This window comes from Sorex fumeus, unplaced genomic scaffold, assembly GCF_029834395.1.
Source record: "Sorex fumeus unplaced genomic scaffold, SorFum_2.1 ptg000265l, whole genome shotgun sequence".
In the NCBI taxonomy this organism is placed as follows: Eukaryota; Metazoa; Chordata; class Mammalia; order Eulipotyphla; family Soricidae; genus Sorex; species Sorex fumeus.
Window position 1 is genome coordinate 1,598,799 of NW_026606322.1, and position 530,763 is coordinate 2,129,561.

Below are 530,763 nucleotides of genomic sequence, written 5' to 3' on the forward strand. Positions count from 1 at the left end.
TAGCATCTATCATCTCATATAGATTACAAAATGACAGAAAGCTTTTTCTTGTGTTGAGATCTTTAAAGACTCACTTAACTTTCAAATACGTCATTTAGTAGTATAACTACAGTTTTATATATATATATCTCATTCTCAGTAATTTTATATATAATATACATAATATATAATTTATATATGTAGTTATGTAATATACAATTCTAATGTATACTTTTATATTTATATAAATATATATCCCATTCTCAGTAATTTTTAAAAAATAAGAACATTGTACCTTTTAACCATCTTCATCAAAGCTCATGTCTTTCCCCTAGAAATCAAAAATCTGAACTCTCTTTTTCTAAGTTGTTTTTCAATATATATGCATTGACTCTTTCTCTCTCTCTCTCTCTCTCTCTCTCTCTATATATATATATATATATATATAGGGTGGAGCGATAGCACAGCGGGTAGGGCGTTCGCCTTACAAGCGGCCAACATGGCCGACCCGAGTTCGATTCCTCTGCCCCTCTCGGAGAGCCCGGCAAGCTACCGAGAGTATTGGATATGCCAGACACAGTAACAACAAAGTCTCCAATGGAGACGTTACTGGGCCCGCTCGAGCAAATCGACGATCAACGGGAGGGCCTTTACCTTTACCTTATACATATATATATAAATGGTGCTCTGAGGCCATTTCTGTATCATATATGACTAGAGATTGTACCCTGACCCCCCACCCCCCACCCCCCACATGCAAAGCATGTGTTCTTTGAACTATCTCCCTGGCCCTCACTGGTTTTGATTTGTTTTACTCTGGTGATGTTAAAAACCTTTTCCTATTCTTGTTGGCAGTTGTATATCTTTGTGTTTTGTGGTTTTTTTTAAGGGGGGGTATGGGGGGGCACACTCAGTGGTACTCAGAGGTACTAAGGTTTACTCCTGGCTCTGTACTCAGGATCACTCCTGGTGAGGATCTGGGGATCAAACTCGTAAGGCAATTCCTTTACCTGCTGTGCTTTGCTCCAGCCCCAAGCCATTGTACCTCTCTATAAAAGGTACATTCAGGTACTCTGCCTATTTTTTTTTTCCCTTTATTTTATTTTATTTTTTTTAAAGTTGTAGATTTACAATTTTTTGTGCTTTGGTTTCAATTATACAATGATCAGATACCCATCCCTCCACCAGTGCCCATTTTCCACCACCATGGATAATATCCCTCCCACCCCCATCCCCTCCATCCCCCCTGTCTCTGTGGCAGGGCAATCCCCTGTGTTCTCTCTTTCCTTTTGGGTGTTGTGGTCTGCAAAAGAGGCATTGAGTGGCAAACATGTTCAGTCCATAGTCTACTTTCGACATGCATCTCCCCTCCTGGGAGGATCCTCCAAACATACTTTATTTGGTGCTCCCTTCTCTATCTGAACTGCCCTTTCCTCTAGGATACCTGGCTGGCCTCTAAGTTATGGAGTAATCCTCCTGGTGCTGATCTCAGCTATTCTTGGGTATTAATCTCATATTTTGTTACTTTATATCCCCCAGATGAATGCAATCTTTCTATGTCTGTCCCTCTCTTTCTGACTCATTTCGCTTAGCATGATACTTTCCATATTGTACCACTTGTATGTAAATTTCATGACTTCATCTTTTCTAAGAGCTACATAGTACTCCATTGTGTAGATGTACCAAAGTTTCTTTAACCAGTCATCTGTTCTTGGGCATTCAGGTTTCTTCCAGTTTCTGACTCTGCCTATTTTTTACGTTGGATTGTTTGGGTTTTTTTTTTAAGTTTGTTTGTGTTTTTTTAACTGGGTTGTGAGTTTTTTTTATGTTTTGTATATTATCTAATATATTATTTACAAGTGTTTTTTGCCATTCTATGATTATTTTTCTGTGCAGAAGCTCTTTGGTGTGATACCTACTTGTTTATTTTTATTTTGTTGCGAATCGTTTTAGGTGGGCTAGAGGGATAACATAGCAGGTAGGGCATTCGCGGCCAACACGACTGACCAGAGTTCGATTCCCTTGCCCCTCTGGGAGAGCCTGGCAAGCTACCGAGAGTATCTCACTGGCATGGCAAAGCCTGGTAAGCTACCCATGACATATTTGATATGCCAAACACAGTAATAACAAGTCTCACAATGTTACTGGACTCGCTCGAGCAAATCGATGAACAACGGGAGGACAGTGACAGTGACAATAGTTTTAGGTTATATATCCAAAACTAAAAAATGTTGCTAAGTTTTATGTCTCCTTCGTGCAAAATTCTACTTCACAGAGTGGGGAGAAAGGGCTGCAAAGTTTAAAAAGAGAACTCCCAGGACGACCGCCAACTGGGAGCTCTTTGGCACTATTGCAGCAACATGGGAAGATGCCATTGTTGACAACATTGGTGAGGAATATGATCGACTGGTTCAGCACCACCATGAATGTGCGAGGAACGCCAAGAGAGAGATAGCCACAAAAAAACGCCTGTCTTCGAAAACTCTTGAGCTTATTCGCCAGCGTGGTTTGGTGCATGCCTCAGGCAACTGCAAGCGAACATCCAAGCTCGCAAAGCAGTGCAGAGATGCGATCAAGGAAGACCTCAAAGAGAGAAGAGCAGAAGTGCTGGTAGAAGCGGCAGAAGCTGGGAAAAGTATTTGTAACGCCTGCCTATACTTCGCCACTACAAGACCAAAATAACTGCCCTCCGACATCCTGATGGATCCATCACATCCTCCAGAACGGCAATGGAGAAGATTATCCATGACTTCTACTCAAATCTCTTCGATAGCCATGTCCACTTGCCGACATACCAAATTCCACAGAATGGATATGTCGTTCCCAACATTCTCCCTTCCAAAATCCGGCACACCATTTCATCAGTAAAGAAACGAACAGCACCCGGCCCAGACAAGGTCAGACCTGAACACCTGAAGAACCTGCCGTCAGTACTCATCAATACACTGGCTCGGCTCTTCACACGCTACCTGTCTGAATGCAAGGTTCCGTCCCAATGGAAAACCAGCAGTACCGTACTACTGTTCAAGAAGGGAGACATCCATGACATTGGCAACTATCGCCCGATCTGCCTATTGTCTGTCATCTACAAGTTGTTCACTCGAGTCATCCTAAATAGGATAGGCAGATCACTAGATGAAGGACAACCATGCGAGCAAGTCGGGTTCTGCAAAGGATTCAGCACCATCGACCATATCCACATGATAACCAAGCTCATTGAGGTTTCTCGGGAGTTCAAGATGCCGCTCTGTTTAACGTTCATTGATTTAAAGAAGGCCTTTGATTCTGTTGAGACGGAAGCGGTCATTGAAGCCCTAGCCAATCGGGGCATTCAGGCCCAATACATCAAGATCCTCCGTGAGCTGTATTGTGGATTCACTACCAGGATCTCACCATTCTACAAAGAAGTAATAATTGATGTCAAGAGAGGGGTTTGGCAGGGTGATACCGTTTCACCGAAACTCTTCAGTGCCACCCTTGAGAACATCATGCGATGACTAGGATGGGAAGGAATGGGAGTGAAGATAGATGGTCGGCAACTACACCACCTCCGCTTTGCTGATGACATTGTTTTAATAACACCAAACATCAGCCAAGCGGCACAAATGCTGGCCGACTTTGACCGTGAGTGTGGAAAGGTAGGACTACAGCTGAATCTTACGAAGACAATGTTTATGAGAAACAGCCTCATTCCTGACGCCCCATTTGCTCTCAACAGAACGACCATCTCCGAATGCAACAGCTATGTGTACCTGGGTCGAGAGGTCAACATGACAAATGACCTGGCACCCGAGCTGCGCAGGAGGAAGAGAGCGGCTTGGAACGCCTTCAAGAACGTCGAAGAAATAGCTAAGAGGACGAAGAACCTCCGAATCCGGGCACATCTCTTTGATTCCACTGTTCTTCCTGCATTAACATATACCTCAGAGACCTGGGCCCTACGCAAACAGGATGAGAACGCTATTCAGGTCTCCCAAAGAAGAATTGAAAGAGCTATGCTTGGAATATCACGTTTCACTCAAAGGAGAGAAAGAATCCGGAGTTCTGACATCCATCGACGATCAAGAATCAGGGACGCTGTCTCATTTGCCAAGGTGTCAAAAATCAGATGGGCTGGTCACGTAATGAGATTTAAAGATGGCTGCTGGACTACAGCTATTACCAACTGGATCCCACGGGATGTGAAAAGACCGCGTGGCCGCCCACCTACCAGATGGTCAGACTTCTTCATCAAGATCATGAACGATCGGTTTGAGGCTCTTCATGTTCCCGGAGCGAACAGATGCCATTGGGCTACACTGGCACGCGACAGGGATGAATGGAGACGTTACTGGCGCCCGCTCAAGCGAATCGATGACTAACGGGAAGTTAAGTGATTAAGTGAAAAACCATAAAATCATATCAATAGACAGAGAAAGCATTTGACAAGATCCAGCACCCATTTATGATAAAAACCCTCAGCAAAATGGGCATCAAAGAAACTTTCTTCAATATAGTCAAAGCCATCTACCACAAGCCCACGGCAAGTATCATTCTCAATGGGAAAATACTAAAAGCCTTCCCTCTAAGATCGGGCACAAGACAAGGCCCATTTTTGCCACTGCTATTCAATATAGTACTGGAAGGCTTGGCCATAGCAGTTAGGCAGGAAAAAGATATCAAGGGCATACAGATAGGAAAGGAAGAGGTCAAGCTATCACTATTTGCAGACAACATGATACTATACTTAGAAAACCCTAAAGACTCTACAGAAAAGCTCCTAGAAACAATAGGTCGTTGTAGTAAAGAGGCAGGCTAGAAAATAAACACCCAAAAGTTCATGACTTTCTTATATACAAATAACGAAAGAGAAGAAAGATCCTCCCTTTTTATTTTTAAAATAGGCAATTAAGTATCGGCAGTATAGCAGGCCTGTTCTTGCAGCTCCAGAGATAGCTCAACCCATGTCACAGAAGTCAAGCTCTCCCCTTCATGGAAAGAAGGGCATTAACCAGCGGGGGTGGTAGGGGCCTATTCCCCCAGTCACTATTAAGGATCCTTTCAGTGGGAGAGGAATATTTTTCAGATCCAACCTCTATGAAGATAGGCGTGCTTCTACAAGCTCAAGACGGCCCTTGAAGGCTCCTCATCGGCGGATACTGCCTGGTTCCGCCCCCCAGAGGTGCCCATTGCATCATCACAACAGCCCTGAAATGCAGCTGCCCTAGTTCGGGTGCGAGGAGCAAGTAGCTGCAAAAGGAGCAGGTGTACAGGTCCATCCAGGCACCTCTAGCCCTTGGTCAGCAAGATCCAATCGATGGTAATGAATTTGGATGGGTTTTGATGCCAGGGAGTCAATCTGCCTTTTTATAAAAGCCATAATTCTATTAAACAAAAATGGAGCCAGGGATATTACAATCAGGATACCAAAAAGGGGACCAAGCAGGGGGAGCACATAAGGTAATATTCCTCCCATCCCCCAACACCCTTGGGAAGCATCAGTGGGCCCTCTCCGCTTCTCGAGGTCTTCTTGGAGCTGTCCTATTTGATCTTGGACCACACCACTCTGGTTGACGAAGAAGCAGCACTTCTTGCAATAAAACACAAAGGCCGCCCTGTTTGACAGTAAGGAGGCCCAGGCCTCGTCGATTCTGCAATACAACTTGGGCAAGAGAATTTAGTTGCTCTTTGAACAAAATAAATTGGGATACCTCTTGGTTGTCCCCTATCAGCTGATTCTGCAAGGAATCATATTAGGAGACAGCAGTGGTGATGCCCGCTGTTCCTGTGGCAATCCCAGCTGCCACTCCCAGGCCAAGAAGAAAAGGGAAGAAAGGAGAGTGGGGTGTACGGAGTATGTTCTTTCAGAAGTATTGGGGTTGGTTCGGATGCTGGAAGTATACTGTCCAACACTGTCCTCCCGTTGTTCATCGAGTTGCTCGAGCGGGCCCAGTAACGTCTCCATTGGAGACTTTGTTGTTACTGTGTTTGGCATATGAATACATCACGGGTAGCTTGCCAGGCTCTGCCGTGTGGGCGAGATACTCTTGATAGCTTGCCGGGCTCTCTGAGAGGGGCGGAGGAATCGAACTCGGGTCGGCCACATTGTCTGCATGCAAGGCAAATGCCCTACCACTGTGCTATCGCTCCAGCCCTAAGGTGTGGGAAAACAAAGACAATGGTACAAATTCCACTCCAATTTTCATACAGAAAGGGGCGAATACCTGTGTCACAAAGAAACGAGACTTTATATGGAGGGCAATACTTAAGGGCAGCATCCATTAATGGGGGTTCCAGGAATTTTTTACAATCAAGGGAGAATTTCCAAGTAGGAATACTGGTTAAATTAGACTTATTAAAGCAAGTAAGATTCTTTGGAACTGTAGACAGCACATGATGGGGAAAATAATACAAAGGTCTATTATCATGGTAAGGCTTAATTACTTCAGATAAATTAAGGGTATCATTAATCAGCAAGCTGGAGGCATCTAGGGGGACCTCATAGGAGGGGCGCATACACAACCAGCACTCTTGAGCATACCCAACCTGAGTAGCATTAAGCAATTGATAGGAATATTTCAACAATTCAAGTGAAAAGGCAAAGGTCCAAGAATGTACTGGGTTAACTTGTTGTACAAGAGCTTGTAAAGCCTGGGATGCGTGAGCCAACTGTAAATATAAAAAGGGAGGAGATGGTTATGAATATCATTGGTGCCCAAAATAGGGCCGGACGCGAGGGACCCCTGCAATGAGCACTGCTGGAAAGTGGCCATGCTCACAGGAAGTCAGGAACTTTGGACAGGTAAGTGGTCATTCTTTTCAACCTCAACCCATCAGGTGAGGTGGTCGATGCACTGACCAAGAGACTAACTTATGGCCTGTCTTCAGTCTGTTTCTTCTGTTTGTGTGCACTCTTTTGAAGTTCCTTTTTTTATACTTTTTCTTATTGTTTACTTGATTTATGTTTTTGTTTGTCTGCTTGAGTGTTATTTTTCCCTGAAACAACAATGATCTCTCCCCTACGGGCACTGGTCGGGCATTTAAGAGCCATTAGGGCGCCCACCGCTAGAAGACTCCCATGACAGGATAAGAGGGTAACAGCCGTGAATCCCAGATAAATTTGTGTCCCCCACGGAAGAACAAACTGTGCAGCTGTTAGGGTACTATTGATGAGAAACACTGGGGGAGAGTGGGCAACTGTTTGAAGGATTATTATGGCACCTTTGGACCTGAAAAGTTCCCTGTTCAAGTCTTTTCCTACTGGAACCTCATTAATGATATCCTTAAAATTTATAATCATTCCCTGAAGCACGGGACATTGTTCAAGAGGGCAGAGAACTTTTATAGCATTTCTCGAGGCCCCCCTCAGCTTGTGGTTCTATTGTCATTTCTATGCCTGATGGCTTGCATCTTTAGAAGATGAGGCTGCCCATTATCATAATGATAATACGCTTCAAAAAGTTGAGTTGTCCACCCCCCCCCTCCTCCTCCCTATCCTGATTCAGATTCGACCTTCTGCTCCCTCCCCTTTACCTAAAACTTCCCCTTTTTGTGCTCCAATTCTTGATTTTAACCCTGAGATTGCTAATCTTCAGAGGGCTAAAAGCCATTTGTGTACAGAGGCAGCCGCTTTTTGGGCTGTTCTCCAACAGAACACAGGAGCATGTCCCCTTGATAAAGGAACTCCGTGCATTAGATGAAGAATTAGTGAAACTTTCCCTTCCTAAGGAAGCCCAAGCAAAACACCCCAAAAAGCCTAAACCTCCTGTCCTTGCCTAACCTGTCACCCTAATCTGTAGTAAGACCTCCTGGGAGGCTGACACCACCCCAAAATCTGATCCTGTGTGGGAGGAACTTGGTCCTGGAGCTCAGGAGCCAGACTCCCACGAGGACGAGGACGGTGGTTCAGAAAACTCAAGTTCTGAGAGGAGGAAACTTCTGATCACCCAGACCAGTCCAACCCGGACAAGGTTTCTGGCAAAAATAACACCGCCTTAGCATTAAACACCTTAAAGAACTGAAAGTGGTGGTAACCCAGTATGGACCCATAGCTCCCTTTACTCGGGCACTCTTTGATAATCTTAGTGACTGCTGGCTGACACCTAATGATTGGTATTTTTTGGCACGGGCCACCTTGTCTGAAGGCGACTATGTCTTGTGGAGGACTGAGTTCATTGAGAATTGAAGGGAAACCTCCCAACGAAATCTGGATAATGTAGCCTCTAAAAACTGGACTAGAGATAAACTCTTGGACTACAGTCCGTATGACACTAACAATCACCAGGCCCGTTTTTCCCCTTGCCCAAATTCAGCATGCTGGTCTCAAAGCGTGGAAATGCCTCCCCCCTAAGGGGTCTATGACCATCTCTCCCACGAAGCTGCAGCGTGGTGCAGATGAACCCTATAGCAGTTTCATCAGCCACCTGACTCGGCCTAGCCCTTGGTAGGCAGTGGAGAAAACGAAAGTGCTTTTGTCAAACACTTGGCATTTGAGAATGTTAACCCTGCGTGCCAGGCAGCCATCCGCCCCCACCATGTTGGTGCCGACCTCTCAGATTATACTCAGTTATGCCCAGGGATTGGCTCTTCTCATGCCATTGGTATGGCCATTGGGGCTGCCTCAAAGGAATATGTCTCCCCTAGAGAAAAAACCTGCTTCAAATGCAGGCAGCCAGGTCATTTTGCATGGAATTGTATCCCCCTCCTAATACTCCCTGCCCCGTTGGAAACGAGGAAACCATTGGACCTCTGAGTGCCATTCAAAAACTGATATTCATAACCATCTTCTCCCTTTTTATTTTTAAAATATAAACGTTGGGCACCACCTACCTGACCCACAGGACTAGTCAATGTGGGTAGCCGGGAGAGGGTGCGCGAGAGTGAAAAAGAGACAGAAGAATGGGAGCAAGTCAAGACTCTGATCAAGCTTCAAATTTATTTCTCCCAAGCTAGCCTCTTATAATTGATTACACGAGGAAGTGGGCAAAATGGGGAATTAAAAAAGCATGCAGATTTTTAATAACTCATGGTGTGAGCCCTAACAGTGGGCTCATGGCATCTTGGGCGTAGCTCAGAAACTTACACAATGTATTTTAACATTTTTCCAAGAAGAGATTAGTTCTTAAACTGCAGGTCAGGCTGTACTACCGTTTTGTCTCCCAGCAGAAAGAGACATTAAAAAAAAATCCTGTTCACAATAGTACCTGAGAAAATCAAGTACCTCAGAATCAGCTTAACCAAAGAGGTGAAGGACCTATACAAGGAAAATTACAAAACACTTCCTCAAGAAATAAAAGAGGACACCAGGAAATGGAGACACATCCCCTGCTCATGGATAGGGAGGGTTAACATTATCAAAATGGCAATACTTCCCACAGCACTATACAAATTTAATGTTGTCCGTATCAGGATACCCATGACATTTTTCAAAGAAATAGGCAAAACACTCCTGAAATTCATATGGAACAATAAACCCTCACAAATAGCTAAAACAATCCTTGGGAAAAAGAAGATGGGTGGTAGCACCCCCGCCCCCAACTTCAAATAGTACTACAAAGCAGTAGTAATTAAAACAGCATGGTATTGGGCTAGAAACAGACCTGCAGACCAATGGAACAGAGTTGAATATTCTGTTACAAACCCCCAAATATATGATCACTTAATCTTTGACAAAGGAGCAAGAAATGTGAATTGGAACAAGGAAAACCTCTTCAACAAGTGGTGCTAGGAAAAATGGATAGCTACCTGCAAAAAAATGAACTCTGACCTCTGTGTAATGCCAGGCACAAAAATCAAATCAAAGTGGATTAAAGACCTTGATATCAGACATGAATCCATAAGGAACAAAGAGGAAAATGGAGGCAGAACTCTCCATGACATTGAAGCTAAAAGCATCTTTAAGGATGAAACAGCACTGACCATGCAAGTGGAACCAAATAAATGGGATGACGTCAAACTAAGAAGCTTCTGCACTTCAAAAGAAACAGTGACCAAAATACAGAAAGAGCCCACAGAATGGGAAAGAATATTTACCCAAAACCCATCTGATAAGGAATTAATATCCAGGATATATAAGACACTAATAGAATTGTACAAGAATAAAACCTTTAACCCAATCAAAAAATGGGGAGAAGAAATGAACAGAAGTTTCCTATGAAAAGAAATACATATGGCCAAAAGGAACATGAAAAAATGCTCCACGTTGCTAGTCATCAGTGAGATGCAAATCAAAACAACAATGAGATATCATCTCATTCCACAGAGACTGGCATGCATTCAAAAGAACAAAAGCAATCAGTGCTGGTGTGGATGAGGGGGGACGCTCTCACTGTTGGTGGGAATGTTGACTGGTTCAACCTTTCCGGAAAACAATATGAATAGTCCTTCAAAAACTAGAAATTGACTTTCCATATGAACCTGCAATACCACTTCTGGGAATATATCTCAAGGATGCAAAAAAGCACAGTAGAAATGACATCTGTAATATATGTTCATTGCAACACTGTTCACAATAGCCAAAACCTGAAAACAACCCAAGTGCCCTAGAACAGATGATTGGTTTAAGAAACTGGTACATCTACACAATGGAATACTATGCAGCTGTTAGGGAAGATGAAGTCATGACATTTGCTTATAAATGGATAGACATGGAGAGTACCATGCTAAGTGAAATGAGTCAGAAAGAGAGGGACAGACATAGAAGGACTGCACTCATTTGTGGAGTATAAAATAACATAATATGAGGCTGATACCAAAGGACAGTAGATACAAGGACCGGGAAGATTGCTCCATAGCCAGAAGCCTGCCACATGAGCAGAGGGGAAAAGGCAGCTGGAACAGAGAAGGGATGACTAAGAAAATGATAGCTGGAGGAATTCTTCGGGATGGGAGATGTGTACTGAAAGTAGATAATGGACCAAACATGATAACCTCTCAGTATCTGTATTGCAAACCATAATGCCCAAACGTAGAGAGAGAGTGTGGGGAATATTGTCTGCCATGGAGGCAGGAGTGGGTGGGAAAGGGGGGTATACATAGATATTGGTGGTGGGGAATGTGCACTGGTGAAGGGATGGGTGTTTGATCGTTGTGTGATTGTAACCCAAACATGAAAGCTTGTAACCATCTCATGGCGATTCAATAAAATTAAAACAAAAAAACCCAAAAAGACAGATGTCTACTTCATTAACATTTGACTATGTAATGGTCATACCCTCCTGCTCAGTTCTGGTGCTCAGAGCAGATAGTGCTCAAGCTGTTGGAAGAATGAAATATTTAGTATAGGTTGACTACATAATACTACTTTGGACAACCTGGCAGGCTACCGAATGTAACCTGCCCACACGGCAGAGTCTGGCAAACTCCCCGTGGCGTACCCAATATGCCAAATACCAGTAACAATGAAGGGTCTCATTCTCCTAACTCTGAAAGAGCCTTGAATATGGCACTTTTTAAAAAAATCTCAGGGCTAGGACGAAGGAGACGTTACTGGGGCCTGCTCGAGGCAATCGACGAATAACAGGATGGTTGTGATTGTGATTGATGTAGTATCCCCATTACCATACATTGAGGACTATTGAGAATACTTTCTACTATTGAGAATTCTTGACTTCATTGTCAAATATTAGTTGATTTATAAGTTTATAAATTTATTTTTGAGCACTTTATTCTGTTTTAGTCATGTGTGTGTCTATTTTTATGACATTATATTGGTTTTGTAATAGCTTTCTAATAGCTCTTGATAGAAGGAAGTAGGGTGTCTTCTACTTCATTCCTTAAATTCTCAGTATTTGGTTATTGGGTCCTTTTTAGTTCCTCATAAATTTTAGGATCATTTTTCTACTTTAATAGAAAATGCCACTGGAATCTTGAGAGGGATTGCATTAAATTGGTAGATGAGATTAGATGTGATAATTGAAAAAAAATCAAGTCTTTGTCCAAATCTGTATCAGTGCTGACACATTTTCACAGCAAGGCAGATTCTGGGAATGGGAAATGATTAAAAAATTATTTCAAGTTATTTAAAAGATATTAAAAATGGGGTAGTGAGGGGTCAAAGAAATAGTACAGTAAGTAGGATGCTTGCCTTTTATGTGGCTGACCTGGTTTGATCCCTGACACCCCATATGGTCCCAAGCTCAGTAGGAGGGATCCCTGAACACAGCCAGGAGTATGCTCTGAGCACCAGTGGGTTTGGCCCCCAACCAAAACAAAAATTTTTGAATGGATAATTTGTCAAAATATCATTATAATTCCTAACTTGATTTTTATCTCAAATACTTGTAAAAATATTTCAGATGAATGGGGTAAAAATATGGAAAGTAAAATGCCTAAAGAAGATATGTGTTTATGACTATGAAATACTTTAGAATAAATTTCAAAAGCCATAAAAAGATGGTATAATTATATTATTTTAAAATAAAAAAATCTTTACTATGAAAAAGGGACATCATCAAAACAGTGAAACCAAGGGCCAAGACATGCTGGAGAACCCAAAACGTACCCATCATTTAGGTGAGGCTGAGTTAAGTGAGGAGCCATAGGGTCCCCCCACTAGTGGAGCAAGTCACACACTGACCAGTTGTCCTTGAGCACTAGACAGTGAAAGGTGCTCAAGTGGCTTGATCAGCCTGACACCATTATGGACAGAATCACAGAAGCCTCTAGAGAGACTCCTTTTCCACTAATATGAAAGTCTGCCTTTAAACAGAGAAAACAGTCTCACAAAACTTGAGGGACTATTTTAGGAAGCTTCAAAAATAAGAAAAATAAATCAATTGTGGAAAATATACATAATTTCCACGACAGAGCCAAGTGAGAAGGGGGCCTAATGTATATTTATACTTTGGTATGAAGCGTGATAGCATATTTTGAACAAATGTTAAATTGTACACCTAAAAGATAAGTTACATAAGGTAGCAATACCTCAGTAAGAAAAAGCATATATACATTAATGTCCAGAGTTACAATTCAAGTCAGTAATAGATAAATCACCTATCACAAGAGCCTGACTCTCTCTTTTGATTGAACTGACTAGTAAATCAAATGGTCTCTTTCTTCTGCCCACATCTGGGTAAACAGAGAAGAAAACTTGGGTGTTCCCTTCTATACCAAGCATGCTGCTTCCTGCAAACCCTGAAGCCACCCCTACATATTCAGTGAAAATTGTGAGCCAGGATTTCTCTTATTCTTTTAGACAGTTTTTGAACTGATTTTGGAGGCACTCTGCTGTTCCCAGAAACTCTCATCTGAGTAATAAACCATTTCATATCTTAGGGTTGTATGTGATATCACTCTAACACCCAAACCAAATTTAGGTAGGGTATCTAGTCTCAGGGCTAGGACGAAGAAGACGTTACTGGCACCTGCTGGAGGCAATCGACGAACAACAGGGTGGTCGTGGTCGATCTAGTCTGTTGCTGTAGGGTGCCACAATAGAACTCTAGAAAAAAATGTTATAAATGATGAACAGACAAGTCACAGAAGAAAAGTAATGAGTCTAAATCTAAAAAGGTGTATATCTGAAGAAATTTCAAAACTATAAATGTTGGTTTGGGTTTATAATTTATTTTTTGTAAAACAAGGTAAGAATTTTTGTATACAGTGTCATTTTTGTCTTTGAGATTGCGAAAAGAAAAATAAGGCATAATATAGTGAGTAGGCAAATAATATAAATGTTGGGGAAAAAACATCTATATTTGAATTAGCCCAACTTTACAGATGTTGGAAAACAGTAATACTTAAATCCTAATGGAGTGCCGGAGAGATATATAGCAGATAAGTTGCTATTCTTGTATACAGCCAACCGGGGTTAAATCACTGGCACCACATATGGTCTCTTTGATTCCCTCCAGGAGTAAATTCTGTGCTCAGAGTCAGGTGTAGCCCCCAAAACAAAATAAATATATACATATATATGAAATAAATAAGCCAACATTGGTGAAAATCATTTAATTGGCAGCTTCTTCTGAAGACTTTTAAACAAGTAATTTTTTTGGCTTACTTTCATATTATCTTCCTTGTAAGTACGTAAAGTAAGGCCCTCCCGTTGTTCATCGATTGGCTCGAGCGGGCCCAGTAACGTCTCCATTGGAGACTTTGTTGTTACTGTGTTTGGCATATCGAATACGTCACGGGGAGCTTGCCAGGCTCTGCCGTGCAGGCGAGATACTCTCGGTAGCTTGCCGGGCTCTCCGAGAGGAGCGGAGGAATCGAACTCGGGTCAGCCATGTTGGCTGCGTGCAAGGCAAATGCCCTACTGCTGTGCTATCGCTCTAGCACATTTCCTTGTAGAAATGAAAATTATATGTGCAACAATGTTTATTGCAATTTTATTTGCAGCATTCAGGAGATTGTGAAATATCTTAGTGCTTATTGATAGAGGAATGACAACATATTATGCTTTCTAGATGTAATGGAATAATATTAATTCTTTTCTTTTAAATTTTTTTGGAGGGCCACACCTGTCAGAGTTTGGGGCTAATTTTTTGCTCTGAGCACAGGAATCACTCTTAGTGGGGCTTGGAAACCATATGGGGTGCCATGGATCAAACCTAGTTCAACAGCATGCAAGGCAAGTATCCTATCTAATATTTATAGGATATAAATATACATACGCCCTACCCCCATGTATGGTATTAGTGAATTTAAAAGTATGAGTAAGGGGCTGGAGCGATAGTACAGCGGGTAGGGCATTTGTCTTGCAAGCTACCGACCTAGGTTCGATTCCCAGCATCACATACAGTTCCCCAAGCACTGCCAGGCATATTTCCTGAGTGAAGAGCCAGGAGTAGCCCCTGTACATTGCCGGGTGTGACCTAAAAAGCAAAAAATAAATAAATGAATAAAAAATAAAAGTATGAGTAAATATTTGACATCAACTGTACTTGAGACAGAAGAGGTCAATGAGTGATTACAGCATAAAAATTATTGAAAAGAAACAAACTAATAATTGATAAAAGTAGGAGATGAATAGGGGAACATTCACTTATGCATGTCTATATTTATTTGATGTTATTATAAATATGAATAATGTATTATTTGTGTACTTAATTTTGGAAAAAAAATATTGTAGATAGTAGTTCGATTATCAAAGCTGCTTAAAAACTACTCCTCTTTAACCCCTAAACTATTTTATATACCAAAAGTAAAAGACAATAGACAATGGCATTGATATGCAAGTCATTCAACAAAACTAAAAATATTTTTTAACATTAATAATTTTATTTTGAAATTACTTTAAGCCTAAATAAAATATTTAAGAATGATAAAGCCTTACATAGGAAACCACATATAGGTTTTATTAACTGCTCCTATTATATCTTTTATAAAAAAAACTCCAGAATTACATGTTGAATTTATTTGTCTTGTCTCTCCAGTCTTAACTCTGAAATTTCCATCTTTCCTTTACTTTCTTAACTTTAAACTTGGAGAGATTTCTCAATTTGATTTTAAGAACTATTTCCTCCTGATTAGACCTGGATTAGGGATATTTGGCAGATTCATCCCATAGGGGATGCCATTTCCTCATTATGTATTGCTCTGGTACATGCTGTTGATTTATTCCCTTTTGGTAATAGTAACTTTAGTCAACTTAGTAAAATAGTGTCTATCATACTTCTCTAGTGAAAATTTTATTTTTCATTATGACTTTTTGGGTGAACATACTTGGAAACTGTAAATTTCTTCTTTCTGCATCCCACAATTAACTCTTTAGTTTCAGCATCCACAGGTGTTTGTTGCTCACAGAATTACAGTAATGATTGTCAATTAATAAACTTTAAAATTCCATCTATAGTCTTATTTGATATTCCATTTTAAGGATGGACTATCTTTCCTTCAGGGGGTTGAACAATGGTGTAGCAATAGCTAGACCTGCACGTGGCTGCCCTGGGTCTGGTACCTGGTACCCATATGGGTTTTTAGAGCCCAACCAAGACTGATCCCTGAGTGTAAAGCCAGAAGGAAGCCAGGAGCACAGCTGGGTGTGGCTCCAAAACTATAAGGAAATGTCTCTCCTAACTAGTTAATGAACATCAGTATGGACTTGTGAGTACTTATTTGACTCAATTACAGGGAAAATTCTTAAGGGAAGATTGGGCATTGGAACTGTAAAATGATCTCTCTTTATATTTATTTTGGGTGGTTTGAGTTCCCAGTTCCGCATTTCCTAGAAACTCTCTCCACCTCTTAGCCCTAGGTCTAGGCTATAACTGATCTGGGTCTTGAACCTGTGTCCTTTCATTTCCTTGGACTAACACTAACTGGACTACTTGATTGGTACTTTTAATATTTGAAAAAAATTTCTTGTACCCTAGGGTTAATAGTTTTTCCATTTTTACATAGAATCAAAATTTGAAGGAAATCTGTGGGAAGTTTTCCCTGAGACAGTATTTTGAAGAATCAGAGTAGTAGTCCAAGGCCACACTGTCAGTGTCTTAAGGGGAATGATTATGTGCATATGAAAGTCAGAGGGAACAGGAGAAGACTTTTTCCTGGTGACTGGGCCAGGAGAAGACTTTTTCCTGGTGACTGGGCATTGCTGAGTTCATGAATCTTCACTGTAACCACTAGGTAATGGTATAAAGATATTTTATTTTTTCTCTCTACATAGAAATTAAGTGAAAAAGTAAGACCTGAATTTATGAGTACATCTTATTGAGCCTCAATGTCTTATGATGCTCTCTCACCAAAATTTAATTCTACTTGTACTTCACCATAAGTAAATTGATCAACCTCCTTAAAATTATCTTCAAAGTCTTCCAATAAAAAGTTACACATCTCCAATTTGGAAGACATTACTAATGCTTATTTCTGCCCTTTTAGATGAATAAACTCTAGTACAATCTGCATTCCAGGAATTTTTGTTTCATGTTTTTTCCCCTTTTAAATTCAAACAAATATGATACATATTGCATCCATTTCTCCCTTTTCAAGGCAATTATACTTTATAAAACCTTGGTTCCCGGTGTTATAAATGCCCATATTAATTTTATTGGTGAGGTAAAATTCTTATTTATAGAAATAAGAGGAGAAAAAGAGAGAAGTGGCAGGAGGAGCACATACCTCAAACTAAGGTGTGGGAGGGTCCCCAAGATAGAGAAATGAGCACATAAATGCCCACATTTAATCTTTGAAAAATCACAAGTAGTACAGGACATCATGACATAAGAGAGCATCTATGTACAAACATATACAATTTTATTGATATCTCTACAGACTACAAGAATTTTCTTAAGTATAGTCACAATTGCTAAGTGCAACAGAAAAATAGTAATTTGTCATTTTCTGAAAAGATGCAAAAATTCTGAAGATGAAAGAAAGACACATCAATGATGTCATCTGTTTCTTATTTCCTAGAATAAAACATCACATAATTAAATACTAAAAATGATAGGTTATTAGAGGTTTTGATCCTGTGTACGCTTGTCTATAACCACCACCTTAGTTTATTTTCTGGCTTTGCAGTTGAGGCCAGTACCAGAGGGGAGCAATATGAGAGGAGAGAACTCTCAAGTTTTCTCATTTTATTGCCTAAATGGACTCTCCATTTCTGAAGGTAAAAGCACTCTTTCAGGGCATAGAGACCAGATATTGTTATAAACATTCTTCCTGCTTTAATCACATGTACAGATACAAAATAAAATAATCCAAGTGGCCCTGGAAGCTAATACAATCAAAAGGGAAGAGCTCTCCATTCTTACTAAGATCAAGTCCAGTTAAATATACCTAGAGTAAGAAAGGTACCTGGTACCTGTGTCTCCAAAGGGAGAATGAGTAATAAATTTGGACCTGTTTAGTAAATGATTGTTTTTGTGAATTTCCACTATTCTACTATTGAGAATTAGTTTTCTACTTAGCTTTACATGCTGTTGAATTTCTTATGATATTTCTGATATCTTATGATGTCACATCAATCAAAATCCAGATAATTAAACTGGCTTAATTAATTGCCAACTTACAAAGGAAAAACACCACAGTTATTAATAATAGGGCACTGCCTGACAAGAAATTTGCACAGAACTTTTGAGTTGTGACACAATTACTATCAGTCCAACCAATACTGTGTCTCCCTCCTGTACTTAGCTTTTCATGACCTTGGAATGGAACTTAGATCCCAGCCAGGGTAGATGATGTGTCAGTTAACCAGAAACAGTGGATGTCAACCTTAGCTATGCACTGTAACCACTTTGGGAGCTTTAAAAAATACTGGTGTTGTCTCCCACTCTGAGTGATTTTGATATAATCTTGGAATTTCAGATGCCCTTTAGGTGATTCTTAAGTACAACCAAGGTTGAGAATCATTTCCATGCATCAGCAATAAAGGAACCAATGTGCCTCTGGTTTCTCACAAATCTCCTTTCTATTCATGCTGGTTCTCCCCACCCCAGACCTCTGGCACTAAATTGGCACTTCTTCCTTTCCCAAGTCAGACTTATTCCGTATTTTGTCCTTTCAGGGCTATGTTTTCTGCAAATGTAGATGCTAATTAATCTTGCTAGGCTGGCAACCATATTTCTTGGAGTGGTACATGTTAGAGATAACGTTCAATTCAAATATAAATATGACTTACTGGAAAGTAATTCTGGCACCCAAGGTACTGTGTATATGAAATACAACCTAATAAGAAATGGGGTGGGGACTACAGAAAACAGGGGTGAAGTTGTGAAGGCTACTATGCTTCTCAAGACGCAAAGAACAAGGCTTTAGAGGTAAGCTGTAGTCAAGCCAATTTACTCCTGAGTTGTCTGAAAGATCTTAAACCAAGGAGAGAATTATTAGTTACTTTCCTAGAATCACTTTATTTTTTTCCTTTTATCAAAACAATTTAGAGCTAAGTATTTCAAGAAACTAATCTTAATTTTCAGTCAACCTTGGGCATAGTTTTTGGTTTTTTTCAGAGCCGTGTTCATTCTTTAATGCAGAGAGCACATAGATGTTACCATTAAATCTGGACCTATGGGATACAACAAAAAGGGATTCCCAGCAGAAAACCTTTTCCTTTAAGATACTTTAAAACCTTTGAGGATTAGAGACCTGAATTCTGACTTAAAACTTAAAACTTATTAAATATTATACAGAATATTTGAAAAATTGTCTTTCCTCAGTTCTCCCAATGTTCTTCCACAGTTAGACCTAAAACCCTAATGGTGATTGATGCACTAAGTTTGGGTCTCAAATGAAGTAAGTGTGGGAAGCAAAGTCATCTGGTATTGCTTTTGTAGGAATTAGATGATAGATTCATATCCTTCCCTCCCCAAAGTAATATTCATTGATGTTTTTGTAGTAAGGATTATTGCTCACATTATTTGAACCAAGAAAAACAATACTTCTAATTTTCAACTGATGGACAGAACAGAAAGTCTCCTTTCCTCCTGAGGTACAAAGAAGAGCTTTCTCTTGAGGGAATCATTGGAGGGTAAGGTGAACTTGTTGAAACTGTGGTTTTTCAGCCCTTATCCTTGAATGCCACCTAAGATATAATTTTGATGACAATTAAGGTTTAGAGTCATTTTTATGATCATTGTCTAAGGTACTAGTATTTTTCTTATGATCCAAGATAGAAGAAACACATTTAAACAGTGAAGAAAAGAGATATAAAGAATTACATGAATCAATAGTATTCATTTTCCAATAATAAGATGGTGGTGGAGGTGGTATGTATGTAAAGCCTAAGGTTAGTACAACAGAAATGTTCAGAGAAAAATCATATCCACATTATATTCTTGTTATTGCTATCTCTTTAAATTATAAAAATAATTTGATACAGTAAAACCTCATTAATTTTTATCATGGATTAGGAGTTTATGGGATAAACCTACCCTTACATTAAGAAAGGTGTTGTCAAAACACTGAAACTCAAGCTTCTTAGGAAACCTATCTTTTCAAGCATTTCAGAAGCACCTGTATACTTTCAACTGATGTGCTAACTATAAGGTTTTGATCTTTAATTTAAGTTGAATTTTTAAGGACTTCTATTGTGAGATGTTATACTTTTAATTTTGATATTCTCTCTTTATATTTTAAAAATATGTTTGCCATTAATTAATGTTTTCTCCAGTATATCATTTTATTGCATATGAAACACACATGTAGCTGGGGTATAATTTATTGTTTTAAGACACTGTACTTACAGTGTTCAATTTTATATAATCTATATTACATATTCACACATAGTCTTTAAATGACATAGAACAGTGCTCTCAAATTGGAGAATAGCAACATAGAAATTGCTCTCAAATTGGAGCAATTTTTGACAATGGCTAGAGACATTTTTAATTGTCATTACTGGGGGTTATAGTGGACAGACACTAGGGATGTTTTAAACATCTTACAGTGCAAAGAACAGGCTTCCCCAATAAAGAAATTTTTGTTAATGATGCCACTCTTTAGGCAACCTGATGTACAACAGTTATATAAAATCTTATTGAGGGCTTCTGAGATATTCTTTGTACTACATTTCTTTATTTCTCAAATAAAGTAACATTTGCTCCATTGGATTTCTTTTTAAAATACAAAAATAATAAAGTATCTCATGAGAAAAATCAGAAAACTGGGTGTGTAAAATTGATGGTACAAATAAATAGTGTATTGCAATTTGGCTAGCAATGTTTTCTGAATCCCACTGTCAAGTTTTCTTAATATATTGATTGTATAATTTCTTGCATCATGATTGTTTCCAAGTCAGTTTCTGTTATCCTAAGGCTACTCACAGTCTGGAGAGATTCATGGAGAGACTTTTTTGTTGTTGTTTGAAAAAATCAGGAGCCTTCAACAAGAACTCTGAGAAATGCTATCCTTGTACACATTTTATAATTCTATTCAATCATTTTTTAACAATTACTGAGAATCTAGTCAAGGAACCACTTTAAAAACAATTCACCTTGGGGCAAGTACATCAGCAGCCTGATGGTGCCTTCAAGCTTCTTGATACCCCCAAATTGCCACTGTGCCTCCAGCTGGACGTCAATAACTTGGGACTAAGTTTCCCAAGAAATTAAATGGCCAAAAGTTAGGTAGGTGGGAGTTATGCCCACAAACCACGTCCAGCTCTGCTAGACAAGCTCATATCTCGAAAGAGATCAAAACCATTTAAGTGCATTAATGGCCATGATTCAGAGATTCGGAAATGAACCTCGGAGGAGAGCAGCACACTGCAGAGATGTCTCCCCACCCTGCTCCAGGCTAATTTCACCAAGGCATCTTGGAGGGGCAGGTGTGTACCTCTGCCTGTCCCAAATGAACCCTGGCAGCCACAAACCTCTAGAACCCAATCACAGTCATGTTCATAGTCGACTTTCACAGGCTCATTCCAAGTCCCCCCCACCCCCCCACCCCGCCCTCGCATGAGAATGAATCCACTGAAAAACCTAGGTATGCGGGACCAGTGACTGAAAACTCCAGGCTTCACAGAGTCAGTGATCCACAACCTCCCTCTCCCGCCCCCCCACCCCCCTGCAACGCCCCACTCTTCTGGTTCCCTGGCAGTCATGCTCAAGAACTGTCACTGGTGCAAATTAAGCTCATTAACTGCCATGATTCAGAGACTAACAAATGAATCTTGGAAGAGAGCAATACACCACAGATATGCCTCTGGACCCCAAATATTTAAAAGTTTTAGAATTTCAGGAGTGTGTGGCCACTTTTGCGCTGTTCATGGTAAGCAATACAAAATGAATTATTTAGCATCTGCCTAAGGGCCAGGCTGGTGTGGTGGGAATGTTCAAAGTAATGGTGGTGGGAGGGTGCAATGGTGGTGGGATTGGTGTTGAAATATTGAATGTAAACAATTATTGTGAACAACTTTATGAAAAAAATTTAAAAATTTAAAAAAGTGATGCGAAGTTCATGCTTGCTTCTATCAACTTAATCAGTGGCTGAATAAATAACCATTTTGCTGCATAAAAATAAATAAATAAAACCAATTCACTAAAAGCAAAATAATAGGAAATAGCAAATATACTAATTTTGACTTAAAATAATTCAGATTCAAAGAAAGTAGTAAATTCTTAAGAAACACATATAAATCTACTAAGACCATGATAAATCAAAAATAAGACCATTACTAAATCAAATTTAGTAAGCCAAAACTATTCATTTAAAAATATACTTTTTGAAAGAACAACATATTATAAGATAGGTCCTAATATGCACATATATTCCTATAAAATTCTACTTCTGCAATCAAGTTAAATAATGATAGTGTCTTCACTGTTTTGCCTCTAGAAGTTTTCTGTTATAATAGATTCCTTCTTATCATTTAAGGGGCATAGTTGATCCTGTTTTTCTAGTTTTTAATAAGAAACAGGTGGTTAGTATCTAGTGATAGAATCTTGTAGGTTATTTTATTTAGTCTAAATAGTCATCATAAACTCTCTTTGTATTTCTGTCGCCTATTGATAGCTGAGACCAAGATAGGTAAACTGTCACATTTTACAAATATTTTCAACAATAACTATTCAATCAAAATTAATTTCTATTACAAGCCCTTTTAATCAGAAATGTAATGAATCAGAATGCTTTTCCCAAAAAATCAACTGAGGTTTTACTGAATCATTTTAAAGAGAATGACCAGTTTGGTCTTTGAGTATCAGGCTTCAAGAGCACCTTTGGGTTAAAGATCCCACTGGGTCTGAACAGTAATATACTGTGTATTCGGCAGGTAAAGATACAAATGGAGCATTACAAATATATCACTTTAGAAACTGAAACCAGAGTGTGTGAATTCAGGTCTCAAAGCTAACTACTTTATTCCAATATATTGCCCCAAACCTAGCATCAGATCCTCAGCAGAGTACAAGCCAGGCTGAATCAAAGCTTTGAGGTGACCCAAACTTGCAAGGCTTATGACTAAAAATAGTAACCTATTCTGGAGATGACAGTAATGGAAATAATTGTCAGGAATACTTTACTTTCAATGCTTGATTATGATTGATCACTGTGATGTAAAATATCATGGAGAGAAGGAATGTTGATCACTCAGCATAAATGTCCTAGTATAATGAAAGTCATAGATGAGAAGAAAATTCTGGTTTTAAAATTTTTTTCATTTGGGAAATATATTTGAAGTGCATGGATAACTTCTAATGAAGACTCTAATTGTCAGGAGTGGCCCAATTTAAAAAAATAGTTTACCATAAATCTTTTTTGCTTCTGTCACAACATGCTTTTTTTCTTTTCCTCTTAAGATGTTAATTTATCATGCAAATATTTTTTTCACTATGTGCATTAATGCTTTTGTTTGTACAGGATTTTTCAAATCAGAAGGACTCCCCATAGTTCCTAAAAGTAAATTCCTAGCAAATGACATGCCAAGATGATAGCTCCATTTCACATAGGAAAAGACAAATTCAGCCATTGGGATTTCAACCAGGGTTCCAGCCTTTGGGTTTGTAGTGTCTCTGATAAGTCTTCCTTATGATAACTTCTGACGGACTATAATGGAACATTGTGTAGAAGAAACTGGCTTCTAGCAGTTGAAAATGATGCTGGGAATAAATCTGTTTTCCCTGAATAATGGTTTCTCAAAGTAGTCACGGCTTCTTTAGAAGTTTAGAATTGGTACCATTTCTTATCCTTATATTTCAGCATTAGCTGCAAAGAAAAAAAATAATCACAAGATGTTAATTATTTAGTAGTGCTTATCAAAAAAATCTCATATTGTGCTAATCATGCATGTCTAAATAAATCTTAAAACGTATAATTTCCTTTATTTTGTGAAAAAAGAGCATGTGATAAAATATTTTTTTAACTAAGCTGTATAAAATCAGCTTAACAAAATTATTTTTAATGATGGAGATAAAAGTGAGGGTGTGCAGGAATGGCTGAGATTAGTACCAGGAATTTTGCTCCATGACTTGAAGGCCAGCCACACGTGCTACGTAAAAGGGAAGCTTAGATAGAGAAGAGAGCACCAAATAAAGGGTGTTGTGAGGACCCTCTCAGGGTGGGAGAAGCATGCTAAAAGTAGTCTATGGACCAAGCATGATTGCCACTCAATGCCTCTCTTGCAAAACACAGTACCCAAAAGAAGAGAGAGAGAACAAGGGGGTATGCCCTGCCACAGAGGCAGGGTGGGACGGGGGGGTTGGGGGCTGGGGGGATGCTGGGACCCGTGGTGGTGGAGGATGGGCACTGGTGGAGGGATGGGTACCTGATCATTGTATAACTGAAACCCAAGCACAAAAATTTATAAGTCTATAACTGTACCTCATGGTGTTTCACTAATAAAAAAATTAAAAAAAAATAAAATGAGAAATAAAGGGCAATAAAAAAAGAAAAAAAAAGTGAGGGTGTGGATACCAGCCTCTAATGTCCATCACATCATGGAGACTAACATAACCTACACAAGTGTCTTTTTAGCAGCTGATACATAATACAGACTCACTGTATAAGATAAACAGTGAGGGAATTAGAATACTTTTAATCAGACCACGTTTTCTTGGCTCTTATTATATATATAGGGTCATCTCTGTTTAAGCTTTCTTATGAAGGGCTAAATATTTAAAGTCATTGGGCTGGAGCAATAGTACAGCAGGTAGGGCACTTGCCTTGCATGCAACCTACTGGGGTTTGATCCCTGGCACCAGATATGGTCCCCTTAGCCCACCAGGAGTGATCCATGAGTGCAGAGCAAGGCGCAAGCCCTGAGCACCGTTGGGTATGGCTCAACCCTCCCCCATTTCTTCCACCAAATATATACATATGAAAACATCTATATTTATTAACTTAGGCACTTACCTCATGTGCATGTTTGGAAAATGCCTCTGCGCTGGTCATCATTCCTGCAGTTTTCTCTTCCAACTCTCCTAGCCTCTGTCCTCTCTCGTCAAGCGCAATCCGTGCACGGGTCAGCTCTCCCATTACCCCTCCAGCCGCGCCCTTCACCCCTTCTATCCCACCAGGTCCGGGAATGTGCTGTGCAAGGCTGCGTGATGCTTTTCCTGCTGTAGCTTCCCCAACTGATAGAACAATGCAGATAGAGCAATGTTGAATATTTTGTTAGAAATTCAAATAACTATGCTCAGTTCTCCATAAAAACAAAGCACTTAATTTCTATGAACACAATTCTCACTAAAAGAAAGGCATATTAGACCTTCTGGAGATAAATATTTGATATCGATTCAAGACATATGCTAAGAAAATGACTGAGATATTTTTCCCATAAGCCTGCGTATATGTGGTGTTCTGTAGAATGTAGAATATCTGCATATACTGATTTTGAATTGGGTGTTCATAGTATATGTGACACAATATGTAACCCATATTAGTGTCTGCTGCAATCTCAGATATGGTCATTTCTTTACAGTTCTAACCAAGTCTTCATTTCAACCTTTTCTATGCATTTGGCTTTTGTAGGTTTAAGTTGTTCTTAAATCTGTGTGTGTGTGTAAATTGTAAGAGAATTGAATAATGTACGATGGACATTAATATACACATGTTGAAATTTTGTTACTTTATAAAAGAAATTCTATAAAACATTTAAATATTAAATATTGCACATATATAATTCCCTTTCATTTATAAAGCCCAATCTCAATTATAATGAAGTAAAAATTTATCTTTTCCCTTGATGTATCTTTGCTTGCCTGTTTCCACTCTAGAAAAACGTGTGTTCTCTCTAAATTATGTACTTTTTCTCTCTTCTCTTACATCTAAATAAGTTTCAATAAAACCTACTTTGCTTCACACAGAAATATTGTTCTTGAAAAGTTTTCTTAGAAATTTAGTGAAATTTCTAAGAAAAAATTCCTAAGATATAGTTTTAGGAATGAATTCTACCTAAAAAACATATTGACCTGCAATTCAAATGCCATAAAAAAAAGTTTATAAAGTATTCAGGTGGTTTTTAGTGTACTCACAAAGTTGTGGATTTGTTATCATTATCTGTTTTCTGTTTAACCCCCACAAAAATCTCATACCCAGTTGTAGCCACTCCCCATTCCATTTTTGTCCCGATCCCTGGAAACTACTAATCTACTTTGTCTCTGTGTTTGTATATTTGTAACATATCAATGAAATGGAATCAGACTATATGAAGGTTTTTGGTCTTTAAATTACAGTGATGTTTCCAAGGTTCATCAATGTGTAACATGTACAAAGGTTTGTTTGTTTGTTTTTAATGGTCAAACATTTACATTACATGGAGGCACCAAAATTTTCTGCACAATTAAATATTCAAGAGAGGAGCCATGGAGATAGTTTAAGGGTTAGAGAAACAAGATTTGTATGTGAAAGGACCGGGATTGATTCAAGCACCTCTGATTTTCATCTGTAAGACCAAATAAAGGTGAAAAATTCTGGAAAATATATCTCTGCTTTTGAAAAATATCGTTAGTTTCTTTCTACTGATTTATTATTATTATTCATTGCAGTCTCAGATAATTTACCTTAAAAATTTGTTCTTGGTGACTACACCCAGCAGTATTTGAGACCCACAGGGCCATGCTCAACCAAGCTCAAGGGGCCATGCAGAACTGGGGTTTGAGCTCAGGATCTGCACCAGCAAAGGTATGTGTTCTACTACTCAAGCTACATTCCCAGCCCCACAGGTAGGCTTCTTTTTTTTTTAATGTAGGAGTATTGCTATTTATTCAGCCATTGATTAGACTGAATTGGTTGTGAACTCCACCTTACTTTTTTTTCCTTTTTTATAAATTTATTTATTGAATCACCATGAGAGCAGTTACAAAGTTTTCGGGTTTAAGTCTCGGTCATACAATGATAAAACACCTGTCCCTTCACCAGTGCCCATTCTCCACCCCCAAAAACCTCAGTATACCATCCCATACCATCCCATATCCTCCCACTACCTGTGGGGCAGATAATTTCCACATTACTCTCTCTCTACTTTGATTATGTTCAATATTTCAACACCAGACACTCCAGACCTACCATTATTGATTTGGGATTTTACCCCAACACTCAGATCTGCCAAAAAGGCAACCACAGACAATTTTTTTTCTATTGCTGGTTATGAATAACATATGATGTTGCGTGGCCGCAGTAGTGGCCACGTGATTTTGGAATTCCGAAATTTTAACAATTAAATCTGGAGGAATTTCTGCCAAACCTGCTGGGTTCCAAGATTTGTTCCTGAGTCTCTGGGATCATGGCCATTAAGCAGCTTGATCAACAGCCAGAGAGGCCATTTGTGGGTGGCAACTCGGGGTCTCTTTAGGGCAGGGAAGAAAGGGCTGGCTCCTTCACCTCGAAACCATGAGGCCCTGCGTGTCTCATCACTGCGGGTGTCCAATGGCCTCTGTAGGATGGTGGCCACCAAGCTGCCAGGGGAAACAGGCCAAGGCATGAAACCTATTCCCACTTGGGGTGGCCCAGTATTGGTAACCTACTGCTGGGACCAGATGCATTTCTGCCAAAAGCCACTAGGTTCCAAGATTTGTTTCTGAGTCTCTTGGATCATGGCCTTAAGTCGCTGTTCAGGGACAGCGACTCTGGGTCTCACTGGGGCAAGGAGGGAAGGGTTGGCTCCACCCCCATCCTGTGAGGCCCCACGTGTCTCGTCACTGCCGGCCTAAACGCACAGGTAGGCTTCTTAAGTAGTGTATTATGTAGCATTGATAAGTCTTACATTCTGATAAAGAACATTTTCCAGCACTGGTTAAAGAAAGGTAAAGGTAAAGGTAAAGGCCCTCCCGTTGATCGTCGATTTGCTCGAGCGGGCCCAGTAACGTCTCCATTGGAGACTTTGTTGTTACTGTGTCTGGCATGTCGAATACTCTCGGTAGCTTGCCGGGCTCTCCGAGAGGGGCGGAGGAATCGAACTCGGGTCGGCCATGTTGGCCGCGTGTAAGGCGAACGCCTACCCGCTTTTTTTTACTTTAAAAACTAAATGTATTCACAATTTTTTGTTTGGTCTTACCTGCCTGCAAATGACACATTAATTGACTTACTTATTGGTATAAATTACATGTGCAGTTTTTGTCAATTTTTTTAAATATGAAGTGACAGCATTTATTCATGTTTGGCTTTTCATAGAATAGAAACAAACTCGTTTAAGATTTGCGATCACTGCTTCATTTTTATAAAGAGAATGAGGGGGAAAGGTTTTGTGATATAATTTCATAACCAGAAGCTTACTCACAGAGCTCTTCTCTGTCAAATGTTTGTCCACTTCCACCAAACAATCCCTTGAGAAATCCTCTATTTTGAGCTTCTGGTGTCTCTATGGGAATAAACAAATCCCCTAGCATCTCCTGTACAAAATTCAAAAGAAGGCGCATTAGAGTAACTGAAAACAAATGAGCAGATAAAGAGATAACACAGTGATGTGTTAGAACAGTGTTTTTCAATCTGTCCTGACCTTGGCTCCCTTCTGACCTTTCTGTGTTTTCCTTGTCCTACTTAGTTGTCATGGCCCGCATTTAGGTCCATTTCCCCCCGGGGTTCCTTTAGTTATCCTGGAGCTGGGGTCAGGAGGTGGGAGGGAAACACATATAGCTGCAGCTGAGAAATGCTGTTAGAGTGCTCTATGAAAAAACCCTTGTTCTGGTGATTTTTGCTTTGTCCCAGTTTTATCTCTGACATTTCTTTTCCATTTTTTCCCTCCCTTTTATAAATGACATTCTATTTTTCCCCTTCATTTTTCAGCCTTCTCTTCTCCCCTCTAAATTCAGGAAGAATATGGAATTAATAATTTACTCTTATGCTAACTTTCACCTTCTCGGTTGCTATCACTCTAGATTTGTGATCCTTTCATAAGCCACCAGGATGTCTTTCCTGCCCTAGTTTTCTTTCCTGAACCTTACATGAACTCCCCAGTGAGTTAGAAAGCCTCTGGAGGTGGTATCAAGCATGGTTGTATCTGTTTCTATATCAATTACAAAATTATAAAATGGTTCAGGGTGATTTTAATCAATCAAAATAGGTAACTACTGCATAATTGGGTATGGTGGTTCTTGGTACTTGATATGCTTCAGAATCACTAGAGAAATAGCTTGTTGGAAGTTACAGATGCTGAGAGTTTTGTTCCACCTACACTACAAAATAATTTACATGCAAATGCGCTGGATATATTTTTAGCATACTTTCCAGGTTTTTCTACAGCAGACCAAAATTTTACACACATACATATTTAACCAATAATATCGAGGTATGTGACCTCAGTTTGTCCTGACCTTGCAGCATGAGTTTGTCTTCATTCTCCTCCTCATCTCCTTTCCTAGACCTAGAATCCCTTATGTTTGGTGATGAATGGCAGGACCACACGTTTAGTTCTTCAGATCAGAAATCTGGGGATGATTCATTTCTTTCTTTATGCCACTCTTACACCTATTAACCCTCTAATACACTTTAAACTACAGAATTTCTGAGCTTTTCTCCATTTTCAATTCTGACTACCCTGTTTCAAACTACTGTTATTTTGAGTTTTAAGTATTAAAATGCTCGTTTTCCCTACCTTCATTTTAATTCACTAGAACCATCTCTCATGCTACAACCACAGTGGCCATTTTAGTAAACACATTTGCTAAGCCTTTTCAATGATTTCCAGTTCTTTCAATAAATGCCAGTTTCCTTGAGGAGCTTACAGAGTCCTCCAGGGCCTGTTCTTGACTAATATCCAATCCTCAGCTCTGCACCTCCTTGGCAATCTCCTGGACTCCTGGTTCACACACCACGGGTTCTATTAAGAATATAATTATATTCTCCATCTCCACACCCTTTTACCTGGACACTACTACTCTTAACAACCTTTCCAGACTTTCTACTCCCTTCTGTTCTATCAAACCAGACACCCCTTTTTATATGTCTCCCTAGCATTGGCATAACCATATGTAGTGAGCATTTTCCCACAGAGTATTGTGGTTGTCTCTTTTTTTCTCCTTCCATACCAGCAAGTTTACACTTACATTTTTTATTTTATTCCAAGTACCAGGCATATGAAACTCAATATGCATTTGGGTAATAATATTTATTTATTTTTAAAATTTACTGTGTACCAGTCACTGCTCAGAACTGTTTAGTAATTCTTAATTCTCACAACAGTGCATTAGAGTATATAGGTTGTATAAGAGTGTATAGGTTAAGTAAAATATCCAAATTCATATAAGTGGACAAAATAAAAGTTAAAAATTTCAGAGCTCTCACTAAAATGCTCTTTTACAATTTTGTGACTATTTTTGTTTATCCAAGATTTTGTATATTTTATACCTTTTCTATTTATAGGCTCTATGCTATGATCAAAGACAATCATTCAGTTCTAATCCATAAGATATATACTTTTTTATGACTCTTAAAAATTTCTTTACAAAAGTTCTGGCCCAACACTATTTTAGCTTTTAGATATCTCTCATTCTCTCTCTTTATACAACCATACCCAAAGTTTACTCATAAATGTACCTGACCTACCTGTAGATTGTCACACATCTCTTGACTGTATGTTAACCGTTGAATTTCAGTAGGAGAGACCAGGTACAGTGCCTGTCCTTCATTAGTAAAACAGAATGTCCGTGCTATCCTCATGTCTGTTAGTGGCAAATAATTCACATCCAACATTGGGCGAAGACTAGGGAGGCTGAATGTAAAACAAAAGCAAATCCAGATTTCATATTTTAGTTATTAGAAGCTTTTAACTTCTCTGTATAAAATTTGAATATTTTCACACAAAAGAAGTAATTTTAATACCAATGTTTTATAGTTATGTCTTTTTTTATCCTTGAAATCTCAATTTAGGTTTTCACATAAAGTCATATAAAAACCAATCATGGATATGGTTTTTTTTTTTGTTTTGTTTTAAGCTCACACCTGATGAGGCTTGGGGCTACTTCCAAAAGTTACTGCTAGTGGTTCTCAGGACCATGTATTGCCTATGATCAAATGGCTTCTACATGCAAACATATGTGCTCCAGCCTATTGTGCTATATATATATAACCCTAATTCTCCAAATTTAACCCACATAATTATTTGGAAGTTTTCCTTGAAAGATGCATACAATAAAGTCAGAAATCTCGAGAAAATGTTTGCAGCTTCTTATAGGTTTCTACAATATATAAAGCCTTTGGTTATGGTTAATTAACACCACAGTTAAAGAGTGGCATAACAGAATTTTCTCATTATTGTCATATTGTTATCTCTGGAGAATAACAAAAGTCAAGAAACTAAAATGGAAAATGTATAATTACCTTAGGAAGGAGTAGGAAAAGAGAGCGTCAACTGACAAGGAGAACAAATGCTATTAAAGCTGAAAAATTAAAAAAAAAAACTTTTCTCTGCAGGGACACTTATGAGGCAGTTAGTAGAGTCAGGTAACTAAGACAGTTTTCACCAAAAGCGATTTTTTACAACCTCATTTTAGTATTCATACACAAGCTTCTTGTATCCTCTCACCTTTAGGGCTGGCACCTAAGTAATCATCAGCTATCTGCCATCTATCAGAAAATAAGGACATGAAGAGATTGAGCATAGGAATAATTAAGTTCTGATAAAGTCTAAAAGATCTGGGAATGTATTCAGCATGGGAGGATGATCTAGTGTATTAAACTGTAGGATTCACTTCTGCAAGCCTTGTATCACTTCCTAGCCATAAATTATATATTACTAAAATTACATCAAAATCATTTCCTCCAGACCTCATGAATTTCTTTTAAGGCTTAAAAAGCAAAGGAACAATTATCATGTAAATAAGACTTCATAAAGAGCAGAGGCAGATACCTTCTTTTTCCTGTTGCTGTGACTCATTGCTTTTTAAACTCCTATTTGTCTTTCACTTTTCAAGAAATCTTTCAAAAACATAAATGGATTACATATTTATTTAAATAAAATTAATTTTCAGATATTCTCAATGGCAGTTGAGAAAAGACAGAATTTTGGAAAAAATAAAGTGATTACTGTCAAGCTACATTCCAATTGTGACATAATTAAAAATCTTAAATTATTTGAATGACTAAATTTGGGCTTGGAGAAGAGATGATATCTGTACAAATATGAGTATAAATATCTCCCCTCAAAACTAAGGCATGTCTAGGAGCTAAGTCATCAATTTCAAATGAGACCAGAATGACTATCATAAATCTCTATAAAAATAGTGTGAGGAAGAAAAACCAGAAAAAAAATAAATTAAAAATATACACAGGGTGGGATGGGGGGATGGGGTGTGGGAGGGATACTGGGATCCGTGGTGATGGGAATTGGGCACTGGTAGAGGGATGGTATTTGATCATTGTATAATTGAAACCCAAGCACAAAAATGTGTAAGTCTGCAACTGTACCTCATGATGTCTCACTATCAAAAATTTTTTAATAAAAAAAATAAACAGTAACTATAAGACAACTCAAGTCAAATAAAAAAATTCTGTAAAAAATAAATAAATAATAATAATAATAATAAAAATATATACAACCTAATCATGAACAGCTTTGTAACTATGTATCTCATGGTGATTCAATTTAAAAAATTAAATATATACAAAAGAATAAGAAAACATAAATTTGAAAATTTTCTTCTTCACTGGCCACTTCTTGGTTTACAAATCACTTATTTTTCCTACAAATTACAACAACAAAATATCCTCAGAAAACTAGTTTTGAGATGAACTACCTAAAATCTCATCTCTCTCTCTTTTTTTTGAAAGATCACACAATTTCCTCAAAGAATAACTATAGTCGTGACTACAAGTTTTCCCCCCTCTCTTTCTCCTCTCTTCACCTCCTCCCGTACCCCCTCTCCCCCACCCATCCCCTCCCATTTCATAGGTCATGTTGTCTCCGTTTAAACCACTCTGCCATCATGCTATAGCAGCTCTAGGCAATATATGAGTGTGGCTGTATTCCAAAAATCCTGATGAACATTAATTTAAACTTCATATAATTTACACACATCATGAGATATTCTCTTTAATTGTTTCAACAGCTTAAAAATATGAAAAATGTTAGCTTGTTGGCTATAATACCATTTGGTCAGAGTGCAGGAGTGGACTCTTGTAGTTTGTCAAACCCTAGTCTTTATCACTTCCTCTCTCTTGCACCCTTGGAGATATTCCTTTGTCTCCACCATCCTCCTAAAGTGCTACCTACCATTTTCCTAGATTTTGCTTTCTCAAAGAACTAAAATCGTACTCATCGTCTAGTGTTTTTTCCCTGGACTCAAATTCTTCCCTTTCTGCTCTATCTTGAATTCAACTCTTACATTTTTATTCCTTGAAGATACGCTATTTTTATTTTTCCTACATTTTTGATAATTTCTTAATCTCCTTTGCTAGATTTCTTTTTTTTCTTCCACTTCACATGTATCACTTGTCTTCCCGCTGTTCATAGATTTGCTAAAGCGGGCACCAATAACATCTCCATTTGTCCCTGTCGTGTGCTAGCATAGCCCAAGGGCGTATTGGGGGCTCTGTCAAGGTCAGGGGAATGAGGCCCATTATTGTTACTGTTTTTGGCATATTGAATATGTCATGGGTAGCTTGCCAGGCTCTGCCATGTGGGCGAGATACTCTATGTAGTTTGCCAGGCTCTCCTAGAGAAGAAACTGTATTAGAGGTGGGAAAACTTGCAGAAGAGCCCACATTTATAATTGGAAAGGCCTTCAGGCCAGAAATTCAGGTATCCCTAACTAAAGTTAATGCTCTCTCCATTTCCAGACCTTTACAGCATTCTAGTCATTACTGAAGTATAAAATTATCTTCAGGTTTTGATCTTAGAACAAATCTATTTCCTTTATACTGTATACCTCTCTTTTATACTGTCATTGATGAATTTTATCCACTGCCATAATTTGCAATATTACATTTACAGAAATGACTTGCAAAGCTCGATCTTTAACCCATACTTTTTCAGACATTGTTAAACTTAGATAAGCTGGCTTTTGCTTGGTGCCACACATTCCGATCACTCATTCTTGAAGTTCTTTCTAGCCTTTTGAAACACTCCCTATTTATCTGTCTGTTAATTATGTAACTCTTACACAACTATACAATTCAACTTTTAATTCTACTCTAAACTTGATAGCAATGACTTCCATTAATCAGTCAGTTTTATGCTCAAATTTTCTTTTATTATCTTTCACCTCTGTTTCTACCTTTTTTTCTACCATGCTAGTTCAAAAACCAATCATGCACTCTCCTTCATGTCTGTCTTAATACATGAATAGGAAAAGTTAATTACTTCTGTTAAAAATCCAATTTTATATGAGCTGATTATTAAACACATTAGTCTAACATTAAAGTTTCTTAACAATTTGTCCTAATCTACCTTTTAGTTTCCTTTTCCCCAACAACTCCTTTTATAAAAACATATATATTTAACTATTTCATGAACAGTTAAATATTTTGAACTCTGAGGACTTTGATGAGCTGGTTCAAGTCTTTCTTTCCTCTGTTGGAATAAAAATATTCTTTGTATTTTTATTGCTTGTGTATCTGTCTTATCTCTCCAACCTGAAATTTTCTTAAGGATTAGTAGGTTGTGTTTTTATTAATTTTTATGGTTTTTACTGCCCTAGAATAATGCATAAACCTTGATGATTGATACTGACTTGTACATATTATGTGTTTAAGTGGTGAAATTATAAACCATTAGGTGTTTCTTAAGTTTTATTTCAGCAGTATAATTAAATCTCTAAGCTGATACCTAAGACAGTCAAAAGGTACAAATTTAGAGTTGGAAGATAAGTCATGGGGGGTATAATGTATAGCATAATGGCTAGAATTATCAATACTTGTCAATAATACTTTAAATGTATATTTGTAAGTTACTTGGAGAGTAAATATTCACAATAGTCACCACATACAAGAATGGCAACTGTGATGTGACAATATGTCAACCTTTTGTAGTAATTACTTCATTATATACCCATATATCATACTATCATGTTGTGTTCCTTAAATTTGCATAATCTATATGTTTATAACTCAAACAGTATAGGAAAAAACTGTTTGATGACTAAGTATACTGGTCAATGCTAGTTTCATTTTTTTTTCTAAACTTGTAACTTGAGGAAATCTTAAATGTCTATGTGTTAACATATGTAAATGTATTTACCTGGATTTAATAATCCTCATATTCTCAGTGATAGTATAGCACCTGGGATATCATGTGCTTTAGCGCTCTTTGCTGAATATATGAGTAACTGACAAATCACTTTTTTTATATTTCTTGACACCAATTAAAATTTAATTTACATGGAAAACTTGCAAAAGATAATTTATGCTTTGTATTCAAACATAAACTCTCCTCATACAATAAAACAATGATTTTATGTTACTTAGTGATAATCTCTTTCATATTAACATATACTTTTCAAAATTATATCTTGCTGGCACTGTCATGATTGCCTGATAATTTATAAAGAAGGCAAGTACCTCATTATCATGATATGCCCATTGGCACAAAAGCATGCCAAACAGGCACTGTTGCACATGACCACCACATCTGCTTGTAGTATAAAAGATGTCTCAGTGATATTGTGAACATAAAGGCAAGTCTGAGAAGGCAGTGAGAAGACTTTGGCTTGTTTTTCTGAGCATATTATTGTATACTGATGATCTCCAGTTTCTTGTGATGGCGAGGGGAAGTTCATAACCAGTTTCCTTTTCCAAGATTTTTCATTTTCGTCGGTACTGTTTGGATCCTTCCAAACTTCATATGGTGGCTGCATTAATCCGCCAGTTCGGTCCATACAGGAGAAAGTTAACACAGCTCCTTTCAAGGAGAGGAATGTACCTGTAAAAACAATTTTATGTTACTGGCATGTGAGATTATTTCTAAAACGGTTATTATTCATCCATGGGCAATAAATGACTTATAATTTAATAGCACAGCGGGTAGGGCGTTCGCCTTACACGCGGCCAACATGGCCGACCCGAGTTCGATTCCTCCGCCCCTCTCGGAGAGCCCGGCAAGCTACCGAGAGTATTCGATATGCCAGACACAGTAACAACAAAGTCTCCAATGGAGACGTTACTGGGCCCGCTCGAGCAAATCGACGATCAACGGGAGGGCCTATTACAGTAATGTATGTCAACAGATTTGAGTTCACCCATTTCAATAATCGAGAATTATAGGATGTTACATCTGAAGGAACTTGAGATGCCAACTTGCAAAATTTTCTCATTACAGGAAAATGGAAACCCAGAAAGGTTGTGAGACTTGGGCCAGGTTACATAGCAACTTAGTGGCTGAGTCTGGAATAGTATTTAGGTTTTCTGGTTTTTAATCCTATATTGGAGGGGTAAGGGTGGGTTGGCCACACCTGATAGTGCTTTGAGGCTACTCCTGACTCTGTGCTCTGGGGTTGTTCCTGGTAGTGCTTCTTGGGGAACCATGTGGTATCAGGGATGGAGTCCAGGCCTCACACATGCAAAACATGCATGTGTTTAGTCCATTGAGCTACCTCTATGGTCTTATAAGCAGTATTTTTTTTTTTTTTGCTTTTTGGGTCACACCCGGCAATGCACAGGGGTTACTCCTGGCTCTGCGCTCAGGAATTACCCCTGGCAGTGCTCAGGGGACCATATGGGATGCTGGGAATCGAACCTGGGTTGGCCGCATGCAAGGCAAATGCCCTACCCCTGTGCTATTATTGCTCCAGCCCCTAAGCAGTATTATTTTAAAATACTATCCTGAAATTTTTGTTTTTGAAATAAAATATTTATTTATTGTTACATTTTCAAAGGAAAGAGCATTGATACTATATAATTTCATATATCCGTTCACTAAAATAATTTCCTCTTTTTTGGAAGCAAATTAGTTTTAACTGATTGAAATTTAGAAAGATCTGAGGAGGTGCAAAGGAGAGTGAGGCATGTTCAAGAGAGAACATGGGCTAGGAAGAAAAAGCAGAGTTGAGAGAGAGATACGTGTTTAATAAAATAATTTTTGTCTAAAGTTGAGCACTTCAGAATAAATATTATAAAAGTTCAACAACTAGAGCTCACAACACTACTACATGATTTACTAATGTACAAATTATTTTTAAAAATCTCTTTGGGGCCAGAAAGCTCAATGGGCTTTGCTGGAAAAAAAGGTTTGCTCCCTCCTACTGCAGGATCTCTAGAGCACCACTGCAAGCACCTCTGGGTACGGCCCCTAAGCAAAACACAAAACAAACAAACTCCTTGGCTCTTTGGCTGACATATTCATCTTTATAGAGAAGAGTAGCTTATTCACCTAGATTCTCAAAGGTTGACTATCCACAACAGATTGTCACCTACAGTGATTTTTGACCAGTCCTAGGGGACTCTTAATCTTAAATAACTTGGAATGAACTGCTTCTGCACATTTCCAGAACCTCCCCTAAGTAGTGTCCCGGCAGCCTTTTCTTTCTTTTGTACTATGACATCATGCTCAGAGAGTCAGGGGGTTGACTTAGGTTGATAGAACTCAGGAGCATGCTTGTAACAGAGACTTGCATAAAGAAGGATGATAAAAATACATTCCATTTAGAAAGTACTTTGTAATTTAATCTATTTAAATTTATCAAATTCAAAATAACCCACTTAGTTCATTTAACACCTCAGCTGTGTGAAATCTACTTTAAAACTGAGAAGTTTGTTGGGGTGGAATGATAGGACAGTGAATAAGACTTTGCACATGACTGACAGAGGTAGATCTCCAGTCCCTGGTCATACTCATATGGTCTCATGAGTATGACCAGGGGTCAGTCCTGAGCACAACCAGGAATAGCTCCTGAACACCACAATGGGTGACCCCAAGCCCTCCAAAAGAACAGAAGCAAAAAATTGAATGTGTATGCCAAAATTTTGAAAATAAAGACAGTATAAATATAAGTAATACAAATATAAACATATGACCTCTCTTGGATTATAAAGGGTGTTAAAGTCATAAAACTGTTTAATTTCATCTGGAACTTAACTATAAATAAAAAAAGAAGAAAGAATTCAGTCTTTGGTCATTTTAATATTTTTTCTTTTAATGAGGTAACAAATGCTAATATAGAACTACTGCTATAAATAAAATTTAGAAATAAAATAGTAAATTATATAACAGAAACAGGAAAATTATTTAGTGACTTTCTTGAGTATATGAAGGGTTGGGAATATATCCCAAGATATATTGATCAAATTGGAAGCTAACAGAATTTAGTCAAAATAACAGAAGGGAGTATGAAGGCTTTGGAGACATAGGTAGGTATGTTGAAAAACACTCATGATAGTTGTTGAATTTCTTAAAGATAATTTTTCTATTTTCTCTGTAAAAAGAGGATATAGGATCATTATCTGAGACTGAAAGCAGTAGAGGAGTATGAAAAGATTGATGAGAGTTGAGAAAACTTGCGATTGTTGCTCAAGAGAGTCAGAAAGAGGATTTAAGAAATAAATATAATCCAGCAACATCGGAATCCACTTGAAGTCATTGATCATTTATTTCAAAGTGTCTCTTTTTTAAATTTGCTTTTTGAGTCACACCCGGCAATGCACAGCAGGGGTTAATCCTGGCTCTGCACTCAGGAATTACTCCCAGCAGTGCTCAGGGGACCATATGGGATGCTGGGAATGGAACCCGGGTCGGCCATGTGCAAGGCAAACGCCCTACCCGCTCTGTTATCGTTCCAGCCCCAGTAATTTATTTCAAAATGAGATTATTTAATATGGTTCTAGATTTTTCTCCAACTATATCTAGATATACAGGTATAAGGAGAGATTAAGTAAAATAAAATGTAAAATAAACTCAATGATGATTCGATTGAATACGCATGTGTAATATGATTTATAACATATATTTGGTCCACATTCTTAATTTTTGCTACAGACCTTTTAAAACCCTGGAATAGTTACAAAGGTGTCTTTTGTTCTGTTACTGAAGTAGACTGTGACCTCATCTAAGGGTGGGGCTGATTTCCAGGTGAATAACTTGATTAGATATGAAAACTTTTAGGCCTCAAAACTTTGACCTCCATACTTTGGAGAGGGAAGAGGAGCTGGAGATGAAGTTTAATTGATGCATCATTGGCTACTAATGATTAAACTAATGAAGCCCACATTAAACCCCAAAAAGTAGAGAGCTTTCAGGTTGATGAACGGGTGGGAAGGCTGGGAATGTGGAAGGCTTGAAGGTACATGCAAACTATAGCCTTTTCTTACATGTCTTGCCCGCATGCATCTCTTCATCTATATAGATGCATATGTTCGTCGATCACGATCACGACCATCCTGTTGTTCGTCGATTGCCTCGAGCAGGCCCCAGTAATGTCTCATTCGTCCTAGCCCTGAGATTTTTAAAAAGTGCCATATTAAAGGCTTTTTCTGACTTATGAGAATGAGATCCATCATTGTTACTGGTATTTGGCATATTGGGTACGCCACGGGGAGTTTGCCAGATTCTGCCGTGTGGGCAGGTAACATTCGGTAACCTGCCGGGTTTGTCCAAAGTAAGAATGAGATAAGATGTCGTGTGACCACAAATGCGGCCACATGCTTCCGGGAGCTGGGTTTTATAGTCTCTGGATCTTGGCCGTTGATGGGATTACACGGCGCCAGGGGGCCAGTTGTTGGGTGTGACCCCTGCCTACTGCATATGTCCATTTGTATCAATTTTGAACTGCCCAACTGTAAGTAAATTGTTTTCTGGAGTTTTATTTACTTGTTAGAAAACAAATTAATTGAAACTGATGAAGGGGTCACAGAGATCTCAGATTTGTAACTAATTGGTTAGAAGGACAGGTGACAAAATGTGAAAAGAGAGAAAGAGAGAATGTGTGTGTTGTAGAACTAAACCCTACAGACCCCTCCTGTACTTACAGGAATAGGAAAATTGATGTGCAGCCCCCAAATCTGTCTCTTATCTGTTTTATTTTTGCTATATCAGGTATTATTCTTTTCGTTTTAAAATCTTGAATTTAATCATGAATTTAATCTTGAATTTAGTTATGAGTCATCAAAATCATTTTTTTTACAAAACTTCTCTAGACACTTTATGCAGCAGAACTGGGAATTATAGAAAAGTTTGTAGTTAGCAGTACAAATCATTAAGTATACAGGAAATATAATTTAAAATTAATTTCTAAAGATAGTGGTAGGCAATTTTTGGAGGCTGTGGATATATTTATGACAGATTATACTCATTTAATTGATATGTAATCTCAAGGTTTATCAACTTGTATAAATATGTATGCCAAGCGTACCTCATTAAGGTGTTTTTTAGAAAATAAGTCTCAGCAAACTTTTAGCAAAAGTACTGTAAGAGAGTAAAATTCCATAGGTGTTAGAGGACAGAAAAGAGGAGCGCTTGCTGGTAATTAGAACTTTCATTAATTTTCTCTTTATTTTAATTTCTTATAATTATAAATTATTTTTATTGAGGTGACATTGGTTTATAAGATTGTACATGTTACAAACTGCAGACCAATGGAACAGAGTTGAATACACTGACATCTCCCCTCAATCATATGATCATCTAATCTTTGATAAAGGTGCAAGAAATGTGAAGTGGAGTAAGGAAAGCCTCTTTAACAAATTGTGCTGGCATCACTGGACGGCTACATGCAAAAAAATGGGCTCAGAACTCTGCCTAACACCATGTACAAAGGTAAGATCAAAATGGATTAAAGACCTCAACATCAGACCAGAAACCATAAGGTACATTGAAGACAAAGTTGGCAAAACCCTCCATGACATTGAGGCTAATGGTATTTTCAAAGATGCCACGCCACTGGCTGAGCAAGTGAAAACAGAGATAGATAAATGGGACTATCTTAAACTAAGAAGCTTCTGCACCTCCAAAGAAACAGTGACCAAAATACAAAGACAGTCTACAGAATGGGAAAGAATATTCGCCGAATACACATCTGACAAGGGGTTGATATCAAGGATATACAAAATACTGGTTGAACTCCACAAGAAGAAAACATCCAACCCCATCCAAAAATGGGGCAATGAAATGAACAGAAACTTTCTCAAAGAAGAAATCCGAATGGCAAAAAAGCACATGAGAAAATACTCTACATCATTAATCATCAGGGAGATGCAGATCAAAACCACAATGAGATACTGTCTCACACCTGAGAGACTGGCCCACATTCAAAAGAACAAAAGCAACCATTGTTGGCGTGGATGTGGCGAGAAAGGGACACTCCTTCACTGTTGGTGGGAATGCTGACTGGTTCAGCCCTTTTGGAAAACAGTATGGACGTTCCTCAAAAAATTAGAAATTGAGCTCCCATTTGACCCAGCGATACCACTCCTGGGAATATATCCCAGAGAGGCAAAAATGTGTAGCCGAAGTGACATCTGCACTTGTTTGTTCATTGCAGCACTCTTTACAGTAGCCAGAAACTGGAAGAAACCTGAGTGCCCGAGGACAGATGACTGGTTAAAGAAACTTTGGTACATCTACACAATGAAGTACTATGTAGCTCTTAGAAAAGATGAAGTCATGAAATTTACATACAAGTGGTACAATATGGAAAGTATCATGCTAAGCGAAATGAGTCAGAAAGAGAGGGATAGACATAGAAAGATTGCATTCATCTGGGGGGATATAAAATAACAAAATATGAGATTAATACCCAAGAATAGCTGAGATCAACACCAGGAGGATTACTCCATAGCCTAGAGGCCAGCCGGGTGTTCTAGGGGAAAGGACAGTTCAGATAGAGAAGGGAGCACCAAATGGAGGGTGTTTGGAGGATCCTCCCAGGAGGGGAGATGCAGGTTGAAAGTAGACTGGACTGAACATGTTTGCCACTCAATGCCACTTTTGCTGATCACAACACCCAAAAGGAGAGAGAGAACAAAGGGGAATGCCCTGCCACAGTGGCAGGGGGGGATGGGGGGATGGGGGGGAGGGATATTATCCTGGTGGTGAAAGATGGGCACTGGTGGAGGGATGGGTATTTGATCATGGTATGACCGAAATCCAAGCACAAAAATTTGTAAATCTACAACTGTACCTCATGGTGTTTCACTAATAAAAAATTAAAAAAAAAATAAATAAAAAAATAAAAAAGATTGTACATGTTACATGAACCCATTTCATACATATTCAAAATATGTTACTATACCACACCTACCACCAAAATACTAATATCCTTCTGCCACAGTTATATAATTAAAAAATTAAAATTGTCAGAACCTGCACTTGAAAGAAGGGAATAAAACCATGTTGTACACAATTTTCATTGTTACAAAAAGTTTGGAGATGTTAGAATACTTTTCAAACTCCTTAAGATGGCTCATAATCTCACCCTGACCACTTGTCTGATCTCATTTCACACCATTCCATCAAGTCCCTTTAGTCCCTCTCCTATTATTACTACTCATCCCATTTCTAGGCATTAGACAAAAAGGAACTATGCTGCATGACACACTTTTGAAACAAGATGGAAAACTTTAGAGAGTTACTTGGAGAACGAACTAGATGAACTAATTCCTCAAATGTCATGTAAAAACGTTAATGGACTCTGATCTGGCTGGAGCACTGGAGAAAAAACTTCAATTTATTAAAGATAAAAATTTAACTTCTGCATTACAGTTTCCTTAGTGCTCTTTAGAAACTTTCTTTCAAGGTCTTGTCTTGCTTGTCAGTTCTATAGTTTTCTATTATATACAAAGTCGACCATTTTACCCTGAAGGAAAGATAAGTTTCAATATGACAAATGTTGATATTGAATGAGTGATTTCTGAAGTTCTTAATAGTTATATTACACAGAATATTACAATCTTTGCTCCAGATCAATACAAAGTAATACTTTACATTACTTTATATATAAATTGGAAAAAGTAGAAATTAGGGAATAAATAAAACTCTTACCACTTGGTAATGCCATGACTGGTTCTGTAAATCTTTGTTCATCCGCTGAAGGTAGATTTAAGGAGATGATTAAAACCATTCCCAAACTAGTTCCAACAAACAAACAGGGGGAGATAGTAGAGTCATTTTTACGAGCGAAGGATTCCATGAAGTATAGTGCTGTAATTGCTTCTTTAGAATCTTTGTCAATGCTGGAGATGCTAGAGCTTCTAGAACGATTATAGGAATTTTCACGGCTTTCTGTGGATATTTGAACACAAAAAAATGTTTATGTATTTCCAAGCAATGTCAGAATATATGAAAATCAAAATTTCCAGGGGAAGTTAAATTTGATTATTAACTAATCTAGAAGGCAATTCACTATTTTTGAATGGCAAACCATTTATTTTGAATATAGATGAAATTCAAAAGTGTGGATCACACACTAGGCAAAGTTGTGACCAGAACTTAAGTCTCCAGAGTTCCACTTTATTGATCCCCACCCCCAGTCCCCACAATTACCTCACAAGTTGGCTTAAATTTTCTAGTCTGGGGGAATTTAATTCCAAAGAATCAGTTATAATAATTTATAGTACCATTTTAATTATCATTACTGCTTATCTTTAAGTTATCAGAACAATTCCTAGTAATTTCTTGGCCATCCCCACTTCATGGGAATTCTCACTATTTTCTCTGTGGCTACTTATTCGGATGGTCACACAGATTCTGTGACAAACACATTCCCGTAACACTATTTTGAATTTTTCTATTCTGGAATAATAGAAAGAAGGAAAGAAAGAAAGAAAGAAAGAAAGAAAGAAAGAAAGAATCTAAATACTAAGGGAAAAAGGAAGATATTATCCTTGAACTATTTCCAAGCTGCCTATTATAATTAATTCAAATCCAGTTGTAATTTCATCGGAGGGCACATAAGTCAGGATACCATCCCACTAACCGTAGTTTTTTATTTTCTTTTTGGGGGTGGTGTTCATGGTGGTGATAGTATGTGTGCCAGGGACTGAATCCATGCCTTATATATGAATACTTATGAGCTCTGTCACCGAGCTATACCCCCATATCCTATGGTAGTCTACTTGAAAAAAAAGTAGGACAACTTTGGGTTCTCGTTAAACTGCAGATGTGTGCATTACACAAGTATAAGTCTTAATGTCTCAATTAAGTGCTATTAGGAAAATCATATTCTTATAATCATTCTACAGTATAAATTCCTCATTATCTGAATTACTGTCTTTATTCTTCTTTCCCTCTTGATAGATAAAAGTATGAATCACAGTTCTTTTCTTTTTTAGAAAAATATCTATTTTTATTATGACCTTATAGCCCTTGGGGTTTTGGACAGGTATGTGTTAAAGATGATACATATTGATGCAATGTTCTGGTGATATCAATTACAAACTTTTGAACAGCAGAAAGAAAATATCTAGGAATTGTGCCACTTGGCTCAAGTACCGGCTTGAAGAATTGAGGTAGAAAGCATGGCTTCTTAAAACAGACTATAAATTTAGATGATCCCATTTCAAGGAAACAAAATATACTGTTCCTATTTTTTCCTTTTCCACTCCTTACTTAGCAAGTTTATGAAGCAATTGTCATAAATTTAGAGATGAGAGGGTGCTTTGTTACAATCTATATGTTTTACAGATTTGGAAAAAAGAAATCTAGCATTATATTACATCCTATAATCAGTATAGAACTGTCCAAAACTCCAAACTCCTAACTATAAATCCAAATGACTGTGTATTCTTTCTTTTTTAACTTTTAAATTTTGCTGCTGTAATAACATCCTTAGTTAATGTTTCCCCAAATTTTCCATTTATCATATATCAACACCCAAAGTTATTACTTATAGACATCTGTGAGAGAGATGACATCAGTAACAAGTCTGGGGAACAAATTCAATATGTCATTTATCTAAGAAAACCAAAAAAAAAGTTTTATTGTCAAAAAGTAAAGAATATAATTTTTAATTGTTTGAGATACACCCTGCTGTACTTAGGGAGTTACTCTTGGCTCTGATTTGTTATGGCCTAATTCCTGATGGGCTCAGGGGTCCATATGGGATGCCAGGAATCGAATCCAGGTGGCCGTGAGCAAGGCAAGTGACCTACCCACTGTACTATCTCACCTGCCTGAATAGTATAAATTATTACTACAGACATATGAGAGCTGTTTAATAAAGAACTACTTTATTAAAAAGTACCATAGCAAATATTCCTAAGATTATTTATTTCTATCCCCAAAGTTTTTTATCACTAAAACAGTAACAATAAAGTTACAGTATTTCAACTTTCCTCCAAAAATTTCTGGTCATGTGACTTGTAAAATTTACTACCAGTCCCTACCATCATTCCATAAATAAGCAAAAATTCCCTTTTAAAACATGATTATCACAAATTTTAGAATTCACTAAAGTTTCCTTGAAATGGGATTTTTAATTTTAAATGATATTCACTTGGAAGTTGAAGACATAAGTTTGCTTGGATCTTAATGTGAGACAATAGGGGTTAACCTTTGAGATAGACCAAAACTCCCTTCTTTCTCCTCTCTCCCCTTCCCCATTCAGAAAAGACTATTTAGTGGAAGGGAAAGGGAAGGGAAGGAAGTGCAGGGAAGTTCCCAGACTATGAAGTCTCCTAAAGAGGGATTCCTGAGTTGGAAAGAAACTCTTAATCTGTTCCCAGCAGGTTTTTATAGCTTTCCCTTTGTAGAGAAATCTGAATGGGCAGTCATTCAGATTTAAGAGATAAAGAAGCTCCAGCTCAGAATGGGTTTGGAGTCCTGGTCAAAGCCCCACAGATTCTGGGTATTTCCTATCTGAAGTTGCCTTGCTATCTGCATGCAACAGCCCCTTATGTCTCCCAGCTCTCATTACTATGGCTTGTCATTTTGATAATATTTATAAAAATTAGTACATTTAACTCACCTTCTGTTGTAACTGGTAATGAAATTTCCATGCAAGCAGCCGACTGTGCTTTTCGAAATGGTGGTCTTCCGGGTCCCCAGCGATTTACTTTTGAAACATCAGCACTAGAAAGACGTTTTCCAGAACCACAACTCTGAGTTGGGCTTGTACAATGTCCATTTACATGATCTGTGCCAGAATGAGGAATGCAGTATAAATATTGTAATTGAACATTAATATAAAGGAATCCAAGGTGTAGATTGAAAAGAAAAGAGTATTCCTTTTTATTGTTCTTCCAGAAACCATTTAAAGTACTTGCTATCTTAAGATTTAGTCACAATTTCAGTAGTTAGCTAAAAATCTCCCAAGATTTTTAAATTAAAGATTCATTTTAATTTTATTTTTCTTAAATGTTTTAAATTAATTTTTAAAAATTAAATCACAGTGAAATACACAGTTACAAAGTTGTTAATGATTGGGTTTGGTCATAAAATATTCCAACACCAATCCCTTCACCAGTGTACATTTCCCACCACCAATGTCCCCAATTCTCCTCTTCCCCAACCTCCTGCTTCTATGATAGGCATTTTTCCCTCTCTATTACTCTCTCTCTCTTTCTCTCACTCTCTCTCTTCCCCTCTCTCTCCCTCCCCCTACCTCTACTCATTTTTAAAAACTTTTAGTAATTTGTTCTGTACTCCCATTACTGTAGCACTGTGGCACTATCCTCCCATTGCTCATCGATTTGCTAGAGCGGGCCCAGTAACGTCTCCATTGTGAGACTTGTTGTTACTCTGTTTGGCATACTGAATTCATCATGGGGAGCTCCCATTATGTATCCTATAGTTTAACATGCTTACAGCTACACATAGTACTAGTGGCTCACCCTTGAATGTGGTTAAATTAACAGAAATTCCAGTGCTGGATTCAACATGTTAACAAAAACATGAAATAGTTTATAGTCTTAGACTTTAATTTGCATAATTTAAATACATCTATAAATTTTGGGAGAAATTAAAGTTAAAAATGAAATGTAAAATATATAATTTAAATGTTTGGAATTTAAAATAAAAATGTCATACTGTCTATTTGACAATATTAAAGAATACTGACTGTGGATTATGGACTAATTCACTGCTTGGACTCAAATCCCTGTCCTAAACACTACTTGTATAAATTACTGAAGCCTTGACATTTTAGCTTCTTGTATTTTAAAACATACATATATTTTTATATACATATATAATATCATACCACATGCTCCACCAAAGTATCAATCTTTCCATGACAGTCCTTAGATTCCTTTCACTCTCTCAGCTCCTCCCTGGTTTCCTCAGTTTTGCAGTCTGAGTTCAAGGATTTGTTTTCACTTGGGTTTTTCTATTACAGTGCTTTGGGGTTTTTTTTGTTTGTTTGTTTTGTTTTTGTTTTTTTGCTTCTTTAACACAGCGGGTAGGGCGTCTGCCTTGCACGCAGCCAACATGGCCGACCCGAGTTCGATTCCTCCGCCCCTCTCGGAGAGCCCGGCAAGCTACCGAGAGTATTCCATATGCCAGACACAGTAACAACAAAGTCTCCAATGGAGACGTTACTGGGCCCGCTCGAGCAAATCGATGATCAATGGGAGGAAAAAAAAATTTTTTTTGCTTCTTGGTGCACACCCGGCATTGTACAAGGGTTACTCCTGGCTCATGTACTCAGGAATTACTTCTGGTGACACTCGGGGGACCATACGGGATGCTGGGTATCGAACCCAGGTTGGCTGTGTGCAAGACAAATGCCCTACCCGCTCCCGCTGTGCTATCGCTCCAGCCCCACCAGTGCTTTGTTTTGTGATCTATTAATATGAATAATATATGAAAGAGATGATTTGTTATTTGTCCTTTTCCATCTGACTTATTTCACTTAGCATTGTTCTTTCCAGTTCAATTCATGTTGCTGTAGATGGAAAGACTTTGTCTTTCATAATATATACATATGTATGATATATAAAATATATTTTATTTTTGAGTAATGTTCTGTTGTTATATAAATCCTCTCTTTTTCCACTTATCTGTTGTTGGTGTTTGGGTTGTTTCTATATTCTGGCTATGTAAATAATGCAGTGAACATAGCTGTGCATATATTATTTTGAATTGTTGTTTTTGTGTTTATGATATCTAGATAAAATTGATGGATCCATAGGATCTATTTTTGTTTTTGTTTTGGGTCTCCCAAGCAGTGTTAAAGGGTTCTGGGGGCTACTCCCAATGATACTTAGTCTAGCTGTGTGGGTTTAATGATTTAGTTCTTCATTTTTTCAGATTCCACATATATGTGAATTCATGCACTATGTGTCTTTTAAAATGCTTGTAATTAAAATGAATTAAAAATGAACGCATGTTGTTGCAACAGTAGGGTCTTCAAAGTTCACATATATATTGAATGTATTAGCTATTGTGAATTATGATTCATGAAAATATATAGGAGTGCAGACAGATCTTTGGTTCTGTTTTCATATCCTTTGGATTCTGGATTCATAACCGGAATGAATTATTGGATCATATGGTAGTTACATTTCTAATATTTTTGAAGAATATCCATATTGCTTATCATAGAAACTACACAATTTATAATCACACCAGTGCATAAGGATTCTTCTTTAAAATTCACATCCTCACTAATAGTTGTTACTGTTTACCTTCTTAATAGTAGACATTTTAATAGCTGTGATATGATAGCTCATTTTTTGTTTTCTTTTCCTTGACAATTTGCTTGTTGAGTGTCCTTTCATGTATCTTTTGATTGTTTGTATTATGTTCTACTACAAGTGTGCGGGGGGCAGAGAGTAGGTAAGACAGAGAAGGGACCAGTATGACAATAATAGATGGAATTGATTATGCTGGATAAGAACTGAATTTTTAAAATATGGATATACAAAAATATGGATAAAGGGATATACACAACAACCTTTCAGTATCTGTATTGCAAACTACAATGCCCAAAAGGTGAGAGACAGACAGACAGACAGACAGATAGACAGAGAGAGAAAGAGAGACAGACAGACAGATAGACATAGAGAGAGAAAGACAGAGAGTTCTTCCATTAATGTACATATCCCTCGATCATTATGGAATGGCCATAATGACTTCTAGGCCATTCTGAGGGGATTGTTTTCTTGAAACATTGTCTCCCAGCCTTTAACTTTGAGTTTGTATTTGCCCTTGTTATTCAAGTGTGTTGCTTTTAGGCGGCAGATGGTCGAATTTAATATTTTAATCCATTCTGCCTCTTTGTGTCACTTAATTTAGGTCACTGACATTGAGCGAAATTTTTGTTATAGAGTTTTATGCCATCTTTCTGTAGAAGTTTGGCATATTTGTAAGATTTGTCTTATTTTATTTCTGTTTTTCTTTTCTTTTTTATTGAATCGCTGTGAGCTACATTTACAACTTTCATGTAAACTTTCATGTAAATGTACGTTTCAGTCATACAATGCTGGAACACCCATCCCTCCACCAGTGCACATTTGTCTTATTTTAACGAAGCCCCTGCAGTACTTGCAAAGATGGTTTTGAGTCAGTGAAGTCCCTGAGCTGTTGTTTATCCATGAAGTTTAGTATCCTTCCTTCAAATCTGAATTAGAGTTTGACTGGGTATTCTTGGTGAGGCATTCATTTCATTGAGGGTTTTTTTTTTTTCCTAAACCACATACCACCATTTACTTCAGGCCCACAGGGTTTCACTTGATGAATCTGTTGTAAAACTTAAGGATACTCCTTTGGAAGTAATTTCCTTCATTTATCTTGCAGCTTTCAGTATTTTGTCTCTGTTTATGGCTTTTGTCACTCAGATTAGGATGTGTCTTGGGATCTTTTATTTGAGTTTCTTTTAGCTGGTACCCTTTAGGTACTCTTCAACTATGGAAACTTCTCAGTGATACTTTCTTTGACTAAAGATTCTTTTTTGAAATTGCTTTTCTGGGACTCTGGGACCCTGGTGATTCTAATGTGTCTGCTGTTGATTTATTTTGAGGCTTTTTTTCTATCTTCCCCTGTTTGGAGGTTTTCTGTAATTCATTGTAGAGCACTGATTCTTTCCTTAACTGCTGAGGGCCCCCATTGCACCTACCCCTACCAAATTCTTTAGTTCTGTCATTCCTGAATCTATTTTTCTCCTACTTTCTCGTGTCTTCTGGTTGGTATTTCTTTTATTTTTTATATTTTTTGTCACACCTGGAAACGCTCAGAGCTTACTCCTGCCTCGACACTCAGAAATTACTCCTGGCAGTGGTCGGGGGACCATATGGGATGCCTGGGATGGAACCTGGGTTGGCTGCGTGTAGGGCAAATGCCCTACTCACTGTACCATATCACTCTGGCCCCTTTCCTGTGTTTTCTTGAGTATCTGTACCAGTTTCTTTAGCTCAATGTACATCTTCAAAACATCTTCACCATTTTCTAATTTTTTTCTTTTTGGGTAACACCAGGCGTTGCACAGGGGTTACTCCTGGCTCATGACTCAGGAATTACTCCTGGCGGTGCTCGGGGAATCATATGGGATGCTGAGAATCGAACCCAGGTCAGCCACGTGCAAGGCAAATGCCCTACCCTCTGTGCTATCACTCCAGCCCCTCCCTAAATTTTTTACCCAAGATACTATAAAGGTAGTGCTGGTTGATTCTTCAGGACTACTATCTTCATTTAGTAAGCATGGTGGGTTTCTGCATTGTTTTCCCATTATACCTGTTGTGATCTGAGATGAAGAACTTCCACTTCTCTGTTCTTATCCTTCCACATCTAGGGAGCTCGGGCTGGGAGTGTGGTGGGGTTGGGGGGGGGGAAGAGAGTAGCATGTGGGGTATCATTTGGCTGATATTCTCCTCATTCTCTGATAAAGATCTCCAACAAAATTTATTGTTATTAGGTGTTTAGAGTTTCATCACTGATTCTGGGAAGCAGTGCCATTGACTCTTACTCTGTACTTTGGATTTTTATGATACTACTGCTACCTTTTTAAGATTTTGTAGAAATGATGGTTGAAGATGATGTTTGACAGAATATTAGCATGGTGTGGATGGAAGCAGCCGAACTCTTCCTGTATGAGTTCAGTTAAGAAGGTTCAGGTGTATTCCATGTGCATGTGTAGGAAAGGTTTTTTTTTTGTTGTTGTTGTTTTGGTTTTTTTGCTGCTGCGTTAGTGGCCACAGTTGCAATTTAGCTGATGCAAGTGAAAGGTTCCCTTTTCTCAGACCTTTTAGGCATGGCCAGGTGTCCCCACTGAAGGCAGGGGATTTTGGGGTATTCTCAGTTCTCAGGAATCCTAGCAAGGTTGCTGCCCAAATAGATCAATTTCTTCTCTTTCTTCGTCTTGCCTAATTTCTGACACTTGCAGTACTGAGGTGGAAAAAAAATGATGGGGGCTGGAGAAATAGCACAACGGGTAGGGTGTTTGCCTTGCACACAGCTGAACTGGGTTCAATTTGTAGCATCCCATTTGGTCCCTTGAGCACTGCCAGGAGTAATTCCTGAGTGCATGAACCAGGAGTAAACCCTGTGCATTGCTGGTGTGACCCAAAAAAGCAAAAACAAAGTCAACAAAATGATGATGGTGTCCATCCTTGTGTTTTTTCTTATCTTGGAGGAAAAATTTGTATTTTCACCAGCAGGTAGTATATTAGCTGTGAGGTTGTTATATATAGTTTTATTTTGCTGTAGCAGATCCCTTCTTACCTACTTTATAAAAAAATCATAAATGGATGTTGAATTTTATTAAATGCTTTTTCTGTGTCACTGAAAGGAATGTACGATTTTTATCCTTCATTTTGTTAATGTGGTTATATATATATATATATATATTGAATTGTTGAATATATACTGAATTTTTGAATTGAATTGAATTGTTAATGTTGAACTATACTTGGATCCTTGAAATAAATCCCACTTGAGCAAGGTATAATTTATAATATTATATAGTTTTTAGGGTAAACCTTTGTATTAAGCACCAGGATTCATTTATCCATTGATCCCTTTTGCCTAATTTATCCACTCACTTTTATTTGATAAATACTATAGATATGCCAGACACAGTAACAACAAAGTCTCCAATGGAGACGTTACTGGGCCCGCTCGAGCAAATCGACGATCAACGGGAGGGCCTTTACCTTACCTTACCTTACCATTATTATTATTATTACTATCATCATCATTATTGTTATAGTTTGAGTCATATGGTTAAATAGAGTCTAAGTTTATTGATGTACAAAGTTACTGCAAACCACCACTACAAAAGTGCCCATGACCCTCCACACTGTCCTTCTGTAATCTCTGGTTAGATCTCTTTTTAACCCACTCTTCCCTCTACTGTCCATTAGCACATTGTAATCAGTGACCAAAGATGTGCTACTGTTCAATACAATCTATTCCCTTGTTTTGTCCCTCTGGACTCCACAAATGAGTGAGAACAACTGGTATTCAAAAACCAAACTCTTAGACTGAAGAACAAAATGGTGATTAGCAGAAGAAAATGTGTAGTGGGTAGCTGGGTATCTGCTTACAAAGACTGTATGATTAGGTAATGGTAGATGGAACTTTTTAGATTTTTGGTGAAGGTTATAATGTAATGCATATGAGTATCTAATTATAGTGCTCTATAATTTTAGCACTATATAAATAAATCTAGCATTATTTTGTTCAGAGGTTGAAATGTTTCCACTAAGGTTTTAACACTGAAATAATATATATATATATACACACACATATATATATACACACACACATATACATACACACATATATCACATATATATGCATATATATAGCCATTGAGCATATGGCTGGAGCGATAGCACAGCTGTAGGGTGTTTGGCTTGCACGCAGTCAACATGACCGACCCGAGTTCGATTCCTCCGCCCCTCTCGAAGAGCCCTGCAAGCTACCGAGAGTATCTCGCCCGCACGGCAGAGCCTGGCAAGCTACCTGTGATGTATTCGATATGCCAAACACAGTAACAACAAAGTCTCCAATGAAGACGTTACTGGGCCCGCTCGAGCAAATCGATGAACAATGGGAGGACAGTGACTGACAGTGACTGAGCATATTTAATAAAGATATAGGATTTGTTTTATGGAAACTTGTCAGAAACAAGTTTTTAAATGAAAATTATGGTAACAAATACTTAGAAACAGAGATTTTTGAAATTTATAAATCTTTTTAAGTGCAAAAGTTCTTTATTAAAGTGACACACTATTTTATCTCTGTGTTTAATAGTTCTTCTTAAAGTACACATAAAAAGTGCAAATGAGGCAACTGGAGGTAGATAACTGGTGGCTGAGAGATTAAAAATGATCGGGATTGCTTATTATATTTACTAATATTAAATCCTCCTAACTGATTTAGAGATTAAAATAATACCTAAGACCTCTTTTGACTACTTGTAATAAATAGAGAAGTAGACTGGAATCTGTTTATTCACTCTTTTTAACATTCTGGGAAAAAATCATGACATGTGAAAATTATATGACTAAATATAAAAATGCATATTTTTCTAAACAAAGGAGTCATACTAAATCTAAATAATATTTATGACAGTACATACTACACTAAAATATGGGTACTTATAAGACCATAAATCATAAATTTCTTATCCATAGTGTTGATTTAAATTTGGTTTTACTATTAGATGTATAAGCTTAGGTAAATTAGAGCTTTTCATGGTTTCAATTAATTCATTTCTAAAGTAGGCACAATATCACTGATCTTAGGGAATATGCATAATATACAGCACAGTGTCAAAGGTTGCTTCCTTTTTTGACATTAGTTACACAAATACTAACTTCATGATTTAAAATACTGAATTAATTATACTGCTAGTGCTTTACATTTGCTCGAGCGGGCCCAGTAACGTCTCCATTGGAGACTTTGTTGTTACTGTGTCTGGCATATCGAATACTCTCGGTAGCTTGCCGGGCTCTCCGAGAGGGGTGGAGGAATCGAACTCGGGTTGGCCATGTTGGCCGCTTGTAAGGTGAACGCCCTACCCGCTGTGCTGTAATTGCCTAATTTTGTCAAACTTATATAAGATTGTATGTAACTGGATTTTGTTGTCTACTAAGTAATCTAGATATAGTGAGATGCATATAAATATGCTTCTGTGATCCAGGTACAAATCTTAATTTACTATTATTAACAATAAAACCTTGGTTTCTGTTGAGAGATTGAGATTTAGAATAATTACAACAACCTTAAAGAGATACTGAGAAAATCAAAGAAGATAATGTACGTGAAACAGTTTTGTAACTCTAAAGAATAATGCAAAGACTAAATATTGCATTTTGTTTTAAGTGCGATATTATTAGATGATATGATTTAAGGAATAAAGGTGATGAAAATAAAAGATGAAAAGTAATGCAGTTAAACTAATAAAACACGTGAGGACAAGCAAATAAAAGTTCTGAAAAAAAATGTGAGGGCCTAGATAAAGTTCCTTATTTTATATTGTTTTGTTCTTTGGGAAATTCGGGGCTTACTCTTGGTTCAATTCTCAGGGATTACCCCTGGTAGATTCAAGGGAACATATGGGGTTCTGGGGATTAAACCAGGGTCAGTGTCCTAAACTCTGTACTGTCTCTTTAACTCAGACACTTATTTTAGGTTTAGAATTATAAATAAACCTACTACCACTTCATACAATATACTAAAATGAACCAATTTTTATAAAGTATCTCTAAGCAAGGCCCTCCCGTTGATCGTCGATTTGCTCGAGCGGGCCCAGTAACGTCTCCATTGGAGACCTTGTTGTTACTGTGTCTGGCATATCGAATACTCTCGGTAGCTTGCCGGGCTCTCCGAGAGGGGCGGAGGAATCGAACTCGGGTCGGCCATGTTGGCCACTTGTAAGGCGAACGCCCTACCCGGGGTGCTGAGAATTGTACATAGCTACATGCAAAGCAAGTTCCTTACCCACTGTACTCTCTCAAAATCCCCTCTGTAATTTGATTTCTAAGAAGTTTTTCAAAAATAATTATCTGAAATGTGATTTGATGTATGAAAATATATTTATTTGTTATAATATATTGGGGCTGGAGTGATAGCACAGCGGGTAGGGCGTTCGCCTTACAAGCGGCCAACATGGCCGACCCGAGTTCGATTCCTCCGCCCCTCTCGGAGAGCCCGGCAAGCTACCGAGAGTATTCGATATGCCAGACACAGTAACAACAAGGTCTCCAATGGAGACGTTACTGGGCCCGCTCGAGCAAATCGACGATCAACGGGAGGGCCTTTACCTTTACCTTATCTCTAAGCAAAAATATGATCAGAACTCTATTCTTCCAAACATTATACTTTTTAAATGTTAAATAGCATTAATTCCAAATGATACTAATATACAAAATAGGCAGAGTCTCCTGCCCCTGTGCCTGGCTGTCCTCACCGGGGCTCCTTGGAGAGGAACGGGTTGAGTTTTCCTCCCCGCCCCGACCAGGACTCCGGCAGCCGAAGACCTCCAGAACCAGCCACCCCCATGCTGAGACCACTCTCCACATGCATGAAGGTACCGGCAGAGGAACAAAGGCATGAGGGTCCCGGGGCTGAGATCTCCAAGCCTGCTTGGATCAGGGCTGAGCATCCTCCACCGAGATCCTCCATATTCCAGTAGGCAGGGGTTACACCCACCAACTGGCCCCCTGGTGCCATGTAATCCCATCAACGGCCAACACCCAGAGACTGTAAAACCCAGCTACCGGAAGCACGCGGCCACATTTGTGGCCGTGCGACGTCTTATTATCTCATTCTTACTTTGAACAAACTGGCAGGCTACTGAATATAACCTGCCCACATGGCAGAGTCTGGCAAACTCCCCGTGGCATACCCAATATGCCAAATACCAGTAACAATGATGGGTCTCATTCTCCTAACCCTGAAAGAGCCTTGAATATGGCACTTTTTAAAAAATCTCAGGGCTAGGATGAAGGAGACATTACTGGGGCCTGTTTGAAGCAATCGATGAACAGGATGGTCGTGATTGTGATCGTGATACAAAATAGGGAAAATAACTAGAAAAAGTGATGTTAATGTCATGATAATTATAACAAAGGGCTCATATATGTGATTCAATGTTTAAAATATTTTAATGATAAATGAAATAAAATGTTATATGCCTTAGTGTATAATGATTTAGAAGACATCTTTGTAAAATGATTAACAAACAAAATGTTTAATGCTGCCAACAGAACTGTATGGTGATTTTTAAGAAAGCCTTGTTTTGAAAACCATCAAACAGTGCCACATAGGAAACTTGTGTATTCATGGACTGGTTGTTTAAAATTTCAGCCAAATGAATGTAAGAAAACTTAAAATTGCTGGCTTTTTCCTACCGTACCAAGATCAGTCTTAAGATCTGTTGGCAGACTTAACTTTCTTGATCCTTTAACTGAAACAACAGAAAAAGGAAAAAGGCAGTTGTTAATTATGTAAAAGTAAAGAGTAGTGTGAGGGAACAGTATGTCAATTATTAAAATTTTGATGAGCATTCAGTATGCATGTATGAAGCAAAACTATTGTACAGTATTTGTTGCCATCCAGTAGTAAATATTTTATATGCAAACAGAAGCATGAAATTACCTATTTTCATTCAGTAAATCATTAAGTGTATCTTTATATAGTTTTTCTATATTTTTATAATAGTGATATAAGAATGATTTTTCATTAATTCAGAAAGAAATACAAAAAATTCAAAATCGATTTTATATAAATTTACCAGGTAAAGAAATATTTTACCAAGTGTTATATAAATATACCAGGTAAAAAAATATTTTACCAAATGTATAAGCTCCTCTCACAAACCTATCATTTGTAAGGGTAAAAACTGGTGAAACTGATCAACCATTTTTTGAAACAGAAAATTCTATTATGAGTATATATTATTTAATCAAGGAAACATGAGTATATCTATGCGGAATGTAATTACTAGATGTTATAATTTAAATAAGTAAAAGCATCTTTAAATATATTTTAAATGAATTAAATTATTAAAAATCAAGTTATCTAGAAAATGTTTGATGAAACCAAGAAAACTCTTATAAAAGTTTTAGAAAAGTTTCCTTATTATTACATCAACAAAATTTTTACATTGAGCATATCATATTTTACTAGAATGCATATTTTCTTATTTTATAAAGAAATTCAGTTGTTGAAATTATATTAAGACTATTTTATTAATACTTTATTGAGATTCAAAAGGCTCTACCTTCTAATGAGTGGTTTAGTATATAGCTAGGTAAATTAGTTTAAAAAATATTCAGGAGCCAGAATATAGTTCAGAGTACTGGCTCAGAATGTGTCAGAACTTGGAGTCAATCTCTGATAGTAAATAAATAAATAAATAAAATGCAGAATGATATAGTACAGAGAATCTCAACTGAAAAATAAAAAAATGTGGCCTATATATTTTTGAACTGTTACCACATAGTGCTCTCTCTCTCTCTCTATATATATATATATATAGAGAGAGAGAGAGACATATATGTAACTTTAAAAGAAATCCCATATTGAATTTGTAGCTTAATCTTCTCTGTCAATTTTCTGTCAATATTCTTGAAATAATTTCTGATGTTCAGGTGTTCAGGTAGGATATAATTTACAGCTAATGGGCTGGAGCAATAGCACCGCGGGTAGGGCGTTTGCCTTGCACGCAGCCAACCCGGCAGACCCAGGTTCGATTCCTCCACCCCTCACTAAGAGCCCGGTAAGCTACCGAGCCTGCACAGCAAAACTTGCACACACATCGATTTGCTCGAGCGGGCCCTGTAACATCTACATTGAGACTTGTTGTTACTGTGTTTGGCATATGGAATATGCCACATGGGGCTTGCCAGGCTCTGCCATGGGGCGGGATACTCTTGGTAGCTTGCCGGGCTCCCCAAGAGAGAGGGAATAGAACCCAGGTTGGCCATGTGCAAGGCAAACACCCTACCTGCATTTACCTGCCCTACCCAAATAAGTAAAACAAATAAAATCCAATTTGGGGTTATAAATATATTAAAACTTGTTTTCTATTTGATATCAAACTTTTTTTTACCATTCACTAAATTATCCTAGCTCTAACCTCTGTAATAATAAAGAATAGTTGATCCTTGCTCTTACTTGGGCTAGTAAGGCATTTGCCAGGTTCAATTCCTTCCTCTCTCTCACAGAGCCCGGCAAGCTACCGAGAGTATCCCACCCGCACAGCAGAACCTGGTAAGCTACCCCTGGTGTATTTGATATGCCAAAAACAGTAACAACAAGTCTCACAATGGAGATGTTACAGGTGTCTGTTCGAGCAAATCAATGAACAACAGGAGGACAGTACTACAGTGCGACAGTACTCTTACTTGTTCAGATTTTAAGTCATGTAAAAAAATCTTAGAACTAACTCCTGACTATCAGTAAATCAGTAGAAATTTGTATTCTGAGAAGTATTAAAGGTCATGTTGATATTTTGAGGCTGGCAGATCACATTTCATAAAATAAAGTTTCACAGTTTTGTGAAAAACCTATGGTACTTTCACCCAGGACCCTTCAACAGGAAGTACTTTTCTGAGACACATCTCAGATTTTCTATATCAAAAAAGTGATACTGTCCTTAGATTAGATACAACTATAGATACAAATATATACATATATGTGTGTATAGGTATACATGTTTCTGCTCCTCTGTCAGTGATAAGAAATTTTATATTTATCTTTACAACTATTGATACTCTTCTCAAATGAATAAAATATGATAATTATAAGTATAGCAATTTCCTGATGCATTGCTATACTTGTAACTATATTTCTAAAACTCCATAAAGACTTTTGATTTTCCCTCAAAGGATGTTTCCTAGTATTTGATGATGTAAAGCTCAGTGATCAAGAACACTGGGAATTCAAATCATAGCTCAACTATTGGCCAAATCAGGAACACTGAACATAGATTAATCTGAGAAAGATTTTCCTTCCTCTGTAAGAGGTGAATAAATGGCATCTTTTTTATAGGAATTAAGGAACTATGTGTGAAGTACTCAGCAAGGAGTACTATGCAATAAAAATTCAATGATAGCTATAATTTTAATAAAAGTTGGTAAGAAATGATTGTTGTTCTATATCGTATTTAAATGATATATCTATGTAATAGAACACACTAAAAATCTAGAGACTAGAATTAATTACATTATACCTGAAAAAGTTTTTAACAGCATATAGGGCTTTTTTGGTTCTGTTTTATTTTGTTCTGTTCTCTGGTGAGTAGCTCAGAGGCTACTCCTGGCTCTACACTCAGGAGTTAATCGTGGCCCATACAGGATGCCAGGAATCAAACCTAGGTAGGAGGCAGGCAAGGCAAGCACCCTACCTACTCTACTGCATACATAGTGCTTTTTATTTCTTTGTTCTGAGTTATAATATTTTTTAAGATGCATTCTATACTCAAGAGTGACATTACATACTTGATTCATAAGCAGAGTTTCTATTAAAATCTCTTTAAGTAATATCATGCACCCTTACATAAAATGGTGTATTTAATTTTCACACACTGAAAAGCTGCCTGTACTAGTTCACAAACAGAAAAATAGGACTACAGGTAATCCAGCCGTGAGGTGGGAAACATTACTGCAGAACATGTAAGACTTTCAATAATTTGAGTTGTTATGGTTCTAGTTCAGTTAGATTCTCAGTAAGTTATCATGGCATTCTTATTTGTTTAATATTCTATAGCATTATTTTGAAATTGAAAAACAAAACAAAGGCAAGGAAATTTATAACCTTATACCTAAAAAGGTGAATTTATTTACTGTAAGTCAACTCATAATAAATCGGGCTGGAGCGATAGCACAGCAGGTAGGGCATTTGCCTTTCACGCGGCCGACCAGGCTGACCTGAGTTTGAATCTTTTGCCTCTCTCAGAGAGCCCGGCAAGCTACCGAGAGTATCTAGCCCACACAGCAAAGCCTGGCAAGCTACCCATGACATATTCGATATGCTGAACACAGTAACAAGTCTCACAATGTTACTGGGCCCGATTGAGCAAATTGATTAACAACAGGAGAACAGTGACAGTGACAAGAACTGCATGCTGAAGGTAGATCACTTGACCATTTAACTTCCCATTAGTCGTTGATTTGCTCGAGCGGGCACCAGTAATGTCTCCATTTGTCCCTGTCGTGTGCTAGTGTAGCCCAATGGTGTCTGCTCGTTCTAGGAACACAAAGAGCCTCAAACTGATCATTCAGGGTCTTGATGAATAAGTCTGACCATCTGGTAGGTGGGTGGCCACGCGGTCTTTTGACATCCCGTGGAATCCAGTCGGTAACGGCTCTAGTCCAGCGGTCGTCTCCAAATCTCATTACATGTCCAGCCCATCTGATTTTTGACGCCTTAGCAAATGAGACAGCATCTCTGATTCTTGATCATCGACGGAGGTTGGAACTCCGGATTCTTTCTCTCATTTGAGTGAAGCGTGATACTCCAAGCATAGCTCTTTCAATTTCTCTTTGGGAGACCCAAATAGCGTTCTCATCCTGTTTGCGTAGGACCCAGGTCTCTGAGGCGTATGTTAATGCAGAAAGAACAGCAGAATCAAAGAGATGTGCCCGGAGCCGGAGGTTCTTCGTCCTCTTATCTATTTCTTCGAAGCTCTTGAAGGCTTTCCAAGCCGCTCCCTTTCTCCTGCGGAACTCAGGTGCCAGGTCATTCATCATGTTGACTTCTCGACCTAGGTACACATAACTGTTGCATTCAGAGATGGTCGTTCCATTAAGAGTGAATGGAGCATCAGGAACAAGGTTGTCTCTCATAAACATTGTCTTCGTAAGATTCAGCTGTAGTCCGACCTTTCCAATACTCACGGTCGAGGTCGGCCAGCATTTGTGCCGCTTGGCTAATGTTTGGTGTTATTAGAACAATGTCATCAGCAAAGTGGAGGTGGTGTAGTTGCCAACCATCTATCTTCACTCCCATTCCTTTCCATTCCACTCATCGCATGATGTTCTCAAGGGTGGCACTGAAGAGTTTCGGTGAAATGGTATCACCCTGCCGCACCCCTCTCTTGACATGGATGATTACTTCTTTGTAGAATGGTGAGATACTGGTAGTGAATCCTTAATACAGCTCACGGAGGATCCTGATGTATTGAGTTTGAATGCCCTGATTGGCTAGGGCTTCAATGACTGCTTCTATCTCAACAGAATCAAAGGCCTTCTTTAAATCAATGAACATTAGACAGAGCGGCATCTTGAACTCCTAAGAACCTCAATGAGCTTGGTTATTGTGTGGATATGGTTGATGGTGCTGAATCCTTTGTGGAACCCGGCTTGCTCGCATGGTTGTCCTTCATCTAGTGTTCTGCCAATCCTATTCAGGATGACTCGAGTGGACAGCTTGTAGATGACAGACAATAGGCAGACTGGGTGATAGTTGCCAATTTCGTGGATGTCTCCCTTCTTGTATAGTAGTACAGTCCTGCTGGTTTTCCATTGGGATGGAAACTTGCATTCAGACAGGTAGTGTGTGAAGACCCGAGCCAGCGTATCCATGAGTGCTGATGGCAGGTTCTTCAGGTGTTCAGGTCTGACCTTGTCTGGGCCGGGTGCTGTTTGTTTCTTAACCAACAAAATGGTGTGTCAGATTTCAGAAGGGAGAACTTTGGGAATGACATATCCATCCTGTGGAATTTGGTATGTGGGCAGGTGGACATGGCTATTGAAGAGATTTGAGTAGAAGTCATGGATAATGTTCTCCATTGCCGTTCTGGAAAATGTGATAGATCCATCAGGATGTCGGAGGGCAGTCATCTCGGTCTTGTAGTTGGCGAACAACAGGCGGGTGTTACGAATGCTTTTCCTGGCTTCTGCCCCATCTACCAGCACTTCTGCTCTTCTCTCTTTGAGGTCTTCCTTGATCGCATCTCTGCACTGTTTTGCGAGCTTGGAAGTTTGCTTGTGGTTGCCTGAGGCATGCGCCAAACCACGTTGGGGAATAAGCTCAAGAGTTTTTGAAGACAGGCATTTTTTTGTGGCTATCTCCCTCTTGGCATTCCTCGCACAATCATGAAGGTGCTGAACCAGTCGATCATATTCCTTGTCAATGTTGTCAACAACAGCATCTTCCCATGTTGCAGCAATAGTGCCAAAGAGCTCCCAGTTGGTGATCATTCTGGGAGTTATTTTCTTAAACTTTGCAGCCTTTTCCCCCGGCTCTGTGAAGTAGAATTTTGCATGAAAGAGACGGTGGTCCAATCCCGTTTGGAATTTTGGGACAACAGCGACATCAGTCAGGCAAAACCATTGACTGAACATGATGTGGTCTATTTCATTGTGGAACCGTCCACCGGGAGACTCCCATGTCCAACGTTTAGATTCGGCCCTCTGGAACTGTGAGTTACCATGGATGGTCTTGGTTGACATGATGAACTCAGACTGTCTCTCACCCTGTTCGTTCCATTCTAGGCCATGGGTCCTGATGTTGAGTTCTTCTGATGATCTTCTCGATCCTATCTTGGCATTAAAATCACCCACAATGATCTTGTAGAAGGTGTGGTCTTCTTTATAGAACTTCTCCAGCTCCATGTAGAACTTCTCAATTTCTCCTTCATCATATTTGGATGTTGGTGCATAGACAATGAAGATAGAAACTGCTGGCAGTGAGCCACATCTATTCAAGTGTAAACGTCTGATTCGGGTTGTTAGGCATTTGAATGAATCAATGCTCATGGCCAAGTTCATGTTGACATGGACACTGATGCCTTTGACACCTCTTTTATCGCATGTTCCGAGGAACAATTCTTTTCCAGTATCGAAAACGGCGTGATGTGATTGATGCCTTCTTGTCTCGGTCAGACCAATGATGTTGTACTTGATCTTTTGCGCTTGTACCATCAGGTCCTTGATGGATGCATCCGATGCTAGTGTACATTGAAAGTACAGACAATCATTTTTGTCTTCCTTCGTTTTGGCAGCCTAGTTCTTCCTTGAATTTTATCAGCTTCTCCTTCCTCATCCTTCTCAATGCTGCCATATTGGTGACGCCTTCAGCGTCAGGAGAATGAGACCCATTGTAATTACTGGTTTCGGCATATTGAATACACAATGGATAGCTTGCGAGGCTCTGCCATGCGGGCGGAATACAAGAGGGATAGAGGCTTTTGGGGTGGCCTCTAATCGCCCTTGTAGGTGTTCTCACGGTTCAAACCATATTTGAACCCTATCGAATATGGTATGGCAATTCTGGAAGATGGATATTAAGTGTCTTATAATGTGTTGCGCGGTCGCTTTGCAGCCGTGTGGTCCAGAAAGCATCCTGGAGTGTAGCGGAGGCTGGGTAGTGGAGGTAGTGGAGGTAGTGGAAGTCTGCTGGTGAGGTATTTATTTGGTACTGGTAGGGGTAGGGTGGGTCTTCTGTGCACAATCCAATCCCTGGGTCTGTGGCAGTTTGTGGAAGCAGACAGGGCAGGGTAGGGTGGGGCTCCTGATTTTAATCCCTTTGTCCCCTGTAGTTGGTGGGAGCAAGCAGAGAATCTCTGTCCCTGGGTCCATTGAGCCTGGAGTCCAAGGTCTCAGAGTTCCACTTATCTTGTTCTGTGGGGATTCAGTCGTGCCGAGAGGAAAGCATCCTGGAACATGGCGGTGGCTGGGTAGTGGAGTTAGTGTCCACAATATGAACAATAAAAAAATAATATGTTCATCTATTTGAAAAGATTCAATATCCTTTCATAGTATGAACTCTCAACAAAGCAGATATAGAAGACATGTACTTAAACCTGATTAAGTCCATCAAAAAAATTCACAGCCAACTTTGTACACTTGGTGGACAACAGAAAGATTTTCCTGTAAAATTAGGAACAAGGGTATGTACCCTCACTACCTTTATTCAACAAAATACTGGAAATCCTAGCCAGAGTAATTAGGTGAGGGCATTATCGAGATGGTCAGTGAGAATCTGGTCAGTATTTTCCAAGGATAACTGGCAAAAATCTGAACCCCAAAATTGGATCACATAAAGAAAGCTGTCTGAGGTCCCATTAAACAAGTTACAGGAGAAGTTGAGACATGAGAAGCCCTATTAGAAAGCAACAAGCAGCCTGTAATTGAAAGTTAAAATGCACAGCAGCATCTCTGGAAAAGGTGGAGGTGGGAGGAAGGTGATTGGAGCAGTGAGAGTGGGCAATTAGAACAATGACTGAGGAAGGATCTAGAGGTGATTCTCTAAGAATATTGAAATTTTGCCCTTGATGGGGTGGAAAGGAAGAGGAATAAACTGAAAACTGACACTTCATTAATTCTACTCTTGCAAAGGGAAGATTAAAGACTCTGAAATATGTATGATTAGACTCATCAGCAGGCTGGAGCAGTAGCACAGGGTAGGGCGTTTGCCTTGCACATGGCTAGCCTGGCCGAGCCAGGTTCGATTACTCCGCGCCTCTTGGAGAGTCCGGCAAGTTACCGAGAGTATCTCGCCTGCACAGCAAAGCCTGGTAAGCTACCATGATGTATTCAATATGCTAAACACAATAATAACAAATCTCACAATGGAGATGTTACTGGGCCTGCTCGAGCAAATTGATGAACAACTGGACGACAGTGCTACAGACTCATAGCAGGCTTCAACTGGTGGCCTCTTGTGACCTTGCTAGAAAATAGCATCTTTGATGACTCTTATAAACATCCTCAGGGCTTATTCCTAGGTGAGCTCTACCCAAGAAAAACTAAAGGTGATGCAAACATACGGCAATAACATTTGCTTTATACTTAGGTCCAAAACCTCAACTCCTCCCAGTTTACAGTTTACCTGCACTGCTTATAGGTTGCCCAAAGAAATGCCAAAAATGCATCTTTTTATTAGCAACGGAGGACAGGTAGCCTCGCTCAGCACTGAAGGCTGTGACTGAGATCTTTTTCTTAAAGCCACTTGACAATGACGGTGGTACATAAAGACCTTCATCACCACAACAGGAAAAATGGGGGCTGCCAGCACTGGTAACTTGAAGTCAAAGGACCCTTTCCTCACTGGTTTACTGGTGCCTCAGGACACTCACAGTGTTAAAGTGCACTCACAGGCCTATTCAATCTTGACAAAAACCTGCAGCTGAGCATTTGTGACTGTCACATTTGCTTATCACCCAGGCTTGCCCAAATGTATGATTTTGACCATTTGGTTTCAGCTCAGGGCTGCTCAAGCTTGACAACACAGGACTTGGCTTGTGTGGAGGGGTCTGGAGAGTTGCTCAGTGGCTGGAAGTGCCTGCTTTGCTAGCACAAGGCCTCAAGTTTGATCCTTGATGCCACTGTATTCCTAGAGTTTAATCCCGGCATTTGTGCTGTTTGTGCCTGGCAGTTTTGCTGTCTGCAGTCAATGGTGTTGGCAGACAACTTTCAGCCATATCACAGAAGTCATATGCCAGCACTGCTATTAAGGGGTATGATTCCCACTTTTCCTGGCAGTGTATGAACACTGCCAGGAAAAGTACCTTATGGCAGGCACCACAGTGTCCCCAACTTCCAAAAATCAGAAGGTGGCTGAGCACAGGAACTAGAGGAAAGTGAGATCCAACTGAGCACGAGTGCAAGCACTACAATACAGTAGTGTGACCCCTAGTAAGTGCTGTGGCTGGGTGTGTGAGCACTGTAACCAAATGGATAACTCCGGTGAGTATCACAATCCCAAATTGTGAGCACTACAGCAAGGCATGTGTATGATCTCCCAGCAGCATGGAAGGGAAGGGTAGAAACAAAACACCTACAATGTGTTTTGATTCTTCCTGGGTTCCTCTATATGCCTTTATAATAGTTGCTTCCAGACATGGGAAAATGTGAATACCCTGGTGGCTGCTTAGGTTTCTTCTTCTTTTCTGTTGTCTTTTTTTTTTACTTTTTAAAAAATTTTAATTTTTTCCTGTTTCTTCTTTTTTTCTCTCTACTTAAAAGGCTTGAGTTGCTATTATACATTGGTGATTGTGAACCTCCAGTCACTGATATTTATGAATAATAGTTGTTGGGTCCCATAGCAGCTATGCTATCAAGTCCAAAGGCCATCTAGACTTTGATAGCATAGCTGTGGTGGGGTCCAGCAATTGTAAATTATAAGTTCCAGTCCATATTTGCTAGATCTTTGTGCTATAGGTATTAGCAGGCATTTTTGACAATTTTCAAGTGGTCTAGATACACATAAATTCAGAGTCACAGGTTATCTCTAGAATTAGTAATTTCTATTCTCCAGATAAGTGCCCAGGTCTGCTGGAACACAGATCATCACCTCTAGTCTTCACAAAGACACAGGCACTATGAAGAAATGGAGAAATTCACCTGCATTAATGAGTGAAGATGAAAGCTTGGGAAGGACCCAAAACATATCATATCAGAACCTTCTAAGCTCCCTTATGAAAACAAGAAACAGTCCTAAAGATACTCTCAAAATGAGAAAATATACAGAAAAGAACTTCGGTGAGTTCTGTTTAATGGAAGAAGATATTTATATATCATATATTTTGTAAGTGGTTAGTATCCAAAGTATATAGTGTAAAATACTTCAGTTTTAAAAAGGGAGGAAGATCTAAATAGATGCTTCTTCAAAGTCACACAGATGGTGAATAGGAATGTAAAACGGGTTCAACATTATTATCAGGAAAAGGTAAGTATCACAATAAGATAACACTTTCCCACCATTGAGAATAGCTGGTATTAAAATAACAAGTGCTATAGAGGGTGTGGACAAAAAGTAAAACTTCTACACTGTTGATAGGATTAAAAATAGGTACAGTCATTGTGTGAAAAACAATATGGAGATTTTTCAAATAAACCAAGAGTAGAAATGCCATATAAATCAGCTGTTTATCAAAGATTATAAAAGCACCCATTTGAAGAGACATATGCACTTTCAACTTAATTTCTCCATTATTTACTACAATAGACAGATTTGGAAATAATATGAATGCTCTTCAATGAATGTATGTATTAATAATATAAAGAATATACTTGTTATAAAAACATGAAATCTTGATATTTGCAATAATATGGGTGAATCTTGATCATCCATAAAGTGAAGTAAGTAAAGTAAGTGAAGTAAAAAAAAATAAAAGTGAAGTATGTAAAAAAAAATACTATATGATCTTCACTTGTGGAAGATAAAAATATGAAACAACTGAACACATAAAACAAAAATCTCTCAGACTGTAATAATAGTAATGTTTATCAGGAAGAATTGGGAGGGAGGGGATGAGAAAATCAAATAAAAGGGGTCAATTGTTTGATGGATAAGGGAAACTAGATTTTTTGATGGCAATCATGATGATTATATATTGTTATCAAATTATAATGCTGTACACCTGAATCCTATACAATGTTATAAACTAATTGCAACAATCAAAAACTTAATTGAAATCACAGACCAAAAACAAAACAACTTTTTTAAAAAACACCACAATTCAAAGTAAAGCATCTAAATAGGGTGAATCACATAATCTCATTGATCATCTTCTAACTTACTTAGAAATTGTTAGGTTGGATGGCATTAGAGATTAGAGACTATAAAAATGAGTAGAAGGATCAGTTGATAGCAAAATTCATTAATACTTGAAAATTCAGATTTAAAGATTTTTTGAGGACTCACCCTACTTTCACATCAGATTATAAATCTTTGAAAGAGTATTTATCTACTACTAAATATTTCTGCCTCCAAAATTTAGGTTTACTTATAGTAATGAGACAATAATTTCATGCTTTACATGTTTATGCCAGGACAAGTTTATATGCTCATTCCTAATATCAATTTTAATAGGATTTTGCCTAGAGGATATCTGTAGCTTTATTTCTATTTAATTTAATCACCACATATTCATATGCTTTTCCCCTAACTCCTAGTTTAATTCAAAGTCAATAATATTGTGGCCAGACTTATTAAAAGGATATTGTATCACTGTATCACTGTTATTCCGTTTTTCATTGATTTACTCAAGAGGGTACCAATAACATCTCCATTCCTCCCAGCCCTGAGATTTTAGCAGCCTCTTCTTACTCATATTTTCCTGATGTTTGGAGGCTCTTTCAGTGTCAGGAAAATGAGACTTGTTGTCGTTACTGTTTTTGACATATCGAATACACCATGGGGAGCTTGCCAGGCTCTGCCCATGGGGCGGGATACTCTCGGTAGCTTGCTGGGCTCTCCGAGAGGCATATATTTATATTTTTCTCTCTGTGATTTGTTGCCTACTGTCTGAACCCCAACAAATATGGTGTGGTAATTATGGGAAGTGTGTAGGAAGTGTTTTACAATATGTTTGGAAAGCGGCCTGGGGCGTGGCCGGTGGTTGGCTGCCAGGGCTGGGTAGTGTTCTCACTTGCCCCATTCTGAGCGCCCCGAGTGAAAACAGACTGGCGCAGCATCCCAAGGGATATTGTATTGTCTTAAATAAGTTGTTGATCATATCCTTTGTCCTACATTGTAATATAAAATATAGGGAGAGAATAAACTAGATTAGAGTTAAATTAGAGTTTGAATATGGCTACCACCAATGGGAAGTAATGGAAAGAGCAGGTTAAAAGTTTCTAACTTAAAGTTTCTTTTTCATTTTTTTTCACAGTTGTTGGTTCTTTTTATCTCACTATTTTAAATTAAGACACACTGATTTACAAAGTTGTTCATAATAGAATTGTTTCTGACATACAATGTTGCATCACCAATCCTACCAACAGGGTCCCTGCCATCCCTCCCCCTTGGTAGCCATATAACAAATTTATTTCATATTTCTTGTTGCAACAAAACAAAGAATTGGCAAATGGAATTATTAGAATATAAATAAATAGAAGTCAATTTGTAATTATTAATTGCTGTATGATTGTAATCTATGTAAATAACAAAATTAAAATCATTAAATACAATATAGTATGCTGCCTATTCCCATCTTTTTTTGAAAGCTTGTAACTGTATCTCACAGTGATTTGTTTTCATTTCTAAAGAAGGATTTCTATTTTGCTTTGACTGATCTACACCTCTTATTTAGTAATTTAGAATGATTAAGGAGACCAAGTTCAGTTTCATTAGGTCTTGTATATTAATCACTGCTTTTATAAAAACCATTACTATAAGTATATATTATTGAGAATCTGTATTTTGGACATTAGCACATAATAACAATAAATAAATAAATAAATAATAAGTATAATAAATTTGGCTACAGTTATAATAGTAGAAAGTAGCAGAGTAATCATTGATATGGCTTCAAAACTGTCTTTTTCACTCAGTTACAAAATCTTCTTTATAAAGAGAAGAAATCTATAAATGAATAAATCTAACATTGTTAAAATAAAAGTGCTTAAGTTAAAATGTCTTTAAGGTTTACTGATTGATTGGAATATAGTAATTTCATAAATCTCACTTCTCTAATCTAGAAATAAGATATGACAAAAATAATGGCATACATCGAGAAATAAACACCTTCCCATATACTACTCTGAAGTCACCTTCTCATGTGAAGGCCTGAAAGATTTACAAACCTCTTTTTTTTTACCATTCTACTCTCCTTTCTTCCCCAGAACAGTACAAATAAGCAACACAGTATGTTTATTAGAATTTTTCTCAGCATAAAATGTTTAATGTTATGATATAGCTCCTTAAAATATGTATTATATTACTTTTTGATGATGTAATGAATCAATGACTATTACTGTCATATGAACAACTATAAAATTATTGTAAAATTTTATTGTGTAATTATTGTCTTGAAAACTCCTATAGGAGTTTTTCAGCACACAACATGAAACCAAATATTTTAGGGTTACAGAACTTGAAGTCTGGACCTTAAAGTCTGATTAAGCAATTTACTTCAATTTTACCTTGAAGTCTGATTAAGCCTATTAACCAGGGGCAAGCTATAGAATCTTTATCTTAGCCAAATTTCTTTATATAAAATAAGAATGCTAAATTTATAGGATTATAGAATTAAATAGGATAATATGTACAAAATGCTTTATTGCTTTTAATACTATACTATACTAATACTATACTAATGGTGATTTTTAATCCAATGAAATTCAATAAATTCAAATTGTGGTAAAAAAGTCAATTTTATGAACAATAAAAATGAAAAATTATTTTCAAAATCAGTCTCTTGAAAAAATGTTAAATTATTTTTCTAATACTTCATGTCAAATACTTATATTATTCAGCTTAATTTTTTTGTTGTGTCCTCTTTGATTGCCATTCTTGTGATAAGATTAAATCCTTTTATCGCCTTTACTCATACCTTCTTTCCCTTTCCCACCGCTAACCATTTTATTCTCAGAGACTGAGTAATTTTTGTGGTGTTACTAGTTTATTTTCATTTGTTATATTTCACATATGAAAGAAACCACCTGACAACAACTATCTTGTTCTTTCTGATTTAGTTTACTTTGCACTTACATTTCTAATACCATCCCTGTTATTACATAAGGCATGATATCATGATTTTTTTTAATAGCTGGGTAGTATTCCATTGAGAAAATACATAGCATATTTAAAAAATCTAGTCATCCATGCATGGGCATCTGTGTTCTATGTTTTAGCTTTCATGAACAATGCTTCTAGGAACATGTGTGTGTGTATTTTTTTCAAATTAGTATTTTCATAATCAGACAAATACCAAGTAGAGGTATTTCTCAGTGATGCAATATTTTTATTTCCAGTTTTTAAAGGTATCTCCATACTTTTCCCATAAAGGTTATTTATGGGAAATACATTTACACCACGTTGGAGCGATAACACAGTGGGTAGGGCATTTGTCTTTCACTAGGCAGACCTGGGTTCAACTCTTCCGTCCCTCTCAGAGAGCCCAGCAAGCTACCGAGAGTATCCCGCCCATACAGCAGAGTCTGGCAAACTGTGTTTAGCATATGAATACTCCCTGTGGCATATTTATATGCTAAACACAGTAACAACAAGTCTCACAACGGAGATGTTACTGGTGCCCACTGGAGCAAATCGATGAACAACAGGAGGACAGCATTACAGTGCTACTTTTACGCCAACAAAGAAGCAGAGCTCAATTTCCCCACATCCTTGCCAACACAGTTCTGGCGGCTATAGACCATTCTTACAGATGTGAGATGAATTTTCATAACTAAGCTTCTTTCAGTTTTCTTTCTTTTCTTTTTTGAAACATAGGGGTCATACTCAGTGGCGCTGGGGAGTAAAATAGGTTAAGTGTTCATCCTGGTTTACGGTTATTTGGGGCCCCATGGTTCTCAAATCAGACATGATGGTGATACTAGGGGGTCCAAAGTGTTGCAAGGGATTAAACTAAGGTCTTATACATTCCTTGAATGCGCTCGTCCACTTTGAGCTATCTCTTAGCCCCTACTTCTCATTTTCTTTCTGTTCAGATATAAGTTTACTTTTGATTATTTTTTGTAATTCTCATTTTTGGGGGGGTAACACCTGGTGATGCACAGGGGTTACTCCTGGCTTATACACTCAGGAATAACTCCTGGCGGTGCTTGGGGGACCATATGGGATGCTGGGAATGGAACCTGGGTCGGCTGTGTGCAAGGCAAATGCCCTAACCGCTATGTTATCGCTCCAGCCCAGTTCTCACATTTATTAAGAAGGAAGCCTAGGTTTTATAACCCAATGTAAGTTGAAATTCCAGTTTTATTTGCATAATTACTATAACTTTAGTTTTCTCATAATAAAAAGACATACAAGAAATAAAGAAATGGAAAAATTGTGGGTTACAATCAGCTTTAGATTCTTTGGTGGTTGCTGACTTATTTGAAGAGTTCTTATAACTAATGCTTACAAATTTCAAAAATTATCACAAGCTAGCCTCAATTAAGGAAGTTTGAAATGTTTAATTCTGATTGGTCCATAGAAGTCAATAATTAGTGATTGCATAAAATTTAGATTTATAGGATCATTCTTCCTGAAAGAATATCCCTTTGAAGCAATTTTTTGGTGAAGTTTCTATTATCATCTTAGATTTTTTTGTTCATAGAACATTGGGACAGAGTGATAGTACAGCAGGCAGGCCTTGCACATGGCCAACCCATTTGGTGACCTAAACCCACCAGGAGTGATTTATGAGAGCCAAGAATATCCCCTGAGTTGTCAGTGTTACCAAAAAATCCCAAGCAAATAAGCAAACAAACACGCTTAATTATATTGTGAAGAAGTTTACAGAACTTTTATTTTTTAAAAATCTATTTTTTGGCTAGGGTTTTGCCTGGTTTTTTTTTTGTATACTTTTGATAGGCCTGATGAAATTATTCAGGCTTAGAGTACAAAAACAACTATCAACAACAACAAAAAAATAACTATCAAATTCTATGCAAAATTTCAAAGCTTTCACAAGAATTTTATAAATTCCTGCTTTCTATCTCATGAAGTGAGTTTGGTCTTAACTTTAGCTTCAGGGACAGTTGTCATCATTCATCATTCAGCATACAAATAAATATAAAGTTTTTGAGAAAAATGTGAAGGTTAAAATATTTTGGAGATATGAATAACATGTTTATTTATGAAAGAAATTTTTACTTTCACCTGGCAAGTGATGTACTTGATTCCTCTGTCTTACAGTTGGTATGTCATTCCTATAAAAACCTGGTGCTGCATCAGGAGTTCTGGTAGCAAGTCCTAAAAGAAGGGAACAAAAACTATTGGAATATAATTTCTTAGCTCAAGTAAACCAAGAATTTATTCAAGAGATCAATTTTATGACTATTTGAAAAGTTCTGTAATTTGCACCTTTATTTCAGTATTTTGGCAATGCCATAATAGAGAATTTTCTGAAGAGAAGCTTTCTTCTTTGGAGATGGAGTAGAGTTCTGTTTGTAGAATCACAAAGAAGTATTCAAATAAGGCTATAAGGCCTAGTTCTAATACAGTTTAAGAATAACTGAGTTATTTGTTTGTTGTTTTTTTGTAAGATTTATAGCTTTAATAAATATATCCTTAGTAAAAGATGTAAATTAATATTTATAAGCCCTGGCTATTACTAGAAATTGACATAAAATAAATTTATTGCATATTGTGCATGGTGAAAATCACAGGAAAATGAATATTTAGGTAGCAGCAGTATTAATACCTGATCCTAGCCTAGAAAAAGATGTTTATCTGAATAAATTATCTTTTATTTTAATTGTTTTTAGGCTACACTCAACTGTGCTCAGTTCATATTCCTGGCTCTGTGCTAAAGGATTATTCCTGTGGTGCTGGGGATTAAACCTGGGTTAGCTCTGTGTAAGGCAAGCATCTTACCTGTTGTACTATCTCCCTGGTCCCTGACTATATTATTTTTGTTTCTGTCTTTGTTTTGTTTGTTTCGTTTTGTTTTTGTTTTGGGGTCATACCCAGTAGTACTCAGAGGTTAATCCTGGCTCTGTTCTCAGCAGTCACTCCTGGTGGGCTCAGGGCACTTTATGGGATTCTGGGAATCAAACAGTGGTCTGCCTCGAGAAAGGCAAGTCCTTACCCTCAGTACTATTTCCTCAGTCAGATGACTAGATTATTTTTAAGGGCACAACTTCAAGGATGCAGAATAGAAAACTGAACTCCATATAAGCAGATAGGCCTACCAATAAAGGCTTGGTTTATTTTTAAATTAAGAGAAGGGAATTATTTCCTATAGAGGGTTGCAGTACTGTGCCAGGTAAATAGAGGTAAGATTGAATATTTGTTCCTCTTGATCTCCTTGAGAATTGTCTTTATGGAGTATACAAATTATGTAATGTTATCCAACGAGTGAAAAAGAATTAGATTTAATGAAAAATAATCAACAATTTGTAAAATTATCAGTTTAATGTTTGTTTTTATAGACTATTAGTTCCATTTGGAATGGAATATGTTAATTTTGTTCATTTGTTATTTGCAACAAAGAACATAATATATAATTACAGAAATTTAAAGAATGGTAGTTGAGTAAATGGTAATAGGAAACAATCATATTAACTTTTAAGCTAAGACTACCAGTATTTTGGTTGTATTATTGTGAATTTTCTTTTTCTTAGTTACCAGTACTTAATCTGTTCTCATTAGCTTCAAGGAAGTATTTAATAGTCTGAAAATTTATTTTATTTGTAGTTCTTTGTGATATATGAACTCAGAAAATTAGTTATAAAATCATAATCATAACAATCGACAACTTTTTGGCTTCCTTAATTCCTGATCTATCTTATGTAGGGATGTTTGCATAAACATTAAAAAATGTTTTTTTAAATTAATTTTTTAATTTTTACCCTGGGGCCAGAGTGATAGTACAGCAGGTAGGTAACTTGTCCTGCACATAGCCAACCCAAGTTCTATCCCTGGAGTCCCCTGTTTTCCCCTGAGCTCTGCCAAGAGTGATCCCTGAGTGCAGAGCTAGGAGTAAGCCCTGAGCATTGTCATGTGTGGCCCCAAAACAAAAGTACAAAACAAAAATATATTTTTTAAGCAGACTTAAAGAGGTGAGGGTTAAGATCCCCAAATGAAAATGGAGAGGGGTGGTAAATACTGAAAAATTACTTTTAAAAGCTTCACTAAGTCCAGAGAGATAGTACAGTGGGATAAGGTGATGCCTTGCATGAGGCCAAGCCAGGTTCTGTATCTGGCACCACTTATTGCCCTTGAGTTTTACCAGGAGTGATGATCCCTGAGCACAAAACCAGGAATAAGCCTGAACACAACCATGTGTTCCCCTTCTATTTCCCCCCCCCCAAAAAGTTTTCACTATGTCCTGATACTCAAATGGTTCAAAGACCAAAAATGCTAGCATCACTTGAAAACTTGCTAGAATTGCAGGGCTCAGACCCCATCCTAGATTTATTGAATTAGAATCTCTATGAAACAATGAAATTTTTTGAAAACTCTTCACATTATTCTGATACAAACTTAAATTTCAAGATCACTGGATTAATTAAAAATAATGAGAAACATTGACTTCTAAGTACTATATATAGATTAAAAAATATTGGAGCTACAAGCACAATATTTACCACTATTAATCAGAGCTAATGAATGGTTTCTGATTGTGTAAATCAATACAAATTGATAATTTTTCAAAGTTAGAGTGTATTACAATTTTCTACACTCCTTAATTAGATATATTGATTCTTTACCTTTTCAAGTTATCTAAGCATTTAATTGCTTATGTATTTTTCATTTTTATATCTTAAAAGAGAAAATGATTTGTATATTTATGACCTACTATTCAGATCTTAAAGATTTTCTACTTCACAGTTATATTTTAGTTTCCAAAATTGGACAAAAAAAATCTGCATTTATCCTAGCTATATTTACTGATTGTTTATATTGGATGCATTGGATGCAGAAAATCTTACAATGATAATAAGATAATAAGAAAATACTATAAAAACACATGTAATGATTATGTACATGTGTTTTTATAGTATTCTAGTAAGAGTTCTTGGCGCATTCTCCTTTGTGAGTTAAAAAGGTGTCGTGCCTTTTTATTTTATATATTTTAGTTTACATAAAAAACTATTATGGAAAATAATTAAGATTAGTAAATACTAATTATTTTTACTTAAATAAGATAAACACCTTTTAATTACATTTTAATTAATATAACATGTAAAGATTAAGAAGCTATTATGAGAAAAAGACCTCTTATTCCTCAATTAGGATTACAAGTTAAAGTTCCCATAAGAAGCAGAACTTGCCTACAAACCAGTCTTACATAAGACACTGAAGTGACAAATGAATCTCTATCACATTCAATCATTTCTGTCTTAAAAACATAATATAAAGGTAGACAAAACCATCCTGCTTTTCCCTGATTATTTGAAGCAATTTATTACATTGAGGTAAAAGTCCGCATGTAAAATCTTGGTTTTGCTTTACAAAACAAAGTGTGAATATATTCATTTTAAGTTTCTTCGAACATTAGTTAAAGTATAAAGTAATTTTCACAATTATGGAGTAATATAGAATTTTAATGAGACTGGGAAAAAGGAAAATATATCTCCTATTACTACATCTATTTAACATTGTGCTGGAGCTACTAGTTATGTTTTCCCTTTTAACAGGGAACATAATTGGATACAAAGATTGTTTAAACTGTTTTATAAGTTATTGTAATAAAAAACTGATTAAAAGAAGTTTCATTTTAAAATTAAAGTTAAGAAAAATACCTGCATCTTAAGTCATATAGGAAGACGCAATATAAAGTGATATGAAAATAACAAACCACTAGGTTAGTGGTAGAGTACTTGTATTGCATGTGTGAGGCCCTGGGTTTGAGCCCTAGTACAGCAAAAACAAACAAACAAAAACAAACAAAAAACTACCCCATAGAAAATTGACAAAATGTATAAACATTTGATTCAAACAATGAATTTTAAAAGTGCTTTATGTTTGGTTTTATTTTATTTTGTGGTCATACCTGTCTATGTTCAGGGCTCACTCCTGCCACTTCACTTAGGGATTACTACTGATGGGCAAAGGCTATGACCGGGTTCCAGGGATGGAACTTAGGGCTGCCATGTGTAAAGCAAGCACCTTGCCTACTGAACTCCTGAACTCTCTCTTTGGCCCCACAGAAAGAATTCTTAAAAAGCTCTTAAAATTATGAAAAGGTCTCAACATCTCTTATGTGAGATAAACTGAAGTTACACTGACACAGCCTTTTTCACCTTTAAACATTTTATATGGCATTGATTTATAAAATGCAAACAACTCATTATACAAAGATTAGTTTAATATGATATGAAAATGCATTATATGAAGGAGAGATGGAAAGCAGAAATCCCTGTTAGAATGTTTTTGTGATATGTAGTAAAGGATAATAAATACTTAAATCAGAATAGCGCCAATGCTAAAGAAAAGCTAAACAAATAATGCCAGGTTTAAACTAAAACCAGTAAGATATTAGCAATTTAACTATTTGTTAAACAAACTTTTTATTTTCTTTCTTTTAGGAGGGAGGTTTTGGGCCACACTCAGTGGTCTGCTCAGGGCCTACTGTTGTCTGTGCTTAGAATTGCTCTTGATCCTAGGGAGTCATGTGGGGAATGACCAGGAGTTGGCCATGAGTAATGTAGATGCACTATCTCTCCATAACCCTGCACTATCACCAACCCAAATGAAACTTCTTTTCAAATGTCATTAAAAATATAGCACTTAAGGGCGGGAGGGATAGTATAGTGGAATGCTTGCCTTGCACATGGCTGACCCAAGTTCAATATTTGATATCCCAGATGATCTCCCAAATCAGCCAGGAGTAAACCCTGAGCAAACCAGGTGTGGTCCAAAAACAAAAACTAAAACTAAAACAAAACAAAACAAAAAAGTATAATACTTAAAAATCTTCCGATCTTAATTTTGTCAGCTGGTCAAAATATTTTAAAGACATTCCTATTTTATTTTGTAATGAAGTATGCTTATACTTAATTTTTGGAGGCCAATATTAAATTTTGGATTTAATACCATAACAATTACAAAAAAGTAAACCACAAATAACAATAGGGAATTACCAGAGATTTACATATTGCCACTAGCATTTACCTGAAGTGGGAGATTTGCAGCGCTCAAGTTCCAGGGGTACTGGACCATCATTCAGCTCGGTTAAACCTGGAAATAAAATGATGGAAAAAAAAAGATAAATTTTGCTACCACTTAGTTAGAATTCTTATTTCTTAACTTTCTATGTCACATTATGACTATTATTTCAAAACTTTATTTTAGTAAATACGACTGTAAAACATAAGGAATAATGTGATATAAAAACTGAATATATAAAATATATATATGAAATAAATTAAAATTCCTTTAATAGCTTACTCTAATCTAAAGAAAGATGAAAATTAGAAGTTTTTTAAAAAGTGCTAGTCAAATCTCTATTTCAAAAGAAATGGTTATTTTTTTTATTTTTTCATTCTTAGGCCACACCTGGCTGTACTCAGGACTTACTCCTGGCTCTACATTCAGGGATCACAACTGGCCAGTTTGGGGGGGCCAAGTGGAGTGCAGGGGCAGAACCTGGGTCAGACACATGCAGGGCAAGCAGCTTACCCACTGGACTATCTCTCTGGCCCCAAAGTATTCTTAATTATGTTTTTCCCATCTTGCAGAGTTTCACATAGTTATTCTTGGTAAATATTCAAATTATCTACTCAAATGTAAGTCCTGAAACTCAGAAATACTTAGGAGCTTATTTTAGTTACAAAGGCTATCTTTGTTCATAATCTTCCTCACCAACTTTTTCTTTGTATAATTTGTTATTTTTAATTTGCACTAATAAAGTAGATGCAGATCCGAAATTCAGAATCTAAGGCCTGTTGTAATAGTAGAACACAACCTTCATATTTTAACAAATGAAAAAACTTAATTTGAAAATTTTTAATAATTTAAAGTCACAAGACTGTCAGTGCTAAAGTTGGAATATAAATCATAATTCAGAGCATATGTTTTAGCTTTCTATATTATTCTGCACTAAAGTTAATTTAAAATGCTATAGAACTTTGAGTGCTAATTGCAAGCCTGTTTGTTCATTTCATTTAGAGTTTTGAAGACCACTGAATAGAGTCTTCAAACTTTCTAGACTGGCTAGTGTTTAGCCAATTAAAATTTTTGATTTATAATAAACTATATTTAAATATTAATACATCTGTCAGCAGTAGTATATCTAGAAGTAGACACTCAGCTAAACCTATCTTTAGTACTGTCTTAACTTTAGAGATAAGTGGATGGGGACTGGGGAGATAGCCCAAAGAACTGGAGGGCATGCTTTATATGCTAGAGGCTTCAGGTTCAGTCCATGGGATGGCCTGGCCCCCTAAGCACTACCAGGTGTATCTCTGGTGGCACACAGCACCACTGGAACCTTGCACTGAACCCTCAAGCCTTCGTACCAGGGCCAAGAATTCCCAAAAGTGTCTCCAGGAGCCATTAATACAAACATGCATTTCATGGTTACCTATAAACAATTGTGTAGAGCTGGAGAGGTAGCTCAGAAGGTTGAATAATACGCTTTGTGTAACAGAATTCTGGGTTTGATACCTAGCACTGCATGATCCCCCAGGCAAAGGCAACACCACGAGTAGCTCTTGAGTATTGCAGTATTATAGCCCCAAAAGGGAAAAAGAGCTCCAAAACCCAAAAACCCAAAACCAAGTAAGTGGATAGGAAGAAGTTTCTGACTAAATAAGTAATAAATATTAATCTACTGAGGACCTATGTAACCACCAGACAATCCTTGAAAGTTTAATCAGTTAAAGAGACTGTGTTATGTGATAACAAATCATAAGCATCAGATTATTAGGGATAGGAAACTAGTAGAACTAGAAACATAAAAAATAATGTGGAACAACAGACAAGAATGAGAAGGCAGAGAAACTAAGATACAACTTGAGAGTGATCAGGAATATTTTAAGAGAGTGGAGAGTTGTATGTATCTCAGGTTGTAAGGATATTCAGGCATCACTGTTAAATCAAATCAGCTGATAAACTTATTGAATAAGTGTTATTAAATAATGCTTATCCAAGCACATATTCTTTAAGGCAATATTAACTAATAACATCATTCAGTATTTTTTGTGCCTAATGCTGAGTAGATACTATAAATTTATCTCTTTCACATGAACAAATACTTTTAGAAAGTTCACATTGCAATCCCCATTGTACAAATAAGGAAGAGAGGCTGGAATTCCATCAGGTTGAATATCCAGATTTCAGATTTGGTTATTAAAACATGCAAGTATTATGGGACAGGCAGACTGCTCCATAGCTGGAAGCCTGCCTCATGAACAAAGGGGAGAAGGCAACTGGAATAGAGAAGGGATCACTAAGAAAATGATGGCTGGAGGAATCAGTCAGGATGGGAGATGTGTGCAGAAAGTAGATAAAGGACCAAACATGATAACCTCTCAATGTCTGTGTTGCAAACCATAATGCCTAAAAGTAGAGAGAGAGAATATGGAGAATATTGTCTGCCATGGAGGCAGTGGGAGGTTGGGAAAGGTGGGGGTATTTTGGGGATATTGGGGAATGTGTACTGGTGGAGGGATGGGTGTCTGATCATTGTGTGACTATAACTCAAACATGAAAGTTTGTAACTATATCTTATGGTGATTCAATAAAATAAAATAAATAAATAATAACAACAATGGAGGGAGGTGGACACTCTTGGTGGGGGAGGGTGTGTGATATTAGAACACTGTATTTATAACCTGTCTTTAATAGTATTGGAAACTACTGAGATTAAAACTTTAAATGTACTAAGAAGCTTCTGCACCTCAAAAGAAACAGTAATCAAAATATAAAGACAGTCTACAGAATGGGAAAGGATATTTGCCATATACACATCCGAAAAGGGGTTGATATCAAGGATATACAAGGTACTGGTTGAATTCCACAAGAAGAAAACACCCAACCCCATCAAAAAATGGGGCGACGAAATGAACAGAAACTTTCACAAAGAAGAAATCTGAATGGCTAAAAGGCACATGAGAAAATACTCTACATCACTAATCATCAGGGAGATGAAGATCAAAACAACAATGAGATATCATTTCACACCACAGAGACTGGCCCACATCCAAAAGAACAAAAGCAACCAATGCTGGCGTGAATGTGGCGAGAAAGGGACCCTCCTTCACTGCTGGTGGGAATGCCGACTGGTCCAATCCTTTTGGAAAACAGTATGGACGATTCTCAAAAAATTAGAATTTGATCTTCCATTTGACCCAGCAATACCACTCCTGGGAATATATCCCAGAGAGGCAAAAAAGTACAGTCGAAGTGACATCTGCACTTGTTTGTTCATTGCAGCACTCTTTACAATAGCCAGAATCTGGAAGAAACCTGAGTGCCCAAGAACAGATGACTAGTTAAAGAAACTTTGGTATATTTACACAATGGAGTACTATGTAGCTGTTAGAAAAGATGGTAAAGGTAAGGTAAAGGTAAAGGCCCTCCCGTTGTTCGTTGATTTGCTCGAGCGGGCCCAGTACCGTCTCCATTGGAGACTTTGTTGTTACTGTGTCTGGCATATCGAATACGTCACGGGGGGCTTGCCAGGCTCTGCCGTGCGGGTGAGATACTCTCGGTAGCTTGCCGGGCTCTCCGAGAGGGGTGGAGGAATCGAACTCGGGTCGGCCATGTTGGCTGCGTGCAAGGCAAATGCCCTACCGCTGCGCTATCGCTCCAGCCCTAGAAAAGATGAAGTCATGAAATTCACATACAAGTGGTATTACATGGAAAGTATCATGTTAAGCAAAATGAGTCAGAAAGAGCGGGATAGACAGAAAGATTGCATTCATCTGGGGAACATAAAGCAACAAGATGGGAGACTAACACCCAGGAGTGGCTGAGATTAGTACTAGGCTCTATGACTTGGAGGCCAGCCACATGTGGCTGAAAAGGAAAACGAAGAGAAAAGGAAGCTCAGATAGAGAAGAGAGCACCAAATAAAGGGTGTTGGGAGGATTCTTACAGGGTAAGAGAAGCATACTGAAAGTAAACTATAGACCAAACATGACTGCCACTCAATGCCTCTCTTGCAAACCACAGGACCCAAAAAGGAGAGAGAGAGAACAAGGGGGAATGCCCTGCCACAGAGGCAGGGTGGGATGGAAGGGTGGGGGGTGGGAAGGATGCTGGGACCCGTGATGGTGGAGGATGGGCACTGGTGGAGGGATGGGTACTTGATCATTGTATAACTGAAACCCAAGCACAAAAATTTGTAAGTCGATAACTGTACCCCATGGTGTTTCACTAATAAAAATAAATAAATAAATAAATAAATAAATAATTTAAATGTAAAAATTTTGTCAGTAAAGAAACCAACAGCACCCGGCCCAGACAAGGTCAGACCTGAACACCTGAAGAACCTGCCGTCAGTACTCATCAATACACTGACTTGGCTTTTCACACACTACCTGTCTGAATGCAAGGTTCCGTCCCAATGGAAAACCAGCAGTACCGTACTACTGTTCAAGAAGGGAGACATCCATGACATTGGCAACTATCGCCCGATCTGCCTATTGTCTGTCATCTACAAATTGTTCACTCGAGTCATCCTAAATAGGATTGGCAGAACACTAGATGAAGGACAACCATGTGAGCAAGCCGGGTTCCGCAAAGGATTCAGCACCATCGACCATATCCACACGATAACCAAGCTCATTGAGATTTCTCGGGAGTTCAAGATGCCGCTCTGTTTAACGTTCATTGATTTAAAGAAGGCCTTTGATTCTGTTGAGACGGAAGCGGTCATTGAAGTCCTAGCCAATCAGGGCATTCAAGCCCAATACATCAGGATCCTCCGTGAGCTGTATTGCGGATTCACTACCAGGATCTCACCATTCTACAAAGAAGTGATCGTTGATGTCAAGAGAGGGGTGCGGCAGGGTGATACCATTTCACCGAAACTCTTCAGTGCCACCCTCGAGAACATCATGCGACGACTGGAATGGGAAGGAATGGGAGTGAAGATAGATGGTCGGCAACTACACCACCTCTGCTTTGCTGATGACATTGTTTTAATAACACCAAACATCAGCCAAGTGGCACAAATGCTGGCCGACTTTGACCATGAGTGTGGAAAGGTAGGACTACAGCTGAATCTTACGAAGACAATGTTTATGAGAAACAGCCTCGTTCCTGATGCCCCATTCGCTCTCAACGGAATGACCATCTCCGAATGCAACAGCTATGTGTACCTAGGTTGAGAAGTCAACATGACAAATGACCTGGCACCCGAGCTGCGCAGGAGGAAGAGAGCGGCTTGGAACGCTTTCAAGAACATCGAAGAAATAGCTAAGAGGATGAAGAACCTCTGGCTCCGGGCACATCTCTTTGATTCCACTGTTCTTCCTGCATTAACATATGCCTCAGAGACCTGGGCCCTATGTAAACAGGATGAGAATGCTATTCGGGTCTCCCAAAGAGGAATTGAAAGAGCTATGCTTGGAATATCACGTTTCACTCAAATGAGAGAAAGAATCCGGAGTTCTGACATCCGTCGACGATCAAGAATCAGGGACGCTGTCTCATTTGCCAAGGTGTCGAAAATCAGATGGGCTGGTCACATAATGAGATTTAAAGACGACTGCTGGACTAGAGCTGTTACTGACTGGATCCCACAGGATGTCAAAAGACCGCGTGGCCGCCCACCTACCAGATGGTCAGACTTCTTCATCAAGATCATGAACGATCGGTTTGAGGCTCTTCATATTCCCAGAGTGAACAGATGCCATTGGGCTACACTACCACGTGACAGGGACAAATGGAGACGTTACTGGGGCCCGCTCGAGCAAATCGATGACTAATGGGAAGTTAAGTGATTAAGTGAAATGTAAAAAAATAAAATGCAAGTATGCCATGTACAATAGGAAGAGTTTTATTACCTTTATTACATTTTATAATTAAAATTTGTGGTAAAGAAAGTAGGCTAAGCACAGACTCAACAACACTGAAAGCATGAAATCTAAATTACAACCACAGAACTTTGAAATATGTCTATCAAAGTGGTGGAACGATGCAGGAAGAAGGTTGGAAACAATGGTGGAGAGAAGTTGGCATATATTGGGATTGGTTTCAGAATATTGTATGCCTGAAACCTAACTATCAACTCTGTAAATTGTGACTTGTTTTTTAAGAATAAAAATTTTAAAAAAGCTAGGCTTTCGTTATCTGAATTTAAAACTGGTTATATTCCAATACTGTCCATTGAACATTTTGCCCTAGTCCAATTTGAAGTCACCTGATTTTTTTTCAATGCGAATATAAAAAGAGTAAAACTATTAATGCATCAGTTATAATGTATCTGTATCAATCCTAGATAGCTTATAATTGTCATCACTCAATTCTATAAACCTCTTTGAAACATTCACTATTTGAATTCTTTTCTGGGGATGGAGAAATATTACAGAGGGTAGGACATTTTCCTTGCATGTGGTTGCCTGCGTTTGATCCTTAGCATACAATATTATCCCCTATAATCAATAGCCTTATATTTTAATTTTTCCACATATTGCTACTTCATAAACAGTCCTTAGGTTTGATTGAAATATACCATACTCCCACCATAGCATTCTCTATGAACTCTTTTCCTTTCCTAGCCCATTCTATACAAAATGATATTACATTATGGGGCCAGAATGATAGCACAGCAGGTAGGAAGTTTACTTTGCATGCAGTTGACCTGGGTTTGTTTCCCAGCAATCCATATTTTACCTTAAGTACTGCCCAGAGTAATTTCTGCGTGCAGAGCTAGGAGTAAGCACTGAGCATCGCCAGGTTTGGCCCTCAACAAACAAACAACAACAAAAAAAGTGACGCAAGATTTGTGTGGAAGTTTTATTTTTTTCCTCTGAAAGATTTTTAGTTTGTTTACAATGAAATATGATAATAGCCCTTTACTGCAAGTGTTTCTCACTTAGAGGGTCATTTTTAGCAAAATTAATCAATATTGACATCTGCAATTTCTTCCCTCTAGTTTTTTGTTTTTGAAACACACCAAGTGAAGTTCAGGGATTACTCCTAATGGTGCACTCAGGAATTACTCCTGGAAGTACTGGGGGAACTATATGGGATACTGAGGGTCCAAACTGGATGGTTGTATGCAAGGAAATGCCCTTCCTGCTGTACTATTGCTCTAGCCCACTTTCCCTCTATTTTCTTCCTCTGGGAGAGACACTGTCTTCTTTTTGAGAGCAGGGTGCATCTGCTTAGTTCATCCTTACTCCACCCTCTGCGCTCAGTATTAAGGAGGTTAGCATTATTATATCTGTATATGTGTGTACTTGTCACCACTACTACCACTATTTACAGTGTCATACTACTACCAAAAAGTTAATTCTCCTTGTTCTTTCCAAAACTATTCCCCTCGTAACCATCATAATTTTCACCGTGTCTAGGAGTTAGTTTTGCTAAATTTTTTGTCAGTTCATTTCTTTAATAATTTATATTCCACATAGCATAATAACTCTTTGATAATTTTTACTTTGTTATTTATCTCAGCAACAAAATGGTGTGTCGGATTTCTGAAGGGAGAACATTGGGAACAACATATCCATCCCTGGAACGTTGTACGTGAGCAGGTGGACATAGCTCTTGAAGAGATCCGAGAAGAAATCATGGATAATCTTCTCCACTGTACTTCTGGAAGATGTGATAGATCCATCAGGATGTCGGAGGGCAGTCATCTTGGTCTTGTAGTTGGCGAAGGATAGGCGGGCATTGCGAATGCTTTTCCTAGCTTCTACCACATCGGCCAACACTGGTGCTCTTCTCGCTTTGAGGTCTTCATTTATTGCTTTTCTGCACTGCTTTGTGAGCTCTGACATTCGCTTGTGGTTGCCTGAGGCTCGCTCCAAGCCATGTTGGTGAATGAGCTCAAGAGTTTCTGAAGACAGGCATCTTTTTGTGGCTATCTCCCTCTCGGCATTACTCACACAATCATGGAGGTGCTGAACCAGTCGATCCTATTCCTTGTCAATGTCATCAATGACAGCATCTTCCAATGTTGCCGCAATAGTGGCAAAGAGCTCCCAGTTGGTGGACCTTCTGGGATTTCTCTTCTTAAACTTTGCAGCCCTTTCTCCCCACTCTGTGTAGTAGAATTTGGCATGAAGGAGATGGTGGTCTGATTCAGTTTGGAATTTTGGGACAACAGCGACATCAGTCAAGCACAACCATCAATTGAATCTGATGTGGTCAATTTCATTGTGGAACCATCCACTGGGAGACTCCCATGTCCAACGTTTAGATTTGGCCTTCTGGATCTGTGAGTTACCATGGTTGGTCTTGGTTGACATGATGAACTCAGACAGTCTCTCACCCTCTTCGTTCCATTCTAGGCCAAGGGTCCTAATGTTAAGTTCTTCAGCCAATCTTCTTGGTCCTATCTTGGCATTAAAATCACTGACAATGATCTTGGAGAAGGTGTGGTCTTCTTTAGAGAACTTCCTTCAGCTCCATGTAGAACTTCTCAATTTCTTCTTCAGCATAATTGAATTTTGGTGCATAGACAATGAAGATAGAAACAGCCAGCAGTGAGCCACACCTATTCACGTGTAATCGTCCGATTCGAGTTGTTAGGCATTTGAATGAATCAATGCTCATAGCCACGTTTGTGTTGACAAGGACACCCACACCATCGACGCCTCTTTGGTCGCATGTTCCGAGGAACAGTTCTTCTCCAGTGTCAAAAAATCCCGTGATGTGGTTGATGCCTTCTCATCTAGGTCAGACCAATGATGTCGTACTTCATCTTTCATGCTTGCACCATCAGGTCCTCAATCAATGCATCCGATGCCAGTGTACGTGCATCGAAAGTACAGTCAGTCATTTTCATCCTTCATTGTTTTGGCAGCCTAGTTCGGCCTTGAGATTTTATCAGCTTCTGCTTCCTCATCCTTCTTAAAGCTGCTGTATTGGTGGCTCTTTCAGGGTCAAGGGAATGAGACCCATTGTTCTTACTGTTTTTGGCATATCAAATATGCCACGGATAGATTGCCAGATTCTGCAATGCGGGCGGGATACTCTCAATAGCTTGCCAGGCTCTCTGAGAGGAACAGAGGCTTTTAGGGTGGCCTCTAATTGCCTTTGCAGTTGTTCCTATGGTTAAAATCATATTTGAACCCCATCAAATATGGTGCAGTAATCTTGAAGATGGGTATTAAGTGTCTTATGATGTGTTGCGTGGCTATGAAGCAGCCGAGTGGTCCAGAAAGCAGCCTGGAGTGGGGTGGCAGCTGGGTAGTGAGGTAGTGGAGGCATGTTCATGAGGTATTTATCTGGTACCGGCAGGGTGGTGCTTCTGGGTGTGATTCCTTGGTCGCTGGAGATTGGTGGAAGCAGGCAGGGCAGGGCAGTTGGGGCTTCTGGGTTTGTTCCCTGGGTCACCAGAGATTGGTGGGAGCAGCAGAGGATCTCTGTTCCCAATTCCTGTTGAACCTGGAGTCCAAGATCACAGAGTTCCACTGACCTGGTTCTGTGGGCCTTCACTCGTGCATGAGTCTCGGCCCGAGCATCCAGAACGCGTCTTGGAGCTGAATAGTGGCGGCAGCTGGATAGTGGAGGTAGGTAAAGAAGGGAACAGCACCCTGCCCAGACAAGGTCAGACTTAACCGCCTGAAGAATCTGCCATCAGTACTCATCAATCCACTCGCTCGGCTCTTCACATGCTACTTGTCTGAATGCAAGGTTCTGTCCCAATGGAAAACCAGCAGGATTGTACTGCTATACAAGAAGGGAGACATCCAAGACATTGGTAACTATCACCCGATCTGCCTGTTGTCTGCAGTCTACAAGCTGTTCACTAGAGTCATCCTGAATAGGATTGGCAGAACACTAGATGAAGGACAACCATGCAAGCAAGCTGGGTTCTGAAAAGGATTCAGTACCATCGACCATATCCATACGGTAACTAAGCTCATTGAGGTTTCTCGGGAGTTCAAGATGCCACTATGTCTAATGTTCATTGATTTAAAGAAGGCCTTTGATTCTGTTGAGACTGAAGTGGTCATCGATGCCCTAGGCAAACAGGGCATTCAGACTCAATACAGCAGGATCCTCCGTGTATTACAGATTCACTACTAGGATCTCAACATTCTACAAGGAGGTGATCATCCATGTCAAGAGAGGGGTTCGGCAGGCTGATACCATTTCACTGAAACTCTTCAGTGCCACCCTCGAGAACGTGATGTGATGACCGGAATGGGAAGGAATGGAAGTAAAGATAGACGGTTGGTAACTACACCACCTTTGCTTCGCTGATGATGTCGTTCTAATAACACCAACCATAGGCAAGCAGCACAAGTGCTGGCCGACTTCAACTGTGAGTGTGGAAAGGTCAGACTGCAGCTGAATCTCATGAAGACAATGTTTATGAGAAACAAACTTGTTCCTGACATTCCATTTGCTCTCAATGGAACGAACATCTCCGAATGCAACAGTTATGTGTACTTAGGTCGAGAATTTAACATGACGAATGACCTGGCACTTGAGTTGCACAGGAGAAAGGAAGCGACTTGGAATGCCTTCAAGAGCTTTGAAGAAATAGCTAAGAGGACAAAGAGCCTCCGGTTCCGGCACATCTCTTCGATTCCACTGTTCTTCCTGCATTAACATACACCTCAGAGACTTGTGCCGTATAAAAACAGGATGAGAACGCTATTTGGGTCTCCCAAATAGGAATCGAAAGAGCTACGCTTGGAATATCATGCTTTACTCAAGTGAGAGAAAGAATCCGGAGTTCCAACCTCTGCTGACAATCAATAATTAGGGATGCTGTCTCATTTGCCAAGGCGTCGAAAATCAGATGGGCTGGACATGTAATGAGATTTGCCTAGACTGGACTAGAGCCATTACCAACTGGATACCACAGGACATCAAAAGATTGCTTGGCCGCCCACCTACGAGATGGTCAGACTTCTTAGTCAAGACCCTGAATGATCTGTTTGAGGCTCTTCATATTCCTAGAATGAGTAGAAGCCATTGGTCTACACTAGCACGCGACAGGATTTTGCGCCCACTTGAACAAATCGATGAGTACTGGGATGTCAAGTGATCAAGTGATCAAGTGATTTATCTCAGCAAAATCACCTGAAGTTTCTTTCACTGTGTCACAATGGATATAATTTCATAGTTTTTACTTGCAGAATGAAACTTTTGTTCTCAGGAAGCTCAAATGAGGAGATTCAGGGAACCAGAACTTTCATTGTTATGTGTATACCCAGTGGTGCTTAGGGTTTACTTTGTCTCTTTACTCAGGGATCATTCCTGGTCAGTCTGGGAAACCACATGGGGTGCCAGGGATCACACAGGTCAAAACCAGGTTGGCCGTGTGCAAGACAATTGCCCTCTCTGTCAGATTCTCTCTCCAGCCCCATTTACCAATATTTATAACTTTTATATCTATGTTCATAAGTGAAACTGTCCTGTACATTCTCTTTTAAGTACTTACTATATTTGTTAAGTTTGGGTTTTCAATATTGTGCTAGTCTTAAAAATTCATCTTCTTTTCAATCTAGGTGATTTATATTTATTTTCTTGACTTATTACACTGCTTAAATCATTACAGAATAAACTAAAAGTGGATGTTAATCATAAATTTTGTCCAGTCTGAATGGTAGGAATAGGCACTATTTCCTTCAGTCCTTTTACGTGGGTCTTTACTTGTACTGGTTAGTTTAAAAAATGTCATTCCTAATTGCACTCAAAAGTAGATTTCTTTTTCATAAAATTCTTGATCTTTTTTTCATTATAAAGCATATTTATGAATTTCTTAACTTTTATGTTAGAAATTGAGGGAAAAGATCATGATTATTTTATTTATCACTTTATTCATTTATTAGGGTCTGAAAATAATTTAACACAAAAATAGCTTAGTAATTATTTCTTCAATTAATTTCCTCACTTATTATTATAATTTTTGCTGATTTTGTTTCTTATCCATAACTTTATTACATTTAAAAATATTTGCCTTTCTTTGCTAGTTTTTTCTTGTTCTTGTCATTCCCTAGTCTTTGTTATTTATGGTTATTAATTTTAATTTTAAAGGATCTGTTTTACCTAACACTCTAAAAATTTATGCAGTTGGAAGAAAAAGTATTTATAGTTGACAGGCTTTCCAAATGATCCTCCATCAGATATCTCACTGAATAACTATAAGCTGTTGCACAAGCATTTATTTCTGGATAATATTGCTAACTTTAAAGTACCCTAGTTCAAATTATATACTATTAAAATACTTTTTTGTCATTATAGCAAGTAGAAAAATCACTGAGAATAGACTAGCCAACTTGATGTTAGTTCTAAGTCCTCCATAAGTTGAATTAATTGAGACATTATTTTTCTTATAGTTTGACTTCATCTTTAATAACATTAATAATAAATATTATTATTTTAAATATTTATAGAAATGTATTAACAAACACCCAGTAAATTCACAAATTTCTCAAAGGGAGGTATGACTTGTTTTTACTTTATGTGGAGGGAAATTAAAAAGTCAGAGCAGTTAAATTAAATGATTTATTCAATTTTTAATTTTGAGTAGTTAAATAGAAAAAAAAAGCTTGATATAAATCTTCTGACGCCATGATTATTTTATACCATTTCATGGTCCTAAAAAAAGTCAAGAGGTTTATTGTGAGATATAGTTTTATTATTCTATGATGTGTAAGAGTTAGAGATGAGACTTTATGAATTTGTACAAGACAATTCCTTTGTACCTAGCCTACATTCTAAGGTGACTTGTGAAAGAACCTAGGAGAAGAGAGTAAATGAGATATACTCTCAGAAATAAAAAGTACAGTTTCCTCTCCTGTTTGAAGTCTTGGTTTTGATGCTTGGAACTGTGGGGAAAAAATTTCTCTCAAATTTCACGGCTTGTCTGAGCTACCATGAAAACCACTTGTTAATATGTGAAGGATTTCTTGATGTCCTTCTAAGGACTTGATTTTACTTCTGTCTTAATACATTAGATTTTTGTTTAAAGGAAACTACAGTTTCTCAGTAGTGACATCAGTAACTACAGAAAATATCTTTATTTTTAGTAACTACAGAAGATATGGGCTGGAGCGATAGCACAGCGGTAGGGCATTTGCCTTGCACGCAGCCAACATGGCCGACCCGAGTTCGATTCCTCCACCCCTCTCGGAGAGCCCGGCAAGCTACCGAGAGTATTTCGCCCACATGGCAGAGCCTGGCAACCTACCCGTGATGTATTCGATATGCCAAACACAATAACAACAAAATCTCCAATGGAGACGTTACTGGGCCCGCTCGAGCAAATCGATGAACAATGGGAGGACAGTGACAGTGACAGAAGATATCTCTATTTTTATTTTTTTTTCGAAATTGAAAAGCAAAAGAATCCTTTGTAATGTGCTATCCTCGTAGCATCAATATTTACTTATTGGCATCATTCTGGTTTTTAAGCAATATAAATCATTTTAGATATTTACTTTAGGATCTTAATTTCAGGTTCAAAATCCCATCAGGCATGGATAAATTAGTACAGAAATGAATCTAAGCTGAATACCAATCAAGTAGTTAGATGTTACTAGATACAAGTCTGAGTACTATAAGCACTTAAAGGTATCTGCACATGAGAACTTTGATGGTAAGGGGAAAGTATTACTTTTGTGGGTAAAACTTGAATAGGTAACTTTTAGAGACTATCTGAACAAATTATAAAGGGCCCTACATATCTAAGTTAGGCTTACAGGGAGTGTTTTCTGTTTGTCTTTCTCAGGGGCAAACTGTTAGTTCTTGGGTGCTTGGAGCTTCTCCCAGATCATTACTTCAGGGATCACCTATGGTAGTGCTCAGGGGATGATGCTGAACTAGGGACTGAACAGAGGCTTCTCTCATGCAAAGCAGGCACTCAGCCTTTTGAGCTATCTCTCTCACCTTAAGGAGAGTGCTTTATGGAGGTCTTAAGAAAATAAAAAAAATTATTTTTGAATGCTCTGAATGAAGGTTTAAAATCTTTTTTGCAAGGAGGATGGCACAGCCAGGAGTACTCAGGAACTACTCCCTGATCTGTGCTGAGGGACTTCTCCTGATTGTGCTTGGGGATGATGCAGTTCCAAGGATCAAGCATAGGCCTCCATCATGCAAAGCATGAAACTGGACATGAAATATTTCTACAGCACCAACTCCTGCTGTTTATTTTCTAGGCTATGCAATATTATACAAGAGTCAGAAGTAAATGTGTAAATCCCAGACTTTTAAAAATCTTTATTAAATAACTGATATTAATATATAATTTTTATTCCCTAATGGCCTTCTTGTCTTTAGTGCTCATATCTTTTCTCTCTTTTCTTAGTAGGAAAGTATTATATACTTATTGCGACAATATCAGAAACACAATAAAACTAAGGTAATTTGTAAATAATATCATATTTCAGAAACTTTTTCTAGCTATACAGGAGGATAACATGAACACATAGTGTTGAGAGATTTACCCTTGAGAAGGATAAACTGGGATTCAGAAGACTGGGTATACGTATATTAAGTCACCTAAAACTCGTTTACAGAAAAAACTTTACTGGAACCCTTTATACAACAGGAGAGAAGTAAAAAAATATAGTAAAGAGCAGTCAACTTTTTAATTTAAAGAGCAAAATATAAAAAAATTTTATTTCCTTTGGGCTGTTATTTCTGTTACATCTACTTGACCGTATCACTTTAGATTGGAAGCAGTCATAGACAATATGTAAATGAAAGAGTGTGGCTGTGTTCCAATAAGATTATTTATGAAAACTAAAATTCCATATAATTTTCTGATGTCAAGATATCATAACACTTAGTATATTTCTGTTTTAGGAGCAGAAGCATTGGGAGGACTCAAAATGGGAGTGCTATGCTAGAGTAGCAAATTAGAGATTATTAATAGGTAAAATCAGTAATCCTCGAGGCATGCACAATTTTTGTTTGTCTTTAGGCCATACCCAGTGGTGTTCAGGGGCTCATGCAGTATAAGAGATCAAACCCAGAACTCCTGCATGCAAAGCTAGCATGCAAAGCTAGCAGGACGGACGAGCTCAACTAGAGTCCATTGAGCTACTCTCCTCAGTCAATGTTCAAAGATATTTTAAGGATTTCACACAAACTTCCTTTATGTAGAGAAACACACCAATGAATGTAAGATGATTCCATTAGTATCTAGAAGCTGGTAAGGTAAGGTGTAATGAAATTTAGAATACAAGCAAAATGTATATGTGTTTTATGTAAACATGAGGCAATCTTGTATTTACTGTAAAGCAATTTAATTTTTTTTTGAAATAACATATTGATTAACCTATTGTAACCCATCTTTTCTGGGCAGAGACAAATAAATGGGCTGACAGCAAGCAAAGAACACAGAAGGCCTGGATTCAATACTGGACACCACTGGGAAAAAAACTTTCAAGCACAGAACTGGGAATAGTCACTGTCACTGTCACTATCCTCCCGTTGTTCATTGATTTGCTCGAGTGGGCCCAGTAACATTGTGAGACTTGTTACAGTGTTTGGCATATTGAATACATCACGGGTAGCTTCCCAGGCTTTGCTGTGAGGGTGAGATACTCTCAGTAGCTTGCTGGGCTCTCTGAAAGGGGTGGAGGAATCGAACTCCTTGGTCATGTCGGCCGTGTGCAAGGCAAACATCCTACCCGCTCTGCTATCGCTATAGTTATCCCACAAAATTTAAAAAACAAACAATCCACAAATTAAAAAATACTTTTTCATGGGATCAGAGAGATAGTATAGTGGGTGAAGGATTTGCCTTGCAAGCTCCTCACCTGATTTTAATCCATGGCATCCCATATCAGGAGTAACCCCTGAGTATCACCAGATGTGGTCCCTCCCACCCCCAGAAAATCAAATTAGTACATATTTGCCATATCATTACTGGTATCACTTATACCTCTTATCACGCCTTCAATCCCTATCTTCTGATCGTAATTTTTAGAATTATTTCAATCATATTTAAATTTTATTTGCTACTATAGTAAATCTTAATATTATAGACTCCTCCAATTGTGACTCTAACAACTAACAGTATTTGGTCTCTAATATCACTACAAAATGTGTGTGCATTCTGTTTTAATGAAAAGCATCAGAAAATAGTAATATTTACTTTCATGAAATATAATTACTTATAAAAAGCAAATAATGCAATGCTGGCTAAAATAATTTTACAAAAATGACTAAAGACATGTTTTTTAAAAAAAACCCATTCAATTATTTAGATTCATTATGTACAAGGACACCAGAGCTTTTTTCCCCTTAAAACAAAAGAAAGTGATACTTGGACTAATAAGACAAAGTTTACATGGTTTGAAATAAATACTGAAACAATGGTTCATGAATAAATTAATATAAGACAATGGTTTGAATATGTATTTTATTATTTTTAAAATTGAAAGGTTGCATTTTCATAACAAAAGAAAAAAAAGCATGCATGTTGAATGTGTTTTCAAAAAACACATTACTGGGCACGGATACATGGACTTAATTCAAGCATTGTGCATTGTAACTTACAAAGCTATTAAGTTATTTATTTGCCTAATCTTTATAGAACTTACTCTGATAGGAAGTACGGATCCGTTTCGTTAAATCAGGATAAAAGTTAGACAGGCCACGCATGCAAAAGTTGTCTTTGGAACATGCCAGAGCACCAGCATCAGCAGCAGGCAGAGGAAAGAGAGAGAAATAGTCTAAAGTGAAAGGAAGTGATATCATACCAGAATCTAGAACAGCCAAGATGAAGAAATTGCAGCAAGTTTAGATAATCAAATTAGAGGAAAGATTAAAAATAAATCAATTAGAAATATGCGATAGATGAATGATGAGAATGAAGTACTAATTTAATCAAATATAAAAATAGAGCGCATACCTTTTCGTACATGATTTTTACATATTAAAATTATTTTGTTTATAAATAATATACATTACTTCAGTAATATTACAATAATTTATTTTAATATTAATAATTAAATATAAATGACTAACACCCTAAGCTGCTTCTATAACACAAAGTCTGAGTGCTATGTAATTTATACACTAATTATAGCTTATTACCTCATTATGATTTATCAGGATTTTAAAGTAATTAAAATTTTACATTCTATTTTATTCTCTAAGTCTCAGCAAGTTAAATTAAATTAAATCATAGTTGTGTTACCTTTGTTTTCCCGCTGTGTGTACATATCCAGCAGGTAACTTGTCATAGGATTCAGCTTTTCTGACCAAATTGGTGTTTTCAACCTGCAACCAATACAACTATCCCCTAACATTATACTACCTTTGAGTCCATGACCTTTCAAAATCAACTTTCTTTTCCCCAGTTGTGAATGAATCTTTTTTATATGTGCGCAAAATTTTCCTTATTCTGCCTTCCTATTAAAAGTCAGTATTTTCAGCATTGCTAAAAGTCTCAAATCCCTAACAAAAAACAAAGAAATCTGGTTCTAGAAGGAAAACTATGTGTACCCTCCAACTGCCTAAACTTGCAATTTAGATTTGAAGTTTACAAAAGAAAGCTTAATACAGAGTGAAAATTTCAATAACTCTGTAATGAATGTATGACAATAACTTTCACCCGTCTAAAATGAATTTCCTAAAAAAAAATGAATAAAAAGATTAAATAAAATGATTTTCCTCTAGTGTCTCATCCAGTGCTTAGCTTTGACAAGTCTTCTATTTAGTAAAAATGCTACAATCACTCACATACTCTTTTTATTTAAAGATATTCTTTGCATGGGTATTAATAAAAGTCTCTAATATTCAATTACTTATTAAAAAGTGAAATAAAAATAAATTTTAAACTTTGGAAATAATACATCTGTATGTTTCCAACTGCTACTCTCTTGACTTAGCTTTCTTTAACAGCTAAACAATGTTAGTGGAGAAAAAGATGTATATAATTATGAATCATTTGACATGCCAAATATGGATAGTCCTACTGCCTGTGCTCTGTTAATTTAAGTATAAAATAAATATATAGCAATCTATCAGCAGTTATTAAGAAAAATACCATTTTCATGGTCAATTTAATATTTAGTGAATTTATAAAAATATCTGCCCCAAATACTAATCATCCCACAAGAAAAGGAGACTGCTAAAATGAGCAATAGCACAGCGGTAGGGCGTTTGCTTTGCAGGCAACCAACATGGCCGACCCGAGTTCGATTCCTCCGCCCCTCTCGGAGAGCCCGGCAAGCTACCGAGAGTATCTTGCCCGCACGGCAGAGCCTGGCAAGCTCCCTGTGACGTATTCGATATGCCAGACACAGTAACAACAAAGTCTCCAATGGAGACGTTACTGGGCCCGCTCAAGCAAATCGATGATCAATGGGAGGGCCTTTTACTTTACAAAAAAACTAAATATATGACTTAAAAATTAATTTCAAATGGGGATTGAGCATATTAGAAAATTATTCTTCTGGGAACCAATAAAGGAAATTTTAAATGGTTCCTAACTTTAACAGCAAATTGGAATTTAAATACCCTGTTGATATTAAAAGATTTGAAGTTTTTGCCTTATATGTTTATATGATCATGCAAATTATGCTAACTTTATAATGCCATGCATTTGAATAGCAGTGCAGAAGACAAGAAATCTAAATGCAAGAAAACAGATGAACTAACCAAACTCATAGCCATCTTTATTTCCTACCTGCAATGAACTGCTTGTTTTTTCGAGGAGACCTTGGTTGTCGTTGGTATAGATCACTTGATCTATATAGGTCAATGGTCCCCATGCTTAACAGTACTGTCTTCTGTATAAAATCCACCACAGCCAATCCATTGCAGTTTCCAAATGCAACTCTGAAAGAAAAAATCCCAAGCAACTAGAATGTAGAAAGCAATGATGATTATTTTATTTTTAAATTAAAAATCATATTATTGGAAAGTAATGCTTTAGGATTAGGAATATGATAACAATGATTTAGTCCGAAAAGCTCTATGGCATGGGATTAACTGATTTTATTTAATAGTCATGATCACAGCAAAAAACAAATGACCTACAATTATATTTTATAATCAATTCCATCATGTAAGAAGTGATGAAGTGATTATCCATTCTGTTCTTTAACTTGGTATTACAATTTTACAATTCTTCAAAAAAAAAAAAAGTTTCCTTTTTGCTATTCAAGGATCAATTTGTAGACCAGATCTGTCACATTTAATAGCTAAGATGCTTTTTTTATGCTCTTTGATCTTTTGCTATAAATTTTATGTGAAGGTGTATAGTTCTAATATATTAATCTGAGTGTCTGATTTTGTCCCAATATTACACTGTTTTGATTAGTATAACTTATGTATAGTGTTAAGACAGGATGCATAAGACCCTCCCCTATTTGTTTCAGAATTATTTTGACTATTTAAAGGTTTTGCGGTTTCACTGAAACTTTAGTACTGTTATTTATGTGTCCTTGAAGAGTGCCATTGGAATTCTGATAGGACTGCTCAATTCCCCATTATGTTTTGGGCAGTATGTGTTCATTTTGACAATGTTAATTATGTTAATTCTTCAAATTCATGAACATAAAACAAATTTCCATTTCTCTGAAAACCAAATTTTTTTGTTAAAAGCTTTTGATATTCAATAACAAAAATAAAATCATTTTTGTTATTGAATATAAAAGATTTTATAAAAGATTTAGGAGCTTCATAAGGAAATGATCAATAGATATGTAATTTCTTTCTTTTTTCTTCATGAGACTCTCTTCTTTCTCTGGAGAAGCCCTTGCTCTCTTTTGAATTTGTAACATTTTTTTATCTCTCCTTGCAATATTCTCTATCTTATAAAATGTCCTTACTTGAAAAAATAACAACAGAAATTTTAAATAAGTGCTGGTCAATATCAGTAGTCATGAGGAAAACTAAACATTTATTTAATGAGGTACTGTATTTTAGACTCTTGATAAAGGCTACAATTCAGATTACTGGCAATACAAAATATACTAGTGAAGATATAGAATAATTCACATATTGCTGTGACATAAATTGTAAAAACACTTAAATTTTATTAAGATAAAAATTAAGTATAAATATATTTTATCACGTGCATCGGCCCAGTGAACCAAGCTTCGCCAGGGCTAGGCACCAACTCCACACTGCTTCCTCCCCTAACTCCACTACCCAGCTGTTGCCACGCTCCAGGCTGCTTTCCAGACGCTCGGGCCGAGACTCATGCACGAGTGAAGGCCCACAGAACCAGGTCAGTGGAACTCTGTGACCTTGGACTCCAGGCTCAACAGGAATTGGGAACAGAGATCCTCTGCTGCTCCCACCAATCTCTGGTGACCCAGGGAACAAACCCAGAAGCCCCAACTACCCTGCCCTGCCAGCTTCCACCAATCTCCAGCGACCAAGGAATCACACCCAGAAGCACCACCCTGCCGGTACCAGATAAATACCTCATGAACATGCCTCCACTACCTCACTACCCAGCCACCACCAAACTCCAGGCTGCTTTCCGGACCACTCGGCTGCTTCATGGCCACGCAACACATCATAAGACGCTTAATACCCATCTTCAAGATTACTGCACCGTATTTGATGGGGTTCAAATATGGTTTGAACCATGGGAACAACTGCAAAGGCAATTAGAGGCCACCCTAAAAGCCTCTGTTCCTCTCGGAGAGCCTGGCAAGCTATTGAGAGTATCCAGCCCGCATTGCAGAATCTGGAAATCTATCTGTGGCATATTTGGTATGCTAAAAACAGTAAGTACAATTGATCTGATTCCCCTGACCCTGAAAGAGCCACCAATACAGCAGGTTTAAGAAGGATGAGGGCTCTCTGGAAAGAAAGATGGCGGCCGCACGGGAGCCTTGTGGACAGCAGGTTTGAGCCGGGCTCGGCGGGAGCGGCAGGGACCTCATGGGAAGGGGGGCTTTGTGGGCCGTCCCCCACGCCCCACCGAGGTCGCCAGCTGCCCCCCACGAGCGGCTCTCCGGCACGGCCACGGCCCCGGAGGCACAAGGACTTAGCACAGAGAACCAGCCGCTTGGAGCAGAAAAGCAAATGGACTATGTGTTAAACCGCGCCACCAAGCCTGCCCGGAGGGGAAAGGGTGTTGACCGGCCCACCCGCTCCTCTCTGGAAAGAAAGATGGCGGCCGCACGGGAGCCTTGTGGACGGCAGGTTTGAGCCGGGCTCGGCGGGAGCGGCGGGGACCTCATGGGAAGGGGGGCTTTGTGGGCCGTCCCCCACGCCCCACCGAGGTCGCCAGCTGCCCCCACGAGCGGCTCTCCGGCACGGCCACGGCCCCGGAGGCACAAGGACTTAGCACAGAGAACCAGCCGCTTGGAGCAGAAAAGCAAATGGACTATGTGTTAAACCGTGCCACCAAGCCTGCCCGGAGGGGAAAGGGTGTTGACCGGCCCACCCGCTCCTCTCTGGAAAGAAAGATGGCGGCCGCACGGGAGCCTTGTGGACGGCAGGTTTGAGCCGGGCTCGGCGGGAGCGGCGGGGACCTCATGGGAAGGGGGGCTTTGTGGGCCGTCCCCCACGCCCCACCGAGGTCGCCAGCTGCCCCCCATGAGCGGCTCTCCGGCACGGCCACGACTCCAGGGCACAGAAACCAATCTCTTAACTATCTAACTTTTAATAGAAATTCTTCCAGGGTCAATAAGTAAAATAGCAGAAATTCAAAACCATCATTTTATTCTTAAACCAAGTTGTAGAAAGCAAATCATTTCACAACGCTGTTTCAGCATATCTGATTGTGGGGGGTGGGTCGTAAACTCTAAACAATAATTGTGCATCTTCTATCGAAACAATCTATCTAGTCAAAGTAGATAGAGTATTAACTAGAACTCATCTGCCTCACAAGAATTGGGAGGGGTGGGAGGTGGGGGTCTATTGGGGTTCGGGGTTAAAAATAAGTATTGGTAAAGGGAAATGTGTTTGATATTTACATGACTGAGACCTAAACCCGAAAGCTCTGTAACTTTTCCCACAGTGATTCAATAAATAAATAAATTATTAAAAAAAAAAGAAGGATGAGGAAGCAGAAGCTGATAAAATCTCAAGGCTGAACAAGGTTGCCAAAACAAGGAAGGATGAAAATGACTGACTGTAATTTCGATGCACGTACACTGGCATCGGATGCATTTATTGAGGACCTAATGGTGAAAGCGTGAAAGATCAAGTACGACATCATTGGTCTGACCTAGATGAGAAGGCATCAACCACATCACGGGATTTTTGATACTGGAGAAGAACTGTTCCTCAGAACATGCGACCAAACAGGCGTCGGTGGTGTGGGTGTCCTTGCAACACAAACGTGGCTATGAGCATTGATTCATTCAAATGCCTAACAACTCGAATCGGACGATTACACGTGAATAGATGTGGCTCACTGCTGGCTGTTTCTATCTTCATTGTCTATGCACCAAAATCCAATTATGCTGAAGAAGAAATTGAGAAGTTCTACATGGAGCTGAAGGAAGTTCTCTAAAGAAGACCACACCTTCTCCAAGATCATTGTCAGTGATTTTAATGCCAAGATAGGACCGAGAAGATCGGCTGAAGAACTCGACATCAGGACCCTTGGCCTAGAATGGAACAAAGAGGGTGAGAGACTGTCTGAGTTCATCATGTCAACCAAGACCAACCATGGTAAGATCCAGAAGGCCAAATCTAAACGTTGGACATGGAGTCTCCCAGTGGATGGTTCCACAATGAAATTGACAACATCATATTCAATTGACGGTTTTGCCTGACTGATGTCGCTGTTGTTCCAAAATTCCAAACGGAATCAGACCACCATCTCCTTCATGCCAAATTCTACTTCACAGAGTGGGGAGAAAGGGCTGCAAAATTTAAGAAGAGAAATCCCAGAATGTCCACCAACTGGGAGCTCTTTGACACTATTGCGGCAACATGGGAAGATGCCGTCATTGACAACATTGACGAGGAATAGGATCAACTGGTTCAGCACCTCCATGATTGCGTGAGGAATGCCGAGAGGGAGATAGCCACAAAAAGATGCCTATCTTCAAAAACTCTTGAGCTTATTCACCAACATGGCTTGGCGTGAGTCTCAGGCAACCACAAGCGAACGTCCAAGCTTGCAAAGCAGTGCAGAAAAGCGGTAAATGAAGACCTCAAAGAGAGAAGAGCAGCAGTGCTGGCTGATGTGGTAGAAGCTGGGAAAAGCATTCGCAATGCCGGCCTGTCCTTTGCCAACTACAAGACCAAGATGACTGCCCTCCGACATCCTGATGGATCTTCACATCTTCCGGAAAGACAGTGGAGAAGATTATCCATGATTTCTTCTCGGATCTCTTCGAGAGCTATGTCCACCTGCCCACATACCAATTTCCGGGGGATGGATATGTTGTTCCCAATGTTCTCCCTTCTGATATTCGACACACCATTTCGTCAGAAAGGAGCGAACAGCATGTGGCCCAGACAATGTCAGACCCAACCGCCTTAAGAATGTGCTGTCGGTACTCATCAATATACTGGCTCAGCTCTTCACACGCTACCTGTGTGAATACAAGTTTCTTCCCAATGGAAATCCAGCAGGACTGTACTACTATACAAGAAGGGAGACTTCCATGACATCAGCAACTATCGCCCAATCTGCCTGTTGTATGTTGTTTACAAGCTTTTCACTTGAATCATCCTTAATAGGATTGGCAGAACACAAGATGAAGGAAAACCATGTGAGCAAACTGGGTTCTGAAAAGGATTCAGTACCATCAACCATATCCACATGGTAACCAAGCTCATTGAGGTTTCTCGGGAGTTCAAGATGCCACTATGTCTAATGTTCATTGATTTAAAGAAGGGCTTTGATTCTGTTGAGACTGAAGCGGTCATCGAAGCCCTAGGCAAACAGGGCATTCAGACTCAATACAGCAGGATCCTCCGTGTATTACAGATTCACTACTAGGATCTCAACATTCTACAAGGAGGTGATCATCCATGTCAAGAGAGGGGTTCGGCAGGCTGATACCATTTCACTGAAACTCTTCAGTGCCACCCTCGAGAACGTGATGTGATGACCGGAATGGGAAGGAATGGAAGCAAAGACAGACGGTTGGTAACTACACCACCTTTGCTTCGCTGATGACATCGTTCTAATAACACCAACCATAGGCAAGCAGCACAAGTGCTGGCCGACTTCAACTGTGAGTGTGGAAAGGTCAGACTGCAGCTGAATCTCATGAAGACAATGTTTATGAGAAACAAACTTGTTCCTGACATTCCATTTGCTCTCAATGGAATGAACATCTCCGAATGCAACAGTTATGTGTACTTAGGTCGAGAATTTAACATGACGAATGACCTGGCACTTGAGTTGCACAGGAGAAAGGAAGCGACTTGGAATGCCTTCAAGAGCTTTGAAGAAATAGCTAAGAGGATGAAGAACGTCTGGCTCTGGCACATCTCTTCAATTCCACTGTTCTTCCTGCATTAACATACACCTCAGAGACCTGTGCCGTATAAAAACAGGATGAGAACGCTATTTGGGTCTCCCAAATAGGAATCGAAAGAGCTATGCTTGGAGTATCACGCTTCACATAAGTGAGAGAAAGAATTCGGAGTTTCGACCTCTATGGACGATCAATAATCAGGGACGCTGTCTTGTTTGCCAAGGCGTCGAAAATCAGATGGGCTGGACATGTAATGAGATTTGGAGATAACCGCTGGACTAGAGCCATCACCAACTGGATTCCACGGGATATCAAAAGATCATTTGGCTGCCCACCTACGAGATGGTCAGACTTCTTCGTCAAGACCCTGAATGATCGGTTTGAGGCCCTTCATGTTCCTAGAATGAGTAGACGCCATTGGGCTACACTAGCAGGTGACAGGGACAAATGGAGATGCTACTGGTGCCCACTTGAGCAAATAGATGAATAATGGAATGTCAGTGATCAAGTGATATTTTATCACAATGTGATGCCCGCTTTGGGTACTTGCACATAGAAATAAGAATACCATATCCATTAGAATAAATCCTCAGCATTATTCTAATTTAATCAAATAAAAATATATTATAGTCTCACATGTGAATATAAAAAAAATCCCCCTCCCCCCAAAAAAACATCAGTTTTAAAATACAAAGAAAAATATGGGATTGTCAGAAGGAATTTGAAGGAAAATCGGTGAAAGAAGTCCAAAGTTACCTTCTCCATGTTATAAATGTAAGTCATGGGTAAGTAAATTAAGGCTATTATTATACAGAATAGTTATTAAGTTAATAATTTCTTAAGTTTCTGGGATAGAAACTAGAATCACAATAAGTGAAATTTTATAACTACATATACGACAGATGTTAAATATATTTAGTATGGTAATTATTTCACAATATAAATATATAATCATTGTTTTATATATCTAAAATTAATTATCAATTATACTTCAATAAAAAGCCAAAAAGTTTATTCAAGTACCAAAATTCATATACATGAATGTTCATAGAAGCTTTAGTTATGTAGATTCCAAATGGAAATAACTCAAATATGCATTATGAAAATAGAATTATATCATTTTAATTCTGTATTCCCTGTTTAATTGTAATTTCAAATTTAACTAAAATACACAACACAGACAAAATAATCATTCAAAAAAAAGAGGAGAATGGATATATAAATTTCAGTACATTTATAAGTATGTATCTGACAATATAAGGAATAAACAATCATTCTTTTTATATGTACATACACATATTGTAATATATCATACATCATTTAAGATCATTAATTGATACAAACAAGTATTTATTTGTATACAAATATATTAATATACACATACATAAGTATATAAATATATATGCATATAATCATATATTTGTACCATGTAACTAATTTATAAATAGCATTTGTCAATAAAAGGAGTACAAGACGTTTTCTGTAGAAAAGTTGGTTCTGTGACTATAGTAAAAAATGTATGATTATGGTCCACCATGTTATACCAGAAAATAATTTTTGCTCAAAAAAGATGGAATATATCAAAAGGACACCAAATTCATTGATCTCCATGTGGCCAACTCTGGGATAATCTGAACACCACCAAAACAAATGAGAATAGTGTTCGATCTTTTTTATTTGCTGTGGTGGGAGGTGGGGCTGTGTGTCCACACCCTGCTCCGTTCAAGACTTATTCCTAGTTATACTCAGGGATTACTCCTGGTGGTTCTCAGAAGACCATTTGCAGTATCAGAGAGTGAGCCAATTAGCAGTATGCAAGGTAAGAGCCTTAACCCCTGTGCTATCTATGGACCCTTACTAATAGATGTTAACTAAATAAAAGTATAGATCCATGATTCCACGATGATGTACATAAATATATATAAATATATATATATATATGATAGGAAGCTATGCTAAGAAGAATTTGTGGAATTAGAAAATTATAATTGGCTGCTAATACTAATGATGAAACTTTGAGGAAGCTACTGATATAATTTTGTTTATTTAGAAATAACTTACAATTTAGGAAGATAAATAATAACTTTATAGTGGTATAAACATAGTGGACATCATGCCAAAGAGATAATGAAAATTAACACCAACGATAATAAACCAAGTCAATATCATGTGCTTTCTCTATGAGAAATTGAAGAAGACACTATCTTATTACTATTATTTTTTTGCTTTTTGGGTCACACCCGGCAATGCACAGGGGTTACTACTGGCTCTGCACTCAGGAATTACTTCTGGCGGTGCTCAGGGGACCATTTGGGATGCTGGGAATCGAACCCAGGTTGGCCGCGTGCAAGGCAAACGCCCTACCCGCTGTGCTATTGCTCCAGCCCCCAACACTATCTTATTTTTGTGGTATGTCCATCAAGATGCTTTATTTGACCATACTCATGAGGAAATTTCAGAACTGGTCTGTACTCTCAAAATATATTGATATTAAAGGAAACAGATAAATGCTGATAAAATGTTTCAAATGAATAGATATTGATGCAGAAATGAAAACTTAAAGCAATGTAGTTCCTAGATTTGATTAAATTCTGGGAATACTATACATCACATTTATCAGGACACTTGTAGAAATTGAATGTTCTATGGAATGAATAATAGTAGAATCAATGAAAACTTTCTTGATTTAGAAGAATTTATCATGCTTATGGTATAAAACAATGTCTCCTTGTTTTTAAGAAACTCACCCCAAAATAGCAAGATACATTTTTATTGTCTTTTCATTACAGAGAAAAAACCCTATTAGTCATATTTTAAACCATAATTAAGTCGAATATGGTAGCATGCTCCTAAGAATCCAAAACACTCAGTGTCAAAAGTTCTCACATGAATCTATTTTCTAGCAAAAAAATTCCTAAGAAAACTGGGAAATCCATAATTTAACTCAGATTACAGATTAAATGATAGGTAAAACAATGCAAATTTTATGAATTTCATAAAATTAGAAACTAACAAATTTTAGTTAGACTAACCATAGACTAACACAAACAAATGAGCTAAATTTCTCCTCAATAACAATGTACAAAATATGTACTACATTCTTTTTGTTTTAGATAAATTATTCTCAATGGATATTTGCTTTTTGTCATAGCCTGGGGCCTCTTAGTGCATTCACAGACAAGAAAGTTTGTATAGAGGGATATCTGAGGGTCGTAAGCAGCCTCTTCACTCATGACATTTGAGGTTAATTAAGATAAACACCTCTCATTTTATCCCCCATGGAAGACTTGCTTACAGCTCTAGAGTAAAATTATGATTTGTTTGTGCATGTGTCTCTCTTTGTTACCTCCCCCCTCGTTCTCTAACTCTTTTCTCCTCTTCCTCCACTCCCCCATTCTCTCTCTTGTTCCCTTTCTCCATGATCCCCCTCCTCTGTCTCTGTCTCTCTTCTGCTACTCCCTTCTGTTCTCTCTGCAGATGGAAGAAAGTTCTCTAGTAGGCCCTATTTTAAGGTGAGAGTTTTTTTGTTCGTTTTTTAATGTGGATGTATTGTCTTGTAATAGGCTTCACTACACTTTAGTTATCATTCTTCTTTCACTTATGTTGTTATGTGGGGAATATGGCTCAAGAAACTAATGTGAAATATTTTCTGTAGCTTCTATTTTTCTGTGAGTAATGAACTGGCTTTTTCTCTTACCCAAACTTCTGTTAAGTCTTCCTTAATACAGTAAGTAGGTTCTGTTGCTTAGGTGACTTGAAAAACAGTGCATAACTGAAGTAGTTTTACCACAGGCTGACTGATATGTACAAGAGTTAAGTTCTTGTGATATATTTCTCACCACAAACATCACCAAATTTATAAATAAGTACACACACACACACACACACATACACTACAAATCATATCAGCCAATTAACCCTATATGCAAATCTTTGGTACATGGTAGAAGTAAACATAGACAGCTCATGCATACAAGTGAAGATTATATAAACTCTCCAAAGTAACCATGATGTGGAATTTTATAGTTAAAAATATTTTCTTTGTCAATGTTACAACAAATGTTAATGACTGACATGATCATATTTGAGCACCTACTATTAATATACACATAAAAGTGTAACAGACTTTTGGGAGGAAAAAGTCTTAACCCCTGCAATTCCAAACTTAGCAATTACTTTTGGTAAATTCCATGAGTAAAACAATTAAAAATCAATGTGAAAACTATGCTACTCAATGAGTTAACATTATACTGATCTTTAATGCTTATTTTCCTAATCTTAGGTCATTAAGTATATTAGGGCCCTAATATTTCTTACAGAAATTGTGATTATACTTATATTTTTCTCTTCTTTATTTAATATCTATGTCCTTAAAACCATGATTCTGGCTGTGTCAAAGCACATCCAAGTGTGAGTCACTGGTGGTAACATTTGCTGACATCAATATGTTAAAAGCTGTTAAAAATGTCATTTGTTGATAGTAGAGAGACTGTTCAACTAATAATACACTTCATAAAAAGATTACTCTCAAGGACAATAAGTTTGGGGGCTGAGTTTGACTAAAATGGTGGAACTGAGAAATTCTAATAAAAAGCTATAAGATAAGATGGAATAACTCATTTGGAACTATTCCCAATGATGAAAAATACTGAAATATTTTACATTTGAAATATTTTTCAAGATATTGAAAACATATTTTACATACATGTCACAACTTTAAAATCTGGATAGTCTGGGGAAACTGTAAATACTGGAGAGCGATACCCTGTTAATCTCTTTGATAGTTGACAACTCATTATTATCCTATACAATGAAAGCATAAAGTCATTATTTATAATTTTTTTGCTTACCTACTTTATTTTTCTCAAATATGTATTTTTGTTTTTCATTTGTTACATAAAAGCAATATAATTTAGTTTGTTTTTAACTAAATAATAATTTCTTATTTTCAAGTAATAATTAGGTCTGTGGGTTATTCTATTATAGGTGGTAATAAGTTCTTTCTAGCTCAGGATATTAATACTATTGCATTTGTTTTCCTATATCCTAGAAAAATAATGCATTTATTGAAAGTTCTTCAAATAATTCTGTTGATTATGTCATGTATATGTGTCATGGGATAATGGTTTGATACTCAGAGGATAATTCAGTGCCCATGGGTTGGGGAATCACATGTTTGGGGCTGAAGGGGACATGTGGTGGCAGGGATCAAACTTAGATTCTTGAACATCCAATGCCTGTCCTTCATCTCTTTGAGATATCTCTATTTTGCTTATTTTGAATTGTCTTATTTTGTAGAAATTTTTAAAATGTATTTTAGATGTTCATAGGAGATTGCAGAATAAACATTTTATAGCATAAAAAATTCTGAACCTTGATGCTTTTGTTGTTTTTTTGTAGGGTGGGAGAAAATTTATTGGTGCTTACTTTGCACTCAGGGAGCATTCCTGGCAGAACTAGAGGACCTTCTGGGGTACCAAGAATTGAACCCAGATTGGCCTCATGCAAGGTAAATGCTCTGCCTTCTGTACTCTCTGGTTTCTGAACCTTGATTTTTAAAAATTTATATTTTGTATTCCATGTAAAGTCATAGTAAGATAATCAAAAAGATGACTTCACAATAATTTTGGTGCTTTAATTTATTTACCTATAATTGTGTTGATGAAGCTGCTTAGAGTCTTTTATTATTAGCAAACAACAATGAAAATCCTTAATAAATTATTTGGAATTTTTAATCCAATTATTCACACTTCTGTGTATTTACCTGGAAAATACAAAACCACTAATTTTTTATAGGTAAATGAATTCCCAGTTTGCTATATGATTATTTAAAGAGATAAATTCACCTCCACCTTATTACAGCATTACTTACAATAGCCAAGTTGGAAGTAATCTAAACGTTCATAGGTAAGATGTATGGATAAAGAAGATACAGTATATATGCATATGGAATACTACTCAGTTATAAAAATTAAAGACTGAAATTCTGACATTTGTAATAGATCAAAATAAATGGGCCTAGAGGACAACATGCTTAGTGAAATAAATCAGACAAATGACATAAATTGTATTTACACATGGTATTTTAAAAAACAAAATTTTAAAGTTTTGGATTGTAAAACCAGTTAGAGTCTACCATAGAGAAAGATTAAAGCGGATTAGGAAAACTGGGCAAAAGCAGACAATTATATGATAAAAATGAGAAATGAACTGTTAGTGGTGAATTTAATGTACTGTATATATGTGTTGATTGTTAAGTATGCATACCTAGAATATGTTATAATTCAATTCTACTCATTAGAAATAATGAAATATAAATAAATGTTAAAGTTGTGGCTTTGTATTCAAATACTCCGTATATTTAAAATGAGCTTCTTTAAATAAAACCAGTTATTGAAGGCATATTTATGATTTTATTCAAGCATAATAAAATGTACATAATTAGACACTTCAATAATTATCACAAAGAGGAAAACCCCACATGATTGCCACTAGGTGGAGAAACTGAAGGTCATAAGTAATTGCCTTAAGTTCTTTACAGTAATTACTCTTTTACTCTTCCAAATTTACATTTCTATATCAAAAGTCAGTTTTATTTCATTTTGATGTTTAAGTTTTCTCAGATAAGCTGCTGCATGTAAGTATAGTTCAGTTTCCATGTACAGTTGTACATGCAAACTTTCTATTTGTATAGTTTCACATATAGCATAATTTTTCATGTATATGAATATAAATTATAGTTTCACTTTAAATACTGTCCTCAATATTATTATAGAATTAAATTGAATCAATAAATCAGCTTAGTTATTTTGCATACTCTGATAAACATTTGATTATCTATAGTTTGAATATTTATAAAATATAAAGCTAGTAGTGTAAATAATGGTATTATTTTTTGTTGCACATGTGCTTGCATTTCAGTGATTACATAACTAGAAAATTTTGTGCTATAAGGTATGCATTTATATGCATTCCAAAATGAAAAGAAAATGCTGACAATCTTATAAAGTGAATATTTCTTATCATTGATATATGAGTTACAGCTATAGTATGTATTTACAACATTCCCAACATTAGTAATGGGATTGTGAACACACATATATGTATATGCATGTATAAGAATATATTGAAATATGTCATTTAAATAATCTCTTTTGTGACATTTGCATAAATTTCTTCAACATTTTACAGTGGAGTTGTTTATCTTTTTCTTATTGATTGTAGTGATAGCACAGTGGTAGGGCGTTTGCCTTGTGCACAACCAGCCCGGCCAAGCTGGGTTCGATTCCTCCGCCCCTCTCGGAGAGCCTGGCAAGCTACTGAGAGTATCTCGCCCGCATGGCAAAGCCTGGCAAGCTACCCATGACATATTCAATATGCCAAAAAGTCAAACACAGTAACAACAAGTCTCACTATGGAGACGTTATTGGGCCCGCTCGAGCAATTTGATGAAGAATGGGAACAGTGACAGTGACAGTAACAGATTGATAGTTTATACAACTCTTTTTACAATCTGAATATGAGTTCTTTTTTTTCATTTTTTTATATTTTTTAATTGAATCACCGTGAGAGCAGTTACAAAACTTTCAGGTCTAAGTCTCAGTCATACAATGATACACCTGTACCTTCACCAGTGCCCATTCACCACCACCAAAAACCTCAGTATACTCCATCCCACACCCTCCCCCTACCTGTGGGGTAGATTATTTCCACCTTACTCTCTCTCTACTTTGATCACATTCAATATTTCGACACCAGACCCACCATTATTATTTGAGATTTTACCCCAACACTCAGATCTGCTGAAAAGGCAACAGTAGACAAATTTGTTTTCTATTGCTGGTTATGAATAACATATGATGTCACGTGGCTGTGGTAGGGCCATGTGATTTTGAAATTCCGAAATTTTAACACTTAAATCTGGAGAAATTTCTGCCAAAAGCCACTGGGTTTCGAGATTTGCTCCTGAGCCTCTGGGATCATGGCCATTGAGCAGCTTGATCAGGAGTCAGAGAGGCCGTTCGTGTGCGATGACTTGGGGTCTCGTTGGGGTGGGAAGGACAGGACCGGCTCCACACCCATCCGGTGAGGCCCAACAAGTTTCATCACTGCGGGCCCAGACCAGACTGTCCAATGGCCTCTGGAGGATGACGGCCACTGAGCCGCTAAGGTGGAGCAGGTGTAGGGACAACAATCTTTCCCCCCCTGGGGTGGCCCGGTGACAGTAACATACTGTGGGGTCCGGACACATTTCTGCCAAAAGTCACTGGGTTTCAAGATGTGTTTCTGAGTCTCTGGGATCAAGGCCGTTAAGCAGCTTGATCAGGAGCCAGAGAAGCCGTTCATGGACGATGACTTGGGGTCTTGTTGGAGTGGGGAGGACAGGTCCAGCTCCCCTCACCCCATCCCATGAGGCCCAACAAGTTTCATCACTGCGAGCCCAAGCCTGACTGTCCAGTGGTCTCTGGAGGATGACGGCCACCGATCCGCCAAGGGGGAATAGGCGTAGTGATAACACCCTTTCCTCCCTGGGGTGCCTGGCAACAGTAACATATTGTGAGGTCTGGATGCATTTCTGCCAAAAGCCACTGGGTTCTGAGATTCGTTTCTGAGTCTCTGGGATCATGTCCATTAAGCAGTTCAATCAGGAACCAGAGAGGCCATGCCTCCAATTATATAGCTGAGCCAGAGGTGGTTGTGGGTGTGTTTCCCACATACCTAACTTTTGGCTGTTTACTTCTTTGGTAAACTTTGCCCCAAGTTTTGGGGTCTGGCGAAAAGCACCTCAGCAATTTTGGGGTATCTGGAAGTCTGAAGGTGCCATCAGGCTACTGATGCACTTGCCTCACAGGTACAGATTGACCTGCTGGCATCACCATACCCCCTGGATATAAGTTCTTTGTCATGTATGTTTAATTTTTAAGTTTTAATTTTTTGGGGGGGCACTCTTGCTGGTGTTCAGGGCTTTTACCTGGCTCTACAGTCAATAATAACTCTAGGCAAGACTCAGAGGACCTTTTGTGCTGGAGATTGAACCCAAGTATCCTGCCCTTTGTACTATTGTTCTAGCCCTGTTTAATCCAACATGTTTAATACAATATCTCTTTTCTGTCCTGTCATTTTAAAGCTCTCAGTATTGCTTCTTTCAAGAAATTTTTTAAAAAATTTTTATTTGTGAGACACCATGAGGTACAGTCGTAGACTTACAAACTTTTGTGCTTGGGTTTCAATTATACAATGATCAAATACCCATCCCTCCACCAGTGTCCATTTCCCACCATCACGGATCCCAGTATCCCTCCCACCCCCCATGCCCCCCATCCCACCCTGCCTCTGTGGCAGGGCATTCCCTTTTGTTCTCTCTCTCTTATTGGGTGTTGTGGGTTCTTGCAAGAAATTCTTTTTTTTTGATTGCATAAACATTTTTTTTATTATTAGTGAAACACCATGAGGTACAGTTGTAGATTTACAATTTTTTTGTGCTTGGGTTTCAATTATACAATGATCAAATACCCATCCCTGCACCAGTGCCCACTTTCCACCACCATGGATAATATCCCTCCCACCCCCATCCCCCCCCCATCCCACCCAGCCTCTGTGGCAGGGCAATCCCTTGTGTTCTCTTTCTCCTTTTGGGTGTTGTGGTCTGCAAAAGAGGCATTGAGTGGCAAACATGTTCCGTCCATAGTCTACTTTTGACATGCATCTCCCCTCCTGGGAGGATCCTCCAAACACCCTTTATTTGGTGCTCCCTTCTCTATCTGAGCTGTCCTTTCCCCTAGAATACCCGGCTGGCCTCTAAGCTATGGAGTAATCCTCCTGGTGCTTATCTCAGCTATTCTTGGGTATTAATCTCACCAAGAAATTCTTAATGTTTTTCTCATGATTAGTATTTTTGAGTTAAATCTATAACGTGTTATATAGTTATAATATAGTCTATGTTAAAATATTTTAAAAGTGGGACTGGAGAGATAGCACAATGGGTAGGGCATTTGCTTTGTATGTGGCCGACCCGGGTTCGATTCCCAGCATCCCATATGGTCCCCTAAGCACCGCCAGGAGTAACTCCTGAGTGCAAAGCCAGGAGTAACCCCTGTGCATTGGGCCAGGTGTGACCCAAAAAGAAAAAAAAGATTAAAAAAATATTGTCTAAGTATTATAGAGATTATCCAGTTGACTGTACTACTTATTGGATTGAGAAGTGACTTATCATTTTCTCAGATATTCTACAATTCTTATAACATATGCCTGGACCTATTTCCACACCTTTATGTTCCTTGGTCTATATGTCTATCTAGTTCCAATAAAAAGAATGACATGATTAATAGAGCTTCATTTAATGTCTTATTTTCTAGTAGAGAGAGTCATCTGTCATTATTCAATAATGTCTTAGCTAGTATAACCCCTTTCATTTCTTTACAAATTGTAGTATCAGGAATAAATTTTAAGGGAATAATACTAAAATTCATAGTGGTATTGTGGTAAATTTATAAATCAATTTGTAAAAACTGATGCTTTTAACATTGCTATTAAGTTTTCCATCATATTATTTAGGTTCTTTAATTTATCTTGAGTTTTATACTCTTTTCTTTAGGAATACTGATTGTTTTATTAGATTTATCCCGATATATATATTTTTGTAAATGGCATATTGATTTTATTATTAGTCAACTTTTTTGACCATATAAAAATATAATTTTATATTGACTTTGAATATACAATAGTGTTAAACTAATTTGATAATCTTTAAAATTTAAGTATTTAGATGTTAAAGCTGGAGCGATAGCACAGTGGGTAGGGCGTTTGCCTTGCACGCAGCCATTATGGCCAACCCGAGTTCGATTCCTCTGCCACTCTCGGAGAGCCCGGCAAGCTACGGAGAGTATCTTGCCCGCACAGCAAAGCCTGGCAAGCTCCCCATGACGTACTCAATATGCCAAACAATAGTAACAGATGTTTCAGATATATCAACATCATTTCCCCCCCTTTTTTCTCTTTATATATAAAGCCCTGGGTTAGTAGATCCTGCAGTATAGAGTGAATAGAAGTGATAATAGCCTCCTTGTTTTATTTTAAATTTATCTCAGAAGTAAAGTGTGAATTAAAAATACACCCACTTTTCATATTAAGAAAATCTTTATAGTTAACAGCTTCTTTTAAAGTCTTTTAAAGTTTAAAGTAGATGAATTTCGTCAAATGCTACTTTCAATCACTAAGTTAATCATATGGTTTTTTACTATATCCTATGAGTTAGGTGAATTATACTGGTTCATTCCAAATATTAAAAATGCCCTGCATTCTTAGTGTACACTAAACCTATTTATAACATGTATTTTCCTTTCTATATATATTTATGTGTACTTTGGCTGGGAGTTTTACATGTATGTGGACACAAAATGTGATCTCAAAAATTTCCCTCTTAATAATGGCCTTCTCTTTTGTAAAATTTTTTTTAATTGAGTCACTGTAACAGTGATACAGTTACAAGCTTTCATGTTTGAGTTTCGATCATACAACGATCGAACACCCATCCCTCCACCAGTGCACATTCTCCACCACCAATGTCCTGACTAACCCCCCCCCCCCCTTTCCAACCTTCCCCTGCCTCCATGGCAGACAATTTACCCCATACTCTCTCTCGACTTTTGGGCATTATGGTTTGCAATAAAGATACTGAGAGGAGATACTGAGAGGTTATCATGTTTGGTCCTTTATCTACTTTCAGCACACATCTCCCAACCCAAATTATTCCTTCAATCATCACTGTCTTAGTGATTCCCTTCTCTATTACTCCTGCCCTCTCCCCAGCTCATGAGACAGGCTTCCAACTATGGAGCAATATTCTTGACCCTGTGTCTACTGTCCTTGGGTGTCAGTCTCATAATGTTTTATATTCCACAAATTAGTGCAGTCCTTCAATTTCTGTCCCTCTATGACTCATTTCAATTAGCATGATACTGTCCATGTCCAGCCACTTATAAGCAAATTTCATGATTTCAGCTCTCCTAACAACCTCAGAGTATTCCATTGTGTAGATGTACTACTTCAAGAAATAAAAGAGGCCACTAGGAAATGGAGACACATCCCCTGCTCATGGATAGGAAGGATTAACATTATCAAAAATGGCAATACTATACAGATTTAATGTGGTCCCTATCAGGATACCCATAACATTTTTCAAAGAAATAGACAAAACACTCCTGAAATTCATATAGAACAGTAACCCCCCACGAATAGCTGAAGCAATTCTGGGGAAAAAATAAGATGGGTGGCATCATCTTCCCCAACTTCAAACTGTATTACAAAGCAGTAGTAATTAAAACAGCATGGTATAGGGTTAGAAACAGACTCACAGACCAATGGAACAGAGTTGAATTCTCTGTCACAGATTCACAAATATATGATCACTTAATCTTTGACAAAGGAGCAAGAAATGTCAAGTGGAATAAGAAAAGCCTCTTCAACAACTGGTGCTGGGAAAACTGGATAACTACCTGGAAAAAAATGCACTCTGACCTCTGTCTAATGCCAGGCACAAAAATCAGATCAAAGTGGATTAAAGACCTCAATATCAGATATGAATCCATAGGGTATATGAAAGAAAATGTAGACAGAACCCTCCATGACATTGAAGCTAAAAGCATCATATAAAACACCACTGACCAAGCAAGTGGAAACAAACATAAAAAAAATGGGACTATATCAAACTAAGAAACTTCTGCACCTTAAAAGAAACAGTTACCAAAATACAGAGAGAGCCCACTGAATGGGAAAGAATATTTACCCAACACCCATCTGATAGGGGATTAATATCCAGTATATACAAAACACTAGTAAAATTATACAAGAAAAAAACCTCCAACCCCATCAAAAAATGGGGAGAAGAAATGAACAGAAGCTTCCTCAAAAAAGAAATATAAATGGCCAAAGGGCACATGAAAAAATGCTCCACATTGATAATCATCAGGGAGATGAAAATCAAAATAACAATTAGATATTGTCTCACACCACAAAGACTGGCCAAAATTCAAAAGAACAAAAGCAACCAGTGCTGGCATGAATGTGGGGAAAAAGGGAGACTCTCTCATTGTTGGTGGGAATGCTGACTGGTCCAGCCATTTTGAAAACAATATGGACATTCCTTCAAAAACTAGAAATTGAGCTTCCATATGACCCTGCAATAATGATCTTTTCAAGTATTGACATCAACAGATATTGGCCTAATAAAATGAGATGTATCTGATTTTTCTTTTACAATTCTCAGAAATATTTAAAAATAATGCTAGTATTATTCATTTTTTAGAAACATGATGAAATTTGTACAGATAGTTATTTGAGCTACAGTATTTTGCAATTGAGGCAGTCAATGTGGCAAGTATTCAAATTATCTTTATTATAAAAGTACAGGTTCTTCAGAGGCTCTGTACGGTCCCTATTTGGGAAAAACAGTCACTAATATATCTTTTTCTAATGAAATTAAGATCTGAAACTGGCAATACACTTTACAGTTTCTGAATTCTAACATCTTTGTTTCTTTTCTGGTCAATCTTTTCCAGTATAGAACCCTAAAGATGACTTGGACTCAGTAAATTTCCATGGTAACTACCTGATCTGACTTTTTGTTTTCCTATACAGGCTAGCATCTCCATACTGGTCGGAGACTGGCAGTTTATAAAACCATAGTGATAGACCAGTGGTTTTCAACCCTTTTCACACCTGATGTTTTGCAGACCAGGGGATAAAAAACATTACTCTAGAAGACACATACATTCTTAGCATATAGTGGAACTACAGATGATCCCAACTAATTTCCTCTTCTCTCTTTATCATGGGCTATTCTGCTAACTGTCCTACTTCATTTTTTCACTTGTGAAAAACTCCCAAAATCTATATTAATCTCTATCCTTCCACCACTACCCTCCAAAAAAAAAGAGGCATCGGAGATGAAATATTTTTATATTCCTCTATTTTGATAATTTCAAGGAGTACTCATTAAGCTCACCAGATTTAGCTAGGGGTTATGTATAGAAATATAGAGGCTGGAGTGATAGAACAGGGGGTACTGCATTTGCTAAATCTGCTTTAGATCTCTAGCACTGCATATGCTCTACCCCAAGACAGAGCCTGCCAGGAGTGATCCCTGAGTGCAAAGTCAGGAGTAATCCCTGAGAATCACCCAATGTGATTCAAGAACCAAAAAATATAAATAAATAAATAAATAAAAAATAAAGAAATACAGAAAAAGTCAAATATTTATAAAATATACAATTTATAAAATTTGACTTAAAAATAACAAGAAGATGAAATATTGAGGAAATTATTTTGGCACTACTCACACATTTAAAAGCAAGAGTTTAATCCATATTTTATAACTTATACCTAAATAAATTTTAGATATATTACAGACTTTAATGTGTTAATAACAAAAAAATTTAGAAAAAAATATATAAAATTTTATCTTTAAGTGAGAAGGGCCTTTTGAAGTATGATACAAAATACAGACCCACAAAAGAATACTAAAAAAATAGAATTACTTGGGGCTGAAGAGGTAGTACGGCAGATAGGGTGCTTGCCTTGCATATGGTCAACCTGGGGTTCATTCCCTGGCACCCCATGTGGTCTCCCAAACTTCGTTAGGAGTGATCCTTGTGCACAAAGCCAGGAGTAAGCCTGGAGATTAGCCTGGTGTGGTCACCCCCAAACCAAACATACAAAATAACAAAAATGATAAAAGAAAGAAAAAATAGAAGTACCTTAAAAATTTGTGATTCATGTTTAATAAAAGTCCATACATGGCTTCTTTCAATTTTAGTGACTCACTTAAGTGTTTTAAAAGAAACATGTAAATAAATCAGAGATACTTAAAATTAAAAAAATTAAAAGAACATTGAGCTACTTACATGCCATATGCTGAGTTTACAGCAAGACTAGTAATCTGTTGAGGAGGTTCTCCATCCACCCACACCAGCTGAATAACAAGTTCTGCTTGATAGCCTGGGGGCATTCGGACTGGTTTAGACTTAACACTAGACCAAAAAAAAAAAAAAACTGGAATTATAACACATTCACTTTAAATAAGTATGAACAATTAAACTTCAGAACTATCTTCTGAACTACGTGGAATCTTCACACAGAAATATAAAACACCAAGCACTGAGAAGAAAACAGAATAATTATGTGTCTTTTAGCTTTAAGTACACCACACACTTTTTATTAGTTTTTTCTCTCAAGGATATTTTATTTAATCAGATCTACAACTTCTTTTTACTTCCAAGAAAAATGTTATTTGTATTAGGTATCTTACATGATATTCATTACATAGATACCAATTTGTTATTCACAATAAAAAGACTCTTAATGTTACCAAACTTGAAATTTCAGTATAACCCAAACCCAAATTCCTTTCCTCTCCCTCCTGCTATGAAGCTCTCTCTACTCCAGTTCCTAACAATTTTTATCATTCTAATTATTTAATTCAAAAATATTGCATCACTATGAGTATAAATGTCTACAATCTTGTTATAAAAGTCTTCCTTGACTAAATGCCTTTCACTCCTACCTTACATTCACTTATCAAAAGTTGCTGGGGACTATCTTCAAAAATATAAACAGAATATGATCAGCTTTTATGTCTCTTCTAGTTACTTTACTACTCATCCGACTTTAGTTGGCAAATACTGGATAGTCATTTAAGTCTGTATTTTAAATAAATAACAATATATTTTTTATATAGAGAGTAATGCCCATTACAATTTTCAGAACATACAATACAAATAAAGTTCTTTGTTTATCTGAAATTGATATTTTTGTATCCTGTGTGTTTGCATGCTGAATCTGGCCCCCTACTTTTTGTGCTTTACTTCCAACTCCAAATCCATTTTCAGTGAGATTGTCAGTGATAAACCTATGATTTCAGTAGTGATCATGTCATTTTTTTCCAAGTCAAAAATCCTACAAAGAGTCGTACTTTAATTAGGAATGAAAACCATGATTCTTAATATAGTATGTAATTGGCACTAAACTTTTATGTTGTCTTCCCCTTATAGTTTCCCCACCTTCAATAGCATCTATGTATATTTACTTTTATTAAGTCACAAGAAAAAACTTGGGGGAGACCAATGATTACAAAGGTATGGTTCTTTATTGTATGATAAGCTGATTTCACTCTAAAAATCTTATAAATATTTATTTCATAAAGATGGGAAGCTAGTGGTATTTGTGGGGTATGTTAGATAAAGTTTTTTGAGTAAAAGACTTTGATATTTTTATAGGAAGTTCACAGAAATTCCTCATAGGTTTGATTCTCTATCTAATACTCAAAGCATATGGTATGCTGATGAAGAAGCAATAAATATTAGTTTAAGGAAATTGTACACCTTCATATTATATTACTAAAACTCATAAAACAATGAATATGGGTATTACCATGGTTTTGCATAACTTGAGGTTTTATTAGATTATGACACTTAAAGAGTATAATTTATTAAAAATAAAATCAGTTTTTTAAAGTATTATGCAATATCCTAAAAATCATGAAATTTTCTCTTTCTAAGTATTCTTGCAAGAGTACATTTGATTTTATCTTCCATTTCATGAAAATTGAAGAAGTTCCCTAAACATAGCTTTTCAGTTGGGCAGTACCAAATAAGTTGCCATATTTCAGGCCTAACAAATATTTTCCCAGTTTATCAAGCTGTGTTCCTTTTGGGTCCTTTAGGGGAAGGAAAATTATGAATTGCTAAAAGAATAATTATATTGTGCATTATTTGTAGATGTTTAAAGAAAAGTAGAAATTGGGGATTGTGTTATTTGATAACAATTTGAGTAGAGGAATAATTATTAATTGATGCAGTTTTAAAAAATTATATAATGTGCAAAATTATTTTGAAATTTGATTGCAACTCTTACTTGAGACATGGAATACTATCTTTCGTTGCTCCTTCACTTTCTACAGTATTAGTACTTCCAGAAAGACTTCTTGAAGAAGGAAGCTGAGATGAGAGATCTGGGAATGGAGGACTTGTTTCTGCTTCAGGGGTAATAATATCTTCCACATCACACTGAAGACGTACTTCTAGTGACTTAAAAGAATAAATTTTAATTTACTCTGTCATAATAATAAATACTTAACATCAAAATATGATCATTTTAGCAGTTATTTATTTTACAGACCAATGATTTCAATATACAACAAAGTGATATATCACATAAAGAATAAAATCCATATACAATAAAAGAGATAGAGAAATGGGAGGGACATGCCTACTTCAATGAAAGAAATTGATTGGATGTGTGTATATATCTAGACATAAAATCCATGAATAATTATTTGTAAAAGATGCCTAGTTTAAAAAATCATTCATTAAGAGCAACATAAAATGTCTAGACCCAGACCTTCACACCAGGCTGTCTTCATTGGAGCAACTCAGAGGTGGGAGGGTGAGTTTCCCTCCCCACCCCAACAGAGTCCTGAACTCTGAACCACAGCAAAAAACCTCCAGAACTCAATTGCTGCTATGCTCAAGACCATTCTCCACAGGCTTGGATGAGCCTCACCCATACGTAAATCCAGGTATGCAGGAACGGTGACTGAAATCTCCAAGCTCTCTCTGAGCAGGAATGGGCCTCCTCCCTCCATCTTCCAAGCTTATCAGTAGCTTGGCAGTCACACTCAAAAACTGCCCCTGGTGCCATATAATCTCAACAATGGCAATGATTCAGAGATTCATAAATAAAGCTCCTGGAAGGGAGTGATATAGGCCGAACCCATGAGTGAATCTGCTGTATAATCATATTCTAAATTTTAGAATTTCTGGAGCAAACTCTCATACACTACACCACTGATGTCCAAGAGAAGCATACATTTGATTGGGTTTAACAAACATATTTTTAATCTCTTATGCACATGCTTAATGGCTCCAGGATGAAATACAACAGTCTTCACACACTTTCCTCTAAGAAAACTTTATTGTACCATTTTTAGTGGATTATTCATAACAAGCATTATAAAATTAATTGATTCAGTTCTGCTCTGGGGAGGGCTGGTTTGGGATTTGGAATGGAAAAATTCAAAATATGGTGATGAGAAGGTTCAATGGTGGTGGGATTGGTGTTGGAATATTAAATGTACTGAATTATTGTGAACAACTTTTTAAAAATAAAATCAAATTAAAAAATCCTTCATTAAATTTCAACTTTGAATTCATTTGATAACATTTTCAAAAACAAGAATTAAGAGCTCAGCAAACTGGAGCTCATACTTTGCATATGGAAGTCCAAGGTATAATCCCCGGCGGCACCCCATATGGTTCCCTAAGCACTGCTGAGAGTGACTTCTAAGCACTGTTGGGTGTGACTTCCCCAACTTTTTCTAAAGCAAATTATATATACTTGCCTGTATTAGTAGTTTAGTTTAATTTCATTACCTTGGACAGAATAGCTTATTGATAAATATAATTTACATTGATTTAAATTTACAAGGGAATTCAGAAAATTCTAAAATGAAAACAAGTAGGGGCTGGAGCGATAGTACAACAGGTAGGACGTTTGCCTTGCATGTGGCTGACTCAGGTTCGATTCCCAGCATCCCATATGGTCCCCTGAGCACTTCCAGGAATAATTCCTGAGTGCAAAACCCGGAGTAATCCCTGTGCACTGCTGGCTGTGACCCAAAAAGGTAAAAAAAACAAGCATGCGATGACTACATTAAATGATTTTATTAAAATTTATTTTTAACAAATATTTGCTTTATAATGTAGAAAACATTATTTTGAGGATTTAAAAATCTTATAGAAATATTATTATTGGGTGGTAAGCATAAAATCATTTTTCAAAATGATTTTCTTAAAACCATGACAATTACCAAGCATTTATTGATCACTATGCTTAGATACTATAAAGATCTTATATGTTCATCACAAACCCTATGAAACTGTATAATTTTACTTTTCTTCTTTTCCTTTTTTACTTTTTTCTACATTATTGACATATAATATTGATAATATTTACATATAATTTTATACATTATGAAAGTGAGCACCCTTCTACTGATTAATGGAATATTATGATTTGCCCAAGGAAACAAAAGTATTCACTGGAAAGGTCAGACTCAAAAACTATTCTTAAAAGCACATGAGAAAATGCTCTACATCATTAATCATCAGGGAGATGCAGATCAAAACCACAATGAGATACTATTTCACACCTCAGAGACTGGCCCACATCCAAAAGAACAAAAGCAACCAATGCTGGCGCGAATGTGGCGAGAAAGGGACACTCCTTCACTGCTGGTGGGAATGCCAACTGGTTCAGCCCTTTTGGAAAACAGTATGGACCATTCTCAAGAAATTAGAAATTGAGCTCCCATTTGACCCAGCGATACCACTCCTGGGAATATATCCCAGAGAGGCAAAAATGTATAGTCGAAGTGACATCTGCACTTGTTTGTTCATTGCAGCACTCTTTACAATAGCCAGAATCTGGAAAAAACCTGAGTGCCCAAGAATAGATGACTGGTTAAAGAAACTTTGGTACATCTACACAATGGAGTACTATGTAGCTGTTAGAAAAGATGAAGTCATGAACTTTACATAGAAGTGGTACCACATGGAAAGTATCATGCTAAGCGAAATGAGTCAGAAAGAGAGGGATAGACATAAAAAGATTGTATTCATCTGGGGGACATAAAGTAACAAAACAGAAGATTAATACCTAAGAATAGCCGAGATCAGTACCAGGAGGATTACTTCATGGCTTAAAGGCCAGCCGTGCACTCTAGGGGAAATGGCAGCTCAGATAGAGAAGGGAGCACCAAATAAAGGGTGTTTGGAGGATCCTCCCAGGAGGGGAGATACATGTTGAAAGTAGACTATGGACTGAACATGATTGCCACTCAATGCCTCTTTTGCAGACCACAACACCCAAAAGGAGAGAGAACAAAAGGGAATGCCCTCCCACAGAGGCAGGGTGGGATGGGGGGATGGGTGTGGGAGGGATACTGGGATCCATGGTGGTGGAAAATGGGCACTGGTGTAGGGATGGGTACTTGATCATTGTATAATCGAAACCCAAGCACAAAAATTTGTAAATCTACAACTGTACCTCATGGTGTTTCACTAATAAAAATTAAAAAAAAAACCTATTCTTTCATAACTAAACTTATTATTTTTAAGTATAAAATTCATATTTTATTTAAGTATAATTGACATTTTGGGTGTACAACAAATTTACAATTATCATAAAATAAGTTTTCTTTGCAACTTTTTATTTTTATTTAATCACCGTGAGATAGTTACAAAGCTTTCATGATTGAGCTTCAGTCATACGATGATCAAACAATTATCCCTTCACCAGTATACATTTTCTACCACCAATGTCCCCAAGTATCCCTCCTGCCACCCCCCACCTCACCCCAACCCCTGCATCTATGGCTGACAATTTCCTTCTTACTCTCTCGCTCTACTTTTGGGCATTATGATTTGCCATACAGATACTGAGAAGCCATCATGTTTAGTCCTTTATTTTCTTTCAGCATACATCTCCCATCCTGAACAATCCCTCCAACCATCATTGACTTAGTGATTCCTTTTCTATCTCAGCTGCCTTCTCCCCCAGGCAGGCTTCCAACTGTGAAGCAATCTTCCAGCCCTTGTCTCTACTGTCCTTGGGTGTTGGTCTCATGTTATTTTATATTCCACAAATGAGTGCAGTCATTGTATGTCTGTCCCTCTCTTTCTGACTCATTTCATTTAGCATGATATTCACATGTACAACCACTTAAAAGCTAATTTCATGACTTCATTCTTCCTAACAGGTGCATAGTATTCCATTGTGTAGATGTACCAAAGTTTCTTTAACCAGTCGTCTGTTCTCGGGCAGTTGGGCTGTTTCCAGATTTTGGTTATTGTGAACAGTGCTGCAATGAACAAACAGGTGAAGATGTCATTTCTATTGTGCTTTTTTGCACCCCCAGGATATATTCCCAGAAATGGTACTGCTGGGTCATGTGGAAGATCAAATTCTAGCTTTTTGAGGGATGCCCATATTGTTTTCTAGAAAGGCTGGATCAGTCAGCATTCTCACCAACAATGAAAGAGATTTTCTTTCTCCCCACATCTGTGCCAGTAATGGTTGTTCTTATTCTTTTTGATATGTGCCAATCTCTGTGGTGTAAGATAATATCTCATTGTTTTGATTTGCATCTCCCTGATGATTAGTGATGTAGAGTATTTTTCCATGTGCCTTTTGGCCATTTGTATTTCTCTTTTGTGGAAGTTTCTGTTCATTTCTTCACCCCATTTTTTGATGGGGTTGGTGGCTTTTTTCTTGTATAGTTCTAGTTAAAGTTTGTATATCCCATATATTAATCCCTTATCTGATGGGTGATGGGTAAATATTCTTTCCCATTCAGTAGGCTATCTCTGTATTTTGGTCACTGTTTCTTTTGAGGTGCAGAAGCCTTTTAGTTTAATGTAGTCCCATTTATTTATGTTTGTTTCCACTTGCTTAGTCAGTGGTGTGTTATATGATGCTTTTAGCTTCAATGTCATGGAGGGTTCTGCATACATTTTCCTTGATGTATCTTATGGGTTCATGTCTGAGATTGAGGCCTTTAATCCACTTTGATTTGACGTTTTGTGCTTGGAGTTAGACAGAGGTCAGAGTTCATTTTTTTCCAGGTAGTTGTCCAGTTTCCCCAGCACCAGTTGTTGAAGAGACTTTCCTTGTTCCACTTCACATTTCTTGTTCCTTTATCAAAGATTAAGTCATCATATAATTGAGAATCTGTGACAGAGAATTCAACTCTGTTCCACTGGTCTGTGAGTCTGTTTCTAGCCCTATACCATGATGTTTTAATTACTACTGCTTTGTAATACAGTTTGAAGTTGGGGAAGGTATGCCACCCATCTTCTTTTTCCCTCAGGATTGCTTTAGCTATTCATGGGGCTTTATTGTTACATATGAATTTCAGGAATGTTTTGCCTATTTCTTTAAAGAATGTCATGGGTGTCCTGATAGGGACCACATTAATTTGTATAATGTTTTGGGGAGTTTTGCCATTTTGACAATGTTATTCCTCCTTATCAATAAGTAGTTTCCTCATGTCTTCTTCTATTTCTTAAAGTAGGGTTTTGTAATTTTCTTTGTATGGGCCGTTCACCTGTTTAGTTAAGCTGATTCCGAGATACTCGATTTTCTGAGGCACTACTGTGAACGAAATTGTTTTTTTAAAATATCTTTTTATTCTCTCTTATTATTTATATATAGGAAATCTATGGACTTTTAGGCATTGATTTTGTAGCATGCCATTTTATTCTACAAATGTATTGTTACTGGGCACTTCTTTGAAGATTCTTTAGGATTTCCTAAGTATAGTATCATGTCATCTGCAAATAGTGATAGCTTAACCCCCTCCTTTCCTATAGGGATGACTTTGATATCTTTTTTCTTGCCTAACTGCTATGGCAAAAACTTCCAGTACTATCTTGAATAAAAGTGGTAAGAGTGGGCAACCTTGTCTTGTCCCCAATCATACAGGAAAAGTTTTTAGTTTCTCCCCATTGAGAATAATACTTGCTGTGGGCTTGTGGTAGATGGTTTTGACTATACTGAGGAAAGCTCTTTTAATTCACATTTTGTTGAGTGTTTTTATCATGAACAGGTTCTGGGTCTTGTCAAATGCTTTCTCTGCATCTATTGCTATGATTATATGGTTTTTATCTTTTCTTATATTGATATGTTGTATTATGCTTTGACTTGCAAGTGTTAAACCATCCTTGCATCCCTGGGATGAATCCTACTTGGTCATAGTGTAGGATCTTTTTGATGAGTTGTTGGATTCTGTTTGCATGATTTTACTAAGGATCTTTGCATCTGTGCTCATCAGTGAATTCGAGCTGTAATTCTCTTTCTTGTGGTATCTCTGTCTGCTTTTGTTATCAGAGTGATTTTTTTCCTCATAGAAACTGGAAGTTTCTGATTATTCAATTTCCTGGAAAAGCTTTGAAAGGATTGGGAGTAAGTCCTCTTTAAAAGATTTGGAAGAATTCACTGGTGCATCCATCTGGACCAGGATTTTAGTTTTTGGGGAGACTTTTTATTACCGTTTCAATTTCCCTGATAGTGATAGATCTATTCAGGTACTCCAAGTCCTCTTGGTTCAGCCTTGGGAGGCTATTAGAATCCAGGAATTTATCCATTTCCTTGAGGTTTTCTTGTTTCATGGCATAATAATTCTCAAAGTAATCTCTGATGATCCTTTGAATTTCTGTAGTTTCTGTTATGATGTCCCCCTTTTCATTTGTGATTCTGTTTATTAGGGTTTTCTCTCTCTTGCTTTGTGAGTATTACTAGAGGTTTATCTATCTTGTTTATTTTCTCAAAGAACCAGCTCTTGGTTTCATTGATCTTTTGGATTGTTTTTGCACTTTCATCTCATTAATTTTTGCTCTAAATTTTATTATTTCCGTCTTCTTGCCTGGTTTGGGCTCCTTTGATTGGTCATTTTCCAAGATTTTAAGCTATGAGGTTAGGTTACTTATGTGAGCTCACTCTTCCTTCCTGAGGAATGCTTATAGAGCTTATAGAGCTATACATTTTTCTCTTAACATAGCTTTTGCCATGCCCCATAAATTCTGGTAATTGGTGTCTTTATTCTCATTTGTTTCCAGGAATCTTTTGATTTCCTCTTTGATTTCCATTCTAAGCCATTGGTTGTTCAGTAGTGAGCTGTTTAATTTCAGGTACAGTTACTTTGCCTCACCACCACCAAAGTGTCCAGGAACCCCCACCGACAGCCCTGTATCACATCCTGTCCACTTACATCCCCTCTCTTCCAGTCCGGAGTTCTCAATTTGTATTCCAGTACCAATAGTTTGTAATCAATTGACTTGCCCATTATCTTGTTTTACTTCCTATACACCAGAGATGACTGAGCTGATCCAGGGTCAGTTATTCTCCCTCTGGCTACTTTTGCTAAAATGCTACCCTCCAATTCCATCCAAGTTGCTGAAAACTGCCTGACTTTATCTTTCCTTACATTTCATACACACATATATTTACATATGTACTTATGTCTATATCTATATCTATCTACATATACATACACACACACATATATATATCACTGTCACTGTCCTCCGTTGTTCATCGATTTGCTCGAGCGGGCCCAGTAACGTGTCCATCGTAAGACTTGTTGTTACTGTGTTTGGCATATCGCATACATCATGGGTAGCTGGCCAGGCTTTGCCGTGCGAGCGAGATACTCTTGGTAGCTTGCCGGGCTCTCCGAGAGGGGTGGAGGAATCGAACTCGGGTCAGCCATGTTGGTTGCATGCAAGGCAAACGCCCTATCCGCTGTGCTATGGCTCCAGCCTATATATGTGTGTGTATATATATATATATATATATATATATATATATATATATAATTTCTTTGCCCATTCATGTGTCACTGGACAATTTGCCTCTTATATAAGATGTGGTACATCTCACAGTGCTGGTCCACTGACCAGGAATTTAGATGATTCTCGTCAGTCAAGTTTTAACCTAAAATTTGTAGGGAGGCCCATTTTTCAACAGGTTTAATAAAATCAGAGAAGTTCTCAAATGAATTATTAGAGATACAAAAGAGACCATTAAAATTTTAGTAATTTTCCCCATTTAACCTTAAAAAATACTTATAAGGTTAAATGGGAAAAATGTATTTTTCAGGTTGCAATGGCCACAATTGACTTTTTTCTTTGTTTTGGTTTTTTGGGTCACACTCAGCAGTGCTCAGAGCTTATTTCTGGCTCTGTGCTCAGGAATTACTCCTATCAGGGCTCAGGGGACTCTATGGGGTTGCTGGGGATCAAATCTGGGTTGCTCTAATGCAAAGCAAGTGCCCTACTCACTGTTCCAGTCCCCACATTAAATTATTTTAAGTGCCATATATTTGAAGGTAAATTATATATGAATATATAGATGTTAAATGGCACTGCTTTTTATAGGCATCCAAAGTAGACTAATAGTGTGTGTGTGTGTGTGTGTGTGTGTGTGTGTGTATGCGTGTGCGCATGTGCATGCACATGTGTGTTTTAATTGAATCACTGTGAAATACACAGTTACAAAGTTGTTCATGTTGGGTTTTAGTCATACAATGTTCCAACACCCATCCTTTCAACAGTGTTCATTTCCCATCACCCACGTCCCCAGTTTTCCCCAAGCCTGTCTCTATGGTAGTCTCTCTCTCACCCTTACTACTTATCTCCCTCTCTCTCTCTGTCTCCTCTCTCTGTCTCTCTCTCTGTTTCTCTTTACTTTGGGTATTATGGTTTGCAATACAGTAATGAAAGGTTATCATATACCTCCCTTTACCTACTTTCAGCACTCAGTTCTTGTCCACAGTGATCATTTCCAGCTGCCAACCATGAACCAGTTCTAGTTCTCATTTTGACTGTCCTTGAGTCTCATACAATATTTTTATATCCCATGTGAATGCAATCATTCTATGTTCATTCCTTTCTTTCTGCCTCATTTTCACTCAGTATGATGCTTATGTCCATCCAGTTATAAGCAAATTTCATGACTTCCATTTTCCTGGTGGATGTATAGTACTTCATTGTGTAGATGTGTCTTATATTAATAAAGGAAATATTGGTTTTGTACTATAAAATATTGTATATAGTTCTGATGTAGACATGTAAGATATTGCAATAAAAATTTCTCTCTCTCTCTAAAAAAACCTGAAAAGGCATAGAAAATTCAACATAACTGAAAAACTAATTCATTATTTAAAATGTAAAATATCTCTTAGCAAGCTAGTAGTAGATATACCTTCCTTAATCTAAAAGAGGGCAACCATAAGCACAATGACTGAATATTCCCACTTTTAAAGAAGCTCCTTTAATTAAATGCTTCTGGTAGAACTGGTTTCAAGACTGTGAAATTCCTAAGTTGTTGCTTGTACATGATACTCTCTGTATACATTCCTCCAAATCTTAATGATAATATAAGTGGATAGAGTATTCTTGGGAAGGTGTTCATTATATCAAATTTTTGTACTATATCTCTGTAGTCTCCCAGGTATGTAGAGTTTCAGATAGATCTGCTGTGAATTTTATGGCTTCCTTGTATGTAAGGGTTTTTTTTGTTTGTTTGTTTCGTTTTGTTTGTTTTTGACCTTACTGCTTTCAGTATTCTTTCTTTATCTTTGGATTTTGTCATTTTGAGTACAAAGTAGGAATTTTCCTACTTGAGTTTACTTTTTCTGGGACTTTTCAAATCTTTTGGATTTCAGTTCCTCTAATTTTCAACTCTTGGAAATTATAGTCTATAATTTATTTAACTATTTTTCTTCATCAAATTTGCCTTTTTGCTCTTCAGGAACTCCAGTAATTCTTATATTGTCCTTCTTGAACTAATCTGGTAGTTTTCTGATAAATTCTTCATTTATTTTCAGATTATTTCCCATCTTTCTAGAAGTTTCCTAATATTCTATTCAGAGATTCTAATAAGTCTTATCTAAATATCATTTATGATACTTTTCATTTTTTGTAGTTTTCTCATTCAGCATCAATATTCACTCTCCTGTGGTTTTCTGCTTTTCTGGTAACTAGCTGTACCACTTTAAGCTCATATGAGGGTGTCACTAAAGTCACTGAGAATTTACTGAGTTACTTGGTTCTGACTGAACCTTCTATATTAGTTTAACTCATTGAGCTTGATGGGCTTCTATGTGTCTTCCTTATTGAGTTTACTGTGGTCCTATTTTGTTGTTGTTTTTATTTTTTTTACAATGTTGTTCACATTAATTGATTACATTCAACATTTCAACACCAATCCCACCACCATTATACCTTCCCACCACCTTTATTTAGAATTTTCCCACCACTGTTCAAGCCTGCCTGCCATAGGCAGATGCTAGATAATTTATTTTCTATTGCTTATTGGGCTGGGGCGATAGCACAGTGGGTAGGGCATTTGCCTTGCATGCAGCAGACCGGTTTGACCCAGGTTCGATCCTCCACTCCTCTCAGAGAGCCCAGCAAGCTACCAAGAGTATTTCTCCCACACGTCAAAGCCTGGCAAGCTACCTGGGACGCAATTGATATGCCAAACACAGTAACAAGTGTCACAATGGAGATGTTACTGGGCCCACTCGAGCAAATCGATGAACAATGGGAGGGCAGTGACAGTGATGACTTATTAGAATATCATGAGAGAATATCATAATATTCTCAAATATCACAATTATCTCACTATTATCAAATAATAGCACTATAGCACTATCCTCCCATTGTTCATCAAATTGCTGGAGTGGGCCCAGTAATGTCTCCATTGTGACACTTGTACTGTGTTTGACATATCGAATATATCATGGGTAGCTTGACAGGCTCTGCCATGTGGGTGAAATACTCTCGGTAGCTTGCTGGGCTCTCCGAGAGAGGTGGAGGAATTGAACCTGGCTCAGCCGGGCTGGCTGCACGCAAGGCAAACACCCTACCACTGTGCTATCGCTCCACCCTATCAAGTAATAAGGATTATATATTTTAAGGATCTCATTTGATCACAAGAATTAAATATCAAAAATCTCACTACCATCCCTCTCTCTTTCTCTTTCTCTCTCTCTTTCTCTCCTTTTGAGCATTGTGGTTTACAATATTGATACTGAAAAGTAATCAAGAATATGTCTTACCTACTTTTAATCCTCAGATCTTGTCCAGTGTGATCATTCCCAGATATTATTTCATAGTAGTCTCTTCTCTATTTTACCCATCTTCAGCCTCACACACACTTGTGGTTAGTTCCAACCCTTCACCAGTACTCCTAACCCTGTTTACCCTGGTCATGGATATTATTCTTTTACTATATATATCTCTCTCTCTATATATATCTATATATCAGAATAATATATATATTATTCTTCTATATATATACGCACAACAAATGCAGTTGTTCTATATTTTCCCCTTTCCTTCTGACTCATTTCACTCAGCATGATATTTTCCATGTTCATCCATTTATAGGCAAATTTCATGACTTCATTTTTCCTGACAGCTGCATAGTATTCCATTGTGTAGATGTGCCATACTTTCTTTATCCATTCATCTGTTCTTTGGCACTCAGGTTGTTTCCAGATTCTGGATATGGTGAATGGTGCTGCAATGAACATAGGGGTGCAGATGGTGTTTCTGCTGTGTGCTTTTGGGCCCCCAGGGTATATTCCCAGAAGTGGCATTGCTGGGTCAAATAGGAGCTTAATATATAGTTTTTTTTTTTCTCTGAGAAATGTCCATATAGTTTTCCAAAAAGGCTGGGCCGGTCAGCATTTACACCAACAGTGAAGGAGAGTCCCTTTCTCCCCACATCCATGCCAACCCTGTTGCTTTTGTTCTTTTAGATGTGTGCCAGTCTCTGTGGTATGAAATGATATCTCATTGTTGTTCTGATCTGCATCTCTCTGATGATTAGTGATGAATAACATTTTTTTTCATGTGCCCTTTGGCCATTCAAATTTCTTCTTTGAGAAAGTTTCTATTCATTTCATCACCCACATTTTCTGACGGGATTGGATGTTTTCTTCTTATAGAGTCCAACCAGTGCCTTGTATATCCTTGATATTCACCTTCTATCTGAAGGGTATTGGGTGAATATCCTTTCCCATTCTGTAGTCTGTTGCATTCTTGTCACTGTTTCTTTTGAGGAGCAGAAGCTTCTTAGTTTAAATAGTTCCATTTGTTTATCTCTACTTCCACTTTCTTGGTCAGTGGCAATTCATCTTTGAAGATACCTTTAGCTTCAATGTTGTTGAGGATTTGGGCAACCGTTTCTTTCAATGTACCTCATGGATTCTGGTCTAATGTTGAGGTCTTTAATACATTTTTATCTGACTTTTGATAGGTAGAGGTCTGAGCCCATTGTTTTGCAAGGAGCTGCCCAGTTTTGCCAGCAGCATTTGTTAAAGAGGCTTTCCTCGCTCCACTTTATATTTCTTGCTCCCTTATCAAAGATTAGATAATCATATATTTCAGGGTGTGTGTAAGGATATTCAACCCTATTTGATTGGTCTGTGGATCTGTATTTGTTCCAATACCATGCTTTTTTAACTATTACTGTTTTGTAGTATAGTTTTAGGTTGGGGAAGATGATGCCTTCCATCTTTTCCCCCCCCAAGAATTGCTTTAGCTATTCATGGGGGCTTATTGTTCCATATGAATTTCAGGATTGTTTGATCAATTTCTTTGAAGAATGACGTAAGTATCCTTTTAGGGATTGCATTGAATCTGTATAATGCTTTGGGAAGTATTGCCATTTTGACAATGTTAATTGTCCCAATCCATCAGTAGGGGATGTATATCCATTTCCTCATGTCCTCTTTTATGTCTTGAATTAGTGCTTTGTAGTTTTCTTTGAACGTGTCCTTTACCTCCTTAGTTAAGCTGATTCCAACTTACTTGATTTTCTGAGACATAATTGTGAATGGGATTGTTCTGTTTATATCACTTTCTTCTCTCTCATTATTTGCATATAGGAAAACCATGGACGTTTGGGTATTGATTTTATAGCCTGCTACTTTAACGTACAAGTCTATTGTTTCTAGGAGCTTCTTGGTAGAGGCTTTAAGTTTCTCTAAGTATAGCATCATATCATCTGCAAATAGAGCTTGATTTCTTCCTTTCCTATCTGGATGCCTTTAATATATTTTTATTGACTAACTGCTGTGGCAAGTGCTTCCAGTACTATCTTGAGTAGATGTGGCAAGAGTGTGTAACCTTATCTTGCCCCTGAAGGGAAGGCTTTTAATTTTCCCCCCCATACTGCCGTAGGCATGTGGCAGATGGCTTTAACTGCATTGAGGAAAGTTCCTTCATTGTTCATTTTGCTGAGAGTTTTCATCATAAATGGCTGCTGAATCTTGTCAAATTCTTTCTCTGAGTCTCATATAGTTTTTATCTTTTCTTTTATTGATTATGTTGATTGACTCGAATGTTAAATCATCCTTGCATTCCCGGGACGATTTCCACTGATTATGGTCTATGATCTCTTTGATGAGTCATTTGATTCTATTTGCTAATATTTTGTTGAGGATCTTTACATCGGTGTTCATCAGGGATATTGGGCTGTAATTTTCTTTTTTTGTGATGTCTTTGTCTTTTGGTATTAGGGTGATAGGTGTCTCATAGAAACTGTTTGGGAGTGTTTCTGTTTCTTCAATTTCCTGGAAAAGCTTGAGAAGGACTGGCAATAGGTCCTCTTTAAATGGTTGGAAAAATTCTCTAGTGAATTCATCTGGACCTGGGTTTTTGTTTTGGGGAAGACTTTTGATTACTGTTTCAATTTCCTTGATAGTGATAGGTCTATTCAGGTATTCTAAATCTTCTTTGTTCAGTCTTGGTGTATTTATATTTTCTAATAGTTTTAAATAAAATCTTTAACATATTCTTTTTTGTTACTGTGTTTGGCATATTGAATAAGTCACGGGTAGCTTGCCAGGCTTTGCTGTGCAGGCGAGATACTCTCGGTAGCTTGCCGGGCTCACTGAGAGGGGTGGAGAAATCAAACTCGGGTCAGCCAGGTTGGTCACATGCAAGGCAAACCCCCTACCTGCTGTGCTATCACTCCAGCCCGAGAAAAATACCATTATTTTAAATAATTAAATTATTTTGTTTAAAAGTTGATAGGGTAACACCCTATCAATAAATAGGGTAAGACCATATTTGTTTCCACCCTTAAAATATTACTATATAGAAAATAACATAAATAAATGTATTATAATTAAAAATGTATTATAATTAAAAATGGAGCAATAGCACAGCGATAGGGCATTTGCCTTGCACACAGCCAACATGGCCAACCCAAGTTTGATTCCTCCGCCCCTTTCGGAGAGCCTGGCTAGCTACCGAGAGTATCTCGCCTGCACAGCAAAGCCTGGCAAGCTCCCCATGACGTATTCGATATGCCAAACACAGTAACAACAAAAGTCTCCAATGGAGACGTTACTGGGCCTGCTCGAGCAAATCGATGAACAACGGGAGGACCGTGATTGTTGTTGTTGTGATAATTAAAAAAATATAGAAGTTACTTGGTACAAAAGAAAAAAGAAACTTGTGAAATTTAATAAAGTACAGAGAAATAGCTATTAATTTCACATTTGTACATAAAATATGTCTAGGAATGTCTATACAAAAACCTATAGGCATAATCCATCTGTCTAAGAAAATTAGATTTTGTTAGAGAATTATTTTTGTTACTTTAAACCAAACTCAAAGTATGTTTTACTAAATAACAAGAATAATTAAAAATCTTATGAACTGGATTACTAACCACATATTGCAATCTTGATGGATTAACATCACACAATGTAATAGACAAATCTTATAATTGCTTTTTTTTAACAATAATAAGTGTGAAAGCTTAATTGACTTACCACTATTTCTGTTGTAATTTCATGTTTGCTGAATTTATAAATTATGACATATGCAGAGACTCCTGATACACAGAATATTCTGCTCTCTGGACACCAGTAAATCATCTGAATGGCATATGGATCTTCCTCTACAATTTCACATGTCTGTTTTCCTTCTCCTGGCTTCTGTTTTTCAAATACTTTTGAAGTTTTTAACTTGTACAGCATCTGCAAAGTTACTAAAAGATATTGAACTATGGTTAGATTCTAATTGGGACTTAATTATTAGATATTTTGAATGCTGACTTATTTTTACAAAAGTAAAACCCAAGTAAGCAAAATAAATTGCATTTAATATTATATTATAATATTAGTAGAGTTTAGATGGAGGGAACTCCAAGGGAAATATAAGCATTTATTGGATATACATTACTTATAAAAAGGAATATGTATGTTATCTTTATCCAGTGTCTCATGTGATCTTCAGAAAAGTTCTGTAAAGTGAGAATTTTAATATTCATTTGTTGATAAAAAACATAATAATTCAAGAAGTTTATAATGTAAATACTGAACCAAATTCTCTCTTTCGGAAAATCCCTCAATCTCTTTTCAATTTTCCTCTTTGTTTGTTAGATGAGAAGTTGATGTTGTTTTTACAGAGTTTAGTTCTACCCTCCAAATTTTACATATTCCTTCATACGATTAAATCTGTAATATATCAGTAACAATATCATGAGACCAGTAATCTATCATTATTTTACGAAGAATATTTTCTGAGTAGTTGTTGAGAGTAGGATTATTTAAAATTTTATGAAATTTTGTATTTTCAGTTTTTTCTATTTAGCTGAATATCTTGTGTATTCAAGACCTTAATGACAACATTCTTATAACAGAAGTTCTAATACTGTAAGAAATCTTAAATCCTAAGAAAATTCTAAAGATCTGAAAATCCCAGTCAAAAAGTACATAATTTGAAATGAATCTAAAACATCTTAGTCAAGTACTACCACTATCACTATCTCTCTGGCTCCTTTAAATATATCTCTTTAAATAAAATGATTTTACTTCACTTAAAATTTACTTATATGTTTATATTTTGGGGTCTACTTCCAGAATGGTTGGAGGCAAGACGGTTACCTTCTCATACTTGGAAAGGTTGGCATATGACTCTGAGGACCAAACTTGGGACTTCATATATACTGGGCATGTACTTTAGTCTTTTGAACTATCACCCTGGTTCCTATATATGTTTATATATTTATGCATGTATTTGTTTGTGGAGGGGAGAGAAAGTGGGAGGCAGGATAAGGAATAGAGGGAGGGATAGGTTTTTAAATGAGAAAGAAATTGTACTAGGTCTTAGAGACTTGCTTGTTAGCTGAATGCGATATAACACACATGATTATTTCATGAAACATGGTAATGGTAAAAGAACGTTGCAAATATGATAAGTCATTAAGGAGCTGATTTTGAGTTAGTCAACATAGGTTCTTCTTTAATGAGCCTTATGTAATCAGTCGAGCCATTCTATTGAGGAATTGGACGGTGCTGAAGACAGGATACTTCCTTGCTTGGCTTGGAAGAAATAAGTCACCATGCATGAGTTTTAAAGTACCCCTCTCTCCCCAAATAATTCTACCAACAATCACAGGAACTTGTAAGGGAGTCCTGAGCCTTAGATAAAAGTGCTGCCCTAGGGGCTGTAGAGAAAATTCAGCCAGTAAGGTGTTTGCCTTCCATGCAGCCAATCCAGGTTCAATATCCAGCACCCAATATGGTTCTCCATGTCCCAACAGGAGTGATCAGGGATCACTGAGCTCAAAGCCAGAAGTAATCTCTGACCACATCTGAGTCATGGCACCGACCCCAAATATGCAACTCTAGCCTGAAAAACCCTGAAAAAAAGAACCCAGCTAAATTCTACCAATTCCTGGCACCGAGAAATTTGGGGCTTATATGGAAATTGTTTTAAGGTGTCAAATTGTGGTAATTTATTATTAGATAAATAATAATCACATAATAACATAAAACTCAATTATTTAAATTCATTACAAACCTACTTCTTGTACTTAAGAGTGTTCTGCAAAATTATCAAACTAAGTGGTATCTCTTCAGTCCATCAAGTTAGAAATAAAACTTGGAAACTGATTACGGTAGGAATATTAAACATGCAGAAACCTTGGCATTACATTTTCTCAGTGTGAAAAATAATATTTATCATCTGAGTTATTAAAATATGATGCTTGTATAAGTGAATATATAGAGTGTAAAAGTGCCTGCAAATAGTTTAGAAGCTAATTGGTGACTCTGAGGTGGCAAAAACCAAACTATTTTTAATTATTGTAAATAATTTTCCTGAAAAATAACTACTTATAAAAATTTTTACCAAAAGAAAGTCTGTTACCTTTTAGAATTTCCTCTAGAACAAATAATTGGTCCTAATTCTGTGAAGTCAGTGAATAGTTTATATATTTTAATTATTTCATTTGTTCCTGTGTTATAGAATTCTAATTTATAGATTGATACTATTTGCCTTCTGATTTTCTGTTTATCATATTTTTCTTAGAAACTATTCACTTCCAAACTTCAAATATAACTTTGATGCTAATTTTAGACCATTTTCCTTTCCAAATTCTAATTTTTTACTTAGACTTACTGACATTATAAAATCCAAATCTCAGGAATATTATTTTATTTCCAAAAGAGATACTTACATCTTGCTGGTTACTCATCTTCATAAAATTAAAAATAACCTTTTATTATTCTTCTCTCTGTTTCCTGATTATCAAGATCTTAACTATCTTTTAAAATACATATTAAATGTTATCACATTAAAATTACTTCCTAGATATAGCTGGTTCAAATAAGCTTCTCATTTCTGATGACAAATAGAACTTAGTTTGTATTATATTGTTTACTCTAAAGTAATATGTAAATCCACTCATAATTCTTAAGAAAACGAAAGTTTTAGTCACTAGAAAACATAAAAGCAATCAAATCTTAAATATATTTAAATATCTTTCAATACTGAGTAGAAGTATCAATTTTATTGTTTAAATTACATAATTTTAAGAGTTTAAAACTTTTTTAAATGGTTTTTTGTTAAATCATTTTTTAAAATTCTCATAAGACTTCATAGAATAGAAGGAATTAAAATGAAGGCAAATGGGACAAAAGTTCTTCTCTGAAACAACACAATTAGGAATTAAAATTTTCTGAACAGAGTTAATGTAAAAGAGTTGCTTGCCATTGCATCTTGCTGCTTGCATACATAGTTGTTTGCTGACAAAACTGATTTGAGTTTATATACAAACAGAAAAAAGTATGGCATAGATAAATTTAAAACTAATTTAATAAGATAAAAATGAAATTTTGTCACATATTTATATATGTGTACTAAATTTGGTGGGCGTGGGGTAGGGGTCGAGGTGTTAGGCCATACCCAGCTGTGCTCAGGGCGGTACTCAAGGAGGTCCCTGGGCACCATACGCAAGCCAGCATGCATCTTACTAGCTGAACTATCTTTCCAGCCCCACTCTATGTGCTAAATATGTATCTGAAATAATTGTCCAAAGTAAAAATTGGTAAATAACTATAAACCAAATGTTTCCGTAACAAAAGAGAAGCTTAAAACTTACTTGCAGAAGCATCCCAAAATTTTACTGATCCATCTGCATGGCTAGATGAAAAATAAGTCAACATTAAAGTGCAGTTTTGAAAATGATATGATAAAATATGTTTAAAAGTTGATAAAAAAACTATTCCAATGAAAACTGCTTTAACACCTTCTAAATTCAAAATAAGTTGATTTCAAATTAAAACACCAAAATCTAAATTTAGGAAAAAAATAATAAAAACTTAAATTTTACTGTAAAAAATTTATGTGTAATAGCAATAAAAACTGGCATACAAAAGATTAAAAATATTTTTAATATAAAATTATTAAAGCTCAGCTTAAAATTCTTGAGTCAATATTTATTATATCTAACATAATACATTTTGAAATAAATATCATTAAATAATTAAAGTTAAGGTTTAAAAGAGAAGAAAGGAATTCCTTGAATTGTATCAGATTTGATAATAGCGTAATAACATCAAGTCAAATAGCATTGCAAATTTAAGAAATCGTTTTTTGTGGTTTTTTTTTTTTTTTGCTTTTTTGGTCACACTTGGCAATGCACAGGAGTTACACTCAGGAATTACTTCTGGCAGTGCTTGGGGAACCACATGGGATGCTGGGAATTGAACCAGGTCAGTCACGTGCAAGGCAAACACCCTACCTGCTGTACTATTGCTCCAGCCCCAATTTAAGCAATTGTTTAGAAAACATCGTAGCTAGAAAACTTTACAGTTTGTGTTGTGAAGTATTAGGTTTGGTTATCCTGATACCAATAACAAGTTAAGCATTACACACACGCAAAAAAAATTGCAATCCAATATTTCCATGTACAGACATAAATATTATCAATAAATATTAACAAATTAAATCAAGTATATAGAAATATAACATTCATGAGTAAGTATAATTTATCCCAGAAATACAAGAACAGTTAGACTGAAGAAAATTGATCATCATATTAAGAAAATCAATCACCATACTGCAATCATAATACCATTTTAACAATTTTAAAGTATTAGAATAAAAGTGACTTTAAAATTACATCCACAATGTTGACTCTTTATATAGTTCTAGAACATTTTCATCTCTCTAAAAAGAGAATTAATATCCTTTAATCAACATTTTTAATACTCTTATTTACCAGTAACTAAGGATTTTCTAAGTTTTTCATACAACTGGAATCATCAACATATGGTCTACTGTACCTGGCTTCCTAACAGCATGTAATTTGATCTCCAACTATTCTGTTTTCTCCTTTACACTCATTAAGACCTGTTTTTCAAACTAGAGCCATTCTGGGGCCAGAGTGGTAGTACAGTAGGTAGGGTGCATGCCTTGTACCCAGAAACCTGGGTGAGACCTTTGGCACCAAATATGATCCCCTGATTCTGCCAAGAGTGACCGCTGATTTGCAATCAGAATCAGGAGTAAGCCCTGAGCACTGCCAGATGTGATGCAAAAACTGAAATAAAAAAATAACTAAGCAAATAAATAAACTATAGTCATTTTTGACTAGGACCCACAGCAAACAGGTGCATTGCATCTCATTGTGAGTAACGTGAGAGGCTTGCTTTCCTCTTCTTTTGTACCTTCAGTATGTTTTTGATGCTTCATGGTACTATGTTGGTTTGCATAAATCCAGATAAGTCTTTCCTCTCTGTAATAGGGTCTACTCCTCATGCAGACAGGAAAAACCAGCTATGGGACTCCAAAGCCCTCTTCCAGAGAAATAGTCAGGGGATCTGTCTAAATGACAGGAGCAGGGATTTAACAGGTATTGTTTCAAGTACCCTACAAATCTCAGGGCTACCCTAGAGGCAGGTAGCTCAAGGAAAGACTGGAAATGATCACTGCTATAGAGAATGAGGAATCTGGGACTCTGCAACAACTAACTCAGTGTGGGCCTACTTTCAGCGTCAAAGAAAAAAACCTGGAAACCAGGATTTCTCCCAGCCCAGAAGAAAGGATGGGATGGACTCCTTCCTGCCAGGACATCTCTGTGGAAAATGAGGCCCAAAACCACATCCAGTTCAACCTGAAGACTCGAGGCCATCCAGTTCTTCGTGGGATATCTATGGCCAGGTCTGGGTAACTCTGACGTGCCAGAGAAGATTAATGTTGTTATTGGTCTGTCTCCTGTCTTTAGCTGATCCCCAGGTCTTTGCAGTAAATAATGGGGTATCCCAAATGGAGAGTTCTCTAATCTTGCTGTGTTTATACAAAAGAACAAGCCAGGTTTGGTAAGCCATCTGGCAAAGTTTTAAAATGAAGGTGGAAAGAAAGCCATGTTTCTATAACTTGCTTTTTGTAAGAATCAGATTCTAATTCTACAGAGGTGATTGAATAAATGTATTAGCACAGCAGGTAGGGCATTTGCCTTGCATGTGGCCAACCCGGAACCAAGTTCGATTCCTCTGCCCCTGTCAGAGAGCCTGGCAAGCTACTGAGAGTATCTCGCCCTCATGGCAAAGCCTGGAAAGCTACCTGTGACATATTCGATATGCCAAACACAGTAACAAGTCTCACAATGGAGACATTACTGGGCCCTCTTGAGCAAATCAATGAACAATGGGAGGGTAGTAGTACAGTGCTAGTCATTTTTGTATGAAGTTGCATAAATTGCCTTAATTTTATTCTGCTTTTCCTTAATGGGTAATGGTGCTAACATCTTTGTGTGTATGTCTCTGCATGTGTGTGTATTCTTGCTATTTAGCTTTCTTCAGAAAAAATTATTCTAGTATTTTGTCCAATTAAAAATTGGATCTCTTGTCATTTTGTTTTGAGCTGCAACAGTTAATTACTAAATCAATTCTTATGAGATACATAATTTAGAAATTTCTATCAGTATTTTTATTGGATAAATTCCACTTAATTTACTTTGTATTTTTGTTGCTTATGTGTAATATCTAAAAATCTATTGTCAAAATCAAGTCATGAAAGACTTTATTTTCTTCTTAGAATTTTAAAGTTTCAATTGAAAATTTAAATTTTAATCTGACTATATTTGAGTTAACTTTTATAATAGCACTGCACTGTAACACTGTCCTCCTGTTGTTCATCAATTTGCTTGAGTGGGCACCAGTGATGTCTCCATTGTGGACTTGTTACTGTTTTGGGCATATCAAATATGCCACAGGGAGCTTTCCAGGCTCTGTTGTGCATGGTACGTAGTAGCTTATTTTATTTTTTTAACCTGTGGATAATCAATCTTCCAACACCATCTGTTGGTAACATTCTTTCTCTTACTAAATTGTTATTGTCAACATGTAAAAAATCAGTGACATATACAGTTTTTATTTCTGGACTCCAAATTATATTTTACTAGGTAAAGTCTTTAATCTTACATCATAACCTATTGTTTTGATTATTGAGACTAATAGGAAGTTGAATAACTAGAAAGTGTTAGTTCTTAAAACATTACTTTTCATGATTAATTACACAGCTTTGGGATCACTTGTAGTCACTTGGATCAATACATTTTAGGATAATATTTTAAATTTCTTCAAAATGGCAAATGGGACTGTAATGGTTTATAGTAAATATTTACATAATTTTTGTGATAGTGACATTTAAGAATATCAAGTCATGAATTGGGATTCTATTTATTTGTATCTCCCTTAATTTCTTTTGCAATATTTCATTGTTTATAGTGTAGAAGCTTTCCATCTTCTTTGTTAAATTTGTTCCATATATATATATTTTATGGTATCATAAATAGGATTGCTTAATTTTCTTTGTAGATTATTCATTGTTAGTATATAGAAACACAATGATACCTATAATACATCATTTGCAACTATAGTTCTTATTCTTTATTTCCACTGTGGATGACTTTATTTTTTCTTCTAACCTTACATCTTTACTTAGAATTTTTAGTACAATTTTAAATATAAATAGTAAAAGTGAAGATCCTTGTTTTATTCTGAATTGCAGAGGGACAGGTTTTGTTATTTTATCACAATTATATATTTATTGTATATTAGTTGTGGTTTTTACCAGAAGAAATTTCCCTTTCCAGGTTAAGAAAATTCTACTTCAATGCTGGGTCTTGCGCATTTTGATGTGTGTGTGGGGGGGGGGGAGGGTGGAGGGAGGTGGGCGGAGGGGTTACCAGTGTTTCATCTATACCAGAAATTTGATACTATACAACCCTGTCATCTAAATTACTCTGTGTATATGTATTATTTTTAGAAAAAAAAACAGAGGAGTAACTAAAAGAAAAGAAAATTTCATTATACCCCTAGTTTTCTGAGTGTGCTTCTGTTATGATTTAGTTAATTAATTTATTCATTTTAGGAGGGTGGGTCATACAAAGAATGCTTAGGAATAACTCTGGACTTCTTGAGAATCATAAAGGGTGCCAGGAATCAAATGAAGCCTGGGAAGTTGCATTTAATGTGAGGACACTATCCATAGTACTATTTTTCTGATTCATGATGCTATAATTTTAAATAGGTATTTGATTTTTTCAGATATCTTTTCTGCATGAAATGATCATTTTTTTGTCCTTCATTTCATTGACATGAGTATTACACTAATTTTTAATGTGAAAACACTGTTTTCCTAGGATAACTCCAACTTGATCTTGGTTTATAACCCTTCTAATGTGCAGCTGAATTCGCTATTTTTGTTGAATATATGTGCCACTATATTCATAAAATATATTATTGAATAGTTATTTTATGGTATCTTTGGCTCTGGTATTAGGGTAAAGCTGGGTTCAAATAATTATTTAGGAAGTATTTCCTTCTATTTTGAGGACAAACTCGAGAATCATTGTTACTTTAAATGATTGGAGTTCAACATGAAGTTATCTGATCCTTTCTTTCCTTTGATGGGAGATTGTGATTCAATGTCTTATTAAAATGTTCAGATCATCTATTTCTTTTTGAGTCAGTTTTGGTATTCCTCGTGTTTCTCAGAAATTTATTTATTTTATCAACATTATCTCAAACAACTACCCATTGTATGTTCTTAGTTTTATAAATTGATAATAATATATTCACTTTAATATAAGATTTTATTTTGTCTTTAAATGTGATTTTATTTTTATTTTCTCCCATTTTTCTGAGTTACTCTAATGAGTAATTCTGTTGATCTTTATTTTTATTTTCTTGTCTTGGGGACTACAGTCAGTGGTTCAGGGCTTATTCCTGGCTTTCTGTTCAGGAATCACTTCTGGCAGGCTCAGGAGACCATATGGTGTGCCCTAGGTTGAACCAAAGTCAGCCACTTGCAAAGCAGGTGTCTTATTTGTTGTCCTATCTCTCCAATTCTTGTTCTTTATATTATTATTATTATTATTACTTGTTTTTTATCGAGCAATGCTCAAGGGTTGCTTCTGACTCTACACTCAAAAATTATTCCTGGCAGGGTTTGGGGTACCATATGAAATGTCCAGGATTGCACCAAAATTGTAATAGAATTATCCAGGATTGAACTTGAATTGTCCCTACCTGTTGGATTATCTTTCTAGCAACATTTGTACCATATTTTAAAGAAACAATTTTTGGTTTCAGTGAGATCTTTTGATGTTTCTTTGTCCTATAACTTATCTCAAATCAAATTGTTTTTTATTTTTCTAAAGTTATTTATTTTTGTATTTATCATTTAGAATTATTGTTTTGACTACACCTGGCTGTACTCTGAGCTGTCCTTAGCACTAAACTCAGGGATAATTTCTGGTGGGTCTGGGGAGATCATATGTGGTGTCAGGGGATCACACCCAAGCCAGCTGTGCATAAGGCAAGTGCCTTATCCACTATAACTCTCAGACCCTTATTTTTTCTTACATCTGCCAGCTCTTTTTTCCCCCCTAATTTCTTTAGAATTTCTTTAGAATCTAGTGGTTCTATCCATTATTGAAAGCCTTGTCTCAAAATATTAATGCAAAAATATTTTCTGCCTCAAGTTAGTGAAATTTTAGGTACTATTATATATATGTGTGTGTGTATACTACTATCATATTGAGTTTGATCTTTTAATCAACAATAATTTCTTCTTTATCTCAAAATCGTTTAAAAATTAAAGTTTATATAGTCTAATATAAGTATAGTGGAATGATTAGTGGTGTTGCAACATGGTAGAGCAGCTGTATGCAAGAAATTTGTTCTATCACTTCAGCTACATTTCTGGTCCAATCTCCATATTTAGTTATGTTGTAATACATTTAACATAATGTAAAAGTCGAAAGAAAAAGGCTTTATTTCTGCCACTTTGTTTAGTTTTTCAATATTTATTGGGTTTTTTTTGTTGCTCAGTTCTTCCATCAGTGTCTTCTTTTTATTAGACCCCTAAACCATCCTTTGAGTCCTATTTTTTTCCTTAGTTAGCTAATCTAAGCGTTTGTTAATTTTATTAGTCTTTAACAAAATTTAATTTTAAATATTTTTCTATTTTTATTTTATGTTTCATCTTAATTTACACTGCTTTTAAAAAAATATTTTCTTCATTTGTTGGCTTTGGATTTTATTTCTCTAATTCCTTGAGCTGTGAAGTGGGGTTTTGATTTGAAATACTTCGGGGGAAACTCCCCAGCAGTGTTTTTTTGTGTTTATTTGTGTTCTCTTATAGTGTGTTAAGTTTCTTAAAGACTCATTTTTAATTGTCAGGCAATCTGCACACTCCTTTTCTTTGGGATAATTCTCTAGAGATTTATTTTTTTCCTTTTAATTGGGTCATGCCTCTATGTTTCTTTGTGTGCCCCTTATTGTTTCTTGTTATTAATTTTGCACTGAAAAAACAATTGCCTCTTTATGGATTAGCTTTATACAAAAGCAGATCTTCAATCAGCTTAGGTAGAGATACTACTGGTTTCTCAAATCTTCAGTGAGGATCTATCTTCTCTAATTTTGTGTTCAGAATTTCTAAATTAGTAAAGTAGATTTTTTTGTCTTTCTCTTTCTAGTAACTGTATTCAGTGTATCAGATTAGTTTTATACGTCAACAAGCCATAAAGTTTCTTGTTATTCTGTAGCCTGAGACATCGACCAGCACTTTAATTCAGTTAGAATGGATGCCATACTCAGAGTAAGATTACACAGAAGCAGGAATACTGGGTGCAGATCATGCTCCTCTCTTCCCTCTAATGAGAGAGGATGCAAGTTGAGCTTGAATCTTGAACCAAAGGTAAAGGTAAAGGTAAAGGCCCTCCCGTTGATCGTCGATTTTGCTCGAGCGGGCCCAGTAACGTCTCCATTGGAGCCTTTGTTGTTACTGTGTCTGGCATATCGAATATGTCACGGGTAGCTTGCCAGGCTTGAACCAAAAAATGTAGTAATTTTGGAAATGAGATGACACAGTTGAAATAAATGACTTTTTTTACCTAAAAAATGCATTTCTTGGCTTTGAGCCTGCCTAGGATACTATGACCTGCTAACTAGTATATGTAGTTTACATAAAGGATTTATAGCACAGCGGGTAGGGCGTTCGCCTTACACGCGGCCGACCCGAGTTCGATTCCTCCGCCCCTCTCAGAGAGCCTGGCAAGCTACTGAGAGTATTCGATATGCCAGACACAGTAACAACAAAATCTCCAATGGAGACGTTACTGGGCCCGCTCGAGCAAATCGACGATCAACGGGAGGGCCTTTACCTTTACCTTTACTTTAGTGTATATTGGATAGTGGGTTCTGGGGTAACACAGTCTGATATTGCTATCATCACTTGCCACTGACCATATACCAGCATATTTTTCCATCCTTTACTTTCAACCTGATTATTCTATTTGAAATGAATATGCGTTTGTGTTTTGGTGCTGATTGATTCTGTCCTCAGCAGCTGTTACTCTGCTCCTGAGGCCTTCCAGTGAGTCTCTCATTTCCTCTACCAGGTTCTTCAGTTGTCTAATTTCTGTTTGTAGTTTTCTTATTTCTGCTCTCATATCCCATTGTTTTTTACTGGTGGTCCATTGTTTCTCTGAGCTGGTTAAATATCCTAAGAATTTACACTCTGAATTTTTTCCCAAGAGATTATATAAGGATGGAGATAGTCTTTTGGCTACATTAGTGGCCACTGCTTTGGAAAAAGGTGCCAACTCCTGACTTTTAGGTGGAACTTGTTTCCACAGCTCATTTGCTTTGTATATGGCGGCTATCTGGCCCAATGACCAGGGAGAGTGTAGCCTCAGGAACAGGCACTGACTCCTCCTGAAGTGAGTGTGGTTTATTTTTATATCTGGAGCATGAAAGTATTGGTGAATAAACTCAGAGTCTTACATGTACAATGCATGTGCTCTGTCACTGAGCGAAATCCTCATAAGTGTTTGTTTAAATAGGTCACAGATTGGTCATGTTTTTTAGTACAATCTGCAAAGTTGAACTGGTGTATTTAGACTATTTGTGTTTAATACAGCAATTAACAATTTACTTCTTAACTCTTCTATTTATTGTCTTGATTTTGATCTGTTACCTTCCTTTACATTTTTGGTTTACTTGAAATATTATTGTGATACATTTTACTATGCCAATAATGTCTCTAAGTATATCTTTGCATAATTCTTACTGACCTTTTAAAGTACATTGCTTTGTACATTTGGAGTATGTCACCATCTAAACTTTACCCTCTTCCATTTATAATTGTATGAAATATTTCCTCTATACCACAAAACCACATTAGACAACATGACTTTAATATTTCTTTACCCATCAAATAAAATTTTAAAAGCTCGAGAGAATTATGCTCTGAATATTTTATTTTATTTGTGCTGTTTTCTTTTCTAAACTCATGATATACCAAGAATGCTCCTCTTCTTCTTCCTTATTCTTCTGTTTTTTATGGGGTTAGACCCAGAGAATTATACACCCAAGGTCTACCACTTGAAGCACAATCCCCAACCTCAAGATTTATTCTTTTATAAATTTTTTATTTCCTGGAGTATATTTTTTCTGGGTTTGACTCTGGTTACCTAGATCTTTTCTTTCTAACCATAGAACATTTTTTAAAAATTTTTATTAGTGAGACATCATGAGGTACAGTTGAGGACTTACAAATTTTTGTGCTTGGGTTTCAATTATACAATGATCAAATACCCATCCCTCCACCAGTGCCCATTTCCCACCACCACGGATCCCAGTATCCCTCCACACTCCCACACCCCCCATCCCACCCTGCCAGGGCATTCTCTGGCAGGGCATTCCCTTTTGTTCTCTCTCTCTTATTGGGTGTTGTGGTTTGCAAAAGAGGCAATGGGTGACAATCATGTTTGGTCTATAGTCTACTTTCAGCATCCTTCTCCTATCCTGGGAGTATCCTCCCAACACCCTTTATTTGGTGTTCCTTTCTCTATCTGAGCTCCCTTTTCCCCTAGCACGTGTGGTTGGCCTCCGAGCCATGGAGTAAAATTCCTGGTACTAATCCTGGCCATTCTTGGGTGTTAGTCTCCTATTTTGTTACTTTATGTTCCCCAGATGAATGCAAGCTTTCTATGTCTATCTATCCCTTTCTTTCTGAGTCATTTTGCTTAACATGATACTTTCCATGAAGTACCACTTGTATGTAAATTTCGTGACTTCGTCTTTTCTAACAGCTACATAGTACTCCATTGTGTAAATGTACCAAAGTTTCTTTAACCACTCATCTGTTCTCGGGCACTCAGGTTTTTTCCAGATTCTGGCTATTGTAAAGAGTGCTGCAATGAACAAACAATTGCAGATGTCACTTCGACTATACTTTTTTGCCTCTCTGGGATATATTCCCAGGAGTCTAACTATAGAATATTTTCAAGTTTACTTTTGGCTTTCTTGGTTTCTGATAAGAAATAGACCTTCAGGTTGGGGAGATGAGTCAAAGGGCTAAAGCATATAGGTTGCATGTTAGGATCCTTATCTCTATTAAGGATCAAAAATGTTTAATCTCTAGCACCACATGGTATCCCCTGAGAAAGAAATCCACTATTATTCAAATGGACTTTCATAAGAGTAAAATGTCACTTCTCTCTTGGTGCTATGTAACCTGTTTAAAAATTTTATTTATTTATTTATTTATTTTTAAATTGAATCACCACGAGATACACAGTTACAAAGTTGTTCATGATTGGGTTTCAGTCATATAGTGTTGCAGCACTTGTCCCTTCACTGGTGTACATTTCTCACCATCAATGCCTCCTTTTGTCCTTGGTATTTAATGTTCAAGGAATACAATTGTCATCGGTTCTTGTTGATTTCTTATAGTTCTCTCTCTGCTTCTGGAATCTGTAGATTCAGATTCTTAGACAAAGTTGAGAAGCTTTCCAACATTATTTTCTTATCTACTTTTTCAACCTGGTTTTCTTTTTGTTTTTCTTCCTACTGGACTTCCACTGACAAAAAGGAAGATAATTTGTTTTTCTTCATCACTGCTGGACATTGGTGGGAATTCTTATTGCTTACATGATCTCCTCTGACACAGTTGTGGGGTTTCATATAATCCACCAGAGTTATAAGTTTGAGTTTTCTACTCAGCTCTTTTTATATTTCTCTTTTAAGGAAATTGTGAACCCTCCTACAACCTAATAAGCAGGAAAGTGTTAGTCCTTCATTCAGCCTTTGCTAAAACAAGCTGTGATGGAAATCAGTTTATTTCATATGGTTATTAGATGGGGTAGAGAGATTAGTTTAATGAAGTTTTTTTATTGCCAGCTGAGGCAATAAAAATTATCTTTAATTTTAATAAAATAAATTTATCTTTAATTCTGGGATATATATAAAGCAAAAAGAAAATCCAGAAAATTTACCTTATCATATCATTCATTCCCTAGGTCTTGGTAACTGTGGTCAGTCTGATTTCCTCTTTTTCCTTGTTTACGTTTAGTATATAATATCCAAGACTTTTAGTTGTAGGTTATTATAATCATAAGAAAAAATACATGTACTCCACAAATAGAATTATTTTTAAATTTTCATATGATTCTATGCCTCTACTTTTATTTATGCCTCTATTTCTATTTTCTATGCCTCTAATTTATTACCAATATTTGAACTTTGAGAGGGTTGCAATAGTAACATTTCTGATGCTGTAAGTATAAATTAAAGAAAACAGCTGATGGGGAAACAGAGTAGTGGTTCCTTTTATTTAAGGAATAAAAATATGCTGGTGAGGATTTTTCTATGACTAATTCACTGTGGTTTCCACAGGATTTCTACTGTTACTAATCTTAAGATTTTCCTCTGATTTTCTAAGATTGTTTTTAATAGCTTGACTCTTTCACACAAATTATAATCTTTCTATGACGGATTATATTACTGATATTGTTAATTTTCAATTATGTGAAAGTATAAAATTTTTGAATATTACCATTGATAACTAGATTAACTCACAAATTATATTTCACTTACCCAGTAATAATAATTTCTGGAAATGTTTGTGTTCCAAGGTTCCAAGCTCCTCCACTGACTGGCCACTCCTAGATAGATTTTCATGAAAAATTTTTAAGTTGTTTTAAAATTTTGAAATAAATTATATATTTAAAATTAAAGTATTTATAGACAACTACAAAAATTTCCCTTAAGACTAGTTATAATGAAGGATGCCATGTGTAGCTATCTTTAATTCTTTTAGCAAAATTTCAAATGCAGTTTAATCCCCTTTAAAAACATAGATTTTAACTATCACCATTTAATTTAAAATATTCTATATGTGTATGTATATGTAGTGCCTATACCTTGTATAATACATTGCAACAGTCATATAAAAGCTATGGAAATTGTAATTGGACCATCTTTTACAACTGTAAGTACTTAAATCTTTTAGTTAAGTACAGCAAAATGGAATTCAAGACAGTACTTAAACATTTTTGCATAACTATGAATTATTTATTAATCACATATTGCAAACATGATTAGCTAGAAGTAATTGACTCCATTGAAGTTCTTAAATCATTTGAAATAGACTTCATGTAAAATAAATAAAAGTTATCTTAGTCAATTTAAATATATATTTAATGTGTTAATGTATGATTGACAGTAAACATTTATATTATATATTTAGCATCTATAATTTATATTTCTATAAGATTAAAGCAGTATTGCATTAAGGAGCAAATCTCTTTTATAAATGCCAGTTTATGACATCAAGAGAATTTTTCAAATCTCATGTGGAATTTCAGAAAATGAATAATAAAATTATCATATGAATCAAGTATGACTACAAAAATTTAATTGCTATTTTTACCTTATTACTGTATCCTTGTTTTTTATGCTTGACTCCTGTAGAGTAGAGGACTAGTATCAAATCTGGAGGGCAATCAGCAAAATATGCTGTACATGTAACTGGTGATTCATGAATGTCCATGGGATATGGATTTTCAAAGATTGGAAAACTGATAGACAAAGACAATATATTATTGTGGTTTTACAATGAAAAATAACCATTACACAAATGGTAAAATACACAAAATATACATTTTTATATAATTTATGCCCGCTCAAGCAATTGAGCACATTTTTCTTTCCTGTTATTTAAACATTTCATAGTGCTAATGTAGTTAGAATGCATTATTTTTTATTTTATTTTTAATAAGGTAACATTTATTTACAAGAGTGCATATGTTTATATTTTAAAAGTACAATATTATCACCTTAAACTTACCACTGAGGTGCTAATGTCACTGTTATAGTCAATTAGACTCTTGCATGCTGTATATAACCCCTCTTTACATAGTTCTATATCAGAATATAAGGACTTATGTTATGTGCTGAAAATTGTTCTATTCTCTCATTACCAATGGTATAGAAGATAAGATTAGTAGTATATGCAAAATCAAGTGGAAAGTTGTGAGTTGTTCTAAATAAATGGGAAGTGGGTTAATTTGGACAGATCAGAGATTACTTGTTTCAAACTAGAAATTTCCAAAATTTTTAGATTTAATGTTAAAAGTAAAATAAATGGATCATCTTAATAATTAGTTCTAAAATTTAAGGTCTGATAACAACAAAAAGTTACATACAATAGCATTTTCCAGACCAAAGTGAACAATATCATGACAATATTTGGGAAGATTTTTATTTTAGTGTCAAAGAGTAGGAAAAATATTTAAAGTGCAACAATAACTCTTAAGGTATCCTAGGAATATATAAATAGTACGCAGTGGAAATGTAAATAAAGATATAACTTAAGGAGAAACAAAGAGAAAAAGCTCCCTAAATTCTAATGCTTGTTTTAAGATGATTAAATAAATGAAAAAAATAGAAGGAATGAATTTGAGAAGGAGGCCAAAAGGGCAACTTGGTTGATTAAAATTGGCAGAAAGGTAATTATATAGAGAGAATAAGAATATATTCAGTTTGATACATAATTTCTTGTCACAGACAACAAAATAGAAAGTCAGAAGACTATACTGAAGGTAAACTATTAGTGAAAACATTAATATTTGTTAAGTTAATGAAAGTATAATAAATGAATAAAATGGTGAGTTATGTCATATTTTACCATAATAAAATTTAAGAATAAATATACTGATAAAAATTATTAAATTATACTCCACCCACTTAAGGATAATAGATACATGGGACAGGAGGATTGGTCCACAGCTGGAAACCTGCTTCATGAGCAAGGGGAGAAGGCAGCTGGAAAAGAGAAGGGATCACTAAGAAAATGATGGCCTGAGGAACCGGTCAGGATGGGAGATGTGTGCTGAAAGTAGATAAAGGACCAAACATGATAACCTCTCAGTGTCTGTATTGCAAACCATAATGTCCAAAAGTAGAGAGAGTATGGGGAATATTATCTCCCATGGAGGCAGGGGGAGGTTGGGAAAGTGGGGTATATTGGGGATATTGGTGGTGGGGAATGTGCACTGGTGGAGGGATGGGTGTTTGATCATTCTGTGATTGTAACTCAAACATGAAAGCTTGTAACTATCTCACGGTGATCCAATAAAATTTTAAAAAAATTATAGTGGATCTTGGAAGATGATAATGAAACAAGGTGTGAAGAACCAAAAATATAAATAATACCAGTAAAATAATTGAGATATATTGTACATATTTATTTATTTTAAGTTTTGTTTATTTTTATTTGTAACTGTTTTTTGTGTTATCATTGTTTACAATAGTAGCAAGGTAATTATTTTATAGTTTTGATACTATATAAATCTCCTATATCTAGTGTTTTAAGATCTAAGAAATTCATTTCAATAACCTATCAGAACTTTAAGACGTCTTAGTAAAAGAGGCCTAAATCCACACATTTACACAAAGTTTTATCAAGTTTGATACTAATAGAGAAGCCATGGAGAATATAATGATCTTACAGTCTAAATCTGATATCCTTTTCAAAATATAGTGTATTTTTCTAATTAGCTTAAAATATACTTTGCCTCATATTTACAGCTACATAAAAAGTAGAACTCAGTTATAATAATTTATTCAATAAAATGTATCAAGGTCATACAACATATGTGGACAAAAATACAATACATGGGTCTTACAGTCTAGTAGGAATAAAGGAAGACAATTTTCATAACAAATGGAAAATAGCATCTGTGTCAAATGCTCTAAGGAAAAGTTGAGAGTAATGATAGTCTTAATAAGCTACTAGAACAAACTACATAAGTAATGAAATATTTTATTTTTTAATGAATAAATGATACTTGGTTGAGATATAAGGAGAAAAAGGAAAGACTGTTCCATGCAAAGAAGAGAAAATGTATAAAAGTTTTGTAATATAAGGCAGCTAAAGAAAGAGCATTGGGTCTGCAGCATAGAATGAGGGAACTATAATGATCATCTCTGTAATGAACATGTGTAGCAGGGAGATAGTGTTCAGTGATTTCCAATTTATTTTTGTTACTGTCCAGATGAGGAGTGGCAAGCACCACTCCTCTGAGATTTTACTCCTCTGTATTGTCAAGTACAGTGTATAATGATACTTTTACCATAAACCATTTCCCTTGTTAGTAGACAAATAGATGGCCAAATTTTTACAAAACAGTATTTCACCTAAAGAATATTTATCATCTAGATACTAATGCCAGTGGCCTAAATTATTTTCCTGAATTTTAATTGTAACAAATAGTATCAAAATGGGCTGGAGCGATAGCACAGTGAGTAGGGTGTTTGCCTTGCACGCAGCCAACATGGCCAACCCGAGTTCAATTCCTCCGCCCCTCTCTGAGAGCACGGCAAGCTACAGAGAGTATCTCGCCCACATGGCAAAGCCTGGCAAGCTATCCGTAGCCTGGCAAACTACCCGTGGCATATTGATATGCCAAACACAGTAACAAGTCTCACAATGTTACTGGGCCCGCTTGAGCAAATCGATGAACGATGGGAGGACAGTGACAGTGACAATATCAAAATAGTGTATACATGTATGTATATAATAGAAAACTTACTTGCTTTGTGTCAGATCAACTACAATGAGATCTTTCTCCAGAAGTACTGCAACAGCATAGGGTTCTTGAAATTCTACAAGTAAAAAGAGATAAGGTTTTTATATACACATTTTATAAAATCACCAAATTTCATTTTATCTCCTATATAAATACTACTTAATTGAGAAGGCTAAAATATAAGTCAACATTAGAAGTAACAAAGAACATTCAGGAAATTATATGTGTACATATACTGTGTTTCTCAAAATTAATGTTTAATACAATTTTACTGACCAAAGACAAATGAGAGACTACATAGTATAGAGTTAAATACATTTTAGTAACATCACGTGGGATGATTACAGTGGATTATTTGAAGTGAGCCCATTACCTCCATCTGAAGTACATTTATCTTCCATAAGTACAGGTTATTAAATAGTTCAAATTATTTTAAATAATTTCACCTAATGCTTGAAAGATTAGTTAACTGCCAATAGAGATATTTGGAGTTATACCTAAAATTTCCCTATTGGCAATCCCTTGACTGGATTTTTTTCTTGCCATAGGCCTGGGTTCTAATATCTTCTGCCTTCTGGATAACCATGGGCCCTCTCGGGTCAGTCTGGGTGCCACCTCTGTGCCCTGTATATTAGTGACCTGTTCTTACCACACTGTATGAGCTCTCTCCATGCTATGAATCCTTATAATTGGTATTGACCACTCCCTGCTGAAGGGACCCTGCTACACATCAGGGAACTCAGGGTTCCCTAGCCACATTATTGGTGATGAGATGATGCTAGGTGAAGCACTGTGCACGCATGAGTATATCTTCACAAATAGTGCAAGTGTATTTGTGTGGGGGAAGGCAAGAAAACCTGGAATTCATCCCTGGCTTATGTGGAATCTGTCTTTAAAAAGAGTTGACTGCTCTTCTTTATGAAGAACACAAGAGGAGCTGGAGCAACAGTATAGCAGGTAGGGCACTTGACTTGCACATGACTGTTTTGGGTACGATCCCTGGCATCCAATTTGGTCCCCTGAATCCACCAGAAATAATCACTGGGTGCAGAATCAGGAGTAACTTCTGAGCACTGACAGGTGCTAAAAACAACAAAAAGAACATAGGAACAGATAGTGCACAGATCAAGCCCAGTAGGGAGTTATTATGGCACATTCATTTCCAGAAAAGGATTCTGAACCAAGAACAGATCCTAGGCTTATATTAGGTTCTGTTTCTTTAGTCCCTGTTTGTCTCTGACTCCATCATTCTGCAGTTTATTTGATGGTGTCTAAGTATTCTAGTCTTTCTAGACTAAAAGTTTTACAAAGGCAAACATTAAACACTAAAACTTGTGTTTGTTTAGTGCTCTATTTTCTGAACCTAATGAAATACTTGGAGTTATTAGGCATTTGAGGACAAGTAATTGAATCAATTGTTTTTTAGTGAGTCCCCCTGTAAGAGAATGCAGCCTACAATGGGAATGAAGTAGAGATGGGCCACCTATCTAGAAAACTGCCTAGAACTTATGGAAATAAAGTTACCATGAGAAGCACAGGTAGCCCCACTGCTCTGCTCTGTACCAAAGACCTCAGGTCCTCTGAACCAGCTGTCCCTGAATGCTATTTGCTTTGATGTAAGCTCTGGAGCTTGTGCTGCAATCACTTGAAGGTAGAATCTGGCCAGATGTTAAAAGGAAATGGGTAGGAGTAGACCTTTGTTTTTTGATATGCTAAGGCCCATGACCTGTCACCTCATTCAAAGTACATCATAGTACTGAAGAGGCCGAGCTTCTATAACATAAATCTGGTTGAAAGAATGAGGTGATCATTTTTGGCTAAAGAATCTAATTCTTCAAGGTAAATTCTTCATCTAGAAATAACCTGCGGCACTACTGGTTTCTCATTGTGTCTCTGCTACTCTCACGATTATAAAATAACTATAGTGCTGTAATGTGGCTAAGTAATGACTAACATGGGTGAGATTCTGGACTAGAACCTAGGTATTACACAAATAAATAAAATGGCTTACAAAATCAGCATGACTTTCTGTCCAAAAGCCCTCCAACTCAATTCCTTCTCTAAGAACATAGGAAATTACTTTATATTTTTATTGACTGATGGAAATGGTGATTATGGCAAAGATAAATGTATTGTCATTATTTTCCTATAGACATGTTTCTAATCCCCATTCTCTGCAGACATGGCAGTCAATGGGTAGAGAAAAGGAAGAAATAGAGAATTTTCTATGAAGAGAGCCAACATCTGGTAAACTATCAAGGCTCACTCTCCAGTTATGATTGTGACTTATTTGCAACCTTGCTTAGATTCTTGGGCAAGTTCCTTTCTCTATAAAAATGTCCACAACTGTTTTTAATGCCAGCTAGGCAGCAGCAATTTCAATGTATCCAACAGATTTTATTATAATTTCTCTGCTGAAGATCCCCCTTCTCCATTTTTCCTCTTTCAGAAGCACCTAGCTCAATTTCTGAGATGGTTGCCAATGAAAAGGTTGTGAGATGGTTGCTGAATACCACACTGAAGTACTTTTGCTTTCTGAGAACCTCTTGGGTGTGGATAAGAATCTGGGGAAGGAGAGAGGTAAGAATTTGGTCTTTTGACATGGATATTTAGGTGAAGGTATAGACCTCTGCATTGGAAAAATAGGTGGTGGTGGAAAAGTTGGAATATAGTTATATGTTAGGACTACAGCATTTCTCCTCAGAACAAAGTATGTTAAGATACTCTGATCTTAAGTGAAAATAATAGGCAAGTTTCTTATAAAGAAAACTGGTCTGTTGGCTTTGGCAGACGTTTTCTCAGAGGATTTATCTTTTTCTCTCTCTGTGTCAGCCAGATATCAGGTACATGTAACAGGGCAGTGGGAGAACCAGGGATGGAGCTACAAAGATTATGCATTAGTTGCTTCCTGGGTTTCTAATCCATCTCACTCCTACCAGTTTCAACTGCATCTAGGTAGGCAGGCTTTCATTAAGTGGAATTCACTAACTGGAATTCATTAAGTGGCTGGAGCATTAGAATCACAGCATACGGTTACCTGCACCTTTCCCAGAACTGGCTGGATTAGGATATAGTCATAACCACGTAAGCTATTAGCAGCTCTGAACCATATGCCCTGTGACTCATTCCAGGCCTTCCCTGATTATATCAGCACCATGCAATGTGACATTAGAATATATTTCAGATATAGCTTCATGTCTAAAAAGAAATATTTTTTAGGAAGATAGTTGCACTTTAGAACTATAGGAGACTGAACCTAAGAAAATGATTCTGCTTCACTGGACTATTGCATATATTCACTTTTCTTTGAAAGTCGTATTTAAAAAATTTCTTTCTAGTCAATGTAATATGTCTGCAAAAGTAGCCTACAATGTGCTCAAGAGTATACAAATCTAGTATAATATAGGATTTTCAAATCTTTAACATTTAACCCTCTTAACTCCCACACGTTCCACTAACTCTTCTAAAAAGAAAGTAAAAAAGTATAATATTTACAAGGTCCTTATTCTCATGGAGCTTATATTATAGGAATGTATTTCAATCATTAAAATCTAACCAAACTAGACCAATAAAAATCTTCCTTAGGTGTGGTAGATTCAGTTTTATGTCTATTATTTTTTAACAATTAAATGTTGGGTAAATTTGTTAACTTCTTTGAACTTCAATTTCTTTGCCTATTGAAAGCAACAAAATAACAACTATAGCATACTTGTGAACTAGATATATATGAAAATGTTTAATGAAAATATGACATGTAATAGCTTTTAATTGTATTGCTCACTTTATTAAGTTGACTAATTTATTTTGAGCATTTTCTTTTTACCATCCCCCAAGAAGAAAACCATCTACCATAAAAACTACTTATGAAAAGAGAAATTATTATTTATGAAGTTTGTAGAAAACTAGATATGAAGTTGACAAAGCTTGAGTATAGTTGGTTAGATAAGAGCATTTAGACATTGTGTTCTTTAAAAAATGCTGAAGTTAGAGGTTTCATATTATTCAACAATATTAAAAAATATTAATAAATGTATTTTCTTTAACATATATGTAACATTTATACTTATCCATCTCTAAAGAATTAAAATTCAATAATTGTTATTAAAGTATCACAATAATCTATACTATTAAGTGGAAATAGCCTATAATACAAACCAATACATAGAGTATACTTCTATGTTTACAAAACAAATTATTTATATACACATAAATGAGTTTATGTGTACATATGCACAGATTATTTAAAAGACAATATGCAAGAACCAGTAACAATGATTAATTCCAGAAGGAAATTAAGAAATTTCTTATCATATACATCACATTGTACATTCTTTACCATTTTCATGCATTATTTGTTTATAGTTAATAAAATACGTTTATATTTTATGAATAAAATTAAGTCAGTTCTCTTAATCCTGAAAACACAAAAGTTCCACCCACTTAATCACTTCTATGAAAAACACATATATAAGTACATGTAAGTATATATGTGTGCTTATGTATGTGGAATTTATAAGACTTAGTTATAGTACAGTTATAATTAACATTAAAAATTGTCTTTGTTTTTTATCATTTCAATTTAGAAATTATCTTGACATCTCTATTGATATACAGAACTTTATGTACACATGTAATGTATTTGTTTTGTATAAAAACTATACATTTTCACTATTACTGGCATACACATCTTTTTATCTAGGTCCTCTTTTTTTGTGCTTTTGTTTGGTTTGGGGTCAAGACCTGGTTTTGTGCTCAAGGATCATATCCAGGTCAGCCACATGCAAGGCAAGTGCCCTACTGGCTGTACTATAGGCATTTTCCCTAAACTAAGATTTTGGCTCTATGTTCATTCCTTTATTCCTTATTCCTTTAAGATTCATTCTAATAATGCCAAAAGTAACTGTAATCTGATGATTAATAAATTAATACTAAAGACCTTTATCTTTTATTCTATTCTGTTAACAACTCTGTTTATTCAAACTTACCGTTCAAAACTGTAATTTCTCCATATGAAACCATCATTCTTAAAATACATAGTTTAATTTTGATTAGCCTATTTTGTTACTCCCTAACCCAACTGACTAAATTCTGTAGTTTCCTCTTTCAGTTCTATAGACAGCACTCTGATTAAGATCTTGACTTTTTTATTATACATCACCATAAAATTTTCCTACCTGGACCTTTATATTTAGATAAAATCTGAGTTTATATTTCAGTTTCACTCACTTAAAATTCATAGTTTGTTTTTTAAAAAAATGTTATTCCAAACACTGGTTTGTTCTTAATACTCATTTAAAATCCCTCTGTAACTCTATATTTCCAAAGATATGCAAAGGTATTTAAGGTTTTTTTTTTATTTTTCTGAATAGATTTCACACGAGAAAATTGCACAATTTTTAAGATTCTCCTCAATTTCCTTTTCAAGATCCAAGACATTCTTCAATTGTTTACATCCTGAATCCTTTCCCATGATTCTTCACATAAACATTTTAGCTATTGATTATCTAATTAGCCTATGAGTGCACTCATAAACTAATTAGTTTATGAGTACTTATACTCTGACCCATAAAATTTAACACTGAATTTTATCTCCTATCTGTCCAGATATTATATAAATTGACATCAGCGATCACTTTCACTTATTATATTTTCTTAAAGAAGCCATAGAGGCAATAAAGTATATAATAAACATTTATTGATTAATTAACAGCTATATAATTTGCTATAGAAATAAAGTGCTATCTTGATTGTCATTTTATATCATTTTATATGAAATATATCTTATTTAGATATATCACTGTGCCAAAGTTACATGATTATAAATGGCAGAGCTAAATCACAAGCCCGTAATCTGCCTCCATGTCTAGTATTCTTTCTTTATATATCCCTTGAAAATGTAGAAAGTGTATTCCACAATGTTTTAATCATAAATATTATTTTGCTCTCTATGCCTTATTCTTAATTTTAAGATTTGATCACTGAAATATCATTAGATTCCATTATGTAATGTTCATAGGTTTAGACTATATAAACATCACTACTCTCAAAGGCCTTTCTACAAAGTATTCTTAAAACTTAAATAAATCTGTAATCACACATTAGCAGTCAATCCTAGGAAATCAGAAGTGCTGCAGTTGCATCTGAAGACAGATTTGAAACAGATACAGCACCACCAGTTATAGATCACTGTATCAGGGAAGTGCTTTAACTTTGATTGGCTTTGGAATGGGATGGGTGGAGCTGGTCTAAGAGAGGCGTTTAGGAGACCTCAGTTTCCCCAAGCTATTTCACCCTGGACCCCTATTGGACCCTCCCAGCTCAGCTTCCACCATCCTTATCAAAGTTTAAAGCACTTACCTGATATTAGAACCTGAAACACCAGCTCTGTTGTACTATATCTCTCTTATTTCCAGTTTGTCAAGTAGATACAGTTGTAGAACCTGATCCTCAAAGAACTTGTAGCACACAGTGTTGTACCACAGTAGATGTCAGCTGCCAAAACTAAAAATATTTAACCTTAATTTTGTTAGGTACTTATCATTTCAAAAACTATTTTTAACACTACCACTTTTGTTTCACTTACCATTTGGATAGGGTGTTTCACATAACGTTAGAAATTCAACAATAGGGTGATCCATTTCAAGTACTGTAATTGCTTTTCCATGCATGATGGTTAAACTTGGTTTTCTGCAAGCTTTGTCATAGGACAGTCCGCCAGAAAATATTATAAAAGGTTCACTGCATAGAAAAAAACAGATTAAGAAGAATGGGAATTAATTCCTTCAAGATTCCACAATGTTGTAGAACTGAGCCAATAAGGAACAAGATTGGAGATTATCTGCAATATAATTTGTCAGAAAACAAAAGTCTTTCCTAGTACAAAATACTGAAATAGTTTACTATGTTATCATTTCTATTTTTCAGGCTATTATATTCTCAAGATTAAAATACTAATGAGTCATTATAAAGGTAAGCAGAAATAGGAGAAGAAATCCACTTTCTCTTTTTGAGTGAAAAAATTAGAAAATATGTCTTTTTAAGTATTGGGAGGTAACAAAACTCTACTGTCATTATAACTGCATCACTAGACATTGGTTCTGAAATTAATTAATGTTATATCTGCATATCTTATAAGCTACTGACTGATTTAATAAAAAAATTTCTCTGGAAAATACTCAGAGCAGTAGCACAGCGGGTAGGTCTTTTGCCTTGCATGCAGCCAACATGGCTGACCCAAGTTCGATTCCTTCGCCCCTCTCAGAGAGCCTGGCAAGCTATCGAGAGTATTTCACCCGCATGGCAAAGCCTGGCAAGCTACCCGTGACGTATTCAATATGCCAAACACAGTAACAACAAAGTCTCACAATGGAGATGTTACTGAGCCCGCTCGAGCAAATCAATAAACAACGGGAGGACAGTGACAGTGACAGAGAATTATATTAGATATTAAATTATTAAGTCATAAAAACTAATATCATTATTTTATTTTATTTATTTATTATTTGCTCGAGCGGGCCCAGTAACGTCTCCATTGGAGACTTTGTTGTTACTGTGTCTGGCATATCGAATACTCTCGGTAGCTTGCCGGGCTCTCCGAGAGGGGCGGAGGAATCGAACTTGGGTCGGCCATGTTGGCCGTTTGTAAGGCGAACGCCCTACCTGCTGTGCTATTCTCGGAGAGCCCGGCAAGCTACCGAGTGTATTTGATATGCCAGACACAGTAACAACAAAGTCTCCAATGGAGACGTTACTGGGCCCGCTCGAGCAAATCGACGATCAACGGGAGGGCCTTTACCTTTACCTTTTATTTATTATTAGTTAAACACCTTGAGGTACAGTTGTAGACTTACAAATTTTTGTGCTTGCGTTTCAATTATACAATGATCGAGTACCCATCCCTCCACCAGTGCCCATTTTCCACCACCACTGATCCCAGTACCCCTCCCATCCCCTGTCCCCCCCATCCCACCCTGCCTTTGTGGCAGGGCATTCCCCTATGTTCTCTCTCTCCTTTTGGGTGCTGTGGTTTGCAAAAGAGGCATTGGGAGGCGATCATGTTCGTTCTATAGTCTACTTTCAGCATGCATCTCCTATCCTGGGAGGATCCTCCCAACACCCTTTATTTGGTGCTCCCTTCTCTATCTGAGCTGCCTCTTCCCCCAACATGTGCGGTTGGTCTCCAAGCCATGAAGTGAACTTCCTGGTACTTATCTCGGCTATTCTTGGGTGTCAGTCTCTTATTTTGTTAATTTGTGTTCCCCAGATGAATGCAATCTTTCTATGTCTGTGTCTCTCTTTCTGACTCATTTTGCTTAGCATGATATTTTCCATGTAGTACCACTTGTATGTAAATTTCATAACTTTATCTTGTCATTATTTTATTAACGAAGTTAATAACAACTAAGCAGAGCAAATAGGTGAGGCTTCAAAGTTATACTGTCTATATTATCTGTCTATACTGCATGTAAATATTATAATTTTAATAAATGTTACAATATACTGAATACCATATAGTGTACTACTTGTATATATAAATTTTATGTGATCTTTATAATTTTTCAATTTTCAGTCCTTATGAAAATTCAGTCATTATGAAAATAGCCTCACTTCCAGATAGGTATTCTATGATCAGTGCAGGTTAAATTACTCATTCAGGGCAAAGCAGTTAGGTGAATGGTAGTACAAAGATTCAATCCAGAATCAAATTTAAATTTTTAAAATTTATAATCTAGTTTTATTCAAACTGTGAGATAAAAATTAGTGTTATCAAACTTGAAATTTGTTGATAAGCATTTTAAAATCATTCTTTAAAATATTATAACTTGTATATATAAAGATATATGTACATATATTAACATATAAAATAAATCATAAAATCAATTAATATTTTCACAAATTAATCAACTTGGAGTAAATTTCAGTCTCCATGGATACACTGAGTGACTGACTAAAGAAACATAGTTTGGTAAATACTGTGCCAATCTAACCTGCTTCTTTTATTACTAAAGTGTACTTGGGATGAAATAAAAATATAAACTATATAACATAATATATCCAAGTAAAAATAAATAATACTGAAATTTAATAAAGCTCAAGGGTTTATGTTGAATAAATGAAGTTATGTTCAAAAGGTTACACATATAATTGTAATTATATGATACACTGAAAAGGCAAAACCACAGTCATACAGAATATCATTGTCTTCAGGAGTTAGGAATAGAAGAAATGTACGACTATACAGGATAGCTTGAGAGGATTTTAAGGGTATGGAAATGTTCTTTATATTTTCTGTGATGACTTCAAGAATCTGCATATGTTATGATCCATAAACTGAACACCAAAAAACAGAGCCAATTTTACAGTAAAATTTGTATAAAATATAAGCATCTATATTAAAGAAATTAAAAGTTTGGTTTGTTGAGTTTTTGTACTATATCTATCCATATTCTTCTGACTTGTAGAGTCGATTTGATAGATCAATTGTACATCTTATGGGCTTTGCTTTGTTTATGTTACTTTTTTTTTTTATCTTACTGCTTTCAATATTCTGTCCCTATCTTTAGATTTTTGTTATTTTGAATATAATGTGCCTTGAAATTTTCCTAATTGGGTCTATTTTCACTGGGAATCTTCAGGTCTCAATGAATTGAATGAACCCAATGAATTAAATACTCTATCCAGCTAGATTATCATTCAAATTTGAATGAACTATATAGAGCTTCATGGATTGGCAACAGCTCAGGGAATTAATAGCCTTGAAACTAGTTTTGCAACATGCATTAAAAGAGCTTCTTTAAAAGCCAAGGAAAATTTCCCATAATGTGGTATTGAATGTTGTATACAAATTTTCCTCTATTAGATTAAGAAAGGTTAAAACCATATAACAATTAAAATCATCACAATTTGACTTTCATTGATTTACTTTCTAATAATCCTATTTTTTATTGTTTTAAGTTTTTTTTGGACCAAGTAACTTGAAATAAATTTGCTATATGATCTGACAAGGGGACAAAATAAAAGAAGCTTCATTTATGACAGGAAAGATGTGGTCACCACAATAAAGTTTAAGTACAAAATAAATCATAATGCAATATGTTTTAGAAGCCAGAGTTGAAAACCCAGTTATGTAAATAAGAACAGGAGGTATACTAAATTGTATTAAATAATTTGAATTGTCTTATTTACATACATTAAAGTATTATAGCAATTAATCACTAAAATTGACGTGTTTATTCCTATACTGGTAATTCTATTGCATTAAGTTCTATTGAAGCAAGAAATATGAGAAAAATTTGTTATATGCCGGCCAACAGGGCAGGCTGGGGGATGGCAAGGACCCTCAGGGACACTGGTGGTAGGACTGGAGTTGCAACATCGTATGCCTGAAATAATCTATTATGAACAGCTTTGTAAACCATAGTGTCTTAATAAAAATGAACTTTTTAATATTTTAAAAATGAAAAGCTTGCCTTAATGAAGAAAAATGAGTAAACACACATGTGTAATAGAATTCATAATGAACTGTAACATTGGTTGAACATTTACAATGTTCTAAGCAGAATTTACAATTTAGAATTCTAGAATGAAGAATTTCATATGCATTGTTTTATTTCTTATTAATATCCTAATGATAGAACTATTATTGTACCCCACTTAAAATATGGTAAATGGTATATAGGTTTGAAGAACTTAACTATATATGAATATTATATTAAGTATCCATCATAAGAAGAAATTTAAAAACTATCAGAAATTACTTTTGTTAGTTATAAAAACATGATAAAGTTAATGATAACAAGTATCAATATCAATATTACTCTTCCTTAAAAGGATAAAATAACTTTTGTGAAGGGAATTCTCCTGAGAGAAGGTTTTAGTTGTAAGGATTTTGTTGTAAGTCTCTCTGAGAATCTTCATTCATCTCTAAGAGGACTTCAAGAAAATAATCACACAAAGTTAGTGTGACTGCTATTAAAGAGATGAATAGGTAAGACTTTGGGTACTTTCAGGCATGGCAGAATAGAATTCAGCAAGCAATGTTCCCCCTCTAAGGCACAACTATATATGTATGTGTATATATATATGTGTGTGTGTGTATATATACATATATATATAGAGAGAGAGAGAGAGAGAGAGAGCACTTTATAGCACTGTCCTCCCATTCATCGATCTGCTTGAGCAGGCACCAGTAACATCTCCATTGTGAGACTTGTTACCATTTTTGGCATATCAAATACATCATGGTTAGCTTGCCAGGCTTTGTCATGTGGGAGCAATACTCTCGGTAGATTGCTGGGCTCTCTGAGAGGGGCGGAGGAATTGAACTAGGGTCAGCCTGGGTTGGCTGCATGCAAGCCAAGCACCCTACCCACTGTACTATTGCTCACAGGAAAAACTTCACCAGCTCACAGAATATATCTTTGTACATGAAGGTTGGTGACTATGGTGCACTATACTAAAGGAGTAGGGATCTAGTAAGTAATTCCCAACCTAGTGTACTGTACCAACAACTGCCAAGTTGTTGTCTGACCTGACCCTACTAGGGGAGGAGAGTTTATGAATATACCACTTACGTTACAGTCCCTAACATTAGTGAATTTACTGCATTGCTCGCAAAATCTGAACTCTGGGACCAAAAATTAAGTCCTGGTGTTTAGGAGTACTAGCTGAGTCATTTGACTGTGGTTCACAGGCATAAAATGGAAATGAATACTTTTTGCACAGATAGGGCTTTGGTATGACCACAGAGTAGAAAAGCATGGAGCTCTGGTTCTTAAGTTGTTTCTTTTCCATATGTCTACTAGAAGTACTGATTTCTGGCAGTATTTGGCCATTTATAACCATCTCAACTAAGGAGAATTCCAAAAATAAAGCAACAGTGCTACTTACTGGAAAATAAAAAGAAGCTAATCCAGAGACAAAGCAGAAAAATTCAATAGACAACATTGTGGGCAAGGGTGGAGGGATTCCTTAAAGGAATAAACTTTCAAAGAACAATATAAAGATAAAGAATCAGAGAATATAGTGAAGGACTCAGATAACCATCATACCAAAACTTAACAAAATGAACAACTGTCAAACAATTAAAAATCAGGAACAAAATATAAAAAAGATTTATAAGACCATAGGGAGTTAGTCACCAAAATGATGATGAATAATTAAACAATCCAAATGGACCGAAGAGATAGTACACAGGGTGAGGCATTTGTTATGCATGCAACCAACCCTGGTTCAATCTATGGTGCCTCATGTAGCCAGGAGTAACTGTTTAAGCAATGTTAGAGTGTTTGATATCTAAGCACTCCCCCTACTCCCAAAACATCCAAACAGATCATAGGTATGAAGAGTACACTGAAAGAAAATATAACATGAAAATCATAATAAGCAGACTTAATTTGCAGAACTGTATTACAAATTAAAGATAAAATAATACTAATGACTCAAATGGAAGAGTATAAATAATCAGAAAAAATGAAGAAGCTCTACAATACATATAAGTAATAGGTGTCCCAGGTGAAGAGAAAGAAAAGAAACCAGAGATATAATTTTAGAAAGTAAATAGTTGAAAAATTTCCAAACTTAGAGAAAGAACTAAAATATGCTAGATGTTCATATTTTAGAGAAAATCAATATAAGTGTACATCATTGTTAAATTATCAAAACTCAATGATAGGAAAACAATGAAGTCTGTTATAGATAAAATTTAAGATACAAAAATAGCACTACCAGATTTTCATCATACTTCTTCGCAGAAACTGTAGACAAGAAGTGAGTAGAATGACATTCACTGTCACTGTCAACTGTCCTCCGGTTGTTCATCGATTTGCTCGAGCGGGCCCAGTAACATCTCCATTGGAGACTTTGTTGTTACTGTGCTTGGCATATCGAATACTCTCGGTAGCTTGCCGGGCTCTCCGAGAGGGGCGGAGGAATCGAACTCGGGTCGGCCATGTTGGCTGCGTGCAAGGCAAATACCCTACCGCTGTGCTATCACTTCAGCCCTGGAATGGCATTCGGATTGCTAAAAGGTAAAAACTGCCAGTCAAGTAGGCTTGAAAATGGTTCAGCGTTAAAGCACCTGTGCTGCAAAATTCAGGCTGCAAATTCAATCCCTGGTGCTACAACATATATTGTGCAGCATAATCCCTGCAATTTTGTTGTCTGTGATTATTAGTGAGCGATAGCACAGCGGGTAGGGCGTTCGCCTTACAAGCGGCCAACATGGCCGACCCGAGTTCGATTCCTCCGCCCCTCTTGGAGAGCCTGGCAAGCTACCGAGAGTATTCGATATGCCAAACACAGTAACAACAAAAGTCTCCAATGGAGACGTTATTGGGCCCGCTCGAGCAAATCGACGATCAACGGGAGGGCCTTTACCTATTAGTGCAGCATGAAACATCTAGCCACACTGCAGCCAGGTTTGTGAGTACCCTAAATAGAGGATTATGGTACTCACACAAACACAGAGCATCACATCTAAAAAGTTGTTGAAGATTGGGGCAATTGCTCAAGGGAGTGAAGCACATGCCTTGCATATGCAAAATTCTGAGTCTGGTTCCTAGCACTCATAGTATCATGAGTTATACCATTGGTGTAACCCTGAACCCCATGAGCATTGTTAGAGCACTGAACTGTCCTCCCACAATTTATGGTCAAATATAGCTAGAGTAGAACCTTAGTAGACCTACACATACCACTCGTGATTCATGAGAAGTAAAAACAGACCTGTCAACATGCCTAGGAATGTGACATCTAGCAAACATATGTGTGAGTATCACATGTATTTAAGTGCAAAACAAGAACGTACTTGAGCACCAGGCACATTAGAATTAAAGAGTTCAAGCTCCAGAAACCATGTGTGTAAGCAAAAAAACTAAAAGAGTGCTACCATGGCAAGCATCACAGCTGGATGTGTAAGCACTACAACCTTATGTTTGGCCCCTGGGAAGTATCACACCACAATGCACAGGCACCATGGTCAAACGTGTGTAACCACCTAGTCACTACAAATCCAGCAGATAGAAGGGGGAGGAATAATTTTTAATAACAGAGAAATAATATTAGGACTGTCCTCTCGTTCATTGATTTGCTCGAGTTGGCCCAGTAACATCTCCATTATGAGACTTGTTACTGTGTTTGGCATATTGAATATGTCACGGGTAGCTTGCCAGGCTTTGCCGTTTGGGCGTAATACTCTTGGTAGTTGCCGGGCTCTCCGAGAGGGGCACAGAAATTGAACCCAGGTTGGTCAGGCTGGCTGTGTGCAAGGCAAACGCTCACCACTGTCCTATCGCTACAGCCCTAGAGAGATAATATTAATGTATTAAATTATAAATTAAAAACAAACAATAAACACTGTCCTCCCGTTGTTCATCGATTTGCTCAAGTGGGCCCAGTAACGTCTCCATTTTGAGACTTGTTGTTACTGTGTTTGGCATATTGAATATGTCATGGGTAGCTTGCCAGGATTTGCGTGCGGGAGAGATACTCTCAGTAGCTTACCAGGCTCTCCAAGAGGGGCAGAGGAATCAAACCCAGCTCAGCCGGGCTGGTTGTGTGCAAGGCAAAAGCCCTACCCACTGTGCTATCGTTTAAGCCCTAGAGAAATAATATAAATGTATTAAATTATAAATTAAAAATTCCATAAAAATCCTGAAAAATTATAATTCAAATACGATATAGAAAAAAGATGTTTTTCCATACAAAATTACGCTAATGGATTTTATCATCACCAGGCATGCTCTACAAGTGTTGAAAAGAGTTCCACATGAAAAAAGCCAAGATCACATAAAACCTTGAGCAACTCTATTAAAATGTAACATAGAATCAGAAACAAAATGACATAAACATAATAAATAAAAGAAAAAAAAATAAAATCTTTACTATCAAATGATGGTAAATCAATTATTAGCACAAAAACTATTTTTGATATGCAAAGTTTTCTATCACAGAAAAATAGACAGAAAAAAATAACTGAAATAATCAGTAAGAAAAACCATCAAAAATGAAAAGGCATGTAGAAAACATTTAAAAAATATAGAGGGCCAGTAAGTAAGCCCCATATAGTAGTAGTCACCCAAAATATGAATGTTGTGAACTACCAATAAAGGACAGAAAGCGTCTAACTTGATTTAAAGCAGTATCTATTTATATTATGCATATGGGTCTAATGTCAGATATAAAGATGAACAAAGGTTCAGAGTGAAAGGCTAGAGAAAAGTATTGCAAACCAGCAGTAAATAGAGAAGGGTAGGATTTGTTAGTCTCATATCTGATAACATATATCTTAATGCAAAATAAGTGATAAAATACAAAGATAAATAATATATTATAATAGAAATATAAATATCACATGACTATAAATATACTCACAACAGGGTACAATTATATATTTAAATATATAAAATAATTGAACATACCTCAAGAGGTACATTGACAACTACATGATAATAGTAGAGAATCTCAACACACTGCTTATAGAAATGAACAGATCAACCACGCAGAAAATCAATAAGTAAATAATAACATTAAATAACTGATAGAAATTGCTTACTGTATACGAAAATTTTAATTCTCAGAGAAATGAGTACACAACCTTCCCAAGTGCACATAAAATATTCTAAGGAATAGATCATGTATTGGGATACAAAGGAGGTCTTAATAAATAAGTGAAGTTTGAAACTATATCAAAAATCTTTTCTAATTACAATCATATGAGACTAGAAATAAACAACAAACTATGTGAAAAGCCTCTAATAAATAAGAATGAAAGAACTTGCTTCTGAATAACTCGAGCCAAAAAGAAAGTTAAAACTTTACCCAGAAAACAGTAAAAATGATGAGATAAGTTGTCACATCCTATGGGGGACAGCAAAAGTAATATGTAGCACAAAATACAAATCATCTAACTTCAAGTGAATTAATATGGAAATAAGGAATAAATATGTCAAAAGTCAGCAGTAGAAAGAAAAAACTGCTGCATAAATAAAGTGGATTTTTTTAAAAAAGATACAAAATATTGATCAAACCAAAAAATGCTTTCTTCCCCCCCCCCCCCCTTTCTTTTTATCTCTTTTTTAAAGTATCCATAAGGGCCAGAGTGATAATACAGAGACTGGGATGTTTTCCTTGTGTAAGGCAACCAAAATTTGATTCATGGCACCCCATATGGTCCACTTCTAGTGGACTAGAAGTGATCAGTGATTTCTGAGCACAGAACTAGGAGTAACCCTTGAGCATTTCTAGCTCTGGTCCAAAAAACAAAAATCTAAAAACACAATACAAGCAGAAATGTTGAAAAAATTGGTAGGTCATGTACTTAATATTTTTCATATGTGATTATTTACATGACTTTGTCTAATATTGTTGAATGAATACTACTTGCAATATGCATAATCACAAAGCTCTACATTTTAAAAACACATTGCAGAAAGGCATATGCGCTCCTATGTTCACTGTGGCACTATTCACAGAAGACAGAATCTAGAAATAACCGAAGTATCCCAGAATCAATGAGTAGATAAAGAAACTATGGTACAGCTACACAATGGAACACAGCTGTTAGGAAAAATGAATTTATGAAATTTGCTTATACATGGATGGACATGGAGAGTATCATGCTGAGTGAAATCAGTTAAAGGGAGAGAGGAAACACAGAATGATTGCATTCATTTGCATGATAAAAAATACAATGAACAAACCATAGTATGTGAGCAATGCCCAAAGACAGTAGAAACAAGGGCCAGTAGGACTAGTCCATGGTAGAAAGCTTGCCACAAAGTGCAGAGTGCAGCGGGGAGCATAGTTAGGGCAGAGAAAGAACCAATATGACAATGATACTTGAAAATGATCACTCTGAACAAAAATTTAGTGATGAAAGGAGGTAAAGTGGTAGGCATGATGTGATACCCTACTAGTAACAATATTGCCAATTCTTTTCAAGCTTTCCCAAGAAACTGAATAGAAACACTTCTAGTTTCTATGAGGCAAATATCATTTTGATACCTAAAGCAGAAAGACATCACAAAAAAAGGAATTATAAGCTGATATCCCTGATGAATATAGAGGCAAAGATCCTCAGCAAAATATTAGCAAAGAAAATAAAATGACTCATCAAAAAGATCATACACCATGACCAAATAAGATTTATCCAGGTGCAGGGAGGTTTAACATTCGCTAATCAACCAACATAATAAATATACCATATCAATAATAAAGATTAAAAACATATGATTATATCGATAGATGCAGAGAAAGCATTTAACAAGGTCAGCACCCATTCATAAAAACTCTCAACAAAATGGGAGTTTAAAAAAGTTCTTTCAATACAGCCAAAGCCATCTACCACCTACCACAAGCCCACAGCAAGCATTATTCTCAATGGGGATATACTAAAGACTTTCCCCTAAAGGTCAGGCACAAGACAAGGTTGCCCACTCTCACTACTCCTATTCAATATAGTACTGGATGTACTTGCCATAGCAGTTAGGCATGAATAAAAATATCAAGGGCATCCAGAGAGAAAAGAAAGAAGTCAAGCTTTCATTATTTGAAGATGACATGATAGTATACTTAGAAAATCTAGAAGCAATAGATTTGTATAGTAACGTGGCAGGTTACAAAATCAATACCCAAATGTCTATGACTCTCTTATATACAAATAATGGAACGGAAGAGAAAAATATTAGAAAAACAATCCCGTTCACAATAGGTGAAGGACCTATACAAAGAAAACTACAAAACACTACTTCAAGAAATAAAAGATGGCACAAGAAAATGAAAACACATCCCTGCTCATGAATTAGAAAGATTAACATTATCAAAATGGCAATACTTCCCAAAGCATTATACATATTCAATGTAGTCCCTATAAGGATACCCATGACAATTTTTAAAGAAATAGATCAAAAACTCCTGAAATTCATACAGGACAACAAACTCCCATGAATAGCTAGGGAAATCTGTGGGAAAAAGAAGATGAGAGGCATTACATTCCCAAACTTCAAACTGTCCCACAAACCGGTAGTAATTAAATTAGCATAGTAATGGAATAAAGACAGACCACAGGTCAGTGAAAGAGTTGAATATCCTGACACAGACTCTCAAATATATGATCACCTAATCTTTGATAAAGGAGCAAGAAATATGAGGTTGGGCATGGAAAGCCTCTTCAACAAGTCATGATAGGAAAACTGGGCAGCTACATGCAAAAAAAAAAAATGAACTCAGATCTCTTTCTAACACCTGGCACAACAGTCAGATCAAAATGGATCAAATACCTTAATATCAGATCTATTTCCATAAGGTACATGGAGGGAAATGTGGGCAGAACTATCCAGGACATTGAAGCTAAAGGCATCTTCAAAGATGAAACAACACTGACCAAGCAATTGGAAGCAAAGATAAACAAATGGGACTACATTACACTAAGAAGCTTCTGCACTCAAAAGAAATGGTGACCAAGCTACAGAGACAGCACAGAGACTGGGAAAAATTATTTACCAAATACCCATCTGATACCCAAGATTTATAAGGCATTGGAAGAACACTTAATCACTTAATCACTTAACTTCCCGTTAGTTGTTGATTTGCTCGAGCGGGCGCCAGTAACATTTCCATTTGTCCCTGTCGCGTGCTAGTGTAGCCCAATGGCATCTGTTCGCTCCGGGAACATGAAGGGCCTCAAACCGATCATTCATGATTTTGATGAAGAAGTTTGACCATCTGGTAGGTGGGTGGCCATGTGGTCTTTTGACATCCCGTGGAATCCAATCAGTAACAGCTCTAGTCCAACGGTCGTCTTTAAATCTCATTACGTGACCAGCCCATCTGATTTTCGACACCTTGGCATATGAGACAGCGTCCCTGATCCTTGATCATCGACGGATGTCAGAACTCCGGATTCTTTCTCTCATTTGAGTGAAACATGATATTCCAAGCATAGCTCTTTCTATTCTTCTTTGGGAGACCTGAATAGCATTCTCATCTTGTTTGCGTAGGGCCCAGGTCTCTGAGGCATATGTTAATGCAGGAAGAACAGTGGAATCAAAGAGATGTGCCCGGAGCCGGAGGTTCTTCCGTCCTCTTAGCTATTTCTTCGACGTTCTTGAAGGCGTTCCAAGCCACTCTCTTCCTCCTGCGCAGCTCGGGTGCCAGGTCATTTGTCATGTTGACCTCTCGACCTAGGTACACATAGCTGTTGCATTTGGAGATGGTCGTTCCATTGAGAGCGAATGGGGCATCAGAAACGAGGCTGTTTCTCATAAACATTGTCTTCGTAATATTCAGCTGTAGTCCTACCTTTCCACACTCACGGTCAAAGTCGGCCAGCATTTGTGCCACTTGGCTGATGTTTGGTGTTATTAAAACAATGTCATCAGCACAGCGGAGGTGGTGTAGTTGCTGACCATCTATCGTCACTCCCATTCCTTCCCATTCCAGTCGTCGCATGATGTTCTCGAGGGTGGCACTGAAGAGTTTCGGTGAAAAGGTATCACCCTGCCGCACCCCTCTCTTGACATCAACGCTGTGTATTCGATATGCCAAAACCAGTAACTACAACTGGTCTCATTCACCTGACTTTGAAGGCTTCACCGACATGGCAGCACTGAGAAGGATGAGAAAGGAGAGGCTGACAAAATCTCAAGGCCAACCTAGGCTGCCACAACGAAGGAAGACAAAAATGATCGTCTGTACTTTCAATGCACGTACGCTAGCATCAGATGCATCCATCGAGGACCTGATGGTACAAGCGCGAATGATCAAGTACGACATCATTGGTCTGACCGAGACAAGAAGGCACGAATCTCACCATGCCATTTTCAACACTGGAGAAGAATTATTCCTCGGAACATGCGATAAAAGAGGTGTTGGAGGCGTCAGTGTCCTTGTCAACACAAACTTGGCCAAGAGCATTGATTCATTTGAATGCCTAACAACCTGAATCGGACGTTTACATTTGAATAGATGTGGCTGACTGCCTGCAGTTTCTATCTTCGTTGTCTACGCACCAACATCTCATTATGATGAAAGAGAAATTGAGAAGTTCTACATGGAGCTAGAGAAGTTCTATAAAGAAGACCACACCTTCTACAAGATCATTGTGGGTGATTTTAATGCCAAGATAGGACCGAGAAGACCAGCTGAAGAACTTCACATTGGGACCCATGGCCTAGAATGGAACGAACAGGGTGAGAGACTGTCTGAGTTCATCATGTCGACCAAGACCATTCATGGTAACTCACAGTTCCAGAAGGCAGAATCTAAACGATGGACATGGAGTCTCCCGGTGGACGATTCCACAACGAAATAGACCACATCATATTCAATCGACGGTTTTGCCTGACTGATGTCGCTGTTGTCCCAAAATTTCGAACGGGATCAGACCACCGTCTCCTTCGTGCAAAATTCTACTTTACAGAGCGGGGAGAAAGGGCTGCAAAGTTCAAAAAGAGAACTCCCAGAATGACCACCAACTGGGAACTCTTTGGTACTATTGCGGCAACATGGGAAGATGCCATTGTTGAAAACATTGACGAGGAATACGATCGACTGGTTCAGCACCTCCATGAATGTGCGAGGAACGCCAAGAGAGAGATAGCCACAAAAAATCGCCTATCTTTGAAAACTCTTGAGCTAATTCGCCAGCGTGGTTTGGCGCATGCCTCAGGCAACCGCAAGCTAACATCCGAGCTCGCAAAGCAGTGCAGAGATGCGATCAAGGAAGACCTCAAAGAGAGAAGAGCAGAAGTACTGGTAGATGCGGCAGAAGCCGGGAAAAGTATTCGTAACGCCCGCCTGTCCTTCGCCAACTACAAGACCAAGATGACTGCCCTCCGACGTCCTGATGGATCCATCACATCCTCCAGAACGGCAATGTAGAAGATTATCCATGACTTCTACTCAAATCTCTTCGATAGCCATGTCCACTTGCCGACATACCAAATTCCACAGGATGGATATGTCGTTCCCAACGTTCTCCCTTCTGAAATCCGACACACCATTTCATCGGTAAAGAAACAAACAGCACCCGGCCCAGACAAGGTCAGACCTGAACACCTGAAGAACCTGCCGTCAGTACTCATCAATACACTGGCTCGGGTCTTCACTCGCTACCTGTCTGAATGCAAGGTTCCGTCCCAATGGAAAACCAGCAGGACCATACTACTGTTCAAGAAGGAAGACATCCATGACATTGGCAACTATCGCCCGATCTGCCTATTGTCTGTCATCTACAAGTTGTTCACTCGAGTCATCCTAAACAGGATAGGCAGAACACTAGATGAAGGACAACCATGCGAGCAAGCAGGGTTCCGCAAAGGATTCAGCACCATCGACCATATCCACACGATAACCAAGCTCATTGAGGTTTCTCGGGAGTTCAAGATGCCGCTCTGTTTAACGTTCATTGATTTAAAGAAGGCCTTTGATTCTGTTGAGACGGAAGCGGTCATTGAAGCCCTAGCCAATCAGGGCATTCAAGCCCAATACATCAGGATCCTCCGTGAGCTGTATTGCGGATTCACTACCAGGATCTCACCATTCTACAATTGGAAGAACACTACAAGAAAAAACATCCAACTCCATCAAAAAATGGAGAGATAAAATGATCAGAAACTTCCTCAAATGAGAGATACAAATGGCCAAAAACCCATGAAAAAATGCTTTGCATTGCTAATCATCAGGAAGCTGTAAATTAAAGCAATGAGTTGTCATTTTATACCACAGAGATTGGCTACACATCAACAAGAACAAGAGCAGCCAGTGATGGCATGGATATGAAGAGAAAGGGATTCTCCTTCATCATTGGTAAGAATGTTGACTGGTCCAGTTTTTTTGGAAAACAATATGGGCATTCCTCAAAAAGCTAGAAATCGGGTTCCCCATGACCCAGAAATACCACTTCTGGGAATATATCCTGAGGGCCCCAAAACACACAGCAGAAATGCCATCCTCTCTTCTATGTTTATTACAGCACAATTCACAAATGCCAGAATCCAGAAACAATCACAGTGCCCGAGAACAGATGACTGAATAAAGAAACCATGGTAAATCTTTACAATGGAATACAATGCAGCTATTAGGAAAAATTAAGTGATGAAATTTGCTTAAAAATGGATGCACATGGAGAGTATAATGCTGAGTAAAATGAGTCAGAAGGTGAGCATCAGGTATAGAATGGTTGCACTCATTTGTGGGAAGTAATAAAACTAAATATGAGACTAATATACCCAAGGACAGTTGAAACAAGGGCAAAGATGATTGGTCTATGGTTGGAAACCTGCTTCAAGTGCTGTGGGAGAAGGCGGTTGAGATAGAGAAGGGCATACTATCACATGAATAGTTGGAAAAAATCATTCTGAATAAGAACGGTGAGCTGAAAGGAGGTAAAGAAACAAACATGATCACTCTCAGTAATTGTATTGCAGATCATAATGCTAAAAAGAAGAGAGAGAAGAGACAGAGAGAGAGAGAGAGGAAGAAGTAAAGTGCCCATCAGAGACAGACTGGTGAGGGAAACTGGGGACACTGATGGTGCAAACGTATAATGATGGAGGGATAGGTGTTAGAAAATTGTATGACCAAAACCTGATCATGAACATCTTTATAACTGCATATCTCGAAGGAATTTAATTAAAAGAAAAAATTACTGTTCTTTATTTTTATATATAGTAATATTTAGTGTTGCTTCATTATATCAAATATATTTATCTTTTTTAAAATAATGTGGAAGTACTGCTATTTGTACAGCCATTGATTAAGCTGATTAAATTGGGCATGAACTCCACATTACTTTTTTATTTTATTGTATCACCGTGAGATAGTTACAAAGCTTTCATGTTTGAGATTCAGCCATACAATGATGAAACACCCATCCCTCCACCAGTGCACATTTTCCACCACCACTGTCCCAAGTATCCCCCCACCCTTACATACATACATATCACAGTCCTCACCCTTCCTCTATGGCAGACAATTTCCCCAATACTCTCTCTCTAATTTGGAGCACTAATTTTGCTCAAATTTTCCCACCACCATTCAAGCCTACATGCCAGGGGCAGACACTAGATAATATATTTTCTATAGCTCATTTCAAATATCACGAGAGCTCACATGGGCGAGACTGTAAATGGAATTTCTAGCTTGTAAATGGTTGGATTCCAGAGATATCTCTGTATGGCACTAATGCATGGGGATTCAATTGGGAGCCTCTGGGGCAGGCCTTTTGGTGCACTAAGATGGCATCCGGAGGCAAATTGTGGGTATTACAACCAGTCTTCTGGGTGGGTGGTGACCCAGGGAGGGACAGCCCAGGTCCTCTGCCACCATGCATCCTGGAGATTTAGTCCTGAACCTGCAAACCTAGGCCTTGCTTTGAAAGCTCTTGGGTCACGGGGATTCCATCTGGAGTAGGCGGGGAGACTGCACCTGCTCCATCTGGGGTGTCCCAGTGATATTGGCTCAGTATGGGGCCTGGAGACATCTCTGATGCTGTGATGTCATCTGGGACTTGCTGCTGTGTCTCTGAGCCAGGGCTGTTGGTGTGCTAAGATGGTGCCTGGAGGCTAATTGTGGAGATGACAGCCAGTTTTCTGGGCAGGCGAGGACCCAGGGAGAGACAGCCCAGATCCTCTGCCACCATGCGGCCTGGAGATGTAGTCCTGGAATCCGCATACCTGGGCCTTGCTTGTGGAAGTTCTTGGTAACTGGGATTCCATCTGGAGTAGGCGGGGAGACTGCACTTGCTCATCTGGGGTGCCCTGGTGATATTGGCTCGGTATGGGTTTGGAGAGATCGCCGGTGCTATGGTGTCATCTGGGATTTGATGCTGTGTCTGTCTCTGAGCCAGGGTGTTGGTGTGCTAAGATGGTGCCTGGAGGCTAATTGTGGAGATGAGAGCCAGTTTTCTGGGCAGTTGGGGACCCGGGGAGGGACAGCCCAGATCTTCTGTCACCATGCAGCCTGGAGATGTAGTCCGAGATCCCGCATACCTGGGCCTTGCTTGTGGAAGCTCTTGGTCACCTGGATTCCATCTGGAGTAGGCAGGGAGACTCTACCTGCTCCATTTGGGGTGCCCTGGTGATACTGGCTCAGTATGGGGCCCAGAGAGATCTCTGGCACTGTGGTGTCTGGCACAGGACTTGCTGCTGTGTCTCTGGGCCAGGGCTGTTGGTGCATTAAGATTTACATTACAACATTTTCAGCAGATTATATCTTGGTGAGGTCCATCCTGAGATAGTGGAGTCAGGTTTGGGGTATGTTGGCAATTTTGGATTGTGGAAGCAAGTGGCTGCTGGGGACTCTGCTTGGGCAGGAGCAGGCCAACTCGCCCCCTCCAATTTACTCCAGACTGTTCAGACATGTATGGGTCTGAGCCTAACTGCGGCCTTTGATCTCTTTTGAGATTTATTTAGGGATCTCTGAGGCAAGGCCAATACTAGAGCCTTACAGGGTGGTGCTTGAGTTGGTTCATGGAGGTGACTGCCAGTTCTTCCATGTGTATTGAGAAGTGGGGAGGTAGCCCATCCCAACTCTGAGTGAGCTTGTATAGCTGAGCTAGAGGTGGTTTGTGGGTGTGACTCCCACATACCTAACTTTTGGCCATTTAATTTCTTGGTAAAACTTGTTCCCAAAGACAGGGTGGGATGGGGGGATGGGGGGAATGGGGGGGATGGGGGTGGGAGGGATACTGGGATCTGTGGTGGTGGGAAATGGGCACTGGTGGAGGGATAGGTATTTGATCATTGTAAATTGAAACCCAAGCACAAAATTTGTAAATCTACAACTGTACCTCATGGTGTCTCACTAATAAAAATTAAAAAAAAAAAAGAAATTCAATCAAACATTAAAACACAAAAAAGCAAACAAAAAAAGAAGACTTGTTCCCAAGTTGTTGGGGTCTGGCCAAAGGCACAACAGCAATTTTGGGGTATCAAGAATCCTGAAGGCAACATCAGGCTGCTGATGCACTCGCCACGCAGTTACAGGTTGACCTGTTGGCAGCATCATACCCCCAGTATCTACTTATCTAACTATATTGCTTCTAACTTTGGAATGTTAGATTCTGTGGGGATAAGGATGTGACTCAGTGGCATAATGTATGCCTTGCATGTTTAAGACCTTGGGATCAAGCCCTAGCACAATAAAAATACATAAGAGCCAGAATTAAAATTCTGAACTACAAAACTTTGTGATGTACTTAATATTTTTCAGGTGTAATTATTTACATGATTTTGCCTAATTATGTTGAATGAATGCTACTTGTAAATATGTATAGTAACACAGACCTATGTATAAAACCTATGTATACATACAATTTGAATATTTATCTGTCACTGTCCTCTTTTGTTCATTGATTTGCTCGAGCAGGCCCAGTAACATTGTGAGACTTGTTGTTACTGTGTTTGGCATATCGAATACGTCGCAGGTAGCTTGCCAGGCTTTGCTATGCGGGCGAGATACACTCGGTAGCTTGCTGGGCTCTCCCAGAGGGGCAGAGGAATCGAACTCAGGTCGGCCAGCTCAGCCACGTGCAAGGCAAATACCCTACTCGTTGTGCTATTGCTCCAGCCTGATTAGAAAATTTAAAATAACTATTTAAAATACAAAATGATGCAAGTGTTTATTCCATGACAATAAATCTGTTATTCATATAGAAGATTCAGCTAATACTCATAATCTATGAAACTATGCACAGTAAAATACACAGACTAAAATTTACTTGCTTTCTCGTCTCTGCTGTTTTCCCATATCTTTCAAAGCAAAAATTCTTACCTATTTTTACAGGTCTTGTACTCTACTTTGAGAATTGGTTTACATGATTCAGATTTTCTTCCTTCTCTTGGACTTTTTCCTAAGGAAAAAAAAGAATATTTCATTAAATCTGATTTAAATTTTACTCATGAGAAAATGTTGAGTAAATGATACAAAAAGAATACAAGAACAAAGATATATTTGTTATTATAAGATTAGCATGACAATCAAAAAAATTTTTTGTTGAATTTCTGGATGATTTTCTGAGTTATAACAGTTTTCATCTATAGAAACAATAAAATTAGGTTTTTAAAATTTTTTTCCACATAAATTTTCTCACATAATATTATTTCATTTAATTAAGTTTAAAAATACAATAATTTTAGAGCTAAAGGCACATATATGCATAATAAAATATGTGAATATCCATAACTTTGTTAAAAATTTTATCTATACAACATGTTTAATATAAAAGAATTTTTTACTTAAAGCCATTTAATGTTAATAGACTATAGAAACCATTGTAGTTTCATCATTTTTAACATCCATTAAACAATAAACACATATGGTACATTTAATGACTTAAAAATAATTTTAATGCTATATTCTATTTGCATAAAAAAATAATAGTTTTATAGGGAAAGACATGTTGATTATACCTCACAAAATTTTGAATAATGCTCAAAATGATAGGAAATGAAATCAATCTGTTTCTGGATAGAACGTGCTATCTTTTGATTTTTTTTCTGGTTACAATTGTGTCTGACAAAGTTGATACTTTGATGGCATATTTCTTTTTAATTTTAATATTATCTTTACTTGTATTTCCACATTTGTTTACTGACACAAATTCCCATTATATAAAGTGAAGTTTACATGAATACCTTTCAGAATAGAAAAATAGCCAAATCTAAATTGAAAACTCAGACAGCATTATTCAACTTTATTTAAAGTACAGCGTAACAAACAATATAAAATTATTTTATACTTTCTAAGATGTCAGACTTTTGGGGTAGTGGGTAACTGGTGACATTGGTGGAGAGAGTCATGATGGTGGGATTGGTGTTGAAACATTAAATGCTGGAAACAAATATATTATGAACAGCTTTGTAACCACAGTGCTTAAATAAAATTAAGGGGAGAGGGAAAGGACAGAATGTCAACCTAGAACATTCTCCATGTTATGCTTCTTAAAGTTTCCTTCTTTTTCTTTTACTTAAACTGAAGAAGCAACCAATCATAAATATTTATATTACAAGAGAATTTTAAAATATCTATCTTAAATGTAAATAATTTTGATGTAGGATAACAATTTTGTATTTTGACTTCCTTAGTAAAGATTTTTGGTTAAGGGTCCCACTGAGTTTTTCTTTTTTTTTAGTTTAGTCACCATGAATTATACAGTTACTGATGTTTGGGTTTCAGCCATGCAATATTCCCACCAAAATAACAATCTTTTCACCAGTGTTTCTTTCCTCCACCAATGTCCCCAGTTTTTCCCTGTCCCCATCAGCCTACCTCTATGACAGGCACTTTTTAGAATAAATTTTTGGCACTGTAGTTTACAGAACTGTTACTGATAGGGTTTTATGCATAATACTTTACCACCTTTTAGCACCTCCTCCTCCTTCCTAAAAACAACTTTCATTTATTTTCTGGAGTGCTACCTGTCCTATCTATCCTCCCTTAATCCTTCCCAGTGGCAACAATTGGTTGGTGAGTACTGATTTTGGTAATGATTGTGAATAAAGAGAAATGAAGAAAGTTATTTAAATAGCAGAGATAAAGTATTGTCAGTTAATTTTTTTTATGTAGAGCTTCTCTAATAATGGCCAAGTCAATGAACCAAGCCAACATATTTGCTATTGTTTATATGTAGAAGATAATTATTGTTCAATCAATGTATACATGTGATACTGTTTTAAGTAGAAATAGTTATTTAATAAATTAATGCTTTTTCAATATACAACTCAAAATTAATTTTTTAGATGATGTCATGGAGTTTATCTTCATAGACAACCAGTTATGAGATAACGTTGACTTATAATAATAACTTATTATTTTTAGAAACAGAGGAAATAGTAGTATGAAAAAATGGTGGAAATGAGAAGATTGTTGACCACCAAATTGTTGATCTTATGTCCACCAGAATTATTTTCTAAAATTAAATGTGAAGTACAGCTATTTCCAAATAACAGAAACACATATTTTCCAGATTTAAAAGTACTACTTGAAGTTTCTGACAAAAGTACACCAAAGAAGTTCTTTATACTGAAAGTTATTTGAACCTACAAAACACCAGCAAAGGTTATACTATAGATATTCTGAAGAGCTCCATAATTGCTTATATAATCTCTAGTTTTCTCTGAACTGATTTTCAAAAATTGTGAAAGAGAGGCTGGAGCTTATAGTACAGTGGGTAGGGTGCTTGCCTTGCACATGGCCAACCTGGGCTCGATCCCCAGCACCCTATATGGTCCCCTGAGTCCTCCAGGGGTGATCCCTGAGTACAGAGCCAGAAGTGATCCCTGAGTAAGAAGCTAAGAGTGAGTAAGCCCTGAGCACAGCCAGGTGTGGACCACAAAAAAATTGCATATGAGGTATAATATGATTTTAATGTAAGATATATCTAACAATGAACACATAAGGAGTATGTACATGGGAACTCAGATGTAAGGAATCAAGGAGATACTCCTAAATTGTAACTTGAATCCACAGGAATAAATGAAGAGAGCTACTAAAGATAAGCAAACGAAGTTAATGTAATAAATTTTATAAATATATACCATTTTGCCTTATTTAAAAAGTGCTTATATAGGGAGCTGGAGTGATAGCACAGCGGGTAGGGTGTTTGCCTTGCACGCGGCCGACCAGGGTTCGATTCCCAGCATCCCATGTGGTCCCCTGAGTACCACCAGAAGTAATTCCTGAGTGCATGAGCCAAGAGTAACCCCTGTGCTTTGCTGGGTGTGACTCAAAAAGAAAAAAAATGCTTATATACAGTAACAATTATAATAATGTTCTATTAGATTGGTGACACATTTATACATAACATGTATTATACTAGTAGGACAAATATGGAAGAAAAATAATCTAGAATAATATTTCTATAATAACCTTTGTATAAATTTGAAATATGCTCTGATAAATTGGTTGTAAATGGTTTTAAGTCCTAGAGTATTCACTAAAAACATAATTCAAAAGTAATTAAAAATTTTAAGAAAATAAATGCTATATTAGAAATTATTTAATTAGTACCAAAAAAACAATGGAGAAGTAAAATGTGTATATATATAGGACATATAAGATAACATAAGATAATCATTTTAGAAGATGGACATCAGAACTTTTACTTGCTGCTCCACCATTCTAGATGAGTCTTGGCTCTGGCTGGCATCACTTGACCTATCTGGAATGGGAGGCAGAGCCCTACCAGCGAAGTTCCAGCAGTTTCCACACCTAAACTGTGCCACACCACAGCTCATTAAATGAGTGACTGTGTTCACCCAACAAACTACACACCGCTCAGTTATTCTTCTCCCTGTCATTTGGTAGCGAAGGTAGAGAAGAAAAAGAGCAACCCTAGCCTTTATTCCTCAGAATTTTCCAGGGGGTCTCAGTGTAAAAGTTCACCTCAGGAGAACTACTCTTGTAAACCAATTGGAAAAATACAAGCCCATGAAGCTCACTGGGTGAAAATAAACAATATCAAAAAAATATCAGATAATGTCTTCAGTGACACCATGATGAGGATGTTCAATGAACTCTAAGAAACAACGGTACTGGTAATCAGCAAAGCTCAAGAAAGTATGAGTTGAAAAAAAACCCTACTACATCAGAAATGACAGAAATGAAGTACATGGCAGATGATACCAAAAAAAACTCAACAGAATATCTGAATAACAGAACAGAAGCAAAGCAAAAAATAGAGGAGCTCTAAAATGAGAAGGAGGAAACTGTTAGGAAACACTTCAAGGCAGAAAATAGTCTGAAATGAAATGAACAGCACAGCAGAGAACTATAGGGTGAGTTAAAGAGGAACAATATAGGAATTATTGGAGTTCCTGAAGAACAAAAAAGCAAATGTAATCTAGTAAAAATAGTTACAGAAATCAATGATAAGAATTTCTCAGAGTTGAGGAAATATAGGCCCAAAATCAAAGAGGCCCAAAGTGTCCCAACAATGGAAAAAAAAACCTCCAAGACACACTGTACACAAAATGACAAAAATAAAAGAGAAAAAGTACTTAAAGAAGCAAGATCAAAAAAAGGATCTTACATACAAAGGAAAGCCCATACTATGCACAGCGGATCTATCAAATGAAACTCTGCAAGTTAGGAGAGTATAAAAACTCAATGAAATGAACACCTCACCAAGGATACTCTATCCAGACAAATCACTCAGACTTGAAGAAACTATAGAGTTTTATAGAAAAGAAAAAGTTTAGGGAATTCATACCCTTGAAACCACCGTGAGAGTTGCAAGAAGCATAATAAAGGGTTCATTAGCAAGGATTTATGCACTCGTTAATGGTGTATATGGTTGCCCTCTTCTAGATTAAGAAGGGTATGTTTATTTGTAGCTTGCTAAGGAATTTTATACATTTTAAATAATGAATAAACATCTGATTTAGAGTAGTCAAAAATCACTTAGCAATTAATCACCACAAATTAATTTTTGTTGACTTATTTATTTTTTGATTATTTATTTATTGACTTATTTATTTTTTGATTATTCCATCCATAAGTTTTGTTGGAGCAAGTGATAGGACTTAAGCTTATTATATAACTGTCAAGGGTTTGGGAAGGAAGCTGGGGACATTGAAGGAGAGAGGGACATACTAGTGGTGGGATTGGTTTTGGAACACTGTATGCTTAAAACAACTCTTTTACGAACAGCTTTGTAAATCACGATATAAAAACTAAAAGGAAAAGGAAAAAAGGTAAATATCAGTACAATATGTTGATTGTTTAAAATATGATCTAAAGAGATCATCTGAACTTTAAAAATCTAATATAAGTTGTTTTTAGGAACACAATTTAGATTTATTTGTTGGTTTGGACCACAACCCATGGGGTTTATGGGTTATTCCCAGTCAGTGCCTGGGGTCACTCCTGGTCCTGTGTCAGAAGACTATGTAGTGCTTGAGAATAAACCTTTGCTCATTTATTTATTCAATACTGCCATCCACTTTAAAATGGTAAAACACTTAGAAATTAAAGCTTTTGTTTTAAAAAAACTGCTTGTGAAGTTTTCTTGTTTTATGTGATATATTTTGATATGAATAAAACTGAAATTTTACACTTTATAATTCACTGTGATGTTGCATCTTTGAAATATCCTTCAGTGTGAACAATGTATTGCAGTATTGGACACTGCATTACAGCATTTGCTCACTAGACATCTTTCAGCTTTTTGCCTTTTTTTGAACATACAATACAATCCCTTTTTACACCTTCTGTCACTATATGAAGCTTTCTATTTAATCTATGGTCTCATAATAAAAAAAAGAAAGTTGTTCTTTCCATGTACAAACTTCCTTTAAGTCGATCAATTAGTTTTCTATATGTTAACTGTGCTATTTTCTTTTCTTTTAGTAGTTTTATAAAGAATATATGAATTAGTTACACATGTTTTTATGCCCTGAGAAAAAGCAGATTTTCTTTAAAACAATAACATGTTGACTTGTGTGATCCACACCACCCATTGGTGTATAACTGAGGACTAATTCGGCTGATATCTTTCTCTGTATATACATATATATATGGGCTGGAGTGATAGCACAGCGGTAGGGAGTTTGCCTTGTGCTCAGCTGGCCTGGCTGAGCCGGGTTGGATTCCTCCACCCCTCTCAGAGAACCCGGCAAGCTACCGAGAGTATTTCGCCTGCACTGCAAAGCCTGGCAAGCTCCCCGTGACGTATTCGATATGACAAATACAGTAACAACAAATCTCACGATGGAGAAATTACTGGGCCCGCTCGAGTAAATCGATGAACAATGGAAGAATCGTGACCGTGATATATATATATATATATATATATATATATATATATATCCTTTATATATCATTGTAATTTTGTAACTATGCTAATTTATTGTTAAAGTGATTATTCTCCTATCTTTATAAATTAAGAACTTTATTTGTTTTTCATGAGCAACAGATCTTTTTTTTTCTCAAGGTGTCAACATCCAGTTTATTTTTTTAATATTAATTTTTTTTTAATTGAAACACCGTGAGAGTTGTTACAAAGTTTTTGGTTAAAGTCTCAGTCATACAATGATGAAACATCTGATCCTTCACCAGTGCAGTATCCTCCCCATCCCACACCCTCCCCCTACCTGTGTGGCAGACAATTTCCAATTTACTCTTTCTCTTACTTTGATTACATTCAATATTTTGACACCAAACCCACCATTATTCTTTGGAATTGTACTACAACACTCAGATCTGGCGAAAAGGCAACATTAGACAATTTGTTTTCTATTGCTGATTATGCATTGCATATTGCAGCCATGTGATTTTGTAATTCTGAAGTTTTAATAATTAAATCTGGAGGGATTTCTGCCAAAAGCCGTTAGGTTCTGAGCTCTGTTTTCTGAGTCTTTGGGATCATGGCCGATAAGCAGCTTGATCAGCAGCCAGAGGGCTCATTCATGGGTCTTCCTGGTACAGGGGGGGAGGAGGTGCGGGGGTGGGGGTGGGGGAAGGACCAGCTCTGCCCCCATCCCATGAGGCTCTGCATTCCTTATCACTGCGGGCCCCTCCCTGGCTGTCCCTAGGCCTCTGGAAGATGGCAGTGACTGAGCCGCCAGGGGAAACAGGCCAAGGCACAAAACCCATTTTCACCTGGGGTGGTCTGGTGCCGGAAACTTAATGCCTAGTCTGGACGCATTTCTGCCAAAAGCTGCTGGGTTCTGAGCTTTGTTTCGGAGTCTCTGGGATCTTAGCCAATAAGCAGCTTGATCAGCAGCCAGAGGGCTCATTTGAGTGCAGGAATTTGGGGTCTTGTAGCGACAGGCCATGAGCAACAGATCTTTTACTGAAAACTTTGGGTTCTTTAGTACAGTTGGAATATCTTTTATGTTTATTTTTATAGTACTAGTAAAATGGCATTTCAACTTTTTTAATCCCTCAGCTAAGGCGATGCTAGTATAATACTTGTCAATATACATCTGATGTCCTTCTGTGGTTAAAATTCATAGTGATTGCTAATATAAATGTAGTGTAATTCTCATGCTCACCAGCAAATCTGATCTTACAAGATTATCTGAAGTGAATATTTCCATATTTTGAAAGAATGTTATAAATACATTGTTAAAATTTTGTATTTACGTACTCCAATAATTTACTTACCGAGATATAGTACAGGGATTATTTCTGAGCAAGGAACCAGAAATAAGTATCATTGGATATGGTAAAAAATACAACAGTGAATTAAAAATACTCTAGATGGACTCAGTGGGAAAATGACAGAATCCAAAGATAAAATTAGTGGCACGAGATATGTCAGGGGAAAAAAACTAACAAAAAACAGTAGAATAAGAAAAATATAATTTTTAAAAGAAGAAACATGACATTTATAGGACACCACCAAGAGGAACAATATTTACATAATAGGAGTACAAGATCGTCGATGGATGTCAGAACTCCGGATTCTTTCTCTCATTTGAGTGAAACGTGATATTCCAAGCATAACTCTTTCTATTCTTCTTTGGGAGACCTGAATGGCTTTCTCATCTTGTTTGCATAGGGCCCAGGTCTCTGAGGCATATGTTAATGCAGGAAGAACAGTGGAATCAAAGAGATGTGCCCGGAGCCGGAGGTTCTTTGTCCTCTTAGCTATTTCTTCGACGTTCTTGAAGGTGTTCCAAGCCGCTCTCTTCCTCCTGCGCAGCTCGGGTGCCAGGTCATTTGTCATGTTGACCTCTCGACCTAGGTACACATAGCTGTTGCATTCGGAGATGGTCGTTCCGTTGAGAGTGAATGGGGCATCAGGAACGAGGCTGTTTCTCATAAACAATGTCTTCGTAAGATTCAGCTGTAGTCCTACCTTTCCACACTCACGGTCAAAGTCGGCCAGCATTTGTGCCGCTTGGCTGATGTTTGGTGTTATTAAAACAATGTCATCAGCAAAGCGGAGGTGGTGTAGTTGCCGACCATCTATCTTCACTCCCATTCCTTCCCATTCCAGTCGTTGCATGATGTTCTCGAGGGTGGCACTGAAGAGTTTCAGTGAAATTGTATCACCTTGCCGCACCCCTCTCTTGATATCAACGATCACTTCTTTGTAGAATGGTGAGATCCTGGTAGTGAATCCGCAATACAGCTCACGGAAGGATCCTGATGTATTGGGCTTGAATGCCCTGATTGGCTAGGGCTTCAATGACCGCTTCCGTCTCAACAGAATCAAAGGCCTTCTTTAAATCAATGAACAATAGACAGAGCGGCATCTTGAACTCACAAGAAACCTCAATGAGCTTGGTTATCGTGTGGATGTGGTCGATGGTGCTGAATCCTTTGCGGAACCCGGCTTGCTCGCATGGTTGTCCTTCATCTAGTGTTCTGCCAATCCTACTTAGGATGACTCGAGTGAACAACTTGTAGATGACAGAAAATAGGCAGATCGGGCGATAGTTGCCAATGTCATGGATGTCTCCCTTCTTGAACAGTAGTACGGTCCTGCTGGTTTTCCATTGGGACGGAACCTTGCATTCAGACAGGTAGCGAGTGAAGAGCCTACCAGATGGTCAGACTTCTTCGTCAAGATCATGAACGATCGGTTTGAGGCCCTTCATGTTCCCAGAGCGAACAGATGCCATTGGGCTACACTAGCACGAGACAGGGACAAATGGAGACATTACTGGCGCCCGCTTGAGCAATCGACGACTAACGGGAAGTTAAGTGATTAAGTGAAGGAGTACAAGAAGGAGAATAAAGCAAAGGGGAAAAACTCTTACTTGAAGAAATAATAGCTGAAAAGTAACCCAATGTGAAAAAGGATAGAGATTTCCAGACCCAGAAAGCACAGAGTCCAAACTACATAAAATCAAACATGAAGCCAGGGAATACTATATTTAAAACACAAAAGACAAAGATATAGAATCCCTAAATCATCAAGAGAAAAGCAAATTTTCACATATAAGAGAACCCCTACAAGACTCAACAGATTTGTCAACTGAAACTCTACAGTAAGGGGGAAAAGGTAAAACAAATCCAACTTTTGGGTAGAATGACAAATACAAAATGAAGAATCATAAATAAAAAGAGAGAAGTTATTGGAATCAGAAAATATTGAATCAGAAATGAAAGTGGAGAAGTTATAACAGATGTTACAGAAAGGTAAAGAATAAGAGACCACTGTGAACAACTTTATGCACTAATTTGGATAACAAAGAAGAAATGAGTGAATGTTCAGAATCTTGAAACATCATATGATTAAGTCAGGAGAAAAAGAGAAAACTTGCCCGGCAAGCTACCGAGAGTATTCGATATGCCAAACACAGTAACAACAAAGTCTCCAGTGGAGACGTTACTGGGCCTGCTCGAGCTCGAGCAAATCAACAGGCCAATTAAAAGTAATTAAATTGAAAAAGTAATCAAAAGTCTCTGCAAACAAAAACCCATATTTTGTTTTTTAAAGTAGTCATATAAAACATATGATCTAGTGATTGAACACAGAATCACTCCGTAAGTCAATACTGAAACCTGCCCGTGAAGTTCAAAGGGTTGTGGAGTGAGAGGATGGGCAAGACGTGTCATGGGGCTGCTAGCCATTCTGGCTTGGTTCTGGCCAGTTGCATTCCTGAAAACTAAAGAAAGGCCAAGAAGGTGGGTGTCAGGGGCTCTGGGTTGAACTCAGGAGTGCCATTCTGCTCCTCAGGTCAGTATTGAACTGAGCTCAACAGTTGCACATTTCTTCACTTTTCCATAACTCACCATAAACATACAAAGACATCCTAACTGTAGGTTACTAACCACACAACAACACACAAGTGACAACTTCAAACTGCAAAGGTCACAATGGTAAAGTAATGCAGACATCCACCAGGCTTAGTGAGTGAAGATGCTAACCTGGATGATCCAACAAATAATGAGTTAAGAAGTAATAATTATCACGAATCAGTAATAATGAGATAAGGAATATAAAACAGAATTGTTGAGGATGCACAAAGAGCTCAGAGAAAAAATGTAAAATACAATCAATAAACACATGAGGATATGAGAGCAGAAATGAGGAAAATACAAACAAAAATACAAACAGAAATGTGAGATCTGAAAAACCTGGTCGGTGAAATGAAAAACTCGCTGAAAGGCCTCAGCAACACAGTAATAGCCGCTGAGGACATAATCAGAGATCTCCAAGATAAGGTGCAGAAAAATCTCCAGACAACAGCAGAAGATAGAAAAGAGTCTCAAAATGAACCAACAAATGACAAGAACTTTAATATGAATTCAAAAGCAACAAAATAAGAATCACTAGGGTCCCAGAGAGGCAGGAACAAAACTCTGATGAAGAAGCAACTGTCAAGGCCATCATTGCTGAGAGGTTCCCAGAGCTGAAGGGTGCAAGCACCCAAGATCCAGGAGGCCCAAAATGTACCAGCAAAAAAGAAATCCAAATAAAAATACTCCAAGACACAACATCCTAATCAGAATGACATAAACCATAGACAGAAAATTATTTACAAAAGAACATTCTATTTTTTTTTTTTTGCTTTTTGGGTCACACCTGGTGATGCACAGGGGTTACTCCTGGCTCATGCACTCAGGAATTACTCCCAGCGGTGCTCAGGGACCATATGGGATGCTGTAAATCGAACCTGGGTGGGCTGCGTGCAAGGTAAACGCCCTACCCACTGTGCTATCACTCCAGCCCACAAAGGAAATTCTTAGGATTTACAGCAGACTTATAAGATGAAACCATCTGAACTGAAAGGCAGTGGTAGAAAAACTCAATGAAATTAACGCCTCAAGAATATTTTACCCATTCAGACTCATTCAGACTCACTGTGTATTGAAGGAACAATATACAGCTTCGCAGATAAGCAACTTAGGAACTCCTTGGACTCAAAACCATCTTTATAAGAACTAAATGGGTTATTTTAAGATAAAACAAGTCCCACAAACACAACAAACTTGCAAACAATCCCCTCCAAAAATCCACGGTGGCCACACTAATATCAGATGACATAGACTTCAGGCTGAAGAAGGTTATAAGAGACAGTAAAGGTCATTTATCATGGTCAAGTAATATTTACATCAGGAATAACTCACACTTCTGACGGTATATGTACCAAATGAGGGACCAGAAAAATACTAAAAAAAAAAACAAAAAAAAACAAACTAACAGACTTGAATAAAGGCATTGATGGCATTGATGGTAACAAGCAAAAGTTGGAGATTGCAACATCTCAGCAATGATGGCCTTGACAGTTGCTTCTTGACAGGTAAACTAGACGAAAGCTCATCAAGAAAATACTTTATTTAAGGGAAGAAATGGAGAAGAAGGTGTGTGTGTGTATGTGTGTGTGTGTCTTTTCGTCCCTCCAAAAGCTGAATACACATTCTTCTCCAGTGCACATGGGACATTCTCCAAGACAGACCACATACTGGGTGGCAAAACATACCTCCACAAAATTAAGAGGATAAAAATTGTATGAAATATCTTTTCAGACAACAATGTTCTGAAAATAGAAGTTAATTCAAACCCAGAAGCGGAAAATCAAATAAAAAACTGGAAATGAAACAACTCATTACTGAACAACCAGTGGGTTAGAGAGGAAATAAAAGAGGAACTTGAAAGATTCCTGGAAACAAATGAGAATGAGGCCAGGACCTACCAAACTTTTGGGACAAAGCAAAAGCAGTGTTAAAAGGAAAGTTTATAGTTCAGCAAGCATTCATCAAGAAGGAAGGAAGGGCCCACATAAATAATTTACTTCACAGTTTAGGATTTTGGAAAATGACTAACAAAAGGAGCCCAAACCAAGCAGGAGGAAGGAAATAGTAAAACTTAGAGCAGAAATTAATGAGCTGGAATCTCCCAAAAACAATCCCAAAGATCACTGAAACCAAGAGCTGGTTCTTTGAAAAAATAAACAAGATCTATAAATCACAAGCAAGACTTACAAAGAAAGAGAAAGGGTGTCTGTGTGAGAAAGAGAGATAATCCTAATAAAATTTCTCAACAAAATTGGAGTTGAAGGAACTTTCCTTAGTATAGTCAAAGCCATCTACAACAAGGCCACAGAAAGCATTTTTCTCAATGGGGGAAAAACTAAAAGCTTTCCCTCTAAGATGAGGGACAAGACAAGGTTGCCTACTCTCACCACCTCTATTCAATATAGTACTGGAAATACTGCCGTAGCAGTTAGGCAAGAAAAAGGTATCCAGGGCATCCAAATAGGAAAAGAAGAATTCAAACTATCACTTTTTGTAGATGACATGATACTATACTTAGAAAATCTTAAAGACTATGCAAAAATATTGTCTAATACTGATGATAGTTGTAAAGTGGCATGCTATAAAATCAATACCCACGCCTCCCCCAGATGGAACCCTGGTGACCAGAAGCCTCTACAAGCATAGCTCGAGTATGTGGGAACTAGGACTTTTCCTCCAAACTGCCGGGACCATCCTGGCTCCCAGGTAACCTCTGATCCCGGAAGTCATGCCCACGGCCCACCCCCCCCCCCCCCCCAGCACCATCTTTACAGCACACAGCTGCAGAGAAGAAGGGCCACGTGGAGGGCCGGCTCCACAGTCTCGGAGAAGACACCAGGTTCCAAAAAGAGCCGAGATCACCAGGAAGTCCCAGATGGGGTAGGTGCCGCATCCCGCCTCCCCCAGATGGAACCCTGGTGACCAGAAGCCTCTACAAGCATAGCTCGAGTATGCGGGAACTAGGACTTTTCCTCCAAACCTCTCTATATATACAAAGTGATCAATGGGAAGTAAATCACCCAACGTTTCTCCCTGAAAATCAGAGTTAAGCTTGGAGCAGAAAAGTGAACGGACTATGCGTTAATCCAGGCCATCATGTCTGCCCGGAGGGGAAAGGGTGTTGCCCCATTCACCCTCTCCTCTCTGGAAAGAAAGATGGCGGCCGCATGGGAGCCTTGTGGACAGCAGGTATGAGCCGGGGGTGTGGGGGCAACTAAAACCTTATGGGAAGGGAGGCGTTCCGGTCCGTCCTTCACGCCCTACCGAGGTCACCAGTGGATTAAAGACTGTGTCCATAAATTACATGGAAGAAAATATGACATAAGAAAAATACTCCACAGTATTTGCTTCAGTGGTCACTTCATCAATTCAACTTCATTAGTAAGGAAAATAAAACCTAAAATAAAGAAACAGGAGTACCTAAAACCCAAAAGTTTCTGTTTGAAAAATAACCTATCACTAAAACAAAAATACTGAGTAAAAGATATTGGCACATCAGCCATCTAACAAAAGCAAATAACAAATGTATATAAAGCACTAACAAACCTCAACAACAAAAACTCCATCAAAAAAGGAGAGTTGAACTGAACTCTCTGAGTTCAACTCTCTGAGTTGAATATTTTCCAAAGAAGATACACAGATGAACAAGAGTAAAACTCTCATAATCATTTGAAAATAAAAATCAAAGTGACCATGAGATATCACTAAGAATGGTTTTTTTTTTTTTAAAAAAAGCAGAAACAAGTGATAGTATGGGTGCAGAGAAACAGATACGAACACTTAGATTTTGAAAAAATAATTGAGGGGAGGAGGGATTAAAGGTAAGGGTACTATGGACTGTGGAGGAAGAATAGTTGCACTTTGGTGAGGTTATGCTATGCTAACACTGCAACCCTAAAACTCACAAGCATTTATACTCCTGTAAACTAATGCTGCCCAAATATATTTTTAAAAGATAAAAATTTATGTCGGCCTCTCCTTTCTCATCCTTCTCAGCCATGTCGGTGAAGCCTTCAGGGTCAGGTGAATGGGACCAGTTGTAGTTACTGGTTTTGGCATATCGAATACACAGCGGATAGCTTGCCAGGCTCTTCCGTGCGGGCGGAATACTCTCGGTAGCTTGCCAGTCTTTCCGAGAGGTATAGAGGCTTTTGGGGTGACCTCTAATCCCCCTTGTAGGTGTTACCATATTTGAACCCTATGAAATATGGTACGACAATTCCAGAAGATGGGTATTTAGTGTTTTATGATGTGTCGCGCGGCTGCAAGCGGCCGCGCGGGTCCAGAAAGCGTCCTGGAGTGTGGCGACGGCTGGGTAGTGGAAGTAGTGTCGAGAGTGGAAATCTGCCAGTGGGGTATTTATCTGGGTAGGGTGGGTCTCCTGTGCACAATTCGATCCCTGGGTGGTTGATGGAAGCAGACAGGGCAGGGTAGGGTGGGGCTCCTGATTAGAATCCCTTTGTCACCTGTGGTGGTGGGAGCAAGCAGAGAAGCTCTGTCCCTGGGTCCGCCGAGCCTGGAGTCCAAGGTCTCAGAGAGTTCCACTTATCTTGTTCTGTGGGTCTTCAGTTGTGCGTGGGTCTCGGCCGGAGCTGCCGCGCGGCAGCTCCGGAAAGCTTCCTGGAGTGTGGCGACGGCTGGGTAGTGGAAGTAGTGTCGAGAGTGGAAATCTGCCAAGAAAGGAGAGGCCGACAAAATCTCAAGGCCGACCTAGGCTGCCACAACGAAGGAAGACAAAAATGATCGTCTGTACTTTCAATGCACGTACGCTAGCATCAGATGCATCCATCGAGGACCTGATGGTACAAGCGCAAATGATCAAGTACGACATCATTGGTCTGACCGAGACAAGAAGGCACGAATCTCACCATGCCGTTTTCGACACTGGAGAAGAATTGTTCCTCAGAACATGCGATAAAAGAGGTGTTGGAGGCGCCGGTGTCCTTGTCAACACAAACTTGGCCAAGAGCATTAATTCATTCGAATGCCTAACAACCCCAATCGGACGTTTACATTTGAATAGATGTGGCTCACTGCCTGCAGTTTCTATCTTCGTTGTCTACGCACCAACATCTCATTATGATGAAAGAGAAATTGAGAAGTTCTACATGGAGCTAGGGAAGTTCTATAAAGAAGACCACACCTTCTACAAGATCATTGTGGGTGATTTTAATGCCAAGATAGGACCGAGAAGATCAGCTGAAGAACTTCACATCGGGACCCATGGCCTAGAATGGAACGAACAGGGTGAGAGACTGTCTGAGTTCATCATGTCGACCAAGACCATTCATGGTAACTCACAGTTCCAGAAGGCAGAATCTAAACGATGGACATGGGAGTCTCCCGGTGGACGATTCCACAATGAAATAGACCACATCATATTCAATCGACGGTTTTGCCTGACTGATGTCGCTGTTGTCCCAAAATTTCGAACGGGATCGGACCACCGTCTCCTTCATGCAAAATTCTACTTCACAGAGCGGGGAGAAAGGGCTGCAAAGTTCAAAAAGAGAACTCCCAGAACGACCACCAACTGGGAACTCTTTGGTACTATTGCGGCAACATGGGAAGATGCCATTGTTGACAACATTGACGAGGAATACGATCGACTGGTTCAGCACCTCCATGAATGTGCGAGGAACACCAAGAGAGAGATAGCCACAAAAAGTCGCCTATCTTCGAAAACTCTTGAGCTAATTCGCCAGCGTGGTTTGGCGCATGCCTCAGGCAACCGCAAGTTAACGTCCGAGCTCGCAAAGCAGTGCAGAGATGCGATCAAGGAAGACCTCAAAGAGAGAAGAGCAGAAGTACTGGTAGATGCGGCAGAAGCCGGGAAAAGTATTCGTAACGCCCGCCTGTCCTTCGACAACTATAAGACCAAGATGACTGCCCTCCGACGTCCTGATGGATCCATCACATCCTCCAGAATGGCAATGGAGAAGATTATCCATGACTTCTACTCAAATCTCTTCGATAGCCATGTCCACTTGCCGACATACCAAATTCCACAGGATGGGTATGTCGTTCCTAACGTTCTCCCTTCCGAAATCCGACACGCCATTTCGTTGGTAAAGAAGCAAACAGCACCCGGCCCAGACAAGGTCAGACCTGAACACCTGAAGAACCTGCCGTCAGTACTCATCAATACACTGGCTCGGCTCTTCACTCGCTACCTGTCTGAATGCAAGGTTCCGTCCCAATGGAAAACCAGCAGGACCGTACTACTGTTCAAGAAGGGAGACATCCATGACATTGGCAACTATCGCCCGATCTGCCTAGTGTCTGTCATCTACAAGCTGTTCACTCGAGTCATCCTGAATAGGATTGGCAGAACACTAGATGAAGGACAACCATGCGAGCAAGCAGGGTTCCGCAAAGGATTCAGCACCATCGACCATATCCACACGATAACCAAGCTCATTGAGGTTTCTCGGGAGTTCAAGATGCCGCTCTGCTTAACGTTCATTGATTTAAAGAAGGCCTTTGATTCTGTTGAGACGGAAGCGGTCATTGAAGCCCTAGCCAATCAGGGCATTCAAGCCCAATACATCAGGATCCTCCGTGAGCTGTATTGCGGATTCACTACCAGGATCTCACCATTCTACAAAGAAGTGATCGTTGATGTCAAGAGAGGGGTGCGGCAGGGTGATACCATTTCACCGAAACTCTTCAGTGCCACCCTCGAGAACATCATGCGACGACTGGAATGGGAAGGAATGGGAGTGAAGATAGATGGTCGGCAACTACACCACCTCCGCTTTGCTGATGACATTGTTTTAATAACACCAAACATCAGCCAAGCGGCACAAATGCTGGCCGACTTTGACCGTGAGTGTGGAAAGGTAGGACTACAGCTGAATCTTACGAAGACAATGTTTATGAGAAACAGCCTTGTTCCTGACGCCCCATTCGCTCTCAATGGAACGACCATCTCCGAATGCAACAGCTATGTGTACCTAGGTCGAGAGGTCAACATGACAAATGACCTGGCACCCGAGCTGCGCAGGAGGAAGAGAGCAGCTTGGAACGCCTTCAAGAACGTCGAAGAAATAGCTAAGAGGACGAAGAACCTCCGGCTCCGGGCACATCTCTTTGATTCCACTGTTCTTCCTGCATTAACATATGCCTCAGAGACCTGGGCCCTATGCAAACAAGATGAGAACGCAATTCAGGTCTCCCAAAGAAAAATAGAAAGAGCTATGCTTGGAATATCACGTTTCACTCAAATGAGAGAACGAATCCGGAGTTCTGACATCCGTCGACGATCAAGGATCAGGGACGCTGTCTCATATGCCAAGGTGTCGAAAATCAGATGGGCTGGTCACGTAATGAGATTTAAAGACGACCGTTGGACTAGAGCTGTTACTGATTGGATTCCACGGAATGTCAAGAGACCGCGTGGCCGCCCACCTACCAGATGGTCAGACTTCTTTGTCAAGATCATGAACGATCGGTTTGAGGCCCTCCATGTTCCCGGAGCGAAGAGATGCCATTGGGCTACACTAGCACGCGACAGGGACAAATGGAGACGTTACTGGCGCCCGCTCGAGCAAATCGACGACTAACGGGAAGTTAAGTGATTAAGTGAAAAATTTATGAGTGAGCCATATATCCAAAACAGATTCAACAGAATGGAAAACATGAGATCTATGCAGCAACCACCAAAACTGTGATGTGTCTGTCAAGTTGACTGGGGATGGTGAAAGAGAATTAGGGAACACTAGGATGGAAGCTGACATTGGTGGAGTGAAATGGTGTTGAATAATTATATGCCTAAAGCTCAACTAAACTCATAATAAAAAAGTTTTTTAAAAAATAAAAATACTAAAAGTGGAGAAAATGGCTTTATGTACAGAAAAACCAAATATCAAAACAAAAAGATTTCTCATTGATAAGCCAGTAGGCAATGTGGCAACATGTTTAAAGTGTTCAGAACATTAAAAATCAGTGCATACAGATATATACAGATATTATAAACTCCAAAAGTATCTTTTAATAATTAAATCAAAATAAGAAAATTTCAAATGAAGAAAAAGCAAAGCAAATTCAATTCCACAGACCTGCACTATAAGAAATGTTAAACGTGGGGCTCATGCAATAGCACAGTGGGTAGGGCATTTGCCTTGCACGCAGCTGACCCGGGTTCGATTCCCAGCATCCCATATGATCTCCCAAGCACTTTCAGGAGTAATTCCTGAGTGCAGAGCCAGGAGTAATCCCTGAGCATCGGCTGGGTGTGACCCAAAAAGAAAAAAAAAGAAACATTAAAGGAATTTTTTTTTATCTTTGAGAACAAAATAAAAAGCATTTAAAGTGATAAAATGTAGGATATTGTTGGTTTGCCCTACCTCCCTGGCCTCTGGAAGTTTGTGTTTGTTGATTTCCCCCAACCTGGTTACCTGTAACAAATTATCTTTGTCTCCTGTCAGACTCTGACATTTGTAAATATTGTCTTTCTCTTCTCCTTAATGTCCTTTGCATGGTTAGCTATTTCAGTAAAGTAAAAGTAAAGGCCCTCCCGTTGATCGTCGATTTGCTCGAGCGGGCCCAGTAACGTCTCCATTGGAGACTTTGTTGTTACTGTGCCTGGCATATCGAATACTCTCGGTAGCTTGCCGGGCTCTCCGAGAGGGGCGGAGGAGTCGAACTCTGGTCGGCCATGTTGGCTGCGTACAAGGCAAACGCCCTACCCGCTGTGCTATCGCTCCAGCCTGGCTATTTCAGAGCAATTGCTTTTTGTATGGATGCAGGAAGACGGTTAAAAAAAAAAACAAGTCTGTGGCTTGGGAGTTTGATTGACTCCAGATAATATTACCTCCTGGACATCTGCACTCTGGACTTAAGCCTTAGTTGCCCTTACTTCCTAGATTCCCAAATACAGAGTCCTAATGAGGAACTGAACGAACCCAGGGCAAGTGGTGAGCTAGCTACCCTGGCATGGAAATGGGCCTGGCCAAAGTGCCATAAAGGTTAACTATAAGTTAAGAGCTTGGTCATGGACAAATTCTGTCATGATTCAAAAGTAATAACTAGATTTAGACCCTGCTGGGATTAGGAATGATTAATCTGGCCTGAGCACTGCAGTCTGAGTCTATAGTGAGATGTATCCAGGAGAGTTACCCTGCAAGTTTAAAAGTGTCTATTACTGTGTCCATACAGAATGGTTAAATATTAGGAAGGAGAATTAAAGAATTAATCAAGTTGCAGGTCTAAGGAGAGGAGAAACACACCTTAAGGGCTGTTTTGCTCTAGGGGGCTGCAGGTGGTGGGGAAGACTGAAAAAAAATACATTTTGATTGGTCTTTCCGTGGGGAGGCATGGTTGGGGAGCCATAGAGAGGAAAGAAAAGGAGGAGCTGTGGGGGGAGAGAGAGGGAGGAGGTGGATACAGTGGGAAGAAAGAATTGCGGCATTACAGAAAGAAGAGAGATGGTTACAGAGAGACAGAGGGAGACGGTGACAGAGGGACGAGTAAATGAAGTGAGACAGAGAGTTCGAGGAAGATTGAGGGAGAGACAGAGATGGAGAGAAGAAGAGACACAGAGTTAGAGAGAAGGCTGAGAGCTGAGACTAAGAGTGGCTGGGAAGATTGGAGAGGAGTCACGGAGACAGTTGTAGAGCAAGTTAGAGAGAGGGTTGGATATAGCTGGGAGAGAGAGATTGAAGCAACGGCAACTAATGAGCAACCACCTTGGCCCTCATTCTTCCTTTGTCTGTTCAAGGCAACAGCCGTCCTGGGTGGAAAAGCGGCTTGAAAACACCAAACTCAAGGCAGTGAGAGAGAGACATGAAGAGCCCGTGAACATCTGTTAATGGATAATCCCCACGCGAAAGGAGTTTACACAGCTCCATGCGCATGGGGGAATTTCACAATAAAGCAAATGCTAAAGCATATTTTAATTTTTAACTAAAAAGCAGACTAAACAAAAATTATAACAATGGATTTATTTTTAATACATATAACTACAACATAGAGTATATATAATAAATTTATATGACTGCAAGATTTCTAAATTGTATGTGATGTGGTATGACATTTTTCCTAATAAACTAAAAATTTAAGAAAGTATGTTGTAATTCTTAGAATAAATGACTAGAAACATAAAGATAAGATGTGAATGAAATGGATTTCTAATAAAAACATTCAAATAATCTGAAACACAAAAATGGAGAAACAAAAACATGTTAGAACCAAGAGAAAACAAAAGCATAGAACTAAATCTAATTCTAAATCCCATCAGTAATTTTACTTAATATTAATTAATTAAATACTCTATGTGAGTGAAATAAAACTGGATTTTAAAAAATTAGCAAAAACTCAAATACATGCTCTTTATATGAGACACAGTGAATGCCCAATAAGGAAACACAAAAAGGACAGAATAAAGTGCAAAAATAGACAATTCTATAAATAGTGTTATAAAATTTTAATGCCAAATTTTAATTTTATGAAATCAACTACACTAGAAAAGTTTCAGTAAGGTAGGGTATGTGATTAATACTATCACCCCTGTGCTCCAGTTACATTTTAAATTATAGAAGAATAAATAAAGAGAAATACAAGGGAGAAGCCATGATAGAGATCTTCAATTAACTGCTCTCAGAGTTGAGAAAAAAACCAAAATGAATTCTCTTTTATTAATTTAAATTTTTTAATTAAAAATCTAAATAATTCATGTCAAAGGGGCATTGTAATAGGAACTAGAAAATACATGTTATTATTTTTGAATTATAATAATTTTTGGATTATAATTGTTTATACTGGAAAATAAAAATTACATGTTATTAATGAAATTACATTTCAAAATTTACAGGAAAAGACTAGCCATATTAGAAAAAAATATTTTTGAAAAAATATAATTGAAACAGAAGGGAACAAAATGAACCCAAAAGAATAAAGATAGTTCAAACAATGATTCATTCTACTGTCAAACTCACTAGAAAATGTTCAGTATCTCAGGTAAATTGATAGGAATTTAATCTAATTTATGTGATATTAGAGACAAAGGTATTTAAGCTTTCAACAATCTATAAACATAGTTTATCTCCTTTAAATAGGAAAACAGATGATAATTATATGTGTATTGCTGTAAATCATAAAACTAGTACAGTTAATATGGATATAGTTATATATGTGAGTAGCAATATATCCAATTAATCCAAAAGGAAATTATGTAAGAGTAAACTGGTGGAATAATAGAAGTAAATAGAAAATTTCTGACTAAATCATTTCAAAGCATTTGCAACAAAAGGGTATGGTTTTGTAGGGTGAGGAATGAAGGGGAACCTACCAGAGAATAAAAACTGAATAGGATGTATAGAAAATATCAATACAAGGATTCCACAATGACAGTATTTTAGTAAGACACCTAAATGTACCTTCATAAAGAAGATAGGTTAAATGTTATAATAATTTAATACAAAAAAGACAGAGTAACTCAAGATAGAATAATTCCATTTTGCAATTTATGTCACCTATTATAAAACACATACCATTGTTTTCTAAATGTGGCACTGTAAAACTATTTAGAAAATAGATGGAATGTATTAGGTTTTGATTCCTTATACTTATAAGCAAACAATGGTGTGATATAAATATTCAACTCAGATCATCACCAATATTCTCAGAAATAATAAGATCATTTAAATATATTCATACATTTGAAATTACTTCCTAACTAGTAATGTAGGTAGATCTATTATAAATCCTTTATAAGATTAACATAGCCTATAATTTAAAAAATCAGTATTCATAATTTAAAGGCATTAAATAGCAAAAAGGAAGTGGTAGAATCTAAAATTAATACGTTTATATTTATATGTAAAGTAAAACAGGGATTAGGACTGATGTATAACTTTCTTAATTTTGTTTTGCTTGTTTTGGGACAAATCCCGTGATACTCAGGATTTACTACTGGCTCTGCCTTCAGGAATTAATTCTGGTGGTGCTCAGGGACCGTATGGAATGCTAGGGATTGAACCTGCGTTGGCCACATTCAAAGCAAGCAGCCTACCCACTGTATATTGTACCATTCTTGCTTTAGCTTTTTAACCCCTAAAACTGCTAAGCTTCCTGTATTGCTCTTGTGTTTTAAATAAATGAATTTATTTGGTCTTTACCCAAATATATCTTACAAAACAGAAAGCTGGATTAATAAGAAATAAAATAAAGAAAGTTTGGAGCAAAATATGGGAATCAGCGAGAAAGATATGTAGAGTTAGAAGCCATGTACTATCACCAGTTTCCACCAAACATACAGATATTATCATTTCTACTCAAGTCAAGTCACTATATCTAGCAGTTTATTTTTTTGAAGGCATACATCTTACCATGTGGAATTGTTGTCTGGAAAGGACGACTTGGGCTTTTCAGGTTCCATAAAGTCAAGCTGCCATCTGAATGGCTGCACATGAACTGTTTGCCCTCATGATGCCAATCAATTGAATGAATAGCCTAATGAAATAACAATTAAAGAGTAGAGGGAGGAAAGGTGATATATCATCCTATTTTCCAAAGGAAAAAATTCTAACATAAAATTATTATATAAATAAAGCTTAGCAGTATGCAATTTTTCTGATCCAAATTATACTATCTTCAAACTACTATATGCTACAAAGATGAAAAAGTATCACTATATCACTGACCAACATCCCGTTGATGGTCAAATTACTCGAGCGGGCACCAGTAACGTCTCTATTCCTCCCAACCCTGAGATTTTAGCAGTCTCTTCTTACTCATCTTTTCCCAACTATTGGAGGCTCTTTCAGGGTCAGGGGAATGAGACCTGCTGTCGTTACTGTATTTGGCATATCAAATACGCCATGGTTAGCTTGCCAGTCTCTGCCTTGCAGGGAGGATACTCTTGGTGGCTTGCTGGACTCTCTGAGAGGCATATTTTTATATATATTTTCTCAATGATTTGTTGCCTACTGCCTGAACCCCATCAGATATGGTGTAGTAATTGTGGAAAATTATGTGGAAAATTACTACCGCGACTGCGTGGTCCGGAAAGCAGCCTGGAGCATGATGGTGGTTAGGTAGTGGAGGTCGGCTGCCAGGACTAGGTTCCTTGGGGTGGGGAGGACTCTCACCCATCTAACAGCCTGGCACAGAGTCTTTCATTTTCCAAATTAAACTTGGTTAAATAGGCTAGAAACATTGAAATAATATTTAGGTCATACCACTCATACCAATATCTAACTACAAAATCCATATTCTTTTTTTTTTCTTTTTGGGTCACACCTGGTAATGCACAGGGGTTACTTCTGGCTCTGCACTCAGGAATCACTCCTGGCAGTGCTTGGGGGACCATATGGGATGCTGGGAATCAAAACCTGGTTGGCCACGTGCAAGGCAAACACCCTACCCACTGTGCTATCACTCCAGCCCCCAAATCCATATTCTTAATAGTTGTACCACATTGCCTTTACACACAATTTAAAGTAAGAAAGGCTTAATATTAAAAAATAAATTATTACATATTAGCAGTTGGTGGGTCAGAAACTGACAGAACTCTAAGCCAGGATTTTACACATGTAAGGCATGTGTTTCATTACTTGAGACACATCATTGGCCACTGAAAATTTTCATATTATCAGATTAACTCTTTTGTTGTGAATTAAATAAAGCTAATTATTCCATTTCCTAAGTTGTTTTATTGTTAGAGGTAGAATAAGTAGTCTTAAAGTAGGAACTCAATAAAATATATGCTGAATGATTAAGTAATTAATATCATAATATTTCCACATACCAAATATACTTTCTAAACTAACAAACTATATATAGAATTTGGGTAGTTCTAAGAACAATGGTAAGAAAGTCTACTTAGTAGGCATAAAAACAGCAGATATATGTAAAGCAGTATTTTCTTTAGAGAAGCATTAAAAATTTATAGACATGTAAATTAATATTACTACTTATTGTTTGGAAACTATAAGTAGTTATATATTGATTTTATACTGTTACATATGCAAAAAACAGTAACACGTCTCACAATGGAGACATTACTGGTGCCCGCTCGAGCAAATTGATGAACAATGGGAGGACAGCACTACAGTGCTATTACATGTTACTACCTATATTATAAATATAATGAACAGAGAATTGTGTAAATTAATATTAATAATACTTGTTTAGAAACTCTAATAATATATTAATTTTATACTGTTACATGTTACTATTATATTATAAATATATATTGATAGGAATATATTAAATTACTAAATATAGCCTCTCAAGTGATATATAAATGTATTTAATTTTATATAAATATTTAATATATATAAACATAAATGTTACAAATATGTTACTATTGAAGTTTCTAAATATTTATTAGTTATTGATAATCAATTAACAGAATAGTCATTAAATATATAAAGAAAATAGAATATACGCTTTACCAAAAAGCAAAGATTTAATTTAGTAGAAAAGGCTATATGAAAGCCTGAACTTGTGTTTTCTGTCACCCTTGTCCACTTTACTATGCACAGAAGACTTTTTCTTGCCAGGATACAGTAAGTAAGAGGGGAAAATAACACTTTTTAAAAAAAATTTTGTCTTCTCTGTTTCTTCTCACCTTTGTAGCTTTCTTGAGAGAAATGCAATTTCTTCCTTTCTCTAAATAGTAACTTGATGAAACTCAAGTTTAAGTTCTCCATATCTGCATTGCTGGAAGTGGTGGAGGCAGAGAAACTGCCCTAAAATTATTTTTCTAAATTTCAACCTTCTGTAGAAGGTAGAAATGAAAATAATAACTACAGCACATAAGTAAAATAAGTATTATAAATGAAATATACTTATTTAACAGAATAATACCAAAAACAGACTTCAAAAGAGTATTTTATGAAAGAGTTAACACTTGAATTGGTGTTACTGCTAAGTGTTTCATTTGTGAAGTATGGTCTAAATCTGGTAAAGTAAAAGACAGCATCAGAACCTCAAATATTATGAGATAGATAGTTAACTCATCTGTATCTTAAAATGATTTCTTGTTAGTAAGATACACTAAAAAACTAGGATACTAACTAATCACAAAAACTATGATTAGTTAGAAAACTATTACGTTCACTCAGGCAAAAGATAACAACCTAAACCAGGACACTTAATGTGAGAATAAAAAAAAGAGGAAATGAGAGATACTATGAAAAATAAGATCAAGACTATAAAATTAACTTTATAGGATATATGAAGAAATATGACTCTGAGATTTCCGAACTAAAATACAGAATCATAAGCTTAAAAATGAAAATAAAGGTCAGGTCCTTAAATAAAAAGGCAGTGTCAATGGGATATTTATCTGGACTACATATATTCAAATTTAGAGCTCAGGATAGCAGTAAGGGTTAAAGTCATATTGACTTACTTTTTTAAGATAAAGTAATCATTCAAAATGATATGAAATAATAGGCACACAAATGTAAATCAGAAGAGAAACAAGAAGACTCAGAGACTCTTGAATGTAATTTAAGGAGAGCTTAAAAAGATAATCACGGAGGAGTGTAAATGATGTAGAAAGACACAAGGGAAAAAAATGGTTCATGAAAAGTAACAGTTTTAATGAGAAATTTAAAGGGCTATGAAGGTGTGACTGTTTAGTAATGAGAAAACTGGTGACTCATAAGAAAAAATTTCTCCCATTATAAGCATTATAGATGATTTCTAAACATAAGAGGTAAAATGCTGAGACAATTTAGAAAGTTTAGCAGTCAAATTAAGTATATAACTATGTACTGAAATGATAGAGTATGTAATTATAAAAAAAGTGAACAGATGATTTACATAAACATGTATATATGAATATAAAAAGTTTGGCAGTAAAACAAAGTATACAATTAGCTTTATTGAAATAAAAGAACACAGTATAAATTAAATGGTAGAACTAGATAAATATACTATTTACTCTAAGATTTTTTAAGGCTTTATTCATTTTCTGGTTTTGGAGAGAGAGAGAGAGATATTTTTCTGTCACAGTAGTGCACAGACATTACTCTGGGTTCAGAGCTCAAGTGTCACCCTTAGCAGTTCCAGAGATCAAAACAGGGTCAGCCATATGTAACAGCAGAACTTTAACCCTGGTAATATGTCTCTGGTCCCCACTTTTTAAACTTAAAATATAAAACACAGCATGTAAAGCTAAGATTAAAATGAGTTCTTGGTATGTATAATTTTGTACTCTACCGACTTAAGTTTGGCTAACCATTATTTAAGGATTTTGTTGCAAAATTGCTTTCACTCTTTGTAAGGTTAGAAATATTTTTCCATGTTTTTAAAGCTGTAGGAAAAGTTGCTAATTCATCATTTTCCTCTGAATTTTTTCTGTAGTGGTTCTATTTAAGTTTTAATTGGTTTATATACAGTGTTTAATTGATGTCTGGACTTTTACTCAGATAACATTTGGGATCTTATTTAGCTGCTCTCTTGAAACAGGGTACAATCTACAATCTACACCTACATCTTTATATTCTGTGAATTTAACAAAAGGGAAATTCTTGTAAAGTTCCCTAGGGCCTTCTTTCCTTATGATTCAAGGGAAGTTATTAAAGAACATAATTATAAGCCTAACTTGGTAGGGCATTTTTAAAATTAACCATGACCCATTTGCTTTTGAATTCTTTATTGCTATGACAACTATCTTGCATATTCAGGTAAAATTTTAGTTTGAGAAAAGCACTAAGACGTGAATGAGGGAGGAATCACATGAAATAGCCAAAGGCTTTAAGCACCAAAACATCAATATTTCACTGTTATGAGAGTGTGAAAAATCACATAGATGAGGTATTGTAAAAGAGGTTTCTTTCTAAATTTTTATTTTTATATTTACGTTAATGTTGCACTAATTCTCTTAGACATAAATCATTTTATTCCTATTTTTAAAATATTTTTTTTGAGAATTAAAGAAACAAGCAAAGTAACAACAAAGGCCCAAAGGTAACATAATGAGAGAACTGATTCACACAATTGAGTCGGGATGGGGTTGGAAAGAAGGGTCTTTGAGGCTATGTGCATTAATTCCTTAACATTCTTCCCATATGTATTTGTGATACCAAATAGAGATTTCTGCCTGCATTTTCTTCCTATTTCTCCTTTAAAATTCTAAAAAAAAAAATAAAAATAATAGTATAGGTAAGGTAAAATAAGGTAAAGGCCCTCCTGTTGATCGTCGATTTGCTCGAGCGGGCCCAGTAACGTCTCCATTGGAGACTTTGTTGTTACTGTGTCTGGCATATCGAATACTCTCGGTAGCTTGCCGGGCTCTCCGAGAGGGGCGGAGGAATCGAACTCGGGTCGGCCATGTGGGCCGCTTGTAAGGCGAACGCCCTACCCGCTGTGCTATCGCTCCAGCCCTGTAATAGTATAGCTTTCTACTTTTATTTCCAAAGCCATTTTTATTTCCATACCTAGTTTTTACTTTTTGCCACCTAGTTTCACAAGTTTTCACTTTTCCATCTTCTGAGGAGGAAATGTTTAATAATATAAAAGACTACTTAATAGATATGAATTCAGTGCTTTGTCTAAATGAAAAGTTAACGAAGTTTCAACTATGTACAATACTTCAATACATTAAATATTATTCAGTAAACTTCCTATTTTCAGAGAAAAGTATTAAAAACTAGGTGTTTCAAACCACTTAAATTTTATGCTTCAGAAAACGAATTTTTTAAGGAAGGAATGAAGGGTATCTTTTGAGACCTCAAGGATAATGTGGTAAGATATAAGCATAGAAACTAAAGAACGGGAAAGAAATTTTGATAAATTTTAGATATGATAACATACTTACAGGTACCAAAATATAGAGTATGTCGAAAAGGACCAAAATACAGGGCCAAAAATATAGAGTAAGAAATAAAGGCAGAATTACCACTCAGAACAATCAGAGTCGGATCTGTGCAAATGCCACAGGCAATACAAACACTGTATAAGAAATAGGAAGTTTTCCAATGATAAAAATATTGATAACATACAAAGTTGAAAACTTAAAAAAGTAAAAAAATGCACAAAATAAACAATAATTTTCAAATATTTCAATAGAAATTACTTACCTCATCATAATAAACTCTCAGGTCTGCTCTTTTAGATTTCAAGTCCCAGAATACTACAGTACCATTTTCATAACCTATTAGCAGCTGGAAAACAATAGAATAACCATTTTATGTCATTCTAATGTTAATTTGCACTTGCTTCAAAAGGTTTAATGTTAATAAAACAAAATTATACTACATAATGACATATATGATATAATAGGTAAGGTAAAGGTAAAGGCCCTCCCGTTGTTCATCGATTTGCTCGAGCGGGCCCAGTAACGTCTCCATTGGAGACTTTGTTGTTACTGTGTTTGACATATGGAATACGTCACGGGGAGCTTGCCAGGCTCTGCCGTGCGGGTGAGATACTCTCAGTAGCTTGCCGGGCTCTCCGAGAGGGGTGGAGGAATCGAACTTGGGTCGGCCATGTTGGCTACATGCAAGGCAAACGCCCTACCGCTGTGCTATGACATAATATATGATATATAATAACATATAATATATGACATAATATGACATAGGGCTGGAGCAATAGCACAGAGGGTAGGGCATTTGCCTTGCATGTGACTGACCCAGGTTCGATTCCTCAGTCCCTCTAGGAGTGCCTAGCAAGCTACCAAGAGTATCCCGCCCACACGGCAAAGCCTGGCAAGCTACCCATGACGTAATGGATTGCCAAAAACAGGAACAACTCTCACAATGGAGACATTACTAATGTCTGCTCCAGCAAATAGATGAACAATAGGAGGACAGTGCTACAGTGCTACTATGACATATTAAACAATACCATTTAAAAAAGGAATAAAGCTTTAAAAGTAAGGCAAAGTATATTATACTTCAATACAAGTATTTATCAATACAATAAAAACTGCTATTTCTGGGTCAGAGAGATAGTATATCAGAAAGAATGCTTGTCATGCATGCCGCTGACCCAGATTTAATACTCCCCCCCATAACACCCCCGGCACCCCATGTGGTTCCCTGCTCAGTGCCAGGCTTGATCCCTAAGCCCAGGGCCATGAATAAGCCCAGCACAGCCAAGGTGGACAAAAAACCCCAAATATTGAAGGTCTACGTTATATAAAAATAAATACATAAATTGGAAAAATGTGATAAAAATGCTACAACAGATTAGCTTCAGATTTCTTTATACACAAGAGGTTCTCAGGGAGCCTGAGACCCACTCCTGCTAATTCTCAGCCAATAAGCCTGTTGTTCCAGTGCTAGGCCTGAGGACGCAGTTCTTTAGCTCCATAGTATTGTATCAGTATTTTAATTTGATTTAACTTATGTATCATCAGAAATTTACAGATAGTCAAGTTGTTCTTAACTAAATGGTTGATAATTGTTTACAAATAAAGAAGACAATAAGCTAAATGTATTTGCAGGGGGTACACCTGGCTGCACTCTGGGCTTAATCCTGGCTCTGTGCTCAGGGATTACTCCTGGCAGGCTCAGGGACCCACATAGGATGTCAGGGAGCAAACCCAGGTCAGCTAAATGCAAGGCAAATGCCCTACACGCTGTACTATAGTTCCAGCACCATATGTACTTTTAAGAATAGAACTTGAGAGCAGACATAATTATAGAATAATCATATTCAGGACAGTCATTCAATAGTCAATTATTATAATTCTATAGTTATAATGAATAATTCTTACATTCGTTATGTTTAATAATTCAAGAACTAATAATTCTATTTTAAAATAACACTGTATTTTATTTATAATTATATAATAGTTCTTAATTACAATAATAATTATATAACTAGAATTTTATTTTTGTTAATCTATCACTGATTAAATAAAACATATATAAAGACAATGTTATGCCAGTGATTATTCTTATGTATATGTCTTAAATTTTCTTGAAATGGACTAATAGTATTTCTCAAATAAAAATCTTTATATGGTGCATAAAGATGTTTCAGTAATTTGTAAAAGTGGTAAAACTGAAAATAAAGCAGTGTTTATATTGTAACTACTTAATTTACTTTGCCCCAACACTTCCTCACTATCTCATTATTTTAAAACAGAACACAAGAACACACACATACACACAACCCAAATCAGCTCAACAGAAAATAAAATATAAAAATGTAATCATAAAAGCAGTATTTTGGGGGGTATGGTGCTGCCATATCTGTAGGTCAATGAACCTACAGATGGACCTGCCATATCTGCAGGTCAATCTATACTTGTAAGGCGAGTGCATCAGCAGCCTGATGGCACCATCAGACTTTCAGATACCCTAAAATTGCTGCTGTGCCTTTAGCCAGACCCCAAAAACTTGGGGCAAAGTTTACCAAGAAAGTAAACGGCCAAAAGTTAGGTATGTGGGAGACACACCCACAAACCACCTCTGGCTCAGCTATATAATTGGAGGCATGGCCTCTCTGGTTCCTGATCAAGCTGCTTAACGGCCATGATCCAAGAGACTCAGAAACGAATCTCAGAACCCAAAGGCTTTTGGTAGAAATGCGTCCTGTTCCTGCAGTAGGTTACTGGCGCTGGGCCACTCCAGGTGGGAATAGGTTTCGTGCTTTGGCCTGTTCCCCCTAGCAGCCCGGTGACTACCATCCTCCAGAGGCCACTGACAGTCAGGTTTAGGCCTGCAGTGACAAGACACATGGGGCCTCAACAGATGGGGGTGGAACTGGCCCTTTCCTCCCCATCCCTATGAGACCCCGAGTTGCTGCCTACAAACAGCCTCTCTGGCTCCTGATCAAGCTGGTTAACGGCCATGATCCCAGAGACTCAGAAAATAATCTCGAACCCAGTGGCTTTTGGCAGAAATGCATCTGGACTGCATACAGGGTGGCCGCCACCTCAGAGCTTATAGGAAAGCCAGGTATGAGCCTGCGGTGATGGGGCAACTGCAGTCTCATGGGAAGGGGGGTGGTACTGGCTCGTCCCTCACACCCTACCGAGGTCACGAGTTGCCCCCCACGAGTGACTCTCTACCACGGCCATGGCTCCAGAAGCAAAAGGACTTAATCCAGAGCCTGGCAGTTTGCGGCAGAAAAGTGACTGGACCACGCGTTAAACTTGACGCCATGACTCCCCAGGAGGGAAAGGGTGTTGCTCCCTTCTGCCATTTCCCACCCAGCAGTAAGGTGACGACTGCCTCAGAGATTACTGCAAAGCCAGGTATGAGCTGGTGGTGACGGGGCAACTGCAGTCTCATGGAAAGGGGGACAATACCGGCTTGTTCCTCATGCCCTACCAAGGTCACAAGTTCCCCCCACGAGCGGCTTTCCGCCACGGTCATGGCTCCAGAGGCAAAAGGACTTAGTCCAGACCCCAGCAGCTTGCAGCAGAAAAGTGAACGGACCATGCATTAAACTGTGGCGCCATGCCTCCCTGGGAGGGAAAAGGTGTTCCTCCCTTCCGCCTTTCCCCCCACCAGCAGCAAGGTGGCTGCCACCTCAGATCTTATTGGAAAGCCAGGTACGAGCCAGCGGTGATGGGGCAACTGCAGTCTCATGGGAAGGGGGACAGTACTGGTTCATCCTTCACACCCTACCGAGGTCATGAGTTGCCCCCCACGAGCAGCTCTCCGGCACAGCCATAACACCAGATGCACAGAAACTAATCTTGTAATTATCTGGCTCTTTGCAGAAATCCAAAATTGTGCGGCCACTATTGCGACATTATATGATTCTCATAACCAGCTATAGAAAACAAAATATTTTACAATGCCTTTTCAATAATTCTGATTGTTGAGGGGAGGGAAAATTCTAAATAATAATGGTGCATCTTTTGTTGAAATAATGAATGTAATCAATGTAGAGAAGAGTTAAGTAGAAATCATCTGCCTCACAGGCATTGGGAGGGGTGGCACGGCGGTATATTGGGGTTTTTGGTGGTGAAAAATGAGTACGGTGAAGGGAAAGGTGTTTGATCATTGTATGACCGAGACTTAAACCTGAAAGCTTTGTAACTTTTCCCACAGTGACTCAATAAATATAAAAAGAAAAAAAGTAAATATAGTAATATTTTTGAAACTATGATATATACAATTTTTATTATAAACCACACACAACACATTTCAAAATTGATGCGATTAAAAATTGAGCTTTATATACCAAATTATGCTAGAGCAATAATTCAGTTGGAAGAGCACTTGCTTTGGACATAATGAAGTTGGTTTGATCCCTGGTACCATATATAGTTCCCCAAGTCTCCCATGAGTGATCGCTGAGTGTAGAGCCAGATAAGTGTGGCCCAAAATAAATAAAAACAATGTAATACTGAATTGCTAAACTAAAAATGTAAAAATTAAGTAGAGAATTTTTTTCTTACACTACATCTAACAATTTTAATAGAGAATATTTTTAAGTAAAATTATATAAAATCAAATATACTGTGCTAAGACTTGTTTTAATTTCACATAAAACCATTTCACATACCATAAAAAGTGACAAAAATAAAACAAATTTCTATAAAATTTATGAGAGAAAGCTTCTATAGAGAATATGGAAAGGAGATTTGTAAATATAAAAAGCTTGGAAAATATAAAAAGCAAAAATATATATAACAAAATCTTTCAAAATATGAGCTGAAGACATAAAGAAAATATAGCAAAATATATTATTATTTTATTGTAAATAATATAAAGAAGAATTTTAGTAAAAAATACTAGCAACAGTCTCATTAAATCACAAAATGTAAAATACTAGATGTTGAAATGTTGGAAATTACTTAAAAAATTACATGATTATAAAATAAGAATTATGAAAGGACATTAGAATCACTTAGTGAATTAAGAAAGAAAGAAAATAATCAGTATTGACTTTAAAGACATCAAACAAGGTCACTCTGAGACCAAGACAAAAATGAAATCATTCTAAAAAGATGTCCGTTCAATATCAAAACATCAATATCATCTAAGCTACAGATAAATATTAAAGACATATAATTTTAATCATGTTTTATAAAAATTTGTTTAAAATTTTATATATTTAAAAACAATATTATAGTTTATAATTCAAAATTATGTTATAATTTATATAAAATTATATTATATTTAAAAATCCTTTATAGTGGAATTTAAACCATAAAGTAAACAAGTACGGTGATTCCATCACTACTATATAATCAGAACCTATTATATTATATATTTTATAATATGTGTACTACATATATACAGAATAATAGTACTGAGCAATAAGTTTTGAGGAAACTAGGTATTTAATTAATATATTTAGCAATTAAATAGCAAAGAATAAACATTATATGCTGTTAGATAATAAGACACTGAATGCAAGGCCTCATACTGAAACTTAGTAAATACAGGTGAATATTCTTCAAAGGAGGTTTTATAATTATATAAAGAAGAAAAACATCATTATTTAGTGTTAGGAGCATTTTGTTTTAAAAAACTGAAATATAAAACATAACTTCTGGAAATTAAAAAGTGAGTTGTATAAGAGTAAATGATACTTTTCCACTTATTCAAGTATACTTTTGAACAGTTGGGTGTGGACAACACCCAGACAGTCCTCAGGACTTACTCCTGTCTGTGCTTGGGGATTATTCCTGGTGGTGATTGGAGTACCACATTCAGTGCCAGGAATCAAACCAGGGTTGGCTGTGTGCAAGGCAAATACCTTATCTCCTAAACTTTCTTTCTGACTCTATTAAGTACATATTTTCACATATTTCAGGAAGTTTGAAATATTTTCACATATATAGGCTGGAGCAATAGCACAGCAGGTAGGGCGTTTGCCTTGCACACAGACGAACCAGGTTCAATTCTTCCGTCCCTCTCAGAGAGCCCAGCCAGCAACTGAGAGTATCCCACCCGCATGGCAGAGCCCGGCAAGCTCCCCGTGGCATATTTGATTTGCCAAAAACAGTAACAACAAGTCTCACAATGGAGACATTACTGGTGCTCGCTACAGCAAATCGATGAACAACAGGAGGATGTTCATCACTGTGCTATCACTGTCACTATCACTGTTCTCCCATTGTTCATCAATTTGCTTGAGCAGGTCCAGTAGCGTCTCCATTGTGACAATTGTTACTGTGTTCGGCATATCGAATACACCGTGGGGAGCTTGCCAGGCCCTACCATGCGGGCGAGATACTCCGAGAGGGGTGGAGGAATCAAACTCGAGTCGGCCATGTTGGCCACTTGTAAGGCAAACGCCCTACCCGCTGTGCTATCGTTTCAGCCCACTACAGTGCTATATAGATCTTATTGTGTTTTGGGTTTTGGTTGATATATTAATCTCTTCTTTGTTCTCCTCTAAAACAGTGTTGTTTCTATAGCTAAATTTTAGTATGCTAATTTCTAAATTCTTTTGCTTGTTTTCCTTTAATATTTATTTTTCTAGACATTTCTTCTTTTCACCTTCATTTCACCTTCTACAAGATCATTGTGGGTGATTTTAATGCTAAGATAGGACCGAGAAGATCAGCTGAACAACTTCACATCGGGACCCATGGCCTAGAATGGAACGAACAGGGTGAGAGACTGTAGGATAACACTCTTTTGTCCTTCCTCAGGTAGCTTAGGTTTGTCAGGTCACACCCATCTAAGAACACTGAACTTGTATTGTAAGCAATGTCCTTTCTGTGTGGACACAGGAAGACAGTTAATATTATGCTTTGTAACTTGGGAGTTGATTGACTCCAAATAATATTTACTCCTGGGCATCTGATTTCTTGACTCAGTTGCCCTTAGTTCCTAGCACCCCAAAAGCAGGGTCCCGACGAGGGACTGAATGGACCCAGGGCAAGCAGAGAGCTACCCTGGCATCGAAATGGGCCAGGCCAAAGAGCCACGATACTCAACTATAAGTTGAGGGCATGATCATGGACAAATGCTTTCATGATCCAAAAGTAAGCACCGACGAGACTAGGACCCTGCTGGAGCTAGGAAGATTAACCTGGCCTGAGGACTGCGAAATGTATAGTGAGATGTTCTCAGGAAGAACCAAACTAAATTTATATCTCTTACTGTGCTCATACAGAATGCCATTGCTAGAAATATTAGAAGTAGATTTATTACAACTATTTAAGTAGATTACTAACTGAAGGAAGAACACACCCTTGTTGGGATCCCACCCTTGGGTGGATCTCCTAGCAATCTGAAGTAATCTCTGTAGATGAGATTTTATCCTTGAGTTAATCTCCTGGAGGAGTGGTATTACCTCTCTTTGTTGATTCGTCAGTATTCAACCCACCTTTATGTCACCGCCTTATGTGACTGCTATATAAACTAAGACGTAACCTCGGAAAAGGGGTCAGAAGTGAGAGAGCTCGGGCTCCAGAGATCCAGAGTCAGAGCCAGAAGGAGAGAGCTTCCAAGACTGGGGCCCAGGAGAGAAGGAGGCAGAGAAAGACAGGAGTGAAGAGGATTGGAATAAACTACTATTGATATAGACCGGCCTGGTCCCCATTTTTCTTCCATCTGCCCTTGGCCAACAGCCGTTCCGATCCAGGCCACACACAATGGCTCAAGAGCGCCGAATGCAGGCAGTGAAACAGTGCCGTCCAGTGAGCCCGTGAACATACAACTTTCGGCGTGATAAGATTTTACAAGAGACTGTCTGAGTTCATCACGTCGACCAAGACCATTCATGGTAACTCACAGTTCCAGAAGGCAGAATCTAAACGATGGACATGGGAGTCTCCCGGTGGACGATTCCACAACGAAATAGACCACATCATATTCAATCGACGGTTTTGCCTGACCAATGTCGCTGTTGTCCCAAAATTTCAAACGGGATCGGACCACCGTCTCCTTCGTGCAAAATTCTACTTCACAGAGCGGGGAGAAAGGGCTGCAAAGTTCAAAAAGAGAACTCCCAGAATGACCACCAACTGGGAACTCTTTGGTACTATTGCGGCAACATGGGAAGATGCCATTGTTGACAACATTGACGAGGAATATGATCGACTGGTTCAGCACCTCCATGAATGTGCGAGGAACGCCAAGAGAGAGATAGCCACAAAAAATCGCCTATCTTCGAAAACTCTTGAGCTAATTCGCCAGCGTGGTTTGGCGCATGCCTCAGGCAACCACAAGCTAACGTCCGAGCTCGCAAAGCAGTGCAGAGATGCGATCAAGGAAGACCTCAAAGAGAGAAGAGCAGAAGTGCTGGTAGATGCGGCAGAAGCCGGGAAAACTATTCATAACGCCCGCCTGTCCTTCGCCAACTACAAGACCAAGATGACTGCCCTCCGACGTCCTGATGGATCCATCACATCCTCCAGAATGGCAATAGAGATGATTATCCATGACTTCTACTCAAATCTCTTCGATAGCCATGTCCACTTGTTGACATACCAAAGTCCACAGGATGCGTATGTCGTTCCCAACGTTCTCCCTTCCGAAATCCGACACGCCATTTCATCGGTAAAGAAACAAACAGCACCCGACCCAGACAAGGTCAGACCTGAACACCTGAAGAACCTGCCGTCAGTACTCATCAATACACTGGCTCGGCTCTTCACTCGATACCTGTCTGAATGCAAGGTTCCGTCCCAATGGAAAACCAGCAGGACCGTACTACTGTTCAAGAAGGGAGACATCCATGACATTGGCAACTATCTCCCGATCTGCCTATTGTCTGTCATCTACAAGTTGTTCACTCGAGTCATCCTAAATAGGATTGGCAGAACACTAGATGAAGGACAACCATGCGAGCAAGCAGGGTTCCGCAAAGGATTCAGCACCATCGACCATATCCACACGATAACCAAGCTCATTGAGGTTTCTCAGGAGTTCAAGATGCCGCTCTGTTTAAAGTTCATTGATTTAAAGAAGGCCTTTGATTCTGTTGAGACGGAAGCGGTCATTGAAGCCCTAGCCAATCAGGGCATTCAAGCCCAATACATCAGGATCCTCCGTGAGCTGTATTGCGGATTCACTACCAGGATCTCACCATTCTACAAAGAAGTGATCGTTGATGTCAAGAGAGGGGTGCGGCAGGGTGATACCATTTCACCGAAACTCTTCAGTGCCACCCTCGAGAACATCATGCGACAACTGGAATGGGAAGGAATGGGAGTGAAGATAGATGGTCGGCAACTACACCACCTCCGCTTTGCTGATGACATTGTTTTAATAACACCAAACATCAGCCAAGCGGCACAAATGCTGGCCGACTTTGACCATGAGTGTGGAAAGGTAGGACTACAGCTGAATCTTACGAAGACAATGTTTATGAGAAACAGCCTTGTTCCTGACGCCCCATTCGCTCTCAATGGAACGACCATCTCCGAATGCAACAGCTATGTGTACCTAGGTCGAGAAGTCAACATGACAAATGACCTGGCACCCGAGCTGCGCAGGAGGAAGAGAGTGGCTTGGAACGCCTTCAAGAACGTCGAAGAAATAGCTAAGAGGACGAAGAACTTCCGGCTCCGGGCACATCTCTTTGATTTCACTGTTCTTCCTGCATTAACATATGCCTCAGAGACCTGGGACCTACGCAAACAAGATGAGAATGCTTTTCAGGTCTCCCAAAGAAGAATAGAAAGAGCTATGCTTGGAATATCACGTTTCACTCAAATGAGAGAAAGAATCCGGAGTTCTGACATCCGTCAACGATCAAGAATCAGGGACGCTGTCTCATTTGCCAAGGTGTCGAAAATCAGACGGGCTGGTCACTTAATGAGATTTAAAGATGACCGCTGGACTAGAGCTGTTACCGACTGGATTCCACAGGATGTCAAAAGACCGCGTGGCCGCCCACCTACCAGATGGTCAGACTTCTTCATGAAGATCATGAACGATTGATTTGAGGCCCTTCATGTTCCTGGAGCAAAGAGATGCCATTGGGCTACACTAGCACGCGACAGGGACAAATGGAGACGTTACTGGCGACCGCTCAAGCAAATCAACGACTAACGGGAAGTTAAGTGATTAAGTGATAGATATTTCAAATATGTTTTGTAATATAAATGGACTATTTCACTATTTTATTTCTAGTTTTTCTATTTTTTTCACTTGTCTAACTGCATTATAGTAGTACTGTCCAGTGTTAATTGGAGAGATTAAGCATTTTTATTTTATTCCTCATGTTAGTGGGAATAAATCTAGTGGTTCTTCATTAAATAATCTACTAAATTATATATCTATACATATGTACATGTATATTTAACATACATATGTTCTTTAAAATAAAACCGTTATAAATTTATTTCTTCAGGAATGGATGCCTATATTTTTAAAATTTTATTTTTATAAAGTTGTTCACAATATTTGATTACATTTAGCATTCAAACACCAATCCCACCACCATCATACCTTCCCACCACCATATTTTGAATGTTTCCATCCCGAGCTCCAAACTCTTCCCCCAATGCAGAACCCAAATAATTAATTTTGTATCACTTGTTATGAATAATCCACTAAAAATTGATCCATAAAGGGTTTCTCAGAGGAAAGTTTATGAAGATTGTTGTATCTCACCAAGGAACCACTAAGCCCTTCTAAAGGATGTTAGCAACATGTTGTTAAAGGTTGAGCCTTGTGAGCTTATACATATATGTGTGTGTGTGTGTGTGTGTGTGTGTGTGTCTGTATAAATGTACTTCCCCCTAAGATTGGTTGCCTTCTACTTTAAATCTCATCAAATGTGGTGTGCTACTCTGGTATATTGGTGGCATAAAAGTATGAGAGATCTTGAAATCGATTCACTTATGGGTGAGGCACATCTGAGTGTGTGGAGAGCAGCTGTGAGCATCGTGAAGGTTGAGTTCTGGATGTTTTCAGCTACGGGGCTGGCTCCATTGGGTCAGGGAGGGGCCTCACCCCTCCCCCTTTTAGGTTGCCCTGAATGAAACCACCTGGTATGGGGTCCAGCAGCATGGCTATGGTGTGTCATTCTGTGTTCTCTTCCTAGAGATTTATTATTGAGTCTCTGGATCATGGCCATTAATGAGATTATACGGCACCAGGGGCAGTTTATAGGTGTGACTGCCAAGCTGCCAGAAATAGGGGCATATTGGGGCCAGTCACTCATTCCCAGTTCCATTGAGCCTGGAGTTTTCAGTCACAAATCCCACATACCTTTTTTTTTTTCTGCAGATTTACATATAAGTGAGGCTCATGTGAGTGTGTGGAGTGGCTGCGGGCATGGGAAGCCCATTTTTTAAATGTTTACTTAAGCAAACATAGAGAAAAGTACATAAATTATAGATGTGCCTTTAATAAATTAAGTAAACAGCTCCAAGGGAACTACAAGAAATACAGCAAGAAAAAAGAAATAGAATGAAATATACTCATTCTTTTCTCTAAAGGTAGCTACTCTCCTGACTTATAAAACAACAGGTTATTGTTACATGCTTTTGACTTTTATATAAGGGTCATTTTACACTGCATATTCTTTTTTGTCCTGTTCCTCAACATTTATGTAATTAATTACCATTACAGTTCAGAACTGTAATGTGTTTCATTGCTTGGCTATGACCCTGACATCATTTTTCTTTTTATAGGTGATACAAGAATAGTGATAAACAAACTTTTGAGTTCGGTGAATTCAGAAAACCTTTTGGTTAATAGATATATACCTTATGCCAGGTATATATAGATGTATGGGATAACAGTATGTTTAACAGAAGCTGCCAATAGTCATTCAAAGTGGTAGCAGTATTCATTACTATAAGTTGCAGACAAGTCTAATTCTCTCTTCTCATCTTTTTAATAACTAATGTCAATATCAATACAATGTGAAGACTAGTAAACATATTTTTCTAATTTACAATTTCAGGAAGAAATTTTTTACTTATTCACATTAAGGATATTTTTATAGGTTTTGCCACATTAACAAAGTTCAGATTTATGACATATCTCTTTTCCCAATATATGAAAGATTTTCATTTATTGTAAGGGGAAGTGGAATTTTATTAAATGTTTCTTAGGAGGCGTTGTTGGTTCAGTAGTAGAATTCTTGCCTTCTGAATGTTTATTAAGTATATATATTATTATACATTTTTCTTTATTTTTGTTAACATGTAATTAAAGTAACTGATTATTTAAATAAAAATGATTTTGTAGTCATGAATAAATATAAAGGTTGTGTTCCTTCGTATTATCTCTTCTCTTAAAACATTTTGTGGGGTGGTGCCTAGAGAGTAGGGGTGCTCCAGAGTGATGGGTCTTCAGTTTAATGCTAGGAAGATGCAATTCTGTTGGACTTAAGTGGTGCCAGGGACCGGCTGAGTCATCTTAGAGGTTACCCAAGTTACCTTTAGGATCAGTTGCAGTGCAAGTAGGTCTTCAGAACTATATCTGAAAATTCCTAATGCTTGGCGGACCATGTGGTTCTAGGCATTGAACTGGATCAGGTATTCATGTCTCCTGTCTTTTTAATCTTGATCAGACCTTTGTACAAAAATCAACCTTTGTTTTTACTGGTGTATTATATTTTTTCTTTCTATTTCTTTTTATTTTTGATCATATTTACATATATTAGAATTCTCCAAAGGAATGAAGAATGGGAAATATATGTAGAAATAGATTTATTATAAGGAATTGGCTCACGTGATAATGGAGGCTGACAAGTCCCAACATCTGCAGAATGAGCAGGGGAGCTGGAGACCCAGATAAGTCGATGGTTAGTTCCAGTCTGAGTCTGAAGGCCTGAGAACCCGGAGAACCAGCTGTGTAATTCCAATATAAAGGCCAGAGGTTCAAGACACAGGAAGAGCTGATGCTTCAGTTCCATTCTGAAGGTAAGAGAAATTCTCTTACTGGGAGCAGGTCAGCCTTTGAGTGTGCTCAGTAAACTAATTTGATGAAGTCCATGTTCATAAGGGAGGGTAATCTACTGTGCAATTGATTTAATGTTAATCTCATCGCCAAACACTCTCACAGAAATCCAAATATTTCACCAAATATCTGCACACCCTAAAGCTTAGTCATGCTAGTGCCTAAGTTGACCACAACAGTTTTATTAGTAGATTTATTCTACTTTCTAAATTTAATTCATTGTTTTTCTAACTTTGCACTAAGATAATAAATTTTAGCTTTTTTTTTTGCTTTTTAAGATATATGATAAGGGTTAATTTCCCCTCTACATACAACTTTAGCTACATTTTATAAGTTTGATATATTTCCTATTGTAATTTGACTTAAAATATATTCTAATTTGGGTATTATTTATGTTATTCCTATGTATTGTGCTTAATTACTAAGCACTGAACATTTTCTGTTTATCTTTTATTGATAATCTTGTAATTTTCCTATGCTTAAGAATATATTGTACATTACTTCAGATGGAAATTTGTTTAAACATATTTTATGGCTCAACAAATGTAGAAATGTATTAAATATAGAATTTACATTAGAAAATAATGTACAATATTCAGGTATTTTGTGTAACGTGCTATATGTGTCAATTAAGTTGGTATAAATATGAATTGTAGATTTGAGTATTTTTTGTTTTAGTTCTACAAATTGATACATATACACACAAAACCACACACACGTGCGCGCACACTTACACCCCTGAGGAACCAAGAACAGAACGAATAAGTATGTAAAAGCTTGCTACCATTTCCACATACAAAGAAAGTATTATCTACTGTAAATTTTTATTAAGCATCTCCAAACTTGTGATTATTACACCTGCTGAATTGACACTATTTATATTAAGAAATGTTCCTCATAATTAAAATTCTAATTGTTACTAGTATTCCTTTGGATTAAATATTTCTAAGTTCTTCAAATACATAAATTGAAACGTTAACTCTCAAGATGATATTATAAAGTTGGATCTTTGAGGTACATAGGTCATGAGTATTAGATTTTTATGCATGGCATTGGTGCTCTTTAAGAGTCTCCAAAGAGCTCTCTTGCCCTTCCTATTTTGTCAGGACACAATAAAATAGATGCCATCTAAAAATCAGTTACCTACCAGACACCAAATCCTCTGGTGCCTTGATTTAGACTTTCCAGCCTCTAGAAATATAAGAAATAAATGGGTTTTGTCTATGTAATCCAGTCAATAGTATTTTGTTAGAGCAGCCTTAACTAAGACATTGGTATATCTAATATTGTACTGGCTATATCAGTATTCTTTGGTTAGTGTTTACATTTTCAATATATTTTCCTTACATTGCATATTCAAATTTCTAGACCCATAAGTTTAAAGTATATCTCTGATAATAACATATCATTGTTCTAGATTAGTTCATAAATTATTGTCCTTAAATTAGCTTATCTAATCCATTTATTCTTAATAAAACTGGTATTATATTTTAGAAAAATCTACTTGCTTTCTATCTGCTGCTACTGTTAAACATAATGTGCTCTTTTGCTTTCTTTTGAGTTAGTAAGTTTTCAAATTAAGTCAGTTTCATAATCTATTTACTTAAATATATACTAATTATAGATTTATTTTATGTGTAGGGGCTGGAGAGATAGCACAGCAGTAGGGCATTTTCCTTACAAGTGGCCAACATGGCCGACCCGAGTTCAATTCCTCCACCCCTCTCCGTGAGCCTGGCAAGCTATGGAGAGTATCTCACCTGCACGGCAGAGCCTGGCAAGCTGCCCATGACGTATTCAATATACCAAACACAGTAACAGCAAATCTCACGATGGAGATGTTACTGGGCCCGCTCGAGCAAATCGATGAACAAAGGGAGGACCGTGACTGTTTATGTATAGATTGCTAAGTGAAATAACATAAATTCTCTTTTGTAGCTGAATTATTTAGGTTAGTATTGTGTTACTCCCAAACCTTATAGGAATCTTGGAATTTTTTTAATAGGTTTTACCCTAAATTTTGCTTTATTTTTAACATATTTTAATCCTCAAGATTAAACCCTGAGAAGTCATTGTTATTATTTTTATGAAATATTCCCTTTGATTTAGTCATAGTTATTGTTTTTTATTCATTTAAAACCTCTATTCTTTTAGAATTGGTCAATCTTATATTCTTAGAGAATTAATTTTTCATTGGGGTAGGGTTTTATAGATAAATTATTGCAAATTATGTTAAACTGTAATGACTTCATCATAATTTAAGAATAATTAAAAATAAAATTTTATTAAAATATATTCAATAATATTCTGTATAGGCTGTTGCTTTTATATTTTTATTTGTTTTTATACTTCCTCGTATGCTTTGCATTTAGGATGTCTCTGTTTTTTATTAAGCCTCTTGAATATGTTAATCCTGCTTTGAGTCTGTATTGTCTCTCTTATTTCTAACATCTTTCAGTTTTGGAAAATATCCATTCATTCTTCCAGTGTAGCTCTGTTATAGTCTTTGTTTTCTGGGACTTACTTCAATTATACATATAATACACTTTTCTAATATGCACTAAATTCTCTCTTCTTAAAAATATTTTTATTTTGGATATCCCACAGCTGCCGCCTTATTAGCAATGGTCCAGCTTCACAGCTTTACGACTATTCTCAGAAGAGATGCAATTTAAGCCAAACTAAGCCTCTAAACTCATTAGCCCTACAGATCCTGGCTATGCAACACCTCCAAATTGCACAATAGTGACAGCCAAATTAGATGAGAAAGTAGCACCAAATTAAATGAGAAAGTAGTACGGAGGCCAACTAAGCTCAATAAACAAAGGCAATAACACAGAAGACTCAACTAGCAACAAGTAGCTTAATAAACCCTTAGACACGACTTTAATGACTCCATTGTGGGATATAACAACTTCACAAATTTTCTTTCACTGAAGTATTTTTCATTAATTCTACTAGCCATTTTATTGTAATAAGCACTGTATCACTATCCTCCTGTTGTTCATCAATTTGCTCGAGTGGGTCCAGTAACATCTCCATTGTGAGACTTGCTGTTACAGTGTTTGGCAATATTAAATAAATTATTTTGTGCCTTCTAACAAGGCAGGATTGTGGAGAGGTGAGAAACTGGGGACAATGGTGAAAGGAAGGTCACACTGGTGATGAGACTGATGTTGGAACATTAAATGTTGAAACAACTGTATTATGAACATTTTTTTCAAGCAACTGTGTTTAAATAAAGTTAAAAACATTTCTATTTGGTCATAACAATAAGCTGCACTTATTGTTTATACTTTAGGAATACACTGTTGCTACAACAAATCCATCACAAAATTCTCTTTATCCTTTTGTCTCATATTTCAATTTGGATATTTTCTTCTCACATAAATTCCTGACATTAATTTTCTCCTCACGTATTTATTTATTTTTACTTTTAACCATTTTTATTGAGGTATGCTCAGCGGTAGGGAGTTTGCCTTGCATGCAGTCGACCTGACAGTTCCGGGTTCAATTCCTCCGCCTCTCTTGGAGAGCCTGGCAAGCTACTGAGAGTATTGCGCCCGCATGGCAAAGCCTGGCAAACAAGCCATGACGTATTCGATATGCCAAACACAGTAACAACAAGACTCACGATGGAGATGTTACTGGGCCCACTCGAGCAAATCAATGAACAATGGGAGGACAGTGCAGACAGTGCTATAGTGATTTACAATATTGTTTTTTTAACATCATCATATGTTTTTAATTTTTCTTTGTTGATGCCATGTATTACATTAGTTGATTTTTTTATTTAATCACTGTGAGCTGCACTTACAAAACGTTCATGTTTGAGTTTCAGTCATATAATAATCAACCACCCATCTCTCCACCAGTGTACATTTTTCACCACCAATGTTCCTAGTATCCTTCCCTCACCCAACCCTCCCCCTGCCTCTGAGGCAGACAATTGCCCTCTTACTCTCTCTCTCTACTTATGGGCATTACGCTCATGGATCAGGAGGACTGACATTGTCAAAATGGCAATACTCCCCAAAGCATTATACAGATTCAATGCAGTCCCTATAAGGATAACCATGATGTTTTTCAAAGAAGTAGACAAAATATTCCTGAAATTCACATAGAGAGATAAACCCCAATGAATAGCTAAAGCAATCCTTGAAAAAAAAAGAATATGGGTGGCATCACCTTCCCCAACTTCAAACTGTATTACAAAGCAGTAGTAATTAAAACAGCATGGTATTGGACAAGAAACAGACCCAGAGACAGAATGTTAGAACAGCGTTGAATATTCTGACACAGCCTTTCAAGTACATGATCACTTAATCTTTGATAAAGAAGCAAGAAATGTGAAGTGGAGCAAAGAAAGCCTCTTCAACATGTGGTGCTGGGAAAACTGGATAACTACATCCAAAGAAATGAACTCAGACCTCTTTCTAAAGCCAGGCACAAAAATCAAATTCAAATGGATTAAAGACCTCGATATCAGACCTGAATCAATAAGGGAAATGTAGGAAGAAGCTTCCATGATATCGAAGCTAAAGGTATTCAAGTTCCACTGAACAAGCAAGTGGAAACAATTATTAACAAATGGGATTACATTAAACTAGAAGCTTCTGCACCTCAAAATAAACAGTGATCAAAATATAGAAAGAGCCTATCACTGCAATAATCACTGTCCTCCCATTGTTCATTGATTTTCTTGAGCGGGCCCAGTAACGTCTCCATCGGAGACTTTGTTGTTACTGTGTTTGGCATATCGAATACATCATGGGGAGCTTGCCAGGCTCTGCCGTGCGGGCGAGATACTTTTGGTAGCTTGCTGGGCTCTCCAAGAGAAGTGGAGGAATCGAACTCGGGTCAGCCATGTTGGCTGCGTGCAAGACAAACGCCCTACTGCTGTGCTATTGCTCCAGACCCAGAAAGAGTCTATAGAATAGGAAAAAATTATTTACCCAACATTCATCAGATAGGGGCTTAATATCCAGGATATATAAGACACTGGTAAAACTTTACAAGAAAAAAAAACTCCAACCCCATCAAAAAATGGGGAGAAGAAATGAACTAAAGCTTCCTCAGCAGAGAAATTCAAATGGCCAAAAATCACACGGGAAAATGCTCTATATCATTAATCATCAGGGAGAAGCAAATCAAAACAACAATGACATATCATCTTATACCACAGAGACTGGCACACATCAAAAAAACAAGAACAACCAGTGCTGGCGTGAATGTGGAGAGAAAGGGAATCTCATTTATTGTTGGTAGGAATGCCAACTGGTCCAGCCTTTTTGGAAAACAATATGGACATTCCTCCAAAATCTAGAAATTGAGTTCCCATATGACCCAGCAATACCACTTCTGGGAATATATCTTGGAGATTCAAACAAATACAGTAAAAATGACATTTGCACTTGTATGTTTATTGTAGCACTGTTCACAATAGCCAGAATCTAGAAACAACCCGAGTGCCCAAGAACAGATGACTGTTTAAAGAAACTTTGGTACATCTACACATTGGAATACTAAGCAACTGTTAGGAAACATGAAGTCATGAAACTTGCTTGTAAGTGGATGGTCATGGAGGGTATACCATGCTAAGTGAAATGAGTCAGAAAGAGAGGGACAGATGAGAATGACTGGACTCATTTGTGGAATATAAAGTAACATAATACGAGACTAACACATAAGGACATAGAGATAAGGGCCATGAGGATTGCACCACAGCTTAGAAACCGGCCTCCATGCTGGGGAAAAAGGCAGCTGGGATAGGGAAGGGACCATTAAGTCAATGATGGTTGGAAAGATCACTCAGGATGAGAGACATGTGCTGAAAGTAGACTATGAACCAAACATGATGGCCTTTTAGTATCTGTATTGCAAACATAACACCCAAAAGGAAAGAGAGTAAGAGGGAATATACTTGCCACAGAGACAGGGGGTGGGAAGGGAGTGGGTGGCAGGAAGGATATTGGGAACACTGGTGGTGGAGAATGGGCACTGGTGGAGGGATGAGTGCTTGATCATTATATGACTGAAATGTAATCATGAGTCTGTAAGTCTGTAACTGTACCTTACTGTGATTCAATAAAAAATAAAAAGAATTTAAAGAGGAAAAAGATAAAAAATAATTCATATTTAAGTGTAGACTGTTTCTGGATTTATAGTATGTTTATTTGATCTGTTTTTCTGTCTTGTATTCCTATAATTATCTAACTCAATAGAGCTTAAGATCTTAATGAGAACTTTGTAAAGGCAAATAGTTACACTTAAAAAATCAATAAATAAACGTTGTCTCCATTGGCATAAATATTTATAAATTTATTTCCCTAAGAAATTAACTATTATACTTGGAGATTTAACGACTTTGGCCTTTTAAAGCCAGGGATGGATAAAGCAATTTGATTTGAGTGTTTAAAATTATCCTTAGGTTTGGTGTTTACTCTCTGCTTTATGTATTATTTGTATAACATTACACTGTGCACTGTCCTCCCCTTGTTCATCAACTTGCTCGAGCGGGCCCAGTAATGTCTCCATCGTGAGACTTGTTACTGTGTTTGGCATATCAAATATGTCACGGGTAACTTGCCAGGCTTTGCCATGCGGGCGAGATTCTCTCAGTAGCTTCCTGGGCTCTCCAAGAGGGGCAAAAAAATCGAACCTGGCTCAGCCGGGTCGGCTGTGCACAAGGCAAGTGCCCTACCGCTTTCAAATAGGTTTAAAACCACGAAGACAAACAACAGTGTTGTAAATCAATGCTATCTCAGTGGGAAAAAAGGTTTAGATTAGTAATTCAAGGAAATTATACACTGTTATCCAAGTGGAAAAGAAGATCCATCAAGTGATATGACATTTTCTTAGTAAAAATTACAAAAGCATTTTACCTTGGAGGAGATACCCCTGTATGTCCCAAATATCAAACCTTCAAATAACCACAAACACAAGGTTCCTGGATATTTATGAAATTTTATTCTTAACCTCTGACACATAAATCTTATGAACTATATAGGTAATTACTACTTCAGCATATCAAAAAAGGTAATCAATATTATTTCTCAGTGATGTCATAATAATCAGGATTCTTGAGTCCGATTCTATGACACAGAAGGAAAACTAACAGACTCACTGGAAAAGACTCACCTTCCCTTCCTATAAAAACAAATTACTTTTGATTCTCTTCACTGATATTTAAAAATAATTCACTGAATAAATAATTATTATGTGACAAAGGTTGTGTTGATTAGCACCTATATCAACAGCAAGGCAGCTCTATGTTTAAGACCAGGACTTGATTCTTTTAATTTCCTTTGAGGTGCTATTTTTTTTAGTGAGGTAACATTTTTTTACAGAATTCTACTTTGAGCATATAATTTCATGCTGCCTCAATGTATATGATATCTTGCCACTACCACCACCAAAGTGCCAATATATCCCTACCAGAGTGCATTGAATGTCATAGCCCCTCTAGAATCATAGCTCTATGGCATTTAATTCATGAGCATTTCATTATTTTTGTCTGTTCCTCTACTTTTTTTATATCATAGATATATGACTGAGAGCATCTGGTATTTGTCTTTCTTATTTCACTTAGTGGAATGGAGCGATAGCACAGTGGGTAGGGTGTTTGCCTTGCATGTGACCGACTCCTCTGCCCCTTTTGGAGAGCCCGGCAAGCTACCGAGAGTATCCCGCCCACACAGCAAAGCCTGGCAAGCTACCTGTGACATATTTGATAAGCCAAAAACAGTAACAACAAGTCTCACAATGGAGACGTTACTGCTTGAGCAAATCGATGAACAATGGGAGGACAGTGCAGTGCTACAGTGCTGTTTCACTTAGTATAACACTTTCCAGTTCCATTGATACTGTCAACTAGGAATTTTCATTTCATTTCATTTCATCATCCTGTTATTCGTCGATTGCCTCGAGCAGGCCCCAGTAACGTCTCTTTCATCCTAGCCCTGAGATTATATTCAAGGCTCTTTAGGAGAATGAGACCCATCATTGTTACTGGTATTTGGCATATTTGGTATGCCACGGGGAGTTTGCCAGACTCTGCTCTGTGGGCAGGCAACATTTCGATAGCCTGCAAGTTTGTCCAAAGTAGGAATGAGATAATAAGATGTCATAAAAAGATGTCCTGATAAGATGTTCTGGGAGTTGGATTTTATAGTCTCTGAGTCTTTGCTGTTGATGGGATTACACGGCGCCAGGGGGCCAGGTGGTGGGCATGACCCCCGCCTACTGGAATTTGGAGGATCTGGGTGGAGGATGCTCGACTCCAATCCTAGTAGACTTGGAGATCTCGGCCCCAGAACCCACGTGGATTTGTCCCTCTGCCAGTACCTTCACGTGTGCGGAGAGTGGTCTCAGCATGGTGGTGTTTGGTCCTGGAGGTCTTTGGCTGCCAGAGCCCTGGTCGGGGTGGGGAGGAAAGCTCAACCCGCTCCCCTCCAAGGGGCCCCGGCGAGGAACAGCCAGGCACAGGGGCAGAAGACTGCACTATTCTCGTCCGGGAGCTGGATTTTATAGTCTCTGAACTAGGAAATATTTCCATTTTTATTAAAGCTAAAAAATATTTTTATATCCATTCAACTGCCATTAGGAAATTGGGTAATTTCTATATTTTGGTTATCATAAAAGGCACTGCAATGAATATGTATTCATACATTTTTTACATTTCATATTATATTTTTTGTACTCTTTGGATAGCACTGTAGCACTGTCCTCCCAATATTCATCAATTTGCTCAAGTGGGCTCCAGTAATGTCTCCATTGTGAGACTTGTTACTGTTTTTGGCATATCGAATATGCCCAGGGAAGCTTGCCAGGCTCTGCCAAGCTACTCTCGGCAGCTTGCAGGACTTTCTGAGAGGGAAGGAGGAATCAAATCTAGGTCGGCCACATGCAAGGCAAACGCCCTGCCTGCTGTGCTATGGCTCCAGCCCACTCTTTGGATAGACACCCCAAACATAAGATTTATTGATTATCATTTTTCTGGTCTATGTTGAAAGATATTTCACAAGAGAGTCTACTTTTCTTTCTGATTATAGAAATAAAACAGTATTCCATTCATCAGTTCCTATAATTTTGCTCCTGGAAACATGTTATATTAGCTACTACCAGTTCATTCCTGCTGTTTATTATAGTAATTATGTTCATATTGCCAGATGGTTAAATATTGCCACCTGGCTTATACTGATCCATAATGCTTAATACCCAAGATATTATGAAGTCTTTTTATCTTCTATCACTCCTCTGTCAACAAAAGCTCAAAAAAGATAACCATTACCAAACATCCTCAAAATTTGCCAATACTTGTCTTTTCAGGTATCACGGTATCACGTTCCTCCCGTTGTTCATCGATTTGCTCAAGCGGGCCCAAGTAACGTCTCATCATGATACTTGTTGTTACTGTGTTTGGCATATTGAATACATCATGAGTAGCTTGCCAGGCTCTGCTGTGCGGGCGAGATACTCTCGGTAGCTTGTCAGGCTCTCCGAGAGGGACAGAGGAATTGAACTCGGGTCAGCCATGTTGGCCGCTTGTAGGGCAAACGCCCTACCACTGTGCTATTGCTCCAGCCATAGCTTTTCAGACTACTTTTCAGACTACTTTCAGTAGTCTTTTCAGACTACTCCTATTTAGTCCGAGTGAAGGAAAGTCTCTAAGAGCCATCTAGGAAATACAGTAAAAGATCTGTTGCCAGCACATAATATATCCATCTTAACAATGTCATCTCCCTGTGCCTTATACCTTCTCTAGTACATACTAAAAGACTCTGTTATTTTGACTTTATTTATTAAATTCTTTAATTGAGTATAGGCTTCTAGAAGCCAGATCTTGAAACTGAAAATGATTGTGACAGGATTTTAAATATATTTTTCAAAAGATTAAATCTCACATTAGGGTTGTTGCCCCTAAGGAAATTAACTCTCATCTATGTAGCTTCCCACCAATTTCAAACCCTCAAAAGCATTCCTATATATCTGGTGACAGTATTGTACAGATACTAAATTTCTTTGGAAGGTACATTATTTCTTTCACATGTAATCTTTTTTTCTTCTTCAAAGAATAGTTATGCTTCTGTTAGACCGTGATATGACCTGAGATCTTATATTGGTTACTAGCCTGAATGTAATAAAATTTAAGCTGTTCTTGTGAGGCTACACTATGTTTTGTTTATTAGACCTTAAGCAAGTGTATAATTATATATAATGCTTCTCTTATTTCCATTATAATAGCTTTTAACTTAAGAGTGACAAAATATGTGCAGCTTGATATTCCTCTGAATAAAACTTTTTAAAATACTGTAAATTTATGACTCATTGTTTACCTATTTCTTCAGTCTTTATTGCTTTTTATTCAATCATTGTGAGATAAAGTTACAAAGTTGTTCATGATCAAGTCTCATACAGTTTCAACACCCATCCCATCACCAGTGTACATTTCCCGTCACCAATGTCCTCAGTTTCCCTCCTGCCCATCTCCCCCTGCCTCACACCCACAGTCTGCCTCTATGGAACTTCTATCTCTCATCAGTATTTATTCTCAAAATACATATTTCTACATATTTTGTTGCTAGCACAGCGGGTAGGGCATTTCCCTTGCATGCTGCCCGACCTGGGTTTGATTCCTCCACCCTTCTCAGAGATCCTGGAAAGCTACTGAGAGTATCTCGCCTGCATGGCAAGCCTGGCAAACTACCCGTGAGGTATTCGATATGCCAAAAACAGTAACAAGTCTCACAATTTGTTGTGAGACGTTACTGATGCCTGCTCAAGCAAATCAATGAACAATGGGAGGACATTGCTACAGTGCTACAGTGAATAACAATCTGTGTTCCACTCTGAGGTTGATCATTATAGATACACATGGAAATAGTATAGTCTCACTAATTTTAGTCATAATTTGACCACACTTTTAGTTACCCTAGATCTTTATTGTTAATTGACTCAATTCATTGAGTAAAGAATGGCTCTGTGGAATAAAGCTAAAAGCTACTGAACATAAGATTCTACTGAATTTTTTTGTCAGTTGGAAAATTATGGGAACTTACATATCCCAGGGTCCATTTTTTATGTTCAGAGTTAAAGTTTATGAGAAGAGAAAGATGTATGAGATTAAGAGACTAGAATTTATGTCACAATTCTGAGTTCTTCTGTTTTACCAAGATAGCAGATATACATTTTTGAAATTAGCGGATCTGAGTAATAGCATCTTTCTGACAGATGGGCTCTGTCCATCTGCAAAAGCATCCAACCAACCACCTCATGTTTGTGGTTACTTTCCAACTTGAGACCATATATTTTTCTACAAGTTCTTCCATTTTGGAGTATTTTGGTTTTCACCATCTCTATAATCATCATTGCTCTTTATCAATGAAACGCCAACAATATCTGCTCTCCAAATGTCTTCCCTCTGACAGTTTCTCATACAAATTAATCATAGAATGATGTTCAAGTAATTGTGAGGGAAATATATATATATAATTTAATACTACTTCACTTAACACCTTAAATGGATTCTCTGGTTTTAGCAAGATGACAATCCAATTCTAAAATCATGACTGTCTATAATCTACAACAGGGACCAGCAAACATTTTCGGTAAAGGACTAGATAGTAAATATTTAGGATCTGAATTCTATATAGCTGTGTCAAAATTTCTTTAACTTTACTCTTAGAGTAATAAAGTAGTAAGAGATAATATGTTAATGGATAGATATGGCTGAGTTCCAATAAACCACTTTACAAAAGCCAGGAATCAGGCCATTTTAGTCCCATAGGTTATAGTTTTCAATCCCTGATGAAGAACAATTTGGTAACTATGTTTTAACCAATGGTATAAATAAAATAGCCTGAGACATGGTTGAAATGCTGTTTCACTGAGATATCCAATATCAGGGTTACAGTAACAAACAAAAGAAAAATAAAGCAAAGAAATAAACATATGATTCATTATCACACATGAGGAGATGCAGAAGAGACAGTCAATCATTTACTAGATATATCTTCTTGGAATTGTAGAATGTCTCTAATTGTTTATAACGAAAAACTATGATTTAATAGTTCAACCATAAGGAAAAAATAAATATATTTTGTATCTTGTCTAATTACGACCAAAGCTTCCTCCATGAGACACTAACACCCTTTATCTTCAGAGTTGTGTCTTTCCCCTTGGTAGCTATTAGGAAAGTCAAATCATATGCCTTAAGAGGATATTTTAACTGAATCTAGAATCAAAGAGAAGAGTAGAAGTATAATTAGTATAACTTCAAGATGTATAGCATGAAGTTGATGCTTCCAAATCTAAGGTGCAGAAAGCAGTCAAGGGTTAGGAGATCAATTTCTTAAAAAAGTGCATCTGATGATGTACACAGTATTTTGTCCAATATTTATCTATTAGCTTAATTCAGTTTATATACTGTAACAATAACCAAACCTACACTAAATAATTAATTTAAGTATTTATATACTGTGTTCAAGGATTACTGCTACTGATGCTTGAGGGACCAATGTGGTACTGGGTATTGAATGTGGGCTGGCTGCATGCAATGCAAGTACCCTAATCCCTGTACTATCTTTTCAGTGCAGAGGCACAATATTTCTAATGAAAAATACTTTCTTCTCAAGTTATCAACATTTTTACTCATAAAAGAAAAATTATAAACTGGTCAAGATAAATAAGAAGTATGAGATTGATGCGCTACCTACTGCGCTAACAAGGCACCTGCAATAGCACAGTGGTAGGGCGTTTGCCTTGCACACGGCCAACCCGACTGACCCGGGTTCAATTCCTCTGCCCCTCTCAGAGAGTCAGAGATCCTGACAAGCTACCGAGAGTATCTCACCCGCACGGCAAAGCCTGGCTAACTACCCGTGATGTATTCAATATGCCAAATACAGTAACAAGTCTCACAATGGAGACCTTACTGGGCCCACTCAAGCAAATTGATGAGCAACGGGAGGGCAGTGACAGTGACAGTAAATAAGAATTACTTATGTGATTGATAATGTTTTATATTTTACTGCCTATTTAAAAATGAGATTGACTAATTTATGATTATTTAATTTATTATAATTAGCATTGAATACAGAGATCAATGGTTAATGATATCTATCATAATAATAAGCTCAAACATATAATATATGAAAAATAGAGTTTTCCTTGTGTTAATAATTTCCTCAAAAATAAAGCATCAAGTATCAATGTTAGCACTAGGGAAAGCTAAATAATTTGGTACCATGACTAATGTGAAAAGTTTATGTGCTCATTCATTTACTAAATATTTAAACTTTCGATTACACTGAACTAAACTAGAATTTTGACATAAAATAGATTTTAAAACATCCATTTTTATAAAATAGGAAAATAGAGCAAGAACCATGGTATTTTAATACTCACTTTTCCTTCATCTCTTGGGCTATCACTTAAATGTACAACTGGACCTGGATGAGTCTTTGTGGATCTGTTAAATTAATCCAAAACAGTAATTAGTGTAAATATTAAAATACCTAACCATTAGAAACAGGAACAGAGTAAACAACATTATGCTAGAGTATATGCATAATATATTGCTGTTTAGCTTAGATTCAGTTGAGGTTTTAATTGTTTTTCTTTAAGACTATTTTCTTCCTCTAATTCTAATAAAGTGGTTACTTATATTTTTCAAATAATGTTTATAAATATAAATCTATATAACAATAGATTCTTCCTTGTTTTATATGTGTTGTTATATTTTGAATCCAAAAAAATATAAAACTTACACTTATGCAACCAAAAGAAAATTTATAGTCACAAGACTAACGCTATACTCCTTTTCAACCAACTGCCAAGGACATACCAGATTTAAAATTTCTGTTCACATAAAATTCCCATTTTTCTCCAAAAGAAAGTATTGTAACTCCTAGATTTACAACAAAACTCTTGTTTACTGATAAATAAATCCCACTATGGTTATATTGATGTCATTATAATTATAAATTCCAAAACACACACAAAAATCAGATGTCACGCCACTGGCCAAGCAAGTGAAAACAGAGATAGACAAATGGGACTATCTTAAACTAAGAAGCTTCTGTACCTCAAAAGAAACAGTGACCAAAATACAGAGACAATCTACAGAATGGGAAATGATATTCTCCAAATACATATCCGACAAGGGGTTGATATCAAGGATATACAAAGTACTGGTTGAACTCCACAAGAAGAAATCATCCAACCCCATCAAAAAGTGGGGCAACGAAATGAACAGAGTTTTTCTCAAAGAAGAAATCCGAATGGCTGAAAGGCACATGAGAAAATGCTCTACATCATTAATCATCAGGGAGATGCAGATCAAAACAACAATGAGACATCACTTCACACCACAGAGACTGGCCCACATTCAAAAGAACAAAAGCAACCTTTGTTGGTGCGGATGTGGTGAGAAAGGGACCCTCCTTCACTGCTGGTGGGAATGCCGACTGGTTCAACCCTTTTGGAAAACAGTATGGACGATTCTCAAAAAATTAGAAATTGAACTCCCATTTGACCCAGCAATACCACTCCTGGGAATATACCCCAGAGAGCCTAAAAAGTATAGTCGAAGGGACATCTGCACCTGTTTGTTCATTGCAGCACTGTTTATAATAACTAGAATATGGAAAATAACCTTAGTGCCCGAGAACAGATGACTGGTTAAAGAAACTTTGGTATATCTACACAATGGAGTACTATGTAGCAGTTAGAAAAAATGAAGTCATGAAATTTACATACAAGTGGCACTACATGGAAAATATTATGCTAAGCGAAATGAGTCAGAAAGAGAGGGACAGACATAGAAAGATTGCATTCATCTGGGTAACATAAAGTAACAAAATAAGAGACTAACACCCAAGAACAGCTGTGATAAATACCAGGTTGTTCACTCCATGGCTTAGAGGCCAGCTGCACACTCTAGGGGTAAAGGCAGCTCAGATAGAGAAGGGAGCACCAAATAAAGGGTGCTGGGAAGATCTGCCCGGGATGGGAGATGCCTGCTGAAAGTAGTCCATGGACCGAACATAATTGCCACCCAATGTCTCTTCTGCAGACCACAGCACCCAAAAGGAGAGATAGAACAAAAGGGAGTGCCCTGCCATAGAGGCATGGTGGGATGGGGGGTGGGGGGTGGGAGGGATACTGGGATTGGTGGGGGTGGAGAATGGGCACTGGTAGAGGGATGGGTACTTGATCATTGTATAACTGAAACCCAAGCACAACAACTTGTAAGCCTACAACTGTACCTCATGGTGTTTCACTAATAAATAAATAAATAAACACATGCAAAAATCAAAGACTGTTCAAAATAATAAAGAGGATTATATTTTGGAATGCTTTTGGAATAAAGTAATTATAATTCCCCAGATACTAATTCTCCACAGTGACCCAGAAAACTAGATATAATTTAGAAATAATGTTAAAAGGCTCGAGCGGGCCCAGTAACGTCTCCATTGGAGACTTTGTTGTTACTGTGTTTGGCATATCGAATACTCTCGGTAGTTTGCCGGGCTCTCCGAGAGGGGCGGAGGAATCCAGGGCTGGAGCGATAGCACAGCGGGTAGGGCATTCGCCTTACAAGCGGCCAACATGGCCGACCCGAGTTTGATTCCTCCACCCCTCTCAGAGAGCCCGGCAAGCTACCGAGAGTATTCGATATGCCAGACACAGTAACAACAAAGTCTCCAATGGAGACGTTACTGGGCCCGCTCGAGCAAATCGACGATCAACGGGAGGGACTTTACCTTTTACCTTTTAATGTTAAAAGAGCAGTACTTCATTTTCTAGTCAGTAATTATAAATTTAAGAAATAACATAGGTATATCATATAATGGCACTGTAGCACTGTTCTCCCGTTGTTCATCAATTTGCTTGAGTGGGTACCAGTAATGTCTCCATTGTTAGACTTGTTATTACTGTTTTTCACAAATCAAATACATCATGGGTATCTTGCCAGACTTTGCCATGCGGGCAAGATACTCTCGGTAGCTTTCCAGGCTCTCCGAGAGGGGCGGAAAAATTGAACCTGGTTCATCTGTATGCAATGAAGATGCCCTACCCACTGTGCTATGGCTCCGGCCCGTTGCATGTAATATTAATGCCCAAACATAGTAAAAATGCAGTATGTTGTAAGTATTGTGGTTGCTGTAGATCACTGAAAACAGAGGGACTACTTTCATTCTAGAATATATACAAGAAGAGAATATAAAGCCTAATTAAAAACTAACAACATTTTTCAGTTCTTCCCTGTTTAGATACAATGTAACCTTTCTACATAAACATAGTATGCATGTCTCTGATAAGGATGTTTTTCAAATATCCTTTGTGAGCTTATATTATTTAATAAATCACAACCCCCAATGTTATCTTGGGTTTGATTGGAACAGCAAATACAAAAATATGCTCTATGATAAACTAACAAACATGTTAAATGCTTTTCAAAAGTATGTTCCATGTTAAAAATGTTTGTAAAATCCTATCAATTATTTTCTTCTATAGTATTTTCAAGAACTACAGTATACAAGGAAGCACTGCAAATATTCAACACTGTTTGCTGAATTTTTATATTGATTATATTAAGAAAAAGAACACTGAAATATACCTGAGAAACACTAGATTATAAGAAAGATTTTATATTTAAACTCTAAAGTTTAGAAAATAATCTTACATTAAATTTTAGGTATTCAAAATTACTTTTTCAGTCTTTAAGATACCTATGTATTGTAAAAAAATTGGAAGATACTAAAAATTAAGAGGAAAGTCCTTCCACATAATTTCATTGACTAGATCAATTATTAACATGTTGTATTTTTCTAATTTTCTCCTAAAACTAAGATTCCAATAACCACCAAGTGTCCCTTATATAATTTTTGGTCATAAAAAAAGAAATTTTAAATAACATATGTATACTCTAGATTCTGTAAATCCCAAAAATTATTTTATTTTTTGTTTTGGGGTAGTATCTGGTAATGCCTAGGAACTACTCCCATCTCAGTAATTGGGGACCAAGCACTGAGAACGTGCTGTGAATTGAACCTAGGTTTCCAACATGCAATACTCCTTGAGCTATCCCCTCCCCTCCCTCCTTCCCTCCCTTCCTTCCATCCTTCCGTCCTATTTAGAGAAGTATGAGGAGGGAAAAAGGGAGCAAATTGGCATTCATTTTCTAATGATTCTCAAGAATTAGAGGGCAAATAAAAAGCTTGGGAAATTGAAATTTGGTATTTAAAATTTTATCACAAGACAGCTATTATTTCATAGAATACATTTTTGGAAATCTGATCAAAGTACACTAGGAAAGAGTTAGGAGGTGTTGCTGTTTACCAATAATATCTTGGGAATATTTTAAGGTGCATAAATAAATCTATAAAATTAACAGTTTCATATAAAAATCATAGACTTTATTCCAATGCTGTCACAGATATAAGATTAGCATGGTAGCACTGTCCTCCCGTTGTTCATCAATTTGCTCAAGCAGGCCCAGTAACGTCTCCATTTTGAGACTTGCTGTTACTGTGTTTGACATATCGAATACATCACGGGTAGCTTGCCAGGCTTTGACGTGCAGGCGAGATACTCTCGGTAGCTTGCCGGGCTCTCCGAGAGGGGTGGAGGAATCGAACCCAGCTCGGCCGGGCTGGCTGCGCGCAAAGCAAATGCCCTACCACTGTTTAATAGCTCCAGCCCCAGATATAAGATTGACTGTGAAAAATGAAAAGTACCTTTTTCATATTAAATTTTCTAATTTTACTCTATTGTATTTGCAAATTTATTTAGCCTGGAAATCATAATATAGTATACATGACCAAAGTACTCATAGTAAAATATGTATTTAGTTCAGGTAGTAGAATTTTAACCATAAAAAGAATTTGTTAAATATATAAACATGGAAAATATTGTTAATGATTAAATATTTCATGCTTCTATAATAGTCTTAATTACTTTAATAGCATTCTACTGAACATAAATAACATACCTATACCTATTTCTATGAATATCAAATAATCATAAAAATTCCATAAGTTAATTTTCACTAATCTATACCTACGTTTTTCATTAATGTCATAAGAATATTATAAAAAAAGCATTAAGTTTAGTTCAAATTATTACTTTTATAGGATTAATATTTCAGGAATGAAAGGTTTTCTTAAATAGATAAAAAAGAAGAGCAAAATTTTAAGACTTTATTATCTATTGCAGTTTGAAAAACACACAGAGAAAAAAAGAATATAAGGAGCAAATAAGTTTATACCAATTATTATAAAGTGAAGCTATAAGTCAACAGTGGTTTGTATCCATTTATATATTATTTTTTCAATAATGACATTCATTCAGTAGCCACTCTGTGAAAAGCATGAAAATATGCTAAGCATGAGAGAGAAAAAAATAAGAATAAAGACTGCTCTGGAGCAATTCTTAATCTAGAGAAAGAGGGGGCTGGAGCGATAGCACAGCAGGTAGGGCGTCTGCCTTGCATGCGGCCAACCTGGGTTCGATCCCTGGCATCCCATATGGTCCCCCAAGCACCGCCAGGAGTAATTCCTGAGTGCAAAGCCAGGAGTAACCCCTGAGTATTGCTGGGTGTGACCCCAAAAGCAAAAAAAAAAATCTAGGGAAATAATGGAAGACTCATTCCTTCAGACAAAATATAAAAGAATCTTTGTAGCCAAATATATATAAGAACATATACATTGTACCAAAACTAGTAACAACCTTTCCTATTAATTAACATAATGCATATTGAAACAGTAGATATATAAAAGAATCATTTAAATAGATGAGCAGAGTTTCACCAAAATAGGATGCTTTAATAAAATTTTAAAGGAATAATTATATGATATACCATAATTGAGAAAAAAATGAGTCAACTTTAAATCAAATACCTTATATTTAAGTATCTAATGTATACATACCATAAAAATTTGTTAAAGAATTGTTTTTTAGTTTGACCTATTACACAGTACTATTTGTATATGTAGTGCAGAATACAATTTTCATATTGGGGACATCATTTCCCATTTTGTATGTGAAGAAAACAAATTACTGGTGCTAAAGTGAAAATTAAAATTTCCATCAAAGATGTACCCAAATTGTTTGCTCATAATAGGGAAAGATATTAATAAGTGATTCTCCTCAACATTTTTTTCATCATCCTGTTATTTGTCGATTGCCTCGAGCAGGCCCCAGTAACGTCTCCTTCATCCTAGCCCTGAGATTATATTCAAGGCTCTTTAGGAGAATGAGACCCATCATTGTTACTGGTATTTGGCATATTTGGTACGCCACGGGGAGTTTGCCAGACTCTGCCCTGTGGGCAGGCTACATTCGATAGCCTGTAAGTTTGTCCTCAACAATGATTATTATTATATTATTTATGTGATCATGATCTACTATAATTCCCAATAGAAATTACTATGTTATGGTTTATTATGAAGAAATGAGATAACTTCCAATTATAACTTTTCTAAGTCATAGTATTATGAAATTTTACAAATATAATTCATAATTTCTTGTGGTACTTCAAAAGTTTAACTTTGGCACATGCAATATTATAATAGATTTTTAAAAGTCTCTAAGAATACACAAATTCAAACTTACAGTTCAATTGCCTTGTTCCACATGATAACATATCCAGAAAGAATGAAAGATTCAATATTTACAATATGTGTATTTCCTCTTTCTGTTCCAACATAGAGCCATTTACTCTGGAAAGGTAGATGACAGTAAGTAATTCTGAAAGAAAGAAAATTATAATTAAAGTATCTGTTTTACGTATAGTTATTATTAATATTTCTTTATACTTATTAAGTGGTGACAGTTATATAATGATGAATGTATTATTCCCTCTAGTAATATTGAATTGTTAAAGAATAGAAAGGCTATATGCTGATAATTAAAATAAAAAACAATGATGTTAACTCCCTATTAAACATCTAACATACGCTTTAATACACATTATTGCTAGTTCTAAAAACAGTATAAGACATTCGTGTGTGCATATTTTCATATATATAATTTATGCTTTATACAGGAGCGATAGCACAGCGGTAGGGCGTTTGCCTTGCACGCAGCCAGCATGGCCGATTCAAGTTCGATTCCTCCACTCCTCTCGGAGAGCCCGGCAAGCTACCGAGAGTATCTCGCCCTCACGGCAGAGCCTGGCAAGCTCCCCGTGATGTATTCGATATGCCAGACACAGTAACAACAAAGTCTCCAATGGAGACGTTACTGGGCCCGCTCGAGCAAATCAATGATCAACGGGAGGGCCTTTACTTTACTTTACTTCTTACAGAAAACTGAGGTTGAGAAATTTTACTTGTACTTTCTGAGGACTTATAGCTAAGTGACAAAATTAAAATTTATTCCTACTTGGCTGGAAAATGCCACCTTTCTACAAAATGATGTTGCATGCTTGTATATTTTTGGTTACATTCAAATAGAAATAAGACCAAAACAATTTACAGATTCAATAAATCTATTAAGAATTTAATTAAATTTTTTGCATAAATAAAATCAGTATTCCTAAAGTTTCTGTGGAGCCACAAAAGACCCTGAACAGTAAAAGCAATTATGGAAAACAAGAAGAAAGCTTGAAGGTCTTAGCATTAAAGTAAAAGTTGCTGAGGGCAAAATTAGTGAACTTCTTGATGAGATGCATAAATCCTCCAGACAACAGTAGAAGACTGAAAAAAGCCTCAAAATAAACAAACAATAGATGAAAGAACTCAAGGATAAATTCAAGAGGAACAACATAAGAATGATCTGGGTCCTGGAGGGTCAGGAAGTCAACTCCCTGACTTCAATTATATACTTCAATTATATCACAAACAAAACGAAACAATGTAGTGCTAGTATAAAAATGGTCAGAGATCAATGGGTCAGATAGAGACTCCATATATATACCTACTCATATCTGACCAACTAATTTGTGACTAAAGAGCAATGGAGAAAGGATATTCTTCCATAAATGGTGTTATAAAAACAGACATTTTCATGCAAAAAGAAAAAGAAACTGGACTCCAATCTTACATGACACAAAACTAATCCCTAAAATATTAAAGGAATGACTATATGCCTAAAACAATAAAACTCAAGAGAACAGATAGGAAGCTCCTTGACATCTGTATTGGTGAAAATACTTTTGACACTAAAAACAAAAAATAATGGTCAGTGGAGGATAACTAAGTAATGCACTTGAATCTGTTACAATTTTATGCTGATGACTTGAAAGAAAAGGAAGTTAAGAAAATAATATCACTTATAATATCTTTAAAAAAAACTTCCTGAGAAAAAGTCTAACAAAGAAAGAGAAGAACCAATAAACCAAAAATTGTCATTACTAAACAAATGCATTCTGTATTCAAGAATAAATACCAAAATGGCCATCTTTCCAAGAAAAGTCTACAGTTTCAAAGTAATTATTATTTTTTTAAAAAAAAACCTACATTTTTCAAAGACTTAGGAAAAACAATTCTAAAAGTTATGTGATGCCACTAAAAACTTCAGAGTCAAAGCAATTCTGAGACAAAAGAAGAAAAATAGTGTCATCATAAACTACCTGAATCATCATAAACTATAGTACAAAGAAATAGTAATTTTTCAAAGTATAGTACTGGAACAAAAATAAGGTATATAAACCCAAAGAAACATAGTAGGAAGCCCAAATAAATCTACATACAGATAAGCATCTAATCTTATCAACAAAGAGAAGCCAAAATCATAAAAATAGAGAAAGAAAAGCCTCTTCAACAAATGGTAATGAGAATACTAGATAGCCACATGCAAAAACAAACAAACAAAAAACCCTAAAGTACTAAATCAGTATTTAACACTATACAGAAAAATCAATTCAAAGTAGATTAGATACTTGAATATTAGACCAGAAATGATAAAATACATAAAAAAATCCTTAATTACACAACCTAAGCCCTCAACCTCAGAGATGTATATACTCAATTCCATTGTAAGGGAAACAAATAGAAGAAGAAATAAATGGGCCTAAATCAAATTTAAAAAGTTTTATAGAACAAAGGAAACTAGCACAAGAAAGAAAGAAAAAAAAAGGAAGAAAGAGAAAGGAAGAAAGAGAGAAATAAGGAAAGAAACCTATTGAGATATCCTTCAATGAGTTAATAGTCAAAATATATATAAAGAATTCATACCTTTTAACAACAAAAAGTAAGTAACCTAATCAGAAAATAAGCAAAATACAAAATTCTTCACAAAGAAGACATATAGATGACTCAGACACATGAAAAATATATTCAACATCACTTGTAATGTGATACTGAAATGTAAGTCAAGTGAAATGTAGTGAATGGAAATCAAAAGTCCCCACTACTGAAAGGCATCTAGCACTAATGCCCACCTGCAGGAAAGATACTCCACTATTTAACCCTGCTAAATTCCCAGGTGAGTTTTCCCAAAAACTAGGTGCTATTTGTAAACAATCTGGAGCCAGCAAAAGGCTGTGTTTCCTCAGCTATAGCCTTGAACCCAGTTTCTGCACCCAAGAAGTATTGGGGGTTAGTGCCCATCTGCAGTAAAGCCACACCACCATTTCTACCTTGCTAAATTCCCGAGCGAATGGCCCTAAGGACCAGGAGCAAAGCAAAGAGAGCCACCCAGGAGCACCATTTGGACCTCCCAGAAATGCATGGCCACAATAATTCTCCCTCCATGATAAATAGTGAACATAGATGGAGTTGAGCAATAAATACCTGCTAAAGGTACAATAGGAAAGCAGCACAGAGTCCCACGATGCACTCCTGAAGATTCAACCAATACTTACTTATGCTAAATAACTCCTCAAATAAGGATTTTAGAAAGGAAATGTTGAGGATATTCAACAAGCTTAAAGCAAAAATGGTACAAAATATCAATAAAACATGATGATATGAGAGCAGAAATATGAGAAAGAAAAATATAAGCAAATATGACAGGACAGAACTGAAGAATTTGGTAGGTGAAATGAAAAACTCATTAGAAGGCCTTAGTAGCAAAGTAAGAGCTACTGAGGATAAAATCAGTGGACTCCAAGATTAGATGCAGTAAACCTCAAGATAATAGCAGAAGGTGGAAAAAAGCCCCAAAGAAAAGGATAGCAGATGAAAGAACTCTGGGATGAATTCAAGAGGAGCAACATAAGAATCATCGGAGTCCTGGAGAGCCAGTAAGGCAACTCTAATGAAGAAGCAATAGTCAAGGTAATCACTTCTAGGAAGTAACCAGAGCTGAAGAGCACGTTTCCAGAGGCCCAAAATGTACCAGCTAAAAGAAAACCCCCCTGAAATACTTCAAGATTTATGAAATCAGTATTATGAAAATCACAAACAAATATAGAATACTGAAGGAAAGATCGAGGATGAAAATTACATACAAAGGAGTGCCTAGAAGATTTATAGCAGAGCATGCAAGGCCAACAACTTAACCACTGTACTATCTCTTTAGTCCCTAAATGAAAAGTTAAACTCAAATTATAGTATGTAATAAATGTTAAGGAACAAGACATAACATGTAATCAAATGATTTCTATTTGTCTAATGTAGGATACTTTAATTTTGGGTTGTTATTAGTAATGTATCACCTTTGGAAGTAGAGAATTACAGACCATTCTTCAGATAAACTTGTAAAATTTTTTAGAATGTTAATCATCTTAGACTCCAACTTGTATTTTCTAAAAATGAAATTAATATTTAATATTAGCACATCATAGAATTTATACTCTAGTTTGGTATATAAACTAATTAAAAGCTGGGGACAGAGCAATAGTAGAGCAGATAGGGTGCTTGCCTATCTGCTTGAATGTGGTTGACCTAGTTCAATTCCTGGCACCACTTGTGGATATGGTCCTCAAGTCCATCAAGTATCACCACTGGGTATGGTCCAAAAACAATGTATTTCTTTTTACAAAAATAGAGTCTAACTTGGTAAAAGACTGAAATAAATAAAAATACCTATTTTATCTTTAAAAAAAGATTTACAGCAGATTTATCAAATGAGACCTTGTATGACCAAAGACATTTGAGGAAAATAGGTGTGTGTGTGGGGGGGGGGAGGGTCAATGTAATGAATACCTCAGCAAAAATACTGTTCCTAGCCAGACTTTCATTCAATTTGCAGGACCAACATGGAAATTCATAGATGTGGAACCAATTTTGCAAAAGTACTAAAAGGGCTTTATAAAAAGACAAGACAAATATTACAAACATGTCAAAGATGGCACAAAACTCCATAATTATCTCATTCAATAGCAATGGTATAAGTACACTGATTAAAAGATATAGTGGCAGGATAGATTAGAGAATTGAAACCAACTTTCTGCTGCCTGTAAGAAACATCTGAAAAAAAAAACACATCTGAAAAGTAAGAGAACACAAAATCAAAGTCAAGGGTTGGAAGAAAATTATTACAATCAAGCAACTCCAATAAATAGGCTGGAGTGATTATAATTGTTTCAGACAATATAAACTTCAGATTAAGAAAAGTTATGAGACAGCGATGGTCAGTTGTTAATGATCAAGATATATGCACATCAGCAAGAACTCACACAAGTATACACCTAAAGATGAATCAGCAAAATGCTAAATACTTAAAAAAAAAAAACCCTGTTAATACACTGAAGGAAGATATTGATAGCAACACAATAAGTAAGTAATCAATAATAGGTGTTAATAATAATGGGTGATTTCAACATCACTATTCCACCTCTCAATAGATCAACTAGAGTAAAACTCAGCAAAACTATGAAAGAAAAATTGGAAGAGAAGAGTGCCCAAAAGTTATTACACATTCTTCTCTAATGTACATGAGACGTACTCTAAGATAGATCACATGCTAGGCCACAAAATAAAACTCCATTCAGTCAAGAATATAGAACTACTATCAACTATCTTCTCAGATCATGATGCACTGAAAATAGAAGTTAATTACATATAGAAATGAAAAAATAATTTAAACACCAGGAAACTAAACATTATTACTTATTACTGAAAAACCAGTGACTCAAAGAGGGCATGAAAAGATACCTCAAAACAAATGAGAATGAAGACATGAGTTATTAGAAATTATGGGACACAGAAAGTGTTAGAGAAATTTCATAGCTGCACAAGTATTCATCAGGAAGGAACAAAAAATTCAGGAGTAAACTGACAGCTTAAGAAACTGGAAAAGGATCAACAAAAGGAGCAAAAAGGAGGTAGGAAACAGTAAAATATAGAACAGAAAATAAAGAGTATACATCCAAAATGGGCCGAAGCAATAGCACAGCGGGTACGGTGTTTGCCTTGCACGTGGCCAACCCAGGTTCGATTCCTCTGTCCCTCTGGGAGAGCCCAGCAAGCTACCAAGAGTATCTCGCCGGCACGGCAAAGCCTGGCAAGCTACCCGTGACATATTCGATATGCCAAAAACAGTAACAAGAAGTCTCACAATGGAGACATTATTTTACTGGTGCCTGCTCCAGCGAATCGATGAACAATGGGAGGACAGTGCTACAGTGCTACATACAAAATAACAATTAGAAAGAATAATGAAGACATTTGCTGGTTTTTATTTTTTTAATTTTATTTTATTGAAGCTCGTGAATTACATAGTTATTTAGAGTTGAATTTTAGACATACACTATTCTAGCACTGATGCCATTACCAGTATCAACTTCCCTCCACCAGTGTTACCATACTCCTTCCCATACCATACCTGCTCCCATCCCCAGCCTGCCATCTTGACAGGCACCATTTAAATTTGGTTGTTAAAGTTTGGGTCTCAGGATTTCAGTGTTGTTGACCATGATATTTAGCTCTATTATTCCTAACACCACCAAATAACTGAATCTCCTTGACCCTTGCCCACTCTTGCTTCTTATCTATCTTTCCCCCTTTATTTCTTGCCTTTTCCTCCCTCTAAGGGATTTAAAGGATCCCCCGTTAAACTATTGAATGCCCTCATCTTATTATTCTAAATAGCACATATAAGGTGATGTCATCTTATAATTATTCTTTTTCTGGCTTATTTTTAACATATCTCCCATTCCATCCATGTTGCAATGAACTGCATAATTTCATAATTCCTCATAGCTGCATAGTATTCCACTGTGTATACATACCACATCCTCATGTTTAATTACTGTCGCTGGAAATGTAGGTTGATTCCAAATATTAGCTGAATGTTGCAATGAATAATTGTGGGCATACATCATTTGAATGAATGTTTTTCTGTCCTAGGGATAACTACCCAAAGGTGGAATAGCTAGGTCAGCTCAATTCTAAATTTACTTATAATCCTCATTCTGTTTTCCACAGGGTTTGAACCAGACAACATTCCTACCAGCAGTGGATGAGAATCCCTTTTTCATCATATTCTAACCAACACAGATTGTTCCCAGTATTTTTGATATGTGTCATTCTCACTGGTGCAAAATTATGTCTCATTGTTATCTTGATTTGTATTTCCTTAATAATAAGTGATAGAGCATTTTTGTGTACCTATTGGCTATATATTGGTCTTCCTCTAAGAAGTGTCTCTTTTATTCTATCTTCTCATTTTTGTGGGGATTTTAGATTTTTTTTGGTTGATCTTTGTACTTTATATATTCTGGATATCAACCCTTTATTTGATGTGTTGACAAAAATATTTTCCCACACTTAGCTGTCTTTTAGTCTTAATGTGTGTTTCTTTTGCCATACAGAAACCTTTTTATTTGATGTAGTCCCACTTACACTACACTTGATCTTAGTCAAAAGGCCAAGAAGCAATTGTAGTCCCACTTATTAGTTTTAATTTTGTAGCCTTTGTCAATGGCATCATATCACTGAAGACTCCTCTGAGACCTAGGTCTTGAGATGTTCTCTCTATATTTTTTCAATGCAGTTTATAGATTATGGTATGTTCTCAAGGCCTTTGACTCACTTTAAGTTGACTTTTGTGTAAGGTATGAGATATGGATCTAGCTTTAATTTCTTACTTGTGATTATCCAGTTCTCCCAACACCATTTGTTGTAAGAGACTTGTTTATTGAATCATTTCATGCTTTCAACTCCTTTGCCAAAAATTAGCTGACCATATATATGGGGGGGGTTGTCAATAGATATTCTATCTGACCCATGGATTAGAAAGTCCTTATTCCAGTACTATGCTTTTTTAATCACTATGGTTTTACAGTATAGCTTCAAGTTAGGTTATGAGATGTTTCCCATTTTCTTATTTTTTGGTATGGTTTTGGCTATTTGGGTTTCATTATGATTCCAAACAAACTTTATTACTGACTGTTGCAAGTCCTTGAAGAATGTTTTCTGAATTTGAATAGGGAATACATTAAATCTATATAGCAGTTTAGGTAGGATGGGCATTTTAACAATATTGATTCTTCCAGTCCACAAGTATGGAATAATTTTTCATTTCCTAAGGTCTTCCTCAATTTATTTTGTAAGTGTTTAGAAGTTTTAATGACATAGTTCTGTTACCTATTTGCTGATTCCTAAGTGCTTGATGTTTTGGGACACTATTTTGAATGGAATAGAAGCTTTTAAAATAATTTCTCCCCTAGTTAATTATTTTATATAAAAGGTAAACAATTTTTGTGTATTGACTTTCTAGTTGGTCACTTTGTTGTATTAGTTTATTGTTTCTGGGGACTTTTTTTTTAAAAAATGAACTCTTTAGGGACTTCAATGTATATCATCATGTCCTCTGCACATAGACATAATTCATCTTTTTTTTCTATTTGGATCCCTTTCATATCTTTTTTTTGTTAATTGCTGTTGCTAGGAATTCTAATACAATGTTTGAATGAGAGTGGAGATAGTGGACATTCTTGTCATGTGCCTGATCTCAGTGGGGATGCTTCCAGTTTTTCACTATTAAGAATAATATTGGTTCGGGTCAGGCCAGAGTGATAGTATCCTGGGCAGACCATTTGGCTTTCATGCAGCTGATCCTGAGCCCACCAGGAGTGATTTCTAAACAAATAGTCAAAAGTAACTGCTGATTACCTCTGGGCGTGGCCCCAAACAAAGAGTAGTAAGAATAGCTATGTGATTTTTATAGATAACTGTTTCTATTTTGAGGATGGTTCCTTCTATCTCATTGATTGATGTGATGATATGATTCTTATCCTTCCTTTTACTAATATGTTATATTATGTTAATTTACTTGCATCTATTAAACTACCCTTGCATCCCTGGGATGAATCCCATGGTGTATGATGCTGTTTTTTTTTTCCGGATGTGCTGTTGCATTCCATTTGTTAAGATTTTGTTGAGCATTTTTGCATCTATGTTCATCAAGGAGATAGGTCTGAAGTTTTATTTTTTGTAGTATCTTTGTTAGTTTAATGTTAGCTTCATAGAAGATAATAGGAAGGATTTAAATTTCCTCAATATTTTGGAATAATTTAAGGGTCAAAGGCAGTAAATCTTCTCTTAAGTTTTGATAAAACTCATCTGTAAACCAATATGAAGCAGTACTTTTATTCTTGGGGAGATTCTTAAATCCTGTTTCAATTTCCTTGTTTATAATTTGCCTATTCAGGCTTTCTACTTCCACATCATTCAATTTTCAGAGATTACATGTTTCATGTAATCTGTCCTTTTCTTCTAGGTTCTTCAGTTTAATGGACTAGACTTGTTCGTAGTAAGCTCTCATGATGTCTTGGATTTTGGGGATTTCTGTTGTAATTTCTACCATTTTTTTCTGATCCTATTCCTTTGAGCTCTCGCTTTCTCTCTCTCTCTCTCTCTCTCTCTCTCTCTCTCTCTCTCTCTCTCTCTCTCTCTCTCTCTCTCTCTCTCTCCATTTGACTCCAGACAAAGGTTTGTCTATCTTGTTTATTTTTTCAAAGAACCACCTGCTGGTTTCAGTGATATTTTTGTATTATTTTCTTGGTTTCTATATTGTTGATTTCTTCTCTGATTTTTATTAATTTCTTTCTTCTACTAGTCTTTAATTTAATTTGTTTTTGGTTCTCCAGACATTTAAGGTGTGAATTAAGATTGGTGATTTTATCTTTTTTCCCCCTTCCTGTTGTTTTTCCCTCAGTACTGCTTTTGCAGTATCTCATAGTTTTTTGTAATTTATTTCTTCATTACCATTATTCTCAAGGAATTCTTTTTATTATCGGACATGTTCTCGATCCAACTGTTATTTGTCAGCATGTTGTTCAGTCTCCATGTGCTTTTAATGGTTAAATTCTACACATTGGCATTGTAGTCTGATAGAATGCTTGGTATGATTCTTACATTTGTGAATATATATAAGTTAGGCTTATGTCCTAAAATGTGATCTATCCTTGAGAGTGTTCCATGTGTGCTAAAGAAGAACATGTGGCTTTTTGAGGATGGAAGGCCCTGTATAATCCATTATTCTCAGCTCATCTAGATCTTCATTTAGGACTCTTTACTGATATACTTTCTAGTGGATCCATCCAATAGGGGCAATGGAGTGTTGTTGTTTCTACAATTGGCTATTTGATTTATATGTGATAGATTATTTAGAGCCAGTTTTATTATCACAAATGTCCTCAACGCTTGTTTACTTGAGAATGTTTTTATCCCTCCCTCCCATATAAATTATATCACTGCGGGCTAGTGGATTCTAGGTTGAAAGATTTTTCAGTGTGTAATTTGTATATGTCATTCCACTTTTTTCTTACCTGTACCATATCAGATGAGAGATTTGTTGTGATTTATATTTCATTTATATTTAAGGTTTCTCTTCTCTATTGCTGCTTGAAGAAGTTTCTCTCTCTCTATGGTTTTGCCATCTTGATACTATGTGTCTTGGTGTTGTTCTTTTTGAGTTTATTTTGTTTGGTACTCTTTTGACTTCTTATATTAGCACAACTGTTCCCTCTATAGAGTGGGGAAGTTCTCAGCTATTATCTCTCCTACCACTTGCTCTTCCTCTTTCCCTTTCTCCTCAACTCCTCATATTCCTATTATTTGTAAATTATTCTTCTGGTTGTTCACTGAGTACCATAATTTTCTTACTGTTTTTATCGTTTCTTTTTCTACTTTCTTATCAATGCTGTCTTGTATTTTTTCTTAAAGTTCATCTATATATTTCTCCCCCTGTAAGATTCTGCTACTATAGCTTGCAAATGTTTTCTTTAGCTGCTTCAATTCCGTTTGTATGGAATCGCTCATCCTCTGAATCAGTTGTTCTTTGAGTTGGTAAATTTCTCATCCAGTGATTGCTTAATTTCATTGTAAATGCTTGCTTAATTTCTGCTATAAGTGCAGTGAGTGTTGATTTAATTCCTCATGACCAGGGTCAAATATTTTAAGGGGCTTGAGGACTTTCCTAGGTTTCTCTATCTGTGATCAGAGCTCAGCTCCTTTGTTTCTCCATTGTCCTTCAAGCTTTGTGGGTAATAATAGTGGAGATTTAGATTCACAGCTACTAGTGAACTGTTAAGGTTTGTTTGTTTGTTTTAATGCCAGAAAACTATACAGCTGTTGTTTAATTTCTTTTCCTTACGATTCAGCATTAACTGAATTTTCAACTTGTTACTCCATTGAATTGGGATTTAAAATTGAAAAATAGAAGTGCCACTCCCACCTGCACCCGATATGAGAGATGTATGTAATAATATTTTTGCATGGATGCTGGTGCCCCTGTGTAGTTTTGGATTTGGAAGATAGAAAAATGTGAGGCAAGGTCAATTCCTGGCCTAAGGATGGGGTAAGATATACAGGACAGAAAGATTAGGTTCCCCAGGGTTACAGGTGTGTCAAGAGCTGGTTCTTTGAAAAAAATAAGACAAATGAACCACTAGCAGATGCCACAAAGATAAAAAAATTAATAATCCAAATCAGAAATGAAGGGGTAACAACATAACAGATAACACAGAAATACAAGGGATCATTAGGAATACTTTGAAAACCTTTAAGCCATGAAACAAGAGAATCCAGAAGAAATGGATGAATTCTTAGACTATTATAAACTCCAAAGGCTGAAACAAAATATGGAACACCTAAATAGATCAATTACTATTGAGGAAATTGAAATGGTAACAAAAGTATCCTAAAAAAACATAAAAAAAGAAAAAGAAAAAACAAACAAAAAATCCAGGCAAAGATGGGCTCATTAATTAATTCTTTTAAACCTTTAAAAATAACTATTGTCAATATACTTTTTAGGCTCCTTCAAATAAAAGAAACAGAAAAACTCCCAGTTTTTATAAAGCAAACAATACTCACATACCAAATGCAGACAGTATAAAAAAGAATTACAGATCAATATCCCTCATGAATACAGATATAAATATTCTCAACAAAAGACACTGTAGCTTTGTTCTCCCATTGTTCATTGATTTGCTTGAGCGGGCCCAGAAATGTCTCCATTGTGAGACTTCTTGTTACTTTGTTTGCCATATCGAATACAAAAGACAAGCAAATAGAATTTAATAATTTATGAAAAGATAATACACCATGACCAAGTGTGAGTCATACTAAAGAGACAAGGATGGCTTGTATGCAAGTCAGTAAATGTAATATATAATATCACTGCAAGAAATAAAAACACATAATATCAATAGGTTCAGAAAAGGCTCTTGACAAGATCTGACCCCCATTCATGATAAAAACTCTCAATAAAATTGGAGTTGAAGAAACTTTATTCAACATAGCCAAAGCCATTTACCCCAATCCTACATCAAACATACTCAAGGTTAAAAATGAAAGCTTTCCCTCTAATACCAACACAAGACAAGGCTGTGAACAATCAGCACTGCTATTCAATACAGTGCTAGAAGAAATTGTTGTAGCAATCTGATAAGAAATAAAAAGTTTTCAGATAGCCAAAGAAGAAATCAAGCACTATTTGCAGATTATATAACACTAGGACTAGGACTAGATTATATTATACTAAATAATAATTATACTAGATTATACTAGGTAATAATATAGTATAATATTATACTATTATATATTATATAAATATAATATTTATAATATATACTAGATTATGCTAGACAATAATATACTAGATAATAATAATTAGACTAGATTACACTGGATTAGATTATATTAGGACTAATACTAGGATGAAGAACCTCTGGGTCAGGCACATCTTTTCAACTACACCGCTCTTCCTGCATTAATACACATCTCAGAGACCTGGGCCCTATGAAAACAGGATGAGAACGCTATTTGGTTCTCTCAAAGAAGAATTGAAAGAATTATGCATGGAGTATCATGCTTCACTCAAGTGAGAGAAAGAAACCAGAGTTCCGACCTCCGTTGACAATCAAGAATCAGGGACTCTGTCTCATTTGCCAAGGCGTCAAAAATCAGATGGGCTGGACATGTATCGCGATTTGGAGATGACCGCTGGACTAGAGCTTTCCTGACTGGATTCCACAGGATGTCAAAAGAATGCCGGGTCACCCACCTGCAAGATGGTCAGACTTCTTCATCAAGATACTGAATGAACAATTTGAGGCTTTTTGTGTTCCTGGAGCGAGCAGATGCCATTATGCTACACTAGCATGCGACAGGGACAAATGAAGACGTTACTGGTGCCCACTTGAGCAAATTGATGAACAAATGGATGACAAATGATACAAATGATAATACTAGAATTAGAATACAGAAAACCCTAAAAACGCTACAAAAAACTCATAGAAACAATAGATTTCTATAGTAGTGGCAGGCTACAAAATCAACATACAAAAGCCCATGGCTCTTCTATATGCAAAGAGTTAAATGGATGAAAGAAAGATTTTAAAAATGCTATTCACAACTGTGACTCAGAATATCAGAGATTTAGAAGTTAGTTTAATATAAGACAAAAAATACTTATACAAATAAAGCTATAGACACCAAGAAAACAAGTAAGCACGAGGAAAAGAAATCCATCTTCTGCTCATGGGTTGGGAATATCAACATTTTTATAATGGAAGTACTCTCCAAAGGACTATATAGCTTCAGTGCAATTCCTGTATTTGTGCCCAGGACATTCTTTAAAGAGGGCAAATACTCCTGAAATTCATATGGAACAATAAACCCCCAGAATATCGAGAGAATCCCAGATAAAAGGAAAATGGGCAGAATTGCTTTTCCCAATTTCAGACTGTACTACAAAGCAATAGTAATTAAATCAGTGTGGTGCCATATTAAAGAGAGACTTGCAGATCAATGGAATAGAATTGAAATCCGGATAAAGACATCTAGAATTATGGTCAGTTAATCTTTGACAAATAAGCAAAAATTATAAAGTGGAATGCCAGGGTAGCTCACAGCTTGCCCTGGGTCCATTCAGTCCATCATCGGGGACCCTGCTTTTGGGGTGCTAGGAACTAAGGGCAACTGAGTCAAGAAAGCAGATGCCCAGGAGTAAATATTATTCGGAGTCAATCAACTCCCAAGTTACAAAGCATAATATTAACTGTCTTCCTGTGTCCACACAGAAAGGACATTGCTTACAATACAAGTTCAGTGTCCTTAGATGGGTGTGACCTGATAAACCTAAGCTACCTGAGGAAGGACAAAAGAGTGTTATCTTACAGTGGAACAAAGAAAGACTTCAATAAGTAGTGTTGGGAAAACTGGTAAGCCACATGCAAAAATCAACAAACAAAATCACCACAGACCTCTTTCTAACACCATTCATAAAAGTCAAATCAAAATGGATTAAAGATCTCAGTATCAGACCTGAATCCATAAGTTACATAGACTAACATAGGCTAATCCTCCATACATTGAAGCTATCTTTAAGTATATAACATCATTGACCAAGTGGAAGCAGAGAAATGTGGACTATATTAAATTAAGAAACTTTTGCAAATATAAGGAAATGAAGACCAAAACACAAAGAGATCTTACAGACTGGGAAAAATTATTTGCCCACCACTTATCTGATAAAGGGCTAATATCCAAGATATACAAAGCACTGGCCGAACTTTACAAGAAAAAAATTCAATCCTATCAAAACCTTGGGAGAAAGGATAAACAGAAACTTCCTCAAAGAAGAAATACAAATGGCCAAAAAGCATATCAGAGAACTCTGTATCTCTATATCTCTAAACATTATGAAAAATTTAAAAACAAACAACAATAAGATATTACCTCACACCAGAGAAACTGGCACACATCCAAAAGAGAAACTGTGTTAGCATGGACGCAAGGAAAAGAAATTCCCTCATTAATTGCTGGTGGGAATGTTGATATGCCCAGCCTTTTTGGAAAACAGTTTGGTCTGTAACACTGTAGCACTGTCATCCCATTGTTCATTGATTTTTCTCTAGCGGGCCCAGTAATGCCTCCACTTTGAGACTTGTTGTTACTGTGTTTGGCATATTGAATACATCATGGGTAGCTTGCCAGGCTTTGCCGTGCGGGCGAGATACTCTCTGTAGCTTGCCGGGCTCTCCAAGAGGACAGAGGGATCGAACCCGGCTTGGCCAGGCTGGCTGCCACTGTACTGTCGCTCCAGCCCCGATTTCCCAAAAAAAAAAAATTGAACTTCCATCTGACTCAGCAATTTCACTATTTGAAATATACCCTGAAGGACCCCAAAACACAATGCAGAAAAGCATCTACATTTCTATATTCACTGTAGCACAATAACCCATATATGAAAACAACTCAAATGCCTAAATATAGATGTCTGGATAAAGAACCTATGGTACATATGCAGAATTGAATACTACTTACCTGACAAAAAAATAAATTAAAATCATACAATTTGCTTCTACAATGATGGATCTTGAGAGTATCATGCTGAGTGAAGTTAGAGGGAAGGGGACAGATACAGAATGATCTACCTTATATATGGGACATGAAGAAACAGTTGGCAAATAACAAATGCCTGAAAGCAATAGCAGTGAAGAGCATGAGAACTGGTCTCTTGTAGGAAGCCTGCTTCTGGAGGGTGTGTGTACAGGTCAGGGAAGAGAACACTGTGACAAAGGTTCAGGGAACTGGTCAACATGGAGGAGGACAAGATAATAAAAGGAGGTAAATTGATACATATGCATTAAATATATAGATATTGTAAACCACAGTGCTGAAAAGGAAAGATAAGGGGTAAAAAGAAGCAAGGTGGAGTTGTAGGGGGCAGGGAGGGAAAATGGGAACACTGATGTAGGGAATTGGACACTGGTGAAGGTATTTGGTTGGGAACATTGTATACCTGCAACTTAATCATGAATGACCTTGTAACTTTGTGACCCATAGTGATTCAATTAAAATATTAAATGTAAAAAAATCTCACATTGATAAAACCTCAAGTCAGTTAGAATGTCCTATTAAAGAATGGAAACATGTGGTGAAGATGTAGATAAAAAGAAACATTTTTGGGGCTGGAGCAATAGCACAGTGGGTAGGGTGTTTGCCTTGCACACAGCTGACCCAGATTCGATTCCCAGCATCCCATATGGTCCCCCGAGCACAGCCAGGAGTAATTCTTGAGTAAAGAGCCAGGAGTAACCCTTGTGCATTGCTGGGTGTCACCCAAAAGCAAAAAAAAGAAAGAAATTTTTTTTTTGGTACACTGTTGATGGGAATATAAATTACATTTTGGTACACTGTTGATGGGAATATAAATAAGAGTAGTCTATGGAAAATCAAATAAATATGTGCTTTTTTAAAAAAAGAAAGGAATTTCCACGTAATCCAAAAAATTATAGGTATATATCTGAAGGATATAAAAATATTAATTCTATTTCATTTATAATTTTACAATGCCAAGAACTGAACCCAAGTCATTATATATGCAAGATATGTGATCTATGTTGAGTCAAATATTCAGTGAGAACACTAATTATAAAAGATATTTGTAGCTTATATCCATGATAACATTAATCACAAATGCAAATATAACTGGAAAAGAAACTGCTACATATATACTCATACAATCATATATGATTAACTTATATGTATATAATAATCATTATTAACATCCTGACATTTATAAAATATGAAAGTAGAACAGAGTCAGTTCTTCGGGCTGAGCACATGCTTTACGTGGAGGAGTGCTGGGTTCATCAGACGCAACCCCAAGCATAGAAAAAGGAGTAGGTGCAACTGGGTGTGCATGCCCTGCCACCCAGAAATTAAAGAATAAAGGAAGGATGCAAAAAGGAGGGAAGATCACAACATTTGGGATAATAGTAAATAATTTTGATGTAATTATGCTAAATACAATAAATGAAGTGAAAGACAATTACTGGATGCTTTTTCTCATAGCTGATACGAATAACTAAAGCAAAAAAAAAAAACCTATATATTTGCTTTTTTTGGATCATACCCGGTGATGCACAGGGGTTACTTCTGGCTCTGCACTCAGGAGTTACTCCTGGCAGTGCTCAGGGGGCCATATGGGATGCTGGGAATCAAACCTGGGTCAGCCGCATACAAGTCCTACCAGCTGTGCTATCTCTCCACCCGCACAAAAAACTATTTAAAAACAATAGCACAAGAATCTTATGGACCAGGTAAAATCTACAGTGTTTATAAGATTAAAGGTAGTAGAAGGAATAAGTTATAGGATTCTTTTTTGTGCAGTGTTATGGCACTGGAATTTTGCTAGTAAGTACAGTGAATATGATTGATACACATAGAAAAATGTGAAGTTAAAGCCCCCCAAATTCCATACTATTATAAAGTGATTACAGATGAATTTTTAAGTAATAACTTAATATACTATAAAGAAAAATCAATCGAAAAGACAAAAAAAGAGCAAAACTTTTAAAAAAGCTTAATTATTAATTGGGAAGAGGATCTAAATAGAAAAATTTACAAAGAAGACACATAAATGGTCAACTGAATCATTAATTGACTTATCATTAAGAACATGTAAATCAAAATCACAATGAGAGATCACATAAGATCTATGAGAATAGCTACTTTTTCTCAAAGAGCTGGAGCAGATGTTTTGCATGCAAAAGCACAGGTCTGATCCCCGACCTCCAGGGTCACCCAAGACCTAACCCAGGAGTTGTCCCTGAGTACTGCTAGGTTCTCGTAATGAACTAACCTGGAATCTTAATAGAAATTCATAAGTAAGAGGTCAAATTCAGATTTGACAGCTTAACTAAGAAAGTAAAGGACCTGTACAAAGAAAACTACAAAACGATACTTCAGGAAATAAAAGAGGACATGAGAAAATTGAAAGATATCCCCTGCTCATGGGTCGGGAGAGCTAACATTGTCAAAATGGCAATATTTCCCAAAGCATTGTACAAATTCAATGCAATCCCTATAAGGATACCCATGACATTCTTCAAAGAAATGGAGCAAACACTCCTGAAATTCATATGGAACAATAAGCCCCCACGAATAGCTAAAGCAATTCTTGGGAAAAAGAAAATGGGAGGAATCAACCTCCCTAACTTCAAACTCTACTACAAAGCAGTAATAATTAAAACAGCATGGTACTGGAACAAAGGCAGAGTTGCAGACCAGTGGAACAGGGTTGAATACACTGACATCTCCCCTCAACCACATGATCATCTAATCTTTGATAAAGGTACAAGAAATATGAAGTGGAGTAAGGAAAGCCTCTTTAACAAATGGTGCTGGCAAAACTGGACGGCTACATGCAAAAAAATGGGCTCAGAACTCTGCCTAACACCATGTACAAAAGTAAGGTCGAAATGGATTAAAGACCTCAACATCAGACCGGAAACCATAAGGTACATTGAAGACAAAGTTGGCAAAACCCTCCATGACGTTGAAACTAATAGTATCTTCAAGGATGTCACACCACTGGCCGAGCAAGTGAAAACAGAGATAGACAAATGGGACTATCTTAAACTAAGAAGCTTCTGCACCTCCAAAGAAACAGTGACCAAAATACAAAGACAGTCTACAGAATGGGAAAGGATATTCGCCGAATACACATCTGACAAGGGGTTGATATCAAGGATATATAAAATACTGGTTGAACTTTACAAGAAGAAAACATCCAACCCCATAAAAAAACGGGGCAATGAAATGAACAGAAACTTTCTCAAAGAAGAAATCCAAATGGCAAAAAAGCACATGAGAAAATGCTCTACATCATTAATCATCAGGGAGATGCAGATCAAAACCACTATGAGATACCATCTCACATCTCAGAGATTGGCCCACATCCAAAAGAAAAAAAGCAACCAATGCTGACGCGAATGTGGCAAGAAAGGGACACTCCATCACTGTTAGTGGGAATGCCGACTGTTAGTGGGTTCAGCCCTTTTGGAAAACAGTATGGACCATTCTCAAGAAAGTAGAAATTGAGCTCCCATTTGACCCAGCAATACCACTCCTGGGAATATATCCCAGAGAGGCAAAAATGTATAGTCGAAGTGACATCTGCACTTGTTTGTTCATTGCAGCACTCTTTACAATAGCCAGAATCTGGAAAAATCCTGAGTGCCCAAGAACAGATGACTGGTTAAAGAAACTTTGGTACATTTACACAATGGAGTACTATGTAGCTGTTAGAAAAGATGAAGTCATGAACTTTACATAGAAGTGGTACCACATGGAAAGTATCATGCTAAGCGAAATGAGTCAGAAGAGAGGGATAGACATAAAAAGATTGCATTCATCTGGGGGACATAAAGTAACAAAATAGGAGATTAATACCCGAGAATAGCTGAGATCAGTACCAGGAGGATTACTCCATGGCTTAGAGGCCAGCCAGACACTCTAGGGGAAAGGGCAGCTCAGATAGAGAAGGGAGCACCAAATAAAGGGTGTTTGGAGGATCCTCCCAGGAGGGGAGATACATGTTGAAAGTAGACTACGGACCGAACATGTTTGCCACTCAATGCCTCTTTTGCAGACCACAACACCCAAAAGGAGAGAGAGAACATAAGGGAATGTCCGGCCACAGAGGCAGGGTGGGATGAGGGGGTGGGTGTGGGAGCAACACTGGGATCCATGGTGGTGGACAATGGGCACTGGTGGAGGGATGGGTACTTAATCATTGTATAATCAAAACCGAAGCACAAAAATTTGCAAATCTACAACTGTACCTCATGGTGTTTCACTAATAAAAATTAAAAAAAAATAAAATAAAGTTGTTCACAGTATTTGAACTCCTTTAAACTTGATTAAATTTAATGTTTGAAAACCAATTCCATCACCATTACAACTTACCACCACCATACTTCATATGTTTCCATCCCAAACCCAAATCCCCGCCCCAAAGCAGAATCAAAATAATTTATTTTGTATTGTTTGTTATGAATAAACTGCTGAAAATGCTCCAAAAATTTCCTTAGAGAAAAGTGAGTGAAGATTGCTGTATTTCACCCAGGGGCCATTAAGCCCTTCTATAAGAGATCACTAACATGATGTTAAAGACTGAGCCTTGTGTACTTTTATCTATACAATATATATCAATTAGTCACTTAATCACTTAACTTCCCGTTAGTTGTCGATTTGCTCCAGCGGGCGCCAGTAACGTCTCCATTTGTCCCTGTCGCGTGCTAGTGTAGCCCAATGGCATCTGTTCGCTCTGGGAACATGAAGGGCCTCAAACCGATCGTTCATGATCTTGACGAAGAAGTCTGACCATCTGGTAGGTGGGCGGCCACGCGGTCTTTTGACATCCCGTGGAATCCGCTGTAGTCCAGCGGTCGTCTTTAAATCTCATTACGTGACCAGCCCATCTGATTTTCAACACCTTGACAAATGAGGCAACGTCCCTGATCCTTGATCGTCGACGATGTCAGAACTCCGGATTCTTTCTCTCATTTGAGTGAAACGTGATATTCCAAGCATAGCTCTTTCTATTCTTCTTTGGGAGACCTGAATAGCGTTCTCATCTTGTTTGCGTAGGGCCCAGGTCTCTGAGGCATATGTTAATGCAGGAAGAACAGCGGAATCAAAGAGATGTGCCCGGAGCCGGAGGTTCTTTGTCCTCTTAGCTATATCTTCGACGTTCTTGAAGGAGTTCCAAGCCGCTCTCTTCCTCCTGCGCAGCTCGGGTGCCAGGTCATTTGTCATGTTGACCTCTCGACCTAGGTACACATAGCTGGGCATTCGGAGATGGTCGTTCCATTGAGAGCGAATGGGGCGTCAGGAACAAGGCTGTTTCTCATAAACATTGTCTTCGTAAGATTCAGCTGTAGTCCTACCTTTCCACACTCACGGTCAAAGTCGGCCAGCATTTGTGCCGCTTGGCTGATGTTTGGTGTTATTAAAACAATGTCATCAGCAAAGCGGAAGTGGTGTAGTTGCCGACCATCTATCTTCACTCCCATTCCTTCCCATTCTAGTCGTCGCATGATGTTCTCGAGGGTGGCACTGAAGAGTTTCGTTGAAATGGTATCACCCTGCCGCACCCCTCTCTTGACATCAATGATCACTTCTTTGTAGAATGGTGAGATCCTGGTAGTGAATCCGCAATACAGCTCACAGAGGATCCTGATGTATTGGGACCTGATGGTACACGCGCGAATGATCAAGTACGACATCATTGGTCTGACCGAGACAAGAAGGCTTGAATCTCACCGTGTCGTTTTCGACACTGGAGAAGAATTGTTCCTCGGAACATGCGATAAAAGAGGTGCTGGAGGCGTCGGTGTCCTTGTCAACACAAACGTGGCCAAGAGCATTGATTCATTCGAATGCCTAACAACCCGAATCGGACGTTTACATTTGAATAGATGTGGCTCACTGCCTGCAGTTTCTATCTTCGTTGTCTACGCACCAACATCTCATTATGATGAAAGAGAAATCGAGAAGTTCTACATGGAGCTAGAGAAGTTCTATAAAGAAGACCACACCTTCTACAAGATCATTGTGGGTGATTTTAATGCCAAGATAGGACCGAGAAGATCAGCTGAAGAACTTCACATTGGGACCCATGGCCTAGAATGGAACGAACAGGGTGAGAGACTGTCTGAGTTCATCCTGTCGACCAAGACCATTCATGGTAACTCACAGTTCCAGAAGGCAGAATCTAAACGATGGACATGGGAGTTTCCTGGTGAACAATTCCACAACAAAATAGACCACATCATATTCAATCGACGGTTTTGCCTGACTGATGTCGCTGTTGTCCCAAAATTTCGAACGGGATCAGACCACCGTCTCCTTCGTGCAAAATTCTACTTCACAGAGCGGGGAGAAAGGGCTGCAAAGTTCAAAAAGAGAACTCCTAGAATGACCACCAACTGGGAACTCTTTGGTACTATTGCGGCAACATGGGAAGATGCCATTGTTGACAACATTGACGAGGAATATGATCGACTGGTTCAGCACCTCCATGAATGTGCGAGGAACGTCAAGGGAGAGATAGCCACAAAAAATCACCTATCTTCGAAAACTCTTGAGCTAATTCGCCAGCGTGGTTTGGCGCATGCCTCAGGCAACCGCAAGCTAACGTCCGAGCTCGCAAAGCAGTGCAGAGATGCGATCAAGGAAGACCTCAAAGAGAGAAGAGCAGAAGTACTGGTACATGCGGCAGAAGCCAGGAAAAGTATTCGTAATGCCCGCCTGTCCTTCGCCAACTATAAGACCAAGATGACTGCCCTCCGACGTCCTGATGGATCCATCACATCCTCCAGAACAGCAATGGAGAAGATTATCCATGACTTCTACTCAAATCTCTTCGATAGCCATGTCCACTTGCTGACATACCAAATTCCACAGGATGGATATGTCGTTCCCAATGTTCTCCCTTCCGAAATCCGACATGCCATTTCGTTGGTAAAGAAACAAACAGCACCCGGCCCAGACAAGGTCAGACCTGAATACCTGAAGAACCTGCCGTCAGTACTCATCAATACACTGGCTCGGCTCTTCACTCACTACCTGTCTGAATGCAAGGTTCCGTCCCAATGGAAAACCTGCAGGACCGTACTACTGTTCAAGAAGGGAGACATCCATGACATTGGCAACTATCGCCCCATCTGCCTATTGTCTGTCATCTACAAGTTGTTCACTCGAGTCATCCTAAATAGGATTGACAGAACACTAGATGAAGGACAACCATGCGAGCAAGCAGGGTTCCGCAAAGGATTCAGCACCATCGACCATATCCACACGATAACCAAGCTCATTGAGGTTTCTCGGGAGTTCAAGTTGCCGCTCTGTTTAACATTCATTGATTTAAAGAAGGTCTTTGATTCTGTTGAGACGGAAGCGGTCATTGAAGCCCTAGCCAATCAGGGCATTCAAGCCCAATACACTATATATAAAAAATATATTTATTTCCCTCTAAAAAATTCAGATTTGAAAATTTTATACTATAACGAACTTCAATATGAGTTGTATATACATTTTAATTTGGCTCAGATTCTATTAACTATATTAATGAAACTCTTCTGTGTATAAATGATTGCTGCTTACTCTTCATATTTAAGGAAAATTAGCTAAATTATTAAGATAAGAAATAAGGATACAGATTTCTGGCTAGTATATGGAGAGACAGTACTCTCGGATTCCCTCAGTCTATTATTTTAAAGACCAATATTTAGGAGTTTAAACAAAAAATATATTCAAATATAAAATGTAAATAATTTTCCCTTAAAATACCAAACTGATAATTTTAGACAACTCATTTGGCTAGAATTTATATAAAATAGATACGATTACATGAATAATTTTTTAAGCTTTAATGTTATTAATAATCAGCTAATAAGTTAATAAAATATTTCATTTTCTTGGCTATAGTCACGAAATACAATGGCTTGGTTCTTCTGAACCTGTCTGAATGCAAGGCTCCATCCCAATGGAAAATCAGCAGGACCGTTCTGTTGTACAAGAAGGCAACAGACGACATTGGCAATTATCACCAGATCTGCCTGTTATCCATCACTACAAGTTGTTCACTAGAGCCATCCTATATAGAATAGGCAGAACACTAGATGAAAGACAACCATGCAAGTAAGCTGGGTTCTAATAAGCATTCAGCACAATCGACCATATCCACACTGTGACCAAGCTCACTGAGGTTTTGAAAGAGTTCAAGATGCTGCTCTGTCTAACGCTCGTCGATTTAAAGAAGGCCTTTTATTCTGTTGAGACTGAAGAGGTCATCGAAGCCCTAGCCAAACAGGGTGTTCAAATTCAGTACATCAGGATCCTCTACAAGCTGTATTATGGATTCACCACCAGAATCTCACCATTCTACAAAGAAGTGATCATCGATGTAAAGAGAGGGGTTCAGCAGGGTGATACCATTTCACTGAAACTCTTCAGTGACACCCTCAAGAACGTCATGCGTTGACTGGAATGGGAAGAAATGGGAGTAAAGATAGATGGTCGGCCACTATACCACCTCTGCTTCTCGGATGACATTGTTTTAACAGCACCAAACATTAGCCAAGTGGCACAAATGCTGGCCGACTTCGACCATGAGTGTGGAAAGGTAGGATTGCAGCTGAATCTCATGAAGACAATGTTTATGAGAAACGGTCTTGTTCCTGACATTCCATTAACTCTCAATAGGACAAACATCTCAGAATGCAACAGTTATGTGTACCTAGGTCGAGAACTCAACATGATGAATGACCTGGCACCTGAGTTGCGCAGGAGAAAGAGAGTGGCTTGGAACACCTCCAAGAGCGTCGAAGAAATAGCTAAGAGGACGAAGAACCTCTGGCTCCAGGCACATATTTTCGACTCCACTGTTCTTCCTGAACTAACATACACCTCAGAGAACTGAGTCCTATGAAAACAGGACGAGAACACTATTCATATCACCCAAAGAGGAATCGAAAGAGCTATACTTGGAGTATCACGCTTCACTCAAGTGAGAAAAGGAATCCGGAGTTCTGACCTCTGTTCATGATTGAAGATCAGGGACACTGCCTCGTTCGCTGAGGTGTAAAATCAGATGAGCTCGACACACAATGCGATTTGGAGATGACCACAGGACTAGAGCCGTTACCGACTGGATTCCATAGGATGTCAAAAGAACACCTGGCCGACCACCTATGAGATGGTCAGACTTCTTCGTCAAGACTCTGAACAAATGGTTTGAATCTCTTCATGTTTCTGGAGTTAGCAGATGCCATTGGGCTACATTAGCATGCGACAGGGTCAAATGGAGATGTTACTGGCGACCACTCAAGCAAATTGACAAACAATGGGATGACAAGTGATTACAAGTGATAATCACAAAAACTATTGAATGTAAGTCAATTTTTTTTATTTATATTTTGCTTTTTGGATCTCTCCCGGTGATGCACAGGGGTTACTCCTGTCTCTGCACTCAGGAATTACTCCTAGTGGTGCTCAGGGGACCATATCAAAATGCTGGGAATTGAACCCGGGTTTGCCGCATACAAGGCAAATATCCTCCCTGCTGTACTATCACTCCAGCCTGAAAAGTCAAATTTTTTAAGTAAGTAAATTCTCTGGAACTGGAATAACAATGATTTCTGACAAATATAACTGAAAAGCTTATTTTTATTCCTTAAGGCCACAGAAATATCATCTCTACCTTCATGTAAATTTATAGGCTATTTTAATATATATATTAAATGGGATAGGAGAACTGAGTTAGCGGAGACCATATAAGAATATATTCTTGTCAAGGTGATAAAAGAAGACACAGAAAATCGGGAGAGGTGTCAAATTTCTACCCCTTCCAGGGCCAGAGAAATAATGGTACAGGAGGGAGAGTGTTCGCTTTGCACACAGTCAAATCAGATTCTATTCCTGGTATCCCATATGGTCTCCTGAGCATTTCCAGGAGTAATTTCTAAGAGCAGAGCCAGGAGTAACCCCTGAATATTGTGAAATGTGGCCCAGAAACATCAACAATAACAAAATTTCAACCTCTTCCAGTGGTAGTAAGGCAGTATTTCTCCATAGTTTAGGTATTCAGAAAGACAGTAGGAAACCTCAACTTTTTACTTCCATTCATTAAGAGTCAGGGTGATACTAGTGCTTCCCATCACAGAGCAAATGTCAAATAGTAGGCTTAAATAAGATATAAGATGTTATTATAAAATATCCAAGATGACCAATTTTATTTTTTAAACACTCATATTAATAAATCAGTATCAATTTGGATGAAAGAAGACAACAGAAACTAACACCAAAATAATAGAAATATTCATTTATAAATATTAAGGGAGTTATCATTTAAAAATATAAGCAACTGTGAATAATATAATTGAAAAAACAGAAAGTCTCAGCATAGAAATAGGCACTACAAAACAAATCATAATATTACTACTAAAAGTTTTTAATAAGGATATTACTAAAATCCAGGAATAAGCTTAGTAGCAGAGTGGAGGAGGCAGAGACCAAATTAACTTGAAGACGAAGCTTTATAAACTAACCAATTTGAACAATAAAGATAATATAATGTGGGTTGGAGCGATAGATAGCACAGCAGTAGGGCGTTTGCCTTGCATGCAGGCAATATGGCCGACCCGAGTTCAATTCCTCCACCCCTCTCAGAGAGCCCGTCAAGCTACCGAGAGTATCTCGCCTGCACGGCAGAGCCTGGCATGCTACCCGTGGCGTATTCAATATGCCTAACACAGTAACAACAAAGTCTCCAATGGAGACATCACTGGGCCCGCTCGAGCAAATCGATGAACAACAGGAGGACTGTGACTATTAAAATAACAATAAATATTCAGGAATCTATGAAACAGATATAAAATACCTAAAAATCATGTTACCAGGGTCCCTAAAAAATAGTAGAAAATTAAAATTAATCAAAGAATATTAATTAAAATTTCCCCTAAGCTTGGCAAAATACATAACCACAAACATTTAAAAATCCTAATGAAAACAATAACAATAGCAACAAAAATTTCTTTATTAATAATATTTCTTTTTTAGTACACTCTCTACCTGCTATTGTTATCAAGGTAACATTGGTTTTATAGAAACTGGGTGCATTCCTCTGGCCTGGGACTTTTTCTTCTTTTTTTTTTTTTTTGGTCATACCTGGCGATGCTCAGGGCTTACTCCTGGCTTTGCACTCAGGAATCACTCCTGGCGGTGCTTGGGGGACCATATGGGATGCTGGGAATCAAACCCAGGTCGGCCGCATGCACGGCAAATGCCCTACCCGCTGTGCTATTGCTCCAGCCCCAGGGACTTTTTGTTCTTAAGGAAATTTTTGACAACCGTCTTGACTTTCTTGATATCAGTAAATTTATTCAGGTTTTCTATTTTCTCTGGATTCAATCTGAGGCAATTATAAGACTTTGGAAATGTATATATTTTTTCTGTTTTGTTTGTTCATTTTTTGCTTTTTGGACCATACCAAGTGATGCACAGGAGTTATTCATGCATTTGCACTTAGGAATTACTCCTAGCGGTGCTCCAGGGACCATATGGGATCCTGAGAATTGAACCCGGGTCAGCCATGTGCAAGGCAAATGCCCTACCCACTGTTATTATTGCTCTAGCTCCTATTTATTCTGCTTTATTTTTTTTTTAAATTTGTATTTGGAGGAGGTGTATTTTATCCACACCCTGTCAAGCTCAAGGCTTACTACTGGTTCATGCACAGCGATTTCTGTTGGCCCGTGGTGTTTGAGGGATCAGAAGCAGTGCTGGGTATTGACCCAGGGTCAGCCACATACATGCCTCTCTTTTCTTTTCTCCTTTCCTCCATTTCTTCTAGATTTCCAATTTTGAGGTAGAAACTTTTACATAGTAATGGCATGTGATCTTCTGTGTTTCTTAGATGTTTGCTATATTTTCTCTTTTAATTTATGATCAAATTTATCATGTTTGTTGCTCTTTTCTCTTTGTGAATGTAGCCAGGGATTTGTAGATTCTATTGATTCTTTCAATAAACCAAATCTTAGTTTCACTGATCTTTGGTATCCTGGTTTTTATTTTCATTTTGTTATTTTCTGTTTATATTTTTACTATTTCCCTTTTTCAACTTACTTTAGGTTCCCTTTGTTCCTTCTTTCTTTCTTTCTTTCTTTCTTTCTTTCTTTCTTTCTTTCTTTCGTTCTTTCTTTCTTTCTCTTTTTCTTTCTTTCTTTCTTTTAGAGGGTTGGAGCAATAGCACAGCAGGTAGGGCGTTTGCCTTGCACGCGGCCAACCTGGGTTCGATTCCTCCGTCCTTCTTGGAGAGGCTGGCAAGCTACCAAGAGTAAGCCACCCACACAGCAGAGCCTGGCAAGCAGCTCATGGCATATTAAATATGCCAAAAACAGTAAAAACAAGTCTCACAATGGAGATGTTACTAGTGCCTGCTTGAGCAAATCCATGAACGGGAGGACAGTGTTACAGTGCACTGCTATTTTTTAGTTTCTTGCAATGTGAAGTTAGGTCATTTAACTGTTTTCTAATTTCCTGATGAATATCGGTAATACTGTGTACTTCCTTCCAATTAGGAAATTCTTACAGCTTTTTCTGTATCCCATAGGTTGTGTTTTCATTATCATTTATATATGGGAATCTTTTAATTTCTTTTTATACTTCCTTTTTGACTCAATGTTTGTTCAACAGTGTATTATTCAACTTCTGAATGGTCAAGTTTTTTTGCAGTTTGTGGTTTATTTCCAACCTCAAAGCATTATGAGGGTCTTGATATGATTGCTGTTTTACTGACTTTATGGAGACAGTTTTTGTGCCTGTGGTCTATCCTCAAGAATGATCCACGAACAATGGAGAAAAACTGTGTACTCAACTTATTGGGGATAGAGTGTCCTTTAGGTGCCTATAAAGCCCATCTCTCTTCCTCCCTCCCTGCCTCCTTCCCTCCCTCCCTCTCCTCTCTCTTTCTTTCTCTATCTCTGTGTGGCTCTGTCTGTCTCTCATTTAAACACTGTGATTTACAAAGCTGGTCATAATACAGTTGTTTCAGGCATTCATTGTTCTAACACCAATTCCAGCACCAGTGTGACCTTCTGTCTAAAAATATTCTCAGTTTTCCACATACTCCGTAAGCCTGTCCCCTTGGCAGGCACAAACAAATTTACTACATATTGCTTGTTACAGAATGTCAAATGGAATTATATAAAATAGATAAAAAAGGGAATCGTGATAATTGTTATATCTACCAAAGGTGCTACTAGAGACATTGTACGAGGACTTTCTGAGCTGGCTGGTGTTAGTTGATCTTTGGCTGTTTATTGATTTTTGCTCACTGGGTTTGGTGGACTTCTACACCACTTTCCAAAGAAATTAGCAGTGCTCCTAATGGGATGTCAGTACTCTGAAATTTGAAGCTATTACATAACTGCACACTCCAGAAGCTACAGAGCTGAGATGGTTCAGCAGTTTGGTGGATTGATAATATTCAGTTGTGGGGCTAGGCTGTTTATGTCCCAGAGAATGTTGGTTGTGGGTAGGGGCTGAAAGACCTTCTGGCGTAGAGGAGAAACTACTTGCCTAATTCTGAGACAGTCCTAGAGTTCTCAGCCTGGAGACTAGACTACCTAGGATTATTTGGTGGCCTGGAGTTTGTTCTGAGATTAGTTATGGAGCTAATTAAATCCATCTCTTCCATTTCTTCCTTTAAAAGTTTTTGAGTACTTAATTCACTATCTGGTTGATTTATTCAATAGTGTGTGTGGTACTAAAATTTTTTACTATTTGTTATTGTGTTGTAGTTGCTATTTTCCTTCATTCCTGCTAGTAGATGTTTTATTTATTTTGATTACCCTTCATTTGGTTCATATGATAATGGATATTAAATATTAAATATTCATATTATATTAATATTAAATATAGGAGCAAGGTACTTTCCCTGCAAGTGGCAGAACTCCCTGGCACCACATATGGTCCCCTAAATACAGCAGAGATCACTCCTGAGCACAGAGCCAGGAATAACCCTGACTACTTCCTACTGTGCACACTCCCCCATAAAATGCTTTCTTGTTGTATATATTCTTTGATCATTATCTAATTCTGAATTGAAGTCTATTTGATGCATCCACTTTATGTCTTTTGGTTTTTTCCAGGTAATTGACATTAAACAAAATTATTGAAAGAAAGGAATTTAATATCATATGGTTCTGGATACATCTCTGGGTCTTTGCTTCTTTACACTTCTATATGAGACCCATTCAGTGCATCTTGCAGTGCATGTTTAGTGAACAAGAACAACTAAAGCTATTATCTATCATTGAAGTTTTGTATTGAATCACTGAATTTTAATAATAACATCTAACTGGAAGAAACATGTTAATGAATGCTTGCTTTATTCAGTATGTTTAACAAATCAAACCCTTCCAGCCTAAGAGGTTTCATTCAAAATATCTGCTGTGAATTTTTTGGCCTTGTTTGGGGGCTACACACAGTGATGCTCGGGGAGTTAGTCCTGGTTCTGCACTCAGGAGTCACTCCTGGCAGTGCTTGGAGTACCATATAGGATGTCAGGGATTGAACCCAGGCTAATATCATGTAAGAAAATCACCTTACCTCTCCAACCCCTCTGCTCTGATTTTTATGGAGCCTCCCTTTTAGATCAGTTTTTTACTTAATCTTGCTGGCCTCCAACTGGTATCTCCATCTTTGTCCCTTGTCATTTAAATTATTCAGCATTTCGGTCTTCTTCTGTTTTGTTCATTCTCATTGGAACTGTTTGATCTTCCTGGACAATCCAATTGTCAGGAAAACTCAAGGTAATTTTTATAGACAATCCAGATCGGAGGAAAATTTTGGACATACATATTTTCACCGAATCTTCTTCTCTGAATCACTTTTTTTTCTACTGCTGGGGCCCCTATAATTCAAATTTTATTTCTCTTTGGGCTGTCCAATAAATCTTTAATTCTTTCTTCGTTTAAAAATATTATTTCTCCTTCTTTTGGGTTTTTGGATGGTTTCATGCATCTTGTCTTATAGTATACTTATTCATCCTGTTTCTATAGATCTGCTGTTTATTGCTTCTGTTGTGTTTTTTAGGTCTCCTACTAGGTTCTTCAGATCAATGATATCAGATTGAAGTATTCTTATACTTTCATTTTCTTTGTTGGAACTCTTCTCTATTTTATACAATTCAGTAAAGAGCCTAATCATTGCCACTTTGAATTCTTCATCCAGGTGATAAAGAGGTCTTCTGTGTTTGGTTTCTTCCAAAGGGATTTATTGTCTATGAGTACAGATGTATACTTATGTTTATTCAGAAGTGTTGTAATTACTCATGTTGGGGGCTGGGTAGAGGTCTTAGAGAGTGGAAGAGGTGGAACTAGGTCAACATTATCTCTTGGCGGGAGTTGGGGATGGCTAGGGACTACATAGGTTTTTACCAGGTTCACCTGGGGACCCGTAAGAATAGACCTAGTTCAGAATTTTCTCAAGATGGAGGTTAATTTCTGATATTTAACTATACTCTGGTTGTTTTTATTTCTTTGGGCTTATCCTGATATGTTTTGTTGTTTTAGGGAAATGCAAGTAAAAACAAAAATAATATATCATCCCATACCAGTGAGAGTGGTTTATAAAAATTCAAAAACAAATAGAGCAGGTAAAAATGTGTCAAGGAACTTCCATTTTCTGCTAGTGGGTTGTTCAGTCTTTATAGAAAATAGTTTGGATACTACAAAAAATTAAGAATAGAGCTTTATATTACCCTGAAATTCTAATTCTAGGCAACTACACAAGAATACTAAAACTTTAATATAAAGGGATATATACACACCTAGTTCATCGCTGAATTATTTACAATAAGCAAGATCTGGAAACAACTCAAGTTTCCAACAACAGATGAGTAAAAATAGAAATTGTGGTATATGTACACAATGGAACATTATTCAGCTATGATAAAAGATGTCATGCCAAGACAGGGCTGGAGTGATAGCACAGTGGCAGGGTGTTTGCCTTGTATGAGGCCAGCGTGGCTGACCCAGGTTCGATTCCTCCGCCCCTCTAGGAGACCTCAGCAAGCTACCAAGAGTATCTTGCCCACACATCAAAGCCTAGAAAGCTCCCCATGATGTATTTGATATGCCAAACACAGTAACAACAAGTCTCACAATGGAGACGTTACTGGGTCGTCCACTCAAGCAAATCGATGAGCAACGGAAGGACAGTGCTAAAGCGCTATGATAAAAGATAAAATCTTTTATGTTTTATGTAATGCTATATGTTAATATGTAATGTCAATATGTAGCATTTTATGTTAGAACAGTTTGCTATAACATAGATTGAGTTGGTGAATATCATGCTAAGTGAAGACTCACACATATGCAGAGTATAAAGAAACAAATAAAAATATTATACAATTTTCAGTGGGAAACATCCCTAAGATACTGTCAACAGAACTGCACTGTACAACTGTAGCACTGTCCTCCCATTGTTCATCGATTTGCTCGAGCAGGCCCAGTAATGTCTCCATCATGACTTGTTGTTACTATGTTTGGTGTATCGAATACATCACGGGGAGCTTAGTACATCACAGGGAGTTAATTGTGAAACTATGATCTGAAATTCCTGGAGGAGGGGGGTAAATAATCTTTGGATAACTGTGAATGCATCATGGCACTCTGGTGGTGGGCAGTGTGAAGCAGCACAAAACTAAAAAATAATATTGGTACTACTTTAATATAAAGAACCAAAACCAAATAGATTTAATTATAGGTCTAATAATTACTTCCATTTGAATCAACAATGAATATAAATGCTATTCTCAAATATGCCTAAGATAGCACTGTAGCACTGTCCTCCCATTGTTCATCGATTTTTGCTAGAGCAGGCCCAGTAACGTCTCCATTGTGAGAGTTGTTACTGTGTTTGGCATATCGAATACGTCACAGGTCGCTTGCTAGACTTTGCCGTGTGGGCACGATATTCTTGGTAGCTTGCTGGGCTCTCCAAGAAGGGTGGAGGAATCAAACGCAGGTCGGCCGAGCCGGCCGAGCCGGCCGCAAGAAAGGCAAATGCCCTACCTGCTGTGCTCCAGCCCATACCTAAGATATGTAAAAATATTAAGATTTTCAGTGATGACAAAAATCTCAGAAACATATAATACTCTGAATTTGTTGCTGACATTAATAACTAAGGAAAGGAGGCTGAAGAGAAAGTATAGAGGTTAAGGTGCTTTCCTTGCATGTGGCTGACCCAGGTTTGTTCCTAGGCTTGCACATGGTCCACCTAGTAGCACCAGGAATACTCTTAGAAAAGAGAGTCAGTAATAACCCCTGAGCACTGCTGGGTATGGTCTAGCAAAGAAAATAAGATTTGAAGGAAGTATTACATGTAGGGAGGGATATACAAATAATATAATTTAGTTTTTAAAAAGCACTATGAATAAATTATAGTGTTACCTATGAATTTTGTGTGATCATGTTTGTCACGGTGTCAATGCATGATATATCAGTAAATTGTAATGTTAAAAACCCAGAAAACTAAAAAGAGGAATAGAAAAATTCTTGAAAGCAACAATAGAGTAATATTTCATAATAGGGGAAAGCATCTTAATAACAACAAATGTCTTAGATAAAAACAGGAAGCCAAGAGGAAATAGAATACTATTCAGTTAGTTAAATAAAATAAATGTCAAGCCATAATTCTATATTCATCAAAAATATCCCTTAAGTATAAAAGAGAAATCATGACTTTATTAGCACTGTAGCACTGTCCTCCCGTTGTTCGTCGATTTGCTCGAGCAGGCCCAGTAACATCTCCATCATGAGACTTGTTGTTACTGTGTTTGGCATATTGAATACATTACGGGTAGCTTGCCAGGCTTTGCCATGTGGGACTTTATTAGGTGAAGAGAAATTAAGAATCTGTCACTAAAAGACCAGATATAGAATAGCGTCTAGGAGTTTATTAAAAAGAAAGGAATAATAAGGATTTTTGTTTGTTTCTTTGTTTGTTTTTGGGGCTGTGTTATGGGACAGACTTGTCTGTGCTCAGGTTTTACTCTGGCTCTGCACTGCCTTGGGGTCATTCCTCCTTGGCTTGTACTCAACAAATAACATACAGTGCTGATGAATGAATCAATGTCAACCACATGCAAGGTGAGAATGCTTAACCCCTACACTATCTCTCCAGCACCCCAAAAGAATTTTAATATAAAGTAAGAAAAGAATGCCCAAGTATAAATATGTATAAATACAATGAATTTGCTTCTATTTATCTAAATTATTTGATGGTTAAAGCAAAAACTATGCCAATCTAATGCGGTTGTAAATATGTAAATGAATATTTTAAGTTAAAATGGGATTTTAAAAAATGTTCACTAAATGTTATAAAGGCAGGAAAAAAAATGAGGAACATAAAAAACACACAACAACAACAACAACAAAAACAAATTGAATTAAATCCTGTTGGAGCCTGACCAGAGTCATGAAGAAGTTCTGGGAACGCACTGCCTTGCAAAGAAGGTCATGTTGTAGCTGCAAAAAGCTAGGAACTTTGAGTGAACTGGGTTGCGGTCAGCATGTTCTAATGTATCTGCTTTTTGTTATAGGTTAACTGTGCTATGATTGGATGAAAGTTAAATACCTTACCGAGCTAGTTTGTAGGCTTGCATAGATGGTGTGGAATATACAGGAAGTGGGATGTAAGGATTTACAAGTTGTCTGAATTACTTCGTCAAGAACTTTATGCATCATTAGGCTACAAAATAATATGTACACTAAGGTGTTTTGATCTTATGTATTTTGATTTTATGTACTCTGATATATGCTGAATGTTTTGATCATTAACCCAATTAAAAAGGGCTGCAAAAGCCTGTCAGTGCTAAATGGCCTGAGTGAGCTTTAGCCCTCCATTTTCTAACATTCCACATGCCTTGCTTATCTCTGCACCTTCAACCTATCACTTGAGAACTAACAAGTCCTAACATGTTAATAATTAGACAATATGTAAACACCAATCACATAAATGTAAATATCTTTAAAATACACAGATATGCAGGTGGAATTGTTTTGTTTTAGGGCCACATCTGGCAGTGTTTGGGAACTAAATCCTCATGTTTAGAGGACTTTGTGTGCAAGATATCAAACCCAGGGGTTCTGTATGCAAAGCACGTACCACCATTCCTCTAAGTCATCTCTCTGGTACCCAGCCCAAGTTTTTTGGTTTGAAAATGGTGCATTTTTATGTTTGATAATATACAATCACATGCATAACAGCACAAAATCTACTTGTACCTGTAGGGGCATATTCTAGTTACCTAACATGGTATCACTAGTGATCATTTAAAGTATATACACACACACATATATATATATATATATATATATTATGTATATATATATATTATGGTCATTTTACTTGCCCAGCTTTTAAGATAATATTTTTATTTCATTAAATCACCATGACATACAAAGTTATCAATACTTTGGTTTTAGACATACAGTGTTCCAGCACTAATCCCATCACGACTGTCTTCCTCCTTCCCATGTTTCCCAGATTCCCTCCTACCCACCAACCCATGTTCCAGTATGCCACCTTAACAGGTGCATTTTTTAAAGTCACTCAACTATAAACTGTCTAAAGAACCTCGATTAAAATATATTGAACTAAAGTATAAACTAAAAGTACCAGAAAGAACAGAAATTTACCAAAATTAGTAAAAAGAAATCAAATTTAGGCCAGAGAGATATTATTGGTATTAAGGCATTTGCCTTGCATGTAACCAAGGATGGTGTGATCCCTGACACTGTCTCCTGGTTGATTCTTGAGCACAGAGCTAGGAGTAACCCCTTACCCCCCAAAATAAAACCTTCTTAGATTAAAAATACTTTGGAGGACAAAAAATTACAGAGACAGAAAGGAACAAATTATAAAAAAAGATTAAAGGTTAATACATGAAGAATTTATAGAATTCTAAGTATGCATGCTCAAAATAACATTATAAAATAAATGAAACAAGAATGGAGAACTGAAATAAGTGAAGCATTATCTCATTCTTAATGACATATTAAGAATGACATATTAAGAATTATTAATATTAATCACATATTAAGAACTCATTATCTTAATATGTGATTTCAATACTTGTCTGTAGAAAAATCAGTATGATAATAGAAGAACTCAACAAACAAAAAAAAATAGGAAGTAATCGACATTTATAGAGTAACCAACTAAACAACAGAAAATCTACATTATTTCCTGGAATTTAGAAAATATGTATCAAGATATACTACATTCTGGGATACACAAGAAATTTTAGCAAATTTAAATAAGCCAAGTTATGTACAATTCTTTCTTTAAAGAAAGTTAAACTAGAAATCAATAAAGGAAATGGGAAAAATCTCAAAAAACTTGGGAACTAAGCAATTGATTCTGATGTATTGGGGTCCAAGAGGTGATTAAAATAAAATTTATAAATACATTAAACTGAATTACACTGGAAATAAAATAAATTAAAATTTGTGAATGTCAAGGTAATGCCAGGAGGAGATTTATAGCACTAAATACTTACATTAGAAAAGAGGAAAAGTCTCAAATCAATAACTAAGCTCCCACACCTCAAGAACCTAGAAAAATAAAAGCAATATAAACCCAACGCAAGTAGATAAATGGAAATAATAAAGAGCAGAAATCAAGGACTGGCGATGTAGATCAGTGATAAAGCACATGCTTTGCCTCACAAGTATGTCTGAGGTTCTTTGATCAGTTCCTCAGTATGAAATGAAAGGATAAAAAGAGTAAAAATATTTTAATTAAAAAGGGAAAAGCAATGGGCATAATCAATAAAACAAAATCCTATTTTTTAAAAAGTTCATTAAATTATAAACCTCCAACAATATTTAAGAAATAAAAAGTAGAAAATATAATTTACCAATATTATAAATTAAACAAAAACTATTACTATATCTCAAACTTAAATATTATAATGCTACAAATATATATCTCACAACATAGATGAACTAATATCTCACAATGCACAAAAGAACACAATGACTGATATATTAAACAGACCTAGAGCTATTTATAAAAATTAATTATTTTACATTTACAAGAAAGTATATTTGTTCTTAGATGATTATACTAAAGAATTCCATTATATATTACAAATTTTAATACTAATGTCAGGGATATTGTTCAAAGGGGTGAGCAGTGCATCAAACCCACATCACCAGGCTAAGAATGCAGAGAGTGACTCCCAGACCGGCAAACATAGAATTAACCAAGAATACAATAAATACAGTAAAATAAAGCAAACAAAATTGCATATCTTTACTGTATGTAATTTTTATTTGTCAATTATTCACAAAGAAAATTAGTGGATGGATATAGAAAAGCACACACGAATACTTCTTATGAATGCATAAGTGAAAGTTCTTTAAAAATTAGCAAATAAGGGGCTGGAGAGATAGTACAGCAGGTAGGGAGTTTGCCTTGCACGCAGTCAACCTGTGATCGATTCCCAGCATCCCATATGGTCCCCTGAGCACCGCCAGGGGTAATTCCTGAGTGCAAAGCCAGGAGTGACCTCTAAGCATCACCAGGTGTTACCCAAAAAGAAAAAATTAAAAAATTAGCAAGTAAAATTGAATAATAAAAAAGATAAAGAAGAGTTTATTCTAGAAGTACAGACTAACTCAAGACTAAAAGAAATCAATGTAATTCATGACACTAGCAGAAAAAAATCACTGTAATGCAGAAGTAGTATTTGACAAAATTAAAAATTCATTCACAATAAATGATCTAAAAATAGTATTACAGGGTATTTTCTCAATTTTATATAGAGCAGTTACACAAGAATTCCTGCAACTAGAAAAAATATTAGAATACGTATATCCATCACTTTTATATAATGTAACACTAGAAATTCTAGCCAATGCAGTAAAGCAAGGAAATGATAAATAGGAGTGTAAATAAGAAAGGAGGAGATAACACTGTGCCTATTGACAGCTAACATGATGATCTACCAAGAAAATTCCAAGGAACTTACATAAAAGTAAGATTTTATGTAAGAACAAATAATTGAGCTTAGAAATATAGAACTAAACATAAAACCCACTTTTACTTTTATATACTAGCAATTTATATGTGGAAGTTGAAATTCAATATCATTTTAAAAGCAAAATATAATATACATACTGATGTATTGTTATAAAAATAAAAAAAATAAAGGCCCTCCCATTGATCATCGATTTGCTCGAGCGGGCCCAGTAACGTCTCCATTGGAGACTTTGTTGTTACTGTGTTTGGCATATCGAATACATCACGGGGAGCTTGCCAGGCTCTGCCGTGCGGGCGAGATACTCTCGGTAGCTTGCGGGACTCTCCAAGAGGGGCGAAGGAATCGAACTCGGGTCGGCCATGTTGGCTGCGTGCAAGGCAAATGCCCTACCCGCTGTGCTATCGCTCCAGCCCCCCTAAAAAAGGAACTGTCAGGAGTGGGATGTATTGGTATAAAAATGTATTGGTATAAAAATTCTAAAAGTTGTATAATAAAACTACAAACCCATATTAAAGAAATAAAACATATATTATGCTTATGATTTTAATATAGAAAGTATGTTTATTCACATTTTATTAAACCTGACAAGATATATCATGGATTTTATAGACATGCGTGGTCTGAAATTTATTTGGAATGGTAAAGAAACTAGAATAGCTAACATAATTATTAACAAAAATGAGGCAGGGAAGTGGATCGAGAGAACAGTGGGTATGGTGCTTGCCTTGTACCACAGTTGACTGGGGATACAACTATAGTAAACAGATATGGTCTCTCCCTCCCCCCAAGCCCATCCAGGAATGTTACCCCCCCAAACCAAACCAAAACAAAACTAACTAAAACAAACAAGAACAAAGGGGGAGGATCAGTCAAGCAAATTTTAAGTTCTAATATCTAATAGGGCTAGAGCGATAGCACAGCGGGTAGGGTGTTCGCCTTACAAGCGGCCAACATGGCCGACCCGAGTTCGATTCCTCCGCCCCTCTCGGAGAGCCCGGCAAGCTACTGAGAGTATTCGATATGCCAGACACAGTAACAACAAAGTCTCCAATGGAGACGTTACTGGGCCCGCTCGAGCAAATCGACGATCAACGGGAGGGCCTTTACCTTTACCTTACCTTAATATCTAATAGTTCCAATAGCTAAAGTGATTAAGACTATAGGATGGATAGAGGGATAGTCACATAGATCAAAGCAAGAGAACAGAAAACACAGAAAAATAAACCCATTTGATGAGTTCAAGTTATATTTGACAGATGCAAAAGGCTACTAAGTTAAAAAAAAAAAGGTCAACCAATAGTGTTAGGGGCTGAACAAATAGCATTGCATGCTTCCAAAAATGTTAGGAAGTGTTCAAGATGTTCATGATCTTGATGAAGAAGTTTGACCATCTGGTAGGTGGGCGGCCACACGGTCTTTTGACATCCTGTGGAATCCAGTCGGTAATGGCTCTAGTCCAGCGGTCGTCTCTAAATTGCATTACGTGACCAGCCCATCTGATTTTTGACACCTTGGCAAACAAGACAGCATCCCTGATTCTTGATTGTCACAGATCTCGGAACTCTGGATTCTTTCTCTCATTTGAGTGAAACGTGATACTCCAAGCATAGCTCTTTCAATTCCTCTTAGGGAGACCCAAATAGCATTCTCATCCTGTTTGCATAGGGCCCAGGTCTCTGAGGCATATGTTAATGCAGGAAGAACAGTGGAATCAAAGAGATGTGCCTGGAGCTGGAGGTTCTTCGTCCTCTTAGCTATTTCTTCGAGGCTCTCTTCCTCCTGCGCAGCTCAGGTGCCAGGTCATTAGTCATGTTGACTTCTAGACCTAGGTAAACATGACTGTTGCATTCAGAGATGATCGTTCCGTTGAGAGCGAATGGAGTGTCAGGAACAAGGCTGTTTCTCATAAACATTGTCTTCGTAAGATTCAGCTGTAGTCCGACCTTTCCACACTCATGGTCAAAGTTGGCCAGCATTTGTGCTGCCTGGCTAATGTTTGGTGTTATTAAAACAATGTCATCAGCACAGCAGAGGTGATGTAGTTGCTAACCATCTATCTTCACTCCCATTCCTTCCCATTCCAGTCGTCACATGATATTCTCGTCGGTGGTACTGAAGAGTTTTGGTGAAATGGTATCACCCTGCAAACCCCTCTCTTGACATGGATGATTACTTCTTTGTAGAATGGTGAGATCCTGGTAGTGAATCTGTAATACAGCTCATGGAGGATCTTGATGTATTGAGTTTGAATGCCCTGATTGGCTAAGGCTTCAATGACTGCTTCCATATCAACAGAATCAAAGGCCTTCTTTAAATCAATGAATGTTAGACAGAGCAGCATCCTGAACTCCTGAGAAACCTCAATGAGCTTGGTTGTCATGTAGATATGGTCGATTGTGCTGAATCCTTTGCGGAACCCGGCTTGCTCTCATGGTTGTCCTTCATCTAGTGTTCTGTCAATCCTATTCAGGATGACTCGAGTGAACAACTTGTAGATGACAGACAATAGGCAGATCGGGAATAGTTGCCAATGTCGTGGATGTCTCCCTTCTTGTACAGTAGTACAGTCCTGCTGGTTTTCCATTGGGAAGGAACCTTGCATTCAGACAGCGTGTGAAGAGCCGAGCCAGTGTATTGATGAGTACTAACGGCAGGTTCTTCAGGTGTTTAGGTCTGACCTTGTCTGGGCCAGGTGCTGTTCATTTCTTTACTGATGAAATGGTGTGTCAGATTTTGGAAGGGAGAACATTGGGAATAACATATCCATACTGTGGAATTTGGTATGTTGGCAGGTGGACATGGCTTTGGAAGAGATTTGAGTAGATGTCCTGGGTAATCTTCTCCATTGCCCTTCTGGAAGATGTGATAGATCCATAAGGATGTCGGAGGGCAGTCATCTTGGTCTTGTAGTTGGCGAAGGACAGGCAGGCATTATGAATACTTTTCCCGGCTTCTGCTGCATCTACCAGCACTTCTGCTCTTCTCTCTTTGAGGTCTTCCTTGATCGCATCTCTGCACTGCTTTGTGAGCTTGGACGTTCGCTTGCGGTTGCCTGAGGCATGCATCAAACCATGTTGGCAAATAAGCTCAAGAGTTTTCGAAGACAGGCATTTTTTTGTGGCTATCTCTCTCTTGTCGTTCCTCGCACAATCATGGAGGTGCTGAACCAGTCGATCGTATTCCTTGTTAATGTTGTCAACAATGATGTCTTCCCATGTTGCTGCAATAGTGCCAAAGAGCTCCCAGTTAGTGGTCGTTCTGCGAGTTCTCTTCTCAAACTTTGTAGCGCTTTCTCCCCGCTCTGTGAAGTAGAATTTTGCACGAAGGAGACTGTGATCCGATCCCATTTGGAATTTTGGTACAACAGCGACATCAGTCAGGCAAAACCATCAATTGAATATGATGTGGTCTATTTCGTTGTGGAATCATCCACTGGGAGACTCCCATGTCCAACGGTTAGATTCGGCCTTCTGGAACCTTGAGTTACCATGGATGGTCTTGGTAGACATGATGAACTCAGACAGTCTCTCACCCTGTTTGTTCCATTCTAGGCCATGGGTCCTGATGTGAAGTTCCTCGACTGATCTTCTTGGTCCTATCTTGGCATTAAAATCACCCACAATGATCTTGTAAAAGGTGTGGTCTTCTTTATAGAACTCTCCAGCTCCATGTACACACCATATCAATAAAAGAAAAAAACTGTAGGATCATATCAATTGATGCAGAAAAAGCACTTGACAAGATCCAGCAGCTATTCATGAAAAAGCTCTCAAGAAAATGGGAGTTGAAGAAACTTTCCTCAGTATAGTCAACGCCATTTACCACAAGCCCACAGCAAGCATTATACTTAACAGGGAAAAAATAAAAGCCTCTCCTCTAAGATAAGACAAGGTTGCCCAGTGTCACCACTTCTATTCAATGTAAATCTGGAAGTACTTGCAATAGCAGTTATGCAATGAAAAGATACAAAGGGCATCCAGATAGGAAAGAAAAGAGTTAAGCTCTCACTATTTGTAGATGACATAATACCATATTTAGAAAATCCTAAAGATTCTACAAAAAAACTCTTAGAAAGAATAGATTTATATAGTAGTCTACAAAATCAGTATGCAAAAGTCCATGGCTTTCCTATACACAAGTAATGAAAGAGAAGAAAGTTATTTTTTAAAATCCCATTCACAATTGTGTCTCAGAAAATCAAGTACCTATGAGTCAACTAAAGAGGTGAAAGACCTATACAAAGAAAATCATAAAACACTATTTCAAAAAATAAAAGAGGACACAAGAAATGGAAGCACATCCCCTTCTCATGGATTAGGTGGATTAACAAAATTAAAATGAGAATACTGCCCCAAAGTATTGTACAGATTCAGATTCAATGCAGTTCCTATTAGGATACCCATGACATTTTTCAAAGAAACAGATAAAACAAACCTGAAATTCATATGGAAGAGTAAACCCCCACCCCCAATAGCTATAGCAATCCTTGGGAAAAAATGGTAGGCATCACTTTCTCCAACTTCATACTGTATTGTAGAAATTAAAACAGTATGGTATGGAAATAAAGACAAACCCTCAGGTGAACGGAAGAGAGTTTAACATACTGACACAGACCCTCAAATATATAATCATTTTATCTGTAATAAAGGCACAATAAATATGAAATGGACAAGAAAATCATCTTCAACAAGTGATGCTGGGAAAACTGAGCAGCTACATGCAAAAAGAAAAAAGAAAACTCAACTCAGATCTCTAACACCATGCACAAAAATCAAATCAAAATGGACTAAAGACCTCGATATCAGATTGAATCCAACAGGTACATAGAGGAAAACATAGATAAAACTTTCTATGACACTGAATCTTAAAGAGGAAACACCAATGACCAAACAAGTGGAAGCAAAGATAAATAAATGGGACTATATTACAGTAAGAAGCTTCTGCACCTCAAAAGAAAAGGTGACCAAAATACAGAGACAGCCCACAGAATGGGATAAATTATTTATCAACACTCATCTAATAATGGGTAAATACCCAAGATATATATAAGGCACTGGCAGACTCAATATACTGTAGTACTGTAGCACTATACTCCCATTGTTCATTGATTTGCTCAAGTGGGCACCAGTAATGTCTCCATTGTGAGACTTGTTGTTACTGTTTTTGTCATATCGAATACACCACGAGGAGCTTACCAGGCTTTGCCATGCGGACAAGATACTCTCGGTAGCTTGCCGGGCTCTTCTAGAGGGGCGGAGAAATCGAACCCGGGTTGGCTGCATGTAAGGCAAATACCCTACTTGCTGTGCTATTGCTCCTGCCCAGACTCAATAAAATCACATCAAAAAATAGGGAGAAGAAATAAATAGAAACTTACTCAAAGAAAAAATACAAATGGCCAAAAAGCACTTGAACAATTCCATACATCACTAATAATCAGAGAGATGCAAATCAAACAGCACTAAGATTGTATCTCATACCAGAGACTGGCACACATCAAAAAGAACAAGAAAAACTAGAGCTAGAGCAGATGTGAGGAAAAAGAGACTCATTTATTTCTGATGGAAATGTTGATTGTTCCAATCTAAGAAAACAATATGAGTATTCCTCAAAAAACCTAGAAATTGAGCTTCCAGCAATTTCAAATTGACCCAGCATTACCACTCCTAGAAATATACCCAATAGGCCCCAAAACAATGCAGAACAGGCATCTGTACTCCTGTGTGCATCATAGCACTATTCACAATAGCCTTAATCTGTAAATAACCCCAGTTGCTAAGTGGATCACACAGAAAAATGCTATACGGCTATTAGGAAAAATAAACCCATGATATTTGCTTATACATGCATACACACAGAGAATATCTTTTTGAGTGAAACTAACCAGAGGGAGAGGGACAGACAGAATCATAGCACTCATTTGCAGAATATAAAAAAGGATAGTATAAGAATCATACCCAAAGATATCAGAAATGAAGATCAGGAGGACGGGTACACCGTAGGAAGCTTGCCACAAAGGGACTGAGGACAGGGGTGGGAAGCATTAGAATTAGAATTAGAATTAGAAAACAAAAGAAGTTTTCACTATTACAATGATAGTTGAAAATGATCACTCTGGAAAAAACTGAGTGATAACAAGAAGTAAAAATATATACATGATAACCTTAGAGAGGGAGAAAGAGAGAGAGGATGAGAGAGAGAGAAAGAGAGAGAGAGAAAGAGAGAGAGAATGTGCCTTCCATAGAGGCAGGCTGGGTGGCGGAGACGGTGGTTGGCAGGATGGAATAAAAGTGTCTGCCAAAAGGCAGAGTGAGGTGGAGGGCAGGAGGGATGCTGGGTAATAGGTGGTAGAAAATGTACACTGGTGAAGGCATGGGTATTGGAATATTGTATGACTGAACCCCTTTGTGAACAACTCTGGAACTGTGTATCTCATGGTGATTCAATAAAAGAGAAAAAAGATTCAAATGGAAATCTTAATTTCAATATTAAAGGACTACAGAAGAGATCAATATGCTGAGGGTATGTTTTACAAGCATTATACCCAGTTTGATCCCTGTCACTGCATGGTTGTCCCCACCATGAAGTACTCCCACGAGCAGTTCCACAGCAATGCAGTGTGATCCCCAAACTAAAGACAATGAAAGCAAAATATAGATAAATTCATCAATAAAGTATATATATATGTGTACTTGAATATATGTATATTTCTTTGAATATATATGTGTACAACAAACACAGAAACCATCTTAAATATATACATATGTGTATATGTATATATATATATTCAACAGTTTTCATAGAAAATCTTAAATACTCCAGTTTTTTTAAAATAGTAGATAAATATAGTTAGGTAACAACCTACAATATCAACATACAAAAATCTCTGAATTTTTACATGAAACAACAATTAGAAGATTGAGAAAAGCAAGAAAACAAACCTACTTGGAGTTGGAGTGATAGTACAATGCATAGAGCACTTGCCTTGCAAATGCTACCTGAGGTTCAAGCCCTTGCACCCCATATGATCCCCAGAGCCTGCCAGGAGTGATCCCTGAGTACTGCTGGGTATGACCAAAGGAATAAAACAAAGAAACAAACCAAAAAAAGAGAAAACACCCATTCACAATCGCCTTATAAAGATATAAGTACCTAGGAATTAAAAAAGGAGTTAAAAGACTTGTACATGGAAAAACACAAATCACTGTTAAAAGAAATAGAAAAAGATAGAAAATGGAAAAAATGTTTATGCTAAATGATGGGAATAATAAAATTGCTCAAATAACATTTCTATTAAACGCATTATACAGCTTCAATGCAATTCCTATCAAAATGCTATGAAACAAAACAAAGAAAAAAATTATTAAACCTATAAAGAACCACAAATGGTGTGCATGTATCTAAAACACAGAGCCAACAGCATTGCAAGCAGGAGACCCAAATTACAATAGGTAAATTAAAAAATATGCCTGCCAAGAAGCAGGATGGGAGATGGGAGGTAACCTAGAGATACTTGTGGAAAGAAGGTTACTCTGGTGGTGGGATTCATGTTGGAATATTGTATGCCTCAACTCCTATTATGAGCATCTTGGTAAACTATGGTGACCTAATTGAAAAAAATTAAAATCTATGCTTAGTTTTAAGAATAAATCTTGAAAGAAAAGAAGATAAGAGGCATCATGGTCTCTCACTAAATTATATTTCAAAGCTACAATAATCAAATGGTGGTATTAGAGTAAAGGCAGGCACATAGATCAATGCAATGGAATTTAAAACTCAGAAATAAATCCTCACCCATATAGCTAATTAGTTAATTTATGATGCTAGAACTATAAGTATAAAACAGAGAAAGCAAAGTCTCCTCAGTGAATGGTACTGGATACATTGAATAGGTACATACAAAAGAATGAAACTAGATAACTATCTCACATCACACACAAAGTTAACAAGTTAATTCAAAATGCATTAAAGACTTAGATGTTAGTCCTGAAAAGATATACTGAATATAAAAGGTAAAACACTTTATGATATTGGCTTCAGTGATATCTTCAATGACTCAACTACACTGGAAAACAAAAAGACACAAATGGGATTATAGCAATTTTTTTAAAAAAAATACTACACAGTTAAAGAAACTACAATAAACTCCACAGAAAGAGGGAAAATATTTGTACAACATGTAACTGATAAAGAATTCACATTCAAAAACAGAAATAACAGAAGAAAATCTCATCAAAATATTGGGACAATAAATAAATATGCACTTAAAAAAAGAAAATATATAAAAACATCACTTCAGAATTGTGAGACTGACCTATATTAAAGGACCAGAAACAACAAAGGTTGACAGGTAAGAACTGTAGGATAACATTGGTTCGTCCTTTCTGACTTGCCACAGGGAGCTTAGGTTTATTGGGTTACTCCCATCACAGTGCTCCCATTCCTCTGTGTTTATTTGTAAACTCTTTCTTTGTGCTCTGATTCCCCAACCTGTCAATCACCTTTATGTCCTAATCAGACTCTGTTAACTTGTAAATATTGCTTTTCTCTTCTCCTTAAGACCTTTACATGGTTAATTCAGAACAATATCCTTTTTGTATGGACTCAGGAAGACAGTTAATGCTATGCTTTTGTAACTTGGGAGTTCGTTGACTCCGAATTATATTCACTTCTGGGCATCTGTTTTCTTGACTTCAGTCTCAGTTGCCCTTACTTTCTAGAACCCCAAAAGCAGGGTCCCGATGAGGGACTGGAAGGATCCAGGGCGCTCTGAGCTACCCTGGCATCAAAATGGGCTAGGTCAAAGAGCCATCATAAATTCAGATCATGGTCATGGACTAATTCTGTCATGATTCAAAAAGTAACAACTGGATTAGGACCCTGCTAGAGTTAGGAAAGATTAATCTGGCCTGAGCACTGTAGTCTGAGATCTATAGTGAGATATCCCCAGGAGAGCCACCCTACAAGCTCAATGTATCTCTTATTGTGTCCATACAAAATAACTAATATTAGGTAAAGGTAAGGTAAGGTAAAGGCCCTCCCGTTGATCGTCGATTTGCTCGAGCGGGCCCAGTAACGTCTCCATTGGAGACTTTGTTGTTACTGTGTCTGGCATATTCAATACTCTCGGTAGCTTGCCGGGCTCTCCGAGAGGGGCAGAGGAATCGAACTCGGGTCGGCCATGTTGGCCGCTTGTAAGGCGAACTAATATTAAGAAGTAGAATTAAGATGTTAATTCAGTTATTGGACTAAAGAAAGGAGAAAAAACCCTAAGTGGCATTTTCCCCTAGAGTCTGATTCCCTGGCTGCAGGCTATCAGGAAGGGCTTTGATATGTTGATTGTGCTTCCAGACCTAGGTGTGTGGTTGCTACCCTCATTATAGAGAATTGGGGAAAGACTAGGGAAAGACCCTGGCGGAATTGGGGAAAGACTAGGGAAAGATCTTACTTTCGTACATGGTGCTAGGCAGAGATCTGAGCCCTTTTTTTTGCATGTAGCTGTCCAGTTTTGCCAACACAATTTGTTAAAGAGGCTTTCCTTGCTCCACTTCACATTTCTTGCTCCCTTATATAAGATCAGATGATCATATGTTTGGGGGGAGATGTCAGTATATTCAACCCTGTTCCATTGGTCTGAAGCTCTGCCATTGTTCCAGTACCATACTGTTTTAATTATCACTGCTTTGTAGTAGAGTTTGAAGTTAGGGAGGTTGATTCCTCCCATTTTCTTTTTCCCAAGAATTGCTTTAGCTATTTGTGGGGGCTTACTGTTCCATATGAATTTCAGGAGTGCTGGCTCCATTTCTTTGAAGAATGCCGTGTGTATTGTTATAGGGATTGCATTTAATTTGTACAATGCTTTGGGAAGTATTGCCATTTTGACAATGTTAATTCTCCCGACCCATGAGCAGGGGATATCTTTCCATTTTCTTGTGTCCTCTTTTATTTCCTGAAGTAGCGTTTTGTAGTTTTCTTTGTACAGGTCCTTTACTTCCTTAGTTAAGCTGATTCCTAGGTACTTGATTTTCTGGGGCACAATTGTGAATGGGATTTTTTTTTCATGTATTTTCTTCTCTCTCACTATTTGCATAGAGGAAAGTCATGGACTTTTGGGTATAGATTTTTTTTATTAGTGAAACACCATGAGGTACAGTTGTAGACTTACAAGTTGTTATGCTTGGGTTTCAGTTATACAATGATCGAGTACCCATCCCACCACCAGTGCCCATTCTCCACCCCCACCAATCCTAGTATCCCTCCCACCCTTTCCATCCCCCAACCCACCCTGCCTCTGTGGCAGGGCACTCCCTTTTGTTCTAACTCTCCTTTTGGGTGCTGTGGTCTGCAGAAAAGACATTGGGTGGCAATCATGTTCAGTCTATAGTCTACTTTCAGCATGCATCTCCCATCCTGGGCGGATCTTCCCAGCAACCCTTTATTTGGTGCTCCCTTCTCTATCTAAGCTGCCTTTGCCCCTACAGTGTGCGCCTGGCTTCTAAGCCATGGAGTGAACCTCAACATCAGACTGGAATCCATAAGGTACATTGAAGACAAGGTTGGCAAAACTCCACGACACTGAAGCAAACTGTATCTTCAGAGAAGTCACACCACTGGCCAAGCAAGTGAAGACAGAGACAGGCAAATCTATCTTAAACTAAGAAGCTATCTTAAACTAAGAAGAACTATCTTAAACTAAGAAGCTTCTGCACTACAAAAGAAACAGTGACCAAAATACAAAGACAGTCTACAGAATGGGAAAGGATATTCGCCCAATACACATCCGACAAGGGGTTGATATCAGGGATATACAACGTACTGGTTGAACCCCACAAGAAGAAAACATCCAACCCCATCAAAATAGGGGGTGATGAAATGAACAGAAAGTTTCTTAAAGAAGAAATCTGAATGGCAAAAAGGCACATGCAAAAATGCTCTACATCACTAATCATCAGGGAGATGCAGATCAAAATAACAATGAGATATCATCTCACACTATAGAGACTGGCCCACATCCAAAATAACAAAAGCAACTGGTGTTGGCAAGGATGTGGTGAGAAAGAGACCCTCCTTCACTGCTAGTGGGAATGTCAACTGGTTCAGCCCTTTTGGAAAACAGTATGGAAGATTCTCAAAAAATTAGAAATTGAGTTCCCATTTGACCCAGCAATACCACTCCTGGAAATATATCCTGGAGAGGCAAAAAATTTACAGTCGAAATGACATCTGCACTTCTATGTTCATTGTTGCACTGTTCCCAATAGCCAAAATCTGGAAAAAACCCCAGTGTCTCAGAGCAGATGACTGGTTACAGAAACTTTGGTACATCATAGTACACAATGGAGTACTATGTAGCTGTTAGAAAAGATGAAGTCATGAAATTTACAAGTGGTACTACATGGAAAGTATCATGCTAAGTGAAATGAGTCAGAAAGAGAGGGACAGACATAGAAAGATTGTATGCATCTGGGGAATATAAAGTAACAAAATAGGAGAGTGACACCCAAGAATAGTCAAGATAGGTACCAGGAGGTTCACTCCATGGCTTGGAGGGCAGCTGCACATGCTAGGGGAAAAGGAACAGATAGAGAAGGGAGCACCAAGTAAAGGGGTTGGGAGGATCCTCCCAGGATGGGAGATGCATGCTGAAAGTAGACTATAGACCGAACGTGATTGCCACTCAATGCCTCTCTTGCAAACCACAGCACCCAAAAGGAGAGAGAGACAAAAAGGGAATGCCCTGCCACAGAGGCAGTGTGGGTTGGGGGAATTGGGGGGGTGGGAGGGATACTGGGATCAGTGGTGGTGAAGAATAGGCACTGGTGGAGGGATGGATACTCGATCATTGTATAACTGAAACCCAAGCACAAAAACTTGTAAGTCCACAACTGTATCTCATGGTGTTTCACTAATAATAACGTAAAAAAAACAAAGCTTAGAAAACTGAAAAATTGAAAACATTTTCAGGAACTTCTGAAAAATAAGACTTTACTATAAAGGTTATAAAGCAATGATCCAAAAAAAAAAAAAAGACTAGGGAAAGACCCAGAGTGTGAGCATGTAGAGAAGAGCTAGGGGGACAGAAGGAACTGGGAATGAGGGTCTTAGTGACACTGGAACAGGCATATGGGAAGAATGGAATGTACAGCAACTGATTACCAACCAGCCTGGCCCTCTTTCCTCCTTCATTTGCCCATGGTATTGGCTGTCCCAGGTGAGAAAGCAGCCCAAGACCAGAGAATGCAGGTGGGGAGAGAGAGCCACAGGATTCCTAGTCAAATGGTGATTACACAAAGTACAAAAAAAGAATCTTTCATACAGTGTTAGTGAGAATATAAACTGGTTATGCCTCCATTGAAAACATTGAAAACTGCAGAGCTTTTATTTTTAAAAAAAGCTAAAAATAAAATAATATAAATACAAGGTGAAAATTCATATATACATCTACTATGCAACCTATTATTTATATATAGGTAGGTATCTACCTAGAGAATACAAAAACACTATTTCACAAAAGATATAAGCATACCTATATTCATTGTAGCTCTACTTGCAATAGCCAAGATAAGAAACAACATGAGTTCAACAACCCAATGGAATACGACTCAGCTATAAGAACTGATGAAAGCTTACCTTCTACAACATGTTTGTAACTGGATGGAGTCACACTAAGCAAAATAAGTCTGATTGAGAAAGATAAATACTGGATGATATTCATTTGCTATTATAAAAAATAAAGGGAGTAAAGAATATGCGACTAAATCAAACATTTGAACTTTGACCCCAGAACTTATAAGCAGTTCTGCAATATAAGGAGAGAGTGTACTTGCTGCAAGAGTACAAGGACTTCAACAGATTGTGGTGAAGTAACACTGGTATTTGAGTGGTGGGTGAGGTACAGTAACATTATATTAATAAAAGATGTAAGTATTTTGTTTGTAAACTGATGTTATTTCAATAAATAATATTTAAAATGGAAAGTGTGCTGTCGATAAGAATCTAAAATTAATATACCTTACAAACTAATACATATGTATATATACATATATGTCATAAGGATTTAAGTATATTTATAGATATGAAAGCCTAATTTAAGAAGTTTTGGTTTTCACAATTTCCTTTGTAAATTTAAGCCTCCCATGCATCATGTATTTAAAAATAATTCTCTCTCCAGAACTCAAAGCATTCAATAATCATTCACAGACCTATAATAATAAGGCTTTCTTAAATATAATTATCACATTTTGGTAAGCATTAAAATAGGCAATGCTTGGTGATCCAGTGATAACTCAAGTGGTTAAGAACAGGCGTGAGACCATCCTTAGCACAAGTTGTATGATTGCAATGGTTCTGCTAATTGACATTCCTGGCATCAATAAAAAGTGTGCCAAGTCTGGCATTGAAAAAATATTTTTACAAGTACCACAATGAAGTATTCAACCCTCATGAGTGCCACAACCAAGTGTGTGATCAACACAACTAATATGTGAACCCTCCGTCACCAGAAACACAACTGAAGCACCCAAGTACTAGTACTAAGAGTATGCAAACCATGGTCATTGTAACAACAAAGGGAAAAGGAAAATTAAATAAATAGGAAATTTTTGCAAAGTCCTCTGATTTGTTTAAAGTCAATAAGTTTGCTCTTTTATGGTAGTACCACTTAAATCCATCTGAATTGAAGTTATTCAATTATAATCAGAAATCACTGCTATCAATACTTTCTTCCCCAGAGAATGGAAAAAGTCATACAAGAGACCAAAACATGGTCAGAGCAATAGCACAGCAGGTAGAGCATTTACCTTGCATATAGCTGATCTAGGTTGGATACCAGGCACCCCATATGTCCCCCCAGCCCCACCAGAAGTGGTCCAGGAACATAGCATCAGGAATAAGCCCTGAGCAATGCCAGGTGTGGCCCAAAAACCAAAATTAATGGACCGGAACATTTTCTTCAACATTTCAATTGCATCCAGATAAAGAAGAATTCTGTCTTTTTACACTAAGAAATAAGACCCTATCTCAAACTACTGACACAAATTCTCACATGCAGAGAAACAGATAAAACCAATATGGCAATATGTGAATTGGTAATATTTTTATCAATGTGGTAAAGAAATAGAAATAAGAAATTACTGGATTTCAATTCTTAATAACCTAAAATTTTTGTTATATTACATATTTTAAAATTCAAGATAAAATCTAAAGAAGCCCTACAAGTTATAGCAAATAACTAAAATATCGATTCTCTCCTCCAAATTATACTTAATATAATAAATTTTTTAATGATGGTGAACCTTAAAATATTGGTGGCATTATGCTCATGGAATGCTACTCAGAATAATGTTTTAAATAGAGTTCATAGTATTAATAATTAATATTACTGATTATTTAAATAGTGCATGTATAATGAGAAGTAAAAGAAAAAGAAATTCAGGCTGGAAAAGAATGGTATAATGTTATCCTTTTTTAGAATCACAAATATAAAATGGGTTTACTTCATTGACCTTTACCCATAAAGCAATAATTTCTTATTACCATTTAAAAGGAAGATCAACAAAAACAGGGTTTACTTCATTAAGCTCTGCCCATAAAGCGATGACTATGATTCAGTGGCATTCAATAAAATTAACACTATTTTGAATTCTTAGCAATGACTATCTGCCTCTATTTTTTACCATTCCCATTTTTAAATAACATTTTAAATAACATTTACTGACCTATGAAAATAACTTTATTAAATCTATCAACTTTCCTATAGTTCAAATCACATTAAGTTGACATAAAATTTTCTCTTTCTTATATTTCATTTCATTCTAAAGTGAAAGATTCTGAATTCTGGTCAAATTTTCATTCATGAAATATTAATCTTTGATGTATGAAATTGCTGAACTGTTAATTACATTTTATAATATTTATTTTAACACTAAAATATTTTAGTGAAATTGTTAAGAAATAGAAATAATTTCATGTTCACTTGACTTAAAAATTTTAGGTCTGAGATTTCAATTTGGTCATGAAAACAATATATTATTGCTAAAGTTTTGGTTTATATCTTTGAGAACAAAGACATTAATGTTCTCCATTAAAAGATGAAAAAATCTAATTTATTTCCATAGAAAAGACATAATATTTTAAAAGTAAGTATATAAACAATAAATTATTATTATTTATAATTAAGATTATGGGAGGAAATCTTCCACATGTTACCTGGAACTTGATCAGAAAAAAAAATTTTTTTTTTTACTCTTCTACTTTTACTCTTTAAGTATTATAGTTAAGTATTATAAACAGTAAATTATTATTAGTATTAATATTATGGGATAAAATATTCCAAATATTAACCTGAAGTTTGATCAGGAAATAAACTCATATACATTGAGAAATTAATTCATAAATTCTTACCGTTCTCGGTTGAATTTAAGAGAATGCAGAATAGCTGGCCTTTTTTGTTTGAGGTTCCACAAATGAAGTGTATCATCTGAACTTGCACTCACCAAAGCACCCTAAAAGAAAAAGAAGACATTTAGTAAATTATTTGTTAATTTAGGGCTTTTTGTGTGAAGCAAAACCAAGTTTATTCACTGAAATTTTCACTAGGAGTTGCACAGAAACACTGAAACTTAAAAAAGATTGTCAAGAGGTTGAAAAAAGTATCGTGGGTAAAGGCACTTGCCTCCTGGAACCTCCTTTAGTCCCCTGAGCACTGCAAGAAATTATCCCTGAACTAAGATCCAGGCATAAGCACTGAGCACACCCGGGTGTGGCCCAACACCACTTCCCATATTCAAACAAAACAAAAATGTTGTCACTTAAGATTCCAAAACATAATTATTATAAATTTTTTAAAATTTCTTCTTCCCCTTATCTTCTACTATCATTTTCAAACTCAATAGTAAGTATGCCTAAAGATAAAATATGTTATAATTCTCAGTAAGGAGCATATTACAGTCTTCTAAGAAATATTTTATGTAAGAAGTTTAAAAAGCAGATATTTAACAATATCAAAGATTTTCTATGCCTCAGGTATCTCTGATATGAAGTTCATGACTAATTTTACTCATGTTTGTGTGATAAACATATATAGAGATCTACATACAAAGATATGAAGACATTAAATAGAAGATCATTATTCATGTTAAAAGAAAATAATCAATTGTAATTTTTTTTTCTGGGGGTTGAGGGTGGGTCTCAATACACTGATTCAATTTCCTAAATGCCAGAATTTGATAGTGCAAAACCTTAAAATACTTTTTTTTACAAAAACTTATTTAGCATAAAAGAGTTCTAGAAGACACAAGAATTTATTTTAAAAATCAGAGTCTAGAAGACCTTAGAGGCACCAACTAATGAAGGATCTGCAATCTTATAGAGAATTCTATATACTTTGTCTTTAGTGAGGTCTTTTTACTAATTCTACAAAGTGAATGATGAGTAGGCAGCCTATTTTCATGGTAGCTTTCAATACATTAATACTACTGTAAAATTATATCAGCAAATATATGGGTAGATATGCACCCATAAATGATTCCATAGGTGAGTAGCTAAAAAGATTATTTCATGAGAAATGAAAACCAAACACGAAGTTAACTCTAAATTACAAACTTTAAGGGGGAAAAAGAGTTGTGTAGAAGACATGCTTATTAGTCACTATAACATTAAAAAGATTTTAGAAGCTTTAAAAACAATTCAACTGCTGGGGCTGGAGCAATAGCACAGCAAATAGGGTGTTTGCCTTGCACGTGGCTGATCTGGGTTCGATTCCCAGCATCCCATATGGTCCCCCAAGCACAGCCAGGAGTGATTCCTGAGTGCAGAGCCAGGAGTAACCCCTGTGCATCGCTGGGTGTGACCCAAAAAGCAAAAAAAAAAAAAAAAAAAAAAAAAATTCAACTGCAAATGACAGGATATCCTAGTTTTTTTCTTTTGAAGTTTTTTTTTTAAAGTTTAATAAACTGATGTATAGGACTAAAGTAAAAGTAAAGGCCCTCCCGTTGATCATCGATTTGCTCGAGCGGGCCCAGTAACGTCTCCATTGGAGACTTTGTTGTTACTGTGTTTGGCATATCGAATACTCTCGGTAGCTTGCCAGGCTCTCCGAGAGGGGCAGAGGAATCGAACTCGGGTCGGCCATGTTGGCCGCATGTAAGGCGAATGCCCTACCATTGTGCTATCGCTCCAGCCCCATGTATAGGACTGTAGTCTTTTATGGAAATTGTGATTATGACTAACACTGTATGCATTACCATGCTTCACAGTTAAAATCACAGAATTATAATAAATTATAATAAAATACATTAATGAATAGAGAAAGAGAAAGAAATAGTCTAGTTCTTACCTCATTTATCAAGAATTGGAGTTGTAGGACTGCTGCACCACTCTCATGTTGGCAATAACAATCAACACCAGGTCTCCCAAGTCTTAAATCATTAAAGTCAAGGATTCTAATATGCTACTGATACCAATGACTAAAAAAAGTTAATTTCTGTTTGTTTGTTTGTTTGTTTGTTTTGAGAAAGCTTGACTTCCTGATATAAAACTTCCTGACTTAACTACAAAAACTAAAATAGTGTCATTAAATGCAAACAAGACTCACAGTAACAGACCTAAAGAGATCTACTGATATCAAAACAACAATAATAGGATATTTTATGACCTCACAGCAATGGGAGAGCATTCAGATAGAAATCAACAATAAAATAGTAGACTTAAGTGGAAAATTAGATGACATGGATTTGATATATACATAGATGTATATTTTTGGCTTTCAGCCGTACCTGGAGGTGCTCAGAGCTTACTCTGATCTCTGTGTTCAGGGATTACTCCTGGCAGGACTCTGGAGACATTTGGGGTGCTGGGGATTGAATCTGGGTTGGGTATATGCAAGGCAAGCACCTTACTTGCTGTACTTGCTATAATAACTCTTCCACCATTGATGAATAAATATCAATGACGAACAACAGAATACAAATTATTTTCAAGTGCTCACTAAACATTGTTAAAAATATAACAATTGTTGGGACATAAAGCAAATTTATGGGGACTGAAGTAAATTTTAAAATGTCCATTCTCTCTCTCCTCTCCCTCTCTGTCCCTCCCCCCTGACTTCCTCCTCTTTCTCTCTCCCCCTCCCCCCACTCCCTTCCTCAAAACTTTCAAATAAAACCTCTCCCTCTTAAAATTTTTTTCTAAGAGGCAAAGGTAATGAATCTGAAAGGCCTGGGTGATAAGATCAAGAACTTACTTTCCTTATCATGTTAATCGAAATGACTCAGATAGAGAGGGATAGGCATAGAAAGACTGCATCCATCTGGGGAACATAAAGTAACAAAATAGGAGACTAACACCCAACAATGGCTGAGATTAGTACCAGGAGGTTTGCTCCATGGCTTGGAGGCCAGCCACACATGCTAGGGGGGGGAAAGGCAGCTCAGATAGAGAAGGGAGCACCAAATAAAGGGTGTTGGGAGGATCCTCCCAGGATGGGAAATGCGTACTGAAAGAAGACTGTAGACCGAACATGATTGCTACTCAATGCCTCTTTTTCGAACCTCAGCACCCAAAAGGAGAGAGAGAAAACAAAAGGGAATGCCCTGACACAGAGGCAGGGTGGGATGGGGTGTGGGGGATGGGGGTGGGAGGGATACTGGGATTCATGGTGATGGGAAATGGGCACTGGTGGAGGGATGGGTATTTGATCATTGTATAATTGAAACCCAAGCACAAAAATTTGTAAGTCTACAACTGTACCTCACGGTGTCTCACTCATAAAAATTTAAAAAAAGAAAAAGAACTTACTTTCCTTTCCTATTTAGGAGTAAAGGCTCACCACACTCCTGTCAGTCCTAGATTTCCCAGTCCATTGATCCATGGGTGGCAGAGGTGGCAGATTTCCTTCTCTAGGTTGCAGCTTCTCTTCTCCCCCTTTACATAAGTCATCCGGGAACATCACAAGCATCATTAAGTGGCAACCACAAAGGAATGATGCAGTGAAGAACTTCCAGAGGAAGGAGATAACTGTGAAAATCTTCTGTGGAGGTACGCTCTTTAGAAAAAATCTTGAATGGTAAGACTGTACTGTGTAACCTCTGTGTGAAAATTTTGCCTCTGTGAGGAGGAACCTTTTCCCTTGTATGTTTCCTGTGCCATCAACCACTGTGGGAGGGATGTGAGGAAACCCACTAGTGAAAGATTCTGGGAGACTCTGGCATGATGTCAAGCCCCAGGCTGGAAACTTTCTTCTCTCTCCTCTCAGGCCAACAAAGGAATGTGACTAGGGAGATTTTCAGGAGGGAATTGAGATGTTAATTAGGCCAGCACCACAGACTCTGGTCTAAGAAACTAAAAACAGGCAGAAATGCCATAAATTAGCAAGGCAGATTTTTCCTCTCTGGATCCAGAAGCAAGGTCTTCCAAAGCCAAAACACTCTGGGTAATTTTCGATATGCAGCCGGGGTCATGCCCGAGGTCAGTTCAGACGGCAGGGGTTCTTGGGGTGCAGTAGAGATCATTGATGGAGATGTCTAATCCAATGACTGACAACTTTTAGGAACGCTTTCCAGAGCTTGGTATGGTATTCCCTCCTGTAACTTTTAGGGTTTTCTTGTGATGGTATGGCATCCCTTCTTGCAAACTTTAAGGGATTATTTAAAATTTACTTTAAGCTCCTTGCCATAGAAATCATAGCAAATAATGAAAACCAGAAGGGGCCAAAATCCCTACAAGAGAGAATATTAAGGAGACCCTGAAAAATAAAATGCCAAAGTCTGCCCACTTTAGCTTTTCCTATCCATGAATTCTAGTTATTCATAACTATGGAAAATTAGGCCTCAATTCCTAAATACTTATGTTTTAGGATACTGGGAATGACACTGGCAGTTTCAGAGGTTCAAATATAACTAAGAATGTACTAAAAGCTCCATTTCTCACCTCTCCCCTCCTGAGAAATCCTTCACCCCAGGGAACTTATTGCCTGTTAGTGAACTTGTTACTCTTAACAGACTGAAGGAAAAAAAGAAGGGCAGGTTTAAGTATGTACTTTCAACTTAAATCTGCTACAAAGTATCTCTTTGACTTTAGCAGTTTCTAAGAATGGAGAATTAGCAGAAAATGTGGGAAATGACTGTGAAATCAGCTTTTTCATGATCTATCATTAGTCTGCCCAGTGCATGAAAATACATGCTATTATTAAGGTAACTTTATTTCATGTCCGCTATGTCACCATATATCAAACTTCTTTTTGACCTTAAGAGAATTAAGTATTATCTACAAGTATGAAATCTGCAGGTTTTGGGTAATTTTTGTAAGTGTTATAACCTGTGTTTTTCCTAAAAATAAAACTTCAAAGGGTGGAAGGGGTGGAAAAGTTTTGAGCACTGTGGGGATGGGGGAACAGTAATTTTGTGTAATAATGCCATAAATTTTAACAATATTGTGACTTCAAAAACAATAATGAGAAAAAGAATGTTAAAACAATGATCAAATCCTCACAACAAAGAAAAACTAAGGAGCAGATGCTTTATTAATTCAATGAAAAATATATTGATGCTAATTTTTCCTAGTCTTAACCTTCAAACTCAGTTCACAAGACCAAAATTACCCTAATAGCATAATCAGATAAAAAATAGTAATACTGGAGATCTATCCTGAATAAAATACAAAAATTAACTTACCACATATTTATTAATTAAATATGTTGCCAGAGGAATTTTCCTGGGGGTCTTATGTGAATGAGGGGGGAAGAGGTGTTAGCCTCTACAAAGAAATCTACTGTTTTCTCTTTACCTATTTCTGTCACTCAGGGAAGTTCCTGGGTGAGTTGGAACTACTAAAAGGCAGCTATGAGCCCCTAAATGGTGTCAGCCTCATGAAGCAGCTATGAATCTGTACCCAAAGTTCACTTGTTCTGTGAGACCTAAAGACACACAATGTGGGAGAAACAAGTAGGTAAAGTCAAAAGAATGGAGAGCTTAGAACTTAGCCTATAGGGTGGGGCAGTAGAAAGGAATATTTGAAATCTATGCACAGGGAAATGGATATCCTGGTTGTGGGTATGGTGTTGAAATGATAAATACTTGGAACTACCTTTAACAGTATTGTAAATCGCAATATCTCAAAGAATTTTACAAACGAACTGGTTTCTAAAATCTTAGAATTGGAAGTTTTCACACACATGCAAAAACACAAGGGCACACAAAATACACTGGAGATTGATCCTAACATTCCAAACTAAGCACTATAGACCAAATTAGCGAATATTTCAGAAGAGACAACTAGAAATAAATTAGTGACTCTTAGTTGATCACCGAATTCAATAATTAAGAAAAGTGAGAGGCCAAGAGATTTGTAAGAAATTGTAAGGTTTTATTTATAATGTTTTTTCAGCCTTTGTTACTTGGGAAGTAGTACAGGGGGTTCTTTCCTTTCTCCCTATGCCAAAGTTAGTAAAATGGTCATTTCATAGAGCACAAAGTGAATTGCTGAAGAAGTAGCTGGGGAAGAAATACTATTACTTAAAATAGAAGCTATTACTTTTGATCTATAAAAGTACTCATTATATATATATAAACAAGTATTTTATAGGCATGAATTATATCACAAAAACTTTTGCTGAAAAATTATATCTGAGTGGATATTCCCAAAAAGCAGCTGAGGTAGACCCTGTCAAGAATTGTGCATATATTAAGTAGTATGCACCAGTTTGCTAATGTTCTTATTATCTATTTTTCTTGCACTGTATTCATGTAAGTTACCAATCTGCAATTCATCACTTACTTCACTTCCCGTTAGTCATCGATTTGCTCGAGCGGGCGCCAGTAACATCTCCATTTGTCCCTGTCACGTGCTAGTGTAACCCAATGGCATCTGTTCGCTCTGGGACCATGAAGAACCTCAAACTGATCGTTCATGATATAGATGAAGAAGTCTGACCATCTGGTAGGTGGGCGGCCACGCGGTCTTTTGACATCCCGTGGAATCCAGTCGGTAACAGCTCTAGTCCAGTGGTTGTCTTTAAATCTCATTACATGACCAGCCCATCTGATTTTTGACACCTTGGCAAATGAGACAGCGTCCCTGATTCTTGATCGTCCACAGATGTCGGAACTCCAAATTCTTTCTCTCATTTGAGTGAAACGTGATATTCCAAGCATAGCTCTTTCAATTCTTCTTTGGGAGACCTGAATAGCGTTCTCATCCTGTTTGCATAGGGCCCAGGTCTCTGAGGCATACGTTAATGCAAGAAGAACAGTGGAATCAAAGAGATGTGCCTAGAGCCGGAGGTTCTTCGTCCTCTTAGCTATTTCTTCGACGCTCTTGAAGGCGTTCCAAGCCGCTCTCTTCCTCCTGCGCAGCTCGGGTGCCAGGTCATTTTTCATGTTGACTTCTCGACCTAGGTGCACATAGCTGTTGCATTCGGAGATGGTCGTTCTGTTGAGAGTGAATGGGGCATCAGGAACGAGGCTGTTTCTCATAAACATTGTCTTCATAAGATTCAGCTGTAGTCTTACCTTTCCACACTCACGGTCAAAGTCGGCCAGCATTTGTGCCGCTTGGCTGATGTTTGGTGTTATTAAAACAATGTCATCAGCAAAGCGGAGATGGTGTAATTGCCGACCATCTATCTTCACTCCTATTCCTTCCCATTCCAGTCGTCGCATGATGTTCTCGAGGGTGGCACTGAAGAGTTTCGGTGAAATGGTATCACCCTGCCGCACCCCTCTCTTGACATCGACGATCACTTCTTTGTAGAATGGTGAGATCCTGGTAGTGAATCCGCAATACAGCTCACGGAGGATCTTGATGTATTGGGCTTGAATGCCCTGATTGGCTAGGGCTTCAATGATCGCTTCTCTTCACACACACAAATTCAAATGGTGTCTATAAGCTATCAATTGTTGATTGAGATATATTTTTATCTCAAATATAGAATTACTCTAGTTGCTTTATCTGATATTCACAGATAACAATAAATAAACACCCCAAAATAATAAACTTCACTGTATTTTTTTCCAGGTCTACCAAGTGTTACTCAAAGATCCCCAAGGCCACCTACTGTAGTGATTCTCCACCCACTTGACCAGCAGTTCCAAGTGATAACCAAGATATCCGGTCCTGCTTATCCCTTACATTATAGTGCTGAGGACTACAAGGGTTACCATAGTGATGCTGATGGTGCCTCCAAAACTACATAATGCTCAGGAGTCTTCAGAGCTACAACCTGGTGACAGGCAGGAAACTATATTCTGTTGAGGATAAAATCTGATTCAAATTTTCATGATATGCATACTAATCCCTAATTATCTCCCCTTCCTCTGCATCTGCCATTTAATTCTTATAAAATCATTATTTGAACAATTATAGCAATTTGTTAAATGTACATATTAAATTTCCTTCAGCAATTTGTTAAATGTATCATATTAAATTTCCTTCCTTAAAAGCCTTCAATGACTTATATCTAGAATAAGATCCAAACTTATTACCAAACTTAAAAGGTTCTATATAATTCTACACTTGATTATTGTCTAACCTCAACTGCTGTATTCCAAATGCTGCCCATTTCTTTTAATAAACCAAGATTATTCATAATGCTAAGTATTTGTTACAGATAGCTCAGTCACTGCCTGATTAAATCTTTGTCATTCAAATCTCAGATATCCATAAACTAGAGGCAGATATTTCTTGTTACATTTTTCTATTTTCATCAGAGTACATAACTTGTTCATACTTTCTCATAAATATTATTGTTTTCCTCCAAGTAAAATGTAATCAGTATGAGAATGATCTTTTATGTCTTGTTTACTAATAAATTCTTTTTACCTGAAATACTGTTCAGTGATTTGACAACTAAAAGATTTATCATTCTTATTTTGTCAGGTAATTCCAAAGGAATGATGAATGTGGAGTGAAAATTGAGTGTAAATTAAGTAGGCAGTGAAAACATGATTTATTAATTGCTTATGAAATTTTACCATTAAAAAATCTATTGATCACTTGATCACTTGACATTCTGGTACTCATTGATTTGTTATAGTGGGCACCATTAACATCAACATTTGTCCCTGTCATGTGCTAGTGTAGCCCAATGGCATCTGCTCATTCTAGGAACACGAAGAGCCTCAAACTGATCGTTCAGGGTCTTGACGAAGAAGTCTGACCATCTCATAGGTGGGTGACCACATGATCTTTTGACATCCCATGGAATTCAGTCAGTAATGTCTCTAGTCCAGCGGTTGTCTCCAAATCTCATTACGTGTTCAGCCCATCTGATTTTCGACACCCTGGCAAACGAGAAAGTGTCCCTGATTCTTAATCATCGACAGAGGTCAGAACTCCACATTCTTTTTCTCATTTGAGTGAAGCGTGAAGCTCCAAGCATAGCTCTTTCCATTCCTCTTTGGGAGACCCAAATCACGTTCTCATCCTGTTCTCATAGGGCCCACGTCTCTGAGGCATATGTTAGTGAAGGAAGAACGGTGGAGTCAAAGAGATGTGACCGGAGCCAGAGGTTCTTCATCTTCTTAGCTATTTCTTCAACGCTCTTGAAGGCATTCCAGCTTCTCTTTTTCTCCTGCGCAACTCAAGTGCCAGGTCATTCATCATGTTAAGTTCTCCACCTAGATACACATAACTGTTGCATTCGGAGATATTCGCTATGTTGAGAGAGAATGGAACATCAGGAATGAGACTGTTTCTCATAACCATTGTCTTCATGAGATTCAACTGTAGTCCGACCTTTCCACACTCACAGTCAAAGTCGGCCAGCATTTGTGCTGCTTGGTTGATATTTGGTGTTATTAGAACAATGTATCAGCGAAGCAGAGATGGTGTATCTTCACTCCCATTCCTTCCCATTCCAGTCGTTGGATGATGTTCTCAAGGGTGGCACTCAGTGAAATGGTATCAGCCTGCCGAACCCCTCTCTTGACATGGATTATCACTTCCTTGTAGTATGGTGAGATCCTGGTAGTGAATCTGTAATACAGCTCAAGGAGAAACCTGATGCACTGAGTTTGAATGCCCTCTTTGGGTAGGGCTTCGATAACCTCTTCAGTCTCAACAGAATCAAAGACCTTCTTTAAATCAATGAACATTAGACAGAGCAGCATCTTGAATTCCTGAGAAACCTCAGTGAGCTTGATTACTGAGTGGATATGGTCGATCGTACTGAATCCTTTGTGAAACCTGGCTTGCTCGCATGGTTGTCCTTCATCTAGTATTCTGCCAATCCTATTTAGAAAGACTCAAGTGAACAGCTTGTAGCCGACAGACAACAGGAAGATTGGGCAACAGTTGCCAACATCGTGGATGTCTCCCTTCTTGTACAGTAGTACAGTTCAGCTGGTTTTCCATTGGGATTGAAACTTGCACTCAGACAGGTAGCATGTGAAGAGCCGAGCCAGTGTACTGATGAATACTGACAGCAGGTTCTTCAGGTGTTCGGATCTGACCTTATCTGGGCTGGGAGCTGTTCGCTTCTTTACCAACAAAATGGCATGTTGGATTTTGGAAGGGAGAACGTTGGGAATGACATATCCATCCTGTGGAATTTCGTATGTGGGCAGGTGGACGTGGCTATTAAAGAGATCTGAGTAGAAGTCATGGATAATCTTCTCCATTGCCCTTCTGGAAGATGTGATAGATCCATCAGGACGTTGGAGGGCAGTCATCTTGGTCTTGCAGTTGGCGAAGGACAGGCGGGCATTGCGAATGCTTTTCCCAGCTTCTGCTGCATCTGCCAGCACTGATGCTCTTCTCTCTTTGAGGTCTTCCTTTATCACTTCTCTGCACTGCTTTGCGAACTCAGACATACAGTAAATACCGTTAAAAAATAGGAAAAGAAATAGAAAATAACTAAAAGGGGATGAAAAGAAAATTCAGAAACAGTTGCAAAGGGTACAATACAGTTGTATTCTATTTAGTACTACAAATGTGGGAGCAGAGGGATTTAATTAGATAGTCATAGTCACATTCATTTATAATATAAAAATTGAAGTTAAGAAGCACTGATGCAGCTATAAGTAGTGAGGTAAGTTCTAAAAAGAAAAGAAGTTCACAAGAGCTCAGAAATCTTCAAAAACCCTTGAGGTTTTCCTGCATACTGATATGCAGGTGCAAAATAAAACTAATTAAGTTAGATACCCCACGCCTGGCTGTTCCTCGCCAGGGCCCGTTGGAGGGGAGCGGGTTGAGCTTTCCTCCCCGCCCCAACCAGGGCTCCGGCAGCCGAAGACCTCCAGGACCAGCCACCACCATGCTGAGACCACTCTCCGCACACATGAAGGTACTGGCAGAGGGACAAATCCACGCGGGTTCCGGGGCCGAGATCTCCCAGCCTACTCGGATTGGAGTCGAGCATCCTCCACCCAGATCCTCCAAATTCCAGTAGGCGGGGGTCACACCCACCACCTGGCCCCCTTGCGCCGTGTAATCCCATCAATGGCCAAGACTCAGAGACTATAAAATCCAGCTCCCAGAACATCTTATCAGGACATCTTTTTATGACATCTTATTATCTCATTCCTACTTTGGACAAACTTGCAGGGTATCAAATGTAGCCTGCCCACAGGGCAGAGTCTGACAAACTCCCTGTGGTGTACCAAATATGCCAAATACCAGTAACAATGATGGGTCTCATTCTCCTAAAGAGCCTTGAATATAATCTCAGGGTTAGGATGAAAGAGACGTTACTGGGGCCTGCTCGAGGCAATCGATGAATAACAGGATGATGAAATGAAATGAAATGAAGTTAGATACAGATGACCAATGAGATCTCAGCTAGTGGATGCCAAAGTGAAAAGGCACTTAGAGGCACTTGAATTCTAAGAACCCAAGAGTAGAGATGCCTCAATGCCCAGTCAGAGGTTTTCAGTTTTACCTTAGTAATAGGGCTTCTAGCTCAGTATCTTAAATTTAATATACACTCATCCTTTTCATGACATTCAGATCTCAGATATAATAAATACTCATCCTTAGGTGTCCGACATTGAGCTTCTTTTCATGGCTATTTATCAACTATAAATCTTTCTCTGTGGTGAATCAATTCATATCTTTTTCTAATTTTTCTTTTTCTGTTATTCTAAGTATTTTAGTTCTGTAGCCCTACAATGAATGCAATGCTATTATTTTTGCTTTAACCATAGTGCTGTTTTGAACTAAAGAACCATGATTTTAAAAGTTATTGATAGTTGAGATTTATGCTTCCAATTTTATATTAAATTATTTGTTGTTTCATTGTTTCATTTCCTTGAATTTTTGATAGTTCTTTACAAGTTTTGAAAATATTTTTCCTCATTTTTAAATTGGCTTTTGAATCTCTTACAATGTCTTTCTCAGAAGAGAAATGTTACAAGTTCCCACTGTTGGTATCTCTGAAAAAAATCCAAACATAAGTGTGTAATGACAAAAAATCATAAAAACCATGCAGGAGTGAAACAAGGTAACAATCGAAAAATTCAGTGAATGCCCCAAAGTGAGATCAAAGAAAAGGAACTAAAGTAAAAGCTCACATACAGCACATCTTGGTGGAGCTCACTCAGATTAGTCATATACACAAGTTTTGGAATTCACTTTCACTATGTGATAAACTCTATCCTATCCAGAGGCTCCTGACAATTCTTTCTTTCCCAGTGGTGCTCAGGGCTTAATCCTAGCACTGTGCTTAGGGATCATTCCTGGAGGAATGATTCATAAGTAAAGTAAAGTAAAGGTCCTCCCGTTGATCACTGATTTGCTCGAGCGGGCCCAGTAACGTCTCCATTGGAGACTTTGTTGTTACTGTGTCTGGCATATCGAATACTCTCGGTAGCTTGCCGGGCTCTCCGAGATATGCCAGACACAGTAACAACGAAGTCTCCAATGGAGACGTTACTGGGCCCACTCGAGTTCGATTAATATTAATATTAATATTAAAATTAATCCACCTCAGTGGATTATGTGAGGTACCAGGGATAAGGATAGACTCTGGGTCAGCTATATGAAAGGCAGGCACCCTGCCTACTGAACAGTCACTGCAGCTTTAAATTTTTTCTTTTGGGAGACAAGAGCTGAAGATATAGTGCCATCTCCAATCTGGTGACAACAGTAATGGCCAAATGGAAGATAAGATAAAAACAAGATTTAAGAAAAATAAATAAAATTTATGAGACTCCATAATAAACATAATGAACACTGGAAATGATTTCAGTAGGTAGAGAGAAAGGAGCAGCATTCATATTTGAAAAATAACAACTAAGAAATCACAAACCTAAAGAAAATACTACCAATAGATGAGAGAGAAGTCCAAGTTTCTGAATTATAAATACCTACACCAGAACAAATAAGTAAAAAATTATCAAAAGTCAATTCTTAAATACTGTTAGGGAAGAAATGTAATAAAGAGAGATACCTCTCAGGCTTTTATTTGACACTTCAGCACAAAATCTATAGGTAAAAGGAAGTAAAATGACATTCCCATTACTAAAATATTAAAACTTCCAGCCAAGATTGCTTTATCCTCAAAAATTATAATCTGATTTTTATATAAAACAAAGACTTCTTGAGACAAATGAAAGGTAACACAAAGCTTCTCCAATGGGGCCTCACCCACATACTTCCAGGACCCCCGCCCCCACCCCCACAAACATGCCCACCTCCCAGGGTCACCACCATGTTGACTTACCCACAGACACTCCTCTACAAATTCACTACTAAATCTCTTAGGAGATGCAAGTCAAGCAGCTAAAATTCATGGACACATGGGTCCCCACAGCTGAAAACTCTGGGGCACCTTTGGGGGGAGGCAGGCTGAGTAACTGCCCAACCAAACCCCAGTAGCATACCCATGCAAAGCTGCAACCATGCTAATTACTCAACTCTACTTCATAATATTCTCTGTAGACATCAAACTGCGAATAATTCCAGGTAGTCTGGAGCCCAGACTGAGAACTCCAGTGTCTTTATTGAGGGGGGCCAGGGAGCGAAACCTTTGCCTACCCTAACATTTCCAGGAGCACTGGCAGCCATTTCCATTCCATAGTGCTGCCATGTCAATTTATGGCCCAGACCATAGATCCTTAAGTCACACAACACCTTAATTTCCATTCAGAGAACACCAAATTAGATAGGAAAGTAACATAGAAGCCAACTAAATTCAACAAACAAAAACAATAACACAGAAATCTCAACTAGCAACAAACAACTTAATAAAATTTTAGACAATCACCATGATGATATATAATAAATATTATAAATATAACAAATCACATAAAAATTGATTTTAAATCTATCAGTGTTATTTAATCAATTTCAACTCAAGAATTGTATCAACAGTTGTGGCTTTTGTCTACATTAAAATAATTTTTTTTAAGTTTAGAAATAGACATGATTACCTTTGACGCTGCAGAATGAAAAGGTTCTATAAACCCAAGTCATTACCTACTGCCAGATATGCAGAGTTTTAGAGCTCATCAGGGGCTATAAGTCATTTGAACTTCACAATAAACTTTTAGATAATGCTTCTCTGATTATAAACATAGCAAATTTTCTGTGCAGACAAATGCAAAATATGAAATATAAAAGGGAAAAGAGAAAATATCAAACCCAGAGTCAATCATCACACTCTTTTGTTTGCTTAATTTTGCCCTTTGTTTGTATTAAACTTTTCAGCTACTTACATCAATAAACTGTCTTTTATGCTTAATATAGTGACTCAAATTATCATCACCAGGAATACTCTACAAAAAAATGTTGAAAGGTCTTCTAAGAAGGAAGAAACAAAAGAACACAAAACCTTGGGCAAAGTGATAAAGGGTAATACAGTAGGAGAAACAAAGTGAAATGAAGTAGCAAAATTTAAGCATGGAAAAAGAATCGATATAATCAGAAAATCTGTGATCTGAGGTAGCAAAACATAAGCATGTAGAAAGAAAATGACTGAATTGGTTTAGTTAGAAAATCACAAGAAGATAACAGCAACATACAGAAAACTTTTTCAGATATAGTAAGTATGACACAATATATATGGTAACTACAAAAACTAAAATCTGGAGTAGACTAAGTTAGAAGTAAAAAGGAAGGTAGTTAATCACCATGGAAAAACATCCACTTGAAAAGACAGAAACAAATAAAAGCATACATTTAAAACAATCAAAAAAACAGATAGACTGCCAGAAAAAAAAAATCCTCAAATATCTATCATTCAAATTTAAAGGAACTACACAGTTTCATGGATAAGCAACAGTCCAGGGAATTTATAGCCTTGAATTTAGTTTTGCAAGAAGTGTTGAAAGAGCTTCTTTAAAGGACAGGAAAATATTCCCATCATGTGGTATTGAATACAGCACTCACTAATGGTACATATGGTTTTCCTCTATTAGATTAAGATTAAAAACATAGCAATTAATCATCATAAATTGACCTTTATTAATTTTTTTCTAATAATTCAATTTGCCATCCTTTTAAGTTTATTGGACTAAGTAATATAAAAGCAATTTGTTATATGCCTGCCAATGGCTCAGACTGTGGAATGGCAGGGGCCCTGGGCACACTGCGTGTGAGATTTAATATTGCAATATTGTATGCCTGAAACAATTCTATTATGAACAACTTTGTACATCATGTTATCTTAATAAAAAATTGAAAAAGCTGCTTTTTAAAAATGAAAATAATCCTCATATAACAATAGTCACCATAAATGTGAATGAGATAAACTCACTCGCCAGAAACAGAAAAGTCTAGGTGAATTAAAAAGAAGCATCTATCCACACTAAGTAATCAAGAGTCTCATGTTAGATATAAAGGGAAACGTAGGCCCAGAGTAAAAGGCTAGAAAAAAATATCACAAACCAATATTCATAAAAATTGCAAGAACTGCTAGTCTCATACTTAAATAAGGTAGAATTATAACCTGAAAACATAATGAGACAAAGATGATTACCACGTATTGACTAAGGAGGCAATCTATTAAAAAGATAAAATAGTAATAAATATATTGGCACCCAAAATAGGAGAATTCACTGTCACTGTCACGGGCCTAATAACGTCTCCATTGTGACACTTGTTACTGTGTTTGGCATTATCGAATATGTCATGGATAGCTTGCCAGGCTTTGCCATGCAGGCGAGATACTCTCAGTAGCTTGCCGGGCTCTCTGAGAGGGGTGGAAAAATCGAACCCGGCTCGGCCGGGCTGGCTGTGTACAAAGCAAACACCCTACCTGCTGTGCTATCACCAGGCCATAGGAGAATTCAAATAAATAAAACATTAACAGGCCTGAAGGGACACAATGAAAGTCAAAATTATAATTGTAAAGAATTTAAATACATAATCCTCAGCAAAGAGCAGACAATACATTAAAAAATTTAACAAGAAGGGGTATGGTGCCGCCGGCAGGTCAATCTGTACCTGTGAGGCGAGTGCATCAGCAGCCTGATGGCACCATCAGACTTTCAGATACCCCAAAATTGCTGCTGTGCCTTTGGCCAGACCCCAAAAACTTGGGGTAAAGTTTACCAAGAAAGTAAAAGTTAGGTATGTGGGAGACACACCCACAAACCACTTCTGGCTCAGCTATATAATTGGAGGCATGGCCTCTCTGGTTCCTGATCAAACTGTTTAACGGCCATGATCCAAGAGACTCAGAAACGAATCTCGGAACCCAAAGGCTTTTAGCAGAAATGCGTCCTGTTCCTGCAGTAGGTTTACTGGCTCTAGACCACTCCAGGTGGGAATAGGTTTCATGCCTTGGGCTGTTCCTCTTGGAGGCCCAGTGTCCACTATCCTCCAGAGGCCACTGGACAATCATGGTTGGGCCTGCAGAGACAAAACACGTGGGGCCTCACCAAATGGGAGTGGAACCGGCCCTTTCTTCCCCATCCCAATGAGACCCCAAGTCACCACCTACAAATGGACTCTCTGGCTCCTGATCAAACTGATTAATGGCCATGATTCCTAGACTCAGTAACAAATCTCGAAACCCAGCAGTTTTTAGCAGAAATGCATCTGGACTGCATACTGGGTGGCCGCCGCCTCAGAGCTTATTGGAAAGCCAGGTATGAGCCGGCGGAGACGGGGAAACTGCAGTCTCATGGGAAGGGGGGCAGTACTGGCTCATCCTTCATACCCTACCAAGGTCATGAGTTGCCCCCAACGAGTGGCTCTCCAGCATGGCCATGGCTCCAGAGGCAAAAGGACTTAGTCCAGAGCACGGCAGCTTGTGGCAGAAAAGTGAATGGACCATGCATTAAATTATAGTGCCATGCCTCCCCGGGAGGGAAAGAGTGTTGCTCCCTTCCGCCTTTTACGCCCCCAGCATCAAGGTGGCTGCCACCTCAGAGCTTATAGGAAAGCCAGGTATGAGCCTGCGGTGACGGGGCAACTGCAGTCTCATGGGAAGGGGGGCGGTACCAGCTCGTCCTTCATGCCCTACCAAGGTCACGAGTTGTCCCCCACAAGTGGCTCTTCGGCACAGCCATAACACCAGACACATAGAAACCAATGTCATAATTATCTGGCTCTTTGGAGAAATCCAAAATCATTATATGATTCTCATAACCAGCTATAGAAAACAAAGTATTTCACAATGCCTTTTCAGCAATTCTGATTGTTGGGGAGGAAATTCTAAACAATAATGGTGCATCTTTTGTCGAAATAATGAACAAAATCAATGTAGAGAAGAGTTAAGTGGAAATCATCTGCCTTACAGGCATTTGGAGGGGTGGGAGGGGGATATATTGGGGTTCTTGATGGTGAAAAATGAGTACTGGTGACGAGAAAGGTGTTTGATCATTGTATGACCAAGATTTAAACCTGAAAGCTTTGTAACTTTTCCCACAGTGATTCAATAAATAAATATAAGAAGAAAAAAAATTTAACAAGAATGGCCTTAAAATGTAGTTCTTAAAGAGATAGACTTAACAGGTATATAAAGGAATGCTCTGATAGAAATAAATGCACATCATTCTCAGTGCAATTAGACATTATTAAGGAAAGATTATACATGAAACACAAAGAGTTGTTTATTACTATGTAAATAACATACTATCAAGTATATTTTCCAAAGTACAAGCCTATGTAAATATATAAGAAAATCTTTAACAATCCAATCTTTTACCTGAAGAAACTAAAAAAGATAAAAATCAACCCTGAATAACTTTGTGAAACATAACGCTTTAAAAAAATACAATTTAAAAAAATAAAAACATTATCTTCCAGAAAGGGGGGGAGGGTAGGGAAAGAAATGATTAAATTTGAACAGAAATAAATGTAGTATAATTTTTTTAGTGATACAAAAGATTAATGTAAAAAAAGATGGTTCCTTGAACTGATTAATAAAATTGATAACACCCTCACTAGATTCTTTTTTTTTTTATTTTGGCTTTTTGGGTCAAACTGGCTATGCTCAGGGGGTTAGTCCTGACTCTGCCATCAGGAATCACTCCTGGCGGTGCTAGGGGGACCATATGGAATGCTGGGGCTAGAACCCGGGTCAGCCGTGTGCAAGGCAAATGCCCTGCCCACGGTACTATTGCTCAGGCTCCCTTACTGTACTCTTAAGGGAAGAACTTGATAAAAAATCAGAAATGAAAAAATGCAGTTATAACGTATACTTAGTAATATAAAGAATCACAACGGGGTTGGAACAATAGTACAGTATTGTACAGTGGATAAATTACTTGTCAGTAATTATGGAAAATTGTTTAAGTCACATAAAATATTTTTAAATCCAAAAAAAATCTTACCAGTTATACTTTAATTCAGTTTTTTTCTTGCAATTTTCATGGAATTTTATTTTTGAATGCTTTAATAAGGTCTTTGAGGAGCTAGAGAGATAGTACAGTGGGAAAGGTATACAACTTGTATACATTGTATACAGTTGACCTGACCTTGATCTCAGGCAACCCATATGGTCCTTAAGCCCCTCCAGGGGCACAGAGACAGTCGTAAACAGGAGTGCAGTGGGTGTGGCCCCAAAACAAGCAAGTTAAAATTGACTCACAAGATGCTACTATGATCTCTATCTACAAACAAATTTGACAAGAAATAAATTTTTAGAGTCATAAACTTTCCTAAACTGAACCAAGGAGAAAAAGAGGGCTTAAATAAACTAATCATGAGTACTAAAATAGAGATAATAATTAAAAGATTCCCCATGGAAAAAAAAGCCCAGGACCAAATTGTTTCACTAGAAAATGTTATATATTTTTCAAAAAAACTAGCGTGTATCCTACTGAAACTCTTCAAAGAAAATGAAGAAGGAATACTAATTCATACGTATATATTTTTTATTTTACTAATATAATTTTCATCCCAAAATCACAAATAAAATAATGCAAAAAACAGGCCAGAAAGATAATATAGCTGGTAAGGCATTTGCCTTGGATGCAGCAGACCTGGGTTCAAGCCCCAGTACTTTATAAGGTCCCTGCAGCACCACAAAGTATGATTCCTGAGTACAGAGCCAGCAGTAATCTCTGAGCATAGCTGCATATCCCCACTCCCAACCCACCACCACAATCACAAAATTGCAGACTGATATCACTGAACACAGATTTTTAAATCCTAAACAAAATCTTGATAAAATAAATATGTAACAGTCAAAGGAATCATTTATCAGGATTTATCTTAGGATGACAAGGATAGTTCAACAAATACAAGGTAATATAACATCTCATTTCAATGAAAATAAAAATAGATTTGCTATATGCCTGCCAGGGGGCATGCTGGGAGATAGCAGGGACTCTGGGGACACTGGTGATGGTATTGATGTTGCAACATTGTATTCCTGAAACAATTCTATTATAAAACCTTTGCAACTCACAGTATTGTAATTAAAAATATATTAAAATTTTTTAAAGAAAAAGAAAAAAATTACAAGATCATATAAATAGAAGCCAAAAGAGCATTTAAACAGATTTAATATGTTTATGGTTTGGAAATAAAAAAGCTATGAGTAGAAGAAACATAACGCAACATCAAATTTCAAATAAGATGAACCCACAAGCATCATCATACTCAATAATGAAAAAGTTAACACTTTTCTTCTACTATTTGGAATGACAAAAATGTACTCTCACTAGTACTTATCAACAGTTTGGAAGTCCTAGATATATCAGTTTGGTAGAAATATGAAAGGAATCCAATTTGAAAAGAATAAATTATGAAATTATTTTCAGACATGATAATAAACATTGAAAATGCCATAATGAAACAAGTAGAAATAATTAGTTTAACAAGTGATGAGGGCTGGATAGATAGTACAGTGGGTAGGATGCTTGTCTTGCCCTGGCTGACCCAGATTTGATCCCTACATCCTGTATGGTCCTCTGAGAAACGACAGGAGTAATTCCTGAGTGCAGAACCAGGAGTAACTCCTGAGTATTGTGGGATGTGTCCCAAAAAGAAAAAAAGCCATTTCCATATACAAACAATAAGATAGTGAAAAAGAAATAAAGCAAAACAACATCACTTTTAGTTGTAACAACAAGGTAAAATACATTCTACTGAATAAAGTATCCATATATCATATATTAGAGAAAGATCTAATGTCTAAAACACCTAACTTTAACCAAAAAAATTAATAAATAAAATGCAGACATTAAAAAAAGGTGCAACCACACCCAAAAAAGGAGGGGGCCCCCAAATCAACAAATACTACTCTATTCTATAAGATGCCAAGCCCATGAATCCTTCCAAGTAGACATATCTCCAGGCTGAGAACTCTGTGACCTTCTGAGGATAGGTAGATTCTTTTCCCTACCAGAAGGCTCAGAAGCCCACATCTACACCCAATATCCCCTGGCATATTACAATCCAGCTCCACAATTGAACATCATCAAACCACCATGTCATCAAATGTGGTACAACACCTCCAAATTTCACAGTACTGAGAACCCAGTAAGAGTACAGCAAATGTGACAGACATTTGCACAGAAGTCCACCAAATTCAATGAGTAAAAACAATTAACATAAAAGGGCCAACTAGCACCAACCAGCTCAGTAAATCTTCAATTACATTAGTAACACTATTGTGAAATGTAAAAACCATCAAAAATTGATTTTTATTGATCAATTTTTTTAATAATTTCATTTGCCATTCTGGTCTACCTAACAAGCAATATGAAGTAAGCTTGAGTCTGCTACAAGAGCAGGCTCGGGAGTAGATGAAAAACTGGGGACACTGGTGGAGGAAAGGTCACAATGGTGGTGGGATTGGTTTTGGAACTTTGAATGCCTGAAGCAACTGTTTCATGGATGACTTTGTGAACAATGGTATTTAAATTAAAACAAAAAAGAAAAATGCTAACTCTGGATCATGGGTGATGCATGTTATAATTATGACCTTTTCCACAATGTATACAAATGTCAATAATTATACTGTAAAATTGAAGCTAATATCAGTAAAAAGGACAGAAAATTACATAACACTATGCAGTCTTTGCAATGAACTCACTTCAAATGCAATTATATAGGTAAGCTAAAAATTAAAACATGGCAATAGATGTGCCATAAAAACATTACACTCATAAGCAGAAGTAATTACATTAATAAGTTTAAGACCAAGAAACTACTTAACACAAAGACATTACATAATGATAATGGGGTTAATTCATCAGGAAGACACAATAATTCTAAACATAAAAACACAAGCCAAAGAGATTCAAAAGACTACTCTTCAAAAGAATAACCCCTCAGTGTAGTCAGGAGTAAGTGCTGAGTATCACTGGGCGTGGCCCAAAAACAAACAAACAAAATGAACTTTAGTAACTGAAGATAAAAACACACCAGAATTTGTGATTGAGAGGAAAAGAGTACTGAGGGAAAAATCAATGATGCTAAATACATATCTTAAAAAGAGAAAATCTACCAAATCAATAATTAAGACTTAATTTCATCCTTGATTTTATTTATTGCTATCCATTTTTGAGTCATTTATTTTATTTTATTTTATTTTATTGCTTTTTTTGGGTCACACCTGACGAGGCACAAGGGTTACTCTTGGCTCTGCACTGAGGAGTTACTCCTGGCGGTGCTCAGGAGACCATATGGGATGCTGGGAATCAAACCCGGGTCGACCGTCTGCAAGGCAAACGCCCTACCCACTGAGCTATCTCTCCAGCCCTGAGTCAAACTTTGTATTAAGGTCGATGTAGAATTAGCAATTGTAGGAAAAATAAATCTAACTGATCATAAAGCAAATAAAAAAGTGGAGTGAATAAAGGAAATTCTACAACTAACAATTTGTAAACAACAGTGCCTAAAATAAAATAAAATAAACATAGTCACATTCTGAGAAAAAGAAAACTAGTTGCATAAAACAATTCTAATAAAACTTATAGACCATATATTAGACTGAACACAAACTACCAAAATTTAATTAAGATAAAATATCAAAAGTAGTTCTATCACTATTAAATAAATTGAATTTGTAATAGAAAACATCTCATAAAATAATCTCTGGCCCAAACACTTCATTAAGAAAATTTTATCAAATCTCAAAAATTAACACCACCCTAACACAATATTCTAGAAAATACAAGAGGGAATACTTAAAATTTTAATGTATTATTTATTACAACTAAGATTAAATGTGAACTGTCTCATAATTAAAAGTTGGTTTTAAAATAGAATAACAATAAAGCAGATTTGGGGGTGAAATTTTAGAGTAGCACTGTAGCATTGTCCTCCCATTGTTCATGGATTTGCTCGAGCAGGACCAGTAACGTCTCCATCCTGAGATGAGAACGTCTCCATTTTGAGACTTGTTGTTACTGTGTTTGGCATATTGAATACATGACAGGTAGCTTGCCAGGCTTTGCCTGCGGGAGAGATACTCTCGATAGCTTGCGGGCTCTTGGAGAGGAATCAGACCTGGCTTGGCCAGGCACGCAAGGCAAACGTACAACAAATGTATCATAGAAATGAAAAAATGTTCTGATATAAATTATCCAGTTTAAGAAATTAGAAAGGTCAAATTAAATGGGAAAGCAAAACAGAATAAGATTTTAAAAGATCAAGACATATATTAGTGAATTATAGTATTAGGAAAACATACAGGAAAGTTTAATCACTTAATCACTTAACTTCCCGTTAATTGTCGATTTGCTCGAGCGGCGCCAGTAATGTCTCCATTTGTCCCTGTCGTGTGCTAGTGAAGCCCAATGGCGTCTGTTCGCTCTAGGAACATGAAGAGCCTCAAACCGATCGTTCATGATATTGATGAAGAAGTCTGACCATCTGGTAGGTGGGTGGCCACACGGTCTTTTGACATCCCGTGGAATCCAGTTGGTAACGGCTCTAGTCCAGGGTCATCTCTCAATCTCATTACGCGACCAGCCTATCTAATTTTTGACACCTTGGCAAACGAGACAGTGTCCCTGATTCTTGATCGTCGACAGATGTCGGAACTCCAAATTCTTTCTCTCATTAGAGTGAAACGTGATATTCCAAGCATAGCTCTTTCTATTCTTCTTTGGGAGACCTGAATAGCGTTCTCATCCTGTTTGCATAGGGCCCAGGTCTCTGAGGCATATGTTAATGCAGGAAGAAGTGGAATCAAAGAGATGTGCCCAGAACCAGAGGTTCTTCGTCCTCTTAGCTATTTCTTCAACGCTCTTGAAGGCGTTCCAAGCCACTCTCTTCCTCATGCGCAGCTTGGGTGCCAGGTCATTTGTCATGTTGACTTCTCGACCTAGGTACACAGAGCTGTTGCATTCAGAGATGGTCGTTCCATTGAGAGTGAATGGGGCGTCAGGAACGAGGCTGTTTCTCATAAACATTGTCTTCATAAGATTCAGCTGTAGTCCTACCTTTCCACACTCACGGTCAAAGTCGGCCAGCATTTGTGCTGCTTGGCTGATGCTTGGTGTTATTAGAACAATGTCATCAGCAAAGCGAAGGTGCTGTAGTTGCCGACCATCTATCTTCACTCCCATTCCTTCCCATTCCAGTCGTCGCATGATGTTCTCGAGGGTGGCACTGAAGAGTTTCGGTGAAGTGGTATCACCCTGGCGAACCCCTCTCTTGACATCAATGATCACTTCTTTGTAGAATGGTGAGATCCTGGTAGTGAATCCGCAATACAGCTCACGGAGGATCCTGATGTATTGGGCTTGAATGCCCTGATTGGCTAGGGTTTCAATGACCGCTTCCATCTCAACAGAATCAAAGGCCTTCTTTAAATCAATGAACGTTAAACAGAGCGGCATCTTGAACTCCTGAGAAACCTCAATGAGCTTGGTTATCGTGTGGATATGGTCGATGGTGCTGAATCCTTTGCAGAACCCTGCTTGCTCGCATGGTTGTCCTTCATCTAGTGTTCTGCCAATCCTCTTTAGGATGACTCGGGTGAACAACTTGTAGATGACAGACGCTAGGCAGATCGGGCGATAGTTGCCAATGTCACAGATGTCTCCCTTCTTGAACAGTAGTATGGTCCCGCTGGTTTTCCACTGGGACGGAACCTTGCATTCAGACAGGTAGCATGTGAAGAGCCGAGCCAGTCTATTGATGAGTACTGATGGCAGATTCTTCAGGTGTTCAGGTCTGACCTTGTCTGGGCTGGGTGCTGTTCGTTTCTTTACTGATGAAATGGCGTGTCAGATTTCGGAAGGGAGAATGTTGGGAACGACATATCCATCCTGTGGAATTTGGTATGTCGGCAAGTGGACATGGCTATTGAAGAGATTTGAGTAGAAGTCATGGATAATCTTCTCCATTGCCCTTCTGGAGGATGTGATAGATCCATCAGGACATCGAAGGGCAGTCATCTTGGTCTTATAGTTGCCGAAGGACAGGCAGGCGTTACGAATACTTTTCCCGGCTTCTGCCGCTTCTACCAGTACTTCTGGTCTTCTCTCTTTGAGGTCTTCCTTGATCGCATCTCTGCATTGCTTTGCGAGCTCGGACGTTAGCTTGCAGTTGCCTGAGGCACACGCCAAACCACTTTGGCGAATCGAATAAGCTCAAGAGTTTTCGAAGACAGGTGTTTATTTATGGCTATCTCTCTCTTGGCATTCCTCGCACACTCATGGAGGTGCTGAATGAGTCGATCATATTCTTTGTCAATGTTGTCAACAATGGCATCTTCCCATGTTGCTGCAATAGTGCCAAAGAGCTCCCAGTTGTTGGTCTTTCTGGGAGTTCTCTTTTTGAACTTTGCAGCCCTTTCTCCCCGCTCTGTGAAGTAGAATTTTGCACGAAGGAGATGGTGGTTCAATCCTGTTCGGAATTTTGGGACAACAGCGACATCAGTCAGACAAAACCGTCGATTGAATATGATGTGGTCTATTTCATTGTGGAATCGTCCACCGGGAGACTCCCATGTCCAACATTTAGATTCTGCCTTCTGGAACTGTGAGTTACCATGGATGGTCTTGGTCGACATGATGAACTCAGACAGTTCATCATGAACTCGGTGAACTCGACACTACCTCTCCAAGAGCCCGGCAAGCTACCAAGAGTATCTCTCCCGCAGGCAAAGCCTGGCAAGCTACCTGTCATGTATTCAATATGCCAAACACAGTAACAACAAGTCTCAATATGGAGACTTCTCATCTCAGGATGGAGACGTTACTCAGCCTGCTCAAGCAAATCGATGAACAACGAGAGGACAATGCTACAGTGCTACTCTAATATTTCTCCCCCAAATCTGCTTTATTGATATCCTATTTTAAAACAAATTTTTAATTATGAGACAGTTCACATTTAATCTTAGTTGTAATAAATAATACATCAAAATTTTAAGTATTCCCTCTTGTATTTTGAATATTGTGTTAGGGTGGTGTTAATTTTTGATATTTGATAAAAATTTTCTTAATGAAGTGTGTTTGGCATATTGAATACATCACAGGTAGCTTGCCAGGCGTTGCCTGTGGGTGAGACACTCTCCGTAGCTTGCCGGGCTCTTGGAGAGGAATCAGACCCGGCTGGCCAGGCCAGCTGCATATAAGGCAAATGTACAACAAACGTATCTTAGAAATAAAAAACTGTTCTCATATAAATTATCCAGTTTAAGAAATTAGAAAGGTCAAAATAAATGGGAAAACAAAACAGAATAAGATTTTAAAGGATTTTAAAAGTTCAAGACACATATTCGTGAATTATAATATCAGGAAAACATACAGGAAAGCAATGAAATTTTAAAAAATTTAGAAATAAACACAATTGGTAAAGTAACTGAACTAATCACAAAAAAGAGAGCACACAAATTACCAATATCAGAAATTAAATTTTAAAAAAGAATACTTATTCTAAAGACCTGAAAAATGTTTTAAAAATCGATCTTGTGGGTTTTTACAATTCTTATTTACTTATAAAGAAAATGGTACATGTTGCTTTGTCATAATCATTTGTTTATTTGCATATTTAAGGATAGGTAATTAGTATTAATAATTCAAATAATGAACCAAAAATTAAGGATACATTCGTATAGCACCTGTTCTCGTCCCAATAGCCAAGATTTTCTGAACTGGGTCAAAAGCCAGTGCTGTGGGCTGATAAGGAAAACCATGTCGAACTGTCTGAAAAAGAGAAAATAATAAAAAATACTCATCAAGAAAATAAAATTTTAAATCACAAGATACAACTACCCAACCACCTAAGTGACTAAAATGCTGGAAAAAATACTATCAAGAGTTAGTAAGGTAAAAAATGACATAAACCCCTTGGAAAAATCTTACTTTTTTTGTAAAACTATGTATACCTAACCCTGAAAGAGCCTTGAATATGGCACATTTAAAAAAATCTCAGGTCTAGGACAAAGGAGACGTTATTGGGGCCTGCTCGAGGCAATCGACGAACAACAGGATGGTCGTGATTGTGGTCATGATGTATACCTGTTTTATGGTCCAGAAATTCAACTCTTATGTATATACCCAGGAAAATTAAGTGTATTTGTTATACAAATAATTCGTACAAGGATGCTCTAATAGCTTTATGAATAAAAACCTAGAAATTACCCATGTGTTCAAGAAAAGGAAAATCAAAAAGCAAATCTGTGGAATAATTTATCTCATACAACAGAAGACTATCCAAATATTAGAAAAATCACAAAGGTAACAATATGTATAATTCTCTAAATAGTATGATCTTTCAAGCAAAACCAAAAGAGTGCTTATAGTATGATTGCATTGATATAAAATTATGAATAAGCAAAACTAACCATATACGTAAAAAACATAACCAGAAAAGTAATGAGGAAAAATGACAGACAAGGGGTATTTTAATTTATTAAATGGATATAACATTCTATATATTTTTGCTATGTATACATATATATAAAGAATTTTAACAGAGCTAATTATTTTCCTTTTATTCAGACATTTTTGTACTTGTTTATAACAGTTAATTTTCCTGGCATATAATGTTCCCACCTCCACACTCCATATCCCCATCCCTTCACCACTTACTCCAGATTCCCTCTCATCCCCCAACTTGTCATTTGTTAAATATTTAAGTTTAATTGTTATAGTTTGAGTGCCATGCTTGTAGTGTTGGACATTTTGGATTATATATACCAATACTTTGTCTCTACACCATCTAGGGACCCTGGTCCCTGAGTTACTTTTCCCTGAGTAACTATCACACCTCCTCTTTTTGTTTACCCTTCCATTTCTCTCTTTCCTTAACATCTTTTTTTCTGAATTATTTGCTACCTACCATTCCCTAGTTATATTATTCTATAAATAACAGAGTAGTGAAAACATCTGGTATTTGATCTTATCCTTCTAACTGATTTCATTTAACAAAGATCTTTCAGTTTCACCCATATAAGTGTATATTGCATTACTTCATCATTCCTTGGAGCTGAGTAGTATTCTATTGTGTGTATATACCGTAGCTTCATTATCCATTTTTCTATTACTGGGCACCTTGTTTCCATAAACTGGCTATTGTACTAAATTGCTGCAATGAATACAGATGTACACATATCTTTTTGAAAGGTTGTTTTTGCATACTGTGAGTAGTGGTATTGATGGGTCATAGGCTAGCTCTATTTTTAGTATTTTGAGGAATCTCATAATGTTTTACATAAGGACTACAGTAGACAACGTTTCCACCAGCAGTGCATGAAATTTTCTTTTGCATCATATCCCTGCCAGGACAAGTAGTTCCTATCCTCTCTGATATATGTCATTCTCACTGTTGTGAGGTGATGTTTTGTTGTCTTAACTTGGGTATTCATGATAGTGATAATGACAGTTTCTATATGTCTACAAATCATGTCTTCTTATGAGAAATTTTTGCTCATTTTCTCTCCCCATTTTTTAATGTGATTATAAAGATTTATTGATGTTGATCTCTGTTACTGTTTGTATATCTTGGATATGAATCCTTTATCTGATGTAAGTCAATCATTGTAACATATCATATTAATAAAAGGAAATATAAGTCATGATTATAAATCAACATAGAGGAAGCTTTTGACAAAATCCAACACCAAATGATGCTTTAAAAAATAACCCTCAACAAGAAAGGGAGAAAAGGAAATTTCCTCAAGATAATAACAGCCATTTACAAGAAATCCACAATTGCTATAATACTAAATGGGTAAAAGCTAAAATTCTTCTCTCTGAGATGAAAGTACAAAACAAGGAGTGCACTTTTCCCACTTTCAGCCAATATTTGACTAGGAGTCATAGTGGCAGCAATTAGGCAATGAAAAGAAATCAAAGTGTTTCAACTAAGAAAAGAAACCAAACAATCACTAATTGTAAATAAAATGATAAAATATGTGAAGCAATTCCTTTTTTAAAAAAATGTTATCTATTGAATCACCATGAGAACAGTTACGAAGTTTTCAGATTTAAGTCTCGGGCACACAATGATCAAACACCCATCCCTTCAACAGTTAATATTTTCCACCACCAAGAACCCCAATATACCCCCCAGCCCACCTCTCCCCATGGCTGTGAAGCAGATGATTTCCACTTAACTCTCTCTCTACTTTCACTACATTCATTATTTCAACAAAAGATGCACCATTATTTTTTGGAATTTTACCCCAACAATCAGACCTGCTGAAAAGGCATCGTGAAATAACTTGTTTCCTATTGATGGTTATGAAGACCATATGATGTCGCGCGGCCGCAATAGTGGTGAGAAGGTGTAATGGTGGTTGGATTGGAGTTAGAATATTAAATGTAATAAAATATTGTGAACTACTTTATAAAAATTAAATTAAATTTTAAAAAGAAATACCTTAAGAATTCCATTAAAAATGTTAATTTTATCTATTTATTTACTTGTGTTTTGGGATCACATCTGGCGATGCTCACAGTTATTCCTGGCGGTGCTCGAGGGACAATATGGAATGCTAGGGATTGAACCTAGTTTGGGTGTGTGAAAGGCAAATGCCCTACCCATTGTACTATCACTTCAACCCCACTAAAAACTTTTAGAAACAATAAACCAGTACAACAAAATAGCAGGCTACAAAATCATACACAAAACTCAGTTAAATTTCTTTTTTTTTCCAACCAGCATATCTGTTTTATTTTTTAATTCATTTTTTATTAGTGAATCACCAAGAGGTACAGTTATAAACTTATGAACTTTCGTGTTTGTATTTCAGTCATTCAATGATCGGTTACCCATCCCTCCACTGGGCCAGCCATTTTGGAAAATAGTATGGATGATTCTCAAAAAATTAGAAATTGAGCTCCCATTTTACCCAGCAATACCACTCCTGGAAATATATCCTGGAGAGGGGAAAAAAGTATAGTAGAAATGACATCTGCACTTATATGTTCATTGCAGCACAGTTTACAATAGCCAAAATCTGGGGGAAAACCCAAGTGCCCAAGAACAGATGACTCATTAAAGAAACTTTTGTCATCTACACAGTGGAATACTATGCAGCTGTTAGAAAAGATGAAGTCATGAAATTTGCATATAAGTAGATCAACATGGAAAGTATCATGTTAAGTCAAATCAGAAAGTTAAGTTAGTCAGAAAGAGAGGTACAGACAAGATTGCACTCATCTGTGGAATGTAAAGTAACAGAATGGGAGACTAACACCAAAGAATAATAGAGATAAGGACCAGGAGGTCTGCTCCACAGCTTGGAAACTGGCCTCACATGCTGGGGGGAAAGGCAGCTCAGATAGAAAAGAGAATACCAAGTAAAGGATGTTGGGAGGGCTCGATCGAGTTGAAAGATGTGTGCCGAAAGTAGACTGTGGACCGAATGATGGCCACTCAATATTGCAAACCACGACACCCAAAAGAAGAGAGAACAAAAGGGAATGCCCTGCTGTAGAGGCAGGGTGGGGTGATGGGGGATAGGATGGGGGTGGTGGGAGGGATACTGGGCACAGGTGGAGGGATCAGTTGCATTTCTATATGCAAACAGTGATCTAGAAGAGAAAGATACCAAAGAGACTACCCCATTCAAAATAGTGCCTAAAAATAAGTACCTAGGAATCAACAAAAGAGGTGAAAGAACTTTACCTGAAAAAAATACAAGTCACTTAACAAAGAGATAGAAAAGAACCTCAGAAAATGAAAAAAAATATTCCATTTCATTAAGTGGAAGAAGTTATATTCTCAATATGACCATCTAAATTATTATATATTCAAAATCAAAATCCTGATGACATTCTTCAAAGATTTAGAATGGCCACTGGTAAAAATTTGTATGGAACTATAAAACACCCCAAATACATAAATCCATTTTGAGAAATAATGAAATTTAAGGCACTGTGTTTCAAAACTTGAAAGTATACTATAAAGCTATAGAAATGGGGAAAAAATAATAGTAGAAGAAGGATGGACCCAGATCAATGGATTAGAGGTGAATACCCAATGATAGATCCTCATCTAAATAATTGAATGATTTAAAACAAAGATCCACTCTTGGATGAAGTAAAGACAGTCTCTTCAAAAAAATGGTGTTGGAAAAACGGAATAGTGACATGAAAAAAAATAAAAAAGAAAATAAAGAAATTGGATTGTTTCAAATTGGGATTGTATCAAATCAAAGTTTCTTTGTAGCAAAAGAAACACTAAAGTTAAAGGGTAATCTGCTAATCAGAAGAAAATATTTTCACACAACATGTCAGAAAAAGGATTAATAAATTTTGATAGAGATTTTGATTATACAAGTATATGTATTAGCTAAAGCTCATTTAAAAAATTATTAGAGAAACTCCATGAGGTACAGTTTTGTGGACTTATAAATTTTTGTGCTTGGGTTTCAGTTACACAATGATCACATACCATTCCTCCACCAGTGCCCATTCTCCACCACCAGTGATCCCAGTATCCCTCCTACCACCCCCCTCACCTCTGTGGCAGGGCATTCCCTTTTGTTCTCTCTCTCCTTTTGGATGCTGAGGTTTGCAAAAGAGGCATTAAGTGGCAATCAAGTTTGGTCTATAGTCTACTTTCAGCATGCATCTCCCATCCTGGGAGGATCTTCCCAACACCCTTTACTTGGTGTTCGCTTCTCTATTTGAGCTGTCTTTTTCTGCCAGTATGTGTGGCTGGCCTCCAAACCATGGAGGAAACCTCCTGGTACATATTGCAACTATTCTTGGGTGTTCGTCTCCTATTTTGTTACTTTATATTCTACAGATGAACACAATCTTTCTATGTCTGTCCCTTTCTTTCTGACTCATTTCACTTAGCATGATATTTTCCATGTAGAATCACTTGTATGTAAATTTCATGACTTCATCTTTTCTAACAGGTACATAGTATTCCATTGTGTAGATGTACCAAAGTTTCTTTAACCATTCATCTGTTCTCGGGCACTCAGGTTTTTTCCAGATTCTGGCTATTGTAAACTGTGCTACAATGAACAAACAAGTGTAGATGTCACTTTGACTATACTTTTTTGCCTCTCTGGGATATATTCCCAGGAGTGATATTGATGGGTCAAATGCGAGAGCTAAAGCTCATTTAATTTATGAGTTTCTCACCCAATTTGTGAGTTCTTTTTATAATTAACACTTTAAAAAGATACAAAAGAAATATAAAAATACAATAATATGAATACTAAGGTTTTAGTAGATAAGTAAGCTGACACATAATTCGTTTCAGAATGCATTCACCAAAACAATAGGTATAGATAAAAGACATGTTAAAAAAGTAATCATAGAAAAACAACCAATAATTGAGCTGTGAGTATATACACGCATGTAAGTATGTATGTATATATACAACTTCCTAGAATAATTTTTCAGTTGCTATCTATGTTTAAAACCTTCTTAAATAACAATTAAAAAATAAAAATACAAGAATTCACAAGATCATAATGAGTTATGTAAGACCAAAATGTAAGAAAGAACGAAATATGAAAAGGAGTAACATTTGGTAGGAATAATTTCAATAAAAAATGTGCTATAAACTTTCAAGTAATCTACATAAATGAAAAAAGATTCTATTTTTCAGCCAAATATTTTGCACCCCCTATTTTATGAAGTAACATTACTTTAGAATATAACTACTAAAAAATGAATATAACACTTTTTATGTTTTGTAAATACAATGATACCACACCAAACTCACCACTGAAATGCCAATGTTCAGTGCATTAGATCTGTTCTGCATATTCTGCTCACCTTGGAAGCCTCAATTCTGTGGTCAGAGTCTGTGGGTTTGTTTCACTGGACATTACTTATTTGCTTCCTTACCCTAATAACCCATATATGAATTAGATCATAGATATTTGTCATTATCCATTCTACTTCTTTCATTTAGTAGAATGTCCCGCATTTCCAACCATGCTGTTCCAAAAGGTAAAACTTTCCCATACTTGAGTAGGATTCAATTTGTGCATATATACCATATCCATATCAGCTGAGTTGTTGTCGAGCATTTGAATTATTTCCAGATCTTGGCCACTGTAAATAGCTAGCATAGCAATGAACACAGCTAAACATGAATCTTTTAGAACTAGTGTGCTTGCATTCTTTGGATAGATACCTAGGAGAGCAGTTGCTGAATATTATGACAGTTAAATTTATAATTTTTAGAGAAATATTCATACCATTCTCTATTGAGGCAAACTAGTTTACATTTCCACAAGAGTAAATGAGGGTCCCTATTTCTTCATATTTTTAATTTTTTATGTTGAGTTTTGTGAGTAATTTACATATTTTGGATATTAGTCTTTTGTCAGATATATGGTATGTGAATATTTTCTTATATCCAGCCGTATACCATTTGGGGTTGTTTGTTTTTCAGATGAAGATTTTAAGACAGGGTAAAAGAAAGCGGTAAAGAAGCCTCACACAATTGTAGGAGGTCTCCTTAGCAGGATTCCTGTTCTTCTGTTTAAAAGTTTCTTTCCAGTGTAGAACTTTTAGTTAGATATAATTTCCTTTGTCCTTCTGATATATTTATCAATGGAGTGATATCGTGGAAGACACCACTGAAATTAGTATCATGATACATTTTGCCTAATTTTTCGCTCTTTTTTCTATAGATTCCTGTCTAATCTTGTTTCCTTCCTTTAACTCCCTTATCTTTTTTGGCTGACTCTCTAATCTTACAGTCTGCTGCCTCATATAAGTCATTTTCAACTGTGGCCCTCTTGAAAACTAACCTGGAAACCCAAGAGAGACATGTGTCCCTAATTTGAGAAATACCATTTTAATATATTGTTGAGTTTAGTTTGTCAAGATTTGGTTGAGAATCTTCACATCTATTTTTATCAGAGATTTTTTTTTCTAGTGGTGTCTTTTTTCAGTATAAGGCAACATAGGCCTATAAAGTGTTTGGATGAATCCTCTTTCCTTCAAGTTTTTGACAGATTTAGAGACAAACAGATAATAGGTTATATTTGAGGATTTAGGAAAACTCATGAGTAAAATCATTGGGCCTCAGATTTTAGTTTTGAAAAAACTCTTCATTACTATTTAAATTTCCTTGCTTGAAACTGGTCTATTCAGGTTTCTATTACTTCCTGATTCTGTCTTGGGAATTTTTAATTATTTTAAAATTCATCCACTTTTTCAGGTTATCCAACTCAGTCTCATGTTATTTTATAGTTCTGTTATATCTAATGCAATGCCTCCCTTTCATTTCTGATTCAGTCTCTTAAGGTTTTCTCTTTTTATCTTCATGGACCAGTGTAAATATTTGTTAATTTTGCTTGTACTTTGAAGAGTCAGGTCTTGGTTTCATTGATCTTTTATACCAGTTCAATTTCTATTTGATTTATTCTCTAATTTTATTACTTCTTTTCATTGACTTTGAATTTTATTTTTCAAATAAATATATTTTATAAAATAATTTATAAATATTTAAAAATTTAAAGAAGGATAAACTATAACATGTAGTTCATTTAAAACATATTTCTCAGGAGAAAAAAACTGCAGCAGGGCATTCATTATATAATCTCTTTTCTAATTACATATAATTATAATGCATAAATATATATAAACATGCATAATTTATTATATAAGATCTATAATTCTTTTTATGCAACAGAAAATTAAAGAAATATTTTGCCCCAAATTTTTATATATTGGGACTAAACAATAGTCCAGAAGGTTGGGCATTTTCCTTGCAGGAAGCTGACCCAGGTTTGATCCCCAGCTCCCATATGTTCCCCCAAGCAATGCCAGAAGTAATTCCTGAGTGTACAGCCAGGAGTAACACCTGAGCATCATCAAGTGTGGTCCAAAGAGCAAAAAATAAAAAATTAGATACATGTCAGACTATTTAAAAGTTATAGAATTATAGTGTAATTTAGTACAGTGGGTAGGGCATTTGCCTTGCATGCAGCTGACCCTGGTTCAATTCCACCGTCCCTCTCAAAGAGCCCCGCAAGCTCCCAAGAGTATCCTTCCCGCACAGCAGAGCCTGGCAAGCTCCCCGTGGTGTATTCGGTATGCCAAAAACAGTAACAACAAGTCTCATAATGAAGACATTACTGGTGCCCACTCAAGCAAATCAATGAACAATGGCTACAACGGCTACAGTGCTACAGTGCTACATTTATTAGATAATTAAAGTTTGATGTATACTTTTTTGATATACATGTATGTACTCAATTTATATTTAAAATAAAAAGAAAGATAAACTACAGAGAATAATAATATGTATATACTTAACCAATCAGTATTATATAATAGTCAAAAATATTAACTAAGTTGGTATAAAAGACTTACCCAGAACACTCATTTTCTAATTATTCTTTTGTTTGTATTTTGTTTTGGGGCCACACCCAGGAGTGTTCAAGGGTTACTCATGGCTTTAGATTCAGGAATCACACATCACAGGCTCAAAGGACCATATGGGATGCCAGGAATCAAACCCAGGTTGGCCAGATGTAAGGGAGGCATCCTACCTGCTACATTATCTATCTCCCTGGTCCTAGTCGAATCATAAGTCTTAACTGGTTGTCTCCTTGATTTTAAATTCCCTTCCCTATTTGAACTTATAAACATAAAACTATCAAGAAGAAGATATTCATAAACATGTTTTGGGTAACAAAACATCAGAATATTTCTGAAAATTTAAAAATCCTTTTCAAATTAAAAAAAAAGAAGAAAAGGTGTTAACACTCCCCAATTAATTTTCATTAATACTCTGATACCAAAAATAGACAATAACATTAAATAATAGGAAAAATAAAAACCTCTAATTCTTTTATAAACTGTTTTTAACCTGCTTCAGTTTTTAAGTTGCATGATTTACCATACTAATAGCAATAATATTTCAGACATACAATCTTGTTATACAATGCCCACCACCGCAGTGTCAGAATCCCTCAACCATATGTCTCCCTCTTTAGGTAACTCAGTTTAGGTAAACTGTCAGGGTTAACATATAAATAATGACCTATCAGTCATTTTTTATTCCCTTATTAGGTTTCTTTACATTTCACATATGAGAGAGGTCTGTGTATGCCCATCTCCGACTCACTCTGCTGAGCATGATCCTCTAATTTCTTCCTCGCAGCAGATAATTTCAGGTTTAATCTCTTAGACCAGGAGTTTGTGTATAAATTCACACACAGAGACAAACATACACATATGCGTGTATGTATCTTGATCTTACAGTTTCTTTACTCCTCTACTCTTTGGCACTTGGGCTGTTTCCAGCTCTAGGCTATTATGAACAGTGCTGCAATGAACATCAGATGCAAATATCTTCAGATGAATCTTTTTGGCTCTTGAGATAGATGTTAAGAAGTAGAATCACTGGTTCATATGAAAACTCAATTTTTAAATTATTTTTGTATTTATTTCCATAAAAGCTGAAACAGATGATTTTTCCACCAACAATGGATGAGGGCTCCTTTTCTCACATATTCTACCCATTACTGCTTGTTTCTATCTTCTTGCCCAATTGCTGGGGCAAGTACTTCCAATAGAATGTGGAATAAACATTGTGAGTGTCAATATCCTTACCTTGTGCTTGATTTTAGAAGAAAAGACATCAGATTTTCAGCATTGAATATAATGTTAATAGTGGATTTATGGTAAATGATTCTTGTAATCTTGTTATAACTTTTTGAATTTCTCTGGTATCTGCTGTAACTTTTCTCCTTTTATTTCTGAAGTATTAGAGGCTTTTCTCTTATTATCTATGAGACTAAGGATTTGTTGGTCTTGATTATTTTTTTGAAAAATAAACTCTTTGTTTTAATGATCTTTGCATTGTATTTTTGATATATACTTCATTGATATCTGCTCCAAATATATCATTTCCCTCCCTCTGCTTAGTTTGGGCTCCAATTGTTATTGTTGTTCTAACAAATTAAGATGCATTTTTTTATGTTCAACATTGGGGCCTTTTTCACTTAATACCTGTATTACAAACCACAACACCCAAAAGGAGAGAGTAAAAGGAAATACGCCTGCGGGGGGGGGGGGGGGGGGGTGAAGGGGAGAGATGGTATGGAGTGGTGGTCAGAGAGATACTGGGAATATTAGTGGTGGTGAATGGGCACTGGTGGAGGAATGGGTACTCAATCATTGTATGACTGAAACATAAGCACAAAAGTTTGTAAGTCTGTAACTGTACCTCATGGTGATTCATTAAAAATAAATAAATGAATAAATAATATTGGGGCCTTTTCTTATTTCTTATTGATGGTTTATATTGCTATAAACTTCAATTTTAGAAAAATTTTGCTGTATTTTATATGTTCTGGTAACTTGTGTCTTTAATCTCATTTTTCTCCTGATTTCTTTAATTTCTTGTTTGATTTTTCTCTCTAATTCACTGGCTATTTGGTATTAAATTTTTTAGCATTCAAATATTTTAGTTTGTCTTAGTTTTGTATTTGTGATTATTTTCCAGTTTCAAAACACTGTGGTCTGATAAGACAAGTGATATTATTTATATCTTCTTGACTATGTATGCATGCGATCTATATTAAAGAACATCCCAGTGAATTGGAGAATAATGTGTACTTGATTTTTAGGAAAGCTCTTCACATACCTTCCATTTCTTACTATAAGAATTTTAAAAAAATTTTATTTGATTCATTATGGCTACTAGACATATCCAGTGGTGAATGGGGTGTGTTAAAATATCCTACTATTCAAGGTTGCTATTGATATCTCACCTCATGTTTATCAGCAGTTACTTTATAAATTTCCATAGCATTATGTTCGGTGCATTTATATTTATGAGTAGATCCCATTATCACACAATATGTAGAAAATACTTGGCCACTAAGTGTCATCTCTTCCTATCCCATTTTAAATTTGAATAGCACAGCAGTAGGGCATTTGCCTTGCACGCAGCCAACATGGCCGACCTGCGTTCGATTCCTCCGCCCCTCTCAGAGAGCCCGGCAAGCTACCGAGAGTATTCGATATGCCAGACACAGTAACAACAAAGTCTCCAATGGAAACGTTACTGGGCCCGCTCGAGCAAATCAGTGATCAACGGGAGGGCCTCGAGCAAGATTGTTTAAGGTCTTTTACTTTGAACCTGTGTTTATTACTGTTTCTTAGGAATATCTCTTGAAAGCAGTAAATAGTAGGGCTCAGTTTTCTGATGGAGTCATCTACTCTGTACCTTTTAATTGGTGAATTCAGATGTAAAGCTAGATTACTGAGGGGCCAGAGAGAAAATACAGTGGGTAAGACAAAGTTAATTTAATGTATTGAACTTCTTTGGGCTGGAGCGATAGCAAAGCGGTAGGGCATTTGCCTTGTATGCAGCCAACATGGCCGACCCAAGTTCGATTCCTCCGTCCCTCTTGGAGAGCCCGGCAAGCTACTGAGAGTATCTCGCCCGCACGGCAGAGCCTGGCAAGCTACCCGTGATGTATTTGATAAGTCAAACACAGTAACAACAAAGTCTCCAATGGAGATGTTACTGGGCTCGCTTGAGAAAATCAATGAACAACGGGAGGACAGTGACAGTGAACTTCTTTAGCCTTTAAAACTTGATGTTATTCATATTAATTTGATTAACAACCTGTTGAACAGAATGCTTGCTCCTGTTGGGCTGTTTCTTTCAATTAATTTATTTGCTATGTTACGTCTTCTCTTTTATCCTATAAACTTCATTTGATGTATCTATCACGAATCTTCTGTGGGAGCCTTTATTTATAATTTTCTTCTTTGATTTTGTTCCTCATACTTTCTTTGGCTTTCTCATTTTATTGTGTCTTTTTTTTGTAGTTGACTGAATTTTGTTCTGAGTTAACTTTGAAACTCTTTGAGCTTCTTATTTCTAGGTGAATTACTCTATCCTCATATTGAACCAATAATTCTTCACTCTGTCCTTCCTCTCTCTTCCTCAGGAACTTCTATAATTAAAATATGTTCCTCTTAATAGAATACATTCTTTATATATATTAAAACAATTTTATTTATTTTTGCTTTTTTGAAAGAACAGGACAAAACACCCAGCAATGCTCAGGGGTTACTCCTGGCTCTGCACTCAGGAATCACTCCTTGTGGTGCTTGGGGAACCATATGGGATGCTGGGAATTGAAGTCGGGTTGGCTACAACTCAGGAGGCAAACGCCCTCCCCACTGTACTATCACTCCAGCCCCCCATTCTTTATATCTTTTCATTCTTTTTTCCACTTCTGTTCTTAGATGTCGGTGAAGCCTTTAGGGTCAGGTGAATGAGACCAGTTGTAGTTACTGGTTTTGGCATATCGAATACACAACGGATAGCTTGCCAGGCTCTTTCGTGCGGGCGGAATACTCTCGGTAGCTTGCCAGTCTTACTGAGAGGAATAGAGGCTTTTGGGGCGACCTCTAATCACCCTTGTAGGTGTTACCATATTTGAACCCTATCAAATATGGTACCACAATTCCGGAAGATGGATATTTAGTGTCTTATGATGAGTTGCGCGGCCGCTTTGCAGCCGCGCGGGTCCGGAAAGCATCCTGGAGTGTGACGACGGCTGGGTAGTGGAGGTAGTGTCGATAGTGGAAGTCTGCCAGTGGGATATTTATCTGGGTAGGGTGGGTCTTCTGTGCACAATTCGATCCCTGGGTGGTTGATGGAAGCAGACTGGGCAGGGTAGGGTGGGGCTCCTGATTAGAATCCCTTTGTCACCTATGGTTGGTGGGAGCAAGCAGAGAAACTCTGTCCCTGGGTCCGCCTAGCTGGAATCCAAGGATTCAGAGAGTTCCGCTTATCTTGTTCTGTGGGTTTTCAGTCGTGCATGAGTCTCAGCCAGAGCTGCCACGCGGGTCCGGAAAGCGTCCTGTGGTTGGTGGGAGCAAGCAGAGAAACTGTCCCTGGGTCCGTCGAGCTGGAGTCCAAGGTCTCAGAGAGTTCCGCTTATCCTGCTCTGTGGTCTTCAGTCGTGCGTGAGTCTCGGCCGGAGCTGCCACGCGGGTCCGGAAAGCGTCCTGGAATGTGGCGACGGCTGTGTAGTGGAGGTAGTGTCGACATGGCAGCACTGAGAAGGATGAGAAAGGAGAGGCCGACAAAATCTCAAGGCCGAACTAGGCTGCCACAACGAAGGAAGACAAAAATGATCGTCTGTACTTTCAATGCACGTAAGCTAGCATCAGATACATCCTTCGAGGACCTGATGGTACAAGCAAGAATGATCAAGTACGACATCATTGGTCTGACCGAGACAAGAAGGCACGAATCTCACCATGCTGTTTTCGACACTGGAGAGGAATTGTTCCTCGGAACATACAATAAAAGAGGTGTGGGAGGCGTCAGTGTCCTTGTCAACACAAACTTGGCCAAGAGCATTGATTCATTTGAATGCCTAACAACCCGAATCGGACGTTTACATTTGAATAGATGTGGCTCACTGCCGGCAGTTTCTATCTTCGTTGTCTACGCACCAACATCTCATTATGATGAAAGAGAAATTGAGAAGTTCTACATGGAGCTGGAGAAGTTCTATAAAGAAGACCACACCTTCTACAAGATCATCGTGGGTGATTTTAATGCCAAGATGACCGAGAAGATCAGCTGAAGAACTTCACATTGGGACCCATGGCCTAGAATAGAACGAAAAGGGTGAGCAACTGTCTGAGTTCATCATGTCGACCAAGACCATCCATGGTAACTCACAGTTCCTGAAGGCAGAATCTAAACGTTGGACATGGGAGTCTCCCGGTGGACGATTCCACAATGAAATAGACCACATCATATTCAATCGAAGGTTTTGCCTGACTGATGTCGCTGTTGTCCCAAAATTTCGAACGGGATCGGACCACCGTCTCCTTCGTGCAAAATTCTACTTCTCAGAGCGGGGAGAAAGAGCTGCAAAGTTCAAAAAGAGAACTCCCAGAATGACCACCAACTGGGAACTCTTTGGCACTATTGCGGCAACATGGGAAGATGCCATTGTTGACAACATTGACGAGGAATATGATCGACTCATTCAGCACCTCCATGAATGTGCAAGGAACGTCAAGGGAGAGATAGCCACAAAAAATCGCCTATCTTCGAAAACTCTTGAGCTAATTCGCCAGCGTGGTTTGGCGCATGCCTCAGGCAAGCGCAAGCTAACGTCCAAGCTCGCAAAGCAGTGCAGAGATGCGATCAAGGAAGACCTCAAAGAGAGAAGAGCAGAAGTACTGGTAGATGCGGCAGAAGCCGGGAAAAGTATTCGTAAGGCCCGCCTGTCCTTCGCCAACTATAAGACCAAGATGACTGCCCTCCGACGTCCTGATGGATCCATCACATCCTCCAGAACAGCAATGGAGAAGATTATCCATGACTTCTACTCAAATCTCTTCGATAGCCATGTCCACTTGCCAACATACCAAATTCCACAGGATGGGTATGTCGTTCCTAACGTTCTCCCTTCCGAAATCGACACGCCATTTCGTCAGTAAAGAAACAAACAGCACCTGGCCCAGACAAGGTCAGACCTGAACACCTGAAGAATCTGCCATCAGTATTCATCAATACACTGGCTCGGCTCTTCACTCGCTACCTGTCTGAATGCAAGGTTCCGTCCCAATGAAAAACCAGCAGGACCGTACTACTGTTCAAGAAGGGAGACATCCATGACATTGGCAACTATCGCCCTATCTGCCTAGTGTCTGTCATCTACAAGTTGTTCACTCGAGTCATCCTAAATAGGATTGGCAGAACACTAGATGAAGGACAACCATGTGAGCAAGCCAGGTTCCACAAAGGATTCAGCACCATCGACCATATCCACACGATAACCAAACTCATTGAGGTTTCTCGGGAGTTCAAGATGCCGCTCTGTTTAACGTTCATTGATTTAAAGAAGGCCTTTGATTCTGTTGAGACGGAAGAGGTCATTGAAGCCCTAGCCAGTCAGGCCATTCAAGCCCAATACATCAAGATCCTCCATGAGCTGTATTGCGGATTCACTACCAGGATCTCACCATTCTACAAAGAAGTGATCGTTGATGTCACGAGAGGGGTGCGGCAGGGTGATACCATTTCACCAAAACTCTTCAGTGCCACCCTCGAGAACATCATGCGACGACTGGAATGGGAAGGAATGGGAGTGAAGATAGATGGTCCGCAACTACACCACCTCCGCTTTGCTGATGACATTGTTTTAATTACACCAAACATCAGCCAAGCCGCACAAATGTTGGCTGACTTTGACCGTGAGTGTGGAAAGGTAGGACTACAGCTGAATCTTACGAAGACAATGTTTATGAGAAACAGCCTCGTTCCTGACACCCCATTTGCTCTCAACGGAACGACCATCCCCAAATGCAACAGCTATGTGTACCTAGGTCTAGAAGTCAACATGACAAATGACCTGGTACCCGAGCTGCGCAGGAGGAAGAGAGCAGCTTGGAACATCTTCAAGAACGTCGAAGAAATAGCTAAGAGGACGAAGAACCTCCAGCCCTGGGCACATCTCTTTGATTCCACTGTTCTTCCTGCATTAACATATGCCTCAGAGACCTGGGCCCTACGCAAACAAGATGAGAACGCTATTCAGGTCTCCCAAAGAAGAATAGAAAGAGCTATGCTTGGAATATCACGTTTCACTCAAATGAGAGAACGAATCTGGAGTTCTGACATCCGTCGACGATCAAGAATCAGGGACGCTGCCTCATTTGCCAAGGTGTCGAAAATCAGATGGGCTGGTCACGTAATGAGATTTAAAGACGACCACTGGACTAGAGCTGTTACTGACTGGATTCCACGGGATGTCAAGAGACCGCGTGGCCGCCCACCTACCAGATGGTCAGACTTCTTCGTGAAGATCATGAACGATCGGTTTGAGGCTCTTCATGTTCCCAGAGCGAACAGATGCCATTGGGCTACACTAGCACGCGACAGGGACAAATGGAGACGTTACTGGCGCCCCCTCGAGCAAATCGATGACTAACGGGAAGTTAGGTGATTAAGTGATTAAGTTCTTAGATGATTGCCTGCATCTTATTTTCAAGCACATGGATCTGTTCTTCTAATTGCAGTTTTCCCATACTTTCTCTCATACTTATCTTTCTTTGTTAGAGATCTTTTCAATCAATTCCACCAGTTTATTACAAAATTTCAGCATATAGTTGTGGCAACAGGCAGTGAAACAATCCTCCAGTCAAAACACTCTGATTTGGTGGACTCCTGCACTTCTTCATTGTGCATACTGCGTAGTGACTAAAAGGTACTTTTTGTCTTTGTTGGCCACCTCCATTAAAACACTGGAGGATTGTTTCACTGCCTGTCGTCACAACTATGAACTCCACTATAATTGCTAGTATGGGTATGTGCTAAATTCTGGAACAGCATCCTGCTCAAGCCTTGTTTAGTTGAAAATTCAAAAGGAGTGCATATACATTCTACAGTTTTCACTGCACTCACTGTGCTATAGCAATCTGTTATGGAAAATCACTCAGCTTCTTCACTCCTTCTCTAACCCTGTAGCTGAACTGGTTTGCTTACTGTACAGTAAGTTGTTCCTCATATGGAAACTCTCAGTGTCAATTACTAAATTACTGCAGCAGAGCAAGGCTCTGTAAAACCACTTTCACAATCCTTCAGTGACTTCTGTTTTGGAGCAATGTCAACCTGGAACAATTCACAGGGAACCCTTCTCTGTGGGAGATCTTCCTCCAATCCAAAAACAAACACACAAAAACAAATAACCCCAAGGTTGGAAGAGTACCCTGAGAAAAAGAGTTCAGGTCTTAGAATATAATGGACTGTACCCAGGAAAGAATAGAATCTCAGGGAAAAAAATAGATGACAGTTGCAAATGTGAACTCAGGAAAGAACAGGATAAAATAGTTTAGGATCATTTAAATATACAGGGGTAAGGTGCTTGGTATGCACTAAACCTGGTTTTATCTTCTGCACCGCAGATGGTTCACTGTATACTGCCAGGACTGACCCCTGAGCACACAGTCAGAAGTAAGCCCTGAACTTTGCCAAGTGTGGCTCAAATAAACAAAAAAAAGAAAGAAAGAAAATATGAGATCCAAACTACAATAATCAACCTTAAAAATGTGCTTGTCAAGGAGGCCGACTAGGGACTGGTGAGAGAGAAAATGGAGACATTGGTGGAGGGAAGTCAACACTGGTGTTAGGATAGATGCTGACAAGTTGTATACCTGAAACTCAATTATAAATAATTCAGTAACTCACAGTGCCTAAGTAAAAAATAATAATAATTTAAATAAAGGCATTTAGAATGAATTTAAAAAAATTAAAGGGGCTGGAGCGATAGCACAGTGGGTAGTGCATTTGCCTTCCACGCGGCCGACCTAAGTTCAATTCCCAGCATCCCATATGGTCCCCTGAGCACCGCCAGGGGTAATTCCTGAGTGCAGAGCCAGGAGTAACCCCTGTGCATTGCCAGGTGTGACCCAAAAAGCAAAAAAAAAAAATTTTAAATGACAAATAAAAGGAAAGAATTTCCATATTCAGGGACAAAAGGACTATTACTGTAAAACTTCAGAACTATTTTCATACCTATCAAAATATCAGTTTTTTTAACGAAAATTGAGAAGTTGATTCTAAGATTAGTATGAATAATCAAGAGTCAGATTACGAAGATAACCTTGAAAAATAAGACAAAGTTGGGAAGTAAAATTTTTGTTTTTAAATCTTAAACAAACCTATAATAATTAGTATAATTATGCAGCAGCAAAAAGATGGACATACAGACTACTGAAAAATTCCAGGAATAAAATCTCATATTTTCTGTCCACTGATTTTTGACAGGATTGCCAATAATTTAATGAGAAAGCAGTAACTTTCAACTAATGGTGCTGTAAAAACTGAATATTCACTTGCAAAAGATATTGACATTATTACTTATACTATGGAAGAATTAACTCACAATGGACCATAAATCTAAATGTAACAACTCAAGCTATAAAACTCTTAAAAGATGGCATGTGCTTAAATTTTACTAATTAATTATTATATATTATTCTTAGAATAATTATAAAATTAAAAATAGATAATTCAAACTTTATAATAAAATTTAAAGTAAATATTAAAAATAAAATTTAAAAATATATAAAATAGACAAATTAATCCTTCATACTATAAAAAATACCATGGGGGTACAGTGCTGCCAGCAGGTCAACCTGTACCTGCAGGGCAAGTGTATCAGCAGCCTGATGGTGCCTTAAGACTAACAACCCAAAATTGCCATTGTGCCTCTAGTCAGACCCCAAAAACTTGGGACCAAGTTTCCTGAATCATTGTATAACTGAAACTCAATTACATACAGCTTTGAAATAGTCTATCTCATGGATATTCAATAAGAAATTCTTTTAAGATGAAGTCATGAAATTTACGTACAAGTGGTACTACATGGAAAGTATCATGCTAAGTGAAATGAGTCAGAAAGAGAGGGACAGACATAGAAAGATTGCATTCATCTGTGGAATATAAAGTAATAAAATAGGAGACTAACATCCAAGAATAGTCTAGATAAGTACCAGGAGGTTCACTCCATGGCTTGTAGGCCAACTGCACATGGTAGGGGAAAAGGCAGCTCATATAGAGAAGGGAACACCAAGTAAAGGGTGTTGGGAGGATCCTCACAGGATGGGAGATGGATGCTGAAAGTAGACTATAGACTGAACATGACTGCCACTCAATGCCTCTTTTGCAAACCTCAGCACACAAAAGGAGAGAGAGAACAAAAGGGAATGCCCTGCCACAGAGGCAGGGATGGGATGGGGTGGGGGGATGGGAGGATGGGAGGGAAACTGGGATCATTGGTGGTGGAGAATGGGCACTGGTAGAGGGATGGGTACTCAATCATTGTATAACTGAAACCCAGGCACAAAAACTTGTAAGTCCACAAATGTACCTTATGGTGTTTCACTAATAAAAATGTTTAAAAAAAAGAATTTCTTTTAAAAAAAGTAATGTGGAGTTCTTGCCGCTTCAGTCAGTTTAATCATTGGCTGAATAGCAGTACTCCTACATTTAAAAAATAATAACAATAAATAAAGGATACCATAAAAAAGTAAAACATAACACAAATGGTAAAAAATATTTGAAAATCATATATATGAAACAATAAGAATACATAATGAATGCTTACAACTCAATAAATGATACAAAATTCAATTTTTAAATGAGCAAATCTTAATAAATATCTAAAAGGCCCTCCCGTTGATCATCGATTTGCTCGAGCGGGCCCAGTAACGTCTCCATTGGAGACTTTGTTGTTACTGTGTCTTGGCATATCGAATACATCACGGGGAGCTTGCCAGGCTCTGCCGTGCGGGCGAGATACTCTCGGTAGCTTGCCAGGCTCTCTGAGAGGGGTGGAGGAACTCGGGTCGGCCATGTTGACTGCGTGCAAGGCAAACGCCCTACCGCTGCGCTATCGCTTCAGCCAATAAATATCTATCTAAATAATATATACAAGTTGTCAATATTAGCATATAAATAGGATCAATTAGAGAAGTATAAATCATGTCCTTTAAATAGAACATTTCATGCCCTTTTAGATGACTATAATTTAAAAAATATCAACCCACATCCCACAGCCACCACCAATCTAAATAGCCCGCTTCACAGCTAATCTTGAAAGAGATACCAAGAAAAGTCAATGAAACTCCCAGGAACATTGGTCTTTAGGTTGAAAACTCTGGGGCCCATTTAAGACTGGGGTAAGCTGAGTCCCCCATTACCTCATGCTGCCAGACACCCCAGCAGTCATATCTACATCCCACAGCTTTCCCCATGTAAATAGCCAAGATCTTGGAAGAGATGCCAAGCCAAACCCATAAAATTCATGGGTACACTGAAAACCTGTGAAGAAATCTGTATGCCTGAAGAAAACCTTTTGCATTTGGGCTGAAAATTCTGAGGCCTCATCAGGAAAAGAGTGAGTCAAGAATCTTCCCAGTTCTACATAAACTAGTACTCCTGGAGCACATAGCTGCATATACAGCTGCATGAGATCTCAAATTTCACAATACTGATAGTCCAGTAGTAGCACAGCTAATTAGATGGGGAGGTAGAATAGAAGTCAACTAAGTTCAAAAAGCAAATGCAGTAACACAGAAGGCTCAACTAGCAACAAACATCTCAGTAAATTCTTAGACAGTGACTTTAACAACCCCATTGTGAGATATAACAATTCCACAATTTTTCTTTTACTGAACTATTTCCTAATAATTCCACTTACCCTTTTGTTTTGTAACAATCAATATAAAATAAGTTATTTTGTGCCTGCCATATGGCAGGTTTCGTGGGAAGCCTAACACAATGGTGGAGGGAAGGTCACACTGCAGGTGGTATTGGTGTTGGAACATTGAATGTCTGAAACAACTGTATTAAGAATAACTTTGTAAACTCTGGTGTTTAAATAAAGTTTAAAATTTAAAAAATTATTATAGCATGCTGTCAAAAATATAAAAATATTGGCACACCAATATATTTGTGGTGGTGTTAGAATATAATGTGAACTTTCAAAATGGCTTGGCAATTCCTCAAAATATAAAATATAGTTACTGTGTAATGCAGGGTTCTACTCCCCTATATAACCAACAGAAATTAAAAGGAAATTCACACAAGATTCTTGTAGGACTTTTCATAGTATGGAAGATAAAACAGACTAAACTCAAGTTTCTATCAACTGGTGAATGGGCAAATAAAATGTGTTTATAGCTAACCAAAAAGTAGAAATAAACTAACTTCTGGTTGGTTGGTGAATCAGATAAAATGTGATATTTCCATATGATGAACTAATATCTATCAATAAAAAAGGATGAAGTTCTGTTTATAGTATAACAGGCATGTGTCTTGGACAACTACGGCTAAATTCTATAAAGGAATTCTAAGTACTAGTAGCTGACTGTTGTGTATGTCACTGTCACTGTCCTCCTGTTGTTCAATTTGCTGAAGTGAGCCCAGTAACGTCTCCATCATGAGACTTGTTGTTACTGTGTTTGGCATATTGAATACGTCACAGGTAGCTTGCCAGGCTTTGCCCTGTGGGCGAGATACTCTCGGTAGCTTGCTGGGCTCTCCAAGAGGGGCGGAGGAATCGAACTCGGGTCAGCCATGTTGGATGCTTGCAAGGCAAACACCCTACCCGCTGCACTATCACTCCAGCCCTGTTGATGTGTGTGTGTATATATATATATATATATATATATATATATATATTTTATTTTAAAGTGATAAAGATGGGGGTACAGCAATTGTACAATAGGAGGGGTTCTTGTCTTGTACACAGCCAACCCAGGTTCAATCTCTGGCACCACATATGGTTCCCTGTACCCTCTAAGAGTGATCTCTGAGTGCAGAGCCAGAACTAAGCCCAGAACACCTCTAGGTATGCCCCCTCTAAAAAAAGTAGCACTGTCCTCCCATTGTTCATCGATTTGCTCGAGCACATACCAGTAACATCTCCATTGTGAGACTTGTTGTTACTGCTTTTGGCATATCAAATACGCCACGAGGAGCTTGCCAGACTCTGCTGTGCGGGCGGGATACTCTCGGGCTCTGCAAGGCTCTCCAAGAGGAACAGAGGAATCAAATCCAGGTTGGCAGCGTACAAGGTAAATGCCCTACCCGCTGTGCAATCTCTCCAGCCCAGATTTTTAACATCATAAAAAAGTTAAATGATAAAAACATTCTATAATTTATTTTAAATTCCCAACTGTAAATATATGGAAAATCATAACAATTTACATTGTGAATGGGTGAATTTTATGGTTACATGAATTGTATTTTAATTTGAAAAAAATAATAATGTATATATAACATGAAACAGAACATGAAACATTATTATTATATCATCCAATAAAGTAAGTGATAACAAGCTAGGATCATAGGGTGTCTAGCTATTTCAATTGAAAAAAATAAACATCTGCTATTGGAATAATATTGATGCATCTTAAAATAAAGGAAAAGGCAGAAAACTACAGATCCAAATTCTGAAAATGTCAATTTCAAAGTAAAAACACTCAGTTTTAGACAGAGGTGTTAAGGGTTCATGCTCAGTTGGTAAAGAAAAATAAAGGTAGCAAAGCTGACCACTATAAAGCAAAATAGTGTTTTTTTAAATTCTTAATTGTATTTTCTAGTTTTATTCTCTGCAGTCTTCTGCTCAGATATTATAATAAAGTAGTAATGGAATGTGAAATATAAACAGGATGACTTTCAAGTTTAAGCTTATGGCACTTAATTCTCATAGTTTTAGAAACTGAGAAATCCAAAATCAAGTTGATATTCAGCTTAGTTCCTGATACAAGCCATCTTCCTGATTTTCAAATGGCCATCTTTTTTCACTGTATTCTAACATCATAGAGAAATTTAATATTCTCTTCCTATAAAATCACTAATTCTATAATGAAAGTCTCACACTTATGATTTTAACTCTAATTATTTCCAAAGGTCTCTGGTCCAAATATCATTATACTGGATAATGTAGAAAGTTCTGGTAGTCATCATTCAGTTCATAGGATTTTCTTTTCAGGATATCACAGGGGTTGAGGTGAGATGGTAAACTATATCAACAGTTTAAACAATTCTTCACATATTTAAATCAAAGATATTTTAGATAATTTGTTGCAACTAACTATATTATAAACCAATTCATAATGCTGATTACCTGTAAGGCTGTCATTTCAGTGCTAGTATTTTTTCAAATATTTTTTTGGTGGAGGATTTTAGTTTTTTATTTTTTTTTAAACTCTATTGATTGAGGTTCTGTGGTTCACAATACTTTTAAAGATGGTTTATTCTGTACATAATTTCATCTCACCCATTACAGTACACCTATTTCCTTTCCCCAAAGCACCCGGTGCTGGTCTCTTCAGTCCCTGGACAAACCATACAAACTTAGTTGTGTAGATCAGTTCTCTTATTGTATTGCCTTTGGCTCTTTGTTGCTACTTTGCTGTGGTACTTTTACTCCCACATATGAGAGAGATCTTTTCTTGCTTCTAACTGATTATGCTAGTTCCATCCATGTCAAAGAAAATTGCATAATTTTGTCCGTTCTTAGAGCAGCATACATAGTAGTACCTATGTACATATACCACAACATGATTCATTCATCCTCAGTTGGGCATTTGTGTAGTTTCCATATCTTGGCTACTGTACTAAGTGCTGGGATGAAGATAGGTGCGCATATATCCTTTGAATTTGCTTTTGTGTTTGGGGGATACAAAGAAATGATATTGCTGGTCATATGGGCATTCTATTCATTTTTTGAAAGATATTGCTCTTTCTAGAGAGATGAACCAGACAGAATTCCTATCAATAGTAGATGAGTGTTCTTTTCCCTATAGTATCTCTCTGACCACTGTTATTTCAATTTTTTAAATGTCTGTTACATTTAAACAGAGTTTGACAAAATATTAAAGAACATCTTCCACATGATTCAGCAAGTCCACATCTAGGTATCTATTCAAAAAAGACAAAAAATGCTAATTTGAAATAAAAGTGATCATTAATGTTCATTGTGGTACTATTAATAACAGCCAAGGACAGAAAATAACCCATGTGGACAATAGTTAGTACCTTTTACAAAAACATGGATAGAACTAGAGGGCACTGTGTTAAGAAAATAAATGAGGAAAAAGGAAAAACACAGATGGTCTGCTCATATTTGGAATATGGAGAAGCAAACAAAGGGAACATATAAAACTATACAGAAACAAACCCTTTGAAGATAGGACTAAGGTAACCAGAGAGAGAGGGAAAAGAGGATTAAACGGTGGAGGGATCTAATGAACTGGTGGAAAAATACATGTACTGCAGTAAAGAGTGTGGCTTGGCAACATATTTTGAGTAAGTAGCACTGTAGCACTGTCCTCCCATTGTTCATCGATTTGCTCGAGCGGGTCCAGTAACATCTCCACTGTGAGACTTGTTGCTACTGTGTTTGGCATATCGAATATGTCATGGAGAGCGTGCCAGGCTTTTCCGTGTGGGCAAGATATTCTCTGTAGCTTGCCGGGCTCTCCAAGAGGGGTGGAGGAATTGAACCCAGCTGGCTGCATGCAATACTTCAATAAAAATGTCATTTCAAATATTATGCTTTTTTAATACAATAATACTTGGACTAGACAAAATGATAAATATAAGAATTTAGGCATTTATCACTAATCATTATTTTTAAAATAATGATCTTAAATTTAGCATTATATTCTACAATACAAAATAACTAATTAGCTAGTTATGATGCTAGACTGTTAAGATGATTTGTTGTTTATTTCGTTTTTATTCCCTCATGAGTTATATACTTGTATTCAAACAGTCCATTGAGATATCTGTTACTACTGTTATTTCTGGGAGTGAAAATAGTCTTTAAATGTTTGAAGTTCACCTCTCTTCCTGTATAGCTACACTGAAATCTCCAGTAATTAGAAGAACAGATTGTTTTGAGACAACATTACAAATAAAATAGTATGTAAATTCACAATATTCTTTTTTGGAGGGAGGATGTTGGGCCACATCTGAATTCAGAGAGCACTCCTGATAGGGTTCATGGGACCATATGCTAGGGATTTAACCCAAGTCAGCTGCATGCAAGGCATGTGCCTTTCCTGTTGTACTATCACTCTGACCCTAAATCATACTATTCTTGTATAAACAGCAATTTTCTTCCTACCAAAAACAGGTAATACAGAGCTTACTTCTTTATTTCCTCAGTCTATTGCTATCAGTTCCCGAAATACTAAAATGAAAATTTTAGTATTTTTTTCTTCCATTACATTTAGAAGTAAACAAGTCTGTGTGTATATAATCACCATCCCCAAGATTGCTGGCACCATTACTTGTTTATTATGTATAAGGCATAGTTAAAAAAAAACACTTTACCTGGATTACCTCATTGAATTATAATTTATTTACATAATCCAGTGACAAAGGTAGTATCAATATAGATTAAATAGAAGCTTAGATACAAGAGATATTGCATAGAAGTTAAAGCATTTGCCCTGCATGGGTCAACCTTGGTTTGATCCCTCAGCACTGTGAGGTGATTACTGAGCACAAGACAAGAGTAAGCTCTCAGTACTTCCATATGTGGCAAAAGAAAAGGAAAGGAAAAGAAATTGAATCTTAGTATATTTAATAAACTTGCCCAAAGTCACTAAATAAGTAAATACAATTTGATTGATGATTTTGGAAATGAGAGACTTTTTGAACACTAATCATCCCAGGATGTGAAAAAAGGTAACCTACTAATTTGCATAATATGAATTTAAAATGAGAACCAGGAATGGCTTTCACAACCATTACCAGAAATTTCTAATAATTAGGATAGCAATGCCCTAGCCAATCAGGGCATTCAAACCCAATACATCAGGATCCTCCGTGAGCTGTACTGCAGATTCACTACCAGGATCTCACCATTCTACAAAGAAGTGATCATTGATGTCAAGAGAGGGGTGCGGCAGGGTGATACCATTTCACTGAAACTCCTCAGTGCCACCCTCGAGAACATCATGCGACGACTGGAATGGGAAGGAATGGGACTGAAGATAGATGGTCAGCAACTACACCACCTTCGCTTTGCTGATGACATTGTTTTAATAACACCAAACATCAGCCAAGCGGCACAAATGCTGGCCGACTGACTGTGAGTGTGGAAAGGTAGGACTACAGCTGAATCTTACGAAGACAATGTTTATGAGAAACAGCCTCGTTCCTGACGCCCCATTTGCTCTCAACAGAACGACCATCTCTGAATGCAACAGCTATGTGTACTTAGGTCGAGAGGTCAACATGACAAATGACCTGGCACCCGAGCTGCGCAGGAGGAAGAGAGCGGCTTGGAACACCTTCAAGAACATCGAAGAAATAGCTAAGAGGACGAAGAACCTCCGGCTCCGGGCACATCTCTTTGATTCCACTGTTCTTCCTGCATTAACATATGCCTCAGAGACCTGAGCCCTACGCAAACAAGATGAGAACGCTATTCAGGTCTCCCAAAGAAGAATAGAAAGAGCTATGCTTGGAATATCACGTTTCACTCAAATGAGAGAAAGAATCCGGAGTTCTGACATCCGTCGACGATCAAGAATCAGGGACGCTGTCTTATTTGCCAAGGTGTCGAAAATCAGATGGGCTGGTCACGTAATGAGATTTAAAGATGATCGCTGGACTAGAGCTGTTACCGACTGGATTCCACGGGACGTCAAAAGACTGCGTGGTCGCCCACCTACCAGATGGTCAGACTTCTTCGTCAAGATCATGAACGATGGGTTTGAGACCCTTCATGTTCCCGGAGCGAACAGATGCCATTGGGCTACACTAGCACGCAACAGGGACAAATGGAGACGTTACTGGCGCCCTCTCGAGCAAATCGATGACTAACGGGAAGTTAAGTGAGTAAGTGAAGTGATTAGGATAGCATCAAGATCAGTCATTTAATAAAGCAACCACAATAATGACTAAATGATTCTGCTCCAAAATTCAATAAATGATTCAAATATGATCAAATGATCCATTTTCCTCATGCTTCAATCAAGAAAACAGTAAAACTGTATGATAAAAAAGGAGCAGTCATCAATTGTATTTGACTGATATGCTATGAAAGAATGGGAATATTACAAATCAGTGAAATATTTTTTACCTACCACTTTCTGGGACCATCCTGAAATAAATTCTGTAATGTCATGTTCCTGATCTATGCAATCTTTTGCAGTCTTTATAATTTTATAACTCAAGGTATGTTCCCATCATGGTTCCATCACGGTCCTCCCGTTGTTCATGGATTTGCTCGAGCAGGCCCAGTAACGTCTCCATCGTGAGACTTCTTGTTACTGTCTTTGGCATATCGAATACATCACGGGGAGCTTGCCAGGCTTTGCCGTGCGGGCGAGATACTCTCGGTAGTTTGCCGGGCTCTCCAAGAGGGGTGGAGGAATCAAACTCAGGTCGGCCATATTGGCTGCGTGCAAGGCAAATGCCCTACCGCTGCTCTATCGCTCTAGCCCAAGGTATGTTTAAAAATCTAAACTGTTCACTTATTAATTTTTATGAAATGTTTAAAACAATTCATTTTTAAACATAGAGCTAAGAGAAAGGGTTACAGCAAGAGTATAAGAGTTCATAGGGCACAACAAAAATGGACACAAAATATGGAATCTATGAAAAGGTATTCTTCATCACTTGTTATCAAGAACATGCAAATCAAAACAACTTAGGAGATTTCCTCTCATACAAGTGGTAGTGGTGTATATTAAAAATGGTGGAAACAACCAAAGTAGGCGAGGATGTGATGAAAAGGTACCCTCATTCACTGTTGTTGGAAATGTCTTATGGTTAAGTACTTATAGAAAACAATATGGAGATTCTTCAAAAAAGTAAGGAAAGAACATCATATGACCCAGCAATTCCATTTCTTAGTGTCTACCCCCAAAACATAAGAACATTCATCTTTAAAGACATGAAAATCTCTATTTGGTACAGGACTTAGTATAAAATCCATGATATGGAAACCACCCAATGTCCAATGGAGGATAAAGAAGTTTTGGTATGTGGGCAAACGGATAAAAATGTTGTAGTATATATAAAAAATGGAGTACTATGCAACTAGAAGAAAAGATGGCATCATGTAGTTTGTTGTACCTTAGATGGAACTTGAGGGTATCATCTTAAGGGAAGTAAATCAGGGGTAAAAGGGCTAATATGAGATAATCTCACTCATCTGTAGTATTGACAATATGAGAAATTAAATAATTAAAATTTTAAAGAATAAAACAATGAAAACAATTTAACAAACATGAAAAATCACTGACAGTTATTATAAAACATATTACCAAGCAATGGGATAATGAAGAGGTAAACTGGAAAGGATATAAAACACTGCAGAGGGTAGGAGACACTTTGGTGATAGTGGAGTGCAATAATTTGTATATTGCTACCCTAAGCATTAACACCATGATAGCCATGTTACCTAAACTATAATAAAAACAAAATTTAATTTAAAAGAATGAGAAGTAAAGCTACAATCAGATAAGAAATACAAGAGCTGACAGATTATGAAAGTAAAAAGGTTAGTTTATTTCTCTCTATTAAGGTCACCACTACTTCAGATTGCAGCTAGTAATAAACTTCACAGTAGCCAAACAGTCCATAGGGTAATAACTGAAAAGTAAGTAGGCACTGAGGGAGCAAAGTGGAACTCTTTTCTGACTATAAGTATCTACTCTCCAAAGTAGAATTTCAGCAGAAATGTAAATGTCTTGTCCCCATGTAATTCCATAATTTTATTTTAGTCTGTTGTCCAAAATCCAGTTCTCATAAGGAAATAAGTTTTTTATTTTAATAATATAGTGATAATTTTTTCAACTAGAAAATATAATCCCCAGTAGAGACATTTATAAAATAATGTGTTAAATGAGTTCCTTTTCCTAATAAGAAATAGTATCTTTATTCCTAACAATGAAAAACAGTAACTTTTCTCACAATGAGAAATAGTATCTTTATTCCCAACACTATAATATTAAGAGAAAACTAAGAAAAAGAAGAGAGGAAGTTGAAGACCAACCTTATCTACTGAAATAGAACTAATAAATGGAGGTAATTTTCATCTTGGAAAACTAATCCCAAAGGTAATATTTAAATATGTATAATCTCTCATTCCATGGATAGTAGCAGAAGAAAGTCATAGAGAAGTCTTTGGTATACAAATTACTTTTTTGGTTGAATGTATTGCTATATGTTCCTTTTGTTTATTATTATAGATGGGATAATTTTCTTAATATCTTCTTTAAGACAGTCTGCCACTAGTGCTTAGAAATGCAATTATTTTTAATATATTGGTTTTTGTATCTTGCAACTATACTGAATTTATTTACTAGCTTTAACAGATTTTAGAAGTCTTCAGGTTTTTTATATATAAGAACATGTCATCTGCAAAAAAGCATACGTTTACTTCTTCCTTTTCCAATTTGTAATCAAGCCTTTTGAGTCTTTTATGAGTTCAATTGTTCTACTTCCTATCTTATGCAAATACAGATAATAAGAGTGGACAAATGTATCTTGTTCTAATCTTTTAGGGAAAGCCTTTTACTTTTCACCACCATTACTAGGTCAACTTCAGATTTGTCATAAAAATATTAATTTATGTCAAATACTGCTTTATACCTGTAGAAATTATCATATAATTTTAGATTTTTTATTTGTACAATATACCACATTATTACTTTGTTTATAATAATAAAACCGAAACTCTTCAGTGCCACTCTCAAGAACATCATGCGACGACTGGAATGGAAAGGAATCGGAGTGAAGATAGATGGTCGGCAACTACACCACCTCCGTTTTGCTGAAGACTTGGTTCTAATAACAGCAAACATCAGCCAAGCAGCACAAATGCTGACCGACTTCAACTGTGAGTGTGGAAAGGTCGGATTACAGCTGAATCTCACAAAGACAATGTTCATGAGAAACAGTATCAGTTGTACCTGATGTTCCATTCACTCTCAGCAGAACAACTATCTCCGAATGCAACAGTTATGTGTACCTAGGTTGAGAAGTCAACATGACGAATAACCTGGCACCTGAGTTGCACAGGAGGAAGAGAGCGGCATGGAACGCCTTCAAGACCGTCAAAGAAATAACTAAGAGGACGAAGAACCTCCAGCTCCGAGCACATCTCTTTGATTCCACTGTTCTACCTGCATTAACATACACCTCAGAGACCTGGGCCCTACGCAAACAGGATGAGAATGCTATTCGGGTCTCTCAAAGAGGAATCGAAAGAGCTATGCTTGGAGTATCACGCTTCATTCAAATGAGAGAAAGAATCTGGAGTTCAGACCTCTGTCAATGCTCAAGAATCAGGGATGCTGTCTCGTTTGCCAAGGCATCAAAAATCAGATGGGCTGGACACGTAAAGAGATTTAGAGACGACCACTGGACTAGAGCCATTACTGACTGGATTCCACAGGACGTCAAAAGATCACGTGGCCACCCACCTGTGAGATGGTCAGACTTCTTTGTCAAGAGCCTGAACGTTCGGTTTGCGGCTCTTCATGTTCTTAGAATGAACAGATGCCATTGGGCTATGCTAGCATGCAACAGGGATGAATGGAGATGTTACTGGCGCCCGCTCGAGCAAATCGATGAGTAACGGGATATTAAGTGATCAAGTGATTGTTTATGCTGACCATCCCCACAGTCTAGGGATAAATATAAGGATTAAATCACTTTTCCATGTTGTAAAATATTTTAGATATTTTATATACACTGTTTGTCATAGTTTTAAGTACTTTTGTTAATCAGAGACATTGGCCTACACTTAACTTAAAACATGTATAACAAAAAAAGGAATGGTATATTATATTTATAAAAATTTATATTTTAATTTTGTTTTGGAGGCCACACCCAGTAGTGTTTAGCGCTTATTCCTGGTTCTGTTATCATTGATCACTTCTGAAGGCAACTGGGCAATCATAGGTAGTGATGGGGATAGAATTTTGATTGGCCATATGCACTGAAAGTACCTTAACCTCTGTATTACCTCTCTGGTCCCCCAAACTAATTATTTTTTAAAAGGTCTTTGCATACACAATTTCTATAGATTAAAAACAATCTCAATCAAGTTTTTTTCAAAAATAGTTTTAAAACTGATATAGAATAACAAAAGACTATCCTTCCCAAATAAAGTAAATCTTGGGATAAAAATAAAGTTGGGAACATCATATATCATGATTTTAAACTATGTAATAGAGCTAGAGTAATCAAAAAGTATATATTAGCATTCAGACCCAGTAAAGAAAAAGTCAAGAAATAAACTTATTTACATTAAAATAAGGGCCGGAGCAATAGCATAGCAGGTAGGGCATTTGCCTTGCATGCAGCCGACCCGGGTTCAATTTCTCTGTCCCTCTCGGAGAGCCCAACAAGCTACCAACAGTATTTCTCCCACACAGCAAAGCCTAGCAAGCTCCCTGTGATGTATTCGATATGCTAATAACAGTGACAAGTCTCACAATGGAGACATTATTGGTGCCCGCTGGAGCAAATCAATGAACAACGGGAGGACAGTGCTACAGACAGTGCTACATTAAAACAAAAATGTATAATTCTTGTGGGGTCAGAGAGATAACTCAATGAACCAGAACACATGCTTTGCATGCTGGAGTTTGAGACTTAATGCCTAGCATCAAATGGTTCCTCAAGAACCCGTGAGAGCAACCCCTGAGCTCAGAGCCAGCAGTATTCCTGAAGCTAGATGTAGCTCAAAAAATAAGAAAAACGAAAGCAAAAGAAACAAAAATCAGTCAGTGAGTAATATCAACCAAAAAGTCTTCTGCAATTCAAAAGAAAGGAACAAAATTTAGTGGCAATTTATGGAATTGGAGAAAATATTTTCAAACTAACAAACTAATAATCAGAATATATAAGGCATTTATGTAATTCCATAGCAAAAAATATATTGACCCTGTTTAATAAGTAGGTATGCATTGTTTCAAAGAATACATATAAATGACAATCAAGAATAGAAAGATGTTCAATGTCTCCAATTATCAGGGAAATAAAAAATTAAAATTATTTTGAGAGGAGACTCACCGACTTCCACTACCCAGCCGTCGCCACACTCCAGGACGCTTTCCGGACCCGCGCGGCAGCTCCGGCCGAGACCCACGCACAACTGAAGACCCACAGAACAAGATAAGCGGAACTCTCTGAGACCTTGGACTCCAGGCTCGGCGGACCCAGGGACAGAGCTTCTCTGCTTGCTCCCATCACCACAGGTGACAAAGGGATTCTAATCAGGAGCCCCACCCTACCCTGCCCTGTCTGCTTCCATCAACCACCCAGGGATCGAATTGTGCACAGGAGACCCACCCTACCCAGATAAATACCCCACTGGCAGACTTCCACTCTCGACACGACTTCCACTACCCAGCCGTCACCACACTCCAGGACGCTTTCCGGACCCGCGCTTTCCGTCAGAGTTCATCATGTCGACCAAGACCATCCATGGTAACTCACAGTTCCAGAAGGCAGAATCTAAACGATGGACATGGGAGTCTCCCGGTGGACGATTCCACAACGAAATAGACCACATCATATTCAATCGACGGTTTTGCCTGACTGATGTCGCTGTTGTCCCAAAATTTCGAACGGGATTGGACCACCATCTCCTTCGTGCAAAATTCTACTTCACAGAGCGGGGAGAAGGGCTGCAAAGTTCAAAAAGAGAACTCCCAGAATGACCACCAACTGGGAACTCTTTGGTACTATTGCGGCAACATGGGAAGATGCCATTGTTGACAACATTGACGAGGAATACGATCGACTGGTTCAGCACCTCCATGAATGTGCGAGGAACGCCAAGAGAGAGATAGCCACAAAAAGTCGCCTATCTTCGAAAACTCTTGAGCTAATTCGCCAGCGTGGTTTGGCGCATGCCTCAGGCAACCGCAAGCTAACGTCCGAGCTTGCAAAGCAGTGCAGAGATGCGATCAAGGAAGACCTCAAAGAGAGAAGAGCAGAAGTACTGGTAGATGCGGCAGAAGCCGGGAAAAGTATTCGTAAGGCCCGCCTGTCCTTCGCCAACTATAAGACCAAGATGACTGCCCTCCAACGTCCTGATGGATCCATCACATCCTCCAGAACGGCAATGGAGAGGATTATCCATGACTTCTACTCAAATCTCTTCAATAGCCATGTCCACTTGCCAACATACCAAATTCCACAGGATGGGTATGTTGTTCCCAATGTTCTCCCCTCCGAAATCCGACACGCCATTTCGTCGGTAAAGAAACAAACAGCACCTGGCCCAGACAAGGTCAGACCTGAACACCTGAAGAACCTGCCTTCAGTACTCATCAATACACTGGCTCGGCTCTTCACTCGCTACCTGTCTGAATGCAAGGTTCCATCCCAATGGAAAACCAGCAGGACCGTACTACTGTTCAAGAAGGGAGACATCCATGACATTGACAACTATCGCCCTATCTGCCTATTGTCTGTCATCTACAAGTTGTTCACTCGAGTCATCCTGAATAGGATTGGCAGAACACTAGATGAAGGACAACCATGCGAGCAAGCAGGGTTCCGCAAAGGATTCAGCACCATCGACCATATCCACACAATAACCAAGCTCATTGAGGTTTCTCGGGAGTTCAAGATGCCGCTCTGTTTAACATTCATTGATTTAAAGAAGGCCTTTGATTCTGTTGAGATGGAAGTGGTCATTGAAGCCCTAGCCAATCAGGGCATTCAAGCCCAATACATCAGGATCCTCCGTGAGCTGTATTGCGGATTCACTACCAGGATCTCACCATTCTACAAAGAAGTGATCGTTGATGTCACGAGAGGGGTGCGGCAGGGTGATACCATTTCACCGAAACTCTTCAGTGCCACCCTCGAGAACATCATGCGATGACTGGAATGGGAAGGAATGGGAGTGAAGATAGATGGTCGGCAACTACACCACCTCCGCTTTGCTGATGATATTGTTTTAATAACACCAAACATCAGCCAAGCGGCACAAATGCTAGCCGACTTTGACCGTGAGTGTGGAAAGGTAGGACTACAGCTGAATCTTAAGAAGACAATGTTTATGAGAAACAGCCTTGTTCCTGATGCCCCATTCGCTCTCAATGGAACGACCATCTCCGAATGCAACAGCTATGTGTACCTAGGTCTAGAGGTCAACATGACAAATGACCTGGCACCCGAGCTGCGCAGGAGGAAGAGAGCGGCTTGGAACGCCTTCAAGAACGTCGAAGAAATAGCTAAGAGGACGAAGAACCTCCGGCTCCCGGGCACATCTCTTTGATTCCACTGTTCTTCCTGCATTAACATATGCCTCAGAGACCTGGGCCCTACGCAAACAAGATGAGAACGCCATTCAGGTCTCCCAAAGAAGAATAGAAAGAGCTATGCTTGGAATATCACGTTTCACTCAAATGAGAGAAAGAATCCGGAGTTCTGACATCCGTCGACGATCAAGGATCAGGGACGCTGTCTCATTTGCCAAGGTGTCGAAAATCAGATGGGCTGGTCACGTAATGAGATTTAAAGACGACCGTTGGACTAGAGCTGTTACTGATTGGATTCCACGGGATGTCAAGAGACCGCGTGGCCGCCCACCTACCAGATGGTCAGACTTCTTCCTGAAGATCATGAACGATCGGTTTGAGGCCCTTCATGTTCCCGGAGCGAACAGATGCCATTGGGCTACACTAGCACGCGACAGGGACAAATGGAGACGTTACTGGCGCCCGCTCAAGCAAATCGACGACTAACGGGAAGTTAAGTGATTAAGTGAAGTTAAGTGAGAGGACACTCACAAATGAATCTTGGAAGAGAGCGGCACACCACAGAGATGTCTCTCCAGCCCACACCAAGCTGATCTCACCAAGGCACCTCAGAGAGGGCGGATATATCCCTCCACCTGCTCCAACTGAACCCTGGCAGCCACAAATCTCTAGAATCCAATCAACACCATGCTCACAGCTGACTTAAACAGATTCGTCCTGAACCCCCCACGCGTGAGAACTGAATCCACTGAAAAACCCAGGTATGCAAGGACTAGTGACTGGAAACCCCAGACTTCACGGAGTCGGGGATGAGTGACCTCAACCTATCTCCCAGTCCTTTAGTTTTCCTGGCAGTCATACCAACAAACTCCCTCTAGGCACCATTTAAACTCATTAACAGTCAAGATTCAGAGATTAATAATTGAATCTTGGAAGAATTCAGCACACTGCAAAGATGCTTCCAGGACCCAAATATTTAAAAATATTAGAATTCCAGGAAAGCTGCCACACAACATCTCACACTATTCATAACAAGCAATGCAAAATAAATTATTTAGCATCTTCCTATGGGGCAGGCTTGAGTGGTGGTGGGAAAATTAAAAGTAGTGGTGGTGGGAAATGTGAAATGGTGGGACTGGTGTTAAAATATTGAATGTAAACAATTATTGTAAACAACTTTATGAAAACAAAATTTAAAAAATTTTGAATTTTAAAAATAAGTCATAGATAAAAAACAAAGAAAAAACATGTGGAGATATTTATGAGAATGAATAATATCATAAAGACAAGAAATAATAAATGTTAGTGATAGCACAGCGAGTAGGGCATTTGCCTTACACGCGGACCACGCGGCCGACCGGAGTTCGATTCTTCAACCCCTCTTGGAGAGCCCGGCAAGCTACTGAGTGTGTCTCACCCTCACAGCCTGGCAAACTACCAGTGAGTTATTCAATATGCCAAACACAGTAACAAGAAGACTCACAATGAAGACGTTACTGGGCCTGCTCTAGCAAATCGATGAACAATGGGAGGACAGTGCTACAGTGCTTTAGAGAATGTGGAGAAAAGGAGATACTTGTGCACTGATGGTTGAAATTAAAAATGTCAGTCTTTATGTAAAAAAGTATGCTGGATCCTATAGAAATTAAAGACAAACTACCATATGAAATGCTACCTCTGATGTATACACCACTGTCACTGTCACTGTCACTGTCCTCCCATTGTTCATCGATTTTCTCGAGCGGACCCAATAACGTCTCCATTGTGAAAATTGTTACTGTGTTTGACATATCGAATACATCATGGGTAGCTTGCCAGGCTTTGCCGTGCAGGCGAGATACTCTTGGTAGCTTGCCAGGCTCTCCAACAGGGGCTGAGGAATTAAACTCAGGTTGGCCATGTTGGCTACTTGCAAGGCAAACGCCCTACCTGCTGTGATATCGGCTCCAGCCTGATGTATACACCAAGGAAATAAAATCATTATCTCAATAAGCTTTACACTTCCATTTTATTACATCTTTTTTTCAGTGTAGCCAAGTACGGAAACAACCTATGTGTCCATCAATGAATCAATAAAGAATATATAGCATATACATCCATACATAATATCAGTCAATATTATAAAAATAATAAACTACTATATAACAAAATAGATGAAACTGGTAGACATTGTGTGTGAAGTCAGCCAAGGTTGATATTTTTGTATTTGTCACTTAGATTTGAAGAACACTAACATGGCTACCAGGAGAGGAGTGTGTGAAAAGAATGGATAGAAGTATTATTTTGATGGTTGTATGAAGCTATACCCCTGAAATTTTATAATATGTGAGCCAGTGATAGACCAGTTTTTAAACAGATAAAGGGAAAAAAGATCAGTACTACAAAAAAATTATTGCAATAAAATCAAAATAATATTTAAAAACATGCAATTAGAAAATATCCAAAAGTAATCTCAGACAAGGAGTGTTTTTTCCCAACATGTGTATTTTTCACAATGATATTTTATCAATGTCTTAAGTGTCCTGTTTAAGAAATAATTTTAACTGAATACTAGATGAAGCCAAAATTTAATGTGACACTGGTCATCTAATGGTAATCAATTGTTAAGTTTGGCAAAGTAATAGTTTAAGTTCACCCAAGTTACTTTGTGAAAATACCACATTATGTACTAGCAATAATGCTTCCTATTATCTATCAAATAGTGTTTCATATAGTATCCAAGCCCCTTTATCCAAAATAGAACCTCTCATATATCCTTAAAACTTCTTGGTCAACTCTTTTATCACAGAGACAAAAAGTCAGTATTTCAAGAAAATTAAAATTTCTATCATGAATCAATCAATCAAATTTCTATCAGGAGGAAGAGAGCGGCTTGGAATGCCTTCAAGAGCATTGAAGAAATAACTAAAAGGACAAAGAACCTCCAACTACGAGCACATCTCTTTGATTCCACTATTCTTCCTGCATTAACATATGCCTCAGAGACCTGGACCCTACGAAAACAGGATGAGAACACTATTCGGGTCTCTCAAAGAGGAATCGAAAGAACTATGCTTGGAATATCACGATTCACTCAAATGAGAGATAGAATCCGGAGTTCTGATCTTCGTCAACGCTCAAGAATCAGAGACGCTGTCTCATTTGCCAAGACATCAAAAATCAGATGGGCTGGACATGTAATGAGGTTTACAGACAACCGCTGGACTAGAGCCATTACTGATTGGATTCCACGAGACATCAAAAGATCACGTGGATGCCCACCTATAAGATGGTCAGACTTCTTCGTCAAGACCCTAAATGATCGGTTTGAGGCTCTACATGTTCCTAAAACGAACAGATACCATTGGGCTACGCTAGCACGCAACCGGGATGAATGGAGACGTTACTGGCACCCGCTCGAATAAATCGATGAATAACGGGGATTAAGTGAAGTGATTAAGTGATCATGAATCAAAAAACATCCACACTTCACGTAATGAAACTTTAGGTTTCACATTTCCTCACCAAAGTCCTTGTTGTGTGACCGAGTTTGTCTATAAAGTCTTAGTATTTCCAGTTCACAAAAAGTACAGTTCATTCTCAAAATAGTGGCTGAAATTTAATTCTTAGGTCTTAAAATTCTTTAATTAGTTATATAAGAGAAGAAAAAGAGGAAGCTGTCTAATTTTTTTTTAAGAATTCCTATTATAGGAAACCAGTAATAGGCTCCTACATAACTAAGCTTCCTCTATTTGATTAAGGTGTTTTCAAAGTAACTATCAGTTGTGGATTCGCTATGAAAATTAGGCAAAAAGCAGAAAAGGGGAAACTGTAAAACTTAGTCACAGTATCCTAGTAATAATATAACTCTCTGCTTAAAGCTAAATTCTTTTCACTCAATTTTAAACATCTTAGAGGACATTTCAAATGTCATTTCCAGAAATTATCCTCAAACAAACAACATACTTTATACAAACTGTCAAAAAAAAACTAGTTTTCTTCTTCAAACAAAAAAAAATTTCCTGTGAAATCTGCTATCTTCTACTCTGGACAATGACAAATGACATCTATTAAACACTTTAACAAAGTGATGAGGGAAGTGCTGTTATAATTTTAAATTTAAAAGGAATTATTTAACTTGTCAACAGAATTTTTAAAAACATGTCAAAGTATTTTAAAAAACTAAAAATTCATTCCAAAACAAAGTTGCTGAACACAAAAATGGCATGATAAGTATATAGCTTCATTGAACAGTTTGTTAAAGGCAAAGAGACATATGAAAGCATTATTTAAATTAGAACTGGCATTCAAAAGATTAACATTTACAAAAGGAAATTGATGGAATATGAGAATAGATCTGTTATACTAAATTAAACATTAAAAGGCGTTTAATAAAAGAAAGTCTGCTTATATCTCTAGTTCAAGAACAGAGAACAGGTTAATTTCTCTGCAAAATTCTGGCCAAAATATAAGTTAACATTATCTAACAAATAATCATAATGACTTTGAGCTTGATTTCTGCAATTGAAAAAGAATACTATTTATTTTATTATTTCAAAATTAATTTCCAAGTCTAAAATTGTGATAATTTCAAATTATTTCCAAGGAATTCAAAGGTTTCTCCAAGATACAGGAATCTTCAGTTTCTATTCCCAGTTTAGTCAAGTAAGAGCCCTGAATTCAAATCATGCATTTACATAATCAATATATTACTATATTATATATTAATTACAACATTTACCAATGAACATTCTTTTGAAAAATAGTTCTTAGGATAATAAATGATTAGAGTATATAAATACCAATATAAATCAAGCTTGAAAATTCACCTCAAAATTTGAAAAATGTTCATAAACTTTCTACAAGACTTTGTCTATCTTTTGTCATTTTGACAAAAGCATCTATCTAAAATGTAAAATATCTAAATTGTAAATACACATTGCAATAGATTTTCTTTATTATTGGTCAATTCAAAAGATAATTTAGTTCTTTTTCAAATAATGCCTCAATCTGTTTTTGACGTTTTATTACTTCATTTGAAAATAAGACAAAACAATATGGGATATTAAATGATAAATTTATAATGATGAATTTTAATTAATTTCTTTGGCATTTGTGCCTTGTTCAGAACTTACTTCTCCCTCTGTGCTCAGGGATCATTCCTGGCATGGCTCAGGGGACCAATGTAGTGCCAGGGAACAAATCTGGATGTGCAAGGCAAGCACCCTATCAACTATACTATCTCTTGGCCACAATTAAAAAATTTTAATAATATTATTTTAAATCCACATATTGTCACTATCACTGCCCTCCCATTGTTCATAGATTTACTCTAACTGGCACCGGTAACATTTCCATTGTGAGACTTCTTGTTACTATTTTTGGCATATCGAATATGTCATGGGGAGCTTGCCAGGCTCTGCCATGCGGGTGGGATACTCTCGGTAGCTTGCCGGGCTTTCCAAGAGGGACAGAGGAATCGAACCTGAGTCAGCTGCATGCAAGGCAAATGCCCTACCCACTGTACTATCGCTCCAACCCCATATTAGCATTATATAAAAATATCCTTAAGTACAAAGAACTCAAAAAGTAGTACACAACCCTATTTGTAAGTTGCTGCATGGATAAGTCTTATTATAAAAAATGATGAGCACAGAAAATTATAAAAAGATAATTTTAAGTTATTTAAATTTTAAACCTTATTTATTTTATTTATAAATAAACTTGCTATAAAATAAATGCAAAACTCAAGACTTTTGAATTGAAACTTGCTCGTAACAATGTAATACTATGTCAGGAAAGCTCAGGAAATGTAATACTATGTCAGGAAAGCTCAGGAAAATGTCAATAAAAGGCTTGTATTGGTTTAGGTATAAGTGATAAAAGTAACCTGAAGTTCACATCTTAAAATGAATTTGAAAGAAAAAAATTAAATGCCCCAAATTTCATTTTACATAAGATGAATTCTGGGCAATCTCACCCATGGGTAGTATTAAGAAATAAGGGAGAATACCCACACTTGAACTCCATCATAGCATGGGGCCTAGCTCCAAAACTCCTGAACTCTGTGTGCTGACACACCATTCCAACGGGGAAGATATGTAAAAGTCCACCAAGCTCAATGAGCAAAAATAAGAAAATAAGAAAATGGGGGCTCAAATAGCAACAAATTCAGTAAACACTTAGACAATGACTTTAGTGACATCATTGTGAGAATGCTTAATAAGATCAAAGAAACAGTAGCCCAGGTAGTCAGCAAACCTAGCAGTACAGAAGAAAGAATGACTGCTGATATGAGAAAATTATAAGCAGAAATAAAAAGCAATGTAGGTGGTTAAAAAAAAAAAAAACCTCAACAGGAGCTCTGAAGAACAACTGAGCAAAAGATCAGTGGCTGCCCAAAATGAGATGGAGGAAATCACTAGAAAATAATAGAAATTATAAAGTAGTCTGAAAAAAATCAATAGCATACCAGAGAACTATTTAATGAGTTAAAGATAAACATTATGAGAATTTTTGAAGTCCCTGAACAACAGAAATGCAGATTTGATCAAAAAACCATATTTAAAACCAAAGAAATCAGAAATAGGAATTAATGTATAATTTCATATTTATAATGGTATACTGAAAAATATAGCCATGTTTACAATGAAGTTTTTATTACAAAAATACATGCAGCTCTGTTTTAAAAAAAAAGATGAACAGAGACTGGAGCGATAATAGGCCGTTTTCCATTCACATGGCCAACCAGGGTCTGATTTCTAGGACCACATGTGGCCACCCAAGCCTTCAAGGAGTAATCTTTGAGCTGAAAACTCTGGGGCCCCATAAGAAGGGATCAAAACCCACCCTACTAAAGTACAGGCAGTCAATACCCATACCCCACAGCCGCCACCATAAGATGAGGCCAGCTTCACTGCTTCATGACTTAACTTGGAATACCAAGCCAACAGAACTCTCAGGTACACTAATCTGTGGACTGAAATTTCTGAGGCCTTCTATTGGTGGGGGAATGCAACCTCCCATCAACCTCTGTTAGTGCCAGAAGCCCCAGAAGCCACATCCATACCCAACAGCTTCTGCCATGTGAACAGCCCAGTTTCACAGCCTCATGACTAACCTAGGAAGAGACCTAAGCCAAACCTATGACACTCACTATACACCAGTTTTTGAGCTAAAAACTGTGGTGTCTCCTCAGGAGGGGAATGAGCTGAGAACTGTCCCAGTTTCATAGGTCCTAGAGCTCCTGTAGAATGCAGTCACATAAGCTGCAGAGATACCTCCATATTCTATAATATTGACACCCCATGAGGAACACAACAAATTAGTTGGGAAAGGAGTCCAAACAAACAAACAAACAAACACTGTCCTCCCAATGTTCATCAATTTGCTCAAGCGGGCCCAGTAACGTCTCCATTTTTTGAGACTCATTGTTACTGTGTTGCATATCGAATACTAAGCTCAATAAGTAAAAACAATAAAACAAAAGGCTCAACTAGCAACAGACAGTTTGATAAGTCCTCAGACAATGACTTTAATTGTACCATTGTGAGATATAACAGTTTTCACAAAGTTTCTTTTACTGAACTAATTTCTGATAACTCCACTTATCATTTTTTCAACAAAAACTGTAAAATAAATTACTTTGTACCTGCCAAGGGGGCAATCCTGGGGAGTGGGTGAAATACTGGGGACTATGCTGGTAAGAAGGTCACAACGATGTTGGGATTGGTGCTGGAACATTGAACAATTGAAACAACTGTATTATGAACAAAATTTTAAACTACGGTGTTTAAATAAAGATTTTTTTAAAAAGTTGATGACAGTGAAAGTGTATTTTTCAAACATTTTAGGAACTAGATATCTATACTGAGATAGAAAAAATTGAAGACTAAACTCAAATATTACAAACCTGACACAGACTACACATATATACTTATACAACTCACTACACATAATATACATACAAAATATTACACATCTATTCAGTTTATAAATACAAATGCAAATTCCAAGTACACTATTTAAATATTAATGCCAGGGTTTTTTTAAACACTAACCTATTAAGTAGAGTTTGCCCCCAAAACACAAATTTACACAATCTCTTAAATATTTTTATCCAATAGATTCAGAGACCCATTATCTCAACATGACTTCAGGAATACTACAAACATAGCACTGTAGCACTATAGCTCTGTCCTCCCATTGTTCATCAATTTGCTCGAGTGGGCACCAGTAACATCTTCATTGTGAGACTTGTTGTTACTGTTTTGGGCATATCGAATATGCCATGGGGAGCTTGACAGGCTCTGCCATGCGGGCTGATACTCTCGGTAGCTTGCCACACTCTCTGAGAGGGATGGAGGAATCGAACCCAGGTCGGCCACGTGCAAGGCAAATTCCCTACCTGCTGTGCTTTCGCTCCAGCCTACTACTAAATATGTACAAAATAAATATATGAAAATTAGTTTTTTCCAGATTAGTAATAAACAAAAATATACTGGATATCCAAGCCTACTCGGATTTGGGCCGAGCATCCTCCACCAGATCCTCCAAATTCCAGTAGGCAGGGGTCACACCCACCAACTGGCCCCCTGGCGCCGTGTAATCCCATCAGCGGCCAAGACTCAGAGACTATAAAACCCAGCTCCCGGACATCTTATTATGACATCTTATTATCTCATTCCTACTTTGGACAAACTAGCAGGTTACCGAATGTAGCCTGCCCACAAGGCAGAGTCTGGCAAACTCCCCTTGGCGTACCCAATATGCCAAATACCAGTAACAATGATGGGTCTCATTCTCCTAAAGAGCCTTGAATATAATCTCAGGGCTAGGATGAAGGAGACGTTACTGGGGCCTGCTCGAGGCAATCGACGAATAACAGGATGATGAATGAATGAATGAAAGAGGAAAAGAAAGTAGGAATAAGTGGAGAAAGAGTATAGTAAAAGCACAAGAATTATTATACATACTTAGCAATTTTAAAAATAATTTAAAATAATTTAAAGTAATTTCAAATAATAAATTACTAAAAGGGGGGAAATAGCTTCAAAAAACTAAGTTAGAGCTTGCCTGGCTCTACTTAGGCCATGATGTTCTTTTGCCTAAGAACAATTTTACCAATAATCAACATCAAATAAATCTAGTCCATTACGTGTTGATACAGCAAGAAAAACATAAAAGAAACAAAGTAACTATAAAATGCAGTTTGAATACTGGTAAATATAAGAACATTGTGCTAACTACCCTAGTGAACAAACATCCTTCTCATCCAACTAACATCCAACTGTTAACTCTTTGTAATTATAACTTTAGTCCCAAGGCATTCTTCTTGCATTCTAGATAAATATTATTAGAATAGGGGCCAGAGAGACAGTACTGGGGTTAAGGTGGTTGCCTTATGTGTGGCTAACCACATTTTAAATTCCTGGGTCCCTCAGCACCACCACCAGGAGCCATACCTGAGCAATGCTTGGAGTGGTCCAAAAAATAAACAAACCCTTTAAGATACCGAGATAAAATTATAGCCCATTTTGTAACAATACTCAATTCATGTTTGTCTAAATCCCCTAAAACTACCTAACTCGACCCCACATCCTCCAATAATTCTTTCCTAACACCATTTTACAAAGATTTCTCAAAATTCCCTCCGGCAAACAATTTGCTACTATGATTGAAAAACCTAGATGGGTTGCCTCAGGGTAGGCAGTCTGACTGATGGGCACAAGAAATGCTTTTCTTTTCAAAAACCTTCTCAAATCCAATATACTATTATTTAGCTGGTATTGAGTCTGAAAATTAAGTCAGATTGATATTGACACAAAAATAAGCAGAAAGATGGTAGAATATTAGCATCCCATACACAAGTTCCAGCAGATTTCACAAGTTTCTAGATGACAAAGAAGTATACAAACTGTAGAAAAAGTGAAGAATCACTGAATCCTATCCTCATCTCCTTATTCCAACCTTTGAAAATACATTTCTCCTCACAATAAAATATAAAGTCATTAAAGAAAACATTTACATTACATAAAATTCTTTATGGCAAATGTATACGCCCACATGTAAGAAATTGTTTATTGGGTAACAAAACCTAATTAAAGTGATCCAGGATTACACTGAGGAGAAAAAAATTAAACACTTTTAAATCCTTTCAATAAGAAATTGATAAAGAAAGGAAAAACTGTAACTTAAAGAATTATTTGGTATGCCAATAGCCCTAATTATATTTGTTAGGTGATTCTGTGGCAAAAAGGGAAAAGTTTTAAACATTTTCGAGTTTCTTCCAGTCTACAGTGAAACAAATTTTAGCCAAAAGAACATAAATATAAATTAAGGTAAGCAAAAGGCAAAAGTAAGATGACAAATATGTTATAAAGATAGCAAAAACATTTAAAAATGATTGAAAACCAGTAGAAATACAAGGTAAAGAGGAGAGAAAGATGGGAGGGGGGTGGGAGGGATACTGGGATCCGTGGTGGTGGGAAATGGCCACTGGTGGAGGGATGGGTATTTGATCATTGTATAATTGAAACTCAAGCACAAAATTTCTAAGTCTACAACTGTACCTCATGGTGTCTCACTAATAAAAATTAAAAAAATAAAAGAGGAGAGAAAGAACAAGGGTTCCAAAAAAAAACTTGGCCACACCCTAAAGTGCTCATTGCTCATGAATTACTCCTGGTGGATATCAGGGGTCAATATGGAGTGTCAGGGATTGAACACAGGTTAGCTGCAAGTACCCTACCCACTGTAGTATCTGTCCAGACCCTCAAAGAACTGAGTAAGACATCTAAAACATAAAGTTTCACTAAAATTACCCCAAAAAAGTAAATTAAAGTACACATAGTAAGATTTTTGGATTAAAAAAACTTTGACTTTAACAATTATATATATATATATTTTAAGTATAGTTATTGATCACATTAAAATAGAAGTGATTCATACAATGTGTACTGACCTTGCAAACTCATTTCTAAAAAATTCATTGCCCTATCTTCAATGATTCAATACTATTGGCTAGGATACTCTCCTAATGAACCAATATTTTTATTTACCTGAAAGGGAATAAAGTACAGTTTACTGAGAATTAAAATAAAATATGCATTCTCAGAAAGAAAACACAAATTCCACATCAGATACACTTACTGCTTTTAAGCAAAATCTTACCTCTATTCTCCACCCTTCTCTTCCCTATTTGATGGTCTTAGTTTTTCTCTTTTGTGGTTTAACTATATATAAAATAATTTAATCAGAATATTTATATTATATATATATAAAAAATTTAATCAGAACCCACATCACTGCTATTTTTCCTATCACTTTTCTGAAAAAACTCAATTCATTAAATTATCTACTCTTAAAGAAAATTTTAATAATTAAATCTAATTATCATGTTTATACATAATATACTATATATGACAAACTCTATCTTCATATGTAATTAATTTTATCTATCATTCTACTGAAAATATTTTACCTTAATCAAATTCTTCTGGATCTAATTCAGAAGTTGGTTTACCTATTTGTTTTTAACCTATTTCATTTTCACCATTCTTGACCTTTCCTCAATACTGAGATACTTTTGAATTTCCTTCTTTCATAATCTTCTTTCTAAAGAAAGTGTCAGATTTCAGATTATCTGCCTCTAGTCCTACCTTTTTCTTAAATCAAATTAATTGATTAGATTTCTTAGGTCTCCTTTGCTAGTTTTACATTTTTTGTCTACTCACATATTTAAAAAAAAAAAACAGATTTTTCCCAGATTTCAGATTTAATAGAATTTCAAATTTCTTAATTTACCATACCATTAACTCTTTTTTTTTTTTGGCTTTTTGAGTCACATCTAGCGATGCACAGAGGTTACACCTGGCTCTGCACTCAGGGATTAGCCCTGGCAGTGCTCAGGGGACCATATGGCATGCTGGGAATTGAACCCAGGTTGGCTACGTGCAAGGCAAATGCCCTACCCGCTGTGCTTTTGCTCCAGCCCCTATACCATTAACTATTTTGGTTTGCAGACTTATAGATAGGATTTTGGTCAATTTATAATGAACAAATAAAACTAAACACTAAAAATTCGAGTAAATTTTTTCTTGATCATCTAATGTGTTATTCATTAGGAAAAGTATTTCTATCATATTGAAATGTATAGCTGTTAAAAGAAACAGAATAAATGTTAAGTCTTCTGTAGCTACCAATCTTTACCTGTTAAATCCAGATATTAAATCCATGTATAAACCATCATTATACAACTATGAGTTTTATGTATAATGTAAATAAATATATTGCAATATTTTTGCTATTATAAATTTAAGAAGTATTTAATGGCAATATAATAATCCAACCATAAGATTCAACTAAAATTAAAATGTCGAGATATTTTCTAATTTGAATTTGTTATATAAATTAAATATAATTATATCTCATAAGACTAGAATTCATTCTGTACACTACCAATATCACTGAAAATTTACACCTGCCAATAGATCTAAAATCATAGTCTTCTTTTTAATATTTTACAGAAAATACCACAGGTGTTTTGGCTGTTAAACCAATCAAAAAGCAGTTATTCTTTATGTAGCAATTTGGCTGAGATTAGTTTATGTCCTAATCATTTCTATTGTTGAATAAAGCTATCTTGAATAATATCTTCAAAATGCCTTCTTCAGAGACAATGAATATTCTTTTTTTTCTTTTTTTTTTTTAAGGCTAGGAGATCCATACCCAGTGGTGCTCAGGATCACTCTTGGTAGGCTTGAGGGACCAGATGTGGTGCCGGATATCAAACACAGGTTGGTCACTTGCAAGGCAAGTGCCTATTGCTCCATTCCTGAATATTTCCACTGTGTACCAATTACACAATATGTAAAGATCTTCTATTCTCTTTAAACATATTCATTAAATTCTTTAAATATGTTTTCAATTTTTTTCCTTTAAAAATTTAATCACAGGAACTGGAGAGATTATATAGTGATTAGGACACTTGTCTTATACCCAGTTGCCATGTATTCTATCCCAGGAACCCTGTACCCTGGCCCCCGCTCCACCAATTCCTGACAGTAGTGATCCCTGAGCACAGAGCCAGAAGTAAGCCCTAAGCATCATCAGGAATGACCCAAACTCCTCCCTCCCCCAAAATGACTTAATTATAGGCTTTCTGCCAGTCCTTATAAATATATTTTAGCCATAATGTGAAAAATAATGGCTCCCTAGTATAATATACCTTTATAAGAAAAAAATAGTTTATTACACAAATTGAAAGGTTAGTTTTCATATTAAAGGCGTCAAACAAAACAAACACTGTCCTCCCGTTGTTCATCGATTTTGCTCAAGCGGGCCCAGTACGTCTCCATTTTGAGACTTGTTGTTACTGTGTTCGGCATATGGAATACACCACGGGTAGCTAGCCAGGCTTTGCGAGCTCTCCAAGAGGGGCGGAGGAATCCAACCCGGCTGTGCCAGGCTGGCTGTGCGCAAGGCTACAGCTGTGCTATAGCTCCAACCCTATTAAAGGCATCAGGGCACTTAATCCCCTAAAGCTTTGAGGAATCTACTCTCCACAGCCCACACTTATGTTTTGGGTTTTATACCTATATATTTAAGAATATCCTATATCTGCTAAACAGACCATGAATACACATTCATTTTTCTTCAGAAATTATACCACTTATGTATATGTTGGCTTGACACTATGACCTTTTCTAAAGATAGCTTATAGATGTTGATGAAGAACTGGATACTTTATAAGTTTATTTAAAATTTCAGGGATTATATCATCTGGTTCTGGCGATATATTTATTTTTGTCTAGTTTGTTAATTGGTTCTAGACCATCCCATATGTTTTTCACTGCCAGTCTAATACTTATGTTCACCTAAAGTTATAACTTGGAAACAAGAATTTTCCTAATATTTTTCTCAATAAAAGCTAAAATTTAATTAAATAACTTTTCATATTTTTAGAAAACTACATGCCATGTTCCAAAAGAGGTATCATTCTTTCACCATAAAATTTTCTGTTCTCTTTGTGATACAGATTTTATTTAATAAAACTCATTTCTGGGGCTGGAGTGATAGATTTCTGGGTAGGGCATTTGCCTTGCACGCGGCCCAACCGGGGTTCAATTTCCAGCATCCCATATGGTCCCCCTAGCACCGCCAGGAGTAATTCCTGAGTGCATGAACCAGGAGTAATCCCTGTGCATCGCTGGGTGTGACCCCACAAAAAAAACCTCATTTCTAAAATACTGTTAAAAATACCTGATTTTCTCTCAACAATTCATCCCACAAACTCCCTTGATCTCAGTTATTCATTCGTTTAACAAGTATTTGTCTTCTTCATGGCATGCTCTAGTTTCTTACATAGTAAGACAGTTGTAAACAAAACAAAGTCCTGCCCTCAAGCACTTTATAATAGGAACAAAAGATAAGAAAATAACTTTAAGTGTATAATTTAATAAATTAATAGGTAATACATTCGATAGCCTATCGAATGTAGCCTGCCCACAGGGCAGAGTCTGGCAAACGCCCCGTGGCGTACCAAATATGCCAAATACCAGTAACAATGATGGGTCTCATTCTCCTAAATAGCCTTGAATATAATCTCAGGGCTAGGATGAAAGAGACGTTACTGGGGACTGCTCGAGGCAATCGACGAATAGGTAATACATGTAGTTATAAGTGTTCATCAAAAAGAAGAGATCAGGAAAAGGGTAGAGAAAAGTGGGTGAGCTGTGGTCAATGAAAATCTGAGAAATTAAGAGTTCAACAAAGAAAGCAAGTAATAAGATTACTTGGGCAAGAGGAGGAGATACTCCAGGATGAAAAAACAGCAAATGAAAAAGATTTGAGGCTTCCTAAAACAAAGTAAGACAGTCAATGTTGCTGTAGATTAGGGTAAAAAGGCTACAATAGTATCTTATGCAGGTGCAGATTGTTTAGAGCTATACAGAATATAACAGAACATACAATTTTGTCTTAAGGGAGATAAAATATTACAGGTTTTGAGCAATGATGAAATATGATTTAACATTAAAAGCGTTCATCTTTGTATTGTAAGATGAGACTATCATGGACTGAGTGAAAGCAAGAAAACAGGTTAAAAAGTATGAAGTCAGGAAATAGAATAATGTGGTTGAATTAAAAAGTCTTGAGCAGAACTTGGGGTGTGTTCTGACAAAATATTCCTTATCTACTCAAAGTATACTTCTTGAGAAATTTATAATTTTGTCTCTTCTAAGAAGAGAGATAAAATAAGAAAAATTATTTGAGAATCAATGAGCAGCTTATTAAACTTAGTTTTGTCTTTTGCCAATTTAGAAACCTAAGGATATTACTTATAAAACTGTTATGAAGGTTAATAGGATACCTGACAAAGTTCTCTAATTTTAATTTATTAAACTTGATTAACAATGCCTTTCCATTTTCTTTGTAAAACACAAAATGATAGTAATAGTTCATAATATCACGGTATCACTGTCATCCTGTTGTTTATCGATTTCCTCGAACAGGCACCAGTAATGTCTCCATTCGTCCTAGCCCTGAAATTTTAGCAAGTGCCACCTCTTATTGTCTAGTTCTCACTCTTGGAGAACCCAACAGGCTACCAAGTGTATCCTGCCCACTCGGCAGAGTCTGGAAAGCTCCCCATGGCATATTTGATATGCCAAATCCCAGTTCATAATATTCAGGAAACAAATAAACTCTCTAGATAAAATATCCATAGTCTCTTATTCCTACCATAAATAGGATGTACCAGTTAACCACAGGCATGAATGATGTATGTTCGCATATGTATACAATAAAGTATATAATCTATACTGTATATACAGCAAATATATATGTATATATTTATCTAGATTATGTGGACACACATACTCATGCATGTGTGTCAAATCCTTTTAAGTGATAAATACATCTAGGAAATCTTGACATTGTTTTAAGTCATCAGACATCTAATTCTAAAACTAAACATTATTTAGGATGGCTTATGGAAAAGAAGTTCACCAAGAACTTTCATAAAAGATCAAAGGTCCAGGGAAATAGCTTGGGGCTCAAGGAAACATTGTCACCATGCAGGGCCTGAGTTAATTACCTGTTACCACATGTCCCCCACCAAATACCCCAAGCTAGCCTTAGTGGACACCAGCATTATTGGGCCCGATAAGCTCCACCACATCCTCATTCTCTTACACTGAGCCATCTGACCCAGTAGGAGCGGCCATAAGGCTTCCTGAGAACTGCTTGGGAGCCTCATTGCCAAAAATAAAAAGAGAAAAATATGGTACTTACCAGACAGGTAGGAAATGTGAGGGTGAGAAGAAACTACGGCGGGGATCATTTTGATAATGTGATGCACTACAACTTTAGTGGTGTGTGCAGTGAAACTTATACATGCATACAGAGGTTCATTAAGCTATCTATACTTTTGAAATGTTATGGTTATGTAAATAAATGTTAAATAAATAAAATTTTATGTAAATAAAATTTAATAATAATATCCCAAGTTTTACTTGCAAAGATTTCACTTCTCGTGCAATTTGGAAATTAAAGTGCACATAAAGGTTTTCAGTTAAAAGTAAATTTTTAATCTAGTCTTTGGGTAGATATATTGTTTTATAATAACTACCCTTAATGAGAATTTAATAGGTATTTGTTGAAATGATAGTTATTGTGATGAATAATAAAGATGATAACAATAAAAAAATTTTTTAAATAAATTTTTAAGACTGATATAAATAATATAAATGTCCAGTGCTATGCGATAATGAAAAGGAAAAACCAAACACAATGGGGCAGAAAAATGAGGAAGGCAGTAGTCAGAACTGGTTTTATGAAAGTAGTACATTAACTATGAGGTAAAAGATAACAGGAGAGTAATCCAATTAATTATATTAGAGCTGACAGAAATAGTCTATTCAAAAGAGTAGAATATGAAAGGCAATATGGTGCTTTTAGAAAATGCAGTGTGCTTTGATAATTAAGGAAATGAGGGTAAAGAAGTAAACAGGAATGCTTTGTGAAAGGAATTATATACAGGTCAAGTTAGGCAATTTGAAGTTTATTGTATGGAACAGTGATTTTAAGTGATTTTCAACTGCTTCATTAAACTGTTTCTTAAAATATCAATTTATAAATTACATTAGATATATTTCACAATACCTGAACAACATGAGCATTCAAATGCAATCGGACTGCACTTAAAAGAGATTGCAATGAAACAATCCATTAAACTGGTTTTTACTGACCTTGAACCAAAATTTCTTCTACTGTCTCTCAAATTTTTAAAAAATGTTTATAGATTTTTTTAAAATTACAGCTTTATGTTTTTGCTTAAGGCTTGCAAATTTCCTACTAACTGCTTATGGATACTATTATATAACAAAACCAAACATAAAACATGGTTTATTGACTGCACAATTTAGTATTAAAATTTATAAAATAAATGTATGTCAATAAAATAGTCATATTTATATAATTTAATAGATGCCATTTACTGGCATTTCACAATAAGCCGTGTTTGTAGAGCAGTACCGCTCTAGGGAAAAAGAATTTTTAGCAGAGAAATGACATCATTACCATTATACTTCAGAAATAACCATTATTACAAAATGAATTGAAAAGGGGTATAAGGACCAGTTAGGGAATGATTTCAAGATACCAAGCAAGAAAATGACAGAATGATCAAAAATGGAGATAGAGAAAGAGAATAAATTTCAAAAACACTGAAGAAATAAATAGTATTTGATGACCAGTTTGATATAGGAGCATGATTTTCAAGAGAGTAAAGTCAAGATTCATACTTTAATTTTGGACATGTTGAAAAAGTATAAGTAAAGCTGCCAAATGCTTAACACTTGGAATAGAATGTTCTTTGCACATTTAATCAAAAAGTCCAAATGAAGTCCTCATTTTGGTAACAGTTCTAATTTTCGAATTTCTCAAATCAAGCTTTACATATCTCATTACAATCCAGATAACCTATAATACAGCCATATAACAAAATAACTAAGTTTCTAAAAATTAATCACATTATTATCCAGTGATTTCATGGCACTGTCCTCTTTTGGTAAGATTTCTATGTATTAGCATTCATGTTATATAGCTATCTAGATTACAGGATTTTTTAAAAAAGTGTTGCCTAATGTAATTATTATTAACTGGTTATAGTCATTCCACCAAATCTGAGGTGATTTTAAAAGTCTAATAACAACGTAAATATACACTTTTCACCTTTTCTATTTTATATGTTACCTCTAATTGTATACTCTGATTTCCTAATAGGTTAGAGAAGATTAGTACACTATAACAGAAGAAAATCAGGATCCCAGGCACATAAATGGTTTTTCCATAATTAAAAGGCTGGCAAATAGCAAGGCTTTAATAAAATACAAAATTTCTGATTCCTGAGCCAGTGTTCTTGGTACTATGCCATATTTTCAAAGTAATGTGTGTTTAAGTTCTGCCACTTTGTATGAATATGCCTGAAATAGGAGAGTCTGAATAAATTGGAAGATAACTACATATTCTTTATTTCTCTTGCATTCACCCATATTCATTTTTTACATTTTACATTTAAAATTTTTACATTTAAAATCTTTCCCTACCAGCTCTATATCTTTGGCAATTCAGTTCCATTATATTCCAAAAGTCTTTTTTTGTAAAATAATACTTTTACCTCCACTAAAATTCTGCATTAGCATCATATTCATAAATATAAACAGAGTATGAACAATTTTCAGAATGTTGGAATGAAAGAGCAATATGTCTGAAATTAGAAATCCGTCCATGGAGTTCAAATCTGACCATCAGGATTTTACGTTTTTGTCCTGACTACTATTAAACCCCTCTCTAACTTGACAAAAATATCAATCATTTTATATGGAGGACTAAATCGTAAATAACTTTGTATACAAAATTCTGTTATCTACAAACTTTACAGTATAAGTCAGAATGAAATCTGCTTTATCACCGTACTTGATAACTTGATTTTATATAAACTAGTTTGTTAATATTTTAATAACTAGTTTAATGATTTATGACCGTCCCTGGAATAGAGACTAGTCAATAATTGAAACTTACTGCACATAATTCTTTGCTGAAAAATGATTTTAGTAATTTCAAAAATATCTTTATTATAATACCAACAAATTAATAATTTCTATAGTTAAAAAATTACTGTATCTCCCTTTATATTCAAACACAAATAAAATTATATATATTGATATACCAATGACCCAGTAGGTTTTTTATTACAAAAGTTTAAAAACATATTCCTAGGCAACATCTTCAAAAGATATAAGCCTTAAAAATCACTTTATGTCAAAAAACATGTAACTCTTTCTATACAAACATAATGTGTGTTTTGTACATTCTCTTTTTATTCTCGCTGATTCTCTTCTCATTCTTGCTTATTCATTAAAAGCTAAACATAAGTATAATTTCTTATGAACACAAGCTAATTTTGAATTCGCATAAGCATTAAAATTTCCTACAAAAATTAAGTCTATGGCATTTGTTGGGTTGTTTATAGAATCTGGTAGTAATTTTTATTCGGAATTTAAAACAATGTTATCCAATTTTTTTAAAGGATTATGTTTATCTAGCTACTTTCCTCTTAATTCTAGAAAACTGTTAAAAGCTTTAATCATTTTGTACTGAACATGAAAAAATAAAAGTTTCTCTGACAAGAAAGAATCAGCCATAATGACGATCTTCTTCAAATTACTACTTTTAAAGTATGAAAATTTTCGTTCATTAAGTGGACTTTCTCTCATTTTCTCTCAGTTCCCCTTTGTATTCCACTTAAACAATCATTGTTCGTGAAGTTGATGCCAAAGATGACGCCTGTAATATCTTAATTCAAAATGATGTATCCAGAGTTCTCTGCACCAGACTCTAATGACGGTATCTCGACAATTTCCACTCCCCAGAGTGTTGTGTTTTGTTGATGTTATCCTTTTCTCACATCATAAAATAGAGAAATACAGGCTTCACGCCAATTTCAAACTTACCTTGCAAATTTGGAAATACTCTGAAGTAAGGGTTTCCTGAATCTCCTCTCTGAGAACCCCTGCAGTCCCTCCTGGATGCACGGAACCACTTCCAGCCCCGCCACCACTGTTACCGCCACTGCTGCTACCACTGCCAGGGGAGGAGGCAGTTAAGCCATCCAAAACTTTTCGGAAATTAAACTTCTTCATTTTAAAAACTGTTGAGAAAATTCAAAGGAAACGACGACTTAACACATGGAATTAGAGCAGGGTAAAAAGTATTCCGTCAAACAATTAATCAAAACGCTGTCTTATTAATGCCCTGGCGTTGAAGAGAATCAGACTTTGTTTTGTCAAATTTTAATTCCAATAAACAGAATTTTTATTAAAAAAAGAACTCAAAAAGCAACAGTATTTTCCTCTGTCTTCCTCAGGCATCAAATTTTCAAGGAGCCCAGCTGTAGCTACGCTTTCTCAGCACTGGGGTAAAAATAAAAGGCAGTGTCATCATCGTCATTAGCATTATATCATCATTATTATACAATCAAACCGGAGTCCCATAGACCAAGACTATCTCTCGGTCAAGGGCGGGCTTTCCCACTCGAGATTCAGCAGGAAAGCTTTTATTTACATAAAAACAAGGTGGAGAGGGAGGTATTCACTCTGCCACCACCTTCCGAGCCTTACCCCGTGATCGTCAACGCTACATTTTCTCTCTCTCTCTCTCTCTCCACAGAAGAAGAGGCGAGAGTGGGAGGCGAGCGCTTCGCCCGTCTCCCATTCCCCAAAGCCCGGGTCCCAGAGCACCTGCAGGTGACCCACAGCAACAGCGCGCGGGAGGGGCGAGCGGCGACGCCGGCTGCCGCCGCGTCTCCCTCCGCCTCCCCCCCTCCCCCGCGCCTCTCCCCCTCCCGCACCGCCCCCCGCCCCCCGCCCCCCACCCGCCAGCCCGCAGCCGCCGCCGCCGCGCTAGCCAGCCGTTCCCCCGTCCCCGCAGAGCAGGCGGCGACTCTGGGGGACGCGAGGCGGCGGCGGCGACGGCCGCGGCCCGAAGCCCGCCTCGGCTCGCCGGGCGCGCGGAGACGCCGCTCCCCGGTTCCCCCCGGGCCGGGCGCCCGGGAGCCGGCTCTCTCCCGCGGGCGCGCGAACGCACGGACACCCTCCTCAGGCGGTCGCGCGGCCACCCGGAGCGGCCGGCACTCTCACACAGACGTGCGCGCGCGGGCTGCCACACGCCTCACACGCATGTAGACAGACACACACACACACACACACGCGCGGGTGTGAGGGAGCCCGCGCGGGACGGCGGCGTCCACCGGGAGGACCGACTACCGACCCAGGCGCCTTCCTCAGCCGCCGCTCGCCGTCTGCCAGCCCAGGACGCTGCCGGTGGCGCCCGGCTCCCGCCGCTCGGTCCTGCTGCTCGCGGCGCCCGGCGCTCTCCGCGGTGCTGGCGGAGCTGTCAAGGCGCCACCGCAGACTCCGCCCTCCCGCCGGGGGAGGCAAGCCCCGCCCCCGCCGCCCGACGCCCCGCCCCCGCCGCCCGACGCCCCGCCCCCGCCGCCCGACGCCCCGCCCCCGCCGCCCGACGCCCCGCCCCGCCGCCCGCCGCCCCGCCCCCGCCGCCCGCAGCAGGAGCCGCCCGCGCGCCAATCCCCGGCGCCCGAGGCCAACTTTCGAGGTCGCGGGGCCCGGCGGAGACGTGAGGGTCGGCCGGAGGAGGAGCCCGGGAGCGCGGAGGAGAGAATTTGGAGGGGCAGGTGAACCTCTGACTGGCACCGGTAGCGGCCAGCGTGCTGGGCCCCGTGCTGCGGGGGCTGTCGTTGGCGCCACCTGTTGAGGGGCGCCGGCGTGCCTCAGTTCCTCGAGGCCGAGGGACGCGAGGTCCCGGGTCGCCGCCCGGGCCCCTTAGGGCTAGCTCCGGGCAGCGCCGGGACCCGCGCGGGGGTGCTGCAGTTTATCAACTCGGTGGGTCTCTTCCCGCCCTCCAGGTGCGGCACGAGTGGGCTCCTTCCACTGCCCTGCCCCTCCGTCATGCTGAAGGGTCCCCCCGAGCTTTAGGATGCTCTCGCAACTGAGGGCTCGCTGAGCCCCTTTCAAAAGCAGAATGGCCCCCTCCCCCCCTCCACAACAGTTCTTTTTCTGATGCCTCTTTCTTAGCGAACCGTCTCAAAAAATATTTCTTCAGCTTCTTTTTGAGTCACAGTAAGAACGTTGAGAAGTGCACGGATTTTTTAAATAGCATCTATATGGAAAGATTTGGTTCTGAGTCATAAATTGCTACCGGATTGGGGAAATTTGGGGCCTTAAGTTCTTCGTTGGAAAACGAACGACAGCTCAGGGAGCCGATGGTTAATCTGAGCAAGACAACATTTATTAGGAAGTCCCAAACATTCTTAGGTATTCTCTCTCTCTCTCTCTCTCTCTCTCTCTCTCTCTCTCTCTCTCTCTCTCTCTCTCTCTCTCTCTCTCACTCTCTGTGTGTCTGTCTTTCCCTCTCCCTATCTCCTCTCCCTCTTCCTCCTTTTTCCCTGTTTCTCGGCTTCCCCTCCTCCTCTCCCTCTCTCTCCCTTCTCTCTCTCCCTCCCTCTGCCTCTCCCTCTCCTTCTCCCTTTCCTCTTCCTGTCTCCCTCTTCTCTTCACCCCATCTCTCTCCTCTCCCCTCTCCTCTCTTCTTCTCACTTCTCCTCCCTCGCCTTCCCTTCTCTCCTCTCCTCCCTCCCGATCCCACACCATCACCACCACCACCATGAAATGCCAGAGTGCAGAGAATCTTTTTCTGGACCTCCTCTAGTTGTCTTATTGCCCCCAAAGGCAGACATGAAATTGTTTATTTCTTCTATCTTTTTTAGCACTCACAACAGTGTTTCACACATAAGAGGCACTTAAAGAGAATTGGACAGTAGGATTATTAATGGTTATTCATAAAAGATTTATGAAATGACATCCTCTTTTGGAAAGGTTAAAAAAAAGGGTGGAGGTGGAAGCAAATGTCATGTCTGGTGTAAATGAGATCCTGCTAAGGTTCCAAATTTTAAACTGGATTCTTAGCAATTTTTACTCTTGTCTTCACTCCTTTTCCACTTTCCTTCTTTTCTTTCAGGTCAATTTCACCTCCAGGCACTGGTACCCATGGCTGTTAAAGTTTACTTCTCAACTCTCTCTCTCTCCTCTCTCTCTCTTTCTTCTCTCTCTCCTCTCTCTCTCCTCTCTCTCTCTCCCTCTCCCTCTCTCTGTCTATCCATCTCTTTATTTTGACATAAAAAATAGGGAAGGGATTGTTCTGACTTCTTGAGAAGTAGGCATTATTATCTAATGTAATGGATTTAAATACTCTCCCTTTCCCTTTGGAGAAATCTATTAAACATGCCTTTACCCTTCCCTTTGGAGAAAAATCTATCAAACATACCTTAATTTTCAAATACATGAAAGCAAGTCTGAAGCAATAAATGGTTTGCTTTCACTGAGAGTGGAGAAAATATTATGATTAAACAAAATTATAGGAAGTTTTTTTGCAAGGAAAAGCCTTAAACCATTCTTTGCTTGAACTCTATTATATAGCAAACTGGATTGTGGTTTTTATTCTAAAATTTGGATAAACTAAAAAAAATGTAAAACAAATTGACAACAATTCTGCATAAGGACTTAGAATTAGTTGGCTTACCTGTATTAGAAAGAAGTGGCAGAGTACATATCCCTTCAGATGGGGAACCAAATGGGAAACAGAAGAAAATCCAAGTCAGAATATATAGTGTTTCCAAACAAGTATTAGAAGTCTTAAAAGAAAATAAAGTATGATCAGAATTCTGAAACTGTAAACTCCTAGGAACAATTTTATATACTTTTGCTTCTCTACAAAGCACAGTGCTTATATGTAATATGTGTCCAGTAAATATTAATTTAATTAAGGACAAGTTAAAGTCTTATATATTTACAATATCATAGAGAACAAAAATTATCAACAGAGAATATTGTGATGCCAATTCACAAATTATGACAAAGGATAGAAATAAGCAAGAAATTGAGTCATTATACATATATGAAGAAAGAGCATAGGCAACTATAGCCTAAAAATCTTACTAGGTGAAAGAAACATGATGAAATATATGCAGGGGTAAATTTTATCCTTAATTAATTAAAGATAATTAATACTCTTTAAACCATCTGCTGAAGGGAATGAGAACAGACTGTGACATATAGCTTATAAATAATGTAAGGAATTTTAGAATTGGGTCAGGTGATAATAATGCAGAGTTTTAATTATTACACTGCAAACTAGAATACCTCATGCAGAAAATATTCTGAATAAGACCTGATGACTTTTTAAAATGATGTGTGAAGAACTTTAAGAGAGAAAAACACTGAAAGCTTGTACTTTAAAGCAAAATTTTATGATCATATAAATAAATATGAAACACTAGAAAGATTTTTAAGATATACATTTAAAATATATTAAGGGGCGGAAGAGATAGAAGAGCAGGCAGAGCACTTACTTTGCACATGACCAACCCAATTTGATCCCTGGCACCCAACACAGTCCCTGAGCATTGCCAGAAGTGATTCCTGAGCTCAGAGCCAGGAGTAAGCACTGACCCATAAAACTAATATACATGCATATAGTATATATCATGATTATATTATATATTCATGTATATATCTACATCATTTTACAATGAATATATATTCATTTTCAAATTTTGTCATCTTGTATTCAAATCAACAATGATACTAATCAAAGCTGCTTTCTACAACTAAAAATAATAAAGTAACTGTAGAAAATAGGTGCAAATGTGGCACTTAACGGAGAGGATTTGCTAACCTAGCTAGGTTTGTAGAAAACTAAGCCACTTGACATAGTACATTTTACTGTTTCCTCAGATAAGAAGACAAACATTTCTATCAATTATTTAGTACCAGAAAATATACCATGAAATTTACAAACATAACTTTCAATTTGACTATAACTCTATAAGGTAAGTATTGTTCACATTCTATAGTCGAAGAAATTTGACACAGAAACTCCCCCTGAGCATTGCCAGTGTAGCACTCCAGAGCACAGAGCCAGAAATTGCCCCTAAATACCAAGGTGTGGCCTAGCCCTTCCCCAAAAATAGTTTCATTCAAGGTTACTGGGATAGATAAGCAAACATTAAAATTCAAAGTGGTCTAATTTGTAGAATTGTGTTCCTCTCAATCACTGCCCTAGTACTAATTTGAGGATTAATGGAATAGGTAATGGTGAGGTTCAGTTCCTCTGAAGTATTGAAAGTATGTGTATTACATTGTCTGGCCTAATATAATTAAATATTTTAGAATGGGTGGCAGAACTAGTTTACTCACAGTGTGAAGTCCAAAATCAAAGTGTCAGCCTGTTGATTTCTTCTGAGGCCTCTTTCCTTGCTTGCATAGTGCCCCCTTCTCTTTGTCTCGTGGTCGCCACTTTAGGGGCATATTTCTGCCGTCTCTCTGGGTGTCCAAATTTATTCTTCTTGGAGGAAACCAAGCATGTTGGATTAAAGCCCACCTTAATGGCCTCATTGTAATTTAAACACCATTTGAAGGGCCTGTCATTTAATACAATTCATATTCTAAGATACCAGGGGTCAGAGCTTCATTTTGGGAGACAGAAATTATTCCAAAAATATGATAGTCAAGTGAACATTTTATTGGTGGAGGGGGGGCCACATCCAGTGGTGTTCAGGGCTTACTACTGACTCTGCACTCAGTGATTACTCCTAGTAGTGTGTAGAGAACCATATGGAGGTCCGTATGGAGGTCCTTGGTCAGCTGCATGCAAGCACCCTAGCCACTGAACTATCTCTCTAGTTCCAAGTAAATTTTTTTTATTAATTTTTATCAGTGTAACACCATGAGGTACAGTTGTAGGCTTACAAATTTTTGTGCTTGGGTTTCGATTATACAATGATCAAATACCCATCCCTCCATCAGTGCCCATTTTCCACCACCATGGATCCCAGTATCCCTCCCACCCCCATCCCCCCCATCCCACCCTACCTCTGTGGCATGGCATTCCCTTTTGTTCTCGCTCTCATTTTGGGTGTTGTGGTCTGCACTAGAGGCTTTGAGTGGCAATCATGTTCGGTCCGTAGTCTACTTTCAACATGCATCTCCCATTCTGGGAGGATCCTCCAAACACCCTTTATTTGGTGCTCCCTTCTCTATCTGAGCTGCCCTTTCCCCTAGAATACCCGGCTGGCCTCTAAGCCATGGAGTAATCCTCCTGGTACTGATCTCGGCTATTCTTGGGTATTAATCTCCTATTTTGTTACTTTATGCCCCCCAGATGAATGCAATCTTTTTATGTCTATCCCTCTCTTTCTGACTCATTTCGCTTAGCATGATACTTTCCATGTAGTACCACTTGTATGTAAATTTCATAACTTCATCTTTTTTAACAGCTACATAGTACTCCGTTGTGTAGATGTACCAAAGTTTCTTTAGCCAGTCATCTGTTCTTGGGCACTCAGGTTTTTTCCAGATTCTGGCTGTTGTAAAGAGTGCTGCAATGAACAAACAAGTGCAGATGTCACTTCGACTATACATTTTTGCCTCTCTGGGATATATTCCCAGGAGTGGTATTGCTGAGTCAAATGGGAGCTCAATTTCTAATTTTTTGAGAATCATCCATACTGTTTTCCAAAAGAGCTGAACCAGTCAGCATTCCCACCAGCAGTGAAGGAGTGTCCCTTTCTCACCACATTCGCGCCAGCATTGGTTGCTTTTGTTCTTTTGGATGTGGGCCAGTCTCTGAGGTGTGAGATGGCATCTCACTGTGGTTTTGATCTGCATGTCCCTGATGATTAATGATGTAGAGCATTTTCTCATGTGCCTTTTTGCCATTCATATTTCTTCTTTGAGAAAGTTTCTTTTCATTTCGTTGCCCCATTTTTTTTATGGGATTGGATGTTTTCTTCTTATGGAGTTCAACCGGTACTTTATATATCCTTAATATCAACCCCTTGTCAGATGTGTATTTGGCGAATATCCTTTTCCATTCTGTAGACTGTCTTTGTATTTTGGTCACTGTTTCTTTGGAGGTGTAAAAGCTTCTTAGTTTAGGATAGTCCCATTTATCTATCTCTGTTTACACTTGCTCAGCCAGTGGCGTAACATCTTTGAAGATACCATTAGCTTCAATGTCATGGAGGGTTTTGCCAACTTTGTCTTCAATGTACCTTATGGATTCCGGTCTAATGTTGAGGTCTTTAATCCATTATGATCTTACTTTTGTACATGGTGTTAGGCAGCGTTCTGATTCCATTTTTTTGCATGTAGCCATCCAGTTTTGCTAGCACAATTTTTTAAAGAGGCTTTCCTAGAAGTAAATATTTTTTGAGGAGAACATTTACAATGGAAAATTGTTTATACAGTTCCATTCCATTGTAAATGTTCTCCTTTATCATTTATGTGAGATATTGATAACCCTACTTAGAGGTTAGAAATATGAACAAAAAGGTAAGTAATATGTCTAATATCATACATTTAGCTGGTTATGAAATATGAATTTGTGCTTCCTTAACTCACATCCAAAAGTACTTTTCTCATGTCATAGATTTCTATAGATAGATCAAAGAAATCACATTATGTAGATACTTTATATTAGAGAATAAAATTATTGTATTAGGTATTATGTTAATGTTATAAATATAAACATTATTTGTAATATAGAATAAAATGGAGCAGAGAAAAAGAAAAAATGTTCTAGGAGTTTGGATTCTACAACTAAAAATAAATTTAAAGCTTGGGAAGAGAAAATACTAGAAGCAGAGTTTTTGAATAGGCAACCTAATAGGAGATTCTTATCTCTTAAGAAACTAAGCACAGTTTTAAATATATTGAATCTCATGGGAGAATCCCACTTAAATAGAAGAAAATTGGTTATTCAATAAATAATTAGACAGAACAAGGTAGTATTAATTTGCTAAAAGAAGTTGTAGTCTCAATGACTTATAATTGCTGAAAAGAGAACTTCTATAAAAGAGGGTGTGATGAAAGATTTATTATAGGGTCAGACTGACAATTATTTATATTAGCAAATGCAAACATCTCCAGTGTGTTTAAAGTATTGAGTCTTAATTTATCATTCACTTCTGATTTCTCAATGAAATTATATACCATCCTTTATTTTTGCCAGTATGGGAGTTATACTTTCATTAAGAAAAGACGGGTAAAAATCAGATTCACCAGTATTCTTTCTGGAAGTTTTTTTCTAGGATGGATTAGGAACCATCTTTCTTTCTTAGATCTTGGAATAATAATATAGCCTTTAGGGTACTTGTCTTGCTCTCAGCTAACCTGTGTTCAATCCATGACAAATCACATATGGTCCCCAAACCCCATTAGGAGTGATCCCTGAGCACAGGGCAGGAGTAAATCCTGAACTCCACTGGTAGGGCTCCAAAACAAACAAACAAAACAATCTTTTTCTGACTTGTTCTAGCATCCTTCAGAATGGATACTTGTTGTTAATTGTCAGCTTTCCATCATATGGCAGGAAATAGCAATCAACATTATAATCCTATATCATCTTGCTCTAAGCCTTCAAAGGGAAAAAACAAAGTTAATTAAATGTCATAGTTCTTGTGGTTTTCAAATAAACAGAAGTTATAGGTTGGACTCAAAATATACAAGATGTGTCAACATGTAGTCAGGAACAGGATTACAAACAGACTCGTGTCTTCTATGGCAAAATTCAAATATTTGCTGTTAAGTATGAAATTAAAATTAATTCTCTGTGCATATTTAAAAATAGATTTTTACATATCCAACATAATGGAATGTTATCATAGAACTTGTTTTTCATATCAAGTTTATAGTAAGTTTTCTGGATCCAAACCTCAACTTTCCTTCGGTTTCTACACAGAAACAAATATAAGCTATTATATGGAAAAAATTAGATGACGCGTATAAAAGTTTATTTGTAGAATATAAACCACTATATAAATAATTTTAATTTTTTAATTTTTTAAATTTAATGCAAATTTGTATGTGTAAACTCAAAAAAGGACACAGCTGCAGTGGCGGTGGCTCTGTCTCTCCTGCCGCCCGCTTTCGGTAGTCTCACCCTGCTTCCCCCACCCTGGGGAGGTCGGTGGCGATGGGCAGGCGAAGGAAGGAAGGAAACGAGGGCCAGGCTGGTTGGTCTTAATTATAGTTTATTCCAATCCTCTCTCCATCGACTCCAGTCTCTCCCCTCTGCCTCCTCTCCTGCTTCTTCCTCCCCCATGCTACTTCATTCTCCGTCTCAATGCCCCTTTCATCCTCCTTCTCTGGAGTCTGGATTCTGATCTCTGATCCCCTTTCTCCTCTTGCTCTGGAATCTGGACACTGATCCCCCAGCCCACTCTTACAGTACAGTTAAATCCCAAACCATGAGGGATTGGGGTAATAATTACACATAGGTGTGGTCACAAACAATAGGGGTAGAATTCTTTCCCTCAGGGACATCCACTCCTAGGACAGATCTACATTATCAGATCTATCCACCCTAGAGCAGATTCCCCTGGGTGTGTTACTCCTCTCCTTGTCTAACAAACATATAAGCATATATACTATAAATCATTTTGTATGAATACAGTAAGAAATAGTCTGACCTTGTGGGGCCGGGTGCTATTTGTTTCTTTACTGACGAAATGGCATGTTGGATTTCGGAAGGGAGAACGTTGGGAACGACATATCCATCCTGTGGAATTTGGTATGTCAGCAAGTGGACATGGCTATCGAAGAGATTTGAGTAGAAGTCATGGATAATCTTCTCCATTGCTGTTCTGGAGGATGTGATGTATCCATCAGGACGTCGGAGGGCAGTCATCTTGGTCTTGTAGTTGGCGAAGGACAGGCGGGCGTTACAAATACTTTTCCCGGCTTCTGCCGCATCTACCAGTACTTCTGCTCTTCTCTCTTTGAGGTCTTCCTTGATTGCATCTCTGCACTGCTTTGCGAGCTCGGAAGTTAGCTTGCGGTTGCCTGAGGCATGCGCCAAACCACGCTGGTGAATTAGCTCAAGAGTTTTCGAAGACAGGCGTTTTTTTGTGGCTATCTCTCTCTTGGCGTTCCTCGCACATTCATGGAGGTGCTGAACCAGTCGATCGTATTCCTCGTTGTCAACAATGGCATCTTCCCATGTTGCCGCAATAGTGCCAAAGAGTTCCCAGTTGGTGGTCGTTCTGGGAGTTCTCTTTTTGAACTTTGCAGCCCTTTTTCCCCGCTCTGTGAAGTAGAATTTTGCATGAAGGAGATGGTGGTCCAATCCCGTTCGGAATTTTGGGACAACAGCGACATCAGTCAGGCAAAACCGTCGATTGAATATGATGTGGTCTATTTCGTTGTGGAATCGTCCACCAGGAGACTCCCATGTCCAACGTTTAGATTCTGCCTTCTGGAACTGTGAGTTACCATGGATGGTCCTAGTCAATATGATGAACTCAGACAGTCTCTCACCCTGTTCGTTCCATTCTAGGCCATGGGTCCCGATGTGAAGTTCTTTAGCTGATCTTCTCAGTCCTATCTTGGCATTAAAATCACCCACAATGATCTTGTAGAAGGTGTGGTCTTCTTTATAGAACTTCTCCAGCTCCATGTAGAACGTCTGGATTTCTCATAATGAGATGTTGGTGCATAGACAACGAAGATAGAAACTGCAGGCAGTGAGCCACATCTATTCAAATGTAAACGTCCGATTCAGGTTGTTAGGCATTCAAATGAATGAACCTGCCATAGTACTCATCAATACACTGGCTCGGCTCTTCACTCGCTACCTGTCTGAATGCAAGGTTCCATCCCAGTGGAAAACAAGCAGGACCGTACTACTGTTCAAGAAGGGAGACATCCATGACACTGGCAACTATCGCCCCATCTGCCTATTGTCTGTCATCTACAAGTTGTTCACTCCAGTCATCCTAAATAGGATTGGCAGAACACTAGATGAAGGACAACCATGCGAGCAAGCCAGGTTCCGCAAAGGATTCAGCACCATAGACCATATCCACACGATAACCAAGCTCATTGAGGTTTCTCGGGAGTTCAAGATGCCGCTCTGTTTAACATTCATTGATTTAAAGAAGGCCTTTGATTCTTTTGAGACGGAAGCGGTCATTGAAGCCCTAGCCAATCAGGGCATTCAAGCCCAATACATCAAGATCCTCCGTGAGCTGTATTGCGGATTCACTACCAGGATCTCACCATTCTACAAAGAAGTGATCGTTGATGTCAAGAGAGGGGTGCAGCCAGGTGATACCATTTCACTGAAACTCTTCAGTACCACCCTCGAGAACATCATGCGACGACTGGAATGGGAAGGAATGGGAGTGAAGATAGATGGTCGGCAACTACACCACCTCCGCTTTGCTGATGACATTGTTTTAATAACACCAAACATCAGCCAAGTGGCACAAATGCTGGCCGACTTTGACCGTGAGTGTGGAAAGGTAGGACTACAGCTGAATCTTATGAAGACAATGTTTATGAGAAACAGCCTCGTTCCTGACGCCCCATTCGCTCTCAACGGAACGACCATCTCCGAATGCAACAGCTATGTGTACCTAGGTCGAGAAGTCAACATGAAAAATGACCTGGCACCCGAGCTGCGCAGGAGGAAGAGAGCAGCTTGGAACGCCTTCAAGAACGTTGAAGAAATCACTAAGAGGATGAAGAACCTCCGGCTCCGGGCACATCTCTTTGATTCCACTGTTCTTCCTGCATTAACATATGCCTCAGAGACCCGGGCCCTTAGCCAACAGGATGAGAACGCTATTCAGGTCTCCCAAAGAAGAATAGAAAGAGCTATGCTTGTAATATCACGTTTCACTCAAATGAGAGAAAGAATTCGGAGTTCTGACATCCGTCAGCAACCAAGAATCAGGGACGCTGTCTCATTTGCCAAGGTGTCAAAAATCAGATGGGCTGGTCACGTAATGAGATTGAAAGACGACCACTGGACTAGAGCTGTTACCGACTGGATTCCACGGGATGTCAAGAGACCGTGTGGCCGCCCACCTACCAGATGGTCAGACTTCTTCATCAAGATCATGAACAATCGGTATGAGGCTCTTCATGTTCCCAGAGCGAACAGATGCCATTGGGCTACACTAGCACGCAACAGGGACAAATGGAGACGTTACTGGTGCCCGTTCGAGCAAATCGACTACTAACGGGAAGTTAAGTGATTAAGTGACAGTAAGAAATACCTTAAACTTATAGAATTGCCCTCCTACGGCCATCTCGATCTCAGACTACAATGCTCGGGCCAGATAGTCTTTCGTACCCCTAGCAGGATCCTAGTCTCGTCATTACTTTTGGATCATGACAGCATTTGTCTATGATCAAACTTATAGTTAAGAATCGTGGGACTTTGGCCTGGCGCATTTTGATGCCTGGGTAGCTCACCGCTTGCCCTGGGTCCATTCAGTCCCTCGTCGGGACCTTGCTTTTGGAGTGTTAGGAACTAAGGGCAACTGAGGCTTAAGTCGAGAAAGCAGATGCCTGGGAGTGAATAATATTCAAAGACAATTAAATCCTAAATTACAAACCATAATGTTAATGATCTTCCTGTATCTATACTAAAAGGGCATTGCTTTAAAGCAAACTGTTCATAAGACATAAGGAGAGAAGAAATGCAATATTTCACTATACATATAAAATCATAGATTTCTGAGGAATCTAACCTTACAAGTTAACAGAGTCTGATTAGGGGAAAAGCTTATTAACTGGTTGGGGAGGAGTGCATAGGGAAGAATTTACAGATAAACACAATAGAATGGAAGTGCCTCAGGAGCACTGTGATGGATGTAACCAGATAAACCTAAGCTCCTTGTGGAGAAAGGGAGAAAGGACAAAGCAATGTCATCCTACATTTGTAGAGGGTTAATTTTAGAGGTTTAATTTGTTTACTCATTATTAGCATAAAAATATCTTGTATTTGTGGATTGACAGTTGCTGAAATTAAAGGAAGGGGGTCTTAATTAAATGCTCTTTAAAGTTCTTTCTATTCCAAAATTCTGTCTTTATAGGATTTATTTAATCAAGGTTCACTTCATTCTCTTTTAAGTTATTACAGTTCCTCATTAAAAAGGTAATTTAAAAATTCCAAACTGATCAATAAAGAAGAATTATAGTTTATAGAAGGCAATACTCAGAAGTATCTACAGTGATTCCAAGAGATCACATTTTAAATTTTTTAAATAAATTTTATTGGACCACATTTTAAATTAACATTGATATTGTCATGCATAGTCACAAGTATATGATTATTTAAAAAAATTAAGGTATGCTTGAGGCCAGAGAGATAGCAGGTATTAGACCACCCTCAGTCCTATCCCCTGTAGCACGTAGGGTTCCAAGAACCCCCCAGGTGTGAGTGCGGAGCCAGGGATAAGCCCTGAGAACTGTCAGATGTGGAGGAAAAAAAAAAGTAAGGATTGTTAATTATGGAAAACTAGATGTTTTTATTTATCTCTTTTAAAACATTTTAAAAATAATTGAAAATATTATATATACCATTTTGATTCCACCTTCTTTAATAATTTTGTGATTTCTTCTCTTTTCATTAAATATGCTTCAGAAATACGATTTTGAATGTCAATATTATATACAACCATATGAATAGCTATACATATATTTAATAATTTCCACATTCTTAGGTATTTAATTTCTTATTTTATACATTATAAGCAAAATGAAAAGAATAATTTTATATTAAAATCTTTAGCATTATTTTAGGTTTTACCAAGAAATATTATGTTGAAATAATATATTTTCATACTTAGTTCCAATTCTTTTGTTGTTGTTGGTATCAGGGATTTGACCCAGTTCTCCTCTGTATGTAAATCTTCTTCCTTTTTTGGGGGGGAGCCATGCTTGACTATTCTCAGGCCTTACTCCTGGTTTTGTGTCCAGGGATCACAAAACTAGTGCTCAGATGTGGTTCCAGAGATTGAACTTGGCAGTGTTCAGGTAATCTGTGGTTCCAAAGATTGAACCTGGGTCAGGTGCATGAAAGGCAAGGTCATTACATGCTATATTATTACTCTTGTCCTTAAATTTTATTCTTAAAAGCTCAAATCAATTCATACCCTTATTTAGAGTATAGGTCCTGGAGGAAAACTCATGTTAAAATGAGCCTTTTGAAAAAATTATAATTCATATAATCCCCCATTGTCTTTTTTGTTTCCTTTTTTGTATCCTTCTTGTTTCCTTTTTTCGTATCCTTCTGTTGGGCTGGAGCGATAGCACAGCGGTAGGGTGTTTGCCTTGCATGCAGCCCACATGGCCGACCCGAGTTCGATTCCTCCACCCCTCTCGGAGAGCCCGGCCCGGCAAGCTACCGAGATTATCTTGCCCTGGCAAGCTACCCGAGATGTACTTGATATGCTAAACACAGTAGCAACAAGTTTCATGATGGAGACGTTACTGGGCCCACTCGAGAAAATCGATGAACAATGGGAGGACCGTGACCGTGATTTAGAAATTTAGCATTTTTTAATATAGAACTAGTAAGCATAATCAACTAAACAAAGATGAAAAGTACTTCGTAAGTCATATAATTTCATTAAAAGTGTGTCATTTTAGTTAGGATGAAGACAGTATGAAATTCAGAATTTGGGGGGGGTCACACTGGCAATGCACAAGGGTTGCTCCTGGCTCTGCACTCAGGAATTACTCATGGCGGTGCTCAGGGGACCATATGGGATGCTGGGAATTGAAACCAGGTCGGCCGCGTGCAAGTCAAATGCCCTACCCACAGTGCTATTGCTCCAGGCCCTCCGAAACTCGGAATTTTAAGACTAGAAAGAAAATAAATAATTAAGATTGGATTTCTAAACTTTTAAAAAGGCAAATCTACAGTCATATAAACAAATGAAAATTTTATCTTATTTTATTATTATTAAATTTACAAAATAAGAACAGGGAGAATGGAAAGGATAAAGAAAGAAATGTTAGTAGATACTCAGAAAGATAATTTTATGAGAAAATTATCTTTAAGAATAAATTATCATATATTACATTAAAGGTAAATCATTAAGACTATGTAAAACTTTTAAAACCTGATTGAATTTTTGCCATTATAGACTAGAAATGTGAATCTTTGTAATATGAGATAGATAGATTAGATAACAAGAAAGAACATGGGGACAAAATTTAGTCCACAAAAAATTGATTCTCTAACCCTGATAAAAAATGATAGAAGATACAAAGGGGTTGACACTATTTCTTAAGTTTAAAATACAGAGGCAAGTGGAAACCATCCTGTTTAAATCTATCTACGGTCCCAAAAGCTTTCATTTCACCATTATGCCACAAGTTTAAACAGGGAACTTTATTTGCTTTTGTGGTGGCAATCACAAAATTTAATGTCATAACTGAATTAATTTTTAATGGCTAACGAAGAGTTGAGATATTAAAATTTTGCAAATGCCCACATTAATTATAAATTTGCAAAATTGGAACACTAAAGTCTTAAAATAACCAGAAGCCAGTCTGCTTTTGCTTTAGCACAAGTTCCCAAACAAATCATGAGAGTAAGATGGGTGACTTCCTGCCTGCCTATCTGTAGATTCTTATATGAGAAAAACCTTTAAAGTGGTTCTTCTCTAGCATGCAGGATAAGCTTCTGTTTACATCAGCTTCTTGGGTGGCTTGTGCCAACAAAACATTGCTATTGTTTTAACCTTTGCTAACCTCAGGAACTTTACAAATATTTTTTCCAGCAACATTCAGAGTGATTTATGACTTCCAACTATCTTATGTTAGAAAAGCAAATTTTATTTATCTAACTCATTCCTTTCTCTCCTTTATTCCCATTCTCTATTAACTTTAACCACTGTCTGTCTTTACTTAATGCAAATGTTGCTCTTTCATATTACTGATTTTTTCCAAGTGTGTCTGTCTAAAATACTCAAATTATAAAGACTAGGTAAATTGAATTTTATGGGTCAGTTGCTATTTAAAAAATATTTTGTATCATTATTATATTAAATTCTCAATATCATTTTGAAAACCATTTACTTTCTCAACAAATACCATTGTTTTCCATGATGATGGTTTCCAAAAACCCACAGGAACCCATAGGAAAGGGAGATAGATAATATTTTTAGGAATAAGAACACGGGTTCAAAGAGACCAAAGTCTTCTACTTGTTCCTTGTGTGACTTGCACAAATCATTTAATTCCTCTGTGTGTGTTTCAGTTTATGTAAAAAAAAAAGATAAAGTACCAAGGCCATAGTATGGTTTTTAAGATTAAGTGTGAAATTCTTTCTGGCATTCTACTGGGTTTTTGACATATAAGAAACCCTCTATAAATGTTAACTTTTGATGCTGAAATATTACTTTTTAATTATTATTATTGCTTAAATAATATTTTTCAGACAAGATTGGATGCATTCAGGGTAGTATGGCCATAGACAATTACTAAAATAATATTTTTTAGCATCAAAAGTCTTGTGAGTATTGGTGATCATAAAAATTATTTTTAAAAAACTTTAATTTTATCAAAGTAAAAGGTCATAATATAATAGCTGCTAACATGCTGTTTATTGGCTAGTAGGAGGACATTTGTATGTTAATGTTAACTAATTCTTTTGAAAGAAAATCTTCCAAGACACTGTAAGTTTGGCTGTGTTCACTTGGGGAGTCCCACAATGGCCCAATATTAGAATACAGGAATTAATTTAATAATCATGAACAAAAATGAATACTGTGTCTTTAAACTGTATTTTAGTATGAATATAATAGAGAAGGGCTGGAGCAATAGCACAGCAGTAGGGCATTTGCCTTGCACGTAGCCGGCCCAGCCAACCTGGGTTTGATTCTTCTGCCCCTCTCAGAGAGCCTGGCAAGCTACCGAGAGTACCTCGCTCGCCCGGTAAAGCCTGGCAAGCTACCTGTGATGTATTCAATATGCCAAACACAGTAACAACAAGTCTCACAATGGAGACGTTACTGGGCCCACTCCAGCAAATTGTACAATGGGAGGACAGTGCAGTGCTATGCTAGAGAAACATGATAATGAAACATGTACCTATAAACCAAATATGGTTGAATACATTAAGAGATTTTTAACAAGGACATTTTATTCTTCCAAACAGGAAAAAAAATGGGGGCAAACTCATATGCTTTTTATCCAAACTCTGGAAGGATGAAAATTGGTTTTTGTTTGCTTGCTTGCTTGAATTTAGTTACTTTGTGGTTTTGGTTTTTACTTTTAACAACTTTTGGAAATTAGAATAACCATTGTCCATCATTATTATTATAAGATATTTCCCTGATATATACAAATGAGTTACCCAGACACTTAATCAAAAAATGCTAGGAAAAAATACCGTAGAGAATAAGTATGTATTAAGCAAGTTAAATTTTTTAACAAATAAGATGGAATGGTATGTCATCAGTTGAACAGAAAATGATAAATAACAACCTGAATATTTATATTTTAACATATATATATATAGCTTTACTATATATATAGTATATATATAACATATATATATAAGCCTCAGACATAACAGAACTGGCAGAGGAACCCAGGTGTGTGGGACCCGGGGCTGAGATCTCCAAGCCTGCATGGTTTGGGACTGGACCTGTCAGTAGCTAGACAGTTACACCCTCCAACTGCCGTGTAACCCCAACAACGGCCAGGATCCAGAGATTATCACAACAAGCTCCCGGGAGAGCACAAGGCAGAGTCTCCTACCCTGTGCCTGACTATCCTCGCCAGGGCCCAACAGCTGAAGACCTCCAGGCCCCAACCAAGGCCTTACTGGGGCCACTCTCCACACACTTGGATAAGCCTCAGACATAACAGAACTGGCAGAGGAACCCAGGTGTGTGGGACCCGGGGCTGAGATCTCCAAGCCTGCACGGTTTGGGACTGGACCTGTCAGTAGCTAGACAGTTACACCCTCCAACTGCCGTGTAACCCCAACAACGGCCAGGATCCAGAGATTATCACAACAAGCTCCAGGGAGCGCGCAGCCGCATTTGCGGCCACGCGACTATTTATTTACTTTTCTCTAAGATTTCAGGGTACCTTAAATATCCAACCCGCACGGCAGAGCCTGGCAAGCTATCCGTGGTCTATGCCAAATAGACCAAATTGATATGCCAAATCCAGTAATAAATGGATCTCATTTCCCTAACCCTGATTATGCAGAGTCGAGAAAGATATGGAAGGAGAGGCTGATAAAACACCAAGGCAGACATAGGCTGCCAAAACGCAGAAAAACAAAAATGATTGTCTGTACTTTTAATGCTCGTACGCTGGCATCTACTGCATCCATTGAAGACCTTATGGTACAAGCGCGAAAGATCAAGTACGACATCATTGGTCTGACCGAAACGAGAAGACATCAATCCCATCATGCTGTTTTCGACACTGGAGAAGAACTGTTCCTTGGAACATGTGATAAAAGAGGCGTCGGTGGTGTTGGTATCCTTGTCAACACAAACTTAGTCACGAGCATTGATTCATTCGAATGCCTAACAAACCGAATCAGACGATTACACTTGAATAAATGTGGCTCACTACCGGCAGTTTCTATCTTTGTTGTCTATGCACCAACATCCAGTTATGGTGAAAGAGAAACTGAGAAATTTTACATGGAGCTGGAGAAGTTCTATAAAGAAGATCACACCTTCTACAAGATCATTGTCGGTGATTTTAATGCCAAGATAGGAGCAAGAAGAACAGTCGATGAACTCCACATCGGAACCCATGGCCTGGAATGGAACGAACAGGGTGACAGACTGAGTTCATCATGTCAACCAAAACCTTCCATGGTAACTCACAATTTCAAAAGGCTGAATCTAAATGTTGGACATGGGAGTCTCCCAATGGACGGTTCCACAATGAAATAGACCACATCATATTCAATCGGCGGTTTTGCCTAACCGATGTTGCTGTTGTCCCAAAATTCCAAACGGGATCAGACCACCGTCTTCTTCATGCAAAATTCTACCTCACAGAATGAGGAGAAAAGAATGCAAGGTATAAGAAGAAGACTCCCAGAACAACCACCAACTGGGAGCTCTTTGGCTCTATTGCGGCAACATGGGAAGATGCCGTCATTGACAACATTGATGAGGAATACGATCGAATGATTCAGCACCTCCATGATTGTACAAGGAATGCCAAGAGAGAGATAACCACAAAAAAAGGTCTTTCTTCGAACACTCTTGAACTTATTCGCCAACGTGGCTTGGCACATGCCTCAGGCAACCACAAGCGAACATCCGAACTGGCAAAACAGTGCAGAGAAGCCATCAAGGATGACCTCAAAAACAGGAGAGCAGCAGTACTGGTAGATGCAGCAGAAGCTGGGAAAAACATTCGTAATGCCCGCCTGTCCTTCACCAACTACAAAACCAAGATGACTGCCCTCCGACATCCTGATGGATCTATCACATCTTCCAGAAGGGCAATGGAGAAGATTATTCATGACTTCTACTCAGATCTCTTTAATAGCCACGTCCACTTGCCCACATACCACATACCACATGATGGATATGTCGTTCCCAATGTTCTCCCTTTCGAAATCCAACATGCCATCTCGTCGGTAAAGAAACAAAGAGCACCTGGCCCAGACAAGATCAGACCTGAACATCTGAAGAACTTACCATCAGTACTCATCAATACATTGGCTCGACTCTTCACATGCTACCTGTCTGAATGCAAGGTTCCATCCCAATGGAAAACCAGCAGGACTGTACTACTATACAAGAAAGGAGACATCCACGACATTGGCAACTATCGCCCAATCTGCCTATTGTCTGTCATCTACAAACTATTCACTCGAGTCATCCTGAATAGGATTAGCAGAACACTAGATGAAGGACAACCATGTGAACAAGCTGGATTCCGAAAAGAATTCAGTACCATTGACCATATCCACACAATAACCAAGCTCATTGAGGTATCTCGGGAGTTCAAGATACCGCTCTGTCTAACGTTCATTGATTTAAAGAAGGCCTTTGATTCTGTTGAGACGGAAGCGGTCATGGAAGCCCAAGCCAATCAGGGCGTACAAACTCAATACATCAGGATCCTTCGTGAGCTCTATTGCGGATTCACTACCAAAATCTCACCATTCTACAAAGAAGTAATCATCCATATCAAGAGAGGGGTTCGGCAGGGTGATACCATTTCACCAAAACTCTTCAGTGCCACCCTCGAGAACATCATGCGATGACTGGAATGGGAAAACATGGGAGTGAAGATAGATGGTTGGCAACTACACCACCTCCGCTTTGCTGATGACATCGTTCTAATAACACCAAACATCAGCCAAGCAGCACAAATGCTGGCGGACTTTGACCGTGAGTGTGGAAAGGTAGGACTACAGCTGAATCTTACGAAGACAATGTTTATGAGAAACAGCCTTGTTCCTGATGCTCCATTCGCTCTCAATGGAACCACCATCTCCGAATGCAACAGTTATATATACCTAGGTCGAGAAATCAACATGATGAATGACCTGGCACCTGAGTTGCGCAGGAGGAAGAGAGCGGCTTGGAATGCCTTCAAGAGCATTGAAGAAATAACTAAAAGGACAAAGAACCTCCAGCTACGAGCACATCTCTTTGATTCCACTGTTCTTCCTGCATTAACATATGCCTCAGAGACCTGGACCCTACGAAAACAGGATGAGAACGCTATTCGGGTCTCTCAAAGAGGAATCGAAAGAACTATGCTTGGAATATCACGATTCACTCAAATGAGAGATAGAATCCGGAGTTCTGATCTTCGTCAACTCTCAAGAATCAGGGACGCTGTCTCATTTGCCAAGACATCAAAAATCAGATGGGCTGGACACGTAATGAGGTTTACAGACAACCGCTGGACAAGAGCCATTACTGATTGGATTCCATGGGACATCAAAAGATCACGTGGACGCCCACCTATAAGATGGTCAGACTTCTTCATCAAGACCCTAAATGATCGGTTTGAGGCTCTGCATGTTCCTAGAACGAACAGATACCATTTGGCTACGCTAGCACGCAACCGGGATGAATGGAGACGTTACTGGCACCCGCTCGAATAAATCGATGAATAACGGGGATTAAGTGATTAAGTGATATAGCTTTACTAATTTTTATTCACATATTTAAGGTTATCTATTATAGATATAATTAAATGTGACTAAAATTTATACTATAGACTTTTGGTATACAGTTGTTAATAAGCAAGAAAAACTTTTATAGAAATATGTTCTCTGATTTCTAAATTTAAAAATGTGATTACCATATTTATATCATTAAATTATTTTATTTTATTTTGCTTTGGGGTAAAACTCAAGAGTGGTACTTAGGGTCTACTCATGGCTGTGTGCTCATGTAGTGTGTGAAGGACCTTGAAGTACCAGTGATCAAACTTATCATTCCCACATTTAAAGCATGTGCACTAGTCCTTTGAGCTATCATCCCCAAACTTATAACAGTTGAGAATTGTACAGTCTAAGGAAGGAAGAAGGTTAAAGAACTCAAGGGTAAGAGCTATAAACACCTGTGCTCCTCTCATGTATACCATACTGAATGAAGGCTAAATATATTGAAATTAAAGGATGATAAAAGCTATACCAAGAATAGTTATGAGTTAATTTTATAATGTGTACTATGACTAAAAATCATCTATTTCGTCTATTTTTGCCCATGTTTATACCTTTAGCACTTAACAGTACTACCTGATACATGGTAAGTGTCTGATAACTATTTGTTAAATGAGTTATTAGTAGTACATGATTCATCCCAGAATTTCAAATATGAATTTGAAAATATAATTAAGTCAAAGATTATATAAATGCTTGATTTATTCCACAAACAAAATTGAATATTTGAATATTTTATGCTTGTTACAATACTAGATGTTATAGGGGACAATAAAAAATAAAAAGAATAATGTTTATTTAGAAAAAATATTGAATGAAAATGGGGTGACAAACATGCAACTAATTATAAAACATTATATGAGAGTAAAATAAAAGGTGATGAAAGGTGTAAGCAAAGGCCCTTTTGTTTTTGCTTTTTGGGTCACACCCAGCGATGCTTAGGGGTTATTCCTGGCTCTGCACTCAGGAATCACTCCTGACGGTGCCTGGAGGACCATATGGGATTCCGGGGATCGAACCCAGGTCGGCCGTGTGCAAGGCAAACACCCTACCTGCTGTGCTATCACTCCAGCCCAACAAAGGCCCGTTATTATGCTAAAAGAATAAGTATGTTTCCTTCCAGCTTCCTCAATGAAGAGTCAAAATAATTTATTATAGACCATCTTGAAAATGTATTTATATTTAGGGGCCAGAGTGAGAGTACTGCAGATACGGCATTTGCCTTGCACATGGCTGAACCAGGTCCAATCTCTGGTACTGCAAAGGGTCCCTGATCCTGCCAGGAATAATTCCTGAGCACAGAGCAAGGAGTAACCCCTGAGCACCACTGGGTATGGCCCCAAAACAAGCAAACAAGAAGGTTTATATTTAGCTAGGGGCTTGTTAAACTTTTTTTTCCCACTTCTTGCTTCTTTTTGTTGAAAATGTTTTATGTAATCCTAGATATCCAGGTATATAAAATAGACATACATATTTACTGTTAAAAAATGGACACAGAATTTTCTTATAAAAAATAAACAAAGGGGCTGGAGTGATAGCACAGCGGGTAGGGTGTTTGCCTTGCACATGGCCAACCCGGGTTTGATTCCCAGCATCCCATATGGTTCCCTGAACACCACCAGCAGTAATTCCTGAGTGCAGAGCCAGGAGTAACCCCTGTGTATTGCCAGGTGTGACCCAAAAAGCAAAAATAAAATAAAATAAAATAAACAAAGCAAAGTTATAAAAACTTACATTCCCCATTTGGGGTAACATTTTAAGATGCTAGAATTTAGCTTACTCTACGTTATTCTCCACGTCCATCCATTTATAAAAAAATTTCATAGCTTCATTTTTCCTAACAACTGTATATATTTTCAATTGTGTAGATGTAACATTGTTTCTTTAACCAGTCATCTGTTCTCCAGCACTAGAGTTGCTTCCTGATTCTGGCTATTATGAATAGTGCTGCAATGAACATACGCGTGCAGATAGCATTTCTGCTGTGTTCTTGGACCCCCGAGGTATATTCCCAGAAGTGATATTTCTGGGTCATCACTTAATCACTTAATCACTTAATCCCCGTTATTCATCGATTTATTCGAGCGGGTGCCAGTAACGTCTCCATTCATCCCGGTTGCGTGCTAGCGTAGCCCAATGGTATCTGTTCATTTTAGGAACATGCAGAGCCTCAAACCGATCATTTAGGGTCTTGACGAAGAAGTCTGACCATCTTATAGGTGGGCATCCACGTGATCTTTTGATGTCTCGTGGAATCCAATCAGTAATGGCTCTAGTCCAGCGGTTGTCTGTAAACCTCATTACATGTCCAGCCCATCTGATTTTTGATGTCTTGGCAAATGAGACAGCGTCCCTGATTCTTGAGCGTTGACGAAGATCAGAACTCCGGATTCTATCTCTCATTTGAGTGAATCGTGATATTCCAAGCATAGTTCTTTCGATTCCTCTTTGAGAGACCCGAATAGTGTTCTCATCCTGTTTTCGTAGGGTCCAGGTCTCAGAGGCATATGTTAATGCAGGAAGAATAGTGGAATCAAAGAGATGTGCTCGTAGCTGGAGGTTCTTTGTCCTTTTAGTTATTTCTTCAATGCTCCTGAAGGCATTCCAAGCCGCTCTCTTCCTCCTGCGTAACTCAGGTGCCAGGTCATTCATCATGTTGATTTCTCGACCTAAGTATATATAACTGTTGCATTCGGATATGGTGGTTCCGTTGAGAGCGAATGGAGCGTCAGGAACAAGGCTGTTTCTCATAAACATTGTCTTCGTAAGATTCAGCTGTAGTCCGACCTTTCCACACTCACGGTCAAAGTCCGCAAGCATTTGTGCCGCTTGGCTGATGTTTGGTGTTATTAGAACGATGTCATCAGCAAAGCGGAGGTGGTGTAGTTGCCGACCATCTATCTTCACTCCCATGTTTTCCCATTCTAGTCGTCGCATGATGTTCTCGAGGGTGGCACTGAAGAGTTTTGGTGAAATGGTATCACCCTGCCGAACCCCTCTCTTGATATGGATGATTACTTCTTTGTAGAATGGTGAGATCTTGGTAGTGAATCCGCAATAGAGCTCACGAAGGATCCTGATGTATTGAGTTTGTACGCCCTGATTGGCTAGGGCTTCCATGACCGCTTCCGTCTCAACAGAATCAAAGGCCTTCTTTAAATCAATGAACGTTAGACAGAGCGGCATCTTGAACTCCCGAGATACCTCAATGAGCTTGGTTATTGTGTGGATATGGTCAATGGTACTGAATCCTTTTCGGAATCCAGCTTGTTCACATGGTTGTCCTTCATCTAGTGTTCTGCTAATCCTATTCAGGATGACTCGAGTGAATAGTTTGTAGATGACAGACAATAGGCAGATTGGGCGATAGTTGCCAATGTCGTGGATGTCTCCTTTCTTGTATAGTAGTACAGTCTTGCTGGTTTTCCATTGGGATGGAACCTTGCATTCAGACAGGTAGCGTGTGAAGAGTCGAGCTAATGTATTGATGAGTACTGATGGTAAGTTCTTCAGGTGTTCAGGTCTGATCTTGTCTGGGCCAGGTGCTTTTTGTTTCTTTACCGACGAGATGGCATGTTGGATTTCGGAAGGGAGAACATTGGGAACGACATATCCATCATGTGGTATGTGGTATGTGGGCAAGTGGATGTGGCTATTAAAGAGATCTGAGTAGAAGTCATGAATAATCTTCTCCATTGCCCTTCTGGAAGATGTGATAGATCCATCATGATGTCGGAGGGCAGTCATCTTGGTTTTGTAGTTGGTGAAGGACAGGCGGGCATTACGAATGTTTTTCCCAGCTTCTGCTGCATCTACCAGTACTGCTGCTCTCCTGTTTTTGAGGTCATCCTTGATGGCTTTTCTGCACTGTTTTGCCAGTTCGGACGTTTGTTTGTGGTTGCCTGAGGCACGTGCCATGCTACGTTGGCGAATAAGTTCAAGAGTGTTCGAAGAAAGACGGTTTTTTGTGGTTATCTCTCTCTTGGCATTCCTTGCACAATCATGGAGGTGCTGAATCATTCGATCGTATTCCTCATCAATGTTGTCAATGACGGCATCTTCCCATGTTGCTGCAACAGAGCCAAAGAGTTCTGGGTCATATGGAAAATTAATTTCTAGCTTTTTGAGGAATACCCATATTGTTTACCAAAAACGCTGGGTCAGTTGGCATTCCCACCAGCAATTATCATGGTGAGTGAAGTGAGTCTGAAGGAGAGAGATAGACATAGAATGGTTGGACTCATTCATTCATTCATTCATCATCCTGTTAATCGTCGATTGCCTCGAGCAGGCCCCAGTAACGTCTCTTTCATCCTAGCCCTGAGATTATATTCACGGCTCTTTAGGAGAATGAGACCCATCAATGTTACTGGTTTTTGGCATATTTGGTAGGCCACGGGGAGTTTGCCAGACTCTGCCCTGTGGGCAGGCTACATTCGATAGCCTGCAAGTTTGTCCAAAGTAGGAATGAGATAATAAGATGTCATAAAGAAAAGTTCTGATAAGATATCGCGCGGCCGCAAATGCGGCCGCGCGGTTCCGGGATCTGGATTTTATAGTCTCTGAGTCTTGGCCGCTGATGGGATTACACGGCGCCAGGGGGCCAGGTGGTGGGTGTGACCCCCGCCTACTGGAATTTGGAGGATCTGGGTGGAAGATGCTCGACTCCAATTCGAGTAGGCGTGGAGGTCTCGGCCCCGGAACCCGCGTGGCTGTGTCCCTCTGCCAGTACCTTCAGGTGTGCGGAGAGTGGTCTCAGCATGGTGGTGGCTGGTCCTGGAGGTCTTCGGCTGCTGTAGCCCTGGTCGGGGCGGGGAGGAAAGCTCAACCCGCTCCCCTCCAAGGGACTCCGGGAAGGAACACCCAGGCGCGGGGGCAGAGACTGCACTGCTCTCGTCCGGGATCTGGATTTTATAGTCTCTGAGTCTTGGCCGCTGATGGGATTACACGGCGCCAGGGGGCCAGGTGGTGGGTGTGACCCCCGCCTACTGGAATTTGGAGGATCTGGGTGGAAGATGCTCGACTCCAATTCGAGTAGGCTTGGAGGTCTCGGCCCCTCCAAGCTGGTTATAAATAAAATGATTTTGGAATTCTGAAATTTTAACAACTAAATCTGGAGGGATTTCTGTCAAAACCTGCTGGGTTCCAAGATTTGTTCCTGAGTCTCTGGGACTATGGCCATTAAACAGCTTTACCACGAGCCAGAGAGGCGGTTCGTGGGAATGACATAGGCTCATGTTGGGGTGGGGAGGCATTGGCCGGCTCCACCCTGTCCTGAGACGCCCCACATATCTTACTGAGTGTGGGCCCAAACCTGAATTTCCAAAGGCCTTTGGAGGATGGAGGCCTCATTTGTAGGTTATTAAAAAAATCATAATTATGAAACGAATACTCAAGGACAGTAGAAACAAAGCCCAGGAGGATTGGTCCACAGTTGGAAGCCTACCTCAAATACTGGGGGAGAAGGCAGTTGGGATAGAGAAGGGACCACTATGACAAAGATAGTTGGAAATGATCTCTCTGGAACTGGGCTTTCAGAATGGCGTGCTGAAAACAGACAAATGAACAAACATCATAACTTCTCAGTACCTGTATTACAGCCTGTATTGAAAACCATAATACCCCAAAGGCAAGAGGGATAGAGAGTGAGAAAGAGAGAGAGAGAGAGAGAGATAGAGACAGAGACAGAGAGACAGAGAGAGAAAAGGAAAGTGCCTGCCATAGTGACAGGCTGGGGAGAAGGTGGGAGGGAAACTGGGCACACATTGGTGGTATGAAATGTATATTGGTAGAGGGATGGATGTTGGAACAATGTATGACTAAAACCCAACCATGATCAGCTTTGTAACTCTATATCTCACAGTGACTCTAAATAAATAAATAAATAAATATAAGTATACAAAAAAATGCTCTATGTTGATTTCCCTTAATACCTAACTTTGAGATGTCTTCTACTTCCTAAATGTAACACTTGGTATAAACTAATATTTAAAAAATTTTATATGAAAAAAAGATCGGAAATTGACCAAGTAAAAGAGGGGGGCTGAAAAGGAGAGTAGTGAAAATTATTTAGGAGCATATAAATAAAAGATTAAACAATTAAAGAGATAACACAAAGTAAGAATGAAACAAAGTCTGCAACAATTTTTTTATAACCTTTCTACTTTTTCCAACTATTCTATCCATTGTAACTATGGTTAATGACTGCCATGAATGGAGAATACCGAAGCATTAATAAGAATTCCCTAGTTATCTCACATCAGCTCTTCAAGACAGTGTCAAAACCAGCACTCTGTTATCCTTGCTTGTCACTCTCACCCCAACCTATTGACAGTAGAAGCTCCTACCTATCACAAGTTCTCATTTTCATTTTATTATATTCTACTTCTCACAAATTTAATTTCCTTTGCATTAATTCTCAAAACTCTGAGATTCTCTCACCGTCTCTACTGCAAAGTTATGATTATCTGTACTTATTCTCCAAGCTAACATGCAACAATTCCCACACTCATACTGAATTATTTGCTTTAGAATGTACATCATGTTTCAATTTTTAGATAAAAATAAAATAAATAGAAACCCAGTATTCTTTTCACATTGTCATTTGATTTTTAAAATACAATTGAGAACAAAAGCAGGCTTGCCTCCTTGTAGTTGTTAGGAGACAATCAATCAGGAAATGCTTTTGTGGATAGGAGTTGAAAAAAAGTTGTGAAAATGAAAAATAGAGAAATTCATAAATCTCAAAAGACATCAAAAATCCTTCAGACACCTGTAGATGGCTGAGACATCTAGGGCCCCTGAATGGGGACAAGTAAGCCCAGTGTCCCTCAACCAGAATCCCAACAGCCACTCACACCCACCCTGCAAAATCATCATCATGCCTCTTGATGGATTCCCAGCCTCACCCAGAAATTAACATGCTAAAAATTCAGGTATGTGGGTTTTTGTGACTGAATTTTCTAGACTTTCTTACAGCCAGGATGGGCTAACTCCACCCTACCTCTGTGTACTTCCTGAAGCCCTTGCAGTCATATCTACACCTCAAAGACGCCACCTGCCCAGTTAAAAATTTAACTCCAGGTGCTGAAGCAATAGCACAGCAGGTAGGACATTTGCCTTGTATGCAGCCAGGTTCAATTCCCAGCATCCTATATGGTCCCCTGAGCACTGCCAGGGGTAATTACTGATGCCAGGAGTAACCCCTGTGCATTTCCGGGTGTGACCCAAAAAGCAAAAAAATAAAAAAAATTAACTCCAGCTGTACTACCCGGTAAAAATTCTAAACTTCCTGGAGTGCGCAGCTTTGAAGAACATCTTCAAATCGTCCCACACTGATAATCCAGTAGTAGCACTCCAGATTGGATAGGATGTAACATAGAAGGCAATCAGCCTCGACTAACCAACCAGTAACACAGAATGCTTAGCCTATAACAACATCTCAGTCATCTCCCATACAAGGACTTAACATATTCATGGTGAGATACAATAATTTACACTAATTTTCGTCTAAGGAAATATTTTTGTTCATTCTGTTAGCAATTTTTGATAATAAACAATATCAAATAAATTATTGTGGACCAGCTAAAGGAGCAGTCTTGAGGGGTGGTTGGGAAAATTGGAGACAATGATGGGGGAAAGATGGCAATGCTGGTAGGACTGGTATTGGAATATTGAATGCCTATAGCAAATCATCTTGAACAAGTTTGAAAACTATAGTGTTTATATAAGTGTAAAGGGGGAAATTTACATAAGCAGGTCTAACCTATTTCGTGTAAACTCCAAAATATATCAGCACAGAATTTCTTTAAAAGTTTTATTAAAGACAAGTAAGGCATAATTATTAGCATAATGAATTCCAAATATAAAATAAAATTTAATACAATATATTTTAGATTCCAGAGTTGAGAACTTACTTATGTAAATGAGAATATTTTATTATATTCTATTAAAGAGTTTATTTTCCTTATTTACATAGGTTAAAATCACAAATTGACTCTTAGTGATTTATTTTCTGATCATTCTATTTGACATTTCTTAAAGTTTCTTTGGAACAAGCAATATGAAGTAAATTAGTTGTGTGCCTAAGGGGGAAAGTTGGGGATGGGAGGGAAAATGGGGCCATTGATGGAGTGAAGGTCACATGGTTGGTGTTGAAACACTAAATGTTTGAATCGACTGTAAAATTAACAACTATCTAAATCACAGTGTTTTTAATAAAATTAAATAAAGGAAAGAATGAAAAATAATTGAGACTAGTTGCAATGAGAATTTAGTTCACATGTGCTGCAGTCTCTCTAACAAGTTTAATTTGGTTTAAGTTCCTGTCCCCTACTACTTACTCACACATATTCATATGCACTATTAACATTATAATGTATATTAAGGAGCTCTTACAGCTGGTTAAGAAGCTTCTTCTTCTAGGCTAATAATTCCACTTTGACTCAATGATGTTGTGCATAATTTAACTTAATAAAATTGTTATGTTCCCTGAAAAGTAGTCAGAATAAAAGTATATCTTACCCACCTAAATCGGCAACCAACTGGGAATATAATTATGCCAGCAGAACAATATATATACATAGTTCACTGGAATCTGTGTTCCTGAATACATTTAACTAAATATATAAAGTAGATTCAGAATCCAGGGAGGGTCAGAGTCAGACAGGATCTGGGGCCAGAGTCAGAATCCGGGGCCAGAGACAAAATCCAGAGAGCAGAGTCAGAATCCAGAGAGCAGGGTTAAAATCCAGGGCCAGAGTCATAATCCAGGGGCAGAGGCAGAATCCACAGGGAGAGAGTTCGAATCTAGAATGAAGGGCTCCAGAGAGAGAGAGGGGGGGGGGGGAGATCTGAAGAGACCAGACGAGAGACTACAGAGAAAGAGTCAGAAATAGACAGTCAGACAGAAGAGAATTCAGCAGCACACACAGAAGCAAAGCACAAAGGAGGAGCCATCCCTATCCAGTTCATACACAGCAGCTCAAGAGCACCAAACACAGGCAGTGAGAGATTGCTGCCCCGAGAGCCTGCCAACAACACATCACCATCTTCACATCCCTCCCCCACTTGTGCGTAAGACATAGTTTTTATAGATCAGAATAATTTGATGAACACATGAATCTTCAGCCAAAATTGCAGTTTACACTTATTGAAATATTAATTCACAAACTACCTTATATTGAGTTAAGTAATATTGTGTAACATATCAACACTAAATGCAAAGCAATGGAAGAAGCAAATTTTTGCTGATGTGGAATTCCCGGCTGAGCCGGATTCGATTCCTCTGTCCCTCTCGGAGAGCCTGGCAAGCTACTGAGAATATCTCACCTGCATGGTAAAGCCTGGCAAACTACTTGTGATGTGTTTGATATACCAAACACAGTAACAACAAGTCTCACAATGGAGATGTTACTGGGCCCACTTGAGCAAATCAGTGAACAATGAGAGGACAGTGACAGTGATCATTTTCAGAATGCACTGCCTCTAGAGAACTGATTATCAATGTTTGCTGCATTCTAAATAAATAGGAAGTGTTAAACATTCTTGTTTCTGGGTCATAATCACAGTAATTCTGATTTAGTTGGTTTGGAGAGTAGCTCCAACTTAGGGCAGCAGGGTACATGCTACATAAGACTTAAAACAAGTGATATAAGTAATATATGTTATTAAATATTTCTAGAATTCTTCATGCAGAAGGACGATTACAACATTTGGACTATCTGTTGAGATTTAGTTAGGTCATTGAAGATGTGACTGCTTTTGACAGTCCTAGGACATCGGGGCAGGCACCTGGACTCTGGAGGAAAATGTGACTGCTTTCTTCTTCTGAGACTAGATAAAACTGATAATCAGTCACTAAGAAAACATAATACTATAGGGCTTAAGTCATATGTATCCTAATAAATATCATATACAAGTACATATGTTTGGATAAAAGGATATATTAAGATGTAACACATTACATTAATACAGCATTAATATCTTTATTATGTCCAGAGTACATTAAAATTGTTATTATTTTTCAATATCTCTATTGAACTACAAAATACCATGATTCAGTATCCTAAAAGAAAATGTTTACTTGATTAGTATCATACTTCATGTCAGAAAGATGTATTTCATGAGTAGAGGTGTCATGGACAAAGAAGCAGTGATTGGAACTACATAAACTCCAGGTTGATAAAGCAGCAAGTGCAAAGTCTTAAGAAGGATGTTTCAATCTGGCCTATGCCTCACGCAGAAAAAAATTTGTTAACTCCAAGTATATGAGATGTTGGGTGAGCATGAAGGCTTGCATCTGATATGAGTCAGGTTTCATCATCTTAGAAGATCGTACTTCTGACTCTGTGGTCAAGAATCACCCCTGGAAGTGCTTAGGCACTATATATGGTGTTTGGAATCAAGCCTGTGCCAACCATGCACAAAAATTTCTCCTAAATTTTCTAAAGAATTCAACTTCCAGAACCCAATGAGAAGTGCAGGTACGCAGGGTCAGTGACAGCAAACTCCAGGCCACAAAGGATTGTGGGTGGGTGAGCCCTTCTCATCTCCTGTCCTTATGGGAACCCTGGAGTCATGCCCACGAACTGCCTCCGGCTGCTATTTAAGCTCTGTAACAGCCCTGAAACACAAAACAGAATCTTGGAACTTAAATGGCAAAAGAGGTGCCACGCTAAACCCATAAAACTCAAAGTGGCCTTTGGGCTGCAAACTCTGGAAGGGGGATGGGCTGAGAATTGTCCCAGTTCTACAGATCCTGGGGCTCCTGGAGCATGCACAGCCATATGACACCTTCAAATTCCATAATACTGTAAACACAACAAATTAAGAGGTGAAAGTAGCACAGAAGTCCACTAATCTTAATAAATGAAAACAATACAGAAATCTCATCTAGCAACAATGTCATGACTTTAATAACCCCATTGTTAGATATGACGATGTTCACAAACTTTTTCTAAAATAAACTATTTTTTGAAAATTCCTCTCACCATTTTGTTGTTATAAACCATGTAACATTACTTTGTGCCTGTTAAAGGAGCATGCTTGGGGAGTGGGCGTGAAATGGGACAGTGTTGGAGGGAAGGTCTCACTGGCAGTAACTGGTATTGGAGAATTGAATACCTGAAATAACTGTGTCATTAATGACTCGTAGCCACAGTTTTAAAGTTTTTTTTAAAACTAATTAGTGATGGATAATGTCCAAAAAGATAGACACTACTTGAAACTTTTTCTAGGACATGGTTTTTATTTACATGTGCAAAGTTTAAAGAAACATTATTTTTGTCCAGGCTAAGAAACGATGTACTTATGTATGATGCCTGCACATATAGCTCTGAACTAGTCACTCATGGTTTGTATAAACAGCGTATTATATTAGTTTTGATCTGGAAAAAAGAGTCTTTATCTGAGGTTCATATAGGAATTCCAAAGAAAAATTTTAGGACAAGCAGGTCAATATCTCAGAATGACCTATTCTGACATCATATATATATATATATATATATATATATATAAAATCATTTTCAGACACGGCAAAGCCTGGCAAGCTACCCGTGACGTATTCGATATGCCAAACACAAACAAACACATCTTGGTTCAAGATGCTAAAAAATAGAAGTTCTCTAATTTAAAATATTGTGATAAATAATTGGAAAAATTACTAATATGAAGTAAAAAGTAATAAGTAAAAAAAGACCAGTACAAGATAATATGCCACCACTAAAAGTTTATAGTTCTAGGTCTGAGAAATTAAAACAAAAATCTTGCCATTTTTATTAAAGTCAGGAGAAATTTTAAGAAGAAAAAAGTTTTGAAAAAGGGACAAATAATGACTTAGTTCATGCCTCTAGTATTTTTGGTGCATATTAATTGGTAATTGGGTATTCAAATCAGGTATTAAAAGGAGGGTTCTGAGCTATAACTATCAGAAAATACAAATTTGTCAGTCACCAGAATTTAACTATATTTAAAGGAATGAATAAAAATTAAGACATGGGGGTGGAGAGATAATACAGTGGGCAGGGTGCTTCCTTTGCATGTGGCTGATATGGGTTCAAAACATGGCAAGTAAAGTGAGGGAATGCTTAAGTGTGTCAAATACTGATGAAAGTCCAATAAGATGAATATTTGAGATTATGGATAATATTTACAGGAGTGGTTAAGATGGAATGACAAGGGAAAATGCTTATTCGGAGCATATTTTTAAAAATAAGACTAGAGGAACTGGAGATGTAGTGTTAAAACAACATTTCCTATATGTTTTGCTGTAAAAGAAAGCAAAGAAATTGCATAAAATAGGAAGGGAAATGAAATCAGGAGGAGAATTTTTGAGATACAATAAAAAAAGTAACTTTTTTATAATTAGGAAAAAATCTGTTAATGAGGAAGAAATTTATGGTGTTTGATCAGTGGAGACAATAGTTGGAGATTATCCTGGAGTATGAGGAAAAGAGAAAGGACACAAGTAGAGGAACTGGCTTTATTAAGAAATAGAGTTGATTCATAACAGGGAAAAACAAGACCATATGGTCATAAGTACTTTACATTGATAGAAAAGGTAGTGTTGCTTTTGGTATACTTTTGGTATACCAAATACTTAAATATGGTTTCTATTTTCTCAAGAAAACAAGAGGCAATATCATAGACCAGGGCAGGGGCTGGAGCAATAGCACAGTGGGGAGGGCATTTGCCCTGCACATGGCCGACCTGGGTTCGATTCCCAGTATCCCAAATAGTCCCCCAAACACTGCCAGCAGTAATTCCTGAGTGCAGAGCCAGGAGTAACCTCTGTACATCGCTGGGTGTGACCCAAAAAGCAAAAAATTCTAAAAAAATTTAAAAAGATCATAGACTGGATTGAGACTGACGCACTGCCTATTGCGTTAAGCAGAGCTATAGCATATTGGGTAGGGCATTTGCCTTGCACGTGGCCAACCCGGGTTTGATTCCTTCATCCCTCTCGGAGAACCCGGCAAGCTACCAAGAGTATCTCGCCCATACGGCAAAGCCTGGCAAGCTACCCATGGCGTATTCAATATGCCCCAAACAGTAAAAAGTCTCACAAGTCTCATAGTGCTACAGTGCTACAGACTGGATTGGGAGTATAATTGCCCATTTAAAGTTAATGATCATTAATATAAAGTGAGACCAGTCACATAGCTGCACGTTTTACCCGGGGAATGTCAGCTGAATAAGCATAGGCATTCCAGGGTCATAAAATCAGATTAATATGATTGAATTCATCAAAATTGAAGACAAGTAAGAACAATAGCACTGTAGCACTGTTCTCCCATTGTTCATCAATTTGCTCTAGCAGACACCTGTAACGTCTCCATTGTGAGATTTGTTGTTACTGTTTTCGGCATATTGAATACGCCATGGGGAGCTTGCCAGGCTCTGCCATGCAGGCGGGATACTCTTGGTAACTTGCCAGGCTCTCTGAGAGGGGCGGATGAATCAAACCCGGGTAGACCGGGTGCAAGGCCCTACCTGATGTGCTATCACTCCAGCCCAGTAAGAACAATAAAATTAGAAAATGGAAAGAGCTGATAGTAAAGGCACCAGAAATAGTAAATGTCTTACCACAGAATTCAAACCAAATATAAAACAAAACAAGCAAAAGCATCCATGATGAGATAGTGGAAAAAGAAATAAAGATAACTTATTTTTAATTCTAATGTGTTTAAAAGATTCCTAGAATTGAGATACTGGAAGAAGGAACTGGAAAGCTGCTCAAAGAAGGAGCTAGAGAGCTTAGAGTTGGTAGTAGTCAAGGTTGAAAGCTTGACAATGAAATCACACAACGATTTCAGTTACTGACAATCACAGGATTAAAATATGATCTATAGAGAGGGCAGAATAAAGTGGAAGATAAGTTCATTCGAAGGAAAAAAAGAAACTGAAAAACTAGGAAACTAAAAGTACATCTATGCATATAAAGAAATCAAGAATCAAGACAACTGTATTATTGAACAAACTGATAGAGAAATGAAAGTCCAATAAGAGGAGTGATTTCTAGGGTCAGTACATTACTGCAAACAGGCGAGGTGGTAGGTAGAATGAACTAGCACCGCACTGTAGCACTGTCCTCCCATTGTTCATGGATTTGCTCGAGTGGGCCCAGTAATGTCTCCATTGTGAGACTTGTTGTTAATGTGTTGACATATCGAATACGTCATGGGTAGCTTGCCATGTGTGGGCAAGATACTCTTGGTAGCTTGCAGGGCTCTCTGGAGGGGTGGAGGAATCGAGCCCGGGTCAGCCAGATTGGCTGCGTGCAAGGAAAATTCCCTACGTGCTGTGCTATCGCTCCAGCCCAGAATGAACTAAAAATAAAATATTTGGAAATAGATGCTTTGGGGAGGTTAGGATATTTCTTCTTTGATAGCATACTTCTTTTCATTTCCAACTTATCAATGATAATATAACATCTCTACAGTTTTATTTGTGACTGGGTGAAAGTATAGAACAGAGTAAACCTGACAATAGAATTCCAAGCTACATCATTAGAAACTTCTTCCTTGAACCGGGAGGTGGGGATGGGGGTGAAAGTGATAGTAAGTGGGTATGGTGCTTGTCTCGCCCACAGCTGATCTAGGTTTGATCCCAGGGGTCCCATTATAGTTCCCTCAAGCCCACCTGGAGTGATCCCTGAGCAGGGTCAGAAGTCAGCCCTTGATCACCTCGAGATGTGGCCACAAAATCAAAAACTCAAACCCAGAAAAAAACTGTCTCTCTAGGTTGCTAGTGGCCGATTAATATACATATAACTAATTATACTGTGGTTTATCATTCTCATTATCATGCCCATCCATAAGGCAAACAGTGCTATGATGCATGTCATGCTCTACTGAAATTTTGATATTTTGTCAAGTGCAATAATTTTTAAACTAGCACATGCAGTCCACAAACATATCCTCAAGTTGCATATAAGAATTATTCTTGTTTTTATAATATTAAACTCAATAGGCATATTCATATAGTTTGGGTGATTTTAATTTTTGTGTGTATGTGTTTGGACTATACCTTTAGGATTGCTCCTCGTTGGTGTTCTAAGTTAACTCTTAGTAGTGCACTATGTAGGGTTGGGGAAGATCCTGCAGTTCCAGGGATCAAAGCACAGACTCCTGAATGCAAAGCATGTGTTCTAGACAGTTGAGTTAGCTCTCCAGCCCTGGGATGACCTTCTTATAATTAAGGACTACACACTTTTGTTCGTGGGTCTGAATTTATCCTCACATTACTACCAATAAGGACTTTAATTATTAGTTTACAAAATAAACAAAAGATGCCTTAATACTTAAATGATGCATGCACACCAAAAAAGCAGGCCAAATGACATCACTGTGTCCTTTGTAAGTGATGATTTTGCAGCATTTCAAATAAAGAAAAGATGTGGGTGACCTGAATCATCACATGGCATGTGGTAGAATTTTGGAATACCAAACACATGAGAGTTAGTACCATGTTCACATTGCTAGGTAGTAATTTTAGCACATCTAAATAATATTAACAATAGCATGAATTTAACTGAATAAATTGAAGTATTATTATTTTGTATTAGTTTTATTCATACTCATAAAATATTATGTAAAGTTATATGTGATATATACATATTTAATAATTAAAATAAAATAATTTATATAACTATTCTATTAATTCGGTTTGACTATTGATCAAGTTGGAGAAATGAAAGTTTTTCATTTTCCTTACATTTATGGTCTAACATCTATGGGTTTAATGAGTAAGAGAGTAAATGATCCAATATGTCTTGCCTTTTATGAGTCTGTGCTAGTAATTGAAAAGTACTCTAAAAAAGTACTCTACATGCTCTAATGTCACTATGGCAATAGTAACATCCTCCAAATCCCAATTGCTTAACATAAAAAGTATTTATATTTATCCCAAACTATAAATCTTATGAAGGTCAATAGAGAAGTTTTCATTATCATAGTTGTTGGTGCCCAACCAGATCATGAAGATGAGTCCTTGGATGCTGCCCTGCAATCAGGAAGTAGAACCAGGACCCCACATTGCACTAAGTGGGCATGTGTAAGTTTGACAGTCTGATTGATATGGAAAAGGCAAAACTAACCCTCTGTGGCCAGCAAATTCCTGCAGCACAAAGTAGCTGCTTCCTCTTCTCATATATTTCAGACCTATCTAAATTTTAGATGTAAAAACATCCCCTCTTATTTATCACAGACCCCAAGTATGAGGAGGTCAGTGATGCAATTGAGGAAGTTTTCTGGTGTGAGGAGGACATGACCTATGTAATTGACCATGTTTTTCTTTTTGTAACTGATTATGTCTTTCTTCCTTTAATTGATCATGTTCTCCTACCACACCATTGAATTTCATTGGTGATTCTTCCCACGCTGTTAAATTTCACTGAACGTGATTTTAATAAGCAAGCAAATAAAAGGAGACTGATCCAACTGCTCTTTATCACAAGACCTGAGCAGTCTGTGATCCTCCGTGAATCATTTAATTTCTTTTAGGAATCCTTATCTTAGCGCCTCAGACCACCTATCCGAACTTTCGTGGAAGACATAGTAACTTGATATCCATGCAAATAGGTTTCATCTGGACATGAGCTTCCCTGAGCATAAGAAGAGTGACAAACTGCACACTTGATTTTTAACATTTTCACCTGGATGTGCTAAATATATTGACCAAGATAAATTACATGGACATACCTTCAAAAGGAAATAAAAAGAACACTCCTACCACCCAAGTGGTAGGTTAACTGTAAAAATTTGATACGTAATACTAATGGCTATCCATACTTATGAAATCTTCAAAAATAAATGCATCATTCACCGGTTCATAATTTATGTCAATATGAGCTCTTTGAATGAAAACCACACAAACTCATTCTGCGAACTTAAGTTATTAAAAGAAATCAACTGAAAGAAATATAAAAGAAAGACTCAAACAGTCAAGTTTGGAAAGAAGAAAAAAATTCAGAATGTCTCAGGAGTAATAATAAATAGATAGTCACTTCAAAATTCTCCCATAAGTGAAGTCCATATAAATTCATGAACATGTTTAACCAAGGCTTATAAATTGAATTACATGTCCACCAATTTCAAGGAATGTCAAGTGCCCTAACTAATACCCTTTTCCGGGGGGAAAGAAGTCATTTCCCAGAGAACAGTGTTTTTATGGAAAGGAGGACCCTGGACAGTCAAAAAGCAGCCTTCATCTCCACCTTCATTAAAAATTTGTATTAAATTAAGCTTCCAGCATTTCTTCTATTCTTAATTCATCAGCAGTTTATTGTTGTTCTCATGATCAGAGGAGGGGGGCTAACAAGAGAAGGACTGTCTTTCTGCAATTATCTTTCCTACTTAACATGACATATAGCTGAATTTTTTTGTTTTATATCATCCAGGTAAGGTTTAACACAAAAACCTCACCACAGAATCACTTATAGATACAAAATCTCTCATAAATATGATTAGATGGCAATATTTCTTCTCAGAGTAAAATACATGGAAAGTAACTGAAGAACAATGAGGAAATTTTTTTAAATATACATCCTGGGGAACTTTGTAAATAAATATAATGGGAAGAATTGCAAAGAGCAGTTCTAGAGAGATGTGCTAAACAGTCTTAAATACAAGTATTATGACTGGGAAAAGGATAGAAAGTCAAACATTTTTACAGTGAGTATGTTATCACAAAATTCTTTCTCTCATTTCATACTTGTAGCATCTGACCTTTGAAATTTGGCTTCTATTGAGTCCTTCATAAAAACCACCTGTTTTTCCTACTTTGGAGAATCAGTTATAAATAAAATGAGTTATTAATATTTGGCAATGCTGCTTTGAACACTGAATAGAAAGTTTCACTGACTACTGTGCTGAGTCCTTTAAGACAGATGGACCAAGCATGTGTGCATCATTTGAAAAGGCAGCAGTTTGCATGGAAGGGCCAAAATCTTGTTCTGTCCACCCCGCCCCCACACACACTGTTACTGCAGGCTGAGCTCTCTGGTTAATCAAAGAGAGCTCTGCATACTAAAGAATAAAAGACAACACCACAAATCTGGGGTGGATTGAATTATATTCAATTAGATTTACTTAATTTTTAGATACATACAAAAATCTCTAGATATGCTTATAGAATAAAGCATTTTATAATGAGTGACACTGCCCCATAGACCCTCTCACTGGTCATAAAGCAATGTAGATCCTGCATTTATTCTCTCGGGCTTAAGTAACCATCACTTTGCAGAGTGGTCCAAATGAAGAAATATATACAAAAACAAGGAAATGGACTTTCATGCATACTTGCTAATAAATTCACACTTCAGTTGTTAAGATGATTTCCTAGTGGTGTAAAGAGATAACATAGATTCTGAGCTCCTATCAACATCTAGAGAGGATATTAGAGTCTATTAGAAAATTGACAAATAATTTAGAGTTTAAAAATTGAAGATAAAGAAAAAAGTTGCTGACATATCATTTCTAGAGCTGAGAAACTTAAAGTTAATCTTTCTAGAGGCAATATGGGGCACAAAATCTTGTATTTTAAGACATAGTTCAGAGGAACTTAGAAATACCTCATATGAAATACTGTCACTGTCCTCCCATTGTTCATTGATTTGCTCGAGCAGGCCCAGTAACGTTTCCATTGTGACAATTGTTACTGTGTTTGGCATATTGAATATGTCATGGGTAGCTTGCCAGGCTTTGCTGAGCGGGCGATATACTCTCAGTAGCTTGCCGGGTTCTCCAAGAGGGGCGGAGGAATCGAACTTGGGTCGGCCATGTTGGACACTTGCAAGGCAAACGCCCTACCCGCTGCCCTATCACTCCAGCCCATGGAATACTACTGGTTATGATATTATCCTGAATGTTATAGTGGATTTAGCAGCTATGCTAGAGACTAATTTTAAGAGACAACTACTCTTCTATCGTCATAATATATTAGAAGCAATCTAAATCTAACTTTAGCCATGTCATTCTTCTGATTAAAATTTCCTAATGGCCTCTAAAGTCTAGTTGGTAACATCTTGATTAGCCTGCCAGCTCGAGTCTTACAGCCTTAGCTCATGCAAATGTGTCTTAGTCACACTGGTTTCCTTTCTGCCTCCAATACCTTACATTCCTTCTTTTTGTTCTTTTTTAATTGAATCAAAAGTGAGATACACAGTTACAAAGTTGTTGAGTCATACAATGTTCCAATACCCATCCCTTCGCCAATGTACATTTCCTACCACCAACTTCCCCATTTCCCTCCTTTATGGCAGGCTGGAAGACTTCTCCTCCTCCTCCTCCTCCGCCTCCTCCTCCTCCACCTCCACCCCCTCCGTCGTCGCCTCCGCCTCCTCCTTCTTCCTTCTTTCTTCTTCCTTCTCCTCCTTCTCCTCCTCTTCTCTTTTCTCTTCTCCTTCCTCCCCTTCCTCTTCTTCTCCTTCTTGTTCTTGTTCTTCTTCTTCATCTTCTTTTTCCTCTTCTTCCTCTTCATCTTCCTCTTTTCTTCTTCTTCCACTTTTTTCTTTATTCTTTTCTCTCTTTTTTGAGCATTATGGTTTGCAATACAAATACAGAAAGATTAACTTGTACATTACTTTATCTACTTTCAACATTCAATTCCTGAGGTGGTCATTTCCAAAGATTATTGCCATACTAGTCCCTTCTCTATCATAACTGCCCTTTGCTCCCCCCCACACACACTTATGGTAAGCTTCCAACCAATGACCAGTCCTCCTGGCCCCTGTTTCCTCTGACCTTGGATATTAGTCTCATATTATTGTTTTTATATTCCACAAACAAATGCAACCAATACCCCTCCTTCTTTGGGTTATTTGTATGTATAGGCCCCTTCACAGGGACATTGTCCTTAAATGTCTTAAAAAGCTAAAACCTCCACACTTTTAAACTCCCAATTCATCTTTCTAAGTCTTTCCTAACTTCTAGAGAAGATCAAGACTCCTTCTTGTGTTTCTTTTTTCTATAAAAAATAATAAAACTATGATTATTATAAATTTATGATAAGCAATAATACACAATACTGGAGCAAAGATTTTTCTCAAATTCAGGAATAAGTTATTTCTAAAATCTCCTTTGTACAGAGATACATACATGCATACGTGCTCCCAGTAATATTTCAAAACATTTATGCAATTTGTAGTATTATTTACATAAGAAAAGATATTCTGAACTTTATACAAAGATACCTCAAATACATTTATCTGTGGCAGAAGTTTTCTCATGACACTTCATGTCCCAGGACAGGGATGGTAGAAGAACCCAGAGAGGAAGAGGTGGAAGGAGGAGACCAACCATAGGAACAGTTTTTAATGTCTATGTTGAAACTTCAAGACACCCATAGAATTTAATTTACTACCTCAGAACCTCTCTATTCATATTATATGCACTATAACAGATAGCAGGGTCATCACATATCAAGAACTACTTGTCTTTGTGTCTGGATTCACTCTCCCCAAATAAAAATTAGAAGGCTTTTATCAAGCTTAACATACAATACTTCAAAAATTTATATAAAGGTTTATATATAAAAATGTAAGGATATATACTCTGGAGAACAACTTGTGAATGATTAAAATTAAAATCTTGTATCTACATACTATTTTTACCCTTTTCTGCTGCTAACTAAAGACAAATACTTGATTTTACTTTTTTCTTTTTTATTTATTGAATCACCATGAGAACATTAACAAAGATTTCAGGTTTAAGTCTTGGACATAAAAGATCAAACACTCATTCCTTCACCAGTGCACATTTTCCACCACCAAGAATCCCAGTATACCCCCATCTCACGCCTCCCCCCCGACTGTGTGGCAGATGATTTTCACTTAACTCTCAAGGACAAAGCAATGTCATCCTACACAATATTTTGACAAAAGACCCACCATGATTTTATTTGGAATTCTCGCCCAACAATAAGACCTGCTGGAAAGGCATCATTAGATAATTTGTTTTCTCTTGCTGATTATGAAGAGCATATGATGTTAGCAGCCATGCAACATTGGCTGAGCAATTTTGGATTTCTTATATTTTACTAATTTAGTCTGGAGGAATTTCTGCCAAAAGTCGCTGGGTTTCAAGATTGGTTTGTGTGCCTCTGGGATCATGGCCGTTCAGGAGCCAGAGGAGCTGTTTGTCTGTGGGCAGCAAATTGGACTCTCGTCGGGGTGGGGAAGAAGGGCCAGTTCCACCCCTCATCCTGTGAGGTCCCGGGTGTCTCGTCACAGCCGGCTTGTACCTCGCTGTCCAATAGGCTCTGAAAGATGGGGGTCACTGTGCCAGCAGGGAGAATGGGCGGAAGAGACAATACCCTTTCCCACCTGGGATGGCACGGCGCCATAGTTTAATGCACAGTCCAGACACATTTCTGCCAAAAGTTTCTGGGTTCCGAGATTGGTTTGTGTGCTTCTGGGATCATGGTTGTTCAGGAGCTAGGGAAGCCATTCATGGGCAGCAACTGGGGGTCTCATCGGGGTGGGGAAGAAGGCTGATTTTACTTTTTAATATTTCCTATTAATCTACCAAATGCCCTAGCCATTACAGCCTTACCTCTCAATATATTTTCCAAGATTGGAGTTTAATCTCCATCTTTTCATTTCAGAAGGGCTTCCTGATGAGATCCGCATGAAGGTACCGGCAGAGGAACAAAGGCATACGGGTCCTGGGGCTGAGATCTCCAAGCCTGCTTGGATCGGGACTGAGCATCCTCCACCCAGATCCTCCATATTCCAGTAGGCAGGGGTCACACCCACCAACTGGCCCCCTGGCGCCATGTAATCCCATCAGCGGCCAAGACCCAGATCCCCGGAAGCGCGCAGCTGCAAATTATCTCATTCTTACTTTGGACAAAATGGTAGGCTGCCAAATGTAACTTGCCCACACGGCAGAGTCTGGAAAACTCCCCGTGTTGTACCCAATATGCCCAATACCAGTAACAATGATGGGGCTCATTCTCCTAACCCTGAAAGAGCCTTTAATATGGCACTTTTAAAAAATCTCAGGGCTAGGATGAAGGAGACGTTACTGGGGCCTGCTCGAGGCAATCGACGAACAACAGGATGGTCGTGATCGTGATCGTGAACCTAATGAGATATTAGAAAAGCAGGCTCTGAAATCTCATTAGCAACATTTAAAAATCATATTTTATGTGGAATTGTTTTTCAAAGAATCCTATCCACAGTGTGTTATATTCTTTGCCTTACTCCTAAATTTAAAGTTATGGTTAGAATTGGGACTTCTTTGACATTTATCATATTCCCGTGTTTCTCTTAATCTCACTTTCCACATACATTGCCTCATGTCTATGTTAAAACTAGATATGTTCTACAATAAAACAAAAATGAATCATAGTACAGTGGCCAAACCATAATACAATGGTAGAGAGTTCGCCTTATACACTGCCGACCTAGGTTTGATTCCTGGCTGTCCATAAGGTCCAGGAGCCTGCCAGGAGTGGTCTCTCAGTGAAGATCCAAGAATAAGCCCTGGGCAATTCCAGGTGCCCAAAACAAACAAAGAAAAAATAACAAATGAATTGAGACAAAGTAAGAGGCTTGTAGCTGTTTGGCAGTGGAGTGGGATTGGGGTGAGGTATTCAGATTAAAATTTTACACCAGAGGATGTTAAACAGGGAGACTTTACCTAAAGTTGTGATAGTGCAATGAGTATACTAGTGTTTTCTAGATGCCTGCAGTTTTGAGAGTCATTTTAAAGCGTTCAAGTAGTCTTTTGGATTTATTATTTTATTGTACTACTACTTTATTAAAAGTACTAATAAAAGGTGCTTTTATATAAAAGTACTAATATTTTTATTAGTACTAAGATGAATAGTAAAAAAATTAGTACCAGGAATTTTGCTCCATGACTTGAGGCCAACCACATGTGCTAGGGGAAAAGGAAGCTCAGATAGAGAAGAGAGCACCAAATAAAGGGTGTTGGGAGGATCCTCCCAGGGTAGGAGAAGCATGCTGAAAGTAGACTATAGACCAAACATGATTGCCACTCAATGCCTCTCTTGCAAACCACAGGACCCAAAAGGAGAGAGAGAGAACAAAATGGAATGCCCTGCCACAGAGGCAGGGTGGGATGGGGGGATTGGGGGGTGGGATGCTGGGACCTGTGGTGGTGGAGTATGGGTTCTGGTGGAGGGATGGGTACTTGATCATTGTATAACTGAAACCCAAGCACAAAAATTTGTAAGCCTATAACTGTACCTCATGATGTTTTACTAATAATAAAGAAAGAAGAAGAAAGAAAGAAAGAAAGAAAGAAAGAAAGAAAGAAAGAAAGAAAGAAAGAAAGAAAATATTTTCTATGCCATGAGGAGTATCTTCAGTATTAAATGGTAATTGATATTGGTAGAGAGAAAAGAGTAGTGCTAGGAATTTGATGAAATTAAGAATACCTCTCTAAGGGACAACTATTGCTTATTCCATGTAAGCTATCACCATTATGAGGACTGTGTTACAGCAGTTTCAATTTTCAAATAGAAGTCAGAAATCAAGAATTTTGTGAGTCCTTCTAATTTTTTTTCAGTGTTGGCTCAAAATAATGCTTCTTGTGACTTTATAAGACAGTATGGCATCTTTTTTTTTTCAGAAGACATTGACATCCGTTCTATCTCAACTGACTCATTTGGTGGGAACAAGAAGTCCACATGCCAATGTAAATAAAGAAGGAGGAAGAGATTCGGGAATAGAGGAGGAACGAGAAAGAAAATTTTCCATGGTTAAAGATAATAAGCATTCACAACTAATCTCGAAAAGAACATGATGCCGCCGGATATTTCCAAATAGACTGGTACAGGCTGACAACTCTGAGGCCTTCTTGGAATGAGGGCAGGCAGATTCCCCTTTCTGCCTGAAGATGCAGCAGCCTGCAGACACACCCAACACCTTCTGATATAGAAATGGCAGGTTCATATCTAATCTCAAAAAGAATGAGGAGCAGCTCACAGGCTAAACACCTGGAGAGTTTTCTTTTTTTTTGATTGGGGACAGGCATATTTTCCCCCACACCTTCCCTGCCACTACCTGAAAACCCAGCAACCCCCACAACTCTGGGATCTTCTTGGGATGGGGACAGGCAGATTCCCGTTTCTGCCGGAAGTCACAGCAGCTCAAAGCCACACCCAACACCCTCTGACATAGAAATGGCCCAGCTGTACAACTAGCCCTCATCAAATTGCCAAGTAAGCAAACTGTTCCAGTTCTCTAGTTCCTGGACCTTCAAATTTCATAGTACTGGCAGCCCAGTAGAATAACAGCAAATCTGATGAGAAAGTTGCATAGAAGATCATCAAGCTCAATGAGCCTAAAACCACAGTCTAAAACCAACCCAGCAAACCATTAGACAAAAACCTTAGTAACACCATCGTGAGATACAACAGTTATCAAAAGTTGACTTTTATTGATCTAAGTTTTGATAATTCTACTTGTCTTTGTATTGTAACAAACAATATGAAGTATATTTGTGTCTACAGGCTTGGATGGTATATGGGAAACTAGGGACTTTGTTAGAGGGATAGCCACACTCGTGGTGGGGTTGGTGTTGGAATATTTAGTGTCAAAAACAATTATAAACAAAATGGTAAATCATAGTGTTATAATAAAGAATTTTAAAATAATAAATATTTTTAAGATGCTAAGCTAGTATACTTTGGAAAAATTGTGAAGAATATTAGTGCTTTATTTGTCTCTATATATTTATGCACATACACACGTGCAGACATACACACATATAAAACTCAGTTTGGTTAAATACACATTTCATTGAGTTTTTGATATACATAGATAATATATTATAGGAAGACACAATTTTAAAAATGAATTCTGGGCCAGAGAGATAGTACAGGGATTAAGGTACTTGCCTTGCACACAGTTGACCCTTGTTCAATTCCAGAAACCTCCCTTGAGTACCACCAGGAGTGATCCCTGTATGCAGAGCTAGGATAATCCCCTGAACACCTTCAGATGTAGAATAAATGCCTCCATAAAGAAATGCCAGAGCCTTTAAAACAGGTTATGAAGAAGGAATATTGATATAAAGAACTTTGATAAGTCAAAAGATTATGTTCTTATAAATAATTGATATTAAATCTGGAAAGGACTATTAAAGGGCTTAATTTTTGTTAGTGTTTTAATTTTTTTAACATAGACAATGGACATGTGGAGTTTATTATAAATTGTTATAATTTTTTATGCGTTTACACTATTTCCTAATAAACACATTTTAAGAGAATACATTTATGCCTTTGCTGGTTGATGAATGGCTCTTGTGCCAAACAATTGTGTTCTATTTTTAAGGACAAGAAGTCAAAAATCTTTTTACTTCTTTCCCCACTAAAAATATCTAAGTGTCTGAGATTTGACAGGAGTTCATGAAATGCAAAGCACACCTCATGTTGGCAAAGACATTGAGGGTTTACCAGAAATACTCTATTTGATAGCACAGAAATGACTCCAGCAATTGAACCCTAGATTTCTACTTGCTCTCTATCCTAGCCACCAGAGATGTTTATTGAATGTTCTCAGGAGTTTGTCGTTATTTCTATAGTGAAATAATTAAGAAAAAATAAATAATTCCTGAGTAACAACTAGTCACCATACAGGAATTATTAAATACGATCATTATCATCATCACAATCAACATTCACAAAACACTTAACGGTATAAAAATATTTTTCACACATTATTTGCTCTTAGTTTAGCAAAAGCCCTCAAAGGAACAGAGGGAAAGTAATATCATATTCATTGTGTGGTTGAGAAAACTGAGTAATAGAGCCATTTTCCCAAGGTCAATGAGCTATTAAGAATCACAATACTGACCTCAAACCCAGGTTTTCTGATTCCAAACACTTACTCTTTTTTTCCCCAATATTCTCTGGTCAGTTCAATAATTGAGCATGCCCAATTCTAATAATAAGCAGCATTTCATAATGAGGACCTAAGATTCCAATTTTTAAGAATTTAAAAATTGAGCTGGAACAATAGTAGAGGGTAGGTTGCTTGCCTTGCATGAGGTTTGGTCCCTAGCATCACTTTTGGTTCCCAAAGCCCACTTGGAGTAATCCTGAGGTAGAGCCAGGAGTTAGCCCTGGATACTGCTGGCTGTGCCCCCACAAAAATAATTTAAGTATGAATTAAATATCTCTAATTCTCCATATTATCTTGATAGGAATATAAAGCCATAATTTTATCAAAGTTCTTTATGAATAAATATATTCCAGTGACTTACCTTCCCTAATCCGTACTTAATTTGGCCCCTTAATTTATTTATGTCTCTGATGACCAATTCTTTTCTAAACCATGTATAATTTTTAAGAAATTCATGTGAGCATAATATCTCAGCATTATCATATGACTTCTGATTAGAATTAATATACTATTTATACTTGTGTAACTATGATATGACATTTTATAAATTATTTCTTTACCTGCTTTATTTTATATCCAAGAATATCTTATTTATAATGATTTTATCAATTAATTCTCACAGTTTTTCCAGTTATACATTGATATCACCTGTGAATGCCCTAATTTTGCACCAGTATTTTCCATTCTTATAGCTGTAATTTTTTTCCTCATATACCCTCAATAATTAGTACTAGTAATCTAGTCATGTTCTGAGAATGTTTGTCTTAACAACTTAGGGAAGTACAAGTTCACTGCTCTGCATCACTGGTAAGACTATGTGTGTGTGTATGAAAGAGAGACAGACAGAGAGAGAGAGAGAGAGAGAGAGAGAGAGAGAGAGAGAGAGAGAGAATTTTCCAGCTTCATTTAGACATTGACCTTGACGTGTAACATGTAACATAAATATGTTTCCTTCTAGTGGTTTTTAGTTAGGAAATCTTACTCATACCTTTAACAATTTTGGCTAAATTTTGACTTAATTTTAATGAACAGTATAAGTAAGGATCCCATACTTTTGCGCACACACACACACACACACACACACACACACACACACACACACATACACCATCCAACAACGTCTACTGAGAAGATTTTTCCCCCACTTCCACAGAGTATTCAAAGCTCATTTGTCACATGTTAGAATACCATACTTGTGTAGATTTATTTTGGGGCTCTCAACTTTATTCTTTGTGACAGGCTTTATGTCATATCAGATTGTTTTGATTAGTATAACTTTGCAAGAAAGGTGCTTTTGGTGGATCATACTGAATATGTAGATTACTTTGTTCATTGGGGCTGCAGCAATAGCACAGTGGGTAGGGCATTTGCCTTGCATGTGGCTGACCCAGGTTCGATTCCTCTGTCCCTCTCAGAGAGCCCAGTAAGCTACCAAGAGTATCCCGCCTGCATGGCAGAGCCTGGCAAGCTCCATGTGGATATTCAATATGCCAAAAACAGTAACAAGTCACACAATGGAGATATTACTGGTGCTCGCTTGATGAACAACAGGAGGACAGTGCTACAAGACAGTACTACAGTGACACTTTGCTCATTATTTATGCAATATTTTTTCTTCCAATCCATGAATAGAGCATATTCTTTCTTTCGTGTCTTCTCTTTCTTTCATCAGAGTTTTACATGCGCAGATATTCCAATTCCTTACTTAAGAATTAAGAATTAAAAATCAAATTTATGCTTAAGCATTTTATTATTTTTGGTGCTTTTAAAAATAGGACTTTTTTTTTAGTTTGTTCTTAGTGTAAGTAAATGTAACGAATTTTTACGTTATGTTGCACTATACTACTGCCGGGTTCGATTTCTCCGTCCCTCTCAGAGAGCCTTGCAAGCTACCAGGAGTATCCCGGCCACATGGCAGAGCCTGGCAAGCTCCCTGTGGTGTATTCAATATGCCTAAAACAGTAACTACAAGTCTCACAATGGAAACATTACTGGTGCCCGCTTGAACAAATCCATGAACAATAAGAGAACAGTGATACTACTGCTGTATTCAGTTAGTGGGGGGAGGGCAACGGTCTTCCAGTAATGGTACAATGTAATGTACCAACACTCATTCTTTCACCAGTTGGATTCATTTTTTTTTAAATGTAGGAGTATTGCTATTTGTTCAGCCATGTATTAAGCTGATTGAATTGGGCATGAATTCCACTGGATTCATTATTAATTCTAACACTTTACTGATGTGGTTTTTACAACTTTTGATATATAATTCTATGTCATTTGTAAACAAAGACAACTTTACTTCTTCTTTTGCAATATGGACGCTTTCTTTTCTTTTCTTTCTGGTTTTCTTTCTTGGACTGATTGTTCCAGCCAGAACTTTCAACATTATTTGAGTAACGTTGGAGAAAGCAGGTTTATTCCTAATCTCACCAGAAAATTTTTCTAAGTCTGCCATTAATTTTAATGTAACAGTGGTTTTGCCCTGCGTGATCTTTATCATTTTGAGGCTCGTTCCTTCTATACTGGTTCATTTCTTTTATACTTTAACATGTCCCAGTATCAAAGGTTCATTTTTTTTATACTAGAATTATTGAGAGTGTTTAGAAAAACCAATGCTAAATTTTATCAGATGATTTTTCTTTGTGTACTGGGATGATAAGTTTACATATGTTGCAATACGTATTCTTCTTTTCTCTCTTCCTATATTGGTTAAGTTTTTAATGTTTTGAAAAACTGAATAATGAAGACCTTTAAAAAAAGATGTTTATTTTTTCTTGTATTACATATTTTAAGTATCTGACATAAAGATCCAACAGGTGTGTATCTAGTGGTATTGGTTCATCTGTTCAACAATGCGAAAAACCTTTTTCATCCTGTTTTTCTGCTCTATCACTAATGTGTATCAGATTTTATACTAGTTTGTATCAACTCATAATAAAAAAAAAGTTGTAAGACTTTAGATTCCACACTTGCAGTCAGTTCTCCCTTCCGAAATCTGACACACCATTTCGTCGGTAAAGAAACAAACAGCACCGGGGCCAAACAAGGTCAGACCTGAACACCTGAAGAACCTGCCGTCAGTACTCATCAATACACTGGCTCGGCTCTTCACTCGCTACCTGTCTGAATGCAAGGTTCCGTCCCAGTGGAAAACCAGCAGGACCGTTCTACTGTTCAAGAAGGGAGACATCCATGACATTGGCAACTATCGCCCCATCTGCCTATTGTCTGTCATCTACAAGTTGTTCACTCGAGTCATCCTGAATAGGAGTGGCAGAACACTAGATGAAGGACAACCATGCGAGCAAGCAGGGTTCCACAAAGGATTCAGCACCATCGACCATATCCACACAATAACCAAGCTCATTGAGGTTTCTCGGGAGTTCAAGATGCCGCTCTGTTTAACGTTCATTGATTTAAAGAAGGCCTTTGATTCTGTTGAGACGGAAGTGGTCATTGAAGCCCTAGCCAATCAGGGCATTCAAGCCCAATACATCAGGATCCTCCGTGAGCTCTATTGCGGATTCACTACCAGGATCTCACCATTCTACAAAGAAGTGATCGTTGATGTCAAGAGAGGGGTTCGGCAGGGTGATACCATTTCACCGAAACTCTTCAGTGCCACCCTCGAGAACATCATGCGACAACTGGAATGGGAAGGAATGGGAGTGAAGATAGATGGTTGGCAACTACACCACCTCCGCTTTGCTGATGACATTGTTTTAATAACACCAAACATCAGCCAAGCGGCACAAATGCTGGCCGACTTTGACCGTGAGTGTGGAAAGGCAGGACTACAGCTGAATCTTACGAAGACAATGTTCATGAGAAACAGTCTCGTTCCTGATGCCCCCATTCGCTCTCAACAGAACGACCATCTCCGAATGCAATAGCTATGTGTACCTAGGTCGAGAAGTCAACATGACAAATGACCTGGCACCCGAACTGCGCAGGAGGAAGAGAGCGGCTTGGAACGCCTTCAAGAACGTTGAAGAAATAGCTAAGAGGATGAAGAACCTCCGGCTCCGGGCACATCTCTTTGATTCCACTGTTCTTCCTGCATTAACATACGCCTCAGAGACCTGGGCCCTACGCAAACAAGATGAGAACGCTATTCAGGTCTCCCAGAGAAGAATAGAAAGAGCTATGCTTGGAATATCACGTTTCACTCAAATGAAAGAAAGAATCCGGAGTTCTGACATCCGTCGACGATCAAGAATCAGGGACGCTGTCTCGTTTGCCAAGGTGTCAAAAATCAGATGGGCTGGTCACGTAATGAGATTTAAAGACGACCGCTGGACTTGAGTCGTCACTGACTGGATTCCACGGGATGTCAAAAGACCGCGTGGCCGCCCACCTACTAGATGGTCAGACTTCTTCGTCAAGATCATGAACGATCGGTTTGAGGATCTTCATATTCCCAGAGCGAACAGATGCCATTGGGCTACACTAGCACGCGACAGGGACAAATGGAGACGTTACTGGTGCCCGCTCGAGCAAATCAACAACTAATGGGAAGTTAAGTGATTAAGTGATTAAGTGACTTGCAGTCAGTGTAGAAATAGTGGGGTTGGAGAATGGACAGAAATAAGAAGAGAATAGTACCAATAACATATATATGTTCATCTTTGATCAATAAAAAATTTCCCTAAAAATATATAAATATTACATATTTATATATATTTATTTATAAATATATATAAGAAGGTTTAATCTTAAACCTAATTGGCTAAACTACATGACAAGGCCACACTGAGCAGCAAGACTAGGAAAGGAAAACAGTCAGAACTGGCTTATTAATCATGTTCCATCACCTGGAACTGAAAATAATGTCAGGCTTCTGTTAACAAGGGAAAAGAATAACAAAGAAATTGATTTAGGGTAGCCAGGTAATTATGTTATTCTTAAGTAAATAATATTAAATATGTTTTTTGTATCCTTTTATATCATTGTTCCCTATCCCCTCTTACTCATCAAATAATTAAGGGCTGGAGCAATAGCACAGCAGGTAAGGCATTTGCCTTGTATGCGACCGACCCAGGTTTGAGTCTTCCGCCCCTCTCAGAGAGCCCAGCAAGCTACCGAGAGTATCTTGCCCACACGGCAAAGCCTGGCAAGCTCCCCATGATGTATTCGATATGCCAAAAACAGTAACAACAAGTCTCACAATTTGTTGTGAGACGTTACTAGTACCCACTGGTACCCACGAGCAAATCGATGAACAACGGGAAGACAGTGCTATAGTTAAAATATGATATCTATTAGTTGAGGAAAACCCATGAAATTTTAAAAACCATAATGATTTCCAGTCACAGAGAATATTTTAGAATTTAATTTCTTTCTCTCCTTCCCTTTCTTTCTGAAAATTTACTTATACTATCACTTCCAGGTTAATTTCTAGAAGCCATTGTTAAATCTGTCACAGCCTAAGAAAGAGAACTTGGTGATTAAAACCAAACAAAAATAAGAAAAATAAGACTTTGACCAAGAGACACAGATATAGTTTACCCATGAAGTTTAACTTGCTTTATATTGATAATCTATAGGTTAAATAGGTTTCTCTTGTCAACATTTTTATATTAGATGAATATCACCTGTGGTGAGGTAACAAAGGTGCTTGTTATTATTTATTTTGTCAGCTGACTCTTTGACTGGGTTTGAAATAGTAGCATGAAAACTCAGAGTGCATTTTAGCCTTTCAAAAGCTTCTTGAAACCTTATATTACAGGTATCCTGATCATGGTTTATCTATTAAAAGCAAAAGCAAATTGACTAGAGTACCAAAGTGGGACACTTTGTATTCTTGTCCCAAGATGGTAATTTGATCTTTGAAGATGTTTGTTTGCACGGGCATAATAATTTTCCAGTTATTCATAGTTTTCTCTCTAGGCTATAAAAGATAGAATTACATTTGCTTAGCTTCTAAAAACTCAAATTTGAATTTTTTAAGTTTTAATATAAAAAGAACTAATTTCACATAGCATAAATATTTCTTATTGTTCATGTGTTATGTACAGAGACTAGTAAGAATTAATGATACAAAAACAAGTATGATAACAGTGAGTTCACAGTAGCGCAAAGAAGATAGAAATTTTTAATAATATTTCCAGGGAAATTTAAAATTAAAAAACAAGAAAATTGCTTAATAAAAATAATATCAGCTTCTGAAAAATATCTCCAGTTTCTTGGCAGCTTAATACATTAATGACTTACTTTTTGCTCACGTTATAGTAAAAAATTCAGACACCATTCTCTTAGGCTCTGTCTTCCTCAGAGTTTTCTTATTCCTTTTCAGTTAGATGATAAATGGGGAAATAGACCAAGGTTTACTTGTTGCATGGTTTTATGGACCAGGTTTCACAGTACAAATCAATTGCACCAACATTTTTCTGGGTTTCACCATTACATCTAACTGCAAGCAAGACTAAGAAACTCAGTTCAAGGAAAGGTAGGTTTTGCTGAGCACAAGCAATACTGCTCAAAAAGAAAGGTGGAGAAATAGAAATTATTGATAAAAAAAATGAGGGGGAAGAGAGGTGAAAATAATGGAGAATGATTATAAAGAGAGAACAAAAGAAAAACTCAGAAAAGGCTGGAATATATAAATACAAGTGAATGATGAGCAAGTCATAAATATCTTTGTAGGTCATTTTAAGGAATATGAGTTTTATCTCTGGTAAAGTGAGGTATTATTCAAGGTTTGCTCAGGAAAGTGAATGATCAGTTTAGGTATTGAAAAAATGAAAAACAACATTATTTCTGTTGTTTAAAAAATAAGTTGAGTAAAATGAGAGCAAACAAGACTGAAGAACAACTAATGAACTGTTTCAATAGTGCATGTGAAGATCTGTAAACAAGAAGAATGTCAGCACAAGACTTGAAGAAAGGTGTGAATTGATTTAGAAAAAAAGGTAGAATTCACATAATTTGGTTTCTGAATATAAATAGCACTAACTTGCAATGCTTCAAATATTCTTTCGAACTTGATATATTTGTTACTAGGCAAGGTAGTGCAAGCACTGTTGTTTTATATAAGAGCCCAATCTTTAAAATGAAGTCAAGGTGTTTCAAACCCAAAGAGCAAGATATCACATTTATTTTATTTAACGAAATTATATTTCATTTATATGAAATTTGTATTTAATTTATAATTATAAATGCAGTTGAGGACTTGACTTCTCATCTAAGGACAGATGCCATAACATAATCAAGACAGATGAATTAAGAAATTCCTAATTGAATATGGACCTGAGATTTTTTTCCCATTTAATAAAGTTTTTTAGATTATGGGGTTGCGAAAATTGAAATATTTTTCAGATTCATTATGAATCAGTTATACCCTGGTTTGCAGTGAGTGTTTAATCTTGTCATGAACTTAGAAAGTGTCCAGGACATCTTAGTCAAGCAAGAAATAAGAGGTGCCAATAGCCTTGGTGTGCAAAGGCCTTCTAGCATATTTCAGAACATATTTGTTTGACAGAATCTCAGACTGTGTACTGGAGTCAACCACCTGACGTTCTGTTTTCACAATATCAAAGGAGAAGGATTCTGATCACCTAATTCACACTCTTGTCCACATGGTCAGACCTCACCACTTTAATAACAATAGATAAAAGGTCCTAGCTGATATGTGGAAATTAGGTCATATCCACAAGCTCTTTGTAAGAAGTAGCTGCCTGCTGGATTCAGAAGTTTGATTGTATGTTCCCCACTCTGTTCCTGTTCAGTAATCCTGAGTGATGCTGGCTCTGTTTCATCATTCATCTCTCATATACATGCTCAGATATTCTTCTTGCTTTCTAAATCTCATTTATTTTTATACATCACATTTATTTTGGTGTTGTTAGCACGAAAGTGAATTTTCCTGTGCTAGTGGGTTCTTGAGAATTGTATTAAATTTTTTAATAGAAAACTAGAAGACTAAGCATTAGAGTTTAAAAATATAGACCCCTCCCTCAAAATCCAGGTTTCTCTTTTTCTTGTTTACAATATCAATGATCCTGTCCTTGGCACTGCCCCATCCTGTGGACAATGTCCTGGTCTCATCCCACTCGGACTGCTCACCTCCAGTGACCAATGGCAAGATCCCATCCCTGCATCCTGTGTACACATTCCTGGTCTGAAATTGTGTCCATTGGCCTTTCCCAGACTGTACCCCAATGGTACCCTAATGTCTTGTCCCTATTTTCCTTTAATCTTCAGCCTGCCACCACTATGTGCTTGTAAGAAAAATCCCTGTGCTTCTACCTGATGCAAGACCATTCTCAACTAGGCTTTCCTAGTCTCTGGCTACAGTCTTGGTGTGTGGGAGTGAGGCTCCTGTGTTTAGTATCTGTCCCTGTCTGGGCATCCAAGCCCTGACTGAATCTGAACTTTACTGTGCATCTGATCCCTGCCTATATTCAGCCTCTGTCTGGGTAGATGAGGCCTTGTACTTGGCCTTCTGCCTTGCCTGTACTTGGCCTTCTGCCTTGTGCATAAACCCTACCCAATCCTGCAGTCTACAAGGAAGGAGAGAAAGGTTCAGTAGGCTGCGGGGCTCCTTATATCTGGGACCATCTCTTACCTCCTATGACCATCCCATTATCTATTTTGATGGGCTACCTGTTGTTTGGGCAAGATTTAAAGTGACAGACTAAATGCTCCAGGTACTCCCCCGCTTCTATTTGTGCTGTCATACTTGGGTCTTCAGCCTGTCTGAACCTGGCATTTGGCTCCTCTCCAGGAGGGAAGTATTAATTTTTCCCACATAGTCCACTTCTATTCTGGAACTTTCCCTATGCTTTGGAGAATATTTGTCTTATAACTACATTATCTTATAACTAACTTTGTCTTATAGCTAATATTGTCATAACTCACACCTACCATAATAAACTCTTTATAACAGGAATTATACATTGGTATGTCCCTCCCAGGATAATAAATCTCTTGCCTGATCCTATAAAATGTGATCATAGGAAGCCTCCATGTTTCTTTTTTATGAACTTGGGATTTAAGAAAATTTCAGCATAAGGAATTGACTAATGATAGTGATTCCTGTTTCTTCACAAAATCTTTTACTAATGTGCTTTTTAAAATTAGAAATGCATTTTAAATCTTAAAATATATTTAGAGTTGATTTAATCCATCATTTAGTTGATGAATATCGAACAAAACTTCAGTTTATGATTCAGATGAATGACTGCTAAGTACTGTGGTTTAAAAATATTCTGGAATTTGCAGCTTTGAATTTAAATTCAGAAGATACTGCCATGATGGTTTTCTCCTATTTTTTGGGTATATAAAGATCATTAACAAATATTATTTCTGAAATAGTTTTAAGCTCTCAAAAATATTATCATTTATATCTAACAAGTTTTACTACAAAGTTTGAGTTCACTTCAATATTAGCTTTACCCTTGCTTCTTTTTCAAATAATCAAAATTTTAGTTTTAAACAGTAATTTATAGATATTTTAACACTTCCATTTCTCTAAAGAGCTTCTGGTGACTTTCAACTCTACGTTTGATGATACGATAAAGCAGATTTATATAGATATATGATATACAGAGTCTTTTGACAGCAGAATTCTTTCTCTCAAAATTCCATTACTTGTTTGTATTCAGACTCCAAAATAAACTTTACTTTAAAAAACAGCATATGATAGAAAAGTAAGAGTTGTTATATATAAATGATAATATTTTGAGAGCTTAAAAGTAATGTGGCTGAAGAAATAGTACAGCAGATTATGTGCTTACCTTGCAGAGGCCTGACTCAGATACTGTCATGGGCATCCCATATGGTTCCCTGAGTACTGTGAGGAGTAATTTCTGAGCAAAGCCAGGAGTAACACTTGGATATCGCTGGATGACCTCAAAACCAAAAATAGAAAAATGTAATGTAGCTAAAATGTGGCTAAACCAGAATTTGCAATCTGACCTGACTTTAAAGCCTTTATAAAGACTAGTGCATGTTACAATGCTGCACCTAATACATGTCCATGCTAAGGTTCAAATGAATTAATTGGTGTAAGGCGAGCTCCAAACCAAAAGGTTGTTGATCTTTTCGAAAGAATACCATATGAAGAGACAAACGTGCACACTCAGGGAGAGTGTACATAAAGGCAGAGCTCATTGCAGTTACAAGTCAAAGAATACTAAGGGTATTGGAATACTAAAGTATTCCTAAATACTAAATATTTGGAATACTAAATACCAAGCAACAAGTCACCAGAGTTACAGGAGACACATGGAAGAGATTCTCAGTCCTGAGAGAATCTAATTCCATTAAAACTTTGACCTTGAATTTCTAGTCTTTGGAGCTGTAAGACAATACATTTCTACTGTTAAAGGACCTGCTTGTGGAATTTTATTATAAAAACACTAACAAATGTCAGGAAAAAAAACATGAGAACTGAAGAAATTGGCAAGAAGCTTAGTCACTGGCTGTCTGAATCAGACCTGAGATGATGGGGTTCCCTGTTGCATTCGGTGGCTGATAGACATTCGGTGTCTGATAGAGGAGGGATGGGTTGCAGACAGATCACCAGACAATAATCAATAACCCTTATTCCCAAAAACACAGGCTAGATACAGAGTAGAGGAACTGCTAGAGAGTGGGGAGGACAGTGATAGACTGGGAAATAATGCAGGGGAAGTGTAGCATAAAGAAGTTTAACCCAGGCATGGAGAATTCTAAGTATCCCTGCGGAGTCTGTGAGTCATGGAAGAAGTGCAATGGGTGACAAGAATAGCCGAGATAAGTATCAGGAGGTTCACTCCATGATTTGGGGGCCAGCCACACATGCTAGGGGAAAAGGCAGCTCCGATAGAGAAAGGAGCACCAAATAAAGGGTGTTGGGAGGATCCTCCCAGGATGAGAGATACATGCTGGAAGTAGACTATAGACGGAACATGATTGCCACTCAATGTCTCTTTTGCAAACCACAGCACCTAAAAGGAGAGAGAGAACAAAAGGGAATGCCCTGCCACAGGAGTGGGGTGGGATAGGGGTGGGGTGGGGGTGGGAGTGATACTGGGAGCATTGGAGGTGGAGAATGTGCACTGGTGGAGGGATGGGTACTCGATCATTGTATAACTGAAACCCAAGAACAAAAAAATGTAAGTCTACAACTGTACCTCATGGTGTTTCACTAATAAAAATTAAAAAAAAAATGCAATGGGTGAGACAAATGGTGACACGTAACTAAATTAACATAACTTCCTAGCAAAGCAAACAGACCTGAGCCAAGCCAACTGCTCATAGTAGAGGATCAATGATTACAAATTACAGGGATGGCACAGTATTTTGCCTCTGAGGCAATCTCTGCAAAACTGTCCTCAAAGAGAGCCCCTGGATATATAATCAATAGGGCAGCATTGCTCAGATGGTTCAGGAACAGTGCCAACAGGGGAATCCAACAACCAGTCTAATGAGGAAACAGTAAATGAACACAAGCAGGTACATCTGGATCACTAGGATTAGAGAGAAGTCACCAATAAATCTGAATTGATCTCAAACCAATGATTTAGGTAACAATCCTAAACCAGGTAGATAGCAGAGCCTTCAAGTAGTTTGGGGAAGAAACAGCCATCTGGGTTAGGGAAATTTAGGAACAGGAAGCCAGCCTGATGTAATTTTGGTAAGGAACAAAGGACCATGGCACACACATTCTTCTTGTAAGTGCTTGGTCAATTTATTTATCGATTCTCTGTGGTCACCTTGCCTACAAATGAATGCTGCTGAAAGGTTTTTGTGTACTTACTTGTTTTAAATATTTGGTTAGTCAAGGAACTTAATTGAGCTTTTTGTGTGCTCCTGCAAAATCAGAACATCTGGTTATAAAATAGTGGGAAAAGCAACTCATCTCATTTTTTGTTGTTGATTTTTGGCCACAGAGTTCAGGGATTATTCCTGGCTCTGCACTCAGGGATCACTCCTGAAAGGCTGGAGGGACTATATGGGGTAACAGGGATCAAACCTGGGTCAAGCATAGGCAAGCAAGAGCCATACCCTCTGTACTATTACTCCAGCCCAAGATATTTTCCTTTTTCATATCCAGAATTCCATTAAAAAAACATACTTCTTACATATTAAAATGTGTTTATCAGACTAGTAGCATTGCAAAGTTACATTTTACTTAAATTATTCTTGAGTCATTTTTTCTGGTTAAAATTATAATTTTTCGTGTATGCCAGAGAGACAATACATCATATATGGCATTTGTCTCTCATGTAACTGACACAGAATCCATCCCTGAGACCCATATGCTCCTGTGAACTTTTCCAGAGTGATCTCTGAGCATAGAGTCATGAGAAAGCCTTGAGTACCACTGAATATGACCCCCAAACAAAACAAAACAAAAGATATCTGTATATAATCCTTTCTACACATACAAAAATTGGTTTCACTATTCTGCTAAAGGGTGGAACAAAAAAAAATAAAAATCATTGCTTTTGTTTTTCATTAAAATACCAACCTGCTGCATATACCAATATAGGGATGGGTCCAAACAGATTTAACTGTAAACAAATCTGATGCTACAGGCTTCACTTTACTGACAAGTTTTAGCCAATGATCATAACAGCAGGCAAACAGAACTTTAATGACAACTCATATAAGCTAGAAAAAAGATGCTAATGTTTAAATGTAACAAACAGCATTGTCATTTATATAACTTGAATTATTATCAGTGTTTCTTCAATTTCTCCACAAATCATAAAAAGCCATATTTTAGTTAAATGTATTTTTTCTCTTTCCTTCTGCCTCTTTTGTCTCCATCATCACTTTTGTTTTCTGCCTATGTATTGATTGAAAATTAGGGCTATATGGTTCCTCATTCCAGTCACAAAGACGTTCGTTGCAAATACTTCTTATCCCCAGGCTACAAGACCTGGTTATTAGCAGAATAGCAAAACTCCCTTAGTTTTAAATTAAAAGTCTATAAGCAAACAATATACTAAATTCTATTTTCCTCAGCTTAAAAATACAGAAAGATATCCTAAAATTTATTTTACTTTGGCAGTTGATAGCTGTATTTTATTACTTGATACAAGACATTGTACAATGCTTTGACTAAAACACATTTTTATTGAATTTGGAAGGTGTAAGAACCAGATATCAATACAGTCTAATTCCATAACTTTCTTTACTTTTAACAGTTTTAGTATAAATATATCTTAATTCAGTTTTTATAAAATAATTTATTATATTCTCTCTGGGCTGGAGCGATAGCACAGTGATAGGGTGTTTGCCTTGTGCGTGGCCGGCTGGCCAGCTGAGCCAGGTTCGATTCCTCCATGATTCCTCCGTCCCTCTCGGAAAGCCCAGCAAGCTATGAAAGTATCTCGCCTGTACGGCAAAGCCCGGCAAGCTACCCGTGAAGTATTCGATATGTCAAACACAGTAACGAGTCTCACAATGGAGACGTTACTGGGCCTGCTCAAGCAAATCGATGAACAACGGTAGAACAGTGGACAGTGGACAGTGGATATTCTCTCTAGTGGGTTCAATGCCCAGCACCATAAAAAATGATTTTTTCCTGGTCTTTTAATTCTTTTACACAAATCATGTCAAGATACTGTCTCTGAAAAAGGAATAGCTATATTATTCCAACAATTTTTCCAAGGAAAGGGGATTACTAAGTAAAAAGAAGCAAATGATTATTATTTGCCCAAAGGAAAGACTCACCTGTCCATAAGCTCCTCTATTTTGAATCCTATGGATATTAACAGATAAAGTTCAAATCCAAATAAGATCAAATCTTTTTCCTTTATTCACTTTGGTATGGCATGGGTAATATGAAACTTTCAGCACAATTCTATTAAATAGTAAGGGAAGGTGGAAAAAAGGAAATAAGCACAGAGAACATAGGCATTAAAAATTCATTTACAGAATATAGTTTTCAATATAGACAGTTAATACAAGATTACCGCAGCATATTTGATGGGGTTCAAATATGGTTTGAATCATGGGAACACCTGCAAGGACAATTAGAGGCCGCCCTAAAAGCCTCTATCCCTCTCGGAGAGCCTGGCAAGCTACGGAGTGTTCCATCCACACGGCAGAGCCTGGCAAGCTGTCCTTGGCATATTCAATATGCCAAAACCAGAAAATACAATGGGTCTCAGTCCCCTGACTCTGAAAGAGCCACAACTATGGCAGCATTAAAAAGGATGAGGAAGGAGAGGCTGATAAAATCTCAGGGCCAAACTAGGCTGCCAAAACGAAAAACGACAAAAATGACTGTCCGTGGTCCACATTCAAAAGAACAAAAGCAACCTGTGTTGGCGCGGATGTGGTGAGAAAGGGACCCTCCTTCACTGCTGGTGGGAATGCCGACTGGTTCAACCCTTTTGGAAAACAGGATGGACGATTTTCAAAAAATTAGAAATTGAGCTTCCATTTGACCCAGCAATACCACTCCTGGAAATATACCCCGGAGAGGCAAAAAAATATAGTCGAAGTGACTTCTGAAATTGTTTGTTCATTGCAGCACTCTTTACAACAGCCAGAATCTGGAAAAAACCTGAGTGCCCGAGAACAGATGACTGGTTAAGGAAACTTTGGTACATCTACACAATGGAGTACTATGTAGCAGTTAGAAAAACTGAAGTCATGAAATTTACATACAAGTGGTACTACATGGAAAATATCATGCTAGGCGAAATGAGTCAGAAAGAGAGGGACAGACATAGAAAGATTGCATTCATCTGGATAACATAAAGTAACAAAATAAGAGACTAACACCAAAGAGCAACTGTGATAAATACCAGGTTGTTCTCTCCATGGCTTGGAAGCCAGCCGTGTGCACACTGTAGGGACAAAGGCAGCTCAGATAGAGAAGGGAGCACCAAATAAAGGGTGCTGGGCAGATCTGCCCAAGATGGGAGATGCATGCTGAAAGTAGTCTATAGACAGAACATGATTGCCACCCAATGTCTCTTCTGCAGACCACAGCACCCAAAAGGAGAGATAGAACAAAAGGGAGTGCCCTGCCACAGAGGCAGGGTGGGATGGGGGATGGGAGGGGTGGGAGGGATACTGGGATTGGTGGGGGTGGAGAATGGGCACTGGTGGTGGGATGGGTACTCGATCATTGTATAACTGAAACCCAAGCACAACTTGTAAGTCTACAACTGTACCTCATGGTGTTTCACTAATAAAAAATAAATAAATTTTTTTAAAAAAAGAAAGAAAGGGATAGACATAGAAAGATTGCATTCATCTGGGGAACATAAAGTAACAAAATAGGAGACTAACACCCAAGAATGGCTGAGATTAGTATCAGAAACTTTGCTCCATGGCTTGGAAGCCAGCCACACATGCTAGAGGAAAAGGGAGCTCAGATAGGGAAGGGAACATCAAATAAATGATGTTGGGAGGATGCTCCCAGGATGGGAGAAGTATGCTGAAATTAGATTGTAGACCAAACATGATTGTCACCCATTGCCTATTTTGCAAACCACAGCGCCCAAAAGAAGAGAGAGAACAAAAGGGAATGCCCTGCCACAGAGGCAGGGTGGAATGGGGGGGATGGGGAGGTGGGGTTGTGGGAGGAATACTGGGATCCATGGTGGTGAGAAATGGGCACTGGTGGAGGGATGGGTATTTGATCATTGTATAATTGAAATCCAAGCACAAAAATTTGTAAGTCTACAACTGTACCTCATGATGTCTCACAAATAAAAAATTTTTAAAAATTTAAAAAAATAAACAAAATAAATATGTTTACTAAAACTGCAAAAAAAAAAGACTGTCCGTACTTTTAAATCACATATGCTGGCATTGGATGCATCCATTGAGGACCTGATGGTGCAAGCCCAAAAGATCAAGTACGACATCATTAGTCTGACCGAGACGAGAAGGCATCAATCACGTCACGCTGTTTTTGACACTGGAGAGGAACTGTTCCTCGGAACATATGACAAAAGAGGCGTGAGTGGTGTCGGTGTCCTTGTCAACATGAACTTGGCCATAAACATTGATTCACTCAAATGCCTAACAACCCAGATCGGATTATTACACTTGAATAGATGTGGCTTACTACCGGCAGTTTCTATCATCGTCGTCTATGCACCAACATCCAATTATGATGAAGGAGAAATCGAGAAGTTCTACATGGAACTGAAGAAGTTCTATAAAGAAGACCACACCTTCTACAAGATCATTGTCGATGATTTTAATGCCAAGATAGGACCCAGAATATCAACCGAAGAACTCCACATAGGGACCCATGGCATAGAATAGAACAAACAGAGTGAGAGACTGTTTGAGTTCATCATGTCGACCAAGACCGTCCATGGTAACTCACAGTTCCAGAGGGCCAAATCTAAACGTTGGACATGGGAGTCTCCCGGTGGACGGTTCCACAATGAAACTGACCACATCATATTCAATCGACAGTTTTGCCTAAGTGATGTTGCTGTTGTCCCAAAATTCCAAACAGGATCAGACCACCGTCTTCTTCATGCAAAATTCTACTTCAAGGAGTGGGGAGAAAGGGCTGCAAAGTTTAAGAAGAGAACTCCCAGAACGACCACCAACTGGGAGCTCTTTGACACTATTGCGGCAACATGGGAAGATGTCGTCATTGACAACATTGATGAAGAATACGATCAAATGGTTCAGCACCTCCATGATTGTGCGAGGAACGCTGAGAGAGAGATAGCCACCAAGAGACGCCTGTCTTCGAAAACTCTCGAGCTCATTCACCAACATGACTTGGCGCAAGCCTCAGGCAACGGCAAGCAAATGTCCGAGCTCGCAAAGCAGTGCAAAGAAGTGATAAAGGAAAACCTCAAAGAGAGAAGAGTAGCAACGCTGGCTGATGTGGCAGTAGACAGGAAAAGCATTCTCAATGTCTACCTTTCCTTTGCCAACTACAAGACCAAGATGACTGCCCTCCAAAATCCTGTTGTATCTATCACATCTTCCAGAAGGGCAATGGAGAAGATTATCCATGACTTCTACTCAAATCTCTTCAATAACCATGTCCACCTGCCCACATACCAAATTCCGCAGAATAGATATGTCATTCCCAACATTCTCCCTTCCAAAATCTGACACAGCATTTCATCAGTAAAGAAGCGAACAGCACCTGGCCCAGACAAGGTCAGACCCGAATACCTGAGTACTGCCATCAGTACTCATCAATACACTGGCTTGGCTCTTCACACGCTACCTGTTTGAATGCAAGTTTCCATCCCAATGGAAAACCGGCAGGACTGTACTACTCTACAAGAAGGGAGACATCCACGACATTGGCACCTATCGCCCAATCTGCCTGTTGTCTGTCATCTACAAGCTGTTCATGAGTCATCCTGAATAGGATTGGCAGAACACTAGATGAAGGACAACCATGTGGGCAAACTGGTTTCCGTGAAGGATTCAGCACAAGCGACCATATCCACACGATAACCAAGCTCATTGAGGTTTCTTGGGAGTTCAAGATGCCTCTCTGTCTAACATTCATTCATTTAAAGAAGGCCTTTGATTCTGTTGAGACTGAAGTGGTCTTCGAAGCCCTAGCCAAACAGAGAATTCAAACTCAATACTTCAGGATCCTCTGTGAGCTGTATTATGGATTCACTACCAGGATCTCACCATTCTACAGGGAGGTGATCATTGACATCAAGAGAGGAGTTCCGGCAGGGTGATACCATTTCACCAAAACTCTTCAGTGCCACCCTCGAGATCATCATGCGACGACTGGAATGGGAAGGAATGGGAGTGAAGATAGACGGTTGGCAACTACACGACTTTCGCTTTGCTGATGACATCGTTCTAATAATACCAAACATTAGCCAAGCTGCACAAATGCTGGCCGACTTCGAACATGTGTGTGGAAAGGTCGGACTACAGCTGAATCTCACAAAGACAATGTTTATGAGAAACAGTCTCATTCCTGATGTTCCATTCGCTCTCAATGTAACAAATATCTCCGAATGCAACGGTTTCGTGTACCTAGGTTGAGAAGTCAACATGACGAATGACCTGGCACCTGACTTGCACAGAAGGAAGAGAGCGGCTTGGAACGCCTTCAAGAGTGTTGAAGACGCCTCCTCTAGAGGGAACCCCGGTGACCATGAGACTACAAGCATAGCTCGCTTATGCAAAAACCAGAATGGTCACTGCAAACTGCTGGGACTGCCCCAGCACCCAGATAACCTCCGACTCTGGAAGTCACGCCCACAACCTGCCCCCCAGCGCCATCTTTACAGCATACAACCACAGAGAAGGTCGCAGGGGGGCCTCCACAGCTACTGAGAATGCTCCCAGTCCCAAAGAGAGCCGAGATCACCAGGAAGTCCCAGATGGGGTAGGTGCCGCATCCCGCCTCCTCCAGAGGGAACCCCAAGTGACCATGAGCCTCTACAAGCATAGCTCGCTTATGCAGGAACCAGGACTCTTACTCCAAACCACGCGGCCGCATAAGTGGCCGCGCAACATCTTCTTATATATAAAGTGGTCAATGGAAAGTAAATTCTCCAACGTTTCTCCCTGAAGATCAGGCTTAACTCTTTTACAAACCACAACACCGAATAGGAAAGAGAGAACAAAAGGGAATGCCCTGCCACAGAGGCAGGGTGGAATGGGGATGGAATGGGGGGTGGGAGGGTTAATGGGATCTGTGGTGGTGGAAAATGGTTACTGGTGGAGGGATGGGTATTCAAAATAAAGAAATAAATTTAATTTTAAAAAAATAGAGTGTTGAAGAAATAGCTAAGAGGACGAAGAACCTCCAGCTCTGGGCACATCTCTTCAACTCCACTATTATTCCTGCATTAACTTATGCCTCAGAAACCTTGGCCCTACCAAAACAGGATGAGAATGCTATTTGGGTCTCCCAAAAAGGAATTGAAAGAGCCATACTTGGAATATTATGTTTCATTCAATTGAGAGAAAGAATCCGGAGTTCTGACCTCCATTGACGGTCAAGAATCAGGGACGCTTTCTCCTTTGCCAAGGCATCAAAAATCAGGTGGGCTGGACACATAATGAGATTTGGAGGTACCGCTGGACTAGAGCCATTACTGACTGGATTCCATGAAATGTCAAAAGATTGCATGGCCACCCACCTATAAGATGGTCAGATTTCTTCGTCAAGACCCTGAATGATTGGTTTGAGGCTGTTTATGTTCCTGGAACGAGCAGACGCCATTGGGCTACACTAGTACACAACAGCGATGAATGGAGACGTTACTGGTGCCCACTTGAGTGGATCGATGAGTAACAGGATGTCAAGTGATCAAGTGGTCAAGAAGTTTTCTGATGGCCCTGTGGCAAGTTTGCTTTCATTCCTCTCCCATCTGTATCCACTCTCTGAAGACATATGCTTAGCCTCAAGCCCTCTTTAATAGCCCTCACCCAAGAGTTTATTTTCATTGCCTGTGGCAAATTTAAGTGTCTTATGCTTTTTTTATTCCAGTTCCAGTCTAAAAAATATGTTCCCAGTTACAAAATCTATAATGATCCCTTAAAATGAAGTACCAATCCCTTACATATTTAAATGTGGTTAAAAGTGTAGCTATCTTGTGAGACACTATAAGTTTAGAGAGAATTATATTCTGCAACAGAAAACATGTTCATTTACAGAACTCTTTGTTACCATCTGCGGTAATAAAAATAATGCCAAATTTATACACAAGAAACACAGGTTTGGATCTCCAGATCCATCATTTACTAACTGCTTCATTCAATGCAAAGTATGTAACATCACAGAGCCTCAGCTGAAAAGCAGGGAGATAACACTAAACCTGCTTCAGCACAATGTTTAATAGAATAGTTATGTATGAAAGTTATAGCAAAAATTTAAAAGTGATATATTGAATAGCAATGTATCAAACAGTAGCAGTAATAATTTAAAATAAGTTTAAATCTTTATAGAAATCTCAAATGACAACTTAAGCCTAAAACATAGCAAAAGCTCTTCCACTTTTCTTCTCCATACTTTTTTTTCTGTGTATCTTCCAACTCCCTGAACTCTATATTCAAACCATTCAAATCTTAAAATAAATTCTTCACCGAAACCTATCTGGGTCTTGTTATGTTGTCACTCTAATAACATTTAATACCCACGGAGAGCAAAGACCTCCTATCTCAGTTCTTTTCAAACTTATTCAACTCTCACACTGCTTCTATATAATCACGTAATCACTTAACTTCCCGTTAGTCGTCGATTTGCTCGAGCGGGCGCCAGTAACGTCTCCATTTGTCCCTGTCGCGTGCTAGTGTAGCCCAATGGCATCTCTACGCTCCGGGAACATGGAGGGCCTCAAACCGATCGTTCATGACCTTGACAAAGAAGTCTGACCATCTGGTAGGTGGGCGGCCACGCGGTCTCTTGACATCCCGTGGAATCCAATCAGTAACAGCTCTAGTCCAACGGTCGTCTTTAAATCTCATTACGTGACCAGCCCATCTGATTTTCGACACCTTGGCAAATGAGACAGCGTCCCTGATCCTTGATCGTCGACGGATGTCAGAACTCCGGATTCGTTCTCTCATTTGAGTGAAACGTGATATTCCAAGCATAGCTCTTTCTATTCTTCTTTGGGAGACCTGAATGGCGTTCTCATCTTCTTTGCGTAGGGCCCAGGTCTCTGAGGCATATGTTAATGCAGGAAGAACAGTGGAATCAAAGAGATGTGCCCGGAGCCGGAGGTTCTTCGTCCTCTTAGCTATTTCTTCGACGTTCTTGAAGGCGTTCCAAGCTGCACTCTTCCTCCTGCGCAGCTCGGGTACCAGGTCATTTGTCATGTTGACCTCTCGACCTAGGTACACATAGCTGTTGCATTCGGAGATGGTCGTTCCATTGAGAGCGAATGGGGCGTCAGGAACAAGGCTGTTTCTCATAAACATTGTCTTCGTAAGATTCAGCTGTAGTCCTACCTTTCCACACTCACGGTCAAAGTCGGCCAGCATTTGTGCCGCTTGGCTGATGTTTGGTGTTATTAAAACAATGTCATCAGCAAAGTGGAGGTGGTGTAGTTGCCGACCATCTATCTTCACTCCCATTCCTTCCCATTCCAGTCGTCTCATGATGTTCTCGAGGGTGGCACTGAAGAGTTTTGGTGAAATGGTATCACCCTGCCGCACCCCTCTCTTGACATCAACGATCACTTCTTTGTAGAATGGTGAGATCCTGGTAGTGAATCCGCAATAGAGCTCACGGAGGATCCTGATGTATTGGGCTTGAATGCCCTGATTGGCTAGGGCTTCAATGACCGCTTCCGTCTCAACAGAATCAAAGGCCTTCTTTAAATCAATGAACGTTAAGCAGAGCGGCATCTTGAACTCCCGAGAAACCTCAATGAGTTTGGTTATCGTGTGGATATGGTCGATGGTGCTGAATCCTTTGCGGAACCCTGCTTGCTCACATGGTTGTCCTTCATCTAGTGTTCTGCCAATCCTATTCAGGATGACTCGAGTGAACAACTTGTAGATGACAGACAATAGGCAGATCGGGCGATAGTTGCCAATGTCATGGATGTCTCCCTTCTTGAACAGTAGTACGGTCCTGCTGGTTTTCCATTGAGATGGAACCTTGCATTCAGACAGGTAGCGAGTGAAGAGCCGAGCCAGTGTATTGATGAGTACTGACGGCAGGTTCTTCAGGTGTTCAGGTCTGACCTTGTCTGGGCCGGGTGCTGTTTGCTTCTTTACTGACGAAATGGCGTGTCGGATTTCGGAAGGGAGAACGTTGGGAACGACATACCCATCCTGTGGAATTTGGTATGTCTGCAAGTGGACATGGCTATCGAAGAGATTTGAGTAGAAGTCATGGATAATCTTCTCCATTGCCGTTCTGGAGGATGTGATGGATCCATCAGGACGTCGGAGGGCAGTCATCTTGGTCTTATAGTTGGCGAAGGACAGGCGGGCGTTACGAATACTTTTCCCGGCTTCTGCCGCATCTACCAGTACTTCTGCTCTTCTCTCTTTGAGGTCTTCCTTGATCGCATCTCTGCACTGCTTTGCAAGCTCGGACATCAGCTTGCGGTTGCCTGAGGCATGCGCCAAACCACGCTGGCGAATTAGCTCAAGAGTTTTCGAAGATAGGCGACTTTTTGTGGCTATCTCTCTCTTGGCGTTCCTCGCACATTCATGGAGGTGCTGAACCAGTCGATCGTATTCCTCGTCAATGTTGTCAACAATGGCATCTTCCCATGTTGCCGCAATAGTACCAAAGAGTTCCCAGTTGGTGGTCGTTCTGGGAGTTCTCTTTTTGAACTTTGCAGCCCTTTCTCCCCGCTCTGTGAAGTAGAATTTTGCACGAAGGAGACGGTGGTCCGATCCCGTTCGAAATTTTGGGACAACAGCGACATCAGTCAGGCAGTGCCTGACTGATGTCACTGCTTCTATACAATAATATTTACAATAATATTTACCCATGAACTCAGCTGGTGGATACATAACTCTTCTTTTGGGGGGGACGATAAGACACCTGGAGATGCTCAGGGGTTACTTCTGGCTCTGAGCTCAGGAATTACTCCTGCCAGTGCTCAGGGGATCAGATGAGATGCATGGGTTGAATCTGGGTCAGATGCATGCAAGGCAAATGCCCTGCCACTGTACTATGGCTGCTGCTCTACACATAACTCCTTTTTTCCCATTTAATTATTCTTAATTACTGTGAAATACACAGCTACAAAGTTGTTTATTCTTGGGTTTCAGTTATGCAATGTTCCAGCACCTGTCCCCTTTCACCAGTGTACATTTTTCACAATGTCCCCAGTTTTCTTCTCACCACCAACCCCACAGCCTGCCTCTATGGCAGACTCTTTTCTTCATTCTCTCTCTTTTTCTCTCTCTTTCTTTCCTTTCCTCCTTCCTTTCCTCCCTTCATCTTCCTCTCTCTCCCCCACTTCGGGCCTTATGTTTTTAATACAGGTACTGAAAAGTTATAAAGAAAAAGTCCACAGGACCAAAGAGATTGTACAGGAGTCAAGGTGTTTGCCTTGCATGTTTTTGACCCCAGTTCAATCCCAGCACCCTAAGCACTGCCAAGAAGTGAGTTCCCAACCCTGATCACAGGAATCAACACTGAAAACTGCTAAGTTTGACCCCAAACCCAGGAAACAAGGGAAACAAAGTTCTGAATATTTGTGCTGGTGATGCAGCAGCACATCCATCAATGTGCGGGCCTTACTCCTGGCTCTGTGCTCCAAGATTACTCCTGGTGGGCCAAGGAGGCCATATGGGATGCTGAGGATCAAACCTGTGCTGGCCAAGTACAAGGCAAGTGCCCTACGCCCTATACTGTTGTTCCAGCTCCAAAGTTCTGAATATTTTTAATTTATTTTTTTTCCTGTTAAGTCATGAGCAGATTTCACAGAGTGCTGACATTTTAGCCAATATTTTAGAGAGACTTCCAACAATGGTAAATTTCTTCTTCATCTGCCTTTTACATACTTAACTGAATTGACGGCACCATCATCTCTCTGCTGGCACAGAATACATGATTACTTACATGTATCTTTGATAAATCTGATTTCAACAAGCAAAATTTTCAGAAAAAAAGTAGATTGGGTGTGTTGCTTCCTGATCCATACTTTAGATTTTCACACTACTATCACTTCTGACTGTTAACTTTGCTGGTTTGATATATATTTTGCACATTAAATAACAAAAAGCTTAGTTAAATCATATATCTAAAATAATAACTACGTGAGAAATACATTTTTAAAAAACAATCCCATTTTGTAATAACATTAAAGTAACATTTAAAAAGTGCTGGCAGATATGCTTCTAGGCCCTTTGCCAGGCTAAGTCATCGGGGACACCCCAAAGGGGTGGGGGCGGGTGAGCCCAGCACCTGTCCAAACAGAGCCCCAGCAGCTGAAAACCTCCTCCACATGTCAATTGCTGCCACTCACAGCCAGACTCCACAGGCTCAGGGAAGTGTCATCCAGAAACGGATCTGTTGAAAAACTCGGGAATGTGGGCTTTGTGACTGAAATCTCTAGGTTTTCATGAATTCAGGGACAGGTGACCTCCCTCCCATTTCCCTGTTCTTCTGGAAGCCTGGCAGTCAAGCCCATGAACTGCCTCTGGCACCAAATAAGTTAATTAGTGGCCATGATCCAGAGATTCATATATAAATCTTGAAAGAAACCAATAAATTGCAGAGATGCTTCCAGACCCTGTGGTAGGCAGAGTCATTTGGGAGACTCAATGTCACAATAAAGGTAAGGTAAAGGTAAAGGCCCTCCCGTTGATTGTCGATTTGCTCGAGCGGGCCCAGTAACGTCTCCATTGGAGACTTTGTTGTTACTGTGTTTGGCATATTGAATACTCTCGGTAGCTTGCTGGGCTCTACGAGAGAGGGCGGAGGAATCGAACTCGGGTCGGCCATGTTGGCCGCTTGTAAGGTGAACGCCCTACCCGCTGTGCTATCGCTTCAGAAAAAAAAAAAAAGAATGTCACAATATCATTAAAATTTAACTCAGTTGTATGCTAGAGCATGTGGTTGCATTTGCGGCTGCATGACACCTCAAACTCTACAATTTTAAAATCTAAAAATGATTTAAATTATAACAAGCAACATAAAATAAATAATTCAGGGCCTGCTATAGGGGCAGGTTTAAAGGATAGTTGGGAAAATTGGTAGTAATGGTGGTGGGAAGGTGTAATGGTGGTGGGATTGGTTTTGGAATATTGAATGTAACAAATCATCATAAATAACTATTAAAAAATGTAACAAGTGCTTATAAATAAACTTAACAAAGGATAGGATAGGGCTGGAGCGATAGCACAGCGGTAGGGCGTTTGCCTTGCACGCAGCCAACATGGCCAACCAGAGTTCGACTCCTCCGCCCCTCTCAGAGAGCCTGGCAAGCTACCGAGAGTATCTCACCCGCACGGCAGAGCCTGGCAAGCTCCCCATGACGTATTTGATATGCCAAACACAGTAACAACAAAGTCTCCAATGGAGATGTTACTGGGCCCGCTCGAGCAAATTGACGAACAACGGGAGGGCCTTTACCTTTACCTTTAACAAAGGATAAAGATTGTTATATTAAAAACTATAACTCACTATTAAAAGAAATAGAAGAATATACAAGGAAATGGAGAAATATTCTCCATAAGCAAAAGAACAAAGCCAAAAGAAAAATGCTCTTGGATTCTGACCACAGAACTGAGGTTTCTGGGCGGGGGGGGGTGGGGGAGGAAGGAAGAAGAGAGTCAAAGGATGAAGGTAAAATATGACAAAGATAGTTGGAAATGATCACTTTGGATACTGAAAATAAGTAAAGGAACAAACAAGATAACCTCTCAGTATCTGTATTGCAAACCATAATGCCCCAAAGGGGGGAGAGAGAGAGAGAGAGAGAGAGAGAGAGAGAGAGAGAGAGAGAGAGAGAAGAAAAGTGCCTGCCATAAAGACAGGCTGGGGGGAAGATGGTAGGAGGGAAACTGGGGACAATAGTGGTGGGAAATTTGCACTAGTGGAGGGATGGGTGTTGGTGTACTGTATGACTGAAACCAGACTATGAACAGCTCTGTAATTCTGTATCTCAAGGTGATTCAGTTTTTTTTAAGGTGAAGGTGAGGCTGGAGAAATAGCTCAACTGGTGGGGAGTATAGAATTTACATGCAGAAGACCTGGGTTTAATACTTGGCACCACAGGATCCCTCAAATATTAACCACCAGTGTTTCACCAATGATGGAAGTGAGCCTCAAGCACTGAGCTGTGAGTAGCTCCTGGAAACTATCAGATGTGGATGAAACTCAAACTTTAAAAAGGTAGAATTGAAGAGAAACAAACTGGCTAAGGGATATTGGCCCTTTGGTGATGGGCGTCATGTAGTAACAATATTTTGAAAACGTTGAATTTATATGTTCCTGTATTATGAAACATGTATGTTGTGTATTATAGCATATATATGTATATTATATATTGTAAGTATGTATATGTCAAGCATATATATAGTAAGTTTCAGGATTAAGTTAAAATCTGGGTCTGATTTCAGAGCCTTTAACCTCTAGTAGCTAAATGTAGTACTGAATTAGATATTATCCTTAATAGAAACTTTTATTTCTATGATAAATATCATCTAAATCAATGTTTTTAAGACATTGATTCATACAACTTGAGTAATTTGTTTTCAAAAAGAATGTGACATTTGTATTTACAGTGCTGCTTATTGACCCAGTATTGTTGGGGGGTTTTGCATTTTATTTAGCAGTAGAACTTCTTTTTAAATTTTAAGCACCAAATTTTCTTGAATGATGGAATACAGCACATGTGAGCATTTCGAAAAGCAAAATAAGGCAGATAAAGGTTTAAAAGGCAGTACCATTGTAACCAAGGTTCTACACTTTTCTAAAGATAACTGGTATACCATACAAAATCTTTTCCATCAAAGACTGTCAGTCACAGGTTGTGGAAAATTTAAATTCAAGTGGAATACCCAAAAAAGATTAGTAAAGAGGGTTTAATGTAGGGACTACTCAAAAAGATCTGTTGAAATAAAGAGAAATTAGCAAAGAGAAGTGAAGATACCAAAGAGCTGGTCACAGTGGGATTACATGAGCATCCCTAAGCCTGGAGAACCAGGGAATGGTGCAGGTGGTTACCAGAGTCTGTAAAGAACTGCAGCTACAGAATAAAAGTACCTGACTAGTGCTGAGGAATGTCAGAGGCAGATGCCAAGCCACAATCAAAAGGAAGAAGTCAAAGGAATAAATATCCTGCTTCTCTCTCTAGTGTCTTGCTGATTCTCCCATTGGCTGATCCCATTGGAAATCTGTGGGGTAAGAAAATACAGAAGACACAGTTCATATGAGCCACCTACCTGGAAGTAGAGCATGATGGGGATGGATAGATAATGGACTGAATAGGCAAACAGAATATTCAGCATGAAACCAAATATGCAAAGCCCATAAAGCAGAGTTTTGTTGAAATGGGGTGCCAGCTCTCCTCTCTCTAACATTCATTGTTACCACAGCAAGGACAGAGCCACTTTTTTGAACCTTAGTATTCTGGTTCAATTAGTCCTTATTTTAAATACCTAAGTCATAATAAGTAACTAAAATAAGTGCTTTATAAAAAAACATTGTACAAATATAAGTAAAACAACTTAATTTCATTATAGACTCGTGAGAGACATCAGACATATTCCTGAAAGTTCAGGGTTCCAGGTTCCAGAAAGACACATTCATGATCATACTGAGGAAACTCTAAATCTTGAGAACTGAGAGAATGAATGAAATAAGTACAGAATGAACAGGTAAGTTCATTATCCTAACTCAAAGTAGAAGCTTTGGGTTTGTATTCTAAAGGGGTTCCTTTGTATAGTCTCAACCATGAGAGAAAACTTCCCCAAAAGATTCATAACTAAGTTTTATGCATCCAATGCATTAGAGAGGATTTTAGATTCAAATACACTGAAATAATTCATTATTAATCAAGCTAAATGAAGTGGATGCTAAGGGACACTGAAGTGAAGATATAAGGTAGTTGGGAAGAGGGTTAGATTGACAAGAAAAATTATTAATCCAAAAAGTGACTACAGAGTGGGCGCCACTAACAAAATAGAAAATCTGATTCTGCTACTGGCAGCAGAGAAGCAATAGCCTCCAAATGTGTTTTGAGGTCTACATCACAGCCTGGCCTTCTCTGTGGGGGCTGTTACAGGCCCATCAGTCATTGGTAGAGCTGCTGAGCACACCCTCTGCTGCTATGCAGAGAAGTCTGAGTCTGGAAGCCAAAACCAGGGAGGTGATGGGAGGGGATGGAGAGGAGCCAGCACACAGAAGTCAGCCAGCCAGATATTCTGTTGCTGCCACTTAAATACTGAGAAAGGTGATTAGGTTTTTTGTTGGCTTTTTTTGTTTTGTTTTGAGGGGGGAAAGGAGAGTTGTTTTTATTCTAGTATGTAGAATTGCCTTCATGAGAATAAACATAAGCTAAGAAAAGGAGAAAGGCGCAGCTGTTCTTTGCTGTGTGAGGACTTTTCAAATCTTTTGTTTTATTATGTGTTGGTCCCAAAGAGCCAGAATTTCATAGGTTAAGTCTGTGATAGGAGCAGGTGGAAAGTAAGATTGTGTTAGATGTATCCATAGCCACCAAGTAAAGACATGATCTGCTGATCTTGGCCCTGGCTCCTTGCTGCATGTCTTTTCTCTAAATAAAGAATTTTATTTTTCTAATTATTGACATGAGGTAGAATAAAATCATTTTACACATATTACAATTCTTACAAATCACATTATGTACCATTATCTGCCTATTCAAATAAGGAAATTAGAAGTTGGAGTGATCAAGAAACAGCATATTGTCTTTGGAGCCCAGTAACCTGGCTGCGGAACTTAGGCCCTTAAAGATCAAACATCCTTAAGTGGAGGATATCATGTCAAATGAAGCAGAAGGGCAGAAGAAAAAGGACAAACATAGGATGATGTCATTTGTATGTGATATCTACAGTAACTGGGTAAAGAAATGCAATGGCTTAATGGGGGGGATTCCCAGATCACAGTTAACCCCAGAGTACAGAGAGGAGAAGGAAAAAATAGAATGGAGGGACGGGGAGAAGAGACAGATGAGTAGTCAAGGGGGTTCAGGTACTTCGGTGGCATTCAGGAATGATAGTGCTAAATATCCAAACCACAGAGTAAACAACAGTGAAATCATGAGACCCAAACTCTAACAAACAAATTAACGTGCGTGTCAAGAGGGCGGGCAGGGGGGTTTTAGAGGTATGGGAGGTAGCATGGAACACTGGAGGAAGGAAGTCAGCACTGTGTGTTGGGATCAGTGCTGGAACACTGTATATCTAAAACCCATCTATAAATAACTTGGTAAACCACAGTGCTTTAATTTAAAAAATTAATTAAAAAATTTAAATACAGGATAAAAAAAAGACTGACCACTGTTTCCTTAAAGAGTTATTGTTCATCTATGTGAGACATCCTGACTTCCATGTTCCCCCTCCCCCCGTACTGACCCCTAAATATTTAATTTCTAATTAATTTTTCTCTATCACAGAGGCTGAGAAGGAAGCTAGGCTCTCCTCACCTGGCTTCTCTCTCCTAATGAGAACCAGTGGCCATTCTGAGGTGTCTGAGCACCCAGATATTGAAAGGAAAGTGACAAGAGTTTTCCCTCAGAAGGTCACACCCCATGAGCTTAGAATATCATTTAAGATCCTAATCATAAGTGCAGGTCCCTATTTAAATTTTCCAATAAACTAAAAAATTCTTCCTAAACTATTTTACAAGGAATCTGGGCCATAGCTGGAACCTATAGCAAAGCCTAAAAAACTACAACACTCAAGTGACAAGATAGAGTTAGAGAGAACAGAAAAAGGAGTCAACCTCCCAAATCACCTCACCAAATAGTTTTAGTAGCATGGTAGAACAACCTCCCATTGTTCATTGATTTTCTCAAGCGGGCACCAGTAATGTCTCCATTGTGAGACTTGTTACTGTTTTTTTGGTATATCGAATACCTCCGGGTAACTTGCCAGGCTTTGCCATGCGGGTGGAATACTCTCAGTAGTTTGCCGGACTCTCTGAGGGGGCAGAGGAATCGAACCCAGGTAGGACACACGCAAACCAAATGAGTGCAAGGCAAATGCCCTACCCACTATGTTATCACTCCAGCCCAGTTTCAGTGAATTAAGAATATTTTAAATATTTACATATAGGAATTTAGATAGCTACTAAAATCTTCCTTAATTGAAATAACATATATTTAAATAAGGCTTTTTGATTTATTATTTGTAACATTTAAAATTGCTGAAGAAAATGGAAAATTTAGGCATCTAGTTTCTTGGATAAAAGGCAATGTTCATGTTTCGTGCATAATTTTAGTATATCTAATATTATTGGAGTAGTTTAAAATTGTTTGCTTTCTATGTATATCATGAAACTTCATGCTTCAGCTCCATATTCTCTGCCTTCTTTGTTTTCCAAGAAACACCCCTTCCATCATCCCGGTATATTTGGCATATGCATATATTCATGTATACCCACTCATATATCTATGAAAATACTATTTTAAGAAAATTTTAAAGAGAGCTCACATAAATCATGAAAATATCTACTTTAACATTTTTTTATTCTATCTCCTCTATAACCTATAAATTCTATTCTCTATTCTAGAGAATAAAATGAAATGTGAAATCATATGCATTTTAGGATACATGTGGAGATAAGTGGGTATAGGCGGTAAGGATTTGTATCAACATTAGAATTCATGAACCCTTTATATTAGAGGACATTTGGTTGCAGAGAAGAGAAAGAAGCCCATTTAAAATCACTGTCACTGTCCTCCCGTTGTTCATCAATTTGCTTGAGTGGGCCCAGTAACATCTCCATTGTGAGACTTGTTACTGTGTTTGGCATATTGAATACATCATGTGTACCTTGCCAGGCTTTGCCGTGCGGGCGAGATATTCTTGGTAGCTTGCTGGGCTCTCCAAGAGGGCGAAGGAATTGAACAAGCTCAAGAAAAGGGACTAGAGAGTACATCAAGTAGGGCATTCACCTTGCATCTGGCCAATCCGAGGTCAATTCTTGACACCCCATATGATCCCCGGAGCCATGCTGGAGTGATCCCTGAGTACAGAGTCAAACGGTGGCAGAGAGATGATAGTACAGCAGCTAAGGCACATTTTTTTGCATGCAGCCACCAGAGTTCTATCCATGGAGCCCCATATGATCACTCAAGCACTGCCAGGTGTGATTCCTGTGTACAGAGGCAGGAGTAATCCCAGGGCACTAACTCGTTTGTCCTCCCGCCAAACAACAACAAAAACTAATGATATTAATAACAACACAGATTTCCAACAAACTAAAAGGAAAGGACTTGGAAGGAGAGAGTCAAGAAACCTCATCAGCAGTCATTCACAATTTTTAATATGTAATTCTACAATCACTCCAGCAGAGCAGTAGCACAGCAGGTAGGGCATTTGTCTTGCACGCGGCCGACCAGAGTTCGATTCCTCCGTCCCTCTCGGAGAGCCGGCAAGCTATGGAGAGTATTCTGCCCACATGGCAGAGCCTGACAAGCTCCCTGTGGAGTATTTGATATGCCAAAAACAGTAACAACAAGTCTCACAAGACGTTACTGGTGCCCGCTAGAGCAAATGGATGAACAAGGGAGAACAGTGCTACAGTGCAGTTTTACCATAAGATTGCTTTAGTTCCCAATACTCTCAGCCTCTAAACTTTTTTGGTTCAAATTAGGAAAGATTGAGTGAAATAGAATCTTAGTCTGCTTAACCTATATATTGATTCTTATGGAGTAAGATAACTACGTTTGTGGTCACTGTAAGCTAAGATATGACTGAATTATTTGTCTTAAACATAACTATCAGATACATATTATAGATAAAGATTTACATTTAAATGTATTGAATCATTTTTGAATGGGAGAAGAAATAGGCAAAGGTGGCTTATCAATTTTTATTAATTAAAAACTCATATAATTTTTATTGCCGGGCTCTCCGAGAGGGGCGGAGGAATCGAACTCGGGTCGACCATGTTGGCCGCTTGTAAGGCGAACGCCCACAGCGGTAGGGCGTTGGCCTTACAAGCGGCCAACATGGCCGACCCGAGTTCGATTCCTTCGCCCCTCTCAGAGAGCCCGGCAAGCTACCGAGAGTATTCGATATGCCAGACACAGTAACAACAAAGTCTCCAATGGAGATGTTACTGGGTCCGCTCGAGCAAATTGACGATCAACGGAAGGGCCTTTACCTTTACCTTACCTTATAATTTTTATTAATTAAAAAATCATATAAGAGGTGTTGGTGGTGTCAGTGTCCTTGACAACACAAACTTGGCCAGAAACATTGATTCATTCGAATGCCTAACAACTCAAATCATATGATTACATTTAAATAGATGTGGCTCACTGCCGGCAGTGTCTATCTTTGTTGTCTACGCACCAACATCCAATTATGATGAAGGAGAAATTGAGAAGTTCTACATGGAGCTGGAGAAGTGCTATAAAGAACACCACACTTTCTACAAGATCATTGTCGGTGATTTTAATTCCAAGATAGGACGAGAAGATCAGCCAAAGAACTCCAAACCGGGACCCATGGCCTAGAATGGAGCAAACAGGGTGAGAGACTGTCCGAGTTCATCATGTCAACCAAGACCAGCCATGGTAACTCACAATTCCAGAAGGCTGAATCTAAACGTTGGACATGGGAGTCTCCCGGTGGACGGTTCCACAACAGAATTGACCAATTGACAGTTTTGCTTGACCAATGTCGCTATTGTCCCAAAATTCCAAATGGGATTAGACCACTGTCTCCTTCTTGCAAAATTCTACTTCACGGAGCAGGGAGAAAAGGCTGCAACGTTTAAGAAGAGAACTCCCAGAACGACCACCAACTGGGAGCTCTTTGGCACAATTGCAGCAACATGGGAAGATGCCGTCACTGACAACATTGACAAGGAATACGATTGAATGGTTCAACACCTCCATGATTGTGCAAAGAATGCCGAGAGAGAGATAGTCACAAAAAGACGACTCTCTTCAAAAACTCACAATCTCATTTGCCAATGTGGCTTGGTGCAAGCCTCGGCAACTGCAAGCCAACGTACGAGCTCGCAAAGCAGTGCAAAGAAGCGATAAAGGAAGACCTCAAAGAGAGAAGAGCAGCAATGCTGGCAGATGCGGCAGAAGCTGGGAAAAGCATTCTCAATGACCGCCTGTCCTTCGCCAACTACAAGACCAAAATGACTACCGTCTGATGTCCTCATGGATTTATCACATCTTCCAGAAGGGCAATGGAGAAGATTATCCATGACTTCTACTCGGATCTCTTCGTTAGCCCCATACACCTGCCCACATACCAAATTCCGGAGGATGGATATGTCATTCCCAAAGTTCTCCCTTCTGAAATCTGACACGCCATTTTGTTGGTAAAGAAGCAAACAGCACCTGGCCCAGACAAGGTCAGACCCGAACATCTGAAGAACCTGCCATCAGTACTCATCAATACACTGGCTCGGCTCTTCACATGTTACCTGTCTGAATGCAAGGTTCCATCCCAGTGGAAAACCAGCAGGACTGTACTACTGTACAAGAAGGGAGACATCCACGACATTGGCAACTATCGCCTGATCTGCCTGTTGTCTGTCATCTACAAGCTGTTCACTCGAGTCATCCTGAATAGGAGTGGCAGAACACTAGATGAAGGACAACCATGCGAGCAAGCTGGGTTCCGAAAAGGATTCAGCACCATAGACCATATCCACATGATAACCAAGCTCATTGAGTTTTCTCGGGAGTTCAAGATGCCACTCTGTCTAACGTTCATCAATTTAAAGAAGGCCTTTGATTCTGTTGAGATGGAAGCAGTCATCGAGGCCCTAGCCAGCAGGGCATTCAAAGTCAATACATCAGGATCCTCCGTGAGCTGTATTGCGGATTCACTACCAAGATCTCACCATTCTACAGGGAGGTGATCACTGATGTCAAGAGATGGGTTCGGCAGGGTGATACCATTTCACCGAAACTCTTCAGTGCCACCCTCGAGAACGTCATGGGACAACTGGAATGGAAAGGAATGTGAGTGAAGATAGACAGTTGGCAACTACACCACCTCTGCTTCGCTGATGACATTGTTCTAATAACATAAAATATCAGCCAAGCAGCACAAATGCTGGCTGACTTCAACCGTGAGTGTGGAAAGGTCAGACTCCAGCTGAATCTAACAAAGACAATGTTTACGAGAAATGGTCTCATTCCTGACGTTCTGTTCACTCTCAATGGGATGAACATCTCTGAATACAACAGTTATGTGTACCTAGGTCGAGAAGTCAACATGACGAATGACCTGGTACCTGAGTTGTGCAGGAAGAAGAGAGCGGCTTGGAACACCTTCAAGAACGTCAAAGAAATAGCTAAAAGGACAAAGAACCTCTGGCTCCAGATACATCTCTTCAATTCCACTGTTCTTCCTGCATTAACATACGCCTCAGTGACCTAGGCTCTATGAAAGCAGGATGAGAACACTATTTGGGTCTCTCAAGGAGGAATTGAAAGAGCTATGCTTGGAGTATCACTCTTCACTCAAATGAGATAAAGAATCTGGAATTCCAGTCTTCGTTGATAGTCAAGAATCAGGGATGCTGTCTCATTCACCAAGGTGTGGAAAATCAGATGGGCTGGACACGTAATGAGATTTGGAGACAACCGCTGGACTAGAGCCATTACCGACTGGATTCCACGGGACGTCAAAAGATCACTTGGCTGCCCACCTCCGAGATGGTCAGACTTCTTCGTCAAGACCCTGAACAATCAGTTTGAGGCTTTTCATGTTCCTAGAATGAGCAGGTGCCATTGGGCTATATTGGCATGTGACAGGGATGAATGGAGGCGTTGCTGGCGCCCGCTCGAGCAAATCGATGAGTAACGGGATGTCAAGTGATCAAGTGATTCATATAATATTCATTCATTTATCATAATGCATAGAAACTAATATTCAAGAATTTTTAATGCTTTATATTATTTCTCAAACCCTAATTTGTTATACAACATTTATAAGATGTTATTAATTTAATATTTAGCCTGACATTGTATAATAAAATATCTGTTCTCTGAACCTTAACTGCACCAAACCATAGGTTATCTAGTCATGAAAAATAATAGAAAACAGTAGTCCTTCACTTAAAAATGAATATTTCCAAAGAGTTTATCAATACATTAATTAATAGGGTTATCATAATAAAGTAGCACAGACTACTTTGTTTAAAAAACAAAAACTTATTTTCTCCCAGACCTGGAGGCTGAAATTCTGACATTAACATCTTAGCAAAGATGGGTTTTTTTATTTTATTGAAAAACACTGTGATTTAGAAATTTGTTCATTTTATAGTTACTTCAGGCATTTAGTGGTCTAACACCAACAGTGTGACCTTTCCTTCACCAATGTCCCCATTTTTCCTCCCATCCCGAACCTGCCTCCTTAGACACATAACCAATTTACTTTATGTTACTTGTTCCAACAAAACTTTAAGAAATGTCAAATAGAATAATCAGAGTATAAGTCAGTAAGAGTCAATTTGTGATTGCTATATAATTTTAACCTATGTCACTGTCACTGTCCTCCCATTGTTCATCGATTTTCTCAAGCGGGCCCAGAAATGTCTCCATTGTGAGACGTTGTTACTGTGTTTGGCATATTGAATACATCACGGGTAGCTTGCCAAGATTTGCTGTGCGGGTGGAATACTCTCGGTAGTTTGCCAGGCTTTCTGAGAGGGGCGAAGGAATTGAACTCGGGTCGGCCTTGTTGGCTGCATGCAAGGCAAACACCTTACCTGCTGTGCTATCGCTCCAGCCTTTTAACCTATGTAAATAAGAAAAATAAAACTCTTTAATACAATATAATAAAATGTTTATTGTCATTTACATAAGTTCTCAACTCTAGACTCTAAAGTATATTGCATTAAATTTTATTTTATAGTTGAATTTCGTTTTAGTAATAATTATGCCTTACCTGTTTTTAATGAGCTGGAGCAATAGCACAGCGCGTAGGGCTTTTGCCTTGCACACAGCCAACATGGTCGACCTGAGTTCGATTCCTCTGCCCTCTCTGAGAGCGCGGCAAGCTACCAAGAGTATCTAGCCCACATGGCAAAGCCTGGCAAGCTACCCATGACATATTTGATATTCCAAACACAGTAACAAGTCTCACAATGTTACTGAGCCTGCTCGAGCAAATCGATGAACAACAGGACAAGCCAGAAGAACTGTTTTTAATAAAATTTTTTTAAAATTCTGTGCTGATATATTTTGGAGTTTACTTGAAATAGGTAAAGCCTGCTTATGTAAATTTCTCCCAAACACTTATATAAATACTGTGATTTGCAAACTTGTTCATGATAATTTGTTATAGGCATTCGATATTCCAACACCAATCCCACTACCATTGTTAGCATACCTCCACCATTGTCTCCAATTATCCCAACCATCCCTCAAACCTAGTCCCATAGCAGACCCACAATAATTTAATTGATATTTTTTATTAACAATAAATTGTTAACAGATGTAGCACTGTAGCACTGCCCTCCTGTTGTTCATTGATTTGCTCGAGCAGGTACCAGTGCAACGAATTGTGAGATTTGTTGCTGTTTTTGGCATATCGAATACGTCAGAGGTAGTTTGCTAGGCTTTGCCATGCAGACTAGATACTCTCGTTAGCTTGCCCGGCTCAAAGAATATTTTCTTAGAAGAAAATTAATGTAAATTGTTGTATCCCACCACGGAGACATTAAGTCCTTGTATGAAGGATGGCTGAGATGTTGTTACAGGCTGTGTTACCGTTTGGTTAGTCTGGTTGACTTCTATGTTACATCCCATGATCCCATGCAATTTGGAGTGCTGTTTCTGATGTTATAAAGTTTGAAGATGTTCTTCACAGCTGCACCATCCAGGAAGTTTAGAATTATTAACTGGGCAGTAGGTACAGCTGGAGTTAAATTTTTAACTGGACAGAGGCCTTAGGGTGTGGATGTCACTGCCAAGACTTCAGGAAGTACAGGGAGGTAAGGGAGGTAGTCCATCCCAGAATTCGAGAAAGCCTGAAATTTTCAGTCACACACACACACACACACACACACACACACACAAAAGGATACCTGAATTTTCAGCAAGTTAATTTTGGGTGAAGCTAGACAATGAAGTTGAGCCAAAGGCATGGCAGCAATTTTTCAGTGTGGGAGTGAGCAGCTGCTGGGGTTCTGTTTGGGCAGGCCGTGGGCTATCCACCCCCTCACCCCCCACGCCCCCCACACACACACCTTGTCCCAGCTGTATTAGCCATGCGCAGGTGTCTGAAGGATTTTTGGCAGCTGGTTGATCTCTTTTGAAATTTGTTTATGAGTTTCTGGAGCAAGGTCAGTAGATGAGCTTACATGGCTTAGGGGGTGGTTTGTGGACTGCAAAGATAATTTCTTAAAGCATTTCTCTTTAACTTCCAACTATTTTATCTCTGTATATTTACATGGTTTTCCTCTATGGCATGCCTTTATATTCTCTTCTTATGAGGACAGCAGTCATGTTACGCTAGGACAAACCCTAAAAACAAATTTTAATTCTAATACTCCATAAAGACACTATCTCCTAATAGTTGCATTTTGAAGTATTATAAGTTGGGACTTGAACGTATCAGTTTGGAAGGTACATAGTTCAGCCCACAGCAACTGATAAGTCTATTATTTGTAATTAAGTATAGAATATATCTTTTCACCATCTCTCCCTTTGACTGTAACTTCTTACCTTATATGATATATCTGCTTGGCCACAATATGATATATCTGCTAGAAACTTACCAGATCAGATTGAACCTTTTCTAAATGATATATGATTTTGTCATTTCCTTGATGGAAGAGCTCTCTAGCTTCACAGTCTTTTTGTGTAAAATCCAAAAATCACCCATAACATAGTTTCTCACAATAGCTCCAGATGTATTTCCAGCCTTACCTACAGCCATTCTCTTACTCCATTTACTTGATGCCTAGACAGACTGCAAGAATATTGAGAAATTTCTGCATTTTATATTTTATATTTTTATATTTTTATTTATTCTGGCCCAGACAAGATCAGACCTGAACACCTGAAGAACTTACCATCAGTACTCATCAATACATTGGCTCGACTCTTCACACGCTACCTGTCTGAATGCAAGGTTCCATCCCAATGGAAAACCAGCAAGACTGTACTACTATACAAGAAAGGAGACATCCACGACATTGGCAACTATCGCCCAATCTGCCTGTTGTCTGTCATCTACAAACTATTCACTCGAGTCATCCTGAATAGGATTAGCAGAACACTAGATGAAGGACAACCATGTGAACAAGCTGGATTCCGAAAAGGATTCAGTACCATCGACCATATCCACACAGTAACCAAGCTCATTGAGGTATCTCGGGAGTTCAAGATGCCACTCTGTCTAACGTTCATTGATTTAAAGAAGGCCTTTGATTCTGTTGAGACGGAAGCGGTCATAGAAGCCCTAGCCAATCAGGGCGTACAAACTCAATACATCAGGATCCTTCGTGAGCTCTATTGCGGATTCACTACCAAGATCTCACCATTCTACAAAGAAGTAATCATCCATATCAAGAGAGGGGTTCGGCAGGGTGATACCATTTCACCAAAACTCTTCAGTGCCACCCTCGAGAACATCATGCGACGGCTGGAATGGGAAAACATGGGAGTGAAGATAGATGGTCGGCAACTACACCACCTCCGCTTTGCTGATGACATCGTTCTAATAACACCAAACATCAACCAAGCGGCACAAATGCTGAACGACTTTGGCCGTGAATGTGGAAAGGTCAGACTACAGCTGAATCTTGCGAAGACAATGTTTATGAGAAACAGCCTTGTTCCTGACGCTCCATTCGCTCTCAACGGAACCACCATCTCCGAATGCAACAGTTATATATACCTAGGTCGAGAAATAAACATGATGAATGACCTGGCACCTGAGTTGCGCAGGAGGAAGAGAGCGGCTTGGAATGCCTTCAAGAGCATTGAAGAAATAACTAAAAGGACAAAGAACCTCCAGCTCCGAGCACATCTCTTTGATTCCACTGTTCTTCCTGCATTAACATATGCCTCAGAGACCTGGACCCTACGAAAACAGGATGAGAACACTATTCGGGTCTCTCAAAGAGGAATCGAAAGAACTATGCTTGGAATATCACGATTCACTCAAATGAGAGATAGAATCCGGAGTTCTGATCTTCGTCAACGCTCAAGAATCAGGGACGCTGTCTCATTTGCCAAGACATCAAAAATCAGATGGGCTGGACACGTAATGAGGTTTACAGACAACCGCTGGACTAGAGCCATTACTGATTGGATTCCACGAGACATCAAAAGATCACGTGGACGCCCACCTATAAGATGGTCAGACTTCTTCGTCAAGACCCTAAATGATCGGTTTGAGGCTCTACATGTTCCTAAAACGAACAGATACCATTGGGCTACGCTAGCACGCAACCGGGATGAATGGAGACGTTACTGGCACCCGCTCGAATAAATCGATGAATAACGGGGATTAAGTGATTAAGTGATTAAGTGATTTATTCTGTGTGCCTCAGAAAATTCCATATTACTTTAAGGATAGAGGAGAGGGGCTGAGCACAGACAGGGATGAGCAGACAGAAATATAAGCCTGATTCTATCTTGTCTCCTATCATTCACAGGATAGGATTTTGAACTAGTCTGTTCAAAAGATTTTGAATTCAATCTATTGTTAATGATTAGTTCAATAAATGCTTAGGAAGTTTCTACCAGAAAAATCAGTTCATCTTGACATTTTATGCGTAAAGATGAAAGAAAAAGCATTGAAGTTTGAAAAGTTAACATTCTAGGTGGCAAATATGTGTAGTAAACAAGTATTTAAAATACAATATAAGTGTAGGAATAGAAGTATGCATACCATACTCTCTGTAGGAATGCAAGAGAGATTGGTGATACCTGCGTGCCCAGGAAAAATTTCAGGGAGAAAAGCTGATACTTAAGCTAGAAATGAGTTACTAGTATAAAAAAAAGATGTTCTAGTCACAGAGCAGTAAAACCAAAGATACAATATAGAGAGAGATAGCTGTCACCTGAACCACTGTCCCTTTTCTCTCTCAAGGATCCTTAGTTAAAGATTCAATATCATTTTCTTTTGTATTTTCTGTCATCTACAAGCTGTTCACTCGAGTCATCCTGAATAGGATTGGCAGAACACTAGATGAAGGACAACCATGCGAGCAAGCAGGGTTCCGCAAAGGATTCAGCACCATCGACCATATCCACACGGTAACCAAGCTCATTGAGGTTTCTTGGGAGTTCAAGATGCCGCTCTGCTTAACGTTCATTGATTTAAAGAAGGCCTTTGATTCTGTTGAGACGGAAGCGGTCATTGAAGCCCTAGCCAATCAGGGCATTCAAGCCCAATACATCAGGATCCTCCGTGAGCTGTATTGCGGATTCACTACCAGGATCTCACCATTCTACAAAGAAGTGATCGTTGATGTCAAGAGAGGGGTGCGGCAGGGTGATACCATTTCACCGAAACTCTTCAGTGCCACCCTCGAGAACATCATGCGACGACTGGAATGGGAAGGAATGGGAGTGAAGATAGATGGTCGGCAACTACACCACCTCCGCTTTGCTGATGACATTGTTTTAATAACACCAAACATCAGCCAAGCGGCACAAATGCTAGCCGACTTTGACCGTGAGTGTGGAAAGGCAGGACTACAGCTGAATCTTACGAAGACAATGTTTATGAGAAACAGCCTTGTTCCTGACGCCCCATTCGCTCTCAATGGAACGACCATCTCCGAATGCAACAGCTATGTGTACCTAGGTCGAGAGGTCAACATGAGAAATGACCTGGCACCCGAGCTGCGCAGGAGGAAGAGAGCGGCTTGGAACGCCTTCAAGAACGTCGAACAAATAGCTAAGAGGACGAAGAACCTCCGGCTCCGGGCACATCTCTTTGATTCCACTGTTCTTCCTGCATTAACATATGCCTCAGAGACCTGGGCCCTACGCAAACAAGATGAGAACGCCATTCAGGTCTCCCAAAGAAGAATAGAAAGAGCTATGCTTGGAATATCACGTTTCACTCAAATGAGAGAACGAATCCGGAGTTCTGACATCCGTCGACGATCAAGGATCAGGGACGCTGTCTCATATGCCAAGGTGTCGAAAATCAGATGGGCTGGTCACGTAATGAGATTTAAAGACGACCGTTGGACTAGAGCTGTTACTGATTGGATTCCACGGGATGTCAAGAGACCGCGTGGCCGCCCACCTACCAGATGGTCAGACTTCTTTGTCAAGGTCATGAACGATCGGTTTGAGGCCCTCCATGTTCCCGGAGCGAAGAGATGCCATTGGGCTACACTAGCACGCGACAGGGACAAATGGAGACGTTACTGGCGCCCGCTCGAGCAAATCGACGACTAACGGGAAGTTAAGTGATAAGTGATTTTGTATTTTCAAAATGCAAAGAATTTAATTGTATCCTGTTTTTTCTACTGTGGCTCCAGAGTTCACACTCTAGGTGTCCCTATCCATCTTCATTTCCAAGAGAAACCACCTTTCATTTCTAAACTAACTTTTTTCTAAAGAATTCTAAAATGATACAAGCTGATTTATACATTTCATTGCAGGGAAAAGAAGGAAAATCTCAATCACTGCAAAGTCATCATAGTACAAATGATTTCTTTCATAACATTGGTCCCTTTCTTAACTTTTAGTTTAGATTCAACTAGGCATATTTTTAACTGCCCAATGCCCAGTTAAGTACTCCAGATCAATCAAATCAGAATATCTGAGGAATCATAATATCAAAATCAATATTCCTCAGATAACTCCAATAGGAACCTAAGGTTGAAAATCACTGATTCAGAATTTGTGGTGATTTTCCTTCTTAATGTAGAGTATTTAAATTAGCACAACTCTTGAGTTTCATTGAAAAGATTAGAATTGCTTTTTTGCCTGGAAATTTAATGGACAAACATTGCTTTAATTATCTCCAGACTAAAATGTACCTTTCTGATTTTCATTTGTGTCAGTCATTTACTATCTCTAGTTTCTCTCAATGTTCCTCTCTCTGATCTGTGCATAAAGTTTTCTCAGGTTCATGAACTCCGGTTAGGAAATGGGATTTTGGTCATATAGATTTAAGAGAAAGGTTCACAGTCTACAGGAGCCTTTCCCCACACCCACCCTGCCAACCTCCGGTTTATTGTGTTTGTGACTGGAAGATCTGCTTAGTTTAAGGATGCTGATTTCTGTATCTTCACTCTTCTCAAAAGTATTGGGGCCTGGAGTACAGTGGGTTGGGTGTTTGCCTTGCACGCGGCTGACCCGGGTTGGATTCCTAGCATCCCATATGGTCCCCCAAGCACCAACAGGAGTAATTCCTGAGTGCAAAGCCAGGAGTAACTCCTAGGCATCACCGGGTGTGAACCCAAAAAAGAAAAAAAAGTGAAAAAAATATATACTTTGGCTCTTAATTGCTGCAGTTCCTTCTTAATATCTGGATAGGTCTCAGGCTCTAATCAATAGACTGAAATCTGAAACAAAATAGGTCTTTTTTTGGTCTAATCCTCTCCATGTATTGATGAGGAAGGAGACTCAGGGAATGGAGAGATCATGACAAAAAAATGGGGGGGGGGAGAATTTTTAAGGTTGAGAGAAGATAGACAATTAAGCCTCGTCTTAAGAAATGACACACTTTTCTGAGCCTCTATTGTCCCCCAAACTTGAGCAGAGAGTATTGTGAGAAGAAAACTGGGCAGAAGAGAGGAGAGTCAACCAATTAGCTAGCTCTATAGAAAGGGGCAGAGTGGGGAAGAAAGAAAATCAGGGCTCTGGCAATCCTAGTGACAGTGATAGGAAAAGGAAGCCCAGACTAGATAAGAGTGTTAATGCTGCACTCCACTGAGTCAGAAAGAACTGATTTCTCATCAAATTAACTAGCTAGCTCCTGTGGATGAAGCATCCCACACAAATATTGGCTCTAGCCAGGCTGCTCTTTTGTCAGCACTGCAATGACATCATGTAAATTTCACAAGCAGATGCCAAACTTCATGAAACTCATTATTCTCTCAATTCTGTTAGGTATATGCAGCTAAATGGATGACCTCTAAGTGCCCTTCTCGATTTTTTTCAGGAATATTTATTGATATACCATGATTTACAAATTGTTCATAATACAATTGTTTCAGGCATACAGCATTCCAAACACCAATCCTATTATTAATGCTCCCTTCCCTTCACCAGTATTCCCAGGTCTCCTCTCACCCTGACCGCTTGGCAGGCATATAACAAATTTATTACATATTACTTGATTGGATAAAACTTAAAGAAATGGCAAATAGAATTATTTGGAAATAAATCAATAAAAGTCCATTAGTGATGATTAATTGCTGTGTTTTTAGTCTTTTTTAATCTACTAGTGACAAACATGCACCATTAGTGCCATATTCAATGCCATGAAATGGGAAGTTTCTCCCGTCTAAATTCAGTTATAAACAACTTCGTAATTTCATGGTGATTCAATTAAAAAATAAAAAAAATTAAAAAGAACTTGTTAGAGTGAGGATTAAAGGCACTGAGATCCCAAAGCCTGACAGATCCCAGTAAAAACAGATATAATTAGGAAAACACCAAGACACATTATACTCTCATAAAGACAAAATAAAAAATAGAGGCAAATATTAAATGCAGCAAGACCAAATACAACCTGGAAAATTACCAAGAAGCAATTTCCAATAGGGGAATGATTGTTTCTAGGTGCCCATTCTCCCTAATTACAAAGGAAATCCTATAAGATGTACCGCGCAGATCTATCAAATGAAACACTGCAAGCCAGAAGAACGCAGAAGGATATGGTACAAAAATTCACTGAACACCTCACCAAGAATAGTCTATCCTGCTAGATTAAAATTCAAAATTGAAGAGATTAAACAGAACTTCATAAAGAGGCAACAGTTTAGGGAATTTGTAGCCTTAAAACCAGTTTTGCAAGAAGTGTTAAAAGAACTCCTTTATTTTTTTCCCTTGATATATGTGTATATATATATATATATATATTTTAAATTTTTATTAGTGAAACACCATGAAGTACAGTTGTAGACTCACAAGTTTTTGTACTTGGGTTTCAGTTATACAATGATCAAGTACCCATCCCTCCACCAGTGCACATTCTCCACCACCCATGATCCCAGTATCCCTCCCACCCCCCAATTCGCCCAATCCCCCTCATCCCATCCAGCCTCTGTGGCAGGACATTTCCTTTTGTTCTCTCTCTCCTTTTGGATGCTGGGTTTTGCAAAAGAGGCATTGAGTGGCAATCATGTTCAGTCTATAGTCTACTCTCAGCATGCATCTCCCATCCTGGGAGGATCCTCCCAACACCCTTTACTTAATGTTCCCTTCTCTATCTGAGCTGCCTTTTCCCCTAGCATGTGTGGCTGGCCTCCAAGCCATGGAGTGAACATCCTGGTACTTATCTCGACTATTGGATGTTAGTCTCCTATTTTGTTACTTTATATTCCCAAGATGAATGCAACCTTTCTATGTCTGTCCCTCTCTTTCTGACTCATTTTACTTAGCATGATACTTTCCATGTAGTACCACTTGTATGTAAATTTCATGACTTCATCTTTTCTAACAGCTGCATTGTTCTCTGTTGTGTAGATGTACCAAAGTTTCTTTAACCAGTCATCTGTTCTCGGGCACTCGGGATTTTTTTTCCATATTTTGACTATTGTGAACAGTGCAGCAATGAACATAGAAGTGCAGATATCATTTTGACTATACATTTTTTGCCTCTCCAGGATATATTCCCAGGAGTGGTATTTTGGGTCAAATGGGAGCTCAATTAAAAGAACTCCTTTAAAGGACTGGAGAAACTTCCCACCACGTGGCATTGAGTATGTCACTCACTAATTGTACATATGGTTCTCTACTAGATTAATAAATGTTAAAAACATAACAGCAATCAGCAATTAATTGTCACTAATGGACTATTATTCATTTGTGTTCTGATAATTTCATCTTGATTTTTAATTCTACTATTCTGTAATCCCAACTGATTGCATGAATCTCACATATCCCAGAAAATATGCTTAGGGAAATTTCCAAGGCATTTTGTGTTCAGGTGCAAGTGTGCTTTCTACTAAAAATAAGGGGCTCACTATGCCAAGGGAGGAAAATTACCAAGAAACAATTTCCAACAGGGAATGATTGCTTATATGTGTCCATTCACCCTCTGAACAATAGATAGAAACGTAAGACTACAGTCTCTAATCAGTCTCTACCCCAGCGATGACATTTTTTACTGTCAGTGATCTTGCTTTCTTATTCCTAGTTTCCCACAGACAGTATTCCCTTAGGACCATGCTATAGAAGGCATACCCACCTCCCACTGCTATTACCAATCTGTCTACCCTTCTGTGGCTTTCTAAGCTTACTTGTTCAAAGGCACCACAGGGATCTTGGTCTTCATTTCTGATCCCTCCAGGTAGCAAATATTGTGCCAGTTCCTTCTGGACTGTGAACTAGAATCATCAGAGAACTGAGCGGAAATAGGGGTTCTGCAAGGATGGAAGCAAACCATGTGTTCCTCCCCATGCATTAACAGGTCTCTAATCTCATGCTGAGGGAACAGCTGCAGCACCGCATCCGATCCCCACCAGCACCTTGACTCATTCTCTTTTTAATGACTTATTTTGGTTGTTCTTCCTGCCAACAATAATTCATTATGATTTCACATATAGGATTCCTCTCATCATGGTGCAGCATAAACAGTGGAATTACAAGAAAGCTGATAAACAGAAAATACCACTAAAACAACTCTTTGACTGGATTTGAAACTCAAGGAAAAGACTTCAGATATTTTATTTCTAATCATGCTCTGGGAGCATTGATGGGGTTTGAGTTAAAAACAAATATATACTTTATGAATTTTCTTTGCTGTGGCCTGTTGCATTGTGAGAACCACAGAGATCCACCTGCTTGGCCTGCTCATCCAGGGGCCACTTGATCAGTTTGTACCTTGTTTGTTTGCTGTGATCGATTTCAGAACTCAAACCACAGCTTCAGGATTTGGCATTGCTGCAAATTGATTTGAGAATGAGGTCACCAAATACGAGTTATCTGGCAAGGTTCACATGTTGAATAGACATATTCTTACGTTGCCTGGATGGCTCAGTGGAGCAAGCATGTGACTTGAAAGGTGGGGCTCCAAGCTCCATCCCCGACAAATGGTCTCAACAGGAGGAAATCTGTAGTCTAATGCTGGGAGTAGAGGGCTTAAGTCTCAATGGGCACTGAAATGAGTTAAATTGAAACCTAAAATGATTCTCTTATTTTTCATACTAATGGAATACTGTGAGTTTGCCTTCTATAGAAAGTTAGTACAAGTGTTAATTGTGTCAAAGAGCTGGTTTGAGGGCCTAGTGATAGTGCAGTGAGAAGGGCACTTGTTTGGTATGAAGTGGAAACCTGGGCTCCATCCCCAACACCCAATATGGTACCCAGTGCCCCATTAGGACTCATCCCCGAGCACTGCTTGGTGTGCCTCCTCCCAAAATAAATACAAATAAGAAAAGAAAAAGAACAAAAAACTCTCTGATCCTGATAGTAATGTGCTTCTACTGAGGTGTTTGAAATGGTCCCTGTGGTCCATCTTGACATGTCACGTCCAGGCCTGTTCGGGGTAGTAGCGCTGCATCCAGCCTTCCACACAGTCCCAGACAGTGACTTACAGGCCCAGAGAGAAGATCGTCAGCGACTCCCCAGTGAGGAACAGAGGACTCCTGAGACTTAAATCTAAGAGATTTGGGGTCATCAGTTTAGCCGACATCCTGGGCAATTGGGCAAAGGTTTGAACAAAGCAAGGGCAAGATGATCCTTTGAAGAATCTCTGTGGCTGTTCCCAGGGACCTGTTGTGCTGGAGTTCACCATCAAAACCCAAATGAGCCCCCAAAGTTTTTGGGGTCATGATCAAAGGAGACATGGAGACATCAAATAAAATTGGATGAAATAAAACAAAGTGTATTCACACCAGCTGGCAGGCAGTCCTGTTACACAAGAGCAGCAGCTTCCCAGCAGAATCACAGGCTTTTCGTTAGGAAAAACCACATCCTGCCATATCTGTCATTTTCATAAGCACCCCCAAAATTAGTTTAACTCACTTGGCCCATGTGCTTGCACCCAGTAAATTTCTGTAGGCATAATGAAGCAAGCATTGATGTAGAACAGAGAAAAAGTGATTACACAACGGAATCAACTATTGATCATTAACCACATCACTCTTGCTGACCCTAAGCCATTTTTCCTATTTTACTCCATGCCTGGCGGGTGCTTTTTGTGAAGGGGTTACAAGAAATTAAGTATACTAATGCAGTTATCAAATAACTCTGCTAACTGAAAAGTAAACTCCTAAACTGGCTAAATTTCATTTTTTACTATATCAAACAAAAAATCATAGCTGAACAATAGGTCAACATGTGTGAAAAAGAGAATTTCTTCTGCACCCACTGTACAATTCTTGATCACTGGTTTAAATTTTGAAGAAATTAATGTTTGCTGGAGCAATAGCACAGCGGGTAGGACGTTTGCTTTGCACGCGGCTGACTCGGCCGACCTGGGTTCAATTCCTCCGCCCCTCTCAAAGAGCCCGGCAAGCTACGAGAGTATCTTGCCCACACGGCAAAGCCTGGCAAGCTCCCTGTGACATATTTGATATGCCAAACACAGTAACAAAAAAAGTCTCACAATGGAGACGTTACTGGGCCCGCTCAAGAAAATTGATGAACAATGGGAGGACAATGCTACAGTGCAGTGCTAAGATTGTGAATGGGAATCCAACTACTAAGGCTGGGTTCCCTTGAGGGTATGCCTATGGTTCTGTATTTTTAGAAGTAGATGAATATGGGGTGGGGTGATTATATTTTATGAATTTGTTTTAAAATAACTTTAAAGAGATACGTGCAACGTAGCGATAAAGACTCTTGGCAACACAAGAAAGCTGAACCACTCAACCGAGTGTGGGGGAGGGGGGGAGAAGGGGAACAGTTGGGATCCTTGGAGAAAGGAGGTGGGTATACTGGAGGTGATGGGCATGGTATTGGAATTACATATATTGGAAACCATAATTAACAATATTATGTCAAAGAAACTAATCAATTGAAAAAGTTTTTATTTTAATTTTTTCTGAATTTTACTTTATTTTCATAAAGTTTTTCTATATAATTCATTAAATTTAATATTCAAACATCAATCTCACCACCATTGCACCTTCCCACCACCATATTTCGAATGTTTCCAACCCAAACCCCAAACCATGCCCCCCAAAGCAGAACAAAACAATTAATTTTGTATTGCTTGTTATGGATCACCCGCTAAAAATGGTCTAATACAGTTTTCTTAGAGGAAATTGTGTGAAGATTGTATTTCATCCTGGAGCCATTAAGCCCTTGTATAAGAGATTACTAACATGTTTGTTAAACTCCATCAAAGGTTGTGTGCAACACTTGGTACTTCAGTGGTGTAAAGTACCAGAGGTCACAGCCTTACACTCCAGGAATTCTAAAATTTAGAATACGATTATACAGCAGATTCACTCATGAATGAGTCCTATGTTTCTCTCCTCTGGGAGCTTTAGCTCTGCGTCTCTGGGTCATGGCCATTGATGAGATTAAGTGGTGGTAGGGCAATTTTGTGGTTGTGACTGCCAAGCTACTGATGAACTTGGGAGATGCCGGGGGTAGATACCCATTCCCACTCCGAGCAGCTTGAAGATTCCCCGTGTACCAGGTTTTTCTGAGGAACCTCTCATGGATAAAGCTCATCTGACCCTGTAGAGAGCAGCTGTGAGCATGGCAGGTTTTTGGTTTTTGGCTGCCGGGGCTCTGTTGGGGTGGGGAGGAAAACTCAATTCGCACCCCCCTCCAAGTTGCCCTGTTGAAGACAGTCTGGTGTGGGGCCTGAACCTCAATTAAAAAGTTTTTAAAACAATAATTAAAATAACTTTAAAGTATATCCCGAATCCCTGGACACAGAATCTCCTGCCTCCTCCCCCCTGCCCCGCCCCCCCCACACACACCAGGCTGTCTTCATTGGGGCCCCTCGGATTGGGGAAAGTTGAGTTTCCCTCCCCGCCCCAAACAGCAAACAGAACCCTGGCTGCTGAAAAACCTCCAGAACCCGGCCACAGCCATGCTCAAGGCCACTCTCTACATGCTCAGACGAGCCTCACCATCAAGGAACTGGCAGAGGAACCCAGGGGCTGACATCTCCAAGCCCGCTCAGATTGGGATTGGGCCTCCTACAACCAGATTCCCATTTTTCCAGTAGCTTGACAGTCACACCCACACACTGCCCAGGTGCCATGTAATCCAGAGACTATAAAACAAAGCTCCGGAAGCACGTGGCCATATTTGCAGCCACGCGGCCTCTTATAGTCTAGCCCACTGATGTACCTAAAGAAGCACACATGCTTGTATTCTCTTATATACATTCTCTATTCCTCTTGGAGAGCCTGGAAAGCTACTGAGAGTAAACCGCCCGTACAGCAGAGCCTGGTAAGCTCCCCGTGGTGTATTCGATACGCCAAAAACAGTAACAATAATGGGTCTCATTTCCCTGACCCTGAAAGAGCCATCAATAAGGCACCATTGGGAAGGACAAGTAAGGAGAGGCTGCTGAAATCTCAGGGCTGGGACGAATGGAGACATTACTGGTGCCTGCTTGAGCAAATTGATGAATAACGGGATGACAGTGATACAGTGATCCTGAATCCCATAATTAATCGATGCAATCTTATAAACATCTGCTCTCTACCTCATTTACAATAATGCATGGACAATCATAAAAATTCAAACTCACTCTACAAAAATTTTAAACTGTGTAAATGGCACATTTCTTACTAATTCCTTGTCATCAAATTATTCAGAATGCAATTAATAATCTAAGCTCAAAAGTGAAACACATGTTAATTACCTTTGCCACACTTAAGAATAAGGCCAATCAGATGAGAAGTTCAGGCTAATGAGAAAACTCATGTAATTCTAGATATTTTAAGCCAGAAAAAATAGAAATTTTCCAGGTAGGCTAGATACCAGAAAACAAAATAATCAGACCATAAAGGTAAAGGTAAAGTCCCTCCTGTTGATCGTCGATTTGCTCAAGCGGGCCCAGTAACGTCTCCATTGGAGACTTTGTTGTTACTGTGTCTGGCATATCGAATACTCTCGGTAGCTTGCCGGGCTCTCCGAGAGGGGCAGAGGAGTCGAACTCTGGTCGGCCATGTTGGCCGCTTGTAAGGCGAACGCCCTACCCCCTGTGCTATCGCTCCAGCCCTAATCAGACCATAGTTCACATAATTAAGACAAGTCAAGGATCTGAGAATTTGAAAGGGTAGGTGAGTAAAACACTAATAACATTCACCAGGACTTCACACCAAAAATATATTTATTTTAGCATAAGGAAATCTAATGTAAGATAATTTCTTTTACCATTTTTTGGTTCAGAAAAGTATATGTTGTACATTAAAACTGAAAGTCTTTATATTTATTTATTTCCTCATACTATTAAATTACAGTGTTATATTAATTTATTTTTGTTAAAATTTTGTGGATTTTTTAATACCTCCTGTAATGTATCTTTTCTCATGATAATCCTAGTTTTGTGCTATATCTCCCTGTCATATATGACCAATAATTAAGTGTTTACTAAAATAGAAAAAAATGTATTTTAGATCACGTTTTCCCAATTAAGTTAATAATAAAAATCAGTTTCATAGATCTGTTACATATTGTTTTTATTAATCAGGTAAAATAGTAAATTAGTCTGATGATTAAAAATGGATAACTTTTCAACAATCACATTGTAAAAGAGATAAAGCGCTCTCTCTCTCTCTCTCTGATTAGGACCTCATCAAAAAAGAAAAAAATGCTAACAAATTTATTTACAATGATTTGTAAACATATGTACAAAGAAATGGCAGTGCTGGCAGTAGCCAATTTTGGAGGCTTATAAAAGAATTTATCTTAATTAAGGTTAAAATCAAAGGGTTTTTTTGTATTTTACTTTCATAAAAGTAGTTCAAAATAATTCATTACAGATAATATTCAAAAACACCAATCCCACCATCAAGCACCTTCCCACCACAGTAAGAGGGAAGTGTGGGAAGGTTGTTGTATTTCATTCTGGAGCCATTTAAGCACAAATATAAGAGAATTCAAGCAAGTATGTTGAAACCAAACAAACGCGTGCTGCTTTTGATAAATAAGTGAGATGAAGTGTAAGAGGTTGTGTGGCCACGAATACAGCCACGCGCTCCAGGACATTCTGCAGCGCTCTCTTCCTGGAGCTTTATAGTCTCCAGGTCTTGGCCGTTGAGATTACATGGTAATGAGTGGGGGAGGAAGTTTGTGGTTGTGACTGCCAAACTACTGGAAATCTGGGGAGCTGGGGAGAAGAGGCCCAGTCCCAAACTGAGCGAGCTTGTCAGTCACGAGTTCCCACATACCTGGGTGTTCCTGCCCGTCCGCTCTTGGGTGAGGTTCATCCCCTCTTGGGTAAGGCTGGTCCCCTCTTGGGCGAGGCTCATGCGAGTGTGTGGAGAGTGGCCTTGGGCATGGCAGAGGTTGGGTTCTGGAGGTTTTCAGCAGCTGGGGTTCTGCTTGGGGTGGGAAGGGAGACTCAACCCACCCCCGTCTGAGGTGCTCCAGGGAAGAGAGCCTGGCTCGGAGTCAGGACATTCTGTGATGCTCTCTCCAAAATTAAAGGATTTTAAAAGGACAAATAGTGATTAAAGTGAAAAAGGGACAAATAGTCTGTTAAAAGAAATTTTAAGGACAAGTAATGATTTAGTAAGTTTTGTTGCTATGGTTTGGTGATAATTTAATGTGAGATAGGATGGTGGATCGTGGGTTGACAGCTCTTTAGATGTGCTGCTCTCTCCTCCTAGACTGTAAGTTCAAAGAAAATAATTCTTTGGGGGAAAAAAAGTGTTTTATATTTCTTATATATCTGACACTTAATCCATTGCCTGATACAATCTATTTTCCCCTAATTTCACTTTAACAAGTTTACTCAAAATGAACTAAAAGTAGATGCAAGTCAACCACAAAAATAAAAACAAAACACTTGCATACCACCATATTTTAAATACTTGTTTATGTATATTATCCTATGTGACACTGTAACAAAACATAAATAAATAAAAGTAAAGGCCAGTGATACCACGCATGTTAATAAGAAACAATCAAAAAGAGGACAGTGGCCTTAGATCTTATAATGCCTAATACAATGCTATATTCAGAAAAGATGATAAATAACTATTTTATTAACTTTTTAAAATTAATCATGCCGTTCTCAGGCTTTAACATCTGTGATGATTGGGTTCACTGAATGGGAATGCTCATTTGGCCCCCTATCACACACCTTATGTACAAACAACTCAAAATCTACAAAAGACTCAAATGCAAAAGCTAAAATTACATTTGAAGCCTATGAAGACTCTTAGAAAAAAGCAGCTGTAAATCTTGACCTTGAATTATAAAATAGTTTCTTGTATTTTTTGTAGAAAATTATTAACATCAAAAGAAGAAATAGATTAAGCTGGACATAATCACAAAATCACTGGTGTGCTTCAGTGGACATCATCAAAAATGAGACAACACAGAGTGGGAAGAAATAATTGCAAACTAAGGATACTGTTAAATATGAAATTAGGCATGTACATATCTTTCATAGCTCATAGTTAAAATAAAGATAAAGTAATTTTTAATTTCAACTTATTAAATTGAAAAGAATAAAAGCTTGGTGAATAGGGGAGTGATTTTAGCGAACAGAAAAAAGCAAAAAAAAATGATTATAAAATGGAATATCCTCAGATCTCTGGTGGTTTCTTTCACAGAACTTCTGAATGGCTAAGCATGATAAAAGAATAAAATTTTGGAGAGAGGTGCAAAACCAAGTTAATCACAGGGAACTGATTAAAACTTTTAATCAGTTTTTAGCAGCAGAATGACCACTGCTAAAAACTCCTACATGTGTTTATTTATACTTTCATAGAACTAGAATTCTATTTCCTTTAAAAAATGGATGGAGACTAAAAATAGAGAATGTTAAGATCAAAGAGGAGCAGTGAATGCTAGAGCTGAAATTAGGAAAATAAATGAAAGGCCACATGTTGAACAGGGGGAACTCCTTTTCTCTAGTTTTCCTCCTCTAAAAAAGCCAGGGCACTGACCCAAAAGAAAGACTAGGAATTGTTCTCTGTAGAAATTAACTCCAGAGAAAACATAATTATTTAATACCAACATTGGGGACTCTTATTGAGAAAGCTATTTGACTGCTCTATCATCCTTCACAGTCACTGTCCCAACAAATTGAACTTCATTGTTCATAGTTCTAGTATATGGATGGTCAGGCAAAACTGCCAAGCATTTGAAGTGGGTTTTTAATATAGAAAACAGAGCAAAAAAAAGCAAGGAGAAGAAATATTTCTTCTCCTTCACCCCCTACAAATACTCATAGCTTACTACATGTGAGTGGAGGGAGGGAAACGCTATACATCAATAAGGCAAAACTAGAGAAGGAAGAAAAATTAGAAATAAAGAGAACTTTTGGAAATAAAAATATGATAAAAATTTAAATGTAACCAAAGGTTTGAAAGACCAAGATGTGGAAAACTAGCAAATGAGAAATCATAATAGACACAGACATTGGAAGGAAAAAGCATAAAATGACTCAGGCACAAGACTTGATGAAAACAGAGATAAAAGGAAAAATCTTAAAACACAAAATATTTTAAATAGGATTAGAGCTATTGGTCTTTTTAATAGACTGGAATCTATGGAAGAAATACCTCCAAAAGTCTAAAAAAAGTAACATTAAATTCTATACTGAATGATATGGACATAATTGTCTTTGAATAGTAATACCTGGATATGAGGAGGGAGCAGTGGACACAGAACTTCTAAATTTGATTAGTCTGATATTTTACTTCTTTAACTATTCCCTACATTACTCAGAGGAAAAAGATTTTAATTGAAAACTGAAATCTATAAAGATTCTCAATTCCTAGAATAATCTATCTAAATTCCTTGAATTTAAAGTATGAAAAAGGGAGTGAGCACGAACAACAGATTACAGTAGTGTGTCACTTGTTCACAGTTTGGTTGGAGACATTGCGTGAATGGGACAGGATGTTAAATCAGCATCACATACACAGCATTCTTTCAAGTGAAGCTCAGGTACTACTGTAGTACTAGGGCTGGCAACATCACCATCACTATTATTATTTAGATTTTTCAAATGTGCCCATCACTGAGCCCTGAGGCACATGTACAGAAACAAACACATGTTTCAATATTTACTCTCTGGGGCCTGAATCCATGGTGGTACAGTTGTCGATCCTCCCACAGCCATCAGGCATATGCTTGACTAAACAGATGGTCTTGCCAGAATTTTTTCACTTGGGTAGGAGTGTGGAGGCTTGTACAGCCAGAATTCTTAATTCAATATGTCTTCCGAAGTGTATTCTCTGAACAGTCCTCCTTAGAAATACTGTGCAGAAGAAGGGAGTGAGGGAGTAATCAGTGGGGTAGGAAAGAGTGAGGAAGAAGGTAGTAGAAGGAGTAGGGGTAGCACTGTAGCACTGTCCCCCCATTATTCCTCAATATGCTCGAGCGGTCACCAGTAACGTCTCCATTGTGAGACTTATTGTTACTGTTCTTGGCATATTGAATACGCCATGGTGAGCTTGCCAGGCTCTGACGTGCGGGAGGGATACTCTCAGTAGCTTGCCGGGCTCTCCGAGAGGGGCAGAGGAATCAAATCCGGGTCGACCGCATGCAAGGCAAAAGCCCTGCCCGCTGTGCTAGAAGTAGTAGTGGTAGCCATGATAAAGCTTTAACTTAAGCAACAAAACTCTAATTTCAGATCATCCATTATATTGCTATGTGACTGTGCACAAATGCCTTTACCTGCCTCAGTTTCACATTTCCTTATCTGTGAAATGAGAATAATAATGTTTCCCCTGACTTCTCACAGTTTTATAAAGATTGTTTATTTGTGTCAAAATTCTTTGTGAATTGTTAAAGATGTATAATCACTTTTACCTCGTGGTACCCTAGTTTTACTTCATACTTTCATACTTTTATTTGCATCACCGTGGTCTACATTAATACTGTCTATGACGATATTACATGAATAGAATGCTCAACACTACACCCTCCACCTGAGTGCTTTCCTCACTGAAGACAGCTCTTTATGCCTTGGCCTTTCCCATGGAGAAAAATAAGTGTTATTTCAAAGACTTTGTGGGGCAAATTGCTTATCTAGCAAATGTTTATTTACTAAAAGTTCAATTTCTGCAATTATTCAGGACTAAGGGGGATAAAATAATTTATTTTTTAAAAATTGGAATGATGTTCTGCACTAAAATATCCAAAAAGAAGTAGACAGTGAGAAAAATTGTATAGAAGAATTTTATTTCTACTCTAATGGTCTTATAAGTGGGCTCTTTTAACTAGAATAGTTAATCTGTGGATATTTTTATCCATGTAATTATTTTCAAATCATTTTCCAGTTGAACCTAGAAAAAAAATGAAGAAGTGAATGTAATGAAAAAAAGATATTGGAAAATTGCTGGGAAAAGGTAATTGAAGAAATATTGAGAGACATAAAAGATATTTTCATAGGAAATATATTTTTTAAATTTTACTACTGGTTAGGTAAGAGGGTCACAGTACTATTCAACTTTCTGATATTCATGTACAAAGCTACTGCACATCCGTATCACTGAAGTGTCTGTAAACTATCTCTGGTCCATTGTTCCTTCTCTCCCACCCCTCCAACTATTTTATTAACTGACAGTTTTGGTTTTACTGCTTACGGTTACCTCCCTTAGCGCTACCTATGAGAACATACTATTTTTCAAAGAACAAATAATTCCCTCTACCCTTTACACCCCCACTGTTTTCTGGGGTAAGGAGTAGAGGGGGAACTTCACAGTCTATAATTTATACTCCCAGTTCTGTGATGATCTCATCTAAAATTTTTAAACTGAAACGAGTTTAATCTTCTTTTATGTCCTGAAATTAAACAAAGTCACGTTTATAAAAATATGATGATTTGCATCATGTATTATCCAGGAATATCATGTTGTCTCCTGTTAACCAACTAACCAATGAATCTTGAATTAGCTCTTTCATTTGACTCTTTCTGTTTGTTTTCACAGAGGTTGGAGGGTGTTGGCAGGGGCACACATGGTATTGTTAGGAGGCTCTACCTGATTCTGAGCTCAGTGGTCACCCCTGGCTATGTTCTTTGTCCATAATGTAACCTCAGCAGCATTCTAGGCTCTAGCCTGCACTAACTATTTATCCTATGCTTTCTCATCTATAGGAAAGAGAAATTGGAATCTGGGGATCATTGTAGTTTTTCCTACATTGGCCCACAGACCACTGGAACTTCATTTAACTTCTGAATTTTTCCCCCTAATTCATTGGAAAATAGTAACAAATTTCATGTGCATACTTTATTTCTGGACAAAGATTTCACCATTCTGGTGCTATTTACTCTACAACTAAGGGTGTCCACTGAGTTTTACCTTTCATATACAGACTTTATATTAATGACTCTGCTCTGTTGTCTTCCGGGAGCAGGGTTTTAGATCTCCAAGCCTGCTTGGATTGGGACTGGGGCCTCCTCCGCCCAGATCCCCCATCTTCCAGTATGTAGGCGTTATACCCACCAACTGTCCCCCGCACCGTGTAATCCCATCAAGGGCCAAGTCCCAGAGACTATAAAACCCTGTTCCCAGAAGAGAACAGCACAGAGAGTCTCCTGCCTCCATGCCTAGCTGTCCTCACCAGGGTCCCTTGGAGGAGGGCAGGTTGAGTTTCCCTCCCCTCCCTGAGCAGAGCCCCGGCAGCTGAAGACCTCTGGTTCCAGCCACAGCCATGCTTAAGACTACTCTCCACACGTTCAGATGAGCCTCACGCATGAAGGAACCAGCAGAGGAACCCAGGTGTGTGGGAGCTGGTGTGTAGATCTCCTAGCCAGCTCGGATTGTGACTGGGCCTCCTCCACCCAGATCCCCCATCTTCCAGTATGTAGGCATTACACCCACCAACTGCCCCTGGCGCCGTGTAATCCTATCAAGGGCCAAGACCCAGAGACTATAAAACTGCTCCCGGAAGTGCACAGCCGCATCTTAGTATCTAATTCTTACTCTGGAGAACCTGTCAGGCTACCAAAAGTATCCTGACCACACAGCAGAGTCTGGCAAACTCCCTGTGTCATATTCAATATGCCAAAAACCAGTATCAATGATGGGTCTCATTCTCCTGTCCCTGAAAGAGCCTTGAATGTGGCACTTTCTAAAATCTCAGGACTGGGATGAAGGAGACGTTACTGGGGCCTGCTCGAGGCAGATGATGAACAGGATGACAGTGATACAGTGATATTAATGACATTTCTGCTCATAATTTTAGTTCTGCTCTCACATCCTCCTGTATTTTATTGACTATCTGTTCCACTATTTCTCTCATATCCTTTTGTATTTTATTAGATATTCATTCCACTGTTTCCCTGAGTTTATTAAACATCCTCACCATTACGTTACTGGGCCCGCTCGAGCAAATCGACGATCAACGGGAGGGCCTTTACCTTTTACCTTTACCTTTACCTCACCATTTATTCTCTGAATTCCTTATCAAAGAGATTATGTACGTGGGGATACCTTGTTGAAGCTTCAGAGCTTCTATGTTTGTCCACTCCTCACTATGGGTGGGTTTCTGCACTGTTTCCCCATGGTGTCTGTGTAGTTCTGGAGGTGGTTCTTTCCAATACACTACCAATGCCCCCATACCCCATCACTGTCAGGGGAAACTCTGGGGATGGTTGATGGGTGGTGGTCTCTTCTTTCCCATCAAAGATATTTCCTTCTAATTTGGTGCCCCTGTGTATTTGTGTTTAATCTCTTGTGTTGATTCAGGGAATGTATTCTTTGGCCTGAACTTACTGTTACTTTTTGATGAGGGTTGTATTGTTTCTTGTGTTCACTGTTAGTTTTGTGGGTTCTAGGAAATTGCTGAGAATTGCTGAGAATTCTTGCCCACGCTCCAGGCTGTCTTTACTGGGGCCCCTCAGAGGGGGGTGGATTGAGTTTCCCTCCCTGCCCAAGCAGAGTCCCAGCAGCCGCAGACTTCTGGAACCAGCCACGCCATGCTCAAGGCCACTCTCCAGACACTTGAATGAGCTTCACACATGAAGGAACCAGCAGAGGAATCCAGGTGCACAGGTCCTGGGGCTGAGGTCTTCAAGCCTGCTCGAATTGAGACTGGGCGTGCTCCACCCAGATCCCCCATTTTCCAGTAGCTAGGCAGTCACACCCACAAACTGCCCCTGGCGCCATGAAATTCCATCAACCGCCAAGATCCAGAGTCTATAAAACAAAGCTCCCAAAGAGTATCCAGATGAGCGACCTCTTATAGTCTAGGTCTCTTCTGGAGAAACTGGCAAGCTGCCAAGAGTATCCTGCTACAGAGGAGAGCCTGGCAAGCTCCAGTGCATACTCAATATGCCAAAAACAGTAACAATTATGTGTCTTGTTCCCCTGACCTGAAAGAGCCTCCAATGCGGCACCGTTGCAGACGAGTAAGGAGAGGCTGCTAAAAATCTCAGGGTTAAAATGAATGCAGATGTTACTGGTGCCCGCTCGAGCAAATCGATGAATAATGGGTTGACAGTGGTACAGTGATATGGTGATGGGATATGGTGGGGGAAATTAACTGGCAGTGGTTTGGAAAAGTTACCATCACTGAGGATGGTAACGTCTCTGTTTCTCCTCTTATCTCTCCCTCCCTTTGTCTTCATTTTCCGTCTTGCCTTCCTGAAAGAGCCCCAGACTCTGTAAAGTTTTATTTTTCTGTGATCCTCTGTGATTTTCTGTGGACAGGTTGTAGGTAAATGGTAGCTGTCTAAAAGAGAAGGTCTAGAAACTCAGTCACCAAAAAGTGACAAAATACGAGGCTAAGTTATAGTATTTCTTCTCTTTTTATTTTAAAAATCTCTCTTTCTTTCCTGCCTTCCCTTTTTATTTTTCTTTGCTCTCCACTCTTCATTGGGGTTTAATCATTTAAATCACTACTTCTTGTTGCTCTTTGAAAATTTCAACCCAAATGATTGATGGTATGGAGAAAAGAGAGTAAACTATTGACAGTTACTTAATAGAGAATCCTAGGACACAGCAGAGAATTCTTTTAAAAAATTAAGATACAACAAAAACAATAGAACAAAATCTCTATTTTAAGTACATGACTTGATAAATTTCTTCAAATTGAATAGAGCCATTTAACCAATACTCAAATAAAGAAAAAATATTAGCAGCATATAGACTTCTATGCCTACTTCTAGTCTCTGCTTTAGAGGAACATCTCTCTATCCTAATTTCTAACAGCAATTTCTAATAGCATATATTTGCATAATATTTTATATGTTTAAAGTATATCATATTTACTCTTTTATTTTATTTAGTATTATTATGTTTGTGAAGTTTTTTATATTGTCACATACAGTTTTAAATCTCAATTCCCCATATTAGGATTTTATTATTTAAATGTATCACAGTTTGTTTCCTTTCTTTTATTGGACATCTAGATAGTTTTTAGTTTGACAATTTTTATTTTAATTTTATTGATTTATTGGCTTTTGGGGTTACACCTGGTGATGCTCAGGGGTTACTCCTGGCTCTGCATTCAGGAATTACTCCTGGCATGGGATGCCAGGAATCAAACCTGGGTTGGCCAGGTACAATCAAACACTCTACTCACAGAGCTATCGCTCAGGCCCCATTAGTTTGACAATTTCATAAATAGTCCATATATATACAAATACATGGGTTTTGTGATTATATATATAAATATATATGTGTGTGTCTTTATAATGAGCATATCCTGAGAATATAGCTGTTGTAATACATATGTGGTCTGCACAGGATTAAGTATTATTTTTACCAAGCATTTTTAAAATTCTCATAATTTCCTTTTGCAGGAAAGAACTCTGGACATTGTGGGAGAGGGAGGGTGGGGTGGTGGGCAGGAATTTGTGCCATACCATGTTATGCTCAGAGGCTACTCCTGGTTCTACACTCAGGAACTACCACTGACAATGCTCAGGGAACTATATGGGATTCTGGGGATCGAACCCGAGTTGGTTGCATGCAAGAAAAGTGCTATACCATCTCTCCTGTCCCAGGAACTTTGCTTTTTTATTTGCACACAAATAAAAAACTTCCCTTCCTCCATGCTTATAGTTATAGTTACCTACATTCTGCATGTGTTAATCTTTTATACAAAAGGTATTTGCTTTTCTAAAATTTATCATACTTAAATAGTCAAAAATCCAATGATGGCCTCTAAGAACAAAGACTGTGAGTTTTATATAAATTAAACCCTCACAATGCTCCTATTTTCTCTTCTTATAACCAATGCAGAAAATGATTTTGATTTTCCTCAGTGCTGTTTTAGGAAGCTTTAATCATGTATTTAATTTTTCTAAAATCATATATTTATATCCCCTAATCATGCCAGGGGGCTAGTTCTCCCCATTCACTTCTTGCAATAACTAGAGTGCATACATCTGTTTTTCAACTATACTGAAGAAAAAGAAAGATCAATAGTGATAATCTTTCCAGTCATATGTAAGAGCTAAAGCAAATAATTTAAAGGCAGAGGAAATAAGGATAATCTCTCAAGGGACAAGCTAAGTAAATCTGAATGCCTTACATCAGCTTTTCAAATTATTTGAAGCAGAAGACAACACTAATCCTCTGTTAATCCAATAATTGATCATGCTTGATGGTCTCTGGCAGGACTTCAGCAAAAACTAGGTTAGAGAACCAACCATACTTGATTGCTGATTAGCCTTGAAACATATCTGAAGTTTCTAGAATTACAGAAATACACATGGCTCTGTAGACTTCCGATTCAGCTTATTTCAACTCAAAGTTTTCCCTTCAAAGAGCATCACATGGTTTGGTTGTGTCAGTTCTGGTTATTTATCTCCTATCAAGTTTAGATCAAATTCAAGCATCCACTGACCAAGTATTTACCATAATGTAGCAAATGTATTCACATTGAATAATCCTTTAAATATTCCTCTATATATTTAAATATATAATAATTTAAATATTCCTTTATATATTTAAACCATATGGGATGCTGGGAATCGAACCCGGGTCGGCCACATGCAAGGCAAACGCCCTACCTGCTGTACTATCACTCCACTAGGCTGGAGCGATAGCACAGCGGTAGGGCGTTGGCCTTACAAGCGGCCAAGATGGCTGACCCGAGTTCGATTCCTCCGCCCCTCTCAGAGAGCCTGGCAAACTACCTCGAGTATTCGATATGCCAGACACAGTAACAACAAAGTCTTCAATGGAGACGTTACTGGGCCCACTCGAGCAAATCGACGATCAACGGGAGGGCCTTTACCTTTACCTTTACCTTTATATTTAAACCAACAGCATGTCTTTATGGACTTTAGCATAGTGAACAGGAAAAACTAGATAATAAATATATAAGAAAAATGTATTTTTAAACAATTTTTTGGTTTTTGTGCCACACTCAGAAGTGCTCAGCAATTACTCTTGGAACTGCGCTCAGGGATCACTCCTAGCAGGGTTTGGGGGTTATATGGGATGGTGGGGTCCAAACTCAGGTGAGCCTCATGCAATAAAAAATTCCCTATCTGCTATACTATCTCTCCAGTCCCTAAAACTGATTATTAAGATGAAAATAAACAACCCAAACAAATTTAAATAGGAATATGGAAACTTCTTAACTATGGTCTTTCAAAGGTGATATTTGAGCTAAGAAATAAATTCTCTGAAGGAACTAACAAACTAGTGGAGGGAACTAAAAAGGAATTGCATTTGCAAAGAGATCAGTGCAGTTAAACAGTGGGTTAATTTTTACAGAAATGCATATTTCCCAAAAAATAGAAATCTGAAATTTTGCTTTTGAATCAACAGGATTCCTGGTTCCTTGGCCCCTTAGAGAAAATAAAAAGGTGAGATGGGTATCTTAGAATAGGCAACATGGTCAACAACAGTCATGAGAAAGTGGATCTAGTGGTAGAGAACCAGGAAGAAACCAAAGTATGTCATAGATGAGGCATCCAGAAAGAAAGTAGAGCTTTGGCCACAGAAAGAAAATTTTGAGCATCCAGTTTATACTCTCAGAGGTACCCAGTTTACACCCTTTTTGAAAAGGTGGCAGGGGAATTTTAGTAATATTAACTTCTATAACATCCTCTTGTTTATAATTTTACTGTAAATAATAAAAGAAGCTTTTCTAAAACAATTATGATGAACAACTTTAAAATCAATAGGGACTGCAGGTTCTAAGATATTACAATACTGGGGGAGCTAAGGAATCTGCCCCATTTTGTAACTAAGCTAAGAGGGAAGCAGATCTCCAAAAGTGGCAATAACTACAGAAGGAAAAGCAGGGGAACACAGAGAGCTCTTCTGGAAATTGAAGGAAGCATTTGGAGCTCCCTGACATTTAGTGACCTGAGATAAGACTGACTATACTGGGATTCATGCTGAGTCTCATGAGACATCAGGTTGGAAGCTCAAGGATCAGGGAAAAAAAGTGTCTGTAAGAATAACTGGACTAAGGCTATACATCGGTGAGATGCCTAGAGTTAAGTGACTGGGTGGAGATTGTTCACACACACACACACACACACACACACACACACACACACACACAAAGTTAGAGATTAAACTAGTGAAAGAAGATGTACAAGTTTGGGCCAGAGAGATAGTATAGCGGGTAAGGCGCTTGCCTTGCATGCAACCAACCTGGGTTTGATCTCTGGAACCATATATGATCCCCTGAGCCCCGCCCGGAGTGATCCCTGAGCACAAAACCAGGAGTAAGTTCTGAGCATCACTGAGTGTGGTCCAAAAAACAAAACAAAAAAAAAAGCAAATAAAATATGCAAGTTGAAGTTAGAGAAACAGAGTTAGGGAACAAAAAGAAAACAAGTGTCATCATTTTATGAGAGGAATGTTATCTAGCTCATACCAGTAGCTTTCCAAGAATGTAAAAAAAGAGATCTGAAAAATCAAATTCAATATTCATTTGTAATTTGGGGGGTTAATATTTGCTTTTCAGAGAGAAAAAGAGAGAGAGAGAGATAATTTCACTTTTATAACAAGAAGTCTGGAAACAATCAGTATTGGTGGGAGTGGGGTGAAAAGGAATCCTCATTCATTCATTCCTTGTTGAAATGATAATATTATATATTTGTTATATTATATGTTTGGTTTTTTGCTGCTGAATTCAGGACTATACCCAGTTGTACTTAGGACTTACTCCTGGCTCTGTTCTTGGGAATCACCTCTGGCAGTGCTCAGGAGACCGTGGGGTTCCAAGGATCAAATGTGGGTTGACTGAAATTGATAAAGGATTGTTGTTCGTTTCAGCCTTTATAGAAAACAGTACAGAGACTTCTCAAAAAAATTAAAAGTATAGCTTCAGAGCAATTCAGTGATTCAACAACTGGACATAAATTACAAGAATGCACAAAAAAACATTAATTTATAAGGTAAAACTGGAAAGTGTAATGCTATGTGAAAGGGGAGAGAAAATTAAAGACAAATACTAGATAATCTCACTTATATGTAGAATATAAAGAAACAAACAAAACAAGGCAAGAGACAATGCCCAGGGGAAACAACCCTTGATAAATTTCCATCAGAACTGAAAACTGTGGCTGCCAGGGGAAGGAATGGGGATAAGAAGGGACCTTGGGACAGTGATGAATAAATATTTGCATTCTTGTGATTGAAAACCACTTAAAGATGTTTCTCTTACAAGTGAACTAATATGGTGGATTTTACTATAACTTAATATTCTATCAGTGTAGGATTAAATTATGCATAAATAGATTATTTGTAATGCTTTAGTAAGAAATAAAGTAGCACTTTACTTTGAAATATTGATATTACCACTTAGTTTTCCTCGTAAACATACTTGATTTATTTATCTAATTATTCATTAATCTACTGATAAATAATTCCAAGATCTGAAGTGAGACCTGGTCAACTCAAGATGAATAATAGCTCTCCCAGGAGTGATCTCTGAACACAAATGGGCATGGCCGTAATGCTAAAAAACAAACAAACAAAAATTTTGTCTGTTTTTCTTCTTTCATGTTGTGTGGTGACTTCTATCTTCTGTCTTAGTGAGTTTTAATTGCTGACTTCCTCATAATCTCAGATTCTTTGTTTCTTCTCTCCTATCTTTATTGGAGCCTGATTCCAATTGGTACCATACTGAAACATAAGTTTCAGTAGAGCCATGACTTACAGCATTTATAATGCAGTTTCAGGAATACATCTATTTGGTAAAAATAGTGAAAGAAAAAATATTGATAGTGACCTTGACCTTGATAAAAGAAAAATCAAGAAAACTATAAAATTCAAAACAGATAACTAAAATAGCTGACTTAGAGGCAGAAAATGTAAAACACAAAGCTGATAAAATGATTTGCAGACAGAAAGAAAGGGATAAATTCCTTTCAAACTTCTTTTCTTTTTGTTTTTTTTAAATTTTTTTTCTTAAATTTTTATTAGTGAAACACCATGCAGCCCTTTTGGAAAACAGTATGGATGATCCTCAAAAAATTAGAAATTGAGCTCCCATTTGACCCAGCAATACCACTATACCACTCCTAGGAATATATCCCAGAGAGGCAAAAAAGTATAGTTGAAGTGACTCCTTTCAAACTTCTTATATGCTTAAAAGTTTTTTAAAAGTTAGCTCTTGCAGTTTTTCTCCATGGAACTAAATAAATAATAAATGGGTGGGCATTTGCCTTGCACGCAGCCGACCAGTCGACCCAAGTTGGATTCTTCCGTCCCTATCGGAGAGCCCAGCAAGCTATCAAGAGTATCTCTCTCGCGTGGCAAAGCCTGGCAAACTATCTGTGACGTATTCGATATGCTAAACACAGTCCTATATGCTAAACTCAGTAACAACAAGTCTCACAATGTTACTGGGCCCGCTTGAGCAAATGGATGAACAACAGGAGGACAGTGACAGTGACAAGTAAAAGTATCTTTACAATTTTTTATATCCTTGTTGTAAAGAACAAAGATGACATACTGAAACAAGCTCCTAAGAGAGATTGTGGACTCTCTAGTCATCCAATAAGAATTTATTGCTACCCTTGGGGAATAATCACAAAATAATAGAAAACTCCAAGAGCTAGAGGATTTGGTTCTTTGCCTGCACCAAGAAAGGCAATTTACCAGTCTCAGCATTCTCCTAGTTTTAGGATGCTCCTAAAAACATGATTAGGGGAAACTCAAGATTCTAGAAAGTGAATTGTCTAAACATCTGTGTTAAATTTTTTTCAAGCTATTCCCTGACTTCCTCAAGAAAATAAATACAAGCAAGAGGTTGGTATATTTTATCTTGGCTTTTTTCCACTATTTGTTGACCTGCATGTGTCACTTAATCACTTAATCACTTAACTTCCCGTTAGTCGTCGATTTGCTCGAGCGGGCGCCAGTAACATCTCCATTTGTCCCTGTCGCGTGCTAGTGTAGCCCAATGGCGTCTGTTCGCTCCGGGAACATGAAGGGCCTCAAACCGATCGTTCATGATCTTGACGAAGAAATCTGACCGTCTGGTAGGTGGGCGGCCACGCGGTCTCTTGACATCCCGTGGAATCCAATCAGTAACAGCTCTAGTCCAACCGTCGTCTTTAAATCTCATTACGTGACCAGCCCATCTGATTTTCGACACCTTGGCAAATGAGACAGCGTCCCTGATCCTTGATCGTCTACGGATGTCAGAACTCCAGATTCGTTCTCTCATTTGAGTGAAACGTGATATTCCAAGCATAGCTCTTTCTATTCTTCTTTGGGAGACCTGAATAGCGTTCTCATCTTGTTTGCGTAGGGCCCAGGTCTCTGAGGCATATTTCTGGAATTGTCGTACCATATTTGATAGGGTTCAAATATGGTAACACCTACAAGAGTGATTAGAGGTCACCCCAAAAGCCTCTATCCCTCTCGGAAAGACTGGCAAGCTACCGAGAGTATTCCGCCCGCACGGAAGAGCCTGGCAAGCTATCCGCTGTGTATTCGATATGCCAAAACCAGTAACCTGCATGTGTATTGTTGTTTAAAGAAATAGTTCTGATCTTACCTAGGCTGGAGTGATAGCACAGCGGGTAGGGCGTTTGCCTTACAAGCGGCCAACATGGCCAACCCGAGTTCGATTCCTCCGCCCCTCTCGGAGAGCCCGGCAAGCTACCGAGAGTATTCAATATGCCAGACACAGTAACAACAAAGTCTCCAATGGAGACGTTACTGGGCCCGCTCGAGCAAATCGACGATCAACGGGAGGGCCTTTACCTTACCTTTACCTTACCTAGGCATTAATCTTATTTAACATTTCTGACAGCTAATATTTTCTATCATTAAATTCAGAATAAAGATGAGAGATAGAAATCATTCGCCAATGTGCATAATATAGAAATCAAAATGACCTGTTTAGAAACTATAGTTTCTAAAACATGCTCTTGTGAATCTACATTCTATTCTAGAAAATAAATTCATTTTCCTCCCTTGCTCCCATCAAAATAATGTATCTTAATTATGACCCAAATGTCTCCTGAATTCTAGAAACTAGAATCCTTTGTTGGTATTCCTTGACCTAAAGGCTATAGGAGAAGATTTTTGAGAAATGTCTGAGGAAATATATTCCAAAAGATGAAAGATAACTTACTTAGCAAGGTAAGCCTAAGGTTTACTCTGGTAGGAAGACCCAATTTCAAATTTGAAGGGATTTCCCTAATAAAAATATAATGTGAACAATATGTAAAATTTTTTGTTAGTGACATTAAAAAAAATAACTTTCAAAATAACATACAGGATCAGAAAAATAATATAGAGGGCAGAGCTCTTGCCTTGCACATAGCCAATCCAGATTTGGTCCCTAAATTCCATGGTCTCCTGAGCACTACCAGAGGTGATTCCTGAGAACAGAGCCAGGATTAAGTCCGAAGTACCACTGGGTATAGTCCCAAATACAGTAACGACAACAACAACAAAAAACATATAACATATGTGCAATGTTATCATTTCAACATGAAAGCAAAGAAATAACAATGAGATACCTTTTTGAAATCTGGTTTTCATTTCACACAGAAAATATCTCAATTTTGTAATAGCTAAATTTTAAAAGTTTAATAAATTACATATGACATAACTACTGTATTAAATCGAGAAGTTCTAGATCACATATCTAACATAAATTACGAAGAAATGAAAGGAAAAAAGGCAAAGAAAGGTTCAGCTATTACTGCGATGTTTGCTCCAGTATTTCTCTAATTATTTACTCTTCTTACCATAAAGTGTTAAACACTCTGAGAAAGAACTACAGTGAGTATTGTCAAAGCCTTTCTTAAATGTCACTTGATCAGTCTCACCTGACCACTGGATATATAAGTTGCAACTCTTTGCCATTCTACTTTCCTAATTTCCTCTTCCACTGAACTTCTTACTTTAGAGCTCTATAATCTTCCAATATACTATATTACTTATTATGCTGTTCATTGTCTCCCTTCCCTAGAAAATGCAAGAAAGGGGTCAGGAACATGTGTCTTTTTAGGTCACTAAAATAAGCCAAGTAACTTGGCAGTATCCAACTTAAAGTAGTTCTTCTTATAATAGCTGATCTCTAATTAAAGAATGAGTAGGTCTTTAAATCTTGAGATTTTACAGAGTATGACCTTGACACCAGAAAAGTAAAATGACTTGCCAAGTTCAAATAAGGTGGTCAATTGAAGAGCCAGTCATCAATATCCAAGTATTTCAACCACGTATAATGAACTTTTATACACCATTTTAGGTGCAAAGAAAATTTTCAAAAAATAAGTCAGTTAAAATTCAGTTAAAAGACATTAAATACAAATTATCGTACTGAGAAATAATTATTGCTTGATTATGAATTCCCAGTGGAAAGAGACCTTTTTTTGGTCACACCCAGTGATGCACAGGGGTTACTTCTGGCTCATGCACTCAGGAATTACTCCTGGCAGTGTTCTGGGGACCCTATGGGATGCTGGGAATCGAACCCGGGTAGGTCGAGTGCAAGACAAATGCCCTACCTGCTGTATTATCAGTCCAGCCATGGAAAGAGACTTTGTCCTATTTATCTTTGAATATTCTTCAACATCCAACCAAGGTACAATTAGAAAGAATATTTTACACTCCATAGATGCCAAATTAATAATAAAAGAAGTCTGTGATATCTGATTTGGGGCAATGTGGTATAATCTCTTACAGGGAAGACAATGGGGAATAGTTGCTATATTCACCACAGAAATCATTGGCTGTTTGTTGCAGGTTGTAGAGTTTGGAATGAGGTTGAAGTGTGTCTGGTACTCTTAGCAATTGGCCTTTGGAACTGAAATATTAAAATCCAAGAAAAAAAAACCACTCTAGAGGCAGATTTTGGCAACTGTCTAATCTCAAATTTCCCTGAAATATCTATAAGGAAAGGCCATTAAGTTTTGCTACTTTGAATCAAGTTTGATATGTGCTTCCTCCAACCCACCCAATAATACGACTTTTCAGGTAAAGTCATTGTGTAATAGCAAATCGTGGAGATGTCTAGATAAAAAAACAAAACTGCTTATTATCTGTAACTGTAATAAAATTCAGCTCTTGCCACAATATCATTACATATTATATGTGTATACATATATATGTATATATACACACACACACACACATATATATATATATATATATATATGAAGAGTTATTTTGGGGGGACACACCTAGCAGTGCTCTGGACTTACTCCTAGCTCCAGACTCAGAGATCACTTCTGGCAGGCATTGCTCCTATGTTCAGGGGACCAAATGGGTTGCCAGGGATCAAACCCAGGTCAGCCGCATGCAAGGCAGTACTCTATCCACTATAACTATTGCTCCAGACCCTGTATGTGAGTTTTTTACATAATAAAATATAAATTCTCTTTGAATAATATTTACAACATCCTTAATTCTTTGTCCTTTGAATAATATTTACAACATCCTTAGTTCTTTGATGCCCCTGGAAGAATGAAAAAAGACAGTTGTTACCATCCCATTAGAGAAGGAAATGCAGATGGAAACAGACATGTTGATTATCTTGCAAATTATCAGCCAGATCACAAATCCAGATCTCTGTACTCTAAAGGCCTCAGGGAAGTGGTAAACTCCGATAGCCTTTCCATCTAAAGGCCAAGTCCTCATTTAAAAGCAACACTAGCCAGAACCCCAGAAGTCCTGTTTGCATATGAAATCTACAATCAGAATTTTATACAAACATGCTATTGGCATCCTAGTAGCTTGCTCAACTTGAGCATATGCGATCTGATCCCATTTTTAGAATTATAAAAATTCCAGTGCTAGAACTTTGGGTGCAAACCTAGGACAACTTGGTTTGGGTACAAACCTAGGACAACTAGGAGCAATGCCCTTACTGAATTTTAGATTGAACAGAGAATTTTAATAACTTTTACGCAAATTGTGGGCATTCCATTACCATTTTCTTTCATTTTAAGTTAATTTTTAAAGTTTTCTCTAAGGACTACAGATGTTAAAAGCTATTTAAAAATTAGGAAATTTTGCATTTTAATTTGGCTGAACATGTTAAAATGCCTTATTTGACATGGCTGAGGTTCAGTTTGAGAGAGACAGTGTTAAGACCCCTGGGTGGGATATCTTATTGTCAAGCAGGTGCTCTACAAATGCAATCCGAGTTTTCACCTATGGATTCCATCCTATATTAATCTGAATCTGAAACAAGCAATTTCAGATTCAGATCAAGCTAAGAAGATGAAGAAACGATCTGTGGATTCGAAAAATAGATTTAAATTAGCTCAATTATTTGCAGTTCAACCTCAGAAAAATCATTCCACTTCTCCAAGCCTTGAAAATTTTAATTTTAAAAATAAATTGACCATTAAGTAGAAATAATCTGCCTCACAGGCATTGGGAGGTGTGTGTGTGTGGGGGGGAGGGTATATTTGTGTTCTTGGTGGTGAAAAATGAGTACTGATGAAAGGAAAGGTGGTTGGTCATTGTATGGCTGAGAGTTAAACCTGAAAGCTTAGTAACTTTTCCCACAGTGATTCAATAAATAAATATAAGAAGAAAAATAAATAAATAAAATAAAAGGTGACAGAGGACTCTGAGCTAACAATGGAAGAGACCACATATCGGGGAGAGAGGCAGGCAGAGGCTTTGCCAGAATAAGGATTTGGATGTAACTTGGTGGGTCACTGGCAACTAGAGTAGTAGGAGAAATGCTATATCAAAAACTGGCCAAGGGTAGTGGAAAATATTTAAGAGCAAAGTACCTAACATTGATAGGCCCCCTAAAACTGAGAACTGAGTGGTAATAATTCATGTGTAAGGTGAAGATATCTGAAGTGGATTGTGGTAGAACAAATAGAAAAAAGGAAACCTCTTGAGATATATGTGTGTGTACACATATATGTATATATATATGAAATCTTTCTCATTTATATGAAATCATTTTTATATATTTGAAAATCAGAGCCCGGCAAGTTACCGAGAGTATTTGATATGCCAGACACAGTAACAACAAAGTCTCCAATGGAGACGTTACTGGGCCCGCTCGAGCAAATCTCACATATATATATGAAAAATAAAGTGAGAGGAAAATAAAATAATAAAAAATAAAACCAAAAAAGAAGGTCAAAGAGAATAAAAAGTACTTCAAACAGAGAATTATGAGGAAGTGATGGAAAGTTATCTATGGGAAAACATGGCTAAGCTTTTGTAATGTGGATCTTGTGATATTAACGTATCCAGATTAAGTGAATATCTTAGAGAGATATTGCTTAGATTAGAGTAAGAAGTCAGGCATATCTATGGGGGTGCTCAAAATCTTCTATTATCTTCTTTAAAACTCCTTATCAACTATAGAAGAGGATTGACTATTAATAACGTTGTTGGTGTGGTAAATACCAGAAGGATATACTTATTTTTATGTTTTAGCTAGAAAAGATGTAAAATATAACCCAAAGGTTTACTTCTTTGCCCCAAAGATTATAAGTGTGAACTCATTACTCTTCTAGACATTTAAAATTACCTTGGGTCCACAAAATCTTGCTTGGGTTGAAACCATATAAATTAACATCAACCAGAAGTACCTCTATTTTGTAGTATGCCTCAAACTTCATGGCCACTTGATCTCAGATTTATATACCAAGATATTTCTCCGATCAAACCACACTTATATGATGTCCTTTAAAACCCATAATATTTATGGTATACTTAGATTTCCACAAAAACAAATTCATTCATCTATTTGTTAACATACAGTGAGCATGGCATATTCAATATGCCAAAAACAGTAACAATAATGGGTCTCATTCCCCTCACCCTGAAAAAGCCTCCAATACGGCAGTGTTGGGAAAGACGAGTAAGGAGTAAGGAGAGGCCGTTAAAATCTCAGGGCTGGGATGAATGGAGACATTACTAGTGCCCGCTCGAGTAAATCAATGAACAACAGGGTGACAGTGATACAGAGATACAGTGATACAGTGATACAGTGATACAGTGAGCATATTCTTCAGTTCAGGTTTAATGTCACCCTCCACCACCACCACTCCACCAAAAGAAGGTTCAATAAAGGAGTAGCCAATAAACAGTTAGGTAATGGAAAGAAAACAATTAATTAGAGCTAAAAAGATACAAAGCGCTAAAGTGTCGCACAGCATTTAACTCTTCATCTATCTTAATACGCTCTCTCCTCTCTTTAGCAGAGAAGATAATTAAATATATAGGCTACTCAATCCTAATTTCTGAATTTAAGAAGAAATTATGGTTCCCCAAAAAGGAGAGTTTTCTGCTTTTTCTACATCAATTTAGCTTGAGCACAAATGTGTCTCTGTTAAGACTGGGGGTAGAAAAAGGAGGGAGGATATGATTACTGCCAGAACAAACTCAACAGACAGGAATGGAAAAGAATTTTACTGGCAGAAATTAGAAATTGTTCTTTCTCACTCCACCAACACATAAGTAATAAACTCAGAACTACCTTCTGCTGCCTTTATAAACTGTGTTACAAAAATAATGCCTCAAGATATACAAGAAAAATTTGCCACACAGTAAAAATGCACCTCCTACCTAACACACCTGAGGCTGTTTTTCAGTTATTCAATTTTTGTTCATGATGTTTTTTATGTAGACCCAACAGTCTAAATTTTAGAGTTCATAAATGAGGCTAAAACTTTTTTGGCCTTGGGCCTTTGCAAAGCCAAGAACAGATTGGAAAGCATATGATGCAACCTTTAGAACTAATAAAAACTACCACTCACACACACACAAGTTAGGTTAGTGTTTCATGCAAGAGTCATGCAATATTTCAGAAAGTACCAGACATGTGTAAAAAGTTGTTTAAAATGAGGCTGTCTTTGGCTGAAGCCATTAAGAAAATGAGTGCCAACCACTCCCACATTCCAAAGTGAGATGCTAGATCCTTTAAGTAGGACTTGCATTTCTGAGATCACCTGTTGTTCACCCATCCCCTTTCTAGAAAAATCAGTTTGATGTTGCTTAAAGAGTTCTCAGAGTTAAAAAATAAAAATGATTTCTCCCACAGTGAGTTATGGAAATGTGGCAGCATTTTTGTTTCTTATCAGGTCTTTCTTGCAATCAATTCAGCAATGAATTGCAGTTCGAGGCTATTGAGAAGGGTGTCAAGGAAAGCAGCAGGACTTGATAGACACTTTGGAATCAACCAAGAGAAATCTTAAAAATTGGAGACTTCTTGAAATAACCTGAGATAGCAGAGTAGGGCAGTACAATTATAGGAAACTACATGATCACTGACAACAGCCAAGGTGCTTGTTTGCTCTGAGTCTGTAAGTGGGTGATGCTGCAGATCTTGAATTGGTTAGAAACAAGCCCGGGAAAATTTCTCTGTGAAATACAAGACAACTTACAGCATAAAAAGGCTCGGAAGTATAAATGGGACTGAAGTTGTAAGGAGCTGAAAAGAGGGAATGTGACCAGTAAAGGAAAGGGGTGGCAGTTGGAAGACCTAATAGGGGTTCTCTGAAGAAACCTCAGAAGCAATATTAGAGCATTAGCTCGCATCTCTGAGTCACTACAATGATGCTAGTTAGACATTTTCTGTTCGGCACATCTCTCTTACCTCCATCGCAGATCACACTCAATGATGACAAGCTAAAGGATTTTTCTATAAGGCCTAAAGCTAGAGAGGAATGCCCAGGTTTGTTACTTTTATTCAATATAGTACAGAGGCATTAAGAAAACTGAAAACATCAAAGGCATCCAAACTGGAAATTATGTTTGCTGATGATGTGATAGCACTGTATAGCACTGTACTCCCGTTGTTCATCGATTTGCTTGAGCGGGCCCAATAATGTCTCCATTGTGAGACTTGTTGTTACTGTGTTTGGCATATCAAATATGTCACAGGTAGCTTGCCAGGCTTTGCTGTGAGGACAAGATACTCTTGGTAGCTTGGAGGACTCTCTGAGAGGGGTGGAGGAATCGAACCTGGGTCAACTGGGCCGGCCACATGCAAGGCAAATGCCCTACCGCTGTGCTGAAAACATAACAAAAACTAGAGCAGAAGTAAACAACATAGAAACCAAGAAAAAATTCAAAGAATCAATGAAACCAGGAGTTGGTTCTTCAAAAAAAAAATAAATAAGGTAGATAAATCTTTTGCTAGACTCGTGAGAGAAAAAGAGAGAGAAATGTCAAAATAAATTGAATCAGTGATGTGACCATTGTTACTGTGTTTGGCATATCGAATATGTCACGGGTAGCTTGCCAGGCTTTGCCTTGCAGGCGAGATACTCCCGATAGCTTGCCGGGCTCTCCGAGAGGGGCGGAGGAATCGAACTCGGGTCGGCCATGTTGGCCACTTGCAAGGCAAACACCCTACCCACTGTAATGGAGACATTACTGGGCCCACTCCGGAAATCGATGAACAACGGGAGAACAGTGACAGTGACAGAATCAGTGATGAAAGAGGAGAAATTACAATGGATCCTTCAGATTTCAAAATATAATGAGAGGTTACTGTGAACAACTTTATGCTCTTAAACTAGAGAACCTAGAAGAAATACATAGATTCTTAGAGTCATGTAATATCCCAAAGCTGAAAGACAAGGAAGTGGAAAACCTAAAAAGGCAAATTACAAGCAAGGAAATTGAAACAGTGATTAAGAATCTTCCCAAGAACGAAAGTCCCAGTACAGATGGATTCACTGGTGAGCTCTATCAAACCTTCAAAGAAGATGTAATGCCTATATTCCTTAAGCTCTTCCAAAATATTCCCAGAAGTGGTATTGCGGGGTCATATGAAAGTTCAATTTGTAGTTTTTGAAGGACTGTCCATATTGTTTTCCAGAAAGGCTGGACTAGTGGGCATTCCCACCAACAGAGAAAGAGTGTCTTTTTTTCTCCACATCCATGCCAGCACTGGTTGCTTTAGTTCTTTTGAATGTGTGCCAGTCTCTGTGGTGTGAGAGGATATCTCATTGTTGTTTTGATTTGCATCTCCCTGATGGCTAGCAATGTGGAGCATTTTTTCATGTGCCATTTGTATTTCTTTTCTGAGGAAATTTCTGTTCATTTCTTCTCCCCATTTTTAATGGGGTTGGAGGTTTTTTTCTTGTACAATTCTACTAGTGTCTTGTATATCCTGGATATTAATCCCTTATCAGATGGGTATTGGGTAAATATTCTTTCCCATTCTGTGGGCTCTTTCTGTATTTTGGTCACTGTTTCTTTAGAAGTGCAGACTATACTTCTTTAGAAGTGTAGTCCCATTTGTTTATGTTTACTTCCACTTTCATGGTCAGTGCTGTTTCATCCTTAAAGATGTTTTTAGCTTCAATGTCATGGAAAATTCTGCCTACATTTTCCTCTATTTACCTTATATATTCATGTCTGATATTGAGGTCTTTAATCCACTTTGATCTGACATTTGTGTCTGGCATTATACAGAGGTCACTGTTCATTTTTTTGCAGATAGCTATCCAGTTTTCCTAGCACCACTTGTTGAAGAGGCTTTCTTTGTTACACTTCACATTTCTTGCTCCCTTGTAATATTCTTAACAAAATCTTAGCTAACTGAGTCCAACAACATATCAAAAAAAAAACATGCATCACAATTAAGTGGGATTCATTCCAGAGATACAAGGGTGGTTCACCATGTGCAAATCAATTAACATAACATACTGCATTAATAAAAGGAAAGATAAAAACCTTATAATCAAATCAATTGATTCTGAGAAAGACTTTGACAATATCCAACATCCATTCATGATTAAAAATAAAAGACCTCAACAAAATAGGGGTATAAGGAACCTTCCTCAAAATAATAATGCCCATAGCCAGTATCATCCTTAATGGTAAAAAAACTGAAAGAATTCCCTCTGAGAACAAGTACAAAGGAAGGATGTCCACTCTCTCCGCTTCTATCCAACATAGTATTAGAAGTCATAGCAAGAAAAACAGATCAAAGGGATTTAAATAGAAAAAAAGGAAGTGAAATTATCACTATTTGCAGATGATATGATGATGTACATAGAAGACTCTAAAGAGTCCCTCCAAAAAGTTCCTAGAAACAGTAACTAATACAGCAAGTGGTAAGCTTCAAAGTCAATACACAAAAATTTGTTGCATTCTTATATACAAAGAATAAATCAGAGGATACAGCAAACAAGAAGTCTATTTAAAATAGTATCCAAAAACATCAAATATCTAGGAATTAGCTTACAAAATATGTAGGAAATCTAAATCACTTATTAAAGAGAAACAAGCGGATCCTAGGAAGTGGAAAAAAATCTCATGTTCATAGATCAGAAGAATATATATTATTAAAACGACTATCCTATCTAAGCCATTATATAGATTCAATTCAATCCCCATCCAAATTCATCCTCCATGCTTCAAGGTCTAGAAAAGTCAATAGTAAAGTTTGTATGGAATCTGAAAAGAACACGAATAGCCAAAGTCATACTGAAAAACAAGAAATTAGAGGTATTTCATTACCTAATTTTAACTGTATGATAAAATTATAGTGATCAAAATTGCATGGTACTGAAATAAAGATAGACCCTCTGATCAACAGTTCAGAATCTAATACACTGTGACAAAACCCCATATGTATGGGCAGTTAATTTTTAATAAAGGAGCTGAGTATATGAAATGGAGTAAATATCACTTCACTTAACTTCCCGTTAGTCGTCGATTTGCTCGAGCGGGCGCCAGTAACGTCTCCATTTGTCCCTGTCGCGTGCTAGTGTAGCCCAATGGCATCTCTTCGCTCCGGGAACATGGAGGGCCTCAAACCGATCGTTCATGATCTTCAGGAAGAAGTCTGACCATCTGGTAGGTGGGCGGCCACGCGGTCTCTTGACATCCCGTGGAATCCAATCAGTAACAGCTCTAGTCCAACGGTCGTCTTTAAATCTCATTACGTGACCAGCCCATCTGATTTTCGACACCTTGGCATATGAGACAGCGTCCCTGATCCTTGATCATCGACGGATGTCAGAACTCCGGATTCGTTCTCTCATTTGAGTGAAACGTGATATTCCAAGCATAGCTCTTTCTATTCTTCTTTGGGAGACCTGAATGGCGTTCTCATCTTGTTTGCGTAGGGCCCAGGTCTCTGAGGCATATGTTAATGCAGGAAGAACAGTGGAATCAAAGAGATGTGCCCGGAGCCGGAGGTTCTTCGTCCTCTTAGCTATTTCTTCGACGTTCTTGAAGGCGTTCCAAGCCGCTCTCTTCCTCCTGCGCAACTCGGGTGCCAGGTCATTTGTCATGTTGACTTCTCAACCTAGGTACACATAGCTGTTGCATTCGGAGATGGTCATTCCATTGAGAGCGAATGGGGCGTCAGGAACAAGGCTGTTTCTCATAAACATTGTCTTCGTAAGATTCAGCTGTAGTCCTACCTTTCCACACTCACGGTCAAAGTCGGCCAGCATTTGTGCCGCTTGGCTGATGTTTGGTGTTATTAAAACAATGTCATCAGCAAAGCGGATGTGGTGTAGTTGCCGACCATCTATCTTCACTCCCATTCCTTCCCATTCCAGTCGTCGCATGATGTTCTAGAGGGTGGCACTGAAGAGTTTCGGTGAAATGGTATCACCCTGCCGCACCCCTCTCTTGACATCAACAATCACTTCTTTGTAGAATGGTGAGATCCTGGTAGGGAATCCGCAATACAGCTCACGGAGGATCCTGATGTATTGGGCTTGAATGCCCTGATTGGCTAGGGCTTCAATGACCGCTTCCGTCTCAACAGAATCAAAGGCCTTCTTTAAATCAATGAACGTTAAGCAGAGCGGCATCTTGAACTCCCGAGAAACCTCAATGAGCTTGGTTATCGTGTGGATATGGTCGATGGTGCTGAATCCTTTGCGGAACCCTGCTTGCTCGCATGGTTGTCCTTCATCTAGTGTTCTGCCAATCCTATTCAGGATGACTCGAGTGAACAGCTTGTAGATGACAGACAATAGGCAGATCGGGCGATAGTTGCCAATGTCATGGATGTCTCCCTTCTTGAACAGTAGTACGGTCCTGCTGGTTTTCCATTGGGACGGAACCTTGCATTCAGACAGGTAGCGAGTGAAGAGCCGAGCCAGTGTATTGATGAGTACTGACGGCAGGTTCTTCAGGTGTTCAGGTCTGACCTTGTCTGGGCCGGGTGCTGTTTGCTTCTTTACCAACGAAATGGCGTGTCGGATTTCGGAAGGGAGAACGTTAGGAACGACATACCCATCCTGTGGAATTTGATATGTCGGCAAGTGGACATGGCTATCGAAGAGATTTGAGTAGAAGTCATGGATAATCTTCTCCATTGCCGTTCTGGAGGATGTGATGGATCCATCAGGACGTCGGAGGGCAGTCATCTTGGTCTTATAGTTGGCGAAGGACAGGCGGGTGTTACGAATACTTTTCCCGGCTTCTGCCGCATCTACCAGTACTTCTGCTCTTCTCTCTTTGAGGTCTTCCTTGATCGCATCTCTGCACTGCTTTGCAAGCTCGGACGTTAGTTTGCGGTTGCCTGAGGCATGCGCCAAACCACGCTGGCGAATTAGCTCAAGAGTTTTCAAAGATAGGCGACTTTTTGTGGCTATCTCTCTCTTGGCGTTCCTCGCACATTCATGGAGGTGCTGAACCAGTCGATCGTATTCCTCGTCAATGTTGTCAACAATGGCATCTTCCCATGTTGCCGCAATAGTACCAAAGAGTTCCCAGTTGGTGGTCATTCTGGGAGTTCTCTTTTTGAACTTTGCAGCCCTTTCTCCCCGCTCTGTGAAGTAGAATTTTGCACGAAGGAGACGGTGGTCCGATCCCGTTCGAAATTTTGGGACAACAGCGACATCAGTCAGGCAAAACCGTCGATTGAATATGATGTGGTCTATTTCGTTGTGGAATCGTCCACCGGGAGACTCCCATGTCCATCGTTTAGATTCTGCCTTCTGGAACTGTGAGTTACCATGAATGGTCTTGGTCGACATGATGAACTCAGACAGTCTCTCACCCTGTTCGTTCCATTCTAGGCCATGGGTCCCGATGTGAAGTTCTTCAGCTGATCTTCTCGGTCCTATCTTGGCATTAAAATCACCCACAATGATCTTGTAGAAGGTGTGGTCTTCTTTATAGAACTTCTCTAGCTCCATGTAGAACTTCTCGATTTCTCTTTCATCATAATGAGATGTTGGTGCGTAGACAACGAAGATAGAAACTGCAGGCAGTGAGCCACATCTATTCAAATGTAAACGTCCGATTCGGGTTGTTAGGCATTCGAATGAATCAATGCTCTTGGCCAAGTTTGTGTTGACAAGGACACCGACGCCTCCAACACCTCTTTTATCGCATGTTCCGAGGAACAATTCTTCTCCAGTGTCGAAAACGGCATGGTGAGATTCGTGCCTTCTTGTCTCGGTCAGACCAATGATGTCGTACTTGATCATTCGCGCTTGTACCATCAGGTCCTCGATGGATGCATCTGATGCTAGCGTACGTGCATTGAAAGTACAGACGATCATTTTTGTCTTCCTTCGTTGTGGCAGCCTAGGTCGGCCTTGAGATTTTGTCGGCCTCTCCTTTCTCATCCTTCTCAGTGCTGCCATGTCGGTGAAGCCTTCAGGGTCAGGTGAATGAGACCAGTTGTAGTTACTGGTTTTGGCATATCGAATACACAGCGGATAGCTTGCCAGGCTCTTCCGTGCGGGCGGAATACTCTCGGTAGCTTGCCAGTCTTTCCGAGAGGTATAGAGGCTTTTGGGGTGACCTCTAATCACCCTTGTAGGTGTTACCATATTTGAACCCTATCAAATATGGTACGACAATTCCAGAAGATGGGTATTTAGTGTCTTATGATGTGTCGCGCGGCCACTTGCGGCCGCGCGGGTCCAGAAAGCGTCCTGGAGTGTGGCAACGGCTGGGTAGTGGAAGTAGTGTCGAGAGTGGAAGTCTATCAGTGGGGTATTTATCTGGGTAGGGTGGGTCTCCTGTGCACAATTCGATCCCTGGGTGGTTGATGGAAGCAGACAGGGCAGGGTAGGGTGGGGCTCTTCGAATGGGACTACACTTCTAAAGAAGTATAGTCTGCACTTCTAAAGAAACAGTGACCAAAATACAGAAAGAGTCCACAGAATGGGAAAGACTATTTACCCAGTACCCATCTGATAAGGGATTAATATCCAGGATATACAAGACACTAGTAGAATTGTACAAGAAAAAACCTCCAACCCCATTAAAAATGGGGAGAAGAAATGAACAGTAATTTAATATAACTCTTCGAATAAATGGTTCTGGGAAAATTGGATAATTATGGGTAAGAAATTAATGCTGGATCCAGATCTTACACCTCACACAAAAGTCAATTCAAATTCAAAGTGGACCAAAGATTTTAAGATCTGACAGAAACTATAAAGTACATTGAAGAAAATATAGACAGACACTTCAATATTTGGACCTCAAAGATGCTTTCAATTATCTGATACCACTGGCAAAGGCAACACGACCAAAATAAACAAATGGGTCATATAAAATTAAAGAGCTTCTGCATGGCAAAAGAAACACAGGCTAAAACTAAAAGACAGCTAACTGAATGGGAAAAATATTTGCATTCAGATAAATACATCAGATAAAGATTTGATATCAGGATATATAAAGTATTCACAAATATCAATGCAAAAAATTCAAAGATCTATCAAGAAATGGGGAGAGGAAATGAATAGACATTTCTCAGAGGAAGACAGGCAGATGGCCAGTAGGCACATGAAAAAAACTCTCAGCATCACTTATCAGAGAAATCCAAATCAAGATGACAATGAGATACCATCTCACACCAGTGAGAATGGCACATATCAAAAATAGTAGGAACAATCTGTGTTGGCGGGGATGTGGTGCAAAAGGAACTCTAATCCACTGCTGGTAGGAATGTTGTCTGGTATAACCCTTGTGGAAAAGAGTATGAAGAGTTCTCAGTAAACTTAGAATTGAAATGCCATATTACTCCACAATTTCACTTTGGGGCATCTACCCCCAAGACATAAAAACACTCTCTCTAAAGGACACATACACATCATTGTTCATTGCTGCGTTCAGTACAATAGCTAAGATATGTAATCAATCTAGTATCAAATTACAGATGAACGGATTATGAAGATGTGGTACACATACACAATAGAATACTTTGCAGCTGCAAGTACTAATGAAATCATACAATTTGCTGCAACCTGATTGGAACTGGAAGCTATCATGTTGAGTGAAATAAGCCAGAAGAAATACAAGCCTACATCCAAATACAGGCTAATCTCACTTATCTATGGTATATAGAATAGTAGATGAAATGGAAATATTAGAGGAAATGTAAAGGGGAGGATACCTAGTTCACCCTTGACTCCATAGTTTAGAGAGGAGAAGGGCATAGATGGAAAGAAATCAAGGGAGGAAGAAGAGAATGGGTGAACAGGCATCGGGGCTTCAGTTATAGCCTTGATATGCATGAAGGGTATTGCCATGTATCCAAAATACAGACTCAACAAAACTAAAAATATCTACACAACAACCACGGTAACTTTGTAATGTGACTGTCAAGTTGACAGGTGGGAATGGGGTGAGGAGGGCATATGGAAACACAGGTGACACTGGTGGTGGGACTGGTTTTGAAATATTACATGCCTAACACTCAACTATCAGAAACTCTGTAAATCAAAGTTTTTAATAAAAAATCAATACATAAAAATAAGTTGTAAGTTGTCTTATCAATAACAGTAAGAAAGAGAAATTACAATGTAGCCTATTTACAATAGCATCAAAAAAATAAGAATAAATTTAGGAATAAATTTAAACACTGTACACGAAAAACTATAAAACATTAATGAAATAAACTGAAGAATATGTTAAAAATGAAAAGGTATTTTGTCTTAAAAGTAAGAATTAATATTGTCTAAATGTCCATATTATCCAAAACAATATGCTGATCCAATAAAATCTCCATCAAAATTCCAATGGCATTTTTCACAGAAAAAATTGTCTTCACAGAAAATACACCCTAAAACTTACATGGAAATAAAAAAATACACAAATAGAGCAATCCTTTGGGGAGAGGCCTAGGCAGTGCTTGAGGAATCTAGGACCACTTCCAGTGGTATTTGTCTTGGCCATGTAGGCCTCCTCTTTTGGTGCTCAAAGTGGGTAATGCAGTATTTCTCAGGGGCCTTGTACTGGGGATCACCAAGGTCACCCAGCAGTGCTTGAGGAACTCAGTGAATGCAAAGCATGCATTCCAGATTTATGTGATTTTTCTGGTCCTCAAAGTAACCTTTTTGTGTGAGCTAGAAGGCAAACACAGGGCATATATTCTGTATCATTAAACTATGTCCCTAGCCAAGTCAAAACAATTTTGAGAAAGAAAAACAAACTTGCAAGCATCACACTTCCTGAGTTCAAATTACATTAATCACTTGACTTCCCGTTAATCATCTGTTTGCTCGAGTGTGGTTCAATCCATGCTGAATCCTTTGCGGAACCCAGCTTGCTCGCATGGTTGTCCTTCATCTAGTGTTCTGCCACTCCTATTCAGGATGACTCGAGTGAACAGCTTGTAGATGACAGACAATAGGCAGATCGGGCGATAGTAGACAATGTTGCAGATGTCTCCCTTCTTGTATAGTAGTACAGTCCTGCTGATTTTCCACTGGGACAGAACCTTGCATTCAGACAAGTAGTGTAGAGAAGTTCTATAAAGAAGACCATACCTTCTACAGAACATTGTCAGTGATTTTAATGCCAAGATAGGATCGAGAAGATCAGTTGAAGAACTCCACATCAGGACCCATGGCCTAGAATGGAACGAACAGGGCGAGAGACTGTCTGAGTTCACCATGTCAACCAAGACCATCCATGGTAACTCACAGTTCCAGAAGGCCGAATCTAAACGTTGGACATTTGAGTCTCCCAGTGTACAGTTCCACAACGAAATTGACCACAACATATTCAATCAACGGTTTTGCCTGACCGATGACGCTGTTGTCCCAAAATTCCAAACGGGATCAGATCACCATCTCCTTCATGCAAAATTCTAATTCACAGAGTGGGGAGAAAGGGCTTCAAAGTTTAAGAAGAGAACTCCCAGAACGACCACCAACTGGGAGCTCTTTGGCACTATTGCTGCAACATGGGAAGATGCCGTCATTGACAACATTGACGAGGAATACAATTGACTGGTTCAGCACCTCCATGATTGTGCAAGGAACACCAAGAGAGAGATAGTCACAAAAAAAGACCTGTCTTTGAAAACACTTGAGCTTATTCGCCAACGTGGTTTGGCGCATGTCTCAGGTAACCGCAAGCAAATGTCCGAGTTTGCAAAGCAGTGCAGAGATGCAATCAAGGAAGACCTCAAAGAGAGGAGAGCAGAAGTACTGGTAGTTGCAGCAGAAGCCGGGAGAAGTATTTGTAATGCCCACCTGTCCTTCGCCAACTACAAGACCAAGATGACTGCCCTCCGATGTCCTGATGGATCTATCACATCTTCAGAAGGGCAATGGAGAAGATTGTCCATGACTTCCACTCAGATCTCTTTGATAGCCACGTATACCTGCTGACATATCAAATTCCACAGGATGAATATGTTGTTCCCAATGTTCTCCCTTCCGAAATCTGACATGCCATTTCATCAGTAAAGAAACGAACAGCACCCGGTCCAGACAAGGTCAGACCTGAACACCTGAAGAACCTGCCATTAGTACTCATCAATATGCTGGCTCGGCTCTTCACATGCTACCTGTCTGAATGCAAGGTTCCTTTCCAACGGAAAACCAGCAGGACTGTACTACTGTACAAGAAGGGAGACATCCACAACATTGTCTACTATCGCCCGATCTGCCTATTGTCTGTCATCTACAAACTGTTCACTCGAGTCATCCTGAATAGGAGTGGCAGAACACTAGATGAAGAACAACCATGCGAGCAAGCTGGGTTCCGCAAAGGATTCAGCATGATTGACCATATCCACATGATAACCAAGCTGATTGAGGTTTCTCGGGAGTTCAAGATGCCGCTCTGTTCATTGATTTAAAGAAGGCCTTTGATTCTGTTGAGACGGAAGTGGTCATTGAAGCCCTAGCCAATCAGAGCATTCAAACTCAATACATCAGGATCCTCCATGAGTTGTATTACGGATTCACTACCAGGATCTCACCATTCTACAAAAAAGTAATCATTGATGTCAAGAGAGGGGTTTGGCAGGTTGATACCATTTCACCGAAACTCTTCAGTGCCACCCTCGAGAACGTCATGTGACGACTGGAATGGGAAGGAATGGAAGTGAAGATAGATGGTCAGCAACTACACCACCTCCGCTTTACTGATGACATTGTTTTAATAACACCAAACATTAGCCAAGCGGCACAAATGCTGGCCGACTTCAACCGTGAGTGTGGAAAGGTCGAACTACAGCTGAATCTTATGAAGACAATGTTTATGAGAAACAGCCTCGTTCCTGATGCTCCATTTGCTCTCAACAGAACGACCATCTTCAAATGCAACAGTTATGTGTACCTGGGTCGAGAAGTCAATATGACAAATGACCTGGCACCTGAGTTCTGCAGAAGGAAGAGAGCAGCTTGGAACGCCTTCAAGAGCATCGAAGAAATAGCTCAGAGGATGAAGAACTTCTGGCTCTGGGCACATCTCTTTGATTCCACTGTTCTCCCTGCATTAACATACGCCTCAGAGACCTGGGCCCTATGCAAACAGGATGAGAATGCTGTTTGGGTCTCTCAAAGAGGAATTGAAAGAGCTATGCTTGGAGTATCACGCTACACTCAAGTGAGAGAAAGAATTCGGAGTTCCGACCTCTATCAATGATAAAGAATCAGGGATGCTGTCTCATTTGCCAAGGCAATAAAAATCAGATGGGCTGGTCACATAATGAGATTTAGAGACAACCGCTGGACTAGAGCCATTACCGACTGGATTCCACGGGACATCAAAAGACCATGTGGCCGCCCACCAGATGGTCAGACTTCTTCATCAAGATCATGAACGATCAGTTTGAGGCTCTTCGTGTTCCTAGAATGAACAGACGCCATTGGGTTACACTAGGACGCGACAGGGACAAATGGAGACGTTACTGGGGCCCGCTCGAGCAAATCAACGATTAACGGGAAGTCAAGTGATCAAGTGATCATGATTGGTCTATAGTCTACTTTTCAGCATGTTTTTCCCTTCCTGGGCCAAGACTCAGAGACTATAAAAACCAGATCCCAGAAGAGAAGAGTGCAGTCTTCTGCCCCCGCACCTGACTGTCCTCGCTCGCCAGGACCCCTTGGAGGGGAGCGGTTTGAGCTTTCCTCCCCGCCCCAACCAGGGCTCCGGCAGCCAAAGACCTCCAGGACCAGCCACCACCATGCTGAGACCACTCTCCACACACATGAAGGTACTGGCAGAGGGACAAAGTCATGCGGGTTCCAGGCCGAGATCTCCAAACCTACTCAGATTTGGGCCGAGCATCCTCCACCCAGATCCTCCAAATTCCAGTAGGCAGGGATCACACCCACCAACTGGCCCCCTGGCGCCGTGTAATCCCATCAGCGGCCAAGACTCAGAGACTATAAAATCCAGCTCCCGGAACTACGCAGTAGCATTCGTGGCCGCACGACATCTTATTATGACATCTTATTATCTCATTCCTACTTTGGACAAACTGGCAGGCTACCGAATGTAGCCTGCCCACAGGGCAGAGTCTGGTAAACTCCCCTTGGCGTACCCAATATGCCAAATACCAGTAACAATGATGGGTCTCATTCTCCTAAAGAGCCTTGAATATAATCTCAGGGCTAGGATGAAGGAGACGTTACTGGGGCCTGCTCGAGGCAATCAACGAATAACAGGATGATTTGTGATTGTGATTTGTGATCTTTTCTAACAGCTACATGGTACTCCATTGTGTAAATGTCCCAAAGTTTCTTTAACTAGTCATCTTTTCTCGGGCACTAAGGTTTTTTTCAGATTCTAGCTATTATAAAGAGTACTGCAATGAACAAACAAGTGCAGATGTCACTTCGACTATACTTTTTTGCCTCTCTGGCACATATTCCCAGGAGTGGTATTGCTGGGTCAAATGGGAGCTCAAATTCTAATTATTTGAGAATCGTCCATACTGTTTTCCAAAAGGGTTGGACCAGTCGGCATTCCCACCAGCACTGAAGGAGGGTCCCTTTCTCACCACATCCGCCTCAGCACAGGTTGCTTTTGTTCTGTCTTCGAAAACTCTTGAGCTTATTCGCCAACATGTTTTGGCGCATGCTCAGGCAACCACAAGCGAACTTCTGAGCTCGCAAAGCAGTGCAGAGAAGCGATAAAGGAAGACCTCAAAGAGAGAAGAGTAGCAGTGCTGGCAGATGTGGCAGAAGCTGGGAAAAGCATTTGCAATGCCCGCCTGTCCTTTGCCAACTACAAGACCAAGATGACTACCCTCCGACATCCTGATGAATCTATCACATCTTCCAGAAGGGCAATGGAGAAGATTATCCATGCCTTGCACTCAGATCTCTTTGATAGCCACGTCCACCTGCCCACATACCAAATTCCGCAGGATGGATATGTCGTTCCCAGTGTTCTCCCTTTCGAAATCCAACACACCATTTCGTTGGTAAAGAATGAACAGCACCTGGCCCAGACAAGATCAGATCTGAACACCTGAGGAACCTGCCGTCAGTACTTCAGTACTCATCAATACTCTGGCTCGGCTCTTCACATGCTACTTGTCAAATTATATTATGAAGACATTATAATAAAAAGTATGTAATCAAAAAGTAATCATAGTTGGAATTAAAATTGAAAACCAGATCAATAAAAAAGAATAAAAAAGAATATTTATACATGGCAAATTAATTTTTGGCAATGGTGCCAAGAATATACAATGAATAAAGTATAGTCTCTTCAATAAATGATGCTGATGCCGGGGAAACTGGATATCCACATACAAATGTGACCACAATGAGATACCACTTCCCACCGGTTTGGAAAGGTGTTGTCAAAAAGTAAGAGTTAATAAATTCTGGAAAGAAAGTGGGGAAACAGAACCCTTGTCACTGTGCATGAAGATAAATTAGTGCAGAAAATTTGGAAAATAGTATAGAGGTTCCTAAGCAAATTAAATATCATCCATATTAAATATCATCCATATTAAATATCATCCATATGATCCAACAATCCCATATCTGGGTATATAATCAAAAAACACAAAAACATTATCTTGAAGAAATATCTGTAGTCCAATAATCATTAAAGCACTTCTTCCTGAAGCAAAGTTATGGAAACAACTTAGGTGACCATCGAACAATGAATGGTTAAAGAAGTGGTCCATTATATGTAATACATATTTTATTTTGTTAGTAATAATATAGTATTATTCATACATCACTTAATCACTTAATCACTTAATCCCCGTTATTCATCGATTTACTCGAGCGGGTGCCAGTAACATCTCCATTCATCCCGGTTGCGTGCTAGCGTAGCCCAATGGTATCTGTTCATTCTAGGAACATGCAGAGCCTCAAACCGATCATTCAGGGTCTTGACGAAGAAGTCTGACCATCTTGTAGGTGGGCATCCACGTGATCTTTTGATGTCCCGTGGAATCCAATCAGTAATGGCTCTAGTCCAGCGGTTGTCTGTAAACCTCATTACGTGTCCAGCCCAACAGACTTTTGATGTCTTGGCAAATGAGACAGCGTCCCTGATTCTTGAGCGTTGACGAAGATCAGAACTCCGGATTCTATCTCTCATTTGAGTGAATCGTGATATTCCAAGCATAGCTCTTTCGATTCCTCTTTGAGAGACCTGAATAGCGTTCTCATCCTGTTTTCGTAGGGTCCAGGTCTCTGAGGCATATGTTAATGCAGGAAGAACAGTGGAATCAAAGAGATGTGCTCGTAGCTGGAGGTTCTTTGTCCTTTTAGTTATTTCTTCAACGTTCTTGAAGGCATTCCAAGCCGCTCTCTTCCTCCTGCGCAACTCAGGTGCCAGGTCATTCATCATATTAATTTCTCAACCTAGGTATATATAACTGTTGCATTCGGAGATGGTGGTCCTGTTGAGAGCGAATGGAGTGTCAGGAACAAGGCTGTTTCTCATAAACATTGTCTTCATAAGATTCAGCTGTAGTCCGACCTTTCCACATTCACGGTCAAAGTCGTTCAGCATTTGTGCCGCTTGGCTGATGTTTGGTGTTATTAGAACGATGTCATCAGCAAAGTGGAGGTGGTTGCCGACCATCTATCTTCACTCCCATGCTTTCCCATTCCAGTCGTCGCATGATGTTCTCGAGGGTGGCACTGAAGTGTTTTGGTGAAATGGTATCACCCTGCCGAATCCCTCTCTTGATATGGATGATTACTTCTTTGTAGAATGGTGAGATCTTGGTAGTGAATTGGCAATAGAGCTCACGAAGGATCCTGATGTATTGAATTTGTACGCCCTTATTGGCTAGGGCTTCCATGACCGCTTCCATCTCAACAGAATCAAAGGCCTTCTTTAAATCAATGAACGTTAGACAGAGCGGCATCTTGAACTCCCGAGAAACCTCAATGAGCTTAGTAATTGTGTGGATATGGTCGATGGTACTGAATCCTTTTCGGAATCCGGCTTGTTCACATGGTTGTCCTTCATCTAGTGTTCTGCTAATCCTATTCAGGATGACTCGAGTGAACAGTTTGTAGATGACAGACAATAGGCAGATTGGGCGATAGTTGCCAATGTCGTGGATGTCTCCCTTCTTGTATAGTAGTACAGTCCTGCTGGTTTTCCATTGGGATGGAACCTTGCATTCAGACAGGTAGCGTGTGAACAGCCGAGCCAATGTATTGATGAGTACTGATGGTAAGTTCTTCAGGTGTTCAGGTCTGATCTTGTCTGGGCCAGGTGCTCTTTGTTACTTTACAGACAAGATGGCATGTTGGATTTCGAAAGGGAGAACATTGGGAACGACATATCCATCATGTGGTATGTGGCATGTGGGCAAGTGGACATGGCTATTAAAGAGATCTGAGTAGAAGTCATGAATAATCTTCTCCATTGCCCTTCTGGAAGATGTGATAGATCCATCATGATGTCGGAGGGCAGTCATCTTGGTTTTGTAGTTGGTGAAGGACAGGCGGGCATTACGAATGCTTTTCCCAGCTTCTGCCTCATCTACCAGTACTGCTGCTCTCCTGTTTTTGAGGTCATCCTTGATGGCTTCTCTGCACTGTTTTGCCAGTTCGGATGTTCGCTTGTGGTTGCCTGAGGCATGTGCCAAGCCACGTTGGTGAATAAGTTCAAGAGTGTTCGAAGAAAGCCTGTTTTTTGTGGTTATCTCTCTCTTGGCATTCCTCGCACAATCATGGAGGTGCTGAATCATTCGATCGTATTCCTCATCAATGTTGTCAATGACGGCATCTTCCCATGTTGCCGCAACAGAGCCAAAGAGCTCCCAGTTGGTGGTCGTTCTGGGAGTCCTCTTCTTAAACCTTGCATTCTTTTCTCCTTGTTCTGTGAGATAGAATTTTGCACGAAGAAGACGGTGGTCTGATCCCGTTTGGAATTTTGGGACAACAGCAACATCGGTTAGGCAAAACCGCCGATTGAATATGATGTGGTCTATTTCATTGTGGAACCGTCCACCGGGAGACTCCCATGTCCAACGTTTAGATTCAGCCTTTTGGAACTGTGAGTTACCATGGAAGGTTTTGGTTGACATGATGAACTCAGACAGTCTGTCACCCTGTTCGTTCCATTCTAGGCCATGGGTCCCGATGTGGAGTTCATCGACTGATCTTCTTGGTCCTATCTTGGCATTAAAATCACCGACAATGATCTTGTAAAAGGTGTGATCTTCTTTATAGAACTTCTCCAGCTCCATGTAGAACTTCTCAGTTTCTCTTTCACCATAACTGGATGTTGGTGCATAGACAACAAAGATAGAAACTGCCGGTAGTGAGCCACATCTATTCAAGTGTAATCGTCCGATTTGGGTTGTTAGGCATTTGAATGAATCAATGCTCGTGGCTAAGTTTGTGTTGACAAGGATACCTACACCACCGATGCCTCTTTTATCACATGTTCCAAGGAACAGTTCTTCTCCAGTGTTGAAAACGGCATGATGTGATTGATGTCTTCTCGTTTCGGTCAGACCAATGATGTCGTACTTGATCTTTCACGCTTGTACCATAAGGTCTTCGATGGATGCAGCAGATGCCAGCATATGAGCATTAAAAGTACAGACAATCATTTTTGTTTTTCTTCTTTTTGGCAGCCTATTTCTGCCTTGGTATTTTATCAGCCTTTCCTTCCATATCCTTCTCGACTCTGCCATATTCAGGGTTAGGGGAATGAGATCCATTTATTACTGGATTTGGCATATCAACTTGGTCTATTTGGCATAGACCACGGATAGCTTGCCAGGCTCTGCCGTGCGGGTGGGATATTTAAAGGTACCCTGAAAACTTAGAGAAAAGTAAATAAATGGGGCCTGGAGGTCTTCAGCTGTTGGGCCCTGGCGAGGATAGTCAGGCACAGGGTAGGAGACTCTGCCTTGTGCTCTCCCGGGAGCTTGTTGTGATAATCTCATAATTATTATGATTGTTTTTATTATTTTTATAATATATAATATGTATTATATTATAATATTATCTTATTATATTATATATTATATAAAATATTATATATTATAATATAAAATATTATATATTTTATAATATAATCTATAATAATATAAAATATTATATAAATTATATTTATACAGGTAAAGGTAAAGGCCCTCCCGTTGATCATCGATTTGCTCGAGCGAGCCCAGTAACGTCTCCATTGGAGACTTTGTTGTTACTGTGTCTGGCATATCGAATACTCTCGGTAGCTTGCCGGGCTCTCCGAGAGGGGCGGAGGAATCGAACTCGGGTCGGCCATTGGGCTGGAGCGATAGCACAGCGGGTAGGGCGTTTGCCTTGCACGCGGCCAACATGGCCGACCCGAGTTCGATTCCTCCGCCCCTCTCGGAGAGCCCGGCAAGCTACCGAGAGTATTCGATATGCCAGACACAGTAACAACAAAGTCTCCAATGGAGACGTTACTGGGCTCGCTCGAGCAAATCGACGATCAACGGGAGGGCCTTTACCTTTACCTTTACCTTTACTTATATGTATAAATAATTATTCATACATATAAAGAAAAAATCCTATAACACTAGCATGAATTTGCAACAATATGAATTAATCTTCAGAGTTTTAAGCTAAATTAAATAAGCCAGAGACAGACATACTGTACGATATCACTTGTAATAAAAGTATTTTTTTAAAAAAATCAAACATACAGAACCAAAGAGATAGTATATGAAGTAAAGCACTTGTCTTACACAACTTGGTTGCAACCTTAGGTCAACCTTAGCTCTCCAGTGTCACATACAGTCCCTTGAGCATAGCCGAAAGTCACTTATGATCACAGAACTAGGAGTGGTCAATCGCTCCCCATAAATAAATAATTCCTTTAAAAAATCAAACACATAGAAACAGAGAACAAAATGTTGAGGTCTAGATCCTGTGATTGCCATACAATGGGGAGAAGTTGGTACAAAAGTTCAAACTTTCAGTAATTAGATAAATAACACCTAAAGATATATTATATAATATAGTAACTATAATAGATAACACTCTATTGCATAATTAAAATATGTTAAAAGTGGCAAATAAATTTAATTCTTCTCAAAAAGAATTAAAAATGTAAGGTGATGGGATATGTAAATTATTTGATTATGAAAATCTTTTTACAATGAATACCCATATCATATAATCATTTCATATATTTTAAGTGTCACAATTTTACCTATTAATTATACTTCAGTAAAACTAAAAAAATCATAAATCAGAAAATTAATTTACTTTAAGAGACTAGAGAAAGAGTGATCTCAACCTAAAGCAAGCAGAATCAATTCTACTCGGCCTTTTGGCTAAGATCAAGTGAAGCAGAATGAAAGGTATAATAAGCACTGTCACTGTCACTGTCCTCCCGTTGTTCATCGATTTGCTCGAGCCGGCCCAGTAACGTCTCCATTGTGAGACTCTTTGTTACTGTGTTTGGCATATCGAATATGTCACGGGTAGCTTGCCAGGCTTTTTCCGTGCAGGCAAGATACTCTTGGTAGCTTGCCGGGCTCTCCAAGAGGGGCGGAGGAATCGCAGAGGAATCGAACCTGGCTCAGCAAGCGGGCCTCGCACAAGGCAAACGCCCTACCGCTGTGCTATCGCTTCAGCCCATAATAAGCAAGAGAACAAAAATACAGAGAATTGTCAAAGCTTTTGTTAAATTGATCAAAAGAGAAAAACTGCCTTTCTTTTGAATTACTAGTGCAGATTGCTAAAATGAATTACTAAAATCAGAAACTAGACCTTGATTATTCACCTTACAGAAATAAAACGGATTTCATTTGATTTATTTTTGTGCTTTGGGTCACACCCTTTGGTGCTCAGTGCTTACTCCTGGCTGTGCACTCAGGAATCACTCCTGGTGGACTCAGGGGACTATAGGGGATGCTGGGGAGTGAACCCTGGTCAGTCACTTGTAAGGCAAGCATCTTACCTGCTATACTATCTTTCTGACCTCCAATTAAAAAGGATTTTAAATAAATAGTATTAATAATAGTAGCACTGTAGCACAGTCCTCCCATTGTTCATTGATTTGCTCAAGCAGGCACCAGTAACGTAACGTCTCCATTGTGAGACTTGTTATTACTGTTTTTGGCATATAGAATATGCCACGGGAAGCATGCCAGGCTCTGCTGTGCGGGCAGGATACTCTCAGTAGCTTTCTGGGCTCTCCGAGAGGGACAGAGGAATCAAACCCGGGTTGACCGCATGCAAGGCAAAAGCCTTATCCACTGTGCTATTGCTCCAGCCCATTAATAATAGTATGACAGTAAAATACATGATATGAACGGTAAAATACAAATTGCAAGAGAGACACTATCTACCAAAATGACTCAAAAAGAAATAGAAACATTTGTATATATCTATGATAAATAGATTTAACCAGTTATTGAAAAACTTGCCCAAAAGAAATCCCTATATTTCAGTCAATCATAAATTCTTTAAAATATAAATGGAAATCAATAGGCACAGTTCCATATTTCCTGAACCTCTGTTTTCTCCCCATCCTCCCAGCTGAAATTAAAGTCCCTATTGACATCTCTGGGACTTCTAGGAACCAAGGCCTAATCCATTGCCTTCTGACTGGGTCCTGGAAGTCTCCATGCCAGCCCTCTGCTGTATCAGAAACCCAGCTCCACATCTTCTGAATCTCTTATTGCTCCCCTTCCTTTTCTGGTGGGATTACTATCAAATTCAATTCTCTACTCATTAACTGTTCACAATTATACTTACTGTCGCTAGGAGAAACCAGACAGGAAAGGCAAAGAGCAACTTCTGGCCTAATTCCTCAGAGACTGACAGGGGTGCTAACTACAAATATTCACCTTGTGGACCGCAGGAGTACGACAAAATAAATGGGGAAGATGTCTAGAAGCCCACCAAATTCACTGAGTGAAAAGGAACAACATGGAAGGCTCAACCAGCACCAAACAGATCTGTAAATTGTCAGAGAATGACTTTAGTGACACCCTGTTGATGATGTTTAATGAACTCAAAGAAACAATGACTCGGGTAGTCAGCAAAGCATAAAGAGCACAAAAGTTGAAATGAGAAAATTACAATTAGAAATGACAGAAGCCAAAAATATGGTAGGTGTTATTAAAAAAAACACTCAATAAAGTATCTGAGCAACAGATTAAAGAAGTTGAGGAATAGATTTAGGAGCTCCAAAATGAAATGAAGAAACACTCTAGAAAACAGCAGACGATAGAAAAACCCTGAAAACAAACTTGAGTCCTTGCACATGCAAGGCGTGTGTCCCTGATCTTATCTTCCCAGGCCCTCTAGTTATTTCTTTAAGAAAGTAAAAGTACACCATATGGAATACTCAGTCCTCCCATTGTTCATCAATATGCTCGAGCGGGCCCAGTAACGTCGCCATCGTGAGATTTGTTGTTACTGTGTTTGGCATATCGAATACGTCACCGGTATCTTGCCAGGCTTTGCCATGCTGGCGAGATACTCTCGGTAGCTTGCTGGGCTCTCCGAGAGGGGTGGAGGAATTGAACCCGGCTCTGCCAAGCTGGCTGCTTTCAAGGCAAATGCCCTACCACTGTGCTATCGCTCCATATATAATGCGTATAATAGAATACTCATTATACTCATTATATTTTATATACTATTAAATTACTTTGAAAATCTTAAAAAAGAAGAGGAATATACTTCTCTGTTGATTGAATCAAACCAATAGTATCTTAACATCAAAATGACACAAGAACTGAAAGAAAATTATAGATTAATATTCCTTTATGACCATAGACATGAAACTCAACGAAATATTAGAAAATAAAATTGAATATCACTACTAAGTAGAGTTAAACCAGGGTATGCTTGTTTAACTTGGCAGAAACAAACTGATCAATGTAATTTATCATATTAATAAACTAAAGGGAAAAAACACATAAAGTAGTAGGGGATAATGCTAAGAACAAAGGCCCTGAAACATCAACCTACCTTCTACACCAGCTTCACCTCGAGCTGTGTGATCTAAGGTAACTCAGAAGCCTTTCTATTCCTGTATAACTATAGACTTTTTTATTTTTATTTTTATTAGTGAAACACCATGAGGTACGGTTGCAGACTTACAAATTTTTGTGCTTGGGTTTCAACTATACAATGATCGAGTACCCATTCCTCCACCAGTGCCCATTTTAAGGATTAAATTAATATAATGTAAAATACTTAAAAGAATGCCTGATATATAGTAAGTATAAGTCTGAAATTTTCTATTAACATTTCACTGTATTTTATTACTAAACTTGCTACAGACCACAAAACTTGTGACTCATTGCTAATTATACTTGCAGTTGTGCAACAAGATTATCGGTTGACGTACTCAGATTACTATTTGTCTTTAAATTCTATAGACATGTTATTGAAAATTAACAGACACTTCACGATCACGACCACCCTGTTGTTCGTCGATTGCCTCGAGCAGGTGCCAGTAACGTCTTCTTCATCCTAGCCCTGAGATTTTTTTTGAAAAGTGCCATATTCAAGGCTTTTTCAGGGTTAGGAGAATGAGACCCATCATTGCTACTGGTATTTGGCATATTGGGTATACCACGGGGAGTTTGCCAGACTCTGCCGTGTGGGCAGGTTACATTTGGTAGCCTGCCAGTTTGTCCAAAGTAGGAATGAGATGATAAGATGTCGCGTGGCCGCAAATGTGGCTGTGTGCTTCTGGGAGCTGAGTTTGATAATCTCTGGATCCTGGCCGTTGTTGGAGTTACACGGCAGTTGGTGGGTGTAACTGTCTAGTTACTGGCAGGTCCAGTCCAAACCGTTCAGGCTTGGAGATCTCAGCCCCGGGTCCCACACACCTGGGTTCCTCTGCCAGTTCTTTTATGCGTGAGGCTCATCCAAGTGTGTGGAGAGTGGTCCCAGCATGGCCTTGGCTGGGCCCCAGAGGTGTTCAGCTGTTGAGCCCTGGTGGAGACAGTCAGGCACAGGGTAGGAGACTCTGCCTTGTTCTCTCCCAGACACTTCAGAGGTTAAAATAAATTCATCCATTGCACTGTAGCACTGTCCTCCCATTGTTCATTGATTTCCTCGAGCGGGCGCAGTTACGGCTCCATTGTGAGGCTTGTTACTGTGTTTGGCATACTGAATACGTCACAGGTAGCTTGCCAGGCTTTGCCGTGAGGGTGAGATACTCTTGGTAGCTTGCCGGGCTCTCTGAAAGGAGTAGAGAAATTCATAAGAGGGTGAAATTAAATGATCAATATTTTGAAATTCCTACTTATACCTGCTCTTTCTCCACTGTTTTCCTTCTCAAAACATGAACACCATTTGGGTGTCAGGTCAAGGAAAAGAAAGTATCTTTGATTTCTCCCCCATCCCAATTGAATATAGAATATAGGATGCAGCAAACAGTTTCTTTAAAATTTATTGAAATCTATATATATCCTTCCACTCCAGCACGGTATGCTAGCCCAAGCTGTTATCTCTTTCATGGGTTGCCATACCAGTCTCATGAATGGCTTCTCTGTATTTACTCCTCTTCCCCTACAGTTTGTTTTCCACACAAGAGCCCGAATGCACTTTTACAATGTAAATCAGATCATAATAGTCACCTATCCTATGTAATCTGGCCTCTCTCTGACCTCCGTAATCTATGAATTGCCACACGCTCTCAACCCTCAGCTATCCTTCAATTCTGGTGTAACCTTGATCCTCCAATGAACAAGCACGTTCTGTAAGATCTCAACATTTTCTGTTTGCTCTGCAAGGTCATCTCTCTTCCTTGACTACCATTCTCAATTCATTCAGGTCTGTACTCAAATTTAAACTCCTCAAAAGAGGTTTTCTCTGATTGTCCTCTCTAAAACAGAACCAACCAGGCTCTATCTTCTTATGCTGATTTTTATTTCTTCATAGAACTTACTTCTCCTTGACATTACACATATAAAATCTGTTTATTCCCTGACTCTTCCCTTTAAGTTTGAACTATATAATTTTGTTTAATTCACTGCTGCATTATTACCACTGTCGATGGTAACTGGTACTAAATTTTTGGTGAATGAGTGACGAGAATGTCAACCAGAAAAGAGAGACGGGAAAAAAAATGTTGAGACATTATTTAGAGAAGCCATATGTCTCTGAGAGGGTTGGAGAAAGATGTCAGTGTCTGCAATTGCTTTGGCTCCTACCAGATTTGCAAGCTCAGTTGCAGTCCAAATATATCCTTAGAATAGACACCCTCATTTGTTCCTTGTGAAAAAATTTTAAAGTTAGTATCAAGGAATGGGATAACAAGTAAGTGTGCCACTTGTTCTGGTCTATCAGGGGAGGAAGAAATAGCATCTCCTGATCTTAGTATAAAAGAAAGAGGACATGCAAAAGCTGAGGAGGTAAAGCCAGAAAGATAGACAGATTTCTTAGATGAAGAGGGTTAAGATAATTGTACATCCCCGCCTAACACTCAAAATCTTTCGGGAATTTGATAGCCACTGACTTCAGGCATTTCTGAGGAACACAAAGAACAGTGGTCTATTGTTTTTTTTTTTTCTTAAGTAAAAGCACAATAGGAAATGGACAAGTGTTGCTTCCAGTTGCCAACTAGTGGTAGAGAAATAAAAACAGAGCCAAGATGTAAATTTTTGGTGTCTTTCGTGTGTTTTACAAATAAATACGATAGAAACGCCACCACCAAATGCGAAAGAGGAACAGCAAATTATAGTGTCCTGTAATTAAGGCTAAAGCAGACTGCTCCCAAGGGTTTCCCCTCACAGGAACTCCCAGCACCGTAAAGACTCCTGTAGTATGTGTGACCCAGCAAAAGACAAACCCGTCTCCGAAAATTTGAGAGTATAAGTAGATCCTAAGGATTTCTGTGATCCTACATGTATCCATCACCCAAAAGATCTGGCTGTAGTATGCAACTTTGGTGTAGAGGGAGGCATTACTGCAGATTACAAGCACAATGTACAAGTAAGTTGCAGATGAACCAGAAAAGATGTATACCCTCAGCTCTCCTGTGAACTGCCCTGAGCTGTTGATTCATCCTGATAATATAACATGACCTTTGTCCTATTGCTTTAGTAATTGTTCCTGAGAGAATCAGGCAGGCACCAGATCACAAGATAATTCAATGTATTAGCAAGCAAATGTTTCTCCCTATCATGTCTCCCAATCAGTTGTTACTTTGTAACTGTGTATCTCAAGGTGCTTCAATTAAAAAAGTAAACTTCTCAGTTACCTTCACTTGCTACTTTAATTCATAAGGAGCAATAAACATTTACAACTTATAGTACAATTTTCCAATAAATTCAAATATTTGATTATACATGTTAAAATATGTTTGTGTATGCAATGATCATATATATTCAACAATTTAAAAATGTTATTTTTAATTTTTGTTTTAAGAATTATATTAAAATTTAAATATTTGCTCTTCTTATTAAAATGTTCTTATTTATTCATTTTTCAATATATATTTATTTATTTTGCCTTTTTGGGTCACACCTACAATGCTCAGAGGTTACTCCTGGCTCTGCACTCAGAAATCACTCCTGGTAGTGCTCGAGGGACCATATAGAATGCGGGGGAATTGAACCTAGGTCACCACATGCAAGGCAAATGCCCTGCCCATTATACTATTGCTCAAGCCCAAAAAATGTTCTTATTTAAAATATGAATACATCTAAATATATTCAATTAGGTTTACATATGGCTGCAAATAGCTGTGACTACAATAAGGTAGAGTTTTTATTTTCTTCATTACTTAGAAGAAAGTTTCCCAGGCTAGTCAAGAATACACAGTCCCATGGGGCTGGAGCAATAGCACAGCAGGTAGGGCGTTTGCCTTGCACGCAGCCAACATGGCCGACATAGGTTCGATTCCCAGCATCCCATATGGTCCCCCAAGCACCGCCAGGGTTGATTCCTGGGTGCATGAGCTAGGATTAACCCCTGAGCATTGCCGGGTGTGACTCCCCCCAAAAAAAGCAAAAAAAAAAAAATACACAGTCCCCAGGCATTAATCTTCCTACCAACTTACTTTTTTGGCATCTTCTAACAAATTATTGTCTTCAGGATCCCAAGAGGGTAGGTAGAATTCAGTCATCACATAATTTTTCCCAAGAGCACAATGGGTAAAGGAACAAAGAAGGAGAGGTGACAGTCAACCATTGCCTTTTTACATAAATTATATTCCCACTCCCCTTCCCTGTCTGCCCCCCATTGTTATTGCCAATGTTATTTCAGTAATTTCTCAATGAATGTTAAACAGAGCGGCATCTTGAACTCCCGAGAAACCTCAATGGGCTTGGTTATCGTGTGGATATGGTCGATGGTGCTGAATCCTTTGTGGAACCCGGCTTGCTCGCATGGTTGTCCTTCATCTAGTGTTCTGCTAATCCTATTTAGGATGACTCTAGTGAACAACTTGTAGATGACAGACAATAGGCAGATCAGGCGATAGTTGCCAATGTCATGGATGTCTCCCTTCTTGAACAGTAGTACGGTCCTGCTGGTTTTCCATTGGGACGGAACCTTGCATTCAGACAGGTAGCGAGTGAAGAGCCGAGCCAGTGTATTGATGAGTACTGACGGCAGGTTCTTCAGGTGTTCAGGTCTGACCTTGTCTGGGCCGGGTGCTGTTTGTTTCTTTACCAACGAAATGGCGTGTCGGATTTCGGAAGGGAGAACGTTGGGAACGACATATCCATCCTGTGGAATTTGGTATGTCGGCAAGTGGACATGGCTATCGAAGAGATTTGAGTAGAAGTCATGGATAATCTTCTCCATTGCCGTTCTGGAGGATGTGATGGATCCATCAGGATGTCGGAGGGCAGTCATCTTAGTCTTGTAGTTGGCGAAGGACAGGCGGGCGTTATGAATACTTTTCCTGGCTTCTGCCGCATCTACCAGTATTTCTGCTCTTCTCTCTTTGAGGTCTTCCTTGATCGCATCTCTGCACTGCTTTCCGAGCTCGGACGTCAGCTTGCTGCTGCCTGAGGTTTGCGCCAAACCATGCTGGCGAATTAGCTCAAGAGTTTTCGAAGACAGGCGTTTTTTTGTGGCTATCTCTCTCTTGGCGTTCCTCGCACATTCATGGAGGTGCTGAACCAGTCGATCGTATTCCTTGTCAATGTTGTCAACAATGGCATCTTCCCATGTTGCCGCAATAGTACCAAAGAGTTCCCAGTTGGTGGTCATTCTGAGAGTTCTCTTTTTGAACTTTGCAGCCCTTTCTCCCCGCTCTGTGAAGTACAATTTTGCATGAAGGAGACGGTGATCCGATCCCGTTCAGAATTTTGGGACAACAGTGACATAGGTCAGGCAAAACCGTCGATTGAATATGATGTGGTCTATTTCGTTGTGGAATCGTCCACCGGGAGACTCCCATGTCCATCGTTTAGATTCTGCCTTCTGGAACTGTGAGTTACCATGACTGGTCTTGGTCGACATGATGAACTCAGACAGTCTCTCATCCTGTTCGTTCCATTCTAGGCCATGGGTCCCGATGTGAAGTTCTTCAGCTGATCTTCTCGGTCCTATCTTGGCATTAAAATCACCCACAATGATCTTGTAGAAGGTGTGGTCTTCTTTATAGAACTTCTCTAGCTCCATGTAGAACTTCTCGATTTCTCTTTCATCATAATGAGATGTTGGTGCGTAGACAACGAAGATAGAAACTGCAGGCAGTGAGCCACATCTATTCAAATGTAAACGTCTGATTCGGGTTGTTAGGCATTCGAATGAATCAATGCTCTTGGCCACGTTTGTGTTGACAAGGACACCGACACCTCCAACACCTCTTTTATCGCATGTTCCGAGGAACAATTCTTCTCCAGTGTCGAAAACGGCATGGTGAGATTCGTGCCTTCTTGTCTCGGTCAGACCAATGATGTCGTACTTGATCATTCACGCTTGTACCATCAGGTCCTCGATGGATGCATCTGATGCTAGCATACGTGCATTGAAAGTACAGACGATCATTTTTGTCTTCCTTCGTTGTGGCAACCTAGGTCGGCACCCAAGCTGCGCAGGAGGAAGAGAGCGTCTTGGAACGCCTTCAAAAACGCCGAAGAAATAGCTAAGAGGACGAAGAACCTCCGGCTCCGGGCACATCTCTTTGATTCCACTGTTCTTCCTGCATTAACATATGCCTCAGAGACCTGGGCCCTACGCAAACAAGATGAGAAAGCTATTCAGGTCTCCCAAAGAAGAATAGAAAGAGCTATGCTTGGAATATCACGTTTCACTCAAATGAGAGAAAGAATCCGGAGTTCTGAGATCCATCGACGATCAAGAATCAGGGACGCTGTCTCATTTGCCAAGGTGTCGAAAATCAGATGGGCTGGTCACGTAATGAGATTTAAAGACGACCGCTGGACTAGAGCTATTACCGACTGGATTCCACGGGATGTCAAAAGACCGCGTGGCCACCCACCTACCAGATGGTCAGACTTCTTCGTCAAGATCATGAACGATCGGTTTGAGGCCCTCCATGTTCCCGGAGCGAACAGATGCCATTGGGCTACACTAGCACGTGACAGGGACAAATGGAGACGTTACTGGTGCCCGCTCGAGCAAATCGACGACTAACGGGAAGTTAAGTGATTAAGTGATTTCAGTAACTAGGGTCACATATATGGCTGACTGTGGAGTTCACACATTTAGTTGTGGTATTGCAGGGGGTTGCACATCATGTGTTTCTTACCCCTGGTGCTCACTGAGGTTGCACTTCTTCAGCTGTGGTCCTTGTGCACTAGTTTTTTTAGTGTTCACTCTAGTCAGACTGCTCATATCCATTTTGGTTGTAGTGGGGCTTGGTGGAGGGCTCATACACATAATCACCAGAGGCCACACTTTATGGCTGTGGTGCTTATACATTTTTAGTGACTTCATTTTTGATGATGGGGTTCACAGGCCCTTGGCTACGATGCAGCTGGAATTGCCTGTGCTGCTGGGGTTTTCAGACAGCAGATCTGCCAGGCTCCAGCATCAGAGCTACAAGACCACAGTAGGTACATCGAGCAGCACTGGGGACTAAACCCGGGCATTTCTGCTTGCAGAGCAGGTATTCTAAGTCACTGAACTATTCTCTAGCCCACCAGCTGCCTTTTAAAGTGGTTTCCTGGAAGGTGCTGCACGACATTTCTATTTATGTAACATTTGCTAAAACTTAATCACCTGTTCATACTCAGCAAAAGGAGACTGGGAAATGTCTATCCTCGGGGTAGCTGTATGTCTAGATAAATATTGGGGGTTAAATTACTAAGGAAACAGAAGAATAAATATTGAGCCTAACAATTAGCAACTTACATCACATTTCAGGATGGAGCTCTGGAAATTCTGTTTCCAGAGCAGCTTTTCCACAGTTGTTGCTAAGGAAGAGAAAATTAATCTATGTAACGATTAAGCTATGCCTGGGTAAATGCAGCAAAGACCATGTGGCCTTGCAAAGCTGACAATATTTACTAACTGGGCCTTTACAGAAAACATTTGCTGACCTCTGGTTAAAGCATCTGAGAAATATGTTCTCAGCAATTAAATGTGGACCTTACCTAGTTTTGATAATAATATCACCTAAGGAATTATGACACATATGTTGCTGTTGTTTTAAAGAAAAATAGTTTTTTGTTTTTGTTTCGGGACCACACACAGTGTTGTTCTGGGACTACTCCTGGCTCTGTTGTTCAGGGATCACTCCTGGTGGGGCTTGAAGGACCATATAGGATGCTGGGGTCCAAACCCAGGTTGGCAGGTGTTTCACACTACTTGCTGTACCATCACTCTGGTCCAGATGAACTTTTTAAAACTAGTTAACTTACCTATTCAAATAAACAAAATATAAATTCACAGAACCAAGATAAGACAAAATTACCGTCAAATTCTAGATCAAATGGAACCTCCTCCATGAAGGTTACTGTGATCTCAGCCTCTTCTGTATTATACCACGATTGATCTGCCATATTATGTCTTCTTTGTTTTGGGTTGTTGGTTGTTGCTGTTTGGTGGTACCAAGTATTGAGCCAGGGTTTCACATATGCAAAGCTAATTAGTATTGTACTGCTGAGTACCTTTCTGGACCTTTATGCCTCATTTTGAGGTTGCCTGTAGAATGTATATCTCCTCTTCTAGGATATTAATTCCTTGGTGCTATAACTTTCATCTGGTGAACTTCTAAATGTCCAGTGCCAATTATAATGCCTGATACCTTATAGCTGGGCTGGAACAATAGCACAGCTGGTAGGGCATTTGTCTTGCATGCGACTGACCCAGGTTCGATTTCTCTGTCCCTCTAGGAGAGCCTGGCAAGCTACCGAGAGTATCCTGCCCACACAGCAGAGCCATGGAAAACTCCCCATGGCATATTCAATATGCCAAAAACAGTAACAACAAGTCTCACAATGGAGATGTTACTGCTGCCTGCTCAAGAAAATCAATGAACAACAGGAGGAGAGTGACAGTGACCTTATAGCTAGATACTCAGTAAGTGGTTTAGTATAAATCCGAGAAAAACAGACTACTAGTTTCCAACTATATCTTTTCTTTTGATTTCTCTGCTACAGATACTGTAAAAACTGCCTCCACATACTTATTCTGGCTATTGTATTTTTTCTCCCTTTCCCTTTTCACTTTATTTGTAGATAGCCCCAAACTATACATGTATAAAAATATGTCTATATCACTGAAAATTTTCAAGATAAAGGCTCTTCTTGCCCTCTATCTTCAGTTCCGTTCTATGATACTTTCTTCATTGTTCAGTTTCCCTTTGTCCCATACTCCATCCTTCTGCTATGTTTACCTTTCTGTGCTTCCCCAAGCAGGAAGCAGAAGAGATTGAAGGGCTTTTTTCCATTTCTCTCCCATTTCCCTTCCCTGTGCTCCATCGATCTAAAAACTCTGTCTTGGCAGGAACTGATTCTGGTAAGAAGTACAGCAGATTCACTGTCCTGAATTTTAAACATTATCATAAAGAAAGAATCTCTTCTTACCTCCACTTTCTTTAAAACAGGCCCCATAGCCACAGTGTCTTATTATTTCTAGATTTAAAAATCTAGAAACTTAAAAATCACAGCCGTGGGCTGGAGCGATAGCACAGCGGGTAGGACTTTTGCCTTGCATGCGGCCAACCCAGGTTCGATTCCCAGCATCCCATGCAGTCCCCTGGGGCACCACCAGAAGTAATTCCTGAGTGCAGAGCCAGGAGTAACCACTGTGCATCACCGGGTGTGACCCCTCCCCCCCCCAAAAAAAAACAAACCCACAGCCACAACCATGTCAAGTCACTCACTAGCCCTGGTCTACAGATTCATGATTAAATCTTAAAAAAGATGCCAACCAAGCTGCTAAACTTCATGGCTACACCAGTCTCCTGGCTGAAAACTCTGGGGCACCCTCTGGAGAGGTGGGGCTGAGTCCTCACCCTCCCAGAAACAGCAGTTACGCCCACAACCCACAGCTGCCCCACACCAATAGCCCAACCCCTCTGCTTCATGACTAATCTCTGCAGAAACACCAAACCTTGAAAGTTTCAGATACATTGGTTTTCAGAATGAGAGCTCTGGGATGTTCTCATAGTGGGAGTGGCCAGCCTCCCCTCAATCCCATCCCATACATCTGAAAGTCCTGGTAGGCACACCACATCCCACAGATTTGGCCCTGTCAACTCATATTGGCCCACTTCTGAAGATCCTGAAGTTTCTGGATCTCGATATTCCACAACACTTACATCCCTATAGGAACGCACTATGTTAGATGGGAAAGTAACATAGACACCAACTAGATCAATAAACAAAAACATTAACAAAAAAGGATCAATTAGAAACAAACAGCTTAATAAATCCCCAGACAAGGACTTAATGACCCCATGGCAAGATATAACAATTTTCACAAATTCTCTTTTACTGAAGTATTTTTTTTATAATTTCATTAGCCATTAAGTTGTAACAAGCAATATAAATAAAATTATTCCTGCTAAGGCAGCAGGCTTGAAGGGGTGTTTGGGAAAATAGGGACAATGGTGAAGGGAAGGACATTCAGGTGGTAGGAGTGGTGTTGGAACATTGAATGTCCATAACAACTGTATTATGAACAACTTTGTAAACCACAATGTTCAAATACAGGCGGGGGGTGAGGGAGAAGAAAAGAAAAATTATGCTATAAAAAATGAATCATGATGAAAATAAGGGTCCACTAGACGTTACCATGATCACTTTCACAGGCATTGGATTGGCTATACCTTTTCAGCAAGAAGCCCTGCTCCATGTCCACGGACACTTTTGTCATTTACTGCTTCTGCCTACAGGACTTTCTCTTAGTGTCTCAGCCTGCTATGCACCCACCAAATGTGCTGCCAGGATGAAAGGAAAGAAGAATTGATTTCAGTTTCCAACTTGAGAATGTCCTCATGACTCTAACCTTGAACAGAGCTTTTTGGCTTTCTTGCCAATCCCCAGTCCATAGCCAGAATATTGCTCTCAGCACTGTTTTGATGCATTTACCCAGGATTTTTTTCTCCACTTTCTCTCTGTGGCTTCTCATCTTTGCTGGCCAACTGCCCTGACCCTCTCCAAACCCAGCAAGGCCCTCTTGCCAGCTGGAATAATGATAGGCACTGAGGTTTGCAGCACTGCCTTTTGGCAGACTGACAAGCACCAGAGAGGACCAGCAAATGGGAGAGAACTAGGGATACCTGGAGAATCTCTCCCAGCCAGAGAGTCCCTCGGATCCTTGTAAAGGAAGATAGGCCTGGTACTGATATGATCTGACCTTTGGCAGGACCTGTGTTGGCCTCCTTGCGCGATATTTAAAAGGTGAAAATAACACATGAACTTCTTTAGCAAGAGCAGTATTTGCTTTGTGCTTTTTTAAATTAAAGACATAAGAAAACAGTACAGGGAAACTCAGATTTTCCAACAATAAGGTAAAACTAGATTAGCTAACTCTGTAGTCAAACAATTATATTTCCTTTTTTCCAGTGAGTGTATCTTACTGTCTAAAGTCAGACTTGTCTAACAAATACTGAATCTTGCACAGTACAGATATTTTAGAATCTTCTAGTCATTGTCATCCTTCTGGGCCATACTCCAGCAAATGGTGGTTGCGTCAATCTGAAGCAAAGTTAAACCTTACTTCTAGGAAGCAGAATGAAAGTCCTTAGCCTGAAACCTTAGTTCTGAAGTGTGTAAGTCAGGAATGGTGAGACATACGATCTGGTTTTACTTCCCCCTTGTCTACATGAGAAAATTGTATCTCCTCTTTGGACCTCAAATTCTCTACAAAATTATTTAGCTAATTTTTTTCAGTTTAGCAGTAGTAATTCATTCCTAGATCTATCAAGTGGAACAAGAGGAACTCTGAAAGCTAGAGAACAGTGATTGGCTCTCAAACACTCTGATTTCTCTTTGCAATATGAATGGAAATTTGACCAAGGACATAGCCATATAACTTAGACAGGGAGGAGAGATGTGAGCAGAGAATCCTGGGAATTGATTTCTTTTGATAACCTATGGAGTTGCCTCATTCCACTTTTTATTTTTTTTTTATGTAGGAGTACTGCTATTTATTCAGCCACTGATTAGCGGATTGAATTGGGCATGTACTCCACCTTACTTTTCTCATAATTTTATTTATTTATTTATTTATTCTTATATTTATTTATTGAATCACTGTGGGAAAAGTTACAAAGCTTTCAGGTTTAAATCTCGGTCATACATGATCAAACACCTCTCCCTTCACCAGTACTCATTTTTCACCACCAAGAACCCCAATATACCCCCTCCCACCCTCCCAATGCCTGTGAGGCAGATGATTTCCACTTAACTCTTCTCTACATTGATTACATTCATTATTTCGACAAAAGACGCTCCATTATTGTTTAGAGTCCCCCCCCCCCCAAACAATCAGAATTGCTGAAAAGTCATTATGAAGTACTTTGTTTTCTATAGCTGGTTATGATAATCATACAATCTCATGTGGCCACAATAGTGGCCTCACGATTTTGGATTTCTGCAAAGAGCCAGATAATTACGAGATTGATTTCTGTGCATCTGGTGTTATGGCTGTGCTGGAGGGCCGCTCGTGGGGGGCAACTTGTGACCTCGGTAGGGCGTGAAGGAAGAGCAGGTACCACCCCCCTTCCCATGAGACTGTAGTTGCCCCAACAACGCCAGCTCATATCTGGCTTTCATGTAAGCTCTGAGGCGGCAGCCACCTTGCTGCTGATGGGGAAAAAGGTGGAAGGGAGAACACCCTTTCCCTCCCGGGGAGGCATGGCACTGTAGTTTAATGCATGGTCCATTAACTTTTCTGCCGCAAGCTGCTGGGCTCTGGACTAAGTCCTTTTGCCTCTGGAACCATGGCCATGCCAGAGAGCCGCTCTTGGGGGACAACTCGTGACTTCGGTAGGGCATGAAGTATTAGCAGGTACTGCCCCCCTTCCCATGAGACTGCTGTTGCCCCATTACCACCAGCTCATACCTGGCTTTCCAATAAGCTCTGAGGCAGCAGCCACCTTGTATGCAGTCCAGATGCATTTCTGCCAAAAGCCACTGGGTTTAGAGATTTGTTTCTGAGTCTCTGGGATCATGGCCGCTAAACAGTTCATTTGTCATGTTGAATTCTCGACCTAGGTACACATAACTGTTGCATTTGGAGATGGTCGTTCCGTTGAGAGCAAATGGAGCATCAGGAACGAGCCTGTTTCTCATAAACATTGTCTTCATAAGATTCAGCTGTAGTCGGACCTTTCCACACTCACAGTCAAAGTCGGACAGCATTTGTGCTGCTTGGCTAATGTTTGGTGTTATTAAAACAATGTCATCAGCAAAGTGGAGGTGGTGTAGTTGCCAACCATCTATCTTCACTCCCATTCCTTCCCATTCCAATTCCAGTAATTTTTTACTTCATCAACATTATAATGACACAATGTTGAACAAAAAAGTATCCAAGATTTCCTTTATTCCCCGAATAGCTATACAATTCTGCTCCAAACCACAATTCATTTGATGCTCATCTAACTGCTCTTTCCTGCTCTCTACCCATGTTGTCTTCTCTCCTTACACTCTGCTGTAGCCCTCACGGCCTACTCAATCAAGACTGATGGTGCCTACATTCCATCACCCTTCTGGCCAGAATGGGAGGCTCCTGCTCCTGTTATTGTGTACTTTTAAAGTACTTTTACCCATTTTAGATCCCTAGAAAGCAAGAATTTGGGGGGTAATAGCACTTTAAAAAAGAATATGTAGACTACTAGCTTAGCTTTCAAAGCCTAATGCTCTTGGCTTTTAAAATTTTATTCTATTAAGAGAAAGTAGTATAAAATGGTTAATTCAGATTAGTTAGGATAGAGAATAAAAGCAAATGGAAATTTTAAAAATTCTGGAAAAGAAAATGTACATGTGACATGCCAGGAAAATAATGTTAAAAATAACATAAACAAAAATATTTTATCAGTAGTGACTATTCTTTTCTGTTTATGTGTTGCTTTGCAGCCACACATAATAGCACTCAGAGGTTATTGCTGGCTCTGTGATCAGGGCATACCCCGGCAATGCTCAGGCAACCATATGCAGAACCAGAAACGAACCCAGTTTGACCATATGCAAGCAAGTGCCTTATAACCTTGTCTTTCTCTTACCCTCACAGTCACTATTTTAAGAACTTTACATATTTTTCCTCATTTAATTATCACAATCTCTATAAAGTAGGGTTTTAAGTTCCTATTTTGTAATATTGAATTATGAGTCATTCAGTCTTGTAAGCTCTGAAAGGAAAAAGAATGCTTGAAAACTGATTATTAAGCCTACATTGTCCCACATGTTGAGAAAAGGAGAAAGACATTGAAAAAACAAATGGAACACAAATGGTTTTAGAAGATGAAGTTTTCTCTTGAGGGAGAGATTGAGTAGTGAGAAAAAAGGGAGAGGAGGCAGGCCAAAAGGGACTTGGAAAGGAAGAGTTTACAAGATATTCTTAGGAAGTTTTGCATATTACTTCTTGGTCTTAAGAAACCTTAGTACTTCTCTCAGCTATTCTTGGGTGTTAGTCTCCTATTTTGTTACTTTATGTTCCCCAGATGAATGCAGTCTTTCTATGTCTATCCCTTTCTTTCTGACTCATTTCGCTTAGCATGATACTTTCCATGTAGTACCACTTGTATGTAAATTTCATGACTTCATCTTTTCTAACAGCTACATAGTACTCCATTGTGTAGATGTACCGAAGTTTCTTTAACCAGTCATCTGTTCTCGGGCACTCAGGTTTTTTCCAGATTCTAGCTATTGTAAACAGTGCTGCAATGAACAAAGTGCAGATGTCACTTCAACTATACTTTATTTGGGGAACATAAAGTAACAAAATAGGAGACTAACACCCAAGAATAGCCGAGATAAGTACCAGGAGGTTTACTCCATGACTTGGAGGCCAGCTGCATACATTGGGTGGGGGGGGAAGGGGGGGGGGAGGCAGCTCAGATAGAGAAGGGAGCACCAAATAAAGGGTATTGGGAGGATCCTCCCAGGATGGGAGGTGCATGCTGAAAGTAGACTATAGACCGAACATGATTGCCACTCAATATCTCTTTTGCAAACCACAGCACCCAAAATGAGGGAGAGAATGAAAGGGAATGCCCTGTAACAGAGGCAGTGTGGGATGGGGGGCGGGGAGGAATACTGGGATCAGTGGTAATGGAGAATGGGCACTGGTGGAGGGATGGATACTTGATCATTGTATAACTGAAACCCAAGCACAAAAATTTGTAAGTCTACAACTGTACCTTATGGTGTTTCACTAAGAAAAATTAAAAAAAGAAAGAAAGAAAGAAACCTTAGTGGGTTTAGTGGGTGAGATCTGGGATGTGAATGGTGAGGAGAATTGGATTCCCAATCATTGGCACCCCATCACCACCACCACACACACACACACACACACACACACACACACACGTACACACACTCACACACACACACAAACATACATACATGTCTTCAAGTTCCATCCAGATCTCAACAAGGATGAGGTTTCCTGCACTGAGACCTGCATTGCATCTCAAGCAGGGAGAGAAGAAAACTTCAGAGAAGTTTTACTCCCTTTAAAATTTCTTGAAAGTTTTCAATGATGAATTAAGTTGGGCCTGATGAACACTACTTACAAAGCCTTTCCCTTCAAATTTGCCAGAAGTATGGACTCCAAGAAACTGTGAAAGATATAAAATATACAAATTAATTTTAGATAGAAATATATTGCTTTCTCTGGAGAGTGAAATAAAGGAAGAGGGGCAAGAGAACTCAGCACAGTGAATGAGATCTCAAAAGAGCTGTAATATGACATGATGTCAGTACTATGTGCTGAAAATGAAAACACACTTTGAACAGAAACCTTAGAATAGCCTAAATTTATTAGAGTGGTCCTGATTGCTCAGGGACCAGTGCTGGAGTCCAGGAGGCACTAATGGCACGTTGATGGAGAAGAGTATGAATTTCTATGCAATAGCTTCCTCTTCCTTAATATTCTGCTCAGTGACTTTCCCATCAGCTTTCTCCCCACCCTTTGCAACATAATTTATTTCCTTATCCTCAAGTTGCTGGTGCCAGGAAGAAGAAGCAAAGCCTTGTTTGAGAAAAGCTATTATAACAAAATAATTGTAATTAGTGTGATAGTACTGGGAGAAAAATGCCTTTCTTTTTCAGCATTCAAGTCTTTATTTGCATTTGAAAAATAATGTCATTAGAGTTGTTTATTAAATTATGGCACTTTCCAGGAAAATATTTTAGAAGGATCACAGCAATATTCTGCATGGTCAAGTGCACAAACACAGACATATATTCCTATTTAAAATATACACGCAATTTTACAATTGAAAAGCATTCAAAAAGTAAGATAAATTGATCACTAAATGTTCCACAATTCAATAAGGGAAAGATTGGTGGAAGTTTAAAGAAACAAGAACTAGAATATTAGGAGGAATAGCCATTAAGAAAAACTAAAGCAAGACTAGAACTGTGGAATTTATGTTATCTAAAGTAATTTCATTTAAAATCTAAGAGAATTAGTGCATTTTACTGACTTGGACAGCTATATAGAAATTCTGTTTGTTAGAAATTTTAATTGGGTGGCTGCAACCTAGTGCACAAGAATTCCCTTCTGGTGTTAGAACTGTAATCAGCACATTTAGTTCATCAGTGGGGTATGATTTGTTTTCCAATTTGAAGAAGTTCCACGTAGCCACCATGGTTTAGATAGCCCCAAATGGTTTCTTCATTTCCAGATGCCTCTTCCAAGATATTTTACTCTTGGTGAAGTCCCTTCACAAAGTTAGGCTACTTGCTTACTTTCGTTCCTCTTTAACTTTCCTACAAATGCATTTCATTATTTCCTTTCTTTATTCAATAATTATAGGAAATGAAACCATTTTTGAATTGCAAATAATTTTAGTGCTCATCTTGTCTAATTCATTTTATAGATGAGAACCAATTCAAAGGCTGGAGACATATTGCAGGGGTCAAATAACTCACTTTACATGCTGTCATGTCAAGTTCAATTTCAACATTACATAACTCATTCCAACACAACTCTGAGCACTGGCAGAAGTGATCCCTGAGCAACAAGCCTTGCACATCCCTAGGTGTGGTCCCCAAAAAAACAAAAATAAAAATAAATAAAAGAGAAGAAAAAAGAAAATAAGAAAGAAAAGAAAAGAAAATCAAGTCAAATAGACTTATTTCCTGAGGAGTACGCAGCTGGCTGTATCCAGGCAGGAATGGTTGAAGACCCACACCCGTGTCCACCTACCACACGCCTTTTATGGTGCTGCCTACTCTTCAGTAACTTTCCTGAAGAAGCTCTCTTTTCTTCGAATTTTTCTTCCTGGGGACCTTTCCCAGCTCATTATTGGCTCGCCTGTGACATGGATTCAAAGTGACACACACGCACAATATGTTTATACAAGCACGATCTCAAATGTCCTGATTTGTTTCCTAAACACATTTTTAAGCCTTTGGCCTAGCTTACACATTGGGCATATGTCTCACTTTAAATAGGCTGGCCCAAACGCCATCTCTCTACAAGGAATCTTAAAAATAGGAAAAAGGAATTCAACAGAAAAAAATCCCGTTTTTAAAAAAAAAAACCATTTTAGGGGGCTGGAGGGATAGCACAGCTGGTAGGGTGTTTGCCTTGCACGCGGCCGACCCAGGTTCGATTCCCAGCATCCCATATAGTCCCCTGAGCACCGCCAAGAGTAATTCCTGAGTGCATGAGCCAGGGGTGACCCCTGTCCATTGCCCGATGTGACCCAAAAAGCAAAAACCAAAAAAAATTTTAACAAGACAAATACATTAACAAAAGACTGGAAATGTCCTTATTCTGCCACTCATCCTCCATTGTCATCTTTATGGTGTTATTTTTACAAGTAGTCACAGGCATACTTTTCTAATAAGATCTCTATCTTTGAGATAGAAAGATCGCTTTGATCTTAAGGACAGAAAATGATATTAGGCTTATCTCTAGCCTGACTTAACTCAAGCCTATGATTGAAATCAGCCTTCAGTAAACTGTCTTGCTCCTTCTTGAAATCTGTGAAAGATATTGAGAGAATGCCAGGACATCTGGAATATCACCTAACACATAATTTGGAGTTGCAAGTAATTTTTCTCTTATTTTATGGCTGTGTAGAGACTATTAATTGCTTACTTAATATCCATAATGACTATTATCTTATTCAAATAATCGCAATTTTTATTTAAAGCAAGTCAGTGCCAAACTTTTTTTTTCTTTTTTCTTTTTGGGTCACACCCGGCAATGCTCAGGGCTGATCCTGGCTCTGCACTCAGGAATTACTCCTGGCGGTGCTCAGGGGACCATATGGGATGCTGGGAATTAAACCCGGGTTGGCTGCATGCAAGGCAAACACCCTACCCGCTGTGCTATTGCTCCAGCCCCGAGTGCCAAACTTTTAAACTATATTTCTACAGCCTCTATTTTAGTTAAGATTGGTCATCTGAAAAAGACTTGGCAAAAAGATGTAAGCAGAAATCACAAGTGGAAATGTTGCTGGGAATGTAATTTAAAGAAAACTGGCTGAGTTCATTGGCAAAAAATCATTTGTTCTTCCTGTTCCTTCCTTCCTCTTACCTGTCTGGCTGATGTGATAGCTGGTGCTGCAGAAACCCACTGTGATCATTGAGTGATCTTGAAGATGTGCTTGAGAGGCTAAAGATATTAGCATCTGACAGAATAATGACATTGTTGTACCATTACACAAAACAAGCAACTTTGTTATTTAAGGGAAAAGTATATTTTCATCTTATCTATCATACTTTCATCATAGTTTTTTATATGAAGCTGAAAATTACTAGTTGATCTTGAAGTGAAATAACCCTGAAATATTTCCACACACAGCTTCCTTTGCATGCCATCTTAGTAAATCTTAATGGTTCCTTTCAGTCTTTGGACAGTTTAAGATTTCCCAATCCTAAGCATCCAATCTTCCTGCACTGGTACTGTGGTGAGGCCAGAACTCTACCCTTCGGATTCTTTGGGCTTGACTCCAGTGCTGGCTCTTTTGCTTCTTACTCGGTGGCATTCCTCAAAAAGGTCTGACTGCATCCAGGAAGACTCTGCTTTTTCCAGAACCCACCTCCCTCACTTCTATCCTTTCTTCGATTTAGTTTTTGTCCCAACAGAGGTCACCTAGGCTAATTTTCTACCAAATGATAAAAGATGATCTATATGTGACATTTCTTTGTGGAAAACCCATGGTTCTGCTCAAGAAAAAAAAAATTTTCTTTGGGTTTTTTTGTTTTGTTTGAAGTGGGGAGCCACACCTGGTGATCCTCAGTGGTTACTCCTGGCTTTCACTCAGGAATTACTCCTGGCGGTGCTCATATGGGATGTTCAGATTGTCACATGGTTGTGTTGGGACCATATGGGATGTCAAGGGTCAAATCTGGGTTGGCCACATAAAATGGGTACCATTGTACTATTGTTCTGCTCCCTGCTCAAGGAAATTTTATTTGAAAATTTCCACTTTTGTTTTTTGTTCCCCTTCTAACAATATCTATTAAACTAACTAGTCCCCAGCAAGGGGTAATCAAGGCTGATTAGACCCAGCTGAAACTCTACCCATAGGCGCCTAATGAAGAAGTTTCTGGTTCTGTGAAAATCTCTCCCCAAAGATTAGTAATAGAAATAGAGAGACCTTTATTTCACTTAATTGGTGTTACCTCACAACCCTTCTCATTGAATTATTATTACACAGGATCTGCAAACTTCAGGGTTCAGGTTTACATATTTGATGAGTTTAATAACCTTCAAACCAACCGAAAATATCCAACTTGTCAGTGTAAACAAGAAGAAAAAAAGTAAATTACTACGTAGTATAGCTCTGCTTTCATTTTAGTGGTGTTTACTGCTATTATTGTCACTGCATCCCTGATTATTGTAACTCTTAGATTATTGTTGTTATAATTATTTTATTGCAAGAGATTCTGAAACCAGAATTGTATTTTCCTATTAAAATAATAGAACTCAAATTCTCCTGAATTTCTGAATCAAGGGTTCTAAGAACAAGAATGCCTAT

The 530,763-nt window shown here is 38.2% G+C and overlaps 1 protein-coding gene across 7 annotated transcripts; it reads right to left on the reverse strand.

Moving 5' to 3' along the window:
- Nucleotides 1-23,012: 23,012 nt before the first annotated feature.
- STXBP5L (syntaxin binding protein 5L) lies at nt 23,013-371,870 on the reverse strand. Of its 7 annotated transcripts, none has more exons than XM_056109191.1 (30): nt 371,753-371,870; nt 370,438-370,634; nt 316,296-316,393; nt 292,237-292,318; nt 290,304-290,404; nt 273,414-273,468; nt 237,762-237,868; nt 231,549-231,612; nt 205,431-205,514; nt 199,722-199,845; nt 177,469-177,547; nt 158,279-158,433; nt 151,699-151,771; nt 148,536-148,683; nt 147,701-147,768; nt 136,408-136,448; nt 132,791-133,008; nt 118,291-118,463; nt 116,283-116,408; nt 95,661-95,812; nt 93,568-93,732; nt 77,048-77,113; nt 72,086-72,178; nt 45,606-45,773; nt 42,683-42,922; nt 35,275-35,635; nt 30,325-30,490; nt 28,061-28,172; nt 24,697-24,917; nt 23,013-23,550 (listed from the first exon to the last, which is right to left on the reverse strand). In XM_056109191.1, the coding sequence occupies exons 2-30, from the start codon at nt 370,624-370,626 to the stop codon at nt 23,509-23,511; spliced, it is 3,771 nt and encodes a 1,256-aa protein (XP_055965166.1). In that variant the 5' UTR covers nt 370,627-370,634; nt 371,753-371,870; the 3' UTR covers nt 23,013-23,508. The 7 variants fall into 7 exon arrangements, with proteins under 7 accessions (XP_055965166.1, XP_055965165.1, XP_055965167.1 ...); XM_056109190.1 differs by having other exon boundaries at nt 371,749-371,859; XM_056109192.1 differs by having other exon boundaries at nt 371,746-371,859.
- Nucleotides 371,871-530,763: the final 158,893 nt, after the last annotated feature.

Bases quoted from the DNA above. Each gene is read 5' to 3' on its own strand.
- STXBP5L (XM_056109191.1), bottom strand. From the start codon at position 370,626: ATGAAGAAGTTTAATTTCCGAAAAGTTTTGGATGGCTTAACTGCCTCC. The intron at 237,869-273,413 runs GTAAGTATTTAG...CTACCTTTCCAG, and splicing joins GACTTTTCCTCTTTTCTAAT to AGTAAATGGCTCTATGTTGG. The intron at 24,918-28,060 runs GTGAGTAAGCTT...TTGTTCTATCAG, and splicing joins ATTTGACAGAGAAGAGCTCT to TTGGGGAAGCTACAGCAGGA.